This window comes from Euwallacea fornicatus, chromosome 10 (genome assembly GCF_040115645.1).
Source record: "Euwallacea fornicatus isolate EFF26 chromosome 10, ASM4011564v1, whole genome shotgun sequence".
NCBI lineage: Eukaryota > Metazoa > Arthropoda > Insecta > Coleoptera > Curculionidae > Euwallacea > Euwallacea fornicatus.
This window is the reverse complement of record NC_089550.1, coordinates 4,690,948-5,267,663: the sequence shown is the minus strand read 5'-3', so window position 1 is coordinate 5,267,663 and position 576,716 is coordinate 4,690,948. Positions and strand designations below refer to the sequence as shown.

Below are 576,716 nucleotides of genomic sequence, written 5' to 3'. Positions count from 1 at the left end.
CACAGATGATACATAAGCGTGACAAAATATCCTATTTATTATTAGATTTTTGGGTCGCCTCAACATTTTAGGAATATTTCCTATAATATTCCTAATGAGATTTCTTATATTTTTCATAACAGTTCCCGAGATATTGATATTTAAAATATTACCCTTTTTGCTGCTTTAACCGCTCCAAGTTGCTAACGTTCCAAGTTGGAACAAAATGGATTCTCAATATCGAATTTGGTAGATTAAAAAAATATAGGACATTATGAGATAATGACACAGTGAGAATAATGTGCGATCTAATCGAGGTTGTTAAATACGAATAAGAGAATTTTTTTTTAACGTAAAATCCGTTTTGCTCTAACTTTAACTGTTAGTTAATACGTCGGGAAAGGTTGAAAATAGAAGTGGAGTGTGTTATGCGCAAAATACGGGATAATCTGGAATAATGTGTTAGAGGTAATAGAGGTTTCGATATATCAGTCGTTTTAAATAGAAATGCCGTGTAAGCTTAAGAGGTCAATTCGGCCCTCACGGGCGGTCGATTTGAAATTTTTAACAATTGTCCCTATCACTCAAAAGACTTACCACATAAAATTTCAACTTCTCAATCTCACCATTCAAGGATAGGACGGGGTTGAGGGTGAAAACTTTAAAACGCTGTATCTCGGGAACTATTCATCGTACAGCGTGGGGCAAAATGGTGCATTCTTCAGTAAGCACCTTCTTATTTTCATATACTTGCAGATTTATCGGTTGATGCCAAAGGGCCGAAATCTAAAAAAAAACAACTTAGGTGATTTTAGAGGAGTTTGCACTTTGGTACACTAACCATTTTTGCACACTGTGTAGAGGGCCTCTCGAAGTATCTACCCACGTTGAATCAGATTTATACATAATTCAGTATTTAGGATATAACGATTCATAGTATACCCAGACCACGATGCAAAAAAAAAAGTATTTATCGCAATAAAATATTTTTTCTCACTTATCGCCTTAATATACCTGTACACATAGCAATAAACTGTTATTCCTAGTGGTGAGTACCTAGTGTGTATATTTACTTGGCAATTTTCGATTAATTTTTCGCAATTTTTAAAAATTTATTATTATTTATTTTAAATTATGGAATCTAATGATTCATTACCTTCTACATCAGCGTCGCTGAATGTTAAGTGTGTGATTCGTTCACGTGCCTGGAGGAAAGTGCCTGGAAAGTCAAAATGTATCAACACACCTGAAGACGCTTGTGAAAAAGTATTCTGTGTTGCAGTTCAACAGAATCACACCGTGTGCAGATATTGTCGCATTTGCTTTTATAAAAAGCAAAAAATGCTGGTCCCAATTCAGCAAAACGCTGGACTTCCAAATGACATCACTCAAAATCTCGTGATGGAAGAGTCGATTCGGATTAATATCAGCAAGGGTAGCGATGATTCCGAGACAGACGATACAAGTGATCATGAAGTTAAATATAATTTAACATCTAATGAACAAGCCGAAGAATTAGTTAATATGGAAATCGATCGCACCGTTGCATCTCATAAATATTGCATCATTTGTGGTGGTAATACAACTTCTAATTTAATGTTGATTCCCGAGAAGGCTCGTTGCTTGAGTTACACGAAGAGAAAACTGTTTATTCCAGTCGGCGATAGATGCTGTAAAAGTCACATCATCTTCGACTCATTTTTTGAGGAAGATTTAATGAAGATCAAGGCATATTCAAATATTTCTGAAATCACATCAAAAGAGCTCTCTTGCATGATGGAAAAGTTAGCGATTGCTTGTGATAAAAGGCTGTTTGATCAAGTCTCGGATTTTTCTATGCTCGAAACACAATTAACACTTTTCACAAGCTCGACTTGGGAGAATTTATTGCAGTTAAAAGAAATGTTAACGTCTCTTAGAAATTCTTGTAACAGAACCACCACACAGGCCATCGTTACCTTTTTATTCAAACTTAAAATCGGTAATTCACATGAACTAATTGCTTCCATTCTCTATTTGCCCAATAAAGGGGTGGTCTCGGAGTATCTTAAATTAGTGAGATGTGCTTTTGTCCAAGATATTCTAGCTAAACGCTTTTGTTAAGGGTGTTCCTTCGATAAATGAAACACGACAAAGACACTTTGTTTTATGTAAAAATGGACTGTATTAACTTTGCACTTATCTCAAAAGAATGTAAGAATCTTGGTCTAAGTAAAGAAGAGGGAGAAAGCTTATTGGGCGGGTTACACGATATGATGCGGATCATATCCCGACACCGACGCAGCTTTCCCCGACAAGACAAAAGGGAGAGCAGAGAAGAGACAAGAGCCAAGAGAGCAAAAATGGCTCCGATTATCCCTTAAGTACTAACCCCGAAGAATTCCAACCAGGGGCGCACCACCACCAAGAACCATTATAAGCTTTGGCTACACCGAATCCCATAACTCGTAGCCGTCTGGGGAATATCTATATTAGTCGCTTTTCTGGGAATATCGCTGGTCCAACAAATTGACCATCAAAGCAATAGTCCCTATAGAGAAAGCTTCTTTTGACTAGTAGCGCATTCCCCAACCAAAGCGTACCCTTAGCTTTGGCCTGATGGGCCATGTGATCTGGCACCCAGATGGTATTCTCCGAATAAGTATCGCAGTACATAAGCGTAACTTAAGGGAATAAATGACAATATACAATAAACCTAACATTAACAATAAAAATAGATAGAAACAAAAACCAATAATTTAGAGTCCCTAACAGCTTTGGATGTCAAAACACAACTTGAGAAAAAATTATATATGAAACAAGTCCAAGTGCTCGAACAATACTTGAAGCTGATAATGAGGATTTAATTCTGATATGTGATGGCACTTATGCTCGACATCAGAAAAGCACAAACAATGAATATCAAAGGAGATCGTTTTCTGGCCAAAAGAAAGTGCCTTTGTGTAAACCATTCACGATATGTACCACTAGTGGTTTTGTTGTCGACATGCTTAGACCGTTCAGCGTACACGAAAATGATGTGTGAAATTTAAGAACAATTCTGGAAGTTGAGAATACGGGATTATCCAATTTATTGGAAACAAGCGATATTTTTGTACTGGACAGAGGATTTCGGGACGTAATAGAATATTTAAACAGTGAAGGATACAAAACAGCCATGCCAGCTCTCAGAGGCAAACGCAAACAGTTACAGAGTTTAGAAACCATTCGCTCGGGACTTGTAACAAAAGTCCGATGGATCGTTGAAGCTGTTCACGGTATTTTGAAACAAAAATATCAATTACTTGACCGGAAAATAGATAATAAGATGGTTCCGATAATAGGCGAGTATTTTAGAATCACGGGTTTTTTACAAAATCAGTTCGGGCAACGATTAACTTCCGATAAAGACGCTGGAGAAGAAATCATCGCAAGGATGCACGCGCTGGTAGATACACCGAATTACTTGGCGGAAGAAGTGGAAACAGGAAAATGGGCGAGTAAGAAAGTTATTTTCAGACGGATTACTTCAAACGCAATAAAGGATTTCCCTCAATTAACAGAAGCTCAATTAATATTGCTTTTCACAGGTACTTATCAATTGGGCCAAGCTAAATCATAGTTAGCAGAGATAACGAACGAGGATGGTTCTCTGAATGTTGACTACTTAAAAGAGAATGCAACAATTTTGAGAATACAATCTCGTTCTAGGCATTGTAATCGGAAAACCTACACCTCTTTCATCGATTATACACTAAAACGAAATGATGCATCAGGTATATGCCGCTATTGCTGTGATTGCGCGAATAGAAAGCGTATTGTCGTTTATTGTTCTCATGTAGTTACAATTATTTATTATTTATCACATGCTCGTTACTTAACCCGAATTATTAAACAACATGTTTAAGACCACTGGTTTCTTAGGTGTCCAAGAAGACAGTGATAAAGCTGAAGACGCTGACGTCAACACCCTCCCTGAATAATAACCAGTGTTCTCAAAAATATTGAATTTCTTCCCTTCTTTCTGGGTACATAATTATGCTTACTTGCCCATCATTTTAGAGGGCAGCTCTAGGGGTTCTATGCCATATACAGGGTTCGCCATTACTCCGGCCTTGGTTCCTGGTGTCTTTGTATAAATATCTATATGAAATGTTTAGTACAGTACTCATTTATATTGGAAAGCTGCATGATTTAATAATATTTTTGTTTATACAGAGTGTTCAATTTTCGCTGGGCAGCATAAAGTTATAATTTTTTAAATAGCAATCCATACTTTTTTATGCCATTTGATGAAACCTTAATTTGGAAGGAAAATACATTAAACATTTATTAAATTGGTTGCGGCGTTGCCATATTAGAGAAATTTCTTTTAAAATGCAGCATCAGAAAAAAATTATCACAAAACCGGTGTCTTTTGAAATTTTGAAACTCGTTTTTGTAAAGTAGTAAATGAAAGTCAGAGGTACTTAAAAACATTTTTTTAATGCACCATACTTTTTTTGTATAAGAGCGCTAATTTGCAAATTTTACAAATTGCTGAAACTCGTTTTTTTTTTAAATGGTACCCATGATTTTTTTCAAGTCCTAATATAGTTTTTAATTCTCTATTAATTTGCAATAATATCTTTTCATCTAACATTTACAGTTATGGAGATATTTGCAAAATTTCAATCAAATTGCAACAGGCATTATTATAATCCAACAGATTTATTCTAGTAGGTTTTGCTTCTATTTAACAAAAGCGTAAATTACTTATTTCATTCAGTTGTCATATTACCTGTCACTACCTTCTAATATGGCAACGCCGCAACCAATTTAAAAAATGTTTAATGTATTTTCTTTCTAAATTAATGTTTCATCAAATGGCATAAAAAAATTACGGGTTGCTATTTAAAAAATTATAACTTTATGCTGCCCAGCGAAAACGGAACACTCTGTATAAACAAAAATATTATTAAATCATGCAGCTTTCCAATATAAATGAGTACTGTACTAAACATTTCATATTGATATTTATACAAAGACACCAGGAACCAAGACCGGAGTAATGGCGAACCCTGTATATTGTATAGCGACGTCATTTGGTATTGGTGCTGTTTTCTGCCGCGTTAGTTATATGAATTATATGAATTTAGACTTATAAGTTATTAATATTTATATTCCTATACTTTGAATTATTATATCCCAAATACTGAATTTGGTACAAATCTGATTCAACGTGGGTAGATACTTCGAGAGGCCCTCTACACAGTGTGCAAAAATGGTTAGTGTACCAAAGTGCAAACTCCTCTAAAATCACCTAAGTTTTTTTTTGAGATTTCAGCCTTTTGGCATCAACCGATAAATCTGCAAGTATATGAAAATAAGAAGGTGCTTACTGAAGAACGCACCATTTTGCCCCACGCTGTACAATGAATAGTTCCCGAGATACAGCGTTTTAAAGTTTTCACCCTCAACCCCGTCCCACTCTTGAATGGTGAGACTTAGGAAGTTGAAATTTTATGTGGTAAGTCCTTTGCGTGATAGGGACAATTCGTAAAAATTTCAAATCGCCCGTGTGGTCGAATTGACCCCTTAACCTTACACGGCCTTTGTTTAAATATTTCATAATTTAAAGAAGTGTAGCATCGGGTGTGTTTGATACTACTTTAGATATATGATGTTGGTTATATCTTTGTAATGAAATCACAGGTCAGAGAGAAGGTATACAAGCTTACGTTTATTAATACGGAATATACAGTGAGTGTTGGAGTGACTAATGAATTTAATGAGCACGGACATGACGACTGCGTTACAATGACCGACCGTATCCCAAAACAAGGGCGAGAAAAGAAAGCCCTCCATGCCTCGTCCATCCTTAAGTACCAACACCCATGGTGATAAACCATGGGCGTACCTTGGCCAGGGTGCCATCTGCATCATTTGCCGCATCAAACCGTGGCGTCTTAACCGGGAATTGGAACTGCAGCTGTGAGACCGACAAGGTCTATTGCAGGCAATTCTAGCACCGACAAAGCTCACTATATGCAGCTCCAATGCCGACCAGATTTACTGCGGGGATTTCCAACATCGACAAGGCATGGCATGGGAAATTCTCATGCTCTAGCCAATGCCTACCAGTGCCGTGCCTCAAGGGGTATTTCTAACTTAAAAGTAATTCCTACTGTCTAACCCTTATCGAACTTACACTTAACGTATATTTACAAAATGACTAGACACGAAACTAAAGTGCAGGGTTAATTACGTAACCCTACAGACGGGATCTCAAAAATTGTAAAAAAAGTGTTTAATAATTTTTTTTTGAACAAGTGTCCCTTTCAAATAGTGCATAGCATAAGTAAATTTTAGAATTCACTGAACGTCGCAAGGAAGTTTAAACTGATTGAAAATCAATACCTGTGCGTATTCAAGCTACAATAAAGAATATGGGATAATACCACTACAATATGCATGTGATCTGGGGATTTGTAGAATACAAACTTAGTGTATATTTGAGCAAATGTATATTTGATTAATAGGATATAAAATGCTTATCGTTTGACAATAGTGGAATAGGTCGCGGGAATTCGACTTGCCCCCTCTATCCCTATATGTATAATATAACAAACAATGGAATTATTGCGCCCTTTCAACTGGTGACATTATATAGACGAGGGCCGCGATTATTTATATAATGTAGAGAAATCATCATCTTCATTATCACCAACGTCACCATCAAAATCATCCATAATTCTACATGCATATGAAATTGATCATAGGACACACTACCTACCTATATCGAACCTCCTTTTTTTCAGTCAGACGGTTTGACCTCCATCTGACTGCACCACTTCTAATATGCTCTTTTCCTTCTGTAACATCTCTATGTCGATCGCATTCGTAACACCCCGTATGTTATTTTGGTACCACATGATTACAATAATTTCTTCAGGAGAGATCAGCTGCAGAACTCATGCAATCGAGTAATTAAACATAAACTTCAAAAGCTCCAGCTGAGCATGAATCATTTTAGCAAACTGCTCTTTCAAATAAATAATTACAGCAAATTGTCTCGTTCGAATCATGTGGAAAATAGTACTTACTTAATTAACTGAAGAAATAATTAAAGGGTGAAACTAATTACAAGCCCAAGACGATAGAAATATTGGATATTACGAGAGTGTTAATAATGTAGATATAGATAAGCATACGCTATGTACAATGTGTTCCAAATTCGATGGTTTTCAGGGTTACCTTAGTTATCATCGAAGATAGAGACATGCAGTTTTCCCAATTCTGTGTCTGAAAAAAATTCATTTTAAAATTATGGGGGAAATGTACGAATTTTTATTTTTTCCAAAACCTCCAAAATTGCCCGGAATTTACTCGCAGTCAAAAAGGCATTTTGTTCGGTGACTAACTGCACTATTTTGCCTCCGTTTAATCGTCACTGTACGTATCTCTAATAGTTTCTGAGATCTCAATGCTAAACGAGTTTGGATCACATGCCCACGGACATGCCATGGCAGGACATGCACGTAGTTCTCGCATCAAGTCCCGGACGATTTTATTCTGCAGGTGCTGGCCATATTACACATTAAACATTCACAGATTCTCTGATAAAAGAGAATCGTATTTTTCGCTCTTTTCCTGAACTTCTTAATAGAACAGAATTTAATTAAAGTTCAGTAGCATTTCTAACTTAAGCCATTTTTTTCCCATCCTATCTTCGGGCAGCTTTCTAGCTCGTTTTCTTGATATCAATATTTTCTTAAACCAATTATTATGTCAGACGATATGGAGTCGTTAAAATAGTGAAATCACTTAAGATGATCTTCTCAACGCGCCTATAAACTACACAGTCAGTCTCACCGAACGCGTTACAGTCTAACAAGAGTCTTAATGATATTCCGCATGGATTCCTGGTCCTCACTCGTCCTCACTAAATCGAACCCAAGTTAAGTTAACTTTCTCGATTGTTGATCTTAACGGAACGAATTCATCAGATCATTAAATCTTTCGCCAGATTTTCCTTTAAAATTCTTATAAAATACACCCCTGGCCAAATTTTAGTGTACAATTAAAATATTTGCAAAATTTAGTAATTTTAATATGTTTTTCAAATTTTTTCTGTTTGATACTTCGTTTACACACTTTTAAGAAAAATATATAATGCCAATCACTTATTTGTGTATTAATCTTTGACAATTCAAATGAAAATTGGATTAATAAATAAACAATAACAGATTCCTGGCCAAATTAAAGTGTACATCGCATATTTTATATGTAAACATGAGATTATTTTTTAAATCAGTCTAGTTCTTTCCTTTTATGTGAAAAGAACAAATTAAAAATGTATTCATTCGATTTAATCACTAGAGATAAAAAAGATGTTGAGCGTGGTATGAGTTATCGTGCTGTTGCTGAAAAATGTCATCTGTCTCATTCTACAGTTGCAAAAATGTATAAAACGGATTACAATCGAGTGAAAAAGAAGAGAGGACCCAAATCAAAGTTAAATATGTGAAGCCAAGCGCGTATAAAAGAGAAATTCGCTGGTTAGCAGGAGAAGGTGAGTTGGTGACTTCTCGGAAATTAAAAGAAAACTTGCAATTGGTCGCATCTGCAAGAACCATAAGGAGAACTCTTCCTCAAATGGATGTTAAATAGAAAAAAGTTCACAAACAAATTCCTCTCACCAAAGCCCACCGTGAGTTTCGAGTGGCAAAAGCTCGAGAGTGATTATCTTTAGGGGACTTTATCTGAACAAAGACAGTGTTCACCGATGAAAAAAAATTCTCAAAGGATGGTCCTGATAATGAGTATAGTTACTTGGAAGATAGATTAACAACATCGTTTTATCGCCCAAAACGCCAAATGAGAGGTGAAGGGGTGATGATTTGGGGAGCAATAACTGCTTCAGGGCATTTTCTACTGGAAAAAATCTCTGAAAGAATCAATAGCCAAGGTTATTTAACTCTTTTACGGGAGAAAGTTTATCCGTGGATGGCATCATTGTTTCCAGATGGAGATTTTTACTTTTTACAGGACAACGCACCCGTTCACTCTTCCAGAGTCACAAAAGAAGGGTTATCACAAATGGGACTGAAGGTTTTTGATTGGCCGGCGCGCTCTCCAGACTTGAACCCAATAGAAAATTATTGGCAAGCACTCTCTGGGAAAGTGTACAAAAAAGAAGCATACAACTCTGACTCGGAACTATGGGAAGAAATTTTAAAAGCAGCGCAGAAAGTTAAAATAAACAAACTCAACCTTTTGAAAACTTTGTGTTGTTCTATGAACCGTAGATTGTTGAAAGTTATTGAATCTAAAGGAGACTCAATTAATTACTGATTTGTTTTAAAAATTCATGAAATTGGATATTTTTTAATTTGAAAAAAATGCATATTTTGTTGCTGTACACTTTAATTTGGTCAACTATCACTTTCTATGTAATTAAAATGTATGACTGTTTTGTTAATAAAGAAATAAAATAATTAACGAATCAAATTTTTGTTTCCGTCCTTAATATAGAAATTATACAGCAGTAACCGTCTCATTTTTCTATTTTTTTTTTGTACATGCTAAAGAAATCAGCTGTACACTTAAATTTGACCAGGAGTGTATGTTATGGTCGATTGGATTACAAAGGGCTTCTTATGATATTTCTTAGCGTCCATGTATTCATTCATTACAAGCCTAGTAAAATAAAGCGGGTAAATATGAGCTGTTCAGAAAAATGTGGCATTATGATTGGGCATCTCATTCGCACCTGGAAAGTTACAGGGTGAAAGTCCTTCCTATTCTCTAAAGAACCATAAAGTTTCATTACACGCTGAAAAGAAATATATTTTCATTATTCAATTACTACATCCTATTAGAATTTACATCTTATGAGCTTTATCCTACGTGTCCCCAGAGTGGCACAAAGGTGTTAATTTGGAAAGTAAACAATGAGAAAAAAGGCAAAAATGATTGCCCAGTTCAGTAATCGGTCATTATATGTCAGAATTATTCCTTACTAGACCATCATAAAAGTAATCATGCGTAAATCTACAATAACGCACAACAGTCTTAGCTTAGTAAACTTAGTGGGGCTTTTCCGATGTAATGCCACCGAATCCGAATCTCAATCGAGTAAATATTCTACACAATTTGTTAGAAGGTATCGTAACACACTTGTGTGAATGGTGCGCTCACCTTTGGCTCGTGCGCTACATTTGATGCACGTTTGTTGAAGACTTTCTCACACAACTCGAGTTGTCATAAAATTGTTTAGCTGCGGCTGCACAAACAAACTACGAGGTGGAAATATCTAAATAAGATCGCGAAGTTGCGCGATATGATGAGAGAGCAAGTGCTGAGCAACATGCATAACTGGAATGGTCCACAAAAGGTAAAATATTTATGCCTCGCAGATCCCTCATTAGTTCTTCTCCCTCTATATGACCCCTATGTAACTTCAATCAACAAGCTGAATTATTAAGGCATTGTTAAGTGGTCGTGGACAAAAGCTATAATATTTTCAACGTTTGAGTTAACCATTGCAGCCACGTTATTTGCATATGACTCTCGATCGATAGCATGCTCTCACCTACAGTGAACGATGAAAAACTCCATTATGCGTAAACAAACTGATGTATAACGACCACACTTTTACTCAACTGTAAGCAGAGAATATTTTTCTGCATTTCTATATTTCTATTTTTTCTTCTGTATCTACGCCACTATTGTGAAATGCTTATGCTCCTCTCGTCTCGGTCCCTAGAGCACTAACTGCCTCATGAATTTAACTTAATCTTTGGACCATGACGATGATGGTGACCACTTTACAATCAGTGTGTATCATACAGGGTGTTATTTAAGTACGTGGCCTAACTTCAAAGGGCGATTCTGTGGGTAATTCTAAGATGAAGTTTATGTAAATATAGATCCGGATATGCTTCGTTTTTGAGATACAGGATGTCAAACTTAAAAAAAAGCCATTTTTTCATAGGAAAAACTGAATAATACCTTTTAATAAAGCCGATTTTGTTGAAATTTAGCAGCGTTATTTATGATTATTCTTGTTATTTATGCGCCACTGACTTTTCCAAAACTTATATAATATATTTAGGATACGGTAGTCGAATCAACCACCTTGTACATAGTTTTTAATTGTATTACATTGTGTATTTCGATTACATTGAGGCTCTATCGGAAAGGTGGTACATTGTAAATAGTTAGGGTTAAGTTATTGTTAAGGAGATGATGTACCCCTTTGGCACGCCCATGGTAGACTTTGGCTGGTGCGTAAGAATTCCCACCGAGTTACTTTATCGGCATGGGGGTTGCCCGCGGAAGACTTTATCGGCATCGCTATTACTGATAATAAGCTTCGTCAGCCCTTATGATTTAGAAGCAATTACCGCCCACGAAGGACTTCTTATTAGCTTCAGCACCACTATCCAAGGCGACGGGTAGTGCACGTGGTGTTGAGGGCACCCCTAGCCAGGGTACGCCCATAGTGCGCCACTAGAGGGTTTAATATTTAAGACTTTCCCGAAGATGGGAAATTCCTATTTAATTCCAACTCCGATTTCTGCTGATATTCGATTTGATTTCAAAGTGAAGAAAAAAGCCGCGTCCGCCCTGATAAACACATCTTTAAATTATACCCTAGACTAACGAAATAAAAACCTACATATACTTTTTTCACATTAAGCACAGCTATGGCCACCGAAATTACCAGATTTGAATCCGTTAGATTTTCGCCTTTGGGACCATGTAAAGTCGCTCGTTTATGTAACTACGATTAACACTGACAAAGAATTAATTCAACAGATACGAGATTAATGTAATCAGATAATATATATGCCGAGAATAATTCATCATGTCCCGCGATCAGCGTTAAGAAGGGCTCTAATGTTTACATTGAAGTTGAAGGAAATTTTCAGCAATTATTGTAAATTTCGCCTTTCTTATTGTTAAACATTTTTTACAAAAAAAACATATCATTCGTTTAAATGTAGTTTTGATAAAGTGTTTTTCTTGTTTGAATTTTCTTAAATTTCCAGCATTACCCCTGTACATGCCGGTAGCAAAAAGAAAGAAGAGATTTCTAGTTTAAAAGATTTATTTGTACTACATTAAAAATTGTCACTAAGTTTCAACGTCATATTAATTTGCATCTTTTTGTTACTCAAAAGTTTTTTAAATATTTTTATTAATATGTAAAAAATATTTAAAAAATTTCGACACCCTACATCTTAAACACGAAGGGCTGTAGGAGCAATGTTTATATAAACTTTATATCTTAGAATCGTTCAAACAATCACACCTCGAAGTCCACAGCAACATAATTATATGAAAAAGTATATATAGGATCCTAGGCACTCTCGTTCATGTTTGTACGGAGATTCTCGTCGATTCTATAAAAAAAATTATGCTTTCGAGCCAAAATGATATCATATTTTGTTCCCTCTTTTTATAAACAAAACTGTTGTAATATTAAATACTTGCTCAGTAAACCATGACGGGGACCTCTATTTTCCTCGCTATCTCGTACTATTTTCTTCTATTTGATAGTCCTTGAAATTTGTGCCAAACCCTTGTAGCATTAACCCAAGAGTGTAATGTTATTGGTTTATTCGGAATAGGGAAGATCTGAATGTTTTTATAGTAAAAAAGTGCTGTTCTGGATTGTCCTCAAAATTACAAAGTTATTTTCGTTTCGCGGCGTTATATTAGAAGAAATGGTTAAAGAAATTGTTCTTTATTTCACAAGGCGAAAAACTAGCAAATTTACTGCCACAGCGATATTCATGGAGGGCCCTAATGCGAGACAATGAAAAAGCAAATTTGTTTTTCTGCTCACAAAACCAATAATTTTTTCTCCAATTGACACTGATTAAAATACTTTTTTATTTCATTTTTTTATATTTCTTATATTTTATTACTTTCATTAATTAGGCAGGTTTACTGCTGCTTCCCATAGACGTTTATTGATTTTTTAATCCTACGGCAACCCATCGCCCAAAATGTGTGGAAATTTTTTAAAACACGTGATTAATTTTTTCCTTTTATGAGAACGTAACGGCGAAATCACCTAATGAGTATAAAGAGATGTGTATTTATTTATTTATCTCGGTATTTGAATATCCTCTAATTATCTAGCTAAAAGTACACTCGTAAATCATAATTAACACATTAAACGATCGTGCTGCGTTTTAGAATAAATACCTCATTAATTTAATTTATATGAGGCTTAAAAGAAACTTGAATACTTTGCAGTAACAGAATTTAAAAGCGTTTAAGACAATTACGTGGGGTACAGGTACTAAAACGAAATAATACGTCGCATTATAAAAACATAGAAGAAAATGAGTTTTCCTGTAACTGTGCAATGTAGTGACCTGACCTGAACAACACAAGAAAATAACAGGTAACGCACGAGCCGCTATCGATGGCGCGTGTCCAACGAGAGAATAGATGACCAATGCGATAGGATAATCATTTTTTTAGCCAGAGTTATTCATTGCAGCGTACCTATCATTCATTTGTTACTATACAGGGTATACTCAGCAACCAAATCGATACCCTTAACAATTGCCGAAAAATATCTAATGCCTCATCGAGTATGGAGTGCCGTTTATAACATGTTTCCTATTATCATAAACCAACTACATATTATGGTGAGAGCGAATGAGGCTATTATTTCAGTGAAATGCAAACCAACATCATTTCTCAAATTACCATTAATCCCCGAGTTACTTTACGGACTTATCATCCGGTTAATCTAACCGAAATTGTTTGAAGTATTTCAAGATATGCACTTCGGATTAATATGTTGTTATTCAGGGTACAATTTTTTACAGTGCTTCTTATACAGCGAAAATAATACTGTCAACATCTAATATCTGTCAGAACCGTCAATACTAATATCGTGGGATCAAAGCTCGTGGCATTGTTGATAAGGTCGGGTCATAGCTAAAGGGTGTCATAGAGGCGACTAATTAAAAATTAATGTACTTTAAGCGTATTACATTTTTGGCACATTAACATTACACATTTACATCTTAATAGCTGTAGAATTAAACGTACTGAAATACTTTAATATGGAAATTTTATAACATAACCGTCAAATTAAAAAGTTCACAGTTGACATACGTTAACGTAAAAGTCACACTTGACGCTTACGCAACGTTACATTCGATATTTTCACAAGGGCACAAGTCCAACATCGCATTTGACACTTGAACAACGTTACATTTGTCGTTTCCACAAGGTGACATGTGACGTTGGTACAACGTGTCATTTGACGTTTGCACGACGCCACATTTGACGCGGACTTAGCTTCATTCATGTTTGACCAAATAGGCTTTGCTGCGCTCTAAAGGGACATCGAAAACTAAAAAAAAAATGTAGTTTCATATTTTAATGGTAACAAAAAATTGGCATTTTTATACGCTTATATTATCATATACAGTGTGTCCGGGTTAAGGATTTAACACTTTCGCAAAACCTTTATTTCTTAATCGATTTTGACGTTTTTTTTTGTTAATTAGATATTCAAAATGCGCATTCGTCTAATGGATACGATCCCTCTTGACCCATAATCATAACCAATTGCGTGCATTTTTATGGGATCAAATTTCGGAAAATACTATTAGGGCTTTTTTTGGGATAAATACGAAAACAGATTCTTAATTAGAATGACCTAAAACTTACCTGTTCCGATTTTCATTTTTCATTTTTCTATATATATATATATATATATAAACAATCTTTATTTCCTCAGAAATAGGCTATCGACCTGTTAGGTCTTTCTGCCTGTAATACAATGGTAATCTTTTGGTGACTAAATACTATCACATTACATCTGGAAGGTCAAATGGTGCTCGAAGGGAAAGGAGGCGGGATTGTCTTGTCTGTCTCGTTAAGCAAAGTGGGCTCAGTATAGTTGAGTTGTTGGTGTTCTTTTTCCATCTATTCTGTAGTTGTCGTAGTCTTTCTGTTATTCTTATCATGTTTGTGCGTTCATACAGTAATTGGTTGGGTGGGTTGTGTAACGGGTTTTCGGGGTGTCTTAGTTTTGTGATTAGTCTTAGTGCAATCTGTTCTGTAGTCTGTATGTGTTTGCTTGTTTTTTCTGTTGCATTTGCCCTCAGTACGTGTCCGTAGTCCAATAGTGCAGTAGTCTGCATATGATTTTGTATATTTTTATGGCGGTTTCCATACTAATTCCTTTGTCTTTGTATGTCAGTGTTCGGAAGTGTTTTGCCCTTTTTATGATTTCTAGTCGAGTATTTCGTACGTGTTTCGTAAATTTTAGTTTATTGTCTATTGTTATTCCCAAATACTTCACGTCGTTCCTTGATTTAGTCGTGTGTCCGCCTGTCATTATTATTGGTGAGCTGCCTTTGATGTGGTGATTTGAAAGTAGAAGTTGATTTTTCGTGTCGTTTGGCGTTAGTCTCCATTTGTAAAACCATGTCATGGTTCTGTTTGTCAACGTCTGAAGCTTTTCCACGGCTTTCTTAGTAGTTTTGTCGTGTGCAATCAGCGCTGTATCGTCCGCGTATTGCAAAATGTATGATGTTTTGTCTATATATTCCTTGTCCTGTAGATCATAGTTGTATATGTCGTGGCAGTATATATTGTAGAGCAGTAGTGAGAGCGGCGAACCCTGTGGTAGCCCCTATTCCGGGGAGAAGGAGAAGGAGAGGGCAGTGTCAATTCGTACCTGAAGTTGTCGGTTTTCTAGCAGATTTTTGATTAAGTAGATTAGGTATTTTGGTGTTTTCAGTTTGTGTAATTTATATAGCAGACCCCTGTGCCAGACGCTATCAAAAGCCTTATTAATGTCCATTAGTAGACTCGCCGTTTTTGCCCCCGCCAGTTGCGTAGTTTGTATGTTGTTCGTCAGGGCGAACAGCGGGTGTATGGTCGAATATTTTGGTATGAATCATTTTTCTACTGTACAGGATTTTCGAGAAAATCAATAAAACATGTTTTTTACGTAAACAAATTTTAAAATTGTCAAAAAAATTTATTTTAACAATAATTAACTAAATTTTCATATTTTCAATCAACCCCCCAAATTCTCGTATACATTTTTCAATACGTCGACGATTATTTTTCAGTACTTTACTCAGTTGTTGTGGAGTTATGCTCTGACAAGTCTCTCTAATATGCGCACAAAGCTCTTCTCGGGTCCGGGGTCTTGTGGCATAAACTTTATTTTTTATTGTTCCCCAAACGAAAAAATCCATGGGTGTGATATCCGGAGATCGTGGTTGGCAACTAATAAGAGGACTATTTCGTCCGATCCAGGGATTGGGAAAATTATTATTTAACCAATTTCTCACATTAACCACATTATGAATGGGCGCCCCATCAAGTTGCAAATGTAAATTGTAGTGATAACTCAGGGGAAGCTCATCAAGTGCGTCGCTAAACTCATTTTGTAAGAACCTCAGGAAACGAGCAGAATTCAAATTTTCGTTGAAAAAATATGGCCCAATAATCTTTTGATTTAAGATACCAAAGAAAACGTTTACTTTTGAGGAGTATTGTCGTTTACATTCGATTATCCAATTCGGGTTCTGATCACTCCATATTCTACAATTTTGTGTCGATACTACACCATTTGTCGTAAACGCAGCTTCCTCGGTGTATAGGATGTTTTTTAAAAGTTAGGATCATCTTGATACATACTCTGGAGCCACAAACAGAGCTCCATTCTTAGATTTTGGTCTCCAGCTTCAAATGAATGAAGAAATTTTGGTTTAAAAGGTTTCTTTAAACCAAAAGACCACGGACCCGAGAAGAGCTTTGTGTGCGTATTAGAGAGACTTGTCAGAGCATAACTCCACAACAACGAAGTAAAGTACTGAAAAATAATCGTCGACGTATTGAAAAATGTATACGAGAATTTGGGGGGTTGATTGAAAATATGAAAATTTAGTTAATTATTGTTAAAATAATTTTTTTTGCCAATTTTAAAATTTGTTTACGTAAAAAACATGTTTTATTGATTTTCTTGAAAATCCTGTACAGTAGAAAAATGAAAATCGGAACAGGTAAGTTTTAGGTCATTCTAATTAAGAATCTGTTTTCGTATTTATCCCAAAAAAAGCCCTAATAGTATTTTCCGAAATTTGATCCCATAAAAATGCACGCAATTGGTTATGATTATGGGTCAAGAGGGATCGTATCCATTAGACAAATGCGCATTTTGAATATCTAATTAACAAAAAAAACGTCAAAATCGATTAAGAAATAAAGGTTTTGCGAAAGTGTTAAATCCTTAACCCGGACACACTCTATGTAAGATGCAGAATAAATTATTTTTATTAAATGAGAAAATTTTCGTTATCTGCGACGTCACTGCCTGGGGGCGCATTTAGCGGAACTGACGCAATTTTCAGTGTAACAAGCCCCACTTACTCAAGCTGCAGGAGAAATATTTACGATAATTAGCCTCATGATAGTAGTCGAAATATGCTGGTGTGCCATTCGCGGCACAACGGCACGTGTGAAACTGTCCTGAAATATTAATTGTGAGGTGCTTAGTATCATTTAAAAGGAAAATAAATTACGAGGATGATACGACATCATATTTCTAACTTAAAAAAATTAATTTTAGATTTTGTTTAATAAATGAATTTAAATTATTATCCTAGGAAGGTCGGGGTTTATATTAAATCTTATATGGGACGGGTTTAACAAAAGAACCATTTAAAGCCTTCATTGTCATAGGAACTCTAATAGGTACTAATAGCTCCATTATTTTCTACTTTCAGGCATACATGTCACGATCAGTGGCTATAACCACAACCGGATGTAAACCGCGACAGTACAATGGAAACACGTGAATACCCATCCGTTAATATAAATTTAATATATAGCAACGCTACTGAAATCCGAGAAATTTCATTGGGATATAAAAATGAACTATAGCAGTAGCCGAGTTATGAATCAGCGGATGGAAATGGAATATATCGCAGAAATTGCCTTTTTAAATTCGTCAGTACTGGTAAGTTATTAATCTGATTCGTTTTAAACCCATCTATGTCTAGTTTATAAATTATTCAAGAAAAGAGCATTAACGCCATGGCATCGGGTTAAAATTCTTCATTCTGTACCTTAAACACAGTTATTGTTCAATTGGAAAGATTGATCCTCAAGCTTCGGTCTTTTTTCGGGTCACTTCGCCTAACGAGTCTTTTTATACCTATTCACACAGGACGTTGAAAAACTATTGAGACTTTACGAAATAAGAAAGCCAGCAAATGGCATCAGATTGCAGCTTTGGTAGTTGTGAGAAAACCCATTAATAATTCATGGAAGACGAACTTGATGAAAGATCATTAAGCGTTCTGCCTGGTACAAGAAGAAACCCAGAACTGCCAGATAATTACAGAGCGGTGGCGTTATGGCCCGCGCTAGCTCAGAATATTGAGAAATTTATTAATGCTCGAGTATCACTTTTCTTGGCCCCTTCATTCCACTCAATATGGATTTCCAGAAGAGAGCTGGATAATGATGGTCTAAAATTCCCAAAGTGGAAGTCTATATTTTCTAAATGGAATGACAATGTTTGGCCAGTTAGCGGCCCAGACTTGGTTCCATTTGATTGGAAAATACCGTTTAGATATCCACTCCGTATTTCAAATTCCATGGTCACTACAAAGGCATTTTATTTTTAAGTACGTCATGTAAACGCGCTCCAGTGAACAAAATAAAAAAATAACGAACATCCGGACATACTGACAAATTGAGCACGATTGACTGCGAAATAGAGAGGCCTATCTGTATTCATGATAAACCTTTTGGGTCAGGTCTTCTCAGAAAGATCAATGCCTTTATAAGGTAATGAGAATTTCTTGAATAAAAACAAACGACGTGGAGCTCAAACGCGAGTTTGGAGACAGCTGAAGTTTTATGAAATTGATATTAGTTTGTCAATTTTACGAACTCCCGACATCTAAGTAGCAATTTATTAGGTAAATAAAAAACTTTACTGAGTTCCTAACTCGTCGGGTGCAAAATTTCTAGGCTTGAAACACAGAAGTGTTGCAAATTAGTTTTCTTACTAGTTCACACTACAGTGTCAAAAATACTTACGGGGAATGTGTGGAAAACGGTTTACGATAAATGTTAATGACGAAGAGGTAAAAAGTAGTGGATTAGCACCTGGGACACAGACTGTCCCTTTCAGCCATGAGGATGTCGGCAATCATAAAAGATACGACGTCAGTTAAATCGGAACAAAGTATGGCATTTCAAAGGAAATGCTGTTTTGAAAGTTGAAGAATTTCCAGTAGTTTCGGAGATAATCGAAAAAAACTGAAATTTGGGACAAACATTTTTATTATATTGTTTCTGCAGCTTGAATTTAAAACTTATCAATTTAATTCAGTTAAGTGGTTAAGGATTTATAGCTTCTATAATTTCAAATTAATCATCATGCTTGCAATGACAATCCATTTGCCGTAATATGTCCATATCGCACGTTTTGAACCTCTTAGTTATAATCCATAATTCCACAAATTCGATCGTAGACGTAAATTAACTATATTACTACTCGAATGACCGAATTTCTTGACTGAATAGATAGATCTGTTAGACGATGGGTTTTCGTGGTTTATCGAACAGGGCTCATTGGATGTAAACTATTAAGAGTCTCTGCATCCGAAAATGTAATTGTTATAAGGAAAGTATATAACAAAGAAAGGACGTAAACTTAGGAAAAAATCAGGAGGGTCCAGATTCTTGACCCTGAAGGGCAGAAACTTGCGTGGAAATGCGTTAAAATGGTTCATCGGCATTCTGGCATCGTTTCTCAGGAAAGTTCTACCGCTCGTAGTCAAGGATCTGACCACGGGAGCTATAAAAATTAGACTAAAGTGTTGTATTACGGAATTTGGTTTGGCCTCTGAGAAAAAATCCGAAAGAAAATTAAACAAAAACTAGACACGTACGCTGCAGCAATAGATTAAAATATACAAACACGCAGAATAGAGAATAAATAGTTTGGTTGAGGATAAACCGAAAGTGCTCGTAGCTTTGAGACTAAATAAAAAACTAACGTAAAATCACAAATTGTTAATTAGAAATTCCTCTGCATTATACTTTTTAGTAAAGTATTTTTAACGAAAATGAATTCGGCAGATGCCGCGAGTTAGTGCACCCTGGAATTGGCGCTTAAATTTTGTGGTCAAGACGAATTTATCAGGTCCACACAAGTATCCTTGAGGGGTTTCTAGATGCGCCGCCTAGGCGTTTACCATGGAGATGGGGCTAAAGTTTATTACCCATAATTATACGACTGGATGAAGTTATCCTTAGTTTTTTCAAAAACGAAAAAAACTTCATGAAGGCATAAAGTTTTAAATTTTGTGAGCTGTCTGTTGCAAACCCAGGTGTTTGTGTCTCATTTTCATGGGACATAAATTTCGCTTAATTTAAAGGACCGAGTGTGAAAGCGTGAAAAAGTCAACCCGTTACGCTTTAGTTCCTTATACTTCGTGTGTAATTTCTCTTTCCAAATTGACGAAATTACTTTGACGAACCAAAACATAGAAAATTGAGGTGTATTGTTCTCTCAGGAAATCCCTAATATATTCGTATCGTGTTTATATAAGAGATCGTCTAGTAGAGAGTAGGCACCGTATTCCTTTGTGAAACCTTCAAGATATTCAACTCCTCACGCCTATTTAACTAGAATGCGTCTCAAATACGGAAAATAGAGGAAATAATTGAGGAGCCTTGCCAGAGATTTCAGTCGAATGTCATCAAGTTTAGAACATAAATGTACTACACTAATAGTCGAAAAGAAAAGTTCTAGCTTGTTGGGCATTAACATCAGTTGAAAAGAGAAATAGGTGTAAAGCTCCCAAAGTTTGCTCAATTTTGCGCATGCTTGGCTCGTTCCTAGACGAAATAGCTCTCTCTTCGACAATTTTGCATGATGGCACAGGAAAGGTCACCTCCTGGGATCTTACTGTACTACTTCCTACATTATTTTGAATTATGTTGGAGAAACAATATTTTGCAATACGAAAATTCACTAACCCGTGAAATCCCATGAACGTTTGTGAAAGAAAATAACTATCATTAGCAACCCGATCTTAATTATCTTTATGAAAAATCAATAAGCGATTAATTTGACGAGATTCTAATAAACCCGTACAAACTTTCTTACGACTTACGGTCCTTAAAGTGAGTGAAAATAATATAAAGATTTGATAGATAAGGAATGTGTAGAGAAAGCATAATTTACAATAATTATATTAAGCGAAGGTTTATTTGCGGACCTTAATTGAATTTGCCCTTACTCGTAAAAGGCTTCATTAAAAAGGCAAAGACTTCAGCAGCAATACCGCTATTCAACTACCTACTTTAAATAGAAATGTGTTCGTGACACTAAAGCATATTTTCCCTAGAAAGCCGCCATTTTTTTTGTTATCGCCGAGAAGGGCCAATTTTTGCTTTATTCGCGTTATTCTTTGAATAAAGTGAATAGATTGGTTTATACATGTGCACACAATGTAATATCCATATTAGATATGTATTAGATATGCCGCTAAGTTCCTCATCCAATTTTTATTCGGTAGTTTATCTCTTTATTCCGTTTTATGAAATCTTTGCAAATATGCTAAGCTATATTTACATTGGCGCGTATCAAATGGCACCTGTTGGCGTGGAAAATGGAAAGATATTTTTCGGTATACATTGTGTCCCGAATTACTGTAAAATACGTCAACAGAAATTGTTTATATCAATTTCCGCAATCTGCCCCAACGTGAACTTAAGTCGGGACACGCTCCTTACCGATGCGAGGTCAGTAATCGTCAATATACGAGCGTAAATTGTTGTGTACGAGCCGCAGGCGAGAGCAAATGAATCATGGAATTTTCAGCACGTCGCGGACACAATTTTCTCCACGGCTATGAACTATGAGCATCGTCTTTGTGGGAAAGTCTCCTTCAAATTTTTTTACTTGAAGGTCTAAAAGATTATCTCAAATATGAAAGTTGTACAAAACTTTCTTATGACGTTAAAAAAAACTATTTAAAATGAAGCATGACAGAAATATTTTAGTGGAATATCCGATTTATTACTATTTCTAAATATTAATGAAGCTCTTCATTAGGATTTCCAAAATATATAGTTTGATAGGTACCTCTAGCAGTTTCCACGCAAATGAAAGATGTCCGTTTCATAAGCTAAACGGACTGCACAAAGAACACTGTTGAACCTATGCAAATATCATAGACCCGAAATTCTTAATTAACTAACTTGGTTTCCTTCATTATTAATTTTCACGCAAACGAAGAATTTCTATTCCCCGATATTCGCTTAGGTCGCACGGTATTTCTCTCCAAATGGATTTATGCCATTTTTAGACCATGCATCTAGAGCTCAAAAGCTTGACCCATATAGTTATTTTCATCTATTTCCGTCTTGGGTAGACTATAAAATTGCTAACGAGTCTATTAAAGAGACCACTTTTTTCTAGTTCAATTTTTCTGTAGGCTCTTGATTAAAGACTGCCGATATATGGGATCTCATGATGAATCAACTAACAATATCAGAAACGTTGCTAATGACTAAAATCTAATTAAATCAATGAAATTGATAGCAACTAAACTTTTTTCATTTTCTTCACGTATAATCAATCCATCAAAATGCGTCCTCGTGAGTCTAGACGGAGAGATCTGCCTCGTTAAAAAATTAAGTTATGTGGAAACGACATTGATTTCGATCAATAATTATTCGCTAGCAATGGAACATTTTCGTCAATTATAAATTTGATTTTCAATTATAAAGTTCATTCCAGTTAAACTGATTTTTCTAACCGCCGAGTATCTACGCATATATCATATAGTTCTTTCAACAAATCGCTTCGAGCCATTACTTAGAACATTACGTTAATCCAAATTTCCTTCATAAAGTTAATGATGCTGTTGTTAGGGCATTCGGATAATATCATTTTCCGTCGCATTTTCCTCGGAAATTCTGAAGATAATTTTGAATGTGTCCTCCATGCGAGCTTTATTGAATGAAATAGTTATCCAATAAATACGGGTAAAACACATTGTACGCTAAGTAATTTCCCCTGAATAATCATTTCTGCTTCCATATAATGGCCAACGGACAGGGTGTTACAATAAAGTTTAATGAAATATTGTAGGCATTATTTTACTAGTACTGTCCTGACTCGGTTCGATGTCAGGACCGTACCATAAATAGCCCTTTATAATCAAACCGCAGTTAAAGGCTTTATCGCGCTGGCAGTTTTACCCTGATCTTTTGGAAATAAATACAAATAAACTTACAACGGTCACCAACAGATAATGTGTTGTTATTTTTAGTGACATTTTCGCGTGATGTTTATCATGCAAATTCTATTGCTGGCAGATTAAAAAATTACACATGCATACATTTGTTTGGAGATTGTCATCGCAAATTGGACCTAATTTCATTTAACCGCAGCTTGTTATTTCCGAGGATTTATAGGCGCCACATTTGAAAAATAATGATATTTATTCAATTACTTAAATCTAAATTCTATGGCTATTAAAAATAAATTGCCTTCAGTGTTATGCGCATAAGTGGTGTGAAAACCGCAAAGCCGAACACTATTAAAGCGTGGGTGAATGCGGTCTTAATATCATTTTTGTCAAAAGTCGAAGATTAAAAATTGATTTTGCCAACGACCAAATTCGACAGAATCAGCGGTTTCAAACCTGTTGGAATTTTTGCTCGACGACTCCGCTACCTTCCAAATAAATTTAATTGGGGGTTAAGGTCATCCTTGAATCCATCACCGAACCTCCAACTGTTACACAACTCTTACATCCGTTGAATGTGTCCACTGTTAATGGGCATCGAAGCAAATATACCTTTTGTCGATATTGATACTGGGTTTGGCCCTTTTATCCACATAAAAGGATGGGCCGCATCGAAGGTACAATCGAGTGAAACTATTCCATAATGGGTATTTTATAAAACATCTGCCTCCCCGTCACCAATTTCACTCAAATATCAGTTTAATGAGTTCTCCCTTCTCAAAGCAGTCCATTCCTTTATGTGGTCAAATGTAGGGCCCAATATGACAACTATTTCACAGCTTACTAAACATATGTAGCTTTGATAGAAGGCAAGATTAAAGTCTATTACTACTCACTTTAGCTCAGCGTTTGATTAACTTAACCACTACAAAGACTGCTTTCGACCCAATTAGGTCTAGTTCAGTTCATCTCGTGCCAATTGCACATTTGATGTAAAGGAACATGGCAGATGGCGCTAGTAGGATATTCTCCTTCAGGTCTAATATACTTCTAAGGGACACTACCGATTTCTGCCTAAGGTTAATTCGCTTGAGATCAACCAAACTGATAGGACCTAATAAGGCCGAAACGGGCTTCGTGGTATAAGTCGTAAGAAGCCTTAATCTGCTCAAATTTTTCCTTCTAGTTTAGCAACTAATTTATGAGCCTTCGCTATAATTAATGTTAGCAAAAATAATAAGAAAAAGTAAAAAACTTTGCATAAAGGCTGAATTATTGGTTCAGTATTTCTACGTAAATATTTATTAGAGGCAATTCACCGACACCTCTGAAGCTTTTCCCCGCTCCGCTTCAGATGCTGCAAACAATACAAAATGGTGCTTTCATGGTCAAAACTCATTGTGTTATGGGTATAAAATCTCTTTTCATGTTGAAATTTGTTACTAAATTCGATTCATCGGAAACGTGGCGGAAATAAGGTTCTAAGAAAAAAAACACATAAAATAACATAAGATATGACAAAAGAGCAGAAGGGTGTTTTTTAAATTAAAAATTGTATGGGACTAGATAGTGCATACGAAATATTATATCGTTGTATTTTGAGGGTTGAACAGTTAAGAAATTCGATTTAAGTGGAGGTTTAAGCAATGTTGCACAACAAAATAGTCTCACGTTGAAGCTAGGAATAATTGAATTTACAAAGAAATTGTCACCATATATTTAGTTATACCAAATATTGGCGAGAAGTTGAAAAATATGAACCAAAAATTCACTTGGAATTCAATCTGAGAGATGAGAATTGATCTTCGAGTAATCGAAATATACTCTTTTTGCAGAGATTCAAATTCTATATTCAAGATTGGGATCTCAAAAAATGCATACGAAGTTGGTTAAATTGGAACTAACTTGCATATTTTCATTCCAAGCAAAACTCCTTTTTAACACTTATAGCGTTTTCCACTTGCCGCACTACAGCAATAGGGCGTGGGCATAAACGGACATTTGCAAGAATCTCAGACCTGGGGTGAAATAGTAAATTTAACATTATGTTATATGGAGTTTTAAATTTTCTTTCCATTTTATTTCGAATTTTTCATATACAATAAATTGTATTCCGGTTTTATCACTGGTTAAGAAAAGGTGTAACAGTGCCGCACATAAATCGATATCTCTCACATTTTGGTCAAGTTGAAACTAAAAGCAAAATTAAAATCGAACATGTATATTTACATGAAAGAAAGCTAAATGTAGATTTGTGTGTTCTACACATTCACATCTTGGTACCGATTGATTCGTTTTTGGTACATTTTGGATGATTTTAGGGATAATTTGAGTCAGGTTTGAACAAGTTTACGGAGCTTGCTCTTATATCATTTTTGGGCACCCAATATACAGGGTGCGCCAACTAAAACGACACAGAGCTGTTTTCTCGGTTAATAAAAAAGTTATGCAAAAATGCTCGGACACGTCAACTTTAGTGTAGAGGGGGAAGATTTTTTATTAGATATTTACGGTGGTTGCCTTCACCTCCTGGGCAGGGGATGAATCACCCCTAAAATTTTAAATGGGAAGGGGGGTCGAGTTATACATCAAATTAAAGGTTTTTTGAAGGGCTTTATGGTGATACCAAAATTTCTTACTTTCGAACAATCACTGATGAGTAAAACGATTATTTCTTTATGAATACTACAAATACATAACGCATAAAATCACCTAAATCATTCGTTCAAAATGCTGTCCGTTAACTTCCTGACAGTTAAATAAATTTGCTTCGAATCTCTGTCGTACGTTCTGGAGTATTTCGGGTGTTATTTGGCGGCATTCATTAACAATACGTTCTCGCAAAACTTCCAAAGTCCCTGGAGGAGTGGAGTACACTTTCGACTTGAGATTACCCCAAAAGAAGAAATTTAATGGAGTCAAATCTGGAGACCTTGCAGGCCATTCAATTGGACCTCTTCTACTACCAATCTAATGACTAGGAAAATTTTCATTTAGAAATTGCCGAACGGCTAAAGCATAGTGCGGTGGTGCACCATCTTGTTGGAATGTCAATAGATTTTCTGAATAATCCGGATTATTTTCCACAAGATCTACTAATTGAGGATAAGCGAAATCTTCAGGCAACTGAAGATAAGTCTCGCCAGTCAGATTTCCGGGAATAAAATATGGTCCGATAATGTGATCGCCAAAAATACCCGCCCAAACGTTTAGTTTTTGAGGATGTTGTGTGTGCGCTTCGTGGAAGATATGTGGGTTAATATCTGACCAATATCTACAATTGTGACGATTAACAATGCCATTTAAAGAAAAACTTGCTTCATCCGAAAAGCAAATATTGAAAATAAAATTCTGATTTTCAGTGGCTCGTTGGCTTATGAGTTCGCAAAACTGTAGTCGGCGGTCAAAATCGTCTTCGTTTAATTCTTGGACAAGTTTAATTTTGTAGGGGTGAAATTTGTGTGATTTTAAAATTCTGCGAATGCTGGTTGCGCTTATTCCAGTGGAAGTCGCCAACTGTCTTGTACTGGTTGTTGGTTCTACAACCATATGTCCTAAAACTCCTACCTCCACCGTCTCATTTCTGACCGGGTGTCTACGATTCTTTTTTTACTTTAAGAGTTGAACCAGTTTCTCTAAACTTCGCTACTAAATCCAGCACATACTTTCGGCTTACATGCTTGTCCCCATAACGTTGGTTGAAAACATTAACTGCTTGGTTCGCACATTTTCCATTTACAAAAAATAATTCAATAATCTCAACTCTCTCTGCAGTTGAATAAACCATTTTTAACGATTAACACAGACGATGAATTACAAGGTCACCTGAAAGTCACAAACCAAATGAGTTTAATTTTCGATGTTTTCGATACTTCCAGGCAAAAACTTGTTGATAATGATTTTATTTTTAGTATAGCAAAAAACATTAAACTTTGTTCATTTTTTATTATTTATCAAAAATGACTAAATCGCATCTAACTTTAATAGAGAAAAAGAAAAAATGTTAATTTGATCATAATAATAAAATTTTTTTTAATTCATAAAACCCATTATTATTACCTAACAAAATCCATGATTTTAGCTTTAAGTGTGGTTCATAAAGAAATAATCGTTTTACTCATCAGTGGTTGTTCGAAAATAAGATATTTTGGTATCACCGTAAAGCCCTTCAAAAAACCCTTAATTTGATGTATAACTCGACCCCCCTTCCCATTTAAAATTTCAGGGGTGGTTCATCCCCTGCCCAGGGGATGAAGGCAACCACCGTAAATATCTAATAAAAAATCTTCCCCCTCCCCACTAAAGTTGACGTGTCCGAGCATTTTTGCATAACTTTTTTATTAACCGAGAAAACAGCTCTGTTTCGTTTTAGTTGCGCACCCTGTATAACAAAAAGAGAACAAGAACCGTTTGCAAAAGTTTATACATTGCTTGATCACAAGCACTTTCTCATTCAGCTACATAGTCACCTTCCTAACCTTTTCGATCGGGTTGCCCGGCCAGAAATTGTGAGTATGTAAAGGGTTTTGAAGTACCCTACGTCTGCTTTTCGTAGGACCTTTTTGTGACAATGCTTTTTTCAAGATTTTCGTTTTCAATTAGGTTTTGAACACCAATTGCAAAGCTCGGAAAACCCTAACAAATGTTTTGTTATTGGAAATGTGCTGTTTTTGAGACGACGTTTCTCATGTCAAAAGCATTGCCGTTGGCAAAGCCATAAATGAAGGCCGCATAAACATATTCCCGTCAGTAAACGTTTTTAAATGTTTTTTTTAAAGAATGTCTTGACCAAAGAAGACAATTAATTCGCCTTCCTGCTCTTCACGAATCCATAAAATTCAGTGGTAGTTTCTTTAATCTCAAAGATATTATTACATGGCTTTTTGGCTCTAAAAAAATGATGTTTGGAGATGCTTTTCGTCTATTTTGCAAAGTCGTTAACTTAAAACTTACTAATATACAGGGTGGTCATTTAGTGCGGTCTCGGAATTATTAATTATACATAATTATTTCCAAATCCTTAAGATTTAGGACAAGTAAACCTTAATGAAACTTACATTTATTTTTCTCAAGAAATCTAAAACGATATTAATATATGGAGTGTCCTATTTAAAAAAACATAATTTTGATATTTTTCACTTATTTAGAACACCCTGTATAAAACTAAAACAATTTTAGAATGTACCCATAATCGAGTTCTATATAACGCAAAAAAAAGAAATTCAAAATATTAAATTGTTTAGTCGTAATCTTCCGAGACCGCACTAACTGACCACCCTGTATATCCTAGAGAAGCATTAACCACACAAGCTATTCGCCATTTTATATACTTCTAGTTTAGTTGTCTGGTAAAATCAAAGCAGAGGGGAAGTACTCCCCGATTGTAAATTTTATTCTCCACGTAGTGCGTTTTAGAGAAAAATCGAAGCTCTATTTATACGACTTTTTTAGCGGAAAAAACCTATATAACTGTCTCCTCAAGCATCTACCTCTCATCATACAACACGCTGTATATGCGTAGACCTATTGCGGAACTAAAAGATTTGAAAAGCGAATAGTAACAGGATATACCTAGAACTAAATCGGTAAATGCTAACTATACGCGTGTTTTAATCACATAAATTCACGATTAATTTATGATGATTACATATAGTACATTTTACATGTGTCCAATTTCCAAGTATACGTTGAACATAACAAACCCATTTGAAGTTTTAGGTGAGGAGTAGAAATTGCATTATCTGAATCAAAATACATCTCCACATCTCTGCCTGTTATGATGTTTCAGGATCCAATTTATTCCTATGATTTCCTAAAATTATCAAGTTGAATATCCCCATCTCATCACTTGTAATGGAACAAAGCATTACAATTAGTTCCATAATTTGAGCATTTTACTAAGACTTGTAAACTGAGTTTTTCAAAGCGATAACTGTACAGTGGTGGCTCGAGTGATGCAATTTGATTTATGAACTTTTCTTTTTTTTTACTTTTTTTACTTTTTTTAATTCAAAATTGCTTTACCCAGAGGTTCCTAATGATACCTTAACTAACGAAAAGGCGAATAGTAAGCGTGTGGGATGAAAAGGCACGAAGCTATTTAAAAGGAAACCATAGGCGCACGACTAATAACACGAATTTATCTAAAATACACTATAAAGGAAATTTGCAGTTAACAGGAGTTAAGCCTTTGGCCGAAATTAATTACAATTGAATAGGTTTTGTTATAACGGACAAAGATGATAATTATCACATATTTACTTAGCTTCACGTTGAGGCAAATTTCTTTCATATTACTCTCGTAAGTTACTAAGTAAAAACTAAATATCAAATAGTTTTTCGGCCCTCGAGTTGATCCTCGAATTAAAGAATAATAGAGATACCGTCACAGCGCCCTTGTGCGGCCAGTGAAAACTATTCTAAGAAAATTTAGAGTTGCGGGAAAATCCGGAAAAAATAAATATTTATTTTATTACAGGTATAACTTATATTTTATGTGACGGAGGAAGAAAGTTTAAACGCAGAGCGTCGCGAGAAAGTTTAAACACATAAAGCAAGTTATATAGTACAGTAAAAAGTAAATGCTTAAATTAAATGTTCATGCATCATATTGAGTATTCTTAAGTACATATTTCTGCAAGGTGATATATGAATTTTTTGAATTGAGCACCGAAACTAGTGCACAACTATTTTCGAAGGCGACTCTTCAAGCTAAAATCAGATGATTCGTCATTTCACTATAAAGCCGCATACGCTTCATTACCGATATACAGGGTGCATATAAATTTGGTTGAGGTCGGGAACATCTTGTACTGACCTGGATATAATCCCTTCTCGATACACAAAAGAGATCAAGCACAATCATCACACTGCAAACATCTTAACCTGAAAAACCATTCAAGATACCTCAAAGTAAGTTACTAAAGAGGTAGTAAAAAGAGCTAATAATAACTGTCGCGAAACTAAAACCTATTAGAGCATTTCGACAGGGAATAACAACTCGGCTATCTCCTTCTCTATTATTGAAGCATTTCGATAATAGTTTTTACTAAATTGCTGGAGCAGAGGGAGTTAGTCTTATTCAAACACTCTAAAAGAGACAGTTTGGGGTAAATCCTTGGCGACAGTTTAAATGTTAGCACCCTGAGCTGATCCTCCCCTGTTTTCCGTTTTCTCTATTATTTCACGCTCTCATCCTGATAAGCAATTCTCGACACGTTGTTGCATTCATTTATTAAAACTAATAATTGCGAATTCTTTTAATCAAGTGGCAATTAAAATTGATTTTGGTTTCTCTAGCTTCATCCGGCAGAAAAAGTTGACTGAATTTAAATTAAGTACTGCCCTCTTCACCACCAGTGAAATCAGAACTCAGACATGCGTGGGCCCTTCACCTTATTCATCCGAAGACTTTGAAAAATGGGCTTTTTGAAATATTTTATATTGTGGGGCTTGTTTCTAGTCACTACTGGAATTACCATTTTGCCTTGTCAAAGAATGTAAATTTAAAAAATCAAAGACAGTGGTAAAACTATGATGCACTCCGTAATAAGCTTACGAGAACATTCCCAAGAATTCATGAATTGGATTCGAGACGATTCGAAATCGTTCTAGAAGCATCTCGCTTATGTCATTTCCTGCCGAGGGGAATGCAAGATAAGAAACCAAATAAGAGGGCGAAGCGCCATTAGGTAGTTGAGTTGAGTAGGAGTCACTGTAGCAAAAGAGCAAATAGGTCCAAGTAAAAGTATTCTAACTAGTTCAAAGCGTTGTTTAAATAATTTTCATGTTATTACTTGTTGTATTTGTGTTTAAATAAAGTTTATTGAGCCTCGCAAAGTTTAAGTAGTCTCATTTATTTATCCTCTAACCCATGGCAACAGTGCTAGTGTATTATGAAGGGTAATTCCACAAAATAAAAGCATATTATAAATAGAACGATGGAAATGAAATTTCAAATGAAAACAGATTTTGTGAAATTTAAATAAACAACTAGAAAGTTTTTAATTTCTAAGTATGGAAAAATTACAAATTCAAACGCAGCCTCACTCGTAACGAAATGCCCAAGAGCGTTTAGTTATGTGTGAGTGTTCCAAAATTAATTAAAAATGAGCACGTTTTTTACTGTATAATTGCCATTAATTTTCGTTCTGCTTATACTTTGAGATGGTCCGGAGGCTAATTCAAGAGAGAAATATTTAAGTTTTTGAAGAAGATAGGAAACTCGAAATATATAAACGTCATTCATGTACGAGTTGTAAGCATTGATTAATCGCGATAAAACTGGTAGTATCGGAATGTTGGCAGGTTTATTAAAGACTAACGCTACGCATTATCTCTTTTACAAATTTCAAATCAAAACACAAATTTAGTAAATTCAAATTACATAATAATGAATTTTAATTTAGAAGAATCTGGAAAAATTACAAATACCACGCCTCCAACCGAGTTTGATTATAAATAATTGCGGCATAGAAAAACTATCATGTTTTTTAATCAATTATTAACCATAATTTCCATTCTGGTTCGGCTTCGCGGTGTCATAGGAGCACGTTCGAAAGAGAACATATCTTTCCAACGAGCTTCGAAAGAGACTTCCTCGCGATGTCCCTGTAGAGCCGATCCGACGTCCAATGTCCATGTGGAACCGCTGCGACCCTCGATGCCCGTGTGTATCCGATCCGGTGCCCGCGGTCAGTATGGGGCCGATGAAATGTTCGGCTTACTCAGTAGCGTAAAAATTTCACAAACTGGGGACCGTCTCGCAACTTCCCGATTTAACCGCCCAGCCATACGTTTCAGAGAGTCCCCGGACTCTCTCGATCCTCCGAGCTTCGCCATGATTTATGGATATTTGCGACCTGTAGAGTTGCAGGACCGAAACGAAATTTCACAAAATTTACATGCTCCGAATTTCCTACGATATTGCTCCAAACCCCTTCATCTAATCGATTGCACATGGACATCGCGAGGAAGCCCAAATATTTCTCTCTGGAATAACCCCGCAGTGTCTCGCAACCCAGAGAGAACCGAAAGTATGTCCGGGTCCATTTTGCCAACCATGTCGACCACAAGGCAAGTGAAAAAACACGTGGAGCCGAGAAGTTTACAAAACATCCAACATCTCGCTCAAAGATGATTAATGGGAAAGCTGTGAATAATAAGTTAGGGTGACGGGACGTTAACGGAGAATTTCTATTAACAAACAGTTTGACCTTCGTGGTTTAAAGTAGATACTGATCGGCACTTGCCCTTTCTTTATGTTCGAAGCAGGATAGTTGTTACAGCATTCGTTTTGCGTACCATTTATTTATTTACTTTAAGTTATCTGCACAAGATCTTTTATTTAGCAAACTGCAAAAAATCTTAGAGCAGCAGCAAAAGCACGAATGCCTACTTTCTTGAAAGTTGTTTACATTTTATAGGCCATTTCGTCTCATTAGACGACCCCTACATAAAAGTTTTTAGGATACTTTAAATAAAAATATCCTTTGGGGCCATAACACGGGGCGTGGTAGATAGTTCACAGCACATTTGGTAATTTTTATGCTCTTTAGTTAATATTTAAACTTGCCATTCACAATCATGCCAATTATACGCCCGAGACGATAGAAATATTTAAAAAACGAAAACGTTAGTATAATACATAGGGATTCATTATACAGGGTGAGTCGGGAGGATCGTGCCAAACTTCAGGAGCGTGTTGTACATGAAAAATAAATGTAAAAAAACTCAAATGTTGTTATCCGATTTTCGTTTGTTTACAAGTTATAGCGTAAATAAAATTAAAACATAAAATTAAAAAAATTAATAAATTTCATAAGAAATTCCATAAATTAACGTTTGGATATCATAGTAAATGTTCAAAAATATTGCCATTAACTTCTAAACATTTTCGGCTTCGTCTATGAAGAGCATTCGTTGCGCTCCTGATTGTTTTATGTCTTTCTTTAATAGCAGCTGCAGCATTTCTAATGCGTTGAATTAGTGCATCTTGAGTGTCCACTTTTACTCTGTACACTTCAGTTTTAAACCAACCCCACAAACAATAGTCTAGTGGTGTGAGGTCTGGAGACCTTGGAGGCCAACTAATAGAGCCACCACGACCAATCCAACGTCCAGGAAAAAATTTTATTTACGCTATAACTTGTAAACAAACGAAAATCGGTTAACAACATTTGAGTTTTTTTACATTTATTTTTCATGTACAACACGCTCCTGAAGTTTGTCACGATCCTCCCGACTCACCCTGTATACAAGACGTTTCGAATTTAATGTTTTCACGGATGGTCTCAGTTATTACCGGCGTTAGAGGTATAAGTGAAAGTTTACATACAGAGAGGATTGAAAAACTTTGCATTCTGCGACTCCTTTGCATTTAATTTATCCCACGAGATATTGACAAAGTAAAGTCGGGCTCTGACAGAGTTTATGCCGTAAAAGATTCCGCAATTAATCAGAATTACGAGTTTTTCCTAGCGCGGTACTATCGGCCTCCGTTTTTACGTTCTCGATAAAATTGTGGAAAATATGGCGGTGGTCTCAAATTACAGTTTCCAAATCACTGTGTATCTACGAAACCAAGATGGGAACGACTTTTCTGCCTCTATCAACGAGCTACTCTGGACGGAATGTTTCCTCGCAGATGTTTAGCCTGCTTCTGGCGACTTAGCTGTTAGAGATGGGAGAAGCTTGAATTATAAAACTTTTATTATAATAGAACTCCTAAATCGCCAGAAAATGTTAATGGATAAAACAAAACATGGGATATGATAAAGTTGGAAAAATTCCCCGCTATAGATATTTGCAAGTAAATTTATATTTTGTAAATTAACTAATGTTAATCAACTTTTTAATTATTATACTGTTTGCTTTATTTCGCTCCATTATTCTAAACCATACAGGTTGTCACCTTATTATGCGGTACAATTTAAACTGGACATTGCTTTAGTCCAAGTAACGAAAAAACTGCCTATAAACATATTCCGGCAATAACGTCATTGCAGAAATACAGGGTGTGAGCCCAATCAAGATAGGCCTTTGGCGTCCTATAACGCAGCAAAGTTTGAAAAAAATATACAGGGTTATTCACGCTATACTGCGCGGAATATTGTGGCTAAAATACGAGGCTTTCAAAAGGTTTCACTTTTGGGCTATATGGGGATTTATTATGGCTATTTTTTTAAATAATTTTTATATTATACAGGGAGTCCGAAAAGCTCTAAAAGTATCAAAGTTGTGTTTTTTTAAATGGAACCCTCTGTATATTATTGCATTTTTGAATTCTCCGATCAAAATAAATGTCTGTTTTACTAAGGTTTACTATACCTGAAACTTGAAGTTTTTTAAATAATTTGAATTTTATCAAAATTTGACCTAATTTTCATGTTTTAAACACTTAAGAAGTATTTAAGTTATGCAAGTTGTAATTTACAGTGCAGTGTAACAATAGATCATATTTTATATCCCAATCATGATAAACTTGCCATTTTATACAAGGTGTGCAAAAATTAAAACTAATGAAATAAGAACTTTAAGTGACTATAACTTGATTAATTTAAATACAATGCTATATTTTTTAACTTACCAGGATATGTAATTTTTAATTACCTATTGAATGGTATTAGGGTGTTCATCACTAAGTCTTCGCGTTTTTACAGAATACGCTAAATCATTGTTCTTTGCGCCATTTGGTGTTATTTAGTTAAACATTCCATGTCTTCCAAACTTTCATTACTACTCTGATTCGAATCCTCATGAATACAGAGTCATGAGAAATCAGAATAGATGGCCCGTTAATGTGTGGGGTGGAATACTGGGCCCATATTTAATTGGACCGTATTTTTTTGAAGGACCTTTAAATGGTGTGATGTTTCTAAATTTCCTTTTACACCAATTTCCAGTATTATTAGAAAAAGTCCCTTTAACTATTAGAACCACTATGTGGTTTCAATTGGATGGAGCTCCGCCTCATTATCATCGCGAGGTTCGACAATTTTTAAATGCCAACTTTAAAAAAAGGTGGATTGAAAGAAATGGATATCAAAATTGGCCCCCCAGATCCCCGGACTTAACTCCACTAGATTTCTTTTTGTGGGGATACATAAAAGGAATTGTCTACAATACGCCTCCGACAACTTCACAGGATATGAAAACACGTATAACAGATGCGTTTGAAACTGTTACTCCGCAAATGCTTTCCAGAGTTAGTAGTAGTTTTAAAAACAGAATTTGTAAATGTCTAAAAATGGACGGTAGACATTTCGAACATCTATTATGAATTTTTTTTTTCTATTTTATGTTATAGTTGATATGTGATTTAGAATATAATACTATTCAATAGGTAATTAAAAATTACATATCCTGGTAAGTTAAAAAATATAGCATTGTATTTAAATTAATCAAGTTATAGTCACTTAAAGTTCTTATTTCATTAGTTTTAATTTTTGCACACCCTGTATAAAATGGCAAGTTTATCATGATTGGAATATAAAATATGATCTATTGTTACACTGCACTGTAAATTACACTTGCATAACTTAAATACTTCTTAAGTGTTTAAAACATGAAAATTAGGTCAAATTTTTACAAAATTTAAATTATTTAAAAATCCTTAAGTTTTAGGTATAGTAAACCTTATTAAAACAGACATTTATTTTGATCGGAGAATTCAAAAATGCAATAATATACAGAGGGTTCCATTTAAAAAAACACAACTTTGATACTTTTAGAGCTTTTCGGACTCCCTGTATAATATAAAAATTATTTAAAAAAATAGCCATAATAGATCCCCATATAGCCCAAAAGTGAAACCTTTTGAAAGCCTCGTATTTTAGCCACAATATTCCGCGCCGCATAGCGTGAATAACCCTGTAATAATATAAAACTCATTAGCAAATGCCATTTTTTATAAATCTCACTCGTTACACAAAACTGTGCATGTCCTTACTTGTTACCTAAATAGCTATTATTAACCATTCTTGTTTCAGAGTTGGCCGTATAACACAAGTCTACAATACTTGGAGTATGGAACGTTGCAAGACAACCCCGTGAAAAACGAAACAGACCCGGATTTTCCAAGGTGGATTCAAGCAGCATGGATTAGTGTATTTGGAACCATGGTTTTCGTTGCAGCTTGTGGAAATTGCATAGTAATATGGATCGTTACAGGTAAAAATTCCGCTTCAGATATTCGTATCTAATAAAGCAATCACATTACGCGAATGTGCCCCTATGATGGAATCACCCCTATGAGGTATGTCACCCCTATAGGTGACTCACACGCGGATGTAAAGTAAAAAATAATGAATGACAAAGTTAATGGAGTAAGAAATAATCTCCCCCTATCCCTCTCGCGCGCGAGCGCACCCCTAGTAAATAATGGCTATTATGCATATTTTGCAATTCACAACATATCTTTCTGTTTCAGCTCATCGTAGAATGCGAACAGTTACCAATTACTTCTTGGTCAATTTAAGTGTGGCCGATCTCCTGTTAACCTTATTTAACTGCATATTCAATTCAATCTACATGATCCAAAGGTAGGTTTTCTTTACGGGGCATTTTTAGGGCATTATCATCTGCAAAACTGGATATTTGTCCTTGTGATACTAATGTTTGATCTTGCGTTGCATGCCATGGCAGCGCATTGAAAAACTTAAATAAAAATGTGTCGAAACAGTCAGTGAACTAAAAAAATTTATATCTGGAAAAGAGTTAAAGGTGTGAGTTTTCATCCGCTAGCGCGCTATATTAATTTGATCTAATGTTTCTGGGACACCATATACACATACCTACTATATAAACAATAAAATACCAAGTAAATAAAAGATAGAAAGATGTGTACGAGGGAGACAGATCTTTGGATTGCTTGATATTAGCGGGCAATAGGTCCGATTACGGGACTCACGAAATATATCGCCACATGGGGCGTTATGTATCAACATGGGGTACCAACATTGTCAGAATAATTACCTTATATTGTAATATATTGCTTAATTAATTGTCGCACGAATCAGGGAGATGAACGTTGAGCTATTTCCCTCAATTAAAATTCTAAACATTTATTTCGGGAGCAATGAACCACCGAGAGCCATTATCACTTCCGAGCCACAATCACTAAAACAAATACAAATTATATTCGGAGACGCAGGTGTACTCAAGCTCTCATCGACCCTATAAAGGGCGATTCATATCATCGGCCAGGTCACGGTTCCATCACAGTCTAATCACCGTCAGGTCAAATATTGGACTTATGCATTATTGAAGGCGCGCGAATGTTGTTAAATAAATGCGATAGTTGACGTAGCCGTGCCTGACCGATAATATGATTGGCTGATTGGCTAAACTAAAAATATCCCTATAGAAGGCTCAATTCAGAGTATAAACGAAAATTTACCAACTCAACTTTAAAGCGATGTTAGGATTTTCTTGTAAATTTTTAATTATCGTAGTAATCTCGTTTGCTACACCTAAAGAAATTTTTATTCATTAACCCAACTTTTCGATTCGTTAGCTCCACCTTTAAACATATAACGATGATATAACGATTCCGAGTCCTAAATCCGGACGGAATCCCGTAGAAATCAGATATGAAACTTCCACTTGCCAATTAATGAAATGATCCGGACATACCTTAAATTAGGATAAATTCAAATTTCCAGTCAGCACCATTTTAGTAGCTGATAAGACAGTAAGCGCGCTTTGCATAATCGCGAAATATGAATTTTTCCCATCAAATAATTGCTTAATCTTTGCTTTAGATTCAAGAAGAATGACTAGGAAACGTCATTACCAATGCTGCGATTTATTGAGTTCACAATTAGGTTTTGCTGAGTTCAGGAGTAGCAGATCGGGACGTCTGAATTATACGAATAAATATAATATTGTGTTTGAATGCGTGTTAATCGAATGTTCACCTCATATCTAGCTAAAGTCCCTTTATTATGAAAGCAAACTGACGTGACAAATGGCAAGGAATAGTTGCCAACTAACAAATTTAGCTTTATCTTTGTGCCATTGCGACTGTATACAGGGTGTTTGATAATATAGCGACAAACTTTGAGCGGATGTAGAGCTCATAAAAACGAGTTTTTAAAACGAATAAAGTTTGGTCCAAAATCGTTTCGTTCAAAGATACACGAACATTAATTTTTCACTAAATGTTTTTTTATATTTCAACAAAGGTTTTGAATACGGACATAAGATTGTTTGCCTTCATGTCCTTCACCCCTACTAAAATACAATAAAGTTAATTTCTTCGAAATAATTCTAAAAATTCGCACTTGAAACCTATACTGGTTTATTGTTAGGCACACGAATGAGAAATAGTTTTTTTTATCTCGGAAACGACTAATTGAACAATCAAACACTAAGAGGTCTTTTCTTATTAAGAATGAATGGAATATTATGAAAAAAATATAGGTATTAAAAGTCAGTGGTATACCATTTTTTTAATCAAAAACATCGTATTGAATGGCAGCACAGCGCACCACTGGTGTAAATTGAAATATTCTGCTTACTCAGGAACGTGCACATTTATCCCACCATGGCGTGTCCCGAATTTTATATCCGTATCTTAAATCATTTTTGAAATATTAAAATATATATACAGGGTGTCCTCGAGTTACGTGGCCAAAATAATACCGCAGATTGTTTGAGTGAAAATAAGTCGATTTAACTAAACTTCCCTTAGTCCAAAAGTTGATAATTATGGAGCTACAGGGGGGTTAAAGGGGTGTTAAAGTTGAAAAAAAAATCACATTTTCTTTAATATCTTTCGATTTCTTTGAGTTAATTTCACGAAATTTCATATTTGAGGGTGTTTTAGGATACGAAATTCAAATTTATTAACGATTTAGTTGTTTCTTCTAGGGGGCGCCACAAGCGACCATTAGGACACATTTAAATCTCTGTAACTTTTTCGTGCCACGGTGTATATTATTTTGGTATTTAAAAACCTTTTTCCCTACCTTTTATACTTAGAAAAGGTATACTTTATTGACGTCGCTAGAAGCAACGGTTTTGGAGAAAAACGCATAATTCTAATGCGCTGCATATTTGCGTTGGCGCTTTTAAGTAAATAACTCAGTTGGCTATGTTTTTAATTGACATTTTAACACTTGAATTTGTTTCTCAAATGTCAGTTTTTTTATTTAGCCCTCAGTTTTTCTTGTCAGTTTCGCTTCTTGTTCCTGTAAATATCCATAAGTATGGCCAATAAATTCACTTATTCTGAAATGGTGGATATGCTGTTAGTTTATGGACTTCGCCGTTGTAATAGTCAAAATAATATCTGATTTTGAAAACTTATTGTTATACCTTTACTAATAAGTATTTTTGAAAAACTTAATTTTTTTTAACGGAAAATAATTTTAAGGTAATTTGCATGCATCATCAGGCTTAGATGCATTTTTCTCCAAAACCGTTGCTTCTAGCGACGTCAATAAAGTATACCTTTTCTAAGTATAAAAGGTAGGGAAAAAGGTTTTTAAATACCAAAATAATATACACCGTGGCACGAAAAAGTTACAGAGATTTAAATGTGTCCTAATGATCGCTTGTGGCGCCCCCTAGAAGAAACAACTAAATCGTTAATAAATTTGAATTTCGTATCCTAAAACACCCTCAAATATGAAATTTTGTGAAATTAACGCAAAGAAATCGAAAGATATTAAAGAAAATGTAATTTTTTTTTTCAACTTTAACACCCTGTAGCTCCATAATTATCAACTTTTGGACTGAGGGAAGTTTAGTTAAATCGACTTATTTTCACTCAAACAATCTGCGGTATTATTTTGGCCACGTAATTCGAGGACACCCTGTATATATTAAAAATTAAATACCCTGTATTATAGAAAGGACGCGATTTCAGGCATAGCTTTTTTCTATTTTAAGTACTCGTTTTTATGAGCTCTACCTTCCTTAAAAATTTCTCGACATGTTTATGAAACACATATACAGGGTTATTCACGCTATACGGCTCGGAATATTGTGGCCAAAATACGAGGTTTTCTAAAAATTTTTCTTTTGGGTTATATGGGGATCTATTATGGCTACTTTTTAAAATTATTTTCATATTATACAGGGTGTCCCAAAAGTGCTAAAAGTATCAAAGTTGTGTTTTTTTAAATGGAACCCCTTGTATATTGTTGCATTTTTGGATTCTCCGATCAAAATAAATGTGTGTTTTAATAAGGTTTACAATACCTAGCACTTACGGTTTTTGAAATAATTTAAATTTTGTAAAAATTTGGCCTAATTTTCATGTTTTAATCACTTAAGCAGTATTTAAGTTATGTAAGCGTAATTTACAGTGTAGTGTAATAATGGATCATACTTTATATCCCAATCATGAAAAACTTGCCAGCTTATACAGGGTGTGCAAAAATTAAAACTATTCAAATGAGGACTTTAAGTGGCTATAACTGGATTAATTTAAATGCAATGCCATATTTTTTAACTTACCAGGATATGTAGTTTTTAAACACCCATCGAATGGTACTAGGATGTTCATAGCTAAGTCTTCGCGTTTTTGCAGAATGCACTAAATAATGGCTCCTTGCGCCATTTGGCGTCTTTTAGTTCAAAGTTCCAATGTATCTAGTTGCCTATGATATTTCAAAATATCAGATAGTTAATTTAGTTTATTTTTTAGTTTAGTCTGCAAAGGTACTTTTTTTCTAGAGTGTGTAATGTACCCTCAGGCTACGCCTATGCCTATGCAATCCGTCCGATCATGTCCGTGATGACCATATGTTGGGAACCCATTTTCTTCCTGTAAGGGTTGCCCTGCATAAAGGAACTTTCACTCTTTTATCCTTATCAAGACAAAGGTCTAAATTCATCCATATTTGGTCAAATTCTTTACAGCTGCAATTCCCCGTAAATTCTCAATTTTTGCCTTTGTCTCAAGATACGGTTTAAGGATTTAAAAAGTTACCAACTGTGGATTGACCCTGTTAATGGGTACCGATCCCCTGATTGGGTATTTAAGCTACCCCGAATCCCATAAACTCTCTATTACTCTAAAAATCCTCTCTAATGTCAAGATCATTTTAGTTTTTACCGATTAATACATAAAAGGAATTGTCTACAATACGCCTCCAACAACTCCACAGGATATGAAAACACGTATAAGAGACGCGTTTGAAACTGTTACTCCGCAAATGTTGTCCAGAATTAGCGGTGGTTTTGAAAAAAGAATTTGTAAGTGTTTGGAAATGGACGGTCGACATTTCGAACATCTGTAATAAATATTTTGTTTCCGTTTTATGTTATACTTGATATGTGATTTAGAACTTTGAACTAAAAGACGCCAAATGGCGCAAGGAGCCATTATTTAGTGCATTCTGCAAAAACGCGAAGACTTAGCTATGAACATCCTAGTACCATTCGATGGGTATTTAAAAACTACATATCCTGGTAAGTTAAAAAATATGGCATTGCATTTAAATTAATCCAGTTATAGCCACTTAAAGTCCTCATTTGAATAGTTTTAATTTTTGCACACCCTGTATAAGCTGGCAAGTTTTTCATGATTGGGATATAAAGTATGATCCATTATTACACTACACTGTAAATTACGCTTACATAACTTAAATACTGCTTAAGTGATTAAAACATGAAAATTAGGCCAAATTTTTACAAAATTTAAATTATTTCAAAAACCGTAAGTGCTAGGTATTGTAAACCTTATTAAAACACACATTTATTTTGATCGGAGAATCCAAAAATGCAACAATATACAAGGGGTTCCATTTAAAAAAACACAACTTTGATACTTTTAGCACTTTTGGGACACCCTGTATAATATGAAAATAATTTTAAAAAGTAGCCATAATAGATCCCCATATAACCCAAAAGAAAAATTTTTAGAAAACCTCGTATTTTGGCCACAATATTCCGAGCCGTATAGCGTGAATAACCCTGTATATCATGTCACATTTGACAACAGTGGGTATTATTTGTGTGATGACGTCAATCTGTTTCTATAACGGATAGATTATAATTAAATATAAACTACAAACTAATTCGAATAAATTAAATTACATCGAATACTAAACGTAGGCATTAATTAGGGTTTTCGTTTGGTTATTTTACCAAAGTTTTTAATCGATAATGTAGTGTGTTCATATGAAAATCATCCAGATCCATTACTTCTTTTCATATGAAAATTAGATCTAAACCAACAACGTCTAAAATGAACAATGAAGTGGTGCATTTCAAGTTGGTACCAATTTTAATGTGGATTCCCCCTCCCCTCCATTCATGAGTTCTTCAAGATGGCATAGAGAACGTTTTTTTTTAATTTTTTTTGCCTCTACTTGGAGAATGGTTCTGCCGATTTTTAACCCACATCCTTGAATCAAGATACTGAGAGCGATAAAACCATTAGTACGGTTGAATGAATTTTTTTTGTATACTGTATTAGATGAGGGGTGGAACATCTATTGCACGGCATGCCGAACTTAAACGTTCACTTTGATGTTTCGATTGACTCAATTAACTTAAACCTCTTTTTTACGAAGAAAACGTAAGAGCGATGGCGGCTTTTCCAACGACCGAATGCACTCTATTGCATTAATTACTGAAATGAGTTGAGATTTGAAAGCAGATGCCATCAGAGAAGAGTTTTGAAAACGTCTTCACGTAGAAGTGATATGTTCTAGAGTCTCAGAGCTACTAAAGGACAAAAGTTAAGCCCTTTGACGCAATATCAAATCTTTTTGGTTATATAAGTAGTGACCTCCTTGTAGCTCTTACACTACTTATTGTAAGATGCACTATATAACGTATTTTTACCTGCTTCTCGACGTGAAAATGTAACAAAAATATGCACACTTTTTACCCTATTATCGACTATAATTTCAGATCGATCAAGGATGCGAGTTGTCGCAGGGACTCATTCGAAAAGATGATAAATGATGATGAAGAGGAAGCCTGGTGCTTTCTCATCATTTTTGTGTGTAGCAAGAGAAAAATCTGAGAAAGTCGATACATGCAAACTTCCTTTTAGTTGTGCCGCGACACTAATCTCCAGCTTTCATTAATGGAGACGAAGCTATGAGGATAAAGAGCCACCGGGATGCTTCAAGAATCTATTCCTGGTTGTTGAAATCGGTTAATCAGGGAAATTGTGGGGATTTCCCAAAGTTGAGAAGTTTTTGCTCTTGCACGGCTCGCTTTTGGCAGGAACGACTCCGTTATTTTTATTATTATTTTATTTATTAAGACGCAACAAGAGTACGCCGTGGTCTATCATTTTGCGCTACAAGCAATTTCGCAAATCGCAACATAAAATAATAAATCTACAAGTGGCGAAAATGACGGTGATTTCATTTTGAGGGCACATTGTGACTTTTCCATTACAGATGTAGTAATGCGTCCAGCTCCATAAAAAAGCCTCGAGTTTCCTCTATCGATTGTCTGTCTATCACATTTCCTCTCAAATATCTAGAAATCGCTTTAAATTCAAGACGAAGCAAAAAAGTCGGAAAATTTGCCATTTGTTCAATCCAAAGAAGTTTCAAGAGATCCGGAGGGCTACTTTGATGAACGAGAGATAGACTGATTTTATTTTTGTTTGTACTCGACAGTTAAAGCGAGATAGTCTGATTCCTGCACAAGTCCGAATGTGATATCCCAACTCAGTCTACGTGTTCAGCACAAACAGGACTTGTCCATCTGTCGAAATTTATGCTGAATGATACGTTACCCTTCACACACATTTAAATGGGAGCTGGCCTCAATTTTGTCACGAATTTCGAACAATTGTACAACTGTTGCAAATCTGTTGCGTCTGCTGAATGGGACCGTTTTCGACGATTTAACAAGTGTAATCCTGCGAAGAGCGATGATTTACTATCAAGTCAACAACTAAATTCTAATTCAAGAGGAAGGCACAGGATCACTGTATAAACTAAGGAAAATATGGAACAATAAAGTATCATTAGAAAGTATTTTGCCTCGACCCCTGAGTGTTTTGCGCCATATTCCCAAAAGAAATCGCATAATTAAAACTCCCGAGTGCGCCATATTTAGGCGTAAATGCGAAGTATAAATCTGCAACCTGAGCTGCAAACATGACACTTTATTTGATTTCTTTTAGAAAGTGAGAGCGACACACAGAAAGATGTTTTAAGGCAATCGTGATAAGTTTTCTGACCAATTTCTATGAAAGAATCGACACAAACGTTCAGTATCAGCGTGGCACATCATGTGCCATACTCGCTGCAAACATTTTCAACCAATCTATCTCAATCACTGATTTTAGCAAAACGTGTTACCGATAATACATCGATAAAATTTTGAGCCTCAAGCCTTGAAATTACGTAGAATTCGCGCATAAATATTCATGAATTAATGTATATTTTTCAAAAGCTAATTCAGTATAGGAACGATTTCCTATAAGGTCAGATGTTAATAAGTCAACGTCAAAAACATTATTACGGGCGATTCGTATTATTGGTTCAATTGATCACGGTCTGGACAAATATTGTAAAATTTATTTTGTATTGTTGAGACCGTTGTTAACCACGCGCGCTAATGTGGACACAGAACAATTTGGTCACACTCCGTTCATAGACAGGTCAAATATTACATCTATTTTCTATTGTTTGACCGTAACTCGACTGAGCGTGCCACAACAATATAAAAAGAATCTTTCAATGTTTGACCAGTGCGTGACCTGACCGATAATATGAATCGACATTTAATATTTTCGTAATAAATTTCACGCGTTCATGCATGCTACTGCGTGTACGAACGTGTTATTCTGTGCAAGTGATAAAAAATTGGTTTGTCTTCGGCGGCAGCACAAAGCGGAAAGGAATACAAATGTACTTTTGTGCAGGCTGTAAAGTGCATAAACCGTCGATTATGATTCATTCGTAATAAAAATTGCTTTATCTTCGGCGGCAGCCCGCCGATAGTTCAGCGACAACTCCACTGCCGACGGTGAATACAAATGCTCTTTTATGTAAGCTACAGGGTGCATAAAACGTCGTTTATGATGAATGTGTGATAAAAAGTTGGTCCATTTTTAGCGCAGCCCTTAGGCAGCTCAGCGACAACTTCACATCCCAGAGCGAATAAAAATGGAACGAATAAATTTATTGTTATTTATCTTTCAGTGTCAGTCAATTCTAGATCGTAATTCGACGTCCGGTTTATAAATCCGGCTTTAACAATGCCCTTCTATTTCTTTTAAGAAAACATATTATCCTATTAAGCGCAAATCGGGAACTAAAAGAAATATCGTGCAGACTTGTTAATAAGCAAAAGTTCGTTGTAAAGCTAACTTTCTTAGGATGAATTGATTATAAGCACTATAATGATGAAAAAGCCAACATTGCCATACAAAGCTCGAGATTCCTAAAAATATAAACGCTAAAGAGCTCGAAATCAAACTTCGCAGAGTAGTTTTTTCTGGACGAGACATGGATGTTTTCTAAAGTAAATCCAGGAAAATCTTGGCAAGATTTTTCAATAAAAAGTGTTACACGTCCATCAGGCTTTAAATGAAAAAAGTTTATTGTAGTGAATGCCGCCACAGAAAAGGGCTTTATCCGGATGCGGGTTTAGTATGTAGTAGACGAACAAATTGAATCAGAAAGACATGAAGTGCTTCATGCGCCCCGTATCGATGCAAATTTAATGCTGTTGAGTTAATACGGGCCAATGTAAAATGGTATTTTCACAAAACTTGTTGAGCATACAGCAAGAAGCTTTAGATCAGGAGGAACCGACGTCTGATTTTGTCTCGTTTTTATCCTGCAGAGATTACTTGGCGCAACGTTCCTTTTTTGTTGATTTTACAGTCGCTCCGTGCAAAAATTGGGAAGTATTTTGCCTATTTATGCTGACTTTGACTCACACCTCAAATCTCCTTTTTTGCTTCGTTCCCGAGTGTCCGCAAAGCACATTTGCATGCAAATTTCGCAAAAAATTAAACTTCTACTCGGTCATTGGTCAGTTTCATACCTTCCGGCCAACGGTTGATTCTCACTGAACCTGTCCGTCCCATATCCGTCTCGAAGCCGTTCCGTAATCCATTGCGAACCGCTTTCGTGCGTGTGCACATTTAGCCATGCTCAGTGCACTATCAAATTCTGAACAATGTATACGGAACGGATACGGTATAGAAAGGGAACGTACACGAGCTTCAATTTGGCGGTTTCGTATCTCACGGATAGATTCGAAATGAGCCAGCACATCCGGAAACGCCTACCTGTTCAGTAAAATATGCGGAAAATAGAAATGACCCATCACATCTGAAGAGGAAATCCATTTCCGTGCACCTAATCGGAAACGCCTACATATCCGGTCGGTAAAATGCACATTGTAGTGGAGAAGACAAAACTGTTGTTTATTTTGCTTCAATAACACCTTAAGTTTAATAATGAGTGGGACGTCTTACGTGGGCCGCAATAAACTGATACTTTCCACACAGTTTCTGTGCATCGCACATTTTAAAACAATTAATATTTAATTAACAGGGATCTACACTATGAATCTGACACAGCTGGCTGGTTAAATTGCTGTATTGGAGTACGGATAATTGAATTTTGAACTTATCCGTGAATATCAATGAATATTAATCACCCGACCGAGCTAAGTAATTCTGCATGCACCCGAAAAGTCGATGTTGATTTTGGTTGCATTTAGCATTTACTGTGAAACCGATAAATGAAATTCGGTACGCGTGCTGAATTATGCCTTTTAAGTTAATCAGCAAGGATGCTTTAATAAGCGTCTTAAGTTAGGAATATATCTATGTCAATAAATTGCCTTCAAGTCGTAAAAATATCTATTAGGCTTAGAAAGTTTTAATTTTAGAACTGAGCACGAAACAGCGTTCATAAAGCGCTTTCGGTAGGAAAACACGGAGTAAACTTTTATTTCATTTTTGGCCATAATTTTCTCAATTCCCTTCCGAACTTAACCATAGGCTTCCCTGATTTAGTTTCCTGTTTAAAGATCGATATCATGGAAACCAAACGAAAGTTTTACGTTGAAAAATAGGGGCAAATCTTCAAAAGACGCTTAACTCTTAAATAAGCTGATAAATGAGCTGGAGCGAAAAGGGCTGTCGCACAACATATAGCCGCAAATAAACTTCCGGTTCTGGGTGTTACGGATTTATGAATTCGACTTGAAATTTACATGACCTCCGTACATCTAGAACATTCAAACAATTAAATTTGAAAAATGTCCTTGTCCTGAGATACGGCAGAGTTTCGGCCAATCATATCAATTTATTGCCTAATGGAATCTTCCTGGCATTCAATAAAAAAAGCTTTTTTTTATTTACAAGACCAAAAGGCAGCAAATTTACTTCCGCAGTGTTATTCGTTATTCGTCGGAGCGAGTCAGGTCAATAAATTTACGTTTTCCGAATGGTACCCGTGAAGAATCCAAAGCAGTGAATGAGCGGCAATGATACAAAACGTCATACAGTTACGTGCATTTTTATTGCCTAGGAAGTAACGGCACTACTTTGCATTACTCTAAGCGACGTCTGCGCAGCCCGCTATTCGTCGCAGCATTTCTGAAAGTGTACCCACTCCACGCATTCGAGTCCAATGACAGTCTCAAGGTGACATCACGCATAGAGACAGATGACAAGGAGTAAATGTTTTGTAGCGTATCTCTGTCTGTTAAATAAGCGGGAAGTGGGACAGCAACGCCGTGTTTTCTGATTTGGTCTAGTTGCGTGCCAATAATCAAATAACACATTAAAGTACAACAATTGAAAAATTGGACTTTAACGTAGATAATAAAAAACTGTGTTAACAAATTACCCGTCAACAAAATATCTTCTGTTGGAGTTCCAGGACTAAAGAATTGCCATGTGCCAGCCCTTCTTGATATAAAAAATTATTTAAGTTGACGACATCAAAGTTAGGGTAAAAATAACTGAAGCTGCGCTCCAACAAAGAAAATGTAAGCACTTGAGATTCCTCCACCCTTATGATTAAAACTTTATTTAAATCTAGACCAGGAAAGAATTAATGCACCTATTTTAGGAAAGCGTCTTAGTTTCCGCTTAGGGAAATCAGTTTCGTTGGCAGGTATGATATCATATTGGGCGAAACTGAATATCCTTCCCTGAACTTATTTAGAATTTCAATTTTCATCGAATCTCACAAAATTTCATCTTTGAAACTGAAACCTTGATGCAACTTTCGAAGTTTGAAGAAGCAGAGGATCCTAAAGTGTATGTTTGACCTAAAAAGAATTGAGATCGTAAAAGGAACAGTGAACATTCTCTCTCACCATTATATGGAAATGGACTCAATTTATACATACAGTTTCGATAAAAGTCCCAATATCGTGGAATATTCCAAAAACGGTTTAACTAAAATTTCCTGCAAGAGACAATGCTACTTATTTTTTTCGCAGTTTAATCACCTGTTATTCAATAACAATATAAAATAGAAAAAAACTAACCATTCTCTAATGTCAGTTTTGAAAGATATTTCGAATGGCATTAATTCCAAATTTTGAAAAATTCTCAAAAAATCAAACATTTTGAAAATATCTGAATTGCTAAAACTCGCACATCCTGTAACTTTTTTTCAGAAATTGGCCCTTTGGAACGAGGTACTGCACGATTAGCAATTTTATAGCCAACGCAACAGTAACTGCCAGCGTATTTACTCTCACAGGAATATCCTGTGATAGGTAAGTGGACGTGTAGAAAATGTCCATTAACGCTAACTTTTTTTAATGCATAACTCTGAGCTTTCATTTAATGCATGAGTTTGCCCGCGATGTGATTGGCTTGATGTCATTATGACTGCTTGCTTCTAACCAATTACCACACATATGCTTAACTCGTGATGCGTCACTTATGAAGGGTACAGGTTCTGACAGAAGTCTATATACGCCGACGAGTTCCGTTATGGAACTGGTACTAGTTCTAGAAACGCATGCGCTTGGTGTGGTCAAGATGCCTGGAGAAGTGTTTCTCAATTCAGACAAATTTCAAGGGAAAAGTACATGTACGATTTTTATGTTTTAGATATTTAGCAATTGTGCGTCCTTTACATCCGAGAATGTCAAGAAGGGCATCTTTGATAGCTATTTTCATCATTTGGACTGCAAGCATGACTTTCGCGTCGCCATGCTTGCTATACTCAACAACAATTACCCACAGGTAATCCCTCTATTATTCTTTACGCCGTAAACACTAAACAATGGCAGTCGTGCTGCACTGCCCCGATTTGGGGCCGGTAAATGGAACATTACAGCACCTGACGATTTAAGTTTGTTTGCTAAACAAACTTAAGGCGCCAGAAAAACCCGCGTAATACATACGTGAATTAAAAAATTCGTTAACCCCATCGCATACACGTTCAGCATCTACGAATGCTCTTTTAAAGTTGTTATTATCGCATAAGAACCGCTGAATAAAATAAAATAATATTCGATACACGTCCAGTAGGTGTTGTTACGGTGTTCATTGGCGCAGCCCCTTGAGCCTCACCCGTAAAAAGCTCGTGCTGTAACAAGTCACTTACTGTACTTGTGACGTAAATAACTATAGTTATCCAGGAAATATCCATTCTAACCTTACCATTTGTATTCCCCGCCAGCTTCGGTAAAATCAAACGCGTGGCTGTTCCGAAATACCCCAATGCAGGCCTCAATTGAACGAACGTGATCCGATTGACTGTAGATTCGAAGGAATGTTTCAGATATTTTTAGCAAACAGTTACTTAATATGCACGTCAACCTTATAAACGACCAGAAAATTTGGAATAAAAGTGTATGACTATGTAATACAATAAACCTGTTACGGTTAGTTCGGGTTACATAAGCACGTGCACTGAAATGGAAGTTGAAGAGGAGTGTGCTTAAGGTTGGAAGTATTTTAAAGTGGTGGATGTAGATAAATTATTTTTCCACTACTATAAGACTCCATTATTGGATATGTTGAATAATGGCAAAGTGCAACCTATTTCTAAAACAGTTGATAATAGTGGCACATGTATGGCTCATTATTAACCTAAAAGTCAAATGAAGAAATCGGCTATAATGTGATTATTATCTTCCATTCGTGTTTTGCTTATGGTCGCGCATAAAAACGCCTATCAAATGACATCTCACCGGTGATTTTTACCGCATTAGAAATATGATCATTACGGCACGGTGTCAGATAGCAACGTTCTAACTGCTGAAGATAACGCAACATCTCTAAGTCTTCAGATTATCTTAACCTAATTTCACATCTGAAAAGTAAGATAAACTATTGCAGATACGGCCGTTTTAGTCCGGCAAATAACGGTGTTTTCCGACTGTAGTTTTAATCGGTACGCGATTTTTAACACTGTGCAAATTCTAGTTAAGAAAAGGGACTTTTTAGGGAATAAAAAATAAAATAGAAGAAAGAATTATATTTCCTTCGTACGCTTATTATGCCTGTAGCTACAATTCTACTCGGCCTGGCATGTAATCTTCACTGAAATTGAACATCAGAAAATCATTGAAGCATTTTAATAAATCAATTTTCTGTGTTTTGACACTGTCTTCCAATAAAAAATACAAACATTTTTGTAATAAAACTGAGAAAAGTATACAATTCGCGCTTGTTAAAGTATAGTTGACATAGCGAACAAAATGAAATTTCTGTTTTTCTGCACTTCGTTATCTAAAAAATCCCTTTTTGTAACTACGTAGAACTAACGAACTGTTAAACCTTCTGAAAAGCGTGGTGAGAAAAATTACGACAGAAAATCTGTCATCATCTGCCGGATTATTAGTTTATCTTTTGTACATATCCGGCTATACGTCATAAACAAATTGTAAATAATAATACATTAATGACCTGTTTGTTTTTAGATATCGAGGATCAGAAAGAGTGGGGTGCATAATGATTTGGCCCGATAAGCAGCTTATCGGATCCAAATACGACTTGGGGTAAGTGGGCTGGTTTAAGTGCCTTTCTTTACATTATTGGACGAAATGGAAAGAGACACAATAAAACGCAACAACTTAACACTCATTTATGTACACCATGGCGTGTATAAGTTGTTGAATAGTCATTTATCGCCTTTTTTTCTAAAGCTCTTACATAAAGCAGGTTAATAATGATTCGCATGTGACTCGTTATTCTGCCCTGTTAATTAAAAAACATCTAGCATATGTATTTTCTCATTTAAAACTAAAAAGCGTATACGTAGGCTAATAGGAATGTTGACAGCTAACCCTATATCACTTTGTTAAATTAGCAAGTTGTAAGTCCAAATTACACGGTCGAAAAATATTTATCTAGCGAGATAATTGGCCACAGTGTCGTTAACATCTCTATTGTTGCTCTATTTATGATTTCCATAGAAATGAAAATTCGTTTTTACGTCCCAGCACTTTCGCTCTAAGCCTATTCGTGAGTGGAATAAATCTCATTACGCATATATTACGCACTCATTAAAAAAAATCTCAAGGGAGAGAAAACCAATTTGTATTAAAATTGGGGTAAATAATATTCGATCATTTACCCCAATGAGTGAACACAATTAAACCAAAGCACGCCCGTTATAAGGAAGTTTACCAAGATTTCCATGTAATATGTCTAGAACATGACCATTAAGGCATGACGTGTGTTCCATCTTAGGAAGGAATGTCAACTTCGCAAAATCACTAATATGCTATATACAGTGATGGTCATAGTAATAGCACACTTGGTTTTTTCAAAGTTTTAGCAAGTTTCAGTTTTTTTTTATAAATTAATATTTTGCATAGAATTATATAAAACTTTAAAACTTTATTAACATTAAAAAAAATTGAAGTAATAAACAGTACTTCTTGAAAAAAAGAAAAAGTAATTTTGGCTGGCCAAGCAAATAGCACACATTCAAAAAATAGCAAACAAATGCACAATAACAATTGAAATTGTCAATATTTTGTGGAGAATCCCTTGTTTTTTATTACAGCTGTTAATCTACATGGCATTGATTCCACTACTTTCTGGAGATAGTCTCTTGGAAGGGAGTTCCAGGTGTTTCTAATATTTTCCCATACTTCGCCTGCATTGGAGAGATTTTTCCCTTTAATTTCTCGTTTAACCCATTCCCACACATTCTCGATAGGGTTCAAATCGGGACTTTGAGGAGGCCAGTCTAAAACTTCGATTACATTATCCTCCAGTCACTGTTTAACCAGCCTCGAAGTATGCTTCGAATCATTATCTGGCATAAAAATATAATCAACCGGCATAAATTCAAAAACATATGGCTCCATTATGTTGGCTAATATATCCTTATATTGAAATTTGTCCATAGTACCCTCAATTCGGTAAATAGGTCCAATACCATGCCGTGCCACCCCACACCATTACTGATCCCCCGCCATGTTTAATTGTTTTAATAGTGTATCGTGGATCGGTACTGCTATTTTTTGGACGACGAACATACGTTTTTCCATCATTTCCGAACATATTCACTTTAGATTCATCACACCAGGGAATCCGGCGCTAAAATTGAGGGGGTTTATTAATATAGGTTTTTGCGAAATTTAAATGCTTCTTCTTCTTTCGATTAGAAACGTGTGGCTTCTTCTTAGCAATACATCCACGAAGGTTGTGCTGTTGTAAAATCCTTCTTACTAATCTGGCAGATAAATCCACTTGATAATCACTGAAAATTTGCCGCTTAATTTCTACAGATGTTAAAAAAGGTTGCGCTTTCCTAATCCGCACAATTAAGGCAACTTCTCGTTCAGTGACTTTTCTGCCTTTTGATGCACGTTGGTTATTTTCAAAACTTTGGGTGTTTTTGTGTAACTTTAAGGCGTTGTACACCATTTTCCAAGAACAAAATAATATCTTCGATATATCCGTAATGGATTTTCCTTCTTCTTTCAGTCTAATTATTATCTTTCGCATTTCGGGACTACAATGCCTCTTCCTGTCCCCTATTTTTTCAAAAAAATTCATGTATTAGTAGTCATTAAGAATTATAGAGTTAATATTAACTTACTTTTAATAAAAATATTCGACAGAAAATATGATTAAAGATATTAATGGTTAAACGTGCGATTTGTATGGCCAGCACTAAACTACAAATAAACCAATAAAATATAGACAAAGAATTTTGTATTGAGATTTTAACTGATAAGGCATTCTATGAGAAAAAATGAATACAAGAAAACAATTGTTATTAACATTTATTGGTATTTAGCACTTTTATGGTAAAAATTAAAAGTGTGCTATTTCTATAACCACGACTGTATCATAATACGATAATAATATCAAAAGATTATTTCGTTTCATAACGGCGAGCTGAAATAGGCGTTTAGAAAGTTTTCGAAGAGTGGTCGATAGTGTTAAGGTAATAGAACGAATACAAATTAATGATTATTTGATGCCTACGTAGTTATATTGCTGTTTGAACGTTTCAAAAGATTAAACCAATTGGTCTTTAGGACGTTAAATAAAGGTAAGTACCCTTGGATGAATATTAGAATCACTAATAATAAAAGAAAATAATTTTCATATGAACATTAATTAATAATCCTGCCGGTTCCTGCACACGAAACACAAGAAAGTAAAGACTATTTTGTGCTTTCTCAAACCGATCACGTTTCTTGCCTTCTCAACTCATTCTCGATTTCTTGACAAAAATACCAGACAACACCCGGGCTTGCAGCAGACAGCTCCCAATAAATGCAATTTTATGATTGTATTTTTTTTTTGGGACGGCTAACTGAGCCTGAATTTAAAGTCATTTCTAGACATTTTAGAGGAAACGCGATAAATATTGGATGCATTATGGTGTCTGTTACTGGAAAGTCACAATGTGGCCTCAAAGTGTTCAAAGTTCGATATTTTTCCACCTTGTAAAATTTAATTTCTCATCACTTTATGCTGCGACCTGCGGAATCTCTTCCAATGCAGGAAGACGCCCCAGAATATGTAATTTCCAGTACCATCATGATTTGAAATAACATATCTTTATTTCATCCGACAAGAAAAACATTTAAACCATGATATAATTTTGAGGCTAGAAGCAGGCAGTGTGAACGCAAAAATTTCGCGAACTTTAAGAGACCCTCACAATTTCCTTGATTTATCTACCGTAATGCCCGACAATAGACTTTTATAGGCAACCGAGATTTCTCGATCCTTCGAGTTTCATCGGGAGTCTTAATGAAACCAAATATACATGTTTCTTTTTTGACTGGTCCCCTGCAATTCCCAATGGAAACTATGGCGGATCGATGTTTATTATCGGATTAGTTTTTTTTTTATTAAAATGAGTATAGGTGGAAACGGTTTAAAAATATTTATTCCGAATTTGAAAATAAGGGAAAGTAATTACATTCACGCGTCGAGTATTAAAGATAAATGAGTACTGGGTTACAAAAAAAAATGTAAAGACAGCGCTTCTACCTCAATTTCATTCTTTTATTATTAATTTTGCGGTATTTTCTGTAACTCAAAAAGTGTTCTAATTTGCAACGCCAAAGAGCTGAAGCTTATAAAATATTAATTTAATTTTTTCTTTGTATTAAATACATTTCTAGAACCAACTTTCTTTCCATCGCTCACTCGATATTAAATATACCAGGTCTACCGGTATGAAATGAGCGCTATTTTGTGAAAATAAAACACCAATTTTAACAAGGAAAGAGAAAAAATATATTCAAAATATTGACCATTGCTCTCTAAACATTTTGACCACCTTTCTGGCAATTTATGGATACCACGCCAATAGAAATGTGCCTCTTTGGCAGCAAACCAATTAGACACCCAATTTTCTACTTCTTCGTAGGAATCGAAGTGCTGCTCAGCCAATGCGTATCCCATCGATAAAAACAAATGGTAGTCCCAAGAAATCAAATCTGGTGAATACGGCGGATGGGGTAGCAACTCCCAGCCAAGTGTTTTGATGATATCCTGAACCGGTGTTGCTTTGTGTGCAGGTGCGTTGTCATGGAGCAAAATTACCTTCCCGTGCCTTCTGGCCCATTCTGATCGTTTTGTGATTAATGCACTGTATAAATTAATCAATTTTTGTCGTTAGCGAACAGTATTAACGGTTTCACCAGGTTTTAAAAACTCGTGATGCACCACACCTTTCTGATCCCACTAAACACACAGCATTGCTTTCTTGACGAATCGATCAGGTTTTGCAGTCGATGTTGATGGTTGTCTCGAATCAACCCATGATTTTTTCCGTTTAGGATTTCGAAAATAAATCAATTTTTCATCTCCAGTAACAATTCGATGCAAAACTGATTTTCTTTCGTGCCTTGGAAGCAAAATTTCACAGGTGTTTTTTCATTTCTCCGTCTGTCTTTCATTCAATTCATGCGGCACCCATTTTCCACACTTTTGGATCTTTCCCATAGCTTTTAATCGATCAGAAATTGTTTGTTGAGGAACATTTAACATTTCTGCCATTTGCTTTTGAATTAAAGTGTCATCTTCATCCAATATTGATTGCAGTTCGGCGTCTTCAAATTTTTTTGGTGGTCTGCCACGTTCTTCATTTTGCACATCAAAATTGTCATTTCTGAATCGTTGAAACCATCTTTTGCATGTTGCTTCTGATAAAGCATAATCACAATATGCCTCGACAAGCATTCGATGCGATTCTGTAGCACTATTTTTCAAATGAAAGCAAAAAATTAATGCTTTCCGCGAATCATCATTTTATGGTACAAAATTCGACATTTTTGGCACAATGAAATAATATATTGTTATTTGTTCAGGGACTCGATTTGTACAAAATATGTTTGTCAGTTTGCATACCAACTAAGCAAACAAAAAAAAGGTTTGTTTACAACAAATGCCCTATATCGAGACATTTATATCCTGACGGTCACTTCATACCGGTATACCTGGTAGTTCGATATCCAGTCATGACCGCCAACACGTAATACGTAGTTAAAAGAGTAGTTTTAAAACGGACAAAATAGACTAGAGAAATAGAGAGTTTAGCAAAAATTAAAAAAAAAATGCCTCCCGAATAAACGTCGTTTGGACATAATTCACGTCCAATTATAATACATATTACAGGCCCCATGAAATTCTCTTAATTTTATTTACGTAAATGAAAAAGCTGCTATATATCTCCGATGTCACTCGGTATAATAGGCCGGTTATGCGACTCGGCAATATTTGGCAAGTTTATGGCCTGTAGGTTTATGGCTAACTTGACACAAACGGAATTTGGATCCCTTGCAAAGTTGTCACTTGATATTAATTTATTAAAGTGTTCAAGTTGCCAGGTGCAGAGTTAACATTCATAGTTAACCGGGTAAATAAATAATAAGAAAGGGTCAAATAAGTCTGGTAAAAGTCTAAGAGAAAACATCAGATTTTCGATTGTGATTTTACCTCACCGTCTTGTACGGCGTTTTTTCGTGGAGCTATAAGAACCTTTTACTCAAACGAAATCCTGACTCACTCATTAAGAAAATTATCACTTTATATCGGCAAAATTCTCATTTACGTGTATAATAATATTTTTTCCATTATCCAATATCTTATTTTAACAACGGACATCATATAATGCTCCTAGTACAAATACCTCGAGGTACTATGAGAAAAATACTCAGGTGTGAGGTAAAATGCACAAAAAGAGATTATTTCATTTTCTATGCAAATTTATCTGTTTTATCAATTAAACGATCGGAAAATAAATCAGAGGTTTAATGCAATAGTACGATACTTGACTTATCGATCATGATTATTCATGACAAACTTTCCTAGGAACAAAATATGAACCTTTATAGGGGAACGGTGCAAATTTGCAATGAATGACTGTTTGAATTTAAATACGTTTGAAGTACTCTTTTGTTCCATGTTAAACGTGAAATACGCTTCTTTTAAGCGGCCGTAAAGTACGTCAATATCTGCATCGTGCTAAGGAACCCCCAGAGAAAAAAATTGCGATGTAATTCCATGGAAAAAAATCAAGACATTCGTAGATCCGACAACATTGCAAATTTGACTTTTGAGTGAGTAGTGGCAAGAAACCCACGAGGCAGTATTCTATCCGAAAACAAATTTGGGAGATGGTTGACCGTTGCGGTTCTTTTGACATGTCTAGAATAAATTTGCCTGTGTACTGTCAATGTCAGATTTTTTTATGACAACGACATGAGGATGCGTATAAGATAGCTCACATGACTGTAACTGTTGTTCAGAAATAATTTCCAAAATCCAACTGGTTGCTGGTTACCCGTTTAATAAGAATCGGATAAGGTGCTAAGTTGAGTTCAATACAATATTACAAAACTTGGTGGTTTACACTTTTTTCTATCACAAACAAAATAGAGAAGATCAGACATTTTCAATAAATCACAAAATTGGTCAATTTCCATATTCTTCGAAATACTTCCGAAACTCCTAAAAATTTAACATCGTGAGGGTGTTCTAGGCGAATACCACAATATACCAATTTTTTCTACTAGCGAAATTAAATCTACGGTCAGCTCGCAAATAGCACTAGTGCATGCACTTAAAAAAGACACGCCGTATTCTTTAATAATGAAGTATACTGTGGACATCCACGTGTATTTTCTAACTTAATCTCCGTGACCCCCATTGCCAACCTTGAATCGTAAAGCTGATTATTCGGTTCCATATAAATCCTTTTGCATTATTCCTTTTCCTCTTAGTTGCTCAAAGCGTTCATTAAGAATTAGTAAAGATTTCACACGATCAAATAAAACCCACGTCTTTGGTCATGGAAAGGTTTGATAAAACAAGTATCGATTAGTAAGATCCACAAACCTGCGAAAACTCTGATTGTCAGTTTTCATTTAGATTTTCCGTGATTAAACTTTTACTTCGAAAGTAATTGTTTTCAATAGCTCAACCGGGAAATGTGCCGCTCTGTTTGTCCACAACTGTGATGCCTGAAAGTAGTATTAACCAATTTAATACTTGATTGCATTTTTTTTTGTCTTTAGTGTGTTCATGAGATACTCTGTCACCAGCACCGTTATACATAGTGTCATTAAAAGGCCAGCCTCAAGGGCAATTGTTCTTTGAGCAACAATATGCTAATTGCGTGATGTGTCAAAAGCTTTTGATTGCGTTGACCGAAAAGTTCTAAGTAAATTGAAGCTGTTTGGATTCAGAAGTTATTCCGATAGATTGTTTCAATAGTATTAAAAATTACTTCTTCACATAAATTTCTTTTACGCGCTGAAAATGAATTTTGTCAATTCTAGGCTTGAAAACTGCCTGCACAACATCTGATTTTTTCCGCATATGTTGAAGCTTTGTTCTCTACTGAAAAGTCATTTTGACAATGGGCAAAAATGCGTTAAATTTTAATACCACCTCTGCTGATTTCCCTACCAGTTTGCGGAAGAACCTAGTCTCGACATGACGTAAGATACAATAAGTGGTATTGCATTTTTTAGCAATATTTTGTTCGTTCTCCCACGTAAGGGCAGTTTATAGGGTGCCACGTGCTCCGAAATAAAGATTAACTGCCGCGGAATTAAGATAAATATTTAGATGCAATCCATTTCGCCTCGTGTTAGCAGCAGCGTGAGCGCATATTTTTTTATTCGACAGATTTATATTAATTGTAATTTCCTAATGTACACAATTCAAATTGATTGCACCAAAAAGCAACGTGTAAAATAAAGTATATTTGATTTTGTGTTGATATGTATCGGTAGATTTCTCGTAAAATTTCGTTTGGACACAAACGATTTGCTGGACTTGTTGCTGAACCTCAACTGAACTTAATCACCGGGGATAATCGACTTCATTACATGCTCATTGGGATTACAAGTTTGTTTAGGTTCGATAATTTAACATGTAAGTGACGTATGTATATTAGGAATAGTTCGATGCGCTAAGCGACATTCATACAGATTCAGGCTCTTCGTGTCAACTAACGAGTAAACGAATTTAAAAACAATTATTTTCGAGTTAGGGAGAGGTTTATTTCATATATTTTTCGACCAATGCTTGGGAATGCGTAAACCATTAGTTAATGCCATCCGCTCCCGGTGCCAAATATTTGAAACAATTTTCTGTTCCATCCAAGATAGCTACCGATAAAAAATTATGACCCCCTCGTTTAGTATCTGACGTTATTCGCTAGCGGTTAATATTTCTAGATTGAGACTAAGGGAAGGAAAATGAATTACCTATAAAAAATTACGACTTTAGATATTTCTTACCACTTATAAGAACTTTAATTACAACAAAATGGCCCATTTTCATATTTTACTGTAGCAGTTAACCAGTTAATGATGTCGTAGTAATTCCCTTATAAAAACGCGGGGAAAAGCACATGGGCTTGGCTATCCCTTAATTCCACAGTTTCATGTGGCCAACTACTGATTATACCCCCAACACGATTTCCACATCAATATTGAAACAGAATATTTTTTTTATTTATTTTTCCAGGTATCAGATGCTCTTTCTCGTGGTGGCTTACCTAGTTCCCATGACCCTCATGTCGATGTGCTATGCAATAATGGGCAAAGTCCTATGGGGTTCCAAGTCCATCGGGGAATTAACTCAGCGCCAACTGGATTCAATTCAATCTAAAAGAAAGGTATTAGTTTGATTCCCGGGTTTCTTTAGATTCGTGGCTATAAAGATTGCATTCTCCGATAAGAAAGCGTATATTTGAGACGAAGCAAACAGAATTAGTAAGTGTTTTTCAAGTTCAGTGGTGTCATAATTTTTATAGATTCTTAAAGAGAAAAGTAGGGAAACACCTGACGATATTCATATATAAAGTTTTCCATTAGCAATGACGGCTTGTTATGCGTGGAAATAGTCAGAGTGATAACTTCAGATTTCAATCAATCGTCAAAGAAATTATATTAAATACTTACCTGACCGAATTGCAAGGATTCAGTTGAGTGTCCAAGGCACTTGGCGTCAGTCATTATTGAACGCGTTATAGTACAGTGCGTCCACTATAGGAATATCCACCTTGGGAATCTCGTAAACGCTAATCCATTTAGACTTGGTTAAATGGGAGAAAAATCGGGGGTACCTTCGCGGTGCAGACAGATCTGCAAAACTATTTTTGGTCTTTCATTTCTCAGTGGATTGAAAAGAGGAAATGAAACTTTCGGATTTCTTTTTCATTTTTTCCCGAGCCATCACACGAGATAGATGAAAACTGAGACCACTTTTTCACACACTCTTGGTATCATCCCATGACCTTTCATTTCGTAAAAATGATGTGTTTTTTCTAAATACGGTCCTGCCAAGTTTTTGACGACTTTAAAACAACTTATTATTATGAGTTCAGTGATACACCCCACTTAGTAGTTTACGCATGACCGAAGTTGGAAAATGCAAATTTCACACTTTTCAAAAGTTTCTGCCATTTGTAAACTTTATGTGTTAAAAAACATCTGAATTTCCGCTCATCACCTGCCTATCCTCACGTGTCTTACAGTTTCTAAGATCCCAATGCATACATCGCCAAATTCGGGCACAGTGTATAGTAACATACTATTGAATTAGTCAATTAGGCAAAATACCGGGTGTTTCTGCAAAGTCCTAACCCCTCCTCGGTACTGGCAAAGTATTTGAATTTTTTGAAAAACTTCACATATTTTCGAAGAGCCTGCGCATTAGTAGAATATTTAAAGATGACTGCAATCATCTTCAATCGCAGGAAAAATTCCGAGTAGATTAAGGCTTATTACAACTTTATGTCCCATTGCCAGCTCTGGGCTTAATTAACTCGAGCAGCCCTTGACTGCACCCTAAGACTTGCCGTTGACATTACGATTTCGGTCTCAGTCTAATTGACTGTAGATGACCCAAACTGACGGAATTTAATAGAATCAAAAACGGTCTTCGGGATGTTGGAGTTAATTATAAATGTAGAGCCTGAAGTGATAATGAGCCTTAATCTTCTAGGAAAAAAATTTTCCCACTGTTACCCAACCCTTGTTTAAGGCTCACCGCCACCATTATTTTTTCCATTGAGGATATTAAACTATTTAGCAATTTCTAAGTAATGAGTCTTTTGTTTATTAGAGCTTACAAATGTCCTTTGAGTGTTGGTTTTAACATATATAATTTCCACAATGTCAATGGTGATCTAGCTTCGCGCAGCCTTTAAGCTTTCTCTTGGACCAGGATGGCTTCCTTATTGTTCTAAACAGTTCATAAACTATTTCTACCATTCTTGTTTCTTAAATATTTTTATTAATAAACCGATTAATGTTACTCTTCCTGTTTATCATTTCTCCCATCGAATGCTGGTACCATTCTTCATTCTCTAAAAGCGACTCTGCAAATATAGCAGTCCCGTTGCAGCTGAACCATTCAAGGGGGCTCCTGATTGGCCATAGATTTGCAGGAGCAACAGTACTAATTCAAATACATTACGTCACTTAAACATGCACTCGATAAAAGGCTTTTTAATATGCCTTGTAGTTTCAATAAGAGTTTCATAACCGCACTGATATAGTTATTTTTCATTGTTGTAAGTGCGCTATAACTGATTTATTATACATTCAATTTCAAGCGGCCTGTGAAGTAATCAAATTCACGCATTATACACGCAGCCAGAAGAGGGCTAATAACGTACCGGCAAATTGGACGGGAGGGACACCTCCCCTCGGTACGGTAATGATATGTATGACTTTTTACCAATGAGAACAACACCATGTGCCGATCACGCAATTATCATTATTTTCACGAGAGAGACCACTTGGATTTAAATTTAGAACAGCTATGGTAAGTACCCAATTTAAATAAAGAAATTAACACATCAACAAAGTTTTACTTTGTGTGTATGTTTCTCCTCAATACGGTCAACCTCATTGCCGTCACTCGTCGCTTCACTCCTATTTTTTTCAACTTGAAATCGTGTGCCAATGTGCTGCTTTGTCTGAACTAGTATCTTAATATATATAGAGGAATTTAAGTAGGTTAACTATCGTACTAGAAAAATGTGATGGCATAGACGATAAATTTAAAATTATTGATGTAAAATCAGATTAAAAATTAGCTCTTATTAGTGTAGTAGAAATTTTTCATTTTAATTGCTTCAGATTTAGTTATGCATTTCCTCAACAGTTCCTCGAATAATTATTATAAGTAGAGAAACTACAGTAAATTCGCAGCAAATCTAAAGTTTTCAAGAGGTAGGTTTAAGAAGATATGTCTTTAGTTTCCTCGCGTGTCGAAACATTATTCTGCTTACCTATTCTGATCAAGTTTGCATGTTGAACGTGTTTCCGAAACTTGGCTGCTGAGCGTCGTTCATATGCAATGTACCCTCTGGCATGATTTGATTCTTAAGTATTTAGTAATCATAACTTAAATCTCAACTTGACAATATATGTACGGCATTATCTGGTTAAATATAATGAGCAAATGTATTTTTATAACGTAATCACTTTACTGGTGAGTTGAGAAGAAAAACGGGGCTTAGATTAGAAATTTAAAGTCAACTTCAGCACTAGATTTCCAAATAAGCGCTTCAGTAATTTTTAAAAAAGAAATATACTCAGATAAATCCAGGCTTTCACTAACATACACAGTGCTTCCTCATATATTGATACTCCCTCCTCCTAGTTAGCTAGATGGTGAAATGTGATAAATACAGGAGTTGCGTATTTTCATAAAAAAATGTTTGCAGGGTGTCCCAGAAACAATGATGCAGTAGAATTGGCAGCTTAAAGGTCAAAATAATTTTTTCTTAATCTGTAAATTGAAAATAAACCTCACAGTTTTTGCATGGAAAACAGTACTTGAAGTTTCTGAGAAACTACCCTTCTCTAGTTTTAGAGGATGCTTCTCTAGTCTTAAGTAACTCATGCCATTACCCTATAGAAGTAAGGCAACTTCTGAGTATGAATTTTCATGTCAATGAATTCCGCGGGGTAATGAATCTCTGTGGCCACCACAAAGTCCTCACTTGAACTGATTGGATTTATGTTTTGAAATTTTCAAAAGTTATTATATACAAATTCACATCTTACAGCAGAGCGCCGTTATAGGGAAATATTCATTCCACCAATACTTCTGAGGCATGCTGCCTATCTGAAGCCGATACAAATCATGTATCTCGGAAATGTCAAAATTCATTGTTCAATTGAACTGAATAGTATGAATATCATGAACGTAGCCAGTGTTTCTTACAGTGGAGACACAAAAAACTAGAGAAAATTCCGACAAATATAGCAACGGTGACGAGGGTTTATTGACTAAAATTAACCGGCTTGGAAATTTATAACTCAAGTTATCTCGAAGTGAAATGATTTATCTGATATACTAGGTTTAAGAGAAATTAAGAACCTACGATTCGAGGAAACAAACATTAGAAAAATTGACTAAAAATAAATCCTAACACCCGGTAATGCTAAGTTATGGTTACAAGATAGGAGAATTCACTGCCTTAAATATCCCGTTGCATGAAACCTTATTTGAAATGTGGCACTAAACTGAAGGAGTCTAAAATACATACAAATAAAGTATATCGGGCATGATATAGGACAGTATAAATGATGTCTCAGATATAGCTTTTTAGATAACAAGCGACAGTAACCCTTAACTCACAAGTGTAGGCAAACACGCTAATGCGTTAAGAAACTTCCTTGCGAATAAGGTAGATTATTGCTCCCACGACCACGGTCCATACCCAAAAAATAAATAAAAATAAATGTTTAGTCCGGTCGGAAACGGAATATAATTGAGTTATTGGTACGGACATATTTTTCCTAATTGACTAACATAATAAATAGCATGTTACTATAATATTTTTAGCCAGAGCAGTATATTGCGCTATGTCCATCATTCATTTGTTTTTCGCACACGTGCATGTGTGTGTTAGTATTACCTAATACACGCGTGGGTTAGTACTTTTTTCGCAACTACTATTTTCGTTTACTGTTTACTTTCGATGTCATACCTAGAAAACCATAAGGTCCAAACAAAAGCCAGGAAACCGCTGAGCCTTTATGAAGTCTAGCAACTATATCTTTGACTGTAATAATTATCGTTATGTTCAAAGATAATAGAGAAACTCCGAATATCCCCCATTTTTTGTGATTTTAACTTAAATTAGGTAAGAAGATCATTAAAAAACTTTCAGAAAAACGTTCATCAGAGGTGCATCCTGGACAAATTCATCGATAGTCAGTCAGCTGGAATCAAAGAATTTTTGTTGAAAGCAAAATTACCACTTTACACTTGTAGAGTAAATATTTTAGCCAACAGTTGCGAAAAGTTCCCTCATTCGACTGATTGTGCTTTCAATCAAATATAGGAAAATATTCCATTTTGCACTGGTTACCAGCTTTCATTAATTTCTATTTGCAGGTCGTGAAAATGTTTATTCTGGTTGTATTGATCTTTGGACTTTGTTGGCTGCCATACCACAGTTACTTCATTTACATCTACTACGACCCCAGAGTTATTTACAATAGATATACACAACATATCTATTTGACCTTCTATTGGTTGGCAATGTCGAATGCCATGGTGAATCCACTCATATACTATTGGATGAATGCCAGGTCAGTAACAAAAATTAATTAGAAAATTCTCAACCCTCATCTCTATGTAATGCGTTCAGTTTAATTCACTTACGGGAAGGTTTGGAGATCAAGGTTGAACTGGAGGCATTTGACCAGGAGGTAATGATTCTAAGTTCAGTCAAACTTTTAAATAATCGTTTCTGATCAGCTCATTGGTTAGTTTAATTAATCAATATTCTGATATGAGGGCTCATGGAAATATTTATAGACTTGAGACGTTTTATCTATATAATCAGTACTACAAGGAAACATCCCAAAACTGCTATCCAAAGTGCCCCGAAATTCTACGGTCAACATGGGGATACCGAAAACCATTAGAGTGCGGAATGGGTTGAATGCGTCAAGGTTGGACTTTATAGGGATATTTTATCTTTTTAGAGAGGGAACTTTATTGTGTCGCTACTATAAATGTTTTTGTTATATTAAGATTGTTTTAGCTTGGCAGTAAATTCGCTAAAAGATTTCCCCTTTTGGGAAGAATTATGCGTTGATATTTGCGGATATTGTGTCACACACAACTTTCAGGATAACCTGATAAAAATAAAAACAGTAAATGCGACATGATAAATGAAAACTGCATGCAAACACTGCGTGTTTGATAACAATTCTCTCGTTCTTGTTGATTATTTGTCATAACTTTCCATTGCTGAAGGGAGCTGAGTCCCTTCAATTCCAATCTTAATTTTTAATATCGTCAATGTCATGGAAATTTATGGCGTTTTATCGAATCTGTGAATATTTTTATGAAAACGACCGAATATTTGCAAACCAGCAATGCCTGCCAAGACTGTGAACGTCTCGGTAGTCAAAATAATACATTAAAAGGGACGTTGATAAGAACGCTCATTGTCAAAAGAATCCGCAAAACGGGGAACGAAGCAACGAGTTTTGCACCGGGTAATTCTTTATGAAATGAGCTTTTGTTAGTAGTTTTCCACGACTATTAGATAAAGCAACGTCTTTGCTGTAAAGTCTTAGGTTAGTCATCGGATAAGGGACAATTGAAATAGAATTTCCCGATAAACTGGCTTTCACTGCAATTTAAAACACGCCTCAGCACTCAGCACGACAAAAAATCATAGGACTTATACAGCACCAAGGCAAAAACTCTAGCTGCGATCTCTAAAGTTGTCTCAAAATCGTCAAAAACTTTATCAAAGCTGTATTTAATTCTATAGTGTGAATCTACAGGCATGAAGAAATCGGAACAGTGGAGGGAATAATTGAATGGAAGATTTATCTTCTGTGAGATATAGTTTAAATTTGGAATTTTTAGAGTGTAGAAACAAGTAGGTACAATGAATATTAAGTAAGTAATAAAATTGCAAAATAGAGTGTTGCCAACACATCTGCTAAGCGGCCATTACATTAAGTGCAGTTAAATATTACAGATAGATTGAGCACATTAAGAGGTAATAACAATATGGAAGCAATATTAATTATACTGGTATCCTTAACTTAACCCGAAAGAACCGTTGTTTTCTTTATTCCAGTTCGTATGAGCAGAAACAGCACTATTTAATAGACATTCGATTTCATTTTCTACATCTAAAACGTCCACAACGATACAACTTTCTACTGCCACTAATAATACTGAAACCTCTCTTCCCTATCACATACCGATTACGTTTCCATTACATGGGGTAGAACGAGCCGCTCGAACTCTTTCTCTGTAGATCACAAAATTGTCAATTTTATGCTTGTCAATATTTTATTCAAATGGGCTTTAAAAGTAAAACAACATGTAGATGAACATCAAGCATATCCATCTATCAATGTAAATGGCCACCGTCCATCATGTATTCATCCGTACGAGAACAGCCAGCCTATCATGCTTTCCATTAAGGGATCGTGCATTATCAAACAAATTGCACAACATATACTGTTGTGCGATAATTTGTCAATGTATGCAGTATATTTGTAAGTACCATAAAATATAAGCGTAAAACACTGCCATAAATATGTATGACAGTGTTTTGTGCTTTGCTACGCCCTCGCAACTCAAAAATGTTGCACAAAATATTGCACAAAATTTTGAAACAATTTGAATAAATGCACAGCTTATCAAACCCTGCCATGAATTTTTGTGCAACAGCGTGAATTGTAAGGAGCCTTTTGGGGATGCCATGTTGAGTGGAAACGTTATTAATAATAATTCAAAGAATGAGGAATTTTTTATTTTTTATAAATTAGCTGAATGACTAATAGAATGAGACAACGAATTTTTTTTTAAATCCCACATAATAGCAAATCCAGATAGTTCTGCGTGTTACAGTACATGAAGGCCGGCGGATAAGAGCGATCCAATTTGTGGAAACTTGAGCTCAGATTCAAATGTATATTACAACTTCAAATATAGATTAAAAAATATGAAATTGTGGGGAAAACCTTATTAAACCTCATATTTACTCAATGCAGAAAAAATAGTTTTGGTTTTGTTCTAGATTTCGTCAGTATTTTCGAAAAGCAATGTGTTGTTGGCGAGTGATCTGCAGTTCTCGAGCTGGCAGCAAAAGTCTACCGCCAACAGCGAGGAATTCGATAAATTCGTATACTCAATCAGGTAAGCGTAAAACATGAATTTGTTATGATTTTCACAGCATCAAGTTTAACACCTAATAAAACTTTTATTGGTCATATCTTCCAAACTATTTAGAATCGAAATTATTCAGTGAACTTTATATTCGCATGATAAACGGAGCTTCGGATTTTGGAGCGAAGTTTACATGCGACCGTAAAAATATTTATTTTTTTCGGATTGATTTCAAACGTGCCACATTTGCTGCAAAAACAAAAAATATGTACAGTAAAATCTCTTTTTTATAGTCACCTGTAAATAACGGACCATTCCTGGGTCACTGAATTTAATAATAGCGGATTGAAAGTATTATGACCACTAAATAACAGACACGAACGGATTGGACATTGCTTTTGGTTTCTTTCCTATACATGTCGATTTCACAGAAACTATCTTCGAACACCTTAGTTAGATAACCTCAAGAGAACTACATTTTATTTTAAGTTTTTAAAAATTTATCATTTCGCCTCGCCCTCCATATCTATCATCAATTTAAAGAAAACTTTTGACTAGTCAGTTTTCCTAATAAGGGATAAAGTTATTTAGGGAAGAATATTTTAGCCAAACTACCTCATATACTCAGCGCAATACAAGTTTAATTTCCATTACACACTGCATATTTTTACGTACATCCTCTAAGAGAGTTTGTTATCAACAGGTGCAGCAGGTGCATCCATGAAGAAACATAGGAACCAAAGCATGCGTCAGAATGGCAACATTCATTATGATTTAATGGTACCGGGCGTGATTCAAGGGAAAGAAAGGAAGCTAAGCAACCGAGCTACAAGAACGACATCACTCAGACGAGATCTTCAAAAAACTACATATTTATAGATGATCTGGTGCACATATTAAAAAGATAAAATTATCAAACTAAACCACCGGTCAATCGGATCGGTTAGGTGTACATCTCAAATTTCAAGCGTTGTAACTTAAAGAATGATTCAACGACGTTTAACAGCAAATGGTCGCCATCAGCACAACAGATCGAACCATTTTATTGGGTTTACTCGACATTGCCATGTTGCCCAAAATTTATTTGAAAAAGGTAGGAAACGACTTACTATGGCCATATATCAACTTTGAGGACACTTACGCAAATCACCGTGTATCATGTGCTATTGGATCGTAGCCGCTCTTACACGTTTTTTTTGTAATTACAATGGCCACTAGTCGGTTGTTCATTACAAATTACAACCAAATTTACAGTTACGTAATTACACCTTGTAATTGTTTTTCCTTAAATACAGAAATGGATAGAATAGTGGGATTGCCCTTTGAGCGTGACGTTATTTTCCTTTATTTCCTTTCTTTACATTAGAAACGAATGAAAGAAAATAAAAAAACATCTATAGGTATTAGTATATCATGAACCCAATAAGAAACACTACCCATTCCACATCACTTACTCAAGTTACTACTCATAGAACTTACCCCTCCAAGAGACATGATCAAACATTATAGCTAATTTTTGATGACACGTGACTATAACTGTTAAAATCAACCTATGTACCAATGATAGAATATAATCTACAGTTTTTTATAACTAATTTCAATAAAAAAATAAAAGCGATTTTTGACGCCGTTGAAGGAAATGCCCAGAAAAAAAATTAAAAGCATCAACCATGACTAAATCGTGCATTATAATGGCAGATTTCAATAATTTTCCGACTTTGTTTTGTCAAAGACCCCCGCACCAGTGTATTATGCGAACAAGTGAGTGATGAGTAGAAAGGCACTGGCCCTCCATACTCTCCAAAGCGATAATATTTGTCCACATACCGTGCCATTTTTTGCCCTGAAGGTTTCTTCAAGAAAGGACTGGCATATGACTGCTGAACTAGTGCGTGTCCCGACCGAAATCCTCTGAAATGTCATGCGTCAGCCCTCAGAAAACTCTTCTGCGAGCCCTCTCTTACTCGCCCTCTTACTCCTTAAAGCTCCTGCTCCGCGTTTCCTCCAAACTATTACGGTTTACCTGAAAAATACAATGAAATTCGAAATTGTATAGTAAATGTTTACGCATAGTACATCTAAGATAGAAAGGAGGATCAAGGTGTTATAAAAAGGATAATACCGCGTTACATTTCAAAAAACGTCTCTGGAGTAAATGCGTCCAAAATTTTGATAACGATGGCAATCATGGGCCTTCATCATTTTTAAATAAACTCGGATCACCGACTGGTAAACAGTACCGAAAACTCCAATAGCCTACGATGTTGGCAATTTACTAGAATAGCGATCACACGTGCGAAAACCATTGATGTTATCCTCGTCTAGTTTGGATCAAAATGAAATACCATGGCCACTTTAATTTCAGATGAGGAGAGAAATTGGCATAATCAAATTAACAGATCATGTTCATATATCATGAGTGTATGAAAGATACTTTTAACACTTATTATCCGAGTGGTACGTATAAAAAGTTAAAGACACACTACAGGATTTTAATCGACACATCCACTGCACAAGGAAAAATCTGGTGTTGTATCCAAGGGCCAACGAATTACTTTCTTTAAATTCTAATTTCTGCGGTACGCTTTGGCGACCTAAATACTAAATTGTCGGGAAGTTGGTACTTAAAATATCAGTATGTAATTTATTCTTTATTTTATTTTAATATGTATATAATGAATATCATAATACATGCTATACAATTATTTTCATATCAAACAATGCAGATTTGCCTGGTATTACGACCGACTGAAAAAATGTACAACCGCAATCGGTGCAATGTTCTAATTTCATCACTTATGGGGTACTTGCAGGACACTCTTCTTTGATAATCTTCTGCCCAGCAAATCATTTGTTGAAGGCTTTTCTATTTCGGAACTATCTGAATCCGAATTTGTCTCATCGGAAGATGCGTCGCTGTAGTAACCTAAACCTAAAATACCACTTATACTAATGAACTACAGAGTAGAAGCAGCAATGGCAGGCAAACACAAGTAACTTAAAACGCGTTAGAAACACTTGTTTCTTAATTTGGACACGAATACAAATAAAAAAGAAATACTAAGTACCTGGTAAAACAGCAACACATTTAAGAGCAGATGGTACGCCAGCTTGAGGAGTTCCAACACTCTGGACAGTATCTGGCCTGAGAGTGGTATCACCCCTATCAGAGACAGTTTTCTGTTGTTTTGGACTCTTTTCAGAATCTTCTTTGTTGTTACTGTCACTACTTGGTTCCATTTTGCGCTTTCCACTTTGCGCTCGCTTTATAACAGCTCCTAAAAGAGAAAGAGAACTTTTTTTTTGGAATGACTGAAGGTACTCTGAAACATTTGTCAATGTCAAATACCTTTCAGTAACTTTTGTTGATTAAGATTTTTTGATCCTGAACATTTTGGCTTGGTAACAACTACGTCTGTTTGTAAACGCTTGTCAATACTTTTCTCCTGTAAAATTGCAACTCTAGTTCTATAATCATTGAGTTCTTTCTCTTCTTCAATTTCTTTCTTTCGGTCTGCCTCTATCTTGGTACGATCAACTAAATCAAGAAACTCAACTTCATCATCATCAAGGCCCTTGATCATATTCTCTGCAAATAATACATAGATTCAAATATATTGTTAATTAGTATTGTTATAAGTGTTTATACAAAAAAAACAAATATAATATATAAAAATTATTAATTTAAGTGTTGATTTGACTTTAAGTTAAATTCAGTTTAAAAATATGGAGAATATGGGAATGGCTTACACAGACAATTAAGTAAGTACTTACTTAGTTTATGTGCTTCCTCATATTCTAAATCCCTTTTCTGCTTCTGGTCTTGCAACCTGTCATATAAGCTCCTGCTATCATAAGGATCTTCAGGTCTTTCTAAACATGAAAATATATTTTTTTTTAACCACAAAAAGAAATAAGTTCATTGAAGTTAAATGCTTAAATACTCACTTGTAAGCAATTTTTCGCAAATAACGAAATATTATAACATTTGAATATTATGTTATAACAATATACACACCTAAAGGATCCGAAGGCTTTCGTACTCTTTCCCATTCCTCTTGGCGTCTCTTCCTAATTTCAGACGCTTCGCTTTCGGTAATGAATCCGGAACTCATTATTCACAGATCAAATGGTAGGGTTGTAAGTGAAGTAGACCATAAATTTTTTTAATTAAATATTTAATTTAGGTAAGTAAATTATTATTTATTTTATCTTCTTGGCCCACTCAAACTCACCAAAACATGTCATTGTCGCTGTCACTGCATTTGTGTCTTTTTTACGTTGTCCAAAGCGCCACCAGTTCAAAAAGTTGGAATCAATAAAGAGTTTTCTCTAAAGGCTATCTATGCCCGTTAACATTATTTCCCAACGTAAACCGAATGTCAACTACCTTTACTATTACACTAGTACCACTGACGTCGATTAAATTTGATAAAAATTTCCCTTTTTCACAATTATTCAATATCCACCTTTACTAGTGGTGCCATATTCCGTTCAGTTTCTGAATTGTTTGTGAAAATAATAAAAATATTCGAAATGAAATAAATACCTACATACATAACTCGTTACCTCACTCTATTACCCAAGTCGGGAACTATTGCAGCATGGACGAAAAAAGCTAAACACAAAAAAATTATTCGTTTCTAGTACTTAATGCCCACACAAAACAGTCTGTTTTGATACGTACCTGAATTTTTTTCCATGGTTCGAAAATGAAAAAGAAAATTTCCAAATTAAACTGAACTAAATTTTTACTTTGAATTGAACTGATTTTTTACCAAAAAAAAACTTCGTGCTACACGTTCTACTTAAGTGTCGGGTTTCCCTTGCTGAAGCAAAAACAATTGTTGCGACCATAGTTACCAAAAGATGTTACTTAAAAGGCATACTTTGAAAAAATAGAATATCAAGAAAAGTGTGGCCAAATTAATTACTATGATGCTACTGTTCCATCGCACAACGCTTTAGAGAGCCTAAAACCGCTGGGAAATAACCCACTTTATTACATTAAGAATCCATATTGCTATAGACAATGAAGCCTAAATTGACTTTTAAACCAATAATGCAGGAATAGGTACCAGCAAGTATAAAAGAAACTTACATTCTGCAGAGCTTTTAGTAGTAGATGCTGCATAATCAGTGCAACAATCCAATAGACTACAAGCAATTGGAACAATAAATAGTTATATTACTAGAGTAAGTTAACCATGTTAAATTAAAAATCATAATCTCTTACTACTTTTGTTGTATGTGTTTTGATTTGATATTATCCATTTTACGTTTGTTTCTAGATTATGGTTTCCAAATCCTTATGTACACAGCTATCACTTTTACTAATGGCAGCCAGCATATTGTTCATTCTATCACCCGCTCTTGCAACCTATCGAAAACCACCTTTTAACGGATCTATCTTTGGAAAGCGGTCCGGAAATCTAGTCAATGGTGGTGAGTGATATTTCATCGTTCTTATTCATCTACAATGTATGCCCGGTTATGGTTAGTCCAATAATCCATGGGTAAATATATGTATATGGAATTACCCTGGTATTATTTATCGATACCAAACGATCTTTTTTTTAAAGCTGATTGAGAGAATACCTAATCGGCGACCACATAAAGGTTTCTTTTTACAGCCTAAGAAATATGTATTTACCATAATATCATCATTTTCATCATATGTTTTCAGAATATGACTCGTCTGCCAGTAAAGCATTATCTGCAATGTGTGAAATAGCAAACGAGGCTTGCCAACAGTGGTTTCCTCCACAAGAGAAATAACCACATGGGAATCAACGAACGACTGGTAACTAGCATCGATAGAATATGCAATATTGTTACATATTAACCATTAACTGATCGAATAAAAAATCTAACTATCTAATAATAAATTTAATGCCCAATCAGAAAGAATGTGTTTTTTGTTCAATTTTCTAAATACCTGAGAGTAACCTTTCGTCGCAGTCAACATCGGAAAGTTCATAAAGACGATACTTTCACAAATAAAAAATTTTAAGCATTTTATGGGGAAACGTTGTTATTCCAAAAATACAATTATTTACGTACTTAAAATTTATATTGAATAACTAGGTCATAAAATATAATAAATTTTTATGAATGAAAAAAAAAATGAAAATATTCAGTTCCTTTATTTTCCCTCTCTGCGTCTATCTAAATATTCCTTTAAGTCTCGTGCAAACATAAACATCATCTTGATAATTTCTTTATCCAAAATGAACTTAGGCACCTTCATTTTTAAATTAGGATTGACGATCCAGATGAATCGACATTTATTCTCGTCCTCGGGAATGTTTTTGAAAATGTATCCACCAGCTCCATTTTCTGCCCTACAAAAAATTAAATAAAAAAAACATATGTAAAGAATTTTTTTTATTGCTGCAGTAACTTTAAGCATCACCTATTTTTTCAATAAAGTTACCTAGTATATTTAGAACCAGGCGGAAGTCTTGGATGATCACATTTGACAGACGCCAACACATATGTCTCTTCAATATGAGCCCAATGTCGTAAATTGACAAAATCTCTACTGCTAACTAATCCACCGGCGCCGTCGGCAGAAATCTGGTAAGTAATATCTGTGTATTCATCTATCGCTTGGACCTTATGAGACTCCTTTATGGAACTATTCCATTTAGTTAAGTTTGTAACTCCAAAATATAATTCGTCTAATAAGTATCTCGGTGACACATTTATTTCTGTCTGAAACATTAAAATGTACATAATTACCAATTGGCCGCATCAAATGTACCATCAAGCTATATATTTCAAGTAATTTACTTTGCGTAACGTACCCAAAACAAAACTTCTAGGATTATACATACCTCTAATTTAAATATGGTACCCACGACTGCGTCTTTTCTTACAAAAACCAGGTCTTGGTTTTGCTGTTTTTCTAACTTCCAATCCTGCTTCTGATATAAATCCCATGCAGTCTGTAAAGTTCGGGCTCCTAAATGCTTGTATTCGTTCACCTGAAACGTGAAGCCCTTAAGATAACACTTTAAAACACACATGTGATCTTGGTTTATGAATATTTTATAGTATAATGAACATAAAATTGTTCTATTTAATCTTATTACCTGCTCTGGAGTTAGAAGAACGGGAATGATTGCCGGAAGATCTACGTCTCTTTCCAATAGGGAGCCTTCTGGAGTTGCCATTGGCGAATAAAAGTTACCTATGCTTTCAGTATACATTGAAGGAAGACCTTGTACATAACTTCTAATTATTGGAACTCTTTCCGATTCCGTAGCAGCTGGAAAATATGATTATATTCACTTCACTTTGGTCTCTCATACTTGGGAATTAGTACAAAAATCATGTAAATCTTTAAAAATACATAGTTATGAACTACTTTAATATTATACATACTTATTAGATACCTATTAGCATGGTCTTCCTGGGGAATTACTTTAAAATCCAGAAACCACGCTTCTCCCCAGGATAGAATAAACGAGGCTAGCACCAACAGTACTTCAAAAACTGGTTGAGATGATTTTGGCCACTGAAATTCATTATGTACCTTAATGACCTACGTACCACAAAATTTTTTAGGATGAACAGCTTAGAAACTAGATAATAACAATTGTTTTGGTTTTTGATTGATTGTGTAAAATGACAACTCTTGTTTTTTTACATCCTACAGATACTTACATTATACATAAACACCTTTGTTATCAAAAATGCGCAACTTAATGCCGTTGACACCTAAAAATTAAAAAAAAGTAATAAAAACCGGGGGTGCACAACTAGCGCATGTCTGTTATATGTATCGGTTCCAGTAAATTCAATAAAGTTACAGCATCAAATATCAGCACGTAGTACGATCTTTGCTGTACGCATGTCAATGTGAAACACATACAAAAAGTTAGACGCTCGCATATGCCAGTGTGATTTGCGCACTGCATACATAAGAATACAGAACAAGACAGATGTAGCTATCTGTCAGACATTTACTATACATTGTCAAAGACTCCGGGCATATGTTAAACAGAGGGAAAATTCAGATTTCCTGCCCTACTACATTGTAAATTACATAATCAAATTCGCTATAAATGACTAAGAAAGTGACATTTAATAATACTAAATGATATATAAAAGTGCAATAAATACTTACTGATATCACTATCCAGTGATTAATTTGAACACAGGCATAAAACAGTATTAATACTGAGAATCTTGCAAATGCAGCAAATACAATGTCGAACAAGGACGTATGAACGTTATAGTGAAGAATCTGCTCACTCAATGCGTTCATAATATTTTGACCTTTTAACTAAAAATAAAGAAAAACTAAATATTTCAGGACAAGTCACAGTCGTAAAAGATATAAGAATTAAATACATGGTCTTTCGCGCTTTATTTCAAGTTGAAAAGTGAAGACGTTATAACGCCATGAAGAAAAGCATGTGGAGAAGTGACCACTTCTGGGTGACCAGTGGTATCTCGAAAACTATAGGAGGCACTGAGTACGAAATAAAAACAAAATTGCGATCTTTCGTCGCAGGCGTAATCTCCTTTCAGCCCTCTCTCGAATTGGTGCTGCTCGAATTTAGATTGCAGTGAAATGAAATCAATGGGTTTGCACATTTAAATTTTATCCACTTACCATGACGCAAATTAACCACATAAGGGATATGAACAGGAAATCGAATGTTACAAATAAACAAAAAAACCTTCGAACATTTGACATCCTGTCGCCCTGCCTTTGTCCTGCCAATAGATCTTCTGATATAACATAGTCACGAATTGATGGAATGGTGTTGATACTTTGCGAATGCGCTGTAAGAATAAACAAAATATTAAAACAAAAGAAAACGACAATTTCCGTACGTCCGGACGTAAGGTAGTTTTACGCCGCCATTTGCGGGGGTAAAATAGTCCTTTTACGTCCTAGGTTGTAGAATGGCTTTTTTACGTCCAAGGGCGTAAAAATTATAAAAAGTCCGCAGATTTTATTGTTTATTACTTGTTGGCGTTGAAAGGCAGTTGCGCAAAAAAATTACCAAAATGCCACCTAAATTTATTTTTCATTACTTTGCTTAGGTGAACCAATATATAGAATCAAGGACAGGGACACTTGCAATCCAGAGAAAAAATATGGAAATTAATATATTTCCCTGAATGTTCAAAAGAAGAGCAAAAGATAGTCAGCCCTAGTTAACCATTGCTCGAGACACATAAAGGACACTTTCCACCATGATGTGTATACTATTTTTTCCCATTGTTAGCACTAGAAGGCACCATTACTGGGTGTGTTAAATGACTGTAAAATACTTTTTCTTGCCCTTTTTCTATGCTCTCCTCTATAGCCTATTATTTACCTAAAAATCTAATAGGCCACAATATCAAGATTCTAACATTCTTTTTTTTATATAATTGCCATGAAAATGGATATTAAATCGACATGACTCTTGATGTCATCAGTAAAACACTTTTTCTTGTCTTTCTGATTTAATTTATGCTTAATTTAAAGACAAGAAAATGATGTGAAGACAAATGAGTATAACAAGACTGCCCAAATGATTTGGAGCCTTACTCATTTGTTTGTCCAATGAAGCCTCACTCACATGACAATAAAGCTTATTCTGATGAGCTGTAAGTTATACAGGGTAGCATAGATGGCTGCATGTTGAGCTATTGAAGAATCATAAATGATAAATGTTGTCATAGATTGAAAATAAATATAAAATCACCATTTCTCCTAATCACTTCACCCTAAATCACTTAAGTAAATAGTTACTTACATATATCAAAGGGAGATTGGTTGATTTGATTCTGATAATTAGGCAAGTTGCTCGAGAAACCAGGTTCTTCTGAATTCATTTGTAACAGTTTTAAAGACTATTAAGTAAATTTAACTGCTGTTAGAAGAAACCAGAAACCTCAAAGAAAAAGTGTGATAAAGGTGAAAAATCAAGAATAATAATCATATTAATACTTGGATTCTATAGTAACAACAATTTTCAATTTTATAAACATAAAAGAAGTTTTTAATTGTATTTTTATCGACCTGCCTATCTACTAACTTTAGAAATAAACTACATTTGTTTTGATTTGTTTTTGTTCAGTTGCTTTATACTGTAATGCTATACAATAAATAATGTGCTTTGTTTACAAAAGTAATTATTTTATAAAAATACCAGTTGACAGGATGACATTGACACATACTATTATAACAAAAAAAATAAAAACAATGTCATGAGTATAACATGTGGCAAAGTTTCACGTTAATAAGTATTTGAGCGGTGTGGCAACACTGTGCGCACCAATTCATTACAACTTTTCACAATATGCACACATATATATAGGGTGTTTCCTGGTGTCACTAAAAACTTTTAATTAATATGATTGGGGTAAAGGACGACCTTGATCATTTCATTGATCAGCCGCCCATGAATTATCAAGAAAAATTATTAATAAAAAACCCATTTCATGACATTGATGAGGCAAAACCTGAAGACATCGATTACCATTAATAAATCTTACATTGCGTTGGCAAGTATTCTGTAAAGTATGCGTTAAGCATCAAGTTTTCATTTAAATAATTATTTCTACTATAATTATATAAAAAATGAATGTAAACAAAAGTTTGTTTTCCTTCCTAACAATCAGCTGATCAGCGAATTGACAGGCGGTGCTCCACATCCATAACACTCTGGGTTGATTTTTTAAATTTTTCAGTGATTCCAACCTTTTCTGTAGAAACACCAGAACTAAGTTCACAAATATGACTTATTGTTGTAAGTTAAAAATGTTAACTCTGCATTTCCCAAAGAGAAACTTTTCTAAAGTTAGTGTTCACCTTAGTTTTAAGCCTGCTTGTCAGGATAAAGTGAGTACACCTGGATTACTCTTTGGCTTAAGAAAGGAGCACTATTAAAGCTTCAAGTAATTCACTAGCGTAATAACAAGTAATAGCTAGCAAAAAGATTTGCAATAGAGAAGATTATGGACAAAATAAGGATGCTTAAAATTATCCATAATTTTGCCACTTTGCATAATGGCAATGACATGCTACTACCAAACATAAACAAAACTTGAATTTATAACATTTCATTGGAAATTTTATTTTTTTTTTGGATGAGCTTATTTAAATCTAAAAAATACTTAAATTAGCTTACAAGCCACTGCGTGATTCAAGTATACCGTGTAAATCTATATTTACTTCTCAACGTGCAAATTCAACAGTTCTTTTACTTGCTCAAAAGGTTTTAAAAGTAGCAAGGACCTACTTACCAATTCTTAACCTCACTTCAAATGTATGTTATTTGGTATTTTAAGTTTGATTTAATTCAGAAGGTGCAACCCCATTCTAGGATTTCGTAGGTGTTTTTAATCCCCTGAAAAGTAAATGTTGATTCACATTGCAAATATGGTACCGATTGTCCCAAGCAAAGAGCTTGGGTTAATTAGGTTACTCAATATGTACAGGGTTGTTTCTTTTATCTGAGCAAATTCTTAGTTGGTTTGTTAAAAAAAATTAAGAAAAAACTTCAAATAGCAAAATTAAATCTTAAAAATAAATTTACGATGAAATATATAATTAACAAGCCCCATATGTATTCTGCATGTATACATATACTAGATGGCTATTTTTCTTAATTTTGTGGGATACAGGGCAAATCGTCATAGTTGGGTTTATTTTATTGTTTCAAAGATGACAAAAACAAAAGCAGTAATTAAAACGCAAGGTGGAATTGAAAACGGCCAGATAAAAAAAATTCTTTCCGGAGAATTTTGTTTTGTCACCAGATTATTTTTGATCTATATTACTTTTTTCTTACACCTCATAAAACCAGGGAAAAGGGGCCACCCTGTACAAGCCATCTTAACTATGATTAAGTATTTTTTACGGATTTTTAGGCTGCGCTCTATGAAAAACATTTAGCAAAAATCAAAATGAGCGTTCCGAAATCACGAGAAAACCCAGTTATAATGAAACTTGAAACCCCAGAATTTCGCAGTTTGTTCACAGACGAACTAAAATCACTGGCTGCGTTGTTTGCTAAATACAACTATGAAATACGCATTGCTGGAGGTGCTGTAAGAGACCTTCTTATGGGCATAAAACCAAAGGATTTAGACTTCGCGACGACTGCCGCTCCTACTGAAATGAAGAAAATATTTGAATCGGAGAAAATTAGAATGATCAATGAAAATGGAGAGAAACATGGCACTATAACTCCTAGAATTAACGATAAAGAAAATTTTGAAATCACCACTTTGAGAGTGGACGTTGTAACAGATGGTCGTCACGCTGAAGTTATTTTTACTACTGATTGGCTGTTGGATTCGTTAAGACGTGACCTTACAATTAACTCTATGTTTCTGGGGCTGGATGGATCCTTATACGACTATTTCTTTGGCTACGATGACTTACAGAAGCGAAAGGTGACTTTCGTCGGCAATGCCGAAACGAGAATTCAAGAAGACTACTTGCGGATTTTAAGATATTTCAGGTAAAGGTATTCTGAAAAAAACAGTTATTTGCCTAATAAATGCATACATTGAAAAAGGTTTCTTTTTAAAGATTTTATGGCAGAATTTCCGACAAGAGTAATAATCATGAGGAAGAAACGTTGCAGGCTATAAAAAAGAACTCCGCAGGCTTAGGTAAAATCTCTGGGGAGAGAATATGGACTGAACTTAGAAAAATGCTGGAAGGCAATTTTGCTGGTGATTTAATGGGGGTTATTATTGATTGCGGCTTATCACAATACATAGGTAAACAGAATGTGAAGAAAAGGTCGATTTTTTCATACAAGATTTGCGGTTTTTATTAGACCAATTAGTCTGGCCGAGCGAGCTTGTGAGTCAATCCATCAATCAAGCTGAGCTGAATAATTATAATTGAGAATTTCATTATCTCATACCAATTATTAATAACACTTATCCCCTTTCAGGCTTGCCTATGAAACCGAACACAGAAGAGTTAAAAAAAGTGTGGAGTCAAAGTGGACATCTAAATTTGAACGCCATAACTTTATTATCTTCACTACTCAACAATGTTGAAGATTCGATTGCGCTAAACAGCCGTCTAAAATTGTCGGCATTTGATAGAGATCTAGCAACTTTTATAGTCGAAAATAGGGAACCAAAGCTGCATCCAAACTACCTTCTTCCATACCAGCAGCTAATAGTAAAGGCAAAGTCAAAACCTTTAGTGATGAAGCAGTACGCCTTAGAGGTCCTAAAATATAATAATTCAAAATATTGGGAAGAACTAGAGAAGTGGCAAATACCTCATTTTCCTGTTAATGGTGCTATGTTGAAAGAGAGAGGGGTAGAAAGTGGACGGTTTATGGGGGTTGTGATGCAGGAATTGAGAAACATATGGGCTGATAATCAATTCAAATCTAGCGCTGAAGAATTGCTAGATTGTATTCCAGAAATATTAGAAAAACTTTTACAGAAAAAAAAAAAGAAAAATGTTAAATAAGGTAATGTTTTGTTTTATTTTCCTATTTTTGATATACAAGTGCTACGCTGAGAGAATTAATATTTCAAAAACGTGGGTAGGTCTTATTAAAGATTTATATATAGAATATCTTGAGAAATTCAAAAACATCTTGACGTTTAGGGTGTTCCATTAAAATTTGATTTATTTGATATAGTTTCTGGACATTTAGAAAACACAGTAGAAAACGTTTTGACAATATTTTATTAAATCCATTTTCATTATAATACTACTAACAATTTTTTTCTCATTTAATAGCTATAAGAATAAATATAGATATACAGAGTAAGTCATAAAAAGTTTACAGTTTTTATTTAAAGGTTTTAAGGGGCTAACTTATTTTTTGTAGCTTCAGAATGGGAGTTTTATACTTTATGTAATTTCCGCTCTATTACATTCAAAAACAAAAGTATTTATTTTTAAATTTGATAGAGTATCGTTACATACGGAAAACCAAAATATCGAAAAATATACAGCGTATGTTTTAAAATTTGTTTTAATTGGCAAAGACATGAATAATGGCACGCCTCTAATGGGCGTTTATTAAAAAATAGAACCTCAATTAGCCGTTGAAATGTCAGAAGCATGTCTTAAATATTTTTTCTCAGTGAAGTCTGTTTCGTTAGCAACATTCAACAACTTCGGAATTGTGAAATGTACAACACAAGTGCGCATATTTCCTATAGATGACACCGCAGCAGATGATTTAAAACTCTTGTTAGTGGTGTTAATTCAAATCGATAACAATAAATTGTCGAATATTGGCAACTGATAACAAAGTTCTACATCTACTTTAATTTCTATCCAAAAGCTATCACAAAACCAACTAAAACTAAATAACACAAAGTGCTCACATATTACAAAGTATATTTAGCGTGCAAGTTGTATAATAAGGGCAGCACACATTTCAAAGAATTCCATAGTATGGTGTCCGCTTGGTTTCAGAGTTGGTAAGTTTCCTAAGCCAATAAAAAAATATAAATAAATAATCGATTGTTCAATAGAAATTCATTTATAATGCCTTCTACCTGTTTGAACTGGAGTCGGTACAGCATCTATTAACAGGGCGGCAGGATTTATATTGTTTGACTCAACCTCCTCATTGCTCAAACTCTTAAAGTCGAGCAGGTAACTCTTGTAATCTACCTAAAAATAACAAAAGTGTTGTTTCTTTTGTTAATTATTAAAAGTTTCTTTTGTTAATTATTAAAAGTGTTATCATTTATTTAAGCAGGGAATATTTTGACAAAACAATACTTTCACGAAGTCATTTGCTTAACATACCTGATATAATTGCAAAGACATCATTACAAATCTGTCATGTAGTGTGTTTCTATGTCTCACCCTAACATGATAAGGATTTATGACTTTCCATTCATAATCCAAAGCTTTCATGGCTCGGTATACTTCCATCATGATATCATTGGGTTTACTTTGCGATCGAATTCCGAGGTGCCACTTTGCACGTTTTACTGTAATTTAACATCACTAAATTCAAATATTTCTAATTTCCTATGCAATTTTTGTTTACTAAGAGTTACACTGACGAAGTTAGAATTATTAAAGGTAGAAATACATGATACTTACCTCTGCTCCTATCTCCAGTTGCTGCAGCATGATTTGCAGCTGTTACTCTGTCTCGCAACGGGGCAATTCTCTCAGGATGAGGTTTCAAAGGGCTATTAAAATCGATAGAATTTGGCATTACACTGACTGGTGGAGGGCTGCCTGCTACGTAGAAATCTTTGATCTCTGCTTTAGCTGCTTCATCGGCTATTCGCTTGTTGTCGATTATCAAGTGGTAAGCTATAGCTAACTGATCATGTGGATCACCACTAAGAAGAGCACTGTGAACTTCTGCTTCTTGAACTCCAAATTTCTCACATACCTACATACAATATTTGTATCAACATAATAATTATTTAGCTATAGCAATCATCAAGTTTAATCCACAAATAATGCATTTAGTGGATGTGTTTTATAAATTGCGTTCATTTAATTTTTATCAAGAACCGTGAAGGTAATTACTCAAGATGAAAAAAAAGTTTAGTTCACCATGATGTCTAGAAATGCTATATAGTTACTTAAACAAGCTTCTAGTACATCATTAGCTATTATATTTTTTGATACATACCTCCCTAATAGCATCAGTATCAATGACTGAAGAATCCTGTTCAACTGGCGAAGGAAAAAGGTAAGCAGGACAATCTTTTTGAAACCATTCGTGTTTCTTGATATCATCTATTGTAGCTCTTTTCATAGGATCAATTTGTAACATTTGGCATAATAAACTCACTACTGTTTTATTTAGGTATTCTGGAATTGGAAATATACCAGATTTGATTTTTCTAAACAATGTTGGCACATGCTCATCATCAAAAGGAAGGGTGCCACACAATAAAGCATAGAGAATTACACCACATGACCAGATGTCAACTTCTGGTCCAGCATACAATTTGCCTGATATAACCTGAAAATAAAATAAAAGAAACTTCAGTGTATAAATAAAAATATGTTATTCCAATTTATTTAAAATCGTAGATCGCTATAGAAAACAGGTGGTTTGCCTTGTATGAATAATAAACAGAGTTAGAAATTTAGTAAAATTCAAATTTAATTAGATATGAAGTTTGATGAAAACTAAAACTTTCATTGCAACAGATATTTTACCTCTGGTGCAGCATAATTAGGAGATCCACAGCTTGTTCGTAAAAACTCCCCATCCATCATCATATTAGACAATCCAAAGTCTGCTATTTTGACATGCATATTATGGTCAAGCAATAAATTTTCAGGTTTCAGATCTCTATGTACAATCATGTGTCTATGGCAATAATCAACCCCAGAAATGATCTGCTGGAAAAATCTTCGAGCCTCATGTTCTTGCAATTTTCCATGTTTTACTATATACTCAAACAGCTCACCACCAGCAACATACTCCATAATCATGAAAATATCTGTAGGTGTACTGATGACTTGATACAATTTAATTATGTGAGGATGCCGAAACAATTTGAGATTCTGAATTTCTCTTCTAATTTTACTGACCACATCTAAACTCTTAATTTTTTGTCGATTGAGAATCTTTACTGCAACTTTATGTTTTGTAATTTGGTGCTCTCCAATTTTTACTTTTCCAAATGTTCCAACTCCTAATGTCTGTCCTAAGATATAATGTCCAATTTTAACAGGGGGTTGTGCCGCTGGTTTCGCAGATTCAGACATCTTTCTAAAGCGTCCAAGCTAGGTATCTCTATTCAAAAGAATGGTTTAATTAAAACCCAGATACTGCGTCTCATAAGTATGAATTTAACAAGGAATTTTTAACATTAATGATATTCGCATTCTAGCCACACTGGTACCATTAACTTGCACTGAGGTTCACCCGATGCGTAATTGACACTGGACAGTACCTTTTCAGCAAGTTTTGCTTTAATTTTAAATTTTATTTCATATTAATTAATAAATAAAAATATGTTTATTTTCAGTGGCACATGACGTTATGACATGACATGTGAGAGCAGGGTTGCCAGCGCTCAAAAAACAGATTGCCATATCAGCTTGTTGAATTTACCGTGTTTGGCCAGGACCGTACCCGCTTCGTTTTCAAATGGAATATCATGTCTGAATAAATTTTTATCCAGTCTTGTTGACGTATCACCAAATTAATTAAAGCCTATGTGATACATTTGAATACATCCTTCAGATTTTAACGTATAACTAACAAGTCATGGAGATTTTTAAATAAAAATGTGTTCAAATTGTTACTAAATATAAATAGAAAATAACCTCGACCAGCATATAGAAAAAGATGAAATGAATAAAACCAGTCTCAAAGGAAATATATTTATTTAGTGTCAAATTGCTCTTAACAAATCAATATGAGTGCGTGTGATGCTTGCGTATCTGCTCTTCCAATCGTTTCAATTTATATAAAATGTCCCTATTCTCCTTTAAACTCTTTTTATCGCTCTTCATCTCCTCTATCAAATACTCATACAAGTTACGTAGGACGTTCTTCTGCGGGGTTCGGTTCTCAAGAATGTGCTTCAACCACACTTTATCATCTTCTTCAAACACTTCAAAGGTACCAAATACGTAATTAACATTTTTAATACTTCCAGGCTTGAACACTGTAGTAACAAAGCACCTTTTCAGCCATTCGCATTTAATAAAACTGAATGATTTCTTTGAGAAACTTTCTACGCGATTTATGAATCGTATCATTTTGATTTGCCGCTGCAGTTTTCCGTTCTTCTGGATCACATTCATGTCCGTCACTATTAACCCAACGAGTAGATTGTTGAGAATGATGGTCATGCAAAAAATAAAGACCGCTACAATAAAGCGTCCGAATATTGGAAATTTTGGCACCGAACTAATGTCACCATCATATTGACCTATAAAAAAAATTAAAGTTTCGAAAAGTCGTAAAGCGATCCCACCCATAGTGCCCACCACGTCTTCATCGGTGATGTCTTTGCCATTAGGGGGCAGTAAAATAAAAAAACAAACTGCGAAGGACACGAACTGTATGAAGTAAAAAGCTGCATATTCAAGAAAGTACTTGGTGGAGCTGAAGACGATCATGTACTTCGTAAACTTGGGCAATTGCCCCAGCATTAGCAAAAAAATGCAAGACGACAATAAAATGGCTATAACCATGAAGTGTTCGTTCTTGGTGAATATGGTCACGCAACAACTGATTATGGCAGAAATTTCTAAGTAATTGTATAAATCGTAAAAATAGCGATTCCAAAAAAGTCCCAGCTGAATTAGTTCCTTGGTGGTTTGTATTAGCAGAAAACTGCAAAACAACCATTTGAATATGACGTTTGGAACACTCATCTGTAAGGAAATAATGTAAAAGTATAGCGTAAGCAGGAAACCTGTATATAGACTTAAGTTCAGATAAAAGAATTTGTTGCATTTGAGCCACTTAGAGTGAACCAAATAGATGAGAGCAGGGTGATTTAATAGCTCGTTTTTCTTAGGGTCGTGACATAATTCGTGCAGAATCTCAGTCTCTGAATATTCTGTTCCATCGTCTTTGATCATACTATCGTAGCAGATACTATTAGAGTCCACGCATTCGTCTAAGTGTATCTTCAAATTCTCGGAGGATACATTCTCCAAATTTCCAGTCAAGGTTGCCCCCATTCTCAGTAGTTGACAAATATTCTCTTTGTACATGTCGCTACTACCATTATGCTTTAAATACAACTCCATTATTTTCGTCAAGTCCTTTTTAATACAAATTCTCTCCTCAAGAGAATCAAACATTGCACATTTTTCTACCTGATAAAAATTCTCCAATTTAGAAATTACCAGTTGCAACACGTGTCTCGCATTGTAGTTGTCTACATTGAAGCATTCGGGACCAATACTTTTTAAGATCAAAATCAAATCATTTTTCTTTACTTTACTATACTTATGCTCCAAAAGCAACGCCAAAAAAGGATAATAGCTGAACTTGACGGCTAGTTCCAGCACATTGAGCCCTCCTAACACTTTCTCCTTTTTCATAACGTCGGCTTTATTATTAAGGAGGTGCTCGACGCTCCTGCTGAAACCATTTAAACAAAAGAATGCTACCATAGAGTTCTTGAAAATGTCCTTTTGCTTATGAGGATTTAGCCCTATAGAGGGTAATTTCATCTGATAATCGATGAAACCTTTTAATAAACAGAGTTGAAGCATATTGATTTGATCACCATCTGTTGCGTCTACGTACTGGCGGATATTTTCGTTATTGAATCTGTAAAGAAGATTGTGAAATATTCAATTCAGTACTTTTTTAGAAATGTTTTTCTTTATTTTATTTTTTATTTATTGTTGTTACCTTTTACCAAGGGCTCAGACGAACACCGTTCTTGACATCTCGGGGACAAATATGTCACCGTCTTCAGACGTTACGTGCTTTATTCTTGAACAGCGACTAGGTAGACTCAATAATCTACATGTGTTGCGCATATGCATAATATATAGAGCGAACACATTTAAAGAAATGGCAAAGGTGGAACTAAACTTTACCCATAAATACTATGTTTTGCCTTATCCAGAAACTAGAATGCCCCGATCCGGAACATACGCCTTAACTCACTATAATAAGTACCTGAGAAACATTTCCTCATCTCCGCTTTTTAAATAGGTAAAAAGGATCTTCACTTCGCTTGTTGTAAATGTAGTTATTGGGTTGAGCAAATTCAAGTGAATATCGTTTTCCTTGAGCAAGTCTCTCGCGGACTTCCCTTTAAGTGAATCTTTACAGGTATCCAAATCAATGTCAGGCCTCCTAAGCAGAAGCTCTATTACCCCCAGTAGTCTGTAGTGGATGGCGATTAGCAGCGGGGTTTCGTTCCATATGTTGTTGTGGTTCACGTCAATGCCTTTATAAAAATTGCATTTGCAATTTTTCTGAAATCACCTTAATGTGTTACGTACCTGCTTCCAGAAGTAACTTGGTGCACTCCACAATTTCTGGTTTCTCCTCGGCGATGACGTGGCACACTCTACTCTCCCAACCGTTGGAGAGTTGTATATTGAATGACTCAAGTTTCCTTCCGTATACCAAAAGTACGTGTAGCGCATTTTCGCAAAACACCGACTGAGCATTGATTCTTTTAGACTGGCCCTGTTCTATCAGAATCTCCACAATCACCCTAAGTTTATTAATGTCCACGGAGTATGCTGCAAAATGGATGGGTTCACAGTAGTACCATCCCGTTTCACTGAATTTGTCTAAGTCAAATTGTGTGACCACATATTTGAACAGCGTGCGGAAAGTCGTGGGGGTCACCTGGGAATCCTCACAAGCTGTGGTCAAGATGTTTCGATGTTCGTTCGTTGAATAAGGGACTTTGAGGAAGTCGTCGATCGTGAAAGATGGAAGGCGGCTTTCCAGCTCTGGATGATTGCTCCTTACGGCCTCTAATAAGTAGTTTGAGCAAGAAGACGAAGTAATATTGAGAAGAGCTGAAGATTTTGGAAGGGGCAACAAAGGAATGGCATCGCCAAGTTCTGGGTCTAGACAAGACATGACTTTTGCCTTGAGGTTTCAAATGCGGAATGGTCGCTAACATTACATGGTGAATACCGTATCTGGAATGGGAAAATGAGAGACGTGTTAAACCCGATGTTTAAATAGTGTGTCGAAGATATCCAGCATGGGGAACTCGCAATCGGTAATAGATAAATGGTTAAGTCGGTAAAATGAGCATCGTTTTTAAGCTAAAAAAATTGCATATTTGCTGCCTAATTCAATGCACCTAATGTGAACAAGGGTCAGAGAAGAACGTTGGACTATCTGAGTCATCTACATAGCGACATCCTTGATAGTTATTGAAAGATTCAGTAACTAACTAAATGGTTGTTAATTTGTAGAATTTAGTTACTATTTCTGTTTTACTTTGCTTCATTGTTACCGTTTATTGATCTTACCCGGGACAGAGGGTGCGAAACAAAAATAAGAAGTGCATATGTGGTTTCCTAGTACTTTGTGAATATAAACTTTTCTTTAAATTTCAACTTTGTAGGATTTTATACCCAAGTATAAACAGTTCTCGGAAATATAACTTTTAGCCAGTTCATGAAATTCCTTTAGTGATCTGGATCGATTTTTGACCGGGTCACATTTCGTTAAAAAATATCCATCTGCCGATTCAATCGTTTTTAATTGTTTTTAATTAGTTCGTTAATTTGAATGAATTATTATGGATTAAAATAAAAAGCATGAAACGCACAATAAATGAAAAAGTTTTCGTGTACTTACTGATGTTCTCGAACAAGTACTTAAAAAAATCGTTTAATTTACAAATGTGTTTCAGGTTGGAAGACACGTTTCACCAAATCACTTGAACAACCTTGAATTCATGATAAACTATGAGTTCATTACACCGCATCAACCGCGCGTTAACATGGATCTACATACACTTTTATTGTATTTAACCAGATATCTACATTATATATATTCAATAATTCGAGTATGAATTCCGGAGAGACTGAACGTTTACTCAGTAATGGACTAAATTTAGCTAACCGACTGACGAAACAAATTCTTCTCGTGTGGGTAAAGTAAATAGGTGATATTTGCTTATCATAAATCGACTTGAAACGGATAAAAATACACACCCTACTTAACAGATAACTTTAATTTTTTCATTTAATAACAATCTAAACTTGTATTTATGCTTTATTCATGGTGTAAGTAATGTCTCAGTCCTGTCCTAAGTAGTCGTTCGAACAGAGCTTAAGGTATCTTAAGAGCAAGGGCTCCGTCAGATTCCTTTCTCTGAATCTGTTTTGATAGTTCCATCTATCCATAAATCCATTATCATGTTTTTACATAATACGCGTCTACATTTTCTGAATCTGGAACTAGCGAAATATTAAAATATCAAGTCTGCAGCACGTTTTTGTCCTTGTCAAAGTATGCCAAAGGGTGTCGGGCAATTAGCTTCATTCGCCCTTTAACTTTTGAAATTTTCGATGTTCTGTTTATCGGTTCAGTGAACTCATATGGCTTGAACGTGGATACCTTAGTTGAGATGGTGGAGCCTTGTAGAGACATTTCGGCACCGTCATTTCCGGTACCATAAATAGCAAAACAAGAAAAAGAAATCAAAATGATGCTGCACCTTGGAAACGGAAGAAAATATGGTCACGTAGTTGGCAGAGTTTTAAGAGAGCGTAGAGGCGAAATAATTTGATTTTTTTTTTAAGAAATTGCCCCAAGCCTGCCCGAGATGTCTCCGCTCAAAGTTTGAAAAAAGTCAAAAAATGAAGATGAATGGTGCAGCACACCATGACACCAATATCACTGGGGACAGATGCATTCTCGGGGTAATACGCCCATTCGATTGTAGACACCTACATAAATGCATATGGAATTGAGAAGAAGTGAAAGTATATTCACTGATACACTATTTGTTTAAAGGTTTTTGCTCTTTTATTTTCAGGAAATTGTCAAAATATATATAATATATATAATAAATATACAGGGTGTTTCCTAACTACATGTAAAAAATTTAAAGGCGTAATCCTCGACTGATTTTGAGTCAAAAATGTCTAATAAACATATGTCCGCAAATGCCTTGTTTCCAAGATACAGGGTGTTGAAATGTGACAAGAAAAAGAGATTTTATTTCCAAAATGACTCAATTTGGGTGTTTGAATTTTAGAAAAGACAATTTTTTGGGAGAATGCTTTAATGATTAATCATAAGAATTGCTGAAAATGACCACCATTACTCATAATACACGCTTCCATCCTTCTTGTTAATGATTGTCTCACTCTCTCGAAAACTCCTGGTGTGTTGCGTATCGTTTCACATCCGGTAATTATACGTTCCTGAAGTTGATCCAGAGTGTTTATTGGGACAGCATAGTCAAGTTTATATAACCATATTGGCCATTTCTTGATTAGTGTAATTAGGCATTTGAAAAATTTTCAAAACTCAGGTATAATCTGATTTTTGGGACACAGAACTAAATTCTTTCACTTTAGAGATTAAAACACCAAAATAACACTGACTATCTTGTTTATAGTAGCGGAAGTAGCAAAAAAAACTAACAATAAACAATTTAGTAAATACCACCAAACCTTTAGAAACCTTTAAAACCTTTTTCAACGTCTTTCAGTCAACACCCTGTATCTTGGAAACAAGGCATTTGCGGACATATGTTTATTAGACATTTTTGACTCAAAATCAGCCGAGGATTACGCCTTTAAATTTTTTACACGTAGTTAGGAAACACCCTGTATAATAATAACAGCGTTGTCAAGAATTGGTTATATCCCCCTCCCAGAATGAATATACATACTGCACATTTCACTTCCTTCTTATTCTTCCTAAAAAAAAGGATTTCTCGGAAGATACGTATATCAATCACTTAACCACTGACCTACATTCCTTCTTTCGAATCGGATACATCCGGTTTCCCCCAAACCGGTATAAATACCGGACATTCCACTGTCTTATTATTTTTCCTATAAAAAATTATGTGTCAGTTGGCCATCACAAGTAAGATAGAGTACAAAATGGTCGGAACGGAAACTGGATAAGGATTTCAATATAAATATATATATGTAATGTATAATTTACGTAAGTATATATGTATAGATGTGATTAATACCAGTCTTTAAAGCCGATGTGCTCGCACTATATATCTATCCTTATCTTGGGTTTCGTGTGGTGCGATTCAGAGGATAGGATGAAGATGATTCACACTATTCGTCCAAATGTCTCTTTCGTATGTTTCATTATAATCTCAAAAAAAAAAAAATGTTCAATTTAGGTAGAAGTATGTTGTTGTTCCCCTGAAGTAATGCCAATCGGCGGTTCTGGGGGGAACAACGGTAAAGAGAGGTGGGTTTTTAATGGATAGGCGCCTCCTTTCAGGGGATGAATCCCACATAACCCGGTCGCCAGTCCATCAGACCAGGTACCTTTAGAAGGTTTTCCCCCTCTACAAAAAAAAAAAAATATATATATATATATATATATGTTGCGTTTTTGCTAATAAAGAGTGATTAAATTGGTTAGAAATTGTGTTTGGGGGATAATAAATGATTTACTACTACTACTTACGGTAATACTCGACTACTGTTATTAAATTAAAGCCATATGTATGTGATTTAACACCGCTTGTTGCCTTTTTCCCGTTTTTTAAGAAATGAAATTGAGGCCAAAAATTTGCCACTCGCTCCTTTTTCTAAAAACACCTGCTATTTTCAATATTCGGCCTATATTGGTAATTTAAACTATGTTTTTTATGCCTGAAGGTTCTGATTAAGCGTTCTGCAAGAGGTTAAATGGATGGGGAATATATTTGCTGGCAGGTCTAACTATCTGAAGATCCATTTTACTTCACAACGAGAACAGTATCATTTATTTACACATATACTGATATATTTACAAAAACACAGACCTTGTACAACAGGAAGTCTTTTCTATAAAAATAAATCTTAATGGGGTTTTAAGGAATAAATAACACCTCAAAATGTTATGAAAAATTTCAATAAAAGCCCAAAAAGTCGTGCGCTTCAAATTGCCGGCTAAAGTCATCATATTAAGACAAATCTTATAATGCTGTCAGTCACAGTGTAGCTTAATCGTACGGCCTTACTAACTAATTTCATACTTATTACAAATTTCTATTATCAAAGGTTAATCTTATAAGAATCTTACAGTTAGATTTTTAGCGGTAAAAAGCCTAATTACACACGTAAATTATTGTTTAAATAATCGCACCAAAGAGAGAACACTCCATAGAAATAGGGCCGGCTTTAGCAAGTCTGGCGTCTTCGGCGAAATTTATGATCTCCACTCATCTACCCTCAAGAAAAACCGCCGCCCTTTCTAGTCAACACTCATAAGGCCTGTACCGCATAGAAATCATTACAAATCACCTAACTCAACCATGGCATTGTGAGAACACGAAATTTAATGTGCACTACTTTCTGATTTTAAAAATGCTTTCACACACAGTACAGAACCTTTTCAATAATCACGCAATAAAACATTTAGACAAGAAAATTCTTATTATAACTACTTGCTATTCATAACTGAAGACTTCAAATTGATCCACGTCTCTTCGATGGGGGCCAATGCTGTTATCACAATGAGGGCAATCACTATAGCTAGAATTATCACAATGTAGACTGCCAACAGGCCTTTTCTGAAATTTGAGAACTGCAAAAAGAGAAAACGACACAAGTTTAGAAAAATCAGTCCAAATCTGGAACCGAGCAAATAAGAACAATTGTTAACGTTATTTAATTAATCAAATCCAAATTTGCAATTTGTTTTTCATAATTGGTTCTGGTTTTCAAGTTCGCGTCACTTGACAAATTAGCTAATTTATTGTATTCGGAATGAATTATTTTTGGTTTGGAATGTGTGAAATTTGTGAAAATGCTGATACAATGTTGCAAGGTGAACTCAAAGTGTTTTTAATACCTTTGCGGATGTTATATGTTCGTAAAAAGTGATAAAGTACTATATCAAAATATGGAAAAAATTGAAAGATAATATTAAAGATTATGGGAATATTGCATGATAAGCAACTATTGCTGGAGTCTTATGCGTGAAACGCATCCGATACGCTACAAAGGACTGAGTTCAACTGCCCTTCATTTTTAATTTATAATGTTTAATTGAATATGTTGGTCCGAAATCGTATAAAATAAATTCCTTTAAAATCTCTAAAACTAGATGTAGTTTTAATGAACAATTTGAAAATTCATATTGAACAGTCTTAATTGTTTTAGAAACAACTTTTAGCCGCCCAGGTCCAAAACGATGCAGACCTGTGTGATCCGAAGAAGTGTAATGAAGCCTTAAAGAGTCTTACCGGAGCATCCCCGTTTCTATCCGCATATGCAGAGTTCCTTCCAGAACCCCCCAAATCCTTCATTGGGAATGAGGTAACTCTCCTTTCAGAAGATTTATCAGCTATACAATTCATCACCTAAAACAACAAAATGATCATCAAATTCTTCCTTCTTCCTCTCAAAAAATTACCAAGAGAATTAGGTGACTGATCACGTAGACTACAACATACGCCACCAATATCCAATCGAAGAACGCTGGCAGCTCTGCCTTGGTGAGTTTCACCGCGAAGAACAAGGTCACGACTGCAAGAATGTCATTCTCCATGAAGCAAAACTAATGAAGCAATTTGGAAACTTACTCGCAATAATATGGGCGGAATTACCAATGCTCCAATGCAGCCAGTTGAAGATGGGTCTCTTGGCGGTACCGGGATGCGGCCTAAAGTACGCTCCAATAGGCTGGATGAAGCAGAGAACGGTGGTTATAGTGCCGAGTATTGCGTGAGGATTGTTTTCTCCGGACCAAGCTTTAAGCTCTACGAAGATGAGGACGAAGGCTGCGATGGTTAGAGCCCATGTGAGGACCATGAAGGTTCTGTGCCACTAAGATCCGTCTCTCAGCAAATGTTAGTGAGAGAAATCTTTTAACTTACAGCGAACCAAATGTCTTTCCCAAACATCTGATGACCCACCCAAGTTTGTTTGTAGTATCTGGCTAGTAAAATTCCCACTGAAGCAGTGCCCAGCCAGGCAGCGATCATGAACGACCCGTGAAGTCTGACCAAGAGCTTTGATTTAGCTGCAAGAGCTGAAACGTCGGCTAGGGCCTGGGATTCTGCGCTAGCTGCATAGGTTACATCATGGAAACCCACAGAGTTCTCTGTAAGAATTCATCATGATTTCCATTATTACAATAACCACTGAAGTCTTACGCTTCACACTAGATCCTGCAGCTATAAGCAAATTGTACTTCTTTCCAATCAAATCAAAAGTTTTCCCATTAACATCAGTTAGAACATCTCTTCGGACTTTACAGTATATGGCACCGTCTACTAGGCTGAAGTTTAGTAGTTGAATTCCTAATTGAGGCTGCAAACGATGGAGGATTTAAAATCATAATAATTGATTAGAGATCAGACGACACTACTTACATTTGATAGCCTTGGGGCCCCGTAATTGGGAGCCCCATTCGTGTAAGACATGTAAGCGGCAACGGTATTTCCTCGCTTTACACACTCAATAACCGAATCATCCCCCATTTTGTCATCTTCAGATAAACCCACCCCCACCCAAGCAGCACTAGGTTCGGCCTTCAGTTCGAAATCATATTTTTCACCTGCCACCGTCACTGCTACGGCCTATAATAGGAGATTACATGACAAGGCAGGGAAAAAAATGTTGGCCTTAAAGTAGTTATTTTTAGTCAAAGAAATATATTAGAAATTTGATCATTAAAATCTCCAACACCGTCAGAGATAAAAATCACTTGAACTGAGGCAAATAACACTTAAGAATTTTTGAATATTCTCGCTACTTACAGCTTTACAGTTCTTAGATAGGACACAATCAGTGGGGGCTCCAAAGCAGAGCTTGCTAACCGTACATCCGTCATAGAACGGATCGAACTCGACCGTGTTTTGCTTAACTGGGCGTGGCTCGTAGTCAGGGGTGGTGTGGACATGAGGGTTGGATGGGTGGGTCCAGAGAGGGTCGTTAGCTCCTCTTTTGGTGATATGGACTGGCTCAGATGCGACTCCGACCCAAAAAGTGTCGTAAGTTTGGGCGATGGTAGCACTGGAGTTATGGTTACGTTAACGTATTGGTAAAAATCTATTAGGATTTTGGGTAACAGACGCTTGTTTCGTCGAGTTAGAATCAACGTTGATTTTGTTAAGATTAACAAGTCCGAATATTTCTGGAGCTCGCCGAGAGTACCCGAACTGTCTAAGACTGCATTTTGATTTTTAGAGGATCAATCAGTGTCAAAACCAGAGGAGTATCTAACGGGATAGAGTTTTAAAAATTAATTAAAAAAAATTTTAAAAAAGATGAATTAATATTGTGTAGCTTCGTTGATAATTATGATTACTATTTGTATAACTAAAAATTATAATTAGTATGTTGACTTTAATAAAAATAATGGGAGCAAAAACACGTTCTGCTTTCCAATACAACAAATTAATCGAATCTTTCTGGAAATTAACCCGCGGTCTGTAAAAAAAGGGGGGGAGTTAATATAAATTATTCCCCTTACACATACGTATTTGTGACGACACTAAAGAAAGAAAGCGACGAAGACGTCTTTCCAGTCTTAAGTATAAAAAAACTGAGCACTAGCCATGGACGTACTCTGACTAGAGCGCAATTAAAAACTGTCTAGCATAGCATAAAGCAGTTATCATGCAGGATTTCATTCTTTATAAAAGGTCCTGGCTCTAGACGCAAACAATGCTCTTTTAAAATCATGAGGAATATCACTAGGAAAATTCCTGCCGACAAGGCACCTTATGCTTAAACTTCATAGCAACGTTATGATTCCATCTTGCACTATAACGCTAACCATAGGTGTAAAGCAGGGAATACATCACCCTGCTCTACCTCATGACAAAAAAAATACTAATAATAATAAAATAATTATTGAATTCTAAACACAGTCTGTTTAGCTAATTTGTATAATTAGAACTCAGCTTCTTTTTATCTGCAAGGTGAAAGGCTTAATAAGACATTGTTATAATTTCAACTCCAAGGTACTACACATTGTGGTACATGGTACATTCCAATTCCAACTCGGCATTGCGTTAGGTCAGACCTGAATGGGACTGAAAAACGATTTCTTAAGGCTAAATAATTGAATTTTTTACGTCGATTTGCCATTAGAAATGCTGTGACATTGCGAAAAGGATATTGCTACTTCTTGTGCGTGATGAAAAACTTTTTGACAATAACATTAGCCTTGGGCAATAAAGTAAACATGACATTAAAACCACCTACAACACATAACGATGATTTGCTTTTTATTATAAATAGTGTAAATTTGCACTGATCATGATCGATAAAACTATTTTTACACCGATATTTATCACAGACTTCAAGGTTGCCTGTAATTACAGTTGTTGCATTTTTTACCATAATATGTACTTACTTGAATATAATGGGGCCCTCGTAGCCCCTAGGGGGACTCCACACTACCTCAATGGAGTTCTTGTCACTCGGAGAGTTGTGTGTTATCGAATCAGCAGTTTCTCCGCAATCCAACGGATGTCCTTCGTTGATCGAACGAGAATCAAACTGTCCCAGAATCTCCCTTAAGGGAAAATATTTTCTCAAATTAACCCCTGCAATATGCATTGATTACGTACCTCCTAGGGGTCCTTCCTTGCAACAAAAACCCTTGAAAAGGAATCCCCAAAGCTGAGGTCATAGTTATAACGACGTCATTTCCCTGCCGTCTAGCCACTACAGTATAAGGGCTTATGCCCCCCTGAGGCAATATCCCTCCTCCATGAAAGGGCACCATTTCTTCGCATACTGAAGAGGGCGCTCCTTGAGGTAGAAGGGTCACTAGAGGTAAAAAGGTGGCGGTGAGGATGAAGAGGAGAGTGAGCATTGTGTCCCTATAAAACAAATAAGCAGAAAGTTTATGCATTGTATTTATGTATGTTTTGTTCGCGTTTACTTTCAGTATTAATACAACTTGCTTTCCTTTTCGTTTCATGTTTCGTTCCGCTCTGATATGGAAAAAAAACGTCAGTAAGGATTGTGATCGTTATAACCTGTAAATCGCAATAATTATCATTTATTTAAGTGATTTAAAAATTGCTCTGGCATTTCTGACTGTGCCGATTGCTATTGAGTACTTGCATAACGGCTGTTCACTGTCTTTATGGGTACAAAATTCAACTATCTATGTACTTTTTTATCAATACAGGGCCGGCCTTAGCAAGTCTGGGACCCGAAAATCATTGCCACGTTATCTTCAAGAAAAACCGTCGACTAAGAAAGTTCGCTCATCCTGATTTGCCACCTGATGGGCTGTCATTCAACTTGACCCCCCCTGCCGGTAATGCATCATTATGCACCTACATAGGCAAAGCAAAATACCATACCAAAAAAGGTAATCTAGACTCAATTTTAAATAAAAAATTTCTATTTGACAACTTCATTTACTATGTATGATATATATTTCAAGCCTTGTAGATCACTTATGCGCAAAACGTACCTGCTTGCATATAGGTTTACTATTAGACAAGCGATACACACCTTACAATGCTAATTTATCAAGCAACAAAAATTTTACGTCACGCAATTATTACATCACTCCCGCACCATTATAATACAAAAAACGAGCAAATCTCATAAAAAATACTCTTGCACAAAGAATTTCAACTATAGACACCAACGAAACTATACCATTAAACATAGGCGTACCAGCGACTTAAATGCTGGTCATGGTGGTCAGGGTCAGAGCTAAGAACGTGTAATAACGCGGAATTCCCTTGAAACCTGATTCATGTCTCGGAAAAAATTACTTCCAAGGACTGAAGCTTATAAATATTAAAAATATCATGTTATATTGAACTCTTGTGTACTTTGCCTTATTGTTGCTAGGTATATTGTGTTAATATATGCAGAAGATGGGTCTGATTCCCAAATTATCAGCTTCGTTCAATTTCTGCGTACCTACTTACTCATACTTTGTGGACGAGCAAGAAGAGAGTGAATAACTTCTTGATATTGGACTATGTAAGGTAATAAATAAACAGAGTAAACAACCAACACAGACTATGTAAAAAATTAACATAGAAATTAAAAATTCTAAAACGGTGCTTGTTTAGGAGAAGGTGTAAGTTCTGGTCATTAAAAAATATCAGGTTTTGCTTTGAGAATTAATATATTGCAGCGACCCTGAAGATAAATGAATCGATTTTTAATAACTTGGTACATTAACTGATGTAATATGGCTTTCTTAACAATAATTAAGTTAAACATACAACATTTTTGGCAACATATTTAATGATTAATAATAAAACTTGAGAATATTTTATGGGACGATTTGAACAGCTATAACATTTGGAGACGTTTAATGCTCACTTGGCCCGAATGACCTCCAGATTTGTCCCAAGTGATAAGAAATAAAATTAAACTTTTCACCCACATTACATGGTAATATTGGTACGAATATAAAAAAACACATTATTTCCAGAGAAAAAGGCTGTCGCCCAATTGGCGTATTCGTTTACTAAAAAGACATGGGATAGACGTGGAAATAGATAACACAACAGCGTAACAGTAACTTTTAGTACTAATTGGGCATTTTACTAAATTGATAATTTCACTGTTATTCTGAATAATGACTTAAAACAGCTTGAAGTATTCATAATCCGTTTTTTTGTATATTCTGATATTAGATCTTAAATCTCGATTATTCTTTGGAAGAATGATTCTTCTAGCGAATTTCATATGTGCCAACGAAACACAAGTATTTGTGGAGATACACCGAGAAAAGTTCACAGTTGGCCTGTGTACTCTTCAGATTTCTTGCAACTTACTTTTTCGAAAATCGCATTATGTTATATTTTTAAGGGTTCCACGCTTACTTATAATTTGATGTACATTCCAAAACTGCAAAAAATGTAATTTTCTTTTTCAAGAATTCCCTCATTTCCGCTTCCATCCATCATAATCGTTCCAAAAATTAGAATGCACTTTAGCTTATTCCCTAGACCTTGAACTGGCCTTCCATCCCCATTCAACACCACCCCCAACACCCACTTCTTGTAACGCAAAATGCATACAAATTCGGTCAATACCAACAAGATAAAAAGCAACTTAGTCATCCATACAAAATTGTTATCGATCTGAACCGTTTAAGCTATAATTAGGCGATTATTAAACCACTTTTGCACAAAATATAATTATTTAAAGTGCGAGTTAATTAGTTGTTAAAACAACTGTTTGTCGGGGTATTTGTGCGACAACTAAACATAAACTGGCTGAAATTGTTGCTGAGGAGGCTAGAAATCAATTCTAATCTTCAAACAAACAACTGCAAGGCAACAATTAAACGACAAATTATAAACATTTAAGCAACAAATTTAACGAAGGATGTTAATATCCCCCATTACTGTTTAAGGTTTGTTTGTAACCTCTAAGGTAATGAAATTCATTAGAAATAACTCCACAGATCGCTTCTAATTGCATCGTTGCAATTTCCAATAATTTGCTAAACAACAATGTTAACAACTGGAAAGTTGGCTTTTATTAATAATTTTAGTGCTACAATAAACAAGCGATCAAGGCGTAACCTGAAAGTGTGTCGTGATCGAAAATGCGCCTGGATTAAACCATGATTCATGACGCTTTAACCTTGTCATGGTCTGATAAAAAAATTAAGGAGAAGTTATTCTTATCTGTTGGTTGTCAGCTTTAATGATAGAATTCATATTATTTCTCTCTGTGAAAATGCGTTTAATTGATATATGATGCGCCATTGCAAAAACTTCAATGCAACAACGGTAAAATTGTTATTTAAAAAAGAAAATAAATAATGAACTTACCCCTGAAACACACACAGTGAACAGAGTTTGCCTTTCGCTCTTCACTAAACACAATAGATTAATAATAACTAACGAGGGCTTCATTCAATACACGAATTCATATATTATTAACAGCATAACTGACTTTGAAAGGTTTAACAACCCCTCTGAATTATCCACATTTTTACAGGGTGGTATTAACACTGAGGGCGCTGCTGTGTTACTCCGCACAGGGCAAGATGTAGGTCGAAGATAATGGAAACAGTTTTCTTTTGTGCTTTTCTGTTATTAGCGTCAAGACTCTTGTTTAATTTCCCCACTTAAGCCTCAACCTACATTCATATTAATCTCCAATACTCACCTTTTTGCATGAGCCTGTAGTGGTTGAATTTTTTTATCTAGTGTGAATGAACCTTCACATAAGATTTCAAATTAATAGGGGCCACTTTCACTAGTAGTACCGGTGGTACTCCCATATCATAGAAACCTAACTAACTTGGGTGAGATATGTATTGAATGTTTCTATAGCGTTGCACGGTAACTTGGCGGGAACAGAAGACTCAATTGCAATTAGGGAATATTCGAATGGGGTTTTGAAGAGCAATTTTTAACAGGCAGTTTCTGAAGAAGTTTTTTTAATAAAGTGGCAGGTTACGCCTTGGGAGTATTGGGGAAAATGTATCGATGTTTAGAAAATTGCGGAAAACCTTTGCTTCGAGCTGCAGAACATTGAGAAAAATTAAGAAATTGCTTTATTTCCCCAAAATAATTATTATCCTATTCTTTGATGCGTTTGGGCTATCAAGAGTGGCCGTAGTTGTGACCCAAATACAATACGATAATTTCTTCCCTTGTGGCTAAATAAAACAAAGCCTTCACTCTCACGTTAAACCGCTACGTTAAACCCCGGTTCAACAGGCGAAATTGCGATAGGATCTAAGGGCTCGGACCTTGCACGGCAAGGATTATTTTGCATGAAGGGAGATGCCGCTGGATGGCGCCCCACTCAGAATGGAGTGATGGGAGTAGAAGATCGGGATAAGATGTGTTCGTGATTTGAATTAAAACGGGAGATTATGTTTATTGTTTTTTAAAGTTTATTCGCGAGTCTTGGCAAGTTAACGAGGACGACGTAATTGGAAACCTGACTAAAATCCAAAGTAGATTCATCCTTTTCTTGAACATTCAATCTTCCCTGCAAATCGGGTAGTTTTTCTCACCTCGTCAAGGATGATAGCAGTAGTTATAAATTGTTTAACAACTTCTTTAATCTTCAAGACCTTGCAATAGTAAATGAATTCGAATTCATCCCTGACTAATGTAGACCTCTCATCTCCTTCCGTTTTGATTTACGATACCTCTCGCTGAATCAAAACCATTCTTCACACCCTATTCGCCCATTTAACACTTAATAAGGCTCAATACTGAACACCAATAACCCATAACAATAATTATCAGCCAATCACAGATAAAAGAGCGTAATAGCACATTCCTAGATAAATACTTTTGCTTCTAATTCCTATCAGGAATGCAATCGTTCATGCCTTGCAGGAGTATCTTGTAGATCGAGGAGAGAATTTTATGATTCTGTATAATGATGAACATTATGCAATGAACGGATTTCTATTAGGTATTGGGTGGTACTTGATTGCGTATGCCAATGGCATGTCTTACATTGTTGAAGAGCCTTCCACACTGAGTTACGTAAAAGGAGGTAAAGTACTATGCACCTTAAAGAAATCACTTAGGAGAATTGATTTATATACCTTCAAAGCTGAAGTCTGCTAAAATCCCACTGTGCCACACTAATAGTAATACACCAACTCCCGAGAAATAAATCACCAAAAACCTGATGGTTTCTTCACCAAAACAAACAGTTTCTTCGTAGGTTTCAGAAGTGTTTACCACGATGAATCGGTACTCGTGCATGCAGTACTGCGGCGATTACAAGCTCCAACAGAACGCAGGTTCTTTTACACTCCTAAGCATTCAGCAGGTAACGCAAGCCGGCAGGTCAACCCATGGGCGTACCAGCGTGGTAGGGCTCCTGAAATCAGAGTTAGAGTAGCAGTTTTCTGTGGCACTAACCCAGTCCTAGTGGTACTTCTATTTGCGGAAGATAAAACGCACTTGTTGTTTATCTAGCTGGTGTTTAAAAGGCACTCTGATGAGTTAAAATTTACGATTGAAGAATGCTGAAGATACACCACTGATAGTAGTATTACGCTTGTTGGTCAGTACCGGGGACTTCACATCAAGCACTACGTCAGTGTTGACTGAAAGTAATTTGTAATATTCAGTCTTACTTCTGCAAGGTTAACTGGCCATGGTGGACTCCAGTATGATACAGATCATTCTTGGTTAATGGAATGCACCAACGAGAATGAGTGTGGCCTCAGTTGCAGTGAAATGTATTTTTCATGGTTCCGAGGGATTGACGATTGAAAAAAAAAATTAATTACGTTGAAGGAGATGTGTGTGTGTGTGTGTGTGTGTGTGTGTGTGTGTGCGAGGTGGAATGACAGTCCAGGACGGCAAACTAGGAAGGGTGACGGACTTTCCTGGTCAGCGGCTTTTCTTGGGAGTGGGGGGGCAGTTCTTACAAATTTCGCCTAGGACACCAGACTTGCCAAGGCCAGCCCTGGCTGAACATTGAAGCTTTAATCCACATTAATATCTGCTTGAGGTGTCATCAGCTGATACATTCATGATGATCAGGTTGTTACCACAAAATACAAAAGCTATAATTTTTTGCCTATCAGACAAGCCTTGAGCAGCGTTCCATTAAATGGGTTAATTGAATGGATTCAATTTTCAATCTACTGGTTACTCAATCCAAAAAAAAACATAACTAACAATAAGTGTACACCATATCACGATTTCACGGTCAAATAACTTTTTCAAATTTAATTAAGGTAACAAGTAGTTACCATCAGCAACTTCTTATACCGATCTGGGAAACTTTTATGTTCGGCATTTCAGGCACTATGCCTGCATCATTTATCTTAATGTAAGATTTATAAGCTGGAAGTAAAGCTTCTAACAGTAATAGTTACTTCCTTGTGCAACAGGAAGTGTTCTGTATCTCGAAATTTGCTCTCGTTAATTTAAACGCTGCGTGATGTTTTTACTTTATTACAAGACCAAGTTTAGCAGTTTCTGAGATTCTTGAAAAAATCAGAGATAAGTGCCTTCAAAATACATAATTTATTTTATCATGCGAGTTCTATTCATTAGAAATAATTATTATTGAATTTCAGACAAATGGTTTTTCCTAATTACCAGCTTCTTCAAGTTAGCTTAGCAAGTTTTAGTTGATGCCTTATAAATTAATGATTTCATGGGAATGACCCTGGAATAGTGATACAATTATTCGTTTTACATATAATAGTCAGTATTAAATATAAGTATTCTTTACCTTATTCTGGAAATTTTGTATAAGGTCAAACCAACACAAATAATTAATAAATATGTGGTGAAAAACACATTAATAATAACCTCTAAAAACTACTATTTATTCATTGCCTTTCTCCCCGTCCTTTTCTCGTTCCTCATCCTTTTCATTTTTAACCCCTTCAATCTCCCTCCGATACCTAGCTACATCAATACAGGAAAACTGTTGGTTTCTCCGCAATGGCAAATGGTTATTTGGGGCAATCATGAGCAAATTATTGCCATTTCTATCACATACTGGAAGAGGCTGAGATATTAAAACACTCCTTCTGAGTCGGGCCCTGCTCCTTGCTAAATGGTTTGAGGAGGAGAAAGGGTTGTACCTGTTGCCCATTAAATCTTCGCACTTGATGCTCATGACTTGAATTGAAGTTGAGTTAGTTTGTTGCCAGTCTAGGACGTTGGTTAACAAGCGGATGTATCTAAAAGATATTTTTTTTTTTTAAGTTTAGTTATGCAAGCACAGAACTAGTTTATGATTATCGCTATTTTTAAGTTAAAATTTAAGTGTAGTCAATTTGAGGCCACTTTTAAATATTATATGCTGGGCATAGCAGTACTTGCCTTAAAATGCACAATTCACTATTGCGTTAAGAATTCAGTTCACTTAATATTTTTAAATACAATTATGTATACAGATAACATACTAAAGATAGAAATAATTTTATTTTGAGAATAGGTACACTTGGCCCTAATGGCAATCTGCCCTGCGCTGAACAGAGATTTGCAAAATCGAGGTGAATGTAAAACAATATTATTCACCTCCTAGTTAATAATTCAGTGCACATAATATTTTTAAATATACACTTGCAAGATTCAACAACATGCAAAATAAATACAGAAATTTCATGTTAGGGGCAGCAACAATTACCCTTAATACCATCCTCCGATGAGTCAGCAGAAATTTGTAAAATCAACGTGAATGCAAAACGAATATCGTTCACTATCTCGTCAAGAATTCAATGTGTTTTTATTAAAATTAAATTTCAATTTACAACAAATGACACTGATAAAAAAAGTTGACCTGACCTGTATGTAAATATAGATAAAAAAGGATGAATTTCCCCCAACATAAACGACCTAAAGCAAAGTAAAAGGAAGCTCCTGGCACGCATGATGATTTCAATTTTATGCGCTGCTTCTGTCTGTGAAAAAAATGATAATGATACGTATCTCTATTATATCTATTGCTAAAGTATTTAATTTTCTATTTTTTCGTGTTGGGCAACAAATGGAAACATTATTAACAACTTATTTAGGAAAATAATTTAACTTTTGAGAATGTGTTTTTTTAAATAAGATCATTGAATAAATTACCTTATTGCCATCCTCAAAATCTCATTCTTCGAGAGTTTCTTATCAGGAGGATGGGTCGGGACCAATTTCCTTAATTCCGCGAAAGCCCCGCTGACATTTTGTTGTCTCCATCTTTCTCGGCTGTTCGTAAATACTTTCTTTACAAATCCCCGGCTGTTTAGTTCTTTTGGAGCCTACAATAACGAAAGGGTTTATTATTATAACAGCTGGAAATTAAGTCCATCCACTTAAACCCTTTTATCCTTTGGGTCCCAATAATAGTTTAGAATTAAAACGAGACACTTTCAATTCAATTAAAATTCAAAATTCATCAATTGCGAGATATTATGCAGCGCTATTTGCCCTAACATCATTACTCGTTAATTCAGTTTTTCCTAAATACTATGTAATCAGGGCTAAGTCAAGTCTGGCACGCAAAATTTTTAATCACCGACTTTCTAGCCCTAAGAACAACTGTCGCCCCTCACCCTCCGGCGCCTTCATAAGACCGGTACTGCATGTAATGTCATAATTCGAAAAAAAAACTAAAGAAATTTAAATACAGTTCACAATATTTTCATTGCGTAATTATCAAGAAGAAAAACAATTTAAGTTAAACAGGATAGTTGCTTTAAACCACACTGCTAACATTTACCTGTATGGCGTTATGTGGTGAATATCTATTAAAATCAAATCGTTTTTCATCGTCACTATCAACCAAGGAAAAATCATCTGAAAAGTCATCGTCATCAGACATTGAATCCACCTCTTGTTGGTTCAAGTTTTGGACTTTCCTTGATGATGGAGATAGCGATACGGCGTGGAACTCCGTGTTACTATCTCTATCACCAGATGAGGAGCTCTCGTTGAAGTTTTCGGTCGCTTTTCCATCTGGTATTGTCGTGATAAGAGGCTGAAATAAGTTTTAAATGAATAATGAGAGAAATATGTTTTAATTTAGATGCCGCAATTGTCAAAAACCTCGTAGATTTATCTCTTTAAAAATTTTACAAGCTAAGCCAAAAATAGAGTTGAAGCAAATTTTTTTATAGATTTTGATTGAAAATTAGCCTGTGAGCTTCGTATTTGAACTCCTAAAAAATATGGAAAAAATGTTGTGCATAAATTAAGGGTATAAACACCAAAGATCATTTGGTATCCTACGATAAAACAATTAAATTTTTTTTTAATTGTTTTAAAATTATTTATTAATTTTTTTTGCAAATTTTGAAAATATTTTTTTCAGTATCTAGATTGTGGATTACGTGTATTGAAAAAACTGCAATGTTTATTATTGGGAACATTTACTGCACCTGTACTATTTTTTTCAGTTTTCGTTATTTGAATAAAATTCTAAAAATTCGCAGGAGAACTTTTGATGTTTTCTATGCTCCCTAAGAGTTAGTGCACTATTTTCTTCACTTCTCACAGATGATCCAAATTTTCAGTACGCCACTACTTTTAGAGAAATTTACTTACAAATTTCGAATTTTGAAAGAAAGTTTCTAGACATTTTTGCTCTTTAAAAGTCAGTAGTATAGTGAGCAGCATCTGAATGTATTTTTTTTGTGCAAGAATAAAAAGACATCTAATCACTTTCATATCATTCCAAAAAGAATATCTCACCATTTTAAGCTCCTGCAACTTCAGTCCCACCGATTAAGTTTCTTCTATCATCTCAGACTCAAGCAACCATATTTTTACACAAACACCTCAACATCCTCAAACCGAACCCAAATCATCAACACCTCAACGACACAATTTAAAACCAAACAAAACACTTAAATCAACATGTCGACGCAAACACTGAAACTCTCGCAACGGAAATGACCATCGGAATAACAATTTGTGATATCAGCATCACACATCCTTGCTGGGACCTTATCAGCAAAATCCAGGCACCCCAACTCGTCCAATGGGGAGCTGAGATTCGCAGGGATGGGGTGGATCGGGATTAAATTGGGACCGCCCTTTCTGCTACCTTTCGCAGGATGCGGGAGGGCCGAATATATTTGTATTTGGGTAATTGATTTTGGATTGTCGCTTTTTGAGGTTTGGAAGTGGAATTGGAGCTAGATTTAAAGGGGAGTTTTGAGTTGTGATTTTATGCATTACCAAAATCGATTAAACTAAAATTGGTTTATTAAGGAGAGTACCCTTTCACAACATATGTCTTTTTAACTTCCTCGTTGAATTATACGGCTAAATTCTGATATGGATCAGGTTCTCCTTTATCAAAATTGAGGGCCATATTCTACTAAGGACTAACAGATAATACGTTTCCTTCTATTTTCGTTATCAATTTTGCCGTCTTCCTTTTTAATACCCTAAACTTCAATAATAACCATAATACAGCGATATAGAATTATGCTGAAATATTTTTCCTATCTTATTCTGCAATGTTCACTTACCGTTCAATATCAAAAGTCAGTGGCGTCTCCAAAAGGGAAAGCTGAACAAGCTCAATCCCTAAATTTTGGGACGAAAGACAATTTTCATTCTTCCTCAAGCTTTACATTTATTTAGATTTTAGCTCAAAAACTTTTGATCAAAAAACCAAAACACTTTTACCTTTATCTCGAATAACCGACGTCCTTACCGCAATAAGTACATTTTTCCTCAAATCATAATCCCTAACACCCCATTCCCAGCACGTACTTTTAATAAAAGACCGAAGTATGTTTTTTTGGCCATACGTCCTTGCACGTGCCAAATGACCCAATAAAAAACTTTCTGGTCCTACGATAAAATCATAACTTTTCCCTACAAAGAGGGCCTAATGCAACAACATTACAGAATGACCTAAATTACCCATAAACTCATAATATGGTTTGCGGCAAATGAGTAGGTATAAGTGAGCCCCATAGGGGCAACTAAATGAACAAAAAAATGGGCAATTCCTCTTTTGTTCTGTTAATTAAAAATCATTTTTTTAGAATGTTCGAAGTTTCAACGAGTTTCAACTTCTATTTATTTAAATAACTCTTTACAGAGTTTATACCATCTCTGGATGCATCCGATGCTCATAAAAATAAGAGTCAGATTGATCTGAAATTTTCACAATTGATTTTCTCCATTTGCATACTAATTTAAATCAAAAATGGTTGTTCTAGAACTTTTAATCAACGAGGTTAAAATGTTCAAGTCTGGTTGGTGCTTCAATTATGGTCGAAGAATTATTAGATTTAACTAAAGGTTTTCATAGCTGAAGTATGAAAGTATGAAAATAGTATGAAAGTAAATTCTAGCGACAAATGTTTTTGTAAAATATTATACATTAAAACTTTTAACAGCTTATATGGGTATTCAATATGGGATAACATGATCTCTTGATATTTTTCCACTTTTGTTGATGTTCTTGTTTCTGTTAATTTAAAAACCAATAAATTGAAAATTAAAAACAAACGTGATAAAAACACTGAAGAAACTCTTAAGATATTTTGAACTACCTTCTAAAAAGTGTTAAAGAGAAATGATATAGAGAGGCTTTAAAATTTAATCAATGTTAAATACATTCATGGGAATCTTTGGGACTTATCACGATTAGGGCTGGTATCGGCCTCAAACAGCTATTGATATTGTTATTGGATTCCCTTTAAAGGCGAATCCAGAACAACGAGAACCGACACATAGAGACTCACCATAAAATTTTTCGTATCGTTGCATTGATACTTTTCTCTACATGTGGATCACCGATTTCGGAATCAGTCCAAGTCCCAAATCATGAGTTCTTAGATAAGTGAAAAATACTACACATTTTTCAGTTTCTTTTAGCATTTTTCTAGCCGACAAAATGTTATAAAACTAAAGATTTTTAGAAACATAAATTTGGGGAACGGGGTCAAATGAAGAAAGGTGTTTCGAAATTCAGTCATTCATAAGTATAATATCTCAAAAAACTTTCTTCTTTCAGTCTTATTTGAGAGTGTTCAACGACACAGTCCTCAAGTATTTTTTCGTTGGCCTTTATCTGCGGTGACACCCCTCGACTCATCCCCTAATGTCATGTGCTCCACCCCGTTTTAGGCAGAAGCATATTGACGTGTCAAAATAGCTTTTGTTATCACATTAGGCTCAAGTGTGCTTCAAAATTAGGTAAACACTGCCCTATGAAAGCTTCTCAGTTAGTTTACTGTTGACTTTCTATGGGAAAATGGACCACCAAACTATTGACTGATGTTGTTACAATGTAAGAACCACGTTTGTGACATTGTTATATGTACATATGTTCGTTTTTTGTTACCTTGAGGTTTATAAATGGCCTAAGCCAAGTATCAGCCTTATGGTAGGCGAAGTTAGACGATAGCCCTGTCTAGATAGTAAGGTTTTCGAGTAGTGTGAGGAATTTGTGAGGATGCCGAAAAACGTCCATGAACCAATATACTAAAATTCAATTTTTTCATATAGGACGCACTGTATATTATTCTATTTTTTGTTACCAAATGAGCCGTACCACATGCAGCCGTTTTAACACTATCTAAATGAGCTAAGGCATAATCTTTTAAATGACCAAAAGCTGTTCAATATACCAAAAATGTGGAATTTAATACATTTTTATTAATACTGATTACCAACCTTTTTTATAAGGCCATTGTGTTCCCTTAATAAGAAATAAAATGCCCCATAACCCTAACGCCAAGGGGTGTCGCACTGGGGGTCGAAAGCGTCACCTCGACCCTCGGTGATTTTTTAATCGGCGATTCCGATCTTTTTTGGTCCTTGAGCCCTAATTAATTTGGATGAGGGTATTAAAAACGCGTGCCACGGCAAATTAGAATCGGGATTAACTTTATGACTGTCTCCTGTTCCCACGAAGATGATAAACTCGGGAAGTTTTATTTGAGCCACAACGAAATCAGCTTAATACAGACTTTATTCAAGAAAATGCGAATAAAATAATAATAATAGGAACAGCTATCACACACACTGCATACAACGCAGTCCGCGGTTCACACTCAGATTCCACTATGAACTCCTCGTTCCATAAGGTGTCGTTGCCCCTTACAGGCAACTCTAATACTAATTTTTCCGAAGAAAAGAATTTCAAATCTACCTCACACACATCTGTTTTATTCACACAGACTGCCACGGGATTCGACAGATCATACACAGCCTTGTTCAAATGAAACTGAACTCTTATGTAGTTCGGTTGGACCTCGTTCTCGCTATTGAAAACGAAGAAGTAGTATCCATTCACGGGTACTCTGAAAAAAAAAATGAGAAGCTTTAATTTAGGCAGATATATCCACTAAGAATAAGTCTAAACCAACGATCTGGAAAAACTGGATATTATTAGTATCCCGCATCATCATTTTGGCTTCAGAGGTGCACTGGCCCAATGGATGCATATTATAAGACATCATGGCCCCTTCTTCCTTACGTCATGTTCACTTACACTTCAACACATTTTTTTGAATAATAATTCGGATTTATCTTGCAATTTTGGAATTTGAGGAAAATGCCGGGATGCTGATACTCAAGCGTCAATTGTTCTAAATTTCGTTTGAACTGTGACATCGCGTGACACCTTGAACACCTTCTTTTACTCAGTACTTGCCCGTTTTCACTATAAAATTACCTATAGGTAATAGAATTAGCCAAATATGCCTCCTCAGCTTCCTGCTCGGTCAAGTCTTTTTTGCAGTTATGATGAGGTGTCAGGGGTAGGTTCAATATCAAACCTTCGCAGTTCAGAAGGGCCTCTTCAGAGCTGGAGAATGAGGACCAGAATTCACTGTTACTCATGTCGTGGTTAGTTGTTTCATTTATTTGGGCTCTGTGGTCAGCGATACCGTCGGGTTTCTGGACAAATCCCTGAAAGAGAAATTCCAGGCTGAAAGATCTCAAAGCTTACAGAGACACCATTAAGTAGAACAACTAATTTCACCATGATATTTCATACTCATAAGCCACTATCTGTCAAATTGACAAAAAAATATAACACTCACCTCTTCCTGAGCATGATCGTTGTCCTCATCGTCCTTATTAAAATCCAAATACGCTTTCATATCCACCTCCCTCTTCCTCCTGCGATTGTCAATATCCCTATGAAAATGCACAGCCGGCTTTTTGTACTGGCGCCCCTGAGTTTCGAAATGCTGATGATCGTGCCTTTTCTGAATAGTACTGTCAGCCTCCTCCCCAGTGCTCATCCGTGCATCGTCAATCGGAGAAGAATTCGAGAACTTTCTAGTAAGTTCTGCAAGGTATTGAGGAGCTTTCTCACCTAAGCTTTGGAGTTTGTTGTAAAGCTGGGAGAGTACTTCTTGAGAAGATTGAGGTACTTCTTCACCTATGTTTTACTGACTGTTATATTTTGAAAAGGCTCTAGAAGCTCTTACCTGGAGAATAAATATGGAAATTGTTTGCCTCATTTTGGGCAATAGTGGAGTTCCTCTTGAAGTGAGGATGGTCTTTATTTTCCTTTTTTTTATTCTTTTTCATTTTTAACGCTTCTAGAATGGTTTTCAGCATCTTGGGGTCGTTCAGATCAGTAGTGTCAACGTTGTCCTTTAAAGTGTGGTTGTCCTTCTTAACGTGATTGGGACTGAAAGAACCAAGTGATCAAACACCATTTATCATCAGTTTAAAAGAACCCACCTATGGAATTCCACATCTGAGCGATGCCTCTTCATCAGCTCAGGGTCGTTGGCAACTGATTCATTCGAACTGGGCACTTGCATTTGCTGATCATTAGGGACGTATTTCCCCTCTTTGATTGCCTCCATCAACTCATCGAGTTCTTCAGAAGAATCGTCGCCGATATAGGCACACTGGTGCAGATGTCTATGCCCCCTGATAATGATTAGCGACGCGCCTGGCCATCTTAAATTTTTTCGTGTGTTAAATTGAGTTTGGGATTGAGAGGGCTTAATTGATACCTGACGCAAGTTTTTACAGTGACCGAAGAGCCCTTCAACAGGTAAAATCCCCAGTATTCTTTAATATCATCTTCTAATATCAAGTGTCTCACCATGGAGAGGCTATGGACATTTGTAGAGAGTTGGGGGGGCTGCGTAAGCAAAAAGGCATTGAAGGTGGTGTTTGTTTTTATTCTTTGCTTCTGGAAGAATTAACAGATTTTTAGTGCTTTGCTAATAATCACCTTCTGGGGGTACATTCAATTTGCATGTTGTTCGTGTAATTTTGTGCAGACTGTATTAAGTGCTAAGGAAATATTCCCACACACACGTCGAGACCGCTATTGGCTCATTTTATTAATCGAGGCTTACGTAATATTATCGCTCAAAAAAAAGTAATTTGTGGTGTTGAAACGATTCTCACAGGTCTGTTTAATCCCAGATTTGTGAGAAAATAATAATGACTTTTAGAAATTTAATGCGAAACGCGCAGTATGCTTGATATTCGTCATATTAACACATCATGAAATTCGACCTGTCTCTTTGGATATTTGTCCTCACAGAAAGTTAATAATGAGTTCAGTCAATACTGCGAAAATTCGGTCTGTAAATATTTTTCTGGTAGTGAAATGCAAAAATGCTCTCGTTATTAAAGCAGCAGTTCGATATGGAAAAATTCAGATATTTCGTAATCGTAATAAATAGGAGAAAGCAATCAAATAACAAGCTTTACTTTTATCGCGCCAGCTACAATTATTATCGAATTTAACAATGAGAAAGACGTCACTTAAAGTCGAAAGCAAATGTTGGGGTTTTGTCAATATTGGAAGCTAAAGTCCATGTTTTTGTGAGAAGAAAACTTCTTTAATTCTATAAATTGCGCATATATGTTAAGAAGCGCCGATAAGAATTATTTCACTTTAGTGCGGGGGCGGGCTGTTTTGCTCCTCTGAGTGCCCGCTCATTTTCGATCAACCGAAAAATTGCATCTAAAAAATTCTGCATTTTCCAGAAAATTTCCAAAAAATGGAAAGCAGTTACTTCTCATGAACAGTCAGGCAGAGCTGACAGCAACTAGAAGGATCAAGAAGAGGTAATCCCGGCCGAAGGTGTCCAAGAATCCAGGACCTCAACCGGCATCAATGTAGGAACCACATTACTTCATTACACCAATACCTACGCCTCAAAAATATGTACATTTTACGAAAAATTTCCAAAAGGGCGGGAACTACACATTTTTAACCGCCTTTGAAATATATAGCTGAGCTCTATTGAGAACCTGAAAAGCAATTGCATTAAAAATTCTTTTCAAATGGCTTTTAATGCGAATCACATTTTCCAAAAATATCACCAAACATACTTAATTTCACGTCATTCAACGCATTCCAGGTGATTCAATTTCTTGAATTGCCCAGATTCAAGAGGTTTGTCTTTAATAGATTTCGTATTCCAATCAACAATCAAATCAAATTGTGAAGTGTATTGTCGATTACTTATCTGCAGTAAACATTAATTTTCTCATCGTGTGTTCGATTTAATTGGATCACATGATGAAGAACTATCGACCTCATCCCCGAAAGGCCTTTAAATGTTATTGTGTATAACATACAACTGATAACGAAACGAAAACAAAATATCAAATTTGACTCTAATCATCCCTTACTGCCATTATCGTTATCACACAATTCTGCTATTAATTCCGCATAAACATTACAACATTATATAGCGAATATGTAAATACTCAAATGTGTTGGATTATGCCCAATACCAACATTATGGGAGAAAGTTGGACTTCAGCCCCAGGGCAGCTGACCAGGAAGGGCGGTGGAATTTCCTGGTCGACGGCTTTTCTACAGGATGCCAGACTTGCTAAGGGCCTGCTTATGCCTATGAACTGATTAGCGGTATACGGAAATTTAGAGAAAAGCTTGTAAAATTTTAGATATTAAAATTTTTATTTGCTTTAAGTCGTTTGACACATTAAATTTATTGTTGGTGTCATTGGGATGCACAATTCAGATTCACAATACCAAATCTAGATAATATCCAAAATCAACTGATTTATTGCTGTACGTTGGAGGTCTGGAAAATCTATCGCATTCTAATCTCGAATATTTTTCTTTATTTAATCGCTTTATTCATTGACGTTCTCTGATAACTTAACGATTTCTAAAAAGTTCTTGCTGCCCAATCTCAATGAAAATTACTCTAATTCCCGCTTTCCTAAAGCATTACCGAACTTGGAACATCAAGAGATATAATACTCGCGTTTCGTTTCCCAAAAGTTTAAGCCGAATATGAGAGCTCTGATGGGCGTCTCGTCGCATGGCAGAGCAGGAACGGTAGAGTAAAAGTCTACACTGCCTTTGGACAGCTCCCTAAACAAGTCTGTCATCCTGGACGAAGCTTTTAATCACGGTACCCTAAAAAAAACCGCCGACCAGGGAAGTCCGTCGCCCTTCCTGGTCTGCCGCTCTGGGCCGTCGCTCCCTGATAAGGCTGGTATTGCTTTTGGATTGAGAACAACCTTGAGCTTAATGAGTTTATTGATACTGGCGATTCATATTCAACAAAAAAAACTTGTTGTCACGACTTATAAACAATAGTAGTTTTAAACTCTGACTAGGCTGAGGAAAGTGGGTCACCAGGCATGATTATGTATTCAGAACCCAGCTGGTAGTACTGCTGGACCGGCGCAGAATCAGTATCCACATGGAAAAACGGGACATTAAAACGGGCGACAGGGTTAAATATTTCGGAATGTAGCTGAACAGGAATATGCGGCTGTCTGCGGGAACTTATGCATGACAGCCACATGTTCCTATCAAGCCACGCCCCAAAATATTACATATGCGTATGTTTCTATCCAGACATTTCTATGTGGAGTGAAAAAATACGATTTTTCCTAGAAACAACAACGTGGTTTTCAATACCTGCAATATTTTCCTGCGCAGGCACAAATCATCAATTTTAGATATTGTTCAGTCTAGCGCGTTTCAGTTGACTCAACAATAATAAAATGAATTAAAGCAGAAAATACCAGTTTAGAATTTTTTAAGGCATAATAAGAATATTACAACTACGTAAATTTGTTTGTTACTCAAATAACGATAATCTCCACCATTCCAACTCACAATCAATTGTGATATCTGTGTGGGAAAGACATTGTTTAGGTTTCAATTCCTGAGAAAATGAAAACTTTTGAAAGCAAAGCTTAATTTGATCGTTGCAAGATTAATGCTTGCATGTAGTACCGGCCTTATGGGGAGCGGGATTGGCTGACGGAGTTTCCTAGTTGACGATTTTTCTTAGGAGTAGTGATAAAAAAAGCCGCCCCTGCTTGCATGATTATAAAACATCAAAATATTGGAGTTAAAACTGCGGCTAAAAATCACGCTTATTCTCACCTGACACCATGTGGTAGACACCCTGTTATCTATCATTCTCATATCGGACATCGCCAAAGGATACAGCTGTGTTCCATAAACATTGTATCTGAGATATAAAGGAACCCCCAGGACGAGGGTGGGTACGATCACTCCTAGAAAACATAATTGCACCACCCTCAAGGGTCCCTTAAGGCTCCGCGATGTTCTTCTTTCGTATGGACCGAAAGATTGTAGTGGTACTTCTGAAAATAATATTTTATATGCAAAATTTATTGATTTAATTGGTTCATGCAATGCTATAGATTGCTGCAATCAGTGCCGATGGGTACCGTTTTTTTTTAATTCTCATGATAACTGTAATATAATTGATATGGATTAAAACGTAATTGGGGTTCTATAGGGTTTTCTCATTATCTGCCAAATTTGGAACACTATTGTGGGTACCCTCGTGGAAATTACAGAGCCGGCCTTAGCAAGTTTAGCGTCCTGAGCAAAATTTTTTACTGCCGCCCCCTGCTCCCAAGACAAGCCGCCGAACCGGAAAGTCCGCCGCCGTGGGTCGTCACCGAACCTCGCCCGCCCCTAAAATCGATACTGCATCGTAAAAATCTACACGACGAAATTTTTAAAGATTAGGCCCTTTTTACCAATCAGTTTATATGAAGTAGCAAGAACAACTGTCCTTCCGAATGGAAATCACAAGCTCAAACTTCCCAAAATTTGTCAATATCTCCTGAATCATTTGCCCTGTTTTATTTTCTATCAAACAGCTCTTTCCTAGTCAATTAATAACAGTAATCGGTTCTGTAATGCAAAGCAGGAACTAAACTGAAGATGAATGTTCGTGAGAGATATGGTAGTACTGCCGATGCCACTCAATAAGAATTTTATTAAAGATTTCTAACTATTCCGCAATTGGGCAGTGCCCTTTAAGGCGCAATTGATAACCTACATATCTAGATTCCTACGGCATCATCGTCTCCAAGTAATAGCAGCTCTATAGAGATTGGGCGACAGCCCAGAGAAGCAGCTAGGAAGAGTGGCGAATTTTCTTGCTCAATAGGTTTTCCTGGAGTTAGGGAAGCAGTGATTAAAGATTTTACTCAGGGCGTCAGACTTGCTAAGACCGACCAAGATCCTGCTTACAAGTCATGTGATACATAAAGGAGAAAATTGAGAGACTTTATTCCAGTCAAGGACCATCCAATTCCAAGAAATCTTTACCAGACTGATATATTCAGGTGCATTTCTAGCTGTTTGTGATAGTCTGGAATTGGTTTGTTTCTCTGTTGGAGCACACCTACTCTAATAAGAGCTTGAATAAAATCCTTCCCAAACTAGTACCAACCTTCAACTCGAAGTTTCCTATCACTCATAATATCCAGTGGCTGATTTGGTCTCAACAAGGATACATCCACGAAACTTGTAAATACGTTTACCGTGTTTGAAAAGATCGAGAGACTGAGGTCTCCGCAAGTAGACGAACCGTATATCTTTGGAAAATGAGGATTCTTATCTATCATGCAGGGTTCTATGTAGTATTATCTGCTTTATTTTTGTTTAGGAAGCGATATCGTAACGTTTATTTAAGTAGGTATTTCTTTAAATGTCGTTCAGTCACCAGGAGGAAGAGGAGTTTTGTCTTGGTTGCGAGCGAGAACTGCCTTTTGAGGAAATTTTTGAAAACATGTGAAATCTTTAGGAAAAGCGAATAATGAAGATATTCCTGACCCCAGATAATTTTTTGCGAGCTATGTTTTTTCTATCGATCACTACAGAAAGCTTGCACCAAACTGATCGTCTTGATCTCTGAGAGTCCAGATGAAAATGGAATCATAATATGAATAATGGTGTCAGTCCCGAATTGACAATGATAATGTTTACTACTAATTGATAGCAAATAGAATTTATTTGGCGATGATAAAGCATAGTGCTTTATTTGCGTACGTAATTATTATCAGAGATCATTCAAAATTCAGTTGATGCAAACTCAAAAGCCAGATATCTGTTCAGTTTATTTTTTTATTAGATGCAAATACAATAAAATACAGACAGTGCGGGCTGAGTGCCATCAGACTAAGCTTTTCTGGCCATCCCGCTATTTTATTGTTCATATATTAATTTATAATGTTTTAAAGTTTATAACTTTGTTTAGATTGCTCTTTGCATAGAACTGCGCCTGATATACCAGAGTACACCTAATTCCTTTGATAAATAATGAGATTTGTTCTAGAATGAAATGAGCGATGCGCACACTTATACGTCGCGAACATAAATTATTATTTGTTTGGTTTATTTATCACTTTCTTTAGGTCTGTGTGCTTACGAACGTCTCCGTTTTGTCCGGTCTTCTCGACAGTAATAGATAATTATTTTAAATCATTTCTATGAGAAAAATAACAGCATAGACCGTAGAAGTGTATTTTATAGGGACAATTTTGAAAATTAGCAGTCTCTCATGGGTTGTGTGGTTTCCAAACTCCTTGAAATATTATTACCTCATATGTGTTTTACATGGTTTTTACTTAATTTTGCTGTATCAAAAAAAGTTCGAGTATATGGTGAAATTTTGAATATATAGAAGATGCGCTGTGTAAAAGGAAAAATTTGTCTAATCAATATTAGTAAATTTTTTATGATTATACGTCGAAAGTAAAATATGTAGAGCATTCTTAATGACGCATGGCTTCATACCGTTTTCCATTATCATGTCAAATCTCGAAGCACATGTTAAATTCCTGTACGTCGCTGCCAGATTTAGCTGTTTTGTTATTTTTTTTTTCAATAAAACACAACGTTCTAATGTAATAAATTTTATTAGCGAATTGCATCTTTTATATAATTAAACATCAGTTTTATTAAATAATTAAACAAAATGAGCAACATATACATTCTTGAGCCTCCCACATCTGGGAAAGTACGTTTAGTACCATAGATAATCTTTGTTTCTGGATTTCATATGGCAAATCTAACATTATTCCTTAGGTTCTTCTAAAAACTTCAGCTGGGGATATCGACGTTGAACTGTGGGCTAAGGAAACTCCAAAAGCCTGCCGAAATTTTATTCAGCTATGCCTTGAAGGATATTACAACAACACAATATTTCACCGAGTTGTGAAGAACTTTATAGTGCAAGGTAGGAGCAGCAAGAGTTCAAAAAGGCTCAATAGAGCGCAGATCGCATTGGAAGACTGTACTACCTATTCATTTTTTAGGGGGTGACCCAAATGGAGATGGCACAGGAGGTGAATCTATTTATGAGGAACCATTTAAAGATGAGTTCCATCAGAGGCTACGCTTCACTCGCAGGGGTCTCCTTGCCATGGCCAATGCAGGAAAAGATGATAATGGTTCACAGTTTTTCTTCACCCTAGCGGCAACACCAGAATTGCAGGATAAACACACTATATTTGGAAAAATTGCTGGTATTATTTCCCAAAATCAAAATAAAACAGCATTTATTTGTTGTCTCCACCATTACAGGGGATACAATATTTAATATGCTTAAACTGGCAGAGGGTTTAATTGAAGATGAAAGACCCACTTATCCTCATAAGATACTTAAAACTGAGGTGTTAAGTAACCCTTTTCCAGACATTGAGCCACGAGTGAAAAGGGTAGAAGTGAGGGAGAAAAAGAAGAAAGAGAGGAAGCCTGGAGTTAAGTTAGTTATTCATGTTAATATTAAGCTTTTGTTAGTTGTGTTGAATTATGTATTTGCAGAAATTTTAAACTTTTGTCCTTTGGAGAAGAGGCTGAGGAAGATGAAGAGATTTCTACAAGGGAAAGTGAGAAGCTAAGCTCTAAAGGAAAATCATCACATGATGCTCTTAGTAAGCAGTATTTCTGTTATTCACTTCATGTATAAATTGGTATTTATTATTATTAAATAAATTTTTAATTAGATGACCCTAAATTAAGTTCAGAAACACAAGAAAGAGTAAATGAGGAGAGACTCAATGAAGACCTTGAAGAAGAAGACACTGAGAAACAATTGGAAAGTATTAGAAAGAAACTCAAAACCAGCCATAAAAAATCAAAACTTCTAGAGTCAAAGCCAACAACACAGACATCCAATCTGCAATTAGGTGATGAAGATGATGCTGCATTTGAAGAATATTATTTAGGTAAAGATAGAGATTTGGAAAAGAAACAGAAGATGTGAGTTATTGTATACTGTTTTGTTACTTTAAATTGAGTAATTCTTCTCATCCGATTTAAGGGAGGAGCTGAAAAAAGAGATTCTGGATGTGAAAAAAGAATATCACAAAAACAAGTTACAGGCTGAGAAAGAAAAAAAGGGACAATCAAAGGAACATAAAGAGAAAGACAAAACTTTCAAAGAATATCAGGAGGAAGTTGATATGTACAAGAACAGAAACAAATTTCTTCCAAAGAAAGGTATAGGAGTATTGTGTCTCCTCTATGCTATTATTCCATATCCAATTAGGTTATAATCTTTATTTTACTAATGCTATGTAATAGTTGAAGTTATTGAGGCCATAAACCTTTAATATAAAAGTTCTTAGTCTATTTGAACATAGAGTTTTTGAAACTGTTCTATTTCAAGGTCTTGTAGTTAATGTCTTTTCACGAATTCTCATAATCGACTATTGAACGTCTCTGCCTATTTCACATCCAAATGAGAATTTCAGGGTATTCATAAAATTTGTGATGTTTGCAGGGGCAGGAAGGGAAGAATTTACTTTAAAGCTCTTGGAGGACTTTAAAAAAAGGCTACATTCAGCGAAGGAAAAGGAGGAAGAACTAGTAGAAGAACCAAGCGAACTGACTAAAGAGGAGCCTAGCAATAAAGATACTGATTTGGATAAAGATGAAACCTGGTAAGAAAATTTATTTACGTATTGAAACTAACTACAACAGCAGTTTCAGGTTAAATCATAAACTAGAATTCACGGATAGTCTCGTGCTAGCCAAAGATGCGAACACAAAGGATGACGATTGGTTCGAGATCTATGATCCGAGGAACAGTCTGAATAAAAGGAGAAGAGGAGAAGTTACCAAAAAAGGCACAACATAATTTGTGTATTTCTTTTTATAACGAAGTACAGACATTATACTATATTAATTTGAAGTTTTATAATTTCCAATTGATAACTAACCATATTCATTTATTATAAAAGTCGGCTCTAACTAAAAACAAAACTACAGAAACATGCTTAAATCTGGTTGAAATTTTGGAAGAAAAAACAATTTAGACGCAAAATAATTATTAATATTCAATCTGATCAGAAAATACACAATGCAAAACAAAATAAGATCAATATGACCAACTGTATCAATCAATATTCATTTTTTCTACGTGCTCAATCGGAGCCACATTTTGGATATCTTCTACAGAGGTATCTCTGCCAGAAATAACTTCTTCAGAGACCTCCATGGAACTAATATTCATTTCCACCTTTTCGTCAACAATATTCTTATGCCCCTGAACGATATTTTGCTTATCATGGGCTTTTTCACCAGAAATATCTATATTTCTTTCACTGCTTATGGTAACATTTTCCTCAACTGCAAGTTTTGTTGCTGGAGCATCGCCAATATTTATAAGATTAGTTTCACTCATGACAGTTTTTTCACATTGAACTCCCAGGAGTGGCGAATCATATATGGGTGCAGATGATATATCGGCATTATGTAATGAATTATTTGCGGATTCCGCGTTCGTGGTTACGTTTACTTCAACATCTTGAGATGAGTTGGTTTCTGTGACGTCCACTGAATTTGGTTCGACAAAGCTTTCGGTGAATTCTGAGGTGGAATACTAAAATTTACAAATAAAAGTTAGATGTGTCAAACAACATTATTTTGAACAAGTTAAGTTTGGACCCACTATATAATAGTTTTATTACCTGTAATGTAGATGAAAGACTTTCGGCACTGTCTTCAAAAAGTATAGATGGGAGCATCTCCATCTTTGGTATTGCGGGTAAAGAATAATTCATCAATTCTCTCTTGACGCTATCACTTGATGGTAATGCGTAAGGAGGTAAATCCAATGAATCTTCAGGGTCAGTTTCAGACTCTTTCTGTGAAAACAAACAAAAGACTGAAGGTTGAAAAGTCAAATTACCATTTGCTAAAATTGTGGATAATTTACTTTCTCCAAGTACAGTCAGAAAAGCGTAAATATTCAATAATAAAATAAATTATAAAAGGAAATCGATATACATATCCTTTTCATTCATATCTACAACCGGAACAAATAACACACACATACAAATATCAAAACATTCGTATCTACAACTATCTGAAGCAACTAGTACAGTACAAGATTAAATACTTAATAAAGAGAAAAGTTACTCACCCCTTTGCATTTACTTCCTTGAGAAGTCTTTAATATGAAACAAAGCACAATCTCACTATTGGCTTTTAAAAACATTTTGAACACCCTCAATTACCAGAATTAAAAGAAATTTAACAATATTAACATTAAAACTTACCCTTGGTTGAATATAAGAACGTATCAGAGGTATATCCATGTGCAGTTTACAAGTACTGTCATCAAAAATTGCTTCTACTGGAGTACAGCATTCAATATCTCCCTTAGTTTTACCACACGCCTTAAACAGCACTTGATGAGGATCCTAAAAATTACCAAAATGTACAAAAAAATCGTCTTATAATCATGAATTAGTTTACTTCTAAAATATGTTTTCGACAATGTTTGGCTGTAGGTAAAGAACGCTCTGGGCATTTTACTCCTCCTTCAGTAAACTGACATTTTGATGAACTAGATCTTGATGACCCAACATCAGATAACTGAAAAACTGCCGTAAATTGGAAATAATTAAACACAAAAACACTTACTTTTGCCCTTAAGTCATGTAATCTCTTCTCCATGATTGCTTCTTCACCAAATGACTTGTGATACTTGTTATATTGCTTCAGTTTTCTGTATAATCTTTGCTCCTGGGGATTATCTCTTACTTGGTTGTAAATATTACCTTTTAAAAACAAAAAGTAAAACACAACTTCCTGTTTTTTACATACTTACAGCATGTTTCCTTTTCTCTTTTAAGGGAGTGAAGATACTTTCTTCGTCTCTCTCTCAGCAGGTATCTCAAATGTTTGTACTCTTCAATATACAGAGACTGTAATCTCACCAATTTGTCTCTGGTCAGCAGAATAATTTCATCAGGTGTGTACACATTGGCATGCCTAAAAGAAGGATATTATTCTTTCTTGTAAGGATTTCTGCTGTCCTTCAAAACTGTTTCATACTTAAGAGGATCCTCATCTTCAGAATCAAAGCTCTCATTATCTGAGCTATCAGCATTGGCATCATGCCACACAGTGGCATAAGTGGAGGCTTCCACATCACTCTCTGATTCACTACACATATCCAAAACTTCATTGCAATGATCATTATAAACTGCAGCAGCGTCAATGTCAACTAAATTAAAGAATATGTTATAATTTCATATAAGGAGACAAGTTAAGGATACTGAAAATCACCATCCAAATTTAAATAATCATATGTTTTTGGCAAATGATATAATCTCTATTTATTTTATGGCATTTGAAGGGTTCCTAGTTAATGAATAACTGAGAACCTCCATAAATCATTTAATATGTAATATGTAGTTTATAATCTCAATATATCTAAGGTCTATGATTTTATCTAATGATGATAATACCGGCCATTAGAACAAGTCATCATTTAAAAATAATCTCAATTTTAAAGCTTACTCGTAGTTTATTTTAATAATCAGCCTTTATTATTTCTTAACCTACCAAAAGGATCAATAACTCGTGTTGCCCTAGATTCACCATCTTCTGCATGGCTACTCTCTTCATCTAAAGTATGACTTGTGCCAGCTAAACTGCGATTTCGAGGTTTTCTTATATAATGTGATAAATTTGTCAAAAGTGATTCTGCTGTTAATGGAGGAGGATTTTTGGCATTCAGTTTATTCCTTGAAAGAGTGGTTTTTAGTGAATGTTCATTGCAAAACCTAGGAAAAAATACATACATTTCTTTCATAAACAATTAATTTTTAATTGTGTTGATATAATTCATACCCATAGTCCTTCTTGTCTCCTTTGGGAGCTGGCAAATTACATCTCTTTCCATTGTATTGATAAGTAAAGTTGCATTGTTTGTAAGGGGCATTTTTATCTTTTAAAACGTGCTTAATACAATATTTGGAATTGTCTAAAGACAGCAGGGAACACTCATAAGATTCGTAGGCACAATTCCGTTTATTGCAGACTTCGGCTTCTATTTGAGCTCGTAAAAGACCCTTAGCATTCTTCTCCATATCCGTAGCGAATTTTATCGAATCAATTTACTGGAACAAAGACCCCCAATAAAACTGTGGGCATCTAAACGACCTAAACAAACAATCTTAAGTGCCTAGAAACAAGGTTAGATTTCAAATTCTAGTACGCAGGATTAAGATTGGACCAATCAGCACGCAAAATTTAAACTGCCCGCCTTTGAAACATCTCATTTAGCCAATAGGGTGAAAGGCTCATTTCCGTTCTGCGTCAATGTCATGTCAACTACAGGGATAGAGGTAGCCAAGTTGTGCCCCTATTTTACCTGTAGTTTTGGGGCCATGAGACTGTTCGAGCGGGTGATTTTGGGAATAATATTGGGTAGTGAATACTTAAACTGTGTTTAAATTTTTGGTGCGTTGTAGTGATAATTTACAATGAAAGTAGAATGGTATAATACGTGCGTTTGATTACCGTGGTTGGTCGGCCATCGAGCAGTGAATAACATCATTCCACGACTGCTGTGTATGTATTTGCAAATTTACTAACATTCAGCCTTCTTCGCATAAACTAATAGCTAAGAAATATATAACCAATTGTACTGATTAAGTATACGTACGATTTTCCAATTAAACTCTTAAGAAACTCCCAAAACTCGCCGTCTTTGTGACCCGTGCCGAACTTCGTCGAAATTCCAGTAAAGGAGTGACGCATACACGTAACTAGACATTACTTTTTTGTCTGAAACGTAGTGCTAGTGATAAAGGGGCTTTATAGTAATGTTACGCGTGATTTTGCTAGTTCGCTTTTCAAAGAAATAGTTCTTTTCCAAATTGCTTCGTTTTTCAATGCGTCAGGTTTTTTTAATAAAAATAAAAGTCAGCGCCATCTGCTTTGCTGACTGTCCTTATTCCGTGTTGTGCGAAAAGTGTCAATGGCAAACACGAGCAACAGCGAAAGATGGTATTTTACCAAGGAACAGTTGGAAAGTACCCCATCCAGAAAATATGGATTCGATGCGTATAAGGAGTTGCAATACAGGCAACAGGCAGCCAATTTTATCCAGGACATGGGGCAGAGATTGCAAGTGTATCCTTCCAATCGATTTTGCAATGAACGCAAATTTCTAGAAACGCATGGTCAAAGTCCATTTGCCCCTGTTTATGCTTGCTGTAGGGGCGCTGGAAGGATTTTAGGTAAAGGTAGAGTGGATAATTGTCTTCTAGGGTTTTTTTCCTGTACTAGAATTGCGCGTTTGTAAAGGATGCCACAATTTCCAAAAGATATAATTTATTGATTTCTACTCTTTAACCTTGACCTAGAATTGGTGAAAATGAAAATGAGTTTGGAAATCTCACCTTGCCCCCCAAAAAAATTTTAATTTTTACTTAATTTTCAGGAGTTTTTTACCAAAAATATGTATTGTTTATTTTAGGTCATCTTTTAATATATAATTAATTTAAATTTGACCACATCCAACTATTCAATAGACATTTTCGGAAAGTTCTTAAGATTACTTACCTGAATAACATCAAGTTATTTAGCTTGAAATATAAAGTAAATAGTATCCCAGATGTCACTCCTAATTTAGTTAAACAATGTAACCTTCCAAAAAGCCTATTGTTCTCAAACTACTGTTATTATTTGCACATTTTTACTTTTTGTGTGGGTTATAACATTAGGTTGCTATCATAGTTAACCTTACAGTAAGGAAGTAAAACATGGACAAATGCGGAGGGAAATTCATAGATTGGGGTCATGCTAGTGTAAATGTAGGCTAACCATTGTACTTAGAGTTGTAAACAATGACAACACCATAGAATGCTTACCACGTGGAGATAGGAAGTGCCATTAATCAATCATTAATCAACTATACCTGATAGGCCAGTTACATACCAGAAACATAATACATGCAATATGTGATATACAGCAAATACAGCTTGAAGACTAGTAACACAGATCAATTGAATTGCATACTAGAATAACATGTGCAACCATGGCTTTAGGCCCACATGCTTAGTGTAACATCAGTCTAATTTCTCTTGATTTGTATCATGTCTTAAAGATGTACTATCAAGGGGGGTCTCATCTAAGAAACTGCTGTGCATTTCTCCAAGAAATACAAATAAATTATTTTAAAAAATCATATGAAACCCGAGACTTAAAAAACCCCATGAGGTTATTAGAAATTTTACTTCCGAGAAGGTATGATTGATTTTGAAAACCAACGTTTAATATTATTGAAAATATTTTACTCATATTAGTGACTGGCCTTGTCAGTGATCCACTGTCTGGTTGAAACAATTCTTGGCGAAATATGCACAAGTTCTCATAAGTAGTCATGCAGGTAGTCAGTTCACTTTAGTTGTGAAAATTCTCAAGTTACTACTAGGAAACGTTAGGTACACTGCTTAAGAAAACGTATTGCTCGTTCTGGTCAGGTTTAAATAAATTAGTATTTATATTTTTTGCTTTCTAAATTTTTATAATCTGAGTTAAGCTCTGTTAAAGTGGCAGCTATTTTAATTTATCAATTATTGGGTAACCGTTAAATGGCTGATGTCTATGTTGCGCTTTAAAAAAAATACTGAATGCATTAAGAAATCAAAGTACTTCATGGCCTGACAGAAAGCTGACAGTATGTTCATAGTTGACTATTGTTCATTTTGAAAGTATTTTGACACTAGTTTTTATTTCACAAAATTAGTATTGTTTGGCCTTTCCTTTTTTGGTTTTGTTTCCTATGGGGCATTAGATTTTTAAAAATATAGACACAACGGCAAAGATAAGGAAGGACTGCACATAAATTCATACCATTAAGGTAATCTGTAATTTGCGTTGAAAATATTATGTTTATGTTGATATTAACATTAACAAGTAACAATACAACTTACGTTATGTCAAACTATAATTCCATTTTTACTTCAGAGCAAAAAATTACTGTATATTGATAATTAAAAAAATAATAAATTGATTCATATTACTTTTGTTATGATGTTTATATTTATTTAGTTTCTCTTGATTTATTTACTCTTTATTCTTTTATTGGCATTTTGTTTAAAATTCCTTATGCAGGTAATGTTTCCTATTAACCCTTTAAAAAGTGTCTAGTCAAATTAAAGTTTCCAACAAATTGATTATAAATGTTTTAGTAATGTTAATAGGAATTTATGATTGCTGCATCGTAAAATCAACAGTGCATTAATGGTTTTGCTATTGGCATCAATAAAACCCCCTGAAGACTTTAAATTAGGAATCAAATCAGAACTACTGCCCTTAAATGATTGTCTAACTAGTTTATTTCTCTCTGTCGAATGAGCCTACATGACATTGTCATTCAGTAACCAAAACCTATTGATTTAAAGATCTACGTAACAAATAATTAGCCGTTTAATATATTTGAGTATGGGAGAAATTCAAAACAACCTATTTTGCATTGGAAGTGATACCAAATTTTTGTCACCCACAAACAAAATATCCAAAATAAAAATATTTCTATAAACAGCAACCTTGAAGATACCTATGGTAATTAGCAAGGATAATTAAAATTTTGAGATTATTCATCTTTCTTCAAGTCATCCTTTGAGTAACTTTAATCTAATGGGCCTATTTGTATAATTATTTCGATAAGTAGTATTACGTATTACATTTCTAATTTCGAATAATTTTCAACCTGGCCTGGAGATAAAATTGGAAATTTAATTAAGCTCGGACAGCCGGGTATTTTATTCCATCTTATCTAATATTTTATTATGCATACTGAGTGTCATAATATGTATATAAAAAAGGTTTTAACTTGTGCTTTGCCAACTTGAAAGCAAAAAAAATTGTATGAACCTAATGTAAGCGGAGCTGTTTTAGGCCAAAAAATGACTCCTTTGATACCATTAAGCCCAAATATTTGATTGATCATTTTAATAGAAATTTGCTCAGAGATCACTACGGTTAACATGATATAAGGACATTTTTTCCTTTAGCCATTTTTCTACGATTAATCTCCCAGAAAAAAAGAAGGAAATGCCTTTTAATACACTGATGAGTCTGTCAAGTTAAGCTCGTTATGATAGCTGGTAATAGTGACGATTTTCTGCTAATTTTGGCACAAGAGGAAGTGGAGATAAATAAAGTACAATCCACTTGAGTACTTGATTAGAATGTAACCGGATTGTTAGTATTATGGATGTTAAAGTAGTTTTAATACTTGCGATCGTTTTTGACCATTGAGTGATCAGTAAATTCGCGTATTTCGTAGCAAAAGTCGTGGGGAAGTGATTAATAGATGATTCGGTGAAGTTTTTCATTACCATCTACCTACGTGACTATCAATATGACGGCGCCCACGCACATTTGGTGACATTATCACCAATTTAAAATTATGGCGTCATTCGACTGCAAGGTCTTGCCGAAGTTGACGCAGTTCTGTTCTAAATAAAACTCTAAAGTTTTTTGGTAGAACTTTTTATTAAAATTCCCTGGAATTCGTCGAACTAGTGCATTTCTGCATGAAAAACCCTTTAATTTGCAAAATCGCACTATTAAAACCCTTATTGAAATTTCCGGGTGATTTGCCAGTAATTTTCATTTAAATGATTCTTTGAAACCGCAGGAATCAGTTATCCTATTGACATAGTTACCAGGATTTGTTAGCTTGGGTCTCTGCAAATCAATATCGTATACCTATTACTCCTATGTCCTTTATCGCGGCACTAGTATGGGGTCAAAACCACCGTTCGTTGTGGGCCTAGCGAAACCTGAAAAAAATTCTAGGTTATTCCGGATTCTAGTTTAAATTGAAAAAAACAATAATAAAGAAAAAATAATAAAAGTAATCAAAACACTGATAATCCAAGCCAAAAGTAACCAAGTCGTTTCCTTTGTCCCGAGCGCCAGCGCCATGTTCGATGCGGAAAATAGTTGCGGTGCAGGAACTTTTCGTGGTGTTGCTGCCGCTAGCTGCTTCTGCGCTGCTGCAGCCGCAGTATTATTCGAACGCGTAGTTCACAAAGACTGAATAAAGATCAAAAATAAAAAATGGCGGTGGGTCGAGTGATGGGGAAACAAGCGCGATAGTTGCGTCACATGAGATTGCGCAGATTTACTCCATGTTTTATCTTCACTACCTAGCATGTCAAGTAGAGTTTTAGACTATTTTATCGCAAGTGGAACGAAACTTCAATTACTATTTGCATGGAAGTAATTTCGCTGATTTCCTTGACAAAATTAGATAAACTAGTTTAATACACATCAGAAAATATATTATAAAAAAATCCTTTTGGTGAGATTGTCCGCGAGTTTTTGGAGAATTTCTATAAATATTTGAAAGTTAATTGCAGTACTCTTATTCCCTATAATTGGCGAGCATTACATGTTAACGACAATTATTAGTTTTGAAAATATGGCGCTTTCATGGTATTTCGAAAAAAATGTATGCAAATTTGCTAAGTAACATGTGAAACTTTATATTGGTTTATCGTAAGAAGGATCAAAAATTCTACTGCGCTTTGTTTAGAATTAATTTATTCTATGAGGAAATGAATTGGGAAACTATTTGCGGGAAGTAATTCAGTAAATTTTGATTAGGGTTACAGGGCATTAAACAAACTTTCGGGATTTGAAAGTTAAAGGATAAATGAGACTAAAATTGCTAAATCAACTTAAACTAATATCCGGAAATAGTGTTGCCAAATTTCATTTAGTTTACGAAATATTGAAGAAAAATGAATTAAAAATAAATGTATCACAGGATTCCGTGTTCCCACGTTTCATTTGGGGATTGTGTCTGTATCAATTAAATTTTTTGGAAAGCTTACAGTCCTAGGCTATCGTGTAAACTTTTTCGAATTTCCCTCCAATGGAATTTCAAAAACTGTAATAATGTTGAATTGATAATTAAAACCCTCTAAGTTGGTACTTAAAATTCGCCACCATTACAGGCCAACGGTTGTCAAAAATATGTCACTATGTTGGATTCAACCAAATTCACAAAATTAAATCAAAATTGTTTTATATTTATCTTTCCTTACATGAAAAATGTATTTCATTAACACTTATAGATTCGAACGAAACTTACGACTCAGTGAAGCAATCACTTGGAAATAAAACCTGTGCGACATTCTAATTCTTTAATGCAGCAGTAAACTGTGCACATTCTTTTAAAGAGAGTTGAATGAACTTTTAGATGGTTTACCAATCTTCGCTTTCATTGCACAATTTGTTCTTTGAAAATGTTAAAATATTCTAGACATTCTTCAACACGCAACGATCATTCGAGCGTTTCATTTATCATATTCTTAAATATATCTCGTTTTAGGTATTTTTTGGGAATTGTGCATCTTTTTAAAAATTTATGTTTATCCACTCATCCTTTTTATTGGATTTAAGAGTGTTAAACTCTAGCATTTCTATGCTGGCAGTTCAATAAATTAACATAGCAAGCGATAATGGACTTTGAGCACTTCTTTATTTAGACTAGATGACCTATTCTATTTTCTAATATTTCCACAAAAAAAGCCAGATATTTCCTTAATAACAGCTTAGATCGCAATTGTGTATAAACACGGCGATAGTCTACATGCATAGATTCTATGTGTTTCACTCATTCACCAACTTCCCCTGGTACCAAATGGCAGCAGCAGCCCTTTTCTTGGCCGCCAAGGTTGAAGAACAACCTAGGAAGCTCGAATATGTTATTCGAGTGGCTAATATCTGTCGGAATCCTAGAGATCGAAGTTTTGACATTAATTCTGAACGGTAAGGTTTCCCACTAGAAGAAATTCTTGCCCCATGGCAATTTTTGCTTAATTATAAGACTTAATTTTTGGTACTTAGGTATGCGGCCCAATCACAAGATTTGGTGTTTAACGAAAATGTGCTTTTACAAACACTTGGCTTCGATGTTGCCATAGATCATCCCCACACATACGTAGTTAGATGCTGTCACTTAGTAAGGGCCAGCAAGGATTTGGCGCAAACGTCATATTTCATGGCTAGTAATAGGTAAGAATTTATTTACGAAACATCCGTTTGGTTTAACATACAGTTTTCTTTTGCAGTCTACACTTAACAACAATGTGTATCCAGTACAAACCCACGGTAGTGGCGTGTTTTTGTATATTATTAGCGTGTAAGTGGTCGAATTGGGAAATACCATTATCGAATGAAAAAAAGGAATGGTATACTTACGTGGATCCTACTGTTACTGCGGAACTTCTGCAGCAGCTGACCAATGAGTTTTTGGTTATATTTGAAAATTGCCCCTCGCGGCTGAAAGAGAAAATTGGGCCAAAGCCTGAGAGTTCTGTGAGTCCTTTGGTAAGCCATTTTGTTCATATCAATAAAAAAAGACATATTTGATTATTAGTGATCAAATGAGTCCTGACTGACAGTCAAATTGAAAGTGAGTTGAATGCTCTGGAATAATTTGTCGTATTTGACACTTAATAAGTCCATCATATCTCAGGATTTTACCTGGAATGATAAAAGTTGCAGGCAGCACTCATTTCCTGTATTAATCTGTTATGAGTTAATTTATCATTTGTGATGATACAGCCACCCAATAATAATCTAAATTTTCCTTACGCCACGGGGCTAAAGTCGACACAGAAGAAGTGTATGTACTGAAAATACTCTGTACTGCGAGTTATACAGGACGTTTCGGATTGCATAAACTTTAATAGCGTATTCTTCCTTCGAAAAATAATGCAAATCCAATGCATTCCATCGGAATGCCAGCACCTGATTGTATTTTCGCAAGGAATCAGTTATCGAAAACTGAAAATAGTGTGCAATTCCACCGCTTTACCAACCCCTACATGTGTGTAATTCCACCGTTTCACCAAGCCCTACTTGTGTGTGCGATGTTATTCCCAACAACCATCATAGAGCAAACGAACCATCCCACTCAAATGTGTAGAATATATTTAGAAAATACCATTACAACATGAAAAACAGCATTCTAACTCGGCCACACATTTCGATAATTTCTTTTATCTTTTGACCGTTTTATTGAAATTAGATTGAAGACTGGAAGAGCGAAACTTTTTTCATTTCATAATTGTTGTCAATGTCAAATAACCATAATCGAGTACTCGATAAGTAGCAAACCATAAACCGTTTCACTCTTCTAAGTCCTGTTAGGATGTTTAACTAATTTTCTACATATTTCTTCCCTTATAGGATCAAGACTCCAAGGGCGGTAGTTTGAGATCCTTAGAATACAAAGGTACAATAGAAATCCTATTAAAGTATTCCTTGCGAATAATCGCGGGGTATTTTAGGTGACGATCATCATAAACATAGGTCAACTCGACCACCAGATGCTGCTTCAAGCAGTCACCGGACTCAAGAGCAAAGAGAAAGAGAGTATAAGGAGCGAAAAGAGAAAGAACGGATAGCTCACATGAGCGGCATAACGTTAAATCATCAATCTCATCACCATCGACCTGAGAGGCCGCCAGGCGATCCAACCAAAATGAAACAGCACTCCCGGCAGCCTCCTTCGGGTATGCCCTATCCAGGGTCAAATAGAAATGAGCCCAGAGATATATTAAGAGAGGCCGCCAAAGACTCTCCCTTCGGTATTCCCACAGTCCGGGACCCAAATCGTGAGCACGGGAAAGAATTGCTCGCGGCGCGCAGTGATAAAGAAGTGCCCAAACGGGATGCAATGCTCGGAAAGCCGGGTTTGCAGACTGATGCAAATATAACCAATTATTCTGATGTGCGGCATAATTTAAAGGATCCGAACCGACCGAGGACTGATCTGAATAAATCCGCGTCGAAAGCGGAGTTGATGCGCCGCTATGAGGATCAGAAACCACCACACGTGAAAACGGAGACGGACGTTATCCGGAAACACCTGACTTCTAGTTTCGACAAAAACAGTACTCACCATAAAACATCTTCATCAAGTTCTACCTCGCATAAAAGCAAGTCGCCTTTTAGTTTAGATAGTAATAAGTCCGTCCCGAAGGCTACTATCGCGCCAGTGAAGCCGCAGTTCAATGGAAACGTCAATGGATCTTATGATAACAAACTCCCTGTATCTCATGAAGCCACTGATATTAAAATTAAGACTGAACCTGTTACTATGAAAGAAGAAATTCCTACTCCCGCCGTTATAAAAAGGCCAAGCCTCTTTTCGCCTGATCAGACCCCTGATCATCCACAGCTACCTATTAAACTCGAAGTTAAAGCTGAACCGCTGACTCCCAATTTATCAGTTTTGTCGCCGATTACCTCTCCTCCTAGCGTGCCAAGTATGAGGAATCGAAATTATTCGAGTAGTTCAGAGCCGGAACTACGACCTACCATGAAAAAAATCGACCAAGTTGAAGGGTTTGAGAATCTAATGCGAGATAGCACCATTGGCATGTCTGGATTGTCTAGTTCGTCAGACACCATGCAGTGCAGCGCCTCAGAGCAGTCCGAGGGTATTTGCAAAACTGATATTAGCACAGAAATCAAAGAGACTTCAATGAGTCAAGTAGTAAACGGTCTAGAAACTAACCCTTCCATCATTAGTGACCTTCTAAAGGGAGTTGGAACCACATCGCATCTCCCAGGTGTCGCCGCTTCTACTTCGATTAAACCAGAAATTACGGAAGCTCCGAGTGAATGTGCAGCTTTAGTCACCCCGACACCTCATCAAGAGAAAGAACACAGACACAAGAGCAAAAAGAAGAAGGACAAGCATAAGCACAAAGACAAGGGCAGGAGCAAGGAGGAGAAAGAGGAGAAAAAAAGGAAGCACAAGGATAAAAATCGCGAAAAGCATAAACATAAAGAGAGTATTGAAGAGCCGACCCCCCAGATCAGTGAGCCAATTAAGATTAAGATACAGAAAGATAAGATTCAGCAGGTGATTCCGGTGAATCAGTTGAAAATCAAGATTCCCAAAGATAAAATCAGGACTGAAAGTATAGGGAATCCGATGTTGCTCCAGTCTAGTTCTGGAGGTGAGTATTTTTGTTTTCATTTGGATTTGTTAGAGAACGTCAATATTTTCAATGGTGCCAATAAATCATAGTAAACTTGAACATCACATATCTGTTTCACATAATACGTATAGTCGAGCAGCAATTTCGTTGTATAGAATTTTAACCTAAACACTTCTAAAAATCTCTCTAAAAAATAAATTTTAAATTTCAGGGCTCAAGATTAAAATCCCCAAAGAGATTATTACTAACTGCAACCAAAGCGGCATGACCTCCTTGGACATGTCCCTGAGTGGATCCAGTTCGAGTCGTAAAAGGGACAGAGACCGATCTTTAAGTGGTGGAGACGCCCCGGCCTCAAAACAAACCAAATCCAGCCACAGGGAGTCCAAGCAAAACGGCAGACATTCTTATACCAAGGTAAGCGAAACTCCGCCCTCTAGTAGCGTTGCAAGTACTGATCAAGTTGATAGTAGTATTAGCACAATTAAATCGGATGAAAGTAATGTTAGTTTGAATGAAGGATCGGTTATAAATCGTAATAATGCCCCGAGTGAAAAGAACAATAATACCCTTAAAAATGAAGTGACTTGTGAGTTAATGCCCAGTACTCCGAAGGATGTTACCAGTACCGTGGAAGTACTTTCTCCAAAACTTCTCTCTCCGATCTCACCGAGCTGTTTAGAAAATTTCAATCCTCCAAAGAAGCTTTCCCCCATTCCAGTTTCTCCGTTGACGGAGAACACCATAAATAATACTGGGAGATCTGTACCAGTGTCTATTAACAAAGATTTCCTTGACATTTTCAATATTATTGACAGAGAAATTGGGGGAGTAGCAAGCGCCACCTCTCCGGGGCATCCCTCTGATCGGCTTGAAATAAAAAATCTGTCAATTCCTTCTCTTCAAAGCCTCAATGTCTCACTGCCACCCACAAATAAGCCGCCTCCACATTACGCTTCAGTGGCCCAACGAGAAGCCCAGCTTCCAAATTATCCTCCTCCTCTCTATAACAGTCAAGTATTTCACACTCCCTATACGAACGTAAGCGCAGCTACATTTCAAAAATCCTTCTCTAGAGCACAGAGAAACTCAAATCATCCCCGTCATCCCCCTCCCAGTTACCCTGGACGAAGTCAAAATGCCTCTGTACCAATGCATGTGGACAACAATTTGCACTACGCAATGTCGCAAATGGCGGCTTATAATGCATACTCGGTAGCGCCACCTACGTTGCCAAATGTCAATTTACCACCGCCGAGTTATGGCATGTATCAGCCGTTTTATGGCAATTATTTTGACATTTATCAGCAACAATTGGCAACGTATAGTGGTACAGTGGGGCAGCCACCCTTGCCAACAGACGCGCCGCCTTCGCACGAAGCACCTCCACCACCTCCCCCAGAATAATTTCAATTTTATTGTTGGAATACGTGATATTATTTACAGAGCAGTAGGTGATGGAAATTTTATATTGACGAATTTCTTGTGATGTATTATTTTGCAATTAAAAAGAAAAATGATTAGAAATATATAAATACGGTTAGATGCAAGCAGAGCTCTCGGTAGGTGAAGTACATAAGTAGAATTTACGAACTCGGTGACGAAACGGGGGAACTGAGTTCTAGCAAACTTGAATTGTTAATTTGGAAACAAAAGGCTTATTTCACATCAGTATTGGATGGTGAGATGTTAAAGTTAAAAATATACGTACCTTTATTGGCTGATACAGGCGTTTCCATGATTGTTTTATTGATTTGTCAGTGTTTAAAAAGGGAATCTGACTCATTTTTACTCTGAGCATTTTTCAAGCATTACGTGAAGCTCATTTCTAAAGGGTGGAGGATACAGGATTCATCAATATATGTAAAAACATATATATTTGAAACGTTTTTAATATTCAACGTATTTTGCTAATTTCAATTGTTTGGAGAATTTATATTAACGTAATTACTGAAAATTTTAATCCATGAACATGCACTATTTCAAGTCAAAATACAGGGTGGTCACTTTTATAATGCAAACCATTAGAATCTCCGGAGGGATGTCAGTTACAAGATCGTTTAACTTATCGGCCATTTTAATATTCGTTAAGAATAAATTTTGAGAGTTTATTTGTTATATTGATATATTCTATATTTTATAAATGCCTATGTATTTTCTTAAAGAAAAGTTTTATATTACAAAAACTGTGAACGCGGTTTTGTGGTAACTTGGATTACTGACATTGCTCGTGATGGTACTTCGCATGACAGATTTATTGTAGGGATTCTAAGTTTGTCACACTGATAGCCAACTTTGATTTTTCTTGTGGATGCTGTATTGGATTTGTGTACCACTGCATAATGAAAAAAAATGCCTTTCTAATCATCGATTACATTTACGCGAAAAGAATAATGTAAAAAAATAACAAATCAACAAAAAACTTAAATATGAAAATATTCTACTATACAGAAAAGAACTCGTCAGTTGCCAACTGTGTTAAAGACTCATACGTTACCCAATATGTTATTTTTATATATTGTATTAACGTTCAAACCTTTGACATTATTGGGAATTGATGAATTCTACACTGCGCTAATAAAATATAAGCACATTCAGGGAACAGGAGTTCTGCAATGCTTGATTGAAGTGGTCGCAGTTCCCTTTAATGCTACCTTAAAGCGTATTGCACTGGAAACCAGAAGTTTCCACGCAATAATTTAACTATTTTACAGTAATTCAAGTATTTTAAAATTACGGTTTTTGACAAATTGCAATAGCTCTGCCGGAAGAAGCTGATTGGAAGACACTGCCATTGTGTTTTTGTGATCACAAGCCAAAAATGTGATGACGCAATTAGCGACAACGAATTGAATTGGGCGGTATCTTGCAAAGAGTTTGACGGATTTGAGAACGACAGTGACATCGACCATGCGATTCATAGTGGTTTCTATTAAGAAACTAATGCAAAATTAATGTTTCCGTATTCTGTCTATCAATGAAGTAGTATGGCGGCGTAGTAGTTCTACGCAAAATTTGCTGATAAAGAAAACTGTTAACGAGAATTCTCTGGTAAGCAAATTGCCAGGAAAATAAGTGACCTTGATATTTAGGTTGAAATAATTTATGTCAAAATTAGTTCAGGTTATGCAGCGTTGTCGGCGGTTTTTGGTTCCCAATTCACCTTGTTGCCACGTTTATTGAGACTTGACTGAACAGTTCTTCTTGGGGCATTATTATGGTTTAAAAACCTTAAAAAATCCATTGGTACGTGCCAGCGATCACAAATCACTATTTAAAATAATAAATCACTATAATCAAAACTAGTCCTAAAATGTTTACCTTTTTTTTAAATCTGGTAGTATTGTTGTAATATTTCCTAGAATTTTATTTTAAATAATTATGTGTATATCAGAGTTTGTTTTTAATTTTTAAAGGTATTATATTTTATTGTAGATTTTTGTTACCTTTTTTCCTCTTATTAATTACCACTGAGATTGTCGTGCAATTGCTCATTATACATAATTAAGATCTCTTCCATCTAATTTACTAACGATGTCCCATTAATAAACGCATCGCTTAGTTACTGTAAGGTTGTAGTCATGGCCCAGTATTGATCTCACAATTCGCATTGCCCAGGAAATTGTTGTATCAACATTTCTGCGTTCATGGGGGAGCATGACTGCAATTTAACAATCGTACAATAATAATCAGGCAACGAGCACAACATTATTACTCGAGAGATTTTTTCAATATTTCTTTGAAAATGCTTGTGTTAAAAAGGCAAAAAAATCTGTTTACTTCAATAAGAATAATTGTTATACAAAAATAAAGTCGTATTTTTTTATAGATTCTTTGTAGATTATTTTCCCATGTATACTAATTTCTATATTAAAGCATGGCATGTAAGCGTCGTTCCGCACCCATTCCTCTTGTAGATAAAAACAAGTGGCTTGTGTTAGTTCACCTTGTTTATCAATATTAATAACCAATATAATTTGAACCAGGCATGGTTATTAACTGTTAGTCTGAAGCAGTATGCAAAGATAATTTCTTATCTGAACGTTCAGTTTTAAATTCAAACAGACTCGTAACATTAATTATTTATTGAATATACGATTAAATTCCTACATTTTTAGATCCAACCTGCATGGTATTTTTTACCCGGAACCAAAAGTGTAGTTGCATACAAAATTCGTTTCTCTGAGATTTCTTTATTTTCGACAAAGAAAGTTAACATTTGGACTGGGACAATTCCGCTTCTCTTAAAAGCTCAGATTTGCAAGCGCTAAGAAACAACGTTCTCGAGACAGCCTTGAGAATCACATGGTTTGAGTAGGATTAACTGCAGTTATGAACGTCTTAAATGATGTCATTATTTTGTAAATTATCTCATACATTCATGGCAAAAATTTACATTAAAATGAGCTCGAACTCCAGGCTTCTATCTTTTGAAATAAGTGAGTTTCAGATCTTCTTGAATAATCGAGATTTAGTTGACGGTTACACTCGTGATTCTTGGCAATTCTTCTGAAATTCCCAGTCTACATATGTGTTATAATATTCAATTCTTTGTTGCAGCCTATTTGTCACTGTCGGTTTCAAAGTAAAACTGCCATTTAATTCTGATTCTATAATAATAAAAAAAATAGACGAGGATTTACTAAGAGAAATTATCATTAAGGAAAAAGAAAAACTGTAAAAAAATGTTTGCCATGCATATATAACTTGACTTTTTAGCCGCTTATTAATGAATGAACACGTAAGACATCTTCGAAATAATACAGTGTGAGTCAAAGTCAACAAATCAGAATGATGCAACTGTCTGTTTTGATTTATAGTAATTTTTTTCTTCTCCAATGCTCTGTCCAAAACAGCTTTAATCAAAATTGAGAATTTAAATATTATTTCTGCCATTTCACCTTGAGTAGTATTACATCAGAACAACGATTGTGCGACTTTATTCCGAGTGCGCTACGTCCATTTTGCGATCTGCATAATCGTTTTTTCGAGCAATTTATGGTCAGTTTTATAGGTTCACCTTAAACAAATCTTAAGGCTACCTTGGGGAATTAGCCATTTAAGAGTCCGAAGTGTTGAATACCTTCAGTTTAAATGGCACCTGTAAATCTGACCATTATTCGAGTAACAACGAATCGATTTCGTGGCACGTACATGACATATTCTGATAATGCTTATCCGCAGAAATAGTGCATACCGAAGAAGTTGCTGATGCAGAAGTGTTGTGCAAAATTCAACTGAGTCGGTTTGCCATCGGGCACAGCCATTCGAGCTGTGTCCATCTACTTAACGGAGGATTTTGAGGAAAAATTTTAATTTACGAGGTTGCAGGATCCTGCTTACGTTCAATTTAAAAAGTTATTTGCTATTTGGTGACCCCTCTAAGTAAAAAATTAAGGGTTTTACGTTACCAGACTCAATTTGATTAAAATAAGAATTCAGCTGCTATAAACTGACTCACTCTGTATATATAGTCGTCAAGATAGAAATTTTTTCGTCTATTTGATTTTTACTGGATCTGGACAGTTTTTGAGCTATTTAGGAGAATGTTTAGTAGATTATCAGGTCTTGCTCTGAATTTCTATTATTCTGGGGCCAAATTGAATCGCATGCATTACCTCATAATTATGTAAATAGCTTGGAAACAATACCAGATACCGAAGGAACGTAAGAGACCAAAATGTTAATAAAGGGAATTCGAATTTCAAGCTATGCACGGACAGTCCCGTATCACATTGTGCAACTTATGTTCATGTGAACATTTAAGTAGTCTGTGCTCACATGAACATAATGTCAGAGTGTTCAAGTCCAGATAGAGGAATTTACGGGTAAAAACTTATGTCTATAAAAACTTCTGTACAGGCAAATCATTATAAGCGAGTAGAGCCAACTTGGCTAAGTTCATGTAATATATCCTTACCTTCTTTAGCCATTTGGTAATTGAAAACTAACAAGTTTCATTAATTTATCGACTACATAAAGCCACTTAATGTCTAAACAGCAAAAATACAGTCAAATTTCTTTTTAAAATACGCAACGATCCACACAAACACTCACCATCTTATCCAAGAGCACGATTGTGCTGTGTCAAAGCGCCTATTTGGCTACTCCGTAACGACTACAATGTCAATTTGAAATAGCGCAGTAAAATGTGAGTTTTATTGCCATTTGATGATGGTATATTGTTCATGAAAAGGTAGTATATGCTTCAAAGTCTCATTTGCAAACCAATAGTCGGAGTTCGTTTTTGAGATATTATACCGCTCGAACGCTTTGATAAGATAATGGTTCAAGTCTGCATTATTTGTTGTGTTTGACTGTGTGCTATCGGTGTGCATGCTTTAAATATTGACACTTACATGCATGCTATTGTAAATCTAACATTTTATTAATTTGTTTTTATTTTGTTTTCATCGTGCTCGGTCTTAAGGTGTTTGGTGCTTTCAGGTGGCGCAAGGTGATGGCGAGTGGTCCGTTCTCAGGTTGGCCGAATCTAAGTATACCAAGGGCTCGTCGTAGGTAAAGCAACAAACATCGATCGATTTAAATCTGCATAGAAACGGTGCAATAGAAACTAAGTAATTTTTAAGAGTTCTATGAGCTTTTGTTAAGCTGGTAATTTTTAGAAAATTGTGTAAATAACGGAACGATCATCTTCAAATATTGCTCTTTCTCCGTCGTGTTAGAGAGTGGCTCTTTTGCTGCCAGAACGCATGTCGCCTCAGAATAGTTTGTTGCTTCAGAGCCAAAATTGATTATTAATTTTGGATAAATATTTAGATAATGCCAACTTGGACTCTGTCAGCTTGGTTGGTAGCTTTTTTATGTTTCGAAAAGAGTCACTCGATAACATTCATGGTGTTACCTGATCAAGTTTCCCGAGACATCAGAACTTTATTTTCATTACCAAAGCTCAGGAAATTTAGTCGGGACCATATAATTAAGCGATCACCTTTAATAATCATGTGGTATCGAGTAATTCCTTACCATTCCATTTTTTCCCTATCGCTAACTATTGTCAGTGGATCCCCGAACAGGTGATTCATGAGAGCATACATTACCTGTTTGTTACCCGAGGATGGCAGTTTCTCAATTCTGTGCCTTTTAAACTTCTCTGTACAGCTTTTGTAATTCATTGTGTTACGCCTTGAGTTGGTCAAATGCAGGTGATCCATGCCTATTTTCGCTATCATGACGAAACTTATCTTTTGGGCGGGTTTTGTGCGACGGTAAGTTTGATTAAAGCGTAAACCTGTATTTTCTGACCCAGTTTTGGACGCCCTGTATGTGTCCGAGATGAAGTTGTGTTATAAGTGTGATAGAAAAAAACTACGAAATCGTGATGTGTATTAATTTGATCCAAAGGACTGAAATCGGTCGTTATCGGACTGGTGTTTTGGGTCGCTTAGTGTGTACATAAACAAAGAACTAATTTAGATTTTACAAGGTATTTAGAACGGGGTTGATTAGTTTATAAGTATTTGTTTATTTCATTCGTTTGTTGTTTGGTCAACGGGCCGATTGGGAACTGAGTTGCTGCGCCATGGATGTAAACAGCTGCGAAGGTGGGTTTTGATTTTCCTTTTTTTGTTCAGTAGGAAGTTGCGTTTTTGAGTTAATGAAAGTACTTAAAGTTTGCTTTTTGGGCTTGAAACTGAGTTCAAATGAGGCTAGAAGGGGTTGGAAACACACGATTTCCTTTGTTCTTTTTTTGAGTAATAATTGGCTCAAGCTTTTTGATTAAATGTGAGGAGGGAGAGACCTTCTTTGTTTGTTGTTGATCGGCACCCTTGCCAACCCAGCAGGTGATGCAGTGCTCGGGCCAACGCTGATGACAACGTCAAAGCACGTCGGTTACCTACGTCTCGCATAACTTCACCCTTGGAGATGAGTACCGTTCGACTCTCAAGCAAAATAGTTGAAGTTGTGTTTCGGAAGAACGTAGCATTGAACAGTGCCAGAGCTTGACTGGAGAGAAAGCAGCGACGTCCTGAGGGGGTAATCCCGACAGCCATCGCTCAAACAAGGTTAGTGAAAAAAGAATATCGCGACACGAGGTGCGCACTGGCGAGGACGTCCGAATACGCCATAACTTGTCGGAATTCAAAAGCACTATTTCTTCCTGCATACGCTTGGTGTTTAAGCCGGGTTAACTCGTCAATTTTGACACTTGCCAAGTTCGGGCAACCAGCTAAGCTTGCGCACTGAGCGCGAAATGCTATCTGCCCCTGTCTAATACGTTACCCAACATACAATAAAACAAAAACAGTCTAAAAAGTCGCTATTTAACGCATTAGTGCGGATGTCGAAATGCGCCAACTGTTTTGTTATTTATTGTTTGCATTATTTGGTATTATAAGAGTGACTAAGACAAGCGTGTGTTGACGTGTTACAATTTAACGGTAAATGTCCACTCAACTCATCCTAATCTGATTCAAAAAGAAATTTCGTTCAGTCAAGGTTTTAAATCTCGATTGACTCAGGAATGAGTCAAAACCTTCAGGGCCAAATGCTTGTATTTTTCGTTGGGTTGCCGTATAGGAACGGCGGTTTTTGTTGAAATTATCGACTGACTGTGAAAGTTTTCAATTTGATTGTTCAAAAAATCAATATAGAAAAATTGCCCCGACTCCTGCCATGAAAGAAAAATTGTTGAGTTTTTCCTGCTGCTATTAAATTATTGAGCCGATGTGCAAGTTGAAGCGTGTGTGACGTCTTTTGTACAGACAATCAGGCATTTTGATTTAGTAAAAGCATATGAGTTTTTAAATAATTTTCTGTAAGCGACCAATAGACCTCAGTTCATAGAAAAGTAATCCTCTCCTGTAACGAGGCACTTGTCGACTATCCGAAAAATTTAATTCGGCCCGCTACGTCTCTGGAATTTATTCAGTTTGCTATTAGAATAAGTGTCGATTTATCACGTGCATTGTGGCCATAAGTTTCAATTCACCGACAATTTCAAATACGTTACATAGGGTCAAGTTTCGCATGATTTCTCGATTTTGTTCCTAACGTAAACCGAAAGTTGCGTCAATTTCTATTTTAAATGCATAAAACAGGAATTGATACGAGTTTGAATTTAGCCTGAGGAACCGTCATACGTCGAGAAATAATAATTACGTTAAAAATCACGAGAAAGATGAAAAAAACGCCAATAAGGGCAGCAACGAGATTTATTTAAAGTCTGTATATTTTCAAGATACACACGATCCACATAAACGCACGTGGAGTCACACCAAAACTATTGAACAGGACCGTACTTAGCCTCTGTTAAAATGTAATAAAAGAAGGTATGTGAGCTTATTGCCAGTATAATTTAATGAATTAGAAGTTTAAATATATGAGAATACCAACAAATCGCTAAGAACAATAAATAACAATTAGTAATATGCATGTAGATACGTATAAAAGTAACGAAAATGAAACCAATCGCAACTCTGTAAAACCATTCGTTACCTGCAGATGTAGACCAATCAGCAGTTGGCCACGTGTTGAATGACGCGTGTGTTATTATTTTTATCGTGACTGTCTTGAAGATAAATAGTCTTAATAGGTACAAAACACTTATAAAAGAACGGAAACAGCGGGCAGAAAAAATGACACAAATTGAGGCAGGAACGGTGTTAGTTAGAATGGCACTGATAGAGCAGGAAGACTTACGAATATACAGAATATGATTTTTCACTAGTTCCAATTAATTTTTACAAATAAATAGTATTAAATTGAGTTTAAATAATCACAAAATAAAGCATGTAATTGAAGAAATTAGACCAAAAATCAGCTTTGGTTTTGAAATGTGCGCCAAAGTGAACATGTGATAATACGAGTAACAGTAAAATCACTTTCTGCACATGCGTATGTGGACTTTCTTCATTCACGCTGCGATTATTATTTTTTTAGAATCCGTACTTACGCACCTGCAGAAAAGAAGTGCACAGTCACTGTATTCAAAAATGGGATTTTTATCCATTTATTCCATATATTAACTTGACCTCGCACTTCATTGTCAATTATAATGTTTTGCCTAATTTCCTCAACCATCTGCTTCATTTGATATATATGCCCCGTTTCAATCTCTATCTATTGTAATAATGAATTGAAACCAGAGGAATGACTATAAAGCGAATTTGCTTTTTTTAATATTCATTGTAGCAACTACTGCATAAACACTAAAATTCCAAACACAATTCATAATAAATTACACAAAATTTTGAGTGCGATATTACAAATGCTTTGATTGTGAATTTGGAGGAAATTATCCTTACATTAGTTCTAAATTTCATTTTTGTTGGTTCACCGTGTATATAGATACTAGAAAATAAGTTGACCACAAAATTTGAAAAAAAAATGTATAAAAGAAATGTTGACTTTTCCGGAAAATTGTTGCAAAAAAACCGTAATTAATTACATATTCATTAAGCGTAGCAATAAGTGCAACCTACCTATAAATAATTAGGTGTTAACTTAAAAGACCCCTTAATAACAATAAACATCTAAAATTATTTTGTGATTATTGGTAATATTTTATATATTAGTTAGAAGGAGAATATCGATTATTTGAAGGATGCCGTATAAAAATGTGTACATAGGTATTTAGACGAGATCTGGCGTTGTTTCTGAGGTTACGCCTAGTTTTAATGTTACTATTATTATTATTTGTGAAGATTAATTTATTGTTTTGTAATATATTTGTAAATTTTTAAAAATCTGCAAGTGATCAATACTTCCCTTTCATTTATTAATCCATCACGCGAAGAAACCAAAGATCCCTATTTCATTGATACTTCATTTTAAAGAAACATAAGATCCTCCATAACTATACTACCTCGACTTTTCGGCGCAAATTTGAACAAACTGAACGTTTCAATTGCCTTTAAAATCAAAAATCAGCTGACAGGGATCTGAAGAATATGAACTTCACAAAATACTCAGGATACTTGTTGAACCTTTTTTTATGGTTGTTCGCCCTTCAGTGATAATGAGGGTCATCACATGCCAAAAGTAAGGGGTTGTTTAGTTTTGAAGAATAAAAGTCGGTTGGTCGGGATCTTTTTGTATTAACAATACTACGGTTTATATAAAATCTACGACACTTCAACAATATTCCACAAAATATACAAAAGAACATTTCTGTAATATATTACTTAGATATTATTGTTAATCTGCATATTTACAATGAAAGGAAAATCGTTTAGACCACTTTCGTGATGGAATTGGTTATTTACCGAAATAAATTATGATACCCAATCAATATTATAAATAAGAACACTCTAGTATAATGTCGAGGAACATTTTACAGAAGTAAATGAAGGCAAATAATATGCTGACTCATACCGTGATTATTGCTGTCATTTGAAAATATTAAATAATAAATTAATGTTAACAGTAAGTCCACTAAAGTTACAAAATACATTATTATGATCCCTCAAATTTAGGTTCCGAAGCGTAGAGTGCTACGACATCTAAACCGTGGGGGTCATGAGTAGGTATGTCCCACCCACAATGTATATAGTTTTTTTTCCACTACTAGATTTGACAAAATTACAGTAAATTATGATGACATTGTGTCCCATTAGCTCGCCAAGTAAATAACGAGACATATACCCATCAGTAACTTATTTTTCAAATATCTTAGAGAAAAGGCGAGATGTCATACTTCACAGTCACTCAACATTCACAAAAAAGGGGTCTTCAAGCTAGTAGTGGAAATAATAAATTATCTTTAGTCAAACAATAGTTTAAGTAAAATCAAGTCCAGGGATGTTACCTCGGTCTGCCTTCGCTAGCAAACGGCCACACTCAAACTGGAACTACTGCTCCAATTCAACATCGACTGGTGGCTGACTAAATCCCAAACGTAGGGAATAAAGAATTCTTCCGGCTGTTCTTCTTCGACGTATTTGAACTTTAAATCTGGGAATTTCTGTAAGAAAAAAACCTATTTATTAACCAAAGCCATCTTTCAGACAACAGTGCTACCGTTAGTTTATCTTTGGGCCAGTGCTTGCCTCCTTGCTGAATCACCAGCAACACTTGAGTGGCGTCAACTTCATGATGCTGAGTTCTTGAATTCAGCATGTCCGAAAAGTGCTTGATCACTATTTCTATGTTATAAATAATGTCCTGGAACACTATGTTGTCTTTAAAGGCCTCAAAAATGTGTCTGTTATATAATAAAGTATAAATAAGATTTGGGTTATTGGTTAGCTGGGAGGTCAAAGTAGAATTAAGTATCTCAAGGACCATTCTTAATACTTCCTCTAAAACATTCAAGTCTTGCTCCAACTCCGCTTCATCTTCGCTTATACTGACACTGATAGTTTCCAGTTCTTTTACGGTTTTGTTGTTTTTTAGGACCTTTTGAAGCTTCTGATACTTTTTGGCTATTGTCTCAAATAAGGACACTAATCTTTGGCTTACGTAGGGATGTAAATCGCGGAATTGCGACGACATGTTAGCTAAAGCTGCCAAGCAATTAGTGTGCAAGAACTTATCCCGCATTTTCAGCATGTTATATTGTATGGTCCGGATTATTACTAATATTAAAAGCCCTCCTAAGGATATCTCAGTTAGCTGGCGCTCAGTGTACCAGGCAATATTTTTTAATTTCTACAAATAATTGAAGCAACATGCCTGAAATTAAGGAGAACGACTAAACTTACGGTCTGATGAACACTCTTATTAAAGACATCATCTTCACTTAAAATCAGCAAGATTATTATAGACATATAGATATGGTGACTGTGGCTGTTTGGAGCGTTGTAAAGGGTTCGTAATATAGGGATAACCTGCAGGGGATTAATAAAAATAATATATTGTGTAACTAGTGGTAAAAAGATAAAAACATTGTCGCAGCTCTTTTCCCATTAAAATCTCTCATCAATAAGCTTACCAATTCTTCAAGGTCTAGCCGGCTTAAGAGGAACATTTTGTACGTCGGATTTCGATGCAGAAGGAGGTAAAGCAGCAACGTTGGTGCGTCTGCTGTAGCTTTTTTACACAAAGTTATATTCAAGGAGTTAAAGTCTACTTTGAATATGGCATTTTCGTTCGTCGGTGGCATGGGATTGTTATCTAGAAATTGTGCTTATAAAGAAGTTTATAAATTATACACACATATATATATAATTTACCTTGATTTAGACATGAAAACAAACTCAGTCTGAAAGGATTATTCAGGGTGGCCCAATTATGAACTAACACCAGAAGCAACAATATACTTTGTGTGGCCAAAGGTGCCCTTTGAAATTCACTTTGTTCACCTACATCTGACTCTTCGTTTTTCTTTGAAAACGTCAGATAAGACCACAGTTCTGAAGCCAACCCTGAAACACTATTAATTCCAGAACCCCCTTAAGAAAACCTTTTCCTAATACCAACCAATTACAAGGCTATGTCCCTGCCCAGTACCATAAGTGGCAGGGAAAGGTTGTTGATTAATGAAGTTATTCAACAAACACTTAACAAATAATGGGGCACTAATAATATGCCTGCCTTTCATTGTGATGCTGTATACTGAACTATTGTCTGCCCTTAGTCCTGAGTGGAATTGAACTGATAATAGTACCAGGAGGCAAGTGACTGCCTCTAAATGAATCCCAAAAGTGGAGTCCTGTACTGGGACATCAACAATGATGGTAAACAAGGACCCAATGAAGGACTCCAAGGTTGTGCCATTGCCATTTGCTTCAATATGCTCCAGCAGTTGTTCTTCTGTTACTGTTTCAGTTAAAAATTTAAGAATAGCTCTAATAGTGAAGATGGTGTTGAAGAGTTGCCAATTGAATAAATTCCTTTAATAAATATATATTTGACAAATGAAATAATTAAGTTTTCTGAATTAGTATATTGGCTTACGCATCAAGATCTGTTGCACCCAACAACTCAGATGATCTAGTGTTGAATATTTTCATCAAAGTAGACAAATTCCCCGAACTTAAATTGTTTTTAAGCAGCTCTTGGCAAAGTGGCTCAATTTTTGCTTCTAATAGGATCTGATCATTTCTAAATAAAACAGGGCGTTAAAAGGCCTTTGTTTAAGTGAACACAGACAAATAAACTTACTTTGTAATAGGTGGGACTATGTTAAATGCCAAAAACCGATTCCAAAAAGGGTCATTCTGTGATAGCACTTCTTTACCCACAAACCTCTGGCAATATTCATTGGTAGATAAGTCTAGATTTCTACTCACGGCCGTGCCCATGGTTCAAGGCTTTAAAAAACTTAGATTGTGAGGGTTCTCGCATATAAAAATAATATAATTTTTTATCTTAACTATACAAATCAATCGTGAAAATATATAGGATATTTATCCAAACAAAATAAATTATACATAACCTTAAAGACACGTAAGATTATAGAATGACACTTGGCAGACATTAATTAAGACTGTCAATTAGAGTCTGCATTCAACAAAACAATAATTTGGGACAAATTCTGGTCGTCGTGGTGAATGCGAGGAAAAGCATCGATTGATTGATTGATTATTTTTACTAAACAAATAATGTAAATCTTCAATTACAAAAAGAGGCAAATATACATATATTTACAGTGAAAATATAATAATATAATTAAATATCTCCTTATTCTGTATCCTTCATCTCCTGACTCTTTTGCGCCTTACTTTTGTTCCTAAAAATGTTCTTTTTCTTTTCCTTAATCTTTTTATTTTTCTTGGCTTCCTGAGCCAAAATTTCCTGTCTGTGTTTCTCTAATCGTTGTTGAGTTTCCTCCTTGAGTTTAGCTTGTTTATGCTGATACGAAGCTTTTATCATCTTCATCATATTCGCGATCTGCAAAAAAATGAATTAATTAAATGTTGGTTACAAAACTTCTGAGAAGTTTTAACCTTTTGTTCTTGTGGCTCACGAATAACCGCCACCCTATCGATAGATTTCTTTTGATCACACATTTTAACGTTGTGTTTGGGCTTATCTCTGTAGGGAAGAGCCTTTTGGAGTTTAGCAGGCACTATCAAGGGTTTGAAAGGCTTTTCTTCTCTAACGATTGGCTGGAATAAAAGAAGATTTAAAAGGAAAGTGCTGGGGAATTGCACACAAGAAAACTCACTGTATATAAACTATCCTTGTTTGCTTCGTTTTTAATGCTCCTTTCCCGTTTAATTTCGCCTGTAGTTCGCACTCCCCGCCACTGATTCTTTTGCACTGACGGCAACAAAAGGGTGGTTACAGGGTTATAATATTCAGGTACGTCCACTTTATACCACGTGCGGCAGAATACAATATCTGAAATTTCCATCGGTTTCAAAATATCTCTCCATCGATAAAATCAGGTATCAACAAACCGCTCAATAAGATTTTATCCTCGAAAGTGGCTCTAAAACAGCCTTCCGGCTTGCTTACAGCTTTTTTGATTTGTCCCCGAACGCCCGAGACTGTTTTAATGCGGGCCCCTTCGAATTTGGCTACCTCGAGGGAGGAATTAAACATTCCCTTAATAAAGGCAGTTTTTTTGTAGATTTTCAAGGGATAGCCGATAAGTTTGAGTTTCTTCATTATTTGTGTGGATTTATCAAGTTCCTGGACAGAGCCTGTGGCTGCTATTCTAAAGCCTTGTTTCTTTAGTATCTGAAGAAGAAAAAAAGTGGTTAAGAGTGGTGTAATGAAGTGTATCGGGTAACTACACACTGTATGATAAGTGAAAACGACCTATATATACCACAAAACACATATGTTTAAGGAGAATTTCAAAAAAAAATCAATTATATAGCGCAATGGTAGAGTTCGAATTCGCCGTAATGAACAACTTTGATAATCTAGCGGATATTAATAACTTGTGTTTATAAAATGAGGAAAACAAATTTAAGGTCTTACAACTTCATCAGGATTTAAAAGGATGGAATAACTTTGGCCAATTCTAAGAAGTTAAAAGAAACTTACCTCGGGATTTGAATCTACACTTTGCAAAGCTAAAAACCCTGTCCCTTGCGGGGTAATCGGCCCCCAAAAGTGGGCATTACATGACAAATGCTCCGGGGTGTATTTCAAATAGCGATACTTTAAATCATCTTCGAGTTTTGAATAAAGCGGTATTGTCTGAAAAACAATGAAAAGATGTGTTTCATCCCTTCTTTACCACTCTGCGGGAATTTACCTGAAACCTCCTCCATCCCATAGAAATAATAAGGGGATCACTAGTTTTTAAAATCCGGTTGTACCACCTGTGTTTCTTAACTTTAACGTTAATGTATCCAATATTTTCTTCGCCCATGTTCAGAGAGCCGATGATTAAGGGGTAAGTAGGATCGAAATTTGAAATAAATTCCGAAGGGACATTTTTTAGTTCCAATCTCACGTACATGCCGGGCCTGAATAATTAAATTTTTTGCTACTACAAAAAAATCAATGAAACAAAGCTCACCTAAAACCTTCGACTTGCACTCTCACATCATCAGGCATATTATCAAAAACAGTCTTATTTAATTGTGCTTGTTTTTCAGCTGTCATTTTCAATTCATCATAGTAAGTACTTTTATCGCCATTATCATATTCAGAATCGAATTTTTCTTTTAGTTTCTTTTTCTTTTCTGCCAAGGCAGCTCTATCAGCCTTTTCGTCCTTTTCTGACTCTTCTCTCTTGCGTTTCTGGCCAGCTTCAATCTTCTTCTTAGGAGCTACATGTTTAACTCCAGTTTCCAAGTCCTCGAAATCGCCATCCACATCGCTTAAGTCTTCCGCATCGTCTAGGTTTAGCAATTCGGTGGCGTCTTCCGAATCTTTCCATTTCCCCGTTACAAAGCAGTTTGCTATTAAAGCTTTGTTCTAAAATAATTTTTTTTTGGCCTAAATAATCATATTTTTTTAATAATTACTTCTTCATCTGTCCAGTCTTTGGTTTCAGTGTTCCAAGGGAACATTAATGGTGAGTCCTTTGAATTCATGTTATCTTTTTCTGCTTTTAGTTCTTGTTGTTCCTTGGAAACTTTCTTAAATATACCACCGATGTCTGCGCTATCACTCTCTGAATTTTCTTGATTTTCTGAATCGAGTTTTTGCCTTTCATAGCGCGAATCGAAAACACCTAAACATTATAAATTTAAAATATCTATCAGTGTCCTCTCTCCAAATAACTTATTTTAAGCTTTTGAGCTCATTAACTCATAAAACTTTACTTACCATAAACAAGTTTCATTAAATTTTGTGATCCATGTATTCTGTTCAAAAAAGAATCATGAGCCTTCTTAACCAAATTATCTTTCCACTTTAAGGCTGTATCTTCAGCATCTTCCTCACCAGAAACATTAGCTTCTATTTCACTTTCTCCAGCACTGTCAAAATCATCAATCTCTTTATCTGCAAAGCCCTGGTCTTTATCAAGTTCCTCATCAGAACTATTGCCTGTTTCTAAGCTTTTAGCAAGTTTTTCTGATGGACTACATTGGTCAGAATCGCTATCTGAACTCGCCTCATAATAATTGAGCTGCTTGTTTTCTAGCTTATTAAGAACTTGCTTGATTTTAAGATGAACATCTTCCTCTGCTTTAGCTTGTGGAGTTGATTTGACTTCAATTTTTCCAGATTTGCTTAAATCCGACTCATCTTCTTCTAGATTAGAAGCCTCATCAGATTCTTCATCTTGTTCTGAGTTGTTGTTAAATTTAACTTTCCTCCTTACTCTACCTGAAGAATCTGCAATCTTTTCCTCCTTATAAGTTTTACTCCTTAATTTCCTCAATTCCTCCTCAAGATTGACATCTTCTGAGTTCACACTTTTTACTTTAATGTCTGGTTCAAAAAGCTTAACTTTGCTAGTTTCATGGACAGTATTTTCAAAATCCATAGCAGTAATTTTATGCCCACCAGTAAAGATCTGCAAGTTAGGCTGCTGAATTTTAATATCTGTAGTTGCTTTAGTTTCAAATAAATTTGCTACTATATTAGAGGCTTCATCTCCTTCATTTCTTTTAACCTGACTATGAGTGTTTTTCAATTCTATATAAACAGCATCCTTATCATATACTATACCACCCACACCGGAAAATGGGGCATAAATAAGCCTTTCTTTTTCTATCAAGGCACGCTTTTTTATTTGTTCTGGTAATGGGCAGGGGTCTGGCAAATAGGATATTTCATTAATTCTTACATCACCAAAGCCTAATACAAGAAAAGGAATATTAATATTTATGGAGAATTTTCAAAACACATGGAATCATTTACCTGCAATATGAATGGCATTCTCCTGTTTTAATGAAACTCCCCTAACATAACCATACAAAGAAATTGTTCTGTCACACTTGGGATTTTGCCTGATCAACTCCTGATTTGTCAAATCTTCATACCGATCACCAAGAATATAACTGTGATTCTGCCTCCACAATAAAGGCCTGAATTTCATGACTGATATGAACCTCCCTAGATTCTTAACTTCGTTCTTCAGATACTCCCCATGTATAATTCCTGACAAGTAAAAGAGCTTGGCCCCAGGATACACTTCAGTCCAAAATCTATGCTTCAAAGTCTTTTTGGTGTTCTTCAAGATTTTACTGCTTTTAATCATGTCTAAATGAGTGAGAATTCCCATAATTCTGGGCATTCCATGCACTTGACAAATATTCAAGAACTCAAAAACTTCCATCTCAAAACCAAAACTGGCATCACATAATAATAAAGCTAAATCACATACTTTTGCCAGGTCTATCATGGAATTTATATCATTGTTGCACTCCACTATAGTAATTCTTCGTTTTTTGCCAGTGACAACAGTTACTGGACCTTTAATATCACTTAATGGAGACTTTGTGAATAGTTTAATTAAGTTGTTAATAAGGGTTGTTTTTCCCACTTTTGGTGGCCCCACTACAGCAATTAAAATTGGAGGAGGTTCAACTGCAGATCTATCCACTAAAGGAATGTGTTGCTTCTTAGTATCAATATCTTGTTTCCTTCTAAACCTTCTTTCAGCTCTAATGGCAGAGTTGAAGGCAAATGCTTTGGGGTTTCTTTGCTTGTCTGTGAGCTCTTCCACTGGGTTTTGGCTGTTTTTTTTGGCTTTTTTCTTTTCCGCTTTCCTTCCTAAGAGAAAAGAAAAACACTGTAGAGGTTTGAATGGCCTAGAATAACGAAAATTAGAACCGAGTTTCAAACTTACCGGAATGGCGGTCTCTATGGGATTTCTTCTTTAAAACATCCGGATCTTCTCCCATGTTTCTGTGCTGCTAACTAACTAAAACTGTTAAAATTTTATTATGGTAATCACTACCTAATAAAAGCGTTTCGAAAGGAAATATTTCCAAATACGTTTCCCTGTTTAAAGCAGAATGAGGTTAAACTAGAGACGGATATTAAGATGAAGTTATACACGAACCAACCATGTGGTCGAATAAGAATGAAAATAGCTGCTATCAAAGGAACGCGTTTTCAGCACTATGAAAGTTCTAAGCACTGCCATACTCATCAATCCATTATGATTTGGTTTGATTGTGAATTGAACACCAACATCAACGATAAATTGCAGTTTGTTGGTGAACTTAAACAAATTGATCTCAGTTAGGTTTTGTCTACATCTCAGTGTTGTTCAACTTATTTCATTAAAAATTTTGAGTGGTAGTGAGTGAAGAAATATTTCTAGTTTACATTCTGTACATAAGGAAGAAAAAACTATTTCAATCATTTTTGTATTTTAATGACTGAGTTTACATGTAACATGTCAATAATTACTAAAATGACATTGACAATAACCTTAACCAAACAAAATTTTGCTGACAGTGGTGATTCCGAATTTTTGTTTCTCATCTTCGTCCTCTTAATTCAAGAGCCACAAACGCTTTTCGTATTTACATTTAATTTGAAACTTCTTTGAATTAGAAGATCAACTAATTGATCTTCTTCTGAATTATTACCTTCAATTATAAAAAGATGATGATACAAGACGCAACCAACGATTGGATGAGTGCTCCTCATAGCACTGGGGTAAGAACCGACTTTTTGGTTATTAACATTTACTATTCATATTCTTTTAAATTATATCATAAAGTACTGCATTGAGGAAAAAAAATGTTGATTTTAAATTGTAGACATCAATTATGGCAGCCGAGTTTGATGGAGGGGTAGTTATAGGAGCAGATTCGAGAACAACCACAGGGTAAATTTAACTTGTAATATTAGTTTGTTTGCTTCAATACTTATAAAGAACTGTTTCTTGATAGAGCATACATTGCAAACCGTGTCACTGATAAGCTTACCAAAATTACTGACAAGATTTACTGTTGCCGCTCAGGTTCTGCTGCTGATACCCAAGCTATTGCTGATATTGTTGCCTATCATATAGGATTTCATAGGTAGGAATACAATATTTTATTTTGTTAGTGAGTTGCTTGACTACTTGTTTAGCATGGAACTTGGAGAGGAGCCTCTAGTTGAACTTGGAGCTAATGTGTTTAAAGAGTTATGCTACAACTACAGAGATTCTCTTACAGCTGGAATCTTAGTTGCTGGATGGGATAAGAAGAATGGTGCTTAATCTTGACAATTTGTTTTTTAAAATAGTAATTGTGATTAATGCTTTAGGAGGTCAAGTTTATTCAATTCCAATTGGAGGAATGTGTGTTAGACAGAAGATTTCAATTGGAGGTTCAGGATCAAGTTATGTGTATGGATATGTGGATGCTAATTACAAGGTCAACATGAATCAAGAGGATTGTGCAAAGTTTGTTACAAATAGTATGTAAAATTGTTAGTTTTTAATTTTCTTTATTCTTGACTGAAAGGTGGATTATTTCTTATTTTTGTCTCCCAAAAACATATTAACATATCTCCTGTGTATATACCAAAATATCTCAGTAATCTCCTTTTATTCTCATTTTATATCATTATTCCATATTCCAATGATTTTACTGCAACAGGTTTTTTATTTTTCAGCTTTAGCCCTTGCTATGTCTCGTGACGGATCTTCTGGTGGAGTTATAAGGTTGGGGATTATCACTGAGAAAGGAATAGAGCGCAGAATTATCTTGGGAACTGAATTGCCAAAATTCTACCAAGAATAAGTATTTCTTTAATTAAACTTACATTCATATTTTGATGTATTGAATGAACTTTTTTAATAAAATAATATACATAGTGTTTGAAGTATGGTCTCTGTAAACTTTATTTCTATAAAATAAAAATTCAATAAAAAAAAAGTCAAACGTGTCAATAAACAAAGTTTATTTTAAATACTCCTTAAAACACATTGTTTGTACAGTAGTTATCATAGTAGAAAAGTATTTAATTCATCGCCTTCAAAGAAGAAATTAATTTAGATGATATCTAATCATGCATGTTTAATAAAAATAAAAGTAAAAAAATTCTGGCCCATGCAACGCTGAAAATTGCCTCAATTTAAATAACTTGAGAGCAGATATATATACCCATAGTTGTTTTATCAAAAATTAATAAAACTAAACACTGGGGTTAACGATTATCTACAATTATATGAGGTTCAACGTGCGCCCATTGATGGTATAGAAAATACTAAAAATAAATACGACGCTCAAAACTATTACTTCAGTTACAACTGAAGCAAAAACAAAAACTTCGAGTTGTTATCTTGCTGATCTACCTATCATTATTACGTATATATAAAAATAACTTCTTGTATCTTAAACTAGCGCGACAGACCATACAGCAATCTACTGATAGCAACTATACGATCACCATCTAAACAACAGCTCTTGTTTTGCTTTTAGACACATTTTCTTTTAAAAGTCATGTCAAATCTGATCAAACAAACACGTCAGGGACCTTGGAATTGGGTCTTTGGTAGCCGAAAGCGAAACAAGTGATCATCACACTATGACTGTCGTAAAATCGTGAAACTTTAATTAGCAACGCGGACTTATGTACATCATTTGTCGTCATCGTCATTCTTTATCCGTTCTCGTAGTCTTTTAGCCGGTGGTTCATCTAGAGCAGTTTCTCCCAAACCAGGTACTTGGATTTGGGTATCAGATGCTTCTGACGGCTAAAGACAAACACACACAATTATATATGTACCTTATATATTATCTAGAAATTGAAATAATGTCATGAGTCATTAGAACCGACTAATATTCTCTTTAAGGCTTTTTCAAACAGTAATATACGTAATACAATACAATCAAGAGAAATAAAACGGTTAATTTACCTGGACATCAGTTCCTAATGGTCCACATCCCTCTGCCTTAAGACTGCCCTTCACCTTCCTCGAAGCCTTTTCCTTGTTCTCGTTATTCAATAAACTGAGCGTTAAAGTCTGCTTCTTGTTGGGTTGATACTGAAGCTCGGGTGGCAAAAACACACGCGCGTTCTGGAAATTCTTTTGCGGTACGAACAACATCGTTGGAATCCGGATCTCACTTGGGAAATCTTTAAGTTCGTAATTAGTCGCCTTGGTTAAAAGCAGGCCAGTGGTCAAGTCGCATAAAGCCCATAATTTCTGTATATCAAAAACTAATTTTAAAAAATTGGTTCAAACAAAAGAGTAAACTTACGTAATTTCCGTGATCGTCGTCAGGTCGAACAGCATCTTTGTGATTTTTCATCTTTTCTATTAAAGTTTTGTAGAAACTGTAGCTGAAATAGTCGTTTTTGATGACCAGCGGTTCTAAAACGAACCACAGGCACTGCTGTGCCACTTGCAATTCAGCCACATTATCCCACCTAGAGAGCCTAGGCTCGTGTGCTAAAACAGGAATTGCAAAGACCAACATATAATCTGGCAAAATGTGGGTCAACTGAGGCATCGCCCTGCTTTCGGAGTTGGAGTTTCCCATCGTGATGGTTTTAACATAATCCCGCCTCCTAAAACGTAGTTCTCGCTTAAATTTGCGCAAACCAAAAAAAAACAAACGACAAGACTTACTTATTTATATCACTAATCATGTAATTTCTAATAAGCGCACGTAAACGATTATCAGGCTCCCGGCCGGCTAAGGCGTAATACCCCATGAAGTCTAGAGGAAGGCACTTGTTTGTTAAACCTGAGAAAATCCATAACAACGTCAAAGTTCTTCACCTTCAACTCTCAAAGATACCTTTGCTTAAGCCCTTGTGTAATTTGGCAGCGAACATTTCTCGCACTTGTTTTACTTCATCGCACATCAGTAGAGAGAGATTGTAGAATTGTTCGGCAGTATACTGATCACCAACGCCCTTTTGTTCACACACCTAAAAAAGATGTAGTAAAAAGCATCGCATCATAGTAACAAAGACGACGTAAATTACAAATAATCATAGGTGAAATTGTTACCTTTAACATAGCACAACCGGCAGCCAGCCTCAGCCAAGACATTTCGGCCTTCGATAATCTACCGCTCTGCAGTAAATCGCCTTTATGAAGTATAAAGGCATTTAACATTCTGAAGGTTTTTTGCGCTGATGTCGTGTCCTCTTTTAAACCTTACATATTAAGTAAACTCGAGTCAATAATTTGTATAATTTTAAGATAAATATTATACATATAAATACTGATTGCAACACTGCAAATATAAAAGCCGCCTTAAATTGAATTTTACCTAAAAGCCACCTTGCCATTGCTTTCAATCCTTCGACTTTACATCTGGTTTCTTCAGGTAAATCGTCTTCAGAGCACCAGGAGTCGCTGTCGATTATCGAGCGATATTCGTCATCTTCCTCTTTTTTCTGTCTAGACACATCTTTTACTAATAAATCCTTGACTATCTGAAATTCAAGTAAAAAATGTTTGTTTTCGTTGAAAGCTAAATAACCATCACATACATGTGTATGCTTTTCGAACAAGATACTATTTAAAACATAATTTAATGGGCAGAAAATATCTTTTAAATTATAGTAACTTAAAATGAACTAAAGCTAAGGCTTACAAAACACTTACCTTTCTAGACACGATATTTTTGATCGACACCTTATACTTCTCTGGAAAAGTGAAGGCAATATGTCCAAGGGCGACAATGGCCGTTCTGTAGTGAGGCGATTCAGGTACCAAATTCTCCTTGACCGATTCCAAAATCTGGGCGAATATTTCGTCGTGCAACGGAGGCATATTTTTTTGTATACAGTGAATGGCGCCTTTCGCCTGTTTTGGGGTACCCGTGGCGGCCAATTCCTTGCAGATGGGAGCCAAAGTGTTCATCAAATTGGGAAATTGATCATCTTTACACGTCAAAATTATTAACAAAAATCATTAAATCGCTTAAGCATTGGATTACTCACATAAACATTTGTATTTTCCCAAGAAAATAAATACACTCAAAACTGGAGGAGCCACATTAACGTCATCAAGGCGTAGCAAATCCAACAAATCTTCCAATATGTCGGAGTGATGAAAATGCCACGGAAAAACAACACATAACATGGCCAAAAGCTTCAATCCCCTATCACCAGCAGTAGCGGGGTTGAGGCCTATTTCCTCTATAGAATTTCCACCTCTCAAGCAGTCTTCTACGTACCTAAAAACCCCAGAAAATTAACAGGAAGAAGAAATTTTAACATACAGTACTTACCCTATTAGAATACCTAATGCTTCATGATCAATCATAACAGAGCTGATTCGTTCTAACAGCATCTTAACCATATTATAATACAAGTTAGTCATTACCGGGGCTCCTAATTTCTTGAGAACAGCAGCAGTTGCCTCTGAGCACTCTTTGCAACTCACGGAAGGCCTGGACACAGTTTCAAATTTTTCCATCAAGTCCGGGTCTTTCCTGCAATTTTTTTCTATAACTTTTTTTTTGCATTGTTTTTCTTTTATACCTTAAGTGATTACTAAACTTGCTCAAAAACTCATGTGCTTTCACTGGCTCCGGTAGACAACGAGATAAAGCTTGGACCTTGTTCGCAATTTCCTTTTGAATGTCGTGTTTTTGATCTGAGCCAAGTTTCTTGTGCAATTCTAACCATTCCATTACCTATTATAAATTTCTGTAACGTGGAAAGAGATTATTTTTTGTTATAAATACCAATTTACGAACGCAAAGTTGATTGCGCTGCAGTTCCATGAAGGCTTTAGTGGCGTGCTCGTCTACTGTTCCTAATAAATGATATAGTTTCTTCATTCTTTCTGCAGCAGGCAGCTGGTAAGGTACCAGACAAGTGTTTAGAAGCCTGAAAATAGTTTAAACTACCAGTGAAATTAAGAATACATGAATCACTAAATGAATAAAATTTAAAAAAGGTCTGCCTCGATTCTGTACCAAAAATACAGAAAAGTAAACTTTACTTGTTTGTACCTTTCAACCAAAAGTCGATCTTCCATTCCAGCCATGTAGTATCCATGCAAAATTTTGTCTTTAATCCAAGTGACTGCTTTCTTCGTCGCATTGGGCACATCCGGATCGCTTAAATGCTTCTTATAAATAAGGGCCAACCCTGCCATAGCCTCCTTCCTTATTTTAAACTTCTTGTCTAATGTTCTTTCTTTCACAAACTCCAGCAAATCCTCAGAGTCGGACACGACTTGAAAATCGTTTCTTGCTGTTGTTACTATTGACATTACCACCTAAATAATTTTGATTTTAAAAATCACAGAGGAGATTCATTTTTAAACCATACCTGATATCTGACATTTTCGTCTGAATCATGCTGACGCATCTTTAAAGTGTCAGTAATATCTTTGCGTAAATCTGGATGATTTAACAAAAAATGCATGGAATATTGAACACACTTGGTTCTAATAGCCACGGAAATATCGTTAAATCTGCAATAATCACTGCGTTTTAAAGATAATTTAAGAAATTTTTACCCATGTACCTCCCAAGAAAAGCCCTCCATAAAGGACCATGCCTTTTTGGCAGCTCAGAATCTTTCTCGCTGAACATTTTGGCTAAAAGCGATACAGCCGCTAATCTTTCACCCTCTTGAGCGCTCTTCAATTTGCACTCCAACTGTGGCAAGACAGACACCAAGATTTGAGGACAGATGTGGTTTAACTCATAGATCAAATCATACACTTTACTTGAAATCTGCACGTTTTTATCTTCCTTTCCTGTTATTCATGTCATGTTAATAGATTTGCAAAAAAATACATAGCAATTCTTACCCAGAATCAATACTTGATTGAAAAATGCTTGAATATATGGTTCTAAAGTCTCAGATGTCTTTATAATGAGCTCTTTTGCGAGAAAGTAGGAGTTTTTATGCTGTGTTTTGTTTGGTTCAACTATGTTTATTAAAATTATGTCTAACAAATCATTGCCAACCTAAAATGTTTGGTTTAAAGCTCTGCTATTTATCCATATACATTAAAGACGTTACCATATCACTTTCTGTAATCAAAGGGCACAGAACGTCCAACATAAAACTTTTGACTCTCCCTGAATGCTCATCATTGACAATTTTGAACATCAGATTAAATAGGGAACAAAAAATCTCTTGGCAATCTTGTAAGTCAAAGCACATGTTAAAGGATTTTACATAAGCCAAATTTTCCAGTAAGTAGAAGTACCTATAAAAGCCTAGTCAGACACCAGCATAGTGGTAAATTTCCTGCTATTACCTTTTGAACGCAGGATCTTTAGGATCTTTTAAGCCTGACAACTGGCTAATCAGAAAAAGAAAAATCGTCTTCACTTGATCTGGATCTTGATACGGAGCATCCGGGGCATAAACTCTTAGCACATCGGCAATGCAACACGCTACAGACGTTCCGCGTGTAATTTAACTTGACAAAGTACATTTCATATCTTACCAATCAAAAGTTGCACATCTCTAGATGGATGACTGAGGAATTGTTCCTCAGCCAAGTGGAGACTTAAAGGCACATACTGCTTATAAGCTCCATCATCTTGGCCCATTGCTTGCAATGTGTGGGCCAAAGTTTTCAAACGACGGATTAGTTCGTCGGGTCCGAGGTCGTCGCTGATAGGACGACATCCAGGCGGATATATAATTTCTGTCATGGTTGAGCAAGTCTAGATATGGAAACTCAAAAATTTGTAGCTAATATAAATCTTACTGAACAAATTTAAATATTTAAAGAGACAGGAGCGCATAAAATAAGGCGCCCTCTATTACCAAGTTAATACAACATTTAAAAATTTAACTCCCTGAATTTGTGCATTTTAAAGTCAATCCTTAATCACCTGTTAAAAGTTAAAATTACCAGAATTGTAAGAAGCATATTACATGCGAGACGAAAGCTTGCGACCAAAGCGCAGGTGAAATCAGTAATTACGGCGAGAGAAGTAATATGCCTCAGATTACAGTTGTGTGTGGTCCTCTTTCTATGACAAACTGCTATTTCACCATAAACTTATTGAAATCTGCTACGATATCAGCGCGGATCAACTGTTAGCTGTGTGGAATATAATATAAGAGTATGAAGATTCATTACATCGCACTTGTCGCTCTAACATTAATTCCAAAAGAGTAAAAGAAAGTGATTTAAAGAACTTTCTTTGTTTTAAAATAAACGAAGAAACCTATTTTATGTCTAATATTTCTAAAAAAATTTAATCATTAAGACTAATTTAATTGAACGGTGGTCCTGTAGGCGCGAACGCTAAAAGAATAACATTGGTTAATTTTCGACGGCATAACAGCGGCGGCTCAGCGACAACTTTATATCCGGCGGTAAGTACAAATGGAGCAAATAATTTTTTTCCATTAATTTTTAGTGTCAAGATCAATGCCAAATTTGAATTCGACTCCGAATGTATAAATCTGGGTTTTTGTTAGAAATAGGGAGGAATGAGTAATGCAAGTGAAAGCTAAGTGGATAAGCTGAGCAAAATAATTTTCCTGGTATCAATTGTCAGGCAACTGATTGATGGTAAATAGCAAATGACTATAAAAAATCAAGAAGTACCAAATGTAATTATTGGCATGTAATACACAGATCTGTTATTGAATTCTGTCAATGAATATTTCCTAATATCGTGATACTTCATGAGAACATTTTATACACTAATGGAAACAAAACAATAGCACCAATATCATATGAGATTTGGTTTTTATGTTTTAAACGTCTAAAAAACCTTCAGAATTTGCAGATGAGGATGGAGTGATCCTGGCAGTGATACTCAAACTTGGCTGAAACTTGTCAGGGAGTAATTGTTTATTACTTCCTGACAATAACTTTTATCCTCAACAGTATGAAATTAATTCCTGTTTCATTTTAAGGCCAAAGACAACGATTTAATACCGAATTATATAAAATAATAAGTATTGAACAGAAACTCTACACCCCCTTCCCCTCTACATTTCTTTCCCATGTAGGTAGGAAATGTCACAACAAGCATACATTATTCACATTATTTTCAACAAACAAACCTCAGAAAGGTTCTAAATTCAGGTTCTACATTATGATTACTCGACCTGGTATCAAACCCTGGCAGAAAAAAATAATTTCTTAATGTAATAAATCCAAAAATCTTAAAACGGCGTAAAGCATTACCTGGGCATCAAGTGAAGTGTGCTGGAAAATAATGCGGTAGCACAAGTTCCAATCACCACACTTCAATAATTGGCAATGTTCATTCAAAGGGCGCCTAAATTTAACTATAAATCAACACAAATTGTCACGTTTCATGCAGATTTTTGTTAAAATTAGAGCATTTTTATATCGGAAAATAGGGACGCGAAAATCTCAAATGTCGTCAAACTGTTAATCGAGTTGAGTGAAGTTTGCAGCAGGTGGAAGCCTCAGTTAGAGCGCCATCTCTTGGGAATGGTTATTAAGATTTTAAGAGGGTTGTGAGTTGTAAATTGGTTCGTTTGGAGTAGAGCGAACAATTGGAATTCGTCGACACCCAATTTCAAGGTACAGTAATTCTATTTATTGATACAGTGTGGTCAATAAAAATAAATTCAGTTTAACTATTTTATTTATTTATGTTATTTTTTTTAACAGCAAAAAGAAGTTTAAAGCAATTTACGCATGAGGGTTCTTAAGGGAGGAGGTATTTTATTTCAGTTCATTTTCTACCACTCGGATTGATCCCCAATGACACCTAGCCATTCTGATGCAACCAACAGAAAATCTGTTGATGTGAATCAATTCGGTTCCAATTATTGTTTCCAAAATCTAAAAAGCATTATGAGTCGTCGAACAATTAAGAGGTAACTATATTGAGCAGTTTTCTTTCGCAGCTGGTTTTGGTTACAGTTACATCCGCATAGGTGCTACTGTGCAAGCGAATACTACTATCTATGTATGTCCTTATCACATATCAAAATCGCTTACACGCACCACCTGAGCAACGATTACAACACCCATTTCATGTCTATTCTAAATGTCAATTGTGCGCCATCTACCAATATAAATTTTTGGCTGGAAAATATTCAAAGATGGCGGAAAATGAGAAATGTCAAATTGTTGTGACAAAGAAAATTGTTTAGTGAAAGTTTTCGTGAGAAATTATCTATTTTCGACAATAACTCTTCAACAAAAACTGTTCCTTAGTGTTTCCTATTGCTAAGCTGTATGCTAGACCAGAGGTAACATCAAAATCCTAATTCGAAGTCGTCACTTTCCTTTTACGGTTATCACATTTTGTGCTTCCTAAAGTGGCTCATTATTTCCAGGTCTAAGGACATTTCAAGTAATGTTTCGACATTTACTTTACATGTCAGGACTAACCTCTAGTTGCAACAGAGACTGTTCTGGTCGAGGGGAATGCTGGAATGGAACTTGCATGTGCAACATTAGGTTTACAGGAGAGTTATGTGATGACCCCAATTTGCCATATCATGCAGCGATTGGAGGGATTTTCATATTTATTGGTAAGTTACATACTCTGGTTTGTAGAAATGATATTAGATGTTTTTTGTAGGATTGGTGTGTGCAATTCAACTCATTATGTGTATCATTTGTGAGTATCAGAGGATGAAAGCTCCAACGTTTCTGAAGGCTTGCAAAGTTACCACGCAGAAGATGATATATATGGTTATATGCTTTGCAAGTTTGTTGAGGGGGGCTTATTTTATTTTTCCGGTAAGTAGATCTTTCCTAGCTATATAGACAATCATATGCTTTGTTATGTTATTTCTTCATTTATGACTTTTGAATGATGCTTTAATTTTGATCATTTGAAATAGAGTGAAAATTTCTAATGCCAAGAGATTGATTTTTTAGGAGTAACACTATAGAACTACATAAGAAAATAGATTTTGTAGATGTTTGTTAGAAATGACTGTCAGGTCAGAACTGACCTCAAACTTTTTTAAAATGTTAACATTTTTTGTAAAAACCTTCTCATGGCTGGTAGATGGATTGCTAGGGAGATTAGGATTGACCTAAATAGAGTTTACTTACTTTCCTCACATGTAGTATTTGGCAGCATATTTTTATTTTATTTCTTTGTCTATAATAGTCTTAGACATTTTATGATAAGATTAAGAATATTCATAAGTTCTCAAATATGCTTTATTATTCTTTCTGTATACGCACACACATGTCAGCAAAGTAAACACCAATTTAGTATCAGTTTCTGTCACAATGATGGTCATAAATGTTGCATATGGTTAAGATTATTAATGGTCATGCGTGGTTTGAATTGCATATGAAATTACCAGGAAAAATCATCAAAAAATAAAATAATTACTCCATCAATTTAAGTGTCAATTGGACAATTAATAGTAATTAATTCTCATAAGCTGGCAATTGTCAATAAAGTTTACATTATATTAATTAATTAATAACTAAATCTAATGGTCATCATAGGTGTTTAGATCGTTGAGCTACCATACAATTTTCTAATTTATAATAAGGTTGAAATTCACCCAAATGTTGACACATATTAACTATTCAAGTACCAACATTAATATTATTTGATGATACAGTAAAGCCAGCGTGACCCAAAAACAGTCACCTACAGTAGTAAATATGTATTTAAGCAGCACCAGCTTAGAACGTCAGATATACTAATATTTTTGCAAACCAAATTTCCACTTATCTATGGGCACAAACTTCAATAATTCAGGAGGTAATTAAATAGTACGGTTATTATTTTCAAGTACAGATGCACTGGGAATTTCGCACTGTGGACTATAGAAACGTTGAGTAAAAACATAATCTAATCTGCAAATGATTTATTTTCTGAAAAAGGTGTTTCATCGAATTACTATTTCATCTTAATTATCAATTGCTCTTTGGGCGATAATACTGCACCTCATTTCTGTGCTTCTGCTAAGTTTTCCAAATTAGGAAGTTAATTAATAGCATTAAATGTTTCTAGTTGATTGTAATACAGGCAATTGTCTCTCCTAATTGCAAGGAAATTACACACAATTTATCCTAACATCCGCTTTAATATTATGAAGTTCTATGTTGCGCATTAATATTCATTTAAGCAGCATTTTAAAGAAAAATCAAATAAGTATTTTTAGCTTTTACAGTATTAGTTAATGTGACCTAGAGGAGATTCCTGATATGAAAAACAAATGGTTTTTGAAGGATTTTTGCAGTCATTGTTTCCATTAGTTTTATTAGAGTGAATTTTATTAAGAATAGGTATTTGGTAGAATATATTATTCATCTCAAGGTTATTGCATAAAATAACAATCTACTTGAGTTCGTCGTCACTTCTCATTGTTGGGTAATAGAGGTTCCATTTTTTTGTTGTTTAATTGATTTCTTGTACAGATAAGTTAATAAACAAATATAGAACATACAATATTTTATTACCTAGTTTTGGCCCAGGCATTATCTCCTAATGACACGGTCGTCAACATGTACTTTCTGTCCGAATTTTTCTAATCTAATTCTCATTTTTCTCGCCTAACTAATTTTAGAAAAATCATTTAGAGGAGAGAAATTGAAAAAGCGTTTTTGTGGCAATTGGAACAAAACACTGAAAAATACAAAATATTAGAAAAATGTGAAACATTGCCTCTCTGTGTATCGAAAATAGTGGAGTTTTTACCATGGATCTTTAGTATTTTATATTATCATGCAGAATACTGTCATCCTCTGAAATACCTCCATGACGATATGTTACACCCTGTATGAAGAAATGTAGGAATAATTAGTAATAAACAACATGTAGGCAATCATTTTCTTTTTATTTAAGGCGCAATTCAACTCATCCAATTTCTGTTTGTATTGAATAATTTGAGTTTAGTGTAAGGAATTTATTAAATATTAATTTGCGCAACTGTGATCTTGCTGTAAGACGGACTAAGTTATTTTCAGAATTCTTATTGTGTCCGTATAAAATGTTATTTTATTATGTTTGATTGTTAATGAGTCGCATATTTACATACAACCCATTACACATGGTTATAGCAAGATATGTTGGGGGATTGTTCTTTGTGATTGAATGTACATGGTGCCATATTGTCACTTCTCATCGTAAACGATACAGTTTCTTAGACTTCAAAAATAAATATAATAAACCCATAATTTAATTTAATTTAAAATCCTAGGAGTTATTATTGATTTCGAACATGTTTACCTACATTTCCCGGAGATATTTAAATATTACCTCAAAATTTGCAAATTGCGAATAATAAGTTATTGTTTACACACGTTTTCCAACTAAAAACTTCAAGCAAGATGCCCGTTATAACCGGCAATAGTGTTAATTATTCCTTTATGCCTCTGATTCTAATAAAATCCACATAACTTAACATACATCTTGTTTTTTCCAGGAGTCGTTTGAATGTGACTGGTCCAACAGTTTGCTGTCTTCATACTATCCACTTTTGATGTCTAGTGCTTCTTTGATAGTGTGCTTCTGGGCCGAGGTACGTATTGATCTGGAATGTTGTTTACAATTCGAGTTTGCCAATAGTAATTATGTTTTTCTTGCAATTATGGTTCTACGCCATTTAAATGATAATTTCTATCGATTTGTGTACATTCAGAGACTTGAAGTGAAATTACTGTAAATCAATCGTTATTTTTTTGTTTGGGGGTTACACCATAAAATATTTATTTCTGCATTGTGGGAAATAATAATTCATAGATTTGCATATCGATTATACCAGTCTTGATTGGTCATCAGGTTGGAACGAGCCTACATACGTCCCCAAAATTGGTCTGGACCCACATTAGTCCCCGTCGCACTTCCCAAGCAACAACATTTAACGATCCCCCCAACTCACTATTTAACAAACGAATAATAAACAATCTAAATACAGGCAACGGAACATAAAGCATAATCCGTAATTACCTTTTTGTCGCCTTATTGGGCTTAAAACCAAAGTCACAATGGTAATTGCCAGTTTGCCAAAAGAAGCACTAATTGAAATGCAAAACAGTCTTTAATGAGGTCGGGTCCATCTTCCTAATGAGAAATATAGGACTTGTTAGTGTTTAGCTTTTTGGTTTACAAGTGAATTTGGAGGAGTGTAGTGATAGTGTCATTCTGTCTGAGTTTTGAGGTTCAATGGAATTTAGAAGTTAATTTATTCGGAGCATTTGCAGTATGCCTTAGGGGTAAGCTGCTTTATAAAAGACAAACTAACGTAACATGGGTGCATTTTTCATCATCACTTTTTTTTTAATTGTTTTTTAACTGCACTCTATGAATGTAGCAGGTTGTGCATGTGAGAATGTCCATGAAAGCCACTAGTAAAGTGCCTGTGTTTACGCAGCATTAAATTCGGTATCTACTTCTTCGGTATTTCAGTAGTACCTTAAAACATAGAAATACCGGGTGTTAATAGTTCTCTAAAGAATATCCGTGTGTTTTCTCATTAAGGTTAGTGCGTTAAATCGATGTGTTACGAGGGAAAATTATACCATCCGTCACCTAATCCTTGACTTTACATCATTTATCACTTATAAAAATGTTGTATACAGGGTGTAATATCATCATGGGGAAGTACAGGGTTTCACCGAAGTAACTTTACAACTCTTGATCAGAAATTTACGAACTAAAAATAAGGTATCCTGTGTAATTTTACCTATATCCAATGTTGCTCCCTTTTGCCGTTACAGGGCGTCAAAGTTCTGAAATTAATATCGTTTTTTTGAAATAGCTCCTAAACGCTTTTATAAAATTTTAATAATTTTAACAGTAAGAGTAGTTACTACACAAATTGGTGTTTTGACGTGAGCGGAGTATTTTTTTTTGCTTGTTAATATTAAAATGACTCGTGGTTCGCAAATTAAAGTTTGTATTATTTACCTGTTGAACGAATGAGAAATTTTTTCTTTGCCGCAAGCTCACCTTAACTTGATTTTTTTTTACCTTTTATAAAATTTTCGCCAAGCATACAACTTCTCTGCAAGAAAATTATTAACCATACTTTGCCATTCATCATTATTATTTAATCGGAATGAAAATGTAAGAGAAGTTCTAATTCTAAAAAAAGTATCAACTTAGTTTAATTCTTATAAGAAATATTCAAAATTTTGACAATTTTTCTGAACACACAAATAAATGTGTTTAAAAAAATCTATTCTTTGCGCATTGTTGTTGGGCGTATTTTTAAAATAATCTGCAACACTGAATTTTTTTTACAGTAACCACCGTAACGAAAGGGGAAAACCTACGCTTTTGATTTAAAAACTTTCCACAGGTAAAAATCTAGACTTTACATCGGGTGATTTTGCTGGTCAATTTACGGCTGCATCATTGACCCTTCAGATCATTTAAGATGTTTGTTATTTAAAAATCTACAAACGTTTATACTAAAGCGGAGTGACATCTCATCAGTCATAAAAAACATTAGGGGAGTACGTTCGCATTCTCGATTACCTATTTGGATTAAAATTACTCGTTTTCCTAAGTTGCCTTTCAATACTCTTGAAAGTTTGACGGTTAGAAGCTCTGACACTCGTACGTTAATTTTATCACAGAATCCATATACGAAAAGCATGTCAACCTTCTTAGCGATAGAATAATGTTTTATTGTAAAAGACCAAAAATGATTAAATTTACAATAAACTCAACTTCGATCAACAACAACCGTGGTTAACACTATTGGTATATCAGATATAGGAAATATTCATTTTACTGTTGCGTAGAAAGCGCAAAACATTTTTTTTTTAACATTGTTCTCACAATAATAATGAAGTGCGAGGTTTTGTAAACATTTTTTTTTGTAGAGAAACTGTATACCTGGTGAAAATTTTACAAAAGACCAAAAATTTTCAAAATAAAGTCGGCTTGTGGTAGAGAACAAATGAGTCATCCATACACGGGGTAATAAAAATACAAACTTTTATTTACGAGATACAGGCCATTTTTAATATTTTCATGTTTCAAAAAAAAATGTTCCGTTTACTTCACAACACGCAAATTTATGTAGTAATTCTTAGTTCCAAAATTTGAGAAAATCCATAAAAGCGTTTAATAATTATTGCGAAAAAATAATATTAATATGAGAACTTTTGCGTCCTATGGAGGCAAAACGAAATAACATTGGATATTGATAAGAATGGCTTAGTTGAAATCTTGGTTCAGGAATTGTTGGTCAAACGTTGACAGTTGTTTCAGGGACACCTTGTATGTTTATATTACGTGTATGTTTATTACCTATATTTTTAAAGTTCTGCGTTTAAATTACTAATATCTCTGCATTCACTCTCTACTAAAAGCGACACGATTATATTCATGTTTCCGATAGTCATAGTTCATTCTCACTGATCGTTTAGTTCTCATTAAAATACTACATTGTTATTGTGGCGAGAGGTCAAGGAATGGTTCACAGATATGCAAATAAGATCGGTAGTTTCAGATCTAGTTTCTGCCGAAGTAGTAATGTGACTGGACATTTCGCATTTGTTGTGATAGAGTGTGCATCAGTGTATGCAAAATATGAGCAGCTATACTTGACTTATATGTTTGTTTGTTGCGATTTGGAAGTGTGATGTTTCCTAGAAATTCATACATTTTTGAAAATGATCTCTTATAAAACGTGCTTTTGTAGATGCTTGGGATCAGTACGTCATGGTTTCTTGTTAAGTTTTTAATGTTTTTTCACAAAAATGAATTAATGCCGACACTAAACTAAATCGCAGTAACGCGTAAGATTTTTCTCTGAAATTAAAATTGCTTAAAAACTTCCGTATTCTTGCATTGTTCTAGTAGTTGGCTTGAGCCAGATTAAGATCCGGTACGCGACATTCACCTCATGAGAGAGTAAAACTATCCAGCATTCGAAATTTGAAACTCGTTCCATTTATTGCAGAGTCTGGTATCTTTTACTTCAATATTCCTATAGAGTAACAAAACAATCATTTATGAAGTACTCACAGCTCTCCACAAGCTTTCCTCAATTTCCTAACAGGTTCGAGGTCTAGTTATCCTCTAAAATTATTATTGTTTTAGTGGAATATTCAACGTTATTTCTCCATCTAACCGTTTTCCAGGTATTTCACCTACAAGGAATCCGCTATGAAAAGCCACAATTCATCTCAAAATCCTTTTTGGGTTTTATGACCTTCAACATAATTTCGTATGGCCTCCTCTTCGCCGAATTTATAACAACCGCTCTTGCCAAACCACCTGCTGATGATCCTGGATTCTACAACCACCTTTTCAACGGGTGCTATGCTGTGCTCATGTTCATAGTAGTCATATTTTTCTTAATATACGGCATCGAAGTCTATTTTAAGGTTTGATTTAAAATTTTTACTTCAGAACAATTAGGCATGTTATTTGATTTACTTTAGGTTCGAGGAGGATTTATTTCCAAACCATTACAACTTGCCAGTACGTCCCAGGAGTCTGAACCTTTGAAAACGGGAACTGATTTAAGGCCTCAGATCAATGTTTCTCAGCTGCATCAGTCTCGAATCGGTAATTTCTTCACTTTTATTTTTTAATTTTTTGTTAAGGATTTTCTCTTAGGTTTACTGAGCCAGGCGTTGATGTTGATCGTGATCGCCGGATTCCTATTTTCTGAAACTTTAAGCGAATTTTGGAAGACAAAAGTGCCGATCAATTCCAGGAATCTGCATGACGTAATCTTCAGGGTGGTAGAAATTGGCGTGGCTATATGGTAAGAAATGAATTAAGGATTATGAACATTATTATTGTTTACTTTCAAAGAGAGTCTCGGCAATTTGATTATATTTGTATCGTATCACGATAAATTTTCAAGTGGTCCCCATCTATGTCACTTAGAGATTATCAAATATGCATTATCTCGTCTTGATTTTGATTCTTTGCATTAATTGAGAGGGCAGTTGTTGCAATAGTTAAGTAAATCCGTTTATTTGTAAAAAATGTAGGTTCTTGTGCACTCATCAATGGCTTACAGGTAGGATTTAGTTGTTTAAGACCATGTCGGAAATTGACCCTGTCTGGTGGAATAAAGGGAAACCGCAACTGAAATACGAGTATGTAATATTAACATGAGAGGGATTTGAAACTGAAACGACCATTTCTCTAAAGCAGAAGGATTACCTTAAATCATTGGCTTATCTTCAGGTTTCCAGCAGTTCTTTGGAACTGTATGCAACCTTCCGAACTATGGATATTGAACCCAAGAAAGCTCTTGGCGAAATTCGACCAGCAGAGGGTTCCCGAAACGGAATTGTCTCAAGTTGATGGTTCTCCATGTGCGACAAGTACTATTAGAGACAATTTTTCAATTTTTAAATCTAAAATCAACGTTGTGTTAGGTTCAGAAGATGGTGAAGCGTTTCTGGACAAAAGAGAATGCTGGATCTGTTACGACGGAGATCGGAACGAACCATTGATTCAGCCATGCGACTGCACAGGGGATGTATCCAGCGTACATCATGAATGCCTGAGAAGGTATATACCATTCGATGTTTATTTTTGTTCTTAGCAGGACACGAAAATTGTATAGATTGTATGTCTGTATAATGTGCATAATGAATATTTTTGAATTTGAATTCTTTTACTAAAGAGTATAAATTATGTTTGTTAACTTTTACTACGAAAATCTCGCATTCACAGATGGTTAATGGAAAGCAGCTCAGCTACAAATGAGCCCCTGCGTTGTAAAGTTTGCAAATACGAATATGAAATTTACGAAAATAACGAGCTAAAATGGGACAAAGGATTCACTGCGAAGCACTGGGGCAGTACAGCCGTTATCGTTACCTGTATCTGTATGACAGTGGCGTGCGCCTGGATTGTGATTCAGCTCTACGATAATTCCTACATAAGAATGGGAGCTGCTAGTATGGCCTTGATCGTCATTTACGTGTGTGTTAGGTGAGTTGCGTTGTGTTGGTATTCTTTAAACGTTGTGTATAAATTTGGATTTTGTGTTTGAAACTCAGGCCATTGTGTTTTTTGTTTCGTTACATCTTCGGTTTCTAATGTTTGACAAAAAAAAATGTTTTCAGATTCTTGGGCCAAAACACCCTCAGCGCCTACCAACGTGCCAAAGTAGCCGCGCTAAGTATTGGAAATCATGTCACTACTATTAGTGCCAATGTTAACCTACCGATGGAGATTAACGGGAACCCACAGACGGCTGAAGCCAGTTTGTAAAAGTTTTCTGTGGTCTAATGTTCCAATTCCATTCACAAGCAGAATCTAAAGAAATTCAATAATCTCTTCGATTTTTCGAAAATTACAAACCTATGACGACAGAAGCGTTTACCAAGTTTGAATTTTCAGTTATAATGTGAACCATTGCTTCTAGCAACCACGAAATGTTTAACCGTGGTAGATCAGCTCAAACAATAGTCGAACTGTTTGTGTCAAATCTAGACTAGACAGATATATTACTCTACACCTTAGTCTATAACCAACAGATCTTTCTAATATTAAACTAATTAGATTATCTCATAAGCTGATATAGTCAAATATAGAAACATCACAAAATCAGGCAGAAAGTTTAATCGAAGGATTTCAAAAATTAGAATTAATTAAGATTTCAATAGGAATTATTAGTTCACGTGACAATACTCCACGTGGTAAAGTATTACTCATAAAATATTAACGAGTATGTGATATTTATTTTTAGTAAGACTGTATCCTCTATAATGTTGATAATTGAAAAGCACCTGGTTCTGTTTCAGAGCTTAAGAGGTTTAAATAGAAAGACGACGTGAAAGCAACAATTACACATAAGCATTACTGACTTAATACCTTCACGTATACCTAAAATTTGCAGGCAATGTTAAAAACTCAAGCCAAGAGTTTAGTGAAATATGCGCGATGTAATGAGATCCGCAAATCTGATAATTATGGTTTATTTGGCAGTTGGGTGGAAAAAAGTTTCATGATCAGTTAACAAAACCTGCCGACCATTCGCGATATATTACCACATCTTCCGGTTTTTTTCGTTTTTCACAATAATAAATGTGACCAAATAGCGGATTTTCAATATCTAGCTAAACTATATGTGCATTACTTTGCAGTCAAGGTCAATGTCGGTAGATTTTAGGATCTGATTATGATTCTTCCAATTAATTTAGCCAAGTAGTTGTTGTGGTTATTTATTATAACGGTTGTCGGTGTGTCTTATCCGACTTGAAGGCTGCTTTCACATTTATAAGCACACATCAATATTACAAGATATTTTTCTAGAGCTAACTGTCCTTTCAGTATTGTGCAACGAAGTCGTTGCCCGATAAAATGACGTACTATTCCGTTAGTTTTTTTGTTGCGTTTGCACTTAGTTTAGATTTAAGAATGCTTTGTAATTATGTGCTATGTACATTGCGGAACGTAATATAAAATGTTATGATGTAGAAAATTTGAGTTTTATTGATTAAATAAAATAATTATTTAAATTAAAATAAAATTTATATATACAATGTCATCTGAATATTTTAAGAATGTAGGGTCAAACCTTGGACTTGACAAAACTCTTTACAAAAACAGCTGTCATTATCTAGACGATTTTATTAAAAAGCACCACGTTTTACTCTAAATTTATCAAATCAGTAATTTAGTAAAGTTATAGTTCAGACTATGGTATAATTAATACAATAGTTTGTTTAATAACTGAAACAAATACTAAACCAATGAAAACGTTTAATTTTTTTGCAACTCTTTACTTAAGTATTACCATAGCCATGACTTCCCTATATACATACATGAGAAAATATAAAATACAACCATAATTTAAAACCGTATGTCTACTTGTCTGACTTCACACTTTGACTATGAATTGTGTGTGTAAAAACAATATTTACTTAAATTGGTTCAATTTCGTCTAAAATGGCCATACATTGACTAAGAGTATGAAAATGTATCATGTCATTTAAACTATCTAAAAATAAAGAGAAAGGGATATAAAGGTAGAAATAAAGACTAATCTCATTATATTAGGGATGTGTAAAAAGTGCATACCTACTGCATATAGTAAAATTACGTGTGTTCTACTTTGGACGAAGGGTTAGTTCCAAGTTACCAATATGCTGTGAATTTTAACTGCAAACTAATTTCCACAGAAACATTGAAATAGTGACCAAATATTTGGTCTGATTTTAGGCTTGGAAGGAAATTAGTTTGAAGTTAAAATTCATAGCATTAATAATTTGTCATGAGGTCTGGCATTTCGCCTAAAGTTGAACACATCGCTCATTCGACAATAGCCTCTTCTATCTACTTCAATCGCTCAACTAATCTCAACATTTCACCTCATTCACATCATGATCCATTTAACTATAATCTGTTTCGAACCGATCGTCATGTTCCCACCCTTTCTTGGACTTGGGTGGAGACTTGACTTTTTCATAATCTTTTTTCTGATTTCCATCATTACCCTGCTTTTTGTTATCTCTTTCTCTCCAATTATTTTCGGGTCCGAGACTGTTTTGGCTCTTGTTTTTTGACCAATCTGGGGGATTTGTATGATTTTGGTTTCGAGGGCGATTCCAGGCGGTTGCGGCTGGATCCGGTTTGTCTTCCCAACTTTCTTCCGTGGTTCTACTTTTCTGTAATCGGGCCCCTATTCCGAGAATTGGACGTCCGGATTTTGCACTACCACCTGATAATATGTTCGCATTGATTAGCCATATAAAGTTATAATCTTTATTCAATAAAGGTTTGATTATGTTTATTAAATAAAAAGCTATGCTCTAATAACAATATGCCCGCCTTTACTGCCAGACAAAAACACGCGCAAACTTACAATTTTTACTTACTTTTCTGTGAATTTATGCTGTCCTTTCTATTATTAATTGAATTTTGACTAACATCCGACTGAAATCCACCACTATTGCAATTGGTGGAAGAACCAATATCGGAACTACAATTATTCTGTAGTGGCGAATCCGATGATCCTTCTGTCGAAACTTGTAAAACATTAACGTTACTGTGATAACTGTCTAAACTCTTATTATTGGTAATTGTCTGTACCATTAAAGCACTATAAGATCCCTGTAATTTATTGTAAATTAGCTCTTAAAAGAAATACAGTACCTACAGAGACTTACTGGGAAACCTGTAACTGAAGTATCTCCTAAGTGATCTTGATAAAAGATTTGAGTGTCTGGGGGTAAGATGGCAAATCTGTTATTAGATATTTCTAATGCAAGCAACAAACAGAGTTTGCTGTCTTTTGAATACTTTTTGTCAGAGCAGATCTTCAGTCTTAGTTTGCTGAGCAATTCAGCAACTTTTTCAGGGCATTCTTGCCTTAAGGCATTACCATTTAAGTGTAACTAAAAACAGGATAATTTAAAATATTAATAATTGTATGCTGATGAATGAACACTGCAATGGTAATTTAATGTGCAAATAACTTTGAATCTAACATACTTGTGAAGTGAATAGCTTAAGATCTGCAATATCTGTTGACTCAAGAAGCAGATCCAAATATATGAGTAAAGGTGTGGCCATAAATGAAAAGTGTTGACCATTGGCTAATCTGGCCTTATTAAAAAACTCTGCCATCAATTGTATGCTGTTCCGGAACATTATGGGGTTTGAAGTTTGCAATTGATTACATGCTAAAATAGGATGATTTAATATTGGAACACAACATTTTTATACCTTAACCCGAAGTTACCTTCAAAATTATCTTGTAATTTCCTAAGGAACATAAGACGTATATTTTGCTCACGCACTTCTTGTGACAAAAACGTTCTAGAAGCAATAAGATGGACTAATTTAGTCGCCAGCTCAGCATCTTGCAAACAGCTATGGTGTATGGCTTCAAAGCTTCTCCTAAAATGTTTATTGTCTTCCTCAATTAAACTATAATAAGTTCCGTTTTATAGTCAGTCAACCAAGGATAACTTAAATATTGGTGAAGGGGCAGGTCAGATATTTTTCATATATGATTGGTAACATTGACCAACTGAAATTGTCACGACAGTATGGTTTTAAAGTTTGTGGGCTTACTCAAAGATTTAAACAAGAGAGTGCTAGCTGAATGCCTGGAACAATGGAATAGTACCATTCTTAAATGATATAACCAGCATGAATTGGAGGCATAAATAGACCTTGCAGTGGTCTGTAAAAAAAGATGTCGGGCTCAACAAAAGGAAATTTGGTATGTTAGAAGAGACATTAGTAAGATTTTTGTGACTCATACTGGTTGAAAAAAAATTATTACCCTTATATATATTTCCAAAGAAAAAAAAAAAAGCTTTATAAGAATATCAAACATATGCCTAAAATCAAAGGGACCAAAACTTCAGGAACACTAAAAACTTACTCTACTTCTGATCCGTTCTGGCAATCCTGGTTCCAGCCCTCCACTATATACCGTATTTTCTGATTAAATTTTATACCATCATCTTCCAGATTTATCTGTTTAATTTTGTTTATCAAAGAAGTGAAATCCTCCAATGCATCCACATATTTTCTATTGTCTTGATTACTGAAGTTCGGAGACACATTATTTGTTACAGGAGGACTATTGCTTTCCAATCCGGGGCTCTTCGCCCCCTGTGTTTTTAGGTTCAACCACCCTCGACCTCTGCCGACTCCACCGGACATGTTGCCGTTTTAAATACTCCAAAGGCTATTGGAGACTGCTTACTGTTACAGTTGTTTAGTTCATGCAATTTAATTGCTGCATTTAGTGACTTAAATTGCTCTTATAGTTAAAGGAAAAATGCAAATTAATTGCGAATGTTTTGAAATGATTTGGTATAACCTCACTCAACGCGTGACAAAAAAATGGTCGACTGTATGAAGCATATAGCTCCATAATACATTGTTCATGCGCAATGTGTTACGTTGGTGACCTTGAACTGTACAAGGAGTGGAGGGGTGAGAACATCGATATTGTCGTTAGTCGTACTTTGCATATTTTGCGCATGTCGACAATTTGAATAGTCTCAAAATTACTGTACTACCGCTTTTTATTTTATAATTGGGCAGTTAGAACTAATGTCGGTCGTACTAATCGAAAGGGAGCCATAAAATTTGCATGAAAACAAACTGTCTCAAACTACCCCCACAGCTCCATGGAAAGCGCCTCTATCTCATTGCTATTTGATTTGATGTTTACAGCGTCAAAAAAATTTAAGTTCTTCGCACGAAACCTTTTTGTTTACATTTAAAAATTTTTATATTATTGTTAGTAGACTTCGAATGAAATGTAATCATAACAACAAACAACTTCTTCTAAATAATGTCCCTTCAGTTAAGCTACACCCCAAACTATTACTCCTTAGAAGATATTTTAGCGACCCAAGAAAGAGTTCCATGCAAATTTCTCCAAAATGTGCCAAGAATGGGTAAGTAGCACTATCATTGTCCTATGTGAAACCATCCTGCAAACATTATTTTACTTAGGGGTTCTCAATCCCTCAACTGAAGACAAAGATTTAAAATCTGGCACCCAATTAGAGCTTCCCTTATGGCTAACTTTAGACTGTGCCACAGGTCGACAACCTATTGTTGTTCCAGAGCTCCCGAAATCTTACAGAGAGGCATATCGTGAGATCCTTAAAGCCGACGCTACAGTTGTAGACTTGCACAAGTTCAGTTTATATTTTTATGAATTGGGATTCAACATTAAGCACTTTGATAGAAGCCGGGAGGTTCATGATATTTTATTGCATGTATGTGTGGAACTTTTAAATTAACTGTGAATGTATGTGATTGGTCTTAACTGCCTTCCAGACCTTCTCCACCAGATTTCGATTGATAATGGATTTGGCAAATAATTCAGAGGCAGATCCTACTGTACTGCAAAAGTTGGATATGTTGGAGCATAGGATCTATAAAGAAGCACAAGTAGCTGCAGTGAAGCTGAATAGTTGGTTACTAGAGAGCAGCTTTCAGCTACAGGCTGCCAGCATGGTTACTAACCACAGGAAGAGGAAAAGAGTTGATGATGATCTATTTAATTAAGGTGTTAGTTTTGTTAAAAATTTTAATTTTGTAAGGATAGTTTTGGTTGCCAGTGAAGCCTTAAAGAATTCAAAGAAAAATATAGACATGGTATGACAGAAACCTAGTAATAATTATGGGAACATTAGTAAAGCACAAAAAGGTCCTTTGTATTGCAAATAAATTAATAACCCATAGACTCAATTATGGGCAAAGAATATATAGTTTTTTAATTAGTTTCATTTTTAAAAATACTCTGAAAATGTTCATTGTGCCGCTCACTTAGAAATGCAAATGTTCCCAGTGTCTCCATTGCAATACATAAGTTCCAAGCTAAATAGGTAAAAGGGAAATAAACAACGCAACATTAACTAATATAAAGATATTTATTTAACAGAATAACAATTATTATTGCCACCTCCAGCCTTTGATTATTTATTTTTTATGCATAAAATGCATGCTAATATACATATATGGAAATAAAATATATCCTATAATAGTAACAATAGAGAATAGATGGTATTGTATAAAAAACTTCGACCAATAAAATTTATAATTACTTTCCCTTAATCATTTACCCTGGATTAATTTTAGGTCATAGCTTCTAACTCCAGAATATGCTTAAACCCTTCAAATATACAAGAATAGATGAGAAAACAAGTTTTATGTACATCGTAAAACAATTAACTAAACAACATACCCACTACTTATTATCCTAAAAATTAACTAGGTATTATAAAACAGGTATATCACTATATCAATTGACTAACACAAAATGTAACAAAAATAAATTAAAATTCTGACACCCATAATATACGGAGTACTGCTTAATACAAGAACTTCTCTACTGACACTTTAACACTAAATAAAAATACACAATATACAAACAACAAAATAATTATTTCTTTAACGAAGAGGAAAAATTCTTGTTAACAACAAATTAGGCATGTGCAAGAAATTTGAGCAATCGTAAAAAAGCACTATAAATATTCAAAGAGTCCGAATAAGGACTAGGAAGACTGAGTTAGTCAGTTGTTGAAATTCACAGCCTTTTCCACATTCAGAAGTTCCTTGTACTTTCAAAGGCGTATTTAAGACAATACAAAATTATCTTTGTGTCTGTCAATAAAATTTTCTGATAGGGCCATTTGTTTACTCACAATAACAATTTTTTTGGAGGTCAACTTTATCGATAACAACGCATACATAGAACTGTATTACATTGGTTTATTTACCAACCAATATGGTTGAACGGCACTCGATAAACATATCATTGCAAGTTAGCATCCCCCTTAAATTATGAATCCCTAAAAAATTGAATTGCTGTTTTAATTTGGGCGCACTGTCACTTATTTTCACAATATGTGCAGGATTTCTTTCTTAAGGCACTGAGCTGTGTCAAGCAAATGGATAAATATATTTGAATTGTCTTTAAACTTTTATTTTTGCATTTTCTTCATAGTACTGGAATCAATATATTCCCATAAAGTATCTTGCCCAACGCTTTGTTTTGGCACTAGCTGAGCGGAAGCTCAATTTAGGTACTTATTTTGTCCTTTTTAACTAAGTGGTAAATATCAGTTTAAAATCCGTGTTGTTCTTCTTTAATCGGCTCCGGTTTGAAAGGAATAGGGAAGACATCGTCCATAACTCCCATGTCCCTCAAGATTAGTACGCTGGATGTAGCTGTAATAAAATGTGTGTTAATAATTTTTTGGACCTGACATTTTATAACCTAGAAAAAAATAATCACCATTATTTGGTACCGCCTGCGGTGGACTTGCCACACCTCCGTTGATCATGTGATCAGCAGGACTACTAGGCATAGTGGGCGGAGACGTCATGGGACTGTCAGTAGAATCGCTATTCTGATATCCGTTGCCGTTTAGTAGTGGAGGCTGTGGTGAGGTTACCTGGTTGGGCACAATCAGGGCGGGACTGTTGTCGATACCACCTACAATAGAGTGTGAACTTTATAGCGTGAAATTAGTAGGGGACTGTTTATCAATATAGATAAAACTTCAAGGCTTCAATTGAATTAGAAAATTAAATCTCTATTGAAAATTTTCGGGTTTTTGTTTTTATTTCATTAAGACTGTTTGTGACATGAGGGTTGTCTATGTAAAATGATAAGTAAAAAAATGGATCTTACATGGATATCTTACCTCCCAACAACATCTCTTGCAGCAAACTATCGATATGGGTGACTCCGAATAACTTGGCAAACTGAATCTGCTCAATCACTTGCCAAGTGATGGACTGAAGAGGAGGAAGCATAAGGAGCAGTTCCCCAAAACGTCCCCTGCTGTCGTATTGCCTGTCACTTATGTAATCTTCAAGATTGATTTGGATTTGAAACCGCAGTTGTTTTATGCGGTCTGAGCTGCTTAGGCCTTTAGCATCTGGAAATTAGCACAGTTCCTTCACTTTTTTTTAGACAATTTCAAGTGATTTTGATTTTTGTGTCCAGGTAGAATCGAGTAGTGCTGACCGGATATATAAATCCGAAGCAGCTTTACTTGGAACCATTTTTAAACTTGAAAGTTTTTTTTTTGTGATTTTATTGCAGATGTGGTACTTACTAGGATCGAAAAACACGATGGCTTTTAAGCAGGCAAATTCGGTATCGTCGATTTGAACTTCAGTCATTGGTTTAACTAATTCGTCCATGATCCGGCTTCCAACTCGAGTGATGCTGAGGTCAGCAGTGCTAGGATCACGAACTGGTGAAACTGAAAATGAAGACCATCATATTTATTGGGAATTATTTATATTTGTATATTTGCCTCACTTTAATGCACGGGATTTTTGCTCGATATCCAATTGCTACTACATGGATGGTCAGTTTTAGTTTAGATTTACCTAATAACTCCTATTTTTTATTTTACGACCAACTTTTAACTCAAAAGCTCGCAGTCGTTTCATAGGTTCGACTATAAACCCGGGAACTCTAAATACAAGGGATTGCTGACTGAACTTCGCTTCGCGTCATTTGGTTAGTTGTATTCTGCGTACGGTAATAAAGTATCAATTTTTGTATTTGCAGGTAAATAGCTATTTTTTATTCGCCTATCATGTATAAAAAACAAATATGTTTAATTCCATAATTAACAATTCAAGTAAAAACATTGAAATTGCCAAACACCACAATTAAGTAAATAACGATCTTAATGGAGCGCGAGCAAATCATCATTATTGCTCGCGGCATAAAAAATTGTGGAAAATAGCCCGAAATTGTCCTTCGACAGTAAATAATGACCACCATTTTCTGTCGCACCGGTAATTAGAAATAATATATGTACAACACTATACCATAAATTAAAAAATTAATTAATGGAGTCCTTGTGATATCTTCAAGTCCGGTAGAGGCGAAACGAAATTTGTCTCACGAAGAGAAACTTTTTATCAAAATAAACATTGAGAAAGTCAAATGATCATTCCTTACGCCTCTCAGATTTACAAATCGTCACTTAAGATTTTCATTATGATTTAAGATACACTTAAGCAACCAGATGCACAATGACTTGATTTAAATAAAACAAATATTTTCGACATTCATCCAACCTATTGAATTGTGGCAGATAAGATGTCTAGATGTTATCTCTAATACTCAATCACGAATATTTGCCCAACAAAAATTTCTTGTTGCATAATTTAACAAAACCGCAGAAAATGCATAAGGCAAATATTTGCCAATTGCAATATGTAATTTAAAGTATTTAATAATGTTGAATGAGCAAATAAATTGCAACTCACCAGTACCAGGGCTCTGTTTCGTAATGATACAGTTGTTCCCTAACAACAAAACGTCTTTTAGATGCATTGAACGTCTGGCTAATCCTAGGAGGAGATGCTCTCCTGCATGTGCCCTTAACAGAGCTACCTAAGAAGATTTCAAGAAGAGATAAATAGAAACATGGCAAGAATAATTAGGTTTTGTAGCTTACTTGGTCGTCCAATTGCAGATCAGTGAAGGCTGGAATGTACTTGGCCCACTCAACCAGAATCAGTAGCTGCTGCTTCATCGAGTCGCAGATGTCATTGATATCGGCCTGTTGTCTGCCTGACAGGTCATAGTCGTTTGCAGGTGTAGGTCCCATTTGCTGGAAAAAATGATCTTCATGGGACTTTTTTTTGTAGTAATTCTGAAGTTTTTTTTAAGTTAAGGGATGAATCTTAAAGGTGAAAATTCCCCAATGAGGGATTGAAGTTTTTTTTCAGACGTACTAGTTTAAGTGACAACAAATCAATATTAAGTAATTTTGTCAAGAAGATAATTTCCGTGGAAGCGATGAAACGAGGGCACATCATTGATCAGTTTCGTGCTTTTTACGAGAAATTATCTTTTAGATAATATTCTTAGTACTAAAGCATCTTAGGGCCAATATATTAAGCCCCAGTTAACTTGCTATCAAGATAACTTGCACCGAAATTATTAATTATGGAAACGACCCTGGTGGTAAAGTTTGCTTACTTCTAAAGCGGCCCCCACTTGTCTGGACAACATTTCGGCGTTAAGAAGCGAACTGACTGAAAGTCCGTTGTTTTGGTTGGTTTCCTCATGGCTTGGTCTTCGACAACTTATCCTGTCTCTTTCGTTTTGCACAGCTAAAAATTATTCACGAACTCGACCAGTTCTTTCAAGAATTTTGGACATATTACCTTCTTTTTTCATACCAGCTTTGAAACATTTTCGCAGGCGACAGTATCGGCATTGGTTCCTTTTGTCTTTGTCTACTACACAACCTCTGTTGAATCTGCAGCAAGGAAGGAGTTATTTAAAAAGTGAAAAATATGAAGGAAGGAGTTTAGTTTTTCCGTTCTACCAGTTTTCAAAGCCTCTTAGGACCATCTCGATGCCCCGAGTCTCCCTAAGGCCACCCACTTCAAATATTCCGTAACTTTCACCGACGATTTTGCAAATGCAAGTCGCTTTGAGTAACCGAAACCTACCTATTCTTCGGATTGCTAGGGAAGTAATTGACTTATTTTCCTTAACAACAGATTACGATCTGGTCTTAAAATCAATGGGGAAAAATCATCTCTGGCGTTTCCTTGTCTTAAGTTCAATAAAACCCATTTACATTGACACTTTTATATTATAATAACACCTGCATATAAAATATCTTGACACATAGCGATTATATCATAAAAATCAATTAGCTTAATGCATTTTCACCTTCAATATCGCAAATGCACTTAAACGCTGTTAATTGAGCCGAGGCTGCCGACGGTTGACCAATGGCTAATTTTAGTTCAGAATTGTCAAACATGTTCTTAATGATGCAACTTAATGATTAATGATTGATGGAGGATTCTTAACATTTCGGGAGGAGGCCTTAAGGAAACTTCTGACGCTTGTTTTCCAGATACATGACCCGGCTCCTAAAAATAATGCTGCGACCCAAAAAGCTGGAAAACAAATCATTTTTTGCAAAACTACAATCCTCGAAACTCAAGTAAACGTACGTCTCGTGTCACAATTTCGCGATTTTACATAACGATGAATTCGCGTTTCACCTTGGGCTAAAAGAAATTACAATTAGCCATCGTGTAAATACTGCTTTTTTACTTTGCATTACTGCTATTAATATAGAAAATTGGCATTCATTACACGCTATCAAAAGTAAATTTGGCATTGTTTCCTTAGGAACGTTTCCTATCGCCGTCTGCATTGATGTCGCTCCGGGTTCTCACAAGAACATAGGCAGCAAAAGAAAACTACTATTATACCTTCAGTTTATTCTCAAATAAGCTCTCTCTAATTTTCCTGGCACTACAGCCAACAATTGATACTAAATTCTGAATAACCCGAACTGAATTTACATTGAGGAATTGTGTTTTCATGCAAGCAATCATGCAACTAAAAATACATGTAGTTTGGATAAGCTCCACCTTTGTAGTGACCTACAGAATTTCGTTTTCTATAAGACAGGAATACATCCTGCCCTCGGTGCTCGTCATGAGTTCGCACATCCACAATTGGTTTGGGCTTTATCGGTATATTTTCAGCGACATCAGCTTTCTTACCTGCAAGTATACAGATGGTTCTTCCGGACACTTCTCCTGAAGAATCCCTTACACCCATCGCAAGAAGCAGCCCCATAGTGTTTTCCCGTAGCCTTGTCGCCGCAAATGGCGCAGTGTTGCTGACCCAAAGCTGACGCCGGCACACCGCCCGTACCTGCGTGGCAGAGGGTGGCGGCTAAGGCGGCATTACCGGCACCCCCATTAGGCCCGCACCCTCCCGTTGCAGACATAGGAGAGTCTGAGTCGGCTGCAATTAAAAGTAGACAATGTTGCAGTTGATCTTTTCGCTTTTACATTATGAGGGCGCTAAAGTGACCTTACAGCACGCCTTAGGAATAAGTATGACGAATTATTTCTGGATCTTTTAATGCTTTACAGGTTGTTACATGTTAGCCTTGATAGAAACAAATTGACGGTTAATAATAATTACGGTGAGGACATTTTCCCATGAAAATATTTAATTATTGGTCAGTTAATTTACACGTTTTCGTCATTTGCGTTGGGCTTAATTGATCAGGTGTAATTCATCAATTTAACTAAACTAGACTGATTATATAGTATTGACGACTCTTTTGTCAACCTTCACAAGTTACCATTCCGGAAGAATATTACACAAATAGGTAGTAAAAGTGTCCACTTAAAAATCACAAATTTTGACTTTGGAGGCAGCACGTTCATATTTTATGACACATAAATAACTTTGCCGTTGTTCAAAAACGAATATTGACGGGCCATGTATGGTGAGAATGGACACTTGTTTACATGTTTGTGATCTTCAAGATCGACTATTAGCCATTCCTTAGAAACATGATGACGAGGACCTTAGGATTCACATAGAAAAGCCTGATGGGTTATTGCTGTATCATCTATAAAATGTTGTTTTTCTTAAGGTCGAAGGCAAAAATTCAAAAAAAAAAAAACAAATTGAAAAAAGTCTTATTGTCGATTTCTGCCTTCACCAATTGGACAAAACTGCGATCAATCTTTTAAGCCGTCTTGCAACAAAAAATATTTGTATTTAGTCTCAGCTCTTAATGTGTCTAGCGGGCACTGATTACATAATTTCTACAATTAAAACTCGCGATCTTACCATATTCTCCAAATCATTAGGTGATCAGTAGATATTCATAACTTTCTTATCACTTTGTAAACATTTTGTGCCTTCTAAATCCGAAAGAAATAAATATTTACTCCGATTGACAAAAAAAGTTATCTTGTAACGACCCAGAACAGCCTCTAAAGTATCAGCGCAAAACCGGGTGCAAAATACCCCACGCAAATGCTTGTAATGGGCAGGCTGTGAAGCAATATTTTCACTATCTAGATATTAAAAGTGATACTTCACAGGCCGTTTTGTGACGTTGTCCTGTCCACTCAAAATTATTTTGTGTTGCTAATCCGAGAAATAAAAATAATATTTTACTCGGTAATTTCCTGCCTCAGCAAGGTCTGTAACTTGACTGTGATGAATATCGCTGCGGCACTAAATTTCCTACTTTTCCACTTTTTCAAACAAATAATTATTCTGGAGTATACGGAATGATTAATTGACGATAGAAAATTATTCACATCAATATGGTGCTTTTTTAGGAATGGTACAATTTGGCCTTGACCAAATATTCGAAAAACGGCAAAAATAAAAAATGGTCCAACTTGGATATTTGTCAAAACAACATATCAATCATGATTTGTAATATCACTGCCTCTCCTAAGGTAATTCAAAATGAGATTAGCGGTTTAAAACAAATTTTACCAAGATTAAGCACAGACAAAACCATATATTTTTACATCATTATGTTGGGATAATTTATTATAATCGCATTATCACAAAAACATTTTAAAATTAATAAAAGAATACCTCAAAATTTCTCACATACCTATTAGAGCTCATAAGAACTATGTAGTTTTCAAATACTTTAGATAATCATTACTGCTGCGTTCTTAAATTTCGTTTCACGGAACGTTTCCATTAAAGATTTCTATGCTGCTTCGCGTTAAAGATTATTAACCTTTCATATTAGTCCTTAACAAAAACCTGACGACACGCTCCTAATTATTGAAAATTATTACACATTTCAACACATCTAGGCCTACATCAAAAATCTGTTTCAAACGCAATAAAACCCGAATTGACCACTACTGCAATAATTCCCCTCGTCGTTATCGCTCAATTATCGCAGAATAATTCGAAGCAATCATCTCTTATTAGCAAATATTTATCCGAAAAGGATAATAGTTATTAAAAAATCAATGCCCCAATGCATCACGCTTATTTACAAATATTTAACATCACTTAATTATATTATTGCGAGCAAAACAATTGTTATCGCATGAAGAATGAGTGGGCTTTCTGCTATTCCACGTGATCCGTGTACAATTGTGAGTAAAAGACACGAGGATGTGTATGCAAAACGAAACAAAATTTGATGGATTATATCCATATATAAGACCAATGCAACGATTATTTTTGGTGGATTATTAACGGTGGCGTCATCTGGGGACGGGCTCTCCTTACACTCGAATGTTATTATTATCATTAATGAATATGAGTGGAATTTTTGAACCAAAAACTTTCCAATAATCATCTTGGCTTGCTTGCAGGTTGTTTATGTCCAGAAAGTGTCGGGTCTCTGCCTTGCATATTTATAAAAGCCATTTTGTCACACCAAGATACAGTAGATAAAAATAGGTAAACTCAGTTAGCCAACGATGACGATCGTCTCTAGTATGTCTAGTAAATTTCACGATAATTTGACCACCGGCCAACCCATTTTCGTGTCATCACGACCGTCGATTTCATGTTTGTTTTAATTTTGTTTGCACCTACTGCAATGGAAAATTCAAAATTGATTGCTAGGCCAGAGATTTGTTTTCGAAAATCGTCATAAAACTGACTAAAAACGAACGATGGAAATTTATTATTGGTGTATGAAGGCCGGATTGGCAAACAGGTGTTAAGGATCTTTTGGAGTAATTAAATTTACACGTAATTAATAGGTAGGGTGTTTCTTAATGGACGATACAAAATTAAACAGGTGAATCACGAGATTATTTTAAGATGAAAATTTTATATAAAAGCATGTCCCGAATTGTTTCGATTTGGATTTACCGCTTTATCACATCCTTAGGTTAATCGGAGCGAACGTGGTTAGATATTTTCGTAAATGTCTCTTGAACTATTGTTTCTAATAAAAAAACTAAAAAGGCAAAAAAGTAGATAAAAGACATAAGATAAGGAAGTTAATTAATGAGTAAAATCTAAATATGCCATGAAAAAAGTTGTGATGTAAAATATTGAAAGCGACCACAAAAAAAGTAACTCAATGTAGAGTATTTTGTGCATTATATAATTATTGCATATAATAATTATTATTTCAGTTTGTTCGAAATTCTAAAAGGTCGTTACTACTAATATTGAACTAATTATTTTTACAAACAACTGACAAATGAATGAAAATCGAAAAAACAAAAGAAACTTCAACACCATTTAAAACAAAATGGAAGCAATTTAGGACATGTCTTTATTTGATGTTTTTATCTCAAAATGAGTCCATAATTTCCCAGTTCATTTGTCACCGCACATTAAGAAACACCCTGTATAAAACTACAAGGACAACTAGTGTTTTTTTAAGTTAATTTATTATTGTTATAAAGTGTCAAAATTTGCTTGTATGTATTCAATCTAAACCAAGAAAAAAACTTAAACTGGACCAGTGAAGATGTTTAACTCTATGTTAGACAGATGTCTTCAAACTATTGCCAAATGGTTGCGTAACAACAAATCCTAGAAGTTCGTTGATTTAAGTTAGTACTTCACTGTTTGTTAATGATGTCTAATTTTTCTCGAAAAATGTTGAATTTTTTGTTGAAAATAGCAACAGAAATGTCCTTAGTAGCACAATCAATCAGGCAGCAAAATGCTCACGTTTACTACTTCGCACTCCAATAAAACTCTCAACACTCCATATATGTATGTATATGTATATATACCGTTGTTTATGATGGCATTTCAATATGTACGTTTTATAATATTGGGAATAGATATTAAGACAACTATCATAACTCAATCCAAAAGCATTATCTAACCATTAGTATTCCTAGAATATTGTGAATTAAGTTTTAACTGAATTATCTGCTGTTATCATTAATACCAAAAATCCCATAGATTAAGAAACAATATAATGGTCAAATTTGAGTTCATAATGTCCAACACAAATATTTGAAACACTATCTTATCACCATCAGCAATAAAATCATTCTCCTTGTATTTATGGGCCCATATAACATTACTCAAATAAAAATTATATAACTTTAACCAACGTTGACCATCTTGATTTATTAATGTAAAATGATGAATAAAACACGCCTTAAGCCACTTTAATACTTTTATATGGCGTTTTAAGTACTCTAAAGGCTTGCCATGATGCAACAAATAATCTAGTTTTAAAACAGCATATTGCAAGGAACTTTGTATAACAAATTACTTGATTTGGTTGCGGATAGTGTATACAGGGTGACAATTTCCGTCGCTTATTTGGCGCGCCCTTGTCATCCCATCGCACGCTATAGTCGTTGCTTTCGTTGTTTCCAGCGGGTGCGCGAAGTGAGAGGTAGGGGTGGTCAAGTTATCAACGATATATTCGGTCATTTAGCCGATTAACGTTTCTGGGATAAATACCTGTTTCGAGGTTTTGCCTTAAATATTTTTAAAAAAATCAGTGGCGTAGAGGAATATGTTTTTTCTCAAGAATACAGATGTAATTGTCTGATATAAAACATATGTAATATGTTGATTAATTCCAGTTAAAATAGCGAAAACCGACGTCAGAAAACGACATTTAAACGAGTTCTCATTTACATGCAATTTATTTTCGGAGACCGGTTTATCGGTGTTGTCAACAGCAGCATCATCTAGTAGTTTACATAACAGCTAAAAAGCATTTAAGAGTTAATTAGTGAAATTTTTCTCTATGATTTTTATTAATTCCAGTGTTGTTGGGTATTTGTTTGCTTCTTTTTATTATGTTGGCATTCCTTCTGCAAGACCTCCTAGAAACTTCTGGAAACTATGTCAAAATGACGTGCAAGTAAAACGATCTTTTATAGACGAAAATTGAAGTTAATAATGAATACCTACATGTTGTATTTTATAAATTTAAATGACCTCTATGTCTTGACATTCATCTCAGCTCACTTATTAATAGAACGACGACCTATCCCAATGTTTAGAGGTTATATAAACCACATCAACTCTTAGTGTTAACCCACCGCATTCCGACTCAATTTTGCTAGAACGATGCCAAAAAAGTTCAGCCCATTGGCCATATTTCAACTCAACCTAACTTTGGTTTATCTAATTTTCGTACAAGATAAAAAAAAAAGTTATTACTTAATATGGCCATCTACTGGAGTAAATGAGGTGTGTCTCCTTCCGAGCAACTATTATAATAAACCCCTGCAATAAACAAACTCTTTTGCAATAAGCGTATCTGCATTAAAAAAAAACTGGTCGCGGGTTGCAAATTTGGTTTGAGACCTAAATATTAGTGACAACCTAAACAATAAATTAATTGCAATGAATTTTTACTGACGTCGCTTGATGATCGAGCATTTAAATAATGGGTAGGAAAATAATTATAACGTATAATACAATAATAAGTTGGACTTTGCTTCTTGCGGCGTTACATGGAATCTCCGAAATTCCCATAAAGCGCTTCGTAATGTGGTCGTGACATAACAACAATAATAATAAGGAAAAAATATGAGAGTTGGTGTGGATTGTCCGCGCCTCTCTGAGCAATTTCATGTTATTAACGGGATTTTAATAATATACAGGTATAAAATTGTTGAGGATTAAGAATATAAAGAAATGGCCATCACGATGAAGTCGACAGTCGAAGAACATGCAGGACTTTCATCTAATGGTCACAACGTAAGCCCTTCATTCATTTGAGAACGCAACATTGTTTCTAACAACAGAACTAGATTTTTGTTTTCAGCTTCTTTGATAAACAATCAATAATATGATGGACAGAAGACACAATATTATTGGTTTGTGGATAATATGTTATGATACATTGCTAGTCATTAGAAGTCCGATTTGAACTTTGTTCTTGATCCCGAGGGTATTCCAAGAAAACACGTTACATGACACATGTGGCTCCACTGATAAGAACTTTATCACTAAGCATGTTATGGGCATGTGTCTAAGATTTTAGTTTCGAAATATTTATTATTCAAAATAACTGGGACAAAATACATAAATCGTATGATCAAGAATTGTCCAGGGTAGGCTGGGTCACTTTCGGTTTTCTGTTCCTCAGTTCCGGCTAAAGTTGAAATTTTCACTGCAGATGGAGCTGATTTTTTAAGATCGTTGAGAGAAAATGATTCTGCCTGGATCTAGTTGAATTGAAGTGCTCTGGAAGTAGCCTGATCTGAGCTTCTTAATTGCTACTTCAATTATTCAAACGAAATTCGTGAATGTAAAAGTAACTTGAACTTTTTGGTAAAAATTTGGTCCTTGCCACTTTAACAGGCAGTTCTCTCTAGACTTTCGATAATAAACAATTTTTTCAACTCTAAGAATTTAGTCAATCTTAGAGCGTGCTAAAGACCAGAGGCTTCTTATTAAGTGCTCCGATTTAGAGTACATTACTTTTATATACTATTTTAACCATGTTGAATGCAATGATACATAATAAATGTAAATAATGGTATGACGTAAAGAAGAAATATTGCGTCCTTGAATTTTATGTTTATAGGCAGGTAACAATCGATAAAAATTTTATTATTTGTCCCGTGAAACTTCCTGAAATCTAACCGACTAAAGCTCACTTACATTGACTTAAAAGATTAATTTCCACTCACGGACAATTTAAATTATTAAGGGATATTTGTATTTATGATTTCTATGATAAAAAATGGGCTTCGCATTGCTTATGTGTGAGTAATAAATAAATTTTGAAATAAAATTGTTTCGTAAAATTTAAAATATTCTATTCAGATTTCGCAACACGAAATACGTAACGATTTACGTGGTTAATTTTTTCTTTTGTTATTTTCGATTATTTACAAGTCGATTTAATTCCTGTAAAATTTTGGAAATTATTGTTAAAACTCTTTCAGTAAAATTCAATTAGTTTCTACCGAAAATTACAATTTTAGATTTTTTCACAATTCGTATATGCATATGTACCGACCTCCAAAGCTTTTCTGTGTTATTTTTGCATCATCTAACCTGCACAATTAATATCGTTAATGATTATTTTAAATCGCCATAAACTATTGAAAAACAACAAAAAAATTTCAAAAATTCCATTTTATATGCATATTTTGTGAAATTAATCAGTATACCGTGCGACCTTAGCAGTCCCTCAAGACCCCTTTATTCTAATGCGTTTTATCACCTTTTGACTTGTGTTGTATTGTAATTGAAGACCAAATTACAATGAAATTATTTGGACTACTTGCATGTTAATTGAATGTATTTATGGTCTTTATAAGCATGGGTTGTTGAAGTACACAAATGTAAATAATTTATGGGGAAAAATGACCTTATAAAAGTTTCACTGTAGAAATAATACCTTCCAAGAGACTTTGAACGTTTTTTGCAAATTGCTTATGCGGAAAATGTATTGTAGTGATTTCCTTCGTGTTATATTTAACAAACATTGGGTGTTATATTTCCCAAGTAAAAACTATATTTAATGTACATACATTTTTGCATTCTAGGTGATACAGCAAATATGCAATGCTTTGTCTACTGACACATATGCTGATGATTGCAGAAACTGACCAAATGCACTTAAAATCATAATACTACTATTTTCCTTTTGAAACCATTTATTGAATATTTTCATAAAACGTCTATTTTATACCAGTTTTTGCATGTATATACATACCTGGCAACGAATTTCTATGAAAAGATCTCTTAGGGATGAATACCAGAAGCAAATTGCTTTAAATAATTTTTTCATTATCTCCACTAATCGCTTTAGATTTCCAATTATCGTCAGAAATGTGTCAAAAAATTGTTCGAATTTTAAGATCGGAACCTGAAATCGTACTAGGGTCAGGCTTAAAGCATCTCACTGGCCGAAATTGAAAAACCGGTAATTTTCAGATATTGATTTTCCAAACTCGCTATTCACTTAAAAATTAATTATAAATTTTGAAGATTCCAATATTTCGCACTTTTTTAGACGACGAGTCCCTTCCAGTTAAGCCGTTTCTGAAATTAACGTTGACTCTTGCTGTTGCAAGATCCGACAACAAGACCACCTTCGATATTTCACCGCATTGGCAAGTTCTAAAAATATTCATCTTAAATTCATTAAACAAACTCTAGAGTCAATATGAATAAATCTGTGTTTCAGGGTATATCGTCGTTTATGGTGACACGTTGGTTAGTATTGTGACCGGCAGAGACATGCCCCAAAGAAGAGAACAAATGATAGAATAATAATTAAGAAAGAAAATTCCACAAAAAAAATCAATAATAATGCAGCATATGGAAATGTGGATGGACATGTATAGATAGAGGTACTCCCTAGTAACAATCGTGCCTTCATCTAGCAGTGTAATTTTTTATAATCTTTTTCAACCTCATATTTACATTAACAGGAAAAGATAACAGCTTTTAGTGGAATTAAGTTCCCCAAGATATGGCGCTGTCATATTTAAGCTTGTCGATTTCCTAAAAATTAAATTACACATATTGGCAGCTTTTATCAACGCTGACTCGCAGTCTAGACAATGAAAAAAACAATAACATCTCTTGTATCATCCCAAAGCCTCGATGGACAAGCGTGATTCTGATTAGTCAAGAATATCAACATAAATATCAACATTCAAAATAACCAATTTTCTATCTATATACCGATAGGATACTAGACAAAAGTAGTAATGATCTCGAAAAATCCTTACAATTAAATTTATTGATAGAATTATGCTACAACAGAAAGATATCACTACACGTGTCGCATATAAACAGTAGTGATATGTTTAATTTATTAGATTCGAATTTGTTGGATCTCATGCAAGTAACATACATCTTCAAAATCACGGAAACCACTCAAACTGCATGGTAGATGATAAAAACTACAACTCACTCATATAAGGACGATACATCAGCTGATTCATATTGAAGCCTTTCCAATCAACTACCTTCACAGTCACTCTGACGCACTCACTCACACTGGATATTCCAGAAACTAATCGAAAGCTGGACACGCATTCGCGTCTCTAAAACCGTCATCCAGTACTGAAGACTGCAAACCGTATCTCGAATACTTTATGACAGTATAAACAATGAACACTGATAAGTGACTGGAACTGATAAGGGCTTGTTAAGATTTGAATTCAATATTAGAGTTTACATTTATTCCTAATCTGGGAAATTTTTTTAAGTGTCTCTGACTTATCTGGATTTTTTGAGTTGTTTGTGACAACTAGGAACTGATTATGAGTGGTTTAATAGGTTTGATGATACGGGTGGGCTATTGAGAAGAATGGTCCCTAAAACTAAATAGAAGCATACGAACTACTATGATATTGAAGGATAAGATTCCAAGTATAAAATGAGCGTTTAAGGAGCTTTTAAAGCTTTATGATCTGCAACACAACTAAGTTAATTTATGCGCTATAAACGTGTCATTGTTGGAACATAATGTAAAGTACTGCCAGATACCAATATAACACTTATAGAATTTATATTGATATCTACCAGCAAACGAAGATAATAAACAAAGTCTTTGTGTTACAACTAATACAAAGCACGCGCTCCAATTATTATTATCTAGAATTGGCATTTCATCGCAGGTGTTATCATGCTCTTGGCAAATGAAATCAGTGTCAACTAGCTTCAGTCATTAGTAACAAGTAAAACTGTTGATTATGGGTGGACTACAATGGGCTGTAGGTATATGAATATCCAACGTAAATTTAAAAGGTGGAAAAAAATGATAAAATGCACATATATAAATATCTCAATATTTTACAGTAAAGAATAGAATACTAATTTCTTAAATACGTATTTCATAAGAAGTAGCTATTAAATTATCCTGTAATGTTGATGTAAAATGAGAAAAAAACTTGGAATACCGATTAGTTACTTCCTGATGGGAATTTAAATGTAACAGGTTTTTGGGTGCAGTTCAAAGTGATGTGATTGAAGCATATGTATTGCACATCTCAAAACATTCTTCATTGGAGGTATTTGGCAAAATTATTTAATAGAAACCTAGAAGTCGTTCACATACAGAAAACATCAGACACAATTGTTTGTTTTTGAGGTAGGTAGGTATCTGATAAATCGACCAAAAATAACCAGCCAACTCATGCATGCAGGTGGGTGTGAACCGTTTTTAACCACCAAACACTCCATAAGGTGTTAGCGAAAGAGTTGGAGAATATTCACTGGAAAAAAATGTAAAATTCCAGAATCTCCGTAGGATCAGCCTAAACTTAAAATTCCGAAACAGCTTTTAAAAAGAGAATTTCATTCCGATTGCTAAATTAGTTGAGAGCTTATTAACTTCCTGAACTGATTTTAACCTCAAATGATACTAGTTAAGCGTGTTAAGCAATATCTCAATTACAAGATTATTACTTAATGAATTTGAAAATTTACTGAAAACATAGTCGTTTGGCTAGAAATCTCTCTTATCAAATATTTCCTAAGCATCATTGTTTAATTTTTAAAATAATAATAATGAAAAGTAATTTCGGCATTGCAATCGATCCATACTGAACGTGTTTGTAAATAGAGGCCAGTTTTGATAACTAAACATAAATAATACGAATATAAGAATCATGGTGTTTGTCCATTTCATATTCAACAATTTGATAGCAAATAGAGCAGTTTATGCCAAATAAACATAAGCTCACGAAAACAATCCTCAAAGCTTATAAGCTGCGTTTTGTAATAATTTTGATATACGCACTTGCAAGCTTTGTTTTAGGACGATAATATTAGGATGTTAAAGGGAAAAAATATATATTTAACGGTCGAATGAAGCATTTTTTTGGAATGTAAACATTTTTACCACAACTAACTCGAAATTGTTGAAAAGTGTAAGTAATTGTTCTCACGAAAATACCATATAATGAATTCGCACGACTTCGAAAAACCATAAACTATAGCGTTTGTAACATACAATTATTATGCAATTGAGGCTTGTAATGGAAATTCATACCTTCAAACAGTCCCATTTGCCCAGCAATTTTGGCCGTTCTACCGGATTCGGAAGTCTACTCCCGGAGCGTTGACCGGAAGGCGCGTCCCTGAAATCGGTCCAAAGTACACCGGACTAACCGAACTGACCCGGTTAACTCGAAAAACTGACAAGTGCAAAAATTGCACTCAAAATGTTAACGCAGCGTCATCAAATCAAGCACCACACCATGCGGATGGACTTTGAATGGGCGACTGTTAAAGCGTTGGAGTTCAATAATATATTTTTGTTACGTCGGCAACTGCGGGGCGAGGAGTCCCCCAACATCTCGGTTATCTCCTAAATTTGGGATTGTTGATAAATTTGTACTGTAATCCTTAATTTAATCGTATCAAATTGGTATGCGGGTTGCACTTGGGAGAGATTTTATAGGGAGAGAGCATGAATCGAGTTAGTCTCTATGGGGACGCCATGAGATAACGACACCTTGGAACCAATTTAATGATTAAAATAATATTACGTTTTATCTAGATTACTCCTAAAAGGTGTAAGGCGTATTGTAATGGGGTACTGCGTATGAGATATGCTAGAGGTGACACTCGGATAAGTTAAAAATTTTCAGTTTAAGCTTGAAAAGCTAAAACAAGAAATAATTTAAAGTTCATATTAGGTGAAATATTAACTTTAAGATTTTTAATCGGGGCTAAGCAGCGATAGGAGGTCTTCAATTATTCGAACCGACTGCAAAAGCAATGTCTTCTCAATTAGTTCGTTTTTAACCTTTTTGAAGTAGTGAGATTTGAACTAGAATCAACTACAGAATGGAATTCCTTGAAACCAGCCTGTTTTCGTCTTACTTATGTTAGCTAGAAAAAAAAATCGTTTTCTGAACCTGTATTTTGGCTTGAAATCCGAAAATTTTCCTCATTTCCTCAAAACTGAATAGTATGGATGTTTTCGGCATTCACATCTATTAAATTTTCTATATATCTAATAAATACAGAATATCCTTAAAAAATAATGAAGTAGTTCAAATTAGGAAAATATGTTAATGCTCGCGATCCATGCTTTCCAATGCATCAAAACTTTAAAAAAATAACAAAAAAAATAATCAACACTATAATTTTCTATTTGATTGATGATTTCATTCGTTTTTCGATCGATTTCTGGATGTTGAAATTTATAATATCATTCCAGTCTTTGTTTTTTTCGTTATTCCTAATCTAGAAATACTCGCGGCGAAACTATTCCTGGCTAATTCAGTTTAGTTAAACCAGTTAATTAACTTTGTGCTTCGACAATTTATTCCATTACTAAGCAAGGTCTAGTTCTATAATTTACCTATTTCATTGTTTATCTGTTAAAATTTCCATTCTAACTGTAGTTTGAGTTTAAGACTGGAAACATACACTTGGGCATAAGTCAAACTTGATGTTGATCTATCACATTTTCCTGCCACATTTTTTTAGCTGTGAAAGCATGGTTAAGATCTTAAATAAGTTGTGGTTAATTTAGATCAGATTAAATTCGTTCTTCCATCTTTTGCTCCTCAATTGCTTTTCTTTCACTACATTTCTGGGTGTTGATATTTTTCATTTAGTCTTCTACGAATCTTTGAATTAATTTAATCTAACCGAGAGCTAAAATCGAAATAATAATTGCAAATGTGCAAAGATGGTGTGTAATGATTTTTGAATCTGTACGTAAAGATTTTTCTAATAATTTAGTAGTAAAATTTATATGTTGTACCAAATTCATCAGAAAAATTACTTTTTATGGATTTTCTGTGAGTAGATACTGCTGATTCGTGTATAAATCAGAGCAATCGACATGGCATTTTTGACTTTTAACATAAAAAGCATACTTAAAGCGTCAATTTTGGCTAATACCCTGTTTTGATCAGATCACATCAGAAACCCTAATACCACAACTACACAAGCCCTGATACTTCTTTCTCGAAGTATCCCTAACACCACCACCACCCACACACCCCGCATTTACCTTGGCTGACTTCCGAAATATCCATAATAACATAGTCACAATACATATTGTGTAAAAAATCGTCCCCGTACCGATAGTTGCGTAATACAAAAGCAAAAGTTCAAAAGTACTACCAATTTTGGCCTGGACACCAAAGTCTAACGTATCATCTATTTCGGAAAAAATCCTGGTGATAGCTATCTTTCGGTGTAGTTGTTAGTACCGACGCGACGCGATGTGATATGGTACCCCATGCGGCGGTACCTTCCGTAGATTCGCTCAAAATTTCGCTCGGTCATGTTGAATAAAACTAGTTATTATTCGTCGTCGAAGTTGAGTTGCGTGTGTCCCGAAGGGTACCTAATGGATCTTACTATTTAGTAGAATTCATGTTTTGCAAGGAGCTTTCAAATTGGTACACATCATTTTCTTGGGTCATTTGGTATCATTCTAATTCTTCTTAGAATTTCGTTTCCTTTAAATAAAAGTTTACAAAGAATTTGCACCAATCGGGGCAAAATTGCAGACCAATTATTATCGAGAATTAATAATGAGTAATCATTGCAGCTTGGAGATATGCAGTAATTGTGGGATTTTGTCATAATATATTTATAAAAAAACAACTTGTCAGCTTGATAAGGATAATGGTTAAGGCTAATGACTCATTTATGTCTAATTAGATTCATAAAGGGAATTTAGTGATGGTTCTGCATTAGCCTTCTTTAAAGGCGTGGATTCCAAAATAAATTAACAATCTTAAGCATGAGGAAGGTCATTTAAAAAAATTATAATTTATGTCACGCACCTGACAATGTACATACGATCATGTTTTTATGAAGGAATAGGTAAGAGTTCCAGTTTTCAACGAAATACACTATACTGATAAAAAGAAATTCTTATCGCTACCGCAACCTTCAAGGCTGGTTAAAAATAACCAAAATTGTTGTTGTCAAGTGACATTTGTCTGGAAATATTTGATTGAGATTATTATAATTAATTATGGTTATGGCAAATATAATTGTTATTCACATAACAATAATCAGATTACAGCTGTTCTTAAGATGGAGAGATTGTTTTAGTGCAAACCTGTAATCAATCAAAGCATTATGTTTCCAAATGGTCAGTATATTTTTATATGTTTAAGAATATAGAGAGCCGCTTAGTTAAGATAATCCGAAAAAAAATCCGCTGTTACAGCATACAAAAACGGCCTTGCACATTCTCTAGTTCTTTCTCAGATTAATTGATTATTTTTCCTATAATTAGATCTTTCTTGGGAATCAAAGACTCAGCAAATCATGAGAGTAGAATGAAGAAATTCTTAATATTTGTGTAATTCGAACTGATAATAACAGCGAAATTCCTTGAACTTGGCAGTACCGACAATAGTCGAGTAAAGTAATGAAGTATTACAGGGAATTTTTCTCCTCATACCTTGGTTAGTTTATGCGAGCTTTTAAATTTTTAAAGCTTCGTGACAAGGAATGAAACGTTAATATCTAATTTCATTTGAATGTCTCTTTGTAGATTTACTAAAACTGTAAGAAATTTTTGTTGGCCTCGGATCTTTAAAATCTACAACAGTTATTGATGTAGCCTACTCAGAAGAGACCAGTATTCCAGTTTTCTTACAGATTTTGTAGTGATTTCGAAACTAAAATATCTTGAAATTCCTTCATTCCACTTAAATAATTTATAAAAACCCAGTTGTTTTAATTCATGTTGTTTTTCTTGAATTTCGATTTACCTAGTTTTAAAATTACTGAGCTATTTTTTAAGAATTAATAGTATGAATAAAAACTGCTTATGCAACAATTATTGACCTTTTGTTCCAAAAGGTAATGAAGAAAATGTTGAGAAATCGAGCAGATTTAATTAAGTACCTTCTTTGTATTTACTTGACAAGGGTCAGGATTCAAAAAGCTGCATTTTTTGACTCTACTCAAAAAATTAGATAAGCCATATAAATAGAAAAATGAGATCGAAAAACATACCTTAAACCTTCGTTGATCGAAATAAAACATGGTGGTTACTCATTACATTAATGGACAATTTGCTTATCTCTATTAACGATGACATTTACTAGCAAACACGTAATAAATAACAGACAATGATTAGAATATTAGATAAAGGACATTGAAATGCAAAGATCACACTTTTCGTGAAACTATGAATAAATTTTATGCTCAGACAAAAAATCGAATTAAATTAAAATCTAGATACAAGAGCAGTTGAAATTTTGATTGCTGGAAAACAATTATTGCAGAATTAGATTATCCAAAAATAGTCCAAACCAACCCGGCAACAGAACTAAACAGACTATATATATTTGCAATAATTATCACGAAATATGATTTTTACGCGATGTCACCATACATTTAGTAACATCTTTCCTTAGTGTCTTAGATAAGAATTCAATAACTATTATTAGAAATAACGCTATGTTTCGTCAGTTATAGTGATAGAAGATTATTGTGTTTAACAGAAAATTGTTGGAGAAACCGGTCTTATGTACACTCATCGTGACTGCGAGTAAAAAAGGTATTATTAGTACCAAAGCTTAAATAATTCAATTCAACTGAGTGCCTTCAAACCTCGAATTCTAAAGTTACAGTAAAAAAAAATTAAGTGACGAAATCACTTTGACCCATGAAGGAGTAATGTATTAACTTAATTGCAGACAAAAACATAAAGTTGTGGCCTCAAGGTTGAAATTACCATAAAATGCTTAAAGGTCTGTTTAATTATCAACTCGAACCCACTAGATGCACGTGAAAAATTACTCAAAGCCTTCTGGTTCCAAGAACATTTCTCCATAAAGTAATGACTTACCAAGGAGATTAAATCCCAGATAGGCGCAGTCCTCTAAATGCATAGCACTGCTTAGCAGATAGTCGGTGCCATCCAATTCTCCATCGGAAATTGTGCTCAACTCTCCGGGACTTAGAGAATAAAACGAGGAAGGCATTTTGTGTGAGAGCTTTGAAAATCGTTGCAGTACTGCCGGTACTTTGAAAGATTTCACTAGATTTGTAAATGATGGCAAAAGTCCAGCACTAGATAAACGAGATAAAACTAAAGAGCATTGTTTCGAACTGATAGTGGATTAGTAGTGGTTGCAGGTACTATTCGTCGAAATGGCACAACCGGTACTGAAAGTAAATAACTGTCAGATTTTAGAGAAGAAGGCATGTAATTAAAATTTAATTTATTTCCAAAGACATGGAGGGGATTTTGAGTGTTTATGTAAGATTTACTCGCCTCGCTGATAAGCTGGTTGTATTTACAAATTAATTGTTGCGTATTGATATTTTAGTTACTCGACTTTTTATGGAGCACAGTAAAATACGTTAGATTAGGTCCATGCATGCAATGGCAACAGGGCTAATCAAAAACAAATGGAAATGTTAACTTTAGTACGCTGTGTGTAAACCTTTACTCTACTTAGCAGAGGAATCAAAAACGAATGAAAATGCTCCCTTTTTAGGAGTTAAATTAAACCCATCACCTCGAATGGGACTTGTTCACTACAAGTAACATTCCCTTTTGGAGTTAAAATTTGAGAATATTCAGAAAATGATTTGCTTGCTACACACAAGTATTTCTTATAAAACGACTCAAAAACGGTGGACTTTTTAAAAACATGTTTGCAGTTTTTTTTTTACTTAAATTAGTTTTTCGTGGTTACCCACCGAAGATCATAAGATGACCTTTCGGACATAAAGAGACTCATGGAAATCATTGACATTATTATTACCATAACTACTGAAAAATTACTAAAAATTGTTGAAAATACTTTGACTTTATTAAATAAAAGAAATAAGTTCATAAATATTTCATTTCCTTACCCCCTACGTTACAAACTTTGTATATATACATAAATATAAAACTTTTTAGACAAATCGGCAACGCCGCATGTCTAAAATGATAAATGTCAAACTTTGGCGTCTAGTTTTAAAACAAACGAGGAGCACTGCTGTTTACAGGAGTAATTAAAAACTCGAAGTGTAAAATTATTCACAATAATTTTTCAACGAAGTTTCAGAAAAGTTAAATACAACTTTTTCCGTGGTATCTGACGATGCAGGTTTTGAAGGGTAGGTATGAAAGCATTAAAGAAACCAGTGGTTGAAAGCGGAATCTTCAGATTGGTCCGAAGAGGTAAGTTATTGAAGATTGAGGTTCCAGAGCTTTCACATTTGCAGAATAAATACGTATTTATATATTTTAAACTAAAATAGCTTACGTGACAATTCCTGTATGCTCAGCCAATGTTTGAAGTCTCGCTTCAAAACCAATAATAAGCGCGGCGTTGCCATGTGCGCGAATTTCATCAAGGAATGAGCGGATATTTTCAGGAAAGTTGAAGGACTAGAGCATGAAGGCTTCAAGGTAGGAGTGAAGAAAATAATTATTTGCATAACAAGCGAAGAAAATAATATTTACAAAATATACTACATTTGCGTGGATCCTTCTTCGTTTGCGACTCGTGCGCAGAATTTCATGGTCATATGTTGAAAACTTCCTAGCGAGTTACGTACGCTACTTTCACACGACCATGGATCCACAAAAAAATTAAATAAAAGTTTACCCAACGGAGCAGTTAAAAAAAAAACCAAACCCGGTTTAGTACAGGGGAAATCCGACGTTGTCTCATCATTACAGATCTGCGCATGCTTTCTAATGACCACACTTGGTGATGCTTTTCACATTTAGTGATATTCTTTTAATGTTGTTATCGAAATTAATATATTTTTGCTAATTTTGAAACCTTCAAAATGCAACTAAGCTAGGTTGCTTTATTGGTTAATTCAGCGGATGTCACAATAAATAATTATCTTTATCCAGGGTAGCTCATTGTGGTATGTCCAGCATTCGTTTTTTTTTAAGAATTCCGAGCACACATATGTATGTCTCTAGTAGTTCTCGTAAATACTGTCTCAGTTTGTTATCTGCTTCCGTGGGGAGATCGTCGAAAAATAGGACTTTCAGGTTGGTGAAACGTTTCTGAGCTATTGACTCTGAGAGAAATAAGCGTTAAAGTTGAGACATTGAAGAAAAGGGTGGGTGGATGTTGAGGTTCTAGAATTACATTATATGCAAGTGAAATTTTCATTGCAAACAAAAATTCTTAAAACGTTCAAATTATGTATCGATTTGTGCTTCACTGGGTACCTCCTTTGGTTGCACCACTTACATTTTATAACGAGTTTGTTTTCGAAAATCGGCAGTTTCGTATACATTAAAGGGAATTTTTGAGGTGTATTATCAATGTTGAGCATGCAAACAACAGCGAGCGAACTGACCTAAACATTTTTAGTTCCCCAAACAAACACTGCGCTTAATTAAATTGCAAGATCGCATTAATTCTATCTGTTTAGTAGATAACATTGCTATTTTTAATTGTTAATATTATAAAATTTTCTGTATAAATGTGGAATATTTTGAATTGGTTACTAAATTAGATATCCTTCGAGACAAAGCATATGGTAAAGTGACAGTTTTCCGTTAAATCGGGTAATGCGAAAAAGGGACTAAGCAAAATATATTATTGAAGCAAGCATTTTTGCCTGTGACATTGGTGTAAATGTTGGCATAGTCATGAGTAAAGTATACAATTATTTTCATATTTATTTAAGTCATAGTTTTGCGTACTTCCTTAAATTCAATGAATTAAAAATTGAACTTACGGTGACCTTTCAATATGCAATAGGGGATATTTTTGTACATAATTTAGTTAACCATGTGCCATGTCACCTTGACGACAATGAATTCATTTGGTGATGACGTTTAACAATTCCTAAAAACCACAAAAACCTAAGGAAATTTTAAAAAGTGTTTTCATTTTTGACTTCTCCAGAGGCGTTCGTTCTATTTTGATTTTCCTATTGCACAATTTTTTTTTTGAATTGAGCTTCACCCAAGTATAAAACATCCTCCATTCAATCTAGAGGGCATTCCATCTTTTTCTCCTCCTAATAATTTATTGAATCCTAGATAACTCCTAGAAAACCTTTCCTAACAACGGTCAAGATAACACATTATTTTCCACGCCACTACAACTTATCTCTACCATTCTTGGCCTTTTGAAGATAAGTCGGATGTTTAATGAGCTTGTAGTTCCGTTTCGTGGAATTAATCATTCTTTTTCTATGATTAGCCGAATAAAAGTTTTTAGATAAATCTCTGAATTTCGATGGATTTCCAAGTAGAGCTGGGAAATTACGCAAGGAACGAATAATTTGCTAATCTTTGTTAATTAATTAGGTTCTGAATGGTGATACCAAACTGTCGTGATAAAGTTTAGAATCACTAAGGAATATTATCTAAAAAAAAACTTTTATTTGGGAAGCATTTTATTTAATTAAACCAACAATTTTTGTAAACGCAGAGGAAAAGTCGGATAAGAAAATTTTTACATTTCTAAATTGATTGTCGTATTTTATCTTTGACCACAAAATGATTTTTTTTTAGGAAGAGGGTGTCGCTGAAAGACTGTAAAAATACCTATAACCTATTAATGGAAATGTAGCTGACTCAAGACATCAAATTATATTTAAGTATCGTCTCCCTCCATTACAGCTAATTTTGAATTATCTTTATCGTCTGTGTGTTGCTTACAGCAACTTCCTTTACTCGAGGAACAACAAGGTCAAGTAATCGAACGAAAAATTTATTCTCCAAATTTCATATTCACTAAAAATAAATAGTGAAGCTCCTTCTGGGTGTTCCAGGTTTTACAATCCGAACTTTAGGAATAATTGGGATATTTAAGAGCATTTTAAGGCAATTTACACTCATAAACGTAGGGTTAAGGAGCGAAAACATTTTCAGAAAAATAACAATTTTATTTTTTTCATTTTCGAATTTTTAACTACCTTATCGTACAATCTGAAACACCCCGTAAAAATACGATAAATAGAAAGTTTTCGAACTTGACCTACCCAACAAACAAATTTGTTTTGGACCATGTTTATCTTCCGGGCTTAGAAAAATCCAATCATTGCCTCACGGTTGGCCCGAAAATTTGACCTTGCACTGCTTCATAAACATGCTATAAGCGGATACCATACATAGTACCCATTTTTATTAAATCCAAAAGCTGATTTAGACGGCAAATGAGAAATAAAATAACACATAATTTCATTGATTTTAATATGGCCTAAATAAAATGAGCCCCTTGACGTTTTACTTAATGATTCTTGTTTTATTTATCTTTAGTATGAATTTTTTGAAGTTTTTCTCATACCTACTATACGTTATTAACGAATAAACTTACCATGGCGAAACATATCATACATAACATGGCTATATTTTGCAGAAAATAATATTTTTCATCTATTATGCACGTACAGAATAATCAATTTATCTATTTCACATTTTTGATAAGGTATTAAAGTAGAAACTCTTCAGAAAATACAATATGCATCTCTCCATAATTTGAAGAAATTTGAAAATAACTTACTTAAAAGGTTAGATAATCAAAATATGTATTTAGGTAATTCATGTTATTTTATTAATAAGCTAAAATGAACACTTAAGTACAGTGGGTTTTAGGCAACCTTGTTGATATTTGAAACACAAGTACCTGAATATAACAAAAGATTATTGAATAAATGCAATTACATACAATATGTATCTTAAGTTTTCAAATTTTTTAATAAAGCAAGTGCGCGGTAAATTTGATAAACAAGCTAAAAATTGAATAGAAGGCACAATAGACTTTAAGTCTTAGTGGAAGGTTGTCCTCAGTTCATCCAATTAATCACAATATTGACCATCATATAGCAAGAAATTAACAAAAATAGCAATTTAAAATAAACTTAGTGGGAATATAATTTTGGAAACACAAGCTCAGCACATAATACTATTTCATATTTTTTTAATAATCTGAGTTATTGTGTTCACACATAAGCCTTAGTTATAAATGGAACCTCATGGACGAAACTTCAGATAACCGTTAAATTGCTCCATCTTGGGATCTTTACAGTTCTCAAATGACATAAATTAAGTGTTTTGTCATTTCATTGTGAGTGCATTGACCATATTTCCCAATAATACATAGGGAGATATATTAGCTATTCTTGTCTGAAGTCAGTATACTATGCTAAATCAATGAAGCAAATATCAATATTGTCAATGAAGTACATGTCTGCATTGAGAGCTCTACAATTTGATAATCACAACAACGGTGGTTTGGCAAATAGTTCACCAAACAGTAATTATTAGAGGTTTGCCAAATCTCATATGAGTGAATCCATATTAATGGCAATGGTTAAGCACAAGGGTTAACGAGGAGGTAAAAATTATATGTCTTGTTAAACAAATAATTCTGCCTAGTATTTAAATATCCACATAACTCCCTGCCACATCATAATTTGGATACATGTATTATTAAGTAAAGGTAAATTGATATGAAGTACAAAATTACACAATGATGTACTACATTAACAATTCATTTTCAAATTAATTTAAACAAAATGAATGCGTTTTAACGTCAAATGGGAAAGTAGAACTTACCGTCACCATCAGGGTCTTGGTGAGAAATCTTAACGTTTTGCACAATCACTGAAGTACTATTACCTCCTTCTACTAGTTCTTTTGGAGCATCCAGGGATTCCTCCATTGCCGTGAGTTAAATTTGTCACGAATTTTCAGTAAATAATTCGAAAAATAGAACAAAATCTATTACAATAATATCCACAGGTAAACAAATATTATCCTAACCTTATTCAAAATTAGACAAATACAAGGTGAAAATTGAAAGTGGACTTTGAACTCATCACATGTGCTCAACCTAGGAATACTATTGGTCAGATTCATAACTCCAAATTTTCTGTCTTTATTATATATATTTCTAAGAAAGAAACATGATTAGTTTGGCTAAACTGTAATTTTAGTCAGTTTTAATTCCATTTATTTAATCGCCTATAGTGCGAACTATCATCACCATTAAAGGCATGGCTGAAAAATATATGCATATTACAGGTCCTTAGTTATTGTTCCCAGATTAAATAAGACCCATTTAAACACTCATTCAAATTTTTAGGGAGTTTTTTTTCCTTAGGAACATTTCACCGCGAACAGTCATCAACGTCATTTCCTGGCTGTTGGCAGCCCTGCCCCTCTCCATGACGTGCGCGACAAGCGGCATCCATTTTTATAGAAATTGCTTTACAATTTAATTTTTCTTTATTTTGTATGTAAAAAGAAATGAGCGAATTCTCCGGCGTTGCATCCGCACCTCCTCAACAAAACTTCAATCAGTCTTCAGCATTTGCGGCAGCCTTGCAACGAGCTAAACAGGTAATTCAACCCTGTGACGCCTTCAGCAAAACAAGCATGCATAATGTAGACTTTCCCAAATATTTGATCTTGGTTTTTCGTTTAACATAGATCGCCGCCAAAATTAATCCAGGGAGTACCACCCCGGAAAACCGGCCCTCCAAAAGGCCCTTGGAGGATGCTCCTGGTAAGTGAAATTAATTGTTAAGAGAAAACTGCTAATGAGTTAATGAGACCTTCAACCTTCAAGCAGTTCTTGAACCAATTGGGCCCATAGGCTTTCAATAGTAGCTTTGTATAGTATAACAGGCGACACGACTAAGGCTCCTTATGTTATGTTATAGAGGTTTCAAGTATTTTTAATGTTTTAGTACATATTACAATAGCTAACTAAAGTAAACTGAAAAATTGCAAAACTAAACATGCCTCTTTAATAAATACTCATAAAATAGAAATGTTGGTACCCATTTTTGAAATGACATGGATTTTTTTTGATAAAAGATATCTTTAATAAAAAGGAATGTGAGTTTTAGAGAGGAATCATTTTTTCCAAATGAATGTTTACAATCAATAAAAAAAAGATTAAATAAACATTGAAACCAAAAAATAACTGCAAAATTCCACATTTTAAAGAACTGTATTTTTATTTAGCACATAGAATTGAAAGTTATTAAGGTCAGTCAAATATTCAAAGTTAAAATCTTTAATCTTATAAAATGATTTGGTTTGATTAGTTAATAAGGAGTTTAATGAATGTAAATTAATATTTTTAGTGCCTTTGTGCACAAGCCACTATATTATATGTCATTATATATAGAGCCCGAAACAAAAAAAGGGCCAGGATTGGGAGGCCCTCCTATGGGAATGAGCAGACCACCTCAAGGAGGACCTCCAATGAATAATGGACCTCCAATGAGTGACGATTTGAAACCTCCAGGTAGTGGAGGAGGCCCAGGTCTGGGAGGACCACCAAGAATGGGTGGTAAGTAGCTGCAAGATTGTCAGTAGATACACACATTTTTGTTTCACTTGGAGAAAAAAATATATATATATTTAAAATTCAGGAATAAGAAAAGAAATTTTATGTTTCTAGGTTTGGGAGGTCCAGGAGGAAGAAACAGTGTTGAAATTATGATACCAGGTCCCAAAGTGGGTTTAATTATAGGTAAAGGTGGTGAAACAATAAAGCAGTTGCAAGAAAAAAGTGGAGCAAAGATGGTTGTTATCCAGGTAAAAACCAATGTTTTTGTAATGGGTTTATCAAGATTCCTAGTTAAAAGGATTTAAAATTATGTTTTACTGCCACAGCTAAGTCCATATTTAAATTCATAGTCAACTTTGACATATTTCAGCTTTAAACAATGAGTTAACTTATGACATACAATTTATATGTGTAAATATTTCCACAGCACTGTTTATTATGAAATCTAAGAAATAGTTTATGTTACAGGATGGTCCTGGTCAAGAATTGGAGAAACCTTTAGTGATCAGTGGAGATCCACAAAAAGTTGAGTATGCCAAACAGTTGGTATATGAACTGATGGCAGAAAAAGAAATGAAAAATTTCAATAACAGAGGAGGTAGAGGTGGTCATAATGCTGGGTAAGTAAAATATTGGCATCTAAGTATTTTAATTCTTGTTTTGAGAGCATTTTTGAAATGTTGGTCCTCTTATTTTTCTTTAGTTTGTGATAAAATTTCAGTGGTGGTGGTGGCAGTTACGACGATTTTGGTGGAGGGGACTTCGAGGTCTTAGTTCCTAAAGCTGCAGTCGGCGTTGTTATTGGTAAAGGAGGAGAAATGATCAAGAAAATCCAAAACGAGACTGGATGTAGAGTACAGTTCCAACAAGCCCGAGATGAAGGACCTGGGGATAGGAGGTGTTCCTTGAGCGGTAATCCCAAACAGATCGAACATGTAATGAGATTTTTATTTTATCATTTTTTTTGTTCCTTAAATGGGACTTTTTGGGGCATTTGTTTGTAATTCACCTTTCAGGCGCGTCAAAAAATTGAAGAACTCATTGAAAGTGTTTTACAAAGAGATGGAGCTCATGAAGGGGGCATGGGATTCGGAGGGAGGTCCGGTCGTGGTGGCAGAGGCGGCAGGGGCGGCAATTTTGGCAATAGAGGTTGCTTCATTTTTTTTAATTTTTAAAATTTACTAAATAACGTTTGTCTTCATAATTTTATTTGTCTTTTTGTTTTCTTTTGAAATTTGATTTTTCTGCTTGTTTTATAGGAAATGACAGAAATGGTGGAGGGGGCGGCGATTATGGAGGATGGAATGACAGAGGCGGGCAGGCATCTCAAGAAGTTCAGTTTGTGGTGCCTGCAAATAAGTGTGGTGTTATCATTGGGAAGGGTAAGTTTTTTTTATCTTTCTTTTGTTCTCAGGATCTTATATTTGGAAGGAAATTTGGTATTCTATTCATCTGAGGTATAAATTCAGACCTATGAACTTTTCTTTTTGGAGTTTGCTTAATGTTTTCAATGAATCTTGAAAAAAAATGGCTTATTTTTTTTTTAGGTGGTGAGACAATTAAACAAATTAACCAACAATCTGGAGCCTACTGCGAACTGGATCGACGAAGTAATTCCAATCAGACCGAAAAAACATTCACGATAAAAGGTGATCCGGATACGATAGAGACCGCGAAAAGGATCATTAGTGACAAAATTCAAATGCCCATCAACTTTATCAATATGACGGGGGGACCCGGAGGAATGAACAACAGTATGCCGACTGTAAGTATTTCATTAATTGCGATGTGTTTTCCTCCAGAAATATTTTTTTGCCTCTTTTACATGTACTTGGCATCATATTGCCCATTTTTACGTATATTTTTTAAATAACTGGACAGACTTCTGTTAAATCTCTAAAAAAATATTATGTTATTGACCAGGCTTATCCAGGCATGGCGCCTCAGGGGTATAACCCGCAGGGTTGGGGCATGCCAAACTACGGCCAGCAGCAGCAGTGGGGAGGACCTCAAGGCCAAGGCGGAGATAATAATCAAAATTCCGCTGCTGGTGGCGTCCCTGCTCCTGGGGGAGCTCCAGGGAATGTAAATCCATCAGGACAACCGGACTATTCATTACAATGGGCAGAATATTACAGGTATGTTAAGTCTATGGGGTAAATTGTAAGAAACTTGAGATAATTAGTTAAAAACCAGTTTGAGATAAATATGACTCTTAAAGTGCGTCACAAAATAAAAGATTTTAATATACTATAATTTTATTATGAGTTTTAACAGTTACTTCTCATAAAATTACCAGCACGTTGATATATTGGTTTTTAGTAATGGCAAAGAAAACATTAACATACTATAAATATCAATTTCCCACAGAGTTTTTGCAATACAAAAAATGAAATGAAGTACATGCTAAGATGATGTAAATATTGAATATATTCACAGTTGCAATTATTGTTTGAATTTCATTAGGTCATTGGGAATGGTTCGTGAAGCTGAAATGATTGAGCAGCAGGCTAAAGTGAAAGCAGCTGGGGGAGCAATTTCTGGAGCAGCGCCTCCGACTCCACAGGCAGCTCCTGCTGCTGCTCCAGCGCCAGCCACTTCTTCAGGAGATGGTCAACCAGATTACAGCCGCCAGTGGGCGGAATACTACAGAAGTATAGGAAAAATCAAAGAAGCGGAGGCGATAGAATCCCAAATGAAGAATAAGGTATTTTGTGATTTGTAGTCTTTTACTTTTTTTTGTTCAGACTATATTTGTAACAGCCAAATGTACCTACTAGTAGTTGCTAATCTTTTTGTTCTTTCCAGAGTAGTGGAGCTGCTGGAGCGCCAGGAGCAGCGGCTGCACCTGCAGCACCAGCCGCTCCTTCAGGAGGCGGATACCAGCAAGCGTATGGTGGATATCAGGCACCAGGCGGTGAGTAAATGAGATAGATTTTCGTTCTGCTTAATTCAATTTTTTTTACTTTCTCTTTTTTTACTATTTTCATATTTTCCAAAATTGAAACGGCATTTCTTATAACGTCCTTTTATTGTAACAAATTATGTTTTGTAATTTGATATCTATTGCATAAACATTTAGAAGATAAATGTATTAATTTAATTATCAGATTAGTATATTACAAGTTTGCTAAACACGGACTTAAATATGTTTTCCATAAACCTAATGTTTTCTATTTAAAGGAACCAGATTTATTGTATATTAAAATATTTCAGTGTCTGGAATAAATGCCAGCTTTATGGCGTAAAAAGTTCATAATTATTATAACCAAAAAAATCGGTAATTAAAAAAAATTTTTTGGACATATTAGGTTATTATGGACAACAACCTCAAGCACCTTCTGGAGGACAACAGAATTATGGCTATCCTCAATATGGATATGGGCAGCCCGGCGGTGCTCCCCAAAACCCTCCAGACGGAAATTGAACCTAGTAAGTACATTCTATAAGAAATTGTAAAGCTCCTGTTGATTTTGACCAGTTTCTCTCACACATATATGTTTTCCGCCATTTCCTAATTCTTATCTGTTGGTTTTTATTTATTTGACCATTACCATTTAAACTAGCTTCCTTCCAGGACATTTTTAATTTGCCAAATTATATATACATATATTTTTTGTAAGGTACTGACATTTCACCATGATGGTTTACTTGGTATTTTAAATATTTGAAGTGCATTTCTATATATATTATTTATCCATGTCTGTATATACGCATATATTTTCAAGGTTTGTGCATATTGTACTGTATTTTCTTCGTGCCGTACGTTTCTTATTTAATGATGCATTTGACAAATATTTCTACCCGTGTGCAGTACCTTACCTTTTCAGGTTGCCCACCACCAGCCAAATATCAGTTTTATATATCATTTGCAGATTATAACTTGTGGACTGCCGTTAACCGAGGTCGACTGCAGACAATTCTATTAACCTTTAGACCGTTTTAAAATCCGCACCCTAGAATTAAGCTCGTTTTTTTAAACCGGAAGTCGCTAAAAGAAGCGTTCTTCAGTTTTTAAGTTTACAATCTATTTGTACTAAGCATCCGGCAGTGGCGTTAAATTAGGTTAGAGTTTAAGTATTTTTGTTAAAAATTCCTCAAAAAAGGGAGCCATGGTGAAGTAGTTTTCCATGGCGTATCTACGCAGTATTTATTTTGTAAGGTCGGTGTCCCCCCGTATAATATTGGTGTCCATAATGTTTTATTAGTGTCTCGACTATGTATGCGCCTATTTCATTACCGCGAATATTTCTTCCATTTCCTATAACATTCATTTTGATTTGAACGATTTATTTTCAGCGGAGGAGCAACAAGGTAAGGACTTGTTTTTTGCACTTTGCCATTTTGTTTTCGTACCTACCACTAAATTGTGTTTCGCAACATTGGGATTTATATTGGTACCATAGAATTGCGTAAAATCAGTTCCGGTTATGATCCTTAGAAAATGAAATACTGCTTTGTTTAATTAATCAGATTTACACGCTTTAGGTACGGGATTATAAGCGAACGCTCTAGTTGTATTTTTGACGTATATTCCAAGTGTTAGTAGTCTTAATATGTATTTAGAAGTGGGAGTCCACTTTGTGTATGGATTAATTAAAACTTACGTCTGTATTGGTTTGTTGTTTTCTTATTCTGTATTTTCAGAGTCATTCCCCCCATCCATATGACGCAGCTAGACGAGCCGAGTATGAATCGCAATTTATTGGGATTATTTATCGTTTTATTGTGTTTTTTTCCGTTTTTATTGAGAGATCTTTTGACTGCCCATTTATACCTGTATTTTATTGATTCGAAATGAACGTTTTTGAATGCAATGCTCCTTAAGACAAATCCCCTAATTTATTTGATTAGTTAATCAATTTCAGTTGCTTGAACAATAAAATTGACAATAGTAACCACATTTTATAGTAGCTGCAGGATGTTAAAGTATTCTTACTAGCTGAAATTTCTTATGCTGCTATAGTAGCAGTATCAGGTGTTCGTTGCAAAAACTTGTAACGTGTATTTACGTGTTAAGAGGTATTACTAACGATATTTAGATTTCCATTATATTCGGCAAAGTTGTCATCTCTTAGAAATCGAGCTAGTCCAATACAGTACATTGATTACGGTAATTAAGAATATTCAGATCTGATGGTCCCATATGAGCAGACTGCATGACTAACCTTTTCTGTTATCCCAATCAACATTCTCTTCGAATAAGTCAACTAAATGAAATGATTTGTGAGGATGGGTAATAGAGTTGTTTTATATTTTATGGATTATTTTCGTTGCGGTAATTGAAATTTCAATTGTAGGTATTTTTTCCCGTAGTGCATATTTAATCATCACATCTCATGTTTCAAGTAAATATTGCGGTGAGAAGGGTAATATTTTATTTAATTTGATTGTTAGGTGAAATGTTAATATAATAATGTTATACAAAGTGTTTCTAAAAATAGTGTCATAGGTTTAAGTGCATATTCCCTAAAACAGGATGACAACTTTATCGTTTTTGGTATACTGTGTGAAAGGTTAGTTCCTGAGGTTGGCCTTTAATCAATATATATTTCCAAAATAGAAAAATAGAGAGCCCTATTGAACATATTTTTTTTCGCCTGCCATCGAATATTTTTCATGACCCACTTTAGTGGATACTTTACTCGTTTTTTATGTTAAATTTAAGAATCTTTGAAATGACTGGGATCGTTAAAACGGTTTCGTTCATCCCTTAGGTCAACTGTCGGGTTTCTGCCGACAAAATATTACTTTCATATAAAAATTGGCCAAAGAGTGCATACTTTCTGGCCTGTTATGAGAAAACAAGCGAGTAACATGGCGGGATAAGGTGTAAAAATACAGACTTCTTTATGTGAACGTTTATTGACGATTTTACAAGAAAAACGGTAAATATGAAGGTTTTTACGCAAAGAAACGGAAAAAGGATTAAACTTATTACGAGATATTTTCGCATTTTTCACTTAAATTGTTTCTGGAATTTTTTACTGTAACGGAGATTGTCGAGAAACTGTAGATATATTTAAGATCAATGAAAATCCGTCACCAAAGTCGATTGCACATCAATAATTTAGTGCCAAGGGCCGAGTTAAATTCATAAAATTAATTTATAATATTAAATTAATAAACACGCGACATGCCATGAAGTAAGCTAGTTTCAATGGCGGCTAAGAATCTTATTCATATCCGCGCTCTCTCTTGTAAATTGGCTTGCAATTAAAGTTCCCAGCTTATTAATAATTTTACCCTAAACCAGTTATTGTATGCATCATTATCATATAACTTGTGCTGTTAGTTAGTCTGTCAACACTTCGATAATTCTGCTTATTAAATTCCTTATTTTCATGCATGTACAAATGGTTCTCAATTTTGAGGGTATCGCAAGTCACGTCAAATTTGGAAATTATGTTCAAGCCTTTATGAAGTGTTTTTATTTCCCTAGGAATTCTATGTTTTTGGTAAAACGATGGACAAAAAAAAATGGATAATACATTTTTTTAATTCCAGATTGCTTCTTTCCATACACAGTTCTTCACTCATTGAATTAGTTATGGAAGCTTTTTTTCACCATTTATTAATCTTCCATCAAGTTTTTTTCTTCTAGCTTTCAAAGGTATTTTCTCTTTTGTAATGAGGCTGAATATGACTTCAGGATTGGGCGATTTTGAAGCATTTTCCGTAAATTTTATTTATCCAATTTTATCGCTCCAAAAACAGACCCGAAATGGCGTTGATGTCTAGTACTGACGTAACTCTGTCTAGTTTTAACCTACCTCGTTTTATAGTCTTGTCTACTTCCCCTCTTTTTATAGTTTCGAAGATTCTCTGGAAGCCAGTGAAATTTCTAATCCTTTTAAGTTTCTGAAATGGAATTCTTGCTGCACTCTTGCGGCCGTAATCAAAGTTTTCATAGTCTGTCGATGAAGGTATGTAATTTGAGTATTTTCTAGTACTTGTTTTCTGTTTAAGGATTGGTTTCTTTTTCAATATGTAAATAGGTATATTTTCTTAAAAAGGAGGATAACCAGAGGAAAGTTTCTCCCGCTCCTTAGGTTTAGCAGATCTTGATAAATTGAATTAAACTTTTCCTCTGATAAGAAGGATAAAAACATTTCGATTTCTGATTCGGATCGTTTCCATTGTTACGTTTCTCATTATTTTGGTAACTATGGTCGGTTGCATGTATTGAAATATTAGATCATTTTTACGGAAGAAGAAAGTGAAAATGTTTGTTTTTAGTATTATGTACGTATACGTATAAAGGCTTAACCACAAGTGGTATTACAGTGTCTTGTTTTAGTTGTTAGTGAACCTATTTTGCTAATCGTTTAATGACAATTTTGGTATGTGTCAAATTTTTTAACTGTAACATTATTGTTATTATTAGTTGTATTTCTTCTTCATATTTACATATTGTATTATTTTCTGCCTATCCTCATCAACTGTACTAAACCTATCCCATTCTTGGCATTTATACCTCGCATCATTTTTTTATATTGTAACCACAATATTTTTGAATGCTATGTGATCATTTCCAAATTACAATTGTTGTATAGTGCTTTATCTGGCTATTTGGTTTCTGCCATTGGTGATTACCTGTGACAACCGCATTTGTTCCTAAAAGGTGTACGTTTTTGAACGTGACAAACCGTAGCAATTATTCAGTACACCTTTTACGTTGTAGGAACACGAACGGGATGAAGCTATACCGAGGCCACTGTCATCTCGGATGGTAATGGTGGTTCTGGATTTGGAACACCACCCGCTGTGCAGTCATTAAGCAAAAGGCGAACGTAAGAACCATAGTTTAAAACATGATGGCAATTTTGATTGATCATTCTTCGGTATATTTCGTAATTTTGAGTATATTTGATTTACTTGGTCCGATGTGGGAATTGCCTCCTTTTGACGTTGAGACTTTCATTGATGATTGATTACTGTTTGATGATATATTTCTTCTTGCTTCTTGGTTTGTTTTATATTTAGTCTTCGAAGTTAAAAGCCGTCTGAGTTATGATGCGTCAGAGATGATTCCTGGAAGGTAAGAGCCTGTCAGATTTGGCTGGCGTGGTGAGTATAGCTTTTCGGTGGGTATGTAGTGAAACTCGGGATTTGTTATTGGAGGATATTAGATGTTCTTCATGAAACGTGTCTGAGTAAATTATTTCACGATTTTATGACGTTTTTAAGAATTTTCTTTTTATATACTTAATTCGCTGTTTAACATTTCTGATACACTAATTAGTGAACAATTTCCAGAGTCAGCGTCGAAGTCTTCAGCTTTATTTACCAACTTTTTATTAATTTAAAACTTTTTAAATGGAGAAATTTTTCAGTTAGCAGTATAATTGTGTACCAAAAGTAAAAAGTATTTTATAGTAAAATTGTAGTAATTATTACTAACATAGCCAAGCACAATTAATTATTTAACACTTTCCAACCAAATTGTAATTCAAACATTCTCGACGGCGAAGTGTTTAATTGAATTTGGGTTTAACTGCTTCTTGCATTTTTCAGAATGTGGCAGAATTTTACTGAAATAAAATTTTCAAAATTATTACTTTTTGTTTCACTGAAGTTCCTAGCCATCAAACTACGTTTAATTTAGACGCTGAACGGTCAAACGAAACGGTTAGTTACGTAACAGGTGAAGACAGCAACCCTTAACCCACGAGCGTGAAATGTAGCGCACGAATCGCTGGTGAGGGCGGCAATCACGCCAGTGTGTTAATAAACTTCTTTACCAGTTATGCACCTGTATTTGTGCAACACTCGATATATTTAAAAACTTACTTCGATTAAAACCTTCATACAATTTTCTTGCTAAGTAGTGCGAAATAATGGGGGTGTAATGGTGATTCGCCATTCTATTACGCCACCCTGCATTTTTGCGAAACTCTTTTTAATTTCTACAACACACTTTAATCATCGAAAGAAGACTCATTTTAAAAAGCGGCTTGGCGAAATGAATCTCTAAAATTCAAAGCTGATATGAAAAATACGCGACAACCCTCCGAATATCAGCAAGCCATAAAATTAAGCTTTTAGAGGAGCGCAACGGTTTAAAAAACTAAATTATTTGAGGAAATGCCACAAATAAAGTATACAAAACAAAAACTCCAAAGTTGGGAGCCGTGAAATTACCGTTTTCCGTCGGAGAGACCCTTTTGACGAATAAGAAATAAACTACGAAGAAACCCGCCTGCTTTACGGTGTTGTGTTTTTCCAAGTAACGGGCAAAATAATAGCAGGGAAGCTATAAGCGCCTGGATTTTTATGAGGGTAATAAAATTAGAAATAATTATATCCCCAACCCGTTCGGGGGGTAAATGGTTGATGAATGGGCATGGGTCACCCTCGTGAATGCTGCCTTGAACGCATACGAGGCCGCTTTGAAATATCGCTGGCTCGTTCGTCCAAGGATGTATCTGAAAAGAACAAAAAGTGTCTGGACACTTCGGAGGGATTGCTGTTTTCTAGATGGCAAAGCAAACTTCCGGTTTGGGTCAAAGGGACAAAAACCCGACAAAAAGGACGGGGCGAACTTTACAATCAAGCTGAAACTGAACCCTTCGGGAATTTTATTGCACTTGTGTCGGATTCTCCCAGCTTTATCGTTTTGGGAACTAGTTGCATGCTCTTTTTCTACGTTCTTTTATAGCGATAATGTCTTTAGCTAAGGGTTGGTGAGAGATTTCTCCAGTTGTTTGTTAAGCACGTCTCCTTTCGTTCAAGCTCGAACGACTTACTGACTTATTCATGCAAAAATTTCCATCGACACGGAAGAGAAGTTCACATGCCAAGTGCATCATAAGTCGCGTAACAGGTGCACACATCTTAAAAATTTCTCGGTCCGATGGCAATGAAAAACAGTATTAATTCAACATCTGTTAGAAGTGTCATTCCGAATTCACAATATTGACTTTCCATTTATACGTTGCACCTCACGTCTCTTCGGTCCCACGAAAATATTACGGACCGACGAATTAGGTTTACTGTCAAATCGAGAAAAGTTGACTTTGCCAGGAATTAATTTTTCTCAAGAATTAAGTTGTTTTTATACTGGACCTTTTTCCACCAAAGAAAATATTACCAGTCTGCCGTTCGATAGTTGCCAAAGCCGGGGGTCACTGATTATGTATGAATGGGGGTGACTCGTAGTCTATCGGGAAAATAATGAACCTACTCTTTGGTACAAATTCTAAGGCGGGTTTCGTTTGAGCCTCATGAAATGTGGTTATTAATTTCTAAACTGAGGCATGGAAACGTACTATCTCGAGTGAACCTCTAATGAACAAAATATCCCACTGATTTTAATATAATGCGAAAATCTAAACATTTTCGTTTAAAATCTGGGATTTACAAGTTAACTGCCTAAAAATCAAAGTCGTGCCGTGCTGGGTTTAATAAAATAAACGTACGAAAGTGAAGCATTGGTTTGTAGAAAAGTGGGAATAGTTCTGACGAACAAGGTACGCCCCCGACTTTGTTACCGTATGAAACCTTGAAGGTATGTACGGTGTGGTCATTCTATCTTGACAACTTTTCATATTGCAATAACTTTTTTATTTTTAAAGATGTCGGTACGCGACAAAACTGGTTCTCTAGGACTTCTGCACAAGTTTTTTTTTGTAAATTTAAAATGAATTCCCATAACTGTGAAATTTTGACATTAATTAACGTAACTTGCATTCTTTAAACGAAACATACTGTATATTTTTTCATTTTCGTATTCCAGGAAAAATTCTAAACATACTCAACACTTGGAATGTCTCTCTCTCACCATTAGCTTAGTATGCCAATTCAAAATTTGGAAATTATTTTTACATAAAACAGCCTCTCACTTAAACGGCCTTGTTAGAGTTAGCGATTTGTCTTCCGTAAATAATACTAATAGTAGTAAAACATTGTATTGAAACGATTTTTCTTTACAATGTCATAAATGTCTTTCATTACACATCTATTAAGTGCCTAATGAAAATTATTATTAACAATTAAAAACAAAGAACAATTAATTATCTGCTACTATTTGTTAGAAAAATTGCTGAACGTAATCACCCTGTTGCTCAACGCATTTCTGATAAACTTTAATAGTATGTCTCAGATAATTTATGAGGATTCCTGGCTTCTGTCTTAGTTCTTGGACAACGTTTGTTCTTAATTTTAATTATTGAACATGTTGCGTGAGATGTCATAAACTTAAGTTTTCACACGTGCCCAAACGAGAAAATCCTAGATCATAAAATTTTTGTTTTAATTTAAAATTTAAATTAAATTTGTGTTACAATTAAAAACTACTGTACTAGGTGTTATATAAAATTTGTTTAGAATTTTTCCTGGACCACCAAAATGAGAAAATATATAACATGTTCCATTTAAAAAAAATGCAAGTCCCCTCAATGAATGACAAGTTCGACAATTATGAGAACTAATTTTAAATTTGCAAAATACTCGTGAAAAAATTGTAGAAAACAGCCTTTGCCGCGTACGGTTATGTTAAAAAGAAGCAGTTATTGCAAAATGAAATGTTATTGAGATAAAGTGATCACACCGTACATAAAAAAGGGCATTGGAGCTGTTTATGAAGCCACCAGGACTACGAATTTTAAAATATCAAATGAGTTTTTGCGCGGCTCGAAGATAATTTATCTAAAAGATCAATTTTCTGAATGAAATGAGCATAAATCCTTGGATTTAAGGGTGTTTGCCTTTTAGCCCGCCCTTGACCTTTCAAAAGCTCCTAATTCTTATTAAACTTGAATCGTCCTGGCATTCTGCTGCGGAACTGGCCCTTTGTATAACTAAATAACCACTTTAGACAAACAAAGCCACCACATTGTGTGTTTCTCTCCAATAATAACAGAATTCTGCTTGTTGGAGCATTTAAAATAAAACCAGGCCCACGAGAGCAAAGCAAATGCTAATAATGAAACTGCCACTTCAGCCTCTCCACCCCACTCCCTTGCTACCACCCCCTTCATGATCCCGGCTCAGCATGCAATAATAAATCACAGGGTGCAAACTATAATATGCATTTGCTGAATATCATTCAGAAGTCTGTTGTGCGGAGAAAGGCGAATGGCGTGGCGCCATTGTCTCTAGTTTAAATGCCACTCAAATGTTTGTCTATTTATACTTTAGTGCTGCTACCAATTCTGGTTTCAGCTCGAGTTTGAATTCATTTTTAGGGATGATTTTATGGAAGATAGGAAGGGGAAGTCGAGGAATATTGCATGCCGAGGTGCGTCACCTCTTGGGGAATGTCATAAATGAAGTTACATGCACGTGAAATTTCTATGGTTCATATTAAAAAAAGCTCTGTAGAAGAATTTGAGCAATTTTTGAGGAGCGGAAGGTACAAAATCATTATTGTTTCGAGGCCTGAAGTAGTTCGCCCTGGTCGTGCGTCAAAACGTCCCGATTGTTAATCGCCTTTATTAATTCTCTCGTTCGTTAAACAACTATAAAGTTATGTAATGAGTATTTAATCGAATGCTGAAATTTTCCGCGTATCGAACATTTACAACATCCATGTTTTCATACTAGATTACAACGCTCGAGCTCTAAAATTTAAGTTTCACTCCAACATCAAATACGCTTTCCATCGAATTCTGCTTCATAACAAAATACGACATTATTACGTAAACGAGACCTTATATGCGGTAGTAATGATATGGTAAACATAAGGCTGTGCCCGAGGCCCAGACTTCGTAAATATACATTTTCTAAGGATGCACTTTGAGCAACTTCGCCGTCGAGATATATTTTTAAAAAGTTTTCCTTTCTAAGTCGGTCCCCGCGCGAAACTAAAAGCTCTTTTCAAGCAACCTTATTGCTTAAATAGTTAAAAAGAAATTTTATGAAAGTTGTTCTTAAAAGGATATTTCCGCCAGGAATATTAAAATTTCGCGGAAAACGGCGAGCCACTGCGCTGATGGTAATAATGTTCCATTTGTCAAAGAAGTGGCTTCATAGCTTCCTTATTAAATTTAGGCACATATTTTCTTTTGCAGGTTTCGTCATTTTTTTTTTTAAACTAAAACGCTGCCAACTAGAGCTTTATCATAATTTATATAAGGTTTATGCAACATCGATCATCTCCATCGTAAATACTTCTACACAGCATTAACTTCCGGCTTTCTATTAAATTTAATTTTGTTGCTCCGCTCTTGTGTACTCTCGCAACATAATTTTACCTTCAAAAAATAATATTAAACTGTAATTTAATAACCTGGTTGCTAAATGGTTTTCCCCCCTTAAAGAGCGAAAGAAAATTGCCTAGGGTTTGCCATTTTCCGGCACATTTTAATATTCTTTACAAGGCTATCTTTTAAACTTTAACTTTCATGAAATTTCCTTTTAACTATTTCGGCAATAAGACCGAAAAGATCTTTCAGGTTGGCGGAGCGACTGAACTGGAAAGAGAAAACTTTTAAAAAATTTATTTCACCGGTAAAGTTTCACAGAGTGCATCCCGAGGAAACGTTATTTACGACGAATATCTCTTATGTGTGTAGATTAAGAATGACGTGAAAATGCTTATAAAAGCCGGCATTTAAAGACCTCAAATCTCAGTATAAAGAACGCCAAAATTACTGCTCACCATTAGCGTATTGAATAATTTCCTTCGCGTAATTTATGTGACAATAACAGCACTAGAGGCAAAAACAATACACGCGATTTTTATATGTAAGCTCTTCGTTAATCTCTCCATTAATAACCATTACTTCCCTAATCTGTCCTGTTTTTATGTTCCTGCTCCAACGGCAGCTTTGCAGCTCAGCCTTTTTAAATGAAAAGTTGTGATTAATGGTATGAAACTTCGCATTTTAAGGCCAAATTATTATATTCCTTAGATGGTAATTTCGGTGTCCTCAGTAAAGTTCCAAATCTTCCAGAATCGTTTATTTAGAATTATCCCATTTCATTCATTTCTCTATGTCAGGTAAACACGTTTACTCTACTCGGAGACTTGGATGGAACATCATCCAGTGAATTATTTGGGTTCACTGGATGCTGTTTGATATCAGTGATTACACTCTTGCAAGTGACGCAATTTCAGAAATACCCTTACTAAAGAAGCAGACATTTTCTACAAATCTGAAGTGTATCTAATGATGATTTTCAGTTTCGAAGGTACTTCAACATGGAATTACCAATGTTATAATCATGGAGATATTTTAGAGGGAGATAATACTCTGCAAAAGAAAAAAGTTGCTAATAGGCCCATAGTTCCAAACGTACCATTTTAGATATACAGAATGGCAAAATTGAAATTTTTTTTCATAATTTGCGTTTTTCTCATGTATGCCTTGAGTCAATTTTTTTAAATGTGGCACATTCATTTTCTTTCGGACCGTCTGCAATAAAATGTAAAAATAGCGGGTAGTTACGTACAGGGCGTTGTACATGTACTATTTATGTTTTTGTTTTTAAACATCTATAAATTCAGATACCAAATCCAAGTTTGTGCTTCGATTCGTTAGCTCTGTAGTTACTTGCAGTATTTTCGTATCTTTTATCGTTCCGTAGAGTTTGCAAAAATATCAGAGAGTGATGCTTCAAATAGTTAATAACTTAGCCGGATAATTTTTTTCCTTACTCCCTTTCTATTCGTAATTTGCATTGATATTATAGATATTTTTGAAAATTCTGAAAAAATCATGAAATATATGAAAATACTACAAGAGACCGAAAAGCTAAAAAATTGAGGAAGGAATTTAAATTTGGTATCAGGATCTATACAGTGTGTTCCAATAAACATAGCACCCTGTACGTGACAATTTTGAAAGTTTGTTGAAGAAAGTCTTTAAAAGAGTAGGTGTATAAAATTTTATAAATTTTATTCAAGATGTACGTGAGTAAAATGCAAAGTACGATAAGAAATGTGAAACGTTGTCACACTGTATATCGGAAATGGATCGTTTTTGACTATGGATCTATTACCATTTTTTAAATTATTTTGTAGAGTATGTGTTACACCCTGTATAAATATTTGAGCCCACGTCTCGGCATAGCAAATCTGCAACATTCTTGTTATAACTCAGATTTACGGCTCAGACTTTTTACATTAAAAGTTGTGTGAGAAATGGTGTTTTTTGTATCGATTTTTGGGAAGCACCTAATTAAGGTTGTCAGTTCAAACTCGTCTGCTAATGCGCTAAATTCGTAAACGAATTGGCATTTCGAGGTTTGTTAATCTCATCATGTCAGCGAGGCCACAGAGAGATGGTTATTTATTATTCATAATTATTTTTAGCAGGCATTAACGTTATATTATTTCATTAAAATGTTTGCCGACATTGGGTGAATTTTTGGGACATAGCTAAATCAGTAAAATAAGTTGCGGAAATTGAAATGTTAGAAACCTCAAAATGCATTATTATTGAACTCTTAAGACTCATTCGAGAGTTTCATCTGACTCTATTTGTATGTCAAGTTATTAATTTATAAACAAAACTATAGATCAATGCTATCGTCCTCGTAGCCACTATCTCCATACCCTATATCCACACTCTAGAGTAAAATTCCCCATATTTCCAGCAGCGTAGCCCATAACTTACGAGCGCCAGTGCCGTACGAGCAATTACATCTGCGAGTACAAAGATTAACATTTTTTATTTATAATTCAGCATCCATAAATCAGAGCGGAATGTATTCGGCTGCAACACCAGAAATAATTTATTTTTGCGATTTCTCTGCACCCAGTGACATTATACCGCCATAATTTTGCCTCAAAGTGCAATCTTAATTTACACTGAGAGTCGTTTGTAATCAAATTAAGGCCGAAATAACAGACCCTGATTTAACATAATTTTGGAAATCATCTTGTCAGTTTAATCTATCAAAGGGACTGCTCTTCATGGTGGAATAGCGATCGGTAGCTGTAGCACCTGTAGCTTTGTTACCTGACGGGGAACATTTTTTCTTAACGAACTTTTATATTTTGTCTTAAAACTTCCTTCTCGAGACCCTTGTTAGAGATTCATTTTTACCGCAACCAACCTTCCAATATGACGCAACCAAAGTACTTTCACTTCGTGAAGGAATAGCACCTGTATCTTTGCTACTTAAGACCTAAACATTTAAAATTTTTCTGCTATTTTACCTTAAAAATTCCTTTTTCTGGATGCTTTTGCCACAGCCCTGTTTCTATGGCAATAAATTTGTTAATTCGGCGTAATTGCCCATCTCATATTTCCGCTACCAGCTGAGTTTAAAGGACAATTTACCGTAAAATTCCAAAACATTTTCGGATCTGGTTTTTTTGATACACATTTTACATTTCCGAAATTTTTGTCTTAAGGCATCAGGGTTCTTCTGATCTAAAATTTCTCTTATTCGGGCCCTGCAGACCGACTCCTTTATAATAGCAATTGCGGCATAAAATTAAACATTTCGTTTCCTGGTGGCGGTATTAATGATATACGTTTAGCCCGTTTATTATTGTAATGTTGTTCTCATTTAGGTGGAACGTTATGAAACCCTATAACTCAAGCTGAAATTAGACATAATTTATAATAAATTCCTTGCCGGTCCATTATGGTCCGGGCCGAGAAAAATTCCTCCGGGATTTATGGTCGTTTAGAATTTCGGAGTAATTTACCACGAGTTTTTTTTCAAATGTGTATGGGCCTTGAATTAATTTGATTTTGGAGATAATTGAATGCGACTTTTTATATTTTTTTTCTCTAGGGAGAGAAGTCCCTCGTGTGGTCCGATTTTCATCTTAGGAACACCCGTTCCCTCCCAGGGATAATAATCTTAATATATGACGCTCCTCGTAGGCAATAAAATATTTCCTGATTGGTTGGAAAGATGGGTGGGTATATGTGGGAATTCTCAGAGGAAGGGACGTTTGAAGAAAAACTTTTGCCATAAATCGGCCAGTCTAAAGATTTCTACTCGAGAACGACAACTTTCGAGAGTAGATTATTGTTTTTCCAGCTGGGAGCCCTATAAAAATTGTACCGCCTATAATGGAATCTACAGGTTATTTTCGATGATTGTAAAAAATTGCCCCACGGGCGTCCGCTCCTTGTATCTAGTACTCCAAGGGCATAAATGTTTAACCGCACGGACCCATTAGGTTTTTTAATATTTATTTGTTGCTTGCTCGAACTTTGCGCTATTTTAGCCCACGACCCAGACCAGAAGAGAAATACTAATACATATCGATTTTGTGAAGGTCAGGGCCCTCGGAATTAAGAATCGCCCGTAAAGAAAAAACACGAATTTACTTTTTTTGCTTTAGGAAAATTACGAGCCATGAAAGGATAATAATGACTCCGTTCCCCGATAATTATAATGTATCGAAACGATCACAAAAAAGCAATTTGGTCCCACGTTATAAAATCCAGGTTAATACATTTTTTTGTTGAAAGTTTAGAATTCAAAAAAATCCATATTAATCGCTCTTTAAAAGCCGGTTGGTTTCATAGCATGAAAGAAAGTGTAAAATATAGACAACGAAATAGAATTAGATTTCATGTTTTATCGTGCGTTCGGCGAAAAATTAACAAAGCACCGATAAATCATATCCTGCATTGTGGTGAACTTTGTGAGATTTATGTGGGTGAATAATCCAGTTGTATGAATCTAGAGATTTACATAACAGCACCGTCAAAAGTGCTGCGGTCTGGATAATAGAAGAGCACTAAAGATTCGAACTGAGTATGGATTCCCTTGCGAATAGAATGTTAGCGCTGGCGAAGCATAATGTAAACAAGTCCAAGATGTGTGTGAATATCAGCCAACAAACGTCATGCCTTATGAATTTTCGGTACAGAAATCCGCCCACAATGTCTAAATTGTCAGCCGATTTTTACCAGTAAATACGTGTTTTTACTGTTTTGATAATGGATGATCCTGAAGGAACTTTGAGGGAATAGTATAACGTACGGCTTGGATAATTAACTAGTAACGGTATACACAGGAGTAATTCATCTCCTTGGACAAGTCCGGATCGTCGAAGGCCGGTTACTTAGGTATCCCGGAATTTTTAATTCGAAGATAGTCCCAGAAATACTCGACTTGAGATATAAAAGTCGCTTTTTTTGTTAAAAAGTTGACTATATTACAAAGACTTAACCTTACAATGCTTATGTCTAAGGGTCGAGGGTGCTACAGTTATTCACACAATTGAGTATACACCTCTGATTTTATCAAATAAAGGTCTATTTTTTCAATTTAAACAGCTTTTGAAATAACATATCTCTCTCTATATAATTGATACAACTTCAACAACAGTATATTAAAAAAAGATATTGCAAAAAATCAATTTAACATCGTATTTTAAATATTTTATGAAATCAAAGCGAAATGCGATGACACAAAATTAAAGATACACCGCTTAATAATAACGAATTTCTAAGGATAATTTTGTTTAATAATGGGTTGCAAATCCCTTAGCATCAATTACGGCCTTTAGACGATCTGGCATAGATGCTACCAAATTTTTCTTAACGGAAGACGGGATGTTTTCCCATGCATCAATAATATCTTGCTTGAGTTGGAAGATATTTGAAGATTGTTTTTTTTAAGGGTCCTTTTCATATCCATCCACAAATTTTCTATGGGATTGATATCTGGTGATTGTGGGGGTGAGTTTACTAATCGAGGAACGTTGTATATTAGCCACTGCTTAACTATAGTCGCAGTGTGTTTGGGATCGTTGTCTTGGTAAAAGTAGTAACATCGAGGCATTTTTAATTTTTTAGCTGAACGATGCAAATTATTTTTTAAAATTTCCAGGTATCTCTCCTTATTCGTAATGCCGTCGATGAATTCCAAAGTCCCAGTTCCTTCAGTTCCCATTCAACCCCACAATAGTACACTACCACCTCCGTGTTTTACAGTAGGAACGGTGTGCTCTGTTTTGAAGGCAGTATTTGGCTTTCTCCAAACAATTTGACGACCATCAGAGCCAAATAAATTGATTTTGGTCTCATCGGAAAATATTACGTTGTTCCAAAACGATACATCACAATTAACATATTTTTTGCAAAATTCCAATCTTTTAAGACGATTTTGTTTGGAAATGAAAGGTTTCTTACGTGCAATTCTACCATGAAAATTGTTGTTCCGAAGTACTCTTCGTATTGTTTCATTGGATATCGTCCGATGTATTCTTTCCTCGACTTTCTGACGTAGTTGTGCAACACTTCTTTTAGGATTTCCTTTAACTTGTCGCAATATAAAACGCTCATCTTGAGAACTCAGGATCCTTTTCCTTCCTCTTCCAGGTTTATTTTCGATTGTTCCTTCATATCTGTACCGATTAATAATCTTCTGTATTGTGGAATGGTTTTTGTCATTCAATTTTCCTATTTCACGAAACGATTTTCCTTGGAAATATCACTTTACAATTTGCTTTCTCATATCAATTGATATTTCGCTTCGAACACGTGCCATTTTTGTTTAAGGTGATTTACTAATGCAAGTAACTATAGAAAAGAACTGACATATGAAACCAAGAATTCCTAAGTGCGTAAACAACTTTTTTTTCTAAATTCCGTAGATATTTTATAGATTATTTGCAGGCGTATTTTCAATTTTGTGTCATCGTAATTTGCTTTGAGTTCTTAAAATATTCAAAATCCGTTGTAAAAGTACCTGTTTGAAATTTACTTTTTTAATATAATATTGTTGACATTGTAAGACTTATTTAGATGCAGAATCGGCATTCAAAAAGTCGGTTAAAATTTGAAAATTAGAACCATATTTGATAAATTCAGAGGTGTATACTCAATTATGTGAGTAACTGTACATTAATTTGTATTTGTTTCGGAGCCGTTTCTAATGAATGCTCTTAGAGATTTTGTGAATATGGAAAAAAATTAGTCATCGACACGTGATTCAATAGTTCCATTTAAAAAGTTTTAGTCCGACCAACATCAAAGCGGAGTTAGATTCCGCTTTGGTAGAATCTGGTCTTTCGTTAACATCTGTAAAATATTTGGGTGGCAGAGCTTAGACACGGTCCTACAAGCTGCCAAGACGAACTTCGCAGTGGTCGAATCAATGACATTTCAGATTTGACCTCTCCAGAAATTGCGGTTAAAATCCACGAAACTCAACTGGAAGATCGTCGGCTAAAATTACGCCAGTTAGCGGACATGATAGCCATTTCAAAAATGACTGGACATCGCATTTTGATCGACCAATCGGACATTAAAAATTTGTGCACAAGATGAACAAAAACAGTGCCGTTAGAGTATTTCAAGGGACTGTTTGGCGAAGTTTCGCAGTAATAAACTTGAGTTTTTGCGTTGATTCGTAATCTTGTATGAAATAGGGTACATCATTTCGCATCGCAGAGGACAGAGTACTCAAAATATCGAACTCATGGGGGGAGAATCGGCTTCAGAGAGGCCCACAAACCGTTCTATCGGCAGAAAGGAGATGACGTCAGTTTTTTGGGATGAACGTGGGATAATTTTTATTGACTCTGCCTAGAGGCGAAACAATAAACGGAGAATATTATAGAAATTTATTGCAGCATTTGAGGAAAGATATTAGGGAAAAGCGACTGCTTGTGGTGAAAAAGAAAGTGTCGTTTCATTAAGACACCGGACTAGTCCACACTTCCGTCATTGCGATGGCCAAAATCAATCAACTTGGTTTCGAACTTTTTCCTCACTCACCCGATTTGCCAGACTTAGTCCCCTCCGATTACTTTGTATTTCTTAACTTGAAAAGAGATTTTCCAATAATGAAACGGTGAATTTGAAAGTTGATGCCTATTTCATAATATTCGAAGTTTCTTACCATAAACGGGGCATAGAACATTGCTGGAAAAAGTGTGCGAATCTCAAAGGAGACAATGTTGAGAGATAATGTAATATTAGACATTTTTTTAAAATTAAAGTCGGGTACTTCTGGGACTATCCTCCTAGATAGGCGCTTCGGTGAATTCCACGCTACTCGGCCGCTGGAACGTCAGGTCCGGTGTCTTTTTGAAGATTTTCCTTGTGAAAAACAAGAGGATTTTACAGGAAGTTTATGCCAATATGACTCCCTTAGAAACGGAATAGGGACTTCTCCTCTAGCAAGGATATGCGGAAGGCTGAGATATGGCTAAATTAGGGATCGCATCTATTCTTCCTGTTTCTCGAACGCAAACGTAGAAAGTAAGACCTAAAATCCCAAAGAATGTTTAGAAGGTAAAGGGCCGTTCCCCTTTCAGACTTAATAATTTCATTTTAATCCCCTTTCTACTCATTCCGCCTGTTTAGCCTTTTAAAAGTAACAGGAGGATTTGCTAAATTATTACTAACACAAAATCAGCATAATGCAGGCAGATTTTTGGGCTTAACTGGAAAGGAAAATTAAATTTGGAGCTCAGCTTCACTCGCAAAATCCATTCTCCATCTATAACTATCTCATTAACCTCACCCAAAGTGCCAGAATTACAGATTTTAGGGCCACTAATATTAGCCTTAAGTCCTTTCCTCATGTTTCATAACAATGAAAGGCAGTAATCCTCTATTATAGCCCATATTGAATAGCCTTAACAAACGTCTCATTACTATTGTTTGCGACCTCTCAGGCCCTTTATATTTGTAACCACTTAAGTAATCGATTGATCCCAGTCACGTATTCAATCTAATCATCCCACGTGCTTTAACGGCCACCAGAATTGCCTCATTTACCGATATTGATGGTTCTTGCCATTTAAATGGTTCCGTTTAAGTTTTGCAACGCCATTTTTTCATTCGAGATATGAAAGTGGCGCATCATTGAAGTAGTAATTTTAATTTAGTTGACTAAATTAAGTTCGAGGATTCGGAAACAGCACAACTCATACTAATCCGAAATCTCAGTAATCGGCGAAAACTTCCGAACCGAAATCCTTAACTGAGACTGAGAGCTTCCCATTATATTTCGGCACAGCTTTGTACCAATAAAAGCGAAAAGATAAGATTAATACTCATCAGCTGTTGGTGCGTGTCCAGAAACGAAAAGCGGGATGATGACAATTTGTCATTACACAACAGTGACAGATTAGCATTTGCCAGAATAAATGATTCATTCAATACAAAACAGGAGCCGCTTCTTTCGGTTCTGGCGTTTCGGAGACAGTTATAAATTCCTGGCTATTATCGAACCTTACTCCCTAGAGTGGAATTTCCATTTGTATGTTTAATGCAATTCCGCCTACAATATTTCCCCTTATAAAAATACATTTAAGTTTTAGCTGGAGAGCAGGTCTGACGATCAAATATTTACTGGATGGAAGTGGAATATTTCATTGAGATTCAATATTTACTGAAAGAGGAGATTCGAGTTTCTTTTGTATTCTCTGATATCGCACTCATAGATATCATATATCTTCTCAAACCCACTTGCAAGGGTTTTGATAGTTTGCCTAATCGCTTCTTTCAAGCGTTTATTTTATGAAAGATTATCCATCGTCCCAACTGTTTTTCCACGAGTTTCCAAAACTCAAAGTCGCTATCTCATTGCATTCAGGGTCTTAAGACACCGGAAGTTAATACCCAAAGGTTAGGCGAATCCCTTTATTTAATACCAGATCATGCTAATCTGCCGCAAATTCTCCAGGAATTGTTCAAAATAAAATTGAGCTTTATATCATGCGAAACAGCCCGTTTTGTAGCTCCATAATTTCATTATGGTCTCCATTCTTGCTTACTTTGGCCATTTCGCGTCTCACGGTATAGGATGTAGAAGGAAATGAACTGAATTAAAATTAAAACAAAATCCGTGGGTTATTTCCTCCCGTTCATGGGCTTAGCACGAGGGGAAATATATTACTTTCCTAAAGGGGAGGGAGGCGGGAATTAATTTTAATTGTTTTATGTCAAAGAATTTTCAGTCAATTAAGGGGATCTTTTGACATGGGTTTATTTAAAAAACGGCATTGTGTCAATGAAAATGAAGTTTCCGCTTCATTAGAATGAACTGATCTCTAAGCCCAAATGAGGGTTGCCCTCCCTTGTCGTATCCTGTCCAAATAGCAATTTTAAGCAGGAATTCTAAAGTCACACTAAGAATTCACATTCAACTCATGTCTGGAGTTTCAGAGTTACAAACCATTTTTACAGAATGTTTCAGCTAAGTTACCCATGAGAGCAGGACAGAAAGCAGCGGTGTCCGCCTTAGCGTCCTGAATTAAAAAATGGGTTTTCAGTCACACCTCGCCAAAACAAACGCATATTTTATAGTTTTACACGTCACGACGCACGTTACTTTTTCAGCTTTATCCGTATCGAATTTCCTGTGATTAGAATGATATACACTGGAGGCCAAAAGTAAATTGACGAACACATTTTTCAAAATTTACTAAGTAACAGAAACAATCGCGCTATTCTTTTTCTTATAATGATATAATCATCCATTATAGAAAAGTAATGTTCATAAATTGAACAAATGTTTCACGAAAATATACAGGGTGTTTCCTAATTACGATGCATAACTTCGGGAGCGTATTCTACAGCTACAATAAAGGTAATTTTGTTATATAAACTATATCCCAAAAATGCTTCGTTGCGGAAATACAGGGAGTGAAAATTTCTTTAAAAAAATTACAATTTTTTAAATATTTCCGAAACTACTTGAGACATTTTAATGAAATTTTGTAGGGTTTGAGAGTTAGTAAGGGGGCGTATTTTGCGCTAAAACAGTGGCTGTTGTGTAACCAGTGGCATGGGGGCAGGATAATTGCTGGATATTTTAAAGGAAAAATGTGGTACGCCATTGATCTTTTCCAACATTTTGTTCCTTTTTTAATTATGTGTTCTATTGGGAAGAGAAAGTTCTCTTGACTTTTTTTCGTAGAACGCACCATTTTCGAGTAAATAACTAAAAAACATTGTAGCTAAATTTTTTCATTCTTTTTTTATTATTTTTAAGAGGATAAATACTTATATGAACATATGAATTTTTTTGTTGTGTACTTGCCTGTTTGGTAGCGGAATTGTCGACATTTTACTAGTCACCAACACCGTTTATTTATCTGTGCGTGAGACATTAAATTTCAATTAATAAAATTTTTACACCCTGTATTTCAGCAACGAAGCATTTTTGGGATATAGTTTATATAACAAAATTACCTTTATGTTAGCTGTAGAATACGCTCCCGAAGTTATGTACCGTACTTACGAAACACCCTGTATATGTAACTTTGAAATATAAATTATTATGTAAACAAAAATAAATTGATAATTCTTTTAAATAACAAAAAAAAACAAACGTAAAAATAATTATACTTTTTTTTTAGGAATCAATGTTATATTGTTTGCTTCTTTTTACTTCTAATATTTTCTTTAGCATCGACGCAATTAGCTTGATAATTAAAGTTTTTCCCATTTCTGCTCATAATTACAATAAATTTTCCAAAAGTTCGTCTTTGTTTTTATGTGTTTTGACTCTAATTTTTCTGTCCAGATGGTCTCATAAATGTTCTATTAGATTTAGATCCGATGATTGGTATGGCCATTCGATAACATTATTTGTTTCTTTTGTTACCCAATGCTTAACGAATTTCGAAGCACATTTCGGGTCATTATCATGCTGAAAGTAATGCCTAAGGGGCATAATCTCATCCGAATAAGGTACTATCACATTCTTTAATATGTTGATACGTGAACCCATCTATATTGCTTTCTATTCGATGGTCTAATACCATATTCAGAAAAACATCCCCAGATCATTACTGATCGTCCGCCATGCTTGACCGTTGGACTGATGTACCATATTTTGGACGCATTTTTTCCCTTCAGGGCGCCTCACGTATCTTTTTGCATTCCTAATTGATCAAATTAAATGTTGAATCGTCACTAAAAATGATTTTCTTCCAATCGTTAACTATCGAAACTTCGTATTTTCTTACAAAAATAAAATGGTCCTGCACATTTCTTCTATTAAGCAAAGGTTTCTTAGCAGGTCTTACAGTTTTCAGCTCACTATTCTGTAGTCTTCTCCTCACAGTACGCGAACTTACTGAACAAATTTGTTTTCCATTTAAAATGTCTTTTATTTCTCTGGAAGTAATAAATGTATTTTGCTTTGTTTGTCTTAAAATTAATCTATCAGCAGTAATTGTAGTCTTTTCACGTCTAAAAATTTTTCGACAAGGGAGAATATTGTCCTGGATGAGAAATGTTTCAATAATTTGTGAAACAGTAGCTCTCAATAATGAGTATTTTCTATACAACGTCGGTTAATACCTTTTTCATAATCAGCATTAATTCTGTATTTTATATCATTTGATAAAGCAACTCCCGACTGCATTTTATTAAATTAGGTACACACAAAATCAATTCATTGTTAAAAGCACAACAATTGGATAAAATCAGTTTTTAAACCCCTTGTTAACATTTTCAATATGTTTTTGTCTAGCCTCACTCATAGTCAACTGTTTCCTATCTATAAAATAAGGCGATAAACTAATAGTGCAAAAAAACGAATTTATCAATAAATAGTTTAAAACTTCCTATTTTATTTTATGGGTTTTCTTGGGCAGGTATGGTTTTTAAATAAAAAAAAAAATATATGTATACAGGGATCGCCATTACTCCGGCCTTGGTTCCTGGTGTCTTTGTATAAATATCAATATGAAATGTTTAGTACAGTGCTCATTTATATTGGAAAGCTGCATGATTTAATAATAATTTTGTTTATACAGAGTGTTCCGTTTTCGCTTGGCAGCATAAAGTTATAATTTTTTAAATAGCAACCCATAATTTTTTTTATACCATTTGATGAAACCTTAATTTAGAAGGAAAATACATTAAACATTTTTTAAATTGGTTGCGACGTTGCCGTATTAGAGAAATTTCTTTAAAAATGCAGCATCAGAAAAAAATTATCACAAAACTGGTGTTTTTTGAAATTTTGAAATTTGTTTTTGTAAAGTAGTAAATGAAAGTCAGAGGTACTTGAAAACTTTAAAACATTTTTTTAATGCACCATACTTTTTTTGTATAAGAGCGCTAATTTGCAATAACGTCTTTTCATCTAACATTTACAGTTATGGAGATATTTACAAAATTTCAATCAAATTGCAACAGGCATTATTATAATTAACATTTCCAGTTTTAGAGAAATTGATAAAGTAAACTTTAGTTAAACTAAAGAATAATAAAATATATTAATTTAACAAGTGCTCGAAATTTTGTCCGTTTTGTTGTAGGCACGTCTGAAGTCTTCGTCGCAAAGATTCGCGCACATTTTTTAACATCTCTGGTTTCACTTTAGAAAATGCGGTTCTTATTCTGTTTTTTATTGTCTCTTGTGTAGTAGCATCTGCTTGAAATACGTAATCTTTTACGAATCCCCATAAAAAGAAATCAATGAGAGTAAGTTCCGGAGATCTCGCCGGCCATGGCATAGGACATCCGCAGCCGATCCATCGGTCACAAAATTGTTCGTTTAAATAATTACGCACATTTCTAGCATAATGACAGGGAGCACCATCCTGCTGATACCACATGAAGCGTTAGATTATAATAATGCCTGCTGCAATTTGATTTGAAATTTTGTAAATATCTCCATAACTGTAAATGTTAGATGAAAAGATATTATTGCAAATTAATAGAGAATTAAAAACTACATTAGGACTTGAAAAAAATCATGGGTACCATTTAAAAAAAAACGAGTTTCAGCAATTTGTAAAATTTGCAAATTATAGGTCTTATACAAAAAAAATATGGTGCATTAAAAAAATGTTTTAAAGTTTTTAAGTACCTCTGACTTTCATTTACTACTTTACAAAAACAAATTTCAAAATTTCAAAAAACACCAGTTTTGTGATAATTTTTTTCTGATGCTGCATTTTTAAAGAAATTTCTCTAATACGGCAACGTCGCAACCAATTTAAAAAATGTTTAATGTATTTTCCTTCTAAATTAAGGTTTCATCAAATGGTATAAAAAAAATTATGGGTTGCTATTTAAAAAATTATAACTTTATGCTGCCAAGCGAAAACGGAACACTCTGTATAAACAAAATTATTATTAAATCATGCAGCTTTCCAATATAAATGAGCACTGTACTAAACATTTCATATTGATATTTATACAAAGACACCAGGAACCAAGGCCGGAGTAATGGCGAACCCTGTATAATTGTCGATTTACTTTTGGCCATGGAGTCTTAAACGTCTCCGTTCCATCGCAGCGCATGCGCATAAGCAATCTGGCGACTTTTCGAGGTGAGAGCGGTCACAATAGAGGGCGCAGTCTCCGTTTACGAAATTTTAAGTCAAAGTTGCCATCAAGCAGCCGTAGCATGAAGGTAACATAAAAGCGCCTATAACTTTGAACTGGAAGTGTTTATAGAAGATGGCGGACATCCGTGTCTGTTCCGGTGCGGCATAGCGCGTGTGGAAAAGTGTTCAAGTCATCGTCGTTGATAAAGATGCATATGCTGTATACACATTCCATTAGCAGAAAATTCTGGATGGATCTCTAAGTTGTTCACCGGATATCCGCCCACGTAGGTTCTCTGGAAAACAGTCTTTTTTTCGGATTTAATTATAGCTTCCAGCGCGGCTTTACCGGGATCACCCCCCTTTTTGATTCTGGAACAACCAAATACCTTCTTTGTTAACACGAGAAGGAAAAACTGGAGCAACCAACGGCGGAAAGTGCTGACTTCAGCAGCAATATTCGTTACACATACATTGTTCAGTACTCGAGAACAAAGAGTGGCTAGGGATATTTAGCTCACTATTCAATACGTTGTAATTACGTCGCTTAATGCTTTTCACAATCGTCTTTGTCTTGTCCCTGGATCGTCGTTAAATTGCAGAGAATAAGCTTTTGTTTGTGGTGCACGAGCCTCTTGGTTTCGGTAAAAATTTTTGACCCTCTTTTTTCAGGCTTGACCACTTTTCTGCTCCGTTTTAATATCGCATCATGACTAGTAAGATATCAGTTTGCACGAAAAACCTCGTGCCACAAAATCCTCCCTTAGGATTCTATTACCAATAGAGAGAAGTTACAAGACGGATTATGATATAACGCGGCTCAAACCTCCGAAGTAAAATGTCGGCATGGCTGTCCTGGGTGTATCTGGGTTATTACTTCCTTTTCCAGTCAGTTCTTATTATTTTGACAGAGCGAGGTCATTATTTATTTATGTCCAGACGTTGAGCAACAGTTCCATGTTTTAGACGTGGGACAGCTAGATTGATGGCGGACTGATTAGGTCAGTGAAACCGTTTAAAATCCAGTTTTAACACACCTGAGGCTGAAAACACCCGGAGTTTGATGAAGTGAATTTGGACCTTTGTTATTCTGTACAGGGTGTTTTCATTCGATCCAAAGTAAAACGTCCCAAAGTCTCCGGGCCAAAGTTTCACGAAACTAACGTTTACGGTTTCTCAATTATCAATCGATTTTTGGTCCCGATGTTTGATTGGAAGTCTGATCACAACCAATATATTACATGGCGAATAAAATAAAATTCTTTTCATGGCAGTTATTAGATGCTGATTGCCCCTAAAAGGAGTACCTCTCCAGAAACCATTATCTTTATTGTTCCGAGTCTCGAGGCGTCAAATAAATATCTTCGTTCTGCTCTCGCAAGCATTCCTATGAATAATATTAAAATCAATTATGTTTGAGTTAGGTCTCTTACAGGGAACTGCACAGGGCTGGTATTCTATTCTATTATTTATAGATGTCCGGCTTACGAGTGGCGGAACTTTCAGGCTTTGTCGGATAAAACGACACACTTAAATATTTATGCTGTTAATTATTTCATGGAAGGTGGTTCATAATCATTAGACGAAGCAGTTTAGAGAATTAATTCACGTTCATGTCTTGAGATAACCAGGCCAATTTGCAGGCCATGACTGAGCAGGTGTTCAAAACTAATCTCGAACATTTAGAGGAAGTGAGGACTAATAATCTTTTCCTATTGAACGTGCCATTAATCGCATTAATGTGCTGCAATGATGTTCCCTCTAGTCATTTGTTCAGATGAAAAATTCGAAGACCAAAAGGTGGGGAACTTGAGGGGTCAAAGTGATCTAACGGGCTATTTTAGAGAACAGGAGCGGCCGTAAATATTGTGAGCGATCTATGATATGTGCTAACAGTACTGGACAGTAATTTAAAGAGCTAATGATGTCATGTCGTGGTTGTAAATAAACACAGTGGGGTACGCACTTCTAATTTTAGAATTCATGGGATTACCTGTTCAGGCGATAAGGAGAACTGGGGACGCATTCGTGTCTCGGAGGTTGGGGTTGCTGCCAAATTCATATTTTAGTAGGCTGACGGTTTTTCCAGCAGTTCACTAAACTGAGTTTCGTTGGTCCAGTTCCGGGTAAAAAAAGCGTTCCCAAATTTTAGAGAAGAAAACAATTTTTGGGGCTTCACCTTATGGTGCGAAAAGTTGCTGAAAATCTAGGAAAAGCCCAAAGTGTAACAATTTAAAAAAATAAACATAGCTTTCCTCGAGTTGCCTCGTGGTCAGGGGGAAAAAATCATTCAATTATTAAATAATAATCTCTCAATAATTTACTTCAGAGGTGGCTATAACCCTTAAAATTTGTGGCAAAAATAATTGGAAATTCGAGCAATTACCGAAAAACTTTCATCGTGCAATTGCTCATTGTTCTCTACCACATACCGCGTTTTATTTTCGCAATAAACTTTTCAATAACAAACACGGTCGGTAGTTTATAAAAGAATTTCTAAACCGAAATTGAATTTTAGGAGAACAAATTTTCGCAGCTTGGAGCCGACGAAGCGAACGGTCTGCTCCCGATGCGAGTTGAAAAACAGGGAAAAATGTACTGACCGTGTAGTTTTAGGGTTATTATTTTCTAAAATAAACTACGAATAAATGACCGGGTGCTTTGTTGGAAAAAATTGATATTACGGGGAGTTTTGCAGTTTCATGATGTGAAAAACATGTCGGGAATATGGAGCAATTTACGAGTATTAGCGTTTCTTATGAAAATTGCATGCCAAAGCTTTCAACAGTTGTTTAGATTTTACCATAAATTTATTTATAGATAAGTTCTCAAAATTAATTACTAAGCGAAAATCTCGATTTGTATCCTGCCAAGCAGCGCACTATACGAGCTAAATAAGAGACCATTAGTCTCCAGTCAGTTTTCCTCACTGAAAGCAGCAGGATTGGAACGAATGACCAAATAAATTTGCGTTAGCAACTTCACAGGATCAATTAATTGGCTCCCGATTTAGAGCAGAGGAATATGCTGACGAAGACCATAAATTGTGAGCTTAAAGTGCAGTTGTCTAGCTATGTTATAACTTGAGAGTTTAATTCAGAAGAGTTTTTCGAGAGTGTGGAGTTAGTTGATACAGAGTTAGTTACTTTACTAGTTTTTTTGTAACTTTTGTCCCTGGAGACCAATTCTTTAATGTCCTGCTGCATGTGACGTAACTTCCAGAGGTAACCATCAGTCAAAGTGTCTTTCTTTGCTTGGGATGGCTGTCCTTGTTTCAACTGTTGGTTAAGCTTTAACTATAACTTTGAAAACAGTTTATGTGTGGGTCGACGAGGTGAAAGAGCTACACGAAATTGTCTCAAATATTGAGTACTGAAACTATAGCTCGCGAGAGGGCTGAAATTTGGAAAGGTCAGAAATAATGGTTAATAAAGAAAGGAGACAGTTAAAAATTTACTTATCTTCGCCCTTTTCATACACCCTCCCAAGAGATACATATCTTTAGAGTAAACGTACTTAAATTGTCCGACCAACCCATCAAAGCATCCCCCATTTCTTCCGAAGTTGAATTTACTTTCTTAATAGGACACGCAGCAATTAGACAAGTTTTAGGGAGAAAATTGAAATTCCCTGGTATTAAATTAACATATTTAAAGTAAGAAAATTGAAACTCTCTCGCGTAAATTTCATTTAACTTTTATTGACTAAGAATTAATTCAGTTCTACTTGTTCGGCTGTTTACTTTATACTGGCAATTTTCTTAAAATACCTCTGAAGATGCAAATCTGAGTTCAAATCTTGAGGTCGGTCCAAGTGAAACACGTCGGGAACATGAGGCAGAGAAACCGGTGAAATTTCGCAATCATAGATGCAATCCATGTTATAATATTTTTATTTTACCAGTTTCAGTAAACGTTGGAAAATGAAAATCCACATAACCCCTTTATAAATTTTTCATCACAATTCAGTCCCCTCGATAAAGAGGGTCAATTAATAACCCCAGTCCGAAACATATTAAACCTTTTCCCCAATATCCATTTAAATTTCCATCTAATCGCGCCTTTAAAAAAAAACAGTCAATTTGCCATATATTAAACGATATATTAAAAGTCTGATAGCAGCGGAAACACATCCCTGCGACCCGGAATTAAAACGTATTTATTTATGTATTTATTCATTTATGCAGTAAAAATTCAGCCTTGAGGGGGTCAAATGGACGACGCAAAACAAAATAAAACCGGAAAGATGCGATAGCGGAATGGTCTTATTATACCCCTGGGAATTGCTATATCATATTTAAGGGAGCCTTAATTCGCTATAATACGCTTACTAAGCTAAAAATAAGCCGTTTTATGAATTTTTTAAGGAAACTGTTTCGGTTAACGCCAAGAAGAAATGAATTTCTGAGGCCCCTTTAGGATTACCTAACATAAAGCATGGCAATAAGTGTAAGAAGCTGGTGGAAAATGAGTAGTGTTGGAGGGTTACAAGTACCCGTAAGTCAAAACGAGCTGAATGAAACGAAGTGCGGGATTTTGCGTATTTTCGAAGTTTATTTTGTCAATAGAAAATCATTCTTTTTCAGAATTGCTTTTTTAAATGTGAAAGTTCAAAAATTGAGCATTGTCGCACAGTGTTATTGACGAGCCGTTTGAACTATCTAATAACATATAGGCAGTTCCATTTAAAAATCATAATTACGTTAGTTGTGGTGTTTTTTTACTTTTCCGATATCAAGATGGACAACTGAATTGTAAAGGAGGCCCTGAAACGGGGATTTTTAAAAACACACCCCGTATCTACCAAACGAAGATTGCGATCAATTTTTTTTCACTGTCAAGTTCCTTGTCCTAAAATTTGAGTGCGGAATGGCAAACGTTGTACGTCCCTGATTTCAATGGTAACTGAAAACCCTGTAAGTCGTATTGGAAACACCCTGTACCTGATATTTTTCACCGCTATATTTGTGTTTCGATTGTACTTTTACAAAAATATATCGGAAGATATAGGCCTTTTGTGTAACATTTACGTTATATCAACTAAAAAATAAATATCTATCTCATTTTTGGGGTGTTTATTTTGGCGGATGCTCTTCGATATGTACCCCAAAATTCTATTTTCGCATTCTCCCTAAGAAACTAATAACGCTAAATCTAATACCAAATAACGGCTCTCCAAATATAAGACACGTTTTAAGCCGTTTACTTTAGCGCCTTCCCACGTACAGCAAACAAATATCTGGTAAACGGTTAGCGTAACGGCGTGGCCTATGAGAAGTCCATAATATACAAATATAAATTCGTTCGAAGTGTGCTTGTAGGATTTGTAAAGAGCACCACTTAACATTTTTCAAGATTTCAATTCAAATTTCATCCTAAATCCCGGTTTTTTAGCTCTTGATTACTTTACTAGTAAGGTAATGGATATGAAAACTACGAATTAGAGCCGAGCGTCAGACCACTTGTGAATATGCATAGAAATTAAGTGTTGGAAAAACCTGGCCTTATAGAGGTTGCATATCAACTATAGATTTTGGTCCAGTTACACACATTTTTAATGTCAATCTTGATATTTTTCACATAAAACAGAAACGAGGCAAACAGGACCGTTAAAGAAAAATATTTGTTTTCAAAGATGGATGGGGCTGCCTTTCCCTTGACTTATAAACCTTTCCCTTTCGTGGATCATAACTCAAGTGATTTCCTAGTTTCGAGTACAATTTGTTAAATTGCCCTGATTTACTTACCTCCAGGGATATGTCTGTGGGTGTTTTCTCTTTGGTTGATTAGGGATTTCTCTTAAGTAATGAGAAAGTGCTAGCGATGATTGTTGGGAAGAATAGGCGTAATATAAAAATGTCTTAGTTTTTTCTTACGGTGTCTTTATGACAATGCTTGAATGAATCAGACGCGTTAGATTGTCTCGGAATTTCCATGTTCTTGTCACATTGGTGGTATTTTTTGAAATCGAGGCATTGGGGACGTGACAGAGTATTTTCACTGCGAAGCGATCATCAGAATGATCACTAATCTAAATGAAATTCCCATTTAGTATCAAAGGATAGACCCTTTCATGTAGCCTAAAGGCTGTAGATCCGAGGTCATCGAGAGATAGGGGTAATCACGATAATAATGAAAATTAGTGTTGGCTTAATTTATTGGCATAATGCCAGCTGCAGATCGAACTAAGAGGTCGGAATACAGCTGGTAATAACTTTGATTCCAACTTAAATGCTGTATTATTACTTTTCTTTACCGACAAGCAACTTCTCCAGGGGATTCATTCTCTCTTAACATCCCAGCTTCCTTTTTTTCCTTAAAAGGGTTTCGACTGGAAACAATCTCTGGACTAATATTTCAGGAGCCTTACAAAGTCCCAAATAATTACGGCAGCATTCTTAAAGGGTCGTAAATATTCAGACATAATATTAACACAAGATTAAACTCTTTGTAGCTCCATTCTAATTGAGTTTTTCTTCCACTCAGATTAAATTGTATATTCATTGTTCGCCTCTCTTTATCTTTATTAACGCAAAATGGCCACTGCACTTTGCGAAAAATGCAAACCCGGATGTTAATGGAGTAAATAGAAGAAAATAGTGGGGTAGTTCAAGCCTTTTTTTAGTACAAATTAGGGGGAGAATAACAAATTTAATTCTTTTGCAGAGGCGCTTTATGCGAGAGAGGATAATTAGACTTTAGCAAAGAGGATTTTTATTTAGATGTTAAATTCTCAGGCACGGTTACAGCCTTTGAAGTATTATTGCTTTGTATTTTGTGGTAAAGGTTTCGTAGGTAAAACGGGGTATATGCCATGCAGTAAAGGCGATCGTGTGTATCGAGGAAGGCAGACCGCAGTCCAGGGCGCGAAGATTTATGTGTTCCTAAGACCGAGCAAGGCCAGCTAAATCTCGAGCTAGTTACGCTCTTGTTGACCGTTTTTGATGCCAACATGAATTATTAATCCTCTTAATTACAACTTTCACGCCATACATCACCACAGAGCCACAAATTTTAGCAACCTTCAGCAATATATCTAGCGGCCTCCCTTTCATCAGGGTGTGACCTATACACTGCTGTTTTCAGGGAATATTATGAAACAGGGGCTTTTATTGAACATGACTCGATATGTGAAACCGAACTGTCAATTTCAACGTTGTTCGGTCGTTCAGCAGGACGATTTCTATTGAATTATCATCTGCTTTGACGTCCGAAAAGCCGGTTTGGTTCGATTTAATTCAACTGGCAAATTTGCCTTAGTGGCACACTCTGAATAGAAAGTTTTCCATTGTTCAGTTTTCGCTCAGTTTCCGAAACGGTCCCTTTTAGACCAGGGCGGGAAAAAGACGATATAAGGCCAAGTTGACTAATGAAGCATTAAACAAGAAACGCAATCGGCAAATTCTCACCGTTCGGAAACAAGGCCGGATTAATTGATCTTGGCAAGTTTCGAAAGCGAATCATTTCGATAGGCGATTCGCTTCTGCATTGAATTGCAAATTGGAAATGGTCGTTCATTGTGCTGGGATACGTAAATTGCGCTATTTCGTAAAGAGAATCATTTTTGGTGGAAAATTTAGATTGCATTGTGAACGGAAAAAATTGTGCAAACCTTTAGCTAATTTCGGCCAACAGTCATTTCCCAAAGCTCGGGGAAACTCATCGTTAGAACTTTAAAATCGAAAGGTGACGTTAAAATTGAAAAATCAGATTGGGGGTGGGGGATCTCTATGTTCGCACCTCCTCGATATCTCGATTGAGATATTCGAGTTTTGGAAGAGATGTTTTAGACACCCGGTACTTTTAAAACCGCAAAAATGGTTATCAAAGGAGATGTTTTTTGTTTAGGTTTATACAGGTGGAAATGCAACGGTTGAACCTCACCTGGACGCCAAATGGGGAAAATCCTTTAAGCTGTTGCTAAGCAGTTACTGAACTAACTCGAGCTAAATATATCAGTTTTCAGAAGAAACTTTCTCAAGTGCCTGAACGTTCAAATAGAGGAACACGTTAAAAATCCAGGAAGGGCTTCTACACGTGGAATCCCTACGGCATACGCACTGGCCGTGTTATTCAATCTAAATTAATGCTGCTCAGTGCGGTGTATCGCAGAACTAACCCTTTATAATTCATATTAATTGACTGAGGCACACTTTATCCCCCAGTTTATCTACTGAACGTAATGTTTCGACAGAGTTATTATTTAAGATATACTGGCAGCCACTTGGCTAAAGGGGGAACAGATTTCGCAAAGATTCATTGGCGTCTAACTAAAACTTGGATTATCTCTATCCCCCTCCAGTAATAAAGCCATTAGGTTGAGATACTAATTAACGGTGCTTGGGAGACTGTTTATGCTTTTATGGTGAAGTTTTAACTTGCTGGGTTTAACAATAATTATTTTCTTATTTGATGGTTGACGTCGAGCAAGTGCCCTTTTATCTTGTAATTTATAGTCGGAAGTAATGGCTTAAAACGTCGCTCAGCCCATTATGGCGTGCCTAGCGGTGTTTAGTTATTATGTCTTATATTAATATCAGATGAAGGAGCGAGTCATCATACAGTAAAATTGAGCATTGGTAGTGGCAATATCACCTGGACTTGAAACTGGCCGCTTTCGAGGACTTTTCCCGGTATGTAAATATTAGGTTCGGAAGGCTCGTGCAAATACAACAGGGGCATACCACTAAGAAGCAGATATTGATAACCCCGTATTGGATGGCACGGATTGTCGAGAAGAGCAGAGGAACGTGGGTATTAGATTCATCCAGGATCGAAACTCGGGAATAGTATATTTCCGAGCTAAATTCCAACAAATCAAATGTTATTATGGGCCCATAAATATTTCCACTAGCTCCAATATCGAGAAACAATTAGACAGCCCGATGTGTATCCGACCGTTTATGGCGCTTGTTGTGTGAAGTCGAGGGGTACGTGGAAGCACTATGGACGGGTGTAACGGGCCTGAAACTCCCAGTATTTAAGTTCAAATTGATGTTGGTCTTCCAATGGAGTCCGACAAATGTCGGTTTTATGTTTTTATTTTGAAAGAGGGATGGGCACGTACTGAAGCAAATTTTTTCTCCTTGCTAATGCATAAATTTTGCCGCAGCCCCTCCTGCTGGCGCCTCTAAAATATTATTCTCCCAGCACCTCTGTTTAAATAATAAGCCGATGTTTTAATATTAGGCATATATCAAAGTAAATTGCTTTTGACAAATAACATCTCCCAGTTAAACCCCATCTAATCCAACTTTGTTATGAAACCATAAATATTCCCACGAGACTCCAAGCTCGAGAGACAATGGGACTTTCGCCCCGGAAAACTCAGGCCCTTACAAACCACCGAACAAAGTTATTTGCTACGCGGTGAGAAATTCCAGCCTTAATTTAGTGTTTTCACGGTTCTACTTCGGTAGGCATCAAGTATTCTGATAGTCGAGTTATCGTCCTAACTTGCCTTCTTGCTGCCGCTAAATTTCGGGTTATTAAAAGGGATAAATCTCCGCCTTTAGGCGCATTAGTTCAGGTCGATTCCCCCAAGCTGGAGAAACTCTCCCTGCGTGAAGCTTGAAAACCTATGAAGAACTGCGATATAACTTCGCTACCTGGAACGGACTATATGCAGGCTTTCGCTTTCTTTTTGCTACTAAAACCTCAACGTGGCCACGGATTTTACACTCCATCCATTCGTTTTTTTTGCGGGCGTGACCACTGGAAGCGTGATTAATGGATATTCCTCCGAGATAATATTAAATAACTATAAAGTGTGGGTTAAGTATGAGAAGATGAACGGCGGAAAGGTTGCAGGAGGGATGAAGATAACATTTAAGTTAGGTGCACACTATGGAAAGTCCAATTTATCATTGGAATTGTACAAACTCAAAACGAAATTAGTATAAGCCCGAATAAGTTTCTCTATAGCGCTTTGAGCATATTTGAGAACACACATAATTATATGAAGCTAGCCTTCTATTGAGTGTACAGAAATGTCTGCTTGTATTCGATCTATTCATACAAGTAAAACAAAGCGAACATTTCAATTTGATTTAGCTCATGGTTGGCTAGTTTCCATGGAATTATCAATCGCAATAGCATCGTAAATGGCTAGCTCGTTTGATTTAATTTTGGTTAGTTAATTTATTGTGAAATGAACGACGAATCTGTCGGCTTTTTTGCTTAGGGTTGTAAAGTATTGAATGGCATAATGCTATTGCCATTTACGCAACAAGTAATTATCTAGTTGCATTTAATAACTGTTATTGCAAAAGCGCTTTTGATTGGCAGCATTTGTGATAAATAATCAACATGCATTTCTATAAAACTTGTGACTCTATTGAAGTAAATAGATTGAAAGTTGCAACTGAAAAATGGGATTGAAAACTCGACCGACAGTTAAACTAAAACTGAAATTAAAACGGAAGTAAAAAAAGTCCGCAAATATCAGGAACAAATATATTTTCTATTACGGACATTTTTACTCGATTGATGGCTTAATGATCAGAACAAATTCTTATAAATTATTTATCACTGGAGAACGAGACTGAAGTGGCACAAAAATTACGAAATTGCTTTTCTGGAAAATAAAAGAATCGCATGAAGCACTTTGGAGCGATTCATGTTGATTCAGTGATAAAAGATTGCAATACTTTCGGTAACTACATCAGAAATATTCAATAACTCTTGGCCCTTATCGCTGTAGTACATGGGTAAATACCATTTTGTATAACATTTGAGGCGGACTTGAAATATTTGATCGAATCTTTTGTGAGATTGTCACGTGATTTGATGGGTTTTTAAAATATTGTTAAGGTGATTGTTGCATTTTTTAAATTTCTATTATGTCCCCGGGGGTTATGGGACATTTCGAAAATTTACTCAAAAAAATTAATTTTTTTTGTATTTTTTCCTCACCAATGTCAAGGTCACAAAAATAATTATTTTTATCACCTTTTGTAAACCTAGCAAATTTACCTACAGGACCCCGTCCATTAGTGTCGAGACACTCGGTGGATTTACCGAGGAATTCTTTTTGTAATTTTTAATTTATCGACGTAGAAATACTGTTGAGATTTTCAATGATAGAGCACGTAATATTTTTACGACAAGATGAGCAAATATTGGAACATTCTCCGTGTTCCCCTTAGGAACGCCAATAATTCCGAGAAATATCTGATTTCTTATCGTGCAAAAATTCCCTTCTCGAGGTTATTAAAGCACACCATTCTGGAATAATTCGTAAGTTTTGCAGTAAAGAACAAGTTACTTCGTAATTTGACAAAAATCGTAAAGTGCAGGTGAATTTGGAATAAAGGTACGTGAATGTGAATCATAAGAGATAAAAGGATTGGCATAAGTAATCGTAGCAGGCAGTCCAAATTTACATGCAAATCCTCGATAGTCCCTTTCAACTTGAATGTGGAGATCATATTTTCAAGAATCATATATTTAGGTAACACTTAAAGATAAATTGACTTCCAAATCCAGAATGAAGTCACGTCCTATTACCTCTATCTTACTTTCCTAAACGGTGTGAGGTAATTTCGCATTTAAAATTACTAGAATTCCAATTCGTATACTTTACTGACATTTTCAGCTTCTTTAAGGGTTCTTTTCGGCAATTCGCCATCGTAATTGGCAACAAAGCGTGTTGAGATAGTTTATTGGGGTTCGACTTTTCAAACTCCTAATGCTTTTACCAGCCCGATAATTTCCGTGGGAACGGAAAAATTGACAACTGCTCTGTTCAGGTTCCATCTTTTCCATGGAAATCATTTTCCTTGAAAACTTACCAGGAGTTTAAAAAAGCTGGCGTGAGGAACGCTTTCTTTTTCCCTTTCTATGGACTTAAAATATGCAAAAATTTAGTATTATAATCATTCCGGATTGTTGTTCAGGATTTTTTTTTATTGTGGTTTAGGGCTACCGCATTGGAAACAAAGTTGTAGTAAGTTTATTTGGCGGATTTTAACCTATCAATATAAAATTTTATATAAGCTTTCCTTCAGTAAAGCGTTTAAGGGTACAATAAAAATAATTTACGAGCTTTTCCAGTCCAAAGTGGAGCATAAAGCATTGCGGGCATAAAAAATAATGCCCAGAAGAAAATGGAGTAAATATATTCCCCGTTCAAATGCGTCTTTTGTGAGCCTGCCAACTGGAGGATACAATAATATGTCCAAACTACTAAATCTGCAGCATTTAAAATTTGTTTTATTTACTTGCCATATTTCTGGAATCTGAACTGGGAATTCTCTGCTGCATCATGTGAAAATCCAGATGCCTTTACATGGAATATCGCATTCCCGCGGTCCCTCACGCGGCCTCTTATTCAGGAAATGTTCTTGCCCTTAAGCCTTGCAGGGCTTTTCGTCCAGGAAATTCCTTAAAGAATTTGAATAATCTGTCGATGTGAGTTGGCCATTAGAACCACACCGGATCAAAAGTTGTTTTCAATGCATGCAATCGTACGAGCCTCGACATGCAAAACCTACTTTAAATTTTGCGGCATAATCCCTTCTTAAGTTCTCGCTTTGAGGCTTTTATCCGGCATTTCGTCGCCTGCATTCTCAAATGACAATTGAGAAATTTTCCTGCGACAAGGTTCAAAAAGCTCTCTAACCCATATTCGCCTTGGATGAGCATTCCAGGAATTTGCATGCAGGTCGGACAGACCGCTTTTGAATAAACAATGTACCGAGACGCAGCCAAGTTTGCAGGTTCAAGTTTTTGCAGTTCGAACAAACGAAACACAATTAAAGTGACTGTTGAAGAAGTAGTTAACAAAAATAAACAAGATGGCCTCAGTCTTAAGTGGTTGGAATTCGATTTGAACCAACGAGCTGCATTGGCGGAATTTCGTTTTAACTTCGATGCATTTGGAAAAATTTGATTATTTGGAGAATTTAATTTCAAATTAAATGAAAAAAAAAAACCGAAGCTTCATGGATCACGAGAGTTTCTTCATGCTTGAGGGCTCCTTTATCGAAAAAATGACTATCATCCACCTCTAACTGAATACAAATTTCATAAACACTAACTGACTCCTTTGAATTCGTGAAGCAAACCTGTTCTGGCACAGCTTTAATGGCGAGGTTTCAGCTGCCGCGGGAAGGAATTTTAATTCATATGCGTTATTAAACGGTTAACTGCCGCGGATTATGGGAGGCCCGATTTTCTAATTCTAGATTATGCTAAAATGTTACTTTAGTTCCTCTTTAGTATCGCACAGTGTCCTTTCAGGAAGGAAAGTCAGGTTTTATGGCCAGTTTGTTCGACAAATGGGCATGTCGGCTTGGGGGGAGGATTGTATATTTTTACATGAAGAAGCAAGGTGTAGATTTTCGACGGTTAAATAATCGAATTGCGGAAATTGTTCGTAAAAAAAAAACATGATAAAGTTCAGTGCTTTTTTTTCTTATCCCTCCTACTCCGTGCTCCAAGTTCTGCTGCTCACACTCGTAAATTTGGCCGACAGGTAACGAGAAGATCATGGTAGATGGCGCTGCTAGAACATTTTTCTGCAGACGCAACGAACTTGGTCTTGACATTGCCGATTTCTGGCTGCGTTTAATTGACCCGAGAGAAACAGAACTGATGAGATCTAATGGTATTTAAACCGGTCTTTGGGGTTCTCGAGTTAATTAAATGCAGAGCTGGAATGGGGTATAAAGTCGTAATAACCCTTAATCTTCACACAGAAAATTTAGTCTGGTACAACAGTTCAGTCCAACTAAATCCTTTAGTGATTATTTGCCACTTGACTAAATTGCTTATTTGGTGGGGACTATAAGTATGCGTTAATGCCTTGAAAACTAATGTTGATGTTATATTATTCGGACGTGGTTTAGTTGATATCACCTTCCATACAGCACCACACGCGGAATATCCACACCGTAATAGCCTCTTGCCAAAAATTAATAATAATTATTATTACCAAAATACATCAAAAGCTAAAAATATCCCTGTAATTTAAATACGTATCCATATCTATTTCATGATACATTTCGTCTGTAATCAGCTAAAAATCCCAGTGAAATTATTAAGTATTAAATATGAGCCCATAAGCGTCGGCATAATATAGAGCCCCGTATGGAACACCGAGCTACAATTTTATGCAAAATTGTACGCAAATAACTATATTGCAATTTCGTATGGCTCTTTGTTAATGGAACTGGAATGCCTGTTTCGGGTGAGATAATTTTGTTACAAATTTATTATTTAAACATACACACAGGCCGAATATCCGGGACACGCATTTTTTCATTTTATATAGGCCCAGAAAAATATTTACAAACTCCGGAAGTTAATGTTGTTTTTCTGGTATTTATCAGGGCAAAATAAGCCTGGCGAATTTCAAACGAATCGGAAAAGTTAGCGCTTTCCGCCCTAGTTGATCTAAATTACTCGTAACTGAAGAGCTTGGTCCTTCGATTAATTAAAACCGACCAACTTTTGTTTCAAAACGAATAGACTGGTTTGGAGGATATTTCGAAGTTTTAATCAATAGTGCCGTTATGCTGATGAGACCCCTACTGTTTGGATATTTATTGATTGCTGCATATAGCAGAAAAAATCATAACGGGGGCCCTATTTTTATACACTTTAAACTCAACACAAAGCATGTTTACCCGGCAATATTCCTCCAGCTTCTAATTGGAGATACCTCCCGTGCTAATTTACCCATTAATTAGAGCAAATATTAGATATTAGACGTTTTACGTAACTGTGAGATATTAAGGCATATACGCATAAAGTTTATCGGATATATTAGTCGGATATACATAACTTAGTGCTGCTTCTCCCAAGAGTTTCGCGTTAGTTTTGACAAATAGTCTCCTAACTTCTACTGTATTAAGATTAACTTGTTGGATGGCTTGCAAACTTTATTAAAACGAATGTCTTTGACTGGATTTAGTGAAAACGACCGGAAATATGGGAAATTTCCTACCTGTAAACGTTTCTCGAATCATCATACAACCGCATCTAGTCGAATGATCATTCAGTAAAATGCCCCGGACAATATAAAACCAACGGCAACCAATAAGGAAAAATATTGGTACTCATAGAAATGTTTGTTAAAAATATCAATATTCGCCAGGGATTTGTTTACTAGGGCCCCTTAAAGTGGCCCTAAGACGGAAAATAAATTGGCGGATTTCTTCGAAAATTTCAACATGTGCTTTTGAACAATTAAATATTTTCCAATACTTTTATGCATTAAGCGATCTTCACCAATCCCGATTTCGAAAGTTAAATTCCCAACGTGTTTAGAAAAATTTTGTTTCTTATTCGAGAATATTCTCGTTCCACCGCAAAATGTCTCGTTTAATCAATAGTTTGGTGTTAAGCGTTAACACATAATTGTAAACATATCGTAAGTTCCACTCTTTGCGGTGATTAAACTTAAAGCTTGTATTGGTCTTTTAAGGTTCAGGCATAAATTTGAGAGAAATGCATTTTGTTTACTCCTGAGAATTTCCACAAAAATTTTAGAGGTATAAAATCTTTCGAACCTCGTAGCTGCTTCTTGCATATTAAAAGATCTGAAAGAGAAGATTGAGTAAGAAATGGCCTCACTTTTTCCAATTAAAAATTTTGTATTCGTTCTTCTAAGGGTTGTGTATTTGCATAACTGCAAAACTGAGAAAAAAGGCTTTGAAAACTCCTCTTGAATTAAAAATTGCTGATAATTATTCCGTCGAGAGATCTCTCCTGGGGATGTATCAGATGTGTAGACATTTAAAGATTAAAGAAACATTGCAGCTTTACTTCAGATGACAGCTAATTACTACGGCCTGGGAATTACCTATAACTCCTATTACTGGATTTGTGCCAATTTTAGTTCGAATTCATCCCCACTTATTTATGACTCTTTGTGCAATATGAATTAGTATTACTTCCCAATGCATGAAAATTCACTTATACAGCTCCAAATTTTCCGAAACCTGTCCATTATTGCTTCCAGTTTCTATTTTTGCTTTAGTCTCTATAATTATATTGATCAATACCTCATCGGCACTAACCGCGGTTATAACGATGATTAATTTATTAACGGTCACTTTTATTGCCCGTTATTAAACAAACTCTAAAGCCAAACAAGGGGTTAACATTATTGATTTAAGACCGCATTGCTATTTGCATTTTCTAATAGTTAAATAATGGCATAGACGATGGTTAAATGCCGCTATAGATTATCAAAAAATCATAGCTGTAGCAGGGGTAAGTGGACTAAGCAATTATTATAGAAATTTCCTGAAAGTGAAAATTTTTCCAAAGAACTTTGAAAAATCTGTGGAAACTGCATGAAGTTGGGAATGGTTGCGCAGGCGCTTAGAAAGAATGACTCAAGTGATCAGGATTGCGTTGAGGTGAGATTGATGAATTGCCAGGATCATTAGAAGGAAGATAGATCTCTCGGAGCGGTTCTACGAATAGTGTAATGATGAGAGCCCTATACTGTTGTGTGCCAAGTAGTTTATCAAACTGCAATTAATAAAAATTTCATTAGAAAAAAATGTTTCTCGGATGCTATTTCAGCTTCTTTTTTAAACCGAACTCGATTCCATCATCATTATCTCATTGTACTCGTCCACGAATTCACTAGCCACAATGCAACATGGTACAATGGAACTTTTTTCGTGAAACCCGAGTTGAATTCTTAATTAAAGTGAAATTTCAATTATAACACTCTTAATAATGGCTGATGGCTGTGCGGTTTGGAGCGTTCTGCAACTAGTTTTAATTACATCTACAATTAAGTTTCGCCAATAGCTGCTCTCAAAAATACTCTCCCTCTCCCATTTCGAGCTAAAAGACGAATTATTTTATGCAAAAGTTTATTCAATAGGCGCTAATGGAACTCGTGCTGAATGTCTTAGGGCTGAACTAAATACTGAGAGACTTCAGCAACGCGATGAAGCATTTGTTTCTGTTCCAAAGGAACCTTTTTTTCCTCTCGTCTAGCTAAATAGGTGTTGTTCAGGCAATCTTGCTTTAATAAATGGCTTTCAGTAATTAAAAGAGTCATTATAGGACCAGTTGATGGAAAGGGAATTTGGTGCGAATTTAATTTTTTTAGCAGAAAGAAACCAATAACTTTTTGGACTCCGTCGAGTCCATCGATGGAGCTGTCGATGTCGGTCCAATCATTGCCCTCGTTGTGCCTTTTAGGTAAGTAGTTTATGTTTAATCAAAGGGACGACAAGTGAAATGCGATAAGTCTTGTGAATTAGCGTTTATTTCGCGAGCTGCAGCAATATAAAAAAAACGCTACATGCAAGGATCACATTAATTAAATTCTAATAGCATTGATTTTGATATGCTGACTAGCTGATGCGAGATAACAAACACTATAATTAAAATCGACTATAAACGAAATCCTATATGAATATCAACTTTTGATGGATTTTTCGGAAAAAAGCAATTGCAATTTCGACACAGGAAAAATTAAAAATTTGCGTTATTGAACAAGTCCGAATAAACCAAAGCCCGGCTGCTAGGTCCAATCTCAATATGATCCAAATTTAAATATTAACTGGGACAATTAAGTTTTAATGCTGAAAAATAACTCCGCATCGTCCGCCACTGAGCGTGGTTAATAGGACAAATTAATAAACGGGTTTCAATTTCGTTGGCATAAATTAAAAACGATTAAAATTTAATCCAGTGTCAGACATCAATACTAGTTTAATTGGTACAATGGCCACAAACACCACTGATCTCGCGGGAGACAACTTTCTGTCCGATTTGTTTAAGTGTGTGAGTGCAGAAGCATTAAAGAGAGAAAATATCGAGAAGTATGACCTGAAAATCTATGGAAGTGAGGACAAAATAGAGCAATATGGTAGCGATATTGCTTTTATTGATATATCTGCAGAGACATTTGAGGCAGAAAAACGGGAGTATAACTTGGTGTTGAAGTATGGACACACGCAGAAGAATGTTAGGAACAAAGTTCCTGTAACAGAAGGATTTAGGAGGGAGATAGAAGTTTATTCCAAGGTAACTTATAAATACGTCAAATGTGCAATAACCATAAAAATTACGCATTTGACTTGTAGTTAATTCCGTGCTTCCAAAAATTCCTGGATGAGAAGAACTTACCATCGCTCTCAATACTTCCTAAATGCTTTTTAACAAAATTCTCCGAATCTGACGAAATCATAGTGTTAGAAAACCTAAAGAAGCAAGGGTACCACACCTACAATCGAAAATCTCCAATGAACAAAAGCCACATTAAAAAGGTTTTAGAAACTTATGCTCAGTGGCACGCCCTGTCTTTTGCCCTTGAGGATCAGAATGATCAAGACTATCAAGACATCAAGAACGATTTTCTTCCGAATCCTTGGCAGGGCTATTTGCGAAATCAGTTAGGCGAATTAATAGATATTGGTCAGGAAACTTTATATGCTATTCTGGAGGCAAATGGGGAAAACAATTTGCTTATGAAGTATAAACAGAAGATTGGTCATGCGAAAGCAAGGACGGTGCTAATGGACCTAATGGATATGGAGGAAAGTGCATCTGTGGTATTACATGGTGATTGCTGGAATAATAACTTTTTATTCAAATATCAGGTGAGAGTCTTTAAATAATAGCCCAAATTACTCAAACTACCTTCTTTTTACATGGCAGGATAATGATCGGAAAAAGTCCATATGTACTAAAGTCGCTTTGATAGACTTCCAAATGACGTCACTGCGAAGTCCAATTTTCGATTTGAGCTACTTAATCTACACTGTAGCCTCAAAGAAAGAGTTGAGGCATTTCAAGCAACTGATTGAACACTACTACTTTCATCTGGCCAACCACATCCGGGCTCTGGGTAGCAGTCCAGAAAAATTATTTCCTTTCAGTTCCTTTAAGATACACTGGAGGCGGTATGGCGCCTATGGGGCTATTTTAAGTCCTTTTATCGCCATGTATTGCTTTATTGATAAGGAGGATACAGCTGATTTTGGAGTTTGTCAGACTTTGAGGAATGCTACAACTAAGAATAAGTACATGAAAAGGGTAGTTGCTGTTGCGAGGCATTTTGCTGAGTTTGAATTTTAGTGCTTTATGTTGTAATAAACGTCTGGTACATTTCGCTTTTAATAAATCCCGGGCTGAAATTATTTTGTATGTAAATTGAATATTTCAACGTAATGTCTTGAGTATCTCTCATGGATCAATAATTTTTTTTTAAGAAAACAATGCTCAAAATAAATTTCGGCTTGCCCACATTTAGATTCATCTCATTTAATGAATATTTGTCTGCGCTCACTTCGCCGAAAATGAAAGAAATTCCTGCGACGTCAACAAGGGCCGCGTTCAGTGGCGTCAACAGCAGTTGTGCAAAATTTCCGTTCAAGGTCACTTTGTCTTTCGAATACATTATTCAAATAGCAACTCGAGGTCATGTATTTACGGAATGTATAAATTACAAATCCTGTGAGAGAAATGTACCTCTTGAAGAAAAAAGAAACAGTTTTATTCTGTTCAAGGATATTCCAGTTGTGCCAACACATTAGATTTTTTAATGATCTTTGGAACGTATCAGTGTTTAAGAAATACCGCTGCCAAGCTTGAGGTGGTTACATACAATGACTTCAGCCGGGGATAAATCCCTGGTCGAAATTACTGCATATGTGAATTTTCCTTCAATTAAACCATACAGACGAACTGAGAGACGAACAAACTTTACGCAAATTAATAGAATATCTCACCGCGACTAGAAATTCATAGATGAATAATTAAAGTGCAACTGCATTCGAAGGCAGTAAGGAAACGCGTTTGCTTCATACCAATTAGAGCTTTAGCAGTGAATACGAATAATCTTAGACAGTCTACAGAGTTCTGTAGCAGAAACAAGGGCTGTTCCTGTTCTAAAGTTTCTCTCCCGAAAACATCTTCCTTAATAGAGTTACAAGCCGTGGAAGGAGCTAAACTTAAAATAACTGGGTAATATGCAGGGTTATTTGTCAGAACTAATTTCCACCAAAACGGAGTCCCAAATGGGACAACTGAAGCGTATTTGTTTTAGTTTATGTTTTGATATGTTCTGTAAGTACCTTGCTTGAGTTGATGTTTGTTCTTATAATTATCCTGAGTTATTGTTTAAAATGTGACTGGATAAGAAATTTTAATGCGAAGGGCTTTTTAGCTGTTTTAATAATCTCTAGTGGGATTTTCTTTTATTTTGCCGAAATAATTTCACAGCCTAAGGCAACATCATTTTCTCTCCTCACATATGTATATCGAAGAGGGATGAGCAAACACAACATTCCCTAAATTGTAACGATATTTCGCCCATACGTGCATACAAGTATACGATAACCGCAATGTTTACAACGCTAGAAATATCTGCTAGCTAATTGGCGTTAATATAACTAACTGTTTTGATTGCTAATTATTCGTAAATTAATTCGAACTTGTGGATAATAAACAAAACAATTATTACGTGACTCAAATTATTACATTTCAATACAGAATGCCTAAACCCTTGAAAGTTACAGTAACTGAAGCGAAAAGTTTATGCTACAGTTACGTTCAAATATAATTGGGACTCACAAGTTGGATCTCTCACATATGAAAACTAAAAGCTCTTACTTCAAAGGCAGAAATCTTACGGTTCTGTTAAAAGGCACGAAACCTTTAGAGTAGTAAAGAGTATCTAATGTAAATGAAGGCCAGTAATTGCTTATCCCTTTCAAATGCCTTAAAATATATGAAAAATGCCCAAAAATTTTAACTGAAAAATGTTCAAACACGATTTAAAGCAATCTTAAGTCGTATACGGAAAGTCTTCCATAGCCTTAAAGCACCATGATCTACTGATTTACTGCCTTAAAGATTAATCAAACGCACTTATAATACAACAAATCATTGACCGAATTTTTAGACTCAAATATCTGAGAAGCGGCTAAAGATAAATATATAGTGGGGGCCAAATTGGCGATGCATATATTGGGATCTATGCAAAATGTGTCAAAAAGTCAGTCAAAAAATATCATATTGACAGCTTGCAGAAAATACGACTCTCTGCTAAGTTAAAGATTTTCGCAGGACCGATAATAACAGAAACGAGCAATGGACCAAATTCACTGAATCACTCTATACACAGAACTGGTGGAAGCGTGTTTGCGAATTAGTGGTTTAAGAGCAGCATCCAGCTTTCGGGGAGTTGGGTGGTAAGTATAGACTCAGCGGGTTGAAGCCGTTCATACGAGGCCTGAATTAGGGGCTGCGCCCCGTGGGGTTGTCGCGACGTGACAAGTGGTACACATCCGCAGAACAATTACTAATTTAATTTGAAGAATGCACCAGGGAATGTGCTTGTCCCAGACCCACTTTGTGGCCATTGGTGTCCACGTAATGAATAACAGCAACTAATCTGACGGTATGGTGCTGGCAGCTTGAGGCCACCTTTTTCCTGTTTTGACGCCCCTCTGCACGCTACCATCCACGATTTTTTTCGGCTTGTTTTCTTTATGGTTTCAAACGGCTTACGGACTTTTCTCGAGTCGAAGAAAGTCTTCAGAGCCTTCCTGCATTGGTACCGCGCCGAGAGTATTGCACGTACAGAAACTTTGCGGCTCTTCGAGCTTAAGCTGTGACCCAAAACCCGGCGTTAGTTTTTTTAAAATTCAATTTGCCATTAATAAGTTTACACTATGAACATTTGCATCATAAATTTATACTCGACAACGGCACTCAGCATCGCAATGAATCAAATCGCAGCCTGCCGTAACCACCGCGCAAGCTGACGACCTAAAATTTAAAACAAATATAGAAAAATGGAGCACTGGCCGCTTATTTAATTAAATTTAATGGCAAAATAGAAAAGTCCAGACTGCAGACAGCGTGAAAATATAATCCTGCTTACCGGGACAGTAGAACAATCCATTTGGAGTTTGCTGCAACATCATTATCGTTCAACGGAAAAGTTTCTTGTTATTATTTTCTAATTTGCGTGAACGTGTTTGTCGCAAACAGTCCTTTTCGAAATTCAAAAATTTGTGATCTAGGACTGGAGTAGTTGTAGCTGAGCCATGCTGAATTTTCAACATCATTAACTTTTCCCCTGCGGAGGTGTACATCCCTGGATGATTAGGAATATAATTAAGATTCATTACCTTGGGACACAGGATTGCCTGCCAGAATCGTATGAAACTCGAAAATTCCGGTTTGTGATTAATGAGCGACAGTCTAATTGGTACATATGATACCAAAAAATGAAATATTGCCATTTTATTTCGCTGCTGAGCTTGCTTTTTTCTAATCGATTTCGACCAAACCAAACAGAAAGTTCCTACGACAAACTTGTGACATAAATTAATTATTTCCGGGCTTATTATTCACTTTGGTATGGAATTTTATCGGGCAAAGGGAATATCGGAACAATATGCGTTAAAAACCCATATCCACTCAAACCGATATCGACAAATTTTCAATTCAATGTTAGTGGATGGCCATTTTTGTTGCTCCCCTTTTCACGGTTGAGAAAATATATCGAGCAGTATTTTAGCTTTATTGTTTGGCATTCCAATTCGATAATGAGGCTTTAGGGAAAATGGAATGCTAGAGGCTCTATAGTGCTTGATACGGGAATTTGTCAATAAAGCAAGTGTTCATAATATGATCCGCCAATAATAGGTAACAGCGCGTTTTCTTTCATAAGCTTGATGGACGGCTGCATTTGCCATAATGGCCGATTACTGTTACCTTTTAGAGTTGCTCCTTATTCTAAAGCCAATAAAAGCCCGACTCCAACACCTAACGCAAAAATTAATTGGGTTATTTTCCCCTGCAGAACGACCAAATTTATACTTAATTTTGCCGATAAACTGGGCCATTGAGAGCAAAATGTGGTCAACAATTCCGTACAACTGTGTCGCAAACGCTGCACAATCATCCACGTTTGTTGCCATCTGTTGCCACTACTTTTTGCCAGCTCTAATTGAAATATAATTCTTCCTTGTGCTTGTATCCCTTACATTTACGAGATTTGGTTACTTTATCGGGTGTTAAATTCTCGAAACCATTAAAATACAGGTTGATGGAAGGTTGGCAAATAACACCAGTAGAAACAATGGGCTGGAGTTCTAGACGCATTGTCCCCCCCCCCCCACCCCCCCCCCCCTGTGACTCGTTTGAGAACTCTGAGAGCTAAAATACTCGAGATTGCTTCGTCTAACGATCCTCATCAAGCACGAAGCGGGGACTTCATCAGCAGTGACGCGGCGAGACGAGAACCGTATTGTGAGCTTCAGCGTTTTCGGCAAGTCGCTCTGTCTTACCGATACTCACGAAGGGCATAACTTCATGCACAGAAGAGTATCCTGCATTTTGGGGACAAACGCCATCGGCGTTAGGGGCACTGTGGGCCGGTCACCATTCCCCTATTGTTCTAGGTGCTTGGGATCGATTCTATGGCCCTTGACTGTCCCCTTGCTAAAGCTCATAGAGCACAATAGAAACAGTGAAAATTTCCGTATTTTGGGAAGAAAACCTGGATACAGCGGTTAAATGATTTGGATTCGACGTAGTTTAAGGGGGATAAGAACTTCCATGCTAAAAAAATTTACGATTGTTGATGTCAATAATCAATAATCAACTTCTCTTTAAGTACCGTGGCCAAAGATCTATGATCTTCTACGCAGTGGCCAAACCTTACGTTTGCTTCTTACGTTGTAGGAAACTCCTTAACACCTACAAACGTAATAGAGACAATCATTGAAAAAAAGGAAAATTGGGAAAACGATAGAGAGGTGGATTCTGGGGTTTTTACAACACAAGGTAAATAATGAGAGAGCCATAGGAAAGACCGGGACAACGAATGTGTAGAAGTGAGGTGGGAAACAGAGGGAACAGGGATGGACGCTGGCCGAGAGCGGTTGTGAGCGGTGGAGAGCTTTTGGAGGTCGCAGGGATGAGGGCTGAAAGTTGTTACTGAATTGGAAAAAGTGTGTGGATGAGAAATGGGAGTTTTCCTTTGGAAGGACAATATACACCACGCCTTGACCGAATTACTGCCTAGCCGTGATTTGGGGGGGGGGGGGGGGAAGAAATTTAGTTGATCAATATCTTGAGAGATACCAACTCGGCAGTATGTGGACAAAGAAAATGGCTTTGGTGTTACGTTCACTTGTCTGGTTATAGATTCTTTAACCCTCTATAAATAAAAACACACTTATGCCCATCTACAGCATCCAGCTAATGACTTCAACTTACTACCTTTTAAAATTAATGAACATCAGATCTTTCTTAGGTTTTTGGTCTTCTGGAGGCGACGATCATTTTTGACATTCGTACTTTAATTTCTTAACACCTTTTGATTATCAATCTAATTTATTAATCAGCAGAATGTCCGCTGAAGACATTCGACCTGGGTTCCACACTTTCCTCAGCTGCTTCCACTCCTTTTCTTGAACCTTCCAGCGGCTGGAGGGCTGGGCTTCAGCGAATTAACTTCTAATTGTTTGATTCTTGGGTGGAGTCTCACTATAATATCTTCGGTCACGTTTTCCATATTTAATTTCAAACTTATTAAGTTCCGAGTTTGCCGCATCTTGTTATTCCATTTCCAACAAAGTACGAAAATTTCTTCGTCTAACGATTCGCATCAAGCACGAAGCAAAGATTCCATCAGCAGTGGTACGGCGAAACAAAAACCGTATCGTGAGATTCAGTGTTTTCGGCAAATCCCTTTGTCCTACAGGTATTCGCGAAGGGCAGAAATTCATGCGCAGAAGGGTATCGTGCATTTTGGGGAGAAACGCCACCAGTCTTAGGGGCGCTATGGACCGGCAATCATCCCCCCGGTGTTGTTGACGATTCGGATCGATTCTGTATATTTACGGGCCCGGAAAATCTCGGCGCTTGGATTTCCGTGCGGTTATCTCCGGAGTTTCCAGTTTCCGCGGAATTTAAGCCCGCACCGGAAGGTTTTGTTCGGTCTTGAAATCACATTGTGGTCTAGAAAAAAAATTAATTGTCCACAGCATCCCTTCCACACGAACGCATTTAAGTTTCCCTCTTGGGCAGAGACTGAGGATTTTCTAGAAATAGATTACTGTGGATCTAAGAGCAAGTTTTAACAGTGCTTTGGGATGTGATATTATGTGAACTAGTGCGACTTGGTTAGAAGATGGCAATGGGAGGTAAAATGTTCCTGATAGTTTGCTGCTTGGCACTTTGGCTGCTTAGAGGGGTGGATGCTTCGAAAAAAGACGGTAGGGCTTCCTCATATTTCAATATTTTTTACAATCCAAATAGAGCTAATTTTTAAATCAGGGCGTTCAATAAGCGTTTTGATGAAGTGATGAGACCTGAGCACGATCTTATTTGAGTTAGAGCCAAAGGGATGCTTTTAATATTTGCCTGAAAAAGTTCTTTAACTCACTTTTAACTATGGAAGTTGGGAGACGTTGGGTATATTTCTTGTAGATTTCCAACTTTCCCTCGATTTCGACTCCATCCAGCTTATAATTTTGTGAATTTGTAGATGTATTTGCCCATATGACTTCTCTATAATTCGTACTCTACCATTTGGCGTGAATGTTTACTTCTTGATTTGTTTGTTTTGAACGTCTTCTTTACTGGCTGACACTCCATCTCTTCACTGCTCCGAAGGCTGTTCTGTAAATATTTGTTCAATTTTGACTATTCCCTTGTGTCTGCCTTCTATTTGATAAATAGTGATGGAAAACAACTGGGGACAGTCTTTTTTCCCGTGATTTTTCCGATCTCGAATGTGTGGTCGAAAATATTGAACTCAGTTTGCACTATTTAAAATCAACAAGATCCACATGTTGATGCACGTTCTTGTGATAACATTGCGCACAACCTGATAAAGTGCAACGTGAAAATAAATGTTAACACACGTGTGTGTTAGGACAAGCAAAAGGATATCACAGTGCGATGCACGACTCTGTGAATGTTTCATGTCATTCTATTTATTCTGTTAACTAGTTAAAGAAAATATATATTTCTAACCGTGGCTTAGGTGCATCCTGCGTGCCGCCATAATAGCAAAGAGATGTTAATTTTAGTAAAAATATCCAACAAAATATTACAATGCCGAAAACATCGCTTAGTTGGTCATAATGAAGGTAGTCATACGCAGACCTGCAACGATAAATTAGTGTCGAATTTCCGCTCTGACGATCCTAGCACGATTTACAGTCGAGTAAACCTTTAAATTTTTCCTGTATATGAAACATGGTCATGCGAAAAACAGTGTATTCAACTAAGACGTAATTAATAAATATGCATATTTCTGTAGGTGCTTTTAGTCGTAACGACCGGCGTCCGGTGTAAATAATTCTTAACTGCCGGCGTCATGGCATCTGTTAGTAAATTATATTTCACCCCAGCCGCAAAGAAATAACAGAATCATAGTCAGTTCAGATTCAAATACCCTCGAAAATGCTGTTATCTGACATGGCACTGAATCTATACAAAATAAACTCTTCCTTGAAAATCATTTCACCGGTCGGTTATGCACTTTTGGAAATATTTTTAAAATTTGAAGCAATTCTTATCAAAATTTTTTCAGATTTAAATTCCGTTATTATTGTGTTCGATAATTGAAACGAACTCTTTCAAGTATGACCTAATTAAAACAAAATCGGGCTCATCATCTCAAAGAGTTTCTGTGGATTTTTCAACGTTCAAAAATCACATTTTAGCACAAATTTATAGAGTTTAAGCCAGTTGATATCACTGTGAGTTCAGATTAAACTATCGCCATTGCTTCTTTGCCGAATCGGGACAAAATCAAGCTGTTCACTTCAACGTGATTTCGAAGATTCTTCACTCAGAATCACATTTATCACCGAATTTCAGCTAATTTAATCGAACCCGCACTACCCTAAACTTGATCCTAAATTAAGTCTATGTCGAACCAGTTTTAGTTCGAACTGCAATTTCGCCCGAACGGAATCCGGACAAAATCGAACTGGATTTTAAGGTGATCTTACAGTGGCGGAACTGTTGATTTTTTTATTAGTGATAGCCATATATTTACGACACCTTTGAGGGTCAGATATTACCACTCATGTTACTGTTAGTTCCATCACGAACTAAATATTTGTTTTATTAGGAACTGTTACTTTCCATATAGGGCAGATTTATAATTTTTTAGCTTTAAAAAGCAGAATTTCGCAACTAGAAACCTCAATCAACTTTCTTCTAGTAGAAACCTCGAAGTAGGGCGCTTTTAGTGTTTATTCAAGACGATACTTTCAAGCCCCGTCTAATGCAAAACAAACTTCATTATGCCCCGTCCTCCCGTTTAATAAACATCACATTATAACTTGGAAATTTGGGAATTTAAATTAAGGAACTTTTTAATTTCGGACGCATTTATTAGGCAAATTTTAAATGGGGATCAGCACATTAACTTCTTACCACAGAAGCCTTAAGTTGATGGGTTTCTAACCCCCTAAAAGTTTGCCTTCTAGAAATTTTTGTGGATTTTGACACCGAGAGTAAATGCCTTTGTTTGACTAAGAGAAAGTGGTGTACAAAGAAAAAGTTCCACTTTTACTCCCTTTTAGGGATGAGACACAAAGTCTCGGCGACTTTTAAATTATCACGAGTATTCGAGTAAGGAAAGCGACTTAGGAAATTTGAGGAAATTCAAGGGAAATATAGTGAAATATCGGTTCTGCGTACAATAACTAGCACCTTGACTTATAAGTGAATATTCATTCAAAAGCATAGTTGCACACAAAACTTAAAGTAACCCGATTCTTTCCGCTTTCCAACAAAACAGAGTACATAATTAAACTTAATACAATCCCTTTGAGCGTGGTGTTAAAGCTCCATTGAAGGACAGAGACGAAAGTAAATCTTTGCGCCCTTTGTTTGTAATGAGCCCTTTGAGTAAAGCAGGACAACAGATAAAAAGCTCGAGTTCGTTGTTTATTGTCCGACATTAATTAAATAGTTGAGGACAACAGTTCCGATGCATCGACTTTGGGAAAACTGCAACAAAATTAAATTTGAGGCGCTCGTGCCCTCAATGAAGTGGTCGAGGACAAACTTTGAGATCGGATTATCTAATGATCGATAACAGGTAAGCCTGAAGTATTTGAAGCTTTGAAGTTTTATGCTCCATTTATTTTCAGTGCCTTTCAAGGGAGTCAAAGTAAACGAGGCTTTGTCTGGGACATATTAGAGCGTAATATGTAGCGTGTGCAGACTATTTCTGTGACGGTTTCCACACCTCTTAAATATTATAGAACAAATCTCATCGAATAAAATATAAAATTTCTGTCGAAATTCGGAGGTTTTAAAACACCGCTAAGCAGCTTTCCCCAATTCAATTCTTGTTTAACAGTGGAAATGTATTTTGGGGCCCTGTTTCCATTCCACCCTAATCCTCTTAACGATTCGGAAAATATTTCACGAAAGGGCAAATTACTAAAAGTTGAGGGTTGAGGAAATGATTAAAAATTGGACTATATTTAGATGTTAATTAATTCATAACGTGCTAAATGTTTAATAATGGGGAGACTTCGCCCCTGTTGGAACTTTCTTCTTTTCGCAATATAAAATAAATAAAGTGGTAATAATGATTTGAAGCTTTATAATTGGTGCTTCCACGGCACCGTTGGATTCATCATTTGAGAGCATCGTAAAATGATCGATTGAAGACCGCCCAATTACCGTAAATCGAAAATAATTTGGTACTGCGCATACGAAAAGGTTGGTGTATAATCTAAATTAAATCAAACTAATCTAAGGTCGCAAATGCATTTCGGTCAAATTTTCGAGCATTTGAATTTCATTTTCTTGCGATCTTCCAATTTGTGATCAACGCTTTGGGAAGTCCCTGTATCGATCGAGTTTCCACTACTTGTCCCATAGCACACCGGTTCTAAATATGATTTTTAGCCCTTCGGCACTTGATCGATTTGTTTATGTTCGATGCAGCAATAGAGAATTTTATTGTCAAAGAGGTCTGCGTTCGCAGAAAAGTCTACACGTCACCCCACAGAACAACCTGGTTATTTGCCATTACGAAATCCGCCAACATGTGTGCTCTTCTGTTTGTATTTTGTAAATCGATAGTTGAACTTTTGGAATTTATGTTTTTTACCGATACTGTGTGTTAGGGAAAAACCTTTCGTAAATTTAATTAACTATTAAAAACATAATTTTGAACAAAAAAGTTCCTTAAACAGGGTTCGAAAACGTAAGAGTTAAAAAATAATGTTCGAGATGGCAACGGAAACGCCATGATAAGTTTGAAATTTTAATAAAATGATGAAAAACGTACTTGGCAGATGTTGATTTTTTGACGTGTACCCAAAAAAGGTAAAATTATTCAGCAATAACGTTGCTAAAAGCGCTTTGAAACGTAATAACTAATAATACAACTTCAGCGGTAAAAATAAGCTTAAGCGGCAACGACGCACTGAACGCGACCGAGGGAACGGAATTTATTTTTGTTATGATTCTTTTTTTGCAATTCCTTAATGACCCGAAAGTTGATAAAACCTGCTCTTTTATTAGTACACGAATTTATTCGGGCTTGTTAACAATACCTACCCGAAAATGTATTCGTTACGCGGGTACCATGACATGCTCTTGATTTATGGAGGGGTGTTAGAAAATTACAAAGAAGCTGAGCGCGTTTACGCTAATCGTTATCCAGAAAGGAAATTTTCAGCTTGACAAACATTTGTGCAAGTTTCCCAAAGACTTTTGGATACAAGTAGCGTTATTCCTACACTCCCAGGACGAGGTCGACAACGAGAAGTAAGTTCTGAAGCTGAAGAACAAGTTTTAAACCTTGTTGAAGAAGATTTAAGGAGAACATGCATGGACACAAGTGGTGGACATTTAGAACATTCAATTTAGTAAAAGCAATAACAAATTTGTGTTTTTGATCGTGATGTGAGTGGTGTAAAATGTGTGACGTAACCTGTTATGCTAATTAGAGATGACAACAATAATTTAAAGGTAAGTGACTTTTCAAAATGATAAAATACGAATCATATAATTTTTAGTTTAACTGTAAAACCTATTGGACTCAAAAAACCCATGTAAAAATGCATCCCTAATTGATCTATTATTTAGAGAGATATCGAAATAAAATAAACACGACGCGACGTTGCCAATCCTCAAAATGTGATTTTCTGTTTTCCGGGGAAACTATTGTATTTACGACCTTTGTTATAAGAATTTTTCCTCTTCAAAATGATGTTCTTAATCATTGGTTAATTTCGAGAAATTTATTTCCCTAGCACCCTGCATAGTGCCCATTTTTGCACTAATTCTTATTTTTGTCATTTTCTCGGGCTTGTCAAGTTAGTTTAGATCGAAATAATTCTCACTTCCACTTTTAAGAAAAGCAGAACAACATATACATTTTTTAATTTAAACTAAGTCGACCTAATCTGAAGAAATTTGAAGAGGTCACAGTTGGGATTTCTTGTAATCACAATCACACTTTTTAGGAGAAATTTTCCAGATTAAAACTAATTTCTATTACAGTCAGTTCTGATTGAAATCCTTCCGTTGAGTGCCGAGTCTCTAGAGATCTTTCCATCTTTGGAAGATTACGTGGTTCTGTTCCAAATTGCAGCAAGGGAAAAGTTGTCTTCTCTATAATGTGTAATAATTGGGAAACTGCTGGTGGACACAACCACACAATGGGTGTCTAAAAATGCTTGAAAAATAGATGACCACCACAATAGTTTTTTTTCCTAAAAGCTATCATACCGAAATATCCAGAGAACGCACGCTACCAAAGCATTTTACCAGCGATAAACGGTCCCTTTCAAGTCTCAGAACAATACGCACAATGGAAAGTGAAAACAAAGAATGGAGATCTAAGCAGGTCCTTTTGCCCAAATATATCATTCCGCTTTGTGACGTAAAACGGGCCTACAACGGTTGCCTACGTAATGATCGTGGAGGAAGATCGCAAAAGTTGATTTACAGGAATCAAAAGATGCCCACAGAGTGCTTTTATTCGGAAAACGTTTTAAGCATTTTTTTGTAAAAATGCTGAAAACCTTAATTTGGACTGAGTTCGAAATGGAAATTTGCTGATTAATGGCCGGTTAGAGATGGAAATGAACTGGTAGGGCCGAAATCCATTTTCCATGAAAAAAAAAACTTCGGCTTTGATTAAAATTAATATTCTCTCTTTTTCCTGTTTGATGGATGATTTGATTTCATGCGTTTTGCATTAAAACAAGAGCCACGTTTACCTTGATTCTTTGCCAAATCCAAAGGTTCTTCCAATTTACATTAGGTGCCTGGATGTAATGGGAGCTTTCATCGCTCATCTGGAAATAACATCAAAGCGGACAAAAAGGTATATTTCGGAAAATGATTTAACATTAACTAATTCGGTGTGGTTCTTTTCAAATGAAAATAATACTATTGAAAGGCCACTTTTCCGTCCAGGAACTTTTTTTTACGGATTAAGAGGATTTGCCACGGGGTTCAAATCCATTAATTCTAAATCCATTAAATCTCGGCCCACGCAATTTTAAATTTCAATTTATAAAATTCCCTGTTTACTCTGTCGATTCGAAGTTTACCAAAATACGCATATCCTGGTACATGTAACACACACGTGTAAAAATATACAAAGAACGAAATGCAGTTGAGACCGTATTTTTAAATTCACATCAATACTGGTCATATGAAATTTAATTCTTTGTTTATTTTTCTGTGTATTTATTTGTCAAAACAACACATGGCATTGAAACATCGTATGATTTAGGTGCAATTGGAACCGGTTATTTATTTTCAAAATGGACTGTATATACCATCCCCATCGCACTAAATTTTACGTTTGTTTGGGAATTGTTTAAAATGTAATTTAGTTTGCAATTTGGAAAAATCCATCATTCGGAGTGTGAGTTATTTGCCTATATACTCCAAATGAGAAAAAATAGTGGTGGAATTTATTTAGTGTCACCAAAATGAACAACTTCAACGACGAAAATAAAAAGCGGGTTTGTCTCAATTTTCTTGATACTGAGCAATTTCGGCGCAGATATGTCGCAGGTGCTTACAACGGAATGAAAAAAGTTCATTTTTTTCCAATTGGCTTAATAGTGAACCTCGACCGTGAGAATGTTCCAAATCGAAAATGTGATTTACCTCAGCGTCCCAAATAGCGGCAGATTTTCTACATTATTTAATTGCCTTCATTTAAAGTGTGTTTTGGATAAGAAATATCTTTAAAATCTCATTTTGGATTGGTCAGCTCGATGCCACTTTCACGAAAACACCGCCGGTTATTGGAGGTGCGTCCAAGGAGGTGGAGATCTTTAAGATATCTTGGATGGATGGTGGCTTTAAAATTTACGAAGAAATATTTTTCTTTTTGTGGGTACTTGAGGCTGGCGGGGCGAATATGCAGACGATAAAAAAATTCACAGTTATTAATGAAAATATCGACAATTTCAATATTTGTTTTTTTTCACGATTCGCAATTATGAGTGCTATGACAAACCGGTTTAAATTCCACCTTTTAAATTCATTAAAAATTTAATTTCCATTCATTGGGATTATTGGGAATGGGCGATATCGTCGATTCCATTCAATTAAAATTCACAACCCCTCCAAAATTTTACTCATTTACTCATGCGTTTCTCTTCCAATACCTAAACGTTTCCTATCTAAAAACCCCCGTATTATTACCCCGAAACCACCCAATATTTCAATTCTAGCAGCATCTCCATCGATGACCCTATTTGAGCTTTGGATTTATACTGCGGACTCCTGCAGGAATAAACCGTGGGGATTGGGGAGTAACACACGAAAGCAAATTGGTTATAGATGTCGAAAATAATGTGTGTGATCCGCATTTCTGACGATAAAAAGGAGTTTTTTGGTCGCTAAAGGTGAATTTGTCGCAGAGTTATTGAAGAGTCCCCAACAAAGTTTACGCCTAATAGAATGTATAATAAGGAAATTTGTTATTATGAAAGTTTTAGAGAAGGCGATATGCATTATAGTGGATGATATCTCTTAGAGGCTTCTCTTGAAATAAAATTAAGCTTTTCGGATATAAGAGGCTTTCGTAAATTGGTAATAAATGCGGCGAATATTATGTGATTCGTCTTTGGACCAATAAAGGGGATTTGGAGGAATGGGATAAAGGGAATCTTGGTTTACGACCAATAGGCTTGAATGCCCTAAAACCGTGCTTCCCCAAATTACACGTCGAATCTCTCGACAACTACCTGCATTTATTATAGGCGTTTGCCTTAAATCAAACCAGCTCGATTCCGTTACAAAAGTCTTTCACCTCCTCGTTCATTTTCTTTCCGCTGTTGCACATTTTCAATCAATGAATAATGACCATACTCAACTAAAATTAACGATCACATACACATCGGCTGCACCAGCCGTCTAATGCAAGAGTAAATTCGCAGGTTACCGTTTAATCAGAATCAACGATCGGTAATCATGCTAATTAATAGCTCCTAAATTAAACCGGAACGTTCTGTCAGTTTTATCATTGCCATTTCATAATTATCTCTAATGATGTTTTACTAAATCAGGGCTAGATATAATCGGAAAATGCACGTTCACTGTAACTGCATATAATCAGACAGCAGACTCGATATCCTGGAACCCTTTCTGGCATAGCGAAATGCAATTTGGTGTAGAACTGCCATGTTTGTAATTAAAGTTGCCACGCTCTAATAGTTTTCCTATGCGTTTTCGCGGTCGTAAATTGATGGAGAGTTATTTTTTATTGCATAAATAATTTCTGAAGATTTTAAGTCAGAGAAAGGTCCATGAAACCTCCCATTATCCAGTTGTAAATTTAAAAAATCAGAACAAGGGGAACAAATTGTTTTATTTCTTCCAATGTTTTTTTGCGTGGGAACTGGAAATTACTATTAACGCACGCATTTGCGAGCTAAAAGTGGCACTTTACTGCACGCAAAATAAAGTGAAACGTGACCAGTGTAAAAAATCTTTGTGGATGATGTCAAGTCGTGGCCATTGAAATGCGTGTGGTAAAACTTTTTTTGCAACTCTGCGTGTAAGAACTTTACATCAAGGCTAATACAAAGAAAACGACAAGATATGCTCTCGCAGGAACATTTTGTATGCATGACCCTGTAATAGTACGTCAGATTTCTTTAGCTTCTATACCAATAGAGTTAACAACCCTTTGATTCTGCAGGATTACTCAGAACATAAAGAAGTATTTCCAGAAATTATTTTCTAATGTACGGGGTGACTCGGGAACCTGTGACGATATACAACTCCGTTATTTTAAATGGAGCCTCCATTTTTTTTCGAATTTCCCGTTAAATTTTAAGGACAGTTTATGCAATGTGTTTTAACTTCAAAAATGTTTGCGTTAAAATAAAGTGTGCATAAAAGGGCGTTAATTGCTGTGAATTTTAGAAGCAGTCTTCTGGGACTGAATGAAGACCTAATAAGCTACATTTTGACATTTTTCATTGAAAAAAATCTTCCACAACCGCTGAAATAGGCTGCCGAAGTTGCGTGGCTTCGAATCTCAATAACTTGCTCATTTCAATAGGAATGTTTCAACTTTCTTAACGGCTTCGTATTCAAAATTAAAAAATCTACAACTTTTATTAACATTGTCCTATCTTCAAACCCAGCCACTTCTGAGTTTCCGAAAATTGCCCGTTTTCGGCTTTTAAACCTTTCGATAGACACATAACATAGACATTTAACATCTTCTCTAGTTGATGAAGAACGCTTATTGCAATTTGCAGTTTAGAGTTGAAATGGATGAGAGACTATAAATAATTTCTAAATTTTGAGATTTTTACTCAGTTTAATGTAATGTGAATGTAAAATTAGTTAATTATTATTTTTTCATATTTTACTTTTAAAAGTTGCTAGAATCAGGTAGAGAAGGTGTTGTTACTGTGTATAAAAATAAATGTTTCCATGTTTTTTTTTAATGCTAAATGTTGCGTACTACTGTCATTTTGACAATTTTTATGACTATCATAACAATTAGAAGCCAAAAAAGCGCAATTTTCGGAAGCTCATAAATGGCTGAGCTTACGAACAAGGCAATATTAACAAAACTCGTGGATTTTTGAAATCAGGACACGATACCCTCGAGCAAATTGGCACATTGCATTTCAAATAAGCAAGGTATTGAGGTTTGAAGTCGTGCAATTTTGGAGAGTCTTTTTAAATCATGACACGTCAAAATATAGTTTATTGGGGCCTCTGTGAAGCCCAGAAAACCGATTCCGAAATTCATAGCAATTGACGTGCAATTCCGATTTTTCGTGGAATTTTGCAGCTGTCAAATTTAAAAAAAAATTTTTATTACTCGGAAACGGTAAATTGTAAAGAACGGCAATTTGTACATCGTCACACTTTTTGGGGTTACTTTGTATATTAGAAAATAATTTCTGGAAATGCGTCTTTATGTGTAGCGCAAAGAAACTGTTAACTCTATAGGTTAGAAGCTCTGGAAGTCTGCCGTACTATTGTAGGACCCTGTATAATGAGTACGAAATTATTTTTCCCGCTTTCGATAACTGACCGCACTCACATCAAGTGCAGTCATCATGTGCTAAAGCACATCTTTCCATCCTTCTTGGGTAAACAATTATAATACTAAAGGTAGATAATTTCGAGAAAGTATTCTCCCTTTATAAATGGGAGGGCTGAGTTCTTCCGTGGACACGGGAAAGCTCTGCTTCTGAGAACGTTGTCGTTAAGCAGCCATTTCCGAATCCAAGTTGAAATTAGTTCATGCACCAGTGCTCTAATGCTAGAAAATTTAAATTGATGGATTGCGCTGACAGTTTTCACAAACAGGAAATGAAGCGTTAAAAAGAGATGGGCCGGGTTCCCACGTATCTCCTTGCAATAATTTAATTTTTTCAGCTTCTACGCAAGCACAAGCTAATGTAAATTACATCAACATAAATATATATTGTTACGGCAAAATTCTTCCGCCATTACGCATCGTTTCGCTTTTACCTCTCATGCCATTACTTATTAATGCACTGCGATTTCGTGCATACCGCCTTTCTATAGACTATTCTGTAGTTAAGAATAGATTACAGCATATTCTGGACCAAAGCGGCTTGCTTGCATATTAAAATGGTAGACAATTATCCTGAGGCATAGAACATCTCTCCCGAATAGGCTGATTATTTCTGCGGTTACAACACAAAACAATTATTGGCCAATCAAACTTCGATTATGTGGCCGTAGGCCTCCCTGTCGGATTGCGTTAATCATGAGCTTCGTCCGATTGAGTTTCCGCCATAAATCATTGACAGACGGCTTTGACGTAGCGCCGAAATGGATAAAAGGACTGAGTCGGTGATGTATTGTTTTTTGTTTTTCCATTTTCTAATGGCCGTTGTCTTATGGGTTCGCGTCTCTCTGCGGGAAATAATTACGGTTTAGTTAGTTTTTCTAAACTGGTCCGGACCGGATGAACGGTTGGCTGCTGAATTTGTTAAGAGACAAAGAGTGATTGATCGTCTAACGATGTTTTCTTCAGGGGACGCAGTTTTTTGGGGCTTTGTTCATTGTTCATGTTAAAGTCTCTATAGAATGACGTTCCAACTCGTATTCCAAATACTTTGCTTTTTATCCAATTAAATTCCCGCATTAGAGCCTATGGATCCACGGTCCAAAATCTGTGGGGTCCAGTTCTCCAAGTTTTGGAATGGGGAACCTTCATGGAGCTTCCATTAATTTGGTCTGGAGGTTTGAATGGGCCGTGAAACATCAGGCTCAAATTTCAACCCTTTATTATCGAATGTATAAGATTTGAAAGGCAAAATTTTCGCTCGTCATTTGGATGTAACATTCTTTTTCACGGCTAAAGCGGAAGTTCTTTGAACACGTTCCGTCACGAATGTCCATTTTAAAATGCGTTTCTGCACTGGATTTATTCGTCTAACAGTTGCAGCATCTCTTTCCACTCGTAATTAATTTAGCAGATGTGAAACAAAGCCCGAACTGTAAATATGTTTTTTTGAGATGAGAACGAACCTTTTTGCCAAGTCCTGACTCCAGATTTGAGAATCGAATTTTCATTTAAGAGACCGAGAAGCTTTCCTCTCAAACCATTCTTGATACTGTTTCAGAAGGGGCCTTCAAAAGGCCGTTTTACCCTCCTTCAATCCAAATAAAATCTTTTTGTAGTAAATCCTTTATCTCCGAGCCTCGCGCGGATAGACATCGCCTTAAGTAGTTTAAAATTGAATAAATATCGAGGGTGATAAATTCCACGCCTTTGAGAAGTCGCGATTTATTTGCAACTTTAAACTTAAGATTTATAAGTTTTTAGTTTTCAGGCAGTTACCGCCGTTTACGTCGAAGGCAACGCGTGGGTTCTAGAAGTTAAGTAGCCGAGCTATAAACCTTTCGAACAGATAAATAGGGCGACATTTTTCGCGATTTATGGCTTTCTCCATCTTGAGTTTTATGAGAGAGGAGGGACTTTTATTACACGATGCTACGATGAAACAGGTATTGAAAAAAAAAAAGATTAAAAGTCTCAAAGATTAGGAGGCAGTCATGACACGTGCAAGATTAAAAAATCACTTAGAGGTCACAGACTTATTTTTTTTTTGAGAAACCTCGCTGGCTTGAAATTTGTAGACGCTCCCAATCAATTAGTATTTCAAGTCATTTGCCCTCAAACGCACTCCAAAATTTGTACTCAATTTAGCGTTGCGGTCTTAACCAGATACTCGATCTAATAATGTGTTTCGAAACTTGAAACACAAATACAATACTGACTTAATTAATTGTAGGCAAATCTTGAGGTCGACTGACATTTCCGGTAAACAATGCAATAATTAAGTTAATATGTTAAAGTGGCAGGGGTCTGCGCTCCAAGGGTCAGCTGCGACAGGAAACAATTTAGGCCCGGGTTTATAAATGTACTAAATCAAATTAAAAAGTGTTTTTGCAAACATTTCCTGAACGATTAGTAACAAATCTTCTTGTTAAAATTCAGTTTACCAACTTATTTTTCCTTCCCAGCGAGTTTCGAGCGAACCTCTTTTATTACGGCGATGTTGCCGTTTAATCTAAGTTCCAAACTTTTTACATTTTAATTAGCGAACCCGAAACTTTCTGTTAATAACAAGGAACACATGAATATGCAAACAAACGGTAATCTTGCTCATGGGTGTGCCACGTGCGTATGGTTTAATTGGGTTTTATGGGAAAATGTGGATAGAAGCGATATTTGACCTGAATCAACATAGTCCGGCTCCATCGGTAACTCTTCATCCATTCGATTCCTGGTCATATCCTAAACTTTCATTCACTTTGAGGTAATTTTGTGATTTTCAACGTTATACAACGTTTCTGTACCTCTTTCGACTAACACTCATAAAACAAACTCTGGAATTGGAATATTTTCATCCCTCATCACTCTGATAGATGACATACATACAGAGTTTTTCAGAGTAGGAACAACAAAAGCCTAGGGGAGATACGCTCAACAAAATATGAAAAATAGTTCATATGAACATGAGTCTGAAAGTGCCTGGTTTCCGAGAGACAGGGTGCAGGTTTTTCAAAAAAGTGAATTTTTCATTATAATAATAGGTAATTATACCGTAAACGGTTTTCGCTCCGATCGTTCTGATTTTTTAATATGTTATTCTAAAGGTCATTTTGAACAACTTTTCGAAAGGGACAAGCGCGCGCAAATGTCTCTTTCACACTCTTTTTTAGGTTGAACATTTTTCCAAATCCAACTGTCTTACGGGATCGTGGAGCGAATAGGGGTGCTGAGTGGGGTAAATTGTTTCACTATGGGTATGTAATATTTTGTTGTTGCTTTAAAGATCTGAAACGTTATTGATAATTACCTCACTCAGCACTCCAATTCACTCCATGAATCCCGAAAGACACTTCACTTAATCGACTAAAATACTAGCGTGGCCCCTGCGCAAGAAAGATACACAAAAATTTTACAATTTTATTTTAATTGCAATCGCAATTGAAAAAAAAATCCGATCAAAATAAGTAAATGAAAAACATATTGCTTGATAAGAATTGAAACTACATGAAATAAATTTCCTTTACTGAAGTGATCCGAACTAATCCGAACTAACCTGAACTAAATGAAATAAATTTCCTTACTGAGGTGGATGTAACTTTTCAATTTCAATAGAGAAATAATGAATGTCGCTTAATAAAGGAAATGACCGTTTAAACAAAAATTCTGCTAGATATCCAACAAAATGGGGCTCTTTTCTTCCATATCTGGAAATGCTGGGAGAATCAAGCAATGTTGTCGATTTGATAAATTCAAAAATGATTATTTGGATGAAAAATGGAAATGTGTTACCTTACCTTACCTCAACTTACCTTATCTTAACTTACCTTGCCCCACCCAGCACCCCTATTCGCTCCACGATCCCGTAAGACAATTGGATTTGGAAAAATGTTCAACCTAAAAAAAAGTGTGAAAAAGGCATTTGCGCGCCCTTGTCCCTTTAGAAAAGTTGTTCAAAATGACCTTTAGAATAACATATTAAAGAATCAGAACGATCGGAGCAAAAACCGTTTACGGTATAATTACCTAATAATAAATTTTTACGGTTTATTACAACAATTGTCAGACATCTACTGGACCAATCAGAGTTGATTCTGAATTTTCAGGTGCTTACCTAGCAAGCGAGGCGGGTATTTTTTCCAGAAAAAATATTACTCTGTAGTTTTTTTGCAGTTTTCATGTAATGTTTAGATAAACTTACTAAAAATTAATTTTTGTCCGTTGCCTTTTTTTAATGTCCCGCTTAGTTTTTACGAAAAAATTGCAATACCATATCTCGGTACGTTTCTATATTCCATTAGGAACAATAAAAATGCTTAGGAATTACCCAAAATCTTATCGCAGTGGTTTTAATTTATGGAAACAAAGTAATAATTGAACATTTGCGAATTGTAGATTGAATGTAATTTATACAGTAGATCTCTGATAATTGTTTGAATGAACTGTCAAAACTTCATTAAAATCGGCTAAAGCATTTATAGCCATTAAAAAAAAGTTCAGTAAAAAAAATGTGTATCTTGTATCTCGGAAACTAAACCCTTTCCAAATTTGACTTTGTGGAATCTTTCCCAGGTATTTGTCAGTTCATCTCTGGTGCACTCTGTACAGTGTAATGCCCTCGAACTCCTATGAGTTTAGTTATGATTTCATTAATAAATCAATTGTGGAGACGTATATGAAGCTAACGAAGGTAAATTTTAAAGCTAGTGACAATTCTACAGGGTGTCCTAAAAATCGAGAGTGGATAAAGTGTCATTTTTTTTTAAACTGGGAACACCTGCATTTTTTACGTGATAGGATTCTATCTTAATTTTGTTTTAATTACAAAATTTTTTTTCTGGGATATAGTCATTCGAAATTAGGACGTTTGAAAAAAATTTTAGGCGTTTGTAGTGCTTTATAAAAAACTTAGCATTGCAATTAGCTTAACTTAGGTTTTGACGATTAAGGGATAGATTCTCACACAAAATCATTTTAGCTGGTGCAAATACTCATTTAGAGAAAAAATACAAACATAGTCTACTTAATAACAGCTTAATATTTAACTTTTCATCTTTAATAATTTTCAAGTTTTTCAAATAGTATGTTTTTAATGACCCAGGATGAAAGAAAAATTTTAATTTCCTTATTTTGGTGTATAATAATGTCTATTTATTTCAAATATTAATGGAATAATTTATTATTTCGCGAAAACCTGTATTCATGGCTACACGCCTTAGCGTTAATTATGCGTTGGCATGGTTTCGATATTTTTTTGCTTTAAGTTTTGAGCGCTCATTTACTGCTTTTTGTTCCTTCGAAATCTGTTTATTTCAAAACCAACCATCAATTTGATGTATACTCAACAAGAACTCACTAGTATAATTCTTGTAATTGGTTCATGTAATGGAAATTATTTATTTACATTTCGCCACAACAATTCCTAATAGGGCATAACGATTTTCTAATAGAGGACATCTAAGGAGCCTAGATAGTCTAAAAAAAACATTTTAAACGAATAGGAAGTGTTAATTATGAAAATAAAAGTCGAAATAAGAGAGTCTTAGGACCAGAAAATGGACTAGACATCACTTTATCAGTAACGTAAAACTCAAGTATTGGAGTAAGGGGAAATAATTAAGAGGTCCATGAGTTGCCAAAACTTATAGAGGGTGTTCGTTTCTCCACAATAATGAGGATATCGGTAACGATAAGAGACACGAGATCCGCTAAATTGACGCAAAGCTGTGCAATTCGGAGTTCAAGAATATGCCGTTTTTTTAAATTTGAAAATTATTGACGTCTTTCCGAGGGATTCGAAAAAAATTGACATTTTAGAAAAATATATTTGTTCCCTCCTCGAGTTATTTAGCAAGACATTTCAACATCGACATTTTGGATATCGGCCACCACCATCGACTTTGTTCTCTCTTATGAGCGTCACCTTGAATTTATACATTTTTGAATTCATATTTTTTCGTAATTGCGATGATACATCATAAGTTCCGGTTTAGTTTTGCACGTTTTTCCACGAAATGCAAAAATTCCGGATTTTTCCTAATTAAAGCTGCCTATGATTGGACGCGTTGTAATGAAAGTGCGACGGAAGGTCAAATTTTCAACCACATCATCGCGAGACAAAATCAGAGATAAACCGTTGAAATTCGCAATTTTTCATGAAACTCCATGGAAGACGAATTATTATTCCCCTTTGTGACATCCGAATATAACATTTTACGGATGTTCCAGAAGCGCAAATGACTGGTTTTCATCTAAGTTGCTGACGTAAAAAGCTCCCCACACAAATTTCGCAATGCCAACAGCCGAAAGCCATTCGGAAAGTCGATAACTCATCTCGGTACGTTGTGAGAAAACAAAAGACCCTGATGAAGGAAAACAATGGATGCATGACCCGCTGGCCTTATTTTCTTAAGGATAGTTTTTATTGGAAAACTTGCCAGAAATAACAAGAGTTTAAGCGCTAAAAGCGGAATTGAATGGAGTCTTGGACAACACATTTCCGATATTTTGAAATGCCGTATCGATAAGCTATTCGCTGCATGAAACTTTTTATTTTCGCGTCCCAACATTTTTTGATCAAGTGACCGATCAATTTTCGAATTAATTAAGACTAAGCACCCAGGCAAATAAAAGCATCTCGGAATCCATTAAATCACAAGCAATCCATCCTAATAAAATATTAAAGTTGGACGTAAAAAGCTTCCGGAACTTTTATTTGTTAGCCTTGCCGCTATCAACTAAATGATCTTACTAAGTTAATATATTTGATTAATACCCGAAGATTTTCCAGTCCGTTTGAAGGAACAGAATCCTGACGATATTGCCCAAATGGAGGCTAATCTTCCTAATTACGATTCTCCGGCAAAATTGACTTTATGGAGCTTTTGTTTTCGGGGTTAATTTTATTCTTTTGCTGCTTATGAGGTTATCAAGAATGACATTAATTTCCTTTCTCGTCAAAGATTTGCCTACCGCTTTGAAGAAATAATCGATCCACGAGCTTAAGGTTTAATAAAACGCAATTAAAATGAAGAAAAAGCAGAAGCAAAAAAAAAAAAAACATTAGTTTTTTTGCTGAAACTTCCCAAGGCTTGTTTTAATTACTAAGTCTGTTGGTTAAGGAAACACATTCTGAATAGCCTGAGGCCGTCCGGAAAGTCGATAACTGGTCTGGATGCAGGGAATGAAGGAAACAGGAAATAATTCAGACACTTGCTGGATAGATTTAGTTGGAGATTCATGAATATTAAACATTTGCAAGTGCCTGCTTCCTTGTGTTAATATACATTACACACTGTAAAACCTCAAATAAAACACAAAAGGTCATTGTCATTTGTCGTATAGTTATGCACGAAGTAAATAAATCAGGAATCCTTTTGAGACACGAGATGGCCAACATTTCAGCTAACTACTCGTAAGTTTGAATTGCTGTTGGCAATCCAAATTTGTATTTTCTTCATTAGCTCGAGGTTTTTGAGTTTGAGTAATTAAAACCGGACAAGTTTTGAAGTTAAATTAACAGCAACATGGTTTCATTTCTCTCAATTACTCAGTTTTGCATAAAAAGAAGGTTTACATTTTCTGATTAAAGGATGCAATTAATTTACTTCCTTAGAAAAAGATGATTCGGGCCTGAATATCTTGAGGGATTTCACTTAAAAGGGGTCGACATTAAAAAAAAAAATTGATCATCTCGATTCAGGAATACGAGCATAACCGGTAACTTATTTTATGTGCAATCTGGACAAATCAATTCCCCATCTGTTTCCATATTTTTCATAACTTTAATCCAGGGATACGCAGGCACGTGTAAGCGAAACTCAGTGCCTTCTTCGATATCCTCGTCTTATGTTTTACATTTTTTTCAGGAAATGTCTTCAAAATCAGAATTCGATGACTACTGTGAAAACATATTAAATTTTAAGTTTCTTGGAAGCAACTTCTTCTTCCCGAAGTTTTCGTACTTTTCTGTTTGGAAATGAAAATTGCAGTACAGGCGATCATCAAGAATTTATTACTTTTATTTCTGATGACGGAGTTGACTTCGAGCACGGCAAAAACTATAATCGAAGGATGATTTTCCCGCATCTTTCACGAAGTTGTTTGCTCTAATTTATTCTGAACGTTTCATAAAAAGCTTTTCAAATAGTGGTAAAGACTATCGTTATCTCAAAGAAATTTTCCATACCAGAAGCAAAAAAAGTAGTTTTAATTACAGAAATGTGTATTCAGTTTCCATTAACCTCAAAGTGCATACATACAGGAAAAAGCCGGATCCATCATATCGTGATAATAGATACTAGTTTCGCTCTTTTCATTCATATTTCCGCCTAATACGCCGATATTTTGAAGCACCATTAATATTAATATAGTTAACAACATAAACTCTGTTGAACAATTCGACTATGACCCCAATCAAAATTTAGCTTTTCGTCAACAAACAAACAACTAACAAGTTATCCACCAACACCAATAGTTCTCGTTCATCTGTAGTAAAATTTGAGCAACATTTCAAATACTTGCAGTATTCCAATCAACCCGAGAGTATTTATATAAATGCACTGGACCGCATTGGGTCAAGAGGGCCCTATAAGGGCCCTCCATCCTGCGAATATGCCAGAATGCACTAATGCCCTGGGGTTCTAACGAATTTAATGATTGGAAATACACAAATGTTCGAATAGGGTGTGGCAGCAGCATTAATACTCCGGCTTAGTTTCTGGATGGTGTTTGAAAGTTTCGAGGTCACTCGGGCATCGTGTTGATGTAATGAATTGATGGGGTATTTTGTGCACCTGGAATTATTTTATCTCGCATCAATAGAGAGATGTAGGGCACGAATCGCCAAATAACGCCACGAGAGCCCTTCTGTAGTAACGAAATTAATTAATTCTCTTCCAATTATACATGAATGCTTGAAACACACTCACGTTAAAAAAGAGAATTAATCAACAAACGATGTTTAACTTGACAGTCAAATAATTTTTCTCGCATTATTTCCCGATAAATGGGTTTGCCGTTCGAAACTGGAAATAACAAGTTCCCTCAGCAGTTAATTATTGGGCGAATTAAACGGATACGCTCGGATAATTGAGAAAATAAAATCTCGGAGCCACCGTTCCGCATTACGCATAAGGAGGGGCATAAAAAAGCAGATATTCTTATTAGAGTATAAAGACTGGCGATATCTTGTGAGATAATAACGAACAGCTTGATGCCTGTAAATTCCTGTAGGTTCTTTTGTTTGACGGGGAAAGGAAATCTATTTAATGAAGAATGGAACTTGTTTTTCGAGAAATGCGTTGTCTCGGATTTGAATAACAGCAAATTGCAATAATACGTTTCGACGGAATTAATTGTGATACTGAACGCGAGGGGAGATTACAAAAACGAGCATTGAGTCTTTCAATAAGCTGAAGGACGATGAACGTGTCAAGCCTCCACGCGAGAGATATGAAATGAAAAATTCTACAGATTTAGTAGAGCTTATTTTACAGTCTGTCTACTCGAAAAGCTTCAACGCGTACGCCTGGAAAACAGCTAGAGCAAGGCTAAATACTGCTTATAATTCACATTTTTACTAAATCAGCGAGAGTCACAGTCCCCATATTTGAAATGTAGTATTATCCCCTTGCTCGCATCTAAAATTAAAATCCGCAATCGAGCAGCATTATTCATTTAAACCTGAAACTGCAAAACATCTAGAACTGTCTCTCATGTGTGAGCTGATTGGGAAAGAGTGTAGATATTTTGTGCTCGAAGAGGACTAAATCTTTGAAATGGAGACGGAAATGGATGAAGGCAAAATAAGGCAGACGTCGAATTTGTTTCTTTGGGTTATCGACGTCGTTCAGTTTTTTACAATTTTCATTTTCCATATGTGTTTACTCTTTTCCTTTTTTCATTTCCGAGATACCAAGAAATTCGTATATCAGTTCTGAACTCTCTACTATCAATCACTTCCAAATCCTCATTTCAAAAATGTCGCCATTCCTAACCTTCATAATAAAGGACCCTTTATTACGGTTTTAGCATTGCAAGTTCGATGCTATTCTAAGTATTTAAGATCTTATGCTTCTTCAGCCCAAATAATAATCATTTGAAAGGGATCTCTTTAAGCTTCTCTCTAGTCAACTTCGAGCAGACGTTCCAAGAAACCGTCTTGTCCCCAAAATCCCCACATTTTCTTTGATTTGTCCTGCAAACGAAGGGTGAAACCATGCTCGGACCGGACATATCATAGATAAACCGATAACATGGCATTGTAATGGTACATCAATGTCAGCTCTCCCTCGTGATGTTTTCTCTATCCATTAAACTTTAACATGATAGACACATCTCGCTGGGGTTAGCACGTACACAATGATCGAGATTCCAATGATTTGTTTTCCCAGCAGCCGGATTTGATTTGGGTGATTTTCTCCTTCTTTGTCTGACCCTAGAGTTTGAATAATTATTTCCTGGCTTAGTACGGTAACGCGTCCTTGTTCCTCATTATGGTAATTCCCCTTTAATACTAAAGGTTTATGATCGAGGGAACAGTAATCCGAATCCGACCTAATCGCGGTAATATTACCTTAATTTCGATTTCCGATTTATAAATCAAGGGAATATGAATTATTAACCCCTCTAAGTTATCGCGGGGATAACGGTCATATTATGCATTACCAATTGGGGGCCAACTTTAATTTTGGGGTTTTCGCTCCGTCGGAGGGTGGTAGATCGTAATTAATTCGGCTTTAAGAGGATTCTGGGACTAAGCATAACGCGCTTTCCCCGATGTATTAATCATTTTGTCAAGACAATTAATTACCTTGTTATCTGGGGAGGCGTAAGCGCCAAGTGTGGCGAAATAAAGGTCTGATGATGGAAGGTTGCTGCCGGACTACGAATCTGGAATTGAAAATTTGCGCGGGGTAAACCGGGTTGGGTCTGGCTTTTCGGTTTTTAATACGTTTGTTCTCGTGGGCTTTTTGTGGAATTCAGGTTAGTAAATTGAAACTAATGAATTCGTAACTAGGCGACGGCTAGACAACCCGTTTGGTAATGTATTTTCAACCGCGAAACCGGAGAAGTAATTTGTTAAATGTAGAATCAGCAACGGCAGTCCAGAATTCAATTACGAATAAGGTATCCAAGTGATTCCTAAACACATCCATCATCATTTAATTTAGTTCAATGTGTTTGAAGCTTTTTGGGAAGAATTCTTCAGGGCAATTTTGCTAGTGAGTCCACTGATATCTATGCAAGTACCAACGTTAGCAGTCTGTATGGTATTTCCACCAGCCGTCACAATGAGTTTTCGCACTCTTGAAACTTTTTTCATTTTATTTTCGGCATTGATTGTGAGTATTTGTCTTGTTAATTTTTCTATTTCGTCTTTTGTTTAGCTAAACAAATAATACTGATGGATTTGCGAGTTGGCGGTGGCTATGCAACCGATATCGTAATGTATTTTCAACCGCGAAACCGGAGATATAATGCAGTGGCTGTAGAATCCGTAATGATCAGAAATTAATTACGTATACTTACGACGCCATATTTCGTATCAGACTTTGCTATTATCCTTATAGTCGATATCACTGGTGGTTTCTGAGTCTCATCTAAGATATTTATTTCATTCGATATTGCTACTCGAGTCGCTTTAGGATACTGAAAACCTCATTCAATTTATTCCCGGTTAGTCACTTCATATCGTTTCGTCGCGCCACCTCGTTTAAGTCGTTGTTTTGCTAGTTAAATACAGGGTGGCCCATTGAAAACGAAACAGAGGCATTTGCGGGTACTTAGAAATGTATATTTGAAAAATGCTCGGACAACGTAAACTTTATATTCGAGGGGGACACATTATAAACGTATACTCGCTCCTTTCACTTCAACACCCTAGCCGGGGTGAGTTAAACCCTTAAAATCTTAAATGGAAAGTATGGTCGAGTAGCACCTTGTTTGAAAGGTCTTTCGATTCTCGTTATAATGATACCCAAATTAACTAACTTTTATTCAGTAGTTTTCGAGAAATTTGGAAAAATGTGATTAAATTGCCAATAAGTGGAATGCTCTGTTAAAATCGTAAATTAAGAAAATAATCAGTAGTGACTATTAATTGTAAACTGACCAGATTAAGTTTAGTTGTACTATTTCACCAATTGTTATTGCTTTCGAATAATAAAAAAAAAATTACTGGGGAATACTGTTTATCCCTTACTCATTGACATTGTTGAACATGATGACCGCTATCAAGACAACCAATTAGTGTTCCAACAAGACGGAGCTCCTCCACATTATGCACGACGTGTTAGGGAGTTTTTGAACAGAGAGTTTCCAGAACAATGGATTGGGCGAAGAGGTCCTATAGAGTGGCCGGCTAGGTCTCTAGACTTGACTCCGTTATACTTCTTCTTATGGGGCCATTTGAAAAGCAAGATCTACGCAACAGAACCGGAGTCTCTGGAAGAATTGCGACGACGAATTGTTAATGACTGCCGTCTGATAACTCCACAGATGCTTCAAAATGTTAGGACTCGTTTTGAACAGAACTTGTATTACTGTATGGAAGCTAATGGTGAACAGTTTGAGTATCTTATCAATTAAAAGAACTTTTGTTAATGTTTTACTATTAATTTTCCTAATTTACGATTTTAACAGAGCACTCCACTTGTTGGCAATTTAATCACATTTTTCCAAATTTCTCGAAAACTACTGAATAAAAGTTAATTAATTTGGGTATCATTATAACGAGAATCGAAAGACCTTTCAAACAAGGTGCTACTCGACCATACTTTCCATTTAAGATTTTAAGGGTTTAACTCACCCCGGCTAGGGTGTTGAAGTGAAAGGGGCGAGTATACGTTTATAATGTGTCCCCCTCGAATATAAAGTTTACGTGTCCGAGCATTTTTCAAATATACATTTCTAAGTACCCGCAAATACCTCTGTTTCGTTTTCAATGGGCCACCCTGTATACATTTCGCCAACGTCTAGGGGTATTTTATATGTTCAAAAAAACAATAATAACCATTACAAAACTGATTATTTTAATGTATTAATCAAAGAGTTTTTTTCCTTCATTGGTTACAACAAGAAAACTTAGGTTTACCCCAAAGAAATACGAGGTGAAACAGAAGTTTCTTTCATATAAAAATAATTCAAGCAATGTTCTTTTGAATCATTGTAAAAATACTTCAGAAATTCGAACTAACAATTCGTGTGTGTCTCTCTGGCATTTCCTACTGCCTGATACCTGCTGGGCATACTTAGAACTAAATTATTCAGCAAATTCTGCCTTATCGCCAATTTGGAATTCACCAGGATATACATCAACAAAAAAATATATTAATATCGTGGTTTCGAAAACAATTTTTAAATGAAAAATTGTTTCTTTGGCGTGAAGCTATTTTATTTCATATTTGGAGCCACAATTTATTATTTTTAATTAAAAAAAAATGTAATATGTCTAAACATTTGCAATGTGTATAGGTTTAATTGCTTAAGTTAGATACTTCATCATTAACAATCTGTATGGTACCACCACAGCAATGTTAATTGGCCTTTTAAGTTCCGTTACTGACTGCATTTTGAGATAATGTTAATCAAAGCTTCATTCAGTTCATTTCCATTTAATCACGTCACGTCACGGTGTTAGGCAATTTCATTAAACTTTGATCTATTTCCTCACGTTTAGATTATTATAAAATTAATTTTAACTCAGTTTTGATTGCGGACACCAAGTTAGTTTAGGCAACTCCAATATTTTATATAACAGTTTGGTACTCCAGGTTACGTAAATAAATTCAATGGAAAAAATAAATTTAATTAAATTTTTCCCTGTGGTTCCCCTCGCGTTGCTGTCATATATCGGATTAATTCGACCAATATTTTCATTGTCGAAAGTTGAATCTTTATTTTGTTTTTGCATTTTTTAGATTTGCAAGTAATTTTTTTTACCTTTTTATTAATCGCAAAATTTTTAATGGGTAAATCGACACTCGAAAAAGAAGAAACGCAGCTATTTCGAGGTGAACCATCAGTTTTTCATTCATTTCCCATAGAGGGTGAAAATTGCCTGTTTTGATAATGAAACTTACTTATGCCGCAGCGAACAGGGTTTGATTCATAATGTAATGAATAGTAATTGTACGGAGAGTTGTGTTATAGATATTTGTGCGCTGTATCAAGAGTAATAGGTATGACAAAAGGCCAATTCTCTAAGTCTCCAATTTTACCGACGACTTTGACGTGCAAGCCCTCAAATAAATCTATTTGAAGACTCCAAATGGGTAAGTTTGGGAATATTTCCGTGTTCTTTATTTTAAGAGAACCTAAATTTCGCTTTCATTATGGTACACTTTTCAAAGGTTTCAGTCAAGATTCAGGTTGTGGTTAATCAAATACCATCTATATGAAAATATTATGCATGAATTAGCAAAAAAATAAACTTTGTGTCGCGGAATAACCTACACTCGCTTTCACATGAAATGCACCACCCAGTAATACTGATAATTAAGTTTTGTAACTTTGGCAAAATAATGCTTCATAATGGAGTATCAAATGATCAGACTTTCAATAAAAAGATACAACATTTGTTAATTAAAAAATTAATAATGAGTGACATCGCCTCGTACGGCAATGCATTCACGTACTCTTCGAGGCATGCTTTGCAACAAATGATCAATGTACTCCTGGCGTATTTCAATCCATGCTACCTCAAGATGATGTCGCAGGTCATTCACATTGTTTGGAGGCCTCGATAAATTTCGAAGACGGCGATTTATCATGTCCCAAAGATGTTCGATGGGTGATAGGTCCGGTGACCGTGCAGGCCAAGGCAGTATTTCCAATTGTGCTTCTTCCAGGTATTGTCGAGTAATGTTCGCACTATGTGGTCTTACATTATCCTGTTGGAAAATGCCATTTGGTAAAGTTTGCATGAAGGGTACTAATACTGGCCTCAGAACATTGTTAATGTAGCGACGTGCGTTTAAGGTGCTTGGAATGAACACAAGAGAAGATCTTCGACCAACACTAATCGCACCCCAGATCATAACACCAGGTGTTAAAGCTGTGTGGCACCTTTCACAAAATTGCAAATTTCTTCTTGCACCTCGGTATCGTCTGACTCTTCTACGACCATCATTGATCCATAAACAGAATCGCGACTCGCCACTGAAGACGATGTTGTTCCACTCGTGACTCCAATCAACTCGTTCTTGACACCAGGCCAATCTGGAAACTTGGTGTTGGGTGGTTAGTTGCAGTCTTAGATTTGGGCGGTATGAATGCAGGCCAAAAGACGAAATTCTTCTGTAAACTGTTGCCATCGACACCCGACGATTTAGAGCTCCCATCCAATCTACTGCAACAGAACTGCACTGTTGTTTGAAATCGATCACCAATGGCCATCCGTTTAAGAAGTCGATCTTCACGTGCATTGCTGCTACGGGGAGGACGTCCAGCTGGACGATGTTGCTGAACTCTTTTTTCGGACCATGAAGACCATATTCTCGCAATCGTGGTGTGGTTCCGATTCATTCTTCGGGCAATCTGACAACAAGAAAGTCCACCCTCCTTCGTGCCGATAATTCGCCCTCTATCAAAATCCAAAACGTGGGAAAAATTTCGACTCTGTCTCTCTGGGGGCATTTTGGGATGTCTTGTTCACAGTTCAACAACAAAATAAACTGATATTTCCATGTAAATATTATTTTATTTATTTACAATTGAATAAAAAATCTAAAAGGTCAATGACAAAAAAACCACCAGCATTTTTTCTTTTTTACTGAAAGTCTGATCATTTGATACTCCATTATGAAGCATTATTTTGCCAAAATTACAAGACTTAATTATTAGTATTACTGGGTGGTGCATTTCATGTGAAAGTGAGCGTATATCGCACACCTCACATGTTGTAGAATCAATGTTAGATCATTAACGATCAACTGAATTGAATTAAATCAGAAGAATAATTGAAACAGGGTATTATGTAAAAATTGACCATCTCAGCTTGATTAATTACATTTGAAGTGGGAGCTAACAAGAATTAAACTCAATTGGTACTCAAGATAATAACTTTGAGGGAATGAATAGTATCGCCTGGATTGTTGTAACGCTGAATCTATTTGTAATCACTTCTCGCATTAATTAATGTAATTCGTTGCAGCTGGAACAAGCCGCATCTAAACGGATTAATTTAAATTTTTTAATTCAATTGCACACCTAACTGAACGTGAGGCAACTGAAGCAGAAACCTACATTAAATTGACCAGCAGCTTAAACCGATTTGAGCCAAATAGATGCTCTGTTTTAAAGTGATCGTAAGCGGTTTGGAGAATTTTCATCCCCCCATTAAACTTTCGTTGTGGAACAAAAGGACAATAACACTTGATGGACAATACAAGCTTCTCTTTTCTGGTTTGAAATCGTCACCAAAATGAATAAATTTGGCCCTACACTAAAATTCAATTAAATCCGTCACATGGGAACGTTTTCTGTATGCGTTTTACATGCAACCCGAACTTAAACTATACGTTCAGAATAACTAATTAAACTACATATTTGAACTGAAGGGAATTACATTTGAGAATAATAATGTGGGGAATATTATGAATACCCCAGGGGTTTCGTTTCGTTTGGTACTACTGAATTTAATCAAAAGGACGTCGTTTATTTCATGAAAGCGGAATGCCTAGAGATGGTTAACTTCTTGGACAAATTCCTGCCTTATAAATAGGCGTTTTCTTCATAAACTTCAAGTTCCCCGGCATAGTAATTAAAATGTGAGGAGTTTAAAACTTATATTAAACGACAACATCCTGAGCCCTCGGCATAATTAAAGAGTTGAAAACACATCGGCCCTGATGGAAAGGAAGTTTCAGGTGGTTTATTAAAGTTTCAGGTTGATATTATAGGCGAAATGGGACAGTATTGAGGAAACCGGAAAATTAGGAACTTTTCAAGAAACGCGTTACTAGAGCAATAATTGACATGTAAACGTGATGTGTCAAATCTGTTCACCAAAAACCGAAAACCCAAACTGCTCTATCTTGAAAAGTCCTTCCACGCGTTAAGTTTCCATATAAACGTTAATTTACACGCAGCAATAAAAACAGTGATTAATGTCTCCGCTCTTAGCAAAAACACCGACAATTACCATTTTTGCTAGAGGAAAAATGATTAATATAATATTCCGTTCCCCCCAGGTCTAGCATTGGAAATAAGTGCCCTTAGTCCCTGGCGTATATCTAAGATATAAAATTTACATTAAGTTAATGGTCAGGGAGTTAAGATGGCTGATGTTCGGTTCCCTTATTTTTATTGAGGTTGCGGATTAAAGGACCAAGGCGGGCACTTCGGTCACAAATTCCATAAAGCACGTTTTATGAGGATGAAGCTACACACGCGAAAAGTGCCCATTTCAATTTATTAGGATGCTAACGAAAGTTTTTTGCTGGTATGTGTTGGTGAGGAATCAGCGGGTTTTCTTTTCGGAATGTGTACGTAAATACGGCGATTTATTACCACATGTGATAAAGAGGCAGTTAAGGGCGTGCGACAATGAAGTTAGACCTTGCCTGGGTCCTGACCCCCGGAACAAGTGTCACCCAGATCTTGACTACACGTTGTGAATTCTGATAGGGTGGCTGTTAGAGAGTAATTTGTGTTTAAAATTTCAAATTGTTATCTCTGGAAATGACGGAGCTGTGAAATAAATTAAAAAAAAAAACTGAAATTATAACTTCCTGTATTTCTATAATAAAGAATTTTTGGAACGTGCTTTATTCAGCAAACTGATATTATTGTTATTCGCATTTGGTAATTGTACTCCCGAAAACGCAGCTCTATTTTGTGTTCCAGCCTACTTTTTAATTCATTAATGAAATCCCTGGCTTTTTCATTTGACCGAATTACGAGAATGGATGGTGGCAGATGGAACTGAAAAAGAATTAGTTGAAATCACCATACAGGTCGATAGAATGGATTTATTTTTGGATCTGGACTATGAACCTGCGATTACCTTGTGAATCGTAATGAAACCTGCGGCTACATTTCAGTCCCATGCACACACCAGCGATTTTATAACGAGGAATAATATATACAAGATAATGCATTTTGTTAATTATATTTATTTTTTCGCCTCACATTTCGTGTTACAACGATAATTAATATTGAACATCTACCATTTTGTCAGAACACCAAACTTCTGAGTAGCCCGAAAAAACAAGAGCACATGTCTCCATGAAGTGTCCCTGCCATGACCAGGCTGAGATGCCCGAAATGAAACGATTTTTTCGGATTTCTCATTTTCCAAGCGATACAGAAGGGAAAATGTTATCGTTTGTAAACTGAACTGACCTATGGAAATAGGAGTTTCCTTTGAAATATTTATTATTATATTCCTTTTCGCCTTTGCCCAATATAAAATAAGAATATCGAAACGAAGTATCAAAGCAAATAGCGGAACTTGAGCTTATTATTTCGGGATAACAGAAAGACGTAAGCTGCCTTCGTCTTGGTTTGTTACGGTAAAATAAACGTTCCTAATTGATCCGGTGTACTTTTTCCCCATTTCACAAAGGACCGATGTTTCGCTTTGTTGGGGGAGTTATGTTGTGCTCATTTGTATCGAAAACTTCTTCCACGAGAGCCAGACGTTTCGGACTAATGGTTAAAAAAATCTTATGCGATTTGAGTGAAACAACTTCCGATTCCTCCTTTCGGACGAAAGAAATACCTGCCTTCTCCCAGCTAGGGGAAGTTTATTATCGATTAACGATAAGATCAAACAAAGCCCACCGAAACCTCGTGAGGGGAATTGAAAAAACTTTTGGTTTGGATAAATGGAAAATAAAAGCCCCGGATAAGGTCGGATTGATACCAGCAGGCCTAGTAATTGATTCCGTTTGCCGGAGGCACTCTTTGCTATGTAATTGGATTTAGTTTAAAACCCAACTTTAGGAAGTTTCAGATCGAGGTTTATGGCTCGAATCACCTTCTCTAATATACCTAATGGCGAAGTTTTTCGGACAGTCCAAAAAAATCTAATTTATAGATCACAAACCGGTCTGCTTTACGTCCAAACGATTTTTGGGTAAGACGAACAACAGATTGTTACTTAGCATTATTGAATCGGGAATTCTTGTAGTCAGCAGCAAAGGAACGAGGTTAGATTTGTCGGAAGACTTCTAATTTACGTAATGAGTTTCGAAAAGAATGGGAGCAGTTAGTGCTTTAGTGCTGACAGTTGTAGAAAAATTTCATCAAACCCCGGAGAGAATTTCATTTTGCGTTAGCGGAGTAAGGGTAAATGCGGACTAGCTATTTCTGTTCAGTTTAAAGGCCATAAAACAAATCTGCAATCCGGCAAACCAGACGTCAAAAGCGGAACAGAAGCAGAGATGAGTGCGATATGAGGGGCACAATGCGGCTAATTAGGGTGGAAGTTATATCCAGATAGAAGGCGACGACCTGCGATATGCTCTATTCAAAACCCGTGTAAATGTAAAACAGGGGTGAAAACGAGGCCTAAGGAATGGCAAAAGGGTGGCTTGTGCATAGCGCTAGCGGCAAAAGTCAAGACCGTGCTTCAAGGAAAACTTCAAGTCCCTATCAAGTGGTACACTCAATTGCCTCATCATGTTATTTCTTTGCCATACCTATTCTTAGGGCAATTTTCGTTCCTATACGTTTTCAAACATACAGGGGGTCTCAGAAACATTATGGCGATAAATCAGCGATTCAGGTTAGTAGTAACCTATACCAAAGCTCACTCTACAAACTATTTTTAATTAAAAAACTAAACTTAAACTATTTCTTTTATTCTGCAAACAGCAAATAAATCCTACAGTTTTCGATTCACAGACCAGAGATCGCTGCCGGAACGGTTTTTGGACGCCCCGTATATTGACATTGCGGTCAAAGCACCGAAGGAGGGAATGGGATTATTGCTCACGAAGAATTTGGAACTTTTTTGAGAGACAATCGATACAAAATGTGCATCATTACATTCAACCTTCTCACTTTAGAAGTCTCGCTCACAGATTCAAAATTTGTGCCTACGACTTCGGACCAATTGATGAAACAAAACGCTCGGGATTGGATTTTGCAATGACGCTCTTCCTCTCACTAGCTTCAAAGATATCAGTTTCTGCCTGCTTCATGAGGAATGATGTTCCATAAATAAACATACGAAATTTGAATATATATCGAAATTCTTAAAGGTGGAATTGATGAGAAGGATTCAAACTGCGACAGCAGAAACTTAATATAAGTGAAATCTTAACTCCCAATAGTTTGATATTATTTGGACGAAGTTCGCCTTAATTTATGGAGATATTTATGAATCGGAGAATTTGAAATTAGTTCAGAAGGGTTCAGTATACCGGCTGCATTCATTACAAACCAAACTAGGTCGGATTGAAGGAATCTGGCTTCAAATGGCCTGATTATAAATTAGAAATTTATTTTCTGAAAATTTGGTTTTTAATTAAACAAATATTTTATCCGTTTAACCTAAATGTAACCGAATTAATACGAAGGAAATGTATGTTAGCTCAAATTAAATCAAATGAGCCCTCATAAAGTACGAGGTAGATTTGGGAATATTACAGGGTAAATCGCCATTTATTGGAAAAATACCAAGTTCATTTTCCCCTAGTTACGGGTTTTCGTCCTGCTATTACAATGGATATTTCTGAAATTATTCAGTCGTTTTCCATTTGATGTACAGCACATCTCACGACACTAGTGATACGAAGGAGTGTATTTTCCGCGCATACCCCGCTATTACCAGGTTGAGCTCTGCATTGTTGCCGGCTTTCTTTATGGAAAAAAATTTTACATATGATTGTCAACATAGTATATGCAATGTTTTATGAGCGGCTCGGTTACTGTTCTGCACTCAAGCAGGAAGCCAACTTGAACATTTAATTAATTTTTGTTTTTTTTTTTAATTTCCTTTGATTAAATTTTTATTGATTTTTTATTTACTTCTAGAATTTAATTTTGTTTCATGTTTAAAAGTCACGTTTATTTTCATATTTAATTTTCGAAAGGAAACATTATTGGAAACAATTTTGATAGCCAACTTTAAATAAAAATCCAGCAACTTGGCTGTTTAAAAGCAAGGCGGCAACATCGCAGAGCTTTTGTTGGTCACAGCGAGGTATGCGCGAAAACATACTCTTTTTGGTATCACTATTGTCGTGAAATGTACTGTATACAAATAATTATTCATGCCAAACTTGCCTAGTTGAATTCAGTAAAAGCATCTTTAGAACAGTAGACAAAACTCTGCTCCAACACCTTATAACGGATACTTTTCGAAGATGGTAAACAACTACCGCAATCAAAGGAACATCAACTTTTAAAAAGTGTGCATCTATTTTTTTTTAATCATTGCAGTGCCATGAGATCAAAGGACTTCAAAGAGTTTTTTTTAGCTTTTTCACGTTGGTTCACAGATATCGATTGATATTAATATGGCTCTTCACATAAAAATTGTTAATTAACTCGACAAATAAACCCGCACTCGTACTAACAGTCTTGCAATATACAGTAGCGACCAAAAGTTTGGAAACTTTTTTAATTTTAAATTATTTCAAAATTTTTAAGAGCAATTTTTTTTTTTTGAATATTGATAAGCATAAATTCACGTTCTTAAATACCAGTAAGAAAAAAATTGTTTATGGTTCTAAAGAATGTTTTTATTGAATATTTGCAGTTTGTTGACGGACAAAAGTTTGGAAACTGCATTCAAAAACAGAGTATTATTCGATTATATTGGGTTAATATCGCAAATTATTTTCGATCAGTTTAGCAATATGTCTAAAACTAAATGTTTTTCGAGTGATTTGAAAAATAAAATAATGGAGTTATATTTAAGTGGTCAGCGATTAATCGACATTTCAAGAAATTTACAAGTACCAAATTTACAAGGGCAGTGTTTCCAAGATTTTGAAGAGGCATCGCAATGATAATACCACTGCTAATAGGAGTAGAAGTGGAAGACCTAAAAACCTAACAGCAAAAGCAGAAGCAATCATCAAAAATTTATCAAATGGAAATCCTAGATTGATCGCTGTTAATATTAATAAAGAATTATTCACAAAATATAACATCGTAGTGTCAGTAACAACTGTAAAAAGAACACTAAATAATATAGGATTATTTGGACGAAGACCTGCAAAGAAATCACTTATATCCGACAAAAATCGTAAAGCCCGTTTACAGTTTGCAAAAGACCATTTAGATTGGACAGTCACAAAATGGGGTACTGTCTTGTTCAGTGATGAAAGGAAATTCCAACTCTTCGGAAGTGATGGAATACAGTATGTTCGACGACCAGCAAGGACCAGATTTGAAAAAAAAATCAAATACCTAACGTTAAACATGGTGGCGGTAATGTCCCAGTTTGGGGTTGCTTTTCTTCATCTGGTGTGGGCCCTCTAGTGGCTATTGATACCATCATGGACCGGTTTAAATATAGAGAAATATTGGGAAATCATATGCTTCCATTTGCAGAATGGGAAATGCCCCTACAATGGATCTTTCAACCCAAGAATGATCCAAAACATGCTTCGCGTTTGGTGAAAAATTGGTTAGAAGAAAAATTTGTGCATGTTTTAAAATGGCCTTCTCAATCACCTGACCTTAACCCAATTGAACACCTTTGGCATGAATTGGGGAAGAGAATTCGTAATTCTGACATTTAATAGTGCAAAATTATTTGCAATTCTTCAAAGGGAACAGAAGGCTGATTCCTGTAAGTGTTTGTCAAAAGCTTGTGGAATCAATGCATAAACGATGCTTAGCTGTGATTAAAGCCAAGGGATATGCCGGAAAATATTGATATTTTTTATTTTTAAAATGATTATTACTTGGTATTTTAGTTTTTAGAAAATGGTTTCCAAACTTTTGTCATCCAAGAATAATACTTTTCTTTGTAATTATATTTAGACTGAAACATTTGTTTACTTTTGTATAAATACTTGATCTTTATTTAAAAATATTACATTTTTAAAATATTTAAAAAAAGAAGCGATGACGTTTTTATTAAAAATTTGATTTTAAACAAAGTTTCCAAACTTTTGGTCGCTACTGCATTTTTCTAACTATTTTACTACGAAATATTTTAATATCGCTTATAACAGCCACTTTATTTTTATAGCTGTAATAGCCTTAGTTTTCTGTGTGTACAGTGAGTTAAAGCCGAATTTTCCTACCAAACAAAAATACATTCTTTGAATGAAGGCATACTACAGGATTTTCACCAAAATGAAAAGCAATCTGTTTCAAAAAATAGGGATTGCATTTTTCGAAAAAAAAATATAAGAAAACATTTATTAGCCTAAAAAGTACAAACTAAAAACTAATAACAACAAACATTTTCTGGTATAAAGCAAAACTCATTTGCAACGTGAATATAAAATTTTCACATAAATTTGAGGCAAATTAATACTTGATATGATAACCATTGTTTTTTGTAACTGCACTTAATTTTGAAGGCTTTGATTTAATTAACTTTTTATTGATCTGTAAGCATGTGTTTTAGCTCCGTTTTGTTTGAAGCTTTGAGTTGTCGCACTTTTCAATCAAGATATTCCCATAAGTTTTCAATGGGATTCATGTCGTGCCCCTATGGTGGAGGATTTACGACGTTAGGGCAATTACACTATAACTAGGACCTAACTTTGTCAGCGGTTTGCTTCGGCGCATTGTTTTGAAAAATTCCCATCGATTTGTTCACACTAACTTTCGAACACTTTCCTGGATTTTTTTAAAGAGATATCAATAGGCGTTTTGATCCATTTTGCCTTCAGATAAAATGAAGATTGCCAGGTGCCGTTGCCGAGAAACTATCCCATAACTTAACGTATCCTCCTCCGTGTTTTATTGTTTTTTGTGGATGTTTTAGTTGCAATCCTTTCTTAGATTTTTTTCATGCGCAAACCTTATCATCGGTGCTAAAGGTCTTATAATTACTTTCGTCCGTAAATAAAACACTTTTCCAAAATTCGAAATACTTACATCGGTGACGCCATGTTACTTGCAAACGTTTTATTTGATTCTACTTACTAACAAACGATTTGTTTCTCGCCCACAATGAATCTTTGCTCTATGTTGGACATTTCGGATAGTTGTGCCCTCATGGTTTTCTTCAAATGTTCTCGGACCCTTTCCGCAAGTTTAGGAGCAATAAAAAATTGATATATTTTTTTATTTCTCGCATAATATAACATTTTTCAGAGTTGGCAGACGCTTTATTATCAGCCTTTTAGCATTTGTTTTTTATTTCACCTTCCATTTGGCACCTTTGCACTACACCTCTAACGGTACAACAACTGCTTATCAGTGTTTCCGATATGTCTCGTAAATTTTTTCCGTTTTGAAAATGTTGATTAATTAACCTTCTCTCATCAATAGATGTTTTGCCATACTGACGAGCTATTGTGATTTATTTTACCATAAAAATACCTCAAATTGTATTTGACAAATAATATAAACAAATTTTTTAAAAATGATAACAATAACAATTGAAAGTTTGAAAAATATTTTAGCTGAGCGAATTTTGCTTTTGCCACAAAATTTGAGTTGTTATTAGTATTTCGTTTGTAATTTTTAGGCAAATGAATGTTTTTTAGTATTTTGTTCCTTTTCATAAAATATAATTCTTGGGCTCTGAAAAAAATTGCTTTTTATTTTAGGTCGAAATTATTTGGTACGCGTTTTCCATTCGACGAATGTAGTTTCGTTTGGTGAGCGAGTTTGGGTTTAACTCACCCCAAGTACCCTACGATTTCGCCATTTTCTTGACACACAAACGTTCAAAATATTCATCGTACAACGACAATTACCATATGTGTGAAAAGCATTCAAATGTAGTGGACCATGGAATTATTAAAGCGTGTGACCGTACGTCTTTGATATGTTCTGCGCTATCTCAAACATAAATGAACCAATTGAACCTCACTTAAATATACGACTCGGTTGACCTGTATTATCAGTTGGTTTTTATTAAAAATAGTCTTTTCCAAGACTTCCCGGTCTTGTGTGTTGGTTACTTATAGTTTTCCGAGTTCAAAAAATGGTGTTTACACTTGAATAAAAAGCTTTTATGGTTTAATCTTATTTTCGGAATGGCGAGTTCATAAACGGAAAATGGGCCCATAAAATTCAAACTTGCCTTCAGGAGATTCGTGAATAATTTTCTCTCATTGCAATGTTGGAATTGCAACTTTGCGGCACTTTGAGTTATGTTATGAAACTGTTTCATGAAACTGGCAGTGTTTAAAGAAAATCGGGAAATGGTAGACCGACTGAACGAACCCCAAACCCTGTTGAAAATGTGAAGCGCGTAATGGATGACAATCCTAGCTCATTTTTAAGAAGACTTCCTCAACAGTTGGACGTATCGCGTAGCACTTGTCATCTAATTGTGAAAAACAATCTGGAATTGTATCCATACAAGGTGAAAGTGTTTCAGGAACTGCAGTTCCCGGATAAAGAAAGGAGATTGAGATATTCCAACGACCTTCTGGGTTTGACGTTTTTTACTGATGAGGCATGGATTTGTTTGCCGGGTTATGTGAATCCGCAAAGTTTGAGAATCGGGAGTGCAGAGAATCCCCCATGTGTTTACGGAAACATTTTTACGTCCCCAAAAAATTGGAATATGGGTCGTTATCTCATGAAGACGCTTAATAGGACTTATTTTTTTCGATGACACCATCACAGCTGACCGATATCAGAATATGTTCAGTAAATACATTAACTAACTTCACTTTGAGGAACTGCGGTACGGATACTTTTAACAGTATGGAGTAACGGCCTATACAACACTTGGACAACTGTCAATTATCTTAGGAAATATTACGACAATGGGATAATAAGCTAACAGACGTACTGCATCTATCCACCACGATCTCTAGATTTAACACCACTCGACTTTTGTTCCCAATGTTAAAAAATACAATTTTTAAAACTAAGGTACGCACAATTGATGACCTTAACGACGGAATCCGGCAAGAATGTGAAAGTGTATCTCCAGAGGCTCTCATCAAAATATTTCATAATATGAAACAAAGAGTTAATTTATTTTTGAGAACTAATGGACAACATTTTGGGCATTTGTTGTAAATCATGGAACTAAATAAATATTAATTTTGCATTTTATTATATATAATTTATATTTAATAAATTTTATAATTTATTAAATATAAATTATATACAGTTTTTGGAAAAGTTGGTACTAAACTTAAAGAGGTGAAAGTAGAGCTAAAAATAGTAAATAAGGTCCCCGTAAACATTGATTCTAGAAAACATCACTACTGAGACGTGGCCCTTCAAAGGAATCTTATTATTTGGATATTTTTAAAAATAACTTTCCTTCTGATTGAGAAAATGAATGAAAATTGTAAGTAATAATCATACTACATATACATATATGTAGCATCGGGGTGTTTTTGATACTACTTAAGATATATGATGTTGGTTATATCTTTGTAATGAAATCACAGATCAGAGAGAAGGTATACAAGTTTACGTTTATTAATACGGAATATACAGACTAATGAATGTAATGAGCGCGGACACGACGACTGCGTTACAATGACCGACCGTATCCTAAAAACAAGGGCAAGAAAAAGAGAGCCCTCCATGCCTTGTCCATCCTTAAATACCAACACCCATGGTGATAAACCATGGGCGTACCTTGGCCAGGGTGCCATCTGCACCATTTGCCGCATCAAACCGTGGCGTCTTAACCGGGAATTGGAACTGCAGCTGTGAGACCGACAAGGTCTATTGCGGGCAATTCCAGCGCCGACAAAGCTCACTATATGCAGCTCCAATGCCGACCAGGTTTACTGCGGGGATTTCCAACATCGACAAGGCATGGCATGGGAAATTCTCATGCTCTAGCCAATGCATACCAGTGCCGTGCCTCAAGGGGTATTTCTAACCTAAAAGTAATTCCTACTGCCTAACCCTTATCGAACTTACACTTAACGCATATTTACAAAATGACTAGACACGAAACTAAAGCGCAGGGTTAGTTACGTAACCCTACATATATATATATATATATATGTAGGATCCGTTTGTCAGATCGCTGCAATATTCTGTATATATTAATTAATAAGTATAATTGTTGCCGTCTGACCAAATCGAGATGCAAATAGGAAGATGTACATTGTAAAGTAGCTATAATTTAGGATATGTTGGGGGAATAAGGAGTGAGGTACCCTGATGATACGCCCATGTGTATGGTCACTGAGTTCATGTGGTTCGCAGCATTACTGGAATTTTCCTTGTAATTACCCTTGGTCGAGAGCCACATGAAGTTAGAGAAAGTCGAGCATCTCTTTGTTAGAACCAGGAAAGAGGGTCGAAGGACAGTCGACAACGGTTCTGACAAAGGACAGTTCATGATGTTCAGGTATGGCTGGCCACATGGCGGATCGGGAATCGGTCTCTAGTTAGGGTACGCCGCTGGTTTATTGCCCCAGTAAGTAGCATTTAAGGTATTGGATGAAACGGGGACGCGCGCTTTTTTTCTCGAGGTGAAGATTCGGTGAGGTGTCGGGAGTGTCGTGAAAGAACGCAAGCATCCTTTTAGTTAAGTTAGTAAGTAAGTCCCTAATTGTAACAACCCAGAAATAAAACCCTAGACAACTTAATAAAAACCCTACATGTATGGAACACGACATCGCACATATGGCCACCACGGCTCCGTTTACAGGACATCATCCGAACATCAAAATTTTCAATGACTTTTTGCAGAATTAACGGGTCTATGGCCGTAATTTCGGTTCGAATGTTGCGCTTGAGATCTTGAATTGTTTGGGGAGCATTGGCATACACTTTACTTTTCAGAAAACCCCATAGGAAGAAGTCCAATGAAGTCAAATCGCACGATCTCGGGGGCCAATCGACGTCCGAATTTCGCAAAATTATGCGGTCCGGAAATTTTTCATGCAATAAGTAGATTGTTTGGCGAGATGTGTGCGCTGTTGCTCCGTCCTGCTGAAACCAAAGATCAGTGACACCAATCCGATTAATTTCTGGCCATAAAAATTCCGATATCATGCCACGATAACAATCTCCGTTGACAGTTACGGCTTTTTCTTCACGATCTTCAAAAAAAAAACTCCGCCAGACCATAGGCCACACCACACAGTCACTTTTTCGGCATGCATAGACTGTTGATGATATTCATGAGGATTTTCAGCTCCCCATAACCTACAGTTTTGTTTATTAACGTCGCCAGAAAGATAAAAATGTGCTTCGTCGGAAAAGATGATTTTTGCTGAAAATCCATCGATTCTTTCCAGCATCCAATTAACAAAAACGCGCCGCTGCAAGTGGTCAGCTGGCTTTAATTCTTGCGTTAATTGAATTTTGTATGGATGCAAATGAAGATCAACATGCAAAATTCGCCATAATGTTGTTGGCCTGAGGCCTAATTCTTGGGAATGATGTCGGATCGATGTTGATGGTTGATCACGAACACTTTCACTCACTGTGGCCACAACATCTCGACTACGCACTGGAAGAGCATGTTAGTATTCTCTGCGATCCTCCACTGAACCAGTTTCTTCAAAATTAGCATCAATTTTTCCAATAGCACGTTCAGTTGGACGTGCATGTCGACCGAAACTTTCACGTAATTTGCGAAACATATTTTTTTTTGAACGACCATTTTCGTAATAAATTTGGATAACTAAAATGCGTTGTTGTGTTGTAAGCGAAACCATATCTACAAATGGCATACATTTGACAGTTCACATCTGCCATGGATATGAAAGTTTGTACATCTGGCATACCTAAAATTGATAGTTCAAAAAAGGACCATCAGATGGAACACCCTTTATATATGTAGGGTTACGTAACTAACCCTCCGCTTTAGTTTCGTACCTATTCGTTTTGTAAATATGCGTTAAGTTTAAGTTCGAAAAGGGTTAGACAGTAGGCATTACTTTTAAGATAGAAATATCCCCTGATGCACGGCACTGGTAGGCATTGGCTAGAACATAACAATTTCCCATGCCATGCCTTGTCGATGTTGGAAATCCCCGCAATAAACCTGGTCGGCATTGGAGCTGCATATAGTGAGCTTTGTCGGCGCTGGAATTGCCCGCAATAGACCTTGTCGGTCTCACAGCTGCAGTTCCAATTCCCGGTTAAGACGCCACGGTTTGATGCGACAAATGGTGCAGATGGCACCCTGGTCAAGGTACGCCCATGGTTTATCTCCATGGGTGTTGGTACTTAAGAATGGACAAGGCATGGAGGGCTCTCTCTTTCTCGCCCTTGTTTTTGGGATACGGTCGGTCACTGTAGCGCAGTCTTCGTGTCCGCGCTCATCAAATTCATAAGTCACTCTAACACTCTTTGTATATTCCGTATTAATAAACGTAAACTTGTATATCTTCTCTCTGACCTGTGATTTCATTCAAAAGATATAAACAACATATCTAAAGTAGTATCAAAACCCGATGCTACATATATATTTTACATGTGTCTACAATACAATATAAAATAAAACAGACCATCGACCTACACGGTCTTTCAGCCATATGCTTTAATAACACTATCTATTGTCTAATAGTATTATATTTCTACTGACTTAATCTACATTGTTCCGCTTTCCAACATAAAATTCTTGTAAAGTCTGTTCAGGGTATCTGTAACGTGATTCTTGCGTGGATCTTGCCAAACATAATGACTTTATTATTTTCCAATTTTCGTCATTGTCCATCCAGCGTTGTTGCATTGACTTAAGTCCATCTGTCTCTTTCGGAGTACCAGTTTGTTCGCATAGTAGGTTTGTACTGGGGTTATGTGGTGGATTGTTGAGGTGTCTAATTCTTGTGATTTTCCTTAAAACAATTTATTTTGTAGTTTGTATTTATCGTTTAGTTTTGTCTGTCACGTTGGCTAGTAAAAAACAGCTAAAATCTAATAATGATCTACAAATATACCTTTATATGTTCGTCGCTTTCTTACTTATTCTCCGGTCTTTGTATGGTAGCACTCGGAATTGTTTAGTCTGTCTAACCATTTCTGACCTCACGAGCTGTTCATGTCTGGTAAATTTTAATTTTTTGTCCAAATTCATTCCCAAGTACTTTATACTCTGACCGGATTTCGTTGTTTGTCCTGGCAGCTAAAATTGAAGGCGAGTTATGTTTAATTTTGTGATGGGGTAGTAGTAACTGGTTTTTGTTCGCCTTAGGTTTCAGTCTTCATTTATATAGCCAATTCATTGTCTTGTCTGCCAGTGATTGTAGCGCCGTTGCCGCCCCCCATCTAGTTTTAGCATGGGGTACGGGGGCTGTGTCGTCGACATACTCTAAGATGCATGCCGCTCCGTCGAAGAAGTCTGGCCGTTGAACGCTGTAGTTGTTAATGTCATGGCAGTAAATATTATAAACAGATGGAGACAACGGAGAGACCTGCTGTAAACCCTGTTGTGAGGAGATCGAGAAGGAAAAGGTTTGGTTGATTCTTATTTCTAGTTTCCAATCACATAGCAGGTTTCTTATTACGTACAAAATGTATTTGGGAATACCTATGCAATATGAAAGTGAATAAATAGTGATCCGGCATGCCATACAGAATCATAAGATTTGTTGATGTTCAGTAATAGTACGGATGATCGACAGTTTTCTAAGTGAATAGTGCGTATGTTGTTAACCAGAGTGTAGAGTGGGTGTGTCGTCGAGTTTTTCCCTTTAAAGCTAAACTGGTGTCTTGGTATTTGTTTTTTTGTTAATTTCGAAGTTTGTTTTTAATTATTTGTTCGATCAGTTTACTAATAGTTGACTGCAGTGTGATCGGTAATCAGATCATAAAAATCTTTAACTTCTTAAGTTTCATCAAAATCGATTATAAATTAGGGCCGTTTCACAACTGCCTTTGATAAAAATGTTACGAGTTTTATTTATAAAAAAAGTCAGAAATAATAATTTTTTTCAATAGTTTAAGGCTCAGAACAGCAACATTTTTTTAAATATGTTTACATAGTTATTGAAGCGATTATAACTTTGGCGTTCTATCATTTAATTTTTCGAAGTTTTAATTTAAAATTTAAAAAAATATATATTTTCTTTACCACTTTGCTTTTTTATGTTAATTAGTAAAGTTGCAAGCATGTTTGTAGATCCCTTTCAGCCTGCAGGCTATTTCTATTACAGAAAGTGGTCTCAAAGATGTGCTGCAGTTCGTTCGGTCGGTCTACCACCTACCGATTTTCTTTGAAAACTGCCAGCTTCAGGAAACGATTTCACAAGATAATTCAAAGTGTCTCGAAATTGCAATTCCATCACTGCAACGTGGGGAAATTTTTCACAAAATTCTTGAAGGCAAGGTTGAATTTTATAGGTCAATTTCCCATTTATGAACTCGCCATTCCGAAAATAAAATTCAACCATAAAGCGTTTTTATTCGAGTGTAAACACCATTTTTTGCGTTCAGAAAACTTTAATTAACAAACACACAAGACCGTGGAGTTTTGGTTAAGACAATTTTTAATACAAGCCAATTGATAAAACAGATTGAGTCGTATTTTTCAGGGAGATTAGGATGGTTCCTTTATGTTGGAAATTACGCAGAACATATTAAAGACATACGGACTCGCCCTCGAATAATTTCATGGTTTACTAGGTTTGAAATTTTTTAAAACACACGGTATAAAAGGAAGGAATGAATCACATGGAAAACCCTTTTTTATCTCCCCCCGCCTCTTTCCTTTACCTGGTGCCGCTCGTCCCCATCGTGACGATACTATGACTAACGTGTTATCGCTGTAGTTTTGATGATGCATTAAAACCTTTTCCTCGTAAACATCCTTGGGCAGATTTGAAATTAAACGCCGATAAAGTTAAGAAGGCCAGATTTTCCTCCCAGCAACGATTGTTCTCTAGTTGAGTTAGAGCAAATACCTTTAAAGGTCTAATTAAATTCTCGTGTATTATTACTGAGGGATTGTGGAACCATTTCAGCTTTATCTATAATACATGTTATAGCCGAGAACATTTAAACAGCGATCTTCCGCCACTCGATGTGTTGCGAGTTTGGCCTAATTGCAAAACTGAACAATTCTTATTGAACATAAAGTTTGTGGAACCATGGACACTGTGGCGAAATTGCTTCATTAAATAGACAAAGTCAGCCACGTCAGCTGCGTTACGTGATAGATGTCTTCGTGTCCTTCAAAAATGTAACTTAACTGTATACTTTTTAAAACTCGACAAAACGACCTTTTGGAAATTAGAAAATTCTCAGTGGTTCTAGCAACATCCGGGAACATCTAGAAAATAATTTCTCTTAGGTTAAAGAAACTACTATTTAATATAACCAATAGACGAAGAACGTAATGTTCGGGTCCTGTGTCGAGGTCTGACCCGGGGATCCCAGCCTTTGACGTGTGACGGGAAAACCCCGCCCCGTAGGTGCGAAAGGGAGACTTTTACCTTGCCGAATTTTTCCTGAAAATTTCCAAATGGAGGGAGATACCGTTTTTTGCTCGTGTCTGTGTGAATTCGTGGCGTAATTGCCTTAAAAGCATAGCTTAAATTAATAGTCTCGGTGCGCTCAACAAATCCACTATTTGATGAAGCTTACAAAAACATAACAAAAACGGTATGCTGCTTCAGTTCATTTCGCAGCCCGATGTTAACCTCGTTACGGTAGTAAACTTGCTATTATTTCGCCTCTGAAATGTACAACTAAATATTTCTTGACTAAATTCAAGCTCTTCTCTAATAAATTCCTTTTAACAAATTGTTTTCAAATTGCCTTTCCACGGGAACTTACCTGATTCCGACGAGGCAGAAAAGCAGTGATAACCGGGATTACCCTCCCTAGCAAACATCCCTTGAATAAAATAAAGCCCGTGGAAGCTCCAGCCACATAAACCAACTTAACCTCCTCAAATACCGTCCTTATATAACGATGTCGTCCTGGCCCTCGAGATGGATAGCAAGACGTACAAATAGCAGATCTTATCTGAAACCTTATTTATCACCTCTTCTTGCCCCCGTTACAACCAATTTTCTCGCTATTCTCGCTTTTTCATCAAAACAGGGCATTAAAACAAAGTGCCGTGCACTTTTTCAAGTGCCAGAGGCTCAATGACCACACCCTGCACGCACAAGGGTGTGAAAGTACACGTCCATGTGCCGGTTGATTTAGATTAGAACGTATTGCTTTAGAAGTACATAAATTTGACTCAATTTTGGTGTTAGAATTAGGGAAATATCTCCCTTTCAAAGTATCAAAGTGCCTTTCCTGTTACATGCTGTACACCGACATTCCTACAACAAAAACAAGTAAATGAGACAGCCCCGCTTGTTTCTGTCATGCACAAAAGGACACGCTCCACGTAATACGTACAGTTCCTTTTATGAAGGTTTTCCGATGAAATTTCACGTACTAAGGGGTGGTAATGCCTTCAAATTTTTATTCTTGTCACATTACTAAGAAAAACAGGGGTCGCTAATTTGTTTCGTCGAGCGAAATCGGGGAAGGAAAGTCGGTTCGCGTGAGGTCGTGTCACTGCCGAATTTATCAGATTTTCGTATGAATGGGTTTCTTTTGTCCGGAATGAATCAGCAAACTATATACGATAAAGCAAATGGGCCCTTTTTCACTTCTCAAGGTACTTAAGACGGTTATTTCACGGGGGAAATTGCGGCTCACAGTCGTGCCAAATTGGCGGATGGAGTAACGAAATGCAAGGTCTTCGTGAAATTGCCTTTATACGTATTTTTTTAACACTTGGCATGTGGTTAAGTACCAGAATTTACGCTAATAAGACTTGAGATGTTTACGAGGAGGAATTTTTCAAAAGGAAGACTTCCTCTTACGGGTGCTTCATTATCCTGATCTTGACGGGTGATTGCAACCAGAAGTTTTTAATGATGGGATTAAAGCCATTGGAAACAGGCCCGTGTTTGATAGTGAACTAGGCACGATGATCTCCGGTGTCCATTCGTACTTCCCTTTTCGGACATTGTCCATCAAAAATGTTTTAGAATACCCATTCAAGGGAAATAGTTAGACGTAGAGCGTCGCGAAAAATTTTTCTAACCGTTTCTATCAATCAGGTTTTTTTTTTTGCTCTTGCCCTTTGGAAGGGTGCATCCGATCTCAATATCCAGATACTTTACTTTCCAAATATTTGCTTTTCATCCGAATCAAGAAACCTGTCCAGCCCTAACAAGGTAGAAATTTTTGGCTTGATAAGCTTTTCATTCAGAGCCTAAAATTTTTTCCAAACCTCTTTCAGTGCGAGGATAATCCCAAAAGTATTCAACTTCTCACTTAAAAACTATATATTAGATTATTTCTCAACATAATCTCTTTCGACATTGACACGCCTTTGCCAGCGAAGTTCTGTGGCTTCTATACTTTCTTTACAGTAAGAATCTTCGAATTTTTCAAAATAGGCATCGACCTCGGACTCGAACTCTTCATTATTGGCAAATATCTTTCCATCGAGATGTTTTTTCAAGTTTGGAAATAGAAAATAATCCGAAAGGGTTAAGTCTCGCAAATAGGGTAGACGAGGAAAAAGTTCGAAACCAAGTTAATTGATTTTGGTCATCGCGATGACGGAAGTGCGGACTGATGCGTTGTCTTGATGAAACAAGACTTCCTTTTTCGCCAAATGCGGTCACTTTTTCTAATTTCTTCGCTCAGACTCTGAAATAAAATTGAATAATATTCTTCACTTATTGTTTTGTCTTTAGGAAGATAGTCAATGAAAATTATCCCAGTTGCATCCCAAATAACTTACGTCATCACTTTCCTGCAGAGGGAAGGGTTTTCGCCTTCTTTGGAGCCGATTGTTCTCTTTGATTCCATTGTGCTATTCTTTCGTCTTAGATGTGAAACGATGGACCCGTGTTTCGTCCATAGTTATGAATCCACATAAAAACTTGGTTTTATTGCTGCGAAACTTTGCCAAACACTTCCTTGAAACATCCTAACAGCGGTGCTTTTTTCCCAATTGTAGATAATCCTGGCATTCATTTAGCGCAATAGCTTTCTCACATCCAATTGGTCGGTTAAAATGCGATGTCCAGTAATTTTTGACATGGCTATCATGTCTGCTAACTAGCGCAATTTTAGCCGACGATCTTCCAGTACAGTTTTGTGGGTTTTCATCACAATATCTGGAGTGGTCAGATCCGGAGTGTCGTTGGGTCGACCACTGCGTGGTTCGTCTTGACAGCTCATACGATCGAGTTTAAGGTCCGCCACCTAAAATTGTACAGTTGTTGACGAAGGACCCGACTCCTCTCGAGTAGAATCTAACTTCACTTTGGTGCTAGATGGACTAAGACCTTTCAAATGAAAGCATCAAATCACGTATCGACGACTAATTTTATCTATATTCACAAAATCTCTGAAAGCCTTTTTAAGGTGAGGTCTTTGTAATATAGGCAAATTTTCAACAAGAAAATCACCATCTTTACGCCAAGTCGAGTACTTCATGGACTATCCACGTGTTCCAGGAGCAAATAACAGATTCACAGACCCTTCGATGAAATCTTCTACGTGCTAATAATCGACAAACGAGTCGGCAATATCCAGGAAACATCTCCCTCAATGGCAATCAAATTGAAATCAAATTATCCTAATGACCTACGGAATTTCTAAAGTTGATTAGACCTCCGAAATAATTAATGACACCATGGAATGGTAAATTTTTGGTTAATTAAATAGGTTTTATTTGTGGGCTCTAATTCCGAGATCCCTTTGTGCGAGGAGGGTCTCAGGTAAACACAATTTTGAATATTCCGTCGCGGCTGTAGGATTATCCCTTCTATAAGGTGCGTTTAAATATTGACCGTTGCCTATTGACATGAGGTTCTCATCGTGGTGTGTGCCGTGTTAATTATATTTGGGGGCAGGCTGAAAGTAGGGCCTAAAACATTGCTCTTTACTCTGTTATTATTCATGTCTTTGTTATGCCCCTTTATCCACAGTTGCTTCAAGATCCACGGCTAAATCACCCAGATTATCTAATCCCTCCGCATGTATTCGGTGCGTCCTGAAACTTGCTCTATTCCAAAGTTTTTGTCCGCCCAACTCTGTGCGGTGTTTATTAACTGAGACAATGAGATAATGGAAACATTCGGTCCCGAACAATAGACAATAAATGCTTAAACATACGCGTGTGTATGTCAGAGCAAACCGGTTGATTTATTTCATTGGCTATTGTTCCGTTTATTAAAGTCTCCCTAAACTTTCCGAAAATCGATTTTGTAGCATTGTTTGGCAATAAAAGTAATAGAAAAACTTAAATTTTTGTGACTGAATCATTATTAAAAGCTTAAAATCAAATTTTAAAGGCATTACTGGTTTTCACTATCAAAACGGATGTCCGAAGCGTGTTTTATTGCCCCATTTTGACTATGCACGGCAGCAATTAAACTACGATTTCTTAGATGCAAGGAAATCCCGAGTCATTCAGTTTTAATCATGAAATGGTAAATCGATCATCTATGCAAATTGCCACTCTTGAGTGCATAGGGGTAAATGTTAAAGGGTTGGATAAGGGCCGGAGGGTGATCTCGATAAATGCATGAGCTTGGCGATAAAGGGCTGGCGCGATGTTACCTGGAAAGTGAAAATTGAGCAATTCGTTACCTTGCATTTTTTAACCAGACCTATGCCTCGGCAATTACTGAACATGGGCAAATTTGAACTATCGCTCCTGCATCTTGAGAATCTTTAATAAAGTACCATTTTCATGATGCATATCTCGATATCCACTCTCATGTAAAAAGGGATGGGCTGTCGATGTTTTCTTCCGAATTCCATAATTAATTCAATATATCTCTAAACTAAATTTCAAAGTCGAACTGTGCGAAAAAGTTAGGCCCTGCAGCTCCGTCCGGAAGGCCCCAAAAGATTGAAGGTAGAACTTGACACTTTCCATCGAATGATCTCATAAAAAATACCTGAAAAGGCACGAAAATCAGTTGTTTTGCGCCTATAGAGCATAACGGATGCCCTCACAGGTCAGCTGTGGTAAATAGCTATCTGCGAGTGGGGTAATTTCATGCAGCATACTCTCAGGCAAATTGGGAAGTGAAAATCTATAAAACTTTGAGCTTCAGTAGCTGCAGGCTTTAGCGTGTTTCAGTTCAAGCAATGTTTAGAAAATTTTAGTTTTTTGTGCCATTTTAATCAAAGTGGCACCGATACAGTTCTTGAATGATGAAAACCGTGCCCCAAAACGCATTTCGGCTTAACGGTTTATATTTAAAATTTTTGAGTTTGAAGATGGTATTTAAATCCAAAAGGATATATTTCCCAAATGACGTCTCCATATTTTTTTCATTTCAAATAAATCTCGAACGAATTCCAGCTGAAATCTGCACCAAAAACTGCATTAACAGTTATGTCTCCTCATTCTACAGAATAAAACTCTGTATCTCCTAGGCCAGCGAAACAATCTGATTAACATTCTAATCTCATTAATAGACTTCAGTTCCGGATAAGAAAGGGCTCTGTTTTACATTTAACTGATTTTAATATTCTAAGAAGCTACTATAGAGCAGCTCGTTACTTAACAATATTAAAATAAAGGCAGTGATAGCACGTAAGCTGTTTCGTTTAATCTAAAATTCAAATTACACCAAGCCGGCCCTGGGTTTTTAAACTATGATTTCGCCAGTCTTTCCGAGTTATTGCTTTTAACTCTGCCTGAATAATAGGTCGTCCTTGCCCTAAAGAAGCGACCCTTTAAAAACAAATCAAGAGAAATGTAGGAAATATATTTTAATAATTGGAATTTCCTTCGCAAAGGGCTTATTCTCGTTTCTGTAATAGGGTGAAACAGACCCGGACGCAGGTCTCAAAAGAAAGGGAAGACTCCGGCTTATTAGTTTGGGATAATGGATAACGGTTAGGTTTGTTAGGGGAAAATAAGCGTGATTGATCGATCAGAGATGCCATCGAGCTATTAGCTGTTTGATTTTGAAATTGGAGTTTTTTCGCTTTGAAGTCCCTTAAAGCTGGAGATGTGTTTGATAAAACTTTAAAAGGCAAATTGTTTCCAGACTCGTTGAAGCGAAACTTTCATTTCAGCCGCAACTCAAATATGCAAAATACGAAATGGGATTTATTATTTTCAGATATCGATTTCTAATACCGAAGATATTTGCCTCGCAAAGAGCATGCACAGAGACATTTTTATTGCGTTATTCGAGCAGTTTGCCTTTGAGTGGGATATAATATTTCATTTATTATCCATCGACTTTTGTTTTGCGCATTGCTCCTCTTCATATTCGATGTGATCTGAAATAAAAACCACATTCCACCCTTTAGGGCTAAAAAAGTCAATAAATGAATACAGCGGGAATCTTCAGAGTACACGGACATTAAAAAAAGGTTTAGGCAAAGTGCTCATTTGTCTAAGGTTTGTGGGAATGGAAACAAAATCTCAAAAAATTGAGAGATAGCTGGGGACATGAGGGATAGAGCTTTTACTGCGCTTTCCGCCCAACTTGTATTGATTGATTTCGTTTTTCCACCATTCGGAGTTGAAAAGATAAAAGTGTCATATTTTACGGGAGACTTTCCTCCTTCTGTTATAAATCTAGTGACGATTCTATTTGGCTCAGAATGGTTTTTAAGTGCAGCTATATTCTCTCTATCTGCTTTAGTTACAATGAGCTCTTGGCGATTCGTTAGGAGGCGCCGTTCCTACTTGACTTTTGTTAAATGGAAAAATGTGTGCAGGTCAGTGCTTTTAAAAGAAGTCATCTTCTGTATGGCCAAAGAGACACTAATTTTCCTCAACAAAGCACCGAGAAAGGCTGGTCTTAGACTCCGAAAGGAGTAAACGTGAGGTTTGGGAAGATCTATGCAGAAATCTGCCCAAGAGCATAAGCTCTTCAAAAATGAGGAATTGGAAAGGTGGAAATTCTTAAATGCGTGTATTCGCGTAGAATCATTCAGGGACTAGAATTTTTTAAATGCTTCGGACTCGAACCGCACGAATCCCAGTTTCACCTAGAGAATTTTTTTAGCACCAAGAACATAAACGATTAATTTCTGCATGTACTTAACTCCCATCAGGTATGAAAATTAAGCTGCCCTACCTTCATTCATCAATAACAAACTTTCAGTTCGCTAGAGCTGTATTCAAAACAATTTGTTCGAAACACAAACCAACAACTAATCTCCCTTATGCAAAACTTTTAGTTGCCAAAATGGCCAGTGTTAAACAAGCGCTTTGCATGCACCCAAACAGAACATTTAAATTATAAATGGCGTTTCCTAATTCTCACTGCGGCCATCTGGCTCGCAACGTATAAATAAATTTCTTTTGAAACTAGCTAGCGCGCTGTTGCTGCTTTATTTTGCCTCCTAGCTACCGAAAACTAATTAACAAACCACTTGAGACAGATATTATGAGTGAACAATTCCTCCAGGACCAGAAGTAATTACGCTAATGGTCCCGACAGAAGCTGGTTAATAGAACGAATCAGGAAATTGGGAAGTAGATTCTTCACCTGTAAGCTGAGCTGTAGTTACTGAAATGTCGATTCTTCCGCCAGTCACACTTTTCATAGAATTGTATTCAAAAATTAACTTTCCGTCAGAGGCGAGACTGGGCCGAGGCAAACTATGTGAGAAGAGCCAAAGGAACCACAACGTGGAAACCATTAAGTGAAAAAAAGGTCCATTATAACACTGTCGGGATCCATTAAACGGAAAATCAAAGTCCGAAGCCCCGGAGAAGAGTTTATTCAATAAACGCCCCAGAATTCCGGTCATCGACATGGTTTTATACAGGGCGAGTCCTTTTTTGGAATAAATAAACGGCAATCGATTTCCCGATCAGCCTCACGGCTTGTTGTTGCAATATGCTAATTTAATTAAAATCCATCTCTACTCTTCGATCGACATTGAATAGAGAGGAATCCAATACACTTAAGGAAATCTCTCTAGCATCTAGAACAAAATTCCATTTTAGCATAACATACAAGCCACTTGTACTCTGCTAAACTGCATAGTATTTTACGAAAAACGAACTGGCTAATGCAATTTTCTTTCCTCTTCTCTAAAATTGAAAATGAAAATACGCGAGAACCGGTCTTGCCAATATACGAGACGGAAGAAGGACTGCAGTTGTTGAAATAAATGGTTTGTTGGAAAAGATGGATCGAGTGCAAAGGGTCGAAATTAATTTCTACACTTTGGAATTTGTGAGGAACGGATTTGCTTGTGAAGGAGGAGAAGAATGTTATCAATGCACTCAATGTCGAGAATAAAACAACATTCGGTGAGGCTGAAGCCAAAGTAAATTCGAAAACGTAACACTTGACTGCAAAACATGTTTCTTCCACTTATATAAAAATGTATACGTAGGCGTTGGGAGAAATGCATAGTTCTCTGCAGCGAGTGAGTTTCGCGCCTCCCTACTTCGCTCGTCCTGTAATATTACATACAAGTTACAGAAAATGACATTTCCTACAGAGTTTTATGCATAAATTTTTTCTAATTTTGCTGCACGTTCAAAAATCGAACTCGTAAAAATTTGAACCTATTCAATGCGTACTCTGTATCTCTAGGTCGTTTTGTTGCTGGATCAGTATTTTAACTGTAAAAATTTTTGTCGGGAGAGACAATTAAAAAAAACGTGTTCTCAACAAGAATTCCGAAAATTATTCAGCGAGAATGAACTAGGGACATTATCAGTGGAAATTTACACTTTAATCTATAGTCAAATAGCGCCGCATGATAACCGGATGTACAACGATTTTGGCTCCTAAAATGCGCTTCAACTCATAGAGGATATTTGTCTGGCGCCCGTTTTGAGTTGCATCAATTAATTTCACCGCATCAATATTGTACATAAATTATCCGAAAAATCTATAACTCTACAGAGACATGCGTAAGTTTGTTAAAGCTTTCCCTCTCCAGATATACGAATATATCTATGAATTTACATGAGTTAACGTGGCTTCCGGGATCCCCAACTTATTTAATTTCTATATTCGTCACTATTCATTGCTATCAGATCTAATTTCAAAATTTCAACTCTTCTAAAATTAAGTTCACTTTAGCAATGTTGCAAACTTTCTAATCTGCCTTAAATTAAAAATTTAATAACTTCAATCCCTTCAGCTAAATTCTTTCAGTTATCGAGCCTTATAGCATATAAACATTCAGATATCCAGCCAATTTTCACAATATAGAATGAATTCTCGGCCATAAAGACCTGCTTTGTTGCTTGCAATTCTTAAATGCGCCATTCACTCTATGGGCGGAGACATGGCGAAGGGCACTTTAGTTGCTGGCTGCAGTTTAAATCGAAACATAAAGGACTCGATATTACCCAATGGGAAGATTTGGTGCGAGAAGATTTTTCTGATCGAAATGCCAAATTCAATGTTTTATCGTGGTTATTTCAAATTAAATAGTGTCTCGTTGTTTTAAGCATTCATTTCAATCGCAGATATATTAAGATCTTCAAATAGAGGTGGATTTTACTTATATTTATGTGTGAAAAATGTGTTCAAAAAGAGTTCAAATTGGACCAGCCATTTTGCTCATTTATGTCTAGTTTTTTCATATAATTCACAAATCGTTTATAAAAATAAAGGAATATGTCTTTCTATAAATAATTTCCCCGTTTACACGGAAAACATATAACAACAAACCTATAAATGTTAAATTACATTTCTGTACACAGCGATGAAGGGTGCGAGTTTTCAAACATTCGTATTTCACTTAGAAAATTAATTTGCTCAAACGCACAATTCTACCATCAGTTAAATTGAAATATAATCATCAACTGACCAATAAAAGTGAAAATATAAAAGTGGGATTCGAAACTAAATTTCCATTTTAAAGATAAGAGTACTTCTGTCGGGGGTAAATTGGACTCATGTGTGTCAGTTTCGATATGAATTGGACTACTCCATGCTCCCCAATTGAGTAAATTTGAATGAAAACTTGATGAAGCGTTACAAATGGAAACCTTAATATTTAAAAGAGTGTTCTTATCAACGTTTCAGACCTGCAAAGACCAACTGCAGCTTTGTGGCAAAAGTCCTTTAAAGGACCAATTACGTTAATGGCAAATTCGTTATTAAAGATGCCACATTTTCTTCGGTCGTCAAGCAAACTATCGTGTTTCACATAAATTTTTTCGTTGAATCGACGAGGAATGGAAAATGCAATTTATTAAGTGGACTTGTAATTGTTCTCATTATTGTCCACGTATATGGAAGTGTTGCATGCATTGCGCACATATTACAGTGCTACTTGCACAATCCTTTAGTTTTTAATCGCATTATCACGCGATTAAATGGGAAGTTTCCCTCAGCTTTAAAGGAGAGTTAAACGTGCAATAGCGCAATGTTCCTTTAGCACATATACATTTATTTTTTGCTTCATATTATATCCCCTGTTCGTGGATAGAAAGAGGTGAGGGCTTATGCAAATAGCGGAAGGAATATTACAATAAGAGTGTCTGTATGTTTGGGGATTATCAAAGGAGTAAGATTTTGTTATTCCGCAACATATTTATTCGCCTCATAAACTTCAGATATTTGCTGCAGTTGAGTAAACATAAAATATCGAAAATCTCTCCTTTTTAAAAGCTACAAAACAAATTATAATTGACTTGGACATAAACTGGTAAAATATCGTTGCAGCTCGACTTAAAACGCCCAATTCAAAACTGGATTTCTAATATCTAAAGACCAAACTTTCCAAACTGAAGAAGGTATAAATCTATAACTTGAACTCTAAATAAATAAGATATCCTCTAGTTTTAGCAGGTCGGAAGTGCGGCCCTTTTTGCCGACGATGTATGTTTCTGAAAGGGCATTTTTCAAAGTTGCAACAAAAGTTAGCAAATAAAAGATGCATCGGCAACTTTGTTCCCTTGATCGATGAGATGGCTACTTTTATGCTCTGGAAGGACGTAGTTCCATTTAAGTATTTGTGAGAAGTCAAAGGAGGATTAAAATTACTGGGATTTAAACTTTTCTAAAGAGATGAATATTATTCCAGAAAATTCGATTTTTCTTTTAACTCAGTATGAAGTATCGTTTCCTTATTTATGTCATTTACTTGGAGGTTGCATCAGAAGAACATAGATCGTCTAAATAAATCTCGCTTGCGCTGTCAAAAACAACAACAAAATTAAGATGCTACTGAAGAATAAATGAACACATTTTGCGAATATATTCATTACTTTATATCAAAGTAGTTCCTTTATCGAGTGAAAGCCTCCCCTTGGGGCTGTAATTTATTTCGCCACAATGGATGTTCGATTATAAATTAACTCTGCGATGGAGAATGACGTGTGAAATATACTATGGGAGAAGGAAGCCAAATAGACCACGACTACAAAACCATTAAGTAAAAAAGGTCCATTATAAAACTGCCGGGATCCATTAAATGGAAAATCAAAGTCAGGGCATAGCCAGGAGGAGAGTTTATTCAATAAACTGGTTAGATTATGGTCTTTGCTGTTTTTTGTTCCCGATATTCCTCAAGGGTTTTCTTAAAATTAGGGTTATCGAGGAAGTTCTGAGTTGGAACAAGACGAATTTTGATTAGCTAATGAGACTTTTAGTTGATAAATGAAGGATTTCAAAACAACGAAGCTAAGTGAAAAGTGTATTGTAAAGTTGATTAAATACTCAAACAACCTCAAATTTTCAATTAGTTTCGAAAAATGTCATTTTCAGCCAAAGCAACACATTTTTGAGTTCATTATTGCTTTAGTGAAAATCAGTCATCGTGCAATTAGTCAACACCCGTGACATTCCGTTAGGTTTATATAATCAGCAAATATTTCCCGAAAAATATGAAAGTTCCCGACCTCCACAGATATTCGAGAACTTACAAACTGAACCGTGATTTTGTGTTATCGCGTTTTCTATGCATAAAACTAATGCCGAGAAAAAATAATTTTCTACAGCATTTCTATCCGGACTGATACGTACTGTACTTTCTAGATAAAAAAAGTTTTTTTTCTTATTTAACAACGAAATAAAATAAAACAAAAAACACAAAGACGACTTAACGTGAACTTTTTAGCAGCATAACAAGTTCGAGGCCATGTTTACATCACAAAGTGTTTATCCAAAACAAAGCAAGAACAGCACACTCTAAGCTTCAGCTTTCTTTTTGCAGTGAACACTGAAAATTTAGAAACCCATTTCTTCACTGGTTTCATGATGATGAAATGTATGGACTATTGTTTCTCGTTACAGTCTCTCTACAAGTTCGTTCGACTGTCCAGTTCCGTATATTTTCGCAATACTTTTGCAATTTGTACTAAATGAATATTCACAAAACACGAGAGATGTTTACTTTCGTATCTACGTCCATACTAAAACGACGTAGTTTTCAATGTAGCGAACAAAATAAAAACTTTTTGATATTTACCGACAAGAGACGAGATTCAAAATTGTTGCGAAATTTTGCAGCGAAAATAGAAATGCAATAAAAGTCGCTAAATTATTGCCGTTTTGTTGTAGAATTGTAGAGGAACACGAAGGTACTGTTTTGTTGGTTACATGTAGACCTGACATTACATGTCTGTAGATGTCAATTGAATTGGCAATGTACTGTACACCTATCATGTGGAACAAAACCAAAAATTAATTTCATTTTGTAAAAAAAAGAAAGTTGGATGACTAAAATCAAGGATCATGAGTGTTAACATTATTTGACACCCTTTCAAGTGTCAGTTAATGTTTGCCATTATCGCTAACCAACGCACTAATTACCGAATGGTAAACCTTGAGCTAGCTGTAATGCTAGACAAATACGCTACGCTAACTCTGAAGAAATACACAGTGAGCAGTAAAATTGCATTGATCGTAATACAGAGGACAGAAAATAATTTGACGAGACAAACAGAAATAACTGCCTCGAACTCTGTTTGTCTCAATAACAAAACAATTTACAAAAATTACCTATCAGACACTATAGCTAGGGTTTAATTGAGCAGAAGATTTATTTTATTCAAGAAATAATTTAAGTCTGGAATTTTTACGCAAAACTACAATGAATATGAAATAAGTAATAAAATTGAAAAATGGAAATTTGTAGGCAAATTTTTGGCATCCATTCTAGCGGTTGCAATTGTTTATTGCAGATAGATAGAAAATGCAAGTCAGATTAAATAATTACAGAACAAACTAGCTAATTGAAGAAGTTAAGAGAGAACCGAGATTTCGTTTCGAAATGTGAGTTAAACTCAACATTAACAAAACTCAACGGAATAAATGGATAAACACACGTATGCTATATAGTAAATGCGACGTCACGTAAACTACGCGTGTATGAAGTACTTACGTGAATTTATGACATCACGTATAGAACGTTGATGGGCATTAGCAAAACTACCTTGTTTGGTCGCAATTTTATAATATTTTCAGCATGTATCGGACGTCGGAAAAGCCTCCCGGTACGTTGTCTCAACGTAACATTTGAAGGGATGTCGCAAAGTTGCAGTAATGACACGATCATTACATATTTATATCGGATTAACGTCGCAATCCGATCATTATATAAACCAAGTGAAATGGCATTATGTAAATCATTGTACGCAATCTCATGTATGAGACGTCACGGAGACCGTCAACTGACGTAGTTTAAAAGTTCTACGTTTCGGAAATGTAACGATTATTACGTTACGTTTGGTAATGATATAGACGTGACGTCATTTAAGTTATTTCAGACCCAAATCATAACTTTCACATTACATTGAAAATATGACTGTTTTTTCCGTTGACGTGACCGTTTTTACCGCGAAAGAAATCCTACAAATTTGCATTTTATCAACGACGATATAATATGTAATTTTCCGTATAGAAAAGAAAAAAATAGCAATGGTGCGCATATCATTTGGCGCAACCTGTAGGTACAGGTTTACAGGGGGTTTTCTATAAATCTTGAATGTAGGTAATACGGTGTACAACGTGCAACCCACATTCTCGATCCATAAACAAGGTTTTCTGCTGCTTTCCTTCCAGTTATTTAAAGACCCAAAGTTACTAAACACAATCCCAAACAATACCCAAAGTCATTCAAGGCGAAATTCATATCCCCAGCCCCTCAGATTTAATATTTCCAGGTCAAGGCACATGCACATATAAAGCGGGGGTTGATGGCTGCTTAGCCAAAATCCTTCAAACCAGCAAAACGATTTTCGCAAGAGAAATGCCCTCGTATTAAGCAGACGTTCTTGCAAAGTCTATAAAAACAGGCCAGAGGGGATATAAATGACGCAAAAAAGCTTTTGCTTGTAGGAAAGGGAAACAAATATAATACTTTTTATTTAGCTGTCGCAATGTCGACTTCCTACTCTATTTTATACGATTTTATTGGTAATTCTTTCTGCTCAGAGAATGTCACTTAAAAGGCAATTTGTTAATAGAAGGCCGAAATTGGAGGTAGGGGAATTTGCCAGAAACCTATTAGAGCAATAATGGAATAACCTCAACAAACGAGCAAATATGTAGAGGTACTCGGAAACTATGTGCATCAAATGTAGTTTGTGGCCGTGGAAAGGTGGCTTTTAAGGCTGGAAAGTTTCTCAATGACCAAAATCTGCTGTAACTACGAGGAAATAATGAATGTGTTCCTAGTTGTGGTGAGGACACTAAATGGGCAGTCGTAATTAAATTGCGAATTGAGGAATTAGTGTTCCAGTTGAGTGTTTGCGAACGAGAAACGCTTAGGAGGAAAACGAGATTCGTTGAGACTGCCAATTTCGTCGAGGGGGGAAAAGGGAGACTTTTAGGAGGATTTTGTATTGAATAAATCACAAATTTAGGTAAATTGAAAAAAATTATTAATCTCTCATTAAATGCGAGAAGAAAGAATTATCTAGATTTACTCGAAAATATGAATATTCTGTTAACTTTTGTAGGCTCGAATTTCTTAGAGTTTTTTTATAGTGCAATATTTAGTAGTCTATTAAAAAGAAAATGAATGTGGGGAAATAACGATTCATCAAATTATTTTTATGCTTTATAACCCGATAAAAATATGTAAAACCCCGTAGTTTTTCTTCAATTTTTAACATTATCAAATCTAATTTTTTTGCACGATAATATTCTCAATACGTCTTCATTATTTCAATGTTTTTTAAGCACACATCTCATAACTTACAAAACCCAAAGCCGTATTCTCTTTTATAAAACACCAGGCTTTCCTAACTGTAAATATGCCTTTATTTACTGTTTGTTATTTAGCAGAGAGACAGGCAAAATATTGACACAGCAAGGAACCGGGATTAGCCCTGGTTTATGTTTGATTTCACAAAATTCGTTAAATATTTATGAAATTTATAAATTTACATTTTTATCATTCACTTAGCTGCAAAATTTGTGTTTTAGTTTTTCAAGAAAAAGCCTGCTTTGTCAAGGAGAACTATTTTCTCATTTCCATTGTATCTTCATAACTTTGTTAACCCAGTTCTATGCAAATCAACCAAAGGGCTCCTCAATTATGCAGTTGAAATTAAAAGCACCAGAGAACAGGAAATTACCCTCATTAAGCTGCGCCTAGAAACCTCGAAATAATGAGGTTTTGATTAAAGAAAAATTAAATTGTGCGATAGCCATCACAAAATAATTACTTTCTTAATTTAGGACTCCCTCTTTTGTTTGTTTAGGACGAATAAATTTTTTTGGTAAAGAATAAATCTTGTAAGATTCCAGGCAGAGGTGAATAATTGCATGTTTATTCAAGAAGCGTTATGTTTTGCGTTTAAATTTCACTATTACTTCCTTGTAGATTTACGTAGATACAACTTGTAATTTCTCATGATTGCGGAAACAGAGTTGGAGTTCTATTGTTTGCCTAACGATAATCATTCATTTTGCTTCCTACACCTGCTGTTTTGATAGGGAATGTAACAGAAAACAGTTAATTATGATTAAAGTAGGATGTTAATCATGAAGGCAAATAAGTTTACATTTATTTCGATTTGGAAAGCTGTTGGGTGTGAATAGCTGTTGAAATGATAGAGAAGTTGGGTGTTGCTAGTTGCGAGCTGAAGGACTAGGAGGCATGATTGTTTCTCACTAGAAGAAGGAGATAATTGGACTGTAGTCTCTTAAATTCTAGAGACTTTACAATTTTAGCATGCATTAGGCAAATATTGATCTCGGCCCGCAAAATCTACATCCACCTTATTGATCCACGTTTCTCTAATTTGTTTGAATTGTTGCATCCACTATTGCAATTTCGCTCATCTCAGTGCCACACGTATGAGTAATTTTAGCCTTAAGCATTTACGTACCTATCTACGTAGGGAGTTATTGTTACGATTAAACGAGGTATTGTGATAGCCGATAATGTCTATATTTACACACACGAGGGCCCTAACGTATTAAAAACCAATATTCTAACTATACTTTAAACGATTAAAAACAATAATTTTCCGTAATACCGCCATTGTTTTACAAGCATTTACCTTTCACTGTAATATCATAACTAACAATAGCCGGGGAAAAAATCCCTTTCATCCCATAAAAATACCGTCCAAACAAAATTTAAAATCATCCTATAGGCAAACCTGCCAACATCGCTCGCCGGAAAATATATTATATTGCACAATATATCTTCATAATATCCTCGTAAATATTAATGAAAGTAGTAAATTTTTTTATCCCACGGGGACACGAAGCCGACACCATTGTAGGGATATATCAGGCAGATGTGAATTAATTAGGTTATATTACAGGTCATTAACTAAACACGAACGCGCCAGTGTAACACTCGCGTGCTCCAACATGCCCACAGCGCAGTTAAATGCGTTAGTACAGTTGTCTATTGTCTCGTTTGAGTACAGTGTTCCTCAGCATTGTTCCAAATATTTGAGATGCCTTGATGGGGTAGTTTGATTGGTGTTATAGCCATTGTAGATTAGACGATTTGATTAATCGAGTTTCTGGCAAGTCAATGGAGTTACATTGTTCCTATTCTCCTTTCGGATTGTAGATTAAAACTTCTGTTCTCTTGAACAGGGTTAATTTTTATAATTTAACAAGTTACTGCCAGTTTATTGTTGAAGCTGGGAAAGAGTTGCTTATACCAGGTAAACCGGTATGATGTGAGCGTCAGGATATAAATGTCTCGATATAGGGCATTTGTTGTAAACAAACCTTTTTTTTTGTTTGCTTGGTTGGTATGCAAACAGACGAACATATTTAGTACAAATCAAGTCCTTGAACAAACAACAATATATTATTTCATTGTGCCAAAAATGTCGAATTTTGTACCACAAAATGATGATTTGCGGAAAGCATTAATTTTTTGCCTTCATTTGAAGAAAAGTGCTGCAAAGTCGCATTGAATGCTTGTCGAGGCATATTGTGATTATGCTTTATCAGAAGCAACATGCAAAAGATGGTTTCAACGATACAGAAATAACAATTTTGACGTGCAAAATGAAGAACGTGGCAGACCACCAAAAAAGTTTGAAGACACCGAACTGGAATCAATATTGGATGAAGATGACACTTTAAGTCAAAAGCAAATGGCAGAAATGTTAAATGTTCCACAACAAACAATTTCTGATCGTTTAAAAGCTATGGGAAAGATCCAAAAGTGTGGAAAATGGGTGCCGCATGAATTGAATGAAAGACAGACGGAGAAATGAAAAAACACCTGTGAAATTTTGCTTCCAAGGCACGAAAGAAAATCAGTTTTGCATCGAATTGTTACTGGAGATGAAAAATGGATTTATTTTCAAAATCCTAAACGGAAAAAATCATGGGTTGATTCGAGACAACCATCAACATCGACTACAAAACCTGATCGATTCGTCAAGAAAGCAATGCTGTGTGTTTGGTGGGATCAGAAAGCTGTGGTGCATCACGTGCTTTTAAAACCCGATGAAACCGTTAATACTGTTCGCTACCGACAACAATTGATTCATTTAAACAATGCATTGATCGAAAAACGATCAGAATGGGCCAGAAGACACGGGGCGGTAATTTTGCTCCATGACAACGCACCTGCACACAAAGTAACACCGGTTCAGGATACCATCAAAACACTTGGCTAGGTGTTGCTACCCCATCCGCCGTATTCACCAGACTTGGCTCCTTCGGACTACCATTTGTTTTCATCCATGGGACACGCATTGGCTGAGTAGCACTTCGATTTCTATGAAGAAGTAGAAAATTGGGTGTCTAATTGGTTTGATGCCAAAGAGGCACATTTCTATTGGCGTGGTATCCATAAATTGCCAGAAAGGTGGTCAAAATGTGTAGAAAGCAATGGTCAATATTTTGAATAATTTTTTTTTCTTTCCTTGTTAAAATTCGTGTTTTATTTTCACAAAATAGCGCTCATTTCATACCGGTAGACCTGGTTTAAAAGTTATGTGCACATATTGACTTATATTTTTATGATGTGATATTAAAAAAAACAAATCAGCACCAGAACCCGAAAGTCAATCGAGGTTAATTTCTTTTCTTAACGGGAACCCTATGTATTAGTGCATATTTGGGTTTGAACAATTTTTTCCTTTTTCAAATATATAGAATGCGTCAAGGTTTGCTCCTGTACTGTCCGATATTCAATTCAAATAAAGTGTTGAAAAAGTGAAAAGAAATAAGCCGCCATAGTATTGTTTGGTGTTTTTACGTGACATTAGCTTATTTACTACCCACTGTTCAATTATTAAAAAATATAAAGTCATCTTTAACGAAGAGGAAAAGTTTGAAGTTGTCGAATCGAAAATAATAAAAATGTTAATGCAGCTCGGGCCGAGTACGCTCGTTTGAATTCCGAGTTTTCTCTGCCCTTTCGAGGTTTACTTTATTATATTGAACGATGCTTTATAAAAAGAAAAGTTCTTAAGAGACAAAAAGGAAGAATTTCTCCAAATGAAGAATTGCACCTAAACATATTATATTTGTAAGATAAGAAAATCTTTCCTTCGTGTTGTTCCTTAAGCTGTAATAAGAAAAGAAAATGCATAATTTTTTTTTAGATCATCCAAGTGATTTTCCAGTAAATGCCTCAAGATATATCAATGTAAATCAAGGGAAAATGGTATCAGTCCTCCATAAATATCTCTACCATCCTTATAAATCCATGTCTTTCGAAAAAGTAAAAGACCCGTGTATTTTTGAGAAGATACTATGGACCGACGAAGCATCTTTCACGACAGCTGGCATTTATAAGATAAAAAATATTCGTTGTTGTGCATATAGAAATCCTTGTTCTCTTAGGGCGATCCCATGTCAATTTCGTTCTTCAATCAATGTTTGGTGTGATATCCACCGAAACAAAGTCCTTTGCTCAGTGTTTTATGAGGGTGCTTTCACAGGGGGCAAGACACTTACAATTCTTACAACATGACACAAAAAATGAGCTAGAAACATTTCCTTTGATAAAGTACGAAAACCTAATTTGGAATCAAGACGGAGCAAGTACCTTCAATATACCAGCAGTGAGAAATTATTTAAACAATAGGCATGAAGTGCGGATGGGCAAAGCAGGAAGTATTTTGTGGCCTTCCGACAGCCCAGATCTTACTCCGATCAACCGTTTTTTTATGAGGCGACTTGAAAACTAAAGTTTATAACGATACTAATGCAGACTTAAATCAAATAGGGGATTAAATTCAATAGTGCATAAAAATGTAAATTAAGTAAATTCTGATTTTATTACAAATACGATTTTGAAAGTTAAAACAAATTATGTGAAATGCATAGACAATAATGTTTGTTTTTTTCTTAACTTTATTAGTTTGAGAAAATATGTTTCACTATAAGTTAATGTGGCGTTCATGCTGGCAAGCTTTTATTTTATTTTAAGGATTTAACACATTTTAACCCATCGTACATGCTCGCTTCGGTTCTGCCTGTCATCTCAATCGAAATATATCGGAAACTACTGAACCAAGCCTTAACATAATATATATTTTTGAAAAGGTAAAAATTGACAGAATCCATATAGGCATTAATACTGTAGGGGCCCCATTACAAAAAAATAACTTTCATTGATTTTTTCGAGTTTTGACGTTCATTTGTTTTTTTTTTCCAAAACCGTATCACAAAAATATTCGTCAATGTGAAAACTCTTTATATAAACAACTTTTCCCTAACTTCAATAACAAACTCATTCTAACTTGCGAAATTGTAAAAATTAACCCTGAACATGATGGAACTTACAATTGTAGCAGACCAGAGTTTTCTGTGCAATCAAGCTTAAATTGCAGCTTTCTCATATTGAAAAAGTGAATTGTTTTCAGTTTTCTAATCAGACAATTTAATTTTTCTTTAATTAAAGCCCCGTTACCTCAAGTCGGTCGACCGAAAGCAATCGAGGTAATTTCCTACGTCGAATTGCCAGTAATTCGAGGCAAAACACTCCAGAATGTTTGAAACGGGCAAATCCTTGCCAGTTTTAATATGCGGAAATTGGATTTCTCAATGCAGATTTATGGGGCGTAGCTCGATTATTATTGGGACTTACTTGTCTTTTTTGTTTGCAACGGTTCGAACTTTCCAGCGTGAAAATACCATTTTTTCCTTTTTAGGTAAGCCACATCTTCTCAAGAATAGACTAAGGTGAGTAATCATTAGACTTCCTCATGGGGTTCCTGGAGCATAATGGCTGCACAAGATTTCGATTTCCTTCTTCTTCTGCCATTAAGAAAGTGCCATCAATCATTCACCTGCCTGCACAAAAAGAGGCCCATTCGCAATCAAATCGGAACCGACCACTCGGCCTCAACTAAACCAATGAATTCGTAATTACGACCACGATGGGGAATGGCCACAAAAAGAGCGAGCACTTATAAATTCCTGCAAACCCGAAGCCAGGAGACGGGACTTTATCGACCGCAGGAGGTATCGTTAATTGCTCAAATCCCGATTACTTAGGGAGTCCAGATAAAGAACCAATTTACCAAACTATTAAACACGAATTGATGATCGGGCCTGTCAACGTAAATCTTGGATATCGCTTCCCTGGATTATCGAGGTTATGAAAAAACGATATGAATAACAGCACGCAGAATGGGATTAGGGGTAAGGGTAAAGCATGAAAGGGCAGTTTAAGATGTGAACGGAATGGACAAAATGGGATTGCGTTGTTGTGGGAGTTTTAATTTCAATGTCGGCGTAATGAGAAGTCCAATGAAATACGTAAAAAAAGAAATGTTGCCTCTTCAGTATACGATGAGGTGCGACAGATGCACACAAAAATACCCTCTGCGTGTAATATTCCGCAACAATTTAATTTCTTTTAGATGGATTCGATCTAATTTGAAACGAAGACACCCAATTTAAGCTGAACTATTTATGGTGTGAAGGAACTCGAATGTTCACTATTTTAGTAAAAGAACATCAAGGGCAGAAAAAGTCGAGAAATAATGTTTAACGTGATAGTCTACAAAATTTATCTTGCGTGTGATGCTGGCCCAAGGGGTAAAACTCGACTGATGTCCACTACTTAAAAAAAAAAAAGAAAAGAATTTTACGTTCAGCGGACAATGAGGTTGTTTGGCTATTCAAGGTTGCATCGGTTGCAAATTTTGTGGATCTGCTATTATATTTCGCCATGAACCGAAGTAAAATTTCAAAGAAACGAGAATCTGAAATGACCTGATTAACAATCTTCAATGTACGCAGGCAAAAAATAGTGCTCTTAAGGAACGGAGACGTTCGCTTTGAGAGGAAAAAAAAATTCCGATAACATGTTTTATTTGAGTTAATCTGAAGTGTCAGTCAAATCATCAACGTTGGACTTCACCTCTTTATTAGTGGAAAATCTCTTTTCACCGAGCCATTTTTTCAAATTTTGAAGTAGAAAATAATCCAAGAGGGCTAAATCTAGCGAATAGGGTGGACGAGAAAAAGTTCGAAACCAAATTGATTGTTTCCATCGCGATGATGGAAGTGTGAACTGGTGCGTCGTCTTGATGAAACAAGACTTTCTTTTTCGCCAAATGCGATCGCTTTTTCCAGACTCCTTCGCTTAAGCGCTGCAATAAAATTGCATAATATTCTCCGTTTATGGTTTCTCCATTAGGGAGATAGTTCATAAAAATTATCCCACGTGCACCTCAAAAAACTGTCGCCATTACTTTTCTTGCAGATGGAAGAGTTCTCGCCTTCTTTGGAGCCGATTCTCTCCCCTTCTTTTATTGTTTTAACTGCTCTTTCGATTCAGATGTGAAATGATGGAATCATATTTCAGCCGTGGTCATGAATCGACGAAAAAACTGCGCTTTATTGCTGCGAAACCTTGAATCCCTATGAAACATCCTCACGGCGCTGTTTTTTGCTTCAAATGTGAGTAATCGCGGCGCCCATCTTGCGCAGAACTTTCTCATATCCAATAGTTCAGTTAAAATGCGATGTCCAGTATTTTTCAAAATCCCTATTTTCCAGCACAGTTTTGTGGATTTTCACCACAATTCCTGGAGTGGTCAAATCTGGAGTGCCATCGGGTCGACCACTGCGGAATTTGTCTTGACAGCTCGTACGACCGCATTTAAACTCTGCCACATAATATTTTACAGTTGTGAACGAAGGACCAAATTCTCCTAGAGTAGAATTTAACTCCGCTACGATGTTGGATGGACTAAAACCTTTTAAGTGAAAGTATCGAATCACATATCGATGATCAATTTTTTCCAAGCTCACAAAAGCTTTAAAAGCGATCACTGAAGACTGCCCTAAAACGAACACAAGTCAACGTAGCACCTTCGTACTTTAAACATAAGCTTTTTAAGGTTACATCTCTGTAATATGGACAAATATTTAACAAAAAAATCGCCATCTATATCAAGTCGGGTACATCTGGGCAATCCGCGTATTCTACTCAAAAGGTCCACGGCATTCCGGTCGCTTCAGGTTAGGCTTCCGCAACAGCTGAACCAAGCAATGGCTCAAAATACGGCTAATGGAGGCAATTAAAGTCCTCGTCCCACTGCAATTTTTAAACCCCCTTTCCTATTTTCTATAAATCGCAGCTTAACCTAGTCCAGGAATTACACGTTGAAACAAGAAACTTAAATTACACCTCCGCCTTCCGCATTTTTCTTCGGTTGTTTTGCTTTTGGGCGCCGTTTCCTACCTGATTCTTGTAAAGTAAAAAGTTTTAATTCGAGATTTGAGAAGTTTTATAAGAAACTTCGCTAATGGATTAATCCTTGGAACCTGACGTATTCACAGAATGCGTCGTTGATGGCAGCTGATGGGTGAAAGTAGGACTCGCTTAATACGTGGATCTATAAAAAAATTTATGAGTTCCTTGAAATTCAATTTTGGAGATCATCACGAATATAATTTCGGTTTATATTTGGCACGAGATTTGCCTCCTATTCCGAACAGAAATAACCGAAAATCCAATTTACGTTTTACTGTTGTTTATATCTTGAGTTATGGCACCATCGTATCTCTAGGGAACCACTTTTTTGTTATCGCTTATTTAGAATGATTTATGGCCTATTACTTTTTTTATTACCTGTATCTCTTTAAGTTTGTTTTCATTGAAAAGTAAATTATTTACAGAAACTCCGTAATGTCCTGTTGAAGCCACTAAAAACACATCCATTACAGATCGATACGGAACGGCGGAACCAATTAAACCTTTCTTTATCCCGACCAGGTCATGGGGGATTGCGGCAATTAGTGACGGACGTCACTATGGGTCCGGACCTGTTTCCTGGTCCGAATCTGTGGGGATTTATATGTGCTACGTCGCTCTTGCACCGATTTCGAACGGAAACCGGTCACTCAATACAGTTCAACTAGGAATTAACCTGGTATTTGGGTTTAGCTCCGTGACGGTCAATTAGTTTGACTTCGATTTTTGATGATACAAGTGAAATGTAATCGCAATCAAGAAAATACGAACTGATTAACAAAATTTTAACGAAACGAATTTTTGAATTAGACGCTCTCAAATAGCGCAGTTAATGGCTGTACAGCCGCTCACATCATATTAAGTTAAATTTGTTCGTAGCATGTTAGCGAATGTAACACTTAAAATGTACGCGTGCGGGAACTAGGACTTATTGCACTGACTCTAGTGCGGCCATTACGCCACTTTAATGGATGTGGTGGCTGCCCCAGTGTGGTTTCGATTCTCACCCCCTATCATACGATGTATACTATCGAGGAAGAATATGGAACATGCGGCAACGATTATATGCAACATTAATTTATATATATGCAAATGTATGCTATTAAGCAAGTCCTTGCCCAGCTCTGCATGTAATTTAAAAATGCAAAGAAAATTGTAATTTGATGTTTCATGTTCTGGAAAATCAAGGCCTTTCGGTAAGACTTATGGTTAATGCAATCAATTAAGCAAATGGCTATACGGAAACCTGCATATATACATACACCTATATCGTAACAGGGTCGGATTAGGAATATAATAATAAGAAATACGAAAACCAATTTTCAGAATTAAATACAATCTAGTAAGCCACCAAACCTTTAAAGTGTCTCAGGGAAATTCTTATTTTTGCATCTCCTTCACGCTTCTCTATTACGGTCCTGTTCAACCTGCCTTAAAAAATCTGTATTTTCCGTGCAGTGAAGGTGCGCACATAAAAGTCTTTGATTTCTGTTGCTTTGTCGGTCATTCCTTGTATTTATGTGTGATAATTGAACTTCTTGCATGATAATTCGGGTAAATCACTGTCTGTCTATCAGGAAAAAAACTTCCCTTATGTATCTCCATTTCATATCTGAGATAAATATCCAATGACGAAACTATTCCATGATGGATTAATGGAAATACGTTACGCCGGATAGCTTCGACTCTCAGCACACTGCTCTGGATGCCGTCGCAAATTCTGATTGATGACCACATTTAATTTCAAAACTTTAATGCAGCAACTTTACCAAGTTTTCTTATCTCGATAATGAATGAGGAACTGTATAGGAGTTTCTCGCCTGGCCCTTGCATATTGTTCGAAACAACTTTTAACAAAAAGGCAGGTAGCGGCTTTAAAAATAATAGTTCTCCGACTGGAAGTTGGGGAGACCAAGTTCCCGTTTTTGCTTACACTTGAACCGCTCTCGTTAAATTCTCCCGTGTAAGTTTTATGGGAACTTCTCTAGTGATTTTACTACGAAGTTGCTCAGTGTTGACTAAAACAAAGCGCTAAAAAAACAATTAAGAGAGACCCAATCTCCTGCTCGGTTTGCGAAAGCCATCGGATATTTCCCACGTGGGTTTCCTGCACAGGAAAAATATATCTGGTTCCTGTTCATTTATCAGCAGTTATTGTATCCTGAAGGATGTTGCTAACCTGGGCACGTACATGCGTATTTTCCGCAGGCTTCCTCTGTAAACAATGATATCGAATTACTTACGTCTATTTCAAATAGATCTACTGTTTTAGAAGTCAACAAGGAAAACAGCAATTTAGCATCGGATCGCCTCCTAAACATTCTTCCATGAAAACGTTTATATCTAAGTAATCATCATTAGAGCCTTCGTTGGTCATGGAAGGAATGAGAACAAACTGGCCGTTCCTTATCAACGAAATAGAGAAGGATGCACATACTACGAAAGTGAAAGAGAGTACTGTTCGGTAACTGTTTGGCAATACAGGGTGTCCGATTTTCTGTAGTAGGATCTTAACTACACATTTTATGAATAAAAATAATATTAATTTGTTATATATACTAAATTCGAGATATGTTTAGTTAAGGAAATACAGGGTGTTGAAATTTTACATCTTTTTCAATTTATTTTTATAGCTTCCAAAGTTTTTGAAATATTTCACTTAAACTTTGAGCATGAGTTACTCTTTAGGGTCTACATGATTAGATAATACCAGATGATCGTGAAAATCTAGAGGGTAATATTTTTTGGGATTATGACCCATTTTGGCGCCCAAAATTTTTTTGTGGTGCACCGCGTAACATTAAATTCTAGAAATTTAAATTGCCTCTTCAATTTAGAAATTTTTGTGTTTTGACCATTTTAGTATCGGTGACCATTTTTAAGTTATTTGCAAAATGATGAAATAGTGCATGTTACTTTTCTTCATCAATTTTGATTCGTTTCTGACATCACATTTTCTGACACACTAGAACAGCGTAAACCGGAGTAAGGATTTATTTATCGACAAGCTAAGATTAAAGCGAACTTCTAAGAAAAGAGAAATAACAGATAATAGTAGACAAGAAGGCAACAGTAACTTCAAATACAGAATGAATTGAACAGCGATAATGTATTCGATGACAAAATAATTTAAATCAATATCAAAACATTATTATTACAGAAATTGTTCGAAACGATCACCATTCCATTCTACACATAAATTGGAATGTCGCCATGAAGACCGCTGAAGGTCTCTTAAATTCTGAGCAGTGATTCTAGAAGCAACATTCCTTATTCGCCTCATGAATTTTTCTTGCGAGTTTACAGAAGTAGAGTCCACATTTTCCTTCGTGAACCTCCAAACATAAAATTCTAGAGGTGTTAGATCGGGCGATCATGGACGCCAAGCAATTGATCCTCTGCGACCTAGCCATATCTGTGGAAAGTTTGCATTTAGCCAGTTCCTCACCACCAGGAAATAATGTAAAGGACATCCGTCTAATTATGCTGTTAACTTCTGTTCAAGACTTGACTTGAGCTAAATATGTCAAGAACTTTGGGAGCTATAAAAGATTAATTGAAAAAATCTGAAGCTTCAACACCCTGTATTTCCTATCCAAAGCATTTCTCGAATATAGCTTGTATAGTAAACTAATATTAATCCCATACTTCGAAAACGTGGATAAAATCCTGCCACTAAAAAAACCGGACACCCTGCATTTGTAAAGCATTTCTAATTATAACATTAACAAGATGCTAATTTATTGCTTGAGAAGATTAAGGCCTATTACCACTTTATGCCTCATTCCGGCTCCCCATTTAATTAACAGGAGCACCCCGAAGACCGGTTTCGATCCTATTAGATCTCATCAGTTCGAGTCACCTCGAGTCAATTAAACGCAGCAGAAATCGGCAATATATGTGGCAAGTATGCTGGACCTGTAGGAAAACATTCCGGTGGCGCTCTCTGTCGCATCCCGTTTGCCCCATTTGGACCAAACCTTCGCCTGCAAATGGGAGGACTTAACGCATCGAACCGACCCGTAACTAAGAGTAATGGAGATGGATGAACGTAAATTGTCATATCAAAAATTTTGGATAATTAAAGTCTGTTACGATTTTATGCTCCTCTCCAGCTTTGTATTTAATTATAATAACTCTAGAACCCCTAGGACTGGTGTCGATTCTATTAGATCTCGTCAGTTCGGTTCACTGCCGATTTCCCTTGCGTTTAATTGACTCAAGATGAACTGGACTAACCAGACTTAATAGGATCGAAGCGGGTCTTCAGGGTGCTTGATTTAAAATTGAACGGTGAGTTGGTATAAATTAGTATTAGGTTTTTATTTTCTCAAATTTTCCCTACGATTATTTATATCGATCTTCATGGCTCTTGGTCGACTCTGTGTATTAGGGCCTGAGGACTGCACTGAAAGGTTTGGTCTTCTAAAATGGACATGACACATGGCGCTGGTATCCTATTTCCTGCAGGCCCAACGTACTTGACGGTGACGTTGCCGATTTTAGCTGCGTTTAATTGACTTAGGATGGATTGAATCGACCAGATCTAATAGAAGCGAAATTGGTTTTTGGGGTGCCTGGGTTAATTAAACAGGGCTCGAGTAAGGTATAAAGTCGTGTTCTCCGATTTTTCCAACGATTATTTGCATTAATCTGAACGTTAATTATTTCTAACTAGTTTTAGATGGCGCAAATGTGTACCGTTAAATGATATAATTTACAAGCACCATCGTCAGAGCAGAAATATTATTTTAATAATAAAAATAATCCAAATTCATATTTAACCCACTGCATGATCTGCAGGCAATTTGTATATGCTTTCCAATTACCTATTGCGGTCACTGCATAATTCTATGCGAAACTCTGTAAAACGGGCAACATGCACTATAATACAGAGTCAATGTTAGCTATTCTCGGTACAGTTTTGTTAAAATAACAAAACTAGGAATGTTCCTCAATAACACTTGGAAGCAGTAGATGGAGAATCAATGGGTTTGTGCATTTGTTACTTTTACAAAATCTTGGTGTATGAATTTATTTAAGAAAAATTACACATCTAATGAGTTCTAGAACTACGATTTCCTTTGCTAACAGCAGCACCAGCAATTGCAACAATAGCAACCATTAGTTTGTCTTGAAATTAACACGCAAAATCAATTACAACGTGAGAAGTAAATTGCAGTGTCGTGTTCGAGTTATGGATTAATTCGGATTATTATCTGTCTTGTGGTACAGGGATTATATTGTTATCTAAATTGTTATCATTTAAAAATCATAGTACGGTTGTATACATAACTAAAATCTGATTGATGTTTCTCTAAATGAGCCGGTATCTCGCATAAATCAGGAAATCCGTGGAAAAACTTAGGAAATCGGTTGGAATAAATTTGTTTAGGACACGCCTCATAGAGACCTAACCCAGATACATTAAACGAGTTATCGAGGACCTTAAGGAAATTTCGAGGACAATAAACGTGAATTTTCAGAATCTACTTACTTGGAGTGAAAATCCTAGGAAACGAAACAGATCACCTTCCAGATGTTTCTTGGACAAACTAAACTTGTTTCCTTACCCGTCGGGATGCAGAATGGGCGGGATTTAGAAGAACCATTAATATTTCTCAGGGTGGTTTCTTTTGGCCAGAGACTGAAGGATCGAATATCAATTTATCTTTAACGAAAAATGCACGAAATTCAGGAAATTTTCATGAAATTTGTTTCTCCAGGGATAAATCTGATGAAATCACATAGAACGAAGTTCTCATATTGATCTTTCAGATGATAGAAAGGAAAACATTTTGCGAGAACTTGGTAAATATATAATAAAGACCTGATTTATAGCCTGTTATGTGAAGTAAGGAACTCGGGAAATTGCATGGAAAGAAAATTCGAGAATATACATGTTTGTTTTCACGAATCAAAGTGAAACTTCGGGAACACCTTAGAAATTAATTTCCAATCTCTGCTTTAAAATCGACCGCGGATTTTACCATCGTTCCTGCATATTGTCCAAAATGTCTTGCCCAAATATATAAAATAGTATTCAAAGGTTCTGCACGCAGTTTAACATTGAAGTTGCCCTGTTTCTTATTAACTCTCTGTTAATGGGTTAAATCAGGGACCTAAAAGCAGCAATAGGGCACCCATTCGAATGCACTCGTGCATCAATAGTACAAAGAAACCCTCTTCTATTGTTAAATCCGAATTTGTCCGAAGACGGCTCCCCAATCGTCCATAGTTTCCGAACAGCTTTGATTACTACCTCAAACTGTGGCGAAGTTCTAATTAAACCCCGCGTCCAGGTTTAAACTTTACCTTTTATTTCCTTTAAATCGTGGCTTAACTCAATTTCGGGTCGGTTAAAAGCCTAACTTTGAATGGAGATTTAGGTCTGTAATAAAGGGATTTCGAGGATTAACGAGACCACTCGATCTATATTATTTTCTTGGCATTTTCGGTGCAGCCGGGTTCTTGAACTATCGATCGGTTTTAGAAGCTATTTAAATATTTAAAGATTTTTGGTGTAAACAACAATCAGCTTGTGGAGATCCTATGGGAATACGCCTCAACGAGGAAATTCGCGAGGCATTAAGGGCTAAAGGGTTTGTATATTTTATGTCTTGCTGCAGCAGTGTTTAATTCCCCACCGAGCCATTTGGCTAATTTGTCTAATGTTTCAGATCAGAACGCCAATAAGTCTCTGGCGTGTTAACGAAGATAAACTTTCCTTTGGAGTAAATCACTGCCGGTTTCCTTTTTTGCCCTCCATGTATCGAGATTTACTGCGCACCAAACGGGGTATATAGAGCGAAACAAGGTTCGAATTCGTGAAGGAGCTGGTCCGTTGGTTTTAGATTTAATTTGACGATAAATGCGACTCTATTGCGGGTTAGAAGGGCTTTGAGCAAGGAACTGATGATAAATTATCGAAAATTTGAGACGTTTGATTTATAGATATTGTTTTGGAAATGTCTCGATGTGTAAACGTACCTTAAGATTAAAAGAAGCCGGAGAGGAAATCGTGCGATATCTGAGATTTCCTTTGGGTTAGAGAATTGTGGCAGGATTATATTTGCATTTACGCTTTTTGTACGATTTCGTAATGCAATTCTTGTGAAAAACTTATTTTTCACGTTATTCAAGTAAAGTAATTCGTCATCTCAACTTTCTACGTAGAAAGGAGTACGTGTAAGCTATAAATGTCACTCCAACTACACCCCCACCCCCATGACTTAACCCGACCGAAAATGTCATTTCCATCTTTAAGGTCAAATATTCCATGACGGTAGCTGTCATTTCTAGAAATAAAAGTTTGACAGTAACACTTGAACGCAGCCCTCCATTCAGGGGAGTATTGTTGAAAGTATTCGAGTAGCAAATTTCAGAAATTCTAATCCTATAGGAGTGGGTGAACCATGACATGAAGAAGAATGACAGATAACAAAAACTGAATATTTTATAATCTATCTCTGTTTGTTGGATAAACGCCGAGTAGGTCAACAACATAGTGGTATTGTAGTTATTTTGCAATGGAATTGAATATTACCCAGCTTTGTTGATTTTCTATATACTTGGCTGGTTATAATAAAATCGTGCATTATCGATGCACAGCGTGTATGAGTACGGTTGACGAGGTTAATAATAATTAAATTGTTTATTAATTTAATTACCATTTGTATCATGCATGACCACAAAAAAATATAGTGTTGCACTAATTGGAAATAATTTTCAGTAATTTTAGAAGACTAATGAACTACACTTCGCATTGTTTGCGAATTTTGGCCATTTTAGCCACTAACAGCATGCACGAGAGATCTTTTTTCGTGGCTGGTTGCAACACACCAGGTACTATTTGGACGCAAAAAATCGCAGCTTTTCCTACATTAACAGAATAACTAACACATTCTCGAGCACAATATTACAAAGGTCACGACACATGCGTAGTTGCAGGTTTTCTGAGCCTAGAATTGAATTCTTAATTGTCACTTTCTTAGTCGAAGGTATATTTAATAACATGTATTTTACCTCTCTTTCAAATTAAATTCTTTCCTGCCTGTTCCGAATCAATTTTAGAACAAAAATCTAATTTGTGCTGTAGCTAATGTGAAAAATGTCGAATGGAGTCTTTCCAGACTTATACTCGAAGACGTTACATTTAGACATTGTGGTTTTCTGTCGGAATGAAGAGAGAAAATACGTGTTGGATATTTCTTTCTTCACAAGTTGAACAATATTCCCATGTCGTTAAATATTTATTTATTTCCCGCGGGTACTTCTCATTCTCTCTTAAGCTACAAATCGAGGTCCTACGGTAAGAGCTTTAGGGATGACCTATGATAAATAAAGGACTATCAAACCAATTATGTGCTCCTTTGTTTGAAATATTTAAAGAGGCTCATAAGTATTGTAAGCTGGGAATTGCCGTTGAGAAATTAAATTTAGAAACAAGTTCAGGGTTGTCAGTTCAGGTTTGTGGAGAATGCGAGAAAAAATTCTATCTATTGAGTTTACTTCGAAAAATATAAAGCATGGTCAGACCAATTCAGGTCAATTGAGGATAGTTCAGCTTTATCACTTCACGATTCAATATCGAACATTATTCTTTAATCTGCTTAATTCTATCAGTAACTTCAATTCTCTTAACATTCCCTAAACGTTCTATCGAATAAAAATCAATCCAAATAAAGTGTTCCATCTCCCCTTAAAAAGTTATTAACTGTAAAACGTAATATGAGATGCATCAAGAATTTAAGCTTCCCATCTCCAAAGTGATTTATTTAGCCTAAAACGATGTCATATCCGTAACGCATCGATTGATTGATGACTCGGATTTATTGCCTCCATATCGGATTCCCGGCGAATATTTTTTGTATTTTCCAGTCTTCAAATCTTTAAATATTAAAATGAGGCAGGAGTTCCGCCTTCGGGCTTGAAGACACTCGAGGGACTTGGCGATAAGCACCTTTTCCGTAGGGGTTTCGTTTCAATGTGATCTGGTCCTACTACATATTAGCTTTTGTAATACTTAATTTTTTGGCGCAATTTAGCGACATGAAAGCAAATAAATTACCTGAATTATGCAGTTGCTAAAAGCAAAAATTACCCTACGCTGCACCTATATCACATATCAAAGCTGAGTCTGCATAATTCGAGCTATGCAGCTACTATTTAGATTAACAGGATTGGGGGAGGCCATATTTCAAAACCCAGCTACGGTTAAGGAATTATTAAATATAATTTGGGCCGTAAATTCTGCTTAATGGTAAAGAATTTTACATAATTGCTGCACATGGAAGCCCAAAAAAAACAGTTTGTATTTTTGCATTTACAAGGAAAAATCATGTAATTGAGGCCACCAATGAATTAGAACATCGACTCTAGGATGTTTTTATGGTTTACTCCGACTCCCTCAGTAAAAAGTTAATGACGAAAGTTTAAACTGTAAACTTTGCTGATCCCTAATCACAGTTCTGTTAGCCTAATTCCAAATAAATTAGATTCGGATTTATCCAGAAGAAATCTGACTAAACGTGGCTTTTCTTCTTTCGGTCAGTTGATTGTCTTGGGGCGGGGATTAAAATAAATCCACTCGGATGGATTTACCTTATTTGGATAACCCATCAGGTCTCTAATGCGAGACAACTTCCAGAGCTTAACGTACTAACATGCTTAATATCTGCCAAACCAATTTCTCCAATACATCGGAGTGAAATTAACTGTGTTAACTCAGTTATATTGGCAAAGGCTCAATAATTACTTCGGATTCTGGTAAACTCGATGGTAAAGTCGCACGGCCGTAGATCGTTACAATGGGCATTACCCTGGATACAATGGAGATGAAGGTATTGTATTGGGTTGGATATGCGAAGATTACCTTGTCTAATTGAGTGGGAATAAGTTGCCTTTTGGAACTTTATGGTCGTTAGGTTTAAGCATTGAGCTTTCGAAACAAGGAAAAGTCAGGTAACTGGAAATCGATATTCATGTAAATATGTAAATCAGAATTCAGGTATGACGCTGAAAGAAACCCGAAAGGTCGAAGTAAAAACCTGAAATATAATTCTCTACGATTAAAATAAACTTACTGAAGAGTTCAAATGGTCTAAAAGTTAAAAATTTTGTAATAAAAAGGTTAATGGGAAATTCACTGTTTAGTATAAGAATGTAAAATGTACATATATTTAAAATGACATAAAAATCGCCTAAAGCTGATTTATGAATGAATAGTGTTTGTAATAAATGTTAATTTACGAAAATTAAATAAAACTTCAAATTGCATTTAACAAAATGTAGAATCACTTAATTAGCGCTTGTCGGACAAACACGGAAATCAATAGAGCTTCAATGTGGCATCAATATAGTTTCCAGTTTTTGTTGAATGTCATGATCTTCCAGTATTGAAGCACCACTTCAGGATAAAAATAAAAAAGAAGTTTGTCATTTTATTAAACATTTTTTCCTTTTAAATCATTTTCAAAGCTGCGAAATTCTCTAAGCGCATGTTTGATATTTTCAATGCTGCCAAAGATACCTCGCATGCTATTACCACTATCAAACGTATCTGCACATATGCATCGTATATTCAAGATTAAATGCCATCTGAACAATCACAATAGAATATAGACAAGTTCAAACTCGAGTTACAAAACGGCATCTAACGATACCTATTCCATTCTTTAATCCCCTCAAAGAGCTTTGAAGACATTAAGTTTTAGTTTCTCTTCCTTTCTACGATTTCAAGTTGTCGCTCAACAGTTAAGGCCATTTGAATATCTCCGAGTTGTTTACTTTAGAGTTTGCAAGTTTGGATGTAGGTTAATTTGGAATTAAATTAGGACTATTTCTAATTGACTGAAACTTCTTCTGGAATCTAGGGCAGTGTAGTAAGGGCCTTCTAGTAAAGTCTATTTTAGATGTCTTTTAAAGAATAAGGTCACTTCATTGATGATCCTTGTGCACGTAGAAGCATCTGAATAATTCGAAAATATGCAATGAAAAATATGTAGAGAACTGCTGCAGGAATATAAAGAGTTTTAAAGGGAAAAACAAGGTGCATACTCTACGCCATTTGAGCATGCTTTTACGGCAATTACACTTGAAATATTAATCCAAACATGGAGTATATGCTGTGTTGAAAACTAAAATTGTGGCAAGTAAGTAAATATGCTTAATATAAATTATCAGAAACAATTTTCGAGGAAAATTACACGTATAAAATTTCGTATATAGAACTCACCAATTTTCATGTTACATCGATTACGATAATTTGCTGCACGCTTGTATGTAATGCAATTGACCTACTATGGGTTACTATTGATCTAGGACGCGGACCTACCCTCAACGGGATATTATCTAAAAATCTTTGATGAAGGCAGAAAAAAATTCATATTTCAGTGTCGTTTCTCTGTGCTTAATGCATATTTAATATAGAGCCGACGTCAAAATAAGAAGACGCTGAATTCAATTATGTAAGATCGCTTTGACGGGAGTGATATGCGTATACATAATTTATCTCCCTGTATAATGTATTCAGACAATATCTCTGCCTCGGGTCATTAACAATGAATAAGTCAATACTGGTCGGGATGTGAAAATAGGGTGTATCCAGTAAGCGAAAACAAGTTTTAGGTTAGTTTTGCCCAAAAAAGGAAAACTGCTATTGGGCTTGCTACTTCTCCTTTGGTTTCCGAGATACAGTAACGCACACCATGCGTTCAAACTGAGATCCTTCATTTGCACTTTAGTATCTTTTTTTGACAAAAGCTAAGCTACTAAAAGTGTTACAAATCCTGCTTTCAAAAATAGGAAAATTCTCGCATTTTTAATAAATTCTAGTAGGAATTTCCGGAAGCTGGAAAACGTTTCAAAACCGCTCTGAGGTCTTGAATTTCTCTCAGAAATTAGATATTTACGGAGTAACGTTTACGCTTAGTTCTCGCCTTATTTTGACACAAAGGATCAGCAAAAGCGCCCTTGAACATTTTCCGTCTGCTTATTAAACGCCCCGTAAGCCTCCACTCGTTAGCAGTTTGATGAATGATCTAAATGTGGTAGCGTCAGTGCATTTAAATGTTGTGGTCCTGTCTAACGATAATTTGGCTCGTTATGAAACCTGTTCCTTGTTTCTCCTCAAAAGAAAGCCGATTGTCTCTTGTAGCCCATAAATCTTTCTCTAAACATGCAAAACGATATTTAAATTTTCATTAGATTAAAACTTACCTCAGCAAACGACAACCCCTTTTTCCCAGTTGATGCAAATGAATTATTGTTTCTGCCAGAGCCAAATAAATTGGTGTTGTTTTGTAGTCGCGGTCGTGAAACAGAGTCAAAGGGCATTTTGTTTTGCATTTTGATGACACAGAGCCAACAATAACCTGATCTGCAAGTTAAACGTTTTGGAATCCGCTGAATACTTAATGGGGCCCGCCGATGCCCCCTAGATAAACGAAGGGCTTTTTGTGACTGAATTTGATTTGTATCAGCGGAAATGCCGCGAAATGCCATTAATGACTTTCCACTGTATTCACAATGGAAGGACATTATTGTTTCTCGTTTTTCAGTTTCCGAGCTGTCTAGCTCTGCAGTAGAGTGGTTACTACACGATCATTTTCAAACCATCGAAATAAGAAAAGGATTTACTTTAATTCGCCCTTAAATACCTGCGTGTATTGTTCAAATTAAGGATTATCCGAGCCTTGGGCTACAACAACAGAGGGAATGGTCAGACCATTGTTCGGAAAGGCAAAAGAAATATTTGCTTTGCTGGCTAAACAATGAATGTTTTTCTGCTTGAGAAGGCATATCTGCAAATATGTGTGTGTTTTTTGTGTGAGGGTACATATTTTGAGAGGTTTTAAATGGGGTATTTGGGCAAGAAACGCTGTTTACTTTCAATAAAATATTGTTTTAACGCAGAGAACAAATTCGCGGAATCGCAGTTAAATGGATGGTAACACTTAGACGAAGATTCATATTACAAAGTAGAATAGATTGGCAATCTAAAAGAATGTTGAAGGCTAATTTCAAGAAGTTGGAGGCTTTCTCATCAAACAGATGACGACACAGCTCTAGAAGTAAACCAATTCAGAAAGCATTTTTTTAGTTCTAAAAGGGGCCGTTTCCTCACCTCTTTTCCACTGCTTTTACATGACTTTCTCCGTTTTCCCTTTTAAGTTAATACCTTTATAGCTCTCAATTCGAACATCCCGACCAGTTGTCTCGAATGTCTTTCAGTAATGACTTCTCTTATTAATTGCGCTTCATGAGTTGCAGCCTTCATTTTCTCTATTCCAGTATTCTCCACCTCTTCTTCAATGATTGGTGGGAAGAAATTTTCTGAGCAACATCGTCAATTTACCGCTATGTAATTCATCAATCAACTCTGAATGTTTCACCCCATATTACTCCAAATTTAGCCTGGGTAAGGCTAAAGTTGTGAAGAATTTTGACGCTAATTCCCAGCCTTGCTCTCAAATGCGTCTTTCTCCTTATACGGCTCTAATCCCGGTCCGGACTCTTCTAGTTTGAATTAAAACTAGCTGTGCATAATTGCTTCGTACTCCTGAAAAGAGGCTCCTGTAAGAGCTATTCTAGCTAATTTCCTAGTTTTCATTAACTCCTTCTCCAACTTTGGTTAAGCATTAAGGGTAATACGAAAACTGGTCTGCTCAAACTAGTATTATATTTTTCCCCGCACAATTCACTATTTATCTAAACAAATTCCGTAACTGAGTGTTATCTTGATATGTAACCTCGTTAAACGGCTGAGTGCTACTTTCTATTATCTGCGTGATTCTCTTTTCGCCGGCAAATTACTGAATTTCTGGAATTTACTTTTCTCCATTGTATAAAAGTAAACCGAGAGGTGCTCCATGTGGTCTCTTTTCCACACTAAACCTATAAGGGGTGGCACCCGAGCTAGCTATGAAGAAGATTGGACGTTAAAAGGTAACTTCCGTAATTAAAACTTTTACAAGCTTGAGAAGGCCTTAAAAATTCATGAAGAAGAGCAATCCCTAAAAATTATTTAAAAAAATTCCAAGGATTTCTGCTTTAGTAGTTTCTTTTGGAATTAAATTTGATAAAGATCTAGCCCTAAGGGGCCTTAAGAATCTTTCAAATTTTTTGACAGTTGGGAATATGTGGGGAAAAGTGCCCTTTAAACATAATTTAAGAAATCGAAATTTGAACACTTATAAACTATTGTCATTCACATGTGAATCCCTTTTATTCAAGGTTGAAGTAGGTCTACAGCACCATATTTATTGCTCCGATTCCCGAAATATTCATGACATTATACAGGGACGACTGAAAGTTCGGATTAAAATTAATATCTTTTCAACGAGTGGCTTAAAAAAAGGGTGAAATGCGTAAATTGATTTTCAGTTGTACACATTTTTTGGGCAATAAAATGAAATATTTTCATTTAACCTCTTAGCCATCGTTCTATCCATTTTTTTTGTAAAATGAAAACCTACATATGTCGTGTATGATCTCTTTAAAAAGCTTCTCAAAAATGGGGTCTTACTTAACCTTTTTTCCTTTAATTCTGTGATAATTAGGAAATTAAAAAAAAACGTTTAAAAACAAAAAAATTACGAATACTTTCTTAGTCCTATCTACAGGTTATTTAACGTAGTAGATGCAGAAAATGTCCTCTAGCCTCTACTTGGCACTTTCCCACGCGATGGTAAACTTCAATAAAAATTAATGTAGGCTTTTTCTTAAGTTGTCTAAGGTGTTTATTTGCAATTCGGATAGGTAACAATTAAAGGCTTAAATGGTAACTTAATTAGATGAAAGAAAACACTCGCGTTACTTAGTTTACTGTTCACCCGGCACCGTTCCCTACCTGCGAGAGGTCCTCCTTGTCCCAATCTTAAGTGACCCCCCCCCCCTTGGGAGTAATGGAACAGTGTCGTACCCGTAGTAGAGGCTGGCGACCGTTACCACATCTGGCTGCTGCGAGCCAGCGCACCACGAACCATTCTTTGTTCGAGCCCTTATTCCTTGGTGCAAACAAAGAGATGTTCGCCTTTTAGGTTTTTTCCGTGACCCGAATTCTAGGATGTTGCTGGGAGAACCCAGCAACACGCGAGAATCACTCCGACCGCAGGTACGGTACGCATGGGCGTAACATCAGGGTACGTCACCTTTTATTCCCCCCCGTTCTTCCTATTCTACTCTAACTAATACTATCTATTCTAACACATAGATTTTCCCTGCGTGTATCTCGACTTGATCAGAGAGTATTGATTGTTTGGAAAATTAAGCGTTCTGACTAGCGGATCCTACATTAATATCTACATGCTATTTTTAATTTTGAATGAGCTTTTATTTTACATTGATAAAATAAGTAAACAAGTAAAGTGGAAGTGACGATATCAAGATGTACTTCAAAAGGCGAAAGTAATTGCTGAGAAAAGAAATGTATTGTTTATAGAGGCAATAAACTTGGCACAAAAAATTTTGCAAATTTTTTGTTGCTAAGAAGCTATTCGTTATTATTTATTTGAAAAGAGTTATCTTTATTTCCTAATAACCATACAACTAAAAAATGGGTATTCGAAGATTCTATTTTTCACGAGCTTTTCAAGAAACCTGCACACGACACCGGTATCCACAAAAAACAGCTTGGTAGGGGTTGCAGCTAAGGGCTTGAAAGAAAATATTTTATTTTATTACCAAAGAAACCTACAACTCAAAATCAAATTACGGCTTTCATTGTTTATTTTTTAAGTCGCTCATTGAAAAGATATTAATTTCATTCCGGACTTTCGTATTACCCCGTATACTGTGCTTGTAAAAAGTATTACTACACGTTTTTAACTTTTATAAACCCGATATTTAGAAAATGTTTAAACACGTTTAATTTTGTTTAAAAAAGGAATTTAATGTGTTACTTTTAATGTTCAAACTTTTCACCCCTATCCAACTATCCTTACTAACTATTTATTTTTAAATAAAAAGGCACCCATTGTAGTATGTCAAATGAAAAGTAATTCAATAAGGCTTACGACGGTATACTCCGAATTGAAATTGGATCTACAGTTCCCTTTAAAAAAAAAATTGAACAAAGTCCATACCTTAAAAACATTAAAAGTTTTAATCTTTGCTTCCTGGATAGAAAATCTATTCTTATTTCACTTTCAAAGGCAGAGCAATATGGCAATAAGACGTAAAAATTCCAAATCGTTTTCAATGCAAACAATTTTTTAAATAAAGTATTTAGGTTTTCATAAAATTGTTTAGTAGTTGAAGTTAGTTCCATTCAGGCATTAAAAAAGCATTTTCACAGCTCCAGGGGAATAACAGCGTCTTCAAGATTGATATAGGGTCTCAATCCTTAGGTTCTGATGGGTCTTCTTAAGAATGGCCGCCCGGTGCACAAAAAGTAGGTAATTCGTTCGATAGATCTTCACCTACCTACTTTTTGTCATATTTCGAACAATGAACTACAAACTTGGCCTTGACATCTCGCGAATCCGCTAAGAAATGACCTTAAAATTGCATAAAATTAATCGTTTCAATGACCTCTATAACTCTGCACAAACGACGTTATAATGTCTATTTTATTTTCCGAGAGATGAGGCAATTTTGTTACGTATTTTCGCGATATTACCTGAGATTAATGTGATAATTTGTACTTGCGAGGCCTCAAAATTTGTATTAAAAATATTGAAGTTTCCCTTAAAATTTCCAAATATACATATATTCGTTATTTTGTAAGTGCACTTCATGGAACTGATACTCCATATTCTCGTTCTCGGCGTTCAAACTTTTCCCTAAAAGAGCTCTATGTCGTACCCTAATTTTTTCCAATTTCTTCAATGGATAATTTAGCCAAAACTTTCTCCACAACTTCATTATGTCCTTTCTCCAACCCAACGATAAAACAGTGTAGCATAAGTTCCGCAGTTCTTCCTATAAAACCATCAGCCACATGAGGAACTGAACAAAGTTGGGTTTATTTTCCAAGTTTTCAAAAGTGGCCTATAGCATATATAGTTTTTTGAATGCATATATGAATTTGGAGTGTAAGCTGACTTTGAATCACAAAGAGTACGATAAAAGCATAAAGAGACGCGTCGTAGCAAGAACTCATCCGAGGTACGAACTAAAGGAAGCAGGAAGAAGAGATCTTAAAAACTTATCTAATTATATTAAATAAGTACTTGTAGAGTGCTTCGACTGAATTTATTATTAATTTACTGAAACGCTTTTTTGAAAATTCGCAATAAAAATAGTGATAAGAACCAACTCAGCTTCATAGTGTGCCTATTGCGTAATGTTACACAAAATTACCTAACATAATTACATAATCATCATGTAGATGTTCTCGTCGATGGTTCTCACATGCATAACAATCAAGGTCGAAGCAATTTACCGATTTGAGCTTACTCACCTTTGGTTGTTTTGTCACAAGTTGTACGAGCTGGCCATCATGTTCCAGTCTTACGTACATGCCACTGTTAACCCATTAATAACATCTCTTTTTTAAATAGAAGTTTTAGAAACTATTATGCCCAAGCCCAGTTAGTAGGCCGAAAAATTGCTAAAAGGCATTGTTTGTCGCCCCCATCGTCAAGACTAACCGGTATAAAATATAAACTGCGTATCCCTCGTAGCACGCAATTTTTGAACGTAACTGCAGATATACACTCAAGTAAAATCATTAAATGTTGCGTAATGTTAAGAAATTCATACTAAAAGTTGCTGTTGTGACTGGGGCTTCTTCGGGCATCGGAGTTGTATCTGCTGAGGAAGGAGAGACAGAGAGAGAGAGAGAAAGAGAGAAAGGCAGAGACAGAGACAGAGACAGAGAGAGAGGGGAAAGAGACACAGAGACAGAGACAGAGACAGAGACAGAGAGAGAGGGGAGAGAGACACAGAGACAGAGACAGAGAAAGAGGGGAGAGAGACACAGAGACAGAGACAGAGAAAGAGGGGAGAGAGACACAGAGACAGAGACAGAGACAGAGAGAGAGATACCTTCTAGATGCGTATATGAATTATATGATAATTGCGACTGAGTGTAATATACTTGTAATTTGACATGGCACAAATATGCAGAAACCAACACGCGCCATCGTCGAATTGCTTCAATATTGAACAATGAAATACAGTGTACTGCAGCCTAATGGAACAAATTCAATTAATATACATATTCATAGAATAACCAGACACACATCAATTCTAGATTGATAAGATTAGATCCTGCGATGTAAAAATATCATATGCAACGCTTCACTGTGGGCTTGTGAAATTTGAAAATCGCCATTCTTGAGCATCTTATGTTAGTGGTTGGACTCTTGTGTGAACTTCCCCGGCAGCCTTTGGACTATCAGTCGCTTGGAAGTTAAACTTACTGCAAAGGTGTGCGTTTAATGTGGCACTCATGCACGAAATTTAACTTCATGTTTTAATGCACATTTATCCAATCTTTTGAATAAGGATAAAGTTTCAATAATTTATATACGTACTATAAATTATTTATGAAGCACTGAAACGTTGTTATGAATATGAAATTTTCTGGATAATTTTAAAGTCATCAATAGTAGTTTGTTGCCGGTAATTGTGGGGTAGATTGTAGCATATCGCTTTTCGCCAGAAACTCCGACGATGAAAGTTAAATTTAGAATAAGATTTGATGCCCGGTTTATTTAAATTTCATGCATAAATAATTCGATAAGTCCAAGTTATCTTTATTCATTTAAAATGTAACTGACATATTTTAAGCTGAATTTGCAACACGACATTTAATTAACTGAGTACATGAGATTTCGTAGAGAAAACGAGGAAAATACCTTGAATTTTTATTGTTCACAAGGCTAAAAATTCTTTAGCTTTCTAAGCAACCATTTGATACAAAACACAAGTATTTAAGCGATTACTGAATTTGTCATAGCTCTTACAAATATATGATTAATCGACGTATCCCTTCTTCCTAGATCTCCTCAAGCAATAGCTTGCACATTAATATCATTAACCTGAAACAAACAAAAAAAATAACTTTCTTGTCATTCTCATTAACTTCGTTTTTATCATCATCATGATCATTGTCAACTTCGTCTTCATTATCATCATGATCATCATCAACTTAGTCTTCATCATCAAAATCACCGTCATTCACTTCTCGAAACTTACATTGATGTTGGCTGGAGTTGACAGAGCATAAACCACAGCATCAGCAACATCCTCGCTGCTTAGTGCAGGCAGCTGCAGCTCACTGGGCATACCGGCTACCGCTTGAAAATCAGTTTTCACTAAACCAGGACTAATGCTCTGTCAAAAAAAACATTGAACTATGCCACGAATCACTTCGTAAAATTGATCTTACTGTGGTTTTAATGAGTAGCTTTTCTCTACTTAGTTCATTTCTCAGGGTTTCCGTGAGGGCTGTTACTGCAAACTTGGAAGCTGTGTAGACACCATCAAGTGCAGGAATATCCAGGACTACATGCCCGAGGATGCTGTTCATGTTGATTATGTGGCCTTCGGTGTTGTTCACTGCCATGTTTTGGACTGCTTCTCGAGTTGCGATGCTAACGCCAAGTATATTTGTGTCTGACCAAATCGAAGATTAGATATTCTTGCTTGTTTGTGATGTGTAGATAATTACCAAGTACAGTTTTCCATGCATGAGTGTCCCCTTTCAATAAAGAAGCTTTTTGCGAGAGTCCGGCGTTATTGACTAAAATATGGATGGGTCCTAGCTTGAAAGCTACTTGTTTGATGGTGGCCACGATGTCGTCTTCTTTGGTCATGTCACATCTGAAAGGGTAAAGTTTGCCCTTTTCTTTGGATAGTTGCTTTGAAAGAAGCTCGATTTTGTCAATTCGCCTACCTAGCCCGGCAACCTAAATCGGAGGGGAAGCGTATTAGCAATTAATCAAGCAAATTGATTAACAATTTAACAGTGCGTTGATGGAGTCCTAAACGTACTTCCCCTTGCTTTATCCCTGCTTTGATGTAATTTAAGGTGTATATTTACTTACAGTATATAAGGTAGAACCTCAACGCGCACATGTGCGGTAAAAATTTAATTGCACGCATATGAAGATTATGTTTACACCAATTTTGACGTATTCAATTTTGGTTTGCGTTTGGTAAAGTCCCTCTACCACCCGAGTGTGTAGGGCATGGTTTTAGCTAACGAGTGTGGGAAGTAAGGCTTTATCTCACGCTGATTGTCTTCAAGGCAACGAAGCCAAAATCAATGTTATTAAAACAGACTTGGAAGCAAAGAAAGATTTCGCGTAGCCGAAGATAAAATTGACTAATAAGTTACTTCCTGCAACACTATAAATTCGTAAATATCTGCTTTGGACTGCTGCGAAATATGGCATTAAAAACTCTGGAAGGCATGAAAAATGCGGCAATTTATTTTAATTGGCATATTATATATAACATTAATATAGCATAAGTATCAAAACATGCCTAAAAAACATGTTTAATTCTAAGCTTAATTATGAATGGTGATTGTGGGTCTCCTTTCGGATTCGCTAATATTCATTATTATACGCAAAAATATAAATTGATGTGATGTAACATGTTTGTAAAGATCAAGGCGAACGCTTGATGCAATAAAGAAGATGAATTAGTTCACAGAAATCGCCTGTTCGCTAATGATGGTAAAACACCCATAAATTGTCTGCCTTATTTGTGATGTGAACTTACGACGAGCCCTCTCCTCACCAACTGCTCAACAATGGCTGCTCCAATCCCTGAAGAAGCCCCACTCACAATCGCAACCTTCCCCTCAAATCTCTTCAGCGAAAGCACCATTTCTCCTTTTTTTTTAATATATGAACGCAAAGTCACAAGATAGCGCAGCTGCAACTAAAAGCAAACAAACAGGTACTCGCAGCTATTCAACTATTCAAATGAAACGCAATTGAAAAAATTGTCCGGTTCCGTACACGTGATGGATTGTGATGATTTGATACATCTGAAAATTGCTTTGAAGTTTTATGATTTGCCAAAAGTTGTTGATCGAGTAAACAAAACCGGTTATATTTGGGAGAAAAGAAAATATGATGTCTGCGGTCTTTTATTATAGCAGATCTAATGAGGTACTTCGTACTGTTGTTTAAGGACTATACTGTATTGAAAGGAAATTCTTTATGGTTCAGGAATTTGTTTAATGTGGCAAGTTTTACTTAAAGATTTTGTACGTGCAGTGCTTGGTAATTATGGAAAACTACTGTGAAGGTTACGAAGCGAAATAAGTGTACTTACAGAGGTAATTATGTTCGTTCTAAAATGACTATGCAATATACAGTTTGGCATGCACACGAATATAGATGATATGCGTCATTTGCTTAAAAACTGAAATCCTCTAAGCTGGCTCAATCTACATATAGCTTCTTTCCTGAAAAGAGTCAATTTATAGAAGCATAGAATCTCGTTAGACTCAGCCCCTAGACACTAACTTTTTAGTGTAACCTAAAATATCCCCATAAAGTACGGGTTTAATAGTTTATACAATGCCTTTCAGAAAAGTCTTATCAAAATATGAATATACCGTTTAAGAAAATCGCGGGCTAAGTATGAAATATTACGGTCAGGGGCCAGCTGGCTTTCCTATCTGCCGATATCTTCTGCTTAAGCTCACGGATTTTGGTTTCAGGCTTTAAGGGAGAACGGGATTTCTTGCTTTGGTTTATGTTACCGCAAAGCACCTTGACCTATGTTGCCGTTTATTCCTGCAAGGCAAAACAACAGCTTCAATCTAAAACCAAGAAAACAGACTTCGAAATAAAACGCTCTGAGTCTCCACAAATATTTTTAGTTTTTCAGATTGCCGTTCGTATTGAGGATAACTTCCATTACAAATTCGACTACAAATATCACTATTTTTTTCTTTGCGTGTTTAGGAAATTTAGAGCATTGAAAAAATCGAATTCATCCCACCAGTTAATGAAAAGATGAAGTTTCACAAGAGCCACAGATTTTCGTGCATTTAAATTGCTCTAATTATGACAATTTATGGGGTGTGCACACATTCCTTTATCTACCTCTATACATTTTAATAACGTCGAATCAAAATTCCGTCGTATCGCTACTTAAAATTAGAGTTTTTGCAGCGCTTTGTACTCTTTTCGTGTCTATTTAAATAGCGATTGCAATGAGAATAATTCCCAATACGCTAATTCCTATATAAATCTCTACCCACGTGCGAGATATAGAGGCATTAAAAAATTTATTTAGAAAATGTGGTACGAGTCATCTGGACTTTAGCAGCAGAAAAATGAAGTTTTTGTAGTGTGTTCTGTATAATAGGTTGATGTACATACTTTTATATTCACACACATATTAATGGCAATTTTCGGTATACGCATTCTGATCTCCCAAAATCGCTGGTTTATCCTTAATAATCGCGGTGACTTATTTTCCTTACCCAAAAGTACGGATACTGGTTTGGCAATTCAGGACAGGGAAACAGTGCGATTTGTCATCCGCCCCAATTTCCCAAATCTTTGGTTAATTAATCGTCGGCCTGATATTTGCCCAAAAATTTATTATCCCCCCTACCTGAGGGCCACCTTTCATCAGGCTTAAGTGCCAGCTAGTTTGAATACTTGTCCAGCCCAAGAGCACTATGCGAGATTTCCCTAAATCTAAGGAAGAACCTGTCGGAAGACAATAAAGGGTGAAATCATCGATCCGAATAAAAGTCACTTTCAAGAAATCTCTAGAAGCATGGGGGATCTCCTAACCCTATTATTTGGTTAGAATGTTGAATAAAAATCCCCCAAAACCTGCTTTCACCTTAATAAGCTTAGTTCGCTCTGAAGTCAGCTTATCCCAATGACCCCATATTCATTTGACCTTTTCACCCTCGATATTTTTATTTCAGCTCCTCTTTAGTTTCGTTTTAAGTGAGTGCGTGTATGAAAAATACACAGACCTAAAACCCGAAATTAGGTACTTCATGCAAGATATATATGGCATAATCGAAAAATTGATGATCTGCTATTTAGAGATGATACATAATAAATGGGGAAGTAATGTGAATCAATTAATTCCGGCAACTCTAGTGGTGGCTGTAAAACGCAGATGCCAAAGTCGTAAAAACTAGAGGTTCTAATTTACGGCATTCGAGCTCTGTTGGATGGCTAACTCATGAAATTTAAGATGTCTGTAAATTTTCCACGGAAATTGGAAAGATGTAGAAGCAGAGTCAATCCAGTTTTTTGCAGGAACGACGTAATTGAAGGAGTTCAAGAGCAATTCCGTTTCCTTAATATCTCTATTAGTTTGGAATATTAAATCTGACTTGGACAAGAATGTGTATTCGGTTCTAGGAAAACGGAAACCTGTTGTCAGATTAGAAAGTCGACAAGAGCCTGACTCTGCCTTGAGGTTGGACAAAATATCGAGAAGCCAATTTAAGAATATCTTAGAGATCATTCGCAATCAGAATCTGCTAAGTACAGATTTTCAGTGTTTTAGAAGGATCAACATTAATGTTTTTTATTGATAGGTAAGCTTGGGGAAATTTGGCTAGAGTTAGCCCGGACCAACCGTGTCCAGTATCGAATGTCCTAGTTTGACGAGGAAATCTAACTTGAGACCCTAATCTTCCTGAATCCACCTCCACACTATAAAAAGGGAAAATTTTTTTGTGCCATAGAACTGTGACATACCACTGCTGATCTGCATATTTGGACTCGCAACATTCGGTTAAAATCGATCCGAGGAATGAGATGAAACGAATAGGACTTATCACTTTACTTCCACTAATGATCCACTGAGAAAAACAAGGTCTCAATGTCCCAATGAAATCAACGGTTAGAATCTCGCCAGTGTAGTCTAAAATAAAATTCATGAATTTCATCAGTTCGTCTCGACGATAAAACGTCCATCTTGACTTTGGAAAGAAGCTGGAAACATGTCCCTCTTACAAATTCAAATGTATTCATCGCATTCACTTAAACTGCGAATAAAGGGAGGGCAAAAATAGAATATATGGAGGTGCAAAAAGGTCGAACGGATACCGGGTTATTGCGAACGAGCTCGTTACAATGTGGAAAATAAGCTTATTAAGGTGAAAGCAGGTACCGTCTGAGGGCCCCATTCGAAAATCTAATCAAATCATGGTCCGAAAGGCCTATTCTCTTTATTTCTATGGAATTCCCAATGGGCGGCCATTAAACTAAGTTTTCCATGCAGCACCGATTTTTTTCTTAACTATAAAAAAAATAATTTTTACTTTTTTGTGGCTGCTCCAAAGTTAAAATTAGAGAGCGAGAGGGAATTTACACAACTAACACACGAAAGTAAATTTAATTTCCTGTTGGGAAACGAAAGGGATTTGATAAAATAATAAGGGATCTCTTGGCGTTTATAAGTTCTTGTTGGAAACAAAAGCAGAAAATAGCAAAAAGTCTGATTAAAATAAATTGGATCTGGAAAACTTTCAGATTTAGCGCGTGATGTGGCGGAACGATTGAGGGAATTTTACTGGTTGAGTACATCGGTACTTGTGTAAAACAGTGTGAACTTCTGCAGTGTAAAGTATAATTTAAGAATCCATAGGAAACTCCGGGTCTACGTATAAAACCTAAAAAAAGCCAACTCCTTTGGCCCGAGCCAAACCGATTACACGATCTATGTAAAGTGCACGGCTTTGTTTCGAACATCGTTCCCTCCGTTCCGGGATTTCACAGTAAATTATTCGGGATTCCTCAAGGTTCATCCTATAAATCATCCGTGACTGAAGTTGATGGAGTTTTGTGAGTTTTCATCTCTTGAATTCCCGTTTTCTTAGGGAAATATGCAACTTTTCACTGGGCGAGCTTGGATTTAACGTCGAGCTCGAAAGTTTCCTTATTACGTTTTTTCGGTGAGGGGTATTATTGTTTCGGGTGAAATATGATCTAGTGTAATTGAAACGTTCAGAAATGGTGTCTTAATAGTAGAATCCCATGGCATCAGCAGAAAAATGATGCCAATATTGGTGAATGACGGCCGGAACCAAGTTAACAGTGTATTTCGGTTGTGCCTGTAGCATCATGCTTTGGTACCTTTAATAGAAATTGTTGTGGTCGAATGGTAAAAGTATCTTAGTCCTTCAAGCCCTATCCACTTTCAGACTATTCCCGGGATGGATCCGGCCCGTAAAACTTACCCTATGACCAGCATTTTCAATGCTTGGTCCTGTAACAATTATTCTATATCATGAGAACAGCATTAAATTCAAATATCTGAAAATAGACTCTAGTTCCCATTTAAAAATTCGAAACTCGAGGCTTGTCAACTTCACATATTTTTCCCATTTCGTCGTCATATAAAATCGAATATCTGAGAATATACGTTTTGGCATAAAACCTGCCATCTGATTTCCCAGATTGGCAAGAATCGCCGGGAAATCGCTGTCTGCATGCTTCCTTGAATATTTTTATAAAAACCTATCGAATGCAAGTATGACACAGCAGCATGCGATATTTTATCCTCAGCCCCGCATGAAATGCATCAGGTTATCTTGGCTGGGAAATCATGGAACTTTCCGAAGGTTATCAAATTGAAGTTCTTATTAAGTTGTAAAGGTAATAGAGAAGAGGAAGGAGAAACTTTCGAAGGAATTCATTTGTCCAACTTAAAACCTTACATTACTAATTTCCTACTTTGGGGCTTGGAATTTCATTTAAAGCTACCATGAAGGCGTATAATATGTTTATGGAATTAGATTCGTTTCCAATTTAACCAACTCCAGGCCTGAAATAGAAGGAAAATAGTCTACATAATAATTTTGAATTCCAGGTGAAGCTTGTACGTGCAAGAAGCCTATTTTTCGGGAAAGATTCAGAGGAAACTTGCCGGAAATCCGTATTCGCATCCGCGGAGTGAATACGTGCAATTTCAGGATGCAATCTGATTAAAACTTCCTTCGTATGCTTTTCTTTACTTGACGTTGATTTAAACGAATTTCGGTCCAAACCAGACACATCTTTTAAATCTGTTTTTAGGAGATATATTCAGAACTAGTTAATAACATAATACCCTCCGAAACTGCTCCATATGCAAAAACCCTTCGTCAAAGTCCGTAGGATTTTCCATTTTCCACTGGCTTGTCAAGCAAGGACACGTCCTTACCCTTCGTAGCCCTAGAAGTAACAAAATCATTTGTCATCTTACCTAATTTGTTAGGCCTTGAGGTCAATTAATCATCGCTGATGGTGTTTGCACAGACAGTAAACTCCATGTCACCTGGAAGTAATGGTTCGGGCCCCGGAATATTTTTAGGAAAAGTGCAATCTGGCTAAATTACGGCGGTTAAATGATAATTTCGACGGAAAATGTCTTCACTTTGCGCCCGCCTTCGTTAACATGTTACATTGTAAACTAAGGTGCACACTTGCTTCCCCTATGGCACATAAATCAAATTTAGGATAAAATGTATGTTCCAGGGCTCTTTAATCATCCGCAATATGTTTATCTTTGCAAACAGGACCATACGTTTTCCTGGTAATACAATAAAGACCCTAGCCCTTGTCATATCTTTCTGTGTCAACACCATTGTTCTTATACCACATCTTACTTTGGCCCTTCATCAACGTCACTGCATCTTTTATAAATTGTGATGTATTAATTTGGGATTTCTTCACGTGGAAATGAGTGCACGATGGAAATGCTTCAGGAAGAATTTGGGTTCTGGATATAAGCCTCTATGCAAATCAGCAGCGGAAATGAATGGTCTTCAAAATACTATGTGTGAAACAGTCGCTCTCAGTTGGAACACTCTATGTATAACAAATAATTTTTCTTTAACTTTCCTTCGCATCGAAATTTTCCAAAATGTCGAGTCAGCGTATTCCCAGGACCGTTCTAACACCCCACTTAGTTACTTCAATTGCAGTCTATAGCCAGTAGGGACAAGAAGACGAAGTGTTGTCCCTCTGAAACTCTGATAACAGATAGTTACAACTGCAGTGCTTCCGACTGAAAATGGGTACCTAGAAAACTCCTTACAGTCCCAAGTTTTCTCATAAAACGATAAAAATCGCCAATGCTCGTTCGCTGAGCCGAAAAACAGGCAATTAGGTTAATTAAGTTTCTGTAGGGATCTGTTCAATGGAGGCACGTTTTAGGGGCTGAAACCAGAGACTTAAATTTTCAGAGGGAGCCCTGGGACCGATATGAAATATTACGGAGAGTAACGCGTATTTCGACTATCCCCGCTTGGTGTTAAGAAGCTGGAACGCGGCGTTATTTAAAGATGCCCAAGGGAATTCAGCAACGTGAAATGGAAATCTGCCAGACACGTATAGGGACCGTCAAAAGTAGGATTCATGGAAACTTTTATAAGACATGTACAAATTATATTCCGTGGCTCTGAACGTTGCCCATGCCTCTGGAGATCCTTTTCACTCGAGATGGAAAATTTCTGGCAAAAGTCTAGAGAGCATTATGGGTTTCAGGACAGACAAATTTTCCCATGAAGACTCATTGTCAAGAATCTTTTCATTCATATTCCACTCTAAGCGCAATATCTAGTCTATTATTAAGCTCTCTTCTATCTGCTTTGCTACACGCTCCTTTAGATATTGAAAGCATTTAATCTTGCATGCAACAGAGAGTCTCATGCATAACTAAACATCAAACATAATCAGTTTCAAATACGAACTTTATTACGTTTCTCTGGAATCTTACAAATTGCATACTGACAAGCTGATGAAGTACCTGACCTGATTCTCGCATTTGATCAAACTTACATGAAACTCCTTTTCAACGCGGATGCTTGAATATTTAATAAAGGCCCATTGAATAGAGAATCTATGACGAGAGAGCAAAGATTGTCGATATTTTAGGATTCTGTGTTACGTACCGAGCTTTCGGTTATTATTCTTTGCCGGGGATTTATTGAATTCTGGGCAGGGATTAGGGCTAGGGGAATTGAATTATGTCCTATCATAAGCGATAATTGGAAATTTGAGCTATGCTGATGTAAGCTACATAGTCTTATTTGTCTAAAATTTAAGTTCAATTTATTTTATATCTGATGCTAGACTACCTTGATTCAAAAGAAAAACATACAGGGTGTCCATTTAGCAGTCCCTCGGAGTTCCATGAGTTTATTTGAGAATTCATATCAGAATCAATTATGAGTATGTATATGAGGCTAATGGAGGTAAATTTTAATGTTAGTAGTAACGCTACAGGGTGTCCTAAAACAGCGCAGCGCCATAAGACTATTTATATAATGCTATTTTTTAAAAATAGCATCACCTGCTTTTTTTTCATGTGATAGAATCCTTTCTTAAGTCTTTATTAGTTCCCAGATTTTTCACTCTGGAACGCAGTGACTTGAAGCTATGACAATTTAAAAGAAATTTTAGACATTTGCATTGCTTCACAAAAAAATATAATATCGCAGTTAGCTTAAGTTAAATTTAGAAAATTTTTGTCTGGTTTAGCGAAAAACACATACAACATGTTCACAATAACAATTGTAATTTTCATGTTTTCAACTTCAATTTTCTTGATTTTTTCCAATATTGTGGTAAAATTTTTAATAAGGTAGAACGAAAAGAAGATCTAATATTCTTGTATAAAATAATGTCATATTTATTTTAAAGTTAATGGAATTATTAATTATTTTAGGAAAATCTGTATTCATAGCTAAGTGCTTATTTCAAAATTGGCCATCAAAATGAAGTATACTCAACAAGAACTTATTAGTATGATTTATGTAATTGGTTCATGTGGTGAAAATTGTTCATTAACATCTCGGGTGTACGAACAACGATTTCCTAATAGAAGGCATTCTGATGTAAGGAACCTAGAAAATCTATAAAAAAGTTTTTATCGAGCAACAAGAGTTAATTATGAAAAGTCAAATCGAAAGAAGAGGGTCTTACTAAAAGAACAAGAACTAGAAAAAAATGGTTCCCCACCTTATTAAATGCTGAATATCGACGAATTAAGTCCTGTCGTGGTTATAAATATTTACTCAAGAACAACATGATCCAGCAAAAAGAGACTTTCACCGTTCTATAAGTTTTACGGGCCTAGTACCAAGTTTGGTGTACAAATGAAATCGTTATGTGAGTATTTTTATTTTTCGTAATGTTAACTCAACCTGAAAATTAATTATCGTGGTATATTGCAAGACAACACCAACACAAATAGAATTTATTATAATCAGTCCTGTCTACAATGGAAACTGAATACACACCACGCCTGGTACAATATTCAGGAAACAAAACCACACAACGCGAAGGAAAACACAATTAAGTACCAATTAACCACGCGTCCGGTTGGATCTGTCTATATATTACGGCCATGTAACTTAATGAACGTTTCGCAGCCGCTCACAAAAGAATATATGGTTTTTCATTATATAAAATTGAAGCGGCGCATAACCCAAGATACATTAATTTTCTTTTGTTGCATGTGTTACACCAGACAATGGGAACTCGTGCTAAATGAACTCTGCCCGTTGTGGGTATGAACCGGGGAAAATCCGGTAAATTAAATATTTCGGTGTTATATTTGTTTTTCGGGTTTAACTGTAAATCAGTATTCAAAGCCATTTTGTTTTATACTCTATTATCCAAATCTAACTACGACTATACTAATTAATAGTAAATCATTTCTATACCAGAATTAGAGCAGACTGCATAAATCGAATGTTATATTACGAAACAAAATATTTCTAGAAAACTTCATGCCCCATTTCCTTTTAGTGCAAGTTATTAGTTCGCGCTCTATTTCTGTTCTGTTCTGGTTGTGCGCTTTGAATCCTCGCCTCATGACGTTTTATAATGACTGTGTGGTGGTAATCTTAGGCGCTATCCTATGAATTTGGATATTTAAAACGGTTTAGTAACTTAAAAACAGGTTTTTCGCAGATTTTTGGTCCCGTTATACATTGACTTTCAAAAAAACCGCAACACCAAGAAGAACACATCGTACACGTTTGAAATTCTGGCATTACGTTGGGTCGGGTGATAGACAAAAACGATCAAAATATCAAAAGAAAATTAATTTGAATAAGTGAAAAAAATTAATAATAATTTAATAATGGGTGGTATCTCCTCTTAAATTAATACATTCGTTGTAAGCGACGTGGCATGCTTAAAATTAAATTGTCAGTATCTTCCTGTGGTTTTGTATCCCAGGCAATCTGCACCTGCTCGCGGAGTTCATCTATGGTCTCTGGAGGGCGAGCTAAACGTTGAAGTCTCCGACCCATTATATCTCATACATGCTCTATTGGGGAAAAATCTGGAGACCGAGCTGGCCAAGGCAAAGTATCCAAATTTTCAGCTTCCAAACACCTCAAAATATCGTTGGCTACATGTGGGCGCGCATTATCCTGTTGAAATGTGCTTCCAGGATGGTCGTGCATGTATGGTACAAGAACCGGTTCTATGACACTATTAATGTACCTCTGAGCATTTAATCTATCATAAATGAAAACAAGAGGAGACCGACTACCATACTGGATGGCACCCCAAACCATGACACCTTGTATTAAATCAGAATGACGTCTTTCCAAAAAGTCCAAATTTATTCGCTCTCCTCTGCGTCTTCTAACACGTAACCGTCCATGAGATCGCCATAAACAAAATCGGCTCTAATCACTGAACACGATTCTTCTCCACTTATCCACCCATTGCACTCTCAGACGACACCACTCCAGTCGTGGTTTCGAGATAATGGAAGCCGACGCATAGGACGATATGAATTTAGTCCAAAACTTCGAATTCTGCGATACATCGTACCAAGGGAGACCCTTCGATTTAGGGTGGCTACCCAGTTAGCACCAAGAGACGGAATTGTTTCAAACGGGGCGCCTGTCGCTGAACGACGTAGTCGCCGGTCTTCGCGTCGGTTCGTCATTCTTGGACGGCCATTACCACGATGACGATTTACTGACCCTTCGTTAGACCAATCTCTCCAAGCTTTTAGCACTGTTGATGCGTTTCGATCCAATCCACGTGCAATTTCGCGGAATGGTAAACTTGCCTCATGCATACCAACAATTCTTCCCCTTTCAAAGGGAGTTAACTGCCGATAAACTGCATTTTGGCGTACACGAGGCATTTTGCACTACCACACATTCAATATGGTACTAACAATAATACCTTTATCGCTATCCGCCTGTAAAAAAAATTGCAAAAAGAACGATCGTCACAGATAAAAAAGTAAAGAAAAACTTCATATCGCATTAAAATACGAAGTTGAAATTTTTATCATTTTTTTCTCTTTACAAGTCTAAAATCATACCAAAATTTCAAATACGCGTTCTTCTTGGTGTTGCGGTTTTTTTGAAAGTCAGTGTAATTATCACAGTCCGCATGTTCTGCATTTTTGTCGTTTGCCCGTATATGGCAAACGCAAGGGGCCTCTTGCTGCTTACCCAGTTACTTCCGTCGCTATTTTGAAGAAGTCTTTGGCCTTGAACATTTGCTGGTACCCCATCGGATCGGCCGTGTTTCCGTCTAACTAATTCATTTTAAGGTTGCTACCACTTGTTACAAATTGCAAGGTTCGGATAAAGCGAAAACAAGTTAAGACAAGCCAAGACAAGATAAGTATGGTTATTAATTTATTAGTCAGGCGTGTTTAGTTCTTAGCGGTGGGTAATGAAAATCCTTGCAACCCACATTCTAGCTTTTCCACTAAATTAGCAATATTATGGTTAAGAACTATGAACTACTAATTATTAATGGCGTTTATGATGTTCTTCAACTGCCTTAAGGGAATTAAAGCGGATCATAAGCGCAAACGGTCCCGAATACCCCAAACCCAAGAGGATTCTTATTGCGTTCGACGTGAACAGCTGCCTAAAATATGGTTAAAGCCAGACCACACTGATCATAAAACTTATACAGATTGGCCCCAATTTGGGCCTACAGTATATTTTACGAACATAAAATATATTTTACAGGGTTGAACTTGTTTCGTTTTGACGCGAAAGTATTTATTGTCCGCGCATAATCGAATATGAACTAAACTTTTTGAGTGCTTAATATACAGGACGTCAACATTTTTGAAATCCACTAAACATCTTCCAATTCTAGCACCCATTAGTTTCAGAACTTTATTTTTTTTTATTCTTGTGTAACAGTGGAATTCCTACGGTCCTGTCCACTACTCCCGTCTTGAACAGATCACGTGCAGGTGGCGTATATTTGTTTACATGGCTATTTTGTATTCGTAAGACACACTATAGATGTATGGGTATCTCGAAAATTGCGAAAGTTACAAAAATGGTCAAATCAGAAAAGTTTAGGGGAATGTGCATGCAGGTTTAATGCCGTTTCGTTAATTGGTCAAGTGGAAACTGGATGTGGTAACGTTGATACAGTTAAGATAAACGGCGTAGCAGTAGATCTGTTTTAAGTTTTACACAAAGATATAGTTCTTCAACGCCCTGCTAAAACTGCATGTAAAATCATTTATCTCTGCCAGTTTGGGATAACTGTACTCACTCCCACAGAACTAATAAAAATCACTTTATCTGCCAGTTAGTTGTTATCTGACAGCTATCGCCTGAACTGGTCGTTAAATATTCGGCCCTAAGAGAGACGAAATGGAAATAATAAAATAAATGCAGCAACAGCGTGTCACTTCATGCACATGCTACATGCAGGATCACGTTAAGGCTATGTAACAACCTTGTCCCATTTAGGGCTCCATTGTGTTTTCAGGTACAATAACCGGTGACTTCGTGTACGCAAAGATTCAATTAACATATTGTACGTTGTTTCAAGTGTGGCAAGCAGTATAGTATTACAAGGCATTTGCATCAGCCGAGCGAAATTTCACGGAAAACTTGCGGTGATGGAAACTCGGCGGAAAAGTGGATAAAAGCGCCAAATTTCCTCAGCAAACGCGAATATATGAAATGGGAAACTTCTTGAACTATAAGGCAGGCGATGTAAGGGAAAACTAAGTTATATTACTGGTAACTATGTAAAACTTTTGTTAGACTTATGACGACGTCGCCGCTGTGTGTTTATGTTTTCTTTGAGGAAGTGCATTCAATATTTTGTTAAAAGTTTGTCCCAGACTTAACAATATTTATTTGTTTCAGGTATGTGCCTTTTTGGAGCCATCATGAAGGTAAAAGCCTCTCTGTGTAGCCCTAAATCTGGGCATCAGTTTGCTGGTTGTGCATTCAAAATAAATGACAATAATTGATGGGGCAAAGCACCCTATATTGATCCAGTGCCATATAATATTTCATTTTGACAATGGCCGCATTGGAACCCTTAACCTGCAATTTAAACATAATTCCAGCAATCAGTTTGTGTTGAATAATAGATCGGTAGTTTAAAGTTATTAATTGGCTTGTTGGTCGTCATTTGCTTAATTTTATGCTTAGTTGGATCTAGCCATTATGGCTCATAAGTTTGGAGCCTGCACGCTTTTAATTGAAACCGATATTCCGTATTTAACTTCACAGAGTACCCATAAATTTTTCCGATAAAATAGCGAAAACTGTGGACTTACGAAATTAGATCTTAATTGAATAAATGAACATGAAACGAAGAACGATACTGTAGCTATTGCGTAATACATATGAATGTATGGTACATATAATGGATTATTCACATGTGTTTAGTGTCACGGAAATGCACTTTGCCTAAGTTGGAATATCCAGAAAGCCGGAATATTGTTGTCTCAACGATAATTAGATTTTCAGTGGGTAGGATTTATGCTCTGTTTACGATGTGATAATATTTTAATTACATAGTATCAAGGTGACGGTTTGGGAAATTTACCGGGTCTTAGTCTTAAGTAACCCTCGTTTACACATGGTACAAATAAAGTTTTTTAGCGGGAATCCCTAACAAAATTACTCGTAGAAACCTGCTGCACGTCTTTTAAATGGGAAATCACTGAAGTCCTGAACTGGGGCAATCAGTATTGTTGGATTACGACCACCCACCCCATTTTCCTCGACATTATGTATATTTTAGGAAATTTCGTATTATCCTCCGTAACTCACTTCCAAACTTTCTATTATACTGAAAAATTGCTCGAAGGGTAGTTTCTCTGAAAGTCATCAGGTTTTCTTCTTTGTACCTGACAACTACTTAGATATGCACATACCGTCAAAAGTCTTGCACACCCTGTATAAACAAATTTTATATTTTATTTATTTGGTTGTATTTTATAATGGACAAAGGTTTGTTATTTTGAAAACAAAAAATAATAATGAACTTGAAGATAAAGATGTTGGACATTTGGATTTTTATTCGCAAATATGGTCACTTATTTTGTACGTTTGGTGAAGGAACATTTAAACTTTTTCGGTATTATAATGGCAGAACGTAAAATTAGTCAGCTTAATAGGGCAAAGATAGTTACCTCGTATGATACTGGACATTCAAACCACCAAATTTCTGAAATGTTGAGCATTCCAAGGCCATTAGTTGTGCGAATTGTCCACAGGTACCAACAAGCAGGAACTACTGAAGGAAATCCACGTAGTGGGCACCTACGAGTTTCAAACGAAAGACAAGACCGATATTTGGTGCAATACACACGAAGGCACCGAAATGCTACAGCTCCAGCCCTTCGAGCTCATTTTCAAAGGACGTTCCGGACTGCCATATGAACCTCCTCAGTTCGCAGAAAACTTCATAGAGCAAATCTACCTGCAAGCAGACCGTTATTAAGGGTGCTCAGGCTTCTTCCATGACACAGAACTGTCCGCTTGCAGTGGAGAAGGGAACATCGGGATTGGGTTCTACGACAATGGCGATAGGTATTATTCATCGACGAATCCAGATTGGGATTGGTAAGCGATGTCAACTGGCAAAGGGTATGGAGAGCACCAAATCGTCACGAAAGATTAAGTTATCCATTGGAAGTTGCTCCGTACAATGGCGGGACAATAGTGTTTGGAGGTCGAATAATGTTCAGTCATCGCCCATCATTAATTCCCGTAAATCAAAACATAACAAGTCAAGTTTGCATGGAAACTATCATTAGGTCAATTATCTATCGCCTGCACGACGAATTGGGGGCAACTTCAATTTTACAGACGACAGTGCGATGTCGCATCGCGCAAGGAGAGTCTAAGAGGAACTGAAGCAGAAGCAAGTTACTCGATTAAATTGGCCAGCGAACTCTCCAGACATGAATCCGATTGAGAACACGTGGGATTTTGCAGCTAGAGCGATTCGCGGTCGAATTCATCCACCACAAAATGTTGACAAGTTTGTTGTGGCTGCACAAGAAGAATGGAACAACAACCCTCAGGAAATTGTGAACACGTTGATTGTTTCAATGCATAGACGCGACAATACATTATTCAATAATACAGGTGGTCATATTGTTGTTACGTACATACAATTATTAAATTGTTTCCTATTTTCACAAGAGATGTTTTATAGAATTTTGTTTGTAATAAAGCATCCTTAGAAAATGCATAATTCTACAAAACAATTTTTTCCGTAGATTGATATTTTCTAAAAGTTTTTGTAAAAATGAAAACTTCTTAAAAAATAATATACTTACTTTTAAACACATAATAAACAATATAAACACAAACAGCGTAGTTGGTTGAATAATAATTGGGGGGTCCGAGACTTATGACGGTGTGTGTATTTTTCCTTTAAATAACTCACGTCGCATGTGAAGCGAACTCGACCTTACCAATTCTCCAATATCGAGCAGTTTCTCTCTACTTTAACTAACATTTCAACAGTTTCTCCGATATATGAGATCTTCTGGGACCAGTGCCCAGCAAGCTCCTTCACAGCGAATTCCTTCCTGCTATCAATTATTTAGTTCAGGTTAATTCGCAGCGAAGTTCTTCTTCCGAAATGCAGCAGTCTCTTGTAGGAATTATATGCAAAACATAGGAACAGAAAATTAACGAGCCTAAAGGTTTGGCCCCCAGCGCGTTTTGCTCCTTCTTATGCCCCCGTGCTCCTTACGCGACCTTGCTTATTTACTTTTTATGTTTTTTAAACCTTTGGGTTCAGCAAGATGGTGGATTGTGACTAAATTTAAGTAGATGGAATGCCATAAAAATAGAGTATTGTGCTGAGATTTTAGATGACCTCCAATATTGCCCACCCGAAGTTACTGAAGAAGGCAAGTAATGTCCCTGTCGCCTTTACACAAAGGAACAGCTGCCCTCATTCACCCCCAGCAAAACCAAACGTTTTCGAAACGCCCCCGAGACCGAAATATTTGTCTCTCCGTACGGTTTTTTATTGCATCATAAAGATGTTGTCTGGTTCAATGTATCGAAGAGGAAGGTTAAAAAATCGACATTCTTTGCACGTACCTTATTCCTTTTATAGTTTTCAATGCGTGGCGGCAATGACTTCCCCGTTATTCCACTCAATGGAGGCGAAGACACGCCCGCATTATTCAGATAAAACGGTTTCGGGGTAAACCGTTTAAAATTTGACTTGCTAGGAAGTCTTGAGACTTCAACTTAAAGCTCCAGGTGTCAGTGAAGTCAAAACAGCAGGTTTATTCCTCTGAAGGCAAGTGCTCCTATATCACAGTCAATTAACTTTAACTTATTCCAAGGCAGCTGCTGCTCCTGTGAAGCCTTGTCAGGAAAGTTTAAATAGATAAAGTTTTCTGCGTAAATGGCAAATCCATTGATTCTTTCAAGAACATGCTTTATGCCGTATATTCCTACGAGCAGTCACTTCCAAACAACAACTTTCGGATAAATATTTCAAAAGTAAGTTCGATAAGTAGCTTAGTTCCGCGATTGAACGCTACGTTTGCATGGATATACGATATATACAATCAATGGATTACGTGACTTCCTCGAGTTCTTGAGTCGTGCTAAGAAAAGTGATTTAGAACTACACTAAAACTTTTGTTCGAAGTCGGATAAGTTTTGATAATGGTGTATGGAGGGATATAATCTGGCTTGGTATTAAGTTCTCGAAGGTTCGAGAGAAATCCCATGATTTAATTGTACGCAGAGTAGGTTAGGGTAGACTCATTTCGTTCACTTGACTCACTCACTCGCACTAGGCTCATTTAATCTTAGATCTCTATCGGTGGAATATGTCTTCTTGGGGCAGATTAACCGACGTCATTTGGAAGTCTGTGGATTCCAGTAGCACGGAAGAACATAATGAATCTCCATATTTTGCTCTGGTCAAATCCTCCACATAAAAAATTTAGTTTCTCATCAGCGACAAGTTGTGTTCCTCTATGTTGTGAAGTCAAGTTTTCAGATTATTACAATTTAGTGGCCTCCGATTATCGGAGACTTTGAAATTATCCATTCAAAAGTTTTCATACTTGTGACTCACTCTTTGAGGCTTTCGCTGAGAACCATCGTGAAGATATTCACTAATCGTCAAATCAAATCAAAGTTGTAACAGAAAGAACGATTTCTCGCCAGTTTAGATCGATTTTGACTAGTCCATCATTCACTCACCATCGTCATTTTCGTGAAATCTGATATCCACTATTCAAATTGATTTAATGAAACTTTTCAATGATATACGACTGCTCCAAACAAACTCTTGCCAGTGTCCAGTGTTGACGATCACCTCGGTGAGCAAAATCGATAAAACTGAAAATGGATCTCTGAGTTTTAGAATAACCTTTATTTTCCGCATGATGGATTATGAAAGGGAGAAAGGGATATGCATGCAGTGCTTTCCTTTGAAATTTTTAATTTGTATGCCGCTATCGTGCTCTCTCCTGCTTTAGACTATGCCAGTTTTGAGCATAAAAGGAATGAATAATATATATTTTTAATAGCATAGATGTGGCTTTCCACAATGGAATTACATTATTTATTACGTGTACGTCTTCAAGTAAAATCTTGAAAGGAAAATAAGCAGATTAAAAGGTACCGAGTTCTCTATTGTTGAGAAGAAATTTGCTTTATAAGACAATTTATCAGTCGGCCTCAGTAAAAGAACTGCTTTCTTTAGTTCCCCATCAAATACCAAAATTCACAAGTTGAGTTCATGTCTTGGCCTTATACAGGGTGAGTCGGGAGGATCGTGCAAAACTTCAGGAGCGTGTTGTACATGAAAAATAAATGTAAAAAAACTCAAATGTTGTCATCCGATTTTCGTTTGTTTACAAGTTATAGCGTAAATAAAATTAAAACATAAAATTAAAAAAATGTATAAATTTCATAAGATATTCCATAAATTAATACGTTGGATTGGTCGTGGTGGCCCTATGAGTTAGCCTCCAAGGTCTCCAGATCTCACACCACTAGACTATTGTTTGTGGGGTTGGTTTAAAACTGAAGTGTACAGGGTAAAAGTGGACACTCAAGATGCACTAATTCAACGCATTAGAAATGCTGCAGCTGCTATTAAAGAAAGACATGAAACAATCAGGAGCGCAACGAATGCTCTTCATAGACGAAGCCGAAAATGTTTAGAAGTTAATGGCAATATTTTTGAACATTTACTATGATATCCAAACGTTAATTTATGGAATTTCTTATGAAATTTATTAATTTTTTTAATTTTATGTTTTAATTTTATTTACGCTATAACTTGTAAACAAACGAAAATCGGATAACAACATTTGAGTTTTTTTACATTTATTTTTCATGTACAATACGCTCCTGAAGTTTGGCACGATCATCCCGACTCACCCTGTGGATATAAATTGTTCGGAAATTTTCTGCAACTTATTGGATACATTTGCCGATCTCCATAGTTATTTTTTCTAGGCAAACCTCGAGGTGGATTGTGATGCTCTTCCTAAATTTTTTATACTAATGGCGCTCTTCGCGACTCATACTAATGATTCAGATACCTGCAATAAAAGTTCCTAAATAATTTAATAGATCATCTGAGTCACAGTAAAACTTTTCTGCTCATTCTTAAACTTTCACGGTGGAAAAGTTTGCAATTGGGGACCTGCAGTAAAATGTTTTAAGTGCCAAAAGCGTGGATTTGACTGAGTTTGAGGGAAAACGAAAACTTTAGTTTAATGCGCTTTATTGTCGAAAATACCAAATTTAGTATTTCAAGTGCATTCTTATAAAAAATGAATTTTAGATTTAGACACCACATCCTGCGACGAAGAAAGATCATCTCCATGTTCAAGCTTCTTCTGATAACTTTTATTATAATATTTTTCATTTGAAACTGTGAGCTTTCGAGGCCGTATTTGAGAGATCTTTTCATTCTCTATTAAAAGCTCTATGTTAATTGCAAAACTCAACTATATTTTTTCAGCGTTTCCCGCCAAAAAACTTTGCAACAAGGAACGTTGATTTAAAATATTCCAAAATCAGTTTGTTAAAAGTGCCGCAAATAACTCTCAATATTTTGCAAGTGAACTCACTCTAAATTTTCCCAGAAAGAGATTTTTTTAGTTATTTTTTAAAGCTTTACCTTTTTTAATGGATGACAGAAAAACTTTTCTAATAAGTTATGGATGATTGATACAAATATAAAGAAACCTGAAAACTCTAAGTTGTTGCCTGAGTAAAAGCCTCTAGAATTAAAATTATGGATGAATAGCATGAAAAACAGTTATTAAGGATTTTAAGGAAACAAAATGCGGATATTATCGCTGAAAATAGTGGTATAAAGTTGGCTATTTGCAAAAGAAAATCACGAAGTATCTAGCACTAACCGAATGTAATGAGAAAACTTTTAAACGAATAATGGTAGAGGGAAAGATAGACTTTCTCGTGGATACCAAACGCAGCTCTTATGAATACATACGACTTCCAAGTTGTAGCAATTGCAAATAGTATAATCATATATCTAGGGGTTGAAATAAGAGAAATCTTATACAAATAGTGGTGATGGAGGGGGAAGTGGATGACTGTGACAAAGATAAAGCTAGTGGTGTTAACTGCGTGTTAAGCGATAAAAAGTAAATTCAAAAGCTGGACACTCTATAAAGTCTTCGATTTGAATTATCCACACGAAATTGGCTGCAAGATGAGGAATGGAGAATATAGGTTCAAATCTAATCTGGGCTCATACTCACTATGGATTTCCTGAGAACAGATCAATGGAGTCGCAATCGGGAAACACAGATAGTGCCAATTTCATGATTTCGCATTAAACATACAATCAACAACACACGGAACACTTGAAATTGAAGAAGATACAATTTCAGGGCTTATGTTCTGAACACCACGTTATCAGAGTGACCTGGTCAGGTAATTCGTGTTGATGACATCTACGAGCAAAAATAGCCCAATAAATTCATAATTTATTAGACGAGTTTCTCGAAATATTGGGTAGCTTATACAAGAAAGTCAGCTGATTGATTGGACTAAGGTGTATACTTTAATTAAAGTTACGGATGTTTAGTTTGTTTTAATTCCATCATAGGTTAATTATTTTAAAAATGCGTCAAATAACGTTGTCACAGAGATCATAAGAAGTCAATAAGGAGCATATGCCCGACGAACTTTATAATAATTTATAGAATGTTCGGTAATTCTGCCAGTCTCTGAACCGTTGAGTCGCCGTCTCTTCTAACATTAACCAACGTTATGATGTTGTCCATTTTAATGGACACTTCGAATTTCCCTGCATTAATTTCATTTCGAAGAAATAATTGACAAAAACAATAAACCAATATAACGAAATTTGAGCTAAATAATATTGACGGTGGCAACTTTTAACCACCATTCCAATTTATAATTTCATCAGTCCTCAGAGTGACTAAAACTCCCCTATCACTCGAATACATAATGCAGATGCCTCTCATTATGCCGCAAAGTTGAGCTCAGCACAAACAAGACAAAAATTCACCTATTTAGATTATAAATAGACTCAACGAGCAACAGCTTGTTATCTCGCGAAATATGCAGGAGCAGAAGAAAAATCTCGACAAAAGGCACAAAAGCTAATGAATCCTGAGCAATTTGCAGCCGACAATGCATCATGCATTTCAGCAAACACGGAAAATCCTTCCATGAAGACTGTAGTCTGTATGCGGGCAGAGTCCTTATAAATAACACTTTTTGTCGCCATCTACTTATCACAGAGTTTATTTCCATAGAGCCATGTGAAAATGAGTTCTACCGTATTTACCAAATGGCAAAACAAATATTTCGTATTCAGAAAGCGAGTCTGAGTCGTTATTTATTCTAGTCGGGTAAGGTGCTCGCAATTAACGTGCCTATTCATTTGGAGGCTCCACTTTTTAGTCAGTTATATATTCCTAGAAAGGGAGAGATTTTTTGATTTATTTTCATCTTCCAGGAAAGGGCTCATAAATCCTTTTCGATAGATCGTCATCAATTCAGAAACGTGTTCATTAAATTTCTATGTTTGTGACGAGCATTGAAGTAAATTGACATTTCCAATAAGTACAAATGAAACATTAATATTGATAGCTATTTACAAACGTTTCGATAATTTGATATCTGCGTGAACGTGATGGACGATCGTGCATGCTTTTTCTGTTGTCGATTATTGTTGTAGCTCACTTTGCAAACTCGATACGGCGGATGTGTTTGCTGAAATTATGTTACGTTTGCGGAATAATAATTTGCACTTTGTGCCATAGGACCGAATCATTCGAATCATGTTCGACCTCTGGCATGGATGAATATTTAACAAAGGTATGAATAATTTTCCTCTTGGCCTTAAATTCCTTACAAAAAAACATTCATATATTTTCACATTAGAAATTATTATTCGCAATTTTACTGTTGGAATTTTTTTTATAAAACTCCTACCCCCAATCGGTGTAAATATGACACGAACTTCTTTCCGGCTTCATTAGGAAGGTAATCGTACGATGGTAGAAAAGCGGTAGTAATGTAGAGATGTCTCTTGAGGCTCAGCTTTCTGTTAAGATTTTGCTTCATTCCAGAGCATTGAATGTAGACATTTTTGTGGTGAAATTGTAGAGAAAAATGATTCTAGAATTTTTCGTGTTATACCCAATATTTTGTTGAGATTCTGCTACATTTGAAAGTAATTATTGCCGCAAAATTTTACTTAAAAAAATAGCATAAGCGAGATTGGAGTAGGCAACATTCTGTTAAGTTTCTCTTAACTCTAGAGCACTGACTGTAGAAATTTGTCCATGTGTTGTTCATGCCCAATATTTTGTTAAGAGGATTCTCGACTTCAGAAAATTATATTTGGAAATTTTGCTGCAAAATTCTTTCCGCATTCATTTTGCGATTACAGAGAATCGGTAATGTAGAGAAACTATCCTTCATTGCGCCACAAAATAGCCTCATATTGTTCATAATGCATTGTAACAAAGGTTTTGAAAGAGATCAATGACCCAAAGCTGACACCAAGCTAGTGTCGAATTAAACACAAACCAAAGAGGTATTTTCTGATGGTTTAAAATTGTTCTCAGAAAAAAACAAAAATCTGAATATCATCCAGTTTCCAATAATCGATTTTGATTCAAAACCAAATATCGAATTGGGTGACAGATTTCATTTTCCCTCTTGTAATGTTTCTGCTGAAGCCCCAATGTGGGTTACATGATTGAGTTTTACAGCATGGAAGCCCAGAAATTGTAAACGAGGAGAATTTTTAATGAGACTTTGGGGAGAACTGAGGAGGCACAGATGTTATATTAAGACCATTTCGTTGTGATTTGGTGCAGTTGTTTAGTTGATAAGCGGGGACTATGCATGTTTCGACAGGAAATTAGTCCAGTACGCATGAATAGGAATCTAAAGCATTTTATAAGAGAACGAGACTGATGCAGATTCTTCGTGGCGCAAAGTATTAAGAAAGACCGGATGGAACCATTTATGAATGAGGAAAGATACGCCCAAGTTGAAGTTTCACGCTTTAAAGCCTTTGTCTTGCAGTAATTTTCTATGGTGCCACATTGTAATTTCCCGTCGAAACGCCCCAATAGTAAACTACAAAAGTGAAAAAATCACTTTGTTAAACAGTAATTTGCATAATAGATCCGGCCGCCATATACGTGAATTTTAGCCGCAACATGCAAATATGGCCGAACGTGCGATACTAAAAAGTCAAACCGAAAAAATCGATTAGCACTATTCATAATTCTGGTGCACACGATTTTCCCCCGAAACAATGGTTTCCATTGTATCGCAATATCAACGTGATAACAAAGAAAATTGAAATGTTATTGAAAGTGAATGGAGTGAATGGCACTAGTTATTTCCCGTCCATTCTAGCAATTGTGTTTTTATGACGGCCGTTTTCAAAACTCGAATTAATTTTTTTATTTCGCATTTTATTTTCATTCCACCTCGGAAATGTTGACCCGAACGGCCGTTTTTGCCTTGATGCGAAAGGTCAGAGTTAAACTGAATCCCATTTAAACATAGTCAGGCAAAGCCGATTGAGTGTTAAAACCGTTGAAGAACTTTCTGGAATAAATAACGCACGAAAGCAGCCAGGTATGCAGGCTCATAATGAATTTACGACAGCGATTTTCTCCAGCAAACCCGAGACGAAAACCCGGCTAGGCCCAATAAAGCTGCGCAAATTGTGACGTCGGAGCTCATTTGTTTCCAAAGATTAATCCTCGAAGTGCTCCATATATTTTCGTGGGTGGGTACTTAAATTCCCAGCCACCATTCAAAGGAGAGTAGTAAAGTCACTACGGTTTGTGTCCCTCTACTGAATGAAGTTTTATTTCCAGTGGCGTGTGCTGAAGGAGTCCCGTGGAAACTTCAAAAGTGATCGATGACCTACACAGGCTGAATTGCAACAGTTTTGAAAACAAGTGTTTATAACGAAATTCGTATTATTGGGATGGCGGTTGTGAGAAAGTTCACTCCGAAGATCATTGCTAAATTAACTGCGCACAATTTCGTATCACATTGTCATCCATCCTCGCCCCCTAAACATGTCCCAATTACTGCTTCCATTTGTCTCTTCTTCCGCGTTGAAGCGATCTACCCGCGAAGGAAGTGACACCACGCAGAGTTTGACAAATATAATTTTATGAATCTTAAGAAATATGAGACACCAACAAATTTGTTCTCTTGGTTAAGATGAGTGCTTCATCAGCAGCAACCTGAGCACACTGAAACCGAGGCATTGGGTAAGATCGTATTGTCTGTACACTAGGAAGTCCTTTCGTTTATTCACGGAATGTGGAATTTAGTTGCGAAGAGTTTCGGATTATGCCCGTTTAATGTCCGACAGTACTTAAAAGTCTTGCTGTTATTTTCGACCACTGTTTTGTGATTTCAGCGCATTACGACCGCTCTTGCATGTCAGTACTTGAATCCTTGGAAACGTCACGCATGCGTGAACCTGTATTTCCATCTGTCATAAGATTCGGTTCGAAACTGGTGCCGACTTGTGCTGCGTGCATTGTATCACGCGTGTGAAACTTGGCTTGGTCGGATCTTCGGTAAACTTACTTCATATGACAATATTAGTTTGTAACGATAATTTTAATTTGTGTTATTTAATTTTTAGCGAAAGATATGTGGTATACCTTGTTTAGGTCAAGGTTTGAAATCATTTATCTAATACCGGTACCAGTAAATGGTTTCCTTATAATAATGTCGACGGGTAGTTGTTTATATGTATTTTTGTTGCTTAGATGGTTTTGTCAAAGGTTTAGTAAACCACCATTTATAATTATATTTTTAACGTTCTTTTGAATAGATAGTGTATGTCAAATTTAGATATATAAGTTTAGTACAAAAAAAAGGAAACACCAGTTCTTTCAATAAAATCTTCTCATCATTAACATCTCGGTGTATTGTATCATTTGTGTTCGTACGTACTACGACAGATATGTGTATTTTATTTCGTTTAAATGTTCAGAATAAGCTTTTAAGTTTCTGACGGTGCTTATAAGTATCTTTTATTCAAATCTCCCAAAAACAACAAAAATATGTAAAATGTGATTTTCGCATCTCTTAAAACAGCAATATACCTGTTTCTCGTTGCTGCACACAGAGTTGAGCACTAAAGGGATATGCACGAAAATATGTTCCTACGTTCTGTAGCACCGAAACTCCTTCATGCCCGTACTAATAAGTACTGAGCTTCTAAATCCCGCATTCAAATACAGGAAGTTCAGATAACGAGATATAATGTTCTGTAATACGTTTTAATTGTATTTCAAAAATTCTTAAGCGGGGGGGGGGGGGGGGGCAGATAACCATTCACTAATGCTAAATGCTTGCTATCCAGCTCTAAGTTACTTATTCGTCATTGAACCCACCTTCTCCCAGACCGTGCTGAAATGCCCATATAAACGATAGTTCTGATATTTACCGCAATTCTCCGTGCCAGCAAAATTTTACTCAACCCTTCCTTAGCGCTAGAGCAGTTAAAGAGATCTGCAAGGAACACTGTCAGTACTTAATTAAAGTTTACTCCAATCATAAAATTCGTGGAAATATTAAACTACAATCTTGCAAATTAAACAGCAAGTTTAACAGTTAATTAGAGCCCAGAGGTTAGTTAAAGCTAAATTATGAAATTTTATTACAATCGTGAGCCATCTCTAGACACAGGGGGATGATTTAATATTCAGTTCTTTATGTTTCATAAACAAATTGGAAATGTAGTGACCTCGTAGCAAGCACAAATCTGTCCTACTAACGATGCTAGCTTAAATAACTGGCTTATCTGACCGGAGCGTATAAATGCATTGAACTGTTCTCTCGTAATCTGATCACAATGCTATTCTATCGAATTACACAAAAACCACACGCAGTATTAGGGCTGGTTCGATTTCAGCTCTATTCTTTGTGAATAAAACAAATTATTTAGGATACTGTAGCCCTTCAAGCTGATCAGTTTCCAGCCACAATACCTACGAGGGGATGCCAAATTGAATTTCGCACACAATGTATGTGTTGCAGAGTCGGTAATTTTAGGTTAGAGGTGTGTCTCATTGTTCGATGTGTTAAGTTGAATTGGGGGAGCGTGATTACGTGCATGACAAAGCAGTTCTTTATGCAATTAAGCCGACTTCTTTGGTATTCGAATGTAGCTCTCAAGGTTTGTTAATTCTGAAGTGTTCGTGAAGGTTTTCAAATTCTCTTAGAATCAGGGATTCTTCCGCTCTATCTAATTATGCGAGTATGTTTTGGTAGTTTTATCCTTGCCGAAGAAAAATATTTAATAAGTACCAAGCCAATTTGAGCCGAACAAGCTTGAAGTGTCTACAGTGTACATATATATATATCAGTATACAACGCTAAAAATAAGGGCTCGAACAAATATCTCATAATGATTAATCTTCATTTGAATTAATTTAATGAGATTTTCCCTTCCTGACATGCAAAATAAATAATTACTTTCGAATTTCACTATAACAGCAGACAAATCAGACTGTTCTATTTGAAGTGTGATGAAATATGTCCGTTTTGAATTAATCAATTTTCAAATATTAGTTCTACTGATTTGTATTAATTAATTTCATTATATTAAACAAACGACTTTGCAAATTAATTTCAAAGTTATGTAATATTTGATACTGCACAGTACTTTCGAATAATTGTTAATTTCAATTTTGGACAGGTTATAGATTTTATGCGCCTGGAATCATCGAATAGCCAGAATCAGTCTAGGAAATACATTGCCGTTCCTTCATCTCCTTTTTTAAGTAGTTGCGCTGATTTCAATTAATTCTAATATTAGCAAAGCTCTTTTCCGAGATAATTCCCGAAGTGGAATGTCTTCAAAGAACTTTCACTGACAGCAACCGAGCGATTTTTCAGTCCCTCTATGTGGACTGATTTGATGACCTGAAGATCTACGGAAGCTAAATCACGGACAAAACAAAAAGAACAAAATATTACACCGTTATTTTCTCCGTAACTGTATACTCCTTGCATTTTTCAAGCAGATAGCATCGGTATATTTTCTCGTACATACGTTGTATTGTTTGCTATGCATTCTCGGGAGGAATTTAGAAAGTAATGCTTGTTCGTGGAAAATGTGCTTTCCGGGATATATGCAAAATAAAGAATTTACATTATGATGATTTTCTTCAAGGTAGGCACTAACTGCAAGCTATATTAATTAAATGTTTTAACTTAATTCTATGTGGGAGACAGTAGCAGCATTCTGCCAAATTGAATTCCACGTTAACTGGGCCCAGTTTAGATATTCCGATTTAACTAGACAAGATTACTGGCGCGCTTGTTGTATATTAATGAATTTATACCCAAATTCTATTCTGAAGGAAGATGTGGGTGTCCTAGATAGGCAAAACTGTTAATTGTTATTATTGGGCATTTCATTGTTTCCTTGTTTTGCTTTATTGCAACAAACGTGCAGCTGTTTTAGCCTTAACATAGGAATCCCTGCAGCTTCTACGAGAACGATAAACCCCGAATTTAGAGAGAATCGAGTGGGCGAATAAAATTACGCAAAACAGTAATTGGACAAAAAAGTTTTAAAGGCAGCTCCGCTGGGCATGAAATATTCGTTAGAAGTTTGCCATCGCTGCGACGAGACAACAGAATGATTTATAAGCCTTTTAAAGTTCAGCGGGAAAATTTGGAAAAGGAAAATCCATGGTTGCAGGGGGCTTAATTTTATGATAATTTAGAGATGCCCATGAAATGCCAACAACAAAAAGACCGATACCCTTTCTAAGAAGTTTAGTACTACTTTCATTAAGTTGTTTGTGAAATTTTTCGGATTTTACTTCCTTTGTTTTAGACGTGAATACAAATGGGCAATTGCTCTCGCTTTAATAGTCTTTTATTTTTAATTTCGCATTAAAATCTGAATAAAATTATACTAGTGCGCCTAATATATGATAATAAGTCTTCCCATGCGACAGAGATAGTGACTGAGACAACTTCGGTTATTTAAAGTTGAGGTGAACTTTATTTGAAAAGGACGAATTACTTAGAAAACCTATTAGGAGTTTGTAAATTAATATGAGCAGAAACTTACCTCCAAGTTTTATTAGACTTTAGTAATATTTTGCGGAAGCTATTAAAGATTCACCTTTCTCAAACGGGGATTATTTGGAAATTATTAGTTGAAAACGTCAGGTAAGAATTTTCAGGTCGAAATCGTCTTCGTGTACTAATGGCCCTCCTACTTTCAGAGCTTCGACTTCAGTAAATTAATGACGTAAGTTAATGCCAAGATTTCAAGGACAATATGCTTTAATTCTTCTGGCTACAATTAGCTTTCGGCTTGTCAACCGTTTTGCAGTTTCGTAGAGTTCTCCTTAGGCCGCAAAAGGGCTTACCAAAATAAAATACCATGACCTAGATTCACATGTTCATTTATGAAATTTTATATACTAACCTGAAAACGATGTTAACAGCGCCATGAATAGGTGGGGAAAAAATCAAATTTCGATATCTCATTTTGCATTACAATAGAAATGAATAGTGCATTTAAAATTTAAAAAACAATTGAAATTCAGAATGGTAGGGAGGGGTTATTTCCTATTAGCTTAATAAATAAATTTATTTTGTCGTAATTTAAATTATTTTTTCAGATATGTGGGGAAAAAGAGGGTTTTCTGCAGGTGCGCACACGCCATATGTATAAACGCGTTTCCGGCATTCGAGTGCCTTACGTAAAATAGCTAAAATCATAATAAAAAAATCATCACGAAAACCATCAGTAAAGTATTGAAGCTCATATAGGCATTTCCTCTCATCGATTTTGTTTACCAATGCGAGTGCCTGGTCCGCAAAATCGATGAATATATTTTTTAATTACTTCCAATAAATACATAAATTTAAATATTTTATTTTATTTATTTAAAAATTTCGGTCATTTAATTCATACAGCTAAATTGCGATTGTTTTAAACCTCACAATTCAATTGAATTTCAAACCGTTTTCCAACAAACTAAACAGTTTTATTTCCAAACAACCACACCAACATTGACAGCTGTCAGTTACCCATTAAGTAATGAAATTTACTTAATTGAATGCAGCGTTTTAGCTTACTTTAATAGGATTGAACAGCTCCAGTTTTTTGCCCTAAGTAAAGCCATTTACGGAAATTTCAATCAGAACTAAATTCTTCTCGTGTGGTACAAAACAGGGCCATAAACTATCGCGATACCTCAAAACTGACGCGTATTTATGATATTATTTAAAGTGGCAGGTGCACGTGCATTTGCAGTCGTTTCCATATCTAAATTATCTTCATGTTTCCATGAATACAAAATAAGCAAAAATAGCTGAAAATTTTTATAAATGTAAATAAGTCCATCTTCCATGTACGAGTGTGCATTTTAAGCGGAACGTTATTATTTCAGCAGAAATGTTTAATGAATATATAAATTTCGTCATAAATATGTATGCAAAAGGAAATGTGTGTTTCGAAATACCTCTCTGCAATTTTCTGGATCAAGGATACTTATTGAGGAATCATTAAATCGAATTTCAACAATCTAAAATTACAATTAGAACTTAGTCAGCAGCTTCTATAATACCGCCGCATAATTTCAAGTCACAAACCAAAGTTGTCGGTGAATGGCATCTTAGTTTAGTATTCCTCTCAGGCTCTTTTAAAACTTGGCTGTCAATAGGAATTACCTTTGCCATGCCAAGAGTTCCTGGATGTTATCCAACTTACTACAATGGACCTAAATTCTATATTTGCGGCACGTTATAGCCTTCGCGCGTTATAATTTAATGTTTCGATGATGGTAATGCACGTAGAGGATTGTAAAAATTCGCATATAAAAACATGCTTTTGTTTCCTTCCAGAAAACTCCCTTAGGATATTTTTCCTAAATAAAGTATGACAGCTTCGATATACCGCTCGCGGTTAGGTTCATGAATAATTTATGCCGAATCATACTGGTATGGAATACATGTTGCTTCTTTGGCTAAATTGGCAAATGTGTGTATAATGTATCTTGTAACAGACGGGTGTGTGTGTATTCTATAGATCTATTCAGCTGTCATGTTGAAAATTTTAGTGCATTTTCCCAGTGATTGTGGGTTGACCCCCCTCCCCTTATCAGAATCCTCCCGATAACTTCATTAAAATTCTACTCAGCGACCCCAATAATTGACTTCTAACAGGCTTAACCAATTAGAAGTCGAGAACTTGATTTGAATAATTTTAAGGTTATCCCAAAAGCCTGGAGTTCGGATGCCAAGCATGGCTTTTGATCTGATTTTATTTTTCTATTGACTCCACTGCTTCTCAGGAATAACAATCAGGCCCATTGAAAATTTAAATTTTCTTTGGGAACTTTCAATTTCGGCTTTGATGATGTATGGCTCGATATGATGTTTCAGCCGGATTTGTTACTCTAATAATGTGATTCCTCAGACTATATTTTATGTCCTCTCTGAATCTAAATGAGTTTATTGTGTTCAGTGTCATTTAATGCTCTAATGAATAATGTGGCTGATTAAACTGAATTCCTGTAGCGAGACAGTCAGTAAAAACATGAAAGCTTTCAAATAAATTAATTTGTTGTCGAATGAAGCCGAATTTTATTGGAATTGACAATTTAAAAAGCCATTGAACAACCCTAATTAGTTACTAATAATTAATGTCGAAGTAAAAATATGGCGTTGATATGAGATTTGCAAATATTTTACCGAAGTTTGTCAATACCTTTTGATGAATCCCAATTTAGTTATTAATTTGAGTTATATAGATATAATTTTACCATTTTAATTATCTATGTTGGATTATTGAAATTATTTATGTAGGAACTAGTTTGGAACGTACAAAGACAATAACTGGTTCATTATCGTGTTTAATTTCTGTGCGCCTGGAACTCCCATTTAACTAGATTCGATAGACTGTGGCCACTTTCGTTGGTACGACTCATATATTTTACATAAAAGCAGCTCTTTAGATCTCAAAGGACAATCATGCATTCAAACGGAGGAGTGGTATTACCACTCTTTCTGATATAAAAGGAACATTGCATATAGGCTTATTTGACATAGAAGGAGCATTCTACTCGACTTCTGGCGGGATGGGTCTCATCGGCTCCTGAAAATCGTAAAGATGTGGTATGCCTTGGAGATCGCTAGAAGCAAATCCTAGGTCATACCCCATCTGATTACCACCGCGACTGTGGTTTCTCTTGTCTAACGACCTTTTGGGACGGCTTCCAGCAGAGGGATAAATTTACATCCACTTCGCCAGTCACGCAACCCCACAAGTTATCAGAAACAGGATGGGCCTTAAGCTGGGAAATAATGTTGAGATGCGCTTCATGGGGTCTCAGGGGAGACGAGGAATATGACGGATCGAATTGGCCAACCTAGGTTCCCCATCTTGCCTAAATGGTTTCGAGTTATGTCGGGAAATTACTAAAAGGCATGTTTTCCACGCGCAGCATATATGGATATGGGAAATAACAATGGCAAACTGGAGAGACTCATAAGTCTCTAAATTTCAGTCCAACTTCGGGACAATAAAATATCCGCTGTCCTTTGTCTACAGCACCAAGTCTCTACGGTTCACAACAGGTCTTTACAGTTTGTTTCTAACGCTTTCTAATTAGGGCAATGCCTATTCTTCAGGTTATAATGCCGCTACGGAAGTGATAATAACTTTCCTTCGATAAGGAGGTTAGAAGGTGTTAAGGGCGAAAGATCGTCAGGATTGTCGGATAAAGGGATTAGGAATGGGGAATCTAATATAGCCCCTATTTGCCACCGAGCAGTGTAGAACCATTTATACAGGGTGTTTCATGAACATACCGACAAACTTTCAAGGGATGTAGAGCTCGTAAAACAAATATTTAAATCGCATAAAGTTAGATCCGATATCACTTCGTTTCCAAGATGCAGGCTGTTTAATTTCTTTTTTTTTAATATTTTTTAAATATTTCCAAAACAGTTTCGAATGACTACATGAAATTAGGGATACGCTGTGGCGGGATAACTTTGCATGTACTGGAGGAAGCACAATAGTTGCATCTATACTAGTAGCGCCCATGTGGACATCCAATGTTTTTACATGTGTAATTAGCCCTGAATTTAACGGAATCGTACTTTGGAAGAAGTATTACTTTGCGTTGAGGCATGTTTCATATATGTTCGTCTTTATGTCTTCTATCTCTACTGAAAGAAAATCAATTTAATTCATCCTAAAGAATTTTTAAAAGATCGCATAAACACCCACGGCTTTTTAGTAAGCACAGAAATGAGAAATTATTTTTTATTTTAAAAACGGTTACTTGGACAAGAAGACACGAAGAGTACTTTTTTATCAAGAACTGATGGAATATAACATTTTTTTATTGGTATGAAAAACCAGTGGCGCACCATTTTTTTAAATCAAAAACGTCTCATTGAATGGGCGCACGGACGCCACTGGTATAGATGGAAATATTCTGCCTATTCCAAAACATGCACATTTATCCCACCTTAGCGTGTTTCTAATTTCATGTCTTTATCCAAAACCGTTTTTGGAACATTTAAAAAATAAAAAAAAAAAACAAAAAATTAAATACGTTCTTGGGAACGCAGCCATTTCGGATCTAATTTTATTCCATCTAAATATTTGTTTTTCCGGATTCTAGATCCCCTGGAAGTTTGTTGGCATTTTTATGAAACATCATGCATATAAAATTAGCTCATAATTCATATGCGACTTAAATGACTTGACTGCCGCCCCTCATAACTCGTGAAAATGATGTATAGAAAGTGATAGAAACTCGTACTAAGAATGCGTCCGAAATTTTTCATTTCTAGAAAGCGATTCAGGGCGGTTCCCCGATAAGTCCAATAGATTGGCACCAAGAGATATATCTGCAGTATTTTGTGCCGATCGTATATGCCTTCCACCATATAAATTACTGCTTTCTTGGGTTTTCGATATGCGGTGGAACCGCAACCAGGCAAGGACGAATGACGAGTCAGTCCTGTAATAGCTAATAGCGCTATGAGCAAGAATGGATGCATCAGAGTAATCGTGAATAGAAACTATAAGAAAATTACTTAGAAGTACATGCCCAGGGATTTCAGAGTATTGAGTTCAGGAAGTGGACTATCGAGCTGAGAAAATACTGTAAAAATATTCATGGGAAGAGTTTCATCCCATCCAGAGTTTTCCCTCCATAAAATCTGTAAAATTCGTTTCGCTGGGAGGATTGATGGTTCTCTTAAACTCACCTGATCAAACAGTTGGGAAGTAAGCGTGTATTATAATTTGATTTTCCTTCAGATGTTTCTCTATATGGCAATATTCTCTCCATTTCCTTGAGACACGGCTGGCTCTACCTAGTTCGGGTTCGACACGTAAAGGATAATTTTGTGGGTAATATCTACTATTTTTTCCTCTCTAATTGCAATTTATTATTCTATAACATAAATAAGTTAAATGGTTTTTTAATCAATCCCATTAGGAAACAACAATGAAATCTAGATTACCAATTTAATAAAATACATTTCCCGTCGGTTCATATTCATCAGCTGGCTTTACAAATATCCAATTTCATTACCAATGGAAAGACAAAATCGATTAAGACCGAATAAGTGTATTGCTCATATCCAATTATTGTTTCAAACACCCAAGCAATGGAACAAATCGTTATAGGTATTCGTAATTAATTTACGTTAAACTAGGCCGAACTGAAACGTATTATTAAAGGGAGTTTCTAAGCTGTAATTTAATTTGATTGAAATTTATATGCACGTACATAACTTAGAATTATGTTTATAGTGAAATTCAATCAATTAGTTGTTTCCCGCATTGAAACTAAGATAATTGGCGTTGTGTGTGATACACCATCGTGGCCCCAAAAACCATAGGCCCCTATTCTCAATGTTTAAGCAAAACTGCAACTCACTCAGAAGGTATTGTTTTAAAACTCATCTTGCAGGGGCAGATTCGGGAGCTCACAAAGCCACGCTCGTATACCCTATAAAAACAAATTAACCTACTTTTTTGTAACGTGAAGTCATTTCTTTTGAGCAAGAGAGGCAAAAGGACCCTTCTATTTGTCAGAGAAATGGTCTGGGAAAATTCGAAGGAATTCTATGGAAAATGTTTGTATAGAAGCCTACCTTAGGGTCTGACACGACTTCCTCCTAATGTGAATATATATTTATGACCAAAATGTGTTTCCCAAACAGGACCTGAGAAAGAGCTGAACGGGATTTTTTAATTTCAAATTGAAGCGAATAACCGAAACACTGTAACTGGCTCCACCAAAAAAGTAGACTCGAATTAGTGGTATAAAAGTTGCTCGTTGAAATTTCATTTAAATTTCGTTTCATTTCGTTTTTGTGTACCTTAACGCAAAATTTAAATATAACATGGCTTTTTAATTACTGTATTCAACCGCCCATTACCCCAGCAACCCCTGTGTCATTAGTACTTTATTTGCTTTGATTAAAGAACCATTGCAAATACCTACCTCGGAATGAGATTTATGAGAGATGAATTGACCTTTTCATCTGGTCTAAAAAACGAAAGGGAGAAGTAACGTAACAGCAAGAATGTAATAAAAAAAGACGAGTGATTCTATTATATCCAGACAAAAGAGCAAGGCTCTTTTATTAGATTTCTTAGGTATATTTACAAACAAATCTCGAAAAAATGTACACGAGGCGAAGTAGGTAGGAAATTCATTTTAGACGATTCAGTGCCTTTTGTTTATGTCACAAGCGCAAAAATGTGTTGTTAAGAGAAGCGAGAGGAACGTGTATAAGGGATCACAGTTTTTATCGGGCACATTTTATAAGCCGAGCTATACATAGAAGTGTTGGTCAATTTCAGCTCTGATCCCAACGCTCTTCGTTCGGAGCTGGATTTGATATGGAAGTGAGAGTCTGTGCGGGTCAGGAACTAATAAAAAATCCTTAACACATTATCAGCATTTTTGTATTCCATGTCTGTAGCTACCTGGAAATTATGTCTTCACCTAGCAATTTCTAAACAACGTGCATTGCTGAAATATAAATGGTGCCGTAAATTGCTTATTCACATACGGCGTTTCCGTTAATACGGGCGATAAAGACAGCTAGACCATCCCCATTTTTGAAAATACTTCTATTACGTGTTCAAATTTTCCGTGTGCAATTTCTATGCAGCCTAAATGGTAAATAGGGTACTGTTCGCATCTGTAAAAACATCAGTAATTTGCGACCCAGAAGTTCCCTATTTCATTTCGATAAACATTATTTGCACTCCTTCTGGGACAATGAAACTATGTAAAGATTCAGCCAAAATATCTGTAAACTAGACGATCGGAATTCTTTAGGATGTAATGCGGCCAAAAATTGTCGATCGACGTCTTTCCTGTCTCGAGAAAAGTCGTCAAAAAACACCAGATCTGGTGCTCTGGCGACTAGATGGTGTGAGATTCGCCGGGGCGTCTCTCTAGGAAAAACCTCGAGTTTTCTTGTCCTGCGGCCTGCAACGACCCGAAACTGTCCCTGGAGGATAAATCATCAGTGTCGAGGGACTTGGGGATTCGGCCGTCAATCACTTTGATATTTTTTTGCGAGTGCGGACGTTGGTGCTGGTCGTCCATTTTATCCTCGCACCTGTGTCGTCATCTCAAGAGTGTCGATCAAGGTCGAAAAAAACTGAAGCGGTATTGATAATAAATAGTTTTGTCCATTGTTCACGAGCCCTTAGAAATGGACAGGGCTTGACTGTGGATCTTTGGTACAAGCAAATCGCAAATCCTCTATTCAAATATCACACCGCTTTCCTATCGTTGCCGGCCGTTAAACGTTAATCGTTTGGTACTGCATAAGTTTCGCGCATCAGACGCTTAAAAATAACACAGCAATGAAATCTGTAAATTAAATAACCGGAGGAATCGAGGACATAATGCGACATGACGAAAAAAGGGGCATTCGAGACCAAAACGTCTAAAAAGAACTAAACAGTCTCCATCGTTTCATTCAATTCTGCTGTCATTAGCTTTCGTAAGCTTTTGTAGCTCGAGACAAACATAAATTTCTCCGGATAATAAAAAGCACTGACCGCAAAAACTCGGACCGTCCCCGGTGGCCCGAGTGTTGACATTTCAACTGAAGTAGCCTTATGAGAAAATCCCGAAGCGTAATTTCAAATATGGGATGAAATGCAAGAAAATGGGAGATATGTAGTTGTCCGCGTTTGGAAACGGTTTCATTTCTCTCATGTCACGAGTTTATGGAAAGCACTACGTCTCCGTGACGTCGGATTATTGGTGAACTTTGGACTTTCAAATATCTCATTAAAGCGGAAGGATTATGTTTCAATATGTCCATCTGGAAGCCGAAAATGTACATCGAACGCGAATTTATTTTTTAATTTATATTATGTAGCTTGAACAGACTGTGTCATGCAAAGAAATCAATGTTCATGGTTTATGAACAATCCGAAAGCCCTCTTCGTCCTAATTCGAAAGTCTTGGGTTCATACGCGGGCTTCACAATTTTCCTTTGTCAAACCGGGACGAAGCGCATCATTTCTAAGAACTCTCGAGCATATCATTATTTTAATCTGCTTCTGATAATTATTTGTAGATCAGATAATATTTGCATTTTACACTGCATGTGAATATTTAGGCTGCCACGATATTAAGCAGCAACTAGAGCAAAAACAGCAAACATCAAACAATGTAATGCTCGAGGAAGGCAATTTAACGTACGAAAAACTTCATCCCTTGAACTGCTCTCGTTAAGTTTTTGCCCTTAAGTAGATCCAGTGTCTGATTAAACCACGAACGTGGGGTTCTCGAGTGTTTTTTTTTCTGCCCTAGACACGATATTGAGAGTGCCTAAAATCGATCATGTATTAATTTCTCTTGAACAAATTTGCAGTTTTTGTCCTAATTTGGGGTTCGAATTTGTAATTTTCCAAAATAAATATTGGCCTTGTTGTCCGGGAAGGAAGAAATAAATCTTAGAGTGTGTTCTATGTAGCCGTTTTCAGCCTGATTGCGCACTTGGCATTTCTAACGGATTTATTTATAGCCTAATTTCATTAAAGGCTTTTATAGAGGATAAAGGCGGGGAGATTAGAATCAAACATTCGATTGCTTCATACGTACTTTTCGTCGATTATTTTGTTAGTTTTTGTATCAGCATATGAAAATCATTGACAAATGCCTGAAAGGGTCTTTGAACCTCTGAAGCAGCTATCCACTTCCTCTTACGCTCGGAAGGGCCTCTTTCAATCCAAAGAGACTTTTTCGTGTGTGCTGAGGGACGTTGAAAAACTGGGAAGAGGACAAGTCAAAATTCCATTCGAATGATTTTGATTTTATGCTAAGGATTACGGATACGTCTTAAGAACTTGTTTGTCGGTACGATTTACTTTTCAAGTAGTAACAGGCTGCGAATTAAAAAATGTAACATTAAAATTCCTTTTGCACTACGTCCAATATAATTGTCCTGTAGTACCCTCCAACATCAAATTAAGCCCAGAAATTGTCTGCAAAATTACATTAGCCCATTACACAAACCCTTCTGCAGTGAGTTTAGCATTCCTCTCGACCGCTTTTAAAACTTTATTGTAAATAGTTATTACATCATCCCCTTCGCCGGGCATTTCCTGGATGTTGTCCAACTTGTCTCACTTTGTCTGAACGGTGTGAGAACGCCCTTCAGTTGTCTCGGGCGAAAAATAATGGTTTTGGCAAATAAATGACACCAGTCTTCATAGCCAGCAACTTTTTTCAGCAATTCTCCAACAACACTGCTCCATACCCCAACTATTGTTTCGTACAAAGGAGAATTTCATGTTCCTGAATTTCCAAACGAGATTTTAATTGCTTGAGCGAGGGCCTAATCTTGGGCTTGGCAGAACGTAAATATTTTCAGATCCAACTCTTTCCGACTTTTATTACAAATAAATAAAGTCGTATCTTATCTAACGTTCCTCAAGGAAATTCTCCCTTCAGAACGCTGAAGGAACTGAAAAGAGAATTAAGGGCAAATTATATTATTTATATGGGGTAATGGAAAAGCGAAAATGGAACAATGGGGATTAGTTCCGCGCCCTAATTCCTGTACAGGGTGGCTGTATGTCGATGTTGAGCATTGCGGTGAATGAGGTGTGGTTTCGGTTGAATTGTGGCAAAATTAAGCAAAAACTTCCGAGGTACAAATTAATGTACAAATTCGTATGTACTGGGTGTTTCAGGACGAACACACACTACATGATTTCTGCGGAGCCGGCTAAAAACGTGATAATCCTTTTAAATGAGTTCAAATGCCGCAGTAACTTGTGCAATCAGATATTGCTCTTTTAACACTGCCGGTTCATAAACCAAAGACTTCGCATGTCTCCAGACAAAGAAGTCTAAAGGTGTTACCTTGGTGACGTAGGGGCCAACGACATTAGACCACCCCTTCCGATTCAATATTATCCGAACTGATGATCCGGGCTTGACCAGAACAGTGTACAGACGCACCATCATATTGCAGCCACATTTGCTGTCCATCGTTTAATGGGATGTTTTCAAGCAGTTCTGGCTTGTAGATAAATAAAGTAACTCAATAAAACACATTTTTGCACGTAACTGTCTTAAACCGTCATGAAGTCCTGAATAACCTCTAGAAGTTTGATCCCATAGTTCTGAAACGCCCTGTAGATTATACGTCTAAAAGTACGAAAAATGGCTACTACGTTGTTTTTTTTTTTATTTACATACAAATGTACCAAATTAGAGGCCTTCGGATCTAATTCACAACACCTTGGACACTCTAAACCATAATCATGACAACATCGCGTGTCTTGCAATTTCATTTATTGCTTTAAAGTGACGGAGCTCAATCTTTTAATTTCCCCCAGTCAAAGGGTGAATCCTTCGATTACAAAGTTCTTTGAGGTTGGCGGAAGAGGAAAAGCTCACAGGAGTATCGTTTCGCATTCCGGAATGTCTTAGTTTTCATCTGTTCTTTTCCCCTTGACATCCCGAAATGCTTTTTGTAATCTGCCTCAAAGTAATTATTATTCCGGATTTCTTGAATTTTTGTGTTGGTAAAAAATAAAATGAAATCTCGATGAGTTTGATGACGATTATTGTGGAAACAGAAGAGCATTTTGTAGTTGATTTGCCTCTTTTGTGTTCATGTCTGGATGGCTTCTAGCGAATTGTGTATTAGGTCTCATGTTTCAGCCTGCTAACAAATCATTCTGAGTCGAAATATACGAAATCGAATTGAAATATGAGGCATCGGGAAAAAATCCAATTCGTTTTACAATACGACTTTAATTTGGGAGATGTCGGAGAGGCACTATATATATAGAATATTACCGTTAGAAAAAGGATGCCTCCAAGAAAAATTTACGCATGCAGTCTCTAACCAATCTGGATTTTCTTTGGTTTTCACACCAACATGCAAACATTTACCGAAATGTGTGACGTTTCGGTTAAATTAATAAGAGTAAATTTTCCTTATCTGCCATGTACTAAATTTGTCACTCGTTATATACGTTAAAAATTAGTGAAGCTCGAGTTACGTCGAGGCACGATTAGATTTCATTCATATAAAAATTAAATTACGTTCCTTCAACTTTTGCTGATTAAAGTGGTAAGATATCTTTAAGTCATTTATGTTGGGTTCATGTAATTAAAGTTGAAAAGAGGCATTTTATTTTACTACAAAAATTCTCATTTTAAAGAAGACGAAATTATTAAGATGCTTGACTTCGTCTCAAAATTTAAATGATATTCCTTCAAGTTTAGTTGATTAAAGCTTTTACAAAATTAAAATATAAAATACTTTTAAGTAATTTATGTTGGGTTAAGGTAACTGGAATTACAAAATGGCATTGAATATCGCTAAAAGTTTTGCACACCAATATATTCTGTTAAACCAACACCAGAGTTAAAATACGGTCAATTTGCCAATTTTCGCACGTTCATAAAAAAAAGGTGAGATGCGAAATTTTCTTACCGAATACCCATCGTGCTTGAATTAGTTTCAGGAAATTTTCTTATAAACACGAACAAAAAAAAACGCCGGCCCAAAGGGTAGAAAATTTCATTCTTCCAAAAAATTCTTGATCTAAAAAAATTGCCTGAAATACTTCCCGTGTTCGGGATATTGTGCAGGCAAATTAAAAACATTTTTCAAATATCTGATGTTAACTATTTTCTGTTATGTTCCAGTTCCGATAAGTTTCATTGAAGCAGTGCAAGGGGAACCAGTTTTCCTTCCCTGTGACTTGACGAAACCGGATCTAAACGATAAAGTGGTGTTAGTGTTGTGGTACCGTGAGGACCTGGGAACTCCTATTTATAGGTAAGACTTCATTAAAACCAACTTTTATTGTAATCGGAACAGTACTTCCTTATCCCACTATCTACTTCCTTAATTAGCCGTAATCTATGCAAATTCCTTGACGATATCTTTTTTTCTCACGATAAGTATCAAACTGGTAAAATCCGATAGAAAGACTTCACCTATACCTGACAATCGATTATTGCTGCGATGCATTTACAACAACCAATTTCCTTTACAGTCAGCGTGAAGCAATCTTAACACTCCTTGACTATTATTTCTCCATTAAATGCAGGATCTCAGGGAGTTCCCTTAGAAGTCGCATTAGACGACAACATAAAGAACATTTAATTTGTTAGATCTTAAGAAAAGGATATTTCGAAAGATCCAGTTTAATGTCATCTTGGAATCATAGCGATGAAAAGCTTCTTAAATCATAAATTATTAGGAAAAGAGTAGCAGCAGAAGTTGAATCGGCAGGTTCCGAAAAACTGGAAGTTGTAATTTTCTTGATTAATTAAGAACTTTTATGATGCGCTGTTCCTCGCTGGAGCGAGGAAAGCTACATATTGAAGATATCAATTAAAATAGAGACGATGTGGTCTTTTCGATAATTAAGACCTTGAGACGACAGACGAATTCCGAAATTGCACTGTGGTTAGAATCCATCCTGCGGATTTCGAATTTCCCGAAACACCTAATTTAATAAATTCCCAAAGAGATTCTTTATATTCATGTCTGTTCTCGCTATTTAGCTCTTTCATAAAATGCTGACAAATTAAATTAGGGCCCCGCTTTGAGCCTACAATCTGTAGCTATCTTATTGCTGGTAGCGAGATTAAGTTAATTAAATTAATCTGTTTCGTTGGAGAATTGTTATGTCTAATTAAAAACTTCTTCTTGTACGTTAAACAAGGAAATCGCTTTAGGCTAATTCCGAAATGGACAAGGATCTCGTTAAAATAATGGATGAAATTGGACGTCCCTGTTACATTTATATTCTTGAGAGAATGAGAAAGAAAGGACCTTCTTGGGTAATTTAGATTAATTGTCATGCGACGCTTTGGGGTACGTTTACGAAGAAATAAAGAACAGATGCAACGTGGATGATCCGGTTAAGTTTGAAGCATAATTGATCAGAAATTAAAGCCATTAAACTGTGTATCTATTAATTGTTTGCGACCTCTGAAATTAAAATATAATCATACCTGAACGCCTTTTACATTACAATATTTATATGAAACCGCAACTTCCATATCAATATCTCCACAGAATGAAGCCGATTTTTAATAGTGATTTATGGCTTTTTTCCACTATATCCTCAGCAGAACCTCATAAATAAATACGATATAGAAACGAGGATATCTGGCTCACGTGATGTATCAATTATCCTGGCAGTTTTCTCATTGTAATCCATATATTCGTTCCAGTTTTGCAAATTTCGTTCTTGGAATTTTCTGATTTTTTTATTTTAAAGGAAGAGATACAAGAACGTTATCCATGATTGCCAGCAGGGAATGACAGTAATGGATAACTTTTGAGCTGATGTTGTTGCGTCTAATTAACAGATTGGACGAGAAGATGAGTCGTGGTGCTGGAAGAGATCACGAAATAATCCATTAAAGTAACCTCGAATTTCAGAAACTGAAAGGGACAGTGCGGTTCGTGTATGCTTATAGAGCTCATTGAGTAATTCGCAATATCTCTTAAAAAATAACATAATCTGCGGTCTCGAAGTGCACGTAAAAGCGAGTGATTTACTTCGTATATTCGAGGCAACAATTCCTTTTGATAAGTCGCGTTCCAATTTAAAGAGTTGCCCTGCAACTTCTGTAAAGAACACCCCGAAAGAATTGTTATTACATCTTGACTGGTCACTCCGCAGTGCAAACTTGCTTCTTGTCACGATGTCAATTATAGAGAGCAACACCGATCAATAACCAATATGGTCTTCTCCATAACTGGGATAATGACTTATTTAAACTTGTTTCAAACATATTAACAATCCTAATCCATTAGAAGGAAAGTAAAAAACGAGTTAAAAAACGATGTTTCGAAAACTTTGTTTAGCTTTCCTTTGTTGTTTTTGATGAAATTTCTTTTGTGTTTATGTCTAGGCTGTTGGCGAACTTTTCCCAACAATCATATATGGTGAGCCCAGTCTAAGGAGTTGGGTTGAAAGGTTCTGAAGTATAATAAATTACGTACTATTATGCATATGTATGTGCGTGTTTATTTAGGGCTTTGAAAAAATATCATGGATGAAAAAGGGGTGTTTTCCCCACGGATAATGATTTATGAGTGTGAATTTTTCCAAAGTAAAGCGTTAGCTTTCAATTCTCGTCGACTAATTGGCAATCCACATACAGTTGCTTATTATAAGAGACGTTAATTAATTAGCCGGTAATTGTGAACCTTTGAAACAGAAAGGAAATTATGCACGTGTATGCTTCAGAGAAGTGGAAAAGTGCGCGTATGGCTTGATGAATGAAATTAACGAAACTACATGGAAGATGAAGGAAATTAACAGAGCTACATGGAAGGTTTCTTGCTGCAATCAGATCTGAAGCAAGTCGTTTTAAAACTCCTCTCGTTTCGTGCAAATCACAGTTTAGTCATCTTTTACATCTGCGCCATTTCCTCTCACTCAGTGCATGCGTTAAGCAGTGTTCTTCATACGTTGGCCCGGACAGAGGTCCATAACATTTCTTCCGAAAGAAAGCCGGACAACTCGAAAATGCAATAAATTTCACCAAGTCGTTGTCGTATCTTTATGAATTGAAATTATTAAAGATCAAATAAATAAAAGTCCCACTTGCAACGAAATTCAATTAAAGCGTCCACAACTGAATGCCTCACATCTAAATTTAACCTGTAGCCAAACCGACCTCGAAGATGAGTAGAATTATTAATTAAACTGCAGATTTGCACTGAGGGAAATAGGATTTAAGGATATAAATGCCAAATGGAATTTCAGATGCTGTGGAAACTTATAAGTTTAGATACGAATTATATTAAATTATGCAATTGCAGAGCTCTTGACGTTTATGAAGGAAGCGAGGAGAAGAATGGTTGAAAGTGCACTCAAACATAGTTGATACTAAATCCACATAAAGTGCGTGTCTTTATTTATTCAATACCCTGTACACTAGTAAATATGCCTTTTAGTCTCCTTGAAGAAGATGCATCATGCCCTCACAAAGGGCTTACGGTTTCAATGATAAATGCAGTGTTGTGTATCAAGTCTCCTCATGGCGTTATTGAAATATTTTTGTCGAATATAGCCGTAGAAGGCATTTTTATTTTTTTTCCAGCAATTTTTGTTAAAAGATTTTATTACATTAATTTGATATGATTGCACCAATGCAAACATTTTCTTTTTTTTGAAAAGTGAAAACAAATAAATTATGCAACTACTTATATATTAAAGTTCAACCAAACAAGTAAGTGAACAAAAAAACAAAACTTAAACATTGTTTGCAAGAACATTTACAGCAATTGTACGAAAAGGCCACCGACCAACCTGACCAATCGTGGCATCGACGTTAAAATTCTCGAAATTTGGAGACATCCTGAGCCAAAGGGCTCTAACTAGAAGATGGTAAAAATTGTGAAACTATGGCTGGTCGTGAGTACTATGACTTCCATGTGAAGACTTTTCAATTGGACAATCCGTGCAGGTGTAAAAAATAAAAACCGCTTTTCCATTGTTTAGCTCCTACGTCCAGTGTTCGCCTGGACACCCGGCATAATAAAGTTATCTGCTGAACTGGCATTGAGGTGCATTTAATGACCTAACTCCTCGCAGACGGCACGAATTCCTGAGAAGGGGCCACATATAACTAGAACAAGACGAATATACACCAACAATTCTGAATCACTTGTACCTCGTATAGGACGGCTTTTGACCAGGCCACAAACGTTGACTAAGCCGATATTTTTGTATTGAAGATAAGCAGTACAGTGGCTGCATATTGGACTTTGTGCGTTTAGAACAGTGGCGTACTTCGACCGAATTCCGCTTATGAACAAATTGAATTTTATTACGATGTTGACGAGAATTTGGTGAATATAAAGTCTAAACAAGGCACATTAGAATTAAGAGTAATTTCTTTTTCATTCAACCAAAATTAATAATTTTTTAACACATTTTTTACTGAATGTTAAATGCGTCACGCCATATAAAAGAGATTTGAGTGGAAAGAATTGATTGCCAGTGCTTTGTTGATCGATGAAGTAGGGACTCGAAAGCGTGACGGAATTTTGTAACATTTTTGAATCAATAAAAGTGGCACAGAACAATTTCGAGATTGGATTTGATTGACTGATTGATTGAATTTGTGTAGTGCACCCCCAATAATTCACTTTCCATATTACATTTTATTAAATATCTAAACTTTCTTTCGAAGGAAAGCGGCCAACGACCGTTTAGTTCTCCCGCCCCTGTGCCAAACTTCATTGCAACGTTGCAACAAATACGTATTACTAATTTAACAACAAACAGAAGGGAGTTTTGGCAATTGAATATTGGTCCAATATCGACTCTTTGTTTATAGGGTATCCATACAAAATATGAAAACCGTTGAAATCAGTTTAACATTATTCTGATCGTGTACTCGTAAACAAGAGCGAAATCGCTCCCCAATTCGGAGAGCGTAAAACTAGGCCTACCGAATTCCACTTGTAAACAAGACTGCCAACGTTCGGCAATGAGTAATGGCGATATCGATTGCTGATATGAGAATTTAAACTGTTTTGTAGCGTGTTAAGCGATGTAAATGTAGCCTACGATTTAAATTTACACCGAACGAAAATCAATTGGGTGCGGCACGTTAAAATTAATTTCCAGGTGAATTACGCTGCACTTAAGGGAGCATCTCGTTACGCCCCACATCCACTTTATTTATGGTTTTGGGACCGAAATGGATTTACGTTAGTTTGCTGCCTCCATTGTTTTCCAAGAATTTTCAATTAAGTTCATTATTCGGCCCAAAATAAATTGAAAACCTGCTGATGGTTAAATTGGAGATTTTCGAAACTTCCTGTCCTTCATCTTTCTGATTTATTTTGCGTAATAAATGGATTACGAAATTGAGATTTTAGCAGGCGATTGTTAAGCCTAAAATTCTTTTTTATCCTTTTCAGTGTTGATGCTCGCGATAGGGATTTCTCGATAGCCGAAAAGTGGTCGGACGAAAAGATCTTCTCCAACAGGGCGTACTTCATGCTGGACAAGAACCCGGCGATGTTGGGCATTGACCACATTCGCGAAAACGACCAGGCGGTCTATCGCTGTCGCGTGGATTTCAAAATGGGCCAAACTAAGAATAGCAAAGTAAATTTAACAGTAGTGGGTAAGTAAATTCCGCTAACAATAACAATAAGTGAGATTTATATTTATGTAAATGCAATCAACCCCAATTGCGGTATTGATACGTCGTGCCGGACAAATTGTCATATAAATGCAAATTTCTACAGCTGCCTTAATTAATTATATGTTATATTGGTGATAAACAAATTTGTTTTGTTCTGTTTTCGTTATTATTATTATTATTATTATCCTCAATCATTTCAATTTGGGGTTAAAACTACTAAGGAAGCACAAGAGACCAGATTGGGCTCGCTCTTTTCAGGATTTCCGAATTGCGACGTGTCTTCAAAATTAATAACTAGGGACGCGTCTAACACGGTCGATTGGAAAAGTTCCTTCTCAGAATTTCCCGTCTGTGACACGTCAAAAAATAAGAAGGATGGCAGGATTTTCCAAAAACCAATAAAATTCAGGAGCGACTCGATGATGACTGATTAAAACAGCAAATATGAGCTATGATTCGGCGTTTTAGTGATACGTCCCTGAGAGCCCGACTTAAATCACTGCTCAGAATGTGCAAAAAAATGCGGCCTAATTATCTAAAAGGAAATTCGTGACGAATTACATGGAAATTCTTTTACATGAGTTCTCCTATTTTAGAAACTCATTTTCATTTAGAACCCCTCTATCTAACCGACAATTAATTTCCTCCGTCCATCTCTCCAATACCGCTTATCTAAGACAAGCTGAATATATAACCTCCGGTTCGCGTTAACTTAGCGGACGTTAAGTCTTAAGGTTTAAGCTGAGCTTCCCTTAATTTGAATGAGAAAAGCTTCTTGCACAGCAAAAACCCAATTTGCTTGTTCGTGTTGTTTGCGTTATCGCGATCTTCGCTAGGTACGTTTCGACGGAGAGATCGTCGAAACGTACCCAGCGGAGAAACGTACCTTGAGCTTTGTCGAATTTATTGCAAATCGAAGTCGCTGGCTTGGCTTTAATTAACGCCCTGATTAAAAATGAAAATTTTATAAGGTGTCTGTTCAATTTGCCGAGTAAACGTAGACGGATTAATAGAAATTCAATATGCCGAAGGGGAGACGTTGTTAGAGTCGACTGATTCGAGCTTTTCTGCTTGAATATTAAGCAGGAAGATGGAGGAAAGCGGCTCGTGATTGTGGAGTGTTTTTGAAAATGCTTCTGGTTACGGGGACAAACGTTTCCTCGATTTCATTGTTTACCCAAACTGCTGGAATGAGTGCTGATGACATAATCGAGGAGGGATTAGAAATTTCCAATAATCTTCAGAGACATGGTTCTGGTCTTCGGAATGTACTTCTAAACACAATTTAAAAAGCTCAAAACGCACAGAACACCCTCGAAGTTACCGGTAAGGGCGTGGGCGTGCCACTCCGTCACTTTTCTCCATTTGTGGTACACCGATAGAAGCATCTGCTGGGGCATTGCAGTCAAGCCGAAGCTGCGTACTTAGATCCGGACTCCCGAAAACATATCACCTCGCCCAATATTGATAATAATTCCGCCTTAAGAGCTGAACGTTCGTTTAACATTAAACTGTTTGTCATCAAAATGCAGGATACGCGTTGGTTATGGCAAAAAATTAATTTGCCAATTAGATGGCTTGATCCAGAAGACTCATTGCGGGGGCAACAAGAATAACATTCCAGGCGCAACATGTCCGCCTTAGTACTGAATTTAATTTGCAAATAAAACAAGCCCTTGATGAAAAAGTGCAGAGACACTGGACAACCAAATGGGCCATAGGCTTGGGGCTTTAAAAGCTTTCGGGCGGAATTAAAATCCTAAAACAATGCACCGAAGGGCGAGTTTTAATGGGGTTTTTAACGAAATTTGCTTAAATCGGCCTTGCAATTGGACATGGTGCATTAGTAACGCGGCTTCCATTTGACCAGAAATAATTAATGTATAATCAATTCGTAATGGATTAGTTGTCCAATTAGGCGAAAAACAAACGGGATAAATAGTTGCAGCTGCAGCAAAAATTAATGCTAATTAATTAGCACTGATATTAATTGTTAAACGTTTTAATCAATATCCGTAACCTGTCCCACGAAGAAACCACTGGAATATTCCAAAGCGAACCTGAAGACATTTCTTCAGAAACTGTTTGCCACGCAATTTGACCAGATGATATTATGCATGTCATAAAGTTGCCAAGGGTGTTTAATATTCTGCCGAAATCCTCTCAAGTCACTGTGCTAATATTGCTTCACCATATTGAATTTCAATTACATTTAAATCTCGCATCGTATAGACTGTTTAAGCGTTCTCTGTTTCTCTTTACTTTGCAAAGTAAATAGATACTTCAGATATGAAGCTAAGCCGAAACTCTTCTAGGGTCGGTTACACTTAGGGGTTTAGTTTTGGATTTGCGTTTGGGGTGGTTTACCGTTGGATAGAGCATTTTGATGGGAAGTTTTGCTGGAACTGTTATTCTCTATTTTGAGTTAAAACTACTCAAATGGACTTTGTGTTTACGTGGTAATTGAATAATTGACTTATCAGGCAATATGTTTCCATTGGCTTAACCCAGGGTGAGACACATTGTCTCGGATTAACGCTGGCCTATCAATATTTTAGAGAGGGGCCAAAATTCACAAGTCAGCCTTTTGCGATTCAGGTACTCCGTATTCAGTTGGTTCCTCTATATAGTTTCTAGGACACATAAATTACAACTGGCAAGTTTTCGCCGTCCTTTGATTAAATATTTAAGGGCGCGTCGTTTGGCTTACTGATAATTTTATCGGAAAGGCAACATCCAAGGAACGGTCTTGGTAATCGCGGAGTTTCTAGTTCACGAAATATGTACCGTAAGGATCCTGTTTACAAAAAGTTCTTGGTCGACAGGAGATGTAAGAGGACATAGCGGAAAATAGCTACTGGGAACTTCAGAATGTAAATAAGAAAGCCGGAAAGCGAATGGGGAGTTGAAAGGTGGAATTAAAAGATTATAAAATGATAGCAAAATAGGAAAGTGCGTCTTTTGAGCAAGGTGAAGACATAATTGAATTCAATGAAACAAGTACCCCTATTCTCGCTCTCCTATCAATTATCATTTAACGCCTACCTAATTAAATTACTGACAACTTTACCTGGAACATGATTATCTAGACAAGAACTCTGTAAACAAGGGCTTATTGTTACTCAACACTACTATCGAATTTCAATTAGAATTTAAGGGCCAATAGTTCAGACGACTGATAACTTTATTCGGGACGTACTTTCGAAAGGGAGGGTCACTATAATTGAGAAGTGCCCAGTTCACAGAAAATCTACAGATTTTAGCCATTATGTCAAACAAAATTTCAGGACCAATAAATGAACAATTTTTTCCGGCAAATAATTTTAAACGATAGGACTTGATAATAACGAATTGCAGTTTCCACAAAAAGTGAAATGAGAACCAGAAGTGGGAAAAAAGAATGAAATTTATCCCTGATTAAGGGCAATTAAAAACCGCAAAATTTAGCATCCATATCAATTAATCTTGCAAGATGAATAGATCAGAGTACAAATGCCTAAATTCACTACTATGGTAGATTTCCTCCGTCCTTCCAACAGGCTTTCATGACCTAATCGGTAGAATCCTTTAACTTTCAAGAAGCGGATTTCAGTGTTTTTGTACAAATAATCCTCTTGATAAAGAAACATATCCACGAACATTTGAGTGAAAAGCGATACCTAATGGTACATTTGCAGTTGAAAGAAGTTTAAATACAAGAGGATAAAATTCGTCCAACGAGATGTTCCAGTATTAGATCGAAATGTTAATTTTACATGACCCGTAAACCCATTTTAGGGCCGTTATAAAACAGAGTGTTGATGAAAAGGGAGCTGAAGTAATGCCTAATAAAATGCGCTATAGGCCTGAATCCTCAAAATATGATCTAATTGGAAATGAAAATTTGGCCGGATAATTATGTCCGTGCAGATGAGATTTTAATTGGAATATGAATAATTTCGTACAATTTGTACAAATCCTCGTTCGCAGCATGAAATATTGTGCGATGATTATTTATGGTAGGTACGAGTGGTGCATTTAAACGTTACTTTCGGTTGATTAGTTGTATTAATGTTAAGTAGCTGTTTCGGTCCAAAAATAATTTAAACCCAGTTGTACACACTTTCAGAATTTTCTTATCACTTTTTATTCATTTTTTTTTTACTTCTTGGGTATCGAGTTCTGATAAAAGGGACGCAGCTATGAATAACGGAACGACTAGAATAGAAATAAATATTCTTTAGCATCTCTGGCAAACCCGACCAGGCCCAGCTCACGAAACATTTCCCACAAAATCCGTTTTTTACATGTTAGGGTCGGAACAAGACTCAATAACGCGTGAATTTTTTCCCACAAATCCAGTGGGATGCTTTTACGTCACAAACACGAGCCAATTTTTAACCCTCGAAATAATTTACGCGACTCGAACGTTTTTACATACTTCTCTACATGAACTACACGAGCTTTCAAAGGGAGTCTTTGCCCGTGTTCGACATCATTTAAAAGTTCGAAATGATGACAGGCAGCACAAATATTTAAAGTAGCGACTTCCAGTGCTACCGTTTTCATCGATTTTCCCCTTTTCCAGCATTTCAAATCGGCTCTCCTTACACACGAATCGGAAATTAAATCACGTCCTCTAAAGGGGATCAGGGAGAGGTAGAGATTATCTGAGTACACAGGAAACAGCCGTATTGGCCCGGCCTTCAATATTTTCATCCATGTACGCTACGTTAGCTTTATAATCGGCAGAAATGTTGAGTTGCAATCCTTATTCGCGATTCATTCGCCTTAATGTTTTTATGATTTTCATTGTGCTCTGCAGAAAGTTGCTACAATATTATTCCAATAACACGTCTGGATATGCCTTTGCGAGCTCTGAATACTGGAACGGAATCGCTCGATTACCGGAAAAGTCTGAGGGGCAGAAGGTGGAGATGACTAGGAACGGCTCTGAATGTGTCGGGAGAGTAAGAGAAGAAGTGAGAATAAAAATCTAGAGTTGATGAGTGATCATTGGATAGACCATCGAGAACTAGAAAATGGGTTCTGCGTAGAGGTTGGAGAACGAAACGGAGGTACAACCCAATATGTACCATAAAATACAGATGAGGAAGACCACAGAGCTGAGGTCGAAGGTCACACGAAAGAAAAGATCAGTCGATAAAAGACTGATGAGAAACTATCATTTCTGATTATGTTCAGCTGAATTAGGAGAAAAATTTACCGCTCAGCATTGAGAGAACTCTTGGTATTCATTAAATGTACCAGATTTTCTAGCACAAACGATGGGTGCAGATTACGAACGTGGTCTGAACATTTTAAACATGCAAAGGTATCAATAACGAGGCTGCATTTTTATTTTCTCGAGACTCTTTGCTTATAAGTCGGCCGAATGCAAACGGAAACGATTTTGAAATATTCAACACTCAAATACGTGGAGGATCCGATTTGTGCATTGCTGAACGAAGTTTCCTCGTAATCGACCACAATCCAATTTTCCAGAAAGCCGACCGAAGCTCGCACCAAACTCATCATCTAGCCAGAGTGCATCCCTATAAAAATTCGTTAGCCGATTAAACTATGAGCTACTTTTATCGGCAAAAACCCAATTATTCGTACCGTTTGCTTTCTGCGGACCCTTTCGGTGCCGACGTTATTTATTTAAAAATTGACCACTCAATAAATCTCTCGGTTTCCGTAGCACCCAGGGAGGACCGATATAAATCTTCGAATGGTCAAAAATCCCTAAATAAATGCGACGTAACAAAATGTAAAAGGGAAGCCATTTTGGTTTATTGGGAATCTATCGGTTGATGTGGCCGATTTATTGTCGACTTGGCCGTTCGCTGAAGATTTAACTAGCTCTATAAAATGGCTGTGCAAAGTTTGAAAACTCCCAGTCCACGTCGCTCTGAACAAAGCATTATTGTTTGGAAACTGGCTGGCGTGACGTTAACCGCATTAGGCGATTCGTTACCCGATTTAACCATCCTGACTGGTACAAAGGTCGCTTTCTGACGCGTTATTCGTGGCTAGATCGCTGGCTAATTACAATACAATATACGAAATCCTCATGTAGTAATTGTTTATCTCGATGGGAGTGCGGTTTACATGCTTCCGCCATTTCGACTGATGCCTCATTAAATTAGTACTCCCAGTTTAAACGGTCACAGGCCTCGTGGAACGGGCTCGCTGCTAACTAATAAATAAATCTGAGTTGCAGCTACTTAAACTCCGAAAAGGGCAAACAAGCAAAATGCCATCAAACAAATTTCTAGAGTTTCATCCAATTACCATTTTCACCCCTGGTCAGTTAGTATACCCCGTTAGGAACATAAAACAACTCTTTGTTTTATAATTAACAACCTCAACTCCCACCGGGAGTTGGCATTTGTTTCAACATACTTTTGTCTAAGTTAATTCGCGTTTAGGGAGATTTAATATGGGTATTTATTTTGAAACTTTATGTGGAATTACAGAGTTGCATTCGGATGACCGCATGTGAGAGAGAAGTTGCAATTTTTGCTTCCGCGTTGCAAAAAGATGTTTAATGAATTTATACCAATACCACCAAAGTCGAAGCCCGAAAAGGGAGTTGTGGTTTACATGTAAAAGAGAAGTAAAAACAAGCTTATGACTGCGTGTGTATTCCAGAATTGCTCATCTGTCATTAGCACCGGTTTTTATTCCATCACTTCGTGTCCTTCTTCGTTGATCGGTTATTCAGAACGCGATTGACATAACCCACATGCACCTGAGCCAGAAAATAAAATTCACGAGACAAATTTCCACCGTTCCCTTCTTGGTAAAATTCAAAGGAAATGCGATTAATCCGAGAGGCGCATAAATTATTTCACAAACGCGCAACTTCCGTGGAAACTTCAATATAACGCGACTTCTCCTTTGCCTCGATTTCACTTTGACTCGGAGTTTCGAAATTTTTCTATTGTGGACCCTCCAACGTGAAGAGATAAGAATTTGAGGCGGATATGAGATTATTTGCGTAAATAAAGGTGGAATTCAATGGAAGCCGCAATCTAGATGGCGAAGGAAACTTTTTAATGGAAGTTATTTCCATTACTACGTATTTGCGTGGAAAGAGATCAATTCGCTCCGTGTCGGATGGGTCTCATAGTACGGCTTCTAGTTTAAAGTACAATGAAATTTACGTATCCTTGATACCTTTAAAAGGGAAATCTTCCATCATCAGTCAACCAAATCTTCCGAGTGAAAAGGCTTTTATACAGAGTGTTTTTTTTTAAATATAAATGCAAATACCTTGAAACTTATGGCGGCAATGGAAAAATAAAAAAACATGTCTATCATAATATGATGTGGGACGATGGTTGGGGGTATGATGGACTCACAATCCTCTAGCAAGTGCACCTAACCACCACAAGACATTTTTTTTTATTATACAGGCATGGTTGCAACATACCATCGGAAAGAATTTTCAATAAGCTTTTCAATGGTACCATAGTTTCTGAAATTCTTCTCGAAAATGTAACCCATAATGCTTAAAATGCAAAAACTGTACTTGTCCTATTTAAAAAAATGACTTGGGGTGGCTAGGTGTTCTTGATAAAGGGTCCATCATACCGCCAACTCTCCCCATTATACCCCTAACCATCACCCCACATCATATTATGGTAGACATGTTTTTGGATTTTTCCATTACCGGCATAATTTTAAAAATATTGCTATTTACAGTTTTAAAAAACCTGTATAACATATATAGCAATTTCTGGTAATCGAAAGCAGAAAAAGAAACTGTAGTAATGCGAGATCAGTTACACTTATACAGCGGTTCTTGACTCACAAACAGTTAAATATTCGAAGATTCTAAAACCTATACGAAAACCGCACTCTTAATCATCAATCTGATAATAAACCATTTAGAGCAAAGCCGTTGTCATTCAACAGTTTCTGATGTGCGAAAATTTCAAATTTACCGTATTAAGTCCTGCATGACCTTAATGATTTCCCAAAGTCTTTACGCCTTAAACCCAGCGCAGAAAAACTTGAAGAAAAGAGTTTTCTGATAAACCCCGGATCGGAGTATAAAACTGTGAAAAGGGTAAAATTAAAGAGTTCCAGGCATTTCAGTAATATTCACTGTCAAAGACAAATGACTTCAATATATCTAAGTGTGAACTTCACTGAACTTATTCGAAAGTCAACCATGGGAATTGTTCGTCTTGCGAGAATATTAATCTTCACCTTTACTACACGTTACATTATTCCGGAATTTAGACCCGTAGTTCTCAGTTTTCTTACGATAGCCCCATAATTCTCTTCGGAACGTTAGCTTTGGATTGGTTAAGATGCACTAGAGAGTTTGGCATTATTTAACTGGTAAACCGAAGAGCACTTTGGATATTGGCTCTATTTATGGAAACCGTTCCTTCCGGAAATTTAAATAATTTGCATTTACTTTTCATTTCCTTAACGCGTCTTATTGTTGCACTGCATAGTTTCCATGCTCTTAGCAGTTCCAACTTCGTGCATATACTTTTTGCTGAAACTGTTGCTCTTTCTTTAAACTTCCTGAAAGTTATGAGCGAGCTGGAAATTCTAGCTGAAATAAGCTCATTTGCATATCAGACACGCAGGCTTTCCGAGACCTTAATACTATAGAAAGTTGTGTCGTTTGGGAAAAAATAACAAGAGTTTCGACTACAAGAATTGCGGATCGAAATAAAGGTCCTTGGAAAGTGTTGGCTTAAAATGCTGCACCATCCATTTAAAGTCTTCGCGTGCGGTGGGCGTTGTTTAACAGAGACGTGAATGATGCAGGACCATCGTATCTGCTCCAGCCAAATTATGTTAGTTTTTGGCAAGAAAGGGGTCGTCATTCAACATTTTGTGCTCTTTCCCGGTCGTTTGCTGAAGGAATAAGTAGATTAACTCCCTATTTAGGCAAAATAATCCTTCCGCCATAATATTATGAAATCCTCTCATTTTGTGGTAGTTTAGGATTAGCCAGTTTTCTGAAACTTTATGATTTTACTAGCACCCATTAGAGCAGAACTAATTCTGAAATCCTTAGACTGTGATTTTGAGCAGAAACTAGATTTTTTCGAAATCTAAACTTTATGAATGTGTTCATAAGCATATATGATGATAACTTAGACGAACTTAATCTCTGGATCAATTCGATTCTCGAGATCAATGTGGGGATACACGTGACTAAAATTGAGTCCTCGCCCAGTTTAGGACTTAAATAACTGCTTCAACTGAATCAGTGATTTCAGAATAGCATTCTTACTACTGTGGTGAAGGCGGATTTCTCCTTGATTGAGGACGTTCGTTACCTGCTATTCACTGAGAAATTCAAGCGCATTTATATCGAAAATTGCTTGATACACAAATAATTTGCTTTAGAGTTTAGAGAAGTTCTGTTATTGACCCAGGCATGAAGCTCCTTCGGGAAAGTAATCGGTGTATTTATTTGGCTTCAAGAGGAATAGAAGATTTCTTTTTTTGTTACCAAGCAGGTCTTAGAAGTTTCATTAAAACTCACTGCATCTTCATCTTAAGAGTAATCGATTTCCATCGTTTCTTCTCTTGTGGTAACACTGGTGTGATCAGTCCCTAAAATTGCGCAACCGCAAAAGAACAGTTCTAACGGATCACCCTGCTTTCAAATACAACAATTTCAAAGTTTGGACTCTTCAGTCTGAAATATGCTTCATTCTATAGCCTCTTGATTTCCATAGACCAAAAACGTTTCAAATATCGCTTCTTTCAGAAGGAATTCACAATATTTCGTTGCAAATTTTTAAAACACGAATTTGTTTTTATCTGCTTATATTTTTTCATCACTAAAAATCGAGATTAACAATGCCATGAAATTTTTATATTTACAGTTGCTCTATTTAAAAGTTGAGTCGATAAAGCAACAATAAAATTCTTCCGTTAAAATCAGTGCAACACAATTTACGACCTTAATTAGCTATACCATAATAACTACAGTTATTAAAGTTACTAATAACTGGCAAAATGGGGGTTTTCCATAATTTGAGTAAAAACAATTCTTTGGCAGTGAAAGCTCGAGGTAATCACGTAATTTGTAATTAAACTCGAAAGTTTCAAGCTGATAGTTTAATAAATATATTAATCATTCCACTCTTAGATGAAAATACTGCAAACAACATTGAAACAAAACTTGAATTAAAAAGGAAAAACCACACTCACCTTATAGATCTCTTTTTGTCATTTCCTCTCGCCTAATACATATTTATAAAAGTCGACTGGCTTGAAATCTCGACTGATTAAAATTCCTACCGTATGTATATTTGAAGGATAATTTAAATATCTCCAGGGAAATGAGGTTTCAATATCGTTTAGAGGCGGATTGTTTTTCGAAGGACGATGGAAGTGGATCGAAATTTAAAAAAAAGCAGTATCGAAGCTAAAGTGAGCGCACATTCCGTTGCTCTATCGGCTATATTATGTTTCTCAATTTGGTAACCTGATCCTAAATTCGCATGCTGAAAATGAAAGGCATTGAAAACTTTTTCATGGTTATTTCTCATAATGGTAAGTTTGCGTGTCTGCCTGATATTATCGACGTTGGGGTGATATCAGTAGTGAGAACATTGTCCACACAAGTTTACCATTAAAAAATAATCCACCTATCAAACTTGCATTTAAATATGTACATTTCCACCTCGCTTGTGCTAAAAAAACTGGAAATGTTACAGCAAGGCAACGAATTCGTGAGCGCCCACGTGAGGCATACACCTTAGACCCTTTAAGAACTTTCACATCACAGCGATAACGAAAATGGAGGCAAGTATAGATTTTGTGGTCCAGGAACAAAGAAACTCGTTTTAATTTGCTTGCTTATACTTATCTGTAACAAGATCATAAGCGGATAGTTCCAAAAGTTAGTGTTATATTTACTCTGGATAAATATCCATTTGGTAACAAATTTTCTCAGAGAATAAATAAAAGTATTTCAATATTCTCCATGCAGCCATCTTCGAATCATATATACAAAATCAAAACAATAGCGTAAGTTGCATAAGAGCTCAAATACAGGCAACAACAAAAGCAGCTAAAATATCGTTCAAACTGTATAGAGCAAGTTATTTTCCTTTTGTTATTGCATTCTTCTGTTCACAGAATTTCGCAGTTAGTACTATGTTCTTTTGTGGCAGGACTGTGTATAAAGGTAGCAAAAGGGAGATAATTGGATATGTGAATTGAAGGAAAATTTTTTTATAAAGCCCCTTATTTATTTACCTTGATTTCTGATTAGAAATTTCATTTTGTTAGATGTTTGGAATCCAGATGTTGTATACCTTTTTTCTATCAATTTTCCAGTCACACTCTGTTATGCAAACAAAACTATTGCTTTAAACAATTTCCATTCAAATCCTTTGCGAGGGATTAAGCTCTAGGCAATACGTTTTATGTGAGGATATGTAGTCTAATAAATGAGTTCTGCCTGGAGCATAGAATTTATGAACAAATGAAAGAACATCACCTGATATCTTCCTTTTAGTTGTATTCGGAGCTCTTTGTCTGATCATTTATTCAGAAAATGAAATAATCAAGATTGCGGTTTTGTGTGGTTAAGTTAAACAGTAGATTAAACAGGTTAAGTCCTGGTGCTGATATGCTACTTTCGTTCATAACTTCCAAGAATATAGGCGAATTGCGGTAATATTTTCTAAGTTACTATCATGAACATACATGTAGATTTATTGCAAAATGGAGGCCGAACTGAACTCTTCGCTTTCCAAATTTTCCAACCTGAGTGAATCCTCAAACAGACTTATTAGCGTTTATCCCGCTATTTATGTCCATAACAGTAACGTAGAGATAAGGATTAAGTCAATATTTTAAGTATTTGAAAAGCTTTTATAGAAAATTTTTGTGACTAAAAATGTCATTAGAGAATCATTTGTCTTGGAGATACAAATTTCTAAACCTGGTTGAGCCTTCAAGCAGATCTACTGAATCAGACTTTGTCAAGTTTATTTTCTGTGTTTTTAGTACATTTTGAGTCATGAGAAAGTGAAATTCAGTTTATTTTCAATGATCCTAATTCACACAGGTAGTATAATTAAATTCTACGAACCTCTATAAATTGCTCCATTTGCAGTTGAAAATTGAGACGTTAGATTTATTAAGCAAGATCTTATCATCAAACAACTCCATCAAGATAAAGTTCCCATGCTTTTAGCGTAAACGTTTAACTTTTGCATTTAACAGTACTCCCTTGCAAGTCGTGCCATTTTTGTATATTAATTGCCAGATAATGGAAAGTCACGCAAAAGGGCGGCTTAAAAATCTAGGCGATTTCCAGGTAAAAGAGCTTAGGCGTGAGAGGCTTTAACTCTGAAGATTGCACAGTTTGATTGGTCTGCGCCCCTAAGTGGTTTCCACTTTAATGTTATTCCGATAAACGCACATAATTTTCTTTCTCACACATAAAGCATTTGCCCTATTGTGAGACGATTCCTTAGGTTTTTAACTGAATTAAACACCTGAATGAATAATTCTCCACGACCTCGGCAAATCAAGATGATGCGATTACTTGTCGATCGATTTCAGTTCAAAGCAATATTTAACGCCCTAATAACTAATTCGGGATCATTGATCGGCAAACCCGAATTAATCGAGAGTCTCTCGTTAAACTAAACAGTTTGACCGTTGGAGAGGAATTTGAAATAACGGAATTGTTTTCGTTTTTCGATCGATTTCTCAATTCATGCGAATAGGACTTCACTCTATCACTCTGTTTATCTTCTGGAAAAAAATAGAGAAGGAAAACAACTACTAGAGTAATGATGGTACATGTTAAAAAAAAAACAAATTATCTTAGTTGGTGATTGACTTGTTAAATTTTCAAAAACACCACATCATTTGAACCAATTAACTCTCATGCTAAAATTACTAAGATTTGTCAAGGCGTCGACAAACACTAATGGAAACTAAAGGCCTCGTCGCCAATTTGCAGACACAACAGCCGAATTTGCATATTTGCGAAGGCGTCCTGAAGACCTTTTGCTCGGCTACGCATCGATGTTGAGCAAGGATACAAAGTTTCTTATTAATTAAAGTTTCATCTTGATTAAGTTCTTGAACGGCTTCAAGGATTCTCCATTAGAGTTAATTTATAGACGCTACGGGCGCAGCTTCAAAGTAGCTTTCTTGTTAATATTATTTTGAGCACCTTACATAAATTTATACATGGTGGGTGAATGTGGAGGAGACAGGAGTTTCACGGAAGCTAGAATAAAGTCAGGATTAATTCAATTTGAGCGCCAAAATTGCGTATACTGGATTAACCAAGCTGGAGAGAAATGAGTGATGAAAAAACCGGGCTACTTATATTAGAGAGAAAGGAGCGTTTTGAGACAGGAAATCAAGCTGCGGTCAAATATTAAGAAGTTCCGGGACCCCAACAACTATAATCAGCTTCACAAATAGGGTGTGTGGCATCTGTTAATGGTGTTGCAATGCTGCCATATTTCAAAATTTCGAGAATTTCGATATCGCACAGGTTTTCCTTAAATTCATAAATATTGATTAGTCCAGGTCTTCAGAAATTTGAACCATGTGTCTTCCTGCCATCTTCTCGTAGGCAGTGAGCCAAATATCTGTAACTTCACTTTTCGCCTCAACGTGTATTTTATTCGCGAGTAATTACCATCATTTTGAACCTGATTTGGTATTGCTAAAATTAAAAATTTACATCCATTCACAGCCAACATTGATTCTAAATTGTTCCAAAATATTTAAACGAAGGCAACTAATTTAAGCTTGAAACAACGTGTTTAATTGTCAGTGAATTAATAATTTCATTTCAAAAATTCATTTCAAACGCGTGAAATAAAATTTGTATCACTCACGAACTTTGCCCGTTAAATTGTTAATTATCGTGACCAGCATTCGATTAAGATTATTGTATTAAATTTCATATGGCTGTATTAGTAATGACATAATCATGTTCCTCGGTACATGCCCAAAAGCACTTTACATGTCAATTACCCTACTAAGCAGAAATGTGAATTTCCCAGTCGAATTTGCATTAATCCGAATAGCGCAGTCAAATAAGCATAAGATCGAGTAAACAGCAGCTCTAAGTCTGGTTATCTGATTCCTACCTTGTCCTACATGTCCATGAATAAACATGTGGAATAAGCGAATTTCTGAATAACCAGTTATTCATGTGACCCTGAGGGATACGACATTAATGCTAGAACATCACATTCCCAGCAACCAAAAGACGAACCTGAAACCGGAATTCTCCCAACATACCTTGATCTTCATAAAAAGATATGATTAATCCGAATGCGCATAAATTATTCTGCAGACGCGCAATTTTACAGGAAACTTTAATATAATGCGACTTCTTCTTTGGCTCGATTTCACTTTGACGAAAAGTTTCGAAATTTTTCTATTGTAAACCCTCAGACGTGAAGAGATAAGAATTTGAAGCGGATATGAGATTATCTGTGTAAATAATGGCGGAATTCGGCAGTTGCGACAAACAAGACGGCACACTGAAGCAGTTTTATTTTACAGCTCAGATGAAGAGTTTTAGTTTGTAAAAGTTACGTTGGTGCTAAATAAAAATGCCGCTGAAAAGCTGCAGTCGCTGTTGCAGCTGATGCGAAGGAAGTAGTTTTAAAATTTCGAGTGTTATGAAAGAACATTTATTAAGCTGAAAAAGCACTGTTTTTTTGTACATTATAAAGAATCATCTATGCACTACAATAGCTCTCGCGAATGGCATTTTGAGTTCTCGGGCCGCAATCAATATACGCAAAGTGCACACCATGAAAGAGATTTTCAATGCGGATTTGATAATAAATGCGTGGAAACCAAGATGCCCCGAATTACTTTACTGCGCATTGTAATTACATTCAATCTTTACATACAGTGTGTTCAAGTGTTTTGTAGTAGGATCTTAATCACGTATTCTGCGCATACAAATAATACTAGCCTACTATATAAGCTATATTGGAGAAATGCTTTGTTAAGGAAATTTATATATACAGGGTGAGTCTTAAGTAATGGGACACAGAGCAACGATGGATTTAGGACATAAAAATAATGCAATATAGCTAAATTTATGTTATACCAAAAGTTGAAAATAACTGAGATACAGGGTGCCAAAGTTGAAAAATTAAATCAAATTTTCTTTAATATCTCTGGAACAGTTCAGGCTAATTTCACGATATTTTTTATATAGGGGTTTTTGGAGATGATTAATTCAAATTTATCGACAATTTCGGTGTATCTTCTAGTGGGTGCCACAATCGACAATTAGGAGTCATTTAAGCCATTTAAACTTTTTTGTGCCACGGCGTATGTCATTTTGTCCTTATAAAATGTGTTCCCCTACCTTTTCTAGTTAAAAAAGTTACACCTTATTGCTGTCGCTAGGAGCAACGGTTTTCGAGAAATTCAATTAAATAACTTAAATTCCCATTTTTTCTACTTGTTGACATGTAACAACATAATTTTTTTGTCTTGTTAAAAAATATAACATAAATTTAGCTATATTGCATTATTTTTATGTCATAAATCCATCGTTGCTCCGTGTCCCATTACTTAAAACTCACCCTGTATATAGGGTGTTACAAATTAGTAAGCCAATCCGCTGACCATAGATTCTTTGAGCGAAAATAAGTCGACTTTCCTTATGCGACTTTTTTCTTTGGCGTTTTATACTTACTATACAGAGTGTTAAAGTTATTAAAACATATATTTATTTGGTTAATAACTTTGGTACGTCTTATCGTATTTTAATGAAATTTTGTAGTGATGCACAGTTCGATGAGGCGTTCTTTTCCTAAAATTTAGGTAAAAAAAAAAATTTATCCGGAGAAAGGAAATTGGAGGTCACGGCACGTCCCCCCCCAAACTTTTTTTTTGCGCGCGCCAATGGTGATCGTGTTTAATTTTTTAAACTAAATATTCTTTTATCTTAATTTTTTCATTCTTGTAAAATTTTGATTTATCACTTACTTTAGAAGATATTCCAGCATATTACCTCTCAATACATGGTACCCATTTTTTATTTATGTATATCTGGAACGTATCGATCATTTATTCCGGTACAAAATGTACGTTGCGTTACTATTGAAAAATTTAGTAGATATCTGTGATGATGCGTCAGGTTACTTTTATTTATTAAACAATATCCAGACTAATTTTTTATCTTTCTTAAAAATAAATTTATATTCTTACATTTATACTAACTTGCTTAAGTTTACCCGATTCCCTCAAACGATTAACTAAATTGGAGAAGAATTTTCTTTTCGAATGGTACCGATTAGGAAATATATCTGTATAACATCTAGCCGCTAAACTAGCATTAGAACTGCATTTTCCTATAAATGAAAAATCGTTAACCACGATAACAAAAATTATTACTATTACTAATTTTATTGTGTTGGCTACATACTCATTATTAAGACTATATCAGTCATTTCCGAAAATGATAAAAATCCTTCCCGATTAGCCATTTGCCTTTGTAACGTTAGTATAAATGTAAGAATATAAATTTATTTTCAAGAAAGATCAAAAATTACTCTGGATATTGTTTAATAAATAAAAGTAACCTGACGCATCATCACAGATATCTACTAAATTTTTCAATAGTAACGCAACGTACATTTTGTACCGGAATAAATGATCGATACGTTCCAGATATACATAAATAAAAAATGGGTACCATGTATTGAGAGGTAATATGCTGTAATATCTTCTAAAGTAAGTGGTAAATCAAAATTTTACAAGAATGAAAAAATTAAGATAAAAGAATATTTAGTTTAAAAAATTAAACACGTTCACCATTGGCGCGCGCAAAAAAAAGTTTGGGGGGGGGGGGGGACGTGTCCGTGACCTCCAATTTCGTTTCCCCGGTTAAATTTTTTTTTACCTAAATTATAGGAAAAGAACGCCTCATCGAACTGTGCATAACTACAAAATTTCGTTAAAATACGATAAGAAGTACCGAAGTTATTAACCAAATAAATATTTTTTTTAATAACTTTAACACTCTGTATAGTGAGTATAAAACGCCAAAGGAAAAAGTCGCATAAGGAAAGTCGACTTATTTTCGCTCAAAGAACCTGTGGTTAGCGGATTAGCCTACTAATTTGTAGCATCCTGTATAAAGTTTTATAGTTTTTTCAATCCTACTTTTTTCATCGATTAGGTTTGGTTGGCCTCTGTCATTTTTGACACACTACTACAGTTTTTACCGGAGTAACGATTTATTTACTCACGATCCAATAGTAAAGCAGATTTTAACGGAAAAGAAATAAACAATAATAGTAGACCAGAAGGCAACAATAACTTCAAATACAGAGTAAGTTGAACAGCGATAATTTATTCAATGGCAAAATAATTTAAATCCATATTAAATTAATTAGAACGTCGCCTTCAAGACCGCCGAACAAGTCTCCAATTTTGTGTGATCATTCTAAGACCAGAATTTCTTATTCCCGTTAAAAATTCTTCTCGTGAGCTTATAGAAGTAGAATGCACATTTTCCTTCATGAACCCCCAAATATAAAAATCTAGACGTATTAAATCGGGCGATCGACAAGACCAAACAATTGGTCCTCCACTACCTACCCAGCTCTCTGAATGGTTCGCATTTAGCCAATTCTTCACCACCTGGGAATAATGTGAAAGACATCCATCTAATTATGCTAAAAATACGTCAAAAACCTTGGGAGCTATAAAAGATAAATTGAAAAAAGTATAAAACTTCAACACCCTGTGTTTCCTTAACAAAGCGCTTGTCGAATCTAGTTTATATAGCAAACTAATATCATTTTTATTTGTAAAATACGTGCTTAAAATCCTACTACGAAAAACCCGGACACCCTCTATACGAGTATTTTTATGAGACGAAACATTCTAACGCGTGAATTCCCACATAAGATATTCCAAAAATGTTACCTCTTCTCTGGAAATTATCGACCCCATGAGACCCTTTTGAGGAAAACACATTCCTGCTCCATAAAGGTAATTTATATCCAAATCCTAGCAATATTTTTATCTCCAGAAGAGGGACGCCACTCTGATAGAACTTCATGATGGCGTTAGGTTCCTCCCAAATACATAACTAAGGTTGGAATACCATAACAGGTGTGACATTATATCCTAGAGAACATAAGCACCTCTGGGTACTTCAAGTGAGAATTCCTCGACTTTGTTTTATACTCTACAGAGCCAGCACCTCCGGCTATTAAAAATGATATATAATGCAGAAAATTAGTCAAAATGAAGCAAACATAAATACTTTGTATCATGCATAGCAGCTGTGGAAAGACGATCAATATGTAAACGTGTAACTATTTATATACAGGGTGTCATCGAATTACGTGGCCAAAATAATACCGTAGATTGTTTGAGTGAAAATAAGTCGATTTAACTAAACTTCCCACAGTCCAAAAGTTGATAATTATGGAGCTACAGGGTGTTAAAGTTGAAAAAAAAAATCACATTTTCTTTAATATCTTTCGATTTCTTTGAGTTAATTTCACGAAATTTCATATTTGAGGGTGTTTTAGGATACGAAATTCAAATTTATTAACGATTTAGTTGTTTCTTCTAGGGGGCGCCACAAGCGACCATTAGGACACATTTAAATCTCTGTAACTTTTTCGTGCCACGGTGTATATTATTTTGGTATTTAAAAACCTTTTTCCCTACCTTTTATACTTAGAAAAGGTATACTTTATTGACGTCGCTAGAAGCAACGGTTTTGGAGAAAAACGCATAATTCTAATGCGCTGCATATTTGCGTTGGCGCTTTTAAGTAAATAACTCAGTTGGCTATATTTTTAATTGACATTTTAACACTTGAATTTGTTTCTCAAATGTCAATTTTTTTATTTAGCCCTCAGTTTTTCTTGTCAGTTTCGCTTCTTGTTCCTGTAAATATCCATAAGTATGGCCAATAAATTCACTTATTCTGAAATGGTGGATATGCTGTTTGTTTATGGACTTTGCCGTTGTAATAGTCAAAAAAGTGTACGAGTTTACAAGGAAAAATATCCTTTCCGTAGAATTCCAAATCGGAAAACTTTTGTTAATATTGAAAGGCTTCTCCGCGAAAATGGCAAGTTTGAACCTGGGCATGCAGATTCTGGACGCGGACGAACAATAAGTACAGTAGAAATGGAAGAAGAGGTTTTGGATGCTGTTCAAAGAAATCCAAAGGCCAGTACACGAGGTGTAGGACTGCAATTGGGAGTTTCGAAATCACTAGTTCATAAAGTTTTTCAAGAACAATTGTTGCACCCCTATCATATTCAAAAAATTCAAGACCTACAATTGCCCGTGGATTCTGCTCAACGTTTAAATTTTTGTCGGTTTATAATCCACAGAAGAATCGAAAATCCAAATTTTAGTAAGAAAATTTTGTTCGCAGATGAAGCTGTTTTTACTAGATACGGTATTTTTAATATGCATAATGAACATGTTTATGCTTATGAAAATCCTCACGAGACAACAGTGACTCATTATCAGCATCGATTTAAAGTAAATGTCTGGGCTGGAATAGTAGATAATTTTATTGTTGGTCCCTTTGTAATGCCAGATACGCTGAATGGTGATAACTACTTGAACTTTTTAGTACAGGCTCTACCTATCTTATTAGAAGATTTGCCTTTAATCCTTCGTCGTGATCTTTGGTTTATGCATGATGGCGCACCTCCTCATTTTACTTTAAATGTAAGGCAACATTTATATGAGGAATACCCACAACGTTGGATTGGAAGAGGAGGTGATGCACCTGTGAATTGGCCTGCTCGATCACCAGACTTGACACCCTGTGATTTTTTTTATGGGGTGCCTTGAAATCAAAAGTTTATGCATCTCCAGTTCATACGCGACAAGAATTGGAGGCAAGAATAATTCATGAAGTGGAATTATTGAAGAATACCCCTGAAATATTGTTTAGAGTACAATGTAATTTCTTAAAAAGGATGAACTTATGCATACAGGAAAATGGTAAACACTTTGAACATTTGTTATGATAGCAGATTAAATGAAAAAAAATTAAACCAACAATTTACATAAGTTAATTTAATTAATTAGTAAGTGCTATTCTCGCTTGTTGTTGTTTCTTTGTTAATTATTATTTTTGTTTTCTATTTAATAATATCTGATTTTGAAAACTTATTGTTATACCTTTACTAATAATTATTTTTGAAAAACTTAATTTTTTTTAACGGAAAATAATTTTAAGGTAATTTGCATGCATCATCAGGCTTAGATGCATTTTTCTTCAAAACCGTTGCTTCTAGCGACGTCAATAAAGTATACCTTTTCTAAGTATAAAAGGTAGGGAAAAAGGTTTTTAAATACTAAAATAATATACACCGTGGCACGAAAAAGTTACAGAGATTTAAATGTGTCCTAATGGTCGCTTGTGGCGCCCCCTAGAAGAAACAACTAAATCGTTAATAAATTTGAATTTCGTATCCTAAAACACCCTCAAATATGAAATTTCGTGAAATTAACTCAAAGAAATCGAAAGATATTAAAGAAAATGTGATTTTTTTTTTCAACTTTAACACCTTGTAGCTCCATAATTATCAACTTTTGGACTGAGGGAAGTTTAGTTAAATCGACTTATTTTCACTCAAACAATCTGCGGTATTATTTTGGCCACGTAATTCGAGGACACCCTGTATATTGCATGAAATCTGGATTATGGAGACGCGTAACTGAATGAGGGTGAAATGAGTTTGAAGAATCAAAAGTGGAAAATAGGTCATATTCAGCTTTTTTATAGTTGCTTAAATTTTCCCTCCCACTTAGGGGAACCATCTGGGTGGGTATCCAGGAATCGTATCATTTCGCACACTTTGGCAACTCCTACATCCAGATTTATAGTGGGAAATTGTTTGCAAACGTAGACCTATGAATAGAACAACAAAAATCTTCTTCGCATACGTTATGGGTTGGTTCGGCCTACCGGAAACCGTGAAACTATTATGATAATTATGTTAGTTGCTCTTTCCTGTAATTCCTGCAAGTCTGAGCTGCTAATGCATCATAAGCATATATCATTATCCTATTTTTTTTGGAAGCAATCCAAGTCACTGACGTACATTATTAAAAACAGAAGACCCCAGTATTGAGCTATCGAGGCGCGAGCGTGTCTCCCACCGTTTTCGAGATATTTTCATTTAAGTCTTTAAAACTAGGGAAAGTAGGTGAACTATGCTAAACATCTGCATCCAAATTTGCATCGTTGATATCAACATATATGGGTGGTTAATGCAGAGACCCAGTATCACACACGTACTAAAACTGAGTCAGAAAGTTCGATAATAATCCTGCCTTCTCATTTACAGTTGTTCAATGGTGTAATCGCATAAACAAACAGATATGGATACAACACACATTTGTGTATCACAGTGGCCAATCAAATAATGCATACATTGTTGAAAACATTATCTATAATTAAATGTTAATATTGATTTCCGGCCCATCTATTATGGCCTGCGTGTAATCCAAATGAGTATTCCGTTTTACACTGTGTAGTATTTATTTTGAATTTATATTTAATTACTCTAATAAAACAAAGGATACTCCACTAATCGGATTTGCTTCTGTAAATTTTATTACCGAATTATTTGGGTGTGCAGTTGTTCGGAATTCGCCCATTATTTCCTGTGATTAATATTCCGAGGTAATTCATGAACAGGAACCCTCACGAACTGGATAACGGAAAATGCCGGTGATCAAAATAAAAGTGCGATCTGAACATGATCCAAACTCAAGAGCAGGGTGAGGGGGTTAAATTTAACACGTAACGTGTATCCATTAGTGGGTTGTTTATTGTTTACGGACAACGCAGGCTCGAATGCTCTCCCCCAAGGGCGGATGCCAACTGCAGATATAATAATTACTGAGGGGTCAAACCAAGAAACCGGAATTGATTTATTTTCTACGTAGATCCGGCAAGACTGAAACCCCGCCGCAGGCAAAACCACAACGTAAGTTTCGGGGCCACCATTTTGGAGTTAGCAACTCGACGGTTTTTCCTGTTTTGCTGTTTTTGCCTTTCTCTTTTACCACCCTTGCCGGCATCCCCTCGCGTAACAAGTCTGGAAGCGGGCTCGGGTTGAATATTGGCAATGATCTGACCGTTTATCCGGCCTCTTAAATTAGACTTTTTCCAGGAACGGCGAGGAGCCTTTGTGGCACCTGGCAGGAGGGGTTAATTTCCTCGTAACGGTTGCCCTCAATCCCGTAAACAAGAACGAGTACGTCTTCATAATAAATTCCTAACAGCTGGAATAAACCTGAAATTAATTCGTTGATTCCCTATTAATTACTTCTGGTAACCAACAAAAGAACAAACATTTTCTCGAAAGGAACTAATTAAAGGGAGCCCAGGTTGCAAGGCACAATACAATGCGGCAATTTTCTCGCTTTCCGCAGACAATATGAACCCGTTATTTTATACCTGATTTAAATTGAATGCCTTTGCTGCGCAAAGAAAATGCGCTTTTTGTTGAATTGATTATTAGGGACGCGAATTTCGAAGACAAATGCAGCCTGTGTTTCGTTGAGGGATCAAATAAAATGTTGAGTCAAACGAAAAAGCTGCATTTTCCTGAAAAATTCGTTGTTTTTCACGGAAAATGACATTTAGCGCAACATCCGGAACACCCCTGGGAAGTTTGCAAAAACTTGTTCGAGTTAAGCTCCCACAGGTGATCTGGGTGCATACCTACAATCAGGAGCTGAACGGGCTCGGGTCAGTCTTGTCTATCCCGTCCCTGTCCATTCATTCACATTTCATTTATGATTGCGGACCTAGAATTTATTTTAATCACATATGAATAAATTACATAAATTTCACTGCCCCTATGAAAGGCCTATCTACTGGATTTTTTACAAATCGAGCCCTTTCCTTGTTTATAAATATACATCAAAATGCCTGCGGTCATATCAGGTTTTTATAAATTTACCATGCCTCGTGCAATCGATTTATTAATTTTATTATTTTAACTAATGATTAACATCAGATTTCTGCTTTCATTATTTAGGTTGCGATGCACTCGTCCAAAAATCATTTCATCATGCGTTAAGTGTGCAGGTTCTGGTTGCGCTATATGAAACTCTTGAATAATCGAAGGACACTTCACAAAATTAATGAAATTATGACAAATTACTATTTTCAAGTCATATTGGGTCGTAAAATTTCAGGTACTGTTAAAGCATTAAAAAGCTTGGCATATTGAATTTGCCTATCGGTATTAACGAGATAGCTCTATGATATACGGCTTTAGATTTAATCGGTACACGCAAATTTTTAGCTAAACGCGTAAAACTTCCATTTGGATAAATTCGGTTTTTAGCCAAAATCGATAGAAAGAGTGGCTCAGTTTTGCAAACACTGTGAAGTCGGCGAACCATTAAATTCAATTTGTTTCAGGTAATTGAAGCAATAAAAATTTATTTCCGTTCTTTGTATATGTTTTATCATTTTATTTCGAAAAATTATGAAGCATGAAGTAAAACAATCTGAGTCATTTCAAGTGGGTTCAAGTTAGTGTTCAATCTTCCATTGTTATCGTTTGCTTCTCCTAGAAAATTAGTAGTCCTTTCCATGCAAGAAAGACAATGTATCAACAGCCAAACCGATACGCTAACAGTAATAATGGAACATGGGACACGTTCGGGAGACCCATTTGGCCAAGTTATTTATTCGGACATTAATATCTGACCGAGCAATACGGGAAATATCGTTTAAAATTACGCAGTTTTCACCAAGTTGTGAATCTGCCCATAAAAGAATGTTTAATAGGGCTTCAAACATACAAAACTCGAAAGTTAAGCTTTCAATGGTGGATTGGTCTGTTGCAGTTGCCGATCGTGCGTCGAGGTTTATATTCCATGCGAACTTCACAAACCTAATAAGAGGAGAATGGAAATATCCGGCATTCGTAGGAAATTACTGAGGAGAATACGTTGAGAGCTTTATTTAAAGAATGGAAAGATATGTACATATGTCTAATCCTGTACCATTTCAGCATTACGAATGTTTCAAAAAAGAACACACTAAAAGGAGATTTTCTTGCAAAAAAAATAACATCGAACTGTCTTGTTTGCAAACTCTAAAAATAAATCAAGACCGACCTGGGAAAAGAGAAACAGTGTTTCACTGTTCACTTTCGCGTGTTCACAATTGAAAAAAGTTCAGCGATTCATCGGAATATTTTAGAAATATAAATTATGCCGACAGCAAGCAAAATATTTACGAATTACATGAGGCGGCTCAGGCATTTAACGATGTCTTTTAGATCCCATTGAAAACTTGCGAACTAACCATCAGCCGCTTAAAAGTTTCAACTGTTGCGCAATACATAGAAATAAAATGTTTTGCTCCTTTTTTAACAGAAATATATTCGGGAGTTTCTAAGGAAAACTCCGATAGGAAAATAAACAAGTATGTTAACAACTTGTGCTCATTAATATACACGCCAGAAGCAAAAAAAGAGCCAAATCAATTCAAGTCGAATTGTCCCTTTCAAATCATCTATAGAAAGCACATGATTAAATCCTTTTTCTCATACGTTTTGATTTTAATTATTTGCTCGGGTTTGCCTCGATATTTCTTGCTTAGTGCTGAAAAGTGCATACGTTATGACTACTTCACAAGCAGCAGACTTTGCTCATTATACACTGACTTTCAAAAAAACCGCAACACCAAGAAGAACGCGTATTTGAAATTTTGGTATGATTTTAGACTTGTAAAGAGAAAAAAATGATAAAAATTTCAACTTCGTATTTTAATGCGATATGAAGTTTTTCTTTACTTTTTTATCTGTGACGATCGTTCTTTTTGCAATTTTTTTTTACAGGCGGATAGCGATAAAGGTATTATTGTTAGTACCATATTGAATGTGTGGTAGTGCAAAATGCCTCGTGTACGCCAAAATGCAGTTTATCGGCAGTTAACTCCCTTTGAAAGGGGAAGAATTGTTGGTATGCATGAGGCAGGTTTACCATTCCGCGAAATTGCACGTGGATTGGATCGAAACGCATCAATAGTGCTAAGAGCTTGGAGAGATTGGTCTAACGAAGGGTCAGTAAATCGTCATCGTGGTAATGGCCGTCCAAGAATGACGAACCGACGCGAAGACCGGCGACTACGTCGTTCAGCGACAGGCGCCCCGTTTGAAACAATTCCGTCTCTTGGTGCTAACTGGGTAGCCACCCTAAATCGAAGGGTCTCCCTTGGTACGATGTATCGCAGAATTCGAAGTTTTGGACTAAATTCATATCGTCCTATGCGTCGGCTTCCATTATCTAGAAACCACGACTGGAGTGGTGTCGTCTGAGAGTGCAATGGGTGGATGAGTGGAGAAGAATCGTGTTCAGTGATAAGAGCCGATTTTGTTTATGGCGATCTCATGGACGGTTACGTGTTAGAAGGCGCAGAGGAGAGCGAATAAATTTGGACTTTTTGGAAAGACGTCATTCTGATTTAATACAAGGTGTCATGGTTTGGGGTGCCATCCAGTATGGTAGTTGGTCTCCTCTTGTTTTCATTTATGATAGATTAAATGCTCAGAGGTACATTAATAGTGTCATAGAACCGGTTCTTGTACCATACATGCACGACCATCCTGGAAGCACATTTCAACAGGATAATGCGCGACCACATGTAGCCAACGATATTTTGAGGTGTTTGGAAGCTGAAAATTTGGATACTTTGCCTTGGCCAGCTCGGTCTCCAGATTTGTCCCCAATAGAGCATGTATGAGATATAATGGGTCGGAGACTTCAACGTTTAGCTCGCCCTCCAGAAACCATAGATGAACTCCGCGAGCAGGTGCAGATTGCCTGGGATACAAAACTACAGGAAGATACTGACAATTTAATTTTAAGCATGCCACGTCGCTTACAACGAATGTATTAATTTAAGAGGAGATACCACCCATTATTAAATTATTATTAAATGTTTTCACTTATTCACAATAATTTTCTTTTGATATTTTGATCGTTTTTGTCTATCACCCGACCCAACGTAATGCCAGAACTTCAAACGTGTACGATGTGTTCTTCTTGGTGTTACGGTTTTTTTGAAAGTCGGTGCAGTTTGATGTTGTTTATCAATTACTCTATTTCTATTTATACTGCCGCCGATCTTTATTTTTAGGCGACTAATTCAATAACCAACAAACTAAACATAACGTCTGAAAGTTCCACAAGAAACGCCAATTTCATAGAAACTATTTCAAGACAGTTAAGCAAAAATACCATTCTGACAAGTCCCATCTCATACATCTTAGTAACAAGTGCTTATAAAAGTAATTGCCGTTGTGCCATCGCGGAACAAATTTAATCCTCGAAAATGTTCCAGGTTATCTAATTACGCAACTTTACCTCCATTTTCCAGCCGGGAAAGATGGTTTAATGTCCTTTTAAAAATCGCCTTTTTCTCGGTGAAAGCCGAATAAAACTTTTGAATTTGTCATATAAATTTCCCTTGCATGCGGCTTGGATTTGAGCACTCATTTGTCGCAAATTTCCACTAAAAGGATAGGAAGTTTAATTGCAAGCGAGGTAAATTTTTTTCAACTACAGACAAAGACACCTCAAACTTTTCACAGAAATCTGAGATTTTCCCATTACTTCCCCTCCAGTTTGGCCCCATTGCAGCAGCGAACTGCATTAAATATTCTACAGACAATGCATTAATTATATTGAACTTTCGAGTAAGAAACTTGTTTAATGTAAGTTTTAGTAAACGTCTGGAGTATATATAAGGCAGCTGGGATTTGTGGGAAGAAACTTGCTTAATCTATTCGCGAAACAATTGTCTTGGGGAACTTTTAATCGGGACTAAACCGGAAATTGGGGAACACTATGTGCTAAACCTGCTTAAAAGAAAAACCTGATACTTGGAGCTTTGACCGGATTTGCACAGCCTACGACGGGTTATAAAATTCCAGGGATTGATGCATTATTTAGCCTTAACAGGTATTTTATGGCCGTGGCATGAGCAGGACCATAAAAACGTCTCCAGCGGTTAAGACCTCCATTGATGCCAGAACTGGAAAAGAAAGTACTGTGCCAATTCGCCAGGCCTGGAAAAACCTAATAGAGGCTCGTTTACCCATCGTTAAAACCTGAATGTGGAGGATCGAACGAAAGCACGCACTGCTCCAGTGATAAATAGATAATATCCTCTATTAGCAAATACAAAGTCCTCGTTATAAAGACCTATCACGAAGAGCGAGCATTTTCTTTCGTGTCGAATTACGACTACGGCAATAATTGCCACTCGCTTATGTAGAAGGTTCTCAAAGGGCAAACGAATTGCGTGAGAACCTTGGGCGGTTTAGTTCTGACTCGGTTCTACTCTAACATGTCGTTAATATAAAATAATTTTTCCAGAGGGGTTCATGTTTGATTGGCAATCGCGTTGTGAGACATGCGATAGTTTAATAAAAGGGGAGAATTGTTTGTAGAGCCATTTGATCTGTAATTGCCTAAATTGGGTGTTAAAGAGTTTAATGCAGTAGTAGAGATGTGGTTAAATGATTGAGTAATAGACGTAAGGGGGATATATGTATAGAATGTCTCAGAAACAATGGAACGCCTTATAAACAAGTTGCTTTTTTCCTCCCACCGGGTGTTTAATTATTTTTTAATTATATAAATTGAGAATAAGCCTCACAATTTTTGCTTTACCAGCGTGAAATTGCTTACAGAGGAGTTTTTGGTTACGACAAATTCATTTTCATGCAAGACTGCGCTCTTGCTCAATACCCTATATATATACGGGAGTTCTTGAATATAAAATTTCCACATTGATTGATTTGGTCCGGATAGTGAACATCTGTGGCCACCGCGAAGTCCCGACATAAACCCATTAGATTTATTTTTTTTAAGTAATTGGTACATAAATTCGTAGCTAACAACAGAGAAGACCTGGGGGTAATATACAAGACGATGTAACTAGAATCAGAAAGCATAACCAAACCCTATTCCAGACGCGACAAAATTTTGGATTAAAACTTTAAAAATGTATTCGTGTGTAGAGAGCTGACATTTCGAACATTTACTTTAGCCCAGTTTTTTGTAATTTTCAAGATGCATTTTCCTACTTGAATCTATTTTTCAAGTTAATTGTATTTTAAAATCATCATAACTAGTTCTGGTTTAATTAAAAATTCATTTTGCTCCTTTTTAAACTGGCATAATAAAGGTATAATAAATTTAAAAATATTCTGAAGCTGTGTCGATTTATTTTTAAACAAAGACAGTGAATGTTTTATGGAAGATATTTATAATGAGGGACAGGAGTTTAAGATTACTTATTACAGCGAGTTCGGTTGCAGTCTTGACGAGCAGATTTTTTTTATTGGGACGTCGAATTTCCTGGAAACTCGTCGAGGATGTGGATTGATTAGGGTGAATTGAAAATATGGGGAACCTACTATTTATCTACACATAATTTCACCTTTTTTATCCTTTCATTTTTTCGTAAACCTCTAAATGTCCAAATTTGTTGTTGCTAAGTTGATTGGAAAAATTAAATAGTAATTAAATGATTGAGGGTTAAGCAGCATAGGTAAGGTGGGTTTAAATCTTAAAAGCCGGTTATCGAGTGAATCAATGCTTTGTATCAGTTTACGAGGCAAACAGAAAGATTTCCGTCTTTTAAAAGATTTTCTTTACGATATCTACATCTGTATTTAACAAAAGTTGCGTCTTTAAGTGCACGATTTCATAGTGCACGTTCTAATTTGAGCTTCTTTTTCTCCTTCTGCACACCCACCGGAAACGCAATGTCTCCACCTTACAGATTTTCCTACACCGCAGGATGCACTGCACTCCGACCATTTTCTCTGAAAACGTGACAAGAATTATTAAATTTAATTAAATTAAAAATACCTTCTCTTCTGTTTGGGTAGTCACAGGAAGGCAAGTGAGGAATTAATACATGGTAAACCCTACGCACGTCTCTGGTTACAGCCTTTTTCTTTAAATAGAAGCTAAATGTGCTATTTGGATTACTGTGTAGGTATGCCGAGTTTCAGTAAACTACCTTACACTATTTTGAAAATACGATGAAAAATATTTCATTTCTATTAATATGCATATTATTTTGCCCCGGAATACAACTAACCGTTTATACCCTGAAGCAAAGATTCATAAAACAAAGGCCTGGTAATTCGGTAACATATGCACTTTATTTTGATTATCGGATATTACTCGGAACCGCACTGGCTTATAAAAAAATTGAAGAATATAACGAAATAAATAGAATGAGGTTATTTGCGTGTGGTTGGCAAGAGAATTCGGAAAAAACTATCCTGGAAAATTCTTGAGACTTTTTGTTTCGGCGGTGGTGGCGACCAAGTTCATAATTTTCAGCCTCCCTCCGCCTACGTACACGCCAATCAGAACTGCCGTAGACCGATTCCCACGGTACGGTGTGCCTGTTTTATACCAAGTTATGGAAACACAAAACCTTAAAAGGTTTTTGCAATCACTATCTAAAACCAGTGATTTTCGTGAGGCCTGGCCAATGTAACAAGGATTTCTCACGCCCTGGGGCCATGTGCGAAATCTGCCTACGGTTCCTTCGCGGTGGCGTCCATACAGCCCTCAAGTCTCATAAACTAGATAAAGTTTGACAACCCACGCATATAACATAGAACAGGTGGGAATTAGCCAAGTCCACCAACATATAGGATTATGAACAATTACCGTTGGTCCTGACACATATATTTAACACCTTATACATATATCGGAAACGACTAATTTTAGCAAATACATTTACGACACAAATTCATGTTAGAAAAGTCCAGAGAATCAGCTCCTTAAATATCGGAACAGCCTTAGGTATCACCCTGTATACAGGGCGTACTACAAAAAAAAAACACCCTTCATATTGGTTTAATGTGTAAGGCATTCATTTTTAGCCACCTTTAACAAGATAAATCCACTTTTCTACATGAGGTACCGCTTAGTTTAGTTTTACCGCAAAAAGAGGGATTTATAACTGAAAGGGTGGAATGTAAGACTTTTTAGAACTGCGAAATTTTTGCATATTTACCCAGTGATCCCACTGCTTTATGTTCTTCTTCGCTCGAACCACTGGTCTAAGCATATTATCAGCGTCATCAACGGAGCGAACATCATCCAAGCTGTCATACCGCACAAGTTCATCCTCATTCGACAGCTTCAGTCCCAACTGACTCTCCCCCTTAAGTTCTACTTCCGATCCTCTTTCTGCCTTTTCAAATTTCTTATGCCCTTCAACAAGTTTACCACATATTAACGTGTTTACGAGGACCAAATACCATATCAAGATCTTTGAAGATGTCATTGACTTTGAAGCAGCGATATTGTCAAATCTGTCTTAACCTTAGTGGGTTTGCATTCACTGCTAAATATTATTTAAACTTCTAGCTTTATTTAAACTACAAGTCCTATCCAATGCCCTATTGGGCTCTAAATCAATTCAAATCCTCTATAAACATGATTTATGGACCAAAGGTTAGAAGCCCAAATGCAAATTCTAAATTTACAGTCTTAGATATACATGACTTAGATCGGTCGTTAACCTCAACGCATAAATTCTGTTTCTAGTGGAAGCTTTTGGAAGAATGTTATCTTATTATCAAGGGGGAAATATTGCATGGAAAATGCGGACCTTTTGTAGCCTTTCAGTGATATTTTACTCTTACAGCGTGCAATAATTCCTGGCTTAAAATAGTTTTAGTAGCGGCAATATGCGAAAATTGACCTGCTCCCGAAGAAGTCTTCAATTTTTAGAAGTCTAATTTGAAAACTTCTCTTACCCAAATTAAATTAGCTTAAATTCTCGTTCTTTAGCTGTTTCAATTTACTCTATGTTTACGAAAACTTGTAGGATTTAATAAGCTCTCGCTTTTAATATGAGAAAAGCTCCTTCTATTAAACTTCCTCCACCTGAAGCTGTGTTTAAACCGGAGCGCTGCTGGTTGTGTAATTCTCGAATGAACCTATGAATGCTTCTTTGTGTATTGCCTGTTGTTGTCCTAATTAGATCGCTAGGAAATATTTATTCTTTAATTTTGACCTATATACACACAATAGGAACGCACAAAACGCGCATATCTCGTAGATGTTTACAGGTTCCTTAAGTGCATAAAGCAAACGACCAGAAAACGTTTCTCGTCACGTTTCCATCGGTGGTAAATTTTATTACCGAACATGAGTTTGCAACCGTTCCTGAAACTACAGAGCAGACACTTTACGATATTCCTTTACACCTAAAAGAGTTCCATATAGGTTTCGAACCCCCGATATCAACACTTTAAAAATATCGACTTCGGCATTTTTATTAACTTCCAACACTTTAGTTTCATTTACCTTTTCCTCGCTCTTTCGCAATTTTCTGGCACGAAAACATGGAGCGATAAAAGTAAAACTTCGACTTACTCTTTAGTAAAAGGGGTTATTGAATTAAAAATTTAGACTATGAAATTTCGTTACGGGTGTGTTGGAAACGAGGGGAAAATTCTGTTAAAAGTGTTAAGTAAAAGAAGGCAGGGATTTGAAAAAGTAATATAGGAGATCTGCATTATGAAAAGAGCTTCGAAATACCGATTTGTTTCCCAACTTTGTTTCTTTCTGCCTTAATTTTATGCCTCCTGTAGCAATATCATTCTTCTAGTCAAAATCCCTATTGTTTTCCCCTTTTCATCCTAGTATCCTAATTCAATGTCTCGCATTTACATGTTGTACTTTATTTCTCCTACTGTCAACATACGACCTTGACAGATTTAAAATTTATAAGGGGAAAATACTATACCAGGCCAGAGCTAGGAAAAAGATTCCAATAAATAATTTGGTTTGACTGGATCAGCCTGCCTTCTATATGTGTTTTGCGATAAATAACTTTCATGGCGCTGCTCCAAATTTTCGTCTGAACCGAGGAAACTGAGCATGGAACGGTGAAATGGTGAAGTCAATATTTATAGTGAAGGACCAGGAATGTTTGTTCTGAGAAACTCGATCTTCACTTACACTCACCTAACAGACTACATGTTTCTTACACGTTATTCAACATCCAAATAAACATATTTCAGAAAACTTGCGAAAAAGTGACACTTCAATATATCAGCAAACATCGAAAATATCACACCTCGCGAGTCGCATATTTTATTTAGACGAGGAATGGCGTCAAACAAATTTTTAGGGAATTGCAAACCCATGTATAGAATATTTCAAGCTTAAATTAGATTTGTCTGCTCGAAAAGGATTGAAGCCCCTTAACGGGCTTTTGACGCAAATCGAGAGTGTCAGATCACCTCATAAGACCACATTTGAGGGACATTTCTCTTCGTATTAGAACGAAATTTTGATCTGTCGTGAAAAAAGTAAATGAAGAAATTAACTATAGAAAAAGATGGCAAAGACTAGTGCTGGTAATTTGACAAGATCGCTAGCAAGTTAGGATAAGCATCTGGCACGATATATTATGTAACAAATGAAGTTTCGTGTCTGAGTTCAGTCACGAATTGTCTGGGTTTAAAAATACGTTTATTGAGCTATCAATTTACCTCTCTGGAAATATGTGCTTTTAAATGCAGTAATAATTTGCTAATAAAATTTATCATATGTAGGGGTAATACGTTATTTTAATGGAGGCTAACTATTACAGATCTTATCAAATTCAAAACATATACGAACCCATTCGGGTCTCCAAAGTTAGCACGATTGCGCATTTGTAGAATGAGTGCTTGAGAGTTAAATGGGCTGCTATTTTGACCGCAAAGCCCCGTAATTTAACTCTGAGAGATAAGATGGGTTTGCATCATTCATGTGGTTACCGAACAACGTGCATACCAGTCGTAAAATCTTTAAATATATGACGTCGTTTCCATTTTGCACAATACTTTGGAGTGCCGGCTTTCTAAGGTTTTACGTTGGTTATATGCGGTGTGAACTTTTGAGAAAGTTGTTTCTCGGTGCCAAATGTCCTCTCCGAAATCAGTTTGCTTGTCCGGTCTGCACTATTTTGTACTTGGAACGTAACAATAAAAGGAAATCTGATTTTGGCAAAGGGCTTTTAGGAGTAAATTTGTTCCGTTTCGTTTGGCTTTTCGGCTGCCAGAGCTTAATGCGTTTCCCTCTGCAGCTGAGTATTGCCACAAATAGAATGATTAGAAAAACACAAGCGCACTCTAGTTTGACACGACGATGCAAACAAAGAGTACTAATTTTACATCGATCAGGGATGCGAGTTTTCAAATAGTTGTCATGATTGTTGCATCGAAATTGTCTGTTCCGGTTTGTCCGAATAAGAATATTGGACATTCGAGGTGTCTCCTCACATAGTGAGTGAGTAAAAGTCGAGACTGGGGCTCTAGATGGATATTGCGGATTTCAATCTCAGTGCGGCAGCGATTTTAAATATTGAATATTCTGGAAATGCAGTGCCTCTAATTTTTCTGCGATTTCAAACACGACTAGCTTTAGTCTCATTAAAAATACACATTTTCGTGCAATACTAGACGAAAGGATTTAAATCGTACTCGTCCCTTTGCAGACAAAGGCAGACCCGAAAAATTATCGTACTGATAAATTCCAATTAAAGGGCGTCATCTAATTAAGTTCAGTGTCTCCCTTGTATAACCTATCAATCGGCACGTTTAAATAATGCCTTGTTTGACAAAGGAAATTCGATAAATGAAGGGGAATGCGTCAAATGAGAAGTTGTTGCATGTGGTCGATATGGCGGTTAGGTGTAATTCGAGCTTCCGCTTGAACGATTCAGCCAAGAGTTCGTCTAATAGTAGCGTTGTCATATCAACGAATTTTCCAACAATGCAAGCCAAAATTGTTTCATTGAATGTGTATATGCATGTTGACGTGATCGCGTTATAATTGGGGTAGTTTTCACCCTACGTCGTTCTCTGTTAATGCTCCCTGTTATTTCTCCTTGACGAACGACACGCAAGGCACGATTTCCTCTTATTCGTCACTCGTTATAGCTCTTTGGTTTAGCAAGTTCAGCACTTTAAGCTAAAAAATCGCTTACTTACTTATTTACACTCGTGTAAAGCTTAAAAGACCACAAGCAAACATACATCAATCTTCCCTCTATTCTGTGGAATAAACTACATCGCAAAGCAGCCACGTGAGATACAAAATTCGCGCATCCTGCCACCACAAAGAGTATAAAGAATCCTGTCGAAACCTCGCAATTCACACTTGCACAATAAATCATCCACAGCCACCCTTCATAGATCCCGCATGTTTAGGTTTTAGCACATATCTGCGGTCCAAAGTAAGAAAAAGAACCAACATTTTAAAGAAAATATAATAAACTGCCTTCGCATCCGGAAAAATGTTTTTCCGAGTCGTTAGCGACGAATTTATGTGATTTGGAAATCAGGTGAACGCTTTTAAATCAGATGTATATTCGGTGAAAAATGCCTCCTTAATGTGTTCCCTATAAATCAATTTTGTTGCCACCGAAAGCTTATCGATAACCGTGAATTTTGTGGAATTAATGAGGCAAAGGCTATTTGGTAGATCCGTTATTTATTCAATTATTTTTCCTTATAAATATAAGCGGTATTAAATGGATCGAAATTAGTCGATCAAATACTAATAGAATCACGTTAATGAGTGATTAAAATCTTCTAACGAATACATTTTCGAAGACGACCGTTGCTCTTGCTCCTGCATTCTGCAGTTCGTCGTCATGCAAACCCATTGATTTTTTCCTACCTGAACAAACCAGCATTGATGCAGCTTTGTCAGCTTCCGTCAGCTAGTTCATATTGTTGTGGGCTATAGGGCACAGTCGGTTCCAGTCTAATACCACGATCCTTGAGAATATCCTTCAAGCGACCATTTACACTATTATCCAACATTCCGTCTCGCCCCGTGGTTTAGGCAGTTTGTCCCTGCATCAGATGTAGGAAAATAACTGATTAAACATGCTGGAAAACTTTTATTAATACCAAAGTTCATACCAGGTGATATAAAATTTACGATCCGTAAGAAAGGGCTAGTAGTGGCTACTGGGACCTACACTGCGTAGCAGAAATGTGGACCGATTCAAATCTTTCTCCCGTGAATACTTCCAAATATAAGATTTTGTTCAGCCAATCATAGCAGAGGAAGTATTTTTATAAAGATTTAAGGCAAGTTGGATTAAATTTTGCATTAACATTACGAATCTGTGATAGAGTTTTGTACAGGCCGTTTAGAGATCCCTGAAGGGGGCATTTTTCGGCAAGATTGTATCGATGGAGTGATTAGATTAAGAAATTATATGTCCATTACTTCGAAAAACTTCTGTTTTTTGGCGACTAGAAACTTAAACAAATTACTTTCAACTCAGAACCCGGATCTTAAAGTTTCCACGAAAAAGAGATTCTCGTACAACCCTCTTCCGAGTCATAAATTTTACGGACCCGGTATACTTTTTCGTCTTTTAATACACAAAATAGTAAAAAGAAATTAATCTGCAGCTTATTTAACGTTCTAAAACACTTAAATATTTTTAAGCCCTAACTGAAACGGTCGGTTTAGAAGCCATATTTCTGCATCGCGAAGCATTTTAGTTTCAGAAAACACTTTCGGGAAATTGTGTCTCGTTTCAGCCAAGTATGAAAGTTCGCGCATTTTCTCAGTTTAAAGTTTTAGTCGAAAACAGGTCGTTCTTCAGCTTGAGCAAGTATTAATAAAGTTAAATGGTCCGTGAAAAATAAATTCGCGTCCCTAATTGGCTAATCGTCTGAGTGATTTTAAAATAATTTTGGTACTAAAGCGCCCAATTTAACGTCGAAGACGTTCGGAAAATATTAATTGGAACAGATTCGTAAGAGGTTTAAATATCAACAGTGCTCGTTTAATGCCTGTTATCCGAAGAGAAATTTTTATTAGATAAATATCCCCACTGTGAGCCATATTTTTGCGCTATCATTATAAATGTTCTTAAACACTTTACCATTATTTTTAGCCTCCCCTGCTATCATCGTTTACGCTCTCCAGGTCAACAAACCCCAAAATTAAATAACCACCATAACAAATTAACCCAGCAAAACACCCCCATTGAAAACAAAACGTTCCGCGCACCACACGAAATTAAAAACCTGTTCCATGCATAGAAAATCATCCCTTCATCTGGCTAAATAGCCCGAAAACACGTCGTTTCACGTTGCGGGGAACAATAACAATGGCCTCATACTCGAAAAAATATGCATAATATTTTGCGGAGCCCTCGTTTTAAATACAGCTCTGCCTTCCGGGCCCTAAAAACCCTTTTTGCCACGTGAATTATAAAACAGGACTGGCTTAGGTCGTAAACCTCATGCCGTTGCCCGGGGGCGTTTCTTATACATAAGTGTAGTTTTACAGGCAATAGAACGTTATTAAAACCATACAAGAGTACGTGACTTCATGATAAATGGGGGATTATTTCCTGAAATATTACAATTGTGCACCCATAAAAGGGCTTATTGAATTCGCTGATTTACGTCCTTAAACATTTTTTTGTAACATTGCGCCTTTATGTTTCAGTTCCTCCGGCTAAAGTGGTGATTTCGAACGAAGAAACTGGGGCTCCGCTCTCGTCTGTTGCGGGACCCTTCCCTGAAGGAGCGTCCTTCACCCTTAGATGCGACGTGTACGGAGGTAAGATTGACACTCTAAATTAATGATCAGAAATACAAATTCTGAAATAAATGGCTGCCTCGAAAGGGCTCCTAATGGAAATTCGTTATTGACACCTCCATAATTGCAAGGCGTACGTTCTTGTGTTAAGCCCCAATCGATGTCTACTGTTATTCTGTGTTTTACTTGATGGATTAGGTGTGTTTTTTCGAGTTCTGAAATCAAAGATCATGTTTGAGGTGAAGTCTCATTGAGATCAAATCATGACAAAAAAGGAAACCTGGAAACGTACGTATTAGACTCAGTTCCAACACGATTAAAGTACCTTTAGAACCATCATGGTAATTGTCTCCCATCGCTTAAAATAGGTGAAATTATGTTATCTGTTGCTAGAAATGAGATATGAGACTTAAAGTTTTCATGATTGAAAACTTCTCACGAATGCTTCTTGCTGTCTAGTGATATTACTTTGTAACTTTGTACTTTCTTAAAATCAAAAATATCAAATCGTGGCTCTAAACATGACATAAACTAATTTCAAATAAAAACAAAAAAAAATATTTAACACATTTTAACAGACATTATCGTATGTATTACATGTATTAACATATTTTGTTGCTGCCATGTGTCATGGTGAATTTCAAATTGAGAAAGAACGAAGATATGGAGTCGATTGAGGTATGCAGGCGGGAGGTAGTACAGCTATGGCTCCGGCCGGTATACATTTGGGCGGACGAACTGACATCATTTTGGTGGAGAACTTTTTAAACCCTGGCCAGTACTTCAGATTGATTCTAGGGCCCGTTGTTATTTCACAACCTCCAAAAGTTGGCGAAACCTTAATTCTAAAACTCAATAGTGCCGGGCTACATACTGCCAGAGCGATAAGAATTTTTCTTGAAGAGAATCAAATCAACATTCTACCTTGGCCGGCACAATCACCCGATCTCAATCCCATCGAGCACATATGGGACATGCTCCAACGAAGAGTTTTATGGAACAATGATCACGTTGAGAATGCCCATCAACTGTTTGAATACTTATGTGAAGCATAGAGAGCTATCCCTGAAGATTTATTGGATGATTTCATTTTAAGTATGCCCAGCAGGTGCCAAACGGTAGTGAATGCTGGAGAGGCATACAGAAGATATTAATTTTAACTACTTACGTTTTTTTACGGTTTGAATTATTTTTATATGAAAGATGCTTTTCTTTCATTTCACCCTGTATTTCTTTGGGGCACTAATAAATTTTACGTTTTATTGTTCCAATAAATAAATAAATAAACAGCCTTCATTAATATATTAAAAATAAATAGTTTCATTATTGTTAGTTATTTTTTTTTATATATTTAATATCACCAGACATTTCTGATATGTGTATTTTTTACACTTTTTTCTTTTGAAAAATCGCACAAAAGTAACGAATTATACTGCCGTTCAACGTCCAACCTATAATTTTTTCGAGTCACTTTCAAACATATAACATTATTTGACCTCAAAAGATCCACACGATGACTAACCAATCATTTCGCTACAGACCAAACCCTCCATAGTTTATTCATGGGTCCACACATCAATACTGCGGCCAAGGAACTCAAATGTCTTACTCATAATTCCGGAGTAAATTGAAGAAATAATTGAAATTTACAGGTGTGCGAAGGAATCTAGTCAATCCAAGAGAACTCCAAGTTGAGTTACTTAACAATAATACAGAAATAGAAATGACAGACTCTGAAATCTGCCCTCTAGTTGATTTGAAATAGGCAATTTAAAAATCAATAACTTCAGCTTCAAGTCATATAAGAGTTAATTAAGAAAACGTAATTCTCAAGAAAAATACGAAAAGTCTGGAGAATTTCTGAGACCCTTCGTCTTACTGTATGACACAATACCGGAGATAATTGGAAAACCACCGGGCACAAAGGAAAACGATTAAGACATTTAATTAGCCGGACGTTTGGTAAGGAATTGTCTGTATTTTTTAGAAGACAAGTTGGAAGACATAGATAGGGCACACTGCTTATTTTGTTTACACCAACCATTTGTATACGTCAATCAAAATGATGCTTTTCGGAATTGGATTACCTTTGTTGGAGATTTTTAAAGCGGGAAATTCCATTTTATCCACATGCCCCTTACCTCGAATTATTATTATTGATAGAGATAATTTCAAACGTCAGACCCAACTAAAAGCTCGATTGCTCCAGCAGTTTTCCAATTATCTAAGATATTGTTCTAATAAAGCAAAGAGCTCCTGCCAAGATATTAAATCTTACATCTGCCAAGGTATTTCGGGCTGAGAGTTTTTATTCCTTCACTTGAAAAATTCCCACCAATAATTTAGTGTTCTATCTTTTGGCAGAGGATGAAACAGCCATAGATTGTTCGAACTGATAAAACAGCTAATAATTTTGAAAGTTCCATTACCAATTTAGCCAATATTAAGCAGTTTTTGAATTGATCAGGAGATTTGTGGCCTCGATACTTAGACGCCATTGGCACGTCTTTGAGTCTTAGCTTTTGAACTAGTTAAATGGTCTTTTACAATTAGACTTTGCTTGGACCTATTTGAATGAATCCTCCTGTGTTCCGTGAAGATATTAAGTCCGGAAATAAATTGGATAAAATTGCTGACCTACTTCTAGAGTGGCTTAAAGATCCACTCTGTATCGACGAGGCGTCGTTTCCTCGCTTGAAATTTTTAATACAACGCTTCCACGACTAATGAACCGGGAAAATGAGTTTTTCTCTCCAGGAACAAATTACTTGTTTACTGGAAACTTCGATGCAAAATACCAGAGACAACAAAAATCCACCCAAACGCAATCTCTAAGTTTTCCTGGATTTAAAAACTCGCGTTATAGGTATCGATCGTTTGTCTAGAGAATTCCAAAAAAAGAAACAAATCCTGAGAAATCGCTTTCTCCAGTAGGTAATCCCAACAACAATTCGTTCATATAGAGAAAATATGTGGTATATTGATGTGATAACAATGGTATTTGGTGTTTACAAATAACCTATAACTGTTTCCCGACTTGGGATAAAATTCACTTGGGCATTCGATTCCGGAATTCAATTTTATTTTCTTTTGTGCCACCGGGTCCGGCAGCTTAGAGATTGCCGATCCCGGTTCTATTACGAAGCCGGGATAAAAGAACGTAAATTGTGGACACGTACGAGTCAATGCAATTTGTTGCAAATGGCATACACCCAGTTGCCTTGAAAGACTTTGTGTCTTTAACTTCATTTATTTATAATATATGAAAAGTTCCAGGTCCAGAGTATTTGTCAACGGTGTCATTTGCTTTTCAATTCCGCACTACCATAAACGAATAGATCCAACTAAAAGAGTTGCTTGATCTTGAAACGGAGAGATGAGGTGATGAGAATTTTCGCTATACAACGTTACTGGTAATTCGACGTATTGCTTTGGGAAGGTGATAGGGCAAGGGGTAAGGAGTAAATTGAACAATATATACATATTCCAAACCTCACTAGATTTTCAGTTATTTCAATTTTTTTTTCGGGGTCTTAATAAATTCAGAATGATTTTTCCTCTAAAAAATCCTGTATGAATTTTTTTACTTTTACTACTCGATCACTTGTGTCATGTTAGGATCTTCCGTATGAAACAAAATATGTCCGGGAACATTGCCATTACCAGGTCTATCGGTATGAAATGAGCGCTATTTTGTGAAAATAAAACACCAATTTTAACAAGGAAAGAAAAAAAATTATTCAAAATATTGATCATTGCTTTCTACACATTTTGACCACCTTTCTGGCAATTTATGGATACCACGCCAATAGAAATGTGCCTCTTTGGCATCAAACCAATTAGACACCCAATTTTCTACTTCTTCGTAGGAATCGAAGTGCTGCTCAGCCAATGCGTGTCCCATAGATGAAAACAAATGGTTGTCCGAAGGAGCCAAGTCTGGTGAATACGGCGGATGGGGTAGCAACGCCCAGCCAACTGTTTTAATGGTATCCTGAACCGGTGTTGCTTTGTGTGCAGGTGCGTTATCATGGAGCAAAGTTACTTTCCGTGTCTTCTGGCCCATTCTGATCGTTTTTCGATCAATGCATGGTTTAAATTAATCAATTGTTGTCGGTAGCGAACAGCATTAACGATTTCACCAGGTTTTAAAAGCTCATGGTGCACCACACGTTTCTGATCCCACCAAACACACAGCATTGCCTTCTTACCGAATTCATCAGGTTTTGTAGTCGATGTTGATGGTTGTCCCCAATCAACCCATGTTTTTTCCGTTTAGGATTTTGAAAATAAATCCATTTTTCATCTCCAGTAACAATTCGATGCAAAACTGATTTTCTTTCGTGCCTTGGAAGCAAAATTTCACAGGTGTTTTTTCATTTCTCCGTCTATCTTTCATTCAATTCATGCGGCACCCATTTTCCACACTTTTGGATCTTTCCCATAGCTTTTAAACGATCAGAAATTGTTTGTTGTGGAACATTTAACATTTCTGCCATTTGCTTTTGACTTAAAGTGTCATCTTCATCCAATATTGATTGCAATTCGGCGTCTTCAAACTTTTTTGGTGGTCTGCCACGTTCTTCATTTTGCACGTCAAAATTGTTATTTCTGAATCGTCGAAACCATCTTTTGCACGTTGTTTCTGATAAAGCATAATCACCATATGCCTCGACAAGCATTCGATGCGATTCTGCAGCACTTTTCTTCAAATGAAGGCAAAAAATTAATGCTTTCCACAAATCATCATTTTGTGGTACAAAATTCGGCATTTTTGGCACAATGAAATAATATATTGTTGTTTGTTCAAGGACTTGATTTGTACTAAATATGTTCGTCTGTTTGCATACCAACCAAGCAAACAAAAAAAAAATGGTTTGTTTACAACAAATGCCCTATATCGAGACATTTATATCCTGACGGTCACTTCATACCAGTATACCTGATATATGAATTGAGTTATTACTTAAATTCAAGTTAAATTGTTCATCTAAAGCATTTCGACTATTTTTTTTTGGAACCGCAAATGATTTGTTGAACACGTAATACGTCATTGGAGAGCAGTTGAAATAAGAACGTTTTTTACCGCCATTTGTTCGTATGTTACCTTGAGCATTTTTTGAAAATTGCTCAGAAGAAGCTAAGACAGATGATCTTCAAAAACTATTTTATGAAAGTTTTTACTCAAAATCTCCGCATGAAACCAATGTTTCCAGACATGTGAATTCCATATTGAAGATAATAATGTTAGACAAGTGGTCGATTAGCGAAAGACAAAAATCCAAAATGTATTTCTTGAGAACCCACTCTGAAATCATTGAGATCCCGAGTTAAAAAAAAATCAAATAACTCAAAATGTCGTGAGTTTTGAAATGTGCATATATGGGTTCAATTTACTCCTTGCCTCATGGTCTATCACCTCTGCAAAGAAATACGCCGCATTACCAGCCACCCTGAATATGCACCTCAAACTTGGTGAGGAAGAATTTTTTTGCACGATCATAAAAACATATCTTGTACATATCTACCGCATATTTTCGGGTACGGAGGTCAGCCAGTACTTTAACTGACTGTTCATTTCAAAAACCCTTACTCCATAAGTTTTAACGAGCGTTCCTCATATCTTGAATAGAGTCTCTAAAGAGTTCCTTTTGCCACAAATTCGAAGCGAGTTCTTGGGCTGCAAAATTGCTAAATGAGGTTTATGGACCACAAAACTCATAAACACCCGGCTATGTTATCTTGAAAACATATCAAAGTGACATGACCCTTAACTGACGTATAAAATTCATTTCCGGGCGCAAAACTATTGACTCAGTGAGAATAATTTCAGAAATCGGTGGTTCCTTTATCGAATGGAGCAAAAAAGTATAATTAAATATCCGGCGAGATCCGGGGACGTTAAAAATTTTCCAATTATCGAGGATATTGTCTCGCGAAATTTAAGACTTGCTTAAGGACATTAAGTTTTTTTCCGACATATTTTCTTAATTAAGTCAGCTTAAAAAGCGGCTATGAAATCTTTGTGATTCAGAGGCGACTGATAATTACGTGTTTTTCACGGCATCCAAGGCACTAAGTAATTAGAAGGTGGCCTAGAAAAAAAATATCTTATAACTGAAAAGGCTTTAGGTCGCATTTTAGGTCAGTTTTGAATGGCTCTGATAGGAGTTGTTGGACCGAGCTCGTCTGTTCTGAACCTATTCAAAATTTATGTAAATAGACTTGAGTAATTGACAGGTTCGTCCATGCCCTTTCGGTTTTTGTGCATAATTAATTTGCATATGTTTGGGTTTAGCCTAGACCCTTAATTAACCACCCTTCAAGTAGCCTCGGCCATTTCCTAAATTCATAAATTCATGACTGGTCGTGTTTAAATTTAGTCAAGACCATAATTTTACACACCTTTTTTTTATTTAGGCAGCCTAGAAAAATATCTAATTGTGTTTTTTATGCTTATAGTCCGTCTTATTAATATAAAATATCCATGTAAACAAATCAAACGAGTGATCACTAGCTCGGTGGGCGCTGATTGGTCGGTTGTGTCATCTGACCGACCGGCACTCTACATGTGCGACAACGTTTCACAGGGTGAAACTTGTTTCGTTTCGAATGGAAAGTGTTTACTGCAAACATTAGAAGGTGGACAGTAATTTACCTGCTAATACCTGTTTAGTGCACTAGACTTTAGTTTTAGTAATCGTTGAGAAATATAATTTATCAAAAGAGCTTGTTTTAAAAGACTTTTTCAAGGTAACAGTGCCCTGACTCCGGTCCTGTCCAATACTCTTATCTTGAGGGGATCACGTGTATGCGACAGCCATTGTTTACTGGGATATGCTATTTTCGCTATAGAAGGTGTTAGTGAAATAAGTTTCACAAATTTAAAAAATGATTAAGAACATAATTTTATACAAAGAGGTTCCTTATAGCGGGCATCAAAAACACGATAGTTTAAAAAGAAAATTTTAAGTTGGTACCCGAAAAGTTATAAGTTCCAAATTTGAATAAAATATTGGAAAAACCTACTTGACAGATATTGATAGTTTAACGTGAAACAAAAAAAAGTTAAAATTATTCATCATTAACATTGCTAAAACCAATTAAAAACTTAATGAAAACTAATAATACGACTCACACGGTGAGAGCAACGCCGCAATGAACCCTGGTAACCTGGCCCTCTAAAGGGTCCCCTAAATTAACTTTACGGATGAAGCGATTAAGCATCGGATGCGCTGTGAACAGGTGGGCTTATTTATCGCGCAAATTTCTGAGTTATATAGTCATTTGTGCCGCCTTACTCTGTGGTCACTTGCACTTTATTCCATCTCATCTGTGTCATGTTATCCTGTATTAAGACGCCCGGCACCATGGAAAAGTAGTGCCCATCGGGGCCCACTGAGAAGGGACCATCAAAACCGCTCTCAGTTTCCACATTTGTCATTCAATATATTTTAATGTGAATTCGTTCTTCCTTCGAACGCTTCCTTCGTCATTAGCGCAACTCCTCACCCTCAAAGTTAATTTGAGTGTGCCGTAGGTTAATTTATTCCGAGTTATTGACAGTACTCAGGTGAAAATGTATTCTTTACGTCCAGTTATCGAGCACTTAAATCATAATTTTGAAGAGAGATAGACGAAAAGAAATGGTCCTAATTATTGGCCTGCCAGATCTCCGGATCTTAATCCGTTGGAATTTTCTTTTGGAGTTTTATGAAAATTTTGGTCTATGTTGCTGAAATGATGGACGCAAATCAGTTGCGACAACGTATTTTCACTGCCGCTGATCATATTAGGAATATGCCAGGAATTTTTGATCGGTACGGGAAAATTGGTTAAAAAGCTGTCGTGCATGCATGGACTGAAATGATAGACATTTAGAACATTTAATGTAGCAAAAACAAAAAATAATTTGTCTTTGTCATTGTGATGTGAGTGGCGTAAAATGTAGAACGTCACGTATTATGCTAATTATACATGACCATAATAATTTAAAAGTAAGCGGATTTTCAAAACAATAAAATAAAAATCACATAATTTTTACATTTTAACCATAAAACCTGTTGACTACAAAAAAACCGTGTAAATGCACCGTATGTAGTTTATGCACCTTCCTAGAGAGGTTTCAAAATTAAACAAACGCGATGCGACGTTGCCAATTCTCAAAAGATGTTTTTTTTTGGTTTTCCTGGAAAATGGTTGTATTCACGACACCCGGTTATAAGGAAATTGTTTGTTTAAAATTATGTTCTTAATCATTGGGTAAATTTGCGAAATTTATTTCACTAACACCCTGTAGTTTAAGTGTAAACAGTCACTCAGATTTGATTAAACGAGTCAGTAATATCTTAGACACGTTCGGCTGCTCGTTTAGCACAAAATGTGAATGCGCTCACGAAATTTCTCGAAATTATTATATCGCGAAATCAATAAATCTTAATTTAAGTAGTGAGAGTTGTTGATCGATTTCGCACGAAACAGTATCACTGAGACTGCAAGCTCAGGGTGGTCCGAAGGTGACAGCCAGTCCAGAATCGTTTCGACCGCCACTTGGTGGAAGCCTCATATTTGGACCAGGGGGATTTAAAGAAGTTGGTGCGCGAGCCTCGCAAACTTAGCCCTCAACCTTAACTCACATTTGGTCCATCCACTCGGATCTCGCGCCTTAAATATGCGATGGAAGTTTTGATGCATTCGAAATTCAGGCATTTTGCAAAATATTTAGTCACACTAAACTATTTCCCATTACTCGATACACTCGCATACATCTCTCCAACCCGATACGTGGCACATCGCTTGGAAGGAAACAATATCACGGTTGTAATGCAGAGGATCTAAATTGAAGTAACGTGCTATCTTCGTAACATTTTCACTTCCACGCTTTCTCGCTTGTTGTCTTAAAACCGCATAATAGAAACCGGATATTTGAAATTGCAAATGGGATCGCGAGTTTCCCGTCACCGTTCGTGTTCTGATAAATGAAACTATTGTCTCTACCCTCCACATCTCTCTTTGTCGCTTAGGTGTGCTTTCCAGAGATAATGATTCGAGCTGTATTGATCTAGATCTATAAATCATTGTCCCCAATATAGTTTCTGTATGGTTTGATCAAGACATTTTTGACAGATAATATTTGTGAGAGAATTAACCTGCAACACTCCGAACGAACCTGGCTGTATGATACAATTAAAGCCCTTTTAGCAGCAATATAAAGTAACTGCTTTGCCACCCTCACGCGGATTGAAATTAGGGCAAATACCTTGACGTCGAGAATCCCAGCTATCACTAACGTAACAAGCATTAATTTGGTAAGCTCTAAAACCCATTAGCTTTGCCGTAACACATTCGCAAGAAGTATTGTCGGCAGCGTTTCAGACGCTACAGGATCTTTGCTGACACAGAGGGGATTAAATTGAACTAACTTGTCATCTAGATAACGTTTTCACTTCCTCGTTTTCCCCTCTGTTTGTGTCATTTACCTGCGTAAATTTCAAAACCCCTCTTCGACAATAATGTGTAGGTACAGCATTTACGCATTATTTTCACGTGACTTCTCTCGCGTATTACCATGAAATAAATTTCAATTTGTTACGCATCCTGAACCGGGCCAACAGCATTGTGTCCCTAATGGAAAAACCCAAAAATTCCATTAAATTGATGGAAAGGACATATAATATATGTACAATATAATTTTCCGAGAATCGCTTTAAAGCAGGACGTGTTTCGATTTGAATAAGGCACTTACGCTCTGCAGATATCGTACAATAGATCCTCCGGGGACTTCTCCACCTCCGGTTTAAGCGATACGCTTTTCATGGTTTTTAGGGGTCCTAGCCAAGACCGGTTTGCTCTACATTTTACGGATTGGATGGCGCAGCCATCCAAAAAACTGGAACTTTTAAATATTAGGACTCTACGGGAGCAACAACAAGCAGTTCTTGAAAACCAAACAACATCATTCTAAATACCCGAAAGCCCGGCTATGCAGTTTAATCAGTTTTCCCCCTACTTGGAGTACATGTATGCATTAAATAGTTAGTTTGACACGAGTTCATAAACCCTTTATGGGCAGTCCGGAATAATGTTGCTCTGCAGGACCGCGGATCAAACTTCGCAAGTCCATTTAATCCTGCCGAGATCGGGCAGTTTGCATCTCAGCCAGGAGCCGTGTTTTACATTGTTGAATCAGAATAGCAAATAGGGCAACAATGATGGCCATGGGCCGTTTGCATATTATGTGTTTAGTCGGCGCGAGGCCATTGCAAAGCATATGTTAGTGGATTAAGTGTCTGACAATACATTCATCATAATCAATGGAATTCTTCTTGGCCCCAATTGCCGAGCTTAAGGACTCTCACACGGGCTTTCACGGACAACATTCTCAGAGTGGATTTGACCAAATGCTAAGGAGGAATGAGTTGATGATTATCCGAAACCTCATCTTTTAAGGAAAATTAGAAATTCCTATCTTAGTCACCCTCGTCTACTGACTGATATAGATAAGGGATTGTCAGGTAGGTTACTAGATAAAAATTCTTAACATGGCAGCTACTTAGCCCCATTTCTAAAACTGACAACGAATATTGATAATGAGTGGGAAAGATACCCGCACGACGTTTCTGCATTACAAAAATTGTAGTCGGTCGTAAACTGCAGGAGGTCTGTTAGCAAAAGGAGGACCATCGCAGTCAGTAGAAATTCTTTGATTTCAAGTATTTCCCCCGCGGAGTCATCGGGAAAAGCAGTGTAATCTAACCCCGGTAAAGGTATTTCTTCTCGAAGTACTTGTTCTTGTTTGTCCCCTTCTCAACATGAAACATGATTCCACTAGGGAGACCGGTATTAATTTTGCACTAGCGAATATCAAAGAAGCAGATAAGTCATAAACTTAGAGATTGCAGTGTTCTAGTTCACCTCGTAAAGGGAGAATTGCTCCCAAATAATTTCAATATTATTTCGGGACTTCAGAGGATGTTCTACTCGGTATTCAATAGTTTAACCTCTTAGGGCCGTTATGTCAGTATCCTGATAACTTTTCGAATTAAACATCGAGTCACTCTCTATGGTGAGGATCCCTCAAATGCACAACAACACAAATTAGCAGAGCCACCGTGTTTTTCACATTTTTTTTTGCTCTTTTCTTAGAGTAGGCTGATTCGCTCTAAGAAGAAATATGTCATATCGCTGACTTTTTGAGCGAATCATCAAGCCCACCTTCCCCCGAATTCCGGGGGGTTGAATTAAGTGGTAAACTCGCGAAAGATATTGCGCTGTATCAGCTGCGAATTGCCAGTGTGCTCTGCCAGGTTTAAAATATCTTGCTAAAATTAACGACCCTGCTTTACTTGTCGACGCAGATACCCCCATGTCCCTCTAACTTAAACCGGCAAAAACACGGTCGTCTGTTAGTTTGTCGTTTTCCGCGCTTTTTTAGATGTATTTCTCCTTTTTATCCTTGAACAACCGAGTTTCAGGATTTACCGTATCAGACGAAGCAAAAGAAAAAGTCTGTGGCGGTGAAAACCGATCCGTTCCCGTTGTTGCCTTCACCGCGACACATTACAAATATTGGGAACGGTCGAATGTAAACAGCCGAATGACTGAACACAAAGGCTCAAAAGCACAATGGGTTACAAAACTTTCTGACTTTTTGATCAAATACTACCGTGTTGTAACTTGTTTCTGTGGAATGCCAGCAGGAGTACTCCACTGTTTCCGTATCAGCTCCGTACGGAGTGAAGCAATCCCAGTTGAACTTTATCAATTTTCAAAGTCGAAGACTCTTCTCTAGCTTAAAAGGTAGCGATGCAGATATGAGCAATAACTGCAACAAAACGCTCAAAATAGTTGCCCATTATTTTAGGGTAAATGGCTCGATTCAAATTATCAAACTAGTTATAACTTCAATTTAATGTCTGCGAAAGTTTAATAGTTCGCGAACAAAGCATGCAGGCATTTAATACCCCTTTAAAAAATTTGCTTTGGAACATTTGCTAACATCTAAAAGTTCCAAGCAAATATTGGACCTATAAGCCTTTAAAAAGCTCTTACATACAGGTCCTAAAGCACATCGCCCATCAAATGGCTTAAAGGGGAAGTTTAAGAATTTCCTTCCTGGAAGTGGCAGGACTTAAATCTTGTCTTGACTGATGACTGCAGGCGAACACAGACTTCCTTTGGGCTCTGCAGAAGGACAATCGCTGTTTCAGGACGTTGCTACTTAATATTGCAATTTAAACTAGATTGGTAGTGCAGTTCACCTTTAGTTAGCTTGAAACACATAAATAAAAGTTTTTGTTTTTTTCTAGTTTGCTCAGGGGCTTCTCCAATTGTTTGAAAAGATATTCGTAGAGCTATTCGAGTAAATGGGAAAAAAATAAATCGTGAATAAATGCGGTCATTTTTATTATTTTTTAAAAGCTTTCGTTCCTCATCGCTTCATTTTTTTTAAATAATGGTCTTCCGGGACTAGTTGTTGTATTGAAGTAAAAATGATTTAGTTCATTTACTTTTACATCGAAACGCGCCAAACAAAATTCATTTTAACCATTTGTTAATTTTCAAATTCTGCCGTTGAAAATTAATCTTGCAGCTTTATTTTTTTCCTTTCTATCCATTAAGTTAAATTGAGACACAGATTCACGGAGCATCTCTTCTGCCGTTTCGGTTTCCCACTCTTTTCCTCTCCTTTCTTCGTGTCTACTGTCTGATGTTTGCCGTTTCGTTTCAAGCGATTAGTGAGAGGTCATCAGACTTCAGGCATCATAACTAAAAATATGATTTATCGAAAACTCGACGGAGCTTAAAGCTCTCTCTCGACGGATATGTTGGCGCTTCGTAGCTTAAAGAACGCCGAGGGTTCTAAGGCAATAATTTTTCATTTTTTATTTTAAATTCTCATCCCTCAGTGCTGCAATATTAAGCAGCAGCAGTCCTGGACCAGAGGAGTTATGTAGCCTACACCTCAAGGGGCTCAAAAAATATCACTAAAACTCTTTTACCCGTCGTTCAGAATATGTTCCCTGTGTGAAGGTAGTATACTCAACAAATGTTTTCAAATCTCCAACCTGAAATAACGAAAGAGTAAACAAATCAAATACATAATGTGAAAAATGCAATTGAAAAGCTGAATCCTCTCGAGGTAATACGTATCTCAGTGCTTTTGGGGGGATTTTTGTATTATCCTCGTAGATTTGCGCAATTTTTCATGCATAAAATATACACAGCATATCGGAATTACAATTTTCTTGGTGCGGCATAAAAGCAAACATGCTGCGTGTAAACCGAAAATTCCACATTGTATTACCGATAGAAGAACCTAATTCTTGACAGAGTTTACATGCCAATAAATCCGGGGCGCATTTCACATTCAATTTCCACCCTCAAATTTATGGCAACACTTCCTCAAATTGCTGCATATTTTTCAGACTGCTAGCTCAGAGAAAAAGAAAGTTTCGCAATTCCATTGGCCCTGCAACCGACGTATAGGTTTCCCTAGGGCAGGTTTAAGCAAATGTTTGCTTTTAAATATATACGCTAGCGGGAAGACGTTACCGACAGGGAAAGAACTAACAGTAGTTTATTTAAAGTTAAATTCCCTTCAGGGTTTAGGGGCTGTCACTAAAGATAACTTACTCCTTTAAGTCAGACTTAGAGACAGCAAATTGTCGACGTTTTGGTTCGCTGTCCCTTGAGTGAGCCTTAGGCCTCACTAAAAGGACTTTAAGCCACACATAACTATTTTGTCTGGTTTGTAAAAAAATCGCAAAATGCAAAATTCCAACTTATGCTGGGAAATTTCACCACCGAATATAAATCCCTGAGCAACATATGGCCTAGAACTTATTCAGCCACCTTAACTCTACATATATCCTCTAGAAGTTATTAATACAGTTAAAGGGAACACGAAAGCGGTAAACGGAAGTTGGGATTATTAGAACGTCTGTTTTTGAGAGAGAAATATAATGTGCTATTGTATTACCTAATTGGGCCTAACGTACCATGAACTGTACATTGCGAGCATTGTAAACCAAAACTCATTAGAGGAATAGCACTGGTGTTGGGATATTGTTACCAACTGTAAACTAACCTTTGCACTTTGTCTTCTTGTTGATTCTAACAAACCTATTGTCTGGCACCGTCTAGATTTTAAAGGTGTGTGTGCGGTGTCAAGTCCGGCTATGTCCACTTTTATCTTCTCCCTTTGATTTGTCTGCTGCCAAGTTGTAATTTTGCTGATGATACCGCAAACTTGGAACAAAAGCAGAATACTGTGTAATCCACCGTTGTACTTATTAAGGGACTGAATGTGACTGTGGAGGGAAAATGGATAATGTGACGTATAGACTGCAACAGACAAAGAGAAAGGTCGTAGGCTTTGGAAAAAGAACGGAAATCAAGCAGGAAAAGATTTGTCTCGGACTTAAACAAAACGCTTCAGTGTTCGATAACGGTAAGATCGGGCTAATGAAGAATTTGGGGTTGGTGAACGAGGCAAAAATTAATAGTTTTTTATGCAAATTAATTAAACTATTTTTTATTCTCTACCAGAAGAGTTAGATCTGCGAGCAGCAGCCAGTAGCCTAAGTTCTTCAAGCGGTTCAGCATCTAGTTACTAGTTATAGAGATACCTGTTCATAATCGTCTAATTCATTACATTTCCATCAACTTTTCATTAGTTTCCTCTTACTGCTATTGAACAGCAAAGCCCCCTTTGAGGCTCTCGAGGTAGACCGTGGAGCTCGTTACGTTGCGTCATTCCTGTTCTTTCCGCAATGAATATGATAGCACTTTTCCCTTTGTCTACTATAATCTGTGTTTCATAGTTTCCATTTCCCTGCCACAATCAAATTTAAATTTTAACCAAGTCTCATGATTTAAACCTGTTTACTCACTTACAGAACTTAGGTTACTCGCCACAATTGCAGGCCTAATCGTTCTTCTCGTGAATAAACAAAAATCAGTTATTATACATAGAGGGCCAAAACTCCAATATATGGTAAATTCGTTAAAAATTGAAGGAAACTTTTTCATGACAATGCTGGAACAGATCAAATATTGTTTGAAGCCGTACATTTTTCGATGTAATGAACATGTATACAGGGTTATTCGTATAGTATATAAGTGTACTTTTTAATTTTTTTTCTTGTAGAACCCCATGTATATTATGACATTTTTAAGTTCTTTGAGAAGTTCTGTACGTGTTTCGTGTAACGTACCCATGTGTGAATGCAAGAATTATTGACATACTTCTAACTAGAGTGGCCTGCTAGATCGGCTGACCTCAGCTCTATGGACATTTTTATGGGGTTACCTGAAACACACGGTCTTTTTAAATAAACTCAACAATATAGAAGAGTTAAAAAATAAAATCACTTAAGAAGGTTAACAAATACCTTCTCAAATAATAAAGCGAACTCTTCAGGTATTTGAATTACGGCTTTTCCACTAACAGGAAGTCAACGGAGCACCATTTGAACATTTAATTCATTAGATTTATAGTAATTTATATTGTTATTTTTTAAGTATTAATAGTTCTATCGTTATTTACATTTGTTGTAACATTTTTCGAAAATTGTTGAATTTAGCCATGGACATGTTGCATGAAATATGTTCCGAATCTCTCAAAGAACTCGAAAACGGCATAACATACATGGGGTTCCATAAGGAAAAAATTAGAATTTACATTTATCTACTACGTAGGTAACTCTGTATACATGTCTGTTACGTTAAAAAATACGCAACAAAAGACAATATTTAACGTGGGCCAGCATTTTCATGAAAAATATTTCCTTCAATTTGTAACGAATTCATGCGGGACTTTTGGTCCTTTATATGTAACTAATCATTATTTGAAAAAAATATTCCTTGACCTTTAAATTGAGCTTTTTGAACTGTATTTATTTATTCTTACTATGTAGGGGATTAACCTGAATATTGCCTGAAATAATCTAAAAATCCCTTCCTACTCTAGATAGCACTACCTGCTCTCTTTGAACGCTAGAAACTATTCCAGGTCTATTTAAATTTGAATAAACAGCCCGATTTTCTTATAATAATTATTGCATTTGCACTAGCCTAAACTAGCCTGAACAAACCTGAACTAACTACCCAACCTTCTATAGCTTAATTTGATAGGAAGCATATTGTTTGCCGCCCATTAATTCTTCTGAAGTCCCCAGAGCTAGTTGGAAATAATTTAACTTGAGTTTAAACTATTTTACTCTAATTCGGCCTTTTCGAACTTACTGGGAAAACTTTGATTTGGAATTCGCCGTTAAGAAAGTGCTCCTATCAGCTCTTCTAATTTAATTAGTAGTTATTAGATATGTCGTTTAAGGATGATGTGAAAATCCTAGAGCGTTACCTTGATGCTGTAGCAAGGAAAATTATGGCAACGCAGTTCAACATTCCTAATTACCACCATTTTCAGTTGCAATAAATGAATGTTATGAAAACTACTTTGTTAAATGTTTGTGACAATAAGGCCAGCACATTAATACGAGCTCCACATTTCAGTCAACAAAAGGACAAAACAACTTTATTCTATTATGATCTCTGGCCAAATAAACAGCGAGAATGTATAGAGCCATTGCAAAGTTCCGCACTTCTACTTCCCATCGAAAAGTTAACTCACTTTAGTGAAAGTTTTATTTAGGACCATATACACCTTCGGTGGCAACTTTTTCAATATGTTTCCGACTGTTTAGATATGTAAGCATTTCAATTTATTTTCTGTTACTTTTGGGAAAGTTGTCCTTTTTGGACTGTGATGCATCGCTTTACATTTTGGAAAACAAAGTAAGACGAAAGCCTTTAAGCCCAGCCGCAAAGTATTGTGAGGTACCGCATCAAGAAATTACGAAAAACTACGGCTCTGCTTTTAAAAGGAGGCAAAATTACCTCTTATAATGGTACACGGTCTTTTCCAATTCTGAGTCTAACTTACTCTTGAAATTTTATCCTTATAGTGTTTTTACTCGAATTGCAACCTACTTTCGTTGAGAAAATTGCTGATAAAACTCAGCAAAATTCCTCTAACTCCAACGATTTCAGTTGGCCAACGACCGATCATAGCAAGATTTGTTTTAAGTCTGTTGCAGTTCAATTCGCATTATGTAGGTTTTAAGAAAGGCGGGCGGTTTGGGTTATGATACATTACAATCCTTGCAGAAGACAAATTGCTCGGATATATTATTGAAGAATATGATCAATACCGTGAAGTATCGTCCTTAAATGCCTTTTAGTTTGCTAAAAATTTATGGAAAACTGTGAGTCTCTTTTGAGCCGTAGGGCCTGAAATTTTCTCTAGTAATAACAAGATCATGGCCGAGTGCCCACAGTTTGTCTCGCGAGTGCTCGCTTTCCTATCGCAACTCCCATTACTTCTTTGGTTATTTTAGTGATGAATTTTGTCAAATCGAAAATCTCTGCCAAACTCTTGCAATTCACGTCAAGGAATTTACTTAGGCCACGCCCCATCGAAGGCCAGATTTACCTGTAGAACTGTTCCAATTAGAAAAATTCACACTTTTTGTGTAACCCTTTTAGCTAATCGTAAAATGTTGACTAATGTACCCCTCTCAATTTAATCGGACCAAGGGTGGCAACTTCCACAAACAAATTCCAACAAATGCCCTTTATCCGTCCTTTTCCGAATGCCCCTGGGTTGACACTCGAACCTTTGGCCTTTCCCGATTGGCCCGAACTGATAAGAGTCATAAAATCCAAAGTTCGAAAACCAAGATGTAAAAAATTATAGCAATAAAAATTCCGAAAGGACAAAATCGAAAACACTTGGCTGAAAATCAATGAGGGTGAATTTAAAAGATCGATTGATCCCCGAAATTTTCGGGGAAGTTTTTGTTCGTCATTATCTTGAGATGGGACATATCTTATTATGGGATGCGCTTGGATGGTTAAAATATTCTTCTTTTTTTGTGGGGGAGGCTTAAGCGGTTTAAAGGGAGGTTAGGCTAAGAAGCTTCAAATATGTATTTTTTATTCTCCGCAGATGCTTCGCAATCTCATCTCGAAGGACAATCGGAACTTATTTGGAGTTTAAAAGATATCGAGGGAAATAAATAAAAATAAAGCCTTCCTGAGGAATTTAAGCTGACAAACATCAGATTGGTCTCCACATCGAATCGGGTCGTTCAGTTTTTTGCCTTCAAAACAATTTATTACGTATAAATCTGAGATATTGTCTGGCGCACTATCTCGAAAAGTTTTCTGTTTCGAACGGCGCTTTATACCGGAATTTATTGCTTCACAAGAAATCTAAATCATTTACGGTAACGTGTACAAATTCGGCACATACATTTCTCGGACAGGACAGATAGATCATGTTAGGGGTTTAGGAATAGCGCAATATTGTCAACGAGAAACTTATTTCTGCGTATTTTTCTGGATTAACACGGATTTCCCGTTGATTTGTTGCTTTACGCAGTCGAACCGTTTCCATCAACGTGTCCATTTTTTATTTCCTGCTCTAGCTAAATTCACATGCAATATGTCATGTTCCAGGTAAACCTCCGCCGAAAATCACGTGGCTTATCAACGACCAACCAGTTCAGAATGAGAGCAACATTGGGGTGTCATCCACTACAATTGTGCCCAATAATTCGAGGGTAGTTAGGAGCGACTTGCGCATTACAAATTTAAGCAGAAAAGATGTTCATTCCGAGATGACGTGTCAAGCTTCCAACAATGCCAGAATCTCCCCCCATGCTGCCACCCTTCATGTGGATATGAATTGTAAGTATTGGAGGAAAAATTCAATTTCAACTAAATGCACCAGCGAAGCTTGAAATTTCATTCAATACTCCATCCGTACACTATTAAACGCTCATATTACCGTTAGAGCATCATTTGCCTTATCCCCTGGATAAACTGAGTAATTGAATTCGGAATAAATCCAGAAAAAAGACGCCATTTTTACGGCATATATCGCAATTGGTATGCTCTTTTTCAACGTGTCTGCCTCTGTTTGTAATGCTCCCAGATGATTTTTTGTACCCCTCTTTCAATTTGGACAATCGCGTTGTTCGTCCAGGCTCGTCAAATGGGCTATGTGAAAATCTATATGCTTGTGAGAATTGCTTATCGGGTGGCACCAATGCTGTTGCATGGTAATGAATTTTTTGATATTCGAGATGTGAAATTGTACTTTCATCTGATATGAAGAGGATTCGAGGCTAAATTTCAGTTATTTCCCTTGCACTCATTGTCAATTTTTTTTTATTAAAAATTGCTCGGGATTTTTTGGCCCTGTTGTCCTACAATACAGTTTTCAAACGAAGGGCCAAGGCAGACACGTTTTGCAGGTGTAAATGACAGGTCGAAAGGGCCATGACAGACACCTTAAGCAGGCACTTTGAACTTGCGCGACTCAGGTTTGGCCTATTTACGCTTCCTTTAAGATACGTAATTTTCAGCCAGGGTGTCTACTACGGCCCTGTGATACGAAAAGGAAAAATAGAAGTTAATTACAGAGCCCTGTAATTAACTCGATTTTCTTCTCTCTGTTCTGCTCCCTTCTTTCTTTACGCTACTGACCATTTTTTTAGTAGATTTTCCTCGTAGAAAAAACAGAATTTTATGAGTTTGGACATTAATCGAAAGCGGCGAATTGAAGAGTTTTCAGCAGCAGCATCAAGTATTAATTTAATTAAAAAACCTATTGCAGGGAGGGTGTCAAGTTATGCTGAATTGAGGGAAGACACAAAATGTGCTTGTTGTGAATAAATACAGAGAAATATTATTTTCACGTTAAGAGACAAGTCTGCAATCTGCATAATTAAAGCGAAATGTAGGGGTAATATATTTAAAGGACCGATTTCAGATACATTTTCATTGCCAAATGGTAGTTTTTAAAAATTTATTAAAGACATTTTAAAGAGGTCCTCAGCGACTATAAATGTAAAAGTTTCGTTTCTTTGTGTTGTCTGTGAGCGCAAATTCAAGTCAAGGAAACCATTAGTTTTATCATAAAATCCTGCAACTCGGTTGTCGAAGTCTATTCACAGGAGATATTAGTAAAATCTCCTATCACTCTGAGATTGCGATTACATCATCCCATCTGGTAGCTCGATGTTCCTAATCAATGGTCGCCTGCAATCGCAAACCAATTCACTTTCTATTGTCGGAATTAAAAATTTCTCGGCAACGATAAATCCACCTTCAATTCGAAAATCTTTCCCGAATTTAATCGAAAGCTATTGCATTGCTCGATCTGGTTGTTCCATGATTGCCTGCCTAAGGAATGCCCGCCTTTCTCAGAAAGTGTTCAGTTTAGGTGGAGCGAGCTCAATATTAGTGCATTTTGGACTTATTTTGAAGTTATGTGAGCATCTCGCGTAGCACATCCCATTCCAATGAATTATCAAGTGCCTTTATTGTTGTTTCTACTGTTATTTGGTTTGTCTAAAGTCTATTTAAAAGTACCCCGCAATTAGAGCTGGAGCTTTTGGCTTCGTTTAGGAATTCTAAAGACGTTTCATGCAGCGTACCTTATTCCGATTAATTACCAAAGCTCCTTTATCGTTCTTTTTATGGTTAGTTGATTTGTCGAGTTTCTGTTAAAATAGGCAGTGCAATTGAAACTGAGCTTTTGAGTACGTCCCGGAATTCTACGAACGTCTCGCGTAGTGCACCCTGCTCCGATGAATTATCAAGCGTCTGTTACTGTTCTTTTTATTATCATTTGGTTTGATACATTTTTACAAAACGATTAAAGCTGAAGACTCTATACGGGTACCAAAACTGGAAGTTCGCCATATTTTACCTGCACCTATCTTCCGGTCGAGCCGTAAACGTCGCCCAAACATAAAACTAACGCAAGAAAGCATTATTCCCGTAAAGGAACAAAGTAAACCCGATACAACGCTCCATAGCACATTACAGCAATTTTATTGTGCACAAAATACATAAAATAAACGTTCCCTCTCGGAGAGCATTCTGGAACGCAGAATAATAAAAGAACATCGCCTTCGTTTATTCATATTTATAGTATTCATTTCGGGCAAGATAATCTACTTTAAAGGGTATTTCGCGGTGGAACCAATAAAAAGTTAAATTGGTTTATACAAGATATGATGATGATTACGAGATTAAGATGCAATAAATACAAATTGCAGCCGAGATTTCATGTTGTGAAAGCACCTTACGTCATTCGAGCTTTTTAAAGAGGAAAGCCCTTAGTCAAAACAGGATAAGACCGTTCCCTCTTAAAAAACTTAATTAGAGAAGCGGGCCGATAAATTTCTGCTACATAAAATGGCGACTTTTTATCGGGATGATTTAATATTGGGAGTGCTTAAATTGCGGCAGCGAAAGACAAATTATGGCAGCTTTTACGAGGCTTTTAACGAACAATCTAGTTTCTCGGTCGTAGGTTTATGGCTTTTTTCTTTGCTTGTTCAGTTGGACCACTGGACGTGAAACTGCTCGGGCCACATCAGCCACTGTCCGCAGGACGCCGTTTTGAACTTCAGTGTCAAAGTACTGGGTCCAGGCCGCCAGCCACCATAACTTGGTGGAAAAGTGGACAAAGATTGGAACGATCGAAGGATATGGTAAGCTAGAACAGCTGGGAATAACTTCACTCTTTTAAGTATACCAGATCGATCTTTTACCATTCCCAATATATTACTAATTTCGACGACGTTACGAGAGTTTATGTAAGTTCTTGATCTACTCAGAAAAGCAGCCCAAATCTAACTAGCCTCTATAAGCCCTATCAACTTATTCTTTTGCTCTCATTTTGTCAGTTTCCGAGATATTTACCAACTTTCATGCATTTTTCGATTTGAAAAGTTCCTCGAAATGAAGATCCTTCAAACTGCGCTATTCCACAGCCTCAGGAAGGTATCCAAAGTCCATATGGATGTATGTCTGTCGATGAAGTTGATAACCATCACAAAATCAACTGGGCGCACAGCGCGTTCCTACCTAACCCTCCAACCATTAAAATGCATCGAATGTCGTGACCCTGCTGCATTAGGGCCTTGATTACATATTTTGCGCTGTACTGCAAAATTAACCCATTACTACCATCCCCGAAAGGGGACCCTTAGAGCCACTTAAGGAAAAGCCTGCATTGTTACCAAGTGAAGGAACTCCAAGATTTCTTGGCCGGGAGGAATTGATAAATGAAATACCTAAATGAGAGATGAATTCCGTAAGCACGTTAATTGTGTTGACACTCCTCTAATGAAAAGAGCCGAAAGGTGACATTTGATAAAGTTGATTGCAAACTGACTTCTTCAATAAAGAACTTTTTCGCATTTAAACTACACTAAATCGTTTAGTTATTATTTTCCCAAATGCTAGAAATCTAAATTAAAATCATAGAGTGGCCACTCTTAACCTCTTTTTCCTGAGAAAACTCCAATAAGACCGAAACGAAAAAACTCCAGCGAACATTTGTCTGGTGATTGTCAGATGGTCTAATTGCACTTCTTTCCACGATTGCAGACAAGATGAGAATCGAAAGATCTCGAGAAGTTGAGGATTTGCTGAGCCTTGAAATCGGGTACGTTAAATACTTTCGCAAAGTAAAAACTGCGGAAATGAGGTATGAAGGGAGAAAAGGTCTCATTTGGATGCCCGAAGATGATTAAGACAATTTAAGAATGGGGGAAGTTTCGAGGTAATGGCGGTACTGCAAAATTTACAATATGGAAAAAGTATTGGAGAAGTTTTTATTAAGAAGAGTTTAAAGAGAATTTTGTTTAAGATAATGAAGGATAGAGGTAGTTTTTGTCCGCTTGTCTTATAATGTTTCTCACATAAGCAACAATGCTTCGAACACCTGTGTGAACTTGTTGAGTAAATGAGCACACACTTTCGAGACGACTCAATTAATTTCGTGGGCAACAAAAGCAGAAGAAGAATTCCTTCAAAGTGTATGAAATCAAATTAACTCGAACTATAAATCTTATGTGCATGCCCCGTCACTGGCACGTAATAAATCATGCGCACGTTCTCTGCTTAGAGTTTTCACTAACATGGACAATACGATATGCGTTCGGTGAGATTGAATACATGGGAGATTAAGTCGATACTTTCAGGCCCCACCGGGGGGAATTTCATTAAAACTTTCGCCTTAAACTTGGGGAAGTTGGAATAATTTTTGCGTAGGCAAAAACGTGAAATATGAGACGAAAAACAACGGGGATTTGAAGGATGTGTGTAGGGGATTTACTTTAGGGTGCGTTGACTCTAAAAGTTTTCCGGAAAGTACAGTATTGTATAAGCCTTGAATTTGTATAGATAGCAATTCGTTTATTGTTCAGAAGACCGAAGCCCTGTTTGCCTTAATCTCGATATTGAGGGAAAAAAATTATTGTGCACTAAAGTTACGTCCTTATCACTGACTAACTGAGGGAAAATTTGAAAACCGGGCTCCACCAAACCTCCATCCAGGGATACTCACAGAGCCCAACCAAAAGTGATGAACAGTCAGTTAGGTCTGCATACTCGAAATTTTGCGTTTTTTAGTTGCAACACTTTCGCCCACACCAACTTTAAATAATTTATAAATTTAAGTCGCTCGTCGTGATATTTTAATGTTTAAGGCAATCCTCTCCAAGTTCCCCAACTTATACCCACCTAGTGTCCTCTCGTGGAAGCGTGTTTTCAAAGAAATCTTGGTTACTTCTTCACAGCCTTCCGTTAACTGAAGCTCTATTGAAAACTGAAATTAATGTGCCACTAGGAAAATACGGGGTGCGACCTGTAAGGAGCAAATTTTTCAAAGTGTATGGAATTGAATTAAGTCGGGACATAAATCTTACATGCCTAGCGGACCCGTCAGCGACAAGCAATAAATCATGCAACTGCCTCCTGTTTATAATTTTCACAAACCTGAACAATGCAACCGCAGAAATGAATACCGGATGATTGTATTGCAGTATATTTTTTAAGTTTATTTTGTGAGAAATTCGATTTGGACATATTGTTCCCCAAGAGTGATACCTCGACCTGTAAGGGAACGGGGACTATCTCACTCTATAGGCAGAGAGAAGCTAAAGAAATACACTCAATAACCTGTATTTTTTTACTGAATCACTGACCCTTGAGTACCAGTTGTAGGAACTACTCTCTTTAACCAAACAAGGAATAGCGGATCTCTAATAGGATGCTGAACATGAAGAAGAAAAGGAAACTACCACCTTTTCGTTCTCATTGCAAGCCAAGATAATTTTAATGCACCTTATGCGAAACAATTCCAAGCGACCTTTCTTTGTGGGGGCGCATTAAAAGTCTGCACAAAAGAATAATCCAACATGGTCGAAAGTCAGCATACAACCAACTTCTTTTTCCCGCAATAAAATCACTAACAATCGAAAAGAGCTTACAGAGAACAAAACTTAGAACGCTATTGATAATTCTGAAGCACTTCAGAGATATGAGGAAGTGTCTTATCGATCGTGCCCCTTATCGCAGCTAGAAAGAAGAGACAGTTTCCTCGCAGAGCTCGGTACTTTATTAAAAACTAAGAGGATAAATGAAATGTTAAAATTTTCTTTCTTCTTGCTAAAGATTCCAAGTAAACTGTTACAAAGAGCTCAAACCTTTGGTACTCGTGGAGCTTCGAAACAATTTAGGCAGCTCTTGCGTAACTCCCTTAAAATATTTAGCTCGGAAGAGGAAAAACGGCGCAAACATTAATAACACGAATTCTTCGGGAAACTTTTTACGGCTGATTATTTTTTATGAAACCGTGTAGATTCATATCGAAACAATTTATTACCCTTGAGGGGTCGAGCCAGACGAATATTTATATTCATCTTCCTCATTTCTTATGGGGAATTGAGGCTGATAAGTCCAGCACGAGATAAGTTTCATTATTTAAACTCCCACTAGTACAACTTACATTATTGATCGCATTTATCCGAAAGAATGTCCCATTCGATTTCCTTACACTGCAATTTTCACGCTGTCCAATCAGAGAATTCAACTAGTTCCATCGCTAGAGACATATACTTCCTGTAATGCTGGTTATGACCCCTTTTAAAGCTCCTCAGAGGGCTCGGAACAGGAAATAAGTTAGAGGATAAAGGATTTTCTAATGCATTAAGAACAAGTCTATTTGGCAAGGCTTAGTTGTGTTTAGAATTAGCTGTTGAAGTAGTAATAGTCTTCTAAATATTCTCAACTATGCACTATAAAGTGAAGAATAAAACCTTGGATTTCAGCTTTTGGGTGGTCATATACTTTTATTGCCCAAATCCAAGTACCCCTGCAGCTCCGCTTATACATACCAAAGTATCCTTTTAACGAGGTTCCGACTGTGCAACATATAACCCTCTTAACATCGGTATTCTTCAAACTCTTAAAGTTGTTTTTATCGTTATTAGAGCGTACCTTAAAATTAATTTCCTCTTTTCCCCATTTCTGTATTCCCAAGATTATTTCCTAAATATCAGAAAACAGTTATCCTGAATCTAGATTATACATTTCGTTTGGAAAAACAAAACAGTACGTAACGACGATAATGGACACTGAAGTCGGAAAATTGCGGTATAAACAGCTCCTGTCTCCCTTACGAAAATTTTAATTTTTTAGAGTTGTATTTAATGTCGGCCCGATATTGCGTTTCAAGGGAAAATTTCGTTAATTTCGATCCGTGTTTTCCAGACTTCAAATGACGGCAATACGACCACTTCGACGCTGACCTTTATCCCGAAGAAGGAGGATGACGGCAAGTATTTATCCTGCAGAGCTGAAAACAAGGCCCTATCTTCTGAGAGCTTGGAAGATGGATGGAAGTTGGAGATACACTGTAAGTATTGAATTTAGGATTTAAACTTCAATGCCCCTTAACACCCTCCAAAATACGTATGCCAACTAGCACAACTGCATAAAGTCCTTAACTATTCAGACGGCACGACTGCAAATTAACAATCTTCAGCAAGAGGGGAACTTTTGCTAAGACGTTCCGCCTTAATCTTGGAAAACTATAAAATCTCACCCAGGAATTTGTGTTCCAGATACGCCGGAAGCCCGGATAAACCTGGGGACATCCCTTAATCCTAACGCAGTTCGAGAAGGGACCGATGTTTATTTTGACTGTATTATCAACGCCCATCCTGCCGCTTACAAGGTGGAGTGGAGACATAACGTAAGTAGAGATAATAGTTGTCTGTTGTAGTTTCCAGGATGGCTACGTTTAGGTTGCGGCAGGTGGGACTAAGATCTCAAAAAGAGAATGGAAGTTCATGATTTTAGCAAAAAGGGGAATAGAAACGTGCTCCTGGATGTCCTGAATATTCATTATAGCTTTCAAGTGCAGTAAACTAATACCTTTTTCGCTGCGTTGCGCCTGGAGCTTTAATGAGTGCAAGCGAAAAGCAATTAGGCGATTTATAAGTGTGAGGGAGAAAGACTACCGTTCCCCCTTCCATTGTCAACAATCGACTAGCGTCGTTGACTCGCAAGCAATACGACTTAATCCGAGCACGGATGCAGTTCTGTGTGAAGGCGAACGTCAATGGAAATGTTCTTTTCCAAAATTCGTTTTCGCCGTCCAATCAAGTTTTTCATTTCATGGAAAACATAATCCGTCTGCTACTCGAGTCTTGGGCTATGAAAATTCTCCATTACACTTATGATAGAGGTACTCGGAGGCATCAAAAAGTTCATGTTTGCCCTGGAATTTTGGAAAATCACACTTTATTGGATCTTTCGTTATTGATGGAAACTTGAATGTTCAAAAATATTTCAAACATCTTGAACAGTCAAGTTGCTCCAGCTATTACTGAGCTTTCTAATATTGAAATCAATAACGTTTGGTTTCAACAAAACGGTTGCTCTGTCCACAACAGCCGAGCAATGCGGCAATTCTTAAGTAAAAATTTTCCTAATGGTTTAATTACTGGATTTGGAAATATTAAGTGGGGCGCTAGATCACCTGATTTATCTCTCAATGATTTCTTCCTCTGAGATTGTCTTAAATCAGGAATCTTTCAGTATGAAGATCGGACACTTGATTTAGCGGGATTAAGACAAAAAATTTCTGATGCCTGTCATTATCATATATCATTATCGTAATCAATTACGTCGGACTTCCTAATTAATATGCTTGGAGAATTCTTTGATCGTCTCGGGTATTGTTTAGCAAAAAGGGGTAGTCGGTTTGAACGCCTTCTATAAACCCCGTTCTAGTAATGATATATTTTCTTATAGGTGCGGTTTTTAATCTTAAAAATTGATTTTTTTTTTAAATAGAATGTATGTCCGTAATTCGCGACCTCCGAAATCACTCAGAACTGCGTCCATCCTCGGGTTAAGGCGTACTGCTTGCGAATCAGTAACAGTACCTGATCATTGACAATGGAAGGGAAAATGGTACCCTATCTTCTTCGCATCTATCAATCGCTTAATGTCCTCTTCCTTGAAGTCACTAATATTCCATGTGTATAGTAGCGAAACGGGTACTGCATACAGTGAATTCCAAAAATATTCGGACGCGCTCTTTTTACAGATTTCACGAGTCCTAATTAAATATATTAGTTATTTTTTTATTTTTTTACGTTAGAAATGTCTCTATCAACCATCTATTTAGGGGTCTGCATAAAAAAGGAATGCGAAATCATAATAGTTTATATTGAAATTTCAAGAAATAATCTAGAGAACCATTAAACGGGTCACAAAAATATTCGGACGGTAATAACTAACATATAACTACTATATCTATATAATTGATTTAAAGATATATAATTAACCTAATTAATTAATTTTTTATTTTGTATGGCCACCTTTCGCTTCAACTACACTTTTCAAACGTTTAGGCATAGAAGATACAATTTTTCTTAAATAATTTAAATTAATTTTATTCCATTCTTCTCGCAACCTGGTTTTTAATATCGTTTTTGATGTAATTTCATATTTTCTAAGTTGTTTTTCCAAATAATTCCATACATTTTCTATCGGGTTTAAGTCTGGAGATTGGGGAGGGGTTTTAAGGACTTTAGGACAATTGTACGACAGTCATTCACGAACAATATGAGCGGTATGTTTTGGAGCATTGTCTTGGTATAGCTTGAACGAATTTAATATGCCCATGTTTTCCGCACTTTTCTGTAAATTTTGTCTTAGAATATTTAAATATGTATTTTTGTCCATAATACCATCAATGAAAACTAATTCACTAACTCCTAGTGATGGTATACACCCCCATGCCTCCATGTTTTACTGTAGAACAAAGATGTTGTCTCTGTAGTTCTGCATTTACTTTCCTCCATACCATTTGACGTCCGTCTGAGCCAAAAATATTAAATTATGATTCATCGCAAAAAATTACATCAATCCAATAATTGTCTGGTTTGGAAATGAATTCTTTAGCAAAATTGATTCGTAGTTTTACATTTTTACTGCTGAGCCATGGTTTTTTTCTGCATACCCTTTCGTGATATCCATGGCTTCTGATAGACCGACGAATGGTTTCAGTACTAACTATTTTATTGGAATGATTTTCCAATAGGGTCTTCAATTTTGGAGCACTAACTTTAGGGTTTTTCTTAATGGTTCTCATTATGAAGCGATTGTCCCTATCATTTAACAATTTTAGTCGACCTGTTTGTTTTTTTGGAAGTATTCTATCTTCATTTTTATAACGTTTTACAATGCCTCCAACTCTGTTCTTACTTAATTGGAGCATTTCCCCAATCTTTTTATAGGAATTACCTTTTTCGTAATGAAATATTACTAATTGCCTTTTATCAGAACTAACATTACTTTTTTGTGACCCGTTTAATGGTTCTCTAGATTATTTCTTGAAATTTCAATATAAACTATTATGATTTCGCATTCCTTTTTTATGCAGACCCCTAAATAGATGGTTGATAGAGACATTTCTGACGTAAAAAAAATAAAAAAATAACTAATATATTTAATTAGGACTCGTAAAATCTGTAAAAAGAGCGGGTCCGAATATTTTTGGGATTCACTGTATACCGGCGAGCAAAACAAATTTACTCACTTAAGAAAAGGGAAATAATTTTATAGATATAATAATATACATATTTTTTTAGAGATAAAATTAATCAGGGAATGATTGATGTTTTCTAAACTAAAATCATAAAATCCAAAATAGCGCTTTCGATTCAGTGTGGAATATTAAGTGTAAGTTACAAAATAAGTAATATAATTTACAATCAGCAAATACAAGCCTGAAGCGAAGAATTCAAAAAAATTGCACAATTTTTTAAGTTACATAATTGTTTTGCTCACTAGTTTAGTTCCCGAACCACAAAATAGGTAACAGGGCTAATTCAGTGACTGACATCACTGAAAGGAACGCACTCGGGTACTTGCCTCTGAATCTGGCAGTGCATTGTTAAAACACGGCTCCTGAAAAACAGGGACTACACAAAACATAGCGCCGACAGTTGCTGCTGTGTTTTAGAAACTTGGCTTCCATTACCTCAAAGCTTGTCCTCAACTCAACGTTTCTTTCCCTACCAACACTTTACTAGACTAAACGAGCTATATACGACAGTAAAACATAACACGTGTAATAACTACATTTAGTGGCCAATAAACGGATTTATTTTGCTCTTTTTGCAAATATCTATAAACAGTGCAATAAGCCATATTCCAGTTAAAGCTAAATTGGAACATGCGTCGTAAAATGATTGATCTGACGAGCTATAAAATATAACTGTTCGTACGTTTGTGTGAGTGTAAATCGAATTTGTGGGTTATCAAATTTTTATGTCTTGTAGCTTTGTAAAATGCCGGATTTTTGGAAAATTTATCTAGAGATTTTCCGGAGAATTGAATGATTTAATTAAGTTTCAGTCTTGATTAACAATATTAACTAGTCGCTGCAAGATTCCTCAATTTCTCATAGTAAAATAAAACTCGAAAATTCAAAATTCTTATCAAGATTTCCAGAATTTAATTAACTTCTAATCAAAGTGCACTGCAGTTAATTAAACTTCAGGTGAAATATACGCTTCGACGATAGATTAAACTGTCAAATCCCTTTGTGTGTACGAAACTTTGCTCCAAGGTATATCTACCTGAGGATATGTAACAAAATATTAAGGATAGCGGAATAAGGAAACGCAAAAGGCAACTTTCCAGGATCGCATTTCCCACTAAATTTATTTGAAAGGTGCGTTTTGGATCACACAATAGAGGATTAATTTCACTCTTGCGTTATCACTTCTGAAATCTCACATTTTTCATATTTTCCATGCCAATGCTCCAGAAATAATTTAAATCTCGCTTTGCTCTCTCTAGTGATTTTCGACCATTAATGATCACGTGCAATTAATGGATTTGAAATAAATCCTTTTCAGTTTCCGTTTACATTATCCATATTGCACCATGTCAAGCGACACCCTTCGAAAACGATGATTAATAGTCGTTATTACCATATTGCCCAGGCTTGGCGAAGCACTCATTGGAACCTTATACATATTATATTTTCTTTACTTTTGATTTAGAGTAAACAGCAACTCCAGTACAAAAAGATATCTATCAATCCCCGCTGGGATCTTTCGATTTTAGCCTATTTTCGATACGATATATCCCAAGAAGTTATATATCTTCGATTCATGTCGTCGGCTCAATATTATCTGGTAGTAAACATGTAATTTAAAATATTTATGTGCTTGCCAAATTGTCGTCGGTGACATCGTAAAATACGATGCACCATAAAGCTATAAAAATTCTCATCTATTTCAGCTACTTAGCTGTGTGGAAAATGGAAGGGTGGCACTTTTTAAAATGAAAATGTCTTTATTATATCGAGAATGGACTGCATTAGTTAAGAAATTCTTTCACGCATAATAGTAGCATAAAAAATGTGTTTTTGAAAACAAAAACATGTGTCTCTTAGAGAATGCACCATCAATGCATAACATACGTTGAGTCGAGAAAAATCCCAGGATTTTGCATCTATTTGGAGATTTATATTCAGTATGAAATATAGAGGGTTATTTCTCCTCGTAAATCAAAGATCGAAAAGAAGGACATAGAGACATATTTATTGCAGTATTCTTCCTCCCATATTTTACATCTAGTATGAGGATCTTTACGAGATTATATACATACATAGTTTTGCTCCTGGGACTGATATAATTGCATTGCGCCCCGCTATTTCTGGGCCAAACGAAGAACTGAAATAAGTTATAATTTTTATGGTCCAGCAGCTCTGTTTTCACAGGATAGTTCGAGTTACAAATGCAACTACCGAGTTTTGTGATTTTCCACAATTTTGAGTCATTTCTTATCAAAAAAACTTTCCTCCCATATACAGGGCGATTCAAAATTGAATTCAAACATTTTAAAAAAGTATTTTTGAAGTTAAAATAAGACGGGTTTTTCCTATAAATATGTGCCCTGCAAAGCTGGATTTATCGATAATTGGACGAAAAGAATTAATTATGTCAAATTATAACCACAATTACCGATCACATTTCATGAAAATTTGCAAAGTCTTGTATTTTGAACGTTCTATTCCTTTTTTTGATGTAAAAATTATATAAACCTAATTACAAAAGAAAATGAGCATATATCAGGCAACAATATCGTACAGCAAAATAATAAGAGTCGCAGCCCATAAATTTTTTTAATTTATAATTTTGATAATTCTATCCTTTTATTCAACGGTGCAAACGGTTAGTTGTATCAACAAAAACGGAAGATATCAAAATTTTAGATTTTTTCGTGGTCTACTAGATGATGATAGTTAAATTTAGAGTTCCTTAGCGAAAACATAAAATATGGGCTACACAAAGTGTACCTTTCTGAAATTGGGTTTATATAATTTTTGAAGGAAAAAAATTAATAGAGCGCCTGAAAAGCAAAGACTTGCAAATTTTCATGAAATTCGATCGGTAACTGTAGTCACAAAATCGATATAATCGATTTTTTTTGCCCAACTTTCGATAACTCCAGCTTCAAAGGGGTACATTTTAGGACACACGTTTATAGGAAGAAACAGTATTATTTTAACCTCAAAAATATTCTCTCAAAATGTTTGGACACATTTTTAAATCATCCTGGATATTTATCCCAAGTTCCTTTGAGTGTTAAATTAATAAACGAATTCATTCCCTTCCAGGGTAAACATCTTCAAGTGAACATGAGCGCAGGCATAGTCATCAGCAACCAAAGCCTGGTTCTTCGAGGTGTTTCCCCTTCCACGGCAGGAAATTATACCTGCGTTGGCTACAACGTGGAAGGAGAGGGCGAAAGCAACTCTTTTTACCTCAACGTCTTGTGTAAGAAGGTTTCCTCGCTAATTTAAAATATTGCGTTCCCGAAATACCTCTCTACTCTTTGCAGCTTGAAAAATATTTTACTAAATTTAAAAGGTCCTCGAGTAAAATTTTCATTAAAACTTTCGCGCAGTACAAGAAACGAGGGAATGAATTAGAAACGCCTTCTTTCTCACAACAAAGTTCATTTACGGAATTATGAATTTATGCATCCAACCCTAAAACAAGAAGCGAGATATTCTTTTAAAGATCCCTTTTGAATTCCTCTTTAAAACATCTCGTTTTTTGCTCGAAAGGCGCAACTTTCGTTGTTTCGCGATTTGCTTTAAAAAGTTGTGAGTTATGAAGTCGTTACCCGACATTTGGGCTTAGGCCGATGTCCAAAAGGGGAAAGTTTATAATTTTATTTCCTCCGGATTTTTCCTAATTTACTTAATATGAATTTATTTCTAGACGCCCCAACCTGTAAGCCGGATCAGACCAAGATTTACGGTGTAGCCAAGCAGGAGAGAGCCGAAATTGTTTGCCAAGTGGACGCGAATCCCCCAGAGGTAACTAAATTAAAACCCGAAAGTAAACAATCCGCAGAGAAAGTCGTTTTATTTTTAATTTGCTATAAAGGAAAAGCTGGATTTGTCGAAAATTTCCGGACTGGTATTTATGTGCAAAAGTTTATATCAAATTATAGCTTAAGCTTTAGTTCGAAAACCGTTAATGGACGGTAGTTTCGTTTTGTTTCAGTTTGTTCATTTGTTTGGTTCCTTTATCAGTACAATAACTTTTAATTATTATTCCAAATCTCTGTTTAGGTCAACTTTACATGGACTTTTAACAACTCAGCGGACTCAATCGATGTCACCTACATCCACAAAAAGATAAACGCCTCAACAAGCATATTATCGTACGCTCCTGTACAAGACCTAGATTATGGGACTCTATTGTGTTACGCTTCCAACAATATCGGGAACCAACGGGTGCCTTGTGTTTTCCACATAATTGCTGCAGGTAAGTTTCGGTGGTAATTTACATATTCAGTGGCGAAGCAAATCATCGATTTAGTGAACCAGGAACGAAAGTGCGGGTATTCCAGCCTCAATTTTATAACCAAGTTTTCAACCATGAAACGCTGACTTTGCAATAAATTATTTCTGAAAAAGGACTTCATCATCAGAACGTCTTCGTCAACGAGTAATCACTAGAAATTAGACAGGGAAAACTGTAGGCTAAAGAAAAAAGTAGGAAAAGGCCGTAATGCACACAATTTTCTGTTATAACCGTTTACGAAGTTTCTAACATGAACAAGTTTATGTCGGAAACATTGTGTTAAATACGAAATGAAAGGATTTTAAAATAAGAAATCCTTTCTCTTTCTGAGGGAATTAGGGAATACCACGAGGGGGAGAAGAAAAAATTGTCTATTTTTGGCACCCCTATTTCGTTTCTATTTATAGAATTTCCCATTTTAAGGCCTGAATACATACTTCTTTCATAGTTCCACCAAAGCCAAAACCGATATTTTATTCACTATAAACGAAAACATACATCGAAGAAATGAATTCCCGTCTAGATCATAACCAACACATGCAAATCACCTTGGGAATGCAGGCCTCAAAGTATCCGGATATCAAACTGCCTCTGAAATTTTTACGACCTAAATATGCTACGGAAGGGCAATAATTCCGATGCTAAATACCAACGAGAAAGGTCGAACTATTCGTATAATTTGGCCATTAAAGTTGGATTTTATTGCCACCAATAGTACCTTGAAATATACCAAGGGATGTTTTATCTGAATAAAATCAATTGCGGAAAAAATATTTTTCGCTCCCCTTTTCAATGTTATTTTCCTTCTCTCTCGCCGTTGCCGACATCGAAGTATGCTCAAAGGGGGCGTATTACAGGGGTGTAGGATATCACTTAGCAGCTATTGTACTAAAGTGATGAGCATAAGACTTATGCATGTATTGTTACCTTTGAGATGGGGTTGTGTTTCACAATTTGCCTAGAACAACGCGGAGAACAAAGGTGACTTTTTAAAACAAGATATGGATCGTGTTCCTCCAAGAATTATCTTGATGTAGACAAGGCGGGTAATTGAGTTACCAGGGAATAATACTTGCGGACGAGTAACTAAATTCCTGAAAAGTCAATATGAGCAAGCTGCCAGCGTCGTTTCCTCATCGTGCCCATTTATATAGTCCATCTATGAGTCATCGCGCAAAGACATTATCCCGTTTACTCAACGGCCCAAATTGCAGCAAAAATCACACCTAAGAATTCGTCTTATTTTTGACGGAGTGAATTCTCTTATCAATGATTCCGTAACCTACAATGTTATTTCAGTTCAGCATGACATAATCCACTCGAAAGCAGACGCATCAAATTGTATGTAAAACTCATGTAACATGAGAGCAAGCAATCTAAAAGCCTGCTGTTTTCCTTCACTTCTTGAACACTTTATTTCCTCGTTTGAACAATGGGAAACAAAACATCCCCCAGACAAGGGTAATCTATTTTTCACGTGAAAAGGTAATCGCATACGCAAAACAACTCAACAATAAGGGACAGGGAAGAAACACCCTGCTTGTTTTCGATCTGTGTCAAGTCTGTTTTCGCTGGAGTTAAAATATTTGCCCGACTCAGCACTTTTTCTTGCATACATTTTCCTTTGTAAGTCGGGTTTGCTCCATTTTTGTATCATCCATACCGGGTTCGGCCAAAAACATTCCCGATAATTGTTTGAAATACGTGTTTTTAATTTAAGGTCCAATCAATTTAAGCTTGTTTTTCTTAATTAGAAACCATGGACGTGCCCTGAATTTTATTCTGCGCACCCGTGTGTTGAACAAAGTTTTTAATTACAAAAGGCACATGCTAATTAAAGGCCTTGTTTTAACCCACGTTTTTTTCCCCATTACAGATTCTTTATTCCTTACGAATAATACGCTATAGCCGCTTAATTACGACGCTTACATGCAAATACATTTTTCTTTTTCGTCGCCGCGAATAAACTATTTGCAAAATTAAATAAAACGGGACCTCTCGGTAAGCAGATAGGGGGTAATTTGTGAAATGTTTACGAAAGGACGAAGTTTAAAAGAATGAATTTACCTTTTGTTCAGAACATTCCTGCCTCATGCAGCGTTAATTAAATTATCCAGGAAACAGTTTAAGCAACAAGAAGGAAATAAAATTGCGAACTCTCCCTCAGATTCGAAATCAGTACAAAGGGAAGGCCGCGTGCGTTGCGTGTTTGGTATAATTAAGGTTGGCGGGTTACAGATTCATGCCCTGCGTTGATTAGATCAATGAAGTAAAGTGCAAATTTGCTTAGCGCAATTTGCTCCCTTTGCCCTCAGGGTTAAGCCATGATAGGCCTGGGACTTCTCTATGAAACGTATCATAAACTGATTAAAATGTCCCACTAAAACCCACCTTCCTAAAAGAAGACCAGAGGGAAAAAAACTCCACTTTTTTGTGGTACCCTTTCCATATCCCTTTTTTGAAGAAATTGAAATTTTACGGCTTTCGACTTAGGCTTAACTACATAAGAATAATAGAGCCTCTACTAAAGCGAATTTCAAGAATAACATCATTCCAAGGGGAGAGAAAAATTCACTGTGCAAAGGCCTTAATCACCTCTGAACATAACTATCCTGGCTTCCTTTATTGTAAAGGCAAAACCATGTTGAAGGGAGCGCTAATAAAATCTAGAAAGACCGTTTTATAACCGCTACTCGCGCAAGTTTTTGTCATAAGAAGAATAAGTAACAAAATAACAAAAATCCCCAGAAATTGCCTGAGTAAAAGCCTGTAAAATTTTTACAACTATGCTTGCTCGCCTACTTTCGTTGGCTTTTACAATCGGTAGAGTATAAAAATGCTTCCTTAGAGCAAGATTTCGTTGTGTAATAGAGTCCTTGGCTACAGATATTTCAAAGTTTACACAATTCCTCTTAGAAGCTTCAGTTACCATCCGAAGATAAAAAAAAATAAAGGGAAAACTCAAAGGAGAAGACTGGTTTATCGATCCAGCACATGGCGGCACATAGAGAGTTAAAATAGCCTGCGACGCAAATAAATAGAACTAAACTTCTCTATAATAAAATGTGCAAATATTTTATGGTATCCATTCTCAATGTATTAGTACCACATGAACTCGAGGACATTCATCGTGCTAGACGCATTGACATCTGCAACGCACTCTTTAAAAGAGAAGAAAATAACCCGTTTTTCAAACGTATGATAATAATGGATCGGTCATAGGTAAAAGTTCTTGAACCAGGCATAATAAGTGAGCCCAAAATATTCCAAAATCGGGTATTCACCAAAGAAAAGTTATGTTATCTGTCTGAAAGGATCGCAAAGATGTCGCCATCTGGATAAATTGAGGAACGAAATCAAGAATAAGCTCAGGATAGATAACTTGTACCCGCGAAAAGTTAGTACAATTTGGATGGGCGCTTTTGCCACATCGACCCTACTTCCCAGACCTAGGCCAATCGGATTATCATCTGTTACAATCGTTGCAAAATGCCATTAATGGAAAAACTTTCGCAACTGTTGAAGACGTAAAAACGTACTTAGGGCAGTTTTTTGTCGAAAAAGAATTTTTATGAACGCGGTGTGACGAAACTGCGCCAAAGATATACAGTATCAGTCATAAGTAAAGCAACAAATAAAAATTATAGGTCCCTAGAAAATGGACAGTCTTCTTAGGAATGATATACGTATATTTTGATTCTGCACTTGTAAATATACTAAATAACGTACAAAAACTAAGTTGATTTTCCTTATCTGTCCGATAATTTTCTACATTCCTTTGAAGACATTCCAAAAGTAAAGCAACAAAATCGTATTTTCACTCTCTATTAGTGACAAGTGAATTTCTGAATCTGTATCCCGGTTATTTTTATTTAATTTAGCGCTACATAATGCCTTCTGGTCGCAGTTTGTCAGTAGATATCCGAAATTTGATTATTTCTAAGTGGCAGTCGGGAATGAAACAAATAACTATTGCAAACCAATTGCAACTGAATCGAAGCATTGTCTCTCGTACAATCAAACATTTTTTAAGTCTATTCACTGTTATGAATAAAATAAAATCTGGATATAAATCCATTTTTAGACCACTACTGGTAACATAATTATGGCAAACGCAACTAACAAAACAAAAAAATACATACTGTACAATTCTTCCAACGAAGCGCTATACGAAAAAACTAACATGACAAAAATTTCAGACAGACTATTACAAATACAAAAAAAGTGGAAAGACAAAGAGAAAAACTGGGTCATCGTTGTTGGACTGTGCATTGACCGACAGACTAGAAACTCACGTTACCTCACACCGGGCACAACTCTGATTGAACACTACCAAGACATAGACTAGATGTGGGATGTTTGATGTGCCTGATGTGCTGGTGGTTTTGGGATGATTGTTGTGGATGATACTGTTTTTGAGACTACGATTACTATCATTATGACACTTGTAAATACCAACATGGACAGAAAGGCCACGTAGGCCGATAGCCTCTTCTTATTTAAGAAGGAATTATATTGTTTATTTATTAAAATCTGGACGGCCAAGAAAAACCAGCCAAAGAATGAACCAAAAGATTGAAAGTTCGTCCCGGGAAGATCCGTTTCGTTCTGCAATGGATATAAAAAAAAAGTTGGAGCTTGATGATGTTTCTGTTAGTACTGTTCGAAGACGTCTAACAGAACGCAAACTATTTGGAAGAAAACTGGCCAAAAAACCATTTATTTCTGCGAAAAATAGACGACTCCGACTGAAATTCGCTGAAGAGCATATTAATTGAACAGTGGCAAAATGGAAAACAGTGCTTTTTTCGGACGAAAGCAAGTTTAACTTGCATTCAAGTGATGGTATTTGCTGGGTACGTCGTGATGTTAACAAGAAGTTTGATCCCAAATACACTCGTGGCACCACGAAACATGGAGGAGGAAATGTGATGGTGTGGGGATGTTTTTCGGAAACTGGAGTGGGTCCACTGATTAAAATTGATGGGATAATGGACCGATTTCAATATTTACGTATCATAAGAGACACAATGGTGCCATTCGCTGAAGAAAATTTGCCATTGTCGTGGGAATTTCAACACGACAACGACCCTAAGCATACTGCTAAGGTAATAAAATAATTTTTTGCAGACCGTAGCATTCGTGTAATGAAATGGCCTGCCCAGAGTCCAGATTTAAACCCCATCGAGAATCTCTGGGAAATCATTGACCGGAAAGTAAGACAGAAAAACCCACAAAAATATCAAAATTGTGACCAGCTCTTTGACGTCATTGTTCGAGTTTGGAATTCCATACCAGAATCAACCCTTATGGCATTATTGAAATCTATGAGTCGTAGATGTGCTGAAGTGATATAAAATAAAAGCTATGCTACAAAATATTAAATATAATCTAAATATAAATGCATTTAGTTATATGTTGCTGTACTTTTGAAACCTTTGTAAGAAATATTTTATAATTTAAACTAGAACTCTTACTTTTTTTTTTATTTTGTTAATTATTATTATTGGTTAATAATATTCGTTCAACTTAGTAATAAAATTTTGAGAACCGTTTAACCTCTTTTAAGGATATCGATATAATTTAATTTGTTGCTTTACTTTTGACTGATACTGTAGAAATGTTATTGCACAAAATGAATTACGCATTATTTAATTTAGTTATCACTTTTGACGAAAGAAACGGTATTTCATTTATATTGTAAAATACGCAATAACTTTGTGGACAGTCCGAATCAAATCTCTCGCTAATTTCTGAGCACATCCTTCATTCATTATGCAGGATCTTTGGGTTCCGAATCGTCCCAATTTCCCTATGAAAATAGTTAAGAATGGAAATTCCTACCTAATTCCCCTAAAGGACATCCGAAATCGGCAACGATAATGAAATAAAAATAATTGAGTGCAAAAAAAAATGATTTTGTCAGTGTACTACGTGGCATGCCGTAAAGGTTCTTAACGACCTCGTATGGGATGAATAATTTAATAACAAGCAAGTAAAGTTTAATAAAAGGGTACGTATGAAATGACGTAAATGGATATTTACGACATTTCATATATACACTTTTATGTCAGTAAAACAAATAAATGGAATGTTAAAAAAAGGCGAAGTATCAATATTTCTCCATGTTCTTAACGGGCAATACGTAGTTGGACAGCGGTTCACAGTTATCTATAAAACCAAAAGGGTTAGGTGTATTGAAAAAGACTCTCTAGACTTCCAATTTGGGGAAGTTTTTTGGACAGGAACAATTATATTTGCCAAACATGTATATGCATGTTATGTATATTCAACATTCGGCTGCCTTCTATTCCCAAATGCACCGTTTGATTCATTTTTATGCAGCCCGGTGCTAACTGAATAACAATGAGCCTTCACGAATTTTAAAGGTAAATTTTTATTCTCTTGGTGAGTCCTTTCGAAATATGTTATTGTCTTAGAGCGGAGGAGGTTGCAAGAATGATTATTGAATCTCTGGAAATTACTTTTATTGCAAAGACCTGATTTGATTATTTACGTTCGTATAATTTACGTTTTTGACACAACTCAGAAAGTACGAACCAATTTTTTTTTTATTTACTTTCAGCCCGTCCAGATCAAGTGCATAATTGCTCTATCCAAAACATCTCCATGACCTCGCTGGAGATTCATTGTTCCGAAGGATTCAGCGGGGGCATCCCTCAAGCTTTTCTGCTGGAGGTAAGTTGATCCGAAATGTCGACTTTTCGTCGCAGGCTGGAGAGGATAATCTTTTTCGGAACGTCATTTCAAAAGAAACCGAATTAAAGTTGCCGAATGCAAATCTCGAGCTTCATGCAAGAGCCCGACTCAATTTATTCCCGGTCTTTCTTCATAAATAACTTATGCTAAACTTCCAAATAAAATTCCGATTAAAACATGGAAAAATTTAAGTCAAATTGTCAAGTCAAACGTAATTTAAATTACCGAAGGGACCGAAGTTTTAACAAGGAGTTTTAAATTGTCATTCGGGAATAAAGGCTGCGTTGACAAACTTTCCGTAGTAATTTGTTTTAAAGTCGAGGAATTTTCTTCGGCGTCTTTATTGCCGTTGCAAGGTATTTTGGGAATAATCGAAGAGGTTTTTTTGGTAAAACGCTTTTTTCTTTTGTTATCTCGTTTTTCTTGGAAAGCGTGAACTTTCTTCTTTCTGGAAAAGCGAATAGAACCCTACAAAAATCATTTACTTGTCTTTTGCACTTACACACGGACCCTTTTCACCACACATAAAAATCGAAATTTTCATGAGCCGTACTCGATATTCTTCCACCTAATTTGTAGTATTTCCATTACCAAGTCGGCATTTCTTTGGGCGTTAAAGTTTTAAATTAAAAACACTTCAATATTTGCTCTTCATTAATATTCTTTCTCTTGATTTAGTTGATGGATTTTAATGGTCAAGACATTAAAAACATGTCTTCACCTGTTCCGAAGTTTACCCTGAAGAATCTGGATCCAGGAGCACAGTATCAGGCGTTTATTTACTCCTATAATGCGAAGGGAAGGAGCGAGCCCATAATTTTGTCAACAACAACCTTAAGGATGCCTGAAAAGCAGCTTACTGCCGAAAGAGGTATGTGCAACCAATTTCGGTGTTGTCAGACTATTTTTTTCAATTTCGCCACAAAAATGGATTGATCAATAATTCTCAAACGAGTTATTAGTTTTTACAAGCTTCCTTAGAATTGTACTAACTTTAGTACAGTTTTGCCTCCTGCAGTTTGCGCCAGCAATGCAATTTCATTTCAACACCATTTTAGAAATTGTGCTACCATTAGTACACTTTTTATTACGGCTATTTTTCGTAATAGAGCCATCATTTGAGAAGCACTATGCTCAGTTCCTTGGAACGCTCTTTATACGAAACTACACAAATTTCAATCAACTAAAGATACTACTTATGTTTACACAGAAGTAAGCACAATGAATATGAAGTAAGCAATAAAATAACAAAATGAAAATTTGTAAGCAATTTGGTTATATAATGGAAATTTGCATGAAATTTGCTTGCAAATTTCCTTGTAATTTTATTACTTGTTTCATATTCATTGCATCTACTTGTGCGTAAACACTAAAAATTCCGAGCTTAAACCATTCCTCGCAAAAGATAAATCGCCTATTCAGTAAAAAATGTATAGAAATTTGCACTATATGAAGTTTTGCTGCCTCACCATGTATGTACTATAAAGCATCAGTAAAAAGACCCGGAAGTATCGAGTTCATCCCAAAAACTGCTGAAGATCTGGCGGTGAAAAATGATATTGTGGAGTCAGGAAAAGTTACGAATTTGTTATTTTCCATTTCAATTTTATGCAAAAATAAAATTGAGCATGAGTAGGTAAATGTATCAATTGCACAATCGGCCACGCCACAGAGATTATTGATGTCCCTAATATGTGATTAAAAGCTCAATAACAATAACGAATATGTTCCACCTTTAGGCTCTCTATTGTTGATTATCCCAAAAAAGCCCAACAATAAAAGACTGAAGCAGAACATTGTGTGCTGGACTGGTAGTACCAATAAAAAACATAGGAGTACCGTAAAGATTTTCAGACGTGCAGGATAATGTTTTGTAAATCCGATACTGCCTCATTGTTCAATCCCGACTCAGTTCCTTAAAGAGTCTTGAAGCGCACGGTTAAATCAGAGTTATGACTATTTAATAATAAGGTGATGTAGGCATCAGGTGTGTTAATAAATTTATTTTCCAACTCGAGCAGGGTTATTATCAAAACAATCATACTAAAGTTGTTCCTTACCCTGACGAAAACACTTTAACCTACACTTAGAGTGAAAAATAAAATTGATACAGAATCCTCCTAAAATTACTGCCATATTCTTGCACGAATATTGCTCTACAGATCAATTGAATACACGAAGGTCTGGAAATTTCAAATTGCCGGGTATCAAAAGAGGGTTAAAACGGTACTTTTGAGAGCTTTCTTAGGTTCAACAGCTGCGCATTTAACCAACAATAGAGTGAACAATTTTTAGTTTTTCCATCAGCCATCCCACTTCCTTGGTCCACATTGTCCCGCCAAAATGCAGAATTTTCTCGCTACAGAAACATATATTTTACGTACATTTCCATATATTTTATTTTCTCACTACGGATTTACGGCATACTAAATATTTGCGCAATATTTGCGGCTTATGTCAAAAGCTTTGTTCTGTCGCGTGTGTTAATCTGTTCAAAGGAAAATAGAACTAAAGAGATTTGTGTATAAACGATCGAAATTAATGAGGAAAATAAAATAAAAATATTGTGTTGTGGAAAGTTTGAACGTACCAAAGAGGCTCGTTTCAATGCCGTACAGCAGATTGTTAAGCATTTTTACGCACTACTACTGGATTGTCCCGTCCTCTCTCGATCCCCGACGAATTGTACCGAAACCCTGGTTCGAAAACCGTTTGACTTTAGCAAAAAAAATTCTACCATTGTTTCTGCGACACCCTGTAGATTATTGCTGTGGGTTATGTCGTGCGCTTTTCTCATTTTGTTGACAAACTCTGTGGCATCGACACCGCGATCCAGGGGTTATCACACACTTTGTGAGTTGTTAATAGACACATATATGAACCTGAGCCGAAATAAATAAAACCACCGAAGTTGTTTGCTTTCAACAAACAAATTATGAAATATGCACTGCAAACATCCGAACCATTAAGGTTCATAAAAAGAAGAATAACAAATATGTAAATTTTACACCGAGAAAAATCAACTAATGAATAATGGAGTACGGTAGCGTTGTTTCCGAGCGTTATGTACATTTTAAAATCGAGACGGTGTCCAGTGAACAAATTCAGCGCCACGCTTTAGGAATTCTAAATGGATGCTAAAACGAATAGGTTTAAATAAAATATTTTAAAACATAAACAGCCAGCTTTAAAGAGGATTTCAAGTTACCGCCACCACAATATGTGGCACGCATGCAGCTTCGCTCTAAAAAGCACTACACTCATAAATATCCCGCATATAATTATAATGGTTTTAACACTACTAATCTCTTAATTATTTACCATTTAGAATAGCGTCCAGTATCTCAGTGGCGCTTGCATATGCCTCGGACGTCTCGCAGTTAACGAATTCGCATCTCTCGGTTTAAATTGAGCATGCAGGAACGTCATCAACAGCAGCAAAACATATTCGAATATGTCTCCGATATAGCGGAGCGTGACATAAATCATCATTAAAAATTTAAAACTTCCAAGCGATCCATTCAGTTTAGGGCTCATCTGAAATTCCCAAAGCGCGCGTTAGAATTTGTCTGCAGGACAGTGGCGAGATTCGAAAATACGACAGTGATAAACAATACTCTGTTTCTTGCATTATTCAGCAGCCCGTCCTGCTCTCAGATGTTCCTGTGTTGGAGTGAGAACAAATTGGCTGGATTTCATGCAATTGAGGGGTAATAATTCAAGAGTACAATTAGGTGTTTTTCATCTAAAATCCATTACGCCGAGGAATTTTCGCGAACCGCGAAGAATCCGCACTCACGTCTAACTCAACTAAATGTCACGATTGAAGATAAAATATCTTAAAGTAATTTCTAATCCATATTAATCGATTTTGAATGGCAAAAAAAAACAAGAAACCAAGCGGTGTCAAATCAGGTGATCTTGCCGGTCACCATAGACCACACCGTCTAAATATCAATGTATTTTGAAGCAAATTTAACGCGATATCGGGTTAAAACTTGGAAATTCAGACAAAACACGAACTCCTCATATTGTCTGTTAATCCTCTATGGCGGATTTAAGGAAGTGGACCCAGAATTAACGGAACTCGCTGCCTTTTGGAGCAGCTATGATATCGTAGGAGCAACCAAATCAAATAGCGGGTTGCTGTTTGTGTTTGTGTAAGATAGCGGAATTAAGAAAATGGAGTATTGAGTCAATATTCAAATATAGTCACGGCGAAGAGAGCAGCGCTGGAAATCGTTGCAACTTCTATTTTAAAGTCCATACATTTTGGCCCAGCAACTTCGACGTTAAGATGGGTCCGAAAAGATCAAAACACCCACTAAAGAACCTGGAAAATCTTTTTACGAAAAGAAAATGTAATCAGCACCAGTGGTCTTGCTGTCTTTATTGACTCCCTCTAATATTAAAAATCACCAAGACCCATCCTAACTAAAACATAAATGATTCTTTTCCCATCTGCCCCCAAAAACGTATTACAATAATTATTTTTGTTTCCAGACTCTCATCGGTCTCCCTTTCGCTTCACCCCACTAATGAGCATCATAATCGGGGTTGTTTCCGCCCTTCTCATAGTGTTCCTGGTCGTAATTCTGGTGCTTAGGCTGCAGTGTACCCAAGGGGGCGACCATCGCAGGAAACAACAGCAAAGACACAAGAATGCGACGGTTACCGGTAGCAGTTTGGAGCACCGGGGGAGCGGAAGCGGGGCCACCCTGAGCGATAAAGGAGGTAGGACTTTTTGGAGCTTTTAGTAAAGTTTACTGGTGCGATATTTATTGCCTGCGGCCGTGTGGAAAAGACGCAAATATTTACCAGCAGGCACCGATCAAATATTCATGTAAGCCCTGAAGTTAAGAATTCTTTTTGGTTGGGCCTGGAATTATGAAAAAATCCTCATTTCAAACGCTACAGCTCATAAATATTTACTACCCCATCAAAGAAACGAATGTTTACGGAATGTTTTTTGCATAGTTAAGGCATGTTTCCGTGTAGAAGAACACTTACAAAAACTCGGGTAAGTAAGCTAAATGTTCTATATTAGAGAGCGACATAAAATTAAAGCTCAAAGATTGCGCGCATTATCGAAGCTTTAACTTCAGGAAAAGGTTTAGTGCCAAATGTAAAGATAAAATAATTCCTTCAGCTTATTAACATAACTATCTTGCTCATGAACTGGTTTTCTGGCGAATTACTTAGCCATGCAAAATCTCCAGCGACTCCTCAAGAGAGGGATTTGCTTAATTAGCCGTATTGAGGTCCTTTTTCCCTTCTTTGAGAGTTTTGGCAGCGTGAACTCAAATTCAAACTACCACTGAAAGGGACAGCTTTGATAATTCGAAAACAATAAGTTAGAACACGAACTCTGGGTTTCGCACTAAGTGCCGGCCCTTGTCGATAATAACTGACCCATAACAAGAAAACACCACTTGCGGGCCAGTTCGAGGGCGACAGTTAAACTTACAGGAGTTGGAGACTTTGTGTTTAACTTAGGGGGAAGTTCTAAGTTTACGTAAAATCCAATCGTATTGAATTGACGTTGCCTGCAGACCGAGCTTGTGTCTGAGTTTGTCAGCATGGCTGTGTGGAAGATTAGGAATTTAAAGAAAGTTCATAATTGCGTTAATGCGTTGATGACCTCTGCCTAGATAGACGAATTCACCGAAAATTTACAGGGCCATATTGTCCTGAAGCCAAGCCTCGTTTTATCACCCCAAAGTTAGTCATTTCTAAGATCATTAACCCTTTATAAATGTTCTTTTTTTCGCACATATTTCTCTCGTTTTCAAGATATAGCAATAAATTCCGTTTCTTTTTTCTTTCCAAAATAATGCACAAACTGTAGAACATAGTTATAGAGCGATGAGGATTACGAGTTGTTAAACTTGTTAAGTATGTTAGGAGCAAAGCGAAAGTTTCCAACCAAGCTGCAGGCGAGGTCAGTAATTTCATCCAACGAAGTAACATGCTTTGCGTTCGAGTACTCTACAATAGTTTTTCTGCGTCTCTTTGATGACATTAAGCGAATAAGAACTCTTGGAGCCAGATGACCATAGACTTATTTAAGACTAAATAATGCTAACAATGTTCAGAGATAACGTTTGCGTCAGCATGTCGCAGCACTGTTAAGTAATAATATTACGCACGATTTGGAGCTTTATTATACACCCTCGCCTGCAATTATTGATTTTCCGTTATGTTATTCTCACGTTATTTACGACTTACTGGTATGGGAGTTGAAAAATATTTTAATGCACACAGAGTCAAGAACACTTTTTAGGTCAATTTTATGCACCACGCCCAAGCAAAAGATGTCTGAATGGGACCTTCTAAATACCGAAAGATGCAGGTATTGTTCAAAGCGGAAAGAGCTGCACAACTTGAGAAGTAATGAAATAGTGGTAATAGATCTCGAAAGTTAATTTCCGAGACAAGAATCAAATTCTAGAATTTGATTTGTTCTCCGGCTTATAGTACATTTTCTCCATTTTACCACCATCTATTTTAGTAGAGGAGTTTGCGTTCGTTTTGGACTAAATACTGTACTGTTGTACATTATGTACATATAGATTAGCTTCCCTAGAGGCGTGAAGTAGACTTCCAAATTCCTGCAGTATACAGACTTATAAATGGTTAACATTTCCATTTTGCTGATTTAGCCAACGGTTAAAAACAAGCTTGACGTACAAAATACTATCAACTCGTTAGTGTATTCTTGCATTTTTTATGGACTCATGTGGACTGCGTATCGATTGAGCAGCCTAACAACATGCAGCACAAAATTAACAAGTACAATTATAAAGTGTTTGTTCGTCGTGTTAAGTAACGATGATTTTTTAATGCCTTCCGCTGTTTTTAAACCCGTAGTGTAAGCAAATAGAGTATAATTGAGTAAGAGTTTTCGCAAAATCATTGGACCGCTTTAGGACTCTTTTTGGCACGGGACTGGTTTTTTACAATATAAACAAAAAGTTTTTGATTTTTAGTGCAAAATTTCCTCACTCCCAAACTGAAATTTGCACTAAATTACATAAGCTTCAAATCCTCATTGGCAGCCCTGGTTTCTCAGATGCATTAGGATTATCGCAAAACTCACTAATAGAAAATGTTCTAAATAATATTTGTTCGTGCTGAAAATTCATTGTAAAGCACCTTTATCGGCACGATAAGTTCATAGAACCGATAACATAAAGGCAACACATTTGCCAACTTCATTGTTTCCATGGGAACTACTTTCCAGGTAAACTTATCAATACTCGATTACTACTCAGTCCGTGATCTACCGGCCCCGAAGCGCTCAAAGCGAAAATAAAAAATGGCAGCATCATATAGAATCATGACGGACGGTACTTGTCTCTTTCCAATTCAATTATATTCTACTGAAAATGATCTTTTAGAGAGAAATTAACTCTCTTTTAGGTGGAAGTCCAATTTCCAAACATGACTCCAGTGCAGGAGAATGCGACAGTGACGAAAAGAATCCGGATATAATACCGCAACCAATAGACGTAGACGAGAGCTCGGATTATTCCAGGAGAAAGCAGCATGTATCCACAATCGAGACCTCACCCAGTAGAAGCTTGTTGCATCAAGCCGGCAATTCTGGTTACATGGGATACTGCACTTTAAGGAATGGAATGCCCATGCATGAGTTAAATGCGCAAACGAAAATGGTAAGGATAAAGTTCTAAAATTGCGTCTCTGAACATTCTTTTCAGGAATTTAATAAAATTTCCCGGCTAACGAGATGGATAGCATTAAAATCCTACCTTTTCTTCCATCCATCCCAGCATCTCCCACTTGCAACATGTTAAAGTCCAATTCAATAACGATATGCATTTAGTAAGTGCACAAACGGGCAATATTTATAAAATAACATCCAGCTTTTCCATTAAGCACAAAAATGACGAAGCATCAAATCCAAGTTAAAACCTACATAACAAATGCCCTTTTATTCGTGGATAAAATGGCCAATTGGCCTCGGTTTTCGGATCTTCCAATACGTGACCAAATATGCTTTCTTGGATTCAATATTATTCGTATAATAATATACTCGAACCTTGATCCAGATATTTCCTTTCTGACTCGACTCCAGATGCCCTAATACGTGTCGCAGTCTCATCCTAAATAATGCGTCATCTTTAATTCAGCATCGCTGCTGGAACAACCGTATTTTCCAAAAAATAAATTCCTAAATAAAACTCCAGTAGCCATATATAAAACGTACGTCGAGCAACAGGCCTTATTAGAGCAGGATGACGAGTGGTCTTAACTTATAAGGGGACTGTCACGCTCTTTAAGATATAGGCTTCCAGACTTTTATGTTTGCCCGGAAAATTTATTGAAGTCACATTTTATTTCCGAAAACTACTCGTGGGAATGATCCAATTTTTTTATGTCCTGTAGATTCCTGGTCCTGCTCAAATGATCCCCTACAGCACGACGTGCACCCTGCCGCGGCAACCTCCCCAACAGTGGCAATACGGCCCTGTCAGTCATTTGCCTCCAGGGATGTACCCGGTGCAGTATCGGGGAGGACCGATTGCGCAACAAAGACTGAGATCCACCCAAACCAGGTGAAATTAGCAGGAAATGTGTAGGCGCAATGCAGACTCTTAAAAACCGATGTCTGGTCAATTGTGGCACCTCCTATTGCCTGCACAGACAAGGTTCAATACCAATACAGGTTTCTGTACAAAACCAAGTGCGACATCTGCTGGACAAAATGCAAACATAAGAAAGCGAGCACTATTCTCATTGAACAAAGATATAAGTGTCGTTGGTTATGATTTTATACTCGCTTACTTCAGTTTGCTTACATTACGCAGCGCCCTCACAAAGTGATCGATCTAGTCGAATGTGGCTCCCAAAGTATAGAGGGCGCACGTTGCAACAACTAGCCCCTAATTGATTGTTTTGAAAATATTTCTTTTCGATAGGGAACCACCTATAGCTCTTCAACCATTGTCAATAGCAACTGAAGAGGAACCCTCTCCAGAGACTCCGCTTATGGCCAACAAAAGGGAAAGCACCGTTTGACAAATGACTGAGTTATAAATAGAGTTGGACGGAGATTTAGTTTAAGTGAGCCGACTATTGAACTAATTGTATTTATAGTTTTAAGAGAAAGTGATACTTTTCAAGCAAGATTATGAGTGTTTTTATTGGGGTGGTGTCTTTTTGAAGCGCGATATTGGAATAAGTTATCGGAGGTGCTGCCGAGGTATTTTGATTGTCTTAGTGATTTGAACTATCCCTTTTGATTATTTTAGTGGGTACATTTTTTGTTTGGAAATTATTTCGAAAATTACTTCGCAAACGGTGTGTTATGAGCGCCCGCATGTTCGAATAAGCCTGAATGAAAAGATTGTTCCTATCCTGCTTCGGTATTATTTTGAGTTTTATTTGATTAATGTTGGTTTAAGCTAAGTCAGGTTAGAAGCGTCTAAATAGTGAATAAATTGAATTTGTCTTGGCTTCAAAGCCAAGAAGCATTTCTATTTGGTTCTTGTTGTTAACAGTTGACGGCAGGTTTCATCCCGTCGCAGGCCGCGCACGTACGTTCACTTCGTCGATAAAAAAAAAACTTGTCTGGATATTATAAAGTTTCTTCAAGCAGTCTACACAATCAAAATATATCTGCGAAGAAATCAAACTTCCCGCAGTCACAGAGACATTAACCCATGTTCTCACATAACAATCGACCTTTGCAATATCACAAAAATAGACTCAAATATGGCCATTATGTTAAAAATATGGATCCTGGACCAAATCATTATTATGACTAAAGTTCTTACAGGCAAAGAAACATTATTTCTATCCTCTTCTAGAGTAAAAAACCTACCTTAATACAGGGTCTAAACTTTTATTATGTATGAATGTGTCTGGACTGTTCTTGGATAATACGGTTAAATTCCTATTATGCAAGTTAAATTTTAAATAAGCATAAATGCAATACAAATAGAAATTGCTTGATACTAGCTAGAAGTATTGCAATATTTGCCATTCTTCACTGCCAACGTAGGCAAAAGGGGGAGCTCAAAAGCAGGTCATGATTTAACTTAAATTTTATATTAAATGAATATTTTTGTTGAAAATAATCGTTATTTTATAGTCCAAGATACTTATTGTTGATGTGTTGTGGCAATGTGAAAACCGTTTTCTGAAAGAAACGCCTGTTTTTAATATATTGACATATCGTTCGTGTACTCCACAAAAATGAATTAAATATTCTAATTACTGGCATAATAAAGATTTCTTTTATCGTTGAAAATATAGTTTTCCTGATATAGTACCTATATCTATATTTAGCAGTTTTTCAAATTCTCTAATAAATATACTAAATAAAGAAGTTTGAGTGTGATGTGGGTTTTTGATCACTAAGCTGAAATCGATAATGTTAAAATTAAGAAATGAACTGTTTCAATATTTATATAGGACATTTATAAATAGGCAATGTAAATAAATCTGTAAATAAAATTTGTACTTTATTAGCTAAAATAATTAAAGTAAATGTGATAATATTAAAGAAATCATTGAATATTGAGAATTTATAACGACGTATACTTATACATATTATGATAACAAAACTCAAATTTATTTTCCGTTCAAAAACGTAACGACCCTCATGCATTTTCGAACATAAAACTTTCAAAATTCCATTCAGTTCTTTTATTAACTTTTGGTTGCAGTCAACTATACCAAGAAAGTGTAAATATGGTTGTACATTATTGTGAATGACAAGAATATTCTCTGCCTTGTAAATACGACCCTCGAAAGTGTTTACACGCCCGAATATTTTTTTGTAACTAATTTATGTACAAAGTGTATCTCTGTTGTTTTATTAAGATTCTTAAAAATATTTCAGAAATTTAAAATATAAATGTACAATTAATTTTTGTGTTTCTTTCCTCCTCCTTATATCTCATGTAACCACCGTACGTTCTTAATTCCGTCAACTCTCCATCTGAGAAGCGAGTGGTAAATAAACCATGTCCAAGGAAACTGAGCAATTTCTGCGTTTGGTTCAAGACTCATTTTCTGTAAGAGTGGAATGTGTAATGGTTTCGCGCAGTTAATAAAAGAAATCCTGAGTTGGTCGGTTGCAATTTCAAATACAGTCAATGCAAAAATCACTTTTGATTTTAAATCGGCATTGATAAAATCCATGCTGGACAAACGGGTTTCAGGAAGGGAGTCCCATCTATCCATATCTGAATCTTCAAACTAATATCCTTGCGTTCTTTCGCAAAAAAATTAAGTTGCATCAAGCCCTAGCATTTCTTGTTTTTTCACTAACGATTTTATTCTCAAAAACATGTAATTAACGTTTTTATTCTTGTTAATAACCATCTGAATGAAAAATTTTAAAATTCGCTTCTGAGCCTTCGTGTGAGATTTTTTCGCCAAAATGCATTAGTAAATGATAAGTATTTTCCACAAAATGGCATTTATCCGATTACAATTTTGCCTAACATGTCTTAGTTTGACCGTTTTCAATGCGACCGCATTACTTCAAAATTTTCTGATTAATTATAATCACTTTACTACTTTTCTGTAACTACCCGATTTTTTCCCAATATGATGTCTTAACAAAGTTTTAATGCACATTTTCGAGCTTAAAGCACGCTTACTACGAAACTTCCAAACTCGTAAGAGATTAGACAAACTTATTAGCGCTAAACAGTTCTCAACTGTACCCCAGTGTAGAGAGTTAGGCAAAACGTGCGGATTTTCTCTAATTTCCTGCCACATATTGGTACCCAAAAGGAGTTCCGTAGTTCAAATATTAAACGCATAAATGATTTATTCCCAACATTTACTTAGACGTTTATTATTCACAGTGAAGTTTTATTTACAAGAACATTTATTATTCAAAATTAATGCGCCAAATTGACAAACAAACAGAAGAGAGATTAGTGCCCACGGGAAAAGCGTGTTTCTATCTGTAATTAGGAAACTAATAAGCCCAATACTAAATATAAAAATACAAAAAGACGTTAAAGTAAAAACGTTACATTGCAATATGCTTACTTACAAGAGTAAAATTACATGATTGCACTCAAGAGTATTAAAATTACAAGGAACTATTACGACACCTCGATAATAAACACAGTTGAGCGTTAACCAATTGAAGGATAATATTATCCATTAGTGCATTAAACATTTTCGCCTTAGGGCTGCTTGACTGCAGACAAAGGTACCATCTCAGTTTTGGATTTGCAGCTATGTCTATTGTTGGTCGTGTAGCGATAGATGTAGGTGCTGTTTCTAGCAAAACGACGATCCGATTTGTTGAAGAGATTGCACTGATAGAAAGCCGATTTGAACTCACGGCGGAATTTACCTGGAAAAAAGTAATTTATTAAGGATTTTACACTGATCAAGGAAGAGAATTCTGAGCCATTCAAAATAGGTTTTAATCCAAAATGCGCCGAGGTAATATTTACAAGATATTTATGGCGTTATTAAGAGTCGCTCTCGACATTAATTTGTGCGCCTCTCTAAGGTATTATAATTCTTGCAGGGCCTAAATGAGCCTGAAAGTGATAAAGGCTTTAAAACCACATTATTGTCCACAGAGTAACGTAAGTTTGCTAAGGTAAAATTTTAGACTTCCTCTATTATAATATTATCCCAAAATTGATCAAAGTTATAATTAAATAAACGCACGTTCTAGGAAATGGGGGAAATCTATACCCAGCGTTGAAAATATTACAAAAGGCCGTTTTTTCACAAGCAGTGATAATTTTAAGCCTATTCATTGACATTTTTTAAACAATAGCCGTAAATCTGAAAAACTGCAAATTGGTAATCAATTACTTGAATCCCAAATATTGGAAATTAGCGGATAAAAGTAATTTGCTTTGAATGGCCATGAAGCTACGTAGAAGAGTACCTAGAATTTTTGTTGTATTCTATTAGAACCGCATTAAGAAGGGTGCAGGGCACTGAATTTTTCCGGCTTGCCCCGCTCGTGACGTAAACTTCCCATCTAATATGAAAATTGTTAAAATGCATCACATTTTTGGTAACAGATTGAAGATTTTTAGGCCAAATGTCTCAAAAAGTTTACGTATACATCTTAAAGTAAACTGCGAATATCTCCTGAGCATCCACCCCCCCCCCCCCCCCCCTCCCGCCCAACGATTCGATCCCAAGAAGCACTCAGGCGAGCAAACATTCTATAAACTCAATATCTATCTGAGTAAATAAAACACCCAGGCCCTAGCTAATCAGAAAAATGGTTTTGTCAATCTCAAATCACAACTGTGACTAACAAACAAACCCCCAAAAACAAAAACAAGCTCGCATTTTATCCCCAAAGCACATGAAACTGACATAAAACACACAAAGAGTAGAATTGTTTCATAAATCCCTAGAATATATCGAATTATTTGCATACAAATTATTTCCCTAGTTCTTCACAAGTCCGCATTGGGACGTTGGTTAACAGTAAAATCTCAGCAAAGAAAATAATTCAATTTGAAAGTTGTTAGAATTCAAAAGTTTTACTACCCAACCCAAGGTTTGACTGCTTGAACTAATACTCTGTAAACTTAACTGAGCGATTTTAATTTGTTATACCTAATAATTAGATAGGGCGGCTTTTTGCATTTTTGCTTGTTTTAAAGTTTGCAAAGCTGCATAAATCACAGACTTAAGGTGAGCTATTAATTTAAAGTTTAAATCGCGTTACATGGTGCAATCAACACAGACTCGCAGTTTTCTTTCTAATCGAGTTTGATGAGTTTCCAGGCAACTTTAAATTCTCCTTATTATACTTTAACCTGTTTGTGCTAAAATTATGGATCTTTTCCATCTACATCAATGCCATTTGTTGTGTCCCACAGGAACAAACAAACTGTAATGCCAATCCCGAATTTTCCATGCTAACTTACAACCTGACCCATAAAGTTTATCCCTGACAATATATATATATATATATATATATATATATATATATATATATATATATATATGTATAAGTATATATACATACACACACACAAATATATATATATATATATATATTTTCCAACACCTATTCCTGCCTGTGGGAAATTTTAGAGCCAAACTTGGTTATATTTCAGAACTTATCTAGAAAAACACTCTTTGCTTGCAGGAAAAGTGATACTATTTACAAGAGAGGAGAATATCGCATTTATCCTTCTTGCAAGTTCTGAAAGACAATAAATTTTTATTTCCAGAGTCACGTGTTTGAGCCACCGATAAGGCCAAAGTTTAGGGCACACTGTGGAAAGTTTCCATCCCAGTTGGGTTATATGGGAAGAATAATTGTGCCTTATTATCCTGGCCTCGAGCAGGCTGATGATACCTAGATTCTCGTTAGCTTCTCGAAGTTGGTATTCTGTAAAAAAGCCTTAGCCGATCTGTTTGCTGTCGCGTCAAACTAGCTTCTCCAAACTGTATTGGAAACTTCCAGGTAAGTTGTCATTACGTTTTAAATAATACAGGAAAAGTGAAATAAGTCCCGTATATACAGGGTGTCCCACAAGTGTTTCATTATATTTCAGGGGGTAATAGTACATTGAAAAATAATATGACTCCCTATATAAACCATATTCCAATAATGCTTCATTAAGAAGATACAGGGTGTTAAACTTAAAACACACCTGGAATATTTCAACGTATCAGAGTATCAATGAACAGGCGAGCTCAATTATGTATTGAACAAAATGGCCACCAATTTGAACAATTTCTATAATGTTATAGCAAATTAATAATATTTAAAACAAACTTAATATTATTAAAACTATTTAGAGAATATCGTGCATATAGACGGTATTCAATTTTTTACTGGCAAACGATACGTCGGACGAAAGAGTCAAGTGAGCATTTTTCTTCTAAATGAAATTAAACTTCTAAAAATAATTTTTATTTTGATAAAAAGCAGTGGCGCACCATGTTTTTCTTTAAAAATGTGCTGAGAGGTATCCGTACGCACGTCACTGGTGAAACGAAAAATAGCCCTTTTGCATAAATAAATGCGTCTACATAAACTCTCAAAACATACCAAATTTCACTTACATATCTCAAACGGTTTTGAATATATCAATAAAAGTTAGATTTTTTAAGTAAAGTTTAACACCCTGTATCTTCTTAATGAAGCATTATTGGAATATGGTTTATATAGGTAGTCATATTATTTTTCAATGTACTATTACCCACTGAAATATAATGAAACACTTGTGGGACACCCTGTATATAATTCCATAGAGATTTATACCTTATTATTCTGTCCTTTACACGTCGTCAGAAAACACAATTAAATCAAGAAATTTCATCAAATTTGCAGATCAAGGCACGTGAAACTTCATTAAAAGGGGCATCGGCTTGTAAAATAATATATTCACGTGAATTTAGTTTAACTAAGACGTCAGTTCGTATTAATAAAGTCAGTGATGGAGTGACAAAATCGAAACGTTACCAATCAGATCTGACTATCCCATCTGAGAAACAGATTTTACAATTTTTTTTTATTTCATCGGATAACTCAGGAACTACAGCGAAACTTCTTAATATCGAAACTTTATTTAATCCGCGCCATATAAATAATTGCGGAACTTTGCCATTATTTAGTCGACTCTGTATCTCTTATAATTTTCGAGATCCCGCTAGTTTAAGTTTGATGCATTGCTTTATGCATTGAAAATAAGCAGATTTTTGATGCACAGTAAACCTATGGATTGAGTATTTATAATGTAAAGTTCTGATCGAGAATAAATTTTGAGGTGCTGCCTCTCAAAAAAATATTAATAAAAAAAAGAAAAATGCAATGCTTAACATGCTTATGTTAGAGTAAACGTCATAACTCCAACTTTCTTAAATATTTCTTTGTAAGATTCTCTGAATTCTTAACGCCCTCTTCTGACGACTAAAAACTTTTACTGCATACTTTCTATTTTCATACATAACAAATCCCATTGTCCAATACTACCTTCGAAATTTCCATATTTAGTTTTCATGACATCAAATTGAATAGACTTTAAAACTACTCTCATTCGGTAACATATAGAGTTGCGATCAATTCAGGTTAGTTCAAGTTATGAAAGGATTATATGAGCAATAAATTGAGAGAAGCAAGTAGAGAAGACACTCGCCCCCGTTGTAAAATGTATTGGTTCTAAGACATGTTCTAAACTGACGAGGGAGAGGGTTTTCTAATAAAATAGGTAGATGAAGGATAGGAGTTTTCGAATGAGAAAAAGCTAACCTCTCCCTGAGTAATAGTGGCGATTCCGTTAGAGATACGAAAGTGAAGAGAAGGAAGGAGTTTAATTGGTATTCCAAAGAATACCAATCTGACGCTATGCAAGTAAGCAAAACCGTCTTTGTGCCCAGTCCACATGTCGGTACATAGATTTCCTAATCCTCTCTAAAAAAAAAGGTTAGTCAAGATTAGGTAGGTCAAGTAATTTCGGAGTCAATACCAGAAAGATTCATTATATACATTATTAAAAGAGCTTTTATTTACACGCTCCATAACAAAAAGGTTTGTTTCTAGTACTATAGAAAACTTTGGAAAAACAAGAATTACCGATACCTGACGGCTACTTTTTGCTCTGTATTGTGGTACAATGAAGATTTTTAAATTTTAAATTACTTGTAAAACAAAGCACCACTTACCGCTCATAAAGTTGTAAATTAAGGGATTCACTGCGCTGTTGGCATAGAGCAACCAATGACACAACAAGAAGAGTGCGCGGTTAACTTGAGTGTGGTCCAACGAATCCCTGCGAAACAATATAATTGTTGTTATAATTATGAATAAACAATTATGCATAAACGCGATGATATGGCGAAATTTATTTTAAAGAAAAGACGGGTTTTCCCTGGGTTCCAAGAAAACTTGCTTTATGGCGAAACCCGTCGCTTGCTGTAACTGATGGATATCTAAATTCTCTCTAATAAGGAATTTAGACATAGAACAAGTATATTGAGATGGTATGTTTAAATATAGTCGTGTGGGTATAAAAAAACGAAAGGTTACGATATTCAATACTCAATAAAGTATTAATGTGTTTAGCTTTTCTTAAAAAAAAAATTTCACCAATTTTCCTTAGAAAACAATATACTTTCTTTTAGTTTTATATTTATTTTATTGTTACTTTGAACCAAAAATAACCGAACATAACCAGAAGCATAATTCTGATAGAAGCAATGGCTGGCCACAAAGTTCTTATTTTCTCTAATATGTATTAAATTATCCTACAAATAGAGTTATCAGTAGTTTGATTTCAGAGCTCTAAGATAACTTTGTCTAACAGAAGTATTTTTGAAAAGAAAATTTATTTTAAAATTTCGAAACAACAGCTGTAAAGAGGAACTAATAATAGTTGTAGGGTATAAAAACACTTAAATTTTTAAAGCTCCTATAGGTTCACCGATGCTGTAGTACCATACGAGCCACCTGCTCTTTTGTGCTTCAGTCCCTATAGTATATATATTAAATCAGCCTTCAACGTTATTTAGCTTGGAATAAAATTCCCGTAAATCCAATCAACACTTACATCAACAGGGAAGCTTTCGCTACAACAGGGACATTTACGAACGACACGCTCTCCGAAGAAATTCCTTTGACATAATGTTACATAAATCCTTCTTCGGTTCTCTTAAACCAGGAAATTTTCTACCATCTATCTCTATGTAATGCATAGATATACTCCCACATTTTTACGTCTTATAACATCCGAACTAATATCGCGGGTATAAAATCCAACTAGAGCTTTTGTGTGGCTGAGATCGATTTATACTTTTGAACATTAAAGGAAATGAGATTCTTACATTTTCACCGCTATGTTGCTTCTAGATTTTTATATTAGTAATTTGCAAAGTGCACAAAAAGGTTGCATTTGCCCGCAGGAAGAGCATATAAAAGCAACGTTGTAATAAAAACTACAAAGGAAAGTATAAAAGAGAGTGTGAAAGCCATAAAGTCACGACAAATGTCTTTAGTCTTTCCATGTGTTTTTACTTACTTTATGATATTCATGAAGTGCAGAGGAGTAAGGCACAGTGCAAACACCAAAACCACAGAAACCAACATTTTTGCCGCTTTTCTTCGGGATTTCAGTTGTCCTTCTGTGCTCGTGTTCATATTCATTGAAAAAGTGTTCTCCCCTGATCGATTTGAGCCAGCTGGGGGCAATCTGTGAGTCAATAATAATATTATACCAAAACTGAGATTTACCTGGACGTTGGTCATTATTTGATCTCCAAAGAATCATGACGATTTTGGTATAGGCCACTGACATGAAGATCAAAGGAAGAACGAAGAATATTATGGTCTTGACTATGAAGTAAATTTTGTCGATCTTTTGACCCCAAGCAGGAACGCATTGCGTCAAATAAATTTCGAAGTCCTGGTATGGTACTGTCCTGAGGGAGTACGTTTCTGGTATCTCTGCGAAGAATAAATTTATATTCAAATTATTCGTTAAACAAACACTCTCAAGTGGTTAATTATGCTAGAACTTATGCTAGATTTCAAATAATGATTAACGCGCAAGAGACTGTAATAGCTACGTTTTTGTGTAGACAACAAATAATAATTTATTGTAAAATCAATAATTAAATCACAATCATCTATAGGCAATCGATACAGAAAGCGAAACTTAAAATTTATTTAATTGAGTTTTGTTTTAGCATTGTCGAAATTCCTTAATTGTGTATTATTACAACATGTTTAAGTGTAAATCGATAACGTTTCCTTGGAACATCGACTTTTCCTTGGAAACATACGACCTTAATCAGTATTTATTTTAGTCTCGAAATGATGAACCATCATACTGCTGACAACGATAACAAACACACTGATAAAATCATTAAAATTATTGTACAGGATATAGCAGCCAGGGAGCACTTGAAAAATACATAAAATAATTATACGGTGAAAGCATGAAACATGCCCTTAGTTTGTACTTGCTGGAACACCCTGTATATACGAAGAAAAACGTATCAAAACCGTTTAAATGGAAAATTATTAAAACTCAAAACAGTAATTGAAAATGATTTCAAAATATTCAACTTATACAATTTTTTTATTTTTCGTAAGTTACTGCACGCATAATCAGCACTTCTGAGTAACTTGAAGTTTCTAATAAGTAACAATCACATTATTATTTAATTCAGGAAATGCGTATAATTCTTTACGACGTAACTACATAATCTCTGACGCAAAGATGACCTTCATCTCTACAAAATAATCACATTTATGATCGTTACCTCTTACACCCTAATATTAAGCCCATCACCCAAACATAAATTACACAACAGTAGACGTCTATACAGGGTGTCTATTAAACATACGGAAGAAATTCAAGGGGTCATTCCTTGGACTATTCTAATAATTATCTTCGGAACGAAAAGGCTTTTTAAAAACCATCAAAAGGCAAAATATTATTGGAATTGTCTAGGGAATTACCCATTAAATTTTTGCCATATGTTTAATGGACAACCTGTATTGTAAATCTGTTTATTTTCAGTCCCTAATCAATCGACAGCTTTATTGGAAATATTACCTTATCTTGTCGGAAAATTCAACTACCTGCCAAGTGTTCTTAAAATATGAAATAGATAATAGAGATATGGAGATTACTAACTCTATCGCACATATTACCCGCGCTATAGTTGTGGATAAGTGTCTATGTTATGTCTTTCTTAATGGTAATTCTGCAGGGTAATATAATAGTGAAATCCAGGGTGTTATAATGGAAGTTAGTGACTAAATTTGCAGGGAGTTCTTTAGGGAAATTCATAACGGTATTATTTTTATTAGTGTTATTAGTTTAAAGTATTATTAAGAGTTTCAGTGACTTTTTATTGATTTAACAAAAGACGATGTAAACAGACTACTTAGAACCATTAGATTACCATAAAAAATAAAGTGTGCCACATATCGTCGTAACGAGTTTACAGTGTTTACATGGAAGAGATATGATAATTATGATAGAAAATCATTTACACCCTCCAAAAAGATATGACTAGGCGCTTTCCCCTTCAACGTATGTATATGCTCACAGATAATTTATCTCACATATTATTACTTTATGAGTGGCAATTAATGGAAATGCATTTTCAGTACAGATATTTTTTTGCGTTCCAGATAAGTTTTTCTCTGAAAGATCAGTTGTTCTTCACCTTGCCTAACTTTCAACCTTGAAAATGAACCTAACCGAAACTCCATTTAACCTCGACCAAAATACTCAACCGAATCTGAAAATAGCCACCGGGTCCGAATCTCACAATTATCCTCATAATTGGGGAGGAAGCAGCTACACCAACAAGGTCTACCTATTGCTCGCTGTTACCGTAGTCACAGTAGCGTTGTTAATTGTCGTTGGAATCCTCATTTATTTTTGCAGAAAGAGCAGAGGTAAGTTCAAAAACTTCATCAAAACTTCCATAATTTAAAGAGTTTATTTGCCACAATAAAAAATTAACTACGTAATTTATCAATATCTCCATGTGGGAGGATGATTAAAGACAATTCTTTTTACTTATCCCTCTGGAATTAACTTGAGATTACGTCGTTAGTAATGGAGATTAAGAGGCAGGCGATTTTTGGGTTGTTCTACAACTATAAAATAGCTTGCATAATGATTGGGATTAAACACTTCTAAGCCCTAGCTTTCAGGATATCCCAGGATTTAACTTGGCAACTTAGGATTTCCAGAAATTCCAATTCCCCCCTGTATTGTATTTAAGTATGCAACCGCCCCCTTCATGTTTAAATTTGAATTAGATTATTATCGTAGGTGTAAATATCCAATTCACGCTATATACAATGACACAATTTCCAGATATTAAGTACTTTCCACGAAAAAACATCTATAACAATTTAAGACTCTATTTACTGCATTTGAGCTGTGAAATCTATAACAAACTACGACAAATTCTCCGTTATGGGATCTTCTCCCACTTTCCTGGATAATAAGGAAGTTGCGGTTTTATCTGAAAATAGTACTTTAATGGGTGTCATAATGTAGACGTCGTGGGGATGATAAATGTTGGGCAGGTATAGAGAAGCCATGCACGTAAGGCTAATTTTTCAGCTGCGTACTTAAATAGGTAATTTTTCGCTTTAATGATTACTGAGGTGGGAATGTTTAGAAAGTCGAATTCAATATAGGAAACAGGGAAGGAGTTTGAATTTCGCAAAAAAAAAAGGAAATGCATTTCATTTATTAAATTAAGCGAGCTAAAAATACCATTATTTATTTTTTTAAATCTGCCTAAAGCGCGCTTGTTTAAATAGATTATCCTGTATATTAAGAAATGTGTCGAAAGGCCTTTTAAAACGATGCATCATATTCCCATATCCAAACCGCCATATATATTTCAATAATAAATGCTGCTTCATTCTCGAAACTCCATATGGGATTATCTGGGTATTTTTACCGAAACTAGTCGTTTAAGGCGATAACGAATGTAAACAAACAATAATTGTTTATCACTTCTGTCTCATTTCGAAGGTCTTTTGGTGAAGTTAAAAACGACAGAGAGACACTTCGAAGATGAAAAATACACTGATCTAAATCCAGGCCAGTGGCGTAGATAAGAAGTTAAATTTTGTGGCAATAATTTGCGATTTTTTCCCACGAACATATTTAGGAATAAGCCCTCACACACAAGCAGGGGTGCAAGTCCAAACTATTCGCAGTTAAAAGTAACTGCCAATAACACTCGTCCTATGCTACGGTTACTACGGTCAGACATTAAACTTGCCTAAAGTTAATGCACGTTAAGCAGATTTAGTGTCTAACGTTAAATAGGATACTCTGTATAATAGCGAATATAACAAAATCATATCTACAAAAAAAAACTAAAAAATTTTGCCTGATTTTACTGAGAAAATCTCCCGTAAATCTCGAAACAAAATCGATCCTGTGCGAATGAAGAATTTTTATTAATATTAATTAAATCAAATGAAATTGAAAAACTAATTAATTTGGTTCTTAACTAATTTTATTTATCGTTATGAAATGAAAATCCGCTCTTGTATATTTATTGCTTGTACTTATTTATTGCAGAAAGACGCGACAGCCAAAATTTCATCCTAGCGAACATAGAGCTGGAAACTGCCTCTCCCTCTCCAGAAAAAGATTCTGAATCTGGTGAACCCAAGAGGAACCATTTCCTCGCTATCAGAGGCGAAAACATTAAGATAACTGTCATAGATAACTATTAAGTTTTTGGCAAAAAATAGGTTTTAGCCCGTCTTTGGTATAGAATAAGTAAGTTTATTATTACAGGGAAAGTATTGTAAAATATCTTTTTGTTTACCGAAATCCTTAGGCTGACTTTAAGTTGTTTCCTTATCGGAGATGACATGCCATTAAAGTGGTATTATTAACACCATAATAAAAGTTTTGATTCAAGATCGTTTACCACCTATTTTGTACATAATTCATTTGATTTAATACAAATTTATTACTGAAAAATTCTTAATTTTGTCTAATATTAAAGCAAAATTTATGTTATTACGAAATACATAGATTTTAAAGATTTCACTGATTGAAACGAATAAAACAACGGCGGTTTTCAACTAAAAGGTTTTAGTTGGTATCAAGTAAAAAATGATTGATCTATATGGGAAATATTATTCGCAGCGAATTTCGTGCTCATAGATAAAAAAAAATGGCAAAGCCATGCTCGTAAATATGTGGAAGCAATCCAAATCCATTAATAATAAATATGGGTTATGACACGTGAAATATGTTCTGGGAAAATGCGACGAAGCATAATGGATGAATCGGTTTTTGCTGCTATATTATTATTTGTTATTGATTTCAAGTGCAATGAATCTGAATAAATAAAAACCAAACTGCGTTAACTAAATCAGTCTGAAGAGGTTACCCGCGCTTAAACTATCGAAACGCCCGTCTCTATTCGGGAAACTTGGAGTAGAACTCTTCCAAGGAATGACGTCAAACTGACGAGAGTTTGCTGATATTGTCCATGACTGAACTGTATTGACTGACCCATTGTGTTGTCATTCCCAGGGAGAGTTCTCGCATATTCCAGATTTTGAGGTGGGTTTCGTTGTAGAATTCTATTTGGTAGGTTCACCTCCTCCATAAATTTTCTATGATATAGTAAAGCTGAAAAAATCAAAAATGTTATGACAAAAAAACGATTTCGTCGAGAGGTCCAAGGCTGGTAAAAAACACAGAGGAAACCCAATGTAAATCTATTGTTATTATTCTACTGGCCAATCACCCTGCAATGTAATTAAAGTCCTGACTAGCTAAAATGCCGCCTAAAAACGTCTCTAATTCTTGTCTTTTGCGCATTCTTAATAATCTAATAAAATCTAACACTTTCTGGCTGCTCTCAAGACTGCTTATTCAATGAGATTTTCAAATTCTTAACAGAAACCAGCGCTTTGTTAAAATAATTTGAATAATTCAGAACAATATTCTGTTCACTTGGGCATTTTATTGTCCTCTTTTGTGCTTTGCGTCCGTGGATTTAATGAAATATACATAGAGATACTTTGTATTAGACACATGGGTATAAGACCTACTTTGTAAAACTTGCTCGTAAAAGAAATTCGGACAAAGATATTTTTATTATTTTATGAGGATGAAAAAGAGGGATATTTATTGGGACTTTTTACCAAAAGGAAACATTTCCACTTTTATCACGTTAAATATTAGAGTGTTTGCAATCATTGACTTTATAGTTTTGTTTTTCCTTTTTTTGTGCAGTTTCCAATAGAACACTAACTAGCCGAATGGGAGATATAGAAGCGTAGCTCGTTAACGCCATAATAATCTGTCATAGGCAGCAACCAAGGGATCGCTTTTTTAGAAAAATTACCCTTTTCACTAGGTGATAATTATTTTCATTACGAAATAATTAAAATCTCCCCAAATAAGCAAGCAAGTACGATACCCGTTCAAACACCAAAAGCCCCGCATTCCTGAGCTTTTGTGCTAAATCATAGAATTTGTCTACGGATGGCGGTTGTATCTCTATAGTAGGCCCTTTCCATATATCCCCGTGCCACCATTACTCTAACGCAATTTTTCGATTATTGACATAGTGCGTAGCCCTTAGGCAAACGATTAATCAACAAAGATACAAGATCAATAGTCGATGGTTATCGGGTTGGCTTTTTGGATCTTTGAGAATCGTCCAGTCTGATCTGCGATAGCTATTTTTATAAGATTAGAGTAGATTCGCTATGAAGTCAATTCCTTAGCAGCATAATAAATAAAATTAACTCCATTTCAGTACTAATTTATCACTGAACGTAGGAAATCGAATACTTAAAATTCGGTGAGTCGGGAACCCTTGAATTTGAAAGTGGACATGAAGATTTTCAGAGCATTCTGAGAAGTTGCTGAAGAAGCGTGAAACGGTCAGCACCTTAGTGCTGACTATATTCATTGAATTTTAAACTTCACGTGCACCACTTGACAACAACAAAAAACGAAATAAATCAAAGTCAGTGTTTTTGAATGCACTTTCCGGAAGTGTCTGCTAGCTCTGTACCACGAGATAAATCACTTTTGAAAGTTCTAATGATCCGGACTGCAATTCGAGCTCCAATTATTACCTTCGCATAACTTTCAATCTGCACCATTCTACCAATCTAAATCTGTATTACACATTCAACTAATATAAGCTAATACCAGCACCACTGATATCACAGTGCAAACAATAAACTCAATTACTATTCCAACACTACAGCTTGTTATAACCAACTTACAACTGGGCCTAACTAGGCATGATCTGAGCCAATTATTATCAAATCGGTTGTGCATTAATACCAGAATTAATTTACACGGATCCCAAATTTTGCTTAAATTTCGTTGTGCTGTCAGTCAATATTTCTACAAAATCACCACGTGTTGCTCTGATAACGATTACGTAACAAGTCAAATAATCAGCCCAATATGAACCGAATCAACTCAGAGGAAATTACTTCCAAGTCATGCGTTAACGTTAATTAAACTGACATCCCTGACGGGTTTTAAAAAATGCATAACTTTTAATGAACTCGAAAGAGGCCAAATATTTTGCCGGACGGGCCACGTTAATTTGACTCTCACTCTCTTGAAAGAGCAAAAATAAAACACCTCGGCTTGGGAAATAGCTAATAGTTGCTAAATTCAGGCAAATGTTTTTTTTTAGACTAAAATGGGTTTTTCCTACTTTTCTATTTCTATTACTATGAATGGAGCTTACGGCAAACTGTGGAGAGTATCCAGATGATGCATATAGCACCTTGAGCCTTCGCAGTGGTGGTCCTGAAAGATAGAGGGTAGCAAAATGCGTACCATCTGTCTATGGAGATGTAGGTCAAGGTGAGGATGGAGACTGTTACTGAGACTGACTGAAAAAATAAATAAAAATAGTCAAATATTTACTTTCACTGCAAGATCAAATTCGTAAATACATAACGTATCAACTACAGTACAAGTTCATAAACCATGACAGTTCATAAAAACGTACAGAATTTCTCAAAAGGCTTTAAATTCGAAAGTTGACTACTTCATTCAGTATTAGATGATATTTTTAGCAAATCATTTCTTCAGTAACGTGCAATATCTCGAAATCCTCTGGAGTATTAGTGAAAAAATGGAGCTCCTCTAATCCTAAGTAAACTGTTAGCTCTTAAGAAAATTCTTGAAAATTTTATCTTGAGTATATTTCTGGAACTTCATTTAAAATTCACCGACTTTGAGGAAAATTATTTAAATGTTTAATGGAAACTAGTTTTTGTAACGAAGGAAGCTGCCCTTCTTTTTAACATTTCACTCAATTCCCTGGACTTTTAAGAGTTGAAGGAAACTCCCCGAACTTCTTTCTTTCTCCTTTGTAATATGAATCGCCTCAAGACAAATACCCTGAACTTTTACCAAAATGAAGTTACTTTACCTTTGCGAAATCTGAACCAACCTTTAAGAAAATTCTCCGATTTTCTGAGAACAGGATTTCAACACACAGGAGTAATTTATAAAGTAGTACAGAGTAGCTGAAATCTTAACCATTTTTCTTGAAAATTGCACAGCTTTTGCTTTGTCATGCTAATAGCTCGCGCCTCATATTTAAAGGAGAATTCATTGTTTTAACTAAGGAACATAAATTCATAGAAGTAGGTAAGAAATAATGAATTTATTCCCAACTAACCGGTGCTAACCCTACCAAATCAGAGCATAAACGGGATTCGCTTGCTCATATCCCCTAAGAGCTTACTCAACATGCATAAAGCAGCTTTCAGCCACGATTTATCTCTTTAATATTATCCGGATATTCACATCCGCTTGTTTGAAAACCAAATTCTTACTTTTTTATTTAAATTTTAACAAATGTGTCAGGAAAATGAATATGCATTTGCCTTGGCTTAGTTCCCATAATAAATCGTAGATAAATCCACTTAGTAGTACCTACTCACAATCTCGATCTAAAATATGGCTTTCATGGTAAATTGGGTCTCAATTTCCTATTAGTTTTTGGTTGACACCAAATGGAGGAGTTGCAGGAGAAATTGGTTATAGAATTGCTATTACTACTACTATTAGTTCTAGTCCTCTGCTATTACACGAATGGTCCAGGCAAATGTTTTCCTTGAGGATTTCATTGGACTCCGGTGAGTTTCCTAATATTTGGACACACGTGGAGCAAATAAGAGAAAATATTGATTACGTGATGTTCTCTGTATATATGTGAAATTCTCCCCTAAAGCTACTTATACTTCCATAAGCAAATCTTGTGTTTATTTAACTAGAGGCTTTAGAGGATTATTGTAAAAAGCGTTCGGAGGTTAAGAGCTCTTTCTGCAGATCATTACTGGCCCCTATTTGTTGATGTTACAGGGGACGGAGGTTCCCTAGTAAAAGGAAGTGCTCTAAAGCTGTTGACGTTCCGGAGATTTTTTTGAGCTTTAAAGCAACATTCGATCAATTACGAGGAAGACATTGAGCAAGGAATGCGAGGTGTTAAATTTCACAGCCCGCCAACAATACTAAAAATTTTGTATGCGCATAATGTGTATAACGTAAAATACTTATTTTGTTCCAACATTTTATTCAGTCTGCAGATTTCCAAATACCCTTACATATTTATATGGTTATAGTGAAAAAAATCTAAAATTTTGCCTCTGATTTCTTATCTAACAATTATTCACCTAAAAGCGAAAACGGCTGCTTAAGAATACAAAATAGCTTCGTATTTCACTCCCAATTTAAAAGATTTAAAAGCTTTTTATGTCCCTGTAAATGGAAAAAAGAATATTGAAGGTTTTAAATTACTATGCAGTGGCTCAACTGTAGAAATGGAGAATTGGTCTAATCATGCAGAAAATTACTAAATAAATGCTGTTGGGTAATCAATATTCAGTTAAAGTCCCCTCGAACATAATTTAATGAAATTAAACTAGAAAATTATATGAAACGTAATAATATGATGAACAAGTATTTAATAGAAATCTAATAACCTGGCATGGATGTTAATTAGTGTTTATTACGTCAAAATAAACACTCGGGCACCTGATTGAAATACGTTTATTGCGAACTGATAGATGGTGCTTTTAGGGCCAGAAAAACATGTCCATGCATTACTCAGCGGAATTGAGCTTGCAGCTTCGGGTCATGGGTTATAAAAACTGAAAATATCCGGGGAATTCAAAACAGCTGGTAATGGCGTATTGTGTAAAGCTCTATTTTCATACTACTCCAGATTCTGCCTACATTAATTCCAGTAATTTGAAACACATAAATTAACCCTCCAAAGGAAAATAATTAATTGGACGATAATTTACATTTTTTTCATGAATATTTATGTCGTTTTGCTGAGGAACATTTTATATTGTTTTCCAGGTTGGTTGATGTCTCGATTTGAATATTTAATATTAAATTTTTAATTCGAATCCAAGATTCATCTTGAAAATTTGCCGTGTTCTGTTATCTACTGGGAAATTACAAATAGAGGATGTGCTGATGTTCTAGCATTGGATTTTCATTGCATGTATGGACACTCACATGGGAAGCATTGGCTATCATTATCTACCATAAAAGTTACATATCTCCGTGATTAATCGATGTTTTATGGTAATTTATGCATCACATTCCTTATTTTGCAGATAAATAGCTTATGTATGTCCGGAAGCCACAAGCATTTGAATATCAGTACCACTAAAAAGGAGAAAAACTAGCATAAAGGCTGCCAAAAGAGGAGGACACAGAGATATATTCATGCTAGTTCAGTTAAAGCAAAATTGCAAGTGATACCGTTAAAAGTTAATCAGGGTAATTTGCTTTTAAAGAAGAAATTATCCTCTAAACTGAGATATTAGCAATTCGGGTCTAAATTCAACACATAAACTTCACCCTCTTTTATACTCGAAACTCGATTTTTGGCTTAATGTATTCCAGTCAAACAAAAAATAAAACGTGTGCTAAATAACAATATTGAGCTGCTCTTTCCTTGTCAAAGCAGCACTAAATGGGAAGCCAAATGGAGAGGATTTGAAAAAATTCGTTTGCTAGATGGAAACATACGAGAGAGATAAATCATTAACATGGGTAAAAAAACGAAATGGGCATGAAAAAACTAAATCCAACATATTGTCCGATAACGAGTTAAATCAGGGAACTCGAGTGAGACTAAGTGGATTTGCAGCTTCAGTACAGCTTTTGATGCAAGACCTGCAGTCACATCTGAACTAAAATTAGAACTTTACTAAAAGATTCAATTTAAATTACATTAAAGCACCTGTCCACTTAATTCTCTTTAATAAGGGTATTAGAGTAGAATGAACGTTATTTAAGACATTACAGGAACACGACCTAACAAACAACTTAAAGTTAGGCTTATATTGAATTTTCTTTAGAAAAACGATTCACTGATAATTAGATTTTATGTTTGAACAGAGTCTGCTTTTAGGGCAATATGTGGTTGTTAAAGTAAAATAACAGTAGATATTAAGTGAAATTAAATTGAGGCTAAATTGAGAATTTAGGAAAATAAACAAGGAAAAAGATTCGGTTTCAGCAGGGGAAGCCAAGATTAGGAAGGCTATATCTTTCTACGTTTTGTGAAATGAAATATATAGGACGTATTTTATAGGATGTGTTTTATTTATAAATTGTCAACAACAGAGCTAGCGTATTTTATGTTCCAACTTTTCGTAGAATACAATAAACTCCGTTTTCCCAATTAGGCCTAATACAAATACGAAATATATACAAACCTGGTAATACTCAAATATACTCAACAAAACAAAACTCCCAACTGGAAATGATATTTTTCGTGCCTCAACACTCACAAAAAATATTAAATACATAAATATATATATATATTTTTTACATTCCTGACAATAAAATTAAATAAAAATTTTAAAAATAAAAAAGATTTCATGAAAATTTAAAACCTCAATGTTGTAAAACATCTCAGTTAAACGTCCGTTCTCGGTGTGTATCACGACATTCTCCTTTAAAGACGTCGCCATTCAAATCTTTATCTATGAAAAATTTACATTGAACCAAGGCAAACAAACATTAACCCCACTACACATTAAATCAAATGCTTTTCACACATAATTTTCTGGGTTTTAATCTTCTTGTATTGTTTAATCTCGTTTTCAAGTTGAGAATTGAAGGCGACGTTTTTTCTCTACGAATCTAGATATCAAGAAAATTTTTCTTATTTCGGATTTGAGAAATCATCTTTTCATTGCAAACATATATTAAAATAACGTCTCCCTTCAAACTAATCCCCAAAATATTCGACATTAAACCCTCAGCATACATCCCTAATATTTCCAATTAATAATTATTACTTATAAGGTTGCTACCCCCAAATCGGCGGAACGAAGGGTTCATATAATTTTAGTGTGTTCGTTATAGATTAACCCAGCTTTTAGTATTCAATTTCCAATGAATCTTTGCAAAATGAATGTAAAATGATAGAGTTATGCTGTAGGGTTTCTGACGGATTATCCCTTGAAGCATAAATATTCATTAAGTCTCAGAGGCATAATGAGTTTTGAGATGTAAATATTTTTTAAAGAATTAAATGTTTAGAGAGAATTATGAAAGAAAGGACAACGTACATTTTTCGTGTGAAAATAGGAAGATTGAGCACAACAGTTAGCATGCGAAAATTAAAAATAAAATAAATTAGTGCAATAATAGTGTAATATTAGACGAGCATGTAATGAGGACTATTAACCCGAATGGGGAACAGGCAACAGTCGGTACTCTGCTAAGAAATTAGTACGCACAAAAATGACTGAAATACACTACAACATTTCTTTCTCAATCAAGAACTTCTTAGCAGTCTAAACATTCAGCAGTACTGTTACCCGCCCTCCACCATTAAAGGCCATATAGAAAAAAATATTTTAAATGTGACTTGTGCATATATAAATTGTTCATTGTGCTTCTGCTATACTAGGACTATGACTGCTACAACTCTTCCAAATGCATCATCATTTCAGGTACTTTTCAATGAAACAAGTATACTTTCCATTGATCACTGATATTCATGCTGAAATCCTTCCTTGAATAATCAATACAGAAACTCATACAAGCAAAGATAGGCCTTGTGTAGTTTTATTTGTAGCATCCACTCAAGTTCTACCACGCCTCTATATTTTACCCGAAATTTCTGTTTAAATATCAATTTTCCCCTCCTCACATTAAACCGACTCTAGGAAATAGATTTCAAAAGCAAGGCTTCCCGTTCATTAAGCCTTTCCCACGTATTTCAGCTCCGTTCGATCTATGGAATCATCCGGAACTAGGAAAATAATAGGGCATAGTGGGTTTCCTGGTAATTTACGTGAAGAAGATAATCTTAGAACAGCGAAGTTCATTAAACAGGATTGTCAGAGATCAAAAAAGTTTCGAAAGCTCTTAGAAATTGAACATGTTAAGAAGGGACTCTGAGATCCCACGCAAAGGAAAAATGTTAAAATTCCTAAATTCATAAAGTTCGCGAAAATTGGGAAACATTCGGCCGAATACTAATGAGCCTCTATTTCATAAATTTTTTTAGAACATAAGAATTTGTGTTATACATTCTTTCCAAGCCTTTTATTAGGAAAATAAGTCATTTTATATTGGAACATAATATTATAAGAATAATCGATAGATTCCACAAGGTATCTGCACTACATTGAGCATTTTCTACACATTTTCAGTTAAAATGATTTTAACGATGACGTATAACGGTGAAAAAGAGCCAAAATATCTAATAAATGTAAGTGTTAAATTCTATAAAAAGTTTATTTGTTATAATAATCGATATTTATAAGCTTTTTAAGCATTAAAATCTATTCTTTGAATGCCTGTTTGGCTTTCATTTAGATTTCCCCTTGAGAAAAGCATCCTGGGTAAAAGGGCTTTAAAAGAAGCTTTTACAGCTACCTCAACGACTATACAATATATTCTCTAATACTTGAAAGCTTTAATACAAGCTTTCATAAAAGGCTGTAACAACCACATTAAGGGTGGAGCCTCCTTGTTTTAAATCTATTTTAAAGTCGCTTTAGAGCTTCTAAACTTCATTAATAACTTTCATTTTTGTTCTGAATTCCTTTTGATGGTCTCCCACAGATACCGAGACAGTGAAAGACGCGACGGGTTTCCCAGCTAATCAGTATTGTAACTCTAAATTAATGTGTTTTTTGTCAATTTCAATTCGAAAATTCACGCAAAACAGCCCTCGCATTTTCCCAAATTTTCTCGAATAATGGAAATATTCATTTAGATAAGTAACATTTCTTCCCACAAACACTAGATAATTGCTTCATTCATTCTAACACGTCTTTCTTCTATTGCAGAAATACGAATATCCGCACGTTTCTTAAAACGATTTATTTCCTTCTAGTTTTATCGAATTCAAAATGCTTTGGACCACAGACCGTGTGTACTGCACTTTGTTCTAAACCCTTTGAGCAAAACCAGAAAATCATAAATTTCAATTTAACAGAGAACAGGAAATACAGCTCCTTTGTTCGTCCTATAAACTTTCCAGGTAAACGCCATTTTGTGGCTGTTGTCTATGCGTATTTGTCCTTTTTGGTTCTTTTTGAGTTCATATTACTTTTGACTTACCGAATCCGAGATAAAGTCGTTCCAGGTGGAAGTGTTTTATATACAGGATGTCCGAGAAAAACGTATATTAGAGGATGACCAGAGAAGCGTTCTGTTACCTCGAATATTCTGCTCCTAAAAATTGCATTTTTCTGCCAAATTTGCAGCTAAAAATATTTATATGCTCTAAAATCTTTGCCAAAGACCGAAACACCCAATGGCAACTTTATACCAAGGCCCTCCTAATTACCTAAAGTTAATGCTAATTCCATTATCATTTTAAAACAATAATTACACAATTAAACAATACATTGTGAATTTCTAAAGTGCCCTTATTTTGAACTTGAATGGCTGTAAAGAAAGAAAATGGAAACGGAAATACGTAGTGTTTCGCGAAAGCTACAGTCTTCAGTAGGGAGTCATTTAATGGATATTACTTTTCCTTTACAGGGATATAAAGAGCTTAATCGAAGTTCCACTTTGTTACCAACTTTATATGGATTGGAAACTGGTGTTTCTGATTTTCGTTTTCGCTAAAAAAATGAAATTTTGTTCATGTCCACTGAATTTTTTTCGTTCAAACACATTTCACATTCACATTGTTTGCTGAACACACACACACTACTTCAAATTTTTCCATTCTTTCAGCCTTTTATAACGTAATTTCAAGCAAGATTTACTTTTTAAACAACTATTCGCTTTTTCATGCTGACGAATTTTCAATTTTCCACCATAAGTTTGGCATAGGATGTGGTTCGCGTAGGGATAGATAGTGGCTGTAAATCTTCTATGAAGATAATCTAGCGAAATTGAAAGTTTATCGATCTTTAGGTATCTACTTTTCAATTGAAAGAGAGATTTATTTCTAGTTTTTCCTTGGAAGCTTTTCAAATGAAACATGAGTGTTTAGTGACGAGCACTTTTTGAATACATGCAGCGAACCAACTCCAAATAAAAGAAATATAAAGAATGGAAACTTTTATCCGGTTTATGGTAGTTTGAGTCTGTTCAAACTGTCATTGAGGCAAACAATGTGTGGCTCAATAGTTGACACGAATATAAAGAGCTGAATTTTCAACGGCTGAATAATAGAGCAAAAATTGGTTTCAATATTGGGAAATATGACTACAAAGTTTGCCTAATGGAGAGGAATTTGTTTTTGCCGGTTTGTTGATTGGAAAATTAATCGAAAATAACAAAGAAGGGTCGAAAATAAACTAATGATTTATGAATGCTGGTTTACGTTCCTCCTGGTTGAAAAAGGTTACAAACCAAAGGGAATCATAACTTCGATACTGTAAGCTTGAAAATAGTCAAACGCCATGGGACTATTATACCCATGAATTTTGCACCTCGGGAGACTACCTCTTTCGTCATCGCGAGTTGTGCAACACACTTAAGCCCCTTCCTCAAAGCTACTATTATTAGCCCTCCAGGTCCCAGCAAGTCTTCATTGGGTCACTCTCGACCATCAATTTCATATGTCCTCCAACGTCACTGATGTCCGAAGGCGATGTTACTGTCTAGAGGCGTAACCTTCCGACAACAGTAGATAAATTTCCTGCGAGACTTCGACATAAAAGGCCCATGGATAATCTTAGTTCTTCTCGAAACATGGTATTGGATAGTTTTCTTCCTGGTGATTCGTGAACAGCTGTGTGGGTCCAACTCAACCTATCAAAATCTGCTCGTTGGGTCCATGGTTGAAAATCATTTTGCGTTAGCTGAAGTGTTCGCAAAATCCATGATTAATGGGTGTATTCATTGGTTCTGATAAGTAAATCTAATTTTTATCACTTAATTGCAGCAATTAAACATCGTTTTGAGTAGTTATGGTGAAAGATAATTGATTTTATGAATAGATGAAATGAGCGATATATCCACTACAAGGAAAAGCTTCATTTCTTGCTTTCGTTTAGGAGTTATGGCGTAACACTCGACTAGAACGGTACTGCGGTACCAACAAAAATTATTCATCGTGTTACCGATTTTTTTAATTTAAAGCCGATTTTCTTGTAATCGACTATTTATCACGTTCAAATAAAAAATACTAAAAATATGTTTTAGGGCACAAGGAAGCATTAGAATACCTTCCTTGTATTCGAATCCTACGTTTGCAAAAAAATACATTCGAATTCAATGACTTTTTCGTCACTAACTGAAAGCTGAAACATTTATTGGAGAAAATACTAAATATCTCCATAATAAATTTTGATAAATACGGCTGAAGCTCAATAAAAGTAATAGGCAAAATTCCCTTTTAGAGGCTTTCCAAGCTGCTAAACGATGACGCAATTTGCTAGATATCAGTAGAACACGGAAAGGAAACTTCTCGGAAACCCACATCTATTAAGAATCCATTATTTGATGATGTTTTAAATTATGAATTTGCACGAGGGTCCAAAAACGTTGCTTTTGTATAATGGAACGTTCTGTGTAATGAAAAAGAAAATAACTAGTGTCGGAAAGTTCAAAATGAGCTTTTGAGTTTTAAAATACCTGGAATAACGTATGTACGGGGCAAGTTTGCGTTTGTTCTTTTGCCGTCTTACCCCAGACGCAAGGGTGGCACAGTTGGTTGGCAGTGCCGAGGTGAACTGTATGTGTTTTGCGTAGATTTTAATTTTGTTCGAAAGACCAAAGCTTATTTGGTGCTGAACCGATGCAGTATAAAACACACTTGTATCTGTCTCACTAAATTTTCAATACTACTGTACAGGTGATAAAAATCATAAAAAATTGTAAAATTAGAGCAAACTAGAAAAACACAAGCGATCACCGATTGTTAAGAAACTTTGACGATTGGGAGTTTTCCTTGAACAGGGCAAATGATATATGAATTGAGAGCAGTATTGGAGTCCTACTAAGACTGTAGGAGTTAAAAAGAGAATAGGAGAGATGTTGAAGAGGCGTTACGTGTTGTGTGAGAGATTTTATGAGACTGATCCAAATCTCAATTTTTCCCACCGAATGTGCACCTCATGTTATCCATTTATATTTTTACCACCTCATAGTCATACCAATTAATGTGAATTATTAGTGCTGAGGACTAAGAATTACTTATCAATACAGTGCCATGAAGGTGTGAGAAAAATGATGGGTGAGGAGAGTTATGAGTGTGGGAAGACTGTGGAATGTGTATGCAGTTGACTAATGTAAACACTGCCCTTAAGGGTGATTAATAAGGGTTTACGTTGGCAACATAAAAAGAAGTTCTATTAGTGGGTGAAGATGTTGGGTATTTTCCCAATAACGTGTGAAACTCAAATCGCATTGCTGAGAATCTGAAACCTCAAGCGTGGCATCCAGCATTCTTATAAGGAGCAGATCTGTTAATCCAGGTGATAAATAGCTACTTGTTTCTCTCTATTCACACTTTGGTTATCGACCCCTTTTTTTATTTATTAATAGCGCTAAAATGATATTAAGTTCAATAAAACTCGCTCTTGTGTAAAACGCTAATTTACATAGCAAAACGGCTTACATATATTGCGTCTTTGCCCGGAATTCCTCATACCCTGAACGCAGGAAAAGCTCATTTTACACCAATAAAATTTCTTGTCTTGGATAGAAATACATATACCAATTTTTGGCTTCGTTGAAGATATAGACATTGTTCTGTAAATCCCGTACCTGTTCGAAAGCATGACATCGCAATCTGATATATTTCCTGCATTGTAAAATTTCAGACTTTTGATTTTTCAGCTCGAGAGGGAAATAGGTAAATTCAGCCTGTAACTTTAAAATTCCATTTATTGCAAAAATACACGCTAAACCAGGACCTTTTAAGCAAATCCCACATCAGCTCATAAATTGACGTAGATGTACTTAATGGAACAACAATAGAACTTTTCACAAGATAAACTCCCCAATATTCGATTCTTGCTCCCCTTGGGTGATTTTTTATCATCAAACGGGAAAAGCAAATTGAGTTCTGGATATTTGAAATTCAATAGATCTTTTAGGGTTATTTTTAGGAAGAATAAAACGGGTGTTTGTCTAATAAAACGAAGAGAGGTTTGTTCGTGTGACACGTCATTTGAATAAATGTTGGGAAACTGAAATTATCCGCGAGCATTTGAAAACATTAAGGAGGATAGATTTCTCTCTGGAGCAATATTATGAGAAACTTTCCAATTTCGGTTGAATTTTAAATGGCTTAAACAGCCGCTAATTTTTAAGAGCATACTTTCTTAATTAAAAACTTCAAATTGCCTTGTATAGTTTCCTCGAGTAAGCCTTCGGATTTTAATTTGAATTCGAAAACAAATGGAAAAGTAAACAAACTTCGAACTTCTCAAAAGAGAGTCTGTTAGTCAGTAGTTACTAAATATGCATTACAACTTCAAAGGTAAATGTCACGTTATAACATGTTAAGGTGAAGCAGCAAATTTCCCTGAAGTGGCCTTAAATAAAGGTGTTTCTAATTAGGAAAATTGCAACTTACAAGAATTGTGGAAGAATTAATGGAAGAAACTCGGAATTTAACAAACAAGCGTTGAAATTGAAAACCGCAATTGATGGCCCTACCCTTTAGGAAAGCCTTTGTTCTTTAGGTAATTATTTACGGAGCCAAATGGAAGTAATTTGACTGAACAGACACCATCGAGTTTTCCTTCTCATTGTCGTAAGAAAACAACTGGGTCTTTATAATCTCTAATGCAGTTTGGCTATAGTAAGTTGCTGATAAAAGAGATCATAAAAGAGATGATAAAAGTTTTATGGCAATATTGAGAGATACTGTTTTTCATATTGGATGAAACAGAAGCCCCTAGAGAGCACCGATGAATTTTATTCCATATTTGAAATTTCAAAGGTACAGTTAAGTCTCAAGTAAGTTTATTTGAACGAGCATGTTTTTACTGGCATATTGGTTAACTATTCAGACGATACAGCTAGTAACAGTGTTCGGCCTTTTCGGCGAAGAAATGGTAACGTTCTTTAAATTTCTTAGCATATAACCTCTAACGCTCTTTATTGTTTTTCCCAGGTTCTATAAGTAAAAATATGAACAGAAAATGTTTACAAGTGGACTTCTGATTTTAGGTTTAGCCAAATTTGAAATACAACACTTTGAAAATTACGAAAAACTGTGTCGCACAAAAAACTTACTTGTAGCAAATTTCAAGATTTTTTCTCATCATTATCTTCTCCTACCTCACTATCATCAGCTACAGTAAACATAGCCCTCGATGTTTCAAAATCAAAGGTTTTCCTCTATATGAAACATTAGCATTGAAGAAATGTTATTCTCATACATACTTCATGATCTTGATGTCAAAGGAATCTAATATTTTACCTGTAAACGTAGGGGGTGTGAGGACTTATTTGCCTCACGTCTCAGGCATGGTAAAGTATAGACGTGATGGCTAAGAGCCAAATTCCATAATATTGTCGCCTGGGGACCGAAGAGTAATGAATTGAGTTATCCCTGAAATATGAAAGAAAAAGGGGGAATATGCTTTAGACTTGTGCGCCTTTTGGAGTCATCGTGTCTTCAAAATATTATATTTATAGTCCTAAATATGCTAAAAAATTGCGGACATCTACGCAAAGTTTGCTCACAGTTATATAAATATTAGGTGGTGTGGTATGAAATGAGTAGAATTGAATTGAAACTTTAGTAATTTTTTTTTCATATGAAATGTTTTTATTGTCAATCGAAATATGCACCACCATTATCAATACACTTCTGCCATTTAACGGGAAGTTCATTGATTCCCCTGCTGTAAAAGCCTGCAGGCCGGGAGTCGATAAACTCGTGGAAGGCAGCTTTCACAGCCTCGTCGGAGTTGAATGTTTTCCCTACCAGGAAGTTATCCAAATTTTGAAAGAAGTGGTAAGCAGTGGGTGCTAAGTCGGGTGAATACAGTGGATGACGAAGAGTTTCCAATTCCAACTCCTGTAGCTTGGCCAAGGTGACTTGTGCGGTGTGTGGCCGAGCGTTGTCGTGCAACAATAGCGGTGCGCTTCGATTAACTAATCTTGGCTGCTTAACCGACAGTTGCCTGATCATTTCGGCCAGTTGTCGGCAGTAGACATCAGCCGTAATCGATTCACCAGGTTTCATGAAGCTGTGATGGATGACACCTGCGTTGGGCCACTAAACGGACACCATAAGCTTCTTTTGATGAAGATTTTTTTTCGCACAATGTTTTGGTGGTTCATCTTGATCCAACCACTGCGATGAACGTCTGGTATTGTCATATAGAATCCATTTCTCATCACAAGTAACAATCCGATTCAAAAATGGATCGTTATCATACCGGCACAACAAAGAAACACAAGCTTCGAGACGTCGTTCTTTCTGTATGTCGCTCAACTCATGCGGTACCCATTTGTCCAGCTTTTTCACCTCACCAATTTCAGCCAAATGAGTCAATATTGTTTTTTTGGTTACACTGAGTATTAACGAAAATTCGAACGCACTTTGACGTGGATTCGCTTCCACCGCGGCTTTCAGATGATCGTTATCCACTTGAGTTTCAGGTCGTCCACGTGGTTCAATTGTTAGGTCAAAATTGCCAGAACGAAATTTCATGAACCAACGAGATACTGTTTGCTGTGAAGTGACTTCAGTACCAAACACATCATTAATATTGCGAGCCGTCTGAGCTGTTATGGTTCCACGGTGGAATTCATATTTCATTAACGAAGCAATTTCACTATTTTGCAAGGCTGCACAAAAATTTTTATAAAAATAAAAGTTTTCAATAATTTTTAACACTAAACTCTGATCAAAAGAGGAAGAATGTGCCTTTTCCACATGAAAAAGTCAAGTCCAAATATAGATTTAGAGTGAAGTTATTCGCAGTTGAATGTGGCATTTCGAGAATCTACTCATTTCATACTACACGACCTAATATTTTATTAAGTGCGAACCTGATTTTTTCCCTGAAACTATCAAATGTCGGAGTAAAATTTTAATGTCATTAGTACTGGTTTAGGTTTCTGTGCCATCGGTTGAAAATACTTTTTACGTCTCTTTAAATTAAAATTCTGTGGAAAAACCAAATATGGAGTAAATCACGCAGGGTTGGCCATATAAACGTCCATACACTTTTGAGTAGAATTTGTGAACCTGGCATACCGAAACTCCTGTGGACTTGGTCAAATTCGAGCTTCGACCCTAAATGTTGCAGAGTTTGGTATTGACTAAACAAATTTTCATTCAAAGCCTTTTTATAAATTTCCCATTCCAATCATCTGGAACTATAATATCCAAATCACGAACGTCCTAAATTGTGGACAAATATGAAACTCTCATATTTAAATTCTTTTAAACATACATTTTTCCCAGCCTCGGGACAATTTTTGCCCGCATTTTCTGCCAAGCATTTTTTAAATCAGATACACCTGCCTAAATCTCCGAAATATTAGAAAGGCAACTGTTGGCAAACACACCTTCATTACCATTCGGTCCTCCAATATATAAAGTTTCTAAGTTTGGAAGATGGCCATCACGTGTGTACCTTGCCTAAGATGGAACGTGAGACAAATAAAATTTTGTGTCTTTTAACTGAAAAACAAAGGTAAAAAATGTCCTCTTGAATGGAAAATAGATTTAAAATACGTGACTGTTTTTAACAGTGCGCTAGGATTTGTTAAGATTACTGCCTCTATAAGTAATAGTAAAATTCGTGAGTTTCAGTAAAATATGGGAACATCTCGGTTTCTGCGTCGTAAAGCATTCAAGTTAGATGCAAGTATTAAATAACTTGATAGTATGTGAAATCCATGAAATTGAAGAAAAATTTCACTGTGCTACGAAATTTAACTGGTGTTAATAAATCTGATGTGGCGGCGCAACTAGATATTGAAAAGAGACCATTAATTGGACACAACCCACGGCTCATTCAAAGCCTGGTTATTAAATTTCAACTAAATATTTACCATATTGTAATGATCCATAATATAACGAAGCTTAATGCTGTTAAGTTTTGTATGGCGTGGTAGATATTTGAATTATGATATGGTAAAATATCTTTGAATAGGGGGAAATTTAACGAGTTATGTTCCAATCGCTGCATAGAGCGGATTGTTATAAAACTCGAAGAGACACTGCCTACAGAGAATACTTTTGTCAGGACCAACGTTAATTCTTCATAAGCCTATATATTGGTGGACTTGGCCAATTCCCACCTGTTCTATGTTATATGCGTGGGTTGTCAAACTTTATCTAGTTTATGAGACTTGAGGGCTGTATGGACGCTACCGCGAAGGAACTGTATGCAGATTTCGCACATGGCCCAGGGCGTGAGAAATCTTTGTTACATTGGCCAGGCCTCACGAAAATCACTAATTCTAGATAATGATTGCAAAAACCTTTTAAGGTTTTGTATTTCCATAATTTTGTATAAAACAGACACACCATACCGTGGGAATCGATCTACGGCAGTTCTGATTGGCGAGTAAGTAGGCGGAGGGAGGCTGAAAATTACGAACTTGGTCGCCACCACCGTCGAAACCAAAAAAGTCTCAAGAATTTTCCAGATTAGTTTTTTTCCGAATTCTCTTGCCAACTACACGCAAATAACCTCATTCCATTTTTTCGTTATATTCTTCAATTTTTATAAGCCAGTGCGGTTCTGAGCAATATCCAGCTATCAAAATAAAGTGCATATGTTACCGAATTACCAGGCCTTTGTTTTGTGAACCTTTGCTTCAGGGGTATAAACGGGTAGTTGCATTCCGGGGCAAAACAACTTTATTCTTAGATATTAAAGATCCACACAGAAAATCTAAGCTCTCATAACTGAAGCTTTCTCAATCTTGAAACTGCAAAAATATTCGCTCGTGTTCTCTTCCTCTAATGGTTTTGGTATTTCGTCACACCATGGGAAAATATGACGAATATACAGATTCTGCCAGATATCACAATAGAAAAACTGGAATGGGACAAACGTAAGAGTATTTTTATAACAAAAAACCGCTAATAAAGTACGGAAGGACATGTAATACTTAAAGTGATCTGAAAGATCGTGGAACGAAACCTCCTTCTGAAAACATTTTTCCTCTCAGCAGTATTTTGTTCTTTGATAATAATTTATAGATCTAAATGGAGCTAATTTACTCAATTAGAGTCCATCGAAAACTCCCTTTCCCTCCATTGCGACCAAATCTTTTTCGTTGCTTTCGCATAACGAAGGAATTTGAGGTAATGGGGACTTCGCAACGACGCAGGGGAGTTTCGTGTAAGAGGTAACAAGCAAAGATTTCGACCTATGGTAATATCTTTGCCCTGTCTTTTTCGAATTCACATCAAACTTTACTGGCACCTCTGTTTATTTTTCTGACCTCATATTGTCGATACCATAACTAAACCACATGAAAGCAATCGAACTTGTTTGCTAAAAGAAAAAACTACAAAAAGAAAAACTACAAAAAGAAAAACTACAAAAAGAAAAACTTCAAAACACGTCGTTAATCATTTGAGTGTCGTGAACGATATTTGAGGTTATCCTGTATAACGAAATAGGGGATTGATACCAATTTATTTCTAGTTAATGATATTTTGACTAGAAAATAAATCGTTTATAGTATGAAAACATCCCAAATTTAGTGCGAACGAGGGTTCGATTTTAATTTTAAAAGTGTTAAAAGCTCTATTAATATCAGTTATAAGCGAGAATAATTATCCACTTGCGTATATTCGAATTATTGAATTTAGAAGTTCAAAATGTGCTTTTAGATTGATTATTTTCACAGAAGGCGATTTATTGAGAGCAACAAGGACAAAAAAAATTGTCATGTTCATGAGAATTTATGTATATATATCTTTTCGATCTTTAAAATATGTGGGAGTCTCGGTTGACCGAAGCGGAATGTCAAAGAAATACAATACGCTTGAGCCCTTAGATTTATGTACGTAAATTGGAAATTTATCTCTTAATGCAAAAATAGATATAATTGGAGAGATCAAAACTTTCGTAAACTAAACATTGCGAACTGTCAGTAGAGATTAAATCTTTTGAGCCTTTTAGCAGAAATTCGGTTACTGCCGCCGTCAAAAGGGGAGATCGGTATTTATCCGCCCCTATTCGAAAGCTGGGTAACAAACTTCAATTGCAATAGAGTGAAAATAAGGATTTTGAATGATATTCTTCATAATTAACTAAATTACTTCCATTTCCTTACATAAATAACCTCAACAAGAAAAAAAGCCCGCTGGCAGGTATGATATTCAAGTTGGATCACTTATCGGAACGTCGTCTCCTGTGAAGATAATTTGTCGTTCTAAAAGGATATTTCTTTCAGGATATGCACGAGATAAATTTCCTTATATTAATTCAAGCACGTAGAAGATTCTATAAGAAAATGCATGTTTTTGTTGGTTTTAGTGCAGGTTTAGATGAATCACTGACTAGGCACTTTTGGATACAACATCGTAAATTTTTAATTTAGGAAGGAACATTTCAAGGTTTATCACCGTCTCTCGTAAACCTTGAAATAGCTGACTCCTATAAAGTTAAAAGATGCAAAAACATTTATTGGGCCCTATTTCTTTGTAAATTGTTATAAACAAGAATGCAGGTTTTTCGATGTGCTGCTACGCATGGCAAACTTGCCCAAGATGGGAGAACCTTCAACATCTACAACGACTTTTTCAATGATTGAGCGAACAACACTTACCTGAAAATGTAGCACAAACTTGCACATAGCAGTTCCAAACCACCAGGTACTGGTAACGTCCCACATCACCGAAAAGGGCAGACAAAATAAAATCACTAACGCGTCAGCTACTGCCAAATTCACTATAAAGTAATTGGTCACTGTCCTCATTGACGGGTTTCGGTAAACCGCCACACAAACCAAGATGTTACCAAATACCCCCACGATAAACACCACCCCATGGCACGCTATCAGACCATACATCCATGGTTGTATCACTACGAAATTTTCGTATAAGTCCTGTTTTGTTTGATCAGAACTCCCATTCTTGTAAATAAAGAATCTCTTCTTGGGAGTGTGCACGATATCCAATAAGTCTTCACTAGAGGTGTCTCTCTGTTGTCTTAGTTTTGTGTCTTCGGAGAACTGTCCACTAGTTGTAGGAAGTAGAAAGAGAATAGAAGAGAAAAATGTGTAAACTGTCAAGAAATGCATTGTTAGGATGCTACGATTGCATTACTGTCCATAGCATCTGAAACAGAAAAACGGGTTTATACTAGGGGTTCTAAAGAGCACAAAAAACTCGTTTCGATACAACAGTTGTAATGTAAAACTACGTTATTTTTGAAGTCAAAGAACCTTGACATAGCGATATTTCACTTCCCATAGATAAACACAACCAATTTTCCTTTCATATTACTTTGAGGCTTTTTAGAGAGCTCTCAATTTTCGCAGCGGATTGTTCCCGCTCTGGAGTTTTGATTGATTGACGGAAGCAATTAATAATGAAGACATTTAAAAAATCGTAAATGGCGTCAAATACTTCTCATTTTAAATTCAATTAAAAGTTTGCCGTAGGAAATTCTTTCGCCTAATTAAAAGCGGGCGTCATTTCGTGTTTCGACTATTTCGACTGAACGAGGGAAGTGTAATGTAAGCAGATAAGATGACATTTCCATGGCTGTTGAAAATCTAATTATAATAAATTGTCTAATTCAATCAGGTTTAGTAAAGATTTGTTGTGTGAGTGTTTTAGCAGCAACGAAGGTGAGTCTGTTTAGGCTTCAACGAAACATGAGAGACATTTTTGAGCAGCAAACGACTAAAATACCTATTTGATACGTCACTGACATCACAGTGGTTTCTCCAAATTTCATAGATTTAAGGGGCGATTAGAAATTCTTAAAATAGCAATGACCAATGATATAAGATGATTTTGAATCCAGTCATAAAGTCAGGAGATTCGAAATCTACAAACTGCCTATCAAGTAGTCCAACATAAATAAATAATTCTTGAAACTTTAATAAACTATTGGTATATAATACAACACTCCTATTTCATTAAATTCCAGCATAATGCAGATAAATTTCCCTCACATACTATCAGGGACGATTTATTGTTGTCAAGCTGTTATGAGGTGTAGGTTGAAATGTCGTAAATCGTGCTGTTAACTTGTGGAAACGACTCTCCGGGAACAGGCTCAGATGGCTTGAAGTAGTGCTACTTACAGGAATCCAAAACTCGCTAAAATTCGAGCAAAATAGGTAGGAGGTGAATGATTATCAAACCAACAGGTTTGACCGCACATTTCGGTCGTAATTTTTGCGGTGTCTCAAAGTAGCTAGTTTCATTAAATCCAGAAGACATAGAACCGGGAAAAAATATTACACGTATAAATGTCCCTGTCTTTTTCCAGGGAAGCAAAAAGACGTTAGTAAGAGCGTGACAAGCAATAAATTTACTGCCTCACTCTCTGTCAGCGTTTAATCTGCAGGATTTTCAACTCGTATGTTGCGAAATACTTTCGGGAAAATGATAAAATCGGAACAAAATTCCGTTATTCATGACACAATAGCCACGAAAGCCAAATGTGCTAGCTAGTATATACTATTTCGCTGGTTTTATTAAAAAAAGGAAACACAGAAAATCCATTGTTAGAACAAAACTTCGTTATAAGGTAAGAGCACAAAGCCATTTGCATATAAAATTTCTCTATCGGCAATTCAATCGAATAGCTCAAAGCTCCGATAAAACGCTTATTTATTTTAGGCAGACCTAAGCCAATAATAATTGCCCATTAGCATTTGAACTGAATAACCACCCAATAAAATAAACTCAAATTTAGCAGCGTCGAGCTGCAATTTCAAAAGAGCTGGATGAAATTGAACTCCATCTCTTTCCAGTAGCCGTCGATTGAATTTTATGACATTCAGAGTGACGGGGGATAGGAATATTCTAACTCTAACATCAATCCAATATAGCAAGCCTTCAGTTTTGTTAGATATATTGAATCTCAAAATTTGCTGTTACGTCCTCTTTGAGCTAGCAATACAAAATTACTTCTCTGCTTGTAAAAGGCTGAAGGTTTGAATCGTTATAGAATTTAATATAACCTTTCATTTCTTAAATATTATAGACACTGCGGTTTATAGTGAGATATTTACTCGCCCTTAGTTACTTAACATTTTACCACTACTTCAAAATGCACGCCACAACTGCCAGTAACAGCCTGAGTAGCAGGAAAGCCCAAAATATGGAATTACTAACTAGGAAGCCCTCCAAAACTGTATGAAAACGTTGAATCTCTGAACTAGTCTAAAGTTTCGAAAGTTTGTTGCACGGTTGATCGTTCAGAACTTGACCAGTTTATTAGCGGAAACTAGAAAGCTGTTTCAGCTTAAAGTGTTGTATCGGCCACGAAGTTAAAATCAATTAATAAACATTTATTAAAATTATTACTTATTCTTACAACACTTAGAACTCTGTCAATAGCATCTCTTGACGCCAACTAACATTAATAAACTGTAATGCTGAGTCAAATGTTGCGTAAGAGGACATTTGGATAGTTAAATTGTAAAATTGTACTTACAAATATGTAATGTAGCGTAAATGCATTTAAAATACACATATTTAGTCAGGCATGCAAATTATAAATTACCATGTGAGGTTACGCAGTCTAACACGTGCCCAATCGATTAAATATGCATAGGAAAATTTCCATTTCCCTATGTTATAAGATCATAATATTTACCATGTAGATATTGATTTATGCAATTCCAACCTACACTCTACTATGAATCGGCAATAATAAATCATTTCCAATTATTCGGGAAATTTATTACTATATGCGACGATTTGAGGAAATATATTTATCGAACTGACTAAAACGACATACAAATACTTGTAGTTTTATTTAATTGTATACGAAGAATTAAAATTTAAGTACTTTCAGCATTTCAAGAATAAACACAATTATTAAGGGAACGAAAGAGATTTCTGCTTTGACCTTTCTCTAAGTGTGCTGAGAGCTTGAGAGCTGACTTCTCTGGATAACACTTAAGAAAATAATGCTTATAAATCGTAAAATAGAAATTGAAAATTTAAATAACGTTTATGAGGGCATGAGATACCCAAGGCAAGGCATTTCATCAAATATGGAAACGACAAACAAATGGACATAAAACTAATGACAGGAGAGGAATATAAAGAAGGAAGAAAATCATGAAGAAACACATAAAAAATATCTCTCTTTGCAACACATTGAGAAATAAGACATGGATAGATGCAAAAGAAACATGTTTGAATTATTTCCGAGAAAGAAAACTAAAAAATATATCCTACATACCTGAAACATAAATGGTGAAGAACCTCAGAAATTTTCATAGATACGTGCAATAAATGTTTACGAAAAGAACGTCACTTCTGAGCTATTAAGATCATTAACTATTTATTAAACAATCTAAGAAGTGGTTGCTTCTCCGGTGCGGTGCCCTAAATCAATGAGAGTCGTTAAATGTTTGATTAAGCTAATTATTTTTGGTTCACTTTCATTGAACAAGATTTTTACTGATATTTTTGTTTACCAAAAATTCCAAAAGAATCATTTTAAAAGCGACATGAATTTATGTACTGACAAAGGTTTTTCTCTGTAGGATCCCACTTTTGTCAAGTATAAAGCGTTACAAATTTAAAACGCCGAGAATTTTATACAAATTCATATGAACACGCAAATCCTATTTATGTCGTTGCAAAGTCGCAGCAAACGTTGTTGGGATTTTCGTATCACGCCATGTCGCAAAACTTTAATTTTTAAATATTTTCGCACAAATATCCCAGATTTTACTAGCAGTTAAATCTCTTTTTTTTTATCTACAAACACATAATTATAGAAATTTAGCGGGATTAAATGTACATCTATGGAGGCTGGCCTCCATAGATGTACATGGCCTCTAAGGTACTCGTTCCGAATTGCTATTTATTGCGTTAATATAAAATATAAATTCATTAAACTAAAAGAAGCGGAAATTTATAGTTTCCTGAAGACCCCAATTTAAACATCTTTTGTTCTTATAAACAAGTCGGTTAACTGAAACTAATCCTCTCAATTCTAGATAATGCTCAACAACTAAATTCCAACAATTTGACTAAGAATTCAATTTTAGATCTTAAAATATTCTAAGAAAGTTTACCTCATTAATGTTACAGTTCTCCAGGCAAGAAAATTGCACTTTTCCGTATTGAAATTCCGAACAAAACCCGCAAAACTTCGCGTTAGTTTTAAGGGTAAGCAACAGTTTCCGCTTTATAATTAGCTAGGAGCTTCGTAACAAGCTTTTAAGCAATTTCGTGTCTAAACATCGAACTCATCATGAGTTTCATCGAGCTTTTTGTGTCCTGTGCAAAAATGAAGAACGCAATTTTCGGCGAATTCCATAAATATGTATCCTCAACATCCCGAAAGCATGCAATTCGCCGAAAAGACACCATAAGTGCAATACGAATGTAGGCCAGCAATACATTCAATATAGAACAAATAGTTGTGAGTATTTGCTAACATAGAACCCCTTCTGAGCCTTCTTTTAAAGTCTTTAATAAGTTTGAAAGTTTCCCACACTAAGCTGGTGAAATTCCTTTAAAGCTCACCCCGAAGTTTGCTGCTGTTTTTAATATATGTTAAAATTGGAATACGCCTGAAGAACGTGTGTAATCTCAACGTTAAGGCACGTTGTTATAGATTTTTTTTTCAGTTTTGATGTCTTAAAAGTTTGCAAGTAATTTAATATAAGCCAAATTCTGATATTAAATATTTAATGCGGACTTTTAACACGCATATTTCATCTCTGTTCGGAAATTACATTTTTATCTACAAAAATTTGAATGAAAGGTTCCTGAGATTACAACTGAAAATAGTAGCTGCCTGCCAATTATCCAATTATACGACACACGTAATACACAGAATCACAAAGCAATTTGAAGCGCAGATATTAAAATGTTAATGAGAAAAAAACACATGTGACGCATAAACTGAAATATATATCTAAAACTTCAATTAACTATTAGATTTCAGGAAATTTCTAGATTTATTATCTTCGAACCAACCACTTTGAATGTTTAAACATTCCTAGCCCGCATCGCTTTATATAATGGAGCGACGATTTCAATAAAATAGCAATAAAACAACAGATTTAAATAATTCACTTATACAACACATATTTAGATAAATACTGAAGTACCCCTGTCAATGACAAATACTACCAAAAAGACTCTATACTTCCTATGGCATTAATAACGTTTTCACATCGAACTCGCCCCATCACTCTTAAAGCAATCAGCAGCTTTATTAAACTTGTTCCGCTTCAACAATAAAAGTCTAGCCCCATTTTATACCTCGGAGCCCTAATAACTCAGCCATTTTGCTTTGTTATACTTTTCTGACGTTATTAGGGCAAATGCAAGGCGACAATTGCTGATGAATAGGATTTGCGCTTTTGAAAAATTAAAGCCAAAGAATAGCTTCTCTTAAGGAAGGTCGAAAGACTTTTTCAAAGAAATAAATAATAAAATGTGGATATCAGTAAATAGACAAAGCCATCCATCTATGTCTTGGGAGATTTGAGATTTGAGGATTTGGTTGAATCAGAATGTGTCTGTATTAGATTTAACGACCTCTTGCTATTGCTGGTAGAGTGAATGTCTGCACATGAAGCTACGTGCCAGACCGTGAAATGCATCAATCAATCATGTCAGACATATTTTTTATCGTATTGTATTAATCTCGTTATGCAATTTACTCTCGGACAGCAGTCTAGATAATGAAGGATATTTCTACGAAGTTGATTGATCACATAGTTTTAGCTAGGCTTTTAAGAAACATGGCGAGGGACTTTGTAGGATTATATCAATGCGAATCATCGCGATTTCTATAGTTATACAGTCCTCTTAGGAGTGTAAAATGTAATTTCATTGCGTTCAAATACAGTTTGATTAAATTGTAACGTAGAATTCGCGGGGAAATAAATAATTTTCAACAAAAAATTAAAATTTTTATGTTTCTGTAATATAAAATTTTAATTAAAATTCACCAGTTCCAAACACGTATGTTCCTTAAACCAGGTGTGATTTATCAAAGAAATAGGTTATAAATCACGGCGATTGATTAGAATGGAAATTTATACAACATAAAGAATCAGTCGCAAATGTGCGATAACGTTGATTTCCATCATTAATCACTTAGTTGTTGATATTTTAATCTGGTTATGCATAGTAACCATAATTAACCCAGTTTACAGTTCATAAATTTCAAGCCAATAAACGGTTAACTTAAGGGCTTATTTACAATATTATTTTAAAAAAATGATATATTAAATAAACATCAATGCATTCAAAAATTGAACATTAACACATTTTTTTACTACTATCTACAATTTTTGCTATTCATGTTTGCTGGTTTGAATTTTTCAGCTTTTCTTCATATTTGACGAATAATAAAGAAACATAAAAATGACGTAGCTAATAGTTAATATTTAATGTTGCACCCAACGATGTAAAAGGACTAAATGTAACATACATTATTTACACTAGAAAATGACATGGACCGGGAAAGAAAACGATTTTCACCTCTCACTTTCCTCTCATAGAAACTCACTACTGATTGATAGCACTCAAGATGATTCCTCTCATAATTTCGTGAGCGAGTAGTTCAAGAATGCGGTTTATTCGGAATCAATAGAAAGCTGTCTATCTTCTGAAGGTCTTTTTGAGAGAAGGAGGGTCAATAATCGCCACCCTACTGAAACTGAAATTCTGGAGGATTTGGGAAATTTCGTGACGCTATGGCGAATAACCATTTTTAATTAAAATTTTATTAAATCTAATTCCTGTTAAATTATGCAGTCCTTCAGCAAAACCAAGGTAAGACACTGGAACAAAAAAGTTATTGGAACTTTGAAAGCATGCTAAACATGAAAAATACTTTTCATAATGGCGTGCCTCAAATTCAAAATTTCGCACGTTCCTCAAGCATATATTCCATTTTATGCTACATTCGGTCGGCCTGAAAGGAATTTCAAAAGTTTCGTAGGGAAATTTTGAAACTTATTAGAGTCTTTGTCAAAAGACTTAAAAGGGTCGCATGCATCATGCATGTATACCATTTCAGCAAACACTCACAACTATTTGCTTTAAAAGAAGCCTATGGCGGGTTATATTGACATAGATCTTTATATGGCATTTCTATATGTTGCATGCTTCCAAGTCAAGATACTGAGAAACGTTATTTATGGATACGAGAAAAATTTCCATGAATGCGTTTTCCAACATCAAAACCGAAGTTTTTATGACATACAGAAAGTCCAATGAAACTATTGATAAGCTTTATGGTTAAAAACGAAACTAAAGCTTAAACCTTATAGTTGTGACGCTGCTTCTAGGTAATTATAAGGCGGAAATTGCTGCTTGTTCATAAGACCAACAAAGTTTTTAACATTTTTCCTCTGGAATTTCAATATGGGAATACAGAAAGTGCAATTTTCTTACCGGGAAAGCTGTGCTGCCGATGAAGTTAAGTTTATGAAATATCTTAAGACCTGAAATTGGATTCCTAGTAAATTTGTTGAATTTTATTAGTTGAGAATTATTAATTACTGAGGCGACAATGTTCAGTGAAGCAGCTCCTTTGTAAGAAATGACGACGTCATTTTAAAGTTCTGGAATCAAGATGAATCAAGAATCGAATCCAAAAATGGATAAAAACCACCCAAACGATCGCTTAATTTCTTTTAAAAATTTAAAATATGTTATTTCCTTCCTTAAATCGGATACCGATTTATCAAAGAAATCGATTATGAAACACGACGAACAACTAAAACAGAAATTTATCGTAAGGTAAAGAAATATCTTTCTTACAAATCTTGCATTTGTAATGTTCGACAACGGTGATTCTCATCATTAATCATATAGTTTTTGATGTTATAACCCAGTTTAAAGTTCATATTTCATCAATTCCGGACCAATAAATAGTGAATATTAGATCAAAATATTTATTATTCAAATTAAAGATAAAATAACCATTGAGGTACTCAAAATAAGGCAAATATAGCATTTTTTATTAATAAAATATATAATTGCCATATAAACTTTTGATAAAAAAGAAATACAAGACCGAATTATCTTAATCTTTTTCACTATCTGAGAATGAAAAAGAGGCCAAAGGTTACATAATATATTAATACATACACTACCACATATCGGGTGGCGTCATCTTTTAACGATGCTATTGACGCACTGTAAAATACGAAATTGCTTGTCGTTACGACAAAGAAAATTTATTATTTGGAATTTAATATCATGTAATAATTATCGGTTGTTAAAATATATGGGGTGTCCACAAAACACATTAATCAAAGTAAAAATATTTTAAGACAGCACTCAACCATGAGGGCCAGCAGAGTCTCTGACGTGAGGTACTCTTAACACAATTGGCTATTTTTAAACACTATCTCAAGAAATTGAACTTCGATTTTTTTTTTTTAATTTGCCATTTTTTTTTAATTAATCGGCTGCAGAAATTGCCTATAAGCTGCCTAATTAAATTATTAGTGTTTCTAATTATCCAAACTAAGATCTCCTAGGCAACGTCTAAAAAATTTAATCTGGACGATCCTCCTGTGAGAGAAGACCCTAAATAAAGCAAGTGATGAGATTTCCTGAACTTTCCGCCCAATTAAGCGTGATCCTTGGAAAGAATAAAAACAGTGTAATATCGAAAATGGAAGGTGATAAAAAGTTCCTGAATGCGACAGACGAGACGAAACGATACATACAAACGACCGAGAAAATAGTTTTAAGAACAATTACTGGAATGAGACATCCAAATAACTCCCTATACAATCCCAGTACACAGCTATACAAACGAACTGACATACCTAGGGTTTCGAAGAGACTTGAAAGAATACAATAGAAATGGATGGACAATGTCGAAATCTAGAAAATAGCAAGACTTTTATGTATTTCAAGACCGACTCACGCTACAGGCGCCCTAGACAGACTCTACAAGAACATCTCTCCGAAAAACGGAACAACACAGGCTAAGTTATTAAAACTGTAATTTCGTCGTAACATCTGTTGTAACATTGTATAAAAAACCAAATAGGACAGTGGTCTGTTCCATCAAATAGAATAAAAGTTGTATACAAGGTGAGTCGAGAGGATCGTGCCAAACTTCAGGAGCGTGTTGTAGATGAAAAATAAATGTAAAAAAACTCAAATGTTGTTATCCAATTTTCGTTTGTTTACAAGTTATAGCGTAAATGAAATTTTTTCCTGGACGCTGGATTGGTCGTGGTGGCCCTATTAGTTGGCCTCCAAGGTCTCCAGACCTCACACCACTAGACTATTGTTTGTGGGGTTGGTTTAAAACTGAAGTGTACAGGGTAAAAGTGGACACTCAAGATGCACTAATTCAACGCATTAGAAATGCTGCAGCTGCTATTAAAGAAAGACATGAAACAATCAGGAGCGCAACGAATGCTCTTCATAGACGAAGCCGAAAATGTTTAGAAGTTAATGGCGATATTTTTGAACATTTACTATGACATCCAAACGTTAATTTATGGAATTTCTTATTAAATTTATTAATTTTTTTTATTTTATGTTTTAATTTTATTTACGCTATAACTTGTAAACAAACGAAAATCGGATAACAAGATTTGAGTTTTTTTACATTTATTTTTCATGTACAACACGCTCCTAAAGTTTGGCGCGATCCTCCCGACTCACCCTGTATACAGGGCGTTTCATAAAAATACCGACAAAATTTTAGGGGATGTAGTGTGTATAAAAATCTTTTAAAGGCAAACGGTTATAGTTATTTTCTTTTAAGGGATACGTAAGGTATCGAAATTCACACTGGTTTTTAAAGAAAAAACTGTTTTAATGTCATTAAAATGGAGAAAATTTCGGCTGGAACGTATTTTACCGTCGAATTAATTAATCGTCAAATTCAGTTATTGAAACCTAATTATAGAAACTTTACCTCAAGACACAAACACCACCAATTAAATGCAGATGCGACATTTCCTAATATATAGCGCCTCTGTCTATGGCGTCGATGGTCTTACTTCGGAATCCTCCTAATTAATATTAATAAGAAACTTTCTGTTAAGTTGAGAGTATCAAGAAAATCGAGGAGACACGATATTGGAAAACCCTAAATAACTGAAGCTGTAAAACTACTTTTAGGCAAAATAATTCGGAAACGATCTCCCCAGATATGTTAAAGCAATTTATCACGTTAAGTTTAAAAACTTGTAAATCTACTTGCGATAGCAATATGGGGAATATGGAGGGTATTAAGAAACGCATGATTGATTGTACAGGATGTAATCTTTAATAAGAATTATAGCCTTCATACAAGAAAACTTAAAATTTAATTAAATCGCAGCAAGTGGAATTTCCTATCTTCCGCATATCAACCTCTTTCATTGTTCCATGAAACCTAATCCGACTTATATAAATCTCTAAAACTATTTCTTCCAAGAATTCCAAGAAAATCTTATGATGGTAATATCGGTTTAAAAAAGGTATTTTCCGGGCTAAGCCATATTAATTGGCCCAAAAGCCTAAATCCCGTTTAAAATTCATAAGCCACTTCAACTATCATCAAAATAAATCTGCGAGCTTTACCACGATAATTTCAGCAAAGCATTACAAAGCCAAACATCTGGCTGATTAGCAAAACAGGCTCGAGTCAAGGTATTTTTTCCGAATTAACTCCTACAATGAGGAAAGTTGCTGTAGAAGTTCTGCGAGTTTAATAAAGTTGCTGATTGGTTCAAGGTCTGGTGAATTCTAGAGGAGAAGCGATCCAGAAAAGTAAATCCGAGTGAGGGCAAGAATTAATGAAATGGAGGTTAATTTTTTCATAAGAGCCTGAGTAATGAATGCTTCCACGAAAATGGTGTTGCTTCTAAATTACTGAGATCTTGACGATCTCTCAGCTGTTGAAAACTTAATTAATCATCAGGTACCTAACTTAAATATGGGACCAACGGAAGTATCCAAATGATGAAGGAAATTTCTAATATATGGATCAGTCGGGTTTGATTGCAATTTTATTTTCGCAACTGTGAAAAATACCAACAACCGCATTGCAGGTTTACTATATTCAAAATTTCTAATAACGCAACTATTGAAGCGATTAGGGACGTAAGTTTGCAAACATTTTGGCTGAGTGCACTTCAGTAACATTTGATTTGCCCTTGAATACCTCGTCGATTTTAGATCGGTTCTGACCCAACTCAACCATATAACGACCCTCTAGCTAGAAGAGATCACGCATAGGAAGACTAAAATCCGACCCATTCCAACGGAGGTTTTGTTTCCGTCACTCCAAGGCCGCAGCACTTTATCTAGATTCAGATTAAATCTTGGTGGAAGGAAAAGAAAGGAATTGTAATGTCTCGTAAGAAACTGAACTTTAAAAAAGTCTATAATGGCGTCAGTAAATAATCGTTTAGAATTCACAGAATAATTATGTTCTACTGAAAAGAAATTTAAACTTTGCCAGTCTGCATTGTCCACCAGTGAGGTCGGCCAGAATGTCCATCCTAAATTTCCTGATTTTACAGAAGATTAATCATCAGACACCATCAAACAATGAATTAAATTCAGTTCGAGCCACGCCCTTTTCAACTTGAAAGCTGAAGTATCTTTCTGAGTGGGATGCTCCGTTAGTGTTATCGTTACGTTTGAATGCTCTCATGGGTTCATAACTTAATTTATAGTAAGCTTGCAGCAGTTAGTGGTGTAATGATGAAAGATCGCCTTTCAATATTTAGGATTTTCCCTAGAATATTATAGAAACACACGGAAATAAAGTACCTAACACAATTTACTGTGGAGAAGTGCAACACAAAATAGATAAGACTGAATTAAACTTCACGAACTAAACATCCAAATACATAAATTACAAACTTAGGCAGGATATTTCGAAATTATTTAAAAATATACAGGGTGTCCACTGAACATGCGGTAAAAATTTAGGGGATTATTGCCTGGATTATTCTAAGAATATTTTGTCTTTTGATGATTTTTGAAAAGCTTTTTTATTCCCAAGATACAGGACAAGAACAATTTTCGACAATACCAACATTTTATTATATAATTTTATTATACCGGGTGGTCCATTTAACCTGACAAATCGGGATATCTCGAAAATTACGCATCAGATTGAAAAAAGTTTCAAATGAAAGTATTTTGTCTCGAATGGATCCACGATATAACACTAACCATGACTTCCCAACTCTTTCACTTGGGGTTGGGGCGGGGGTAACTTTGAAATCTCAAATGGCAACCCTCATTTTTTATTGCAGATTTGAATTTTACGATAAAAATTACTTGGAGTTTGTCTGAAACTTCTTTTTCGATTCGCCACAGATGGCGCTGTAATCGTAAAAATTTGTTTTATTCTGATTCTGAAAGAAAGCATCGTGTCTTTCATATTTTTAATGGAAACTTTTTGGTTTTTTTGGGTACCTCCGATAGTTTAAAGAAACAAAACCGTGGTTTCAGCATGATGGTTGCCCAGCTCATTGGACTTTAATATCCCCAGAAATTTTACATCATAAATATCGCAATCGATCGATTGGACGAGGTGGACCTATTTATTGGCCAGCACGATCGCCTGATCTTACCCCACTCGATTTGTTTTTATGGGGTTATCTCAAAGAAAAAGCGTATTCAAAAGTACCCACAACGCCCGAAAACATGATGGAAAGAATTAGAGATGCTTGTGTTTCTGTCGTTCCCGAAGTGTTAGTGTCTACTTAACAAGCATTACAGATGCGCTTAAGAAAATGTATTGATGAAGGTGGTGGATATTTTGAACATTTGCTTCGTCATTAATTTAATGTTCGAACAGTTGTGTTTAATGGAATGAAAATTCAATGTGGATCTAAGTTTATTTAGAAATTTAATAATAAATAAAGTTTTTTTTGTCACAGACGGTTTTATTTCTTTAAACTATCGGAGGTACCCAAAAAAACCAAAAAGTTTCCATTAAAAATATGAAAGACACGATGCTTTCTTTCAGAATCAGAATAAAACAAATTTTTCCGATTACAGCGCCATCTGTGGCGAATCGAAAAAAAAGTTTCAGACAAACTCCAAGTAATTTTTATCGTAAAATTCAAATCTGCAATAAAAAATGAGAGTTGCCATTTGAGATTTCAAAGTTACCCCCGCCCCAACCCCAAGTGAAAGAGTTGGGAAGTCATGGTTAGTGTTATATCGTGGATCCATTCGAGACAAAATACTTTCATTTGAAACTTTTTTCAATCTGATGCGTAATTTTCGAGATATCCCGATTTGTCAGGTTAAATGGATCACCCGATATATAACTAAATTTTACATATAAAATTTCTGAATCTACAAGAACTGTTGAAAATGATTATTTCTAGCTTGGATGCAAAAATCTAATCTGCTCGTCATTAACTGTCGAATTACTTCAAAAACATCAGAGTCGTTTCTTATTGAACTACATCCAATAATGAAAATGCGATTTTTCAAATCTTTCGAATTTTCCATAGGAGTATTGTAAACTAATGACTTTAGATGCCCCCATAGGAAATAACCTAGAAGATTTAAGTCTAGGGATAACGCATGCTATAAATGAGGTCCATCTCACCCAATCTATGAAACCAATTTCTCAAAGGAATGAAAGACTAAAATGACTTCTTTATTCGAAGTAGTTATTTTCAACAATTTTTTTGGATTAAGAAGTTTTACAGGTAATATTTAGCAATAAAATTTTGCTCTCATCGAAATTTTTTTCTACCCTTTATCTTCGGAACAAAGAGGCTTTTCAAAAATCGTCAAAGGACAAACTATTCTTAAAGTAGTCCTGGGAATAGCGTCTCGTTTTTTTCCCTATATTTAATGGACATCCTGTATAAATTTGAACTTAAACTAGATATTAAAAAGATTTTTTTCCTTCATTTTTAGTGCAAAACAGGTGGGAAATGAAAGTCTGATTGTAAATCAAACTCAATTGTCCAAACCGACATTTACAGGGCACGCAAAAAAATTAACTAAGCTTTTTCGGGCAGAACTTATTGATGGGTGCATTACCTATCAAATTAATTTAATGGTCATCAGTCAGTGTCCAACTTAATTGAAACTATTAATCAAGCATAGTTTTGGAATTTATGCATAATTTATAATGGTATTGCTTTCCTTCCGACGTTCAACAACTGATGCAATGTAAGACAATCCATTAGAGCGTTTTTTGAACTCTTTGTGGAGATTAGTTTGTGGCTTCAAATTAAAATTGGTAAAATTTCGCGGGATCTCCAACATTAACATTGTGTCCCAGGAAAAACTTATGATCATTAATTTTATGTGAAACTCAAAAACCCTCCGCATTCACTTTCATTGGAATTTTAATTATTCAATTTCTCAACCTTTAGATACATTCAAACAAAATTAAAATTTTTGCCGACAGGAACATAACATTAAAGCTAAGCTTCGTTTAACTTAACTCCGCGAGATGTAAAATTTACGTTTTGGTTTGGGAATAAAAAAAAACCAAATAAATCTCTCAGGGCATAATTAAACCGCGATGCTTAGTACCCAGAAGTAAAGGCTCACTTGAAACGTTAAACTCTGGAAAAGACTTGAGCTTGATATCGTAAAAAAAGTACACACTTTGCCCTAAGTGGCAATCAAAACACTTTTATTTGTTTTCGTGAAATTAGAAAAATTGAATTGTGAGGGTTTTCTTATATCGCTTGGGTGCTTGAGACAACCAACCGAGGTATTGAGAAGTTACGGTTGATTTCATTTTGGGATCGATTCGACTCAAAGGGGTTTCATAATAATAAATGGTTTTTTTGTGTTTTTTTAGGGGGTGAATGCGAACAGGTATGACTAATCTATTTGCTAGGGACTGTCAATAGAAGGGAACCTGTATGTGAAAAGAAAGTGCGTGTTTATATTTCAAAACTGTCCCTTTAGTGGCGCATTGGATTTAATGTGGATTTACCACTCCGTATATCGTTGTTTAAATCAAAACACGTTTAGCCTTGTCTCATATACCGTTTATAGTCACCGATTTTGCCGCATTATGCAGTGTTAATAAATTATCCATTTTCATGCTAATGTTTTGTTTTGATATAATATAGTTTTAGTCCGAGATTGTATGTACCTAATTTGTTTTCAGTAGTTATGATGAGCAAAAAGTTTTCTAAAATTAATCACTTTCCCATCAGCAGCAAGAAATTTTCATACCCTTTTAGGAAATTAGGACGAAATTTCACCATGTGAACTTTATTAATTTATTAATACCGTAGAGCTTTAGCCGAAGAAAGTAAGCGAGGTAATTTAATTTACATTTCAAATTCACTAATATGGAGAGGTTTTAAAGTATATTATCATGGCGTCAATGTTTATCCTTCCCTACTTGTATGGAAATTTACGTTTAAAGACTCACATTCATACACACGTTAGTAAACGCTGCAAAGGTCACAAAGTTTTATCTTTTTTTGCCAACCAACCGGTCTGGAACACAAACACATGTGTAAACATCCATTTAGGATATAATTTCACAGATTTCCCTTGGACTTTTCCCTATTTCACGTCTTTCGAACCAATTGACTTTAATTATTGCAAATATATTTCCAGAGATAATAGAATTCTGCTCGTTCCTCTTTAATTTGGAAAATGAGATCGCTAAGGCCCTTACGATGCGATTTTTGACAATCGAAATCGATAATTTTTCCAGATAAGTTCCAATTCGGTTTATAAGTTTACGTAATATATCGCTAAAAAGTAAAAATTACACTGACATTCCATTACATTATGTTAAAGTCCAGCCTTTCTCCTTCTCTCTCGCTCTCTTTTGCGTTCTCCTAAGATTCAATTTCATTCCCTGTATCATTAATAATATATTATCAATTATCAATTATACAGGGTGAGTCGGGAGGATCGTGCCAAACTTCAGGAGCGTGTTGTAGATGAAAAATAAATGTAAAAAAACTCAAATGTTGTTATCCGATTTTCGTTTGTTTACAAGTTATAGCGTAAATGAAATTTTTTCCTGGACGCTGGATTGGTCGTGGTGGCCCTATTAGTTGGCCTCCAAGGTCTCCAGACCTCACACCACTAGACTATTGTTTGTGGGGTTGGTTTAAAACTGAAGTGTACAGAGTAAAAGTGGACACTCAAGATGCACTAATTCAACGTATTAGAAATGCTGCAGCTGCTATTAAAGAAAGACATGAAACAATCAGGAGCGCAACGAATGCTCTTCATAGACGAAGCCGAAAATGTTTAGAAGTTAATGGCAATATTTTTGAACATTTACTATGACATCCAAACGTTAATTTATGGAATTTCTTATGAAATTTATTAATTTTTTAAATTTTATGTTTTAATTTTATTTACGCTATAACTTGTAAACAAACGAAAATCGGATAACAACATTTGAGTTTTTTTACATTTATTTTTCATGTACAATACGCTCCTGAAGTTTGGCGCGATCCTCCCGACTCACCCTGTATATTATCATTTATCAATGATAAAGTGGAACCTATTAAATACATTTCAGTTTCAACTTGTGTCATTTTAACGTAGTGACAAATCAAGAAAGGCATTTTTTTGTAGGAAAGATTTGCATGCCAATGGCTTTACGTCAGGTGACTCTCACCATATTAGCCCTGCTATATTTAATAATTTAATGAATTTAATCAACGTTCCCTGACGAATACTAAAACATTTGATATTTTTTATTCAATGTTAGTAACCAACATAACAAGAACGCCTCTGATAATATTCAGTATTTAATCCCAAATCACTCCAATTAGTAGTCCGTTATTTAACTCAACGTCAAATTACTGTTACGCCCACGAAAGATAACATTTCCAGACAATGGTGAAATTGAGCTAGAAACCGCCCCCAGATGCAAAGCAAATACCCAAATATTTGCCTTTGTTTTTGGTCACGTGGAGTCGTTTCACTAAATTTTATATTTTACCTAAATTAGTAACAACACAAAGTCTTTCAAAGAAATATTATAATGTATAACACCCAATTTCGATAATAACGTTAAAATATCGACTTAGTAGGTCCATTATCAATAGTACGAGGATAGTCCCGGAAGTACCCGACCCAACGCTTAAAAAAAATATATAGAAAATATTACATTATTTCTCAACATATTCTATGGCTTCTATACCGTGTTTATGATAAGAAGCTTCGAATATTTCAAAATAGGCATCAATCTTGGATTCCATCCCTTCATTATTGACAAATGTCTTTTCAAGTTTGGAAAGAAAAAATAATCTGAGGGGGCTACATGTGGTGAATAGGGCGGATGAGAAAAAAGTTCGAAACCAAGTCGATTGATTTTGACCATCACGATGATAGAAATGTGGACTGGTTCGTTGTCTTAATGAAACAAAATTTTCTTTTTCGCCAAATGCGGTTGCTTTTACCTCATTCCTTCGTTCACATGCTGCAATAGATTAGTATAATATTTTCTGTTTATGGTTTTTCCTTTAAAGAGATAATCAATAAAAATTATCTCACGTGCATCCCAAAAAACTGAAACAATCACTTTTCCTGCAGATGGAACAGTTCTCCACTTCTTTGGAGCCGACTCTCCCCTTTGAGTACATTGTTTTAAGTGCTCTTTTGTCTTAGGTAAGAAATTATGGTCCCATGTTTCATCCAAAAATTATGAATCATCGCAAAAATTCAGTTTTATTGGCAGGAAATTTTGCAAAATAACCCCTTAAAACATCCTCACGACACTACTTTTGTTCGTCTTGGGCATAAATTTTGAATGTCCAATTGTTCAATCAAAATGTGATGTACAATACTTTTTAAAGTGCTTATCATGTCTGCTGATTGACGCAATTTTAGCCGAAGATTTTCCAGTACATTTTTGTGGATTTTCATCACAATATTTGGAGTGGTCAAACCTGGACCATCCCATTGGGTCGATCACTACGGAATTAGTCTTGGTAGTTTATACGACCGCGTTTAAACTTTGCCACCCAATATTTTACAGTTTTTAACGAAAAACCAAATTATCCCAAAGTAGAACCTTACTCCACTTTGAATTTGCATCACCTAAAGCATTTCAAATGAAAGTATCGAATGACGTGTCGATGACCAACTTTTTTCATGTTTACAAAGTCATTAAAAGCTCAAGTTCACTAAAAACGGCTCCAAACGAACACCAATCAACATAGTATCCTCAAATTTTACATATAAACTTTTTAAGATTAAATCTTTGTAATATAAGCGAATTAAAAAAAAATCGCCATCTATATGTTAAACCGAGTAATTCTGGGGCTATCCTGGAACGTGTAACAACTAGAGTTTATGGGCATCTGATGCGAATTTCAGCAGGCAAACTCTATCTTAGTAATTACGTTTATATCTTTTAATTGCCATTTGTAAACCGAACTTCTAAATAAGATTCGTAATCTACAATTACCACACTTTTTTGATTAAAAGTAATTCTCCACAAACCTCCATTAAATGATAACATCGATGCATGGGTTGCTAATTAGTTCCCTAATGAGTAATCTGCTTGCCTGGCAATTACCACTATTTAGATGATTTAATTTTCTATGCTTAACTTGGTCTTGGAAGATCCAACATGGAAACTTCATCTAACTTAGTTTATCTATTGTGAATTATGATTAAGTTATGCTCAAAGTATGTTATATAACAGAATTATTTATTAGCGTCATCGCTCTGGTAAGCTTGTCACTTACCCTAACTATAGAGGCATAGGCTTTATTGGGACAAATTGGCTCTATGCACATCGAAGACATCTTCGGTAATTATTATTGATTTCTGTTTTGTGTACGATAACTGAGCAATCGGGAATTCGGGGTGTTTTCTTCTGGACATTCCATCTGGACAGCTACCAGATAACTTTCCGCAACACTAACTTTCAATAGGTTTTCATTGGCAGTTTATTACGTCGGCTTGACTCCCTGACATCAGCAACGTAAAAAGCCACTAAATCCTTTGAGGAACTCAAGACAATTTAAAACTGTTTTATCGACAAGTTGAGGATTTTTTAAGGAGACCTCATACGTTTAGAGTACAGAAGTTTGACAAATATCAATTCGATTAGGAAATACATAGAGGTCACTTTGTTTGCAATTTTTTTTTTTTATTTTGTTAAAAGATCAAATAAAATTTTCTATCAGTCTTTCACCTTACACCTCAATATCGGAAACAAAATTGCATTATTATTCAATGCAATCTCCGATATATAAATTGATTGTCAGGCTGCTCACTAGGAAATTTAACAAATCTTGTCTCACGCTTCCAAATTTCCCTTTTATCCATTCTCTTGGCATTTTATTTTTATTCCAAGCAATAATCTACATGCGAAATTTTCCGCAAATGGATGAAAATTACTTTTAGACATCAGAAAAAGAAGAGAGAATATGAAGAATGTATAATAAGATTACTGAGGTTAAGTTACAACTGATTTGATTTGCATGAGGACCCTTTCCAAAGCAAAAATATTAATTTCTTGCGTCTTTCTCACTCTTTAGAAAGTTTTTGTGGTATATGGGGTGCACTCCAACGTCTCTATGCTAAATCGAACTGTTAAGGTGTTCCTTCGATAAATGAAACACGACAAAGACACTTTGTTTTATGTTAAATGGACTGTATTAACTTTGCACTTATATCAAAAGAATGAAAGAATCTTGGTCTAAGTAAAGAAGAGGGAGAATGCTTATTGGGCGGATTACACAATATGATTCGGATCACATCCCAACACCGACACAGCTTTCACCCGACAGGGCAAAAGGAAGAGCAGAGAAGAGGGCGAAAATTGCTCCGATTATCCCTTAAGTACTAACCCCGAAGAATGCCAACCAGGGGCGCACCACCACCAAGAACCATTATAAGCTATGGCTACACCGAATCCCATAACTCGTGGCTATCTAGGGAATATCTATACTAGTCGCTTTTCTGGAAATATCGCTGGTCCAACAAATTGACCATCAAAGCAATAGTCCCTATAGAGAAACCTTCTTTTGACTAGTAGCATATTCCCCAACCAAAGCATATCCTTAGCTTTGGCTTGAAGGGCCATGTGGCCTGGTATCCAGATGATATTCTCCGAATAAGTATCGCAGTACATGGGCGTAACTTAAGGGAATAAATGCCGATACACAATAAACCTAACATTAACAACAATAAAAATAAATAGAAACAAAAGCCAATAACTTAGAGTCCCTAACACGAACTATTTTATCAACTATTGAGAAAGGAAACTGCATAGAATTATCGGCCATTTTTCTACCAATTTCCGTTGACCGATAAAAAATGTATGAATGTATAATATCAGAATTTAAAGGTGTGACTTCCAGGGGGAAGAACACTACTTCGAATTGGAGTTGATTTACAGAGTTTTAGACTATTTCACACAGCACTTACATACAGCGTGAATCCAAGATCGAGGGATATTAAATTATTTCCTCGATTTTATGTTAACACATAAAAGTTATGAGCAGAATATTACTTAAAATTTATATCCACTGCATATTGTGACGTTTAAAAGCTCCATTTCCTCGTATGAGGGAGAAATACTGCGGAAAATAATGAGAAAAATCTGCATGAAAGTTTGCATGTAGGTATTTGGCATGCACGAACTCATGTCTGAACTGACCATAGCTCAAACAATAGAGGAACGTGATAAAGAAATTGCTGTTGCTAATTTCCATCGAGTAGACCAAAAACCTCGAACGGAAGAAATCAAATTTGGAGAATAGTAAGAGAACGGATTCTTCTCCGCGATTCTTGCAACAAGGGTAAAAACGGCGTGCTTTAAAATCTGAGATCTGTGTTCCATCGGACTTATTTCTTCCTGCAAAGTTCAATTTCAAGATCCAAAGGAATTAAGGTCCTAACAGAGAGCAGAATTACTACCAGGATGGCTCTTAAAAAAGGAGCTCACAGAACTTCAGGTTCAGTTATTTCTAAAGGCACTCTGGCAAGCGCTAGTATTTTTCCCTAATTCACATCACGTGTGTAAGTGAAATGGAGATAATTGTATCTAAAGCACTTTAACGCTAATTTACAATCATCGCTTCAAATAAATCGTCATTCACAAAGTAAAAAACAATCACTTTCCATTGTGATGACCGTTTTCCAGAACTTAATGTTTCTAATATTTCAACCTCTGGATATCGAGTTCAGTTCGGTGAAACACATTGCCAATTCCACGGCCAAACGGGATTATGTGCTTATTGCATTAGGGTTTAAATTACGTCAAGAATAAAACTGCAGCTGAAACTCTGGAGGCAATAAAAGCGATTTAAATCGTATTGCCTCCAATTAGGTTTATCTCCATTGGCCGAATCCTCCATGTGAGAGTGTTTTAAATGCAGCGAGGGTTTAAGGTTAGGGCCGTTAGTTTTAATCAAGTTAAATCACGTCTGAGTTTACAGCTCTCAATAACGGAACAAACTTGATGACTCAGTTGAAAATAAACAATTAATTAACACTCTCATATAACGTCGCAAAGTAAGTAAACATAGTTAATTTCACATCAACATCGACGACACGGGAAATCACTGGCGATGTTGGGGTTTTTTCTTATTTCACCCTCGAGTCAACACAGCGTAATATCTCAACTTCCTTGTAAATATTTACCGAAGGGGTTCTAAAAGTCATCAAACTCTAAACGTATTGACTCACGAGAAAAATGCAGACTAAGTTTAATACCAAAATGCTCAAAGTTGTGCCAAATTTAATTAAATTTAAAAGGTGATTACCGGATATAAAAAGTCTCCGAAACACGATCATTCACTTTACTTTTGGTTCTTCCCGTTAATTTATCCACCCCTAGACATGAATTTTAACTGAAATTCAAATATTGGAGTTGAAATCCCTGGATAAATCGTCATCCTAAAGGACCTTTCCGATTTGATACGTCAGAAAAGGGTGTTTGTTTTTTAAATTGCAAGTGCTTTTTTGTTTTAGACGGGAAATAAGGTCAGGGTGGGTATTCGGAAGATTCAGAGTGAGCTTTAACGTCACGCAATTACTGAAGAGGGTCGAAGTGCTGATTGATATTTTTTCAGGACAGATCCTTCCTTAATTAAGTGCTAATTACCAGAGGGAGTTCAGCACGAATGTGAATTACAGTCAGCCATTTCTCCTCGATAAGCTGCAAACATGAATCCGCTACAAACCATGGAAATAATCACAATTTTATTACCCAGCTTCGACTTTAAGTTATTTCAATAAGAAATCAGAAGGAACTCTATTTTCACGCATCTAAAAAACTTTCCTATTTGATGATAAAAAAGCTGTGTTCAAATAAACTGTCAAATTATGATAAAAAATCAAGACCCTCAAACTTGTTATTATTTAACTCATGCCTTAATCTTAAGATAAAACTACAACAATTTTGTAGCCATCGAGTGTGAGGAAAAGGGCATGTTCAACACGGGCTTTCCTGCCATAACATCACTGAATACGTTCGCCCATCACGTCGTAAATGATCGTTTAAGAATCTCCAGGAACTGCTCAGAAACTTGATGGTTATGGTAGAAAGTGCTAGATTTGAGATACTCGACTTTGATCATAAACTTCAATCGCTTCTCCAAAAACTGATAGAACTTTGACTTAAAAATGCTGTGTCCAAGTTTGATGAATTAAAGATCTCAGGGAGGCAAATTTGCCAATTAATAAAAATACTTTATAGATAGGTCGAAGGGCTGGAATTTCCTCTAGAAACTATGAAATTTTCATTACTTTGAGTAGTGGAATGAAGTAGATCCGGATTCGACATTGTCAGCTTAGAACTGATGGGCACTTCTGTGAATTGGGAGATTACTGACCTGAACTAACTTATTATTTACAGAACTTTCAATGTTCCTGAGAGATTTCAGAAACTTTGTAGTGAAGATTCTTTCAATTTGTCAACAAATTTTCAGACAACTTTAACATGTCCAAGCTCCCCATAATATTCGAACTTTCAAGCCAGGAAAACTCAATTAACTCACCTTCAAAAATTCTCACATATAATTCCCGTTAATTTCTAAAAGACCAGAATAGTGACAATAAATAAGACAATAATACTTGTTGGAAACACGATTTGATATGAGGAGGGAAATTTCACATTCCGAACGTATCTGGTTGCAGGGAACTTGCAAATACCACCATCTAGAAAATATACTTAACAGTATTACCATCATAGACCAGGAGATTTATAGCCTCTGGAAGTTCAGTTACGTTCCAGAAGCTAATTTCCGCTTAATACCCTCAAGTGGGAACGAAGGAGGTACTAAACGTCTGGAAGCATGTCATAGAGATTTTCCTATTTACATTCGGTTAAGTTTGTTAAGGATAGATAAGATATAATAGGATTTCTAGCGAAAAGAAATATTTTTTTAGATGGACAATATGATAGTCGAATGAAATATTTGGGGAATTTCAGAAAGGATATTTAGATTCTACAGACTAAAAATGGTGAATCTATAAAACATAATGAGCTTTACGGAAATTTGTGCCATTTTCATATAATGTTACTATTATTGGCACTAATCTTCGCTCCCATCCCTGTGACTGCTAAATTCCTAAGCAATGTCTGATAATTCTACAAAGACTATTGAAAGTACGTGAACGGGCTCTAACTGAATTATTTTTTTTTAAGCTTTTGCATGTTGTCACACGAGTTTGAGGGGATTTTCATCAAAATTTTTGAATCCAAAAAACTCTTTCCACGACAAGGAAAAAAAAATATCCCTTCCGTGACAGTGTTACTAACACTGCCGTGACCAGGATTCGAACCTGGGTTACTACGGCCACAACGTAGGGTCCTAACCACTAGACGATCATGGCTATTGGGGACTTATCATCAGTGTTACCAATCTTATAAGAACAATATCTAACTAGAACAACTAAAATTTCATGCTTTGGTACGCTTGACCAGTCATCTTTTCTCCTAAAGCTGGTTTTTAAATAGTTAAAATGAGAGTTTATCACCGCACAATTAAAATTTGTATCCACGACTAATATTAATATTTTTCAAGATATTAAAGCAGCTAAAGACTTTGTGGCTTTCTTATAATTTGTATCCCCATTAGACAATTATTTAATAAAAATTATATACAGCTTGGCTGTTGTTAACTATATTAAAGCATACAAGTTAGGTCTGAAATTCTAATGCAAGTTATAGATTTATTACGACATTCATATTACTCGGTATTATGCATTGCCAAAAGAGATATAATAGAGCATTCTGCAAATGCCTGACACAAAACAATACCGACTCGTTTATTATTCTATTTTAAGCTAACAATAGGCATTCTTGGCAAACTGATCCACCCACCGAAATGACTGTCCAGTTTAAATCAAACCAAAAAAAGAGAGAGTTTTCACAGCCTTTTCCGTTTCTATAATTATATCGTTGCGTGGCATATAAAATACACGTTATTCTATTGCAAACAAAACGAACCGTAACTGTAATAGCCAACAGCATACGTAATGAAATTGCGTGATTACATCGCGTAAAAATGTGAATGCTTTACAGTCCCAATCTGTCACGGGGGCCTTAAATAATTTACGATGACAAAAAGTTATCCGCTTAGGTTTATGATACTATGTTATTGAATTTTCTTTGTAATGTAGTTCATGCAAAACCATAAACAATTGTCCTCAATAAAAGAAAGTAAATGTTATACATAAATGTAAATATCTACTTAAATTAGAAATTACTCATATGCATTAATTTTCGTTTAGTATGTAGGCCTTCTGGCACGAAGTTACCTAAAGCTATTGCCACCTAATCACATGTGTAATCATCAAAAATCGATTTTTTTTTCAGTTTTTAAGGAATCAAGTGAAGCCAAACTGATTCGCGCTTTTAAAGAACAGCTACTAGCCGATCAGAGCAATATTCTATCTGCAGAATTTAAATGATTTAGTCGTCCCGTTACATCGGTGGTCAATTAAAGCAGCGCCATCTAACACCTGTTGCCAAAGGTGGAAATTAAATCATCAGCTATTGTAGATGGAATTTTTTCATTTTCACATGATTAAATAGAGCCATTATCCATATTCAAGGTAAAAAAACATAATTGACGACAATGCTCCATAAAAAATTTATAAAATCAGCATCTTGTGGTGTACTGCAAACATTTCTATTAATAATTTTTTGTCCCCTTCGTAATTGTCTTTTTGTAAATTACAACATTTCGAATTAGTATTTGTTCAAACCCAAAGAAAATCGAATTTAGTTCAAAGTTCCATCACAAAAGCATTAATGTAATTTTTAATTTGTTTCTCAATGTGAAATAAGGGACGTCTCTCTGGATTTGCATCACAAAGGTGATTAAAAAAAGTTAATTTAACTTGGCTCGATTGTCATCTTCCGGCCTCGTTTATCATTTTTTTTAAGTCTGGTTTTACAGGAAAAACATTGTTGGGTTATTCCAGGGATCGTATTGTATCCTTAATTTTATGGGTTGTATTCGTAAAACCCTATTACCGACCTGGACCTGTTTAAACCAATTTGTCCGTAGAACTTCCGTTTTGTGACTTCCAAAGATTAATTTATTATCGTAGTACATTTTACATTTCGATCCATTAACGCTCAAAGATTGTGAGGCCAAAGATCAGGAAACATACATGAAGCAATTTCTAAAGATAGGCACGCAAGAAAAGCGTCTAAAAGCTTAGATAAGAACGAGGTGAGTTTCTCCCCACGGTTCTATGACCGGATTTTTTAAAACTCTTTACATTTCAAGCACATAAAACCTTAAGTTAAACCGTGTTTTCTCCTACGTAGAATTTTTGCCCATTTCCGTTCTAAGGCCTTTATTATTATTGTCACTACTTTATCAATGGTCAAAACCCAATAAACTTTTACGACCACATTTACGATTTAATAAAACATACGTATCATATAATACTGGCAACATAGCTTGGGAAGTTAACGAGGTATGACAAATCAAAATATTAAAATTGCAGTTGCCCATTATGAGGGATGCATTTGCGAACCCACGTCAAGATTTCCAGACCCCTAATTAAAATTTTTTGTAAACAAGCACCCACGAAAATCGCCCACGTTTATTGAATACATACATGTAAAAGACCTTCATTTGGGATTTTCATAAAATGAAATTATGGTCCAGCCAAGAGTCGCAAATGCATGTAATGTGATTATTCACAAGCGTTCAACACATTGCCAACTACTTAAATCGAATGACAATGGGCCGAATTAGCAGATTAAACTTTCGTTGGGGTTTGGCCCGAAATTAGTTTGCTGTTTCAATAGATTTAATTACAATAAAGTGCTCTTTTGATTTAACGGAATTCCTTCAGTTCATAATGAGCCATCAAGATTCTAAACATGATGGATACATTAAACGCTTGATTAATGTGATTCATCCAATTAAAATCGCGTGTAGAAACATGTAATAGAAATCAAGAGTTTCAGGACACATTTGCCTGTAGGGATTTATGGAGGAAGTTAATATTTTCTCAAGTCCCAAACTTCCTGTTTGATAACCCCAATAGTCAATTTCAGGATAATTTTCAGGGAAAGTAAGAGTGGGATCAATATCTAGGCTGAATTTCGACGTTTCTAAGAAAATTAGCCCGGAGTTAAAATTGATAGCATATTAGTGATTGGATGCTTACACCGGAAAACTGGCCCTTCGGCAATGAACCGAGATCGTGTTATAGAAGCCAGCAAAAAATGGGATGTTCCGAGAGTGTTTCCCGGAATTCGGGATTTATAAAATGGCGCGCTAAACTGCTCGTGAATTTCTTTATATTTTTTATTTTTATTCATTCAAATGAAAAATATATGTACAAGATGTTCCATGAGGAGATGTATAAACTTCGATAACGTTATTCAACATTTAATTCTAAACAAAAAAGTCCCTATACCCATATGTGCGGAAAGGCTTCGTTTAGAATATACAGGGCGATAAAAGATCATTTTGAAAATTATTTTTTTAAATAATATTTCAAAAATGGTTGTTTGTATTTTGAAGAAATTCAACGGAGAAGAATTTATTAAGAGGCCTGTTTTACAAGGAAAATAAATAAAATCTGTAAACAATGGCGTACGTAACACCAATTGATACAATTAAATAGACAAATAAAAATGGGACGTCACTGTTTTTTTTTGAACACGACTTCTTGATTTTTGAAATATCCACCGATTTTACTAAAACAAAAGTATTTTAAACATTTGTCGTAAACTGTGTCTTTTTCGAGAAATAAGGACCTGTAAGATTATCAAGTTGTCATATGTTTTACGATAGTTAACATTTAAATATTTTAAAATTTATTTTAAACACATTAATACGTTTAAATCATAATTTGTTTTAATTTTTAGCTATTTTGTCTTATAAATTTATTTTTAAATGCAAATCCCAAAAATGCCAAAACTGTTTACTCCCGATGATTGTGCTGACATGGTGTTTTATTACGACATTTCTAACGGCCACTGCTTACAGATTTTATTTACTTTTATTGCAAAAGATGTCTTTTAATGACAAATTCTTCTCTACCCATTTTTTTTTAATATCAATAACCGTTTTGGAAATACTAAAAAATGATTATTTCCAAAATTAAATTTTATCGTCTTATATATCCTAAACAAAGCTTTTCCGGGCATATGTTAATAGGAACTTTTCTGCTTGGAATTAAATGTAACATAACACATTGAAGTTTGTACTGCTCCAGAAACACCCCGTATATCGTTCGGATCACAAAGTTTACAGCGTCAAAGACATTGTTTCGTGATCAAAAGCCCGCAATCTTTCTACCTATACCTAAAGTTTATTGACATCGAACAATAACGCATCCGGCAAAAAAGTATTTACATAAAAACTCGTAATTTAATTGCATAATGAAATAGAGCGAGCAAAGAGCAGCTTTCGAGCCCTTTTACTTCTAAGTACTTTTCATAAAGGAAAGTGAGTTTTGAAATACGAAAGGTATGTTTAGCATAATGTAATGTAAGCCACGAAGTATATTGGGGAAATGGCTGTTGAGGCGTGTCAAAGCGTAAAATTTCAATTGGTCTACATAGATATTGTTCTTATAAAATTAATATAACACTGATAAGTTCCTAACAGCCGTGATCGTCTAGTGGTTAGGACCCTACGTTGTGGCCGTAGTAACCCAGGTTCGAATCCTGGTCACGGCAGTGTTAGTAGCACTGTCACGGTAGGGGCTGTTTTTTATTTTTTTTTATATACAACTAGATTAAAAATGTTCATTTCCAAAAAAACCCTTTCTACCCTTGTGGCAAAAACACTAACATTAGTTCTTTACATAAATAATAATTAATTAAATTTAAAGAAAATAAAACAAAACGACATTTGGAAATGTTCCAACAGAGAGGTTACAGGGAAAAGGAAGTGCGATTGTCTTGAGATTGCCCAATTGTGACGATTGTCTTTCCATCTTGCTTTCTGTTTTAATCCTAAAGCAAAGTTATTTTTTTTATCTTGAAAATAACTACTTAATTATGTAACTAATTAGAAAATACACTTTTGTAGTTCACTAATGTAGAGAGTTATCGCAAATTAACCCGAAGAATCTCTTGTGAAAAATGGTTATAATGTGCACTCCATTTACCTTAAATAAGTCTTTTTTCCTTTTATAAATCCATTCAGAAATATTTTGTCCCTACAAAGAATTCGCTGCTCTGACCTCGACCATGAATAATTGTTTAAAAATCCAAGAAAATACAAAATATCTGAGTAATCAACACAGGTTTGTTTCAGATACCTTGAACTTTATAAAAAGATAAATAATTTTGTATATTTACATAGCAATATATTATTTCGAAAATAGTGCAATATCTTTCATGAGAAATTGGATATTCTAGAGCGAGCTTCAATTTCCAATACAATGAGTGTACTTTTCTCTTAAAACAACTCAATCCTACTTCTCGAATAAAAACATTATATTTCACTACCTACTTCGGGACATATTTGCAGAAAACTTAATGGAAGCTGGAAGCTTTGAAGCCGTTTACCCAACGACAATATTATAATTCCTTTTTTAGAATATAGCTTCCATTATAAGGTTTCATCAGCTACTTACAACATTACAATACAATTTGCTGACTAAATTGTTAATATTAACATTAAAGAAGCATTGTCCGCAATTGATGCCATGAATGCGTTCTTTGGAATACCATTGCGCTTCGTTCTGTTAACTAAAGCAGAATTCTTCTATGTTTTGAAAAATAGCTACTTGCGAGTTTTGAAATGTTGTCTTGTTACATGAGCTAATTATCCACTCAGCTCTCAGTGGATACCAATTTAATATTGGAGTAAGTAAGGAAACGAAAAAAAAGAAAGTTCTGATAAAAAAATGACTTAAATATGGTTATTTTTGCCCTGCTCTCCATAAGCAATAGCTTTGGACTATACAGAAAAAATCACAAATCAAGCCACTTTCTGCCTATTAAGCGCTAAGAAAGCAATTTTGAGAACAATTTGCGAAAAAATAATTTTCTCTCTTAGTGCAACACCTAATAGAGGAAATATGACATATTTCACAGAATTTTCCATCATCTTGTACAACCAATTAGACAGTCTCAGTCTTAATTAGGGGCATTTTTCAAGAAAATTTTTCATCTTTTATCATTTTGTGCAAACTCCATAAATTGCAAGCGGAATGCAGAAAAATGTTAATAAAACCCATTTAACGAAACCATATTTTCTAATCTAGTTTTTTAAACCTCATTAGTTAACATTCCAAGATTAACCTGCATTGTATGTTGTATGTAAAGTAGTCTAGAATTGTTACTTACGAATATTATAAAAAGATATCTACTGCAAAATCAATTCTAGTGATATTTCTGCGGTGGTGAATTTGCAATGTTGAAAGCTCTCGACTCTGCGGAGCACCAAATTTTGCTTTGAAATCAGAGGTTTAGAGACTTCGGGAGCATCCACTGGCCTGGTTCCAGTCTTTTCTGTCCAGCCGTCGGCAGACAGTACTTATTGATCGATTCGGCCCCGTATCCAGAAATTTTAAATATTTCTTGGTCTTTTCCGGGTTATATTTTTTCTTCACTATTTTGAATTTTTCACCATTTTTGACAACTGCAATATTTAAAACTCAAGCCAGTTACAATATTTCTAGAAATTTGTGAAGTTCAGTTGACATAACGTTTAAATAAACTGTAAAAAGAGTAAAGATAAAATTTAATTGCAACGTTTCATTGACCATGAACAATCAAAAAGTCGGCTAAAAACGAATTGTTATCAATACGTTGCATTTTTATTGCAGCACATGGATCCTGTGAACATTGCGAAATAGCCGGTAATAAACTGTCTAATTTTTTGCCATTAGCGTTTAGTACGGCGTTAAAAATCGGCCTGTATTTTAATCATAAAAAAATATATATATATATATAAAGTACCGTATTAAAAAAAGACGTTAATTAATTTAGAAGGCAATAATTATTATTTCTTTAAAAAAATTTCAAATATTTCCTCACAAAAAATATCCAAAAATTGAAAATAAACATACTTACCATTTACTTATTAAGATTCACTTAAATCAGTTCCAAATGAGAAAAAAAACAAAACTGCTACACTAAAATCACTACTTTGTCCACTCTTTTTTATCTTCAGAAAATTAACACCACAGTCCTGTTACCACCCAATATTCTCATATTTCATAGTACCTAAAAAAAATATTGTTACCTCACCAAAAATGTGAAAACAGATATCTAAACCTCCATTGATGCAAAGTTTCATTCATGCAAAGTGCGAATACTCGGTATCTGGATGAAGAGATCGAGGGTTTTGCGCCAGAATTCCGCAGACCGTAACAGTTCTGTTAGGTGGAATGAAAGCGAGCGAATAGTTGGGAAAATTCTGCTGACAAGAGTTTCCCGCGTTGAAAATGTTAACCGAAAGTTGGACGTTGCGCGGACGTTGCGGCTTCTATTTTGTTGGAATTACGTGACGAAAAATCTCTTTTTGAGCAGTTTTTAAGGCACAAGAAAGCGTCAAGGAAACTGGAAATTTAGTTCAATGAAAAAAAAATTAATGTCAAATAACTCCATGCAACCAAGTATTAGAACGAAATTTATTTATTAATAGCGCTTTTCACTGGCTGCACTGGTGCAGTGCAAACGTGCATATATCACTTGTTAAGTCAACCACATAGGGTCGGGGATGATAATAATAAATTATAATACATCCGAAAATTACACCAAAGTGTAATGAGCACAGTCTAGAAACTAACGAACGGGAGGTGCGTGGAACCCGGCTTACCCGTATTTAAATAAAAAAAAACGACTCGTAAATTTTTAGAATCATCGATATTTGGAATTAAATAATATGTGAACTTGGGAACATAACTTTATTAAATTTCGTAATTCTTGTTATAAGTTTTTGAGCGCAAATTCCTTGACAGGAACAAATTTTAGATAGATGTAACTAAAACATGTTTTTCTATCTACCTCATCTGAGCCCCTCAATCTCCTTCAACTAAGACAACCTTGTATTTATTAACACGCATACAAAGTAAATAAACAATCAAGTAAGTACCCAATTATGGTACCTATATGTGCAATAGAGTCTCCAAGTAGCGATCGCGACGCGGAGTCCAAACTAAAACTGGTGCTTATTACATTTCCTTTGGCGCCCGTCGACCATTGCAAAAAAAATTGTGCCCATAAGCAAAACAGATTAGGTTTACAGTTATTCGTCGGTGCAAGCATGGATAAACCACATTTTATGTTTGTTTAAAAAATGGTGCCTTTTGTATAAGGTCAATTAGCATTGTTATTGCAATGTCGATTGAGGGAATTGTGCGCTGTAAAGCAGTCACAAGAAACGTGCTCTCTCTTGATAATCTACATTTATTTTGCAGGGCGAGATTTTTTGTTGAAGGCATATAAATATCAGGAAAGAAAAATATGTTTTTTGTCCCATCGACTTTTTAGAAAGATTACAAGGCGTAGAAGTGCTGAAACTGAAATTTAAGTTTCTAAGATCCAAGCCCTGCAAATCTGTACCCCACGGTGACATAGCCGCAAAAGCATCAGAACTCCTTTAATAGTCATTCGGACCCGATGAAGAGACTTGCTGACGTACGCCACAGGGACAGGACTGCTTTTCCTAACCGATAAAGTTGCAATAATTTTCCAGACCATCGCGGTAGATCGCGCGTATACGCGATCTAACCTCAAAAATAGAGATACACAGAAAATTAATGCTGATTTGTCACGTCAAAATTGTCAATTGTTTTTTATTATAATTTTTCCGAATTTCCGGTTTCTTGATTTGTTGTTAACAACTGACAAAATTGCAAAAATATGTCAAACAAGAATAATTAAATGTTTAAAAAATAATTTGAGAAATCCTTGAAATTAAATTAGCAGTTAAAATCTCCGTCGTTTCACTAAAAATTCGAAATTTAGGGAAAGTCACTCACATAACCTCACTTTTGCTGCAAGTTGAAGGAGCCAGACACTCAAAGAAGCAAAACTTATTTCACAGTAGAGACTTAAAGTTGAGGTACTGTCAGGGGAGTTGTTCTTATAATGTTTTATTAAAATAATGACTTCGCACTGCCGTTTGTGTTTAGGGGAAAATGTTGTGAATAACAAAAGAAATATTTTTTGCACTAAACTTAATAGATATAAGGAATCCTTGATCGATATCTTATATTGGACCTTTGCAATTGAGGTAATATGCCAGTTAGACTGTTAACATATTTACCAATTAATCGAGATAATTTATTAATCAATAGGTTGTACCATAAATACTGTCAAATTTAATGTTGTAAGTTGGTAATATTTAACATTTAATTGGTAAGTAAATGCTCAATTTTCAGGTTAATACAACTAACACTTACCCCAAAGAAATATGCAAAGAATGTTTGGTTCTCATAGAATGTATTCTAGAAATTAAAAATTCTTTTAAAAAGAGTGAGCACATAATAAAAAAGAGTCATGATGCCTTTATTAAAGGCAGATACATACCAAATCCTCCACCTGGAAACCTTGAGGTATAAGTGTTAGTTATATTATAAGTTTAAACATTTATATAATGAAAATTTTCTTAAGCCACAGGTGCAAACACTTCATATATTTTAAAATTCAAGTAATGAGAAAGTTGGTACAGTACCTAAACAAGTTAATAAGCCTTCTCTTAACATAGAGAAAGAACATGAGATACAAACAGAAAATGTCTTAATGGACAATGAAAGTACATTCTTACAGAATGTTCAAAATAATGAAGCGCTCCAATTGGAATTGTCAAAAAATATAGGGAAGGTGTGGTTGACCTCATTATCATTAGAAGCCAAGTGCCTTAAAATATATAATTAAAAAATTTGAGGATTCACATAATTATTCCAAATCTAAGCAGCTAAATAACGAAAGATTTAAAAACAAGAAGTATAGGAGTGTGAACTTTGAGGATGATATTATAGCAAAGTACACTTTAGTGTTTGAATTAAAAATTTTTATTAAAGCATTTCAATAGATTTCAATTTTTGTGTCGAGTGGTCAAAAATGAGGAAAAATTGTTACTGGAAATGTACTTAGTATGGTATGTTATTTTCATTCTTTTTTTTATACTAAAATTAAGAAATTCATATTAGAAATTTCCATTGAAAAGTTACAAAACCTTCTAAACACTATCATTTAGTATTTGTAGACTCTTATCTGAAAATATTTGTACCCAAGGAGACTTAATGATTCAAGAATATGAATAGAAAACTTCTCCAATATGTTATTATGTTGAATAAAACCTTTTAACTCATTGAATGTAATGTTGAATTAAGTTTGAGATGTGTAGATGAACTTATTTTAGCATGAAATGTGGATTGCTTGAAAAAAATGATGAAGATTTTGTCAGTTCTAAGAATAAAAATCTTACTACACCTTCATCTTTTAAAGTTCAAAGTGAGGTTGAAAATACCAATGGAAAATAGATATTAAAGAAGAAAAAAATTGAATCAGTGAGTAGTTTGTCAATTTTTTCTTTCTTCACATGTAAAGCATCTTTAAGGATTGGATTGGAAATAAAAAATATGATCTTAGACTTGTCAAGATCTGAAAATCAAGTAATATTAAGTTTACAACAAATTCACAAATCTATAGTACCATTTGAATTAAGGAATGTCAGTAAAGTGCTGAGCAGTATTTACTGTACCAGTAAATAATCCCTAGATTAATTTCTTTGCTTTTCGATTTTATAATCAATTTATTCCTTATTTATATTGTTGCTTTACATAGGAATTTTTTATCATTCAGAATCGCCCCAAAACCATGAAGCGAACTCCTGCCTCTCACACATTAGAAATATTTGGAAAAGTCACTGAAAGGAAAATGTTAAAATCATCTGCAAAAAACACAAACATTAACTCTAACCAGTCAGTATATGTATTGCTTGAGCCAGTGGAATATTTAATGTCAAGGGAATATTACAAAAAAATCAACACATTTGTTTATATAAAAAATACCAATCTTGACGAACCTCAAAACAGCTGTAATAGTAACTTGAGTTCATTTTTTAAAGTATCCAAGGTGCCCCACTTGAACGTGTGTGATTTGTGCGGTGAATCATTTTTAAACCGAACTACATTAAATTTGCATCGCAAAAAGAGATGAATTAACTCACCAAATGCAACGATCAAACGTCGCAATTAAAAATTCTAAATTCGTAACAAAAAAAAACAAGATTCCGATTTAGACAGTTTAAATAACTCGTCTTCGGATTATAGTGACGTGTAAGTAACAGTAAGATCTCCTTTGCCGATTAGGAAAAAGCCAATTACTTACGAGACCATATAATAGTTTTTTTTTGGATATTAGAAGAACGAAAATACCCAATTACAGTCAAAGTCGAAGAAAGAGATATAAAACGCCTACCAAACTACAGAACTATCGGGAAAAGAGAAGTGTCGTGAAAAATAGTACAATGTCGTATTGAATCCTAAATTAAATATGCTTGAAAGAAACAGACTTGGGAACTTATTCAGCTATGGAATATTGTAGATGTTATAGAAATTGAATAGTAATAGGGTTTAAATTAAAAATGCAGATGATAGGAGAGCGCGACGTTTAGATGCCACCATTAGAAATTTCGAAAATAGCCTAGAAAAATACGACATATTTGAGTGTTTAAGATATAGGTAAGATCATAACTTTCTGTCAGTACTTGTATGGACAAACACCATATAAAGATTAAATAGTACACCATAAGCTGATCAAAAAACTATCTAAATGGTTTGTGGAAATGAAACATTGTTCATTTACCATACTATGCCTCTTCTTTTCGATCTACACCAACCGAGCATTGATCTTCAGGCTCTGTCAAAGATCAAAGTAAATAAATCTTTTTTGAATACAAATTGCACGCCCCTTCACAAAATATTAATATTCAAAAATACTCGCAGTATCAGCGATTATCGACCATCGATTTGGTCACGGTGTTTTTTTCTTGCAAAATACGATAGATCTAACATAATTACCTACCTCATAAAAGTTTTTTTAATTTATATATACGATGGAGTTTTTTCTACGTTAGACTTCCATATTTATCGTCAAAAATTGATTTTTAATAGTTGATTAATAATAGAAAGACTCGTGGTTGGATAATTCTTTTATTATCTACGTTATCTACGTCCGTAGACACCACACTGGTAATTGGTTAAAAGAAAAAGCCTATCTCGTACAAGTCGGTCATTCAGGTTAAATTTGCATCCCTGAGATATTTCGTTCATAGACCGTTTTATTACCAGTGTGGCAATTACAGTCAGTGGAGGTTTCAGTTTTTTGATATTTTTCCAAATTTAAAATTAATTATAAATTCCAAAACAAATCCAACGGAATTATGTCAGACTCACTAACTATAAAGTTGTCACACTATGCATCACACTGCCGATTGTGCCTTAAAGCAAATTTAAAGGATGACTTTAGAGATATAGGCAGTCTTACCGCTCCAGGACATGATGTTTCTTTAAGGCGTATTCTAGTTTCTTTGTGCAAAGTTACGGTGAATACCTCAATTTAGAAAAAAAATTGAATGTACTTCTAATTGGACCTTTTTTTATCAATTATAGTTACATGGATATCCTAGTTTGTCTCACTATGTATGCAGTACTTGTTTTACAGCAATAGAACGCATGACACTGTTTATAAGAGATGTTGCTCACAATCAACACTATTTGCTTAATTTACTTAATAGTACTCCAGAGTCTACCAAAAACATTTTTGAAAAAAATGAAGGGGTCAATACAAAATTAGCTTCACATAGTGACACAGAAATCAATAATATCGCTGAAAATATTGTTAGAAAGATTACCAAAAATTCTAATAAACATACTAATACTCAGAGAGAACTGGAAAATGATCATTTAAATGAGACATCTGTGAAGGAAAACTTGCATTCTCATAGTAAGTTATTTTTTGTTTAATCAGTTCACCATATGAGAACCAAAATGGGCATAAAAAATTTAAGCTGTCACTGATAATTTCAACCATATCAAAAATAATCCTTACATTTTCTTATTAAACTGTATCTGTAAGATCTTCATTTCAGCTACCCCCTCACCCTCCAAAGATGATTTGTCACAGCCAACTGAAATCTCACAAATGTCAATTTTGAATAATTTCAAGTTAATTACTTCAGAGAATATTGAGATACAGAAGAATCAGAAACCTAGTAAGTGGGCAAAACAGCAGTTTTCTCTGAAAGAGCTCATAGATCTCAAGACATCTCTTCCTATGAGTAGGACTCGATCAAACAGATTTCTCGAGTCAAAACATGATGGAAATATAATGCAAAAGCACTCTCATGCTGTTACCTCCAATGCTTCATTAAATAACACTTGGTTGAAAAGAGGGAAGGTAACCCCGAAATCTAATGGGTTTTTCAAGTTAATATTGGGAGGTGCTAAAAGTTCATCTAGAAATGGGAAATCTGTACCATTACTTTGTGATAAATATACTAAATTATCTAAAATTAAGACTGTAACCAAACATAAAGGCAGTGAAAATTGTTACTTATTTAATTCAGATAAACAAAACACTGCCATAGCAAAACGCAGAGCAAAAAATGAGTGTAGCACCCAGAAAAAATTGGCTCAGCCAGTTAATATTAAAGGAAAGAAATCGCCTGTCTTGGGCATTTTAAACAAAACTCACCCTCCAAAGGCCTACCAGGCACAAATTAATAAGTCACCCTACTTGTTGAGTAGTTCCAAAACTTTCAAGAATAATGCATCCACTCTGTATTTCTCAGATTTGCATCTGAACAAAGGCCTTGGAACTCCAAAAGATAATATTCATTTAAAACGTAGCAAACGGCTGGAAAATAAACTAAGAAACAAGGACTTTGATGTGAAAAGTTCATCACAATATCCTGTGAAGAAGACTGTTAATGTACAAAGTAAGAATAATGCCCTCATTGGGAAAAAAGCAATTAAACAAGAGTTGGAAAATATCAGTGACACCTTTGGGCCATTGAGCATTAAAGCTCTAAATGGAGGCACCAGATTTGTGAGCTTGGAAGAATTTTTCAAAAACACTAACATTTTAAATAATCAAACATATAAACCAATTGGAACTATCCCCAATGTCACAGTAGGGGAAGATAGTGAGATGAGTGTAAGTTTTCCAACATCAAGAAATTTTGCTCAAATTGATTCCAGATTTGTTAATTCCAAAACTTTAGATGTGAAGTGTAAAATATTACCGGATTCTAGAATAGGCAAGTCAAAGAGAAAAAATAGCACACCTTTAAAGTATTCGCCCTCAAATAGATTAATGAGGGCTAAACAGTTTTACCTTTTGAAATATCTTGTTGCCTTTGATAATTTCAAGTAATTAGTTTTGGGAGTATTTATTGGCTTTTGCCCAATCAGAAGCCTGTATTTCATACTCAAAAAAACATTAATATTTCAATAGAGCAGTGCTCCACAAATACCCCACTCATCTACCGTGTAGACTCGATCATTGGCGACTTACAACTCATAATACTTCTTCTGCTTTATCTGAACTGTTGTCTGGATATTGTTTCTATCAAAGTACTTTCTGGTTGAATGTAATAAATGTATTTGAGTTACCTATTAATAGATTTACTTAATTTAGTAGTTGATTAGAAAGAAGTTAGAAGTAGTTAAAAGACAACATCACGATTATTCATCTTGTTTGGGACCAAACTGTTAGAGGGCCAAAACATTAATAATTTAGCCTTTTTATAGAAGCAAACAAATGTAATTTTCTCTAAATTCGTTACAAACAATTTATGATATTTCTTTAAATGTTGGAGTTATTTGCATGTATTTTCTTTCAGACTAGGTACGATAATATATCAATATACATAAAACGTGCGTTATTGTCTCTCCTAAGAACACTGTAACATTCCGCTAAATGATTCATTGTGTTCGTTTTTCTGATTGATTAACAGTAATGACTCGAATCAAACAAAATGTATCTGGTTTGTTAAAAGAGATTAGATGGCTATTAGTCTCTCATTGAAAACTATTACTGGGCTTGAAATATATTCGAATATGTTTGACCCTCGTTTTTTATTAAAAAAAAATAATTGATTTCAAGCGCAAGCCGACTTAAAAATGCAGGTATTTTCCAACTATTGTTTGTATTACTGTTTTATCTTTGTCACTAAATTTAGAAGAGTTTAAGTGCTTTGGGTGCCTACATGCCTGTCCATATATGTCTAATTTGAAAAGACCATCCTATCACCACTACCATTCTATCACAAAATGTTTGTGATCGCTCCTCGTTTCTTTGCTAACGTCATCCTGCTTCTGCGGCCTATTTTCATAAATCTACTATCCGGTGTTGCCAAATTTTGTTCGTTCATACATATTACCACAACGCACCTCATCCGGGCTTATTCGCCGTCAGTGTGGCGACAGACCATAACAAAATTTTACAACTTTCTGGCGCACTCTCCATTTAATAGCATAAGCATTTGCTAATAATACTATAAAAATAAGTATTTATGTAAATAATATAAATATAGCAAAAAGCATCCTACGTCTCGAAGTCCCACTACTAAGGAATTATCAACAAAATATATGAAATTTGAATGAATTATCATTACTCGGCGCCTTTGCGTTGCACGTCAAAAAATTACAAAAACATTATATTAAAGGCTTACTAGATACTTTGATGGCCGTTATAAAAAACAATAGAAAGGGAACTTTACTAGGTCTGTCTTGGAGGGAGTTGTGGAGGCGTGGGATAGTTTGGGGATATTACTAATGGGAGTGTGAATTATTTGAAGAAGAGATACTAGCGAGAACGCTAAAGTGTGAATTATTTACCCTACGCCAAGAAAATAATAAACATGTGCCTGCATCACATTTTGAAAATATAGAAAACTTTTTTATTATATATTTCTTTCTAGTTATAATATATCCACCATAACATTTGAATTCTTTTTGTTCACACCTGTCTACCTCGTCCGCGAGCGTAACTTTGTAGGGTACCATAACCTGCCTGGTACCATTTCCTATATATCGAATTTCCAGATGAAATTTAAGTTGGTTTGCAGTTACCAACGTACTTCACTTATCATGCGCTCTTCCACGAAACCAATGAAGATAAAATAGCAAACGATCCTCGCCGTTGGCCTAACGGAATCGTGCAGCCAGGACTAGTCGATTATACCCGAATACTTCCGATTAGTGAGACTTGGGCCGGTGGCGGTGGCGCATACATAAAACTGTGTATTGTCAAGGTGACGTTTCTCTTGTTGTCGGTCCGTCGATTGAAATATTTCGTATTTTCAAGTAACAAAATGGAAGCGTCCGAGATACAAGACGTGTGTAGATTGTGCCCCGAAAATGGGATTTCGTCCGAGCCATTGCTCAATGTGTTTAATCGCAAGTTCGGTGATAATATTAACATGAAAGATGTGATATTCATTACAACGGGAATAGAGGTGAGTACGCAACCATTTTGGATTCTCTTCATTTTATGTACGAGGATTGCGCATAAATGTGCGCTGTGACTTTGCGCGCGAATTTACATTTTAGTAGTTATATAGATATTTTTAAGACATATTTATATTGAATTTGGCACGTGATTTCAAGATTATCGAACACAATCAATAGAAAATGATTCCAATGATTTTGCAGTTCATTATGAATCTTGCGCAGTTTTCAACCAGCCACAATGTTGTGTATTTAGGTTTATGCGCAGACTTATGGTTCGCACATGCGTAGTGAAAGTTGAAAGGTTATTGTATAAAGTTAAAAAGATGTGAATTTTCTACGGACTTTCGTTACGACCACTGAGCAGTCAACCTCGTTCTAAGTTGTGGAGCAGCTTGTCAATAGACAGGTCAGTTTAGCCTTTTGGACTACATAAGAGGAAGTTAAGGTAGATCTTTTGAAAGCGGTCTGACTTGTCATATGGCCAATTGGACAAAATTGGTCTGTCTGGGCTAAATCTAATTTTCCTTGAAAATTTATTTGTATGTTATGTTATGTTGTCTTTTGATAAATACAGAATATTTTTTTAGAAACCGCATCAATTTATTATAAAAAAATGTTTAAGTTAGAACAAGAAATTTTAAAATTATCTGATGGCATTTTTTTTTATTTGACAGGTGTCAAAAGTATTAAAATTTTTGACAGCTTGATATCAAGAATAATGATTGAAAACAATAATTGTTTGACATTCTGATATGAAAAATTAATTGTATTAAAAGTGTCAAAAGTTTTGACTTCTGTCAAATTACACATATAGGCTCGTGTTGTAATTTTTAAGACGATTGTGAAAAACTTTTTTGGTCTAACTTAATCCGTTTGTAAGTCGAAGAGAGTTCAAATGACTGCTTAGTTACGACGGCTATTTAGTTCTATAGTTTTTTTCTGATATTAAAATTGTTATGTTAATGTTTATATTCATTATGAATTTGGTCTATGTATGTATTTTTGCAAATATATGTCTATAGAGCATGTCAATGACAATTAGTTTTATCCTTTATTTATAAACCGGCTCACTTCCCGCACTAGTTCGGTAAATACAGTTGAAGTAATTTTAAAAGGTGAAACACGCAATAAAACGTTAGACTGAAAGAAATATGTAAATGAATTTAGATCGTGTTCCAGTGAGGTAAGCTCCCTCATGGCTATGGTAAATTGTATGTTTTTGTGTAAGAGTTGGTTCTTTTGTGCATCATCTCGTGCACAACTGCTGTGAACATTATTAAAGTCAACGAGGTAACAGTCGAATTGATTTTTCGTCTCTCTCGACGCTAACTGAGACGGTAACTGAAGACTCCGCCGTATTTATTCGTTTTTCACCTACTCGGGTGGTAGAGGGGCAGAGCATCGGCGCAGATGGAGCAATGACGTAGCATGTGCTTTTAATACGAATTAAACGCAACAATTTCCTCCTCGTAGCTGCTCGGAAAATATTTCAAATTATATACAATGAATTAAAGGGAGAAATTGAGTAGAAACTCAAAGTTTTAAAGTAATTCTTTTATACACCCTAGTTAATATTTTAAGTGCAATTTTAGTGCAGATTTGTGATACATTCAATGTTAGTGACGAACGAAGAGTGTTTGTGTATCGTGCATAGGTACCAGTTAAGTATTGTAACAAGAGGACATCAATAAAGATTTGTGTGAATTTTAATTAGTGTTTGATTTTCGTACTTCAGTTTTCGGCTTATATAAGTAAGTTTAAATAGTGACTGGGGTGGGAGATTAATAATTTCCCTTTATTGCAGATTATGGAAACTGACTTAGTTTCAAGGAAGATTTGCCAACGCTGCCGAAATATAATTATAAAAATGAACAATTTCCGCCAAGATGCCATAAAGCACGACAAAGCATTAAAGGTAGCTTTTATACAATTTGGCTCAATAACCAATAGTTTGTAATTTTTTTTTAGGAAAAATGCAATAAAATATTATTCGAAAAGGGCTTCCGGCTTCCCGACTATTCCATGACTAAACAGGAAATCATGCCTGAGTCAATCCCTCCGTGTCCAAAGTTAAAAATGGAGATTAACGACCAGATATCTTCACGAAGGAGGGAGATTTTCCTACACCCATCAGTGCAACAAATCTACAAAATGTACCCCAATTTAACAATGCCTAAGACTTGCATTGATAGGCACATGGCGCCGGTAGTCTTGTTGTTTAGAGATAGCGTTGAAAAATACTTCAGAACCCGCAATCTAGATATGAGGAATTTTACTTGTCTACCAAATGGAAATTTTAAAGATTCTACCCTCAAAACAATAGCAAAGAAAAGAACCAGTGCAGTCGCAGCGAAAAGAAAAGTGACTCCAATTAAAATTAGTAAAAGGTTATTTGGTTCACAAGGGTCTAGCACAAGCTATGTGTGCAGTTCCACTGTAAAGCCTAATTTAGCTGAGAGCAGTGCTAAAAAGCGATTGGTTTCTTCCAGTGAAAGTAATCAGAGAAATAAAATGTTCAAACAAGATGGGTCACCACCGCATAGCAGGTTGATAGTAGAAGCTGTAAACCTGCAGTCCAAAGTGTCTCCACATAGCAACTTTAGTCTTGAAGCCCTGAAACAACAACCTGAGGCATCTCCAAAGAAAACTCAGCATAACTTGGAAATGAAACAACCCGGCTCCTCTGCACTGAAGACCGTACATGGCCCGGAGAAGAGTGGTGGATCACCTGTTTCGCAAGTGTCTCAAGCAAGTGAATCTTCCAAGACGCCTCAGTCTTCAGTGAAAGCTAGCCGACATTTGACAGAATATAGCGTTAGCAAGTCAGTCAACATTCCATCATCTATAGAATCAACGTGTAGCAGCGACAGCAGGTCAGAATTGGTCGAAGATACCATGTTCAATCTCACACCTAGAGTTAAAGCGATCAAGTCGCAGAAATTATGCCACTGCCAAATATGTGGAGATGTGCTTCATAACGTGTTCGAATTGAGAAGGCACAATTTAAAGCACTCAGTTTGCCAATTTTGTAAACGCAAATGTAAAAGCGTAGAAGATAAGAAAATTCACGTGAGGAATTTTTGTGAAACGAAAAAAGTTATGAATCAAGAAGTTTCAGTCAGCTTGGAGCGGATTAATTTAAATCTCCATGTGAGGAAGACTTACCAAAATGCCTTCATAGGTTTCGAGGCTATCCCAGATTTAGTTGAGCCAAAATCTACTGAAGGAATTGCTGCGTGCGCGACTTCTTCTCTTTCCAGTAATATAATAGTTTTGTCTGACGATGACGAAGAGAATCAGGCGAAAGACCTGCTTGCCCATGTTCCTGCAGTTGCTACAGAGGAGCCTTCTCAGATTGTATATCACACAGTTGCGATAGTAAAGCCTGATGTGCGTATCAAACACAGCGACGTATTAGAAAATTTACCTCCAACTTTGACCGACAAGATGCTGTTGAAGGAGCTTATAGAACTAAACTCGAAACCGACGACAGTTAACAGATTGTCGAACACGGATTTTCCTACTAGTAAAGACGTCCACGCGTCTATTTCGAACGGCACTTGCGACTTTAAAAACCTGAAGGAACAATTAATGTTCTTTAAAGTACCCATTGAGATAAATAATGGACCATTCAATGTTGGGTATCGATTTCAGGAGGCAAAAGCATCGAAGAAAGTAATGCAACTTTGGAATTTGGTACCACTGATCGATATAAAAGGTGGAGCAGGGCGAGATAAAGGAAAGGATGCTGTAAGCAGTAGTGTGACTAGACACCGTACTCAATCTTCAAACGCTGCATTGTCAGCTACGAGTAGTGATACCATTCGACCAATAATTACCAAATCTTACTCCCGTTCAACTTCTAAAGTAAAGAATACTGCTTTAATGCAATCACCTGCTATGGCCAATAGTAAACCTTCGCTAAAATCTAACACAATTATCAATACTCCTCCGATACAATTAAATTCTACCACAGTAGCCAATAACATCCCTCCATTGCAATCAGTGGTTACCACTTCTGGGATCCACATGCCAGATCAGGCCACTAAATCTACTTTTCCACCTGCATCATCCATTCCACCTTTAAGGCAATCCCAGCCATGCCTTTTAGTCCGACCACCTGCGCCTACAGAAGCGAGTTGCGCAACGCCTCTTTTGAATAATTATTATGTCCGTTCCATGCCACCCAGCATACCCCCACACAATAAGCTCACACCAATTCCCAGATCATATATCAATGCTGCCATGAACATTCGGAATATGGCCGTGGTAAGCAGCAATAATACCCTTTCGCCATATTCCAGTCCTAATGCAGGGTCTTCGTTCGTAATGAATCCTTTATTTAGTAAGCACGTACCGGTAAAATTCACGCAAGTAAACATTTCTCAGCGTCGGCCGGCGTCTTCAGCTTCTACTTCAGCTGAAGTGAACAGTATCATCACTATGGAAAATAACGGTCCATTGGTTAATACGAACAGTTCAAGTGCTGCTGCGGTATCTGTTCCTTCATCGTCCCCCGTTTCTTCATTAGTCCCTATGCCTTCAGCTGTCCCTGTTCATTCTTTAGCCTATGTTTCTCCAACATCTTCTAGTCCTTCATTAGCCCCAGCCCCTTCACCGATTCCCATTATCAGCCCTATGGGAGTTAGACCCATTAGAGTAAAGAACGTTAAAGAGCTGCAATGATACGTTTCATAGATTCATACTGTACTTGAAGGTTTTTATGAGTAAATTCTTAGGCATTGCATGTGATCGTCTGAAGTTACTTGAAAAAAAAATGGAAAGGGTTCCCATCTCTTCCTAACCCGCTATTAATAAATATCCCTCGTAATAGGATACGATTTGTAGTCAGATAGATTTGATACACAACGTGTAACATATCATCACGGAGATATTTCAAGGAGCAATAGTACTCTTGAAATTACGAAAAAAAGCTAATAGACTCATGGTCAAAAATTCACCATTTTCGATAAACCGGGTAGGAAAGTTTCGTATATTTTCTGATATTTTGCATTTTTCTTATGTGTGCCTTGAGTTAAATTTTTGAAATTTCATTAGTAGCTTTGTAAAGGGAGTTTTTAAGTCACATACTATTTTATGTCTTGTAACTTTTCTCAAGAACACCCTGTATGAATGTCTGATACTAAATTCAAATTTCTTCCTCAATTATTTAGTTTTTTGGTTTGTTGCAGTATTTTAGTATCTTTCAAATTTTTGGAAGAATTGCAAAAATTTGTATCAATGCAAATTGAGAACGTAAAGGAGGTAAGGGAAAAAAATTATCTGACTTAATTATTTACTATCTGAAACGATTCCTAATATTTTCTTTAAATATCTTCTAAATAAATATAAATGACAGCAAAACTAAAAAAATGCTAAAATGCCCTTGAAAACTTTACCACCGTGTATACAGAAAATGATTGGTTTCTGCTCGTGGGTCTATTAGCATTTTTTAGTATTCTGCGCAGTACTATCACTCCTTGAGATATCTCCACGGTGATATGTTACACCCTGTATTATCCTTCGAGAAATCGTATTTTTTGTTGAAATTAATAAATAAATTACTGCATATCAAACCCAGATAGATTCTCCAAAATTAGGGAGCATTTTTTACTTAGGTATTTGCATATTTTAACCTTCAAGTTAATCTACTAAGTTGTAATGTTCATTACCGAAATTTTTTGATAATCGGTCTGAGCAAGGAATTTTACTTTTTACTTTCGAAGCTTTCGTCAATGTTTATCAGTGTGCCAATATAGCAGAAATTTAAGGGGCGAATAGAATAAAAATGGTCCAACAATTAGTGCTAAATATTTCTTTTAAAGGTAAGAATTGCAACATAACCAGATTACCTACCGTAGCATTAAGTAGGTAACAAAATCACCCACCTGATTAGCGACGAATTGAAGTCGTTAAAAGTATTACAAGTTAAATTACACATTACATCGCACGCCTAGACTACACAGGATAACAGAATGAACAATATGTGAAAACTAGTTTAGCTGTAGTTCCCCATGAATTGAAAAAAGCTATATGTTGGCAATTGATTAATTTTTCGACTTTGGACCCGTTTCAACTATTCAACATCATCTTTATCGGTCGGTATCAATTGATATGTTTACTGTCCAGAGACTAGCTAGACCATACAATAAGCAGAACAACAAAAAATGAAAACAGATTAAATTTCCGGAGTAGTCAACAAAAAAAATCAGAAAAGTAGAGAGTTGGGGAAAGTTAGATGTTTTATAGTTATACGGTTTAATTAGTTTGTTTCTGAGCAATAAATATATAAATTGATCCTTACTGATAAAGGCTATGCGGAATTCTTGAAGCGGAACCAAAGCTAAAAAAATCGGTCAACTGCTAAGATGAAGCTTTTTTCGATTCACGAGAAATTAGAATAAAATTTATTTTTATCTATCTGTTGTCCTGGCTCTCCTGAAGTAATTTAATGTTTAATAACTTTAACGACCCCAATTCGCGACTAATCAATGGGTGATTTTGTAGTTTGGTGAATGCGCTGGTAATCTAGCCATGTCACAACATTACCTTTCTTCTCTTTGTTGTTTCCCTTAAATTTCTCCCTATACTGTATCCCTGAAGACATTGCCGAAAGCTTAGTAGTTTCAGTTATTCCCTCCTACTCTCCAAATTAACGTTTACCACTATTTTAATTCAGTCGAATTTATGAAATTGATACAAATGTGACATTCATTAAATAATGAACACCAAATATTATATAGAAAATTTATTATTCATTATGTTATTCTATATTATTAGTGTTTTTGTTTGCTGGAATGAGAGATGGGAGGTAGTGAACAATAAAAGTCGTACAAATTCATTCCTTGTTATCCATAACTTAATTTTGGTGGTCCCGATTTAGTACTAAGCGTTTTGAAAAATATCGTTTTCTGAACTAATAGTTCAAATCATTTGAATTAAAGTTTTTGATATTTGATTTTATAATTATTAAGAATACAATTACGTTATTAAATGGAATTCAGTAGTTTTATTCTACCTGATTCAATCTACACCGATGGTTTGGATTGGTTGAATGCCATTACCGACAAGTGAAAAATCTAACATTCATGCTACGAACCTTTTGAGGAAATTGTCTTAGTCGGAGCACAAATATCTTTTTTATCGTTGTCGTGTTCCACTTTTAGGTTCAAGTCATTTGGAACATACTGGCCGAGGAACCGTTGAACGAAATATTTCTCCAATATTTCATTATAGCTTAATTGATCAGTTGCTAAGTGCCTAAGGGACTTAATACGTTTCTTTTTTGTTTAAAATTATGACAATTAAGTCTGAATATATGCAGAAACATCAAAAGCGACAGAATTCGTGACATTTTGGTGACTCTACTAAGAGAGTTTCTTTTGAATAAAAAAAAAAGTTGCAGATTGAAAGCAAATTTGAGAACTCACTTTATGTGATTTATTACATTTTAGATGTAATAGTAATAATCCGTCTTTGTCCGCATTTCTTAAATCGTATTTCTTTGGTAACTTCGAATGCTTTAAAAACATCGCTGTTTTACGACACAATTAGCTCAGAAGGAACATTGTTACATAACGGTGTTCTTGGAAGTCGAACCAAAACGAATGAGTGAATGGCCGCATTTATACTGTCACGCCTCATACACGCCCCTAAGGGTCTAGCGGTTCGTGGTCCTGACCAGAAATAAAGGCTGTTACAGTAAGAATGCAAGATTTGAGTTGTGCCTCATTTTGACTGTAATCTTTTAAAAAGTGAATACGCGTACCAGGTCAAAAGAAAACAGATGGAAGTTCGTAAATATAAAGCGATATACCGTGCAATAACGCGGCCCTATTGTTAAATCTTACCATCAAAATGGTAAAAGCTTACTTGGCATAATTCGTAAAGGGCCATCAATTTTCGGTAGGGATAATATTCTTATTTTGTGAATAAAAAAATAATCATCAATAAATTTGAACGTACCGATGCAGTTATTGATGTTAGAGACCCCTCAAACGACCTCGGAAGAAAATATCACGGTATTTCATCAGAATTTGGGCGAAAATCCGGAAACCTCGATTCGTTCACAGGCACGAGAATCGAACGTTTCAATAGCCACTCTTCATCGTATTCTCACGAAAAATTTACATCTCCATTTTTACAAAATGAACAACTTTTATGTACAGATCCTGTAAACCGAAGAAGATTCCCCTATTGGATAATTGAATGGCATTGATTGGGTGATCTCCCATCGTAGTGAGAAGAATTGGCTTTCACAATCATGTGACCTAACACCTCTCTACTTTTTTCGTTGGATTTTTTGGAAATCTCACGTTTATGCCAACAAATCTAAGACCACCTAAGCATTAAAGGCCGAAAATGAGCGCTGTGTCAAACAAATACCGCTACATTTATTCAAAACAATTGTTCAAAGTTTCGTTAAAAGAGCATTTGTGTTACCAAACCTGTGACAGTCATTTATTGCATGTATTATCTCATGCTTTATTCCAAAATGCAAATGTTCTAAATCAATAAAAACTTCAATATTTCGCTACAGGAAATGGTGTTTGATTTAAAATTGAAATCTTACGTTTTTATTGGAGCACCCTTTATATGGATAGCCTCAATTCTTGGTAAAAGGTCCGCTGCGAAGCCCCTCAGTTAGCCATATAGGACTGCGAATAGCGTTGTTGTGCTTGCGCTTACTGCGCATGACGTGCTAGTTAAAAATTGATTGATATTTTCATTCATCATCAATCTGTCTGTGAACGTTTAATGCTAAGCCACGTACAGACCTAAATTAAATCGGTCGGAACATTATCGGCCAACTGTATTTTTCCGCGTGTTGACAGATTTTAATAACTCGACTTAACAGCAGCATCGCGTGGCATTTTGATAAAGAAATCGACAGTAAAACAGCGTTTTATTTTCGCAGCTCCACACATATAATTTGACCCACTCTTCATATTATCATCTCCTTTGCAGATCTCTGAATCAGACCTGATCTCTACAAAAATCTGCACCAAATGCTACCAAAACACCAAAAACATCCACGAAATCAGACAGACGGCAATGCAGCAAGATCGCCATCTCAAGGTCCATTTGCTTCTTCCTGTTACGACAATCACTAAAATTGCCAATATTACAGGAAAAATGTCACAAGTTTCTGGTCCACAGGGGTCTGCGCTTACCTAACACTTGCATTACCATAAAGTGCCCTCCTAGTTGTAAAGAACTCGCGGAAATAGAGGAGAAATCAACGACAGTATTACAAGCTACTACAATCCAGAAAAATGCCTTGGACGAGGTGCCGCATTGCTCCAAAAGCAATGTTGTGAGTCTTGCTGCATCGGCAAAACTAAAAGTTAATAAAGGCATACACACGAGTGTAGTAGAGGTTTATCGAAATAATCCTAAATATAAGTTACCAAAGAAGTGCCTTCACAGGGATATCGCCCCTATAGTGTCCCTAGGGATGGACGAAGTAGAATCGTACTTTTGGAAGCGAAAATTAGATATGTTTAATTATATTTACCGACCTAAGCCGGCGAGGCAGACAGACGTTAAGATAAGGAGAGTTGCGAGAAAGCGAACTGCAGTTCCCTTTAAAGCTAAACCTTTCTTTAAACCCAACAGCTTGTATAGCCCTATTCCAATGACTGATGTAGTCGAACACGTCAGTAGTGGCAATAAAAGCGTCCCTCCCAAGAAGTCAGGAACGAGTGATTACTCAATCAAACGACCCTCTTTACCTCTGAAATCCACATTAATCCGAAAACCCGGACCCAAATCAAAAACCCTCAACTTCAATCGAAGTCTCTCCAAACCAGGCTTAAATCCGCCGAATGCCACTAAACCGGAATTCATCCAATCTCTCGGTCTGACCCCTGCAATGGGTTTAACTAAATTTCCTAGCATATTGATCTGCAAAGTCTGCAGCCTCGTCCATCGCAACGTGGCTGCTTTGAAGAAGCACAGCAACCGACACAGAGTTTGTGAGTACTGCAAACTGAAGTTTAAGTCGGTGGAACGGAAAAAGAATCATGAAGAGAGTTGTGAGGTTAGAAGGATTCTTCTTGGCGCCCCTAGTATTGTTGTGGATTTGGAGAGGATTGAGTTGAATCGGAGTGTGAGACGACAGTTTAGCGCTGCCTTTGAAGGTTTTGAGGATATTCCTGGTTTAGATGATCGACGGTGCTCCAACATCATAGTACTAACCGATGATGAAGATGGTTCGAATACTAGGGATGAAGTGATAGAGCTTGAAGATGGTGCCCCATCGACTAGTGCTGATGCGGACTTATCCGTCATGGAATCATGTTCTAAATTGAAGCCAGTCATCGATATCTGCAACAACACTGTGCTCGACCGATTGAATGTCACCAATTCCTCCGATAAAGCCATAATGAAAGAGTTGGCTTCACTAGTCAATAAGTTTAACAACGTGGAAGTACAAGCTGAACCGCTGCCGCTTAAAGATCCAGTCATGGGGGAAGGATTTTCATGTAAACTCAAAAACTTTAAGAGCAATTTGTTGTTGAACGTCGTTCCAGTGAAGTTTACTCATGGAGAGTTTAAAGTTTCTTATAGTAAACCCAGTGAAGAGGAAAAAGAAGGTAGTAAAATTGACCATTCAGGGTCCTGGAGCGACGTAGCTCTTATAGAGGAGCGCAGGTGCTCCTCTCCCTCAGAGATGCCAGTAATAAACACAACAACATATCCGCTCACATTTGTAACATCACAAGTGCAGTCTTCCCAGTTATCAGTGTCTTCAATTCAGCTCATGACTTCCAGTCCAACGATGTCTATATTCCTTCCCAACACTTCAGCTTTCTTACAGAGCACGGGCCTGTCTATCCAACCGAATCTAACGCAGCCCCAAACACTTAACAATACATTATTTAACCAAATTAGCAACACCTCCATTCAAACCACCCCACTATTACAAAATTACACTTTAAGTATGGGGCCTTTTCTCAACAATCAAATTCCAGTTCAGACTTCTAGCGTGGGATCTACTGCAGCTGCCAATACTCCTCCCGCGGATTGTATGGCCAGTGGTCAGTCACAAAGTACTAGTTATGTAGATAGTGCTGGCAGCTCGGGGAAATCTTCTCACAAGGAGCTGGTACTCACTAAAGGGGATAGGGTAGTGGTGACTCCGAATATACTAGCTAAAGACGGGAAAAGCAAATCGAAGAATAGGAAAAGACCTATTATTAAGGTGAAAATTGGGAATTTGGCGTCGTCTCGAGCAGCGCCGAGGACCTCGAGGTCGTCGAAATTGCGAGTTAAAAACATATGGGAACTAAAGTAGTAGGAGAGAATAAAAGGGAGCAGCGCCTGCAGAAAGTGATTTTACAGTAACTCCCCAAAAAGGTAAGTTTTTTTATTAACTTACTCCCATGTGACTTTGACCACACAGTTTCAAACCAAATCTCATTTTTTACTTATTTATTTTCAATTATCTACCTTATTTGTATCTATCTGTCTGTAATAATCAATTGCAACCAGTGGAAGAAAGTACCATGAAGATGGTACTCAAACTATTTTTCGGAGAAAACAAATCTTCTATTCAATTAGTAAAGACTGATTCCGACTGATCTATTGTTACTAAATTTAGCAATAAGGCATTTTTTGTTATTTGGCTTGAGTAAATTATGTTTTGGCTTAAGATTACTTTAAGATGCCTTAGATATACGTAATGTTAGAAGTTGACGCGAAGTTTCTGTTATCCACTGTTTTGCTATATGAAATTTGAATATGAGAAAATACATATATTTTTGGTCTCATACATGGTGTTCCAAAAAGATTGTGCCAAACTTAAGAAGGTTATAGGGGACTTTACGGTGAACAGTTTTTGCATAGTCAAAAATTAGCCGTATAGGCATCAGAGTTATTTTGATCAAAAACGCAATATTAGCTCGTTGTCGCCTTAAAACTTCGATATTTATTTCATTTTTTTTAAATAACGCAAAGAAATATATAATAAAGGTCTGAAATAAAGACCCCCGCCCTGGTTACATTCATTTTTTTTATCATTGAATCGCGCACCTGTTGTAAGGTGTGCAGATATCAGAGAGAAATTACCATCGTTCTTTCCAACGGTTCTTCTTAGGTGGCTACAAAAGTTTCATACACTAACAACTTGATGTCACCCTCAGAGGAGAAAATCCAACAGGCTTAAATCGGAACTTCGCGCTGGCCACCTAATAGGTGTCCTTCTTCCCATCCATCGCCCACAAATATGTGAATTTAAATGATCCTGTACTGTATGAACAAAATGTGCAAATGCACCGTCACATTAAAACTATATTCCTTCCCGCATATCGTTAGGAACGTGTGTGTTGCTCAATAACTCACGAAGTACAAGTTGCAGAAAATTTAGTTAGATATTAGCAACCGAGTAGGAAGCAGATTCGGACCAGTTAAGAAGTTCCGACAATACTGGCCCACATATTAATGGCAAATTGGGTTTGATGAACACTGATCCAGACTTGTGAATTGTGATCATCCCATAAGTGACTCAATTTTCAACAACATCGAGTTTAAGAATGCAATTGATAAACATATCAGAAGACAAAAAAGTATTTATTTTTTTGTTTTTATTCGATTCCCTTAACTTGAATATCGAAGTCTTTTGAACAAAAATAACTTTGGGATCATAATGGCTCATTTCTGTGTAGGAGTTTTTTTGCAAAAATTTTTCACCACAATGTCTTCTATAACTTTCTTAGTTTTGACATAATCTTTTTGGAACTCCCTGTACAGACAACATCAACTTACCTAATAGTTATTTAAGATAAATTACTGTTCCAACTTTCACCGTATACGTTACTTGAAGGGTGCCTTAGTTTTAGGAAAATATAACGATTTGTTCATGTTCATTTCCTCGATGTTAACATCTGTTGTACTGTTGAAATTTTCGTAAGTTGGAAGTTGTGTTTTATAAGTACGAAGTTTGCTGTCAATTATTGATTATCTGTTTTTATATGGACAGTAAAATCGTGTATATACAGGGTGGGTGTGTGGTACAGTGATAGAAAATTTTAGATGGGAAATAGATGGGGCTATTTTAACCTAATATAATCATACTTATCCTCATACAACGTCACATCGTTTTTGGAAGGTCGGTTTTAGGTTTTTATATGAAATAATTCTATTGTTACAATTAAGTCCATTTTTTTTAATAAGTTGAAATAACTGACCGTGACCAACTTACAGCAGGTTTCGGGTTTAGGAAGGGATGAGATTCACTGTCGCGACTATTGAAATACGAAATGAGGCGGGTAAATGCGTTAGAAATTGAGGGTTTCATTTTGAAAATTAATTAATAATAGTACTGTTTATGTTAGGATTTGTGCTATAAGTTTCGAAATGATTAATACTTATTTAAATTTAATGTCGCTTACTTTCTTGTTGTGAGTAATATTTCCATTTGTTTTTAGTTTTATGAATTGCAACTTTACCATAATATCATATATTATTTGAAAGCGTATACAATAAAGAAGTTTTTAAAAGTTTGAATTTCTTGTGCTAGTGCTTCGTTGGAGGAATTTTTTAAATTGAAAATTCAATTGGAACAAAAGTAGTTTAATACATTAATTTGTGTACATAATTATAGTAATAATTTTTTAATTTTTTTTTGCTTTTTCAATGTGCATATTATGAATATTTAGGAAAATATTTCCGAAAGCGGAAAGTATTTAATATGAAAAAAATAAACTTAATCGCATCAATATAAATATGCTTATATAGATGCAAAAAAGTCGCATCCATCTCCCATAAAAAAGAACTATTTCTCTACTAAACACCTTGTATATGTTATTTTTATATAATGTCTTTGTAGTGCCTTATTATCGTATGAGAAAAATCAATAGAATTTTACTTTTATTTAGTGCACTATACCTTTTTGTGCTAAGTTTTATGCTCTCCTTCATGATATTATGACTATACGTTTTCTTTGTGTTGTAATATATGGTAATTTCTTTTTTGTAAAATGATCTAAGTCGTTATTTCTAATTTATCATACAGGGTGTCCCGAAATTACATCATAGTCCTAGCAAATTTAGTTTTTCGTTGTGTCTCTACCCTTTTGTCAAAAATATTTGGCGTGGCGCCATCTTATTATAATACATCACACGATTTTAGGTGGTATTATCATTCAAATGCAAAAGAAATTGACGTCATGAATGGCGACACCTGCATTTGTAGAGTTACTGTCGACGTTTGGTGTGAATTGAAATTTATTTCAGCTGATGCTCCGACTGCTCTAAGCACTCTAATAATCCACTAAAATCCCGTACGACGGTTTTTTTTTTCTAAAATGGATACCGACGGCGGGTCTATAGTAGTTAACAACAGAATTGTGCCAATTTCAGTTATTCGCTTACGTTTATTTTCTTTCACTTTAAATCCCTTTGCCAGACAGTTTTGTATCCGGCCTTCATATTTGACTAGGTCAGCTTATTCACGGGATCGCATGGATGTTGGCGCATATCTTTAACTTTTTCCTATTAAACGAATAGTTGATAGTTCTCGTTCAATAGCAGTTTTCATCTCCTAAAATGAGTTCCAGCTATTCGGGATCAACAGATTGCTGTCGATTATGTATGGCAACGAAAAATCTGCTTTCTATGTTCGCGGGAAAACGCCGAAAACAACGGGAGTTCCTGAGGAAAATTATTTTTGAGATATTGAACATTAAGGTCAGTTTCTAAGGATTGTTATGATTTTGAGAATATTGATGAATCAACAAATCGCTGGATTTACAATCAAACTCAGAAATAATGAATTGTTAAACTAGCATATACCTAGCAATTCATTATTAAATGGTGTTAGCATACTGATTAATCCTAAAGGAGAGACATTATGTGTATCAAGTCTATTGTTATGTATTTCTACCAGTCAAATATACTTTAAAGTTAACTTGTTAAAACTGTGAAAACCAAACAAACATACAACAGTGAAAAGTGCCACTAGAACTTTTAGGTTTTTACACCACTTTGAAAATCCTTTGAATCTCACAGAATGATATTCTATTAAAACAACAGTGCAGAACCTTTGCTTAGAATCTTATATTCCTCAACTTAAAAATATTTAATTATCAGTGTTCTAAACTAATACCTCAATAATTCCTTTTATAGATTGAAGAGACAGACCAAATTGTGGCTGTTTGTTTCAACTGCCTAGTAGATGTGACCAACTTCTATGATTTCAAGCTGCGCACACTTCAAAACCAAGACAATTTAGAGGTAAGATTTTTTTACTGTTATGTACATTAGGGAACCACAAAATTATGGCAATAATGATGATTATACACCAGAACTGTGTGTCTTGACTCCTTGCAATTTCTTTGTATAAACACATAAAAATTATCTTGTCATCAACAAACTCCACTTCGTGACTTTTTCTTGTAGCATCCTTTATTGTCCCCAATTAAGTTTAAGCCAAAACTTCAGATTTTGCCCATTTTAAACTAAAACTCACTTCCTTTTGCTTTTTTCTAGGTAACATTATTCACTCCTCCACTGAGAAAGAAAAGATTCACTAGTTGTCCACTAGAAGAAGTGGCTTCTCCAAACATTGATTCAACATTAGATATCTTCCATTGGTTGTCTTTAAAGTGGGTTTCCTTATTTAAAGAAAAAGTGGATCAAAATATATCCAAACTCATTAACAGGGAAGTACATGTGGTTCCAGCATGTTCAGATAGGTACTCCCAATGTGAGCTGACTCAAATGAAGTCAGCTGAATCACAAACCATTTCTGCTAGTATTAGGACAGTAAACATACAAACAGATTTAATTTCTTTGACAGAAAATTGCAGCCAAACTGATGTGGTTAAGTTGAAAATGAACACTGTGAGTACTCAAACTCATAATCACAAACACTTGAAAAGTAAATGTTTACAGACTGATTTTAAAGAGTTGAATACACATTTGAGAACTGAGAAGTTAAAAAGCACTGAATATACAGACTTAAATGCAGTTGTTGGTCAAATTAGTCTGTGCAAGAATCTAACATCTCTAAATGACAATATGACCCTTAATTGTTGTATTCCCACTGTCCCCAGCATTGGAAAAATAAATAAAAAGTGTCAAGTCGAGCCACTGAAAGAGTTGCCTTGCAAAGAAGTTATGCACCAGGCTGTTCAAACCTATAATGTGATACTTATCAACAAGTCTACTCAGTATTCCGCCAAAGGCTTACTTCCATCATTGCAATTCTCAAGGGATAAATCGTCTTTAAGAAAGCACAATAAGCACATTTCAACTGGTGAGAATTTAGGTGATAGTTCCACTACTGATGTTACCGTGAAATCCACAGGCACTCAGTGCGACTTCTATGATTATTTAGGCAAGGTTTACAATAAGCTGACGTCACCGCCGAAAGAAGATTTTCAAATAGAGATCAAAGAAGAAAAGTTCTATCCATTGGGGCACTTGACTATTGACATGAGTCCTCTCAAAACAGAGATGTTATCTCCGACTCCTTCAGATCTACTGCAAGTGAAAATAAATAAGTCGACACCTGTGAAAATATGTCATTATTGCGATAATATTTCCTACAGCAAGAGCGAGACTCTGACTCACAGAAAAACTCATATGCAGTGCCACATATGCAAAAAAAGATTCGCTAGTATTAGGGCTACACAACTTCACGTGAAAATTTGTAAATTAGACTTGGTGCACACTCCCAAGGAATTAAAGAATTACGGATTGTCTCCAGTTGTGAGTTTGAAAAAGCTGGAAGATCAGCTGGTGTTAACAGGAGAGTATCCTCACGTATCGCGACAGTTGCGTGATATGAATGCTATTAGAAGTTAGGGGTTTTGTAAGAGTTTGAAATTTTTAGCTTATACGCAAAGGTACCATTAATAATAAGTAAATAGTAAAATTAGAAAGTGAGATCGGTCTGATCATTCCATTAATACCACTTAGTTATTACAAATATATAAAATATAACATTAATAGTTTTTTTATTCATGCTATATATAACCATATAATTGAATAATCAAGACACTATGTGTTGTGTTGGTTTTTGATTGTTTTTTTTTAATATATTTTTGCTAGAACATACCTAGTTTGCTGGTATGTGTTTGTAGGTTTAATTATATATAATAAAGCCAAGGTAAGTTCCTCTAGCTCGAGCAAACTTTGTTGAATCTCAGAATAGTATTCTTAAACGTCTATTTTTCTTGACAATTTTGGAGAATGTACTTTCAGTTAGCAGGTTGGTCGAGTTACGATCCAGAATATTCATACTTATAGAGCGGTTGAAGAATAACATATAAGTGAAAATGGAAAATTGTTTGACTATCACTTATGCCATTCAGTTAATTGTTACTGCTATGAACTGTTACATTGCTGATATGTTAAGGAAACGCAATGAGGTCAAGAACTTGAATAGGTTAAAGAAAACCATTAGTCGCTAAGGTCTCGTATACCATGTGTAAATTGTGTGCTAAAAGACTTTCGCAGGCTCCTTCATCTGGGAGACAAAAAACACATTACACACTCATTCAATATCAGGAATAAAAGCACAGTTTCTTAATAAGGTATTTCTTTTTAATTCCATCTTTCTCACTTTTACAATAGGTATATTGTATATCAACAAAATATATCAGCAATATTGCCGGCAAGTCAAAAACAGAAATAAACGTAAACATCAATTTATAAAAAATAAAAAAAAACATTATTTTAACAAATACGTAAACACAAGCTGCCTTCCTATTACTTCGGTAACATGTCATACAAAATGTTGTTTCTCAGGAAAACAATTCGAGAATTTTTTCATGTTATGTGAGATTAAACACCTTCAACGTGTAAAAAACGAAATTATAGTATTAAGTGCTCCGAATCGCTGAAACCAAACTGAAAGACTGTTAAACATCTGTAGAGCAATAACTCCAACAAACAATACTTTGGTAACATTGTTAATTGCCTCAACATGGAGTCCTAGAAGTTTGATTTCAACAATGTCATTATAGTATTTTCAAAACGTAAAAACCTCTAACACTGTTTAATATTATTACTTTTATTAGCTATCGAGATTACTTTTATTGCACTAGTGTTTTTATTTCTGTAAAATTACTTAAAGGTTTTCGCGTCTTTACGGCCGGTTTTCCAACGTCCCGAGTCCGAGTTGGTAGTTAATAACCCACTAGCAGAAATTCTTGGACCAAAGACTGTCACCTGAATCATCTATGCAATTAACAGAAGACTTGTTCAATGAATTTGCAGCGGTCAAATACTGCAGCACTTGAAGCTTCAATTCGCCGGCTGCTCTTTGTCTAAAAATGTGATTTGACAAGTAGCCGTAAATTTAATTTTATCTAACTTGAATCAAAATTCCAGTCTTTCAGCGTAATACTTTTTACATTTCAAATCAATTCTGCACCGAAATGCAATAAAGATCTGCAGCGCGGTTGTTCAATGAACGATGCACTTCTGGAGGTTATCCTGGACTATAAGTTGTTTCGCACGAAGTTTTAACAGGATATTGAAGAATCGGCTTTTGGTAAGTTTTAGTTAATAACAGCCTAAACATGAATTTGTTGGTAGGTTCATGAAATTTAAATTTAATTCACGAAATTGTTGTTTTTCATTTTTTGTAATTTGTTTAAAATGTAAAATCGTTTTTTAATCATTAAGAAAAAGGGTCATAAAATCCATACTTACCACTACGAATGTCATAAGATTGTTCTTTACATTGGTTTATCTTTTGAGCCAATCTTTGACGTAAAATTGAAGTAAAACCCTTTGTATTATACTCTACACAGCATCAGTCAAATCTGTGAAGTTTTGACAGTTTTTAAAATTTTATCCGCAATTTGGGATAAAAAAAATTTCGTGTTACGATAAAATCATGAAGTTCATTAACGATTGCTCTATTTAAATGCCATCAAGAGGCTTTTTTACTTTATTTCATCATTCTAACAATACTCCTTTTCATCCTTAAATCATCAAGTATACTGTTTACTGTGGCTTTTCCTGCTGTGGACATGATTATCTTGTAAATAAATTATTTGGAATTGCATAGAATGAGGCTAAAAACCTCTCTGAACGTATGTTTTAGAGCCTTGGAAAAGTCACGTAAGCTCACAGGCATCTCACTCATACAGCAAGTTCCACTTAACGATTAGTCTTATAAGAAATAATATGAGAATGCGGTAAAATAAATATTAAAATCAATTTCCGGCGCATGGTGGTCCTCTTTACAGTTTCAACTTAAAAATGTAAATTACGGCAAATGCCGCTCACCAATCATTGCGCGACAAAGGGCTTCCCAACCAATGCAGTTACAGTACGGACGACACGAGTTGTTTTTGTTTACAGTGCGTGGGCGGTAACCAATCGCTATGCGACACGGCTAAACGTCGCAACAATGGCTGTGACAGTTGGCAAGTCAAGCCCTCATCACGATTTTTTTTTACGTCACAGACATTTGAATATTTTGTTTCAAATTTGTGACTATGATGAGACTTAAACGTCGCCACCATGCACGGCAAGATCAATAAACAAGTTTGATCATGAGAAAATGTCGCAAATTTGAGACATAAAGTATCTATTTATTGGCCAATAGTACCACCTAGATTGTGGCAACCAAACATTTTCGAACCTTCAACTCTCAAACTCTTAGCATCTCGATTTCTCGAAAGGAATCGATATGTGCGATGTCCTCGATCTTGCTTCAAAGTATCCTAGGTTATTTTGCAACTAGACGTTACTCAGAATATGGCACTTAATTGCTCTTATTCAGCAATTGTGATTGTTCTAGAATTACGCTACGAGCAAGACCCAACATCTTCCTGAAACGCACGAGAGAAAATAAAAACACTATACGTTCAAACCCAAGTAAACGCCCAACAGCGGGTTAATTACGCGTAACAGAGAGTTAACCGCGATTCAAAGTATTGCCTTATTAACGATTAAGATTGAGACTCAAATCTTATTCCTCTACGAATCTCCGCACGCATCAACATAACGCCGCATAATACTGTTAACAACGTAACCACATTTGGAAGTATCGCATCAAACAGACAAGCACCCTAGGAAAGCAACTATTCCATTCAGCGACGACTCTCACACAAAAGACTTTAAATAATCAACCTTGAACTAGATCTAAATTATTACTTAACTACCAGAACGTGTATCCTCCTTCTGAGCCTCCAGCAAGGAACGTGTTTTTTTTTTGGCCGAGCGCCACCTGGTGACCGGCCATGGCGGCCAACTGAGCAGCGGACGGTGGGACACCTGGTGGCGGCTGCGGGATTACTTGCTGAGCCAGGCCGTCGAAACGCGCGCCGGCGTCGTAACCGTTCTGGAACAGGTGGGGATTCTATTTGGGTCTAGCAGTATTTCATGGGAATTCAAATGGGATTAGCTAGTTAGCCTCCCATTGGGAGCTAACTGAAACTACTGGCGAAGGTGGTACGAGGGAAAATGGAAGCAAAGAGAGAAACATGTTACAACATCCTTCGCTTCGCATTTTGCCAGATGCGACTGCATTATTTCTACCATTTCCGATCAAATACATTTATACTACACTTACTGGTATCATGATAGTGGGCCTCAATTGCGTCGGCTGCATAGCATACGAATATGCACCTAACGATGGATAATACTGCATCGGGGCATAAGTAGGATATCCTAGATAAGTAGGATACCCGGTGGCGTACATGGTTCCTGGAGGATAAATCTAAGGAAAAAAATATAAAATCACCCAATCTCCTTTGCTTTAAGCAACTCACATGTTGCCCAACTAGAGCTGGATGAGTCAACGTTTGATCATAAGCTGGAGGCGGCCCTTGTGGGTAAATCTGTGTCTGACCAGGGATCACGTAAGGAGATCCCGGCATTCCAGGCATTACTGAAAGAAGATTATTTATACACCTACCTTTTCCGGCATTTTATTCTTTTTAGGCCGAAGACAACTTACCACCGTAGGGTTGGGGCGTGGGCACCTGGGGATTAGCCTGGGGCGGCGGTTGGGGTGTATATGAAGGGGCGGAAGAAGGAGGTGGCACCGCACCTCCGATTGCTGCAAATCGAAGTTGACCACATTTACATTTATATACAATTATCTACAAAAGCATCAAGAGAAAGGTAATGCAACAAACCTTACTGTTTATTTAATTACGTTATTGTGGAGTGTTACCTAAAAACTAATTTGTTTCCGAGTTATTAGGGTTGCTCCTTACTGCAGAGACCTGGCAAATATCATCAGGTGTTAATATGATTTTACAGGAATATTTATCAGGTATCTTCATGGTACGTGGGGGAAAGGAGCAAACCCAATATTGCCAAATATATGACTTTAAAATAAATCTCATAGTGGATGTTGACTATTGAGTAATAATTGCTGCTACTGTCGCCTACGATTGGATATTTATAGCAGGATTATCTATGAAGCTCGTATGTGTATGTTTTCAAATTAATTAATAATTCAAGTTCCACTGGGAACAGAAAAAAGTCGTTTGGTTTTGGAAAAAATCAACTTATCTTGACGTACAAAACACTGATTTACTGTTGAGTAATTATAATTATAAAAAAAATACATTTACCTTATCTTAGACATGCAACGAAAGTTTAATTCGGCGTTCACATTTCTACCTTTCTGGCGGATAATTACACTTTAGCCTTGAGAACGCAAATAATTAAACTTTATTCTTGGAGGCATGCAAAATAAAATTAAGATAAATTGCTGTGCGTTTCAGCGCTTTGAAGCTGTTTCGCTGAAAGGCACTGGGTAGGAAAAAATCAAAAGCATGCACAAAATCAAAATAAACGTCAAACGGTAAATTTTTAACCGGCTTATTGATGGACTTGGATGGAACCATCGGTTAAATATTTACACTCATGCGGTAAGTATCAAAATTATCGAGAAATTAAGGCTGAAAATTAATAAAACTTGCTAATAATTATTTACGAACAGAAAATAAGTGACTTCTCAAAAAGCTCTCTCAAGTACTTATTCATCCAATTAATATATCGTTTTTTAACCTTTTTGGGAAGTAAAAATTAACCGATTGAAAATTAAATAAAATTCTATTTTTTACACTAAAACTACTGCATGCAAGTTTTCACATCCCTGGTATTTATTTAAATGCTATGAGATAGCTCATCAAATCAAAATAAAACTGATGACTAACATAATACCAGAAATGCCTTCGACTATCCTCTAGTGAAAATGTACTTATTCTAGGTTATTCACATATTAATAAAATATCGTATCAAACATTATAAATACGGAAAAAATCCCTTTGACCTGTTGCAAGTAATTGTAGTCAGCCTATTAAATGAGCCTTAGTTCTTTAATCAACCGACTGTCCTGTAAGTCCCATTTTTTAGACTAATCCCTAGTAACGTCCAGATATTTCAACGATTCTCTAAACCTTTAAGTCTTAAATACCTGGATATTACGGGAGGTGCTATTAAGGACCGTACGAAACAAATTATGATAAAAATTAGCGACGTAGATGTGCTTCAGCGGTATAGCCAACATGTTTGTAGCAAACACTGGGTGGAACCCTTAGTCGACACCCTACACCCACACACTACAAAAAATATGTAACAGATTTTTAATGAACTTTTTTTTACTCAATATAGGTTGATTTGAGCAAAACAGGAACAAGTCCTTCAAAATACTCAAGTAAGTGGTTTGACAATTGAAAGATTGCACCTTATAATGCCTTGTAAAAGATCTCTTTACACATTATAATGCCTTGTAAAACAGATCCCTTCACACATGCTAGCCCAACTGAATACTTTAGTTAATGTTACATATTTTTTGACAATCATCATGCAGTGAATAATAGACCACAAATGTCTAATCTTGGACCATTGAGAGTTTTTATACATCTTCAGCTACAATAAGTTAAGTAATTCTTACCAGCCCTACATTCATCTGGGATTTATTGCTGAATCGCGGGATCAAACTTGTTTTTACTGGTTGTAACCTCTTTGAAAAAATATGAAGGTTAAAAAGATGATGAGTGATCTTGAGACAGAGCTTTGATTTTATTATTAATGTTGTTTAAGTAACTCGAAAGTGTAACTCAATATCGCTCGGTCGGAGGAAAGCTTTAAAAGTGAGATTTTCTTGGTTTGACTTAACATCGATTTTTAATCAGCTTAAGATCACTGGAGATATGAGGTTATAAAACTAAGACCTTGCATTTGTGTGAAGATTAGGGGTTATTTCCTAGGGATCTTTTTTAGACGAGGTCAAAACCTCACATCAAGAAAGAAGTCTTTTTCAAAAAGAGAGAAGTTTAGATAATATCTTATTCTTAAATTAAATATTTCCCCTTATAGCACTCAATTTACTTTTCAGTTGTCAGCTCTAGCTATCAAAATTTATTTGCACATAAATCATTTTACTTAAATGTTTTTTTTTTAACTAAGAGGAGTACTTGTATGCAAGTTGGAGAATATTCAAACTGATTAATACCCCGCACCAAAATCAGTGCTAAAAACAGATATAGTGGCTGTGTAATTGAATGGTAAAATTTTAAACAATGGTTTGCATGCCACCAACTGGTTAATTAAAATATCATTTTCCACTGGAATAGTTGTAACAAATTTCACAGTGATGAAGCCCTGCATATATACTTTATAACTCTGTCAAATTAACGGCATTGCAATCACAGTACAGTAGTCCAAGTAAAACATGCAGGTGGAAAAGTTAGGAAAACTTGGGGTCTAAGGATTAGATTTTACTTTAAGTGTTTGTATTCCATCTCCTCAGTTGTCAGGTTTTTTCTACAGTGACTGGGCTGTCTAAGTCAAGAATATTTTTTTCTTATTATGGGATGAGTTATATGATGCTCCATTTGTATATACCTACTTGTCTAATGTAAGAAAGAAGGGGCCCAAATGGGGGAAAATCACAACCTAATATGACAAAGTAGATCATTGAAGAAGTTAAACAAAATCCAAGACTTGAACAATCACAAACACTCTGTTTTTGGGTAAGAAAGCATTAGCAGGTTTATGTTCTTAAGGATTTGAGATTTGTTCCCAAGTTCAAAAATTTGAGATTGTTGGCAAGATTTGAGTTTTTTTTTACAATAAGAAAGCAGATTTAGTTTGAGCCCAACTCTGTCTTGGAAATTAAAACTTGGAAATTAAAAAAACTAAGTTTCATACCAATAAAAACAAGTCTGTTTAGTAAAGTAGAAATTACAAAATCAATGGACTTTGAAATATGAACAATTGTGAAAGGTTTGACTAATCAACCGAATGCCAAAGTGAAATTCCAAGAATTTCTTTGTTGTGATAAATGTAGGACTGCAGTAAAATTTCCAACCAAAAATCTAGTGAAGGTAAATCGTTGAGCGGGTATAACCAACAAGCATCAGCCACTGTATTAAACACATGAAAAGAAATAGGTACTGTTTTTTGGATGGCCGAATCCTGGATTGGCTAGTCAGAAGGTCCTCCTCGAGTGTTGTATAAAAACCAGCCACTGCAAGTAACACATTTTGGTGATAATCTGGCCCTAAATAAGAACATTAATAAAGTCCCTGTTACTGTAATGCAGTATTGCAATGCAGGACAAGGCTATTGTAAAATACACCAGAATGAGTGAGAACATCTGGGTTACCTGGTCTAGAGAGAGATAACCCTATAATCATTTATTGATTGAAGCATCCTGCATAGATTTGGGGATTTTATTGCTGTTTCCCCCTAATTACTGGGCGATTATACGGCCCAATTACCTAGTAACACAATTCTCTAACGATTCCAGCCGGAAAATGTGCTTTTTCCAGCGGGATTACAATAAATTGAGAAAATGGAGGGCAAACGGAAATGTTGATTTTTAAACATTCGGAAATGGGGCTTACCTTTCTTGTCGGACATTGCGATGAGTATCGGTTGACTGGGACGAGTAAAAATTGCACAAAATTTCGCAAAATTGTTGATTTTAAAACGACTTTTAATCGGTTTTTGCAACTTTTTTAACAGTTCTTCACAAGATGGGAGCTCCAACCGAACCGAAAATTAGAGCGCCTATCCTTGCAATGTTGTCACGTCGGGTCAATGACAATTGATTAATTTTGATTAAAATTAACCTCCCTAGAGGACGCGACTATCACTCAAAACTAATTTTTCTTTTTTTACGCCTCTTGAATATTTCAACTCAGTCTTTTATAGTTCTGATAATGTTCCAATTAGATATAAAAAGTTTTCAGTAAGAAAATTAGTAGTTTTCGAATATTTAAGAATATATATTTAATGAATTTTTTCAAGTTCAATTGACAACATCGCTCAAATTAAATACGCATTCGTTTTAAATTTGGGAATCTACTGAAACCTATTTTGTTTCGCTTTTTGACATGTTTTTTAACAAACTAGAATGAGATAGGCTGATATCAGGCGGATTCGAGATGGTATTACCGTACAAATTTTGAAGGATGTTTATCATTAATGACATTAGGCGCCCTGCTTTTGACAACTAATTGGCAATCTTGATTATTTTTAATTTCAATTGATTTTTATAAAAAGTATTACTAAATCCAATACTTTTCCGTAATTTCATTCGGTGATGGCAGCAAATTTACCCTCAGGGTTAACTACACACACTAGAAAAGTCCAGAGTCTCTATAAAAGGGCCGTAAGGAATTTGGAAGCATGGTATTTCAAAAGGTTTGTTACTTGTTACATAAGGAGCAAAAAACTAAAAAATTATCTTATTTCTAATAGAAATTGTCAATTGTTCTCTAAGAAACTCTCAAAAACATATTCCAGCTTTCGAAGCGCTCTATAGTAATAAGGATATCAATGAATACAGCCTTTTTTATTTAGCCATTAATGTTAACTCCTTTAATTTTCTTTTTTTAGAGATGTATTTCGATATCATGCTACTCTTATGCGAAAACGGTTTGATGATAACAAAGATGTCAAAGACATAACTGCGGCGAAATGTTTGTTGGAAGATGGCGAAAGAGAGTTATTTAAAACTCTGCATTGGCATCCCAAAAAATGTGATTTTGCCATATGTATACATCTGAATAGTCAGTTAATGATATGATGTTTTAGTCCCTCATTCTCCTGGTGGTGTTGCATATGAAAGAGTAGTGGTCCCACCTGACTGGGTTCTTGATTACTGGCATCCCCTTGAAAAAGCTCAATACCCAGACTATTTTGCCCGAAGGGAGCAAAGGAAGAAGGAGTTTGTTAAACAATGGGAACAGCAGTATGGAAAATCTAATACTTTCCACCATTAGCAATTTCAGTTAATAAATTAGAAGTGTTTGAATAAGAAATAAAAGTTACATGCAAGGTGTCTGTTTTGGTGGCCCCTAACTATTTATCCCCTACACAATGATTGTGTACTGAGAGCTCGAATTAAACAGTGTGTAGTATGCATCTCTTAGGATATAAGTGGCTAAAATGCTCTGTAATGGTAGAACAAATAAAAATCCCTTTTAGTTTTTATACACATACGGTTGTGGGTATAAACATGATATGTTTAAAAATTTTCAAAATCCAGGGAATTCAAATTTGCAACTTATATTCAAAGTCCTAATTACTGGTGATTAAGCCTTATAATCTCGGACGTACTAATAGAAAATTATTTGGATTTAGCTTGAACTCGATTCAGAGCTTACAAAACGGTGAAGGCGCCGGAACCTTTTTCAATATTAACCCGGCCGGATGTAAATTAAATAAATACCAAAGTTGAATTGCTCTTTTTCGCAAAAAAGTACATAAGCAAAAAATTTAATTTACACAAAAAGGCCCAATTTTGAAAACGGTAACTTCAAATTAGATTGTACGTCTCGAATAATATAAAAAGTGTTTATCAAACTGAATCGACAAATGTTGCGATATAGGGCGTTAAAATATTTAAAACATTTCTGTACAGCTTCCACAGTTTTTGACTCCATTTACTTCAAACTTGGGATATGTGGTAGGAACAGATACAATTTTCCAATAAGAGACAAGTCGATATAAACTTCTCGTATGGATTTCCAGATCGTATGTACCATAAATGAGTTCAGATAATTTAAAAATGCCGCTAGTTTTAAATGACTCAAGCAAGAGGCATTTTCTAACCTGCATGATCATAGGAATTAACCTAGAAATCGCTAGTCCAAAATATGCACACATACATTTTTTTCGAACACCCTGTGTAAAGTTTACTCTGGTTCCTGAACGATAAGAAACTTGAAGCTATATTCTTATTATACAAGAGATTTAATATATACGTATTTACAACTTTTATTTGTTACAAATTACCTAGTATTTTTTATCTATAGGGGTAAGGAATTGTAAATGTTATGAAATATACAGGGTTTGCAGAATTCTGGTAAATACATACACGGATGAAACGGTTATATTTTTTGATAGAACCGCATATTTACCGCAAAGCACTAACACATTCTCATTGGGTTTATTAAATGTTTGTTTTTCGCATACTATGCATAGCTCTAGTTTTTTGCCGATTAATGCTCTTTATTGTGGCAATTTTTATTGAGATTAAGTTTCAATGAAAACTTACTTATTGGAAATGTTAATAATCACAAAAATCTCTATTACTCTCTATGGTTTTTTGCCGCTTATTGGGGAGATTATGGATGCCCTCGCGATAGAAGTTTAATAGTTTCAAGTCAAAATATTTATCGAGCAATTTTCG

At 35.7% G+C, this 576,716-nt stretch overlaps 31 protein-coding genes, 2 long non-coding RNA genes and 2 other non-coding genes across 79 annotated transcripts in view; 17 read left to right on the top strand and 18 right to left on the bottom strand.

Annotated features, from left to right (window-relative positions):
• The window catches only part of LOC136341472 (tachykinin-like peptides receptor 86C), a 71,295-nt gene extending 2,663 nt beyond the window's left edge, over nt 1-68,632 (top strand). Inside the window, exons 1-11 of one of the 7 annotated variants that reach the window (XM_066286486.1) lie at nt 5,449-5,467; nt 17,727-17,959; nt 36,212-36,392; nt 36,652-36,763; nt 48,807-48,908; nt 49,249-49,383; nt 51,069-51,146; nt 59,611-59,761; nt 64,507-64,703; nt 67,169-67,287; nt 67,958-68,632. In XM_066286486.1, the coding sequence (XP_066142583.1) occupies nt 17,873-17,959; nt 36,212-36,392; nt 36,652-36,763; nt 48,807-48,908; nt 49,249-49,383; nt 51,069-51,146; nt 59,611-59,761; nt 64,507-64,703; nt 67,169-67,287; nt 67,958-68,136 (1,341 nt within the window). In that variant the 5' untranslated portion in view covers nt 5,449-5,467; nt 17,727-17,872 and the 3' untranslated portion in view covers nt 68,137-68,632. Of the gene's footprint in view, nt 1-5,448; nt 5,468-10,238; nt 10,337-17,726; nt 17,960-36,211; nt 36,393-36,651; nt 36,764-48,806; nt 48,909-49,248; nt 49,384-51,068; nt 51,147-59,610; nt 59,762-64,506; nt 64,704-67,168; nt 67,288-67,957 lie in introns of those variants that run through there. The other 6 variants (XM_066286485.1, XM_066286487.1, XM_066286484.1 and 3 more) reach the window with 6 other exon arrangements.
• A 1,263-nt stretch (nt 68,633-69,895) lies between these two features.
• On the bottom strand, nt 69,896-71,509 carry LOC136341474 (PSME3-interacting protein). The gene is made up of 5 exons (XM_066286491.1): nt 71,276-71,509; nt 71,032-71,130; nt 70,607-70,846; nt 70,326-70,535; nt 69,896-70,189 (listed from the first exon to the last, which is right to left on the bottom strand). The coding sequence occupies exons 1-5, from the start codon at nt 71,370-71,372 to the stop codon at nt 70,050-70,052; spliced, it is 786 nt and encodes a 261-aa protein (XP_066142588.1). The 5' UTR covers nt 71,373-71,509; the 3' UTR covers nt 69,896-70,049.
• Nucleotides 71,510-71,665: 156 nt separating this feature from the next.
• SIFa (SIFamide) lies at nt 71,666-73,167 on the top strand. Its single transcript, XM_066286492.1, has 3 exons — nt 71,666-72,453; nt 72,549-72,702; nt 72,944-73,167. Exons 2-3 carry the CDS (start codon nt 72,552-72,554, stop codon nt 73,033-73,035), a joined length of 243 nt encoding a protein of 80 aa, XP_066142589.1. The 5' UTR covers nt 71,666-72,453; nt 72,549-72,551; the 3' UTR covers nt 73,036-73,167.
• A 141-nt stretch (nt 73,168-73,308) lies between these two features.
• Nucleotides 73,309-78,627, bottom strand: Start1 (Steroidogenic acute regulatory protein-like). Of its 4 annotated transcripts, none has more exons than XM_066286915.1 (9): nt 78,514-78,627; nt 75,884-76,056; nt 75,392-75,550; nt 74,929-74,982; nt 74,647-74,779; nt 74,355-74,530; nt 74,097-74,246; nt 73,694-73,974; nt 73,309-73,601 (listed from the first exon to the last, which is right to left on the bottom strand). In XM_066286915.1, the coding sequence occupies exons 2-9, from the start codon at nt 75,965-75,967 to the stop codon at nt 73,403-73,405; spliced, it is 1,236 nt and encodes a 411-aa protein (XP_066143012.1). In that variant the 5' UTR covers nt 75,968-76,056; nt 78,514-78,627; the 3' UTR covers nt 73,309-73,402. The 4 variants fall into 4 exon arrangements, with proteins under 4 accessions (XP_066143012.1, XP_066143011.1, XP_066143014.1 ...); XM_066286914.1 differs by lacking the exon at nt 78,514-78,627 and adding an exon at nt 77,022-77,417; XM_066286916.1 differs by lacking the exon at nt 78,514-78,627 and adding an exon at nt 77,022-77,422 and having other exon boundaries at nt 73,387-73,601; nt 73,673-73,974.
• LOC136341686 (CCA tRNA nucleotidyltransferase 1, mitochondrial) lies at nt 73,723-80,721 on the top strand. Of its 5 annotated transcripts, XM_066286911.1 has the most exons (5): nt 73,731-73,839; nt 76,321-76,527; nt 79,141-79,736; nt 79,808-80,001; nt 80,181-80,721. In XM_066286911.1, the coding sequence occupies exons 2-5, from the start codon at nt 76,474-76,476 to the stop codon at nt 80,714-80,716; spliced, it is 1,380 nt and encodes a 459-aa protein (XP_066143008.1). In that variant the 5' UTR covers nt 73,731-73,839; nt 76,321-76,473; the 3' UTR covers nt 80,717-80,721. The 5 variants fall into 5 exon arrangements, with proteins under 5 accessions (XP_066143010.1, XP_066143008.1, XP_066143006.1 ...); XM_066286913.1 differs by lacking the exon at nt 76,321-76,527 and having other exon boundaries at nt 73,723-73,839; XM_066286909.1 differs by lacking the exons at nt 73,731-73,839; nt 76,321-76,527 and adding an exon at nt 77,578-78,109.
• A 199-nt stretch (nt 80,722-80,920) lies between these two features.
• Nucleotides 80,921-84,240, bottom strand: AMPKalpha (AMP-activated protein kinase alpha subunit). Its single transcript, XM_066286908.1, has 6 exons — nt 83,405-84,240; nt 82,869-83,204; nt 82,322-82,622; nt 82,019-82,206; nt 81,763-81,880; nt 80,921-81,693 (listed from the first exon to the last, which is right to left on the bottom strand). Exons 1-6 carry the CDS (start codon nt 83,957-83,959, stop codon nt 81,605-81,607), a joined length of 1,587 nt encoding a protein of 528 aa, XP_066143005.1. The 5' UTR covers nt 83,960-84,240; the 3' UTR covers nt 80,921-81,604.
• Nucleotides 84,241-84,564: 324 nt separating this feature from the next.
• Nucleotides 84,565-87,773, bottom strand: LOC136341684 (transient receptor potential cation channel protein painless-like). Its single transcript, XM_066286907.1, has 3 exons — nt 87,179-87,773; nt 86,850-87,123; nt 84,565-86,492 (listed from the first exon to the last, which is right to left on the bottom strand). The coding sequence occupies exons 1-3, from the start codon at nt 87,771-87,773 to the stop codon at nt 84,611-84,613; spliced, it is 2,751 nt and encodes a 916-aa protein (XP_066143004.1). The 3' UTR covers nt 84,565-84,610.
• A 3,821-nt stretch (nt 87,774-91,594) lies between these two features.
• LOC136341694 (putative ferric-chelate reductase 1 homolog) lies at nt 91,595-101,862 on the bottom strand. Of its 4 annotated transcripts, XM_066286933.1 has the most exons (12): nt 101,708-101,862; nt 101,370-101,650; nt 96,427-96,681; nt 96,210-96,371; nt 94,606-94,861; nt 94,219-94,425; nt 94,000-94,156; nt 93,721-93,947; nt 93,427-93,670; nt 93,258-93,370; nt 93,088-93,204; nt 91,595-92,426 (listed from the first exon to the last, which is right to left on the bottom strand). In XM_066286933.1, exons 3-12 carry the CDS (start codon nt 96,672-96,674, stop codon nt 92,283-92,285), a joined length of 1,875 nt encoding a protein of 624 aa, XP_066143030.1. In that variant the 5' UTR covers nt 96,675-96,681; nt 101,370-101,650; nt 101,708-101,862; the 3' UTR covers nt 91,595-92,282. The 4 variants fall into 4 exon arrangements, with proteins under 4 accessions (XP_066143030.1, XP_066143033.1, XP_066143032.1 ...); XM_066286936.1 differs by lacking the exons at nt 101,370-101,650; nt 101,708-101,862 and adding an exon at nt 99,625-100,213; XM_066286935.1 differs by lacking the exons at nt 101,370-101,650; nt 101,708-101,862 and adding an exon at nt 97,328-99,004.
• Nucleotides 101,863-102,791: 929 nt separating this feature from the next.
• Nucleotides 102,792-108,094, bottom strand: HLH3B (Helix loop helix protein 3B). Its single transcript, XM_066286939.1, has 4 exons — nt 105,979-108,094; nt 105,008-105,265; nt 104,374-104,546; nt 102,792-103,478 (listed from the first exon to the last, which is right to left on the bottom strand). Exons 1-4 carry the CDS (start codon nt 105,979-105,981, stop codon nt 103,118-103,120), a joined length of 795 nt encoding a protein of 264 aa, XP_066143036.1. The 5' UTR covers nt 105,982-108,094; the 3' UTR covers nt 102,792-103,117.
• Nucleotides 108,095-109,207: 1,113 nt separating this feature from the next.
• Nucleotides 109,208-116,392, bottom strand: LOC136341693 (uncharacterized). 2 transcript variants are annotated; one of them, XM_066286931.1, is made up of 8 exons: nt 115,950-116,392; nt 114,620-114,843; nt 111,234-111,415; nt 110,953-111,177; nt 110,694-110,899; nt 110,301-110,644; nt 109,931-110,166; nt 109,208-109,556 (listed from the first exon to the last, which is right to left on the bottom strand). In XM_066286931.1, the coding sequence occupies exons 1-8, from the start codon at nt 116,122-116,124 to the stop codon at nt 109,229-109,231; spliced, it is 1,920 nt and encodes a 639-aa protein (XP_066143028.1). In that variant the 5' UTR covers nt 116,125-116,392; the 3' UTR covers nt 109,208-109,228. The 2 variants fall into 2 exon arrangements, with proteins under 2 accessions (XP_066143028.1, XP_066143029.1); XM_066286932.1 differs by having other exon boundaries at nt 109,414-109,879.
• A 517-nt stretch (nt 116,393-116,909) lies between these two features.
• Nucleotides 116,910-119,696, top strand: LOC136341632 (spliceosome-associated protein CWC27 homolog). Its single transcript, XM_066286817.1, has 9 exons — nt 116,910-117,518; nt 117,587-117,737; nt 117,817-118,026; nt 118,085-118,265; nt 118,325-118,434; nt 118,507-118,762; nt 118,824-119,002; nt 119,286-119,445; nt 119,495-119,696. Exons 1-9 carry the CDS (start codon nt 117,477-117,479, stop codon nt 119,640-119,642), a joined length of 1,437 nt encoding a protein of 478 aa, XP_066142914.1. The 5' UTR covers nt 116,910-117,476; the 3' UTR covers nt 119,643-119,696.
• LOC136341631 (KAT8 regulatory NSL complex subunit 2-like) lies at nt 119,633-123,597 on the bottom strand. 3 transcript variants are annotated; one of them, XM_066286813.1, is made up of 11 exons: nt 123,465-123,597; nt 122,648-122,916; nt 122,360-122,580; nt 121,847-122,018; nt 121,620-121,783; nt 121,433-121,569; nt 121,265-121,384; nt 121,066-121,209; nt 120,930-120,956; nt 120,475-120,651; nt 119,633-120,386 (listed from the first exon to the last, which is right to left on the bottom strand). In XM_066286813.1, exons 2-11 carry the CDS (start codon nt 122,884-122,886, stop codon nt 119,901-119,903), a joined length of 1,887 nt encoding a protein of 628 aa, XP_066142910.1. In that variant the 5' UTR covers nt 122,887-122,916; nt 123,465-123,597; the 3' UTR covers nt 119,633-119,900. The 3 variants fall into 3 exon arrangements, with proteins under 3 accessions (XP_066142910.1, XP_066142911.1, XP_066142912.1); XM_066286814.1 differs by lacking the exon at nt 123,465-123,597 and adding an exon at nt 123,320-123,447; XM_066286815.1 differs by lacking the exon at nt 120,930-120,956.
• A 182-nt stretch (nt 123,598-123,779) lies between these two features.
• Nucleotides 123,780-143,492, top strand: CycT (Cyclin T). Of its 2 annotated transcripts, XM_066286808.1 has the most exons (8): nt 123,780-123,934; nt 129,383-129,595; nt 129,674-129,841; nt 129,898-130,156; nt 131,021-131,066; nt 131,122-132,801; nt 132,995-133,200; nt 139,231-143,492. In XM_066286808.1, exons 1-8 carry the CDS (start codon nt 123,780-123,782, stop codon nt 139,300-139,302), a joined length of 2,799 nt encoding a protein of 932 aa, XP_066142905.1. In that variant the 3' UTR covers nt 139,303-143,492. The 2 variants fall into 2 exon arrangements, with proteins under 2 accessions (XP_066142905.1, XP_066142904.1); XM_066286807.1 differs by lacking the exon at nt 139,231-143,492 and having other exon boundaries at nt 132,995-136,611.
• Nucleotides 143,493-143,823: 331 nt separating this feature from the next.
• On the bottom strand, nt 143,824-147,125 carry LOC136341630 (dymeclin). 2 transcript variants are annotated; one of them, XM_066286812.1, is made up of 9 exons: nt 146,851-147,125; nt 146,644-146,790; nt 146,167-146,579; nt 145,920-146,111; nt 145,679-145,860; nt 145,449-145,574; nt 144,766-145,395; nt 144,554-144,709; nt 143,824-144,482 (listed from the first exon to the last, which is right to left on the bottom strand). In XM_066286812.1, the coding sequence occupies exons 1-8, from the start codon at nt 146,988-146,990 to the stop codon at nt 144,569-144,571; spliced, it is 1,971 nt and encodes a 656-aa protein (XP_066142909.1). In that variant the 5' UTR covers nt 146,991-147,125; the 3' UTR covers nt 143,824-144,482; nt 144,554-144,568. The 2 variants fall into 2 exon arrangements, with proteins under 2 accessions (XP_066142909.1, XP_066142907.1); XM_066286810.1 differs by having other exon boundaries at nt 143,824-144,709.
• A 133-nt stretch (nt 147,126-147,258) lies between these two features.
• On the bottom strand, nt 147,259-152,133 carry LOC136341629 (ribosome biogenesis protein BMS1 homolog). Its single transcript, XM_066286809.1, has 11 exons — nt 151,895-152,133; nt 150,964-151,818; nt 149,923-150,900; nt 149,619-149,827; nt 149,168-149,568; nt 148,901-149,114; nt 148,687-148,842; nt 148,092-148,374; nt 147,857-148,032; nt 147,636-147,797; nt 147,259-147,579 (listed from the first exon to the last, which is right to left on the bottom strand). The coding sequence occupies exons 1-11, from the start codon at nt 151,947-151,949 to the stop codon at nt 147,370-147,372; spliced, it is 3,699 nt and encodes a 1,232-aa protein (XP_066142906.1). The 5' UTR covers nt 151,950-152,133; the 3' UTR covers nt 147,259-147,369.
• Nucleotides 152,134-152,488: 355 nt separating this feature from the next.
• Prosbeta1 (proteasome beta1 subunit) lies at nt 152,489-153,876 on the top strand. Its single transcript, XM_066286748.1, has 6 exons — nt 152,489-152,715; nt 152,820-152,887; nt 152,952-153,083; nt 153,136-153,257; nt 153,313-153,465; nt 153,664-153,876. The coding sequence occupies exons 1-6, from the start codon at nt 152,662-152,664 to the stop codon at nt 153,789-153,791; spliced, it is 657 nt and encodes a 218-aa protein (XP_066142845.1). The 5' UTR covers nt 152,489-152,661; the 3' UTR covers nt 153,792-153,876.
• A 58-nt stretch (nt 153,877-153,934) lies between these two features.
• On the bottom strand, nt 153,935-161,385 carry pds5 (cohesin associated factor B pds5). Its single transcript, XM_066286732.1, has 20 exons — nt 161,138-161,385; nt 159,431-159,653; nt 159,239-159,377; nt 158,998-159,187; nt 158,783-158,942; nt 158,494-158,728; nt 158,296-158,440; nt 157,974-158,242; nt 157,704-157,848; nt 157,498-157,652; nt 157,245-157,448; nt 156,955-157,190; nt 156,617-156,894; nt 156,279-156,444; nt 156,014-156,162; nt 155,799-155,931; nt 155,627-155,744; nt 155,256-155,565; nt 154,910-155,200; nt 153,935-154,747 (listed from the first exon to the last, which is right to left on the bottom strand). The coding sequence occupies exons 2-20, from the start codon at nt 159,639-159,641 to the stop codon at nt 154,631-154,633; spliced, it is 3,651 nt and encodes a 1,216-aa protein (XP_066142829.1). The 5' UTR covers nt 159,642-159,653; nt 161,138-161,385; the 3' UTR covers nt 153,935-154,630.
• A 626-nt stretch (nt 161,386-162,011) lies between these two features.
• Nucleotides 162,012-172,320, top strand: LOC136341597 (uncharacterized). Of its 3 annotated transcripts, XM_066286740.1 has the most exons (11): nt 162,014-162,180; nt 162,268-162,465; nt 162,516-162,676; nt 165,334-165,429; nt 169,007-169,252; nt 169,310-169,436; nt 169,488-169,638; nt 170,070-170,209; nt 170,264-170,399; nt 170,565-170,825; nt 170,960-172,320. In XM_066286740.1, exons 2-11 carry the CDS (start codon nt 162,288-162,290, stop codon nt 171,105-171,107), a joined length of 1,644 nt encoding a protein of 547 aa, XP_066142837.1. In that variant the 5' UTR covers nt 162,014-162,180; nt 162,268-162,287; the 3' UTR covers nt 171,108-172,320. The 3 variants fall into 3 exon arrangements, with proteins under 3 accessions (XP_066142835.1, XP_066142837.1, XP_066142836.1); XM_066286738.1 differs by having other exon boundaries at nt 162,012-162,180; nt 170,070-170,399; XM_066286739.1 differs by having other exon boundaries at nt 162,073-162,092; nt 170,070-170,399.
• Nucleotides 172,321-172,454: 134 nt separating this feature from the next.
• On the bottom strand, nt 172,455-175,702 carry LOC136341599 (uncharacterized). Its single transcript, XM_066286747.1, has 6 exons — nt 175,234-175,702; nt 174,583-174,740; nt 174,333-174,523; nt 174,008-174,235; nt 173,717-173,951; nt 172,455-173,559 (listed from the first exon to the last, which is right to left on the bottom strand). The coding sequence occupies exons 1-6, from the start codon at nt 175,515-175,517 to the stop codon at nt 173,231-173,233; spliced, it is 1,425 nt and encodes a 474-aa protein (XP_066142844.1). The 5' UTR covers nt 175,518-175,702; the 3' UTR covers nt 172,455-173,230.
• A 128-nt stretch (nt 175,703-175,830) lies between these two features.
• Nucleotides 175,831-177,422, top strand: Psf3 (DNA replication complex GINS protein Psf3). Its single transcript, XM_066286749.1, has 3 exons — nt 175,831-176,263; nt 176,322-176,590; nt 176,652-177,422. Exons 1-3 carry the CDS (start codon nt 176,158-176,160, stop codon nt 176,880-176,882), a joined length of 606 nt encoding a protein of 201 aa, XP_066142846.1. The 5' UTR covers nt 175,831-176,157; the 3' UTR covers nt 176,883-177,422.
• On the bottom strand, nt 177,229-205,261 carry Hnf4 (Hepatocyte nuclear factor 4). Of its 6 annotated transcripts, none has more exons than XR_010732516.1 (10): nt 198,881-199,206; nt 182,892-183,138; nt 181,524-181,618; nt 181,336-181,469; nt 180,809-180,964; nt 180,618-180,744; nt 179,444-179,593; nt 179,014-179,263; nt 178,615-178,815; nt 177,229-178,547 (listed from the first exon to the last, which is right to left on the bottom strand). XR_010732516.1 is itself a non-coding variant. In XM_066286743.1 (10 exons), the coding sequence occupies exons 1-10, from the start codon at nt 204,672-204,674 to the stop codon at nt 178,444-178,446; spliced, it is 1,557 nt and encodes a 518-aa protein (XP_066142840.1). In that variant the 5' UTR covers nt 204,675-205,261; the 3' UTR covers nt 177,229-178,443. The 6 variants fall into 6 exon arrangements, 5 of the variants coding, with proteins under 5 accessions (XP_066142840.1, XP_066142839.1, XP_066142841.1 ...); XM_066286743.1 differs by lacking the exon at nt 198,881-199,206 and adding an exon at nt 204,569-205,261 and having other exon boundaries at nt 179,027-179,263; XM_066286742.1 differs by having other exon boundaries at nt 179,027-179,263; nt 198,881-199,204.
• LOC136341603 (uncharacterized) lies at nt 181,941-182,885 on the bottom strand. The gene is made up of 2 exons (XR_010732517.1): nt 182,331-182,885; nt 181,941-182,273 (listed from the first exon to the last, which is right to left on the bottom strand). It is a non-coding gene; the product is annotated as an uncharacterized lncRNA (long non-coding RNA).
• Nucleotides 200,828-214,872, top strand: Psi (P-element somatic inhibitor). 5 transcript variants are annotated; one of them, XM_066286734.1, is made up of 15 exons: nt 200,828-201,040; nt 205,260-205,354; nt 205,445-205,520; nt 206,151-206,315; nt 206,427-206,563; nt 206,784-206,935; nt 207,037-207,250; nt 207,332-207,464; nt 207,575-207,697; nt 207,863-208,080; nt 208,239-208,453; nt 208,782-209,022; nt 209,124-209,232; nt 209,627-209,747; nt 214,000-214,872. In XM_066286734.1, the coding sequence occupies exons 1-14, from the start codon at nt 200,959-200,961 to the stop codon at nt 209,740-209,742; spliced, it is 2,076 nt and encodes a 691-aa protein (XP_066142831.1). In that variant the 5' UTR covers nt 200,828-200,958; the 3' UTR covers nt 209,743-209,747; nt 214,000-214,872. The 5 variants fall into 5 exon arrangements, with proteins under 5 accessions (XP_066142831.1, XP_066142832.1, XP_066142830.1 ...); XM_066286735.1 differs by lacking the exon at nt 214,000-214,872 and adding an exon at nt 210,963-213,982; XM_066286733.1 differs by lacking the exon at nt 214,000-214,872 and adding an exon at nt 210,191-210,929 and having other exon boundaries at nt 200,830-201,040.
• Nucleotides 214,873-251,163: 36,291 nt separating this feature from the next.
• On the top strand, nt 251,164-253,933 carry LOC136341558 (uncharacterized). The gene is made up of 3 exons (XM_066286678.1): nt 251,164-251,489; nt 251,549-252,064; nt 252,123-253,933. The coding sequence occupies exons 1-3, from the start codon at nt 251,187-251,189 to the stop codon at nt 252,540-252,542; spliced, it is 1,239 nt and encodes a 412-aa protein (XP_066142775.1). The 5' UTR covers nt 251,164-251,186; the 3' UTR covers nt 252,543-253,933.
• Nucleotides 253,934-258,273: 4,340 nt separating this feature from the next.
• Nucleotides 258,274-477,057, top strand: LOC136341689 (nephrin-like). 3 transcript variants are annotated; one of them, XM_066286918.1, is made up of 17 exons: nt 258,274-258,703; nt 384,040-384,172; nt 389,297-389,505; nt 426,064-426,177; nt 444,682-444,912; nt 447,580-447,731; nt 451,801-451,945; nt 452,154-452,284; nt 458,240-458,399; nt 458,850-458,947; nt 459,206-459,401; nt 466,027-466,139; nt 466,839-467,031; nt 470,664-470,894; nt 473,583-473,836; nt 474,570-474,739; nt 475,103-477,057. In XM_066286918.1, the coding sequence occupies exons 1-17, from the start codon at nt 258,619-258,621 to the stop codon at nt 475,200-475,202; spliced, it is 2,715 nt and encodes a 904-aa protein (XP_066143015.1). In that variant the 5' UTR covers nt 258,274-258,618; the 3' UTR covers nt 475,203-477,057. The 3 variants fall into 3 exon arrangements, with proteins under 3 accessions (XP_066143015.1, XP_066143017.1, XP_066143018.1); XM_066286920.1 differs by lacking the exon at nt 258,274-258,703 and adding an exon at nt 263,012-263,444; XM_066286921.1 differs by lacking the exon at nt 258,274-258,703 and adding an exon at nt 356,815-357,046.
• On the bottom strand, nt 342,807-345,245 carry LOC136341691 (farnesol dehydrogenase-like). Its single transcript, XM_066286930.1, has 5 exons — nt 344,803-345,245; nt 343,745-343,982; nt 343,463-343,689; nt 343,270-343,407; nt 342,807-343,112 (listed from the first exon to the last, which is right to left on the bottom strand). The coding sequence occupies exons 1-5, from the start codon at nt 344,908-344,910 to the stop codon at nt 343,080-343,082; spliced, it is 744 nt and encodes a 247-aa protein (XP_066143027.1). The 5' UTR covers nt 344,911-345,245; the 3' UTR covers nt 342,807-343,079.
• A 907-nt stretch (nt 477,058-477,964) lies between the features above and the next one.
• LOC136341690 (orexin receptor type 2-like) lies at nt 477,965-540,953 on the bottom strand. 7 transcript variants are annotated; one of them, XM_066286926.1, is made up of 9 exons: nt 539,893-540,112; nt 539,689-539,841; nt 538,960-539,254; nt 508,871-509,381; nt 491,385-491,532; nt 484,378-484,590; nt 484,166-484,325; nt 482,814-482,920; nt 477,965-478,509 (listed from the first exon to the last, which is right to left on the bottom strand). In XM_066286926.1, the coding sequence occupies exons 4-9, from the start codon at nt 509,342-509,344 to the stop codon at nt 478,337-478,339; spliced, it is 1,275 nt and encodes a 424-aa protein (XP_066143023.1). In that variant the 5' UTR covers nt 509,345-509,381; nt 538,960-539,254; nt 539,689-539,841; nt 539,893-540,112; the 3' UTR covers nt 477,965-478,336. The 7 variants fall into 7 exon arrangements, with proteins under 7 accessions (XP_066143023.1, XP_066143024.1, XP_066143021.1 ...); XM_066286927.1 differs by lacking the exon at nt 538,960-539,254 and adding an exon at nt 520,432-520,537; XM_066286924.1 differs by lacking the exons at nt 538,960-539,254; nt 539,893-540,112 and adding an exon at nt 540,726-540,953.
• Nucleotides 485,595-489,026, top strand: LOC136341692 (uncharacterized). The gene is made up of 3 exons (XR_010732533.1): nt 485,595-486,190; nt 486,292-486,561; nt 488,219-489,026. It is a non-coding gene; the product is annotated as an uncharacterized lncRNA (long non-coding RNA).
• TRNAH-GUG (transfer RNA histidin (anticodon GUG)) lies at nt 532,944-533,015 on the bottom strand. Its single transcript has one exon. It is a non-coding gene; the product is annotated as a tRNA-His (tRNA).
• On the top strand, nt 537,268-537,339 carry TRNAH-GUG (transfer RNA histidin (anticodon GUG)). The gene has a single exon. It is a non-coding gene; the product is annotated as a tRNA-His (tRNA).
• A 3,936-nt stretch (nt 540,954-544,889) lies between the features above and the next one.
• Nucleotides 544,890-547,251, top strand: LOC136341638 (uncharacterized). 2 transcript variants are annotated; one of them, XM_066286831.1, is made up of 3 exons: nt 544,890-545,173; nt 545,241-545,574; nt 545,810-547,251. In XM_066286831.1, exons 1-3 carry the CDS (start codon nt 545,012-545,014, stop codon nt 547,003-547,005), a joined length of 1,692 nt encoding a protein of 563 aa, XP_066142928.1. In that variant the 5' UTR covers nt 544,890-545,011; the 3' UTR covers nt 547,006-547,251. The 2 variants fall into 2 exon arrangements, with proteins under 2 accessions (XP_066142928.1, XP_066142927.1); XM_066286830.1 differs by having other exon boundaries at nt 545,720-547,251.
• Nucleotides 547,252-548,838: 1,587 nt separating this feature from the next.
• On the top strand, nt 548,839-563,071 carry LOC136341637 (uncharacterized). Its single transcript, XM_066286829.1, has 5 exons — nt 548,839-549,091; nt 550,891-551,001; nt 551,055-552,761; nt 558,054-558,164; nt 558,217-563,071. The coding sequence occupies exons 1-5, from the start codon at nt 548,948-548,950 to the stop codon at nt 560,383-560,385; spliced, it is 4,242 nt and encodes a 1,413-aa protein (XP_066142926.1). The 5' UTR covers nt 548,839-548,947; the 3' UTR covers nt 560,386-563,071.
• Nucleotides 563,072-563,202: 131 nt separating this feature from the next.
• On the top strand, nt 563,203-566,627 carry LOC136341639 (uncharacterized). The gene is made up of 3 exons (XM_066286832.1): nt 563,203-563,776; nt 564,215-564,322; nt 564,578-566,627. Exons 1-3 carry the CDS (start codon nt 563,636-563,638, stop codon nt 565,895-565,897), a joined length of 1,569 nt encoding a protein of 522 aa, XP_066142929.1. The 5' UTR covers nt 563,203-563,635; the 3' UTR covers nt 565,898-566,627.
• Nucleotides 566,617-574,103, bottom strand: LOC136341640 (DAZ-associated protein 2-like). 4 transcript variants are annotated; one of them, XM_066286837.1, is made up of 6 exons: nt 573,922-574,103; nt 573,470-573,575; nt 570,012-570,113; nt 569,824-569,942; nt 569,625-569,771; nt 566,617-569,411 (listed from the first exon to the last, which is right to left on the bottom strand). In XM_066286837.1, exons 4-6 carry the CDS (start codon nt 569,938-569,940, stop codon nt 569,211-569,213), a joined length of 465 nt encoding a protein of 154 aa, XP_066142934.1. In that variant the 5' UTR covers nt 569,941-569,942; nt 570,012-570,113; nt 573,470-573,575; nt 573,922-574,103; the 3' UTR covers nt 566,617-569,210. The 4 variants fall into 4 exon arrangements, with proteins under 4 accessions (XP_066142934.1, XP_066142933.1, XP_066142931.1 ...); XM_066286836.1 differs by having other exon boundaries at nt 573,470-573,542; XM_066286834.1 differs by lacking the exon at nt 573,470-573,575.
• A 411-nt stretch (nt 574,104-574,514) lies between these two features.
• ND-B22 (NADH dehydrogenase (ubiquinone) B22 subunit) lies at nt 574,515-575,359 on the top strand. The gene is made up of 3 exons (XM_066286225.1): nt 574,515-574,723; nt 574,919-575,061; nt 575,117-575,359. The coding sequence occupies exons 1-3, from the start codon at nt 574,623-574,625 to the stop codon at nt 575,302-575,304; spliced, it is 432 nt and encodes a 143-aa protein (XP_066142322.1). The 5' UTR covers nt 574,515-574,622; the 3' UTR covers nt 575,305-575,359.
• The last annotated feature ends 1,357 nt before the right edge of the window (nt 575,360-576,716 follow it).

Excerpts from the sequence above, each read along its gene's own strand:
- LOC136341474 (XM_066286491.1), bottom strand. The coding sequence starts at position 71,372 with ATGAGTTCCGGATTCATTACCGAAAGCGAAGCGTCTGAAATTAGGAAG. Across the intron at positions 70,536-70,606 it reads TCAACAAAAGTTACTGAAAG|GAGCTGTTATAAAGCGAGCG; the intron begins GTATTTGACATT and ends TTTCTCTTTTAG. Across the intron at positions 70,190-70,325 it reads ATGTGTTGCTGTTTTACCAG|GTTTAGGTTACTACAGCGAC; the intron begins GTACTTAGTATT and ends GTGGTATTTTAG.
- SIFa (XM_066286492.1), top strand. The coding sequence starts at position 72,552 with ATGGTTTCCAAATCCTTATGTACACAGCTATCACTTTTACTAATGGCA. Across the intron at positions 72,703-72,943 it reads CGGAAATCTAGTCAATGGTG|AATATGACTCGTCTGCCAGT; the intron begins GTGAGTGATATT and ends ATATGTTTTCAG.
- Start1 (XM_066286914.1), bottom strand. The coding sequence starts at position 77,100 with ATGAATTCAGAAGAACCTGGTTTCTCGAGCAACTTGCCTAATTATCAG. Across the intron at positions 76,057-77,021 it reads CCAATCTCCCTTTGATATAT|CGCATTCGCAAAGTATCAAC; the intron begins GTAAGTAACTAT and ends TTATTCTTACAG. Across the intron at positions 74,780-74,928 it reads CAAAGGTGTTTATGTATAAT|TGGCCAAAATCATCTCAACC; the intron begins GTAAGTATCTGT and ends AATGAATTTCAG.
- LOC136341686 (XM_066286909.1), top strand. The coding sequence starts at position 78,005 with ATGACTTATTGTTGTAAGTTAAAAATGTTAACTCTGCATTTCCCAAAG. Across the intron at positions 79,737-79,807 it reads CGGATTTTAAGATATTTCAG|ATTTTATGGCAGAATTTCCG; the intron begins GTAAAGGTATTC and ends TTCTTTTTAAAG. Across the intron at positions 80,002-80,180 it reads CGGCTTATCACAATACATAG|GCTTGCCTATGAAACCGAAC; the intron begins GTAAACAGAATG and ends ATCCCCTTTCAG.
- AMPKalpha (XM_066286908.1), bottom strand. The coding sequence starts at position 83,959 with ATGTCTGAATCTGCGAAACCAGCGGCACAACCCCCTGTTAAAATTGGA. Across the intron at positions 82,623-82,868 it reads ATACTGATGCTATTAGGGAG|GTATGTGAGAAATTTGGAGT; the intron begins GTATGTATCAAA and ends TATTGTATGTAG. Across the intron at positions 81,881-82,018 it reads TGTCTTTGCAATTATATCAG|GTAGATTACAAGAGTTACCT; the intron begins GTATGTTAAGCA and ends TGTTATTTTTAG.
- LOC136341684 (XM_066286907.1), bottom strand. The coding sequence starts at position 87,773 with ATGTCTTGTCTAGACCCAGAACTTGGCGATGCCATTCCTTTGTTGCCC. Across the intron at positions 87,124-87,178 it reads CAAGTTACTTCTGGAAGCAG|GCATTGACGTGAACCACAAC; the intron begins GTACGTAACACA and ends ATTTTTATAAAG. Across the intron at positions 86,493-86,849 it reads GATGAGGAAATGTTTCTCAG|ATTCAATAACGAAAATATCC; the intron begins GTACTTATTATA and ends TCTTCTTTACAG.
- LOC136341694 (XM_066286933.1), bottom strand. The coding sequence starts at position 96,674 with ATGCTCACTCTCCTCTTCATCCTCACCGCCACCTTTTTACCTCTAGTG. Across the intron at positions 94,862-96,209 it reads GAGGGCCCCATTATATTCAA|TGCTACCATCGCCCAAACTT; the intron begins GTAAGTACATAT and ends CCATAACTCCAG. Across the intron at positions 94,426-94,605 it reads TATCTAAGAACTGTAAAGCT|GCCGTAGCAGTGACGGTGGC; the intron begins GTAAGTAGCGAG and ends CTCCTATTATAG.
- HLH3B (XM_066286939.1), bottom strand. Across the intron at positions 104,547-105,007 it reads CACCACATAACGCCATACAG|GCTCCAAAAGAACTAAACAG; the intron begins GTAAATGTTAGC and ends TCGTTATTGTAG. Across the intron at positions 103,479-104,373 it reads ATTTTGAGGATGGCAATAAG|ATACATCCGCTTGTTAACCA; the intron begins GTAATTTATTCA and ends AATATCTTTTAG.
- LOC136341693 (XM_066286931.1), bottom strand. The coding sequence starts at position 116,124 with ATGATAGATAAGAATCCTCATTTTCCAAAGATATACGGTTCGTCTACT. Across the intron at positions 110,900-110,952 it reads TCAGATGTGGAATTCCATAG|TCCCAATCACGTTAAGAAGG; the intron begins GTGGGTTCTTTT and ends TGGTTCTTTCAG. Across the intron at positions 109,557-109,930 it reads GCTAATTCTATTACCTATAG|AGTACCCGTGAATGGATACT; the intron begins GTAATTTTATAG and ends TTTTTTTTTCAG.
- LOC136341632 (XM_066286817.1), top strand. The coding sequence starts at position 117,477 with ATGAGCAACATATACATTCTTGAGCCTCCCACATCTGGGAAA. Across the intron at positions 117,519-117,586 it reads AGCCTCCCACATCTGGGAAA|GTTCTTCTAAAAACTTCAGC; the intron begins GTACGTTTAGTA and ends ATTATTCCTTAG. Across the intron at positions 118,027-118,084 it reads TATATTTGGAAAAATTGCTG|GGGATACAATATTTAATATG; the intron begins GTATTATTTCCC and ends CCACCATTACAG.
- LOC136341631 (XM_066286813.1), bottom strand. The coding sequence starts at position 122,886 with ATGGAGAAGAATGCTAAGGGTCTTTTACGAGCTCAAATAGAAGCCGAA. Across the intron at positions 121,385-121,432 it reads TACATGACTTAAGGGCAAAA|TTATCTGATGTTGGGTCATC; the intron begins GTAAGTGTTTTT and ends GCAGTTTTTCAG. Across the intron at positions 120,957-121,065 it reads GTTCTTATATTCAACCAAGG|ACTTCTCAAGGAAGTAAATG; the intron begins GTAAGTTTTAAT and ends TTCATATTAAAG.
- CycT (XM_066286807.1), top strand. The coding sequence starts at position 123,780 with ATGGCAAACACGAGCAACAGCGAAAGATGGTATTTTACCAAGGAACAG. Across the intron at positions 129,596-129,673 it reads TTTGACATTAATTCTGAACG|GTATGCGGCCCAATCACAAG; the intron begins GTAAGGTTTCCC and ends TTTGGTACTTAG. Across the intron at positions 130,157-131,020 it reads AGAGTTCTGTGAGTCCTTTG|GATCAAGACTCCAAGGGCGG; the intron begins GTAAGCCATTTT and ends CTTCCCTTATAG.
- LOC136341630 (XM_066286810.1), bottom strand. The coding sequence starts at position 146,990 with ATGGGCACGGCCGTGAGTAGAAATCTAGACTTATCTACCAATGAATAT. Across the intron at positions 146,112-146,166 it reads GGGACATAGCCTTGTAATTG|GGTTGGCTTCAGAACTGTGG; the intron begins GTTGGTATTAGG and ends ATAGTGTTTCAG. Across the intron at positions 144,710-144,765 it reads GGCCCAAAGATAAACTAACG|AAATTCCCAGATTTAAAGTT; the intron begins GTAGCACTGTTG and ends TTTTTCTTACAG.
- LOC136341629 (XM_066286809.1), bottom strand. The coding sequence starts at position 151,949 with ATGGGAGAAGATCCGGATGTTTTAAAGAAGAAATCCCATAGAGACCGC. Across the intron at positions 150,901-150,963 it reads GAATGCCATTCATATTGCAG|GCTTTGGTGATGTAAGAATT; the intron begins GTAAATGATTCC and ends TTCTTGTATTAG. Across the intron at positions 149,569-149,618 it reads AAGACTGGACAGATGAAGAA|AACAAAGCTTTAATAGCAAA; the intron begins GTAATTATTAAA and ends AAATTATTTTAG.
- Prosbeta1 (XM_066286748.1), top strand. The coding sequence starts at position 152,662 with ATGATGATACAAGACGCAACCAACGATTGGATGAGTGCTCCTCATAGC. Across the intron at positions 152,888-152,951 it reads GATTCGAGAACAACCACAGG|AGCATACATTGCAAACCGTG; the intron begins GTAAATTTAACT and ends GTTTCTTGATAG. Across the intron at positions 153,466-153,663 it reads TGCAAAGTTTGTTACAAATA|CTTTAGCCCTTGCTATGTCT; the intron begins GTATGTAAAATT and ends TTTATTTTTCAG.
- pds5 (XM_066286732.1), bottom strand. The coding sequence starts at position 159,641 with ATGACAGAAATTATATATCCGCCTGGATGTCGTCCTATCAGCGACGAC. Across the intron at positions 158,243-158,295 it reads ACGAAAATGTCAGATATCAG|GTGGTAATGTCAATAGTAAC; the intron begins GTATGGTTTAAA and ends AAAATTATTTAG. Across the intron at positions 157,191-157,244 it reads GCATTAGGTATTCTAATAGG|GTACGTAGAAGACTGCTTGA; the intron begins GTAAGTACTGTA and ends TGGGGTTTTTAG.
- LOC136341597 (XM_066286738.1), top strand. The coding sequence starts at position 162,288 with ATGTTTCGACATTTACTTTACATGTCAGGACTAACCTCTAGTTGCAAC. Across the intron at positions 169,253-169,309 it reads GCATCGAAGTCTATTTTAAG|GTTCGAGGAGGATTTATTTC; the intron begins GTTTGATTTAAA and ends GATTTACTTTAG. Across the intron at positions 169,639-170,069 it reads GAAATTGGCGTGGCTATATG|GTTTCCAGCAGTTCTTTGGA; the intron begins GTAAGAAATGAA and ends GCTTATCTTCAG.
- LOC136341599 (XM_066286747.1), bottom strand. The coding sequence starts at position 175,517 with ATGTCCGGTGGAGTCGGCAGAGGTCGAGGGTGGTTGAACCTAAAAACA. Across the intron at positions 173,952-174,007 it reads CTTCAGTTACAGGTTTCCCA|GGATCTTATAGTGCTTTAAT; the intron begins GTAAGTCTCTGT and ends AATAAATTACAG. Across the intron at positions 173,560-173,716 it reads CAGCATAAATTCACAGAAAA|GTGGTAGTGCAAAATCCGGA; the intron begins GTAAGTAAAAAT and ends ACATATTATCAG.
- Psf3 (XM_066286749.1), top strand. The coding sequence starts at position 176,158 with ATGTCCCTTCAGTTAAGCTACACCCCAAACTATTACTCCTTAGAAGAT. Across the intron at positions 176,264-176,321 it reads CCAAAATGTGCCAAGAATGG|GGGTTCTCAATCCCTCAACT; the intron begins GTAAGTAGCACT and ends TATTTTACTTAG. Across the intron at positions 176,591-176,651 it reads TTCATGATATTTTATTGCAT|ACCTTCTCCACCAGATTTCG; the intron begins GTATGTGTGGAA and ends ACTGCCTTCCAG.
- Hnf4 (XM_066286742.1), bottom strand. The coding sequence starts at position 199,016 with ATGCCTTCCTCGTTTTATTCTCTAAGTCCCGGAGAGTTGAGCACAATT. Across the intron at positions 183,139-198,880 it reads TCTGGGATTTAATCTCCTTG|CCGACTCAGACTCTCCTATG; the intron begins GTAAGTCATTAC and ends TTTTAATTGCAG. Across the intron at positions 178,816-179,026 it reads GCAAGAGATGTTGTTGGGAG|GTGGTATCGACAACAGTCCC; the intron begins GTAAGATATCCA and ends ACTCTATTGTAG.
- Psi (XM_066286734.1), top strand. The coding sequence starts at position 200,959 with ATGTCTCTAGTAGTTCTCGTAAATACTGTCTCAGTTTGTTATCTGCTT. Across the intron at positions 207,465-207,574 it reads CGGCAATTTTGGCAATAGAG|GAAATGACAGAAATGGTGGA; the intron begins GTTGCTTCATTT and ends CTTGTTTTATAG. Across the intron at positions 207,698-207,862 it reads TGGTGTTATCATTGGGAAGG|GTGGTGAGACAATTAAACAA; the intron begins GTAAGTTTTTTT and ends TTTTTTTTTTAG.
- LOC136341558 (XM_066286678.1), top strand. The coding sequence starts at position 251,187 with ATGGCCACAAACACCACTGATCTCGCGGGAGACAACTTTCTGTCCGAT. Across the intron at positions 251,490-251,548 it reads AGATAGAAGTTTATTCCAAG|TTAATTCCGTGCTTCCAAAA; the intron begins GTAACTTATAAA and ends TTTGACTTGTAG. Across the intron at positions 252,065-252,122 it reads ACTTTTTATTCAAATATCAG|GATAATGATCGGAAAAAGTC; the intron begins GTGAGAGTCTTT and ends TTTACATGGCAG.
- LOC136341689 (XM_066286918.1), top strand. The coding sequence starts at position 258,619 with ATGGCAATGGGAGGTAAAATGTTCCTGATAGTTTGCTGCTTGGCACTT. Across the intron at positions 458,948-459,205 it reads TGGACGCGAATCCCCCAGAG|GTCAACTTTACATGGACTTT; the intron begins GTAACTAAATTA and ends ATCTCTGTTTAG. Across the intron at positions 467,032-470,663 it reads GCAGCTTACTGCCGAAAGAG|ACTCTCATCGGTCTCCCTTT; the intron begins GTATGTGCAACC and ends TTTTGTTTCCAG.
- LOC136341691 (XM_066286930.1), bottom strand. The coding sequence starts at position 344,910 with ATGGTGCTTTCGCTGAAGAGATTTGAGGGGAAGGTTGCGATTGTGAGT. Across the intron at positions 343,408-343,462 it reads AGCTACTCATTAAAACCACA|AGCATTAGTCCTGGTTTAGT; the intron begins GTAAGATCAATT and ends TTTTTTTGACAG. Across the intron at positions 343,113-343,269 it reads CAACTCCAGCCAACATCAAT|GTTAATGATATTAATGTGCA; the intron begins GTAAGTTTCGAG and ends TGTTTGTTTCAG.
- LOC136341690 (XM_066286924.1), bottom strand. The coding sequence starts at position 509,344 with ATGCATTTCTTGACAGTTTACACATTTTTCTCTTCTATTCTCTTTCTA. Across the intron at positions 484,326-484,377 it reads AAATAATGACCAACGTCCAG|CTGGCTCAAATCGATCAGGG; the intron begins GTAAATCTCAGT and ends GATTGCCCCCAG. Across the intron at positions 482,921-484,165 it reads CACTTCATGAATATCATAAA|GGATTCGTTGGACCACACTC; the intron begins GTAAGTAAAAAC and ends ATTGTTTCGCAG.
- LOC136341638 (XM_066286830.1), top strand. The coding sequence starts at position 545,012 with ATGTCAGACTCACTAACTATAAAGTTGTCACACTATGCATCACACTGC. Across the intron at positions 545,174-545,240 it reads TTTCTTTGTGCAAAGTTACG|TTACATGGATATCCTAGTTT; the intron begins GTGAATACCTCA and ends TATCAATTATAG. Across the intron at positions 545,575-545,719 it reads GGAAAACTTGCATTCTCATA|CTACCCCCTCACCCTCCAAA; the intron begins GTAAGTTATTTT and ends TCTTCATTTCAG.
- LOC136341637 (XM_066286829.1), top strand. The coding sequence starts at position 548,948 with ATGGAAGCGTCCGAGATACAAGACGTGTGTAGATTGTGCCCCGAAAAT. Across the intron at positions 551,002-551,054 it reads AGCACGACAAAGCATTAAAG|GAAAAATGCAATAAAATATT; the intron begins GTAGCTTTTATA and ends ATTTTTTTTTAG. Across the intron at positions 558,165-558,216 it reads AGCAAGATCGCCATCTCAAG|GAAAAATGTCACAAGTTTCT; the intron begins GTCCATTTGCTT and ends CCAATATTACAG.
- LOC136341639 (XM_066286832.1), top strand. The coding sequence starts at position 563,636 with ATGAGTTCCAGCTATTCGGGATCAACAGATTGCTGTCGATTATGTATG. Across the intron at positions 563,777-564,214 it reads TTGAGATATTGAACATTAAG|ATTGAAGAGACAGACCAAAT; the intron begins GTCAGTTTCTAA and ends TTCCTTTTATAG. Across the intron at positions 564,323-564,577 it reads AAAACCAAGACAATTTAGAG|GTAACATTATTCACTCCTCC; the intron begins GTAAGATTTTTT and ends GCTTTTTTCTAG.
- LOC136341640 (XM_066286834.1), bottom strand. Across the intron at positions 569,943-570,011 it reads CACGCCCCAACCCTACGGTG|TAATGCCTGGAATGCCGGGA; the intron begins GTAAGTTGTCTT and ends ATCTTCTTTCAG. Across the intron at positions 569,772-569,823 it reads CAGCTCTAGTTGGGCAACAT|ATTTATCCTCCAGGAACCAT; the intron begins GTGAGTTGCTTA and ends TTTTTTCCTTAG.
- ND-B22 (XM_066286225.1), top strand. The coding sequence starts at position 574,623 with ATGGCAGCAAATTTACCCTCAGGGTTAACTACACACACTAGAAAAGTC. Across the intron at positions 574,724-574,918 it reads GAAGCATGGTATTTCAAAAG|AGATGTATTTCGATATCATG; the intron begins GTTTGTTACTTG and ends TTCTTTTTTTAG. Across the intron at positions 575,062-575,116 it reads GCATTGGCATCCCAAAAAAT|TCCCTCATTCTCCTGGTGGT; the intron begins GTGATTTTGCCA and ends ATGATGTTTTAG.